Source organism: Rhamphochromis sp. 'chilingali', assembly GCF_963969265.1.
Source record: "Rhamphochromis sp. 'chilingali' genome assembly, chromosome: 7".
In the NCBI taxonomy this organism is placed as follows: domain Eukaryota; kingdom Metazoa; phylum Chordata; class Actinopteri; order Cichliformes; family Cichlidae; genus Rhamphochromis; species Rhamphochromis sp. 'chilingali'.
Genome location: NC_137934.1, coordinates 38,346,880 through 38,894,115, shown reverse-complemented (window position 1 = coordinate 38,894,115; position 547,236 = coordinate 38,346,880). Strand labels below are relative to the sequence as shown.

The following is a 547,236-nucleotide window of genomic DNA, read 5'->3' as shown; positions in this document are numbered from 1 at the left end:
AGTAGGCGTGAACCATGTTGGGCCCTGGTGCTGTCCAACTCTTCATACTGGAGACCCTTTCTTGGATATCTGCCACTGTGATGGTTACTGGACCCTGTTCAGGGAGGTTGCTGTGGTCTGCCCTCAGATCCACTAGCCACTGAGCATCGCCGTTATGGGTTGCGTCCTTCTCCCATATGCTCTTCCAGTATAGCTCCGTCTCCAGCCTTGGTGGTGCTGTTCTCTTATTGTTCCCTTGCCACTGAGAGTACACCTTTGCTGGTTCTGTGGAGAACAGCTGGTTTATTCTCCTGCCTTCTGTCTCTCTGGTCTACCTCCTCAAGCGGCTGGCCAAGGCTGTGAGTCTTTGCTTGGCAGTTTCCAAGGCCTCAGGTATGGCCAGCTTGCTGTATTTCTTATGCACCTTCTTTGTCGCACCTTTCTGCAACTCCGTTAGTTGGCTGACCTCCCTCCTTGCTACTTTGATCTTGCCCTCTAGCCTCCTTCTCCATGGAGGGTACTGCCCCTTGTGGCTGTTCAACTTGTAGCCAAGCATCTCACTGATCACTGCTGCCGTATTGTAGATCAGCTTGTTAGTGTCGGTAATCGTGGTTGTAGGTATTGTCCGTAGTGCTGCATTAACATCATCTAGCAGACCTTCTGAGGGTACTTCACGTAATCTTGGTAACCGGCTACGGGGGATCCAGGTTTCAAGCTTGGCCATGATCCTATTTTTCAGGTCAGTTCCTCTCGCACTCAACGATTCTTCTCCTATCGCACTTGGGGCTATGTACCCAATCTCGGGTGGGGGTGATGATATCTCCCCCCTGACCTGGCGTCCTGACTCCTCCTTGCCGTAGCATTTGTGTTGTACCTCGTCAATCTCTAGCTGTGAGAGCAGTCCCTTCTTTCGAATGTTGGAACACTGAGCTACTAGTTGTTTCGCCGTCATTGTGGAAGTTGGGTATCGAAGAATCCATAGGTCCCTCATCCTATTCATGTAGCCCCTTCCGCCGGGGTTACTTGCATAGTAGCATACTATAATATTGGCCATATTATATTTACATTACCACAGTGAGATGACTTTAGTCTCATGAACAACATTAACTAATTGTTATTTACTAACTAATCTTAAATGACTGTTCAGCACAGAAATGAAGCCCAACAATCATGTTTTACAGTCCTGTGGTCTCAGCCTCTGATACTCAACTAATCAAAGTGATGTCATGACAAAAATGAATGACCAACAAAACATTTTTCTCCTTCATTTCTGTCAAACAATGCTGTATGTAACGTGTCTCGCGGTTAGTATCATGGTTGCTAGGCAACCTGAACAGCGCGACGAAGCGTATACCGTCCCATTTCACAAGCCTCTCACTTCCGCACTTCTCGTACTTATAGTACGCACCGTACGTAGTACACGTAGTGCGCGTATTTCAAGCGTGCAGACCCTGAATTGGGACACAACCACAGACTGAATGAAACACAGAAACTAAATACACATGAGGGATGATCAAGGGAAGTGGCCACACATGGGATCACAGCTGACACACATGAACCTAAAGACAGGACAGGAGAAGTGAAACTAAATACACTGACATTGGACACAGACTTTGAAAGTAAAACAGGAAACATGGAGATTAGACATGACATGAACTTAACATAACCACACAGACATGACTCATGACAGGTAGACAGGACGCACGAACCAGGGAGACTGAGTACAGGAGGAGATGACATAAACAACTAAGAAACAAAGGACTAACCAGCAACCTAGAAATTAACTAGATGAACTAAACTAGGGCACAAATGAATACCAAAGATACATAAAAAAGTCAAACACTGGGTCACACGACCCAGGACCATAACAAGATCATCATTTAGCCTGGAGAAATAGTTTGTTGCTTTATAAGAAAGCCCTCCGCAAAGCCAGAACATCTTACTATTCATCACTGATTGAAGAAAATAAGAACAACCCCAGGTTTCTCTTCAGCTCTGTAGCCAGGCTGACAAACAGTCAGAGCTCTGTTGAGCCAACCATCCCTTTAACGTTAACTAGTAATGACTTCATGAACTTCTTCACAAATAAAATTTTTATCATTAGAGAAAAAATTACCAATAATCATCCCACAGATGTAATATTATCTACAGCTACTCTTAGTACCATTGATGTTAAGTTAGACTCTTTTTCTCCATTGATCTTTCTGAGTTAACTTCAATAATTACTTCCTCCAAACCATCAACGTGTCTTTTAGACCCCATTCCTACAAAACTGCTCAAAGAAGTCCTGCCATTAATTTATTCTTCGATCTTAAATATGATCAACCTATCTCTAATAATCGGCTATGTGCCACAGGCCTTCAAGCTGGCTGTAGTTAAACCTTTACTCAAAAAGCATCTCTAGACCCAGCAGTCTTAGCTAATTATATGCCAATCTCCAACTTTCCTTTCATATCAAACATCCTTGAAAGAGTAGTTGTCAAACAGCTAACAGACCATCTGCAGAGGAATGGCTTATTTGAAGAGTTTCAGTCAGGTTTCAGAGCTCATCACAGCACAGAAAAAGCTTTAGTGAAGGTTACAAATGATCTTCTTATGGCCTCTGACAGTGGACTCATCTCTGTGCTTGTCCTGCTAGACCTCAGTGCAGCGTTCGATACTGTCGACCATAATATCCTATTAGAGCGATTAGAACATGTTGTAGGTATTACAGGTACTGCGCTGCAGTGGTTTGTATCATATCTATCTAATAGACTCCAATTTGTACATGTAAATGGAGAGTCCTCTTCACACACTGAGGTTAATTATGGAGTTCCACAGGGTTCAGTGCTAGGACCAATTCTGTTTACATTATACATGCTTCCCTTAGGCAGCATCATTAGAAGACATAGCATACATTTACACTGCTATGCTGATGACACCCAGCTCTATCTGTCCATGAAGCCAGATAACACACACCAATGAGTTAAACTGCAGGAATGTCTTAAAGACATAAAGACCTGGATGGCCTCTAACTTTGTGCTCTTTAATTCAGATCAAACTGAGGTTATTGTACTCGGCCCTGAAAATCTTAGAAATATGGTATCTAAGCAGATTCTTACTCTGGATGGCATTACCTTGGCCTCCAGTAACGCTGTGAGGAACCTTGGAGTCATTTTTGACCAGGACATGTCCTTCAAAGCACATATTAAACAAATATGTAAGACCGCTTTCTTCCATTTGAGCAACATCTCTAAAGTTAGAAATATCCTGTCTCAGAGTGACGCTGAAAAACTAGTTCATGCATTTATTACTTCCAGGCTGGACGACTGTAATTCATTATTGTCAGGATGTCCAAAAAACTCACTGAAAAGCCTTCAGCTGATCCAAAATGCTGCAGCAAGAGTCCTGAGAGGGACTAGAAAGAGAGAGCAGATTTCTCCTGTATTGGCTTCCCTTCATTGGCTTCCTGTTAAATCCAGAATTCAAAATCCTGCTCCACACATACAAGGTCTTAAATAATCAGGCCCCATCTTATCTTAATGACCTTGTAGTACCATATCACCCTATTAGAGCACTTCGCTCTCACACTGCAGGCTTACTTCAGATTCAAGATTCAAGAGCTTTATTGTCAATACAGTAGTATACACAGTATACAGTGTACCGAAATGCTGTTTCACCCTAAGCCCCCCATGGTGCATTTATAAATATATAAAGGATATATCTCCAAGAGATATAAAACTAGGAATTACAAATAAATAACATGCTATGTTTCGGTAAAATTAAGGGATAAAAGGGTACTAACTATACAATTCTATACAATACTATAATGGTAACTATACAATATTAACTGTATGATAAACACAGACAGGACAGAGAAAATACAAAGTGGAATGTGCAGTAGGTATTTAATACCAGTTTCAAGTTATTGTCGGGATATCATTGACGAGACATGACAAAGACATGTGCAAAATGCAAAATGTGCAAATATAATATAATTTAGATGTGTTCAGAACTATGTTACTGAGTGTGCAAATAAGCATGCTGTTCCCAGGTCCAGTTTGTAGTGGATTTGTGGAAGTTTTTGTTGTTTTTGAGTCTTTTGATCAGTATTGTAAGGTGTTTGTAAAGGCGTATGTGTATATCAGTCCTTTTGTGGTAGTGAGTTGAGGGCTCTGACTGCTTGGGGGAAGAAGCTCTTCCAGTGTCTGGTCATCACGGTTTTGATGCTGCGAAACCGTCTGCCAGATAGAAGGAGGGAGAACAGTGCATGTGAGGGGTGGAGAGTGTCCTTCACTATGCTGTTCGCACGTCGGATGATGTGTCTGTCATAGAGTTGGGAGGTGGATGTGAGAGGGCCTCCAATGATCCTCTCTTCTGTCCTCAATATGCGCTGCAGACACTTGTTTTCAGCGAGGGTGCAGTTCCCGTACCACACAGTGATGTAGCAGCAGAGGACGCTCTCAATGGTTCCCCAGTAAAATGATGTGAGGATAGGAGGAGGGAGACTGGCCTTCTTCAGTTTCCTAAGAAAGTGAAGACGTTGTTGGGCTTTCTTCATGATGGTGGTGGTGTTCAGGTTCCAGGAGAGATCGGCTGACCCAGGAACTTTACACTGTTGACCATCTCAACAGCAGATCCGTTGATGTGCAGAGGGGTGTGAGCCATTGAGGTCTTCCTGAAGTTAACAACCATCTCTTTAGTCTTCTGAACATTTAGAGACAGGTTGTTATTCTGACACCAGTCCACCAGGTGTTGTACCTCCTCTCTGTATTCACACTCATCGTTGTTGGTGATGAGACCCACCACTATTGTGTCATCTGCAAACTTGATGATGTGGTTTGAGCTGTACTGTGCAGTACAGTCATGTGTTAGCAGGGTGAACAGCAGTGGACCAAGCACACAGCCCTGCGGCGATCCTGCGCTCAGTCTGACGACTTTGGAGGTTTTATTTCCTATGAAGACAGACTATGGCCTGTCAGTTAGGAAGTCCAAGATCCAAATGCAGAGGGAGGTGTTTATTCCTTGTGAGTCCAACTTCTTTACCAGCTCCTGGGGAATGACTATGTTGAATGCTGAGCTGAAGTCAATAAACAGCATTCTGACATAAGTGTCCTTTTGTCGAGATGGGAGAGAGAAAGGTGAAGAGCAGATGAGATGGCATCATCTGTGGAGCGGTTTTGGTGATGAGCAAACTGTAGCGGGTCCAGATTCAGTGGAAGCTGAGTTTTCATGTGCCTCAATACCAGCCTCTCAAAGCACTTAATGATGATGGGCGTAAGTGCCACCGGCCGGTAGTCATTGAGGCAGGACACAGTGGACTTCTTTGGCACTGAGATGATTTTTGTGGTTTTGAGGCATGCAGGTACCACAGCTGGGCTCAGTGATGTGTTTAGGATGTTCGTGAGGATGCCTGCGAGCTGGTCAGCACACTCCCGAAGCACCTGGCCAGGTATGTTGTCAGGTCCTGCAGCCCTTCGCAGGTTTACTCTGTGAAGTGTCATCCTGACATCTGCTGTGGACAGACAAAGTACTTGGTCATTGGGGGAGGGGGGCATCTTCCTTTGTTCTCTGTCTCAAAACGTGCAAAGAAGTCATTTAGTTGGTCTGGCAGAGAGGGATCACTGCTGCATGCTGGAGGTGTTGGCTTGTAGCCCGTGATTGTTTGGATGCCGTGCCACATGCGCTGAGTGTCCTTTGTACTTGTGAAATGTGTGTTGATCTTATGTGCATACTGCCGCTTTGCGTCTTTGATGGCCCATGATAGATCTGCTCTGGCTGTAGTGTAAGCTTCTCTATTTTTGGACTTAAAGGCAGAGTCTCTGACTTTCATCAGGTTGCGTAGCTTTGCAGAGAACCAGGGTTTATGGTTCGGATAGGTGATGACGGCATTAGTGCTAGCACTAGGTGGGATGTAAACAACAACGATGATCATCACAGTAAACTCTCTTCGGATGTAAAACGGCCTGCATCTGACTGCCAAGACCTCCACAAGTTCTGAACAGTGCACAGATACAGTCGCTGCATTCTTACACCAGCTGTTATTGATGTAAACACACAGTCCACCGCCGCATGTCTTACCCGATGATAGGGGATCTCTGTTGGCATGGTAGCTGGCTAGCACGTCTAGCTGGATAGAGCGGTCTGTGATGCCTCTGTGTAGCCATGTTTCAGTAAGAATAAGGACGCGGCAGTGTCTTATTTCTTTCCGGGTGTTTAGCAGCAGTCTCAAATAGTCCAGTTTGTTTTCTATGGAGCGCACGTTGGAGAGCAGAAGTGATGGGGGGTGCCGGTCGGCTACGGTTGGCTTTTAGCCTAGCATGGATACCGGCACGCTTACCGCGCTTCCGCTTCCTTGCACACCGTTCTCGATGTACTTCCGGGCGGATGCTGAGATGTTGTGGCTCCATAGCCCGTTTTTTTCGGCGCTTGCAGAATGCCGCTGCGGCACAGTTTCTCCAGCGTGTCTCCATCTGGCTGAGTTTGGTGGCGTTTTTCTAAATCCAGAAGTTGTTGATGATTGTAGATGTGTTTGACTGTTGTTCCAATGCACATTACAGCTGTATAATAGACCAAATTCGAATAGAACTTGAGTTAAAAACAAAATTGCACCATGGTTTTGGACCCGGTGTGGCCGCTGCGACCTAGTGCGCCGCCAATCTTGGCCTGCCAATCTTGGCCTGCCAATCTTGTTGTTCCTAGAGTATTTAAAAGTAGAATGGGAGGCAGAGCCTTCAGTTTTCAGGCCCCTCTTCTGTGGAACCAGCTTCCAGTTTGGATTCGGGAGACAGACACTATCTCTACTTTCAAGATTAGGCTTAAAACTTTCCTTGTTTCTAAAGCATATAGTTAGGGCTGGACTAGGTGACCCTGAATCCTCCCTTAGTTATGCTGCAATAGACGTAGGCTGTCGGGGATTCCCATAATGCATTGAGTTTTTCCTTTCCAGTCACCTTTCTCACTCACTATGTGTTAACAGACCTCTCTGCATTGAATCATATCTGTTATTAACCTCTGTCTCTCTTCCACAGCATGTCTTTTATCCTGTCTTCCTTCTCTCACCCCAACCGGTCGCAGCAGATGGCCCCGCCCCTCCCTGAGCCTGGTTCTGCCGGAGTATTCTTCCTGTTAAAAGGGAGTTTTTCCTTCCCACTGTCGCCAAAGTGCTTGCTCATAGGGGGTCATATGATTGTTGGGTTTTTCTCTGTATGTATTATTGTACGATCTACTGTACAACATAAAGCACTTTGAGGCGACTATTGTTGTGATTTGGCGCTATATAAATAAAATTGAATTGAATTGAATTAAAAATAATAACTTTCATTATTTCATTATTAATCTGTCTGTAGTGTACAGTATTCTGCATTTTCTGTGAGTGTCCTAAAGTGTGGCAAAATTGAATGACAGCGGGAGAAATGTGCAGTGAGTTGAGATTTTTGACTGTATTCTGCCCAGAATGTTTTCTGTCAATGAGGATAAAGTTGCTTTGTAAAATCTGAAAATCTATAAATTGAGTTGACACAAATCCAGTTTTAAACTGAGGGTGGACAAACTAAACTGAAGCAAGATGGCATACAGGCTGTATGTATGTGATACAGAGGCAGGAGTAACACTGATTGTACCTTATGTGACAACACCAAGGTGATCCAGACATCGTGGTGAAACGGTGGTCTGAATGTTTTTCCTGGATGGGTGTACGCTGGTGAAGATGTGGTGGTGGCACAGGAGGAAGAAAATCAGGAACTTCAGCAGAGGCACATGGACCTGAGAAAGCAATGCAGGACAAAATGATTTTGTACAGTCGTCGCAGCTAAACCTTGACCTTTCTCTTGGTAGAATCAAGATCAGATATCCTCTTTAATAGCAGTTCTCTCATGATGCATATATTATGAAGTCAGTTTTGATTCAAGTTTACCCGTAGTATATTTTGCCATGTTTTTTTTTAAGCACAAGCACATTTCCTCTGGCTGGTTTGTTTTCGACGTCTTTGTAATGCCCTTTTCACCACATGGTTATTTGTTTGTGGTTTGAATGAACCTTTCCCTAAATTCCTGGACAAACCCGACTCATTTTAGTAACATGGTAGATAAATGAGCTTCATGGCAGACTAATAAAACCTGCAAAAGTATCCATGTCAGCATCAGGTCAGATTCTTTTTTATTGTTAATTGTCAACTGTTTTAAGTATTCTTGGAAGAAAAGAGTAATGGGCAGTAGCCCAATGAGCCTCACTTTGTAAATCCAAAATATTTATTTTTCCAGCATGGTGTTATATAACTGGGGTATGTTTCTTTGCATATACCAGGCATTTACTGTCTCACTAGTTATGAAATGCACTGAGGATGAAAGTTGAATATGTTTAAAAGCTGACAGTCACATACAGTGGGGCAAAAGAGTATTTAGTGAGCCACCGATTGTGCAAGTTCCCCCACTTAAAATGATGACAGACGTCAGTAATTTGCACCAGAGGTACACTTCAACTGTGAGAGACAGAATGTGAAAGAAAAATCCATGAATTCACATGGTAGGATTTGTAAAGAATTTATTTGTAAATTAGGGTGGAAAATAAGTATTTGGTCACCTCAAACAAGGAAAATCTCTGGCTCTCACAGACCTGTAACGTCTTCTGTAAGAAGCTTTTCTGTCCCCCACTCGTTACCTGTATGAATGGCACCTGTTTGAACTCATCATCTGTATAAAAGACACCTGTCCACAGCCTCAAACAGTCAGACTCCAAACTCCGCCATGGCCAAGACCAAAGAGCTTTCGAAGGACACCAGGAAAAGTATTGTAGACCTGCACCAGACTGGGAAGAGTGAATCTACAATAGGCAAGCAGCTTGGTGTGAAAAAATCAACTGTGGGAGCAATCATCAGAAAATGGAAGACATACAAGACCACTGATAATCTCCCTCGATCTGGGGCTCCACGCAAGATCTCATCCCGTGGGGTCAAAATGATCATGAGAACGGTGAGCAAAGATCCCAGAACCACATGGGGGGACCTGGTGAATGACCTGCAGAGAGCTGGGACCAAAGTAACAAAGGTCACCATCAGTAACACACTACAACGGCAGGGAATCAAATCCCGCAGTGCCAGACGTGTTCCGCTGCTGAAGCCAGTGCATGTCCAGGCCCGTCTGAAGTTTGCCAGAGAGCACATGGATGATACAGCAGAGGATTGGGAGAATGTCATGTGGTCAGATGAAACCAAAGTAGAACTTTTTGGTATAAACTCAACTCGTCGTGTTTGGAGGAAGAAGAATACTGAGTTGCATCCCAAGAACACCATACCTACTGTGAAGCATGGGGGTGGAAACATCATGCTATGGGGCTGTTTTTCTGCCAAGGGGACAGGACGACTGATCCGTGTTAAGGACAGAATGAATGGGGCCATGTATCGAGAGATTTTGAGCCAAAACCTCCTTCCATCAGTGAGAACTTTGAAGATGAAACGAGGCTGGGTCTTCCAACATGACAATGATCCAAAACACACCGCTCGGGCAACAAAGGAGTGGCTCCGTAAGAAGCATTTGAAAGTCCTGGAGTGGCCTAGCCAGTCTCCAGACCTCAACCCCATAGAAAATCTGTGGCGGGAGTTGAAAGTCCGTGTTGCTCGGCGACAGCCCCAAAACATCACTGCTCTCGAGAAGATCTGCATGGAGGAATGGGCCAAAATACCAGCTACTGTGTGTGCAAACCTGGTAAAGACCTATAGTAAACGTTTGACCTCTGTTATTGCCAACAAAGGTTATGTTACAAAGTATTGAGTTGTATTTTTGTTATTGACCAAATACTTATTTTCCACCCTGATTTACGAATAAATTCTTTACAAATCCTACCATGTGGATTCATGGATTTTTTTTTCACATTCTGTCTCTCACAGTTGAAGTGTACCTCTGGTGCAAATTACTGACCTCTGTCATCATTTTAGGTGGGGGAACTTGCACAATCGGTGGCTGACTAAATACTTTTTTGCCCCACTGTATGTCAACGTCCACTGTGGTTTGCATGGACGCACCACTTGTTCTGCTACCTCTGCAACCTCACATGAGCTGTAAACAGCTGGTGGGTTCTTCTGGGATTTTCTCTTTCTGTTGTTTATGGCAGTTTTCTCACTTTTTATAGGGAACCCAAATATTTTGGCACACAAGCTTCTTTAGTGAGTTCCTCCATCCAAGGTAATTTACTGATAGGCCAGAAGGGTGGCAACTGATGATCTTTCTAGAAGAACAGTTTTCCTCATAATATAAAGAATGAAAACCTGGTATCCTCCCTGTTTTCCTGTTTGTGCACATTTTTTCTCCCTGAATGTTACATTTAGTTTATGAAGATCCACTTCATATTATCTATGTTGAACAGTGTGGTGGCAGATTTCTTTTCTCATGTATTAATCGCATATTTAATCATATCACATTAGTTATAGTAATGTCACTTTCTCACTCTAGTATAGTAAGAGCACTCCTGTCACCAGTTTGTATGCATGTGGAATGTGATCACAAGTGAGGGCCAAGTTTTATTTCACCTTCACAGCAGACTCATTTTCCTCTTGAGGGCTCTGGACATCCTGTTGCAGATGAGGTGACGGTTGGTTGGAGCTTTTCTTTAATTGAACAGTTAAGGATCTGCCAATAATTGATCTGCTGTGGAATGTTTTTTGTTTAAGAGCGTCTGTGTCTGCGTATATAAGATGTAAGGGTGGTGGCCACAATTCAGAGAGCATCCCAGTGTTTCACTGGGATGCTCTCTCCACATTGCAATGTGTTGATTAAACCCACTTCAAATCAAGCTCACTGGGTGTGTTGCCGGTTCCATAACAACAGTTACAGCTTCATTGGTACAGCCTAAGTCCACAAAAATGATCTTCTTCTGTAATAAGAAACTACACTTCCTGCAAGTTTAATGGTACTAGTAATAAAAATATTAGTAAACAAACTGTTAAAATCCACTGATTATTCTAGTTTGTGTGTCACTTTAAGGGTTCAGTGTCGTCATTAATTGGAATCGTCTCACAATTCAGGATAAATGAAATCATTGCTATCCTTGGAACTTGTGTTGCTAACAAACATGTGATTGAGGCTCCATAACCTTCATGGGAATTAAACTTGCTTGGGATTTGTGCTTCCAGACACTCTGCATATTTTCCATAGGTACACCAAAGCAGGGCTCTGTGATTCTGCCCTTTATTTTTGAGGGTGCTGATGAGATAACTGAAAGCCTCGAAGAAACAGTTTGGGAACAGTCTATTAAATGATAATGGATACATCTGTGGAATTTGCAAGTCTAAAAACAATTATCTCAGTTTGTCTCTTGCATTAAAATGCTCAGAGGAAGCAGGAGTCTCTTCCTATTAAAAAGCCTACAGAGACTTTCCCAAAAAGAGATATACCACTTAAGGGAAATAGTACTGTAAGAAAATATTAGCATTTTGTAGTGTTGCTAAAAAAAAAATTTGAATGGGTATGTGAATAAAGATGCTTTCCTGATACTTTTTACTTTTAGTCATTGGTGCTTTAGCTGACAATGTTAATTAAGGTACCAAGGCATGTCAGTTTCAATCTAGAGCTCCACATCCATGAGCATTTCCAGTAACAGACATTTTTGAGTCTTTTGTTGGTTGTTGTAAAGTTTGTTGAAAGGTTCACATCAGTTCTATGGACACATATATGTATTATGAGCTGAAGGTCAGGGAACCCCTGGGTTTATCAAACATGGAACGTATCAAAAAGCTTAGAAAAGGTTTACTTGAGAAGTCTGGTGCAGAGTCAAACTGCAAACCTTGCACACTTTAAAAGTAAATGCTTTCTAAATGCTTTGCCTAATGAGGCAAAGCTGCACAAAAAACACTGGGCATGCCTATATAGTAAAGAAGCAAATTTGCCCTTTGTTCTCCTTATCTAATGCTTGAACTAGTTCTTGCCAAAGTAGCTGTATGGCTGCCAACCAGTAGGGTTACACTTTATATACTCATCTGTCTGGGTTCATATAGCAGGCAGACACCAAAAATACTGCTCATAAAATGAATAAACACTTTTTAAATCACAGTATAGTATGATTATAATTTAGTACATTGAAGTATATAGTTTCTAAAATTATATATACATATAAAATATAAAATTAAACAAAATTACCTCCAAAAGGCCATCAGTGTAAATGCCTTTGACCAGACCATCTGCACTGGCATACATGAATGTGGGGGCCACACTGAGTACTATTTTGAGATGCTGTAATGAAATTTTGGCAAAATGAACTAGCCTGTCTTATTTTTTTTCTACTTTGATTTCCTGTGTGTCTTTGAATTCATCCCTCTTTCAGTAGAGATTGAAAATGTGATGTCATTCAGGGGTAAAAACAGCAAAGGATTCTGGGAACGCGTGGCAAGCGGTACCAGCGCACGCAGGCTTTCAATTGAAATCAGTTACACAGCGATAAAAAGAAACACAAAAAATGGCAAGAAGCTGTTGTATTATTAACTGCAATAGCCGGTCGCATGACAGCCACGGGAAGCCGATGGGTAAAGAGATCGGTTGTTATCGGATTACGTCGTTGAAGAGAAATTGTTCGAGCCATGTTTCCGAAGTAACAAAGAGGTGACGGGTGGCCTGGATTGCAGCCATTCAAAGACCAAATATAACGTCCCAGAACCCTCCAGCTCACAGGTTAGTCTGCTCCAAGCATTCGCACAAAGGTCAGAGTTTTGTAGTAGTTGATGCGTCATTTTTCATAACATAATTGGTGATATAGGTTACAAGCAAGTCTGGCGCTGAACAGAAATTGTCGCGCTATGCTCCTTTATTTATTGTGCATAAATAGTGAATTGTCCTGACACAATATTGCGTTTCGCTTCTGTTATTACCATGGTACACTGACAAAAACATATACTTTTATTCACAGGATAAAACAGTTGTTTTGTATCACTAATTGTCCAGTACGATTACAGCATACAATATTATTGTCACTGCTACATTTCTGTAATGCGAACCAGAAATTATTTCCACTACTAATTAATTACCGTTGAGCTCAAAGGTTATATTAATAAATGGTTAACGAATGTGTATTTATGAAGATGATTTGTGAGACTGGTAAACTTATGATACGTACGATGGTCTTTCGTTCTACACGGTGCATTTCAAGGTCCTGCACCCATCCGTCGGTAAACTGTACCTGGGCTTGTTGCAGTGACCTGACGTTACTAAACTTCATGAGTGTGTGCGCTCACTCCAAGAACCGTATAATTATAAATATGAGCGTGGTGAAAGTTGGGCAGCACGCTAACGTATTTTGTCCCTCTGTGTGCTCGTAAGGGTCTAACCCTTTCACTCGTTTGATTTTTTTCCTCATATCTTTTCTTTGACTTTTCATCAAGTCTGTCTTTGTACGGACCGGCATTGTTCTCCTTCGTTTTGTACATACCTTTTTTGGGGGGCAAAGAAAAAACAAGAAGGTATTGGAACCGGAGAATGAACGTTTTGCGGTGCTGCAAATGCTTGCGTTTGATGCATTGCTTTGATTGTTTTGCCACTAGTACCCGGCATGCAATGCGTGAAAGTCACGTGGTCTGTCAATCTCTGTTGATAATTTTAATTTCCATCAAACAATGAGAGATCCTTTTGTACTTCACACATTACCGAGTCCATATCAATACAGATTTTCTCCCCTATGATTTCTAACATTCACAATGTGTTTCTTTAATTTGTTTGAGGAGTAAGATATGATCACAATCTCTACTTCTGTGTCACATCACCCTCTGCAACCCAATATGATTCCACCGTGTCATATTCATGGTTAGCTTGACCTGTTGGCACTTTTTGGTCCTTTTCTCTCCATCTTCTCTCTATTTCAGTTCTGTGTGTGTGTTGTGTGCACATGCTTGACTCTTTGCTGAAGGACTGGAGATGCATTGAGGTTTTGCTTTACATCAGCACAACTGACCAGTAGCAGAGCCTCAAAAGCTGCGTCTTATCACAGTAATAACAATAATAGCAATATTACAGTTTATTTATAGGTGCCTTTTAAAACACTCCAGGCAGCCATATTTCATCTAGTCCTTCTGTTCATCATCTGTTCGACAGTCCCCCCCACCTTCTGAATTTACTCTCTGATTGCTGGGCTCCACCTCTGGCTCAGACTTCCTCACTCTGCCACTGGAACCCAGCAGTAGTTATTAGCTCAGTAACGCCAGTTATGAAGCATATGTGTAAGTTCAGTAAGGAGGATCCTGTTCTGTGATATGGGTCATTAGAGTCTAATCACCAGTCACTTTCTCTAAATCGTAGGCGTCAAACTCTGGCCCGTGGGCCAAATTTGGCCAGCAGCCTAATTGCATTTGGCCTGCGAAGCCATACCAAATTACTATTAGAGCTGGCCTACTGGTATTATGCAGCTAATATATATATTGTTTAGTATTAAGCTTTGCTTGTTCCATATTCAGTTTTTCAGCAAAATGTGTTTGAGTCCATAAGAAAAGATTCATTCTCATATCTGGAGGAATAAATATATTTCAATAAATATTAACGTTAGCCCGCGACTTTGTTCCTGTTTTGAATTTTGGCCCACTGTGTATTTGAGTTTGACACCCCTGCTCTAAATGATATATCCTTATTGAAATTCTTTCAATAGTTTTGAGGATGACCAATTAAATAAATAAAGTAAGATCAACACATACGGAAACCATTTCTCCCAGTAGAAAGCTGCAGATTGGAATCTCCTCTCCCAGCATCTTTGTGAGAAAGTGTCTGGCAGTATAATATTGTCTGCAATTCTGAACTTCTTTTCAGTGTAGATGTTATGTTAGACATGAAGAGTTTGTGGGAATAAGTTTAGATGCAGTAATAAGGACAACATGCCCTCCTGACTGATGCACTGACCTCTTCACAGCTAAAACTCTGGTCCTGTGATGAATAGTCTAAATCAGAGATAGTCATCATTCTAATAACCCTCACTGGCTGTCTGTGAGGTTTTGCGAAGCCTCAAATTACATCTGTGCTCTTCCCTGAGATATGTGAAGTCATTCGGCCTCATTGGAATTGGAGGTTCCCATTAAAGCTGACTTCAACTATCAGTCTGTGGATGTGAAAAGTGAAAGGACATTGCGCATATAAACTTCCTGACATGTTTTTCAAGATACATGTTCATGTATGAGAGCCTGTTAAAACTTCTAAAGGTACCAAATTAAACTAACTACTGCATTATAAATGGAGAAGAAGAAAAAGACAAAGCTAATAAGAATGTGACCTGCAGCACAGTTCAAACGCTAAAATGGTGCAGTGCATCCTGGACGATTTATGAGTTTATACCTGACACCTTATAACTGCTGCGGTGCCCATTAAAAGTAAGGCTGTTTACTCTTAAAGAGTATGTAGCTGTGTTTGTGTTATACAGAATCAAGGTAAAGAAAAACATATATCACCTTATTACCCTCTACGAAGGAGACAGAAGGTGAATAAATTAGATGTGTGGAACTGCAGAAATATGATAAGAGAAGTCTTTTATCCTTGAAAAACTGAGGTTTAATGACCTTTACTGAACTCATTTGACCCTTATAAGATGCATGTGCACATACATACATCTACCATAAAAGAGAAATGTTTAGGTCTGGCAGTGCCAGCAGAGATGTGTAGATGGAAAAGGAGGAGGATGAGGAGGAGGTGAAGGACTGCAGTCTCTCTAGTAAGCCAGCAAGAGCCCAAATTAAAAATTAAAAAGCCAAAGCAAGTCCAGGACACCTGCACCGACTCGCACACTTCTGTCAAACTCCAAAACAAAGTTCTGCCGTCCCCAGGGTTGGCATGTGGAGCTCAGTGACCGTGGACCCAATACTTCTGTATAAATGGAGGAGAGTATGACAAAACTTGGTGTTCACTTGATGAATTTGTTGTTTTGTTTTCTATGTAAATGTGTGCCTGCTTTTCCATGCTTTCTTTCTGTGTCTGTACTATGATGATAAATGTGTGCTGGCAGTACAGAGGCACTGTACTGTATTGCATTAAATAAATATACCACTTTTGTAAAGTGTGATTACTTTCAAGTTACTTTCCTTTCAATGCGTTTTTTAAAATGGGCTTGTCTCAGTCCATTACTTCGACATTTAGCGTTGCTGTGAGGACATATGCTTTACAGATGGGGAAACTGCTCATTTACCACAAACATGACTCTATTTCTTTAATATTTTAAATCTTTTAACAAGCCTCCTCTCAGCCTAATGCCAAGATTGTCTTTTGCCTGCTGCATTTATGCTGCAATTATAGACCAATGCTGCTGATTTTCAACAATTTACCATTTTATTATATATGAGTCAAGTGAGTCAAAATCAAACATAATTTTAGAGTTTTCTCATATATGATGGCATAATTTGCTTGATATAAATCATATCATTATATGTATTGAGATGCACATTGGAAAAAATATTCCAAAATGAGATCACGACCAAGCATCAGATGACTGTGTCTGTAAAAATAATGTGTTTTTCTGTAGAGTTGGTTGTAGAACAGAGACAAGCTGGTATCACATAGTCCCTGCAGATTTTTCAGCTGCACATCCAGGATAAAATCCTTTCAAAAACAATATAATTCAACATTCAGTATTCATTTCCAAGGGATCAGCTTATAGATATATTACACAGATTACGGTGAGTGTACATGTTTTCAATATACAAACATTAAAAATGTTTCAGTCCTTTACAAAAATGCAGACAAACTACTCACTCGTCAGAACTTCATCTTTTAGGTCATGCACTCAGCAGGTCATTGCCATCACTGCTCAAATCTAAAGCCCTGGTTGATCTCTCATCCTGCTCTCTTTCCCCCATTCTTTCTTTGACCACCACTTTTTACTTTGGCTTCCTAAACATAATTTATATTGCCACTCCATCACTGCACTAATTTACAAGACACTTGCCAACAAACAAATTGTTGCACAGCTGAGGCTCAGACACTTTTTCCACAAGACGTAAAGTAAAAGTAATCTACTTCCTAGCAATCATAACTTTTTTCCAAATGCCCTTATTTTTAATCGATTGAGTGTCAACTGATTGAATGAATATTTGCAACTTAAATTCACTTTATACGGAAAATGTGTACTGTATAAATAAAGTTAGGCTTTGGATCACAAGGTAGACCCAGTTAACCTGGAATCTGTCCAACTTTAACAACAGTAGTGTATGCATGCTTTATAACAGAGGGGCTAATTAAACTGTGATGTTAACTATTGTTATTCCTGTTATTGTTATTCCTGCCCCAAGTGGAGGAGTTCAAGTATCTCGGGGTCTTGTTCGCGAGTGATGGGAGAAGGGAGCCGGAGATTGACAGACGGATTGGGGCTGCAGCTGCTGTAATGCGGACGCTGCACCGGTCCGTCGTGGTGAAGAGGGAGCTGAGTGTAAAAGCTCTCAATTTACCGGTCGATCTACGTCCCTACCCTCACCTATGGCCACGAGCTGTGGGTAGTGACCGAAAGAATGAGATCGCGGATACAAGCGGCGGAAATGAGCTTCCTCCGAAGGGTGGCTGGCCTCTCCCTTAGAGATAGGGTGAGAAGTTCGGCCATCCGGGAGGGGCTCAGAGTAGAGCCGCTGCTGCTCCACATCGAAAGGAGTCAGCTGAGGTGGTTCGGGCATCTGACAAGGATGCCCCCTGGGCGCCTCCTGGGTGAGGTGTTCCAGGCATGTCCCACCGGGAGGAGGCCCCGGGGAAGACCCAGGACACGCTGGAGAGATTATATCTCTCGGCTGGCCTGGGAACGCCTTGGTATTCCCCTGGATAAGCTGGAGGAGGTGGCTGGGGAGAGGGAGGTCTGGGCCTCTTTGCTTAGGCTGCTGCCCCCGCGACCCGGCCTCGGATAAGCGGTTGAAGATGGATGGATGGATGGATGGATGTTAACTATTGTTAGGAGATGGTTGATAAATGCATGAAGTTTAGTTTTCAGGTAGGCTGTTGCATTTAAATGATTCACAGCTCTTAGTAAGTGGCCCAACGTGTGCCAAGAAAATATTCCCTCCATCACTCTGCCACCAGCCTCAACTGTTGATACATGGCAGGATGGATGAGGAGGAACTCCTGAGGAGAATGTAAGCCACACCTCTACCCTCTTTTTCCCTCTAACCTTTTAGATGTGTTTTAATGTCAACTTCACAATGAACAGACTCCCACACACTGTGAACCTTAATTACATTTCATTACTAAACATCCTTTGTGCAAAATAGGTATTTAAGTGAATAATTGCCTCATAATTGTCTAGTATCAAAACATATACAAAAGAGATTTGCTAAACAGATGCTGTGCTGTGAGTCTGTTTCCATTGCTGGGCCTGTTTATTCCTCTGCTATGCATCTGTTTTCTGTAATAGATGTAAAAGGCATCTCCAGCACCACATTTTGTCGTTCAAACTGGGAAGACTGTACTTGTGAACGGGGCCATATAAATTGAAATGAAATGAACTGAAAGCACACAATTTCGGCATGTTGGGTCTAAATTAATACATGGATTAATAACTTGATTTTATTGTCCAGCAGCTTACAATAAAATGGTAAAGGGCCTGTATTTGTATAGCGCTTTACTTAGTCCCTAAGGACCCCAAAGCGCTTTACACTACATTCAGTCATTCACACACTTCCCCAGGGCGGCTGTGGCTATAATAACGCACTGACAGAGGCAAGGCTGCCAGACACTGGCGCTACCAGGCCCTCTGACCACCACCAGTAGGCAACGGGTGAAGTGTGAAGTGGCTTGCCCAAATACACAACGACTGAGACTGCTGGAGCCGGGGCTCAAACCGGCAACCTTCTGATTACAAGACGCCCCATCGCCCCAGTGGACTTATACTATACTAAAATGGAGTTATGGATTAAGCTGTTTCAATAGGAATAAAAAAGAGCTCAGATTTTAAGGGAATTCTTACTGATTCAGAGGTTTTTGTGTCAGTCTCACATTGTAATCAGCTGTAAATGACTGGTGACATTTTTATATTGACATAAACAATGATGTTGGTGTTTCAAACCTGTCAGTGTTAGCAGACATATTACAAGACTTCATAAAATATGATACAAAAGCATGATTACAAATACAATAAATGCTTCTGGATGGCAAATGCTCTGTTCAGTACACACGTTTTACTTTGAACACATAGGTATGCAGCATGCACACAACATGCATTCATCCTTTTTGGTTGAGTCCATGGTGATGGCCTGTGTCTTTCCGAGTTCTCCTCAAACACTTTGGCTTCCCTCTACAATGTTAGGCCTCTTATTAACCTTTGTCATGTCATGCACACATTGCTCAAGAGCTGTTGCCATATTGGATGTGATAACCTGTAGCGATCACATCCAATAACTCATGTGTTGTTTACATACAAATGATCACTGCTTTTTTTTCACTGCTGTGCTGCTGGTTGCAGCAATCACCAGGGATAGAGAATCTTTTTTGTTGCCTTTCAGGTGATTTGGATAGAAGAGGAGCATCACATAAATGGTAGTATCAGTTCTAAATTATTTGAAATCCAAGTATCTGTTTCAAACAATATTTGACTGTGAGGCTTGGTTACCGGTTGTTGCTGGTTCTCACTGGTTGTCACTAGTTGTTACCGCTTGCTGCTGGTGCAGCAGCACTGACAGCTAACATGGCGGTTAAATCGACACATTTTGCTGCACCCATTTTTAGTTTTAATTGTTTTATGTCAGCTTTTCAGCTCCACCTTCTCCACTTCTTCCACACTAAACTTTTTCTACAAGCTGCGTGAGCGCACACCAAAGGTAGGGGAGGTGCTCAGGTTCACTGTCATTGATCATAATCGATCGATAGTGAAAAGTCCCCGCTCAATGCTCAGCTCAAATGCACAAATATATACAATTATGAGATATTCATGAAGTATTTTTATTTTATTTTGCCATTTATATATGTTGGCACTAACAGTGCTCAAGACAATACTTATATACTGTCAATATGTGACATATTGAAATCGCGTTTGAATTTGCGCTTGTTTTTTGCTTTCACTTTGCAATCGCACGAACTGTGTATAGAGAGCGACAGCACTGATTGGTGAGTGATGATAATTTGTGCACCAATTCCTCTGACATCGTCTTATCAATCGTTAGCTTACTATGCAAACATGACAAGTGAAATCTCCTGCAGCTTAAACATGTGAGAGGTTGATCGCGCAGAGAATCGCTGAGCGTTATGTGAGTGCGTGTGTAAAAGCAGCAGGATATATATTTTAGTTCTGCTGAGCCAAATAAGACAGGTCAGGGTGAAGAAGTGACAGCCAAAGAAAAGCTTACCACAAAACGGAGAAGTTATGACAAATCAGACTATAAGGCAAAAAGAAAGTGCAGCTTTATGGTTTCATGGACAAAATAATTTCTGTGGCTGCGATATGATGAGCTAAATAACCAGGGCTGCACATAAGTGGTCCGCAGGTGCGCATTCGCTGTCAAAATAAAAAACACGCACAAGGGTTAGGGTTAAATTTAAAAACTGTACTTTTGAGTTAAAATATATATTTATAATTTTAATAAATGACAAATTAAAAAGGCATGAACATTTCTTTTGTATTGAAAAAATTTCGAACCGTGACACCAAAGTATCGAACCGAACCGTGAATTTTGTGTATCGTTGCACCCCTAATATATATATATATGTGTGTATTTTTAACAAGAACTTTATTGAACAATCAGTGAGTATACAACATACAAACAGATGAGGTATACAAGTGGAACATAAATATGAACAACCAGCGATTAAAGAAAAAAAGAAAAAAACCCCACACCGATAGAGTTGGGAAGCAGGTACCATGCTTGTTACATCAGCTAACAATACTAACTTCCACAACACTCACCAAGACAGTCGGAGGTTAGGTAAAACAGAGCAAATAAATTATTGAGAAATTATAAGAAAATACATTAGGCAGGAAAGGAAAAAGAATAACTGTGGAAGTTCAAATTCACTGGGCTACACGTGCTTTCTTTCTATAGCCTTTGAACCTTGAAAAATATAACCTCATCACAGTAACGCATAATTTTATTATGCATTACATCCAATACTGCTCATACATTTAGTGAGTAACTAGTCATAATAATGCTCACAGATACGATTTATAGATCAGTCAACACATTCCAGCACCTTTAGGCAACTGTTTTTGTGATTTGGTGCTGTAAATAAAACTGAAATCAAGTGAATTTTGACTTAACCTGTGCTGCTAGCTTTTAGCCTGCAAAGCTATCCATTAGCCTTCACTACTGCCTTACAAGTAAATGCTGCCCAAAGAGAGTCCTTCTTGTTGGTATAATAGCTACAATATTATCTATAATATCCATTGCTTGTTCCTAACTAGTTTTATGGCCTTTGTTGTAGAAGCACAGTTCCCACCTTGAAGCAGCCCTCTATAAACATGCATTTATGCAGCTGCGCTACAGTTTTTGCAATATTGCACCCCTAAATAAATCTTTACAGAACTTTGCCTTCACCAGAAACTACTGCCTAGCCCAGGCTGATGTTCTGTAGCTATGGAAACCAAGAATTCCAAAATCTTGTGATGTCATCACCTCGTTGTTATAAGACATTGTTATAAGACACTAAAGATCATAGTTCTCACACACAGCTCATTGCATCTTTGCAGAGTGAAGAGTGAAATCCTGAAACTAAATTAACCTAAATGAATCACACAATGTCAAAGTCTTGGCCAACTTATACTGCACCACGTCCTGTGGATCTGAATAACCCTCTAGGTAAGTCAAATGGGATTCATATGGTAATTATGCATGCTTCTGGGTTTTTATTTGAGGCAACTGAATTTGACTTAAACAAAATCATCTTTTGTTGATTTCAGGACACCAAACAGAGCCTTGCATCTCCACACTGGTGAAGATGACTCCAGATGGAAGAATAGAGGGAAGAAAGAGAAGGGACTTACCTGAAAGACTGGACAAATCCCCCAAAAAAAGCAAAAGCAGTGGAGGTCCAAAACCGGGTCCCAGCCACTTTGTTTCTGGGGAATCCAGTTTGAAATGTAAGTGATAAGACCTGTTTTAGCTGTGACATTATCTTGGCTATGTAGTTTATTTTGTGACTTTAACTGTGTACTTAACGGTCTTTAACTTTGTAGTTGGTTCATTTAGCCTTCTTTGTGTTGATTTTCAGTGTGCAGTTATTGCTTTAATGCACGATTGCCAGACCTTAGAAAGTCAGTAGAAAGCAGTTGACACAGAGTTGGACTGAAAATGCTTAAAGTCAAACTACTTTTTCCATTTTAGTTGGCCTTCTCATAGTGCCTTCAAGCGACTCTAGTATAATTAAGAGGAGCAACAAACGGAAGAGCACTAGTGACGAATCTGAGGGACCATCCAGCAAAAAAAGCAGGACAACGAGCCCAGAGGAGAGTCCCACCCAGGAACCCTCTGAAACATGTGACTCACCGAGGATATCCGGCACTGACAGAAAAGGTAAGATAATGGCAATATTTCTGAGCTGGATCACAAGATCCTTTAGAATTTGTCCTGGGGTTTGAGATTGGGTTTGATTCCTGTGGGACCAATCGACAATAAGAGACACTCTGGGCAGTAATGACGTTACCTACCTACTAATCTGCTAAAATGTAGCTGCTATTTACCAATTAATAGAAATGTTATAGCAAAGCTCTATAGGACTGTGCCAGCTGTTTTCTGTGTAACAAGTCATAACCTGTATGTTTTTCCTGTGTGTCTGCAGAAGACTTCCTGGAAAAATATCAAGAGCTGGAGGTGCTGGGTCATGGAGGCTTTGCCACCGTGTTTTCTGGAATACGCATAAAAGACAGTTTTCCAGTATGGCTTCTTACATTTGCATTTCACAGATCTTCAGTTTATTCCTGTTTGTACTTCTCTAACCCAGAAAATGTCTTTAATGCAGGTGGCAATCAAACATGTTCAACAGCGCAGACTTGCGCGCACAACAATGGTAAGCGTCTTTTCTTATTCCAGCAGGTATTTATATTATTTCAGGCCTTCTCAGGCATCAAGCATAAGGCACGTATTTCCTCCGTGCATGAACCAGACTGGTCTCACAGTTGTGTGTGAAATCGTCAGGAAATATGGTCGAATTCTATGAACAGTGGGTCACCTTATTGTTTAAACTGACATGTTTCAGTGGAAAGAATGCTTTTTAAAGATCAGGTCATTTTGTGACTATTTCAAAACTGTCTGTACGCTGATAGCTACTTTTGTTGAAATTCTGAATACTGACCTGAAGTAACTTTCCTTCTGAAGGATTGGAATGGGAAAAGTACTGATGTTCCCCTGGAGGTGGCGCTACTGATACAAGTTGGGGCTGGACCACACGATACGGAAAGCAGTATAACCCCACTTCTACTTGACTGGTTTGATCTGGAAGATGAGCTTATTATGGTTTTTGAGAAACCAGAAAATTGCATGGACTTAGACAATTACCTCAAAACTACAGATAAACCTCTGTCAGAGACACATGTTAAGGTAAGTGACGAGCATTTGGAGCTTACAGCAGTTTTTCATAGAGAATGTCCTGTGCTCCAAATATGGCTTCCTTTCTTTTAGGTCATAATGAAGCAACTAGTTGACGCAGCCATTACGATGGATAACAAGGGGGTTTTCCACCGAGATATTAAACCACACAACATTCTAATTGAAACATCTTCGGAGGAACCCCGAGTGCGATACATCGATTTTGGCTGTGGAGTCACGTTTACTCCGGGACAAAGGTTCAGGAGGAACGCAGGTATGTTTTCAGCCACAGCGTTGTGCTGTCATGAACTGTCTCCACATCATGTTCCCTCCCCATTAATTCTTCTTATCTTTGTGTTTTAGGAACCAGGATCTACAATAGTCCAGAGTGGTTCATGTACGGCTTCTGCTCTGCAGAATATACTACAGCCTGGCAGCTGGGTGTTGTGATGTACCAGCTGTTACACAACAAGTTACCATTTGACTGCGACTACAAGATCATCAACCAAAACCCACCGATTTTAGCTGACATTTCAAACAGTAAGATTTCTGCCAAAAGGGCTGTTGATATAAGAAAGGTGAAATAACTTTGTGGATAACTTTAACAAGAGTATTTCATTTCTGTAAAGAATGCAGGGATTTTTTGACGGGGTGTCTGAGGAAGCACTACAAGGACCGCTTCACCCTGGAGGATCTTCGGAATCACATGTGGCTCAAATGATTTCTGCGCACCATGAACTAAAAGGTTATGGAGCAAAAGCTCCAACACATCACAAGTCATCAACAAGTCACTTTTCAAATTTAGTAGCAATATTGCAGTTGCTGTCACGTGGCTCTTTTTTGGTGTTTTCTTTTCCAATCCAGCAGCAAGCAGTCTGAGACCTCCATCTGACCTTCATCTAAATATAGTGTCAAGCGGCGGCTGTGTGAAGGCAAGAGAGGACCCAAATGCACAGCTCTAGACACACGGTGATGACCTCAAAGGCAGGTCTTTATTAACAGGAACATAAGAAGCCATACAATAACTAACCTGGGAGCAACTAAAGCTGAGGCGCTGGGAAGACACGGTAAATGCACACAACCTAGAGGGACGACGCAACACAGAACAAAGGGACACTCTGACATAAATACACAGAAGGTAATGAGAGAAGTGGGAACACACGGGGAACACAGCTGAAGACAATTAGCGAGCAGGGAGGACACGAAACTGAAAATACTGACACCAAGATGTGGACCTTAAACACAACACAGTACACAGAGATGAGCACAGAGAGAGAGAGGCAGAGAAGAAGGATGAATATGGGGGGATGAGGAGAACACAGAACACAAAGGATGGGAACACGGTACCAGAACAAACACCACAATAAAAACATGGACACAGGGGGAATCCAAATACCAAACCAACCAATCCAATGGACATAAGGAACAAAATACAAAACTACAGGAAAACTAAGAACACTGGGTCAAAATGACCCAGGACCATGACATATAGGCTTTTGTAGGCTTGCTTTATGAAAAATGTCATTGATGAAAATGTAGTGTATATCTGTTATTAACCTCTGTCTCTCTTCCACAGCATGTCTTTATCCTGTCTTCCTTCTCTCACCCCAACCGGTCGCAGCAGATGGCCGCCCCTCCCTGAGCCTGGTTCTGCCGGAGGTTTCTTCCTGTTAAAAGGGAGTTTTTCCTTCCCACTGTCGCCAAAGTGCTTGCTCAAAGGGGGTCATATGATTGTTGGGTTTTTCTCTGTATCTATGAAGTGCCTTGAGGCGACTTTTGTTTTGATTTAGATTAGATTAGATTAGATAGAACTTTATTAATCCCTCGGGTGGGTTCCTCTGGGAAATTCGATTTCCAAAAAAGCACAGCACCGACAGAAGTTACAGAGTTACAGAATATTATATATATATATATACACACACACACACACACACATATATATAAATACAGAGACAATATAAATAAAATATACGAAGGGGATAAATAGAATAAATAGGAATAAAAAATAAAAATACAAGTGAATTGCACATTTCAAGTATTGAGGTCTGATTTGGCGCTATATAAATAAAATTGAATTGAATTGAATTGAGGCCATGATGCATTTTATTGTAGCTCATCATCATCCGACCCTGCCCTGAAAATAGCTGAAGAAATGTTGGCATACCGAAAGGTTTGCTTTGGGGGTACTATTTGGTGCCATTTTAAGTTAACAACTATTAAAAAAAAAAAAAGAGTCATATTTTGTGTGATTTTTTTTATTACTGTTGTTGTCCCAAGAAGCAAGATGGCGCCTGTGTTTGGCTGTGCCGCTGCCTCCGTCCGTGTGTTTGTTTACTTTATATGTTATGCAAGTGTTCTTGCTACAGTTTTGTCCGATGTCATCTCCCTTCGGATTTATGATCGCCATGCGTTACTGGCGATCAAATCTGCTATGGATAACTTTCAGAGTCAACGATACGACGTTGTTTTCCCACCACCGCTTGAGCGCGACGCAGCACCCAGTTCACCTCCACTCTTGCCGGTTAGCTCAATTTTGCTTCAGAGGCCTCGTCGGAGGAAGCGGGGGAAGAGAGCCGGCTTTGTTGTCCTGCTCCGTCGTCTTCGGAAAGAGGCAGATCTTCGGGGGCTTTATTCCTGGGCTGCTAGCGGTAAGATCCGCCTGAGACTTGTCGGAGCTGGATTAATCCCCACAACCCACTGTGTTTACCACCCAAGCTTCCACCTAAAAGTATGGAAAGCAATGCCTCATCGCGGCAGGAACCCTGTTTTGCTGCACAGCTTACCGCATAGTACGAACTCTGTTCCTGGAAACTCTACCCCTGTCCCGGTGGGTCGCAGCGTTAAATGGATGTTAATTAATGCGCGCTCAATTGCCAATAAGTCTTATATCTTAAATGACTTGCTCTGTGCGGAGAAGCTTGATTTTATGTTTATCTCTGAGACGTGGCAGCGTGAGAATGAAGTTTCACATCTTTTAGAGCTGTGTCCCACTGACTGTTCATTTCTCTGTGTGCCTTGGATATCTGGACGAGGGGGTGGAACAGCGGTAATTTTCAAAAAGACATTCTTATGCCAGATGATCTCTTCAAGCTGTTACAACTCTTTTGAGATGATTATGATAAAAATTGGACGAGAACAGCCCATATACGGCATTTTAATTTATCGTTCACCTGGGTCTGCTGCAGCTTTTCTGTCAGACCTACAAGAATTTTTCATGTCTGTCCCGTCTGTAACATCTGAAAATAAAATATAATAAATAATAAAAACAAAGATCGACCAAATGGACCAATACGGCAATGCCACGATGATCCATTTGGCAAAGTAAATCCATTGGGTATCCTTGTTGGTCTTCAGACAACAATTCTGATGGCTAAAGAACCAAATGGGACAGGCAGAAAAAAAAAAAAAAAAAGACCTACAAGAATTTTTAACTTCCACGATTAAACTGGGCGAGGTCATCATTGTTGGTGACTTCAACATTCATGCAGAGGACTCATCAAATAGTACCACTAAGGAGTTCCTGAGCATTATGGACTCTTTTAATTTTGTTCAACATGTATCAGGTCCTACTCACACAGCTGGGCATACTCTGGACTTTGTCTACACCTGTGGTGTTTCCCTTGACCACATGAACTTAAATGATGTTTCTTTTAGCGATCATAAGTCAGTCTTTTTTAAAGTATTGTTCAATTCAGAGTCTCTTCCCCAAAGTTTTATTAGGCGCAGGCGCTTTATTGATGACTCTGTCATTTTAAAGTTTTCTTCTCTTTTTAATTTTAAACCTTCTTCTGACGAGGTTGACATCCTTATTAATTCTTTTAATGAACACTGTCTTGCCATTCTTAATCAGGTTGCTCCTTTCAAAACTAGTCATTGCACTGTTAGTTCCTGCACACCATGGTTAAATAATCAAACAGGGTTCAGTTTTGGGTCCATTATTATTTTCTTTTTATATGCTTCCTTTAGCTGGCATTATTCAGTCTTTTAGTGACCTGTCTTATCATTTCTATGCCGATGACATTCAGCTGTATATGTCCTTTAAGCCTCATCAGCTGGATAGGCTGTCCACCCTAGTCCAGTGCTTAACTCAGGTTTCTGACTGGCTTTCTAAAATTACCTTGTTTTAAACATGAACAAGACAGAGACCATGATCATCGCTCCTCCTGATCTATATTCTAAAATCAGTCCGGTTCTTGCCCCTCTGTTCTTCTGCTAAGCCAAATATTTGAAATCTTGGAGTAATATTTGACTCTTCTCTGGGCCTTGACTCACACGTAAAATCTCTGTCTCGTTCCTGTTTCTTTCATTTAAGGAATATTTCTAAATTGCGACATATGGTCTCCTTAGCTGAACTGGAAAAAATTGTCCATGCATTTGTGTCATCGCGTTTAGATTGTAATTCCCTGTTTACCAGCTTGGATAAATCTCTTTCTCGACTCCAAGCTATACAAAACGCAGCAGCCAGACTACTAACTCGCTCTAGCAAGCGAGCTCACATCACTCCTATTTTATGTTCTTTACATTGGCTCCCAATAGATTTTAGAATTTTTAAAATTTTTGTTTTAACGTACAGAGCACTAAATGGCCAAGCCCCAGATTATTTATCCAAGCTTCTCACAAAATACACTACTGTTCGCCGTCTCCGCTCACAGACTCAGAGTTTGTTGGTTGCTCCCAGAACACGTCTGAAGACGAAAGGGGACAGAGCCTTTCAGTCTGTGGCACCAAGGCTGTGGAACAGTCTACCTCTACAACTACGTTTGGTTTGGCTTTTTACGTTTTTATATTTTTAATCTACATTTAAACTCTTGTTAGATTATAATATTATTTTATGACATGTTATACCCCTAACTAAAGATTGTGAATTATTATGTAGTTTTAGTTTGCATTATTTTCCTGAATTTGTCATGAAACACTGTGCGGCAGGCAGGAGTTGGACCCAAAATGCAGGACACAGACTCGAGGGAATGAACTCAAAACACAGCTTTATTTGCCGGTAGAACAAACATACAAACTAAACTGGGAAGCCACAAACTAAGAACTCACAGAGAGATCCACACACAGCATGAGGGACGACGCGACACTGACTCAGAGAAACACAGGGTTTAAATACACTGGGAAGTAACGAGGGGAATGAGACACAGGAGGGCACAGCTGGGAGAAATCAAGACTGACGAGACAAGCAAAGCAGGACGCATTCACATGAGACACGGACCATCAAAGTAAAACAGGAAGTATCACACAGAGACGCGAACTTGACACAGTGGAGACAGCAACTAAGAAATACAGAGACATAAACCATAAGGCAGAGGTCTAAGAACCAAAATACACAGGGAAATACTCAGCTGGGAACACAAGAGACTAGACTAGAGAGAAACAAAAAACCATGAGAACAATGCACAATGCAGAGTGACAGAAAACAAGAAACTCAAACATGCAAAGACACACAATTACACAGAACAGAGGGGACACAGAGACATGAAGGGCAAGGGATCAAAACTAGAAGCCATAGAATAAATCACACACACAAGTACAATAATACAAAAATCACAAAGAACTAAAAACGCTGGGTCAGGAGACCCAGGACCGTGACAGTACCCCCCTCTCAAGGGCTGGCTCCAGACAGCCCAAACACAGAAAAACAAAACCAAACAGAAAACAACCCAGGGCGGGCGGCGGGGGCCCAGGACGGAGGGCTCGGAACAGAAAACAAAAGAGCACAGCAAACACCGGAGCCCAAGAAAACAACCCAAACACAGAGCAGTTCAGGGGGCCGGCCGTGCGCAAGGCAACGGCGGCGACGTGGAAACAGTTCAGGAGGCCGGCCGTGCGCAAGGCAACGGCGGCGACGTGGAAACAGTTCAGGAGGCCGGCCGTGCGCAAGGCAACGGCGGCGGCGAAGGAGACGACGGAGCAGTTCAGGGGGCTGATGGAGCAGTTCAGGGGGCCGACCGCGCGGAAGGCAGCGGCGGCCCCCCAGTCTCAGGCGTGCTGGCCATGGCCTGGTGGGCACAGGACCAGACGAGGCAGGACCGGACCAGACGAGGACGAAGACTCGGAGGCCGGACCAGGCGGAGCTGCAGAGGCCGGACCAGGCGGAGCAGAAGCACAGGCAGAGGCCGGCCCAGGCGTAGCAGAGGCCGGCCCAGGCGTAGCAGAGGCCGGCCCAGGCGTAGCAGAGGCCGGCCCAGGCGTAGCAGAAGCACAGGCAGATGCAGCCGGACCAGGCGACGACGAGGCGGTCGCAGGTGGCGGCTGGACAAGCTCCTCGGGCCCTCCAGCTGATGCGGCGTGAGGCTGGACGGGCCCCTCGGACCCTCCAGCGGAGACGGGCGGCTGGACGGGCCCCTCGGACCCTCCAGCGGAGACGGGCGGCTGGACGGGCCCCTCGGACCCTCCAGCGGAGACGGGCGGCTGGACGGGCCCCTCGGACCCTCCAGCGGAGACGGGCGGCTGGACGGGCCCCTCGGACCCTCCAGCGGAGACTAAAACAAAGCCAACAGGCATGAAGTCCTCTGGCGGACATGAGGACAACTGGCGCTGCACTGAGCACTGACTCTGCCCAGGCAATGCGAACATGGTGCAGTTCTTAGGGGGCTGCTTAAACTTCAGGGGTCCAGAATCAGCTGGGGACTGAGACCTAGCCTCTGGGGAAGCCCTGGAGTGGCCAACTGTGCCAACTGCGGCTAAACCATGAAAAGTACCCTGAGTAGAAATCAAGTTACCTCTCTGCATGGAGTGAATGAGCAAAACTGGCGACACAGGAGACTGAGCAGAGAGAGGCTGCTGGGCAGCTAACTGAGCTGCTGGAGACACGGGTGAGAGTGGGAGCTGAGCTACTGGCGACACGGGTGAGAGTGGGAGCTGAGCTACTGATGGTGGTGAAGTAGATAACTGCACGGGAGACTGAACTGAGGGCGTCTGCACTGGCACAGGGGACTGAACTGATGTCTGTTGTAACGGAGGTGGTGAGAGCGGAGTAGGCAGGGGAGCTGATGACTTCACAGGAGAATGAACCAGAGGTGAGTGCACAGGAGACTGAGCTAGAGGTGGTAGTGATAGTTGAGGGGAAAGTGGAGCTGGTGATTGAGTGGATGACTGTGCTAAGGGATGCTGCACTGGGGACACTGGAGGCTGCACTGGGGACACTGGAGGCTGCACTGGGGACACTGGAGGCTGCACTGGGGACACTGGAGGCTGCACTGGGGATTGCAGTGATGGTTGTAGTGGAGGTGTGACGGGTGGAGGAGTGGCTGAAGTGGCTGCGGGTCGGGCGGCTAGTGGCTCAGCTATAGAGCATATTAACGGCAGGGCTATGGGTTGAATGTCTGACTGAGTAGCAGCCTGAATGGCTGGGTGTAGTGATGGTGGTGGTGGAAGGGAAACAGGTGGTAGTGTGGATGACGGAACTAAGGGCGACTGAGTGGCAGACCGAACTGATGACTGAAGCGATGGTAGAGGTGAAAATGGAGCATGTGGTGGAGTTAATGGCTGTGCTAGCGGGGACACAGGAGATGGAGCTAGCGCTTCTGGCTGGGCAGCTAAGTGAGCTTCAGGAGGCTGGGCAGCTGATAAACTGTTCACATTACCATCCGTAGCACAAAACACAGCCCCTGAACGAATAGTCCCACGGTTCGACACAGAAAAAGAGTCCTTACTCACCACAGCCGGCGATGTACAAGTCTGAATGTCCGGCTGTGGGGTGGCGTGCTGGCGGCGTGATCGTCGTTTCTTTCTTGATGATGGCTCTGACGGGCCGAGCGGCTCCACATCCGGCCCTTCAGGCAGGTGGGTAGTAGCAGCTGGGGGATGAAGGTGGAGCTCGTTGTGGATTAAATCCTGTTCGAGTGGGTGGAGCGCACTGAGTAGCCAGGGAAGACCAGAGATTAAACGCTGTAGTTTGGTTTCCACAGCACGGCGAAATTCCTTCCCCTCATGTTCGAGCCACAGATGCAGGAGTCTTTCCACGGAGTAGATAATGTCCAGACGCAGTTCTTCTGGTGGGTTGAGTGCTGCTGGGTCCATATCTGGTCGCGTCGTACTGTCATGAAACACTGTGCGGCAGGCAGGAGTTGGACCCAAAATGCAGGACTCACAGACTCGAGGGAATGAACTCAAAACACAGCTTTATTTGCCGGTAGAACAAACTAAACTGGGAAGCCACAAACTAAGAACTCACAGAGAGACACAGGGAGATCCACACACAGCATGAGGGACGACGCGACACTGACTCAGAGAAACACAGGGTTTAAATACACTGGGAAGTAACGAGGGGAATGAGACACAGAAGGAGGGCACAGCTGGGAGAAATCAGGACTGACGAGACAAGCAAAGCAGGACGCATTCACATGAGACACGGACCATCAAAGTAAAACAGAAAGTATCACACAGAGACGCGAACTTGTCACAGTGGAGACAGCAACTAAGAAATACAGAGACATAAACCATAAGGCAGAGGTCTAAGAACCAAAATACACAGGGAAATACTCAGCTGGGAACACAAGAGACTAGACTAGAGAGAGTAACAAAAAACCAACCATGAGAACATAATGCACAATGCAGAGTGACAGAAAACAAGAAACTCAAACATGCAAAGACACACAATTACACAGAACAGAGGGGACACAGAGAGACATGAAGGGCAAGGGATCAAAACTAGAAGCCATAGAATAAATCACACACAAGTACAATAATACAAAAATCACAAAGAACTAAAAACGCTGGGTCATGAGACTCAGGACCGTGACAGAATTAGAAGAAGCTGATAACTATTGCATTCGTTAAACTGATTTGCATTACATTAGACTGCTGATTTATTGTGGATGAATGATATTGTTTTATGATGTTATAAGAAATATTGTTTGCAGAAAGTCATCGCCTTATTTGTCTGATTAGAAGAGAACGGAACATGCTGGAGTTTTCTGCCCCAACTCAGCAGGAGCAGATAAACGGGGAGCCAAGGTCGTAGCTTAGGCGCCGTGTGAGAGAAAAGCATGTGAATGTTTAGGCTTTTATGATAAGGTGGGGGCACCAGAGGCTATAAGAGTTTGAGTAATCCTCCACCATTTTGAGATCTGAGGCTGTCTGCATACAGTGTCCATCTCCCACGTGTGTGATCATTAAAATCATCGTTTGACTCGACCCGACCGGACCAGTGTTGTTATTGTGGTTTTTCTCTTGTCTCCATCCCCAATATTTTGAACCATAACACTCTATGTTGTGTATATTGTGCATTTTGCTATTTATCGTACTGTTTATTTTAATCTGTATGCAGCGCTTTGTGACTACCTGTCTATCAAAAGCGCTTAATAAATAAACTTTACTTACTTACTTTACTTCATCTGAAAAAGGGTTGTTCAACTGAAATCCCACTCAAACTGAATACTAAACACAAAACATGAGTCTTAAATTCTCAAGTGTTCAATCAAACTGTCAGTTGCACAAATATATACCACTGTGGAATTTTATAGATGTCGGCACCCAGGCAATATTTATACGTTTTATCAAGATTTGTTTGACCGTCTTGAGGAATATATGGAACATTTAAACATATGCTACAGTCATTGTACGGTCATAGCTAGAGGTCACTTAAAATCCATCACTAAGATCCATTCATCCTTTATCACTTTCACACTTGTGAGTTTTGTGCTTCTCCCATTATTATTAACATTGTGATTCTTTTTACGTGGATATTCACTGCTCGTCCAAAGCACACAGCATGCAAGTGAGCTGTCTGAGCTATGACCCTCAGACTGATGTCTCAAATCCAATGAGTCATCGAAGACTTAATATTTGTGAAAGTAGCCTAATGAAGTGGTGTCTTCATTTGTATATAGATTTACATTTACAGATCACCCCGTCCTTTGATTTTTCAGTGCTCAAAATCAGACATGTTTTATGTGGGTTTAACACTGGGGCAACCATTTATTTCCCATAATGTTTTTTTTTCTGCTACGTATTTTGCCAGCAGAGAAAATTAAGTCTTCAACACATCACTGACTTTTACAGTAGATTAATTGCGACATTCTTGTAAATGATTCAGGAATGATTAAGACACTCATTCATCAGAAACACAGCAAGCAGCTACGTTGGTAAGAGAACGTGTAAATAAAAAATGTTAAAGGAGTAGTGAGAAATGGGTAAGCTTTTGGAGATTTCTCCACATACAGTAGTGAATAGATGTGTGGCATGCTGTAGCAAGAGCGATACATGGAAAATGGTCTTGCTCAGTTCACACAAACAGTTCTTGTCAGTTTGCAGATTTTACAAAACACCTTTTAACAGAGGGTAAAACTGAAAGTTAAAAAAACGCAGCAGTCTCTCTAAAAATGTATGAAGTTCTCTAATACTTCTGGTAAATGGACTGGTTCTTATATAGCGCTTTTCTACTCTGTCTGAGCACTCAAAGTGCTTTATACATCTAATTCATTCACCCAAGCTTAAGTGCTCTTTCTAACATTCATACTCCGATGGATGCATCGGAGAGCAACATGGGGTTAGTATCTTGCCCAAGGATATTTGGCCTGGGATCGAACCACCAACCTTCTGGTTCGTGGCTGCCCTGCTCTGCCACCTCCTTCTGCTCTCGCCTCCTAAAATGTGGACTTTGTTGCTCTATAAACGAGGATTCTTAACGGCCGGTGTCCAGTATTGCCGCAGCAAGGCTCCACCACCGGTGCATGGATGACTTGGCAAGAAGACAGCATCTTCCATGGAAACAATGGGTTGCCAGGCCAACTGGTCTCTAGGTCTGTGCAACTGAGGCCTTAACTGGGAAGCATTTTTTGTGTGAGCCTTCAACAGACCAATATCATTAGACAAAAGCTTTGGTTTTGAATCAAAGTTGTTGTTTTTTTTTACCAGAATGAACTGAGCCCTTAGCCCTGTGTGCCTTTAAATGAGCACATTGCCCCAGAAACCTTTGTTTCTCCAAGTACTTGTGTATAAAAAAAACTATATATTAATGTTTGACCACATTTGGGAATCAGAGCAGAGAGAAGATGACAACAGGTGGCGCCATAGAGCCAACTGACTAGTCTTCTTTTTCTGCTGATGTCGCCCAGCTTCTGTAGGCTGCCACTGCCACTGGAGTGGAAAACTGCTGCCTACCTCCACTGTCTGTGCCACTATCAAAGCCCTACCCACCATGGCCACCTACTTTTGACTTCCATTGTTATATAAATTTAGCTGTTTGCTTCTTTGCTCCTTTGTTCATTCGCTTCTCTGGGATATTTCCCCTCTTTTGAAGGAAACAGATCAAGCAGGCATAACTGATTGTGTTAGTGACAGGAAGTAAAGCTAAACTAAAGACATATAAGACAAAAGACAAACAAAGCCAACTATTGACACTATCAACAGACGAACGTCTTATCAAACTGGGATTCTGGATGGTAAATTGAAATCACAAACAAAGCTGTTCTGTGAGTCTACATGGGTCTCTCTCTGTTTCTTTGGGGAAAACCAGAAATCACTGGTAAAATATTTATTCAATAATAGCAATTGCATAATTGTTTCAAATATGGAATTGGAGATAGTAATTCACAGGGTTGGATAGTAGATTACATAAAAATCAGAAATTCAAATGATAGAAAATATCTTACTTTAGTAATGTATTTTGTATTTGTGTAAGCACATGTGCACCTTAATCCAGCTCAAAAAATATTTCAATTGATCATATTTTAGCTAGAAGCCAGGTCAGGTTTGCTCTCATCAAAACTTAAATGCAAGTGTTTTCTCTCCAGAAGAAATGCCGAGATTTTTTGGAAAGTTTGTGCCCAAAAATAAAAAGCAGTTCTGCCAAAATGTTCATACTAAATTTACTAAATAAGATATTACTTTATATTCTGACAGTCCTTTCTCTCTTTACTTTCCCTTAACTAGTCACAGCAGATGCCTGCCCTCGCTGAGCCTGGTGCTGCTGGAGGTTTCTTTCTGTTAAAAGGGAACTTGTTTTTTCGCCTCTGTCACCAAGGACGTATAAGAATGATTTTGTTTTTCTCTCTGTAATAATGAATGTGGAATCCCTTGTTAATACAGTTTGCTAAGCCTCTGAAACTGAAAAGACTTATTCACTAAATCCATTACTAAGTGACTCAAAATTTGGCAGTTAATTATCCCAATATTGTTCTTAGCAATAAACCTACCCTTCCTCTAAACTGAAAACAAGGCATTTGGAATTTTCTTTAACATATCCACTCTTTTTAAAATCTTTGAATGTAAAAAAGTCACTGTATGCTGCTCATAAGCAGTATGTCATTATCAATTTACCATAATATCAGAAACTTGGATCAATATGGAAAAAGGAACAGACTTTGAACTGGAGGATTATGAATTCACATTTATAACTAGGCGAAACAAAGGAGGAGGAGGAGTGGCCTTGTATGTGGACAAATCCTTGAAATTTAATGTGGTGGAAAAGATGACGATGGTGATTGATAATGTACTAGAATGTATTACAGTTGAAATTTGTAAAGAAAAAAGTAAAAATGTAATCATTAGCTGTATATACAGAGCTCCAGGTAGTAGTATTGAGACATTTAAAGACTGGATAGAAGAAACATTTATTGAAATAGCTCGCAAAAAAGTTTTCATTTGTGGAGACTTCAATATTGATTTGCTAAACCCAAATAAACATAAAACCACTGAGGAATTTATAAACACAATGCACTGTATGAATCTATTCCCTAAAATTACTAGACCTACCAGGATTACATCACATTGTGCAACTCTCATAGACAACATTTTTGCAAATGACATTGAAAATAAGACTGTAAGTGGACTCCTGATTAACGACATAAGTGACCATCTTCCAATTTTTACAATCTATGATAGGAATTACAAGATCAATAAAATGGACAGTAAAAAAGAGTACAGACGAGTAAGAACAGAAGAAAGAATGAATGCATTTAAAAAAGATTTATTGAAGGAAAACTGGGGTGAAGTATATCAGGAACAGGACGTTAATAGTGCTTATAATAAATTCCTTAGAATATTTACATTACTGTACAATACCAACTGTCCAATAAAGCAATATAGTAGGAAACAGAAATATATGGACTGTCCATGGATAACAAAAGGTCTGCAAAATGCATGTATAAAGAAAAATGCTCTATACAGAGAGTTCTTAAGAACGAGAACTAAAGATGCTGAAATCAGATACAAAAGATATAAAAATAGGTTAACTAATATACTTAGATTTAGTAAAAAGGAATACTATAAGAAGCAATTAGATATAAATAGAAATAATAATAAAAGATTATGGGAAATCCTGAACAGTGTTATAAAATGTGGGACTGGACAAAAGAACTATCCCAAGTATTTCATTTGTAATGACCATGAAGAATACAATATGGATGTTGTGGCAAATAGTCTCAATGAATTCTTTGTAACTGCTGGACCAAATTTAGCAAGAACAATCACTCATCCTGGGAAAGCACAGGAAAAACCCGATACACTGATTGACAGAAATCCATATTCTATGTTTCTCACAGCCGTTGATGAAAATGAAGTTCTTGAAATTGTCAAAAAATGTAAAAATCACAAATCTTTGGATTGTAATGATATTGATATGATAGTGGTTAAAAGAGTCATTGAGGCTATTATAAAACCATTTACATACATCTGTAATTTATCATTTCAAACTGGTCGATTTCCAGACAGAATGAAAATAGGAAAAGTTATACCTCTATACAAATCTGGAAACAAACACCATTTCACAAACTACAGGCCTGTCTCTTTACTACCTCAATTCTCAAAAGTTCTTGAAAAACTGTTTAAAAACAGACTGGAAAATTTTATAGATAAACATAAACTACTCACTGAGAGTCAGTACGGATTCAGATCAAGCAGATCAACATCATCGGCACTATTAGATTCAATAGAATACATCACAAATTCCATAGACAAAAAGCAATATGTGGCTGGGTTATTCATAGACTTGACAAAGGCATTTGACACTATAGATCATGATATATTAATAAGAAAACTGGAACGTTATGGTGTCAGAGGGGTAGTTTTAGATTGGGTCCGGAGTTATTTAAGTGACAGAAAGCAGTTTGTGAAAATAAATGGTGGTTGCTCCTTATGTATGGACATTGCTTGTGGTGTACCCCAAGGGTCAGTTTTGGGTCCAAAATTCTTCAACTTGTACATTAACGACATCTGTAAAGTGTCCAAAGTATTAAAAATGGTTCTCTTTGCTGACGATACAAACATTTTTTGCTCTGGTGATGATCTGCAGAATTTATTGGAGGATATGACTAATGAAATAAGTAAAGTGAAGTTCTGGCTTGATAAAAACAAATTATCATTAAATTTGAATAAATCTAAACTTATGTTATTTGGAAATAGTAGTTTAAATACAAATGCAAAGATTCAAATAAATGGTGTTGATATTGAAAGAGTCAGTGAAAATAAATTTCTGGGGGTAATAATAGATGAAAAACTTAACTGGAGAGCTCACGTAAGATATATTCATTCCAAAGTATCACGAAGCATTGCAGTACTAAACAAGGCAAAACAGGTATTCGACAGAACATCACTTCATATTCTCTACTGTTCACTGGTTTCACCATACTTAAGCTATTGTGCAGAGGTCTGGGGCAATAACTATAAAACCACATTACATTCACTTTTTACTCTTCAAAAGAAAGCAATTCGAATCATCCACAATGCAGGTTATAGGGAACATACAAACTCACTATTTTTGCAGTCTGAAATATTGAAAATTGACGATACAGTGAAATTCCAAACAGCACAAATTCTATTCAAAGCAAAAAATAAAGAACTGCCAGGTAATATTCAGAGTATGTTTTTTTTGAAAGAAGGAAGTTATAATTTAAGGGGTTTTTGTAACTTCAAAACAATGAAGGTACGTACTACAAGAAAAGGCTTTTGTGTTTCTGTTCAAGGAGTGAAACTATGGAACAAACTGAATATGGAATTAAAGCAATGTCCAAACATAAAACTGTTCAAAAAGAGTTATAAAAATATGATCTTCTCGATCTATAAAGAAAAGGAAAATATTTAAATTAAGTGAATGTCTCTATTTAAAAACAAACAAACAAAAAATTCATGATGTGATATTATAGTATATAGTATATCAGAAATCTGTTCACTATTTTTATTACAAATTATATCAGTAAGGAAGCTGACTAAATATTCACTGATAATTTATGGGACAGGGGTGGGATTAAATAAGTGTATACTTCTTCCCACTCCCTTTCAACATGTAAATTAATCAGAATGTTTTTTTGTATGTAATTTGTATAGTATATTTTTTTTTCTCTCATTTCTTTTCTAAATGTACTTGTATATTGTTCACATGTTGAAATAAATTACCAATCAATCAATCAATCAGGTCAGTCTTTTTTGGTGGACTCTAAAGGAGGGTCGAGAACACAGCCTGCACTGCCTTAAAGGTTTATTGTGTAGAAAAACTGGTTAATGAAGAGGTATCTGCAGTGGGAAGAATCAGCTCACTGAGCAGGAATCTTCTTCTGCCAAAGAGGAGAAGCACATTTTGGTGGATGTCATTGTTGCAGTGAAGAAATGTGTGTTATGATCTTAACTCTGATTGAGTTTCTTTCTGTACCAGATTTCATGGGGCAGTGGGTGACAGGCGAGAGTTTTCCCAAGATGTATGAAAGGCAGGTGAATTTTCGATAAGTGAAAACACAATTCTGCTTTCCATGGGAACAGATCAGCTGGGGTTTGGTTGTGAGCTCAGTTGGAGAGTTGCTGAGAAGCTGAGAGAGATTGACTGGGGTTATCAATAAGCATCAGAGAACCTCAATAACACATGCATTACAAAAACGATCTGACAATGAGTGAGAGCTCGAGCTGGTGCTTGCATACAGGAGGGCAATAAACTGGTGATGAAGAGGCATGTTGTAGAGCGGGAACCTGTCAGTGGACGGAGTCAAAGGTATGAACTGCCCAACTCCACTTGAGAGCAGCAGAGATAGGAGAGAAAAAGCCTGACCAGTCCTGGACCGTGACACCAACATTATTACAGAAATCATAAATGTTTAAAAATGAAGAACTTCTTAAATAGTCTTTCAAACCACGGTTTGCTTATTTTTAGCTTCTATGGGAGACTATAAATTATAAGTTAATAATTCCTTAAAAGCCTTACGTTCCACTCTGCTTCTACTGCTGTAACTTTAATCATTGCATAATTCACAACCTCCTGTAAACATATACCTGCAAATATTACTCGCCCAAGTCTTTCTGCTTCCCTCCCTCCATGCACTTTAATCTACAAATCCGCCACTGTTCAGCAGTTCCCTCCTCTAAGACTAATCTGGGAATTCAAGTCACCACACACAATAACATTTTGTGTTGCAGTATGCGTTCTGCTGCTATGTTTTAGTATCTCTCCCCCTGGGGTGTGTAATGTGTCTTTTTCCCTCAGTGTTTTTCAGTTGTCTCATCACCCTCCTGTTCCTGAGGAACACCTGGGACACTTGTACAATGAACCAAGTTCAGCAAATCCAGGTTATCTTTACAATACCTGGATTCATTCATCTTATCTCCCGCCTAATCCTAACCACATGAAGCTGGTTATCGGCTCCATTAGCCAACCCAGTGTTTCCCAGTCAAACCATGACCAAGTTCACGTACAAGGGAGAGCTAATTAGCACCAAGAGCAATCATAGACACAGAAAGGTCTGCAGCAGCAAAGCAGTGTTTTGAGTGTGTATTACAAGATAGAAACAAATATTTATTTATTTATTTATTTAAATATTTGTCTGTGGCTTACAATGTAAACAGCCAATGCCACTGTATGAAATCTTTCACAATGTGAATGTGTGACGAGTGGCGATCAAGAATTAGAGGGTATGAATGAAGGAGGCTCTGTGTGCTGTGGACACATCAGAAAGGAAGTGACCATTATCCAGTTCTGAGTAATGAAAGCTGCAAACAAGCAGTAAACAAAGTAGAGATAAATGTTTTAAATGAGTTGAAGGAACCCTTCATTTACAGCAGGTACAGCAGTACAAGAAATCCTAAACAGTGGTTAGGAAAACTATGCAGCACGTAAAAGGTCATACTGGAGAGAGTTCTGTGGGACAGACTGGGGGAATATTAAAGCCAATGGAAAGAGGACAAGACCAAATGTTTCCAGTAGTCTGGATAAGTGGCTGACTAACAAGGAAAATGCATTATTAAAAGGATACTGTGTTTCTACTGAAAGATATGGTGGCTTACGATGAAGTGGGTAGCTTGGTGCCTATCAAACGGACTCTGCAAGTGACAGACTGCCAGAACCAGGCCAACAAGGAGTTAGAGGTGAGATGGCTGAAACTTTACTCTGTAAATGTTTGACCAGAGCTGCTGGAAATGAAGTCATAGTGTTATGATAGAATAACTGCACGACTAACCTCCCCTTCTGTTTTTGCCTCCTTCTGCAGGAACCCAGCAACAAGCACGTCCGTTCTCTCGGCAGGGTGACGTCGCTAGCCAACCTCATTTCTCCGGTAAAGAATGGGGTCTTCCGGCGCTTCGCCCAAACCATCAAGGTAAGCGCTCACGGCATCCAATGGAAACACAGCGCATTGGGGGGACAGGGACATCCCTTTCAACATGTCTGACATGTGGTGTTCTTTCTTTCTGAAGGCCTCTTTCTGGGGCGATGGCAAGTTGCCAGGCATGCCCCAGAAGCCTTGCAGCAAGGCAGCGGCCCCCACACCACCTAAAAGGAGGAACAGCACCTTATGGTCCGAGACATTAGACATCCACCAGAAAGGAACTTTCTCCACCAAAGAGATCAAGCGGCAAGAGGTGAGTCCAGGAGTCCAGACAGGGATGAATTCTACATGCTTGCTAGACTAGTTCACACGTCTTTGTGTCAAATGGTTTAAATTGGACTAGAAGCCATTCAGCCATCTTGGCTAAGCTCACTATGGTTTAGGCTACGATGTAATGACAACCTGATTTACATGTTTACTAAAAAAACATCTGTCTGTGCCTTCTCCCATTCCTCAGGCCATATTTGAGCTGTTTCGTGGAGAACAGCATCTGATTGAGGACCTGCAGCTTGCATGCAAGGTTTGTCATTTTAAAAGCTCTGAGGCAGCGGGAGTACATATAAAGCAAACAGATTAAATCAGTCTGGCAGGCTTTGAATGCAGCGCAGCCAGGAGCTATAAAAAGACAGGGATTGTTCCTCTGTCTTTTTTTTTTTTGTACCCCTAAAACTGTTGACCAAGATATTTTTAGTAGCCGCTCCCAAAGCTCTGCCCAGATATTACTGATCACTTTGCTCCATCCACAGGCGTACCACGACCCGATGCTGAAGCTGTCCATCATGTCGGAGGAGGAGCTTACTCACATTTTTGGCAACTTGGATGCCTACATCCCACTGCACGAGGACCTTCTGGTGCAGCGCTCCAAAGCCACAGGGCCAGACAGGACCGTGGGCCAGATTGGGCAAATTGTTATTAGCTGGGTAAGTGTCTTTGACTTTTTGAGCCATCAAAAGCTTTTACGCTAGTAAAACCGTATTTTGAATTAGCAGTTAGATAAAGAGTCCCTCCTTCCTTTGCAGCTGCCCAGGCTCAATGCCTACAAAGACTACTGCAGTAACCAGCTGGCAGCCAAGGCGCTGCTGGACCAGAAGAAGCAAGACCCACGTGTGCAGGACTTCCTGCAGCGGTGCCTCGAGTCACCTTTTAGTTGGAAACTGGACCTGTGGAGCTTCCTGGACATTCCCAGATCCCGCCTGGTCAAGTACCCCCTACTGCTCAAGGAAATCCTGAGACACACTCCAGCAGAACACCCCGATGCTGCCAGCCTGCAGGAAGCTGTAAGTCCAGGAGACAAACTGGTTCAACACACTGATCCATCATAGTGCCTCTCCCATGTAATAATTAGGCTGCTTGTGTGTTCAGATCACTGTCATCCAGGGAGTTTTGTCTGACATCAACAAGAAGAAAGGGGAGTCCGAGTGCCAGTACTACATCGACAAGCTGGAGTATCTGGACGACAGGCAGAGGGACGCTCGCATCGAACGGTGCAAGAGTCTTCTGTGTCACGGGGAGCTGCGCAACAAGAGCGGCACGGTGAGCACAGCGCACACTTCCAAGTCGTCCTTCGGTGCTTCTCTTTGCATGTTAACACGAGGCTGCCGTCCCACATGAGGCGGGCTATGTGCTCAGATGATGCTCTGGTTTGAAAGTTTCTGTTTTTCCTGGAAATTCTTTCAGAAGCTGCACGTGTTCCTGTTCACCGACCTGCTGATCCTGACCCGCCTCGTCACCAGGAACGAGCGCCAGTGCTTCCAGGTGTACCGGCAGCCAATCGCAGTGCAGGATCTGGTGCTGGAGGACCTGCAAGATGGCGATGTCAGAATGGGCGGCTTTTTCAGAGGAGCCTTCAGCAATGCAGACAAAGGTAAGGCTCGTCCCAGAAAGTGTCCGCTAGTAGCCTGAGCAGCACTTTGCCCCCGTTCCTAATGACGCTCTCTGCTTTCTCTGCAGCCAAGAACATTTTCCGGGTACGTTCCCAAGACCCGAGCCAGGCACAGTCACACACTCTGCAGGTCAACGACGTCTTCCACAAGCAGCAGTGGCTCAACTGCCTCCGTAGTGCCATTGCCGTCCACCATCCTCTGAGCGAGCCCTCCAGCCCCAGCCCGCCTACAGGCAGCGTCCGTTCCAAGCGCCGCCCTTCCTCCGTTTCTGCCATCATCCACATGGAGGAAGCAGACGAGAACTACCCGCAGCCAGGCTCTCAGTCGGCCCCCGCCTCACTGTGCAACAGCCCCACCACTGCGTCCCCTTCGCCTCGCTCCCCGCCATCGTCCACGACGTCCGTGTCATCGACGTCATCCTCACCCACGACACATAAAACCAAAAAGGACAAGAAGGCTCTGTGTTCTTTAGGGAAGAGAAAAGAGGCGATGGTGTGAGGTGGAGCGTTGGTAGAGAACGTGGATGGACCTCTTTGTTTTTCCTGTACATAAAACAGCACAGCACATTTATGAGTGTCTGCGTGTTATTACAGCAGTGTTCTGTTACTGTCCTCCTTGGCAGCTATTTACCTTACTCCTCCATCCAAGTGCATCCCATAGAGACACAGTATTCTGGAGGGGGGTGCACGTGGTTCAGCTCTAAAAGGGAAGCATGACAAGAAGTAAACCCACGGTTCACACTCGGTGTGGCCAGTTTGCTGAGTTCTTGAAGAAAGAGTTGGTGCATCAGATCCTGTTTACTATAAAGTTCATATTTAAACATTCTTTTAGACCTTTCTTTGGGGGATAATACACTTTATATTTTCAGATCTATCCTAGTATTGTTTTAGGTATTGTAAAGCAGCAGAGTTTTAGCTGTTAGGGCAGGTTTTTGAACATTTGCCGATGTCAAGGTGAAAGACAAAAAGCCGACCCCTAAAAAGGTGAGGTGTACCACACAAACAGATTTCTGTCATAGTTGGGTTTTTAGACTGAGCAGAAGATGTCTTATTTTTATACATTCCTTAAATAACAGATGCTAGAAGCCAGACATTATTTTATTTTATTTACTACAGAGGCATTAATTTAATTCCAGAACAGATGATATGTCAGCAAAAAACCGTGATGAACTCATATCGCAGACGAGATGATGAGTTTTGTTTAAGACAAAATTTTGAACTGGGCCACGTTGGTTTCTTAAAAAGCTGATTCCTGAGAATGAGGCGGATCACTTTTCAGTGTAGGATCTTGCATGGAGCTTTAGTTGTGGACGCCGCTTGCACCTGAAGAGGCGGCATGATGTATGCAACTGTCCCGAGGGACGGGACTGAGCGACGATGAAAGTTGTTGAAGGCAGAAGAGAACGAAGACGAGAACGATTAGGAAGTGAAACGCTCAGTGTGACATGTGTAACTCCCATCAACAGTATTTCCTGCTTCCCATTTGAAACCTTCCTGGGTAAACTGAAAAAGATTGTGCGGAGGCCTCATAAACCTGTGGAACAAATTGTCAAGCGCGTCTATGAGACGCAAAGTATTCAGAAGAAAAGAGAGGATGTCTGTTCCCGCTCCTCTTAAACGGCTTCATAAGTCTGGACCAATAACAAGTGATCTTGGAACTTTTAAGCAGTACAGAAAATACACTGATGGACAGACATGTGTTTCTTGCTCCATGGGAGATAACTGTTTCAATGTAGGGGGAACAATTCTTATTGTGGCAAACATTTTACAGGATTGCCAAGTTGTCAAAGCACTGTGTCAGGTCTTTGAAAACTGTAATGCCTTTTTCAGCTATCCATTGGACTCAACATGCCTTGGAATTTACTTTGTTTCAAATCTGTCTAAACAAATGAATCTTGTATTACTTGATGAATTAAAACAGAAAATGGTGCTTTTGCCACTGAAGGCAAGGCAAGGCAAGTTTATTTGTATAGCACAATTCAACAACAAGCTGATTCAAAGTGCTTTACAGAGACATTAGAAACAAAAACAAATAAAAGGCATGATTTAAAATTGATTAAAACAAGCAAACAAACAAAACAGTATATAAAATCAAAACAGATAAAATCAGAACAATAGATAAAATCAGTAGTTAAATGTAAGTTTTGAAATTTAAGCTTAAAAGTGTGGATTTGGTGCTTTATTCAAATGCAGCTGAGAACAGGTGAGTCTTCAACCTGGATTTAAATAAACTGAGTGTTTCAGCTGATCTGAGGCCTTCTGGGAGTTTGTTCCAGATATAAGGAGCATAAAAGCTGAATGCAGCTTCTCCGTGTCTGGTTCTGACTCTGGGAACTGATAAAAGACCGGATCCAGATGACCTGAGGGATCTGGAAGGTTCATACTGGGTCAGGAGGTCACTGATGTATTTTGGTCCTAAACCATTCAGAGCTTTATAGACCAGCATCAGAACTTTAAAGTCTATCCTCTGACGGACAGGCAGCCAGTGTAAAGACCTCAGAGCTGGACTGATGTGGTCCACTTTTTTAGTCTTAGTGAGGACTCGAGCAGCAGAGTTCTGAATGAGCTGTAGTTGTCTGACTGATTTTTTAGGTAGACCTGTAAAGATGCTGTTACAGTAATCAAGCCTACTAAAGATGAATGCATGGACTAGTTTTTCCAGGTCCTGTTGGGACATCAGATCTTTTATCCTTGAAATATTCTTGAGGTGATAGTAAGCTGACTTTGTTATTGTCTTAATGTGTTTTTCTAAGTTTAGGTCTGCATCCATCACTACACCCAAATTTCTCGCCTGGTTTGTGGTTTTTAGGTGTATAGATTGAAGTTCTCTGGTGACCTGTAATCGTTTTTCTTTGGCGCCAAAGACTATTACTTCAGTTTTGTTTTTGTTTAGTTGGAGAAAATTGTGGCACAACCAGTCATTAATTTCCTCAATGCATTTACCAAGAGCCTGTACAGGGCCTCGGTCTCCTGGTGACATTGTGATATATATTTGTGTGTCATCTGCATAGCTGTGGTAGTTTATTTTGTTGTTCTTTATAATCTGTGCCAGTGGGAGCATGTAAATGTTAAACAGAAGGGGTCCCAAGATGGAACCTTGGGGAACTCCACATGTGATACTTGTCTGCTCAGATGTGAAGTTACCTATTGATACAAAGTATTTCCTGTTTTCTAAGTATGTTTTGAACCAGTTTAGTACAGTTCCTGAAAGACCTGCCCAGTTCTCCAGTCGTTTGAGTAATATGTTGTGGTCAACTGTATCAAATGCTGCACTGAGATCCAGTAAAACTAAGACTGACATTTTTCCACTGTCTGTATTCAGACATATGTCATTGAACACTTTGGTCAGAGCGGTTTCAGTGCTGTGATTCTGTCTAAAACCTGACTGGAAGGCATCATAGCAGTTATTCTGTTTTAAGAAGTAATTGAGCTGTTGAGAAACTGCTTTTTCAATGATCTTACTTAAAAATGGGAGATTTGAGATCGGCCTGTAGTTGTTCATTTGTGTCTTGTCAAGATTGTCCTTTTTCAGTATAGGTTTTATTACAGCAGTTTTTAGTGGTTCTGGAAACACGCCTGATATTAAAGAAAAGTTGACGATCTGTAACAGGTCTGACTCCAAAGTCTTTGAGACCTTTTTGAAAAAACTTGTTGGCAGGACATCTAAACAGCAGGAGGAGGAGTTCAGTTGACCTAAGATGTCCTCCAGGTCTTTGCTGTTAATCGGGTGAAACTGTTTCATGGTGTTTAAACAGTTTTTTGGTGGACACAGTACATATCCTGGATCTGCTGTTGATGTACCAATTGCTTGTCTAATTTTTTGGATTTTTTCTGTGAAGAATTTGGCAAAGTCATTGCAGGCCATGGTCGAATGAAGTTCAGCTGCCACTGACACAGGAGGGTTTGTTAGCCTGTCAACTGTAGAAAATAAGACCCGAGCATTATGGCTGTTTTTAGTGATGATGTCAGAGAAGTAGGATCTCCTTGCACTCCTCAGTTGTAAATTATAATTGTGAAGTTTCTCTTTATAGATGTCATAATGAACCTGGAGGTTTGTTTTTCTCCATCTGCGCTCAGCTTTCCTACACTCTCTTTTTTCATTTTTCACCAGTGTGGAGTTTCTCCATGGAGATGTCTTCCTTCCAGAGATAACCTTCACCTTAATGGGAGCAATAGTGTCCATTACATTTAACATGTTAGCATTGAAGCTATTGACGAGCTCATTGACTGACCCTCTGGACAGGTCAGGTGTTAATGGGAAGACCTGGTTAAAAACTGCACTACTGTGTTTAGTTATACACCGTTTTGTGATCACTGTTGTTGATATATTTATGTGGGCTGAGATTTTACTTTCAAAGAAAACACAGTAATGATCAGACACGTACGGTGGCCCCTAGAGACAAAGCACGTACAAATTCCAAAACACTTACAAAATCCAAAACACGTGCAAAATCCAAAACACATGCAAGCTCCAAAACACTTACAAAATAAAAAACACATGCAAAAGACAAAACACGTACAAAATACAAAAAACATGCAAAATACAAAACACGTACAAAATACAAAACACGTGCAAACTCCAAAGCACTTACAAAATAAAAAACACATGCAAAAGACAAAACACGTACAAAATCCAAAACACGTGCAAACTCCAAAGCACTTACAAAATCCAAAACACGTGCAAACTCCAAAACACGTACAAAATCCAAAACACATGCAAACTCCAAAACACGTACAAAATACAAAACACATGCAAAATACAAAACACGTACAAAATACAAAACACGTACAATATACAAAACACGTGCAAAATACAAAACACGTGCAAACTCCAAAACACTTACAAAATACAAAACACATGCAAAATCCAAAACACGTACAAAATACAAAACACGTGCAAACTCCAAAACACGTACAAAATACAAAACGCGTGCAAAATCCAAAACACGTACAAAATACAAAACACGTGCAAACTCCAAAACACATGCAAAATACAAAACACATGCAAAATACAAAACACGTGCAAAATACAAAACACATGCAAAATACAAAACACGTACAAAATACAAAACACGTGCAAAATACAAAACACGTGCAAAATCCAAAACACGTGCAAACCCCAAAACACGCGCAAACTCCAAAACACATGCAAAATCCAAAACACAACGGAAGTGCTCCAGGACGCTAGGGGCAGTGTTGAGCTTTTGTTACCTAGTAACTACACAAGCCAGGAAGTACCAATGACCGGATTTGGGGTCTGCAGCCTTAAAGGCCGCATTTTAAGGCCGATTATGTCACAGCGACACGACAAAGACTGTCCCAATTCAAAGGCTGCTCGAAATGCGGCCCTCAAATGCGTCCTTAATTTCCCTGAATTTTAAGGATGGGTCTGTGTAGCCTTCATGGCCCAACATATCCCAGACTTCATAGCGCGGCGGTGGTTTGGATAATTTTGCCGAAAAAAAAACAGCGGAAGCGGAGCGGAAGCGGAGCGGACGAAGAGTAAACTTCCAGAAGTAAGTACTGAATATTATGTCACTTATTTATGCGCAAATGTTTTTATAATGAAGAACATTAAAACATTACTGTTGGCAACATGTCGGGAAAGTTATGTGACATTAGCGACGTTTGTACTAACTTGGTTTTAAAGCCTTCACTTCAAAATATTCGCCGTTCAATAGCTGACTTTAATCTTACAGAGAATGTGATGATTTTATGCGTAATTAAAGTCAGTCATGTCAGTCAGCTGACGGTTCACTCCTTAAGCTGAAAGAAAGATGCTTTAATCACAGGAGTCACACATGTGTCCACTGTACCATCTGGGAACTCTTCTTGTTTAGCACTCGTAATGACACAAACACTAAATCCTCCTTCTCTGGTGCTATTTTGTAGCAGTGTGTACACCTGAGACTGTCACCTGTCTGTCTGTCCTGCACTCTCTCTCTGTTTCTTTCTCTCTGATTGTGGAATAAAAGTATGAACATGTATTTATAAGTCACACTTGTGTTTGAATCCTGCAGCTTATCACACATTTGATTTCTATGTGTGACACCTGCAAGTGTCCAGAGTGAGGACAGACTGAGGGACCCACTGCATTACATCATCTGTGAGGCTTTGCACCCCTGATGATCCACCAGGACAATCTCAGCAGTATGTGAGGAAGAGGAGGAGGAAGAGCCAGCAGCAGCTGACAGATGGAGAGAATAGACAGACTGTTCCCTGTTTGTGAAGGACTGCTAGAAAAGTTTAAAATAACTAATTGTCTGTCCTGAATCAGTCTTATTAGGTAATGTTCAAATAATTTTATCATTCCAGTGTTTCCAGTGTGGGAGAAAGTACTCAGGGCCTTCAAGTTACGCACTATGAAAGGCAGCAACAAGTTTGATGTTCAGAAACCTAAAGTCTGTATCAGCAGCAGAATGGAACTAAAAATAAATGTTTGTTTCAGTTCTATGAAGCTTTGAGTATTTTGGATCAGTAGCTGCTGTGTTTGTTGCATCATATTGCTGTAATTGTTTATATGCTTTATATATTCTGAGGTAAGTTGATCTATAGTGTTACATCATATTCTATAAGGATGTTATGTGTTTGTATACTTTCTGCCCAGTTTGACCCATTTAGCAGACGTCAGCCTGTTTAAAGCTCTGATATCTATTCTGTATGACTTAAAGCAGTTATGACATGGTCTGATTTTCTCACCCAATAAAGGAATATTTAATACATCAGTCTACTCTTCATTTTATCAGAAACATATATATACTATTATATATTGTACATATATTTATTAGTTTCAGATGTAGCCATTCTTGTTTTTTGCTTGTTTACATTATTGTATTTTGCACAACTCTGTTGCTTGTGAAGCTCGCACACAAGAATTTCACTCACATGTGCTGTACCAATGTACCTGCACATGTGATGTGACAATAAAAGTGATTTGATTTGAAACAGCTCACAGCTTGTACATTTTCTTTTTACACATGTATGTAAGCATTTGAGCCAAATTTAGTAATGCCAACATACTGAAGGAACAACATTTGTCTCTTATATATGATACACCTATATATGCACTGTCAATATACATTTTGAACCAGCTGCAGATGTCAGAGTAACAACTGACTGACCCCCACATAAAGTGCGTTACAGTAGTCCACAGGGGAAGAAATAAAAGCATGGATCACGGTTTCAAAGTGCTGCCTAGAAAGAAACGATTTCACTCTTGCCAGTCGCCTTAAATTATAAAAATGGACTGGTCCAACTTAAAACCAAGGGCAGTAACAACAGGTTTAAAATAAACCTCCAGGGGTTCCAAATGAAAAGAAGAGGACTCACAGGGGCCACTGGGTCCAAACACCAACAAATCTGTTTTCTTTTCATTCAAATTTAAAAAGTTTAGAGCCAACCAAGCTTTAATGTCATCTAGGCATGTCAAGAGAGGTTTTATTCAGATGCCATCCTTCGGCTTCAGTGGCAAATAAATTTGGCAGTCATTCCTATATACTTGTCTTTGAGTGAAGATTTAAGGTGGTAAGACATGTAAATAACTGCAACTTGAATCTGTACTGAAGCTCAGTATTTGACACAGAGTTCATGTTCACTGCTATAATGCCTAATAATGACTAATATAATAACCATAATATTGGCCATATTATATTTACATTACCAAAGTGATATGACTTTAGTCTCATGAACAACATTAGCTAATTGTTATTTACTAGCTAATCTTAAATGACTGTTCAGTACAGAAATGAAGCCCAAAAATCATGTTTTACTGTCCTGTGGTCTCAGCCTCAGATACTTATCAAATCACACAAAGCTCTTGTAGAAACAAACCAACAAATGAAAAAAAATATGTTCTCCTTCATTTCTGTCAAAAAAAGTTGTATGACACGTTTCCAGCTGTTAGTATCATAGTTGCTAGGCAACCTGGGAAGCGCAACGGAGACTAGAGCCCATGTGTTTGCAACAAACTTGCCGTTTATTTTACAAATCGAGCTCAACACTGCCCCTAGCGTCCTGGAGCACTTCCGTTGTGATTTGGAGTTTGCATGTGTTTTGAATTTTGTACGTGTTTTGGATTTTGCACGTGTTTTGTATTTTGTACGTGTTTTGTATTTTGCATGTGTTTTGAATTTTGTACGTGTTTTGGATTTTGCACGTGTTTTGGAGTTTGCACGTGTTTTGAATTTTGTACGTGTTTTGGATTTTGCACGTGTTTTGGATTTTGCATGTGTTTTGGATTTTGTATGTGTTTTGGAGTTTGCATGTGTTTTGAATTTTGTACGTGTTTTGGATTTTGTATGTGTTTTGGAGTTTGCACGTGTTTTGAATTTTGTACGTGCTTTGGATTTTGCACGTGTTTTGGATTTTGTATGTGTTTTGGAGTTTATACATGCTTTGTCTCTAGGGGCCACCGTAGACACGCCCACATCAGACACAGTAACCTTTGAAATGCTCAGGCCCTTGGAGATCAGTAGGTCAAGAGTGTGTCCTCTATTATGTGTGGCCTCTGTTACATGCTGAGTCAGCCCAAAGTTGCCCAGAGTGTTACTCAGGTCTTTAGTCCCTTTGTCCTGAGGGTTGTCCACATGGATGTTAAAATCCCCAACAATAATTACACAGTCGAAATCAACACAGATCACAGACAGCAGTTCACCTAGGTCATTAAAAAAGTCTGTGCAGTATTTGGGAGGCCTGTAAACATTAAGAAACACAACTTTGGATGGGGCCTTCAGCTGTAAAGCCACATATTCAAAAGACTGAAAACTTCCAGGAGATAGCTGCTTACATTGAAATGATTCATTAAATAAGACAGCGACCCCCCCTCCTCTCCTGCTCACCCTGGCCTCACTGATAAAACTGTAGTTAGGAGGGGTCGTCTCGATGAGAACAGCTCCACTGTTACTTTGGTCCAACCAAGTTTCAGTTAAAAACATAAAATCAAGGCTGTGCTCAGTGATTAAATCATTAATTAAAAATGTTTTCCCAGCTAAAGATCTATTGTTTAATAAAGCCAACTTAAGTGTTTTAGAGGTATTACTTGTCCCCTCGTGTTTGGGAGCAGTCTGTGGCACACAAGGTATGTTTACTATGTTTAAAGATCTTTTAGAGTGCAGCTCTCTGTGTTTTGACCAGGCCACATGTCTCCTTCTGTCACCTAAAAGTACAGAGATTTTAAAACCTTCTAGTAAACAGCGTCCCAGCTTCTCCTGGGAAAAGTCACCACTGCCATAATCCTCGCAGCCCGGACCCTCCACACATCACACATCAGGCATGAAGGTGGTAAGGAGGAACTAAGGGGGGCGGGGCGGGGCAATGTAACTTTGATTGCTCTGTTGAGGGTGGGGCTCGATGGCGAACCTTTGGCCGCTCTGGTGGGGGGTTTATGGGGGAAAAAAGGGATTGGGCTGGGGGGTAGATCTGAGCCCAGCATTGACCCGCTCCATCATCTCCTCAGTGAATTTCAGGTGTGGGGAGGAGGGAGAAAGGGAGGGGGAGGAGGGTGATGGAGGTGATGGCCTGTCAGGGGTTTGGGGGACTGGGGAAGATCGTGGTCCCTGGTCCTGGTCCTGGTCGTTGGTGTTGCTGAGAGAGTTGGAGGCAAATAGGGACCCCTCTTCTTGCCTTAGATGTCTCTCCTTTCTGAGGCTCTTCCTCAGATGCCATGGATGTCTCTCCTTTCTGAGGCTCTTCCCGGGTGGGGGCAAATGGAGCTCCTCCTCAAGGTTTCTGCTGGGCTTTGTCTGTTCTTGGAGTACTGTTTAGTTCCTCTTTATGAGATAACTCCTCGTTTATCTCAGCCTTGGCACCAAGCACAGATGGATGACGTATGGAATAAAACAAGTTGGAGGTGAACAGTTTCACCCCTGACTTGTTAAAATTAAATCCATTTGCTTTGAACAGATGCCTGCGTTCCCAAAAAATATTAAAGTTGTCGATAAAATGCACTGAGTGGTCAGCACATGCTGATATAAGCCATTTATTCAGTGTAAATAACCTGCTGAATCTCTCGTCTCCTCCTCTGACAGGTCCACTGATGAATACAGCTGCATTCAGAGAGTTTACAGTATTTAGTAATCCAGTAAAGTCCCGTTTCAGAACCTCCGACTGTTGTTTGGACACATCGTTTGACCCTGTATGCAGAACAATGTTTGTCACAGTTGGATATTCATCTGCAATTTGAAGAATTCTCTCCTTCAGGTTGTTGACCATATCCTTAGGAAAGCAGAGGACTTTAGTGTTCTTACCGCACATCCTTTGTACATCCTTTACGGCAGAGTCACCCACAATCAGAGTTTCAGGCCTAGCCTTTAGCTTTCCCTGTGGTCTTTTACTTTTCAACAGATTTTCGGACCTTACTTCGCTGCTTTTAGATGGATGGTTGTCCGATATAGATCCAGGGTCCTTTGATAGTGGAGCAAATCTGTTCTGCAGTTTCACATTCAGTTGTTTTGAAGGTTTGTTGTTAACCTTCCTATTCACGGTTGTCCAGTCCTGTTTCCTCTCGTATACAGGGGTAGAAGAGCTTCTCTGTCTCGTAGGAAGTGAAGGCCAGTCGGTTTCAGAGATTTCAGCTCGCTGTGCTCTGCCCGTGATACGTCCTCCCCCTTCCAGGAGACATGATTTATGTCTTGGTTTTGCACCAAGACAGTCCAAGGGGGGATTATCACTTGAGGATTTATAATAATGCACAGAGTCTACTTTCTTGGTCATGTTATCTGTGCTCCTTAGCTGTGTACTAGCTTGCTCATCGCCATTGTTTTGAATCAAAGGCAAGGTTGTTTCATTTCCACACAGTCCATTTACCTCCACGTTTACTTCTAAGCGATGAATTTTTGTCTCCAGTACTGCAATCTTCTGCAGGAGGCTGTGGTAGTCATCTGTGGAGAGGGAAGGCATCTTGTTGCTAGTTAGCCTAGTGGTTAGCACCTTTCCATGCTATTGAGGCTGTTCGGTGCCCAGACGCTGTAATCAGGCTTCAACTGTGTCTAGGCCACAGACACACGGAGCGCTGAGGATAAGGTAACTATAAAAATGTTGCTGTTTCTGTTAAGAACACTTTAGTCCTAATGATCTATAAGTGTCCAGAAGCTATCGCGGGTAAGCTCATACGGAAAAAAGGGAAAAAATCAGCATAAAAATCAATTAAAGAAGCAAAGCATTTAAGAGCAAAGAGATGAAGCGTCCACACTCACCACTGAAGTCTGGATATGTGGCATTGCCACTGCTGTACTAGTTGGCTTCTTTTTGCTTTCTCACCAGCATGCTACCATTTGCAGTTGTTGATTTTCTGGATGGTGGAGGTGCATCCATAATTCCTTGCAAGTGGTTTACAGGACCAGCGGAAGATTCTTGTTTCTGGCCACCAGGGAGAGTCAATATCAATAAGGATGGAGTTACTCCAGATGCAAACTGGTCACAGTACAGAGTTCGCATCTTGGGGAAAGCTGGTAAGAAGCATTTTTGTTTATTGCTACCAAATATTCTGTCATTAAAGACAGAACAAAAAATTTCCCTGTAATTTCACTAACAACATTTTGTTGATGTATGTCAAAAATTTACAGAAAACTATGAAAATCCCAGGGTGAAACTGCAGAGGTCTGAAGCAACCTCTGATCTGCAGACTGAGTCAGATTCTGGAAGCAGATTGGGAAAAGGGAAGCGGAAAAGGAGGTAATTATGTGTCTTAAAAACGCCTTAAAAGCAACAATTTATTGTGGTGATTATAAGAAAAACAAAAACAAGCTGACAGTATCTTTAGCAGACCATTGCTGCTCACCAGATTTAGATATGATCTTAAAATAGCACTTTGTAACTTTTTGACTTTTAAAAATCAGTTTTAGACTCCTTTTGATGCCGGACTGTACATTAATGTTTTTAGTTTGTAGGACTAACCAGTAATTAAATTGTTTGTGGGGTTTTTTAATATTTTTTTCATTTTAAGGCCAGTGATCCAGGGCAGCACGGTGGCACGGTGGTTAGCACTATTGCCGCACAGCAAGAAGGTCCTGAGTTCAATTCCACCATCATGCCGGGGTCTTTCTGTGTGGAGTTTGCATGTTCTCCCCGTGTCTGCGTGGGTTCCCTCCGGGTACTCCGGCTTCCTCCCACCGTCCAAAGACATGCAGCTTGTGGGGATAGGTTAATTGGATAATCCAAATTGCCACTAGGTGTGAATGTGAGTATGAATGGTTGTCTGTCCTTGTGTGTTAGCCCTGCGACAGACTGGCGACCTGTCCAGGGTGTACCCCGCCTCTCGCCCTATGACAGCTGGGATTGGCTCCAGCACCCCCCGCGACCCTGAAAAGGATAAGCGGAAGCGAATGAATGGATGGATGGATGGATGATCCAGTTAAGCTCGGATGAGGATTGGGACAACGCTGCAGAACAGCCAGAGACCTCATCACCATCAGCAATGGAGAATAGACATTCAAGTGAAACTCCCCACCAGAACGTCACTCATCCATTTGTTCAGCTACCACCACCCTCAACTCCTTCACCTGTGGTTTCACAACCAGTTCCAAGACAACTTGTACAAGCCACCAATACCAGCATGTTTGTACGTGTTCTAACCCTCCTGGAAGACATTAAGGAGACTCAGAGGATCCACAGTCGAATACTACAGTCTCTCCTCAGTGCAATGAAGTAGTGGAAGGTGAGCTCCACAAAAGTTGCTGTTTTTGAAAATAAAATAGATAAAATAAAAGAAGTGATGTCATTTTCGCGGAAATGTAGTTTTTGTTTTTTTTTACCATCAGGGCCTCATGAGCTTATACTGGTGTTTTTAAAAGTTATCTTTGACTTTATGACTTTCGGTGTCGTTTCTGGGATGCTTAGGACTCATACTGCACTGCTGGAAATAGTTTATTTTGATGCATATGCTGCTTTTTTGCAAACTTTCAGTGTAGTATTTATTTTCGTTTTTCCTACAGTATATAAAAATTGGTGTATTTCAAAAATAAAACTATGAAGACACTCAAAATAAATTTCCTGTGGTGGGAAACTATTTTGTGCAACTTTTTTGTATTTACAGTTTTGAGGGATAAGCCTCTTAAATTTCTCTAACTAGAAATATATGTTAAAAAAGCAAAAACGATTTTCAAATTTTTGGGAGTTTATTGCACTTTTTTGCAATTTATGTAATTACTATGCACTTAATGCAGACATATTATTAAAATCTGGGCTATAATGGTTGTATTGATGTATAGCAACTTGAAATGCTCCCAAAAATGGCTCCACAGCATGTAAAAATAGAATATAAGCTCTGGCAGACTTGGTTCTATGGTAAGTCTTAAAGGGTTAATGTTTCCATTAGCACTGAGAACTGTGTTGGTTGTCATGGTTTCTGTCAGTTAGGAGCAATGGTTGATATTTAAAATAACATGGATACCAATGTTTTATCTTTTTACTGTCATTCTCTCTCTGTGCAGTAGAATCATAAATCTTTATCATAGTAAGTTACTGTTTTAGTCTTTCAGCCCTTCACCAAACTGTCTTCACATGATAAGAGCCTCTGTCCTGTAGATGACTGAAGGTAAGGAGCTCAAGACTGATGGGATAACATGAAAAAATCAGCCTGTTTCCTGCCTCTGGCCCTTATCCTGATGAATTTGGTAAAAAGAAACAATGCCTCAGAGTATCCATCAGTTATTCAGCTAATGTATGTGCAGAACAGTGTAATTAATGAGCCCTGCTGCACAGATCGTGTCTCTCTTGGACATATTTTCTACTATTCAGTTAACTTTGGATTTAAAAGTAAAATCAGAAATCTGAACTAAATGTAGAAGAATGTAACAAATGGTTTGTCAGTGTGAGGCAGAGTGATGAGGGAGCCCCATGCCAGAAAAAGCCAAACAGGGGGAAGGTGTATCTGTTCCGTCTTTTTACGTGCTTATAACTCTTGATTTTCTGCCACCTTTTTTCTCTCTGGTGTGGATTACTTGAAGCCAACTCGTGAGGATTAAAAGGATACTGTGTTTCTACTGAAAGATATGGTGGCTTACGATGAAGTGGGTAGCTTGGTGCCTATCAAACGGACTCTGCAAGTGACAGACTGCCAGAACCAGGCCAACAAGGAGTTAGAGGTGAGATGGCTGAAACTTTACTCTGTAAATGTTTGACCAGAGCTGCTGGAAATGAAGTCATAGTGTTATGATAGAATAACTGCACGACTAACCTCCCCTTCTGTTTTTGCCTCCTTCTGCAGGAACCCAGCAACAAGCACGTCCGTTCTCTCGGCAGGGTGACGTCGCTAGCCAACCTCATTTCTCCGGTAAAGAATGGGGTCTTCCGGCGCTTCGCCCAAACCATCAAGGTAAGCGCTCACGGCATCCAATGGAAACACAGCGCATTGGGGGGACAGGGACATCCCTTTCAACATGTCTGACATGTGGTGTTCTTTCTTTCTGAAGGCCTCTTTCTGGGGCGATGGCAAGTTGCCAGGCATGCCCCAGAAGCCTTGCAGCAAGGCAGCGGCCCCCACACCACCTAAAAGGAGGAACAGCACCTTATGGTCCGAGACATTAGACATCCACCAGAAAGGAACTTTCTCCACCAAAGAGATCAAGCGGCAAGAGGTGAGTCCAGGAGTCCAGACAGGGATGAATTCTACATGCTTGCTAGACTAGTTCACATGTCTTTGTGTCAAATGGTTTAAATTGGACTAGAAGCCATTCAGCCATCTTGGCTAAGCTCACTATGGTTTAGGCTACGATGTAATGACAACCTGATTTACATGTTTACTAAAAAAACATCTGTCTGTGCCTTCTCCCATTCCTCAGGCCATATTTGAGCTGTTTCGTGGAGAACAGCATCTGATTGAGGACCTGCAGCTTGCATGCAAGGTTTGTCATTTTAAAAGCTCTGAGGCAGCGGGAGTACATATAAAGCAAACAGATTAAATCAGTCTGGCAGGCTTTGAATGCAGCGCAGCCAGGAGCTATAAAAAGACAGGGATTGTTCCTCTGTCTTTTTTTTTGTACCCCTAAAACTGTTGACCAAGATATTTTTAGTAGCCGCTCCCAAAGCTCTGCCCAGATATTACTGATCACTTTGCTCCATCCACAGGCGTACCACGACCCGATGCTGAAGCTGTCCATCATGTCAGAGGAGGAGCTTACTCACATTTTCGGCAACTTGGATGCCTACATCCCACTGCACGAGGACCTTCTGGCGCAGCTCTCCAAAGCCATGGGGCCAGACAGGACCGTGGGCCAGATTGGGCAAATTGTTATTAGCTGGGTAAGTGTCTTTGACTTTTTGAGCCATCAAAAGCTTTTACGCTAGTAAAACCGTATTTTGAATTAGCAGTTAGATAAAGAGTCCCTCCTTCCTTTGCAGCTGCCCAGGCTCAATGCCTACAAAGACTACTGCAGTAACCAGCTGGCAGCCAAGGCGCTGCTGGACCAGAAGAAGCAAGACCCACGTGTGCAGGACTTCCTGCAGCGGTGCCTCGAGTCACCTTTTAGTCGGAAACTGGACCTGTGGAGCTTCCTGGACATTCCCAGATCCCGCCTGGTCAAGTACCCCCTACTGCTCAAGGAAATCCTGAGACACACTCCAGCAGAACACCCCGATGCTGCCAGCCTGCAGGAAGCTGTAAGTCCAGGAGACAAACTGGTTCAACACACTGATCCATCATAGTGCCTCTCCCATGTAATAATTAGGCTGCTTGTGTGTTCAGATCACTGTCATCCAGGGAGTTTTGTCTGACATCAACAAGAAGAAAGGGGAGTCCGAGTGCCAGTACTACATCGACAAGCTGGAGTATCTGGACGACAGGCAGAGGGACGCTCGCATCGAACGGTGCAAGAGTCTTCTGTGTCACGGGGAGCTGCGCAACAAGAGCGGCACGGTGAGCACAGCGCACACTTCCAAGTCGTCCTTCGGTGCTTCTCTTTGCATGTTAACACGAGGCTGCCGTCCCACATGAGGCGGGCTATGTGCTCAGATGATGCTCTGGTTTGAAAGTTTCTGTTTTTCCTGGAAATTCTTTCAGAAGCTGCACGTGTTCCTGTTCACCGACCTGCTGATCCTGACCCGCCCCGTCACCAGGAACGAGCGCCAGTGCTTCCAGGTGTACCGGCAGCCAATCGCAGTGCAGGATCTGGTGCTGGAGGACCTGCAAGATGGCGATGTCAGAATGGGCGGCTTTTTCAGAGGAGCCTTCAGCAATGCAGACAAAGGTAAGGCTCGTCCCAGAAAGTGTCCGCTAGTAGCCTGAGCAGCACTTTGCCCCCGTTCCTAATGACGCTCTCTGCTTTCTCTGCAGCCAAGAACATTTTCCGGGTACGTTCCCAAGACCCGAGCCAGGCACAGTCACACACTCTGCAGGTCAACGACGTCTTCCACAAGCAGCAGTGGCTCAACTGCCTCCGTAGTGCCATTGCCGTCCACCAGCCTCTGAGCGAGCCCTCCAGCCCCAGCCCGCCTACAGGCAGCGTCCGTTCCAAGCGCCGCCCTTCCTCCGTTTCTGCCATCATCCACATGGAGGAAGCAGACGAGAACTACCCGCAGCTAGGCTCTCAGTCGGCCCCCGCCTCACTGTGCAACAGCCCCACCACTGCGTCCCCTTCGCCTCGCTCCCCGCCATCATCCACGACGTCCGTGTCATCGACGTCATCCTCACCCACGACACATAAAACCAAAAAGGACAAGAAGGCTCTGTGTTCTTTAGGGAAGAGAAAAGAGACGATGGTGTGAGGTGGAGCGTTGGTAGAGAACGTGGATGGACCTCTTTGTTTTTCCTGTACATAAAACAGCACAGCACATTTATGAGTGTCTGCGTGTTATTACAGCAGTGTTCTGTTACTGTCCTCCTTGGCAGCTATTTACCTTACTCCTCCATCCAAGTGCATCCCATAGAGACACAGTGTTCTGGAGGGGGGTGCACGTGGTTCAGCTCTAAAAGGGAAGCATGACAAGAAGTAAACCCACGGTTCACACTCGGTGTGGCCAGTTTGCTGAGTTCTTGAAGAAAGAGTTGGTGCATCAGATCCTGTTTACTATAAAGTTCATATTTAAACATTCTTTTAGACCTTTCTTTGGGGGATAATACACTTTATATTTTCAGATCTATCCTAGTATTGTTTTAGGTATTGTAAAGCAGCAGAGTTTTAGCTGTTAGGGCAGGTTTTTGAACATTTGCCGATGTCAAGGTGAAAGACAAAAAGCCGACCCCTAAAAAGGTGAGGTGTACCACACAAACAGATTTCTGTCATAGTTGGGTTTTTAGACTGAGCAGAAGATGTCTTATTTTTATACATTCCTTAAATAACAGATGCTAGAAGCCAGATATTATTTTATTTTATTTACTACAGAGGCATTAATTTCATTCCAGAACAGATGATATGTCAGCAAAAAACCGTGATGAACTCATATCGCAGACGAGATGATGAGTTTTGTTTAAGACAAAATTTTGAACTGAGCCACGTTGGTTTCTTAAAAAGCTGATTCCTGAGAATGAGGCGGATCACTTTTCAGTGTAGGATCTTGCATGGAGCTTTAGTTGTGGACGCCGCTTGCACCTGAAGAGGCGGCATGATGTATGCAACTGTCCCGAGGGACGGGACTGAGCGACGATGAAAGTTGTTGAAGGCAGAAGAGAACGAAGACGAGAACGATTAGGAAGTGAAACGCTCAGTGTGACATGTGTAACTCCCATCAACAGTATTTCCTGCTTCCCATTTGAAACCTTCCTGGGTAAACTGAAAAAGATTGTGCGGAGGCCTCATAAACCTGTGGAACAAATTGTCAAGCGCGTCTATGAGACGCAAAGTATTCAGAAGAAAAGAGAGGATGTCTGTTCCCGCTCCTCTTAAACGGCTTCATAAGTCTGGACCAATAACAAGTGATCTTGGAACTTTTAAGCAGTACAGAAAATACACTGATGGACAGACATGTGTTTCTTGCTCCATGGGTGTAGGTTTTGCTTATAATAACCAGTCCGCTGTAACTGTATGCCAGGCGTTTATTAGCAGCCAACATGAACGTCCGTACACTCGTAACCGGAAGTACACATCACATCTAGAGAGAACCACAGCGACACCTGCTGGAACTCTCCGTAACGGCAGCAACAGGAGGCAGTATGGACAAACATAACATTGCTGTTATCTACATCCCCCTTTTCAGTTTTTTTTTTCTTCTTCTTAATTTTGCACTTTTCAGGCAAACCCAAATCAAACAACACCACAGTGATGGAAGAACTTATCAGGTTATGGATTACACAAAATGAGGCTTCAAATATCAAATGAAATTCACAGTAATCATTGTCATAACTGCGACAAGTATGCAACAACATAACACGAGATAAAACACATTTCAAAACAGAAAATACAGCACAAGTGTGCTTTTAATCCACGTATTTACTATTCGGTTTAGACACTCTACCAGAATTGGTTCGGTACAAGTTGTCATCAGAGCGTACTTGGCATTTTGTGGGTGTTATCACCTGTTCTGACTGTTGTGTGCCATGTTGTGGTGGGTCGAGTTGAACTTGAACTGTTTCATGTTTGTTGGTTTGTGTTTTATTAGGTTCAGTTTCATCCGCTCGTCGAGATGAGTCCAGTTCATCTTGTGTTGTAGCGAGCTTTTCGGGTTGAGGCTCGCTCACAGGCAGAAGATGTTGTCTGTTGCGCCTGTATTCTTTTCCACCCGACTCAACGACATATGAGCGAGGTTCAGCACACACTCTACTTACAACTCCAATCTTGTCATGTCCTCTCTGTGTTTGTAGTCTCACCACCTCGTTTGGTGTTAATGGACTGAGCAGCTTGCTGGACTTGTCGTAGTGCTGTTTTTGAGTTTTACGCTTTTTTGTGAGTTGAGTTTTGATAGTGGTTGTCACTTTTGCTGTTGGTGTTAGCAGTTTTTTGCACACGGGAAGGGTTGACCACGTTCGTCTTGATAGCAGCCTCTGTGCTGGTGAGCCAAGAATGTTGTCTCGTGGCGTGTTGCGTAGATGTAACAGGTTCAAATAGAAATCAGTTCCATCTCTTTTTGATGTTTCAAGGAGTCTTTTAGCACTCCGGACAGCTCTTTCACTGAGTCCATTTGACTGAGGGAACTCAGGGCTGCTTGTGACGTGTATGAACTCCCAGTGTGTGGCAAACTCCCGAAAGGTCTGGCTGGTAAACTGGGTGCCATTGTCTGAGTACAGTTTCTGTGGTATCCCATGTACTGAGAAGTGGTGTTTGAGTTTGTTAATGACTGAGGCAGATGTTAGGTTTTCAAGTTTATCTATTTCAAACCATCCAGAATATGAATCCACGAGCACGAGGTAGTGGCGATTGTCCCATTCGAATATGTCTGTGGCTGTGATGGACCAGGGAAGATCAGGAATTTGATGTAGTTTCAGGGGTTGTTTTTGTTGGTGAGGCTTTAGACTGTTGCAAATGCTGCATGATTTGACTTTGTTCTCAATGTCAGAGTTTATTGTCAGCCAGAATACGCTGTCCCTTGCTCTCCTTTTTTAAGTCTGAACTTGCACTTTTTTGGATTCAGTTTGAGTTTTACTTGTCTGGCTCGCTCCAGGACCTTTTTTAAATTTTTGTCATGCTCCTCTATTCCTTTGCCTCCCACTATGATGTCATCCACTATCACTGCGCATGGATATCCCATGAATATTTGTTCCATGGCTCTCTGGAAGACTTCAGAAGCGGTGTTGATGCCAAAGGGCATCCTCAGGAATTTGAATCTGCCGAAAGGTGTTGCAAACGTAGTGAGAAGAGATGAGGCAGGATCTAGTTTGATTTGCCAGAAGGAGCTCTTTGCATCCAGAACTGAGAAGATGGTTGCTCCCGACATCTGAGCAGCTACTTCCTCCACAGTTCGCATGGGATGGTGAGGTCGCATTAGTGCCTTGTTCAGATCCCTTGGATCAATGCAGATACGAACATCATCTGTATTCTTTTTGTGTGTTGCGACCATGTTAGATACCCATTCCGTGGGCTCCTCCACTGGTTCAATTACTCCCAGGGCCTGCATTCTTTGAAGTTCCTCTTTAACTCTTTTCTGCATAGGAACAGGAACGCGTCTTGGAGGGTTGACGACAGGTGACACGTTTGGAGTGAGTTTCATTGAGTAAGTTATAGGTAAGTTACTGACTTCATCTTTAAACAGGTCTGTGTATTCATGAAACACTTTCTGCGCCAGTGTCTCATCCTGATCTGTGTCAACCTGGTAGACTTCCTTGCTGAAACTAACCAGTTTCATTCGCACGCTGTCCTTTAATCCGATGATGGGTTGCACATCGTGTTTTACAACTTGGAATTGCAGGTCATATAACTGTCCAGCTAGCTTACACTTGAGAGTAACTGTGCCTGTGGTCTTGATCTTCGTGCCTCCGAAAGCAACAAGATTTACCTGTTTTTGTGACTTGAGTAGGGTTTCGTTGTTGCCGATCTTTCTGTAAGTGTCTAGTGAGATTACGTTACATTTTGCCCCAGTGTCTACTTTTAGTTTGAGAGCCTTATCAAAAACTTTGACTGTGCAGTATCCTTCTTTGTTGTGATTGTTCTCACCCTCCATTGTTAGGTGCTCAATGCAAAATGTCCCATCACTGTCTGGGTCAGCATCCTCTGAAATTTGGTTCACTTGCTTGCCTCTGTGATGTGGTTTTGCTGATCTGCATTGTTTTTTGTAATGATTATATTTTTGCAGACGTGACACTGTTGTCCGAAAGCAGGACATTGCTCCCTTTTGGCTGGATGCGAACCGCCACAGTTTCTGCAATTTTGAATGTTCGTTAGAGGTTTATTTATTTTCCTTTTGAACTTGCCATGTTTAATCTGTACAGTGTCCACACTAGCAGATGTAATATGCTTTGGTGTAGAGAGGGCTTTGCTATGTTGATCTGTGAGCTCGCTTATTTGGCATATACGCACCGCCTTGGCAAGAGTGAGTTCCGTCTCTTTAAGAAGGGAACGTCTGACGCTGTCACTGGTTATACCACATACTAATCTGTCTCTGATTAACTCGTCTTGTAGTGCACCAAAGCTGCAGGTTCTGGCCATGTTCTTTAACGTGCTCACGTATGCTTCAATGGTTTCATCGGGTTTCTGTTGTCTTTTGTTAAAGTTATGCCTCTCCATTATGACATTGGTCTCTGGGTTGCAGATCTCCCTGAACTTTCTCTTTAGACATGCGGGGTCTTCCCTCGATTCCGCGGCGACTTCTACTATGCCTTCAGCTGATATGACTGCGGGGGCATACGTGAATGATCGCTCCCTTTCAATGGCCTCTGGTCCTGCCAGATTGAGGAGTATATAGGGCTTAGTCCTAGCATTTTTGTCACTGTGGGCAGCGGCGATAAAGATGTCATATTCGCGCTCGAACTTACGCCAGTTTTCAGCGACGTTGCCGTCAAAGATGAGAGGATCTGGGCGCCGGAATCCGTCCGCCATGTTGTGCGGTGATTGCTTTTTTCGTCGTCCTTACCGGCTCCGCTTTTCTTCTTGGACTGTGCAGGATTTCTAAGATATCCCACTTCTGACACCATGTAGGTTTTGCTTATAATAACCAGTCCGCTGTAACTGTATGCCAGGCGTTTATTAGCAGCCAACATGAACGTCCGTACACTCGTAACCGGAAGTACACATCACATCTAGAGAGAACCACAGCGACACCTGCTGGAACTCTCCGTAACGGCAGCAACAGGAGGCAGTATGGAGAAACATAACATTGCTGTTATCTACAATGGGAGAGAACTGTTTCAATGTAGGGGGAACAATTCTTATTGTGGCAAACATTTTACAGGATTGCCAAGTTGTCAAAGCACTGTGTCAGGTCTTTGAAAACTGTAATGCCTTTTTCAGCTATCCATTGGACTCAACATGCCTTGGAATTTACTTTGTTTCAAATCTGTCTAAACAAATGAATCTTGTATTACTTGATGAATTAAAACAGAAAATGGTGCTTTTGCCACTGAAGTCTGGATATGTGGCATTGCCACTGCTGTACTAGTTGGCTTCTTTTTGCTTTCTCACCAGCATGCTACCATTTGCAGTTGTTGATTTTCTGGATGGTGGAGGTGCATCCATAATTCCTTGCAAGTGGTTTACAGGACCAGCGGAAGATTCTTGTTTCTGGCCACCAGGGAGAGTCAATATCAATAAGGATGGAGTTACTCCAGATGCAAACTGGTCACAGTACAGAGTTCGCATCTTGGGGAAAGCTGGTAAGAAGCATTTTTGTTTATTGCTACCAAATATTCTGTCATTAAAGACAGAACAAAAAATTTCCCTGTAATTTCACTAACAACATTTTGTTGATGTATGTCAAAAATTTACAGAAAACTATGAAAATCCCAGGGTGAAACTGCAGAGGTCTGAAGCAACCTCTGATCTGCAGACTGAGTCAGATTCTGGAAGCAGATTGGGAAAAGGGAAGCGGAAAAGGAGGTAATTATGTGTCTTAAAAACGCCTTAAAAGCAACAATTTATTGTGGTGATTATAAGAAAAACAAAAACAAGCTGACAGTATCTTTAGCAGACCATTGCTGCTCACCAGATTTAGATATGATCTTAAAATAGCACTTTGTAACTTTTTGACTTTTAAAAATCAGTTTTAGACTCCTTTTGATGCCGGACTGTACATTAATGTTTTTAGTTTGTAGGACTAACCAGTAACTAAATTGTTTGTGGGGTTTTTTAATATTTGTTTTCATTTTAAGGCCAGCGATCCAGGGCAGCACGGTGGCACGGTGGTTAGCACTGTTGCCGCACAGCAAGAAGGTCCTGAGTTCAATTCCACCATCAGGCCGGGGTCTTTCTGTGTGGAGTTTGCATGTTCTCCCCGTGTCTGCGTGGGTTCCCTCCGGGTACTCCGGCTTCCTCCCACTGTCCAAAGACATGCAGCTTGTGGGGATAGGTTAATTGGATAATCCAAATTGCCACTAGGTGTGAATGTGAGTATGAATGGTTGTCTGTCCTTGTGTGTTAGCCCTGCGACAGACTGGCGACCTGTCCAGGGTGTACCCCGCCTCTCGCCCTATGACAGCTGGGATTGGCTCCAGCACCACCACCCTCAACTCCTTCACCTGTGGTTTCACAACCAGTTCCAAGACAACTTGTACAAGCCACCAATACCAGCATGTTTGTACGTGTTCTAACCCTCCTGGAAGACATTAAGGAGACTCAGAGGATCCACAGTCGAATGCTACAGTCTCTCCTCAGTGCAATGAAGTAGTGGAAGGTGAGCTCCACAAAAGTTGCTGTTTTTGAAAATAAAATAGATAAAATAAAAGAAGTGATGTCATTTTCGCGGAAATGTAGTTTTTTTTTTTTTTTTTTTTTACCATCAGGGCCTCATGAGCTTATACTGGTGTTTTTAAAAGTTATCTTTGACTTTATGACTTTCGGTGTCGTTTCTGGGATGCTTAGGACTCATACTGCACTGCTGGAAATAGTTTATTTTGATGCATATGCTGCTTTTTTGCAAACTTTCAGTATAGTATTTATTTTCGTTTTTCCTGCAGTATATAAAAATTGGTGTATTTCAAAAATAAAACTATGAAGACACTCAAAATAAATTTCCTGTGGTGGGAAACTATTTTGTGCAACTTTTTTGTATTTACAGTTTTGAGGGATAAGCCTCTTAAATTTCTCTAACTAGAAATATATGTTAAAAAAGCAAAAACGATTTTCAAATTTTTGGGAGTTTATTGCACTTTTTTGCAATTTATGTAATTATTATTCACTTAATGCAGACATATTATTAAAATCTGGGCTATAATGGTTGTTTTGATGTATAGCAACTTGAAATGCTCCCAAAAATGGCTCCACAGCATGTAAAAATAGAATATAAGCTCTGGCAGACTTGGTTCTATGGTAAGTCTTAAAGGGTTAATGTTTCCATTAGCACTGAGAACTGTGTTGGTTGTCATGGTTTCTGTCAGTTAGGAGCAATGGTTGATATTTAAAATAACATGGATACCAATGTTTTATCTTTTTACTGTCATTCTCTCTCTGTGCAGTAGAATCATAAATCTTTATCATAGTAAGTTACTGTTTTAGTCTTTCAGCCCTTCACCAAACTGTCTTCACATGATAAGAGCCTCTGTCCTGTAGACGACTGAAGGTAAGGAGCTCAAGACTGATGGGACAAGATGAAAAAATCAACCTGTTTCCTGCCTCTGGCCCTTATCCTGATGAATTTGGTAAAAAGAAACAATGCCTCAGAGTATCCATCAGTTATTCAGCTAATGTATGTGCAGAACAGTGTAATTAATGAGCCCTGCTGCACAGATCGTGTCTCTCTTGGACATATTTTCTACTATTCAGTTAACTTTGGATTTAAAAGTAAAATCAGAAATCTGAACTAAATGTAGAAGAATGTAACAAATGGTTTGTCAGTGTGAGGCAGAGTGATGAGGGAGCCCCATGCCAGAAAAAGCCAAACAGGGGGAAAGTGTATCTGTTCCGTCTTTTTACGTGCTTATAACTCTTGATTTTCTGCCACCTTTTTTCTCTCTGGTGTGGATTACTTGAAGCCAACTCGTGAGGATTAAAAGGATACTGTGTTTCTACTGAAAGATATGGTGGCTTACGATGAAGTGGGTAGCTTGGTGCCTATCAAACGGACTCTGCAAGTGACAGACTGCCAGAACCAGGCCAACAAGGAGTTAGAGGTGAGATGGCTGAAACTTTACTCTGTAAATGTTTGACCAGAGCTGCTGGAAATGAAGTCATAGTGTTATGATAGAATAACTGCACGACTAACCTCCCCTTCTGTTTTTGCCTCCTTCTGCAGGAACCCAGCAACAAGCACGTCCGTTCTCTCGGCAGGGTGACGTCGCTAGCCAACCTCATTTCTCCGGTAAAGAATGGGGTCTTCCGGCGCTTCGCCCAAACCATCAAGGTAAGCGCTCACGGCATCCAATGGAAACACAGCGCATTGGGGGGACAGGGACATCCCTTTCAACATGTCTGACATGTGGTGTTCTTTCTTTCTGAAGGCCTCTTTCTGGGGCGATGGCAAGTTGCCAGGCATGCCCCAGAAGCCTTGCAGCAAGGCAGCGGCCCCCACACCACCTAAAAGGAGGAACAGCACCTTATGGTCCGAGACATTAGACATCCACCAGAAAGGAACTTTCTCCACCAAAGAGATCAAGCGGCAAGAGGTGAGTCCAGGAGTCCAGACAGGGATGAATTCTACATGCTTGCTAGACTAGTTCACATGTCTTTGTGTCAAATGGTTTAAATTGGACTAGAAGCCATTCAGCCATCTTGGCTAAGCTCACTATGGTTTAGGCTACGATGTAATGACAACCTGATTTACATGTTTACTAAAAAAACATCTGTCTGTGCCTTCTCCCATTCCTCAGGCCATATTTGAGCTGTTTCGTGGAGAACAGCATCTGATTGAGGACCTGCAGCTTGCATGCAAGGTTTGTCATTTTAAAAGCTCTGAGGCAGCGGGAGTACATATAAAGCAAACAGATTAAATCAGTCTGGCAGGCTTTGAATGCAGCGCAGCCAGGAGCTATAAAAAGACAGGGATTGTTCCTCTGTCTTTTTTTTTTTTGTACCCCTAAAACTGTTGACCAAGATATTTTTAGTAGCCGCTCCCAAAGCTCTGCCCAGATATTACTGATCACTTTGCTCCATCCACAGGCGTACCACGACCCGATGCTGAAGCTGTCCATCATGTCAGAGGAGGAGCTTACTCACATTTTCGGCAACTTGGATGCCTACATCCCACTGCACGAGGACCTTCTGGCGCAGCTCTCCAAAGCCACGGGGCCAGACAGGACCGTGGGCCAGATTGGGCAAATTGTTATTAGCTGGGTAAGTGTCTTTGACTTTTTGAGCCATCAAAAGCTTTTACGCTAGTAAAACCGTATTTTGAATTAGCAGTTAGATAAAGAGTCCCTCCTTCCTTTGCAGCTGCCCAGGCTCAATGCCTACAAAGACTACTGCAGTAACCAGCTGGCAGCCAAGGCGCTGCTGGACCAGAAGAAGCAAGACCCACGTGTGCAGGACTTCCTGCAGCGGTGCCTCGAGTCACCTTTTAGTCGGAAACTGGACCTGTGGAGCTTCCTGGACATTCCCAGATCCCGCCTGGTCAAGTACCCCCTACTGCTCAAGGAAATCCTGAGACACACTCCAGCAGAACACCCCGATGCTGCCAGCCTGCAGGAAGCTGTAAGTCCAGGAGACAAACTGGTTCAACACACTGATCCATCATAGTGCCTCTCCCATGTAATAATTAGGCTGCTTGTGTGTTCAGATCACTGTCATCCAGGGAGTTTTGTCTGACATCAACAAGAAGAAAGGGGAGTCCGAGTGCCAGTACTACATCGACAAGCTGGAGTATCTGGACGACAGGCAGAGGGACGCTCGCATCGAACGGTGCAAGAGTCTTCTGTGTCACGGGGAGCTGCGCAACAAGAGCGGCACGGTGAGCACAGCGCACACTTCCAAGTCGTCCTTCGGTGCTTCTCTTTGCATGTTAACACGAGGCTGCCGTCCCACATGAGGCGGGCTATGTGCTCAGATGATGCTCTGGTTTGAAAGTTTCTGTTTTTCCTGGAAATTCTTTCAGAAGCTGCACGTGTTCCTGTTCACCGACCTGCTGATCCTGACCCGCCCCGTCACCAGGAACGAGCGCCAGTGCTTCCAGGTGTACCGGCAGCCAATCGCAGTGCAGGATCTGGTGCTGGAGGACCTGCAAGATGGCGATGTCAGAATGGGCGGCTTTTTCAGAGGAGCCTTCAGCAATGCAGACAAAGGTAAGGCTCGTCCCAGAAAGTGTCCGCTAGTAGCCTGAGCAGCACTTTGCCCCCGTTCCTAATGACGCTCTCTGCTTTCTCTGCAGCCAAGAACATTTTCCGGGTACGTTCCCAAGACCCGAGCCAGGCACAGTCACACACTCTGCAGGTCAACGACGTCTTCCACAAGCAGCAGTGGCTCAACTGCCTCCGTAGTGCCATTGCCGTCCACCAGCCTCTGAGCGAGCCCTCCAGCCCCAGCCCGCCTACAGGCAGCGTCCGTTCCAAGCGCCGCCCTTCCTCCGTTTCTGCCATCATCCACATGGAGGAAGCAGACGAGAACTACCCGCAGCCAGGCTCTCAGTCGGCCCCCGCCTCACTGTGCAACAGCCCCACCACTGCGTCCCCTTCGCCTCGCTCCCCGCCATCGTCCACGACGTCCGTGTCATCGACGTCATCCTCACCCACGACACATAAAACCAAAAAGGACAAGAAGGCTCTGTGTTCTTTAGGGAAGAGAAAAGAGGCGATGGTGTGAGGTGGAGCGTTGGTAGAGAACGTGGATGGACCTCTTTGTTTTTCCTGTACATAAAACAGCACAGCACATTTATGAGTGTCTGCGTGTTATTACAGCAGTGTTCTGTTACTGTCCTCCTTGGCAGCTATTTACCTTACTCCTCCATCCAAGTGCATCCCATAGAGACACAGTATTCTGGAGGGGGGTGCACGTGGTTCAGCTCTAAAAGGGAAGCATGACAAGAAGTAAACCCACGGTTCACACTCGGTGTGGCCAGTTTGCTGAGTTCTTGAAGAAAGAGTTGGTGCATCAGATCCTGTTTACTATAAAGTTCATATTTAAACATTCTTTTAGACCTTTCTTTGGGGGATAATACACTTTATATTTTCAGATCTATCCTAGTATTGTTTTAGGTATTGTAAAGCAGCAGAGTTTTAGCTGTTAGGGCAGGTTTTTGAACATTTGCCGATGTCAAGGTGAAAGACAAAAAGCCGACCCCTAAAAAGGTGAGGTGTACCACACAAACAGATTTCTGTCATAGTTGGGTTTTTAGACTGAGCAGAAGATGTCTTATTTTTATACATTCCTTAAATAACAGATGCTAGAAGCCAGATATTATTTTATTTTATTTACTACAGAGGCATTAATTTCATTCCAGAACAGATGATATGTCAGCAAAAAACCGTGATGAACTCATATCGCAGACGAGATGATGAGTTTTGTTTAAGACAAAATTTTGAACTGAGCCACGTTGGTTTCTTAAAAAGCTGATTCCTGAGAATGAGGCGGATCACTTTTCAGTGTAGGATCTTGCATGGAGCTTTAGTTGTGGACGCCGCTTGCACCTGAAGAGGCGGCATGATGTATGCAACTGTCCCGAGGGATGGGACTGAGCGACGATGAAAGTTGTTGAAGGCAGAAGAGAACGAAGACGAGAACGATTAGGAAGTGAAACGCTCAGTGTGACATGTGTAACTCCCATCAACAGTATTTCCTGCTTCCCATTTGAAACCTTCCTGGGTAAACTGAAAAAGATTGTGCAGAGGCCTCATAAACCTGTGGAACAAATTGTCAAGCGCGTCTATGAGACGCAAAGTATTCAGAAGAAAAGAGAGGATGTCTGTTCCCGCTCCTCTTAAACGGCTTCATAAGTCTGGACCAATAACAAGTGATCTTGGAACTTTTAAGCAGTACAGAAAATACACTGATGGACAGACATGTGTTTCTTGCTCCATGGGAGATAACTGTTTCAATGTAGGGGGAACAATTCTTATTGTGGCAAACATTTTACAGGATTGCCAAGTTGTCAAAGCACTGTGTCAGGTCTTTGAAAACTGTAATGCCTTTTTCAGCTATCCATTGGACTCAACATGCCTTGGAATTTACTTTGTTTCAAATCTGTCTAAACAAATGAATCTTGTATTACTTGATGAATTAAAACAGAAAATGGTGCTTTTGCCACTGAAGTCTGGATATGTGGCATTGCCACTGCTGTACTAGTTGGCTTCTTTTTGCTTTCTCACCAGCATGCTACCATTTGCAGTTGTTGATTTTCTGGATGGTGGAGGTGCATCCATAATTCCTTGCAAGTGGTTTACAGGACCAGCGGAAGATTCTTGTTTCTGGCCACCAGGGAAAGTCAATATCAATAAGGATGGAGTTACTCCAGATGCAAACTGGTCACAGTACAGAGTTCGCATCTTGGGGAAAGCTGGTAAGAAGCATTTTTGTTTATTGCTACCAAATATTCTGTCATTAAAGACAGAACAAAAAATTTCCCTGTAATTTCACTAACAACATTTTGTTGATGTATGTCAAAAATTTACAGAAAACTATGAAAATCCCAGGGTGAAACTGCGGAGGTCTGAAGCAACCTCTGATCTGCAGACTGAGTCAGATTCTGGAAGCAGATTGGGAAAAGGGAAGCGGAAAAGGAGGTAATTATGTGTCTTAAAAACGCCTTAAAAGCAACAATTTATTGTGGTGATTATAAGAAAAACAAAAACAAGCTGACAGTATCTTTAGCAGACCATTGCTGCTCACCAGATTTAGATATGATCTTAAAATAGCACTTTGTAACTTTTTGACTTTTAAAAATCAGTTTTAGACTCCTTTTGATGCCGGACTGTACATTAATGTTTTTAGTTTGTAGGACTAACCAGTAACTAAATTGTTTGTGGGGTTTTTTAATATTTGTTTTCATTTTAAGGCCAGCGATCCAGGGCAGCACGGTGGCACGGTGGTTAGCACTGTTGCCGCACAGCAAGAAGGTCCTGAGTTCAATTCCACCATCAGGCCGGGGTCTTTCTGTGTGGAGTTTGCATGTTCTCCCCGTGTCTGCGTGGGTTCCCTCCGGGTACTCCGGCTTCCTCCCACTGTCCAAAGACATGCAGCTTGTGGGGATAGGTTAATTGGATAATCCAGATTGCCACTAGGTGTGAATGTGAGTATGAATGGTTGTCTGTCCTTGTGTGTTAGCCCTGCGACAGACTGGCGACCTGTCCAGGGTGTACCCCGCCTCTCGCCCTATGACAGCTGGGATTGGCTCCAGCACCACCACCCTCAACTCCTTCACCTGTGGTTTCACAACCAGTTCCAAGACAACTTGTACAAGCCACCAATACCAGCATGTTTGTACGTGTTCTAACCCTCCTGGAAGACATTAAGGAGACTCAGAGGATCCACAGTCGAATGCTACAGTCTCTCCTCAGTGCAATGAAGTAGTGGAAGGTGAGCTCCACAAAAGTTGCTGTTTTTGAAAATAAAATAGATAAAATAAAAGAAGTGATGTCATTTTCGCGGAAATGTAGTTTTTTTTTTTTTTTTTTTTTTTACCATCAGGGCCTCATGAGCTTATACTGGTGTTTTTAAAAGTTATCTTTGACTTTATGACTTTCGGTGTCGTTTCTGGGATGCTTAGGACTCATACTGCACTGCTGGAAATAGTTTATTTTGATGCATATGCTGCTTTTTTGCAAACTTTCAGTATAGTATTTATTTTCGTTTTTCCTGCAGTATATAAAAATTGGTGTATTTCAAAAATAAAACTATGAAGACACTCAAAATAAATTTCCTGTGGTGGGAAACTATTTTGTGCAACTTTTTTGTATTTACAGTTTTGAGGGATAAGCCTCTTAAATTTCTCTAACTAGAAATATATGTTAAAAAAGCAAAAACGATTTTCAAATTTTTGGGAGTTTATTGCACTTTTTTGCAATTTATGTAATTATTATTCACTTAATGCAGACATATTATTAAAATCTGGGCTATAATGGTTGTTTTGATGTATAGCAACTTGAAATGCTCCCAAAAATGGCTCCACAGCATGTAAAAATAGAATATAAGCTCTGGCAGACTTGGTTCTATGGTAAGTCTTAAAGGGTTAATGTTTCCATTAGCACTGAGAACTGTGTTGGTTGTCATGGTTTCTGTCAGTTAGGAGCAATGGTTGATATTTAAAATAACATGGATACCAATGTTTTATCTTTTTACTGTCATTCTCTCTCTGTGCAGTAGAATCATAAATCTTTATCATAGTAAGTTACTGTTTTAGTCTTTCAGCCCTTCACCAAACTGTCTTCACATGATAAGAGCCTCTGTCCTGTAGACGACTGAAGGTAAGGAGCTCAAGACTGATGGGACAAGATGAAAAAATCAACCTGTTTCCTGCCTCTGGCCCTTATCCTGATGAATTTGGTAAAAAGAAACAATGCCTCAGAGTATCCATCAGTTATTCAGCTAATGTATGTGCAGAACAGTGTAATTAATGAGCCCTGCTGCACAGATCGTGTCTCTCTTGGACATATTTTCTACTATTCAGTTAACTTTGGATTTAAAAGTAAAATCAGAAATCTGAACTAAATGTAGAAGAATGTAACAAATGGTTTGTCAGTGTGAGGCAGAGTGATGAGGGAGCCCCATGCCAGAAAAAGCCAAACAGGGGGAAGGTGTATCTGTTCCGTCTTTTTACGTGCTTATAACTCTTGATTTTCTGCCACCTTTTTTCTCTCTGGTGTGGATTACTTGAAGCCAACTCGTGAGGATTAAAAGGATACTGTGTTTCTACTGAAAGATATGGTGGCTTACGATGAAGTGGGTAGCTTGGTGCCTATCAAACGGACTCTGCAAGTGACAGACTGCCAGAACCAGGCCAACAAGGAGTTAGAGGTGAGATGGCTGAAACTTTACTCTGTAAATGTTTGACCAGAGCTGCTGGAAATGAAGTCATAGTGTTATGATAGAATAACTGCACGACTAACCTCCCCTTCTGTTTTTGCCTCCTTCTGCAGGAACCCAGCAACAAGCACGTCCGTTCTCTCGGCAGGGTGACGTCGCTAGCCAACCTCATTTCTCCGGTAAAGAATGGGGTCTTCCGGCGCTTCGCCCAAACCATCAAGGTAAGCGCTCACGGCATCCAATGGAAACACAGCGCATTGGGGGGACAGGGACATCCCTTTCAACATGTCTGACATGTGGTGTTCTTTCTTTCTGAAGGCCTCTTTCTGGGGCGATGGCAAGTTGCCAGGCATGCCCCAGAAGCCTTGCAGCAAGGCAGCGGCCCCCACACCACCTAAAAGGAGGAACAGCACCTTATGGTCCGAGACATTAGACATCCACCAGAAAGGAACTTTCTCCACCAAAGAGATCAAGCGGCAAGAGGTGAGTCCAGGAGTCCAGGCAGGGATGAATTCTACATGCTTGCTAGACTAGTTCACATGTCTTTGTGTCAAATGGTTTAAATTGGACTAGAAGCCATTCAGCCATCTTGGCTAAGCTCACTATGGTTTAGGCTACGATGTAATGACAACCTGATTTACATGTTTACTAAAAAAACATCTGTCTGTGCCTTCTCCCATTCCTCAGGCCATATTTGAGCTGTTTCGTGGAGAACAGCATCTGATTGAGGACCTGCAGCTTGCATGCAAGGTTTGTCATTTTAAAAGCTCTGAGGCAGCGGGAGTACATATAAAGCAAACAGATTAAATCAGTCTGGCAGGCTTTGAATGCAGCGCAGCCAGGAGCTATAAAAAGACAGGGATTGTTCCTCTGTCTTTTTTTTTTTTGTACCCCTAAAACTGTTGACCAAGATATTTTTAGTAGCCGCTCCCAAAGCTCTGCCCAGATATTACTGATCACTTTGCTCCATCCACAGGCGTACCACGACCCGATGCTGAAGCTGTCCATCATGTCAGAGGAGGAGCTTACTCACATTTTCGGCAACTTGGATGCCTACATCCCACTGCACGAGGACCTTCTGGCGCAGCTCTCCAAAGCCACGGGGCCAGACAGGACCGTGGGCCAGATTGGGCAAATTGTTATTAGCTGGGTAAGTGTCTTTGACTTTTTGAGCCATCAAAAGCTTTTACGCTAGTAAAACCGTATTTTGAATTAGCAGTTAGATAAAGAGTCCCTCCTTCCTTTGCAGCTGCCCAGGCTCAATGCCTACAAAGACTACTGCAGTAACCAGCTGGCAGCCAAGGCGCTGCTGGACCAGAAGAAGCAAGACCCACGTGTGCAGGACTTCCTGCAGCGGTGCCTCGAGTCACCTTTTAGTCGGAAACTGGACCTGTGGAGCTTCCTGGACATTCCCAGATCCCGCCTGGTCAAGTACCCCCTACTGCTCAAGGAAATCCTGAGACACACTCCAGCAGAACACCCCGATGCTGCCAGCCTGCAGGAAGCTGTAAGTCCAGGAGACAAACTGGTTCAACACACTGATCCATCATAGTGCCTCTCCCATGTAATAATTAGGCTGCTTGTGTGTTCAGATCACTGTCATCCAGGGAGTTTTGTCTGACATCAACAAGAAGAAAGGGGAGTCCGAGTGCCAGTACTACATCGACAAGCTGGAGTATCTGGACGACAGGCAGAGGGACGCTCGCATCGAACGGTGCAAGAGTCTTCTGTGTCACGGGGAGCTGCGCAACAAGAGCGGCACGGTGAGCACAGCGCACACTTCCAAGTCGTCCTTCGGTGCTTCTCTTTGCATGTTAACACGAGGCTGCCGTCCCACATGAGGCGGGCTATGTGCTCAGATGATGCTCTGGTTTGAAAGTTTCTGTTTTTCCTGGAAATTCTTTCAGAAGCTGCACGTGTTCCTGTTCACCGACCTGCTGATCCTGACCCGCCCCGTCACCAGGAACGAGCGCCAGTGCTTCCAGGTGTACCGGCAGCCAATCGCAGTGCAGGATCTGGTGCTGGAGGACCTGCAAGATGGCGATGTCAGAATGGGCGGCTTTTTCAGAGGAGCCTTCAGCAATGCAGACAAAGGTAAGGCTCGTCCCAGAAAGTGTCCGCTAGTAGCCTGAGCAGCACTTTGCCCCCGTTCCTAATGACGCTCTCTGCTTTCTCTGCAGCCAAGAACATTTTCCGGGTACGTTCCCAAGACCCGAGCCAGGCACAGTCACACACTCTGCAGGTCAACGACGTCTTCCACAAGCAGCAGTGGCTCAACTGCCTCCGTAGTGCCATTGCCGTCCACCAGCCTCTGAGCGAGCCCTCCAGCCCCAGCCCGCCTACAGGCAGCGTCCGTTCCAAGCGCCGCCCTTCCTCCGTTTCTGCCATCATCCACATGGAGGAAGCAGACGAGAACTACCCGCAGCCAGGCTCTCAGTCGGCCCCCGCCTCACTGTGCAACAGCCCCACCACTGCGTCCCCTTCGCCTCGCTCCCCGCCATCGTCCACGACGTCCGTGTCATCGACGTCATCCTCACCCACGACACATAAAACCAAAAAGGACAAGAAGGCTCTGTGTTCTTTAGGGAAGAGAAAAGAGGCGATGGTGTGAGGTGGAGCGTTGGTAGAGAACGTGGATGGACCTCTTTGTTTTTCCTGTACATAAAACAGCACAGCACATTTATGAGTGTCTGCGTGTTATTACAGCAGTGTTCTGTTACTGTCCTCCTTGGCAGCTATTTACCTTACTCCTCCATCCAAGTGCATCCCATAGAGACACAGTATTCTGGAGGGGGGTGCACGTGGTTCAGCTCTAAAAGGGAAGCATGACAAGAAGTAAACCCACGGTTCACACTCGGTGTGGCCAGTTTGCTGAGTTCTTGAAGAAAGAGTTGGTGCATCAGATCCTGTTTACTATAAAGTTCATATTTAAACATTCTTTTAGACCTTTCTTTGGGGGATAATACACTTTATATTTTCAGATCTATCCTAGTATTGTTTTAGGTATTGTAAAGCAGCAGAGTTTTAGCTGTTAGGGCAGGTTTTTGAACATTTGCCGATGTCAAGGTGAAAGACAAAAAGCCGACCCCTAAAAAGGTGAGGTGTACCACACAAACAGATTTCTGTCATAGTTGGGTTTTTAGACTGAGCAGAAGATGTCTTATTTTTATACATTCCTTAAATAACAGATGCTAGAAGCCAGATATTATTTTATTTTATTTACTACAGAGGCATTAATTTCATTCCAGAACAGATGATATGTCAGCAAAAAACCGTGATGAACTCATATCGCAGACGAGATGATGAGTTTTGTTTAAGACAAAATTTTGAACTGAGCCACGTTGGTTTCTTAAAAAGCTGATTCCTGAGAATGAGGCGGATCACTTTTCAGTGTAGGATCTTGCATGGAGCTTTAGTTGTGGACGCCGCTTGCACCTGAAGAGGCGGCATGATGTATGCAACTGTCCCGAGGGACGGGACTGAGCGACGATGAAAGTTGTTGAAGGCAGAAGAGAACGAAGACGAGAACGATTAGGAAGTGAAACGCTCAGTGTGACATGTGTAACTCCCATCAACAGTATTTCCTGCTTCCCATTTGAAACCTTCCTGGGTAAACTGAAAAAGATTGTGCGGAGGCCTCATAAACCTGTGGAACAAATTGTCAAGCGCGTCTATGAGACGCAAAGTATTCAGAAGAAAAGAGAGGATGTCTGTTCCCGCTCCTCTTAAACGGCTTCATAAGTCTGGACCAATAACAAGTGATCTTGGAACTTTTAAGCAGTACAGAAAATACACTGATGGACAGACATGTGTTTCTTGCTCCATGGGAGATAACTGTTTCAATGTAGGGGGAACAATTCTTATTGTGGCAAACATTTTACAGGATTGCCAAGTTGTCAAAGCACTGTGTCAGGTCTTTGAAAACTGTAATGCCTTTTTCAGCTATCCATTGGACTCAACATGCCTTGGAATTTACTTTGTTTCAAATCTGTCTAAACAAATGAATCTTGTATTACTTGATGAATTAAAACAGAAAATGGTGCTTTTGCCACTGAAGTCTGGATATGTGGCATTGCCACTGCTGTACTAGTTGGCTTCTTTTTGCTTTCTCACCAGCATGCTACCATTTGCAGTTGTTGATTTTCTGGATGGTGGAGGTGCATCCATAATTCCTTGCAAGTGGTTTACAGGACCAGCGGAAGATTCTTGTTTCTGGCCACCAGGGAGAGTCAATATCAATAAGGATGGAGTTACTCCAGATGCAAACTGGTCACAGTACAGAGTTCGCATCTTGGGGAAAGCTGGTAAGAAGCATTTTTGTTTATTGCTACCAAATATTCTGTCATTAAAGACAGAACAAAAAATTTCCCTGTAATTTCACTAACAACATTTTGTTGATGTATGTCAAAAATTTACAGAAAACTATGAAAATCCCAGGGTGAAACTGCGGAGGTCTGAAGCAACCTCTGATCTGCAGACTGAGTCAGATTCTGGAAGCAGATTGGGAAAAGGGAAGCGGAAAAGGAGGTAATTATGTGTCTTAAAAACGCCTTAAAAGCAACAATTTATTGTGGTGATTATAAGAAAAACAAAAACAAGCTGACAGTATCTTTAGCAGACCATTGCTGCTCACCAGATTTAGATATGATCTTAAAATAGCACTTTGTAACTTTTTGACTTTTAAAAATCAGTTTTAGACTCCTTTTGATGCCGGACTGTACATTAATGTTTTTAGTTTGTAGGACTAACCAGTAACTAAATTGTTTGTGGGGTTTTTTAATATTTGTTTTCATTTTAAGGCCAGCGATCCAGGGCAGCACGGTGGCACGGTGGTTAGCACTGTTGCCGCACAGCAAGAAGGTCCTGAGTTCAATTCCACCATCAGGCCGGGGTCTTTCTGTGTGGAGTTTGCATGTTCTCCCCGTGTCTGCGTGGGTTCCCTCCGGGTACTCCGGCTTCCTCCCACTGTCCAAAGACATGCAGCTTGTGGGGATAGGTTAATTGGATAATCCAAATTGCCACTAGGTGTGAATGTGAGTATGAATGGTTGTCTGTCCTTGTGTGTTAGCCCTGCGACAGACTGGCGACCTGTCCAGGGTGTACCCCGCCTCTCGCCCTATGACAGCTGGGATTGGCTCCAGCACCACCACCCTCAACTCCTTCACCTGTGGTTTCACAACCAGTTCCAAGACAACTTGTACAAGCCACCAATACCAGCATGTTTGTACGTGTTCTAACCCTCCTGGAAGACATTAAGGAGACTCAGAGGATCCACAGTCGAATGCTACAGTCTCTCCTCAGTGCAATGAAGTAGTGGAAGGTGAGCTCCACAAAAGTTGCTGTTTTTGAAAATAAAATAGATAAAATAAAAGAAGTGATGTCATTTTCGCGGAAATGTAGTTTTTTTTTTTTTTTTTTTTTACCATCAGGGCCTCATGAGCTTATACTGGTGTTTTTAAAAGTTATCTTTGACTTTATGACTTTCGGTGTCGTTTCTGGGATGCTTAGGACTCATACTGCACTGCTGGAAATAGTTTATTTTGATGCATATGCTGCTTTTTTGCAAACTTTCAGTATAGTATTTATTTTCGTTTTTCCTGCAGTATATAAAAATTGGTGTATTTCAAAAATAAAACTATGAAGACACTCAAAATAAATTTCCTGTGGTGGGAAACTATTTTGTGCAACTTTTTTGTATTTACAGTTTTGAGGGATAAGCCTCTTAAATTTCTCTAACTAGAAATATATGTTAAAAAAGCAAAAACGATTTTCAAATTTTTGGGAGTTTATTGCACTTTTTTGCAATTTATGTAATTATTATTCACTTAATGCAGACATATTATTAAAATCTGGGCTATAATGGTTGTTTTGATGTATAGCAACTTGAAATGCTCCCAAAAATGGCTCCACAGCATGTAAAAATAGAATATAAGCTCTGGCAGACTTGGTTCTATGGTAAGTCTTAAAGGGTTAATGTTTCCATTAGCACTGAGAACTGTGTTGGTTGTCATGGTTTCTGTCAGTTAGGAGCAATGGTTGATATTTAAAATAACATGGATACCAATGTTTTATCTTTTTACTGTCATTCTCTCTCTGTGCAGTAGAATCATAAATCTTTATCATAGTAAGTTACTGTTTTAGTCTTTCAGCCCTTCACCAAACTGTCTTCACATGATAAGAGCCTCTGTCCTGTAGACGACTGAAGGTAAGGAGCTCAAGACTGATGGGACAAGATGAAAAAATCAACCTGTTTCCTGCCTCTGGCCCTTATCCTGATGAATTTGGTAAAAAGAAACAATGCCTCAGAGTATCCATCAGTTATTCAGCTAATGTATGTGCAGAACAGTGTAATTAATGAGCCCTGCTGCACAGATCGTGTCTCTCTTGGACATATTTTCTACTATTCAGTTAACTTTGGATTTAAAAGTAAAATCAGAAATCTGAACTAAATGTAGAAGAATGTAACAAATGGTTTGTCAGTGTGAGGCAGAGTGATGAGGGAGCCCCATGCCAGAAAAAGCCAAACAGGGGGAAGGTGTATCTGTTCCGTCTTTTTACGTGCTTATAACTCTTGATTTTCTGCCACCTTTTTTCTCTCTGGTGTGGATTACTTGAAGCCAACTCGTGAGGATTAAAAGGATACTGTGTTTCTACTGAAAGATATGGTGGCTTACGATGAAGTGGGTAGCTTGGTGCCTATCAAACGGACTCTGCAAGTGACAGACTGCCAGAACCAGGCCAACAAGGAGTTAGAGGTGAGATGGCTGAAACTTTACTCTGTAAATGTTTGACCAGAGCTGCTGGAAATGAAGTCATAGTGTTATGATAGAATAACTGCACGACTAACCTCCCCTTCTGTTTTTGCCTCCTTCTGCAGGAACCCAGCAACAAGCACGTCCGTTCTCTCGGCAGGGTGACGTCGCTAGCCAACCTCATTTCTCCGGTAAAGAATGGGGTCTTCCGGCGCTTCGCCCAAACCATCAAGGTAAGCGCTCACGGCATCCAATGGAAACACAGCGCATTGGGGGGACAGGGACATCCCTTTCAACATGTCTGACATGTGGTGTTCTTTCTTTCTGAAGGCCTCTTTCTGGGGCGATGGCAAGTTGCCAGGCATGCCCCAGAAGCCTTGCAGCAAGGCAGCGGCCCCCACACCACCTAAAAGGAGGAACAGCACCTTATGGTCCGAGACATTAGACATCCACCAGAAAGGAACTTTCTCCACCAAAGAGATCAAGCGGCAAGAGGTGAGTCCAGGAGTCCAGGCAGGGATGAATTCTACATGCTTGCTAGACTAGTTCACATGTCTTTGTGTCAAATGGTTTAAATTGGACTAGAAGCCATTCAGCCATCTTGGCTAAGCTCACTATGGTTTAGGCTACGATGTAATGACAACCTGATTTACATGTTTACTAAAAAAACATCTGTCTGTGCCTTCTCCCATTCCTCAGGCCATATTTGAGCTGTTTCGTGGAGAACAGCATCTGATTGAGGACCTGCAGCTTGCATGCAAGGTTTGTCATTTTAAAAGCTCTGAGGCAGCGGGAGTACATATAAAGCAAACAGATTAAATCAGTCTGGCAGGCTTTGAATGCAGCGCAGCCAGGAGCTATAAAAAGACAGGGATTGTTCCTCTGTCTTTTTTTTTTTTGTACCCCTAAAACTGTTGACCAAGATATTTTTAGTAGCCGCTCCCAAAGCTCTGCCCAGATATTACTGATCACTTTGCTCCATCCACAGGCGTACCACGACCCGATGCTGAAGCTGTCCATCATGTCAGAGGAGGAGCTTACTCACATTTTCGGCAACTTGGATGCCTACATCCCACTGCACGAGGACCTTCTGGCGCAGCTCTCCAAAGCCACGGGGCCAGACAGGACCGTGGGCCAGATTGGGCAAATTGTTATTAGCTGGGTAAGTGTCTTTGACTTTTTGAGCCATCAAAAGCTTTTACGCTAGTAAAACCGTATTTTGAATTAGCAGTTAGATAAAGAGTCCCTCCTTCCTTTGCAGCTGCCCAGGCTCAATGCCTACAAAGACTACTGCAGTAACCAGCTGGCAGCCAAGGCGCTGCTGGACCAGAAGAAGCAAGACCCACGTGTGCAGGACTTCCTGCAGCGGTGCCTCGAGTCACCTTTTAGTCGGAAACTGGACCTGTGGAGCTTCCTGGACATTCCCAGATCCCGCCTGGTCAAGTACCCCCTACTGCTCAAGGAAATCCTGAGACACACTCCAGCAGAACACCCCGATGCTGCCAGCCTGCAGGAAGCTGTAAGTCCAGGAGACAAACTGGTTCAACACACTGATCCATCATAGTGCCTCTCCCATGTAATAATTAGGCTGCTTGTGTGTTCAGATCACTGTCATCCAGGGAGTTTTGTCTGACATCAACAAGAAGAAAGGGGAGTCCGAGTGCCAGTACTACATCGACAAGCTGGAGTATCTGGACGACAGGCAGAGGGACGCTCGCATCGAACGGTGCAAGAGTCTTCTGTGTCACGGGGAGCTGCGCAACAAGAGCGGCACGGTGAGCACAGCGCACACTTCCAAGTCGTCCTTCGGTGCTTCTCTTTGCATGTTAACACGAGGCTGCCGTCCCACATGAGGCGGGCTATGTGCTCAGATGATGCTCTGGTTTGAAAGTTTCTGTTTTTCCTGGAAATTCTTTCAGAAGCTGCACGTGTTCCTGTTCACCGACCTGCTGATCCTGACCCGCCCCGTCACCAGGAACGAGCGCCAGTGCTTCCAGGTGTACCGGCAGCCAATCGCAGTGCAGGATCTGGTGCTGGAGGACCTGCAAGATGGCGATGTCAGAATGGGCGGCTTTTTCAGAGGAGCCTTCAGCAATGCAGACAAAGGTAAGGCTCGTCCCAGAAAGTGTCCGCTAGTAGCCTGAGCAGCACTTTGCCCCCGTTCCTAATGACGCTCTCTGCTTTCTCTGCAGCCAAGAACATTTTCCGGGTACGTTCCCAAGACCCGAGCCAGGCACAGTCACACACTCTGCAGGTCAACGACGTCTTCCACAAGCAGCAGTGGCTCAACTGCCTCCGTAGTGCCATTGACGTCCACCAGCCTCTGAGCGAGCCCTCCAGCCCCAGCCCGCCTACAGGCAGCGTCCGTTCCAAGCGCCGCCCTTCCTCCGTTTCTGCCATCATCCACATGGAGGAAGCAGACGAGAACTACCCGCAGCCAGGCTCTCAGTCGGCCCCCGCCTCACTGTGCAACAGCCCCACCACTGCGTCCCCTTCGCCTCGCTCCCCGCCATCGTCCACGACGTCCGTGTCATCGACGTCATCCTCACCCACGACACATAAAACCAAAAAGGACAAGAAGGCTCTGTGTTCTTTAGGGAAGAGAAAAGAGGCGATGGTGTGAGGTGGAGCGTTGGTAGAGAACGTGGATGGACCTCTTTGTTTTTCCTGTACATAAAACAGCACAGCACATTTATGAGTGTCTGCGTGTTATTACAGCAGTGTTCTGTTACTGTCCTCCTTGGCAGCTATTTACCTTACTCCTCCATCCAAGTGCATCCCATAGAGACACAGTATTCTGGAGGGGGGTGCACGTGGTTCAGCTCTAAAAGGGAAGCATGACAAGAAGTAAACCCACGGTTCACACTCGGTGTGGCCAGTTTGCTGAGTTCTTGAAGAAAGAGTTGGTGCATCAGATCCTGTTTACTATAAAGTTCATATTTAAACATTCTTTTAGACCTTTCTTTGGGGGATAATACACTTTATATTTTCAGATCTATCCTAGTATTGTTTTAGGTATTGTAAAGCAGCAGAGTTTTAGCTGTTAGGGCAGGTTTTTGAACATTTGCCGATGTCAAGGTGAAAGACAAAAAGCCGACCCCTAAAAAGGTGAGGTGTACCACACAAACAGATTTCTGTCATAGTTGGGTTTTTAGACTGAGCAGAAGATGTCTTATTTTTATACATTCCTTAAATAACAGATGCTAGAAGCCAGATATTATTTTATTTTATTTACTACAGAGGCATTAATTTCATTCCAGAACAGATGATATGTCAGCAAAAAACCGTGATGAACTCATATCGCAGACGAGATGATGAGTTTTGTTTAAGACAAAATTTTGAACTGAGCCACGTTGGTTTCTTAAAAAGCTGATTCCTGAGAATGAGGCGGATCACTTTTCAGTGTAGGATCTTGCATGGAGCTTTAGTTGTGGACGCCGCTTGCACCTGAAGAGGCGGCATGATGTATGCAACTGTCCCGAGGGATGGGACTGAGCGACGATGAAAGTTGTTGAAGGCAGAAGAGAACGAAGACGAGAACGATTAGGAAGTGAAACGCTCAGTGTGACATGTGTAACTCCCATCAACAGTATTTCCTGCTTCCCATTTGAAACCTTCCTGGGTAAACTGAAAAAGATTGTGCAGAGGCCTCATAAACCTGTGGAACAAATTGTCAAGCGCGTCTATGAGACGCAAAGTATTCAGAAGAAAAGAGAGGATGTCTGTTCCCGCTCCTCTTAAACGGCTTCATAAGTCTGGACCAATAACAAGTGATCTTGGAACTTTTAAGCAGTACAGAAAATACACTGATGGACAGACATGTGTTTCTTGCTCCATGGGAGATAACTGTTTCAATGTAGGGGGAACAATTCTTATTGTGGCAAACATTTTACAGGATTGCCAAGTTGTCAAAGCACTGTGTCAGGTCTTTGAAAACTGTAATGCCTTTTTCAGCTATCCATTGGACTCAACATGCCTTGGAATTTACTTTGTTTCAAATCTGTCTAAACAAATGAATCTTGTATTACTTGATGAATTAAAACAGAAAATGGTGCTTTTGCCACTGAAGTCTGGATATGTGGCATTGCCACTGCTGTACTAGTTGGCTTCTTTTTGCTTTCTCACCAGCATGCTACCATTTGCAGTTGTTGATTTTCTGGATGGTGGAGGTGCATCCATAATTCCTTGCAAGTGGTTTACAGGACCAGCGGAAGATTCTTGTTTCTGGCCACCAGGGAAAGTCAATATCAATAAGGATGGAGTTACTCCAGATGCAAACTGGTCACAGTACAGAGTTCGCATCTTGGGGAAAGCTGGTAAGAAGCATTTTTGTTTATTGCTACCAAATATTCTGTCATTAAAGACAGAACAAAAAATTTCCCTGTAATTTCACTAACAACATTTTGTTGATGTATGTCAAAAATTTACAGAAAACTATGAAAATCCCAGGGTGAAACTGCGGAGGTCTGAAGCAACCTCTGATCTGCAGACTGAGTCAGATTCTGGAAGCAGATTGGGAAAAGGGAAGCGGAAAAGGAGGTAATTATGTGTCTTAAAAACGCCTTAAAAGCAACAATTTATTGTGGTGATTATAAGAAAAACAAAAACAAGCTGACAGTATCTTTAGCAGACCATTGCTGCTCACCAGATTTAGATATGATCTTAAAATAGCACTTTGTAACTTTTTGACTTTTAAAAATCAGTTTTAGACTCCTTTTGATGCCGGACTGTACATTAATGTTTTTAGTTTGTAGGACTAACCAGTAACTAAATTGTTTGTGGGGTTTTTTAATATTTGTTTTCATTTTAAGGCCAGCGATCCAGGGCAGCACGGTGGCACGGTGGTTAGCACTGTTGCCGCACAGCAAGAAGGTCCTGAGTTCAATTCCACCATCAGGCCGGGGTCTTTCTGTGTGGAGTTTGCATGTTCTCCCCGTGTCTGCGTGGGTTCCCTCCGGGTACTCCGGCTTCCTCCCACTGTCCAAAGACATGCAGCTTGTGGGGATAGGTTAATTGGATAATCCAAATTGCCACTAGGTGTGAATGTGAGTATGAATGGTTGTCTGTCCTTGTGTGTTAGCCCTGCGACAGACTGGCGACCTGTCCAGGGTGTACCCCGCCTCTCGCCCTATGACAGCTGGGATTGGCTCCAGCACCACCACCCTCAACTCCTTCACCTGTGGTTTCACAACCAGTTCCAAGACAACTTGTACAAGCCACCAATACCAGCATGTTTGTACGTGTTCTAACCCTCCTGGAAGACATTAAGGAGACTCAGAGGATCCACAGTCGAATGCTACAGTCTCTCCTCAGTGCAATGAAGTAGTGGAAGGTGAGCTCCACAAAAGTTGCTGTTTTTGAAAATAAAATAGATAAAATAAAAGAAGTGATGTCATTTTCGCGGAAATGTAGTTTTTTTTTTTTTTTTTTTTTTTTTTACCATCAGGGCCTCATGAGCTTATACTGGTGTTTTTAAAAGTTATCTTTGACTTTATGACTTTCGGTGTCGTTTCTGGGATGCTTAGGACTCATACTGCACTGCTGGAAATAGTTTATTTTGATGCATATGCTGCTTTTTTGCAAACTTTCAGTATAGTATTTATTTTCGTTTTTCCTGCAGTATATAAAAATTGGTGTATTTCAAAAATAAAACTATGAAGACACTCAAAATAAATTTCCTGTGGTGGGAAACTATTTTGTGCAACTTTTTTGTATTTACAGTTTTGAGGGATAAGCCTCTTAAATTTCTCTAACTAGAAATATATGTTAAAAAAGCAAAAACGATTTTCAAATTTTTGGGAGTTTATTGCACTTTTTTGCAATTTATGTAATTATTATTCACTTAATGCAGACATATTATTAAAATCTGGGCTATAATGGTTGTTTTGATGTATAGCAACTTGAAATGCTCCCAAAAATGGCTCCACAGCATGTAAAAATAGAATATAAGCTCTGGCAGACTTGGTTCTATGGTAAGTCTTAAAGGGTTAATGTTTCCATTAGCACTGAGAACTGTGTTGGTTGTCATGGTTTCTGTCAGTTAGGAGCAATGGTTGATATTTAAAATAACATGGATACCAATGTTTTATCTTTTTACTGTCATTCTCTCTCTGTGCAGTAGAATCATAAATCTTTATCATAGTAAGTTACTGTTTTAGTCTTTCAGCCCTTCACCAAACTGTCTTCACATGATAAGAGCCTCTGTCCTGTAGACGACTGAAGGTAAGGAGCTCAAGACTGATGGGACAAGATGAAAAAATCAACCTGTTTCCTGCCTCTGGCCCTTATCCTGATGAATTTGGTAAAAAGAAACAATGCCTCAGAGTATCCATCAGTTATTCAGCTAATGTATGTGCAGAACAGTGTAATTAATGAGCCCTGCTGCACAGATCGTGTCTCTCTTGGACATATTTTCTACTATTCAGTTAACTTTGGATTTAAAAGTAAAATCAGAAATCTGAACTAAATGTAGAAGAATGTAACAAATGGTTTGTCAGTGTGAGGCAGAGTGATGAGGGAGCCCCATGCCAGAAAAAGCCAAACAGGGGGAAGGTGTATCTGTTCCGTCTTTTTACGTGCTTATAACTCTTGATTTTCTGCCACCTTTTTTCTCTCTGGTGTGGATTACTTGAAGCCAACTCGTGAGGATTAAAAGGATACTGTGTTTCTACTGAAAGATATGGTGGCTTACGATGAAGTGGGTAGCTTGGTGCCTATCAAACGGACTCTGCAAGTGACAGACTGCCAGAACCAGGCCAACAAGGAGTTAGAGGTGAGATGGCTGAAACTTTACTCTGTAAATGTTTGACCAGAGCTGCTGGAAATGAAGTCATAGTGTTATGATAGAATAACTGCACGACTAAGCTCCCCTTCTGTTTTTGCCTCCTTCTGCAGGAACCCAGCAACAAGCACGTCCGTTCTCTCGGCAGGGTGACGTCGCTAGCCAACCTCATTTCTCCGGTAAAGAATGGGGTCTTCCGGCGCTTCGCCCAAACCATCAAGGTAAGCGCTCACGGCATCCAATGGAAACACAGCGCATTGGGGGGACAGGGACATCCCTTTCAACATGTCTGACATGTGGTGTTCTTTCTTTCTGAAGGCCTCTTTCTGGGGCGATGGCAAGTTGCCAGGCATGCCCCAGAAGCCTTGCAGCAAGGCAGCGGCCCCCACACCACCTAAAAGGAGGAACAGCACCTTATGGTCCGAGACATTAGACATCCACCAGAAAGGAACTTTCTCCACCAAAGAGATCAAGCGGCAAGAGGTGAGTCCAGGAGTCCAGACAGGGATGAATTCTACATGCTTGCTAGACTAGTTCACATGTCTTTGTGTCAAATGGTTTAAATTGGACTAGAAGCCATTCAGCCATCTTGGCTAAGCTCACTATGGTTTAGGCTACGATGTAATGACAACCTGATTTACATGTTTACTAAAAAAACATCTGTCTGTGCCTTCTCCCATTCCTCAGGCCATATTTGAGCTGTTTCGTGGAGAACAGCATCTGATTGAGGACCTGCAGCTTGCATGCAAGGTTTGTCATTTTAAAAGCTCTGAGGCAGCGGGAGTACATATAAAGCAAACAGATTAAATCAGTCTGGCAGGCTTTGAATGCAGCGCAGCCAGGAGCTATAAAAAGACAGGGATTGTTCCTCTGTCTTTTTTTTTTTTGTACCCCTAAAACTGTTGACCAAGATATTTTTAGTAGCCGCTCCCAAAGCTCTGCCCAGATATTACTGATCACTTTGCTCCATCCACAGGCGTACCACGACCCGATGCTGAAGCTGTCCATCATGTCAGAGGAGGAGCTTACTCACATTTTCGGCAACTTGGATGCCTACATCCCACTGCACGAGGACCTTCTGGCGCAGCTCTCCAAAGCCACGGGGCCAGACAGGACCGTGGGCCAGATTGGGCAAATTGTTATTAGCTGGGTAAGTGTCTTTGACTTTTTGAGCCATCAAAAGCTTTTACGCTAGTAAAACCGTATTTTGAATTAGCAGTTAGATAAAGAGTCCCTCCTTCCTTTGCAGCTGCCCAGGCTCAATGCCTACAAAGACTACTGCAGTAACCAGCTGGCAGCCAAGGCGCTGCTGGACCAGAAGAAGCAAGACCCACGTGTGCAGGACTTCCTGCAGCGGTGCCTCGAGTCACCTTTTAGTCGGAAACTGGACCTGTGGAGCTTCCTGGACATTCCCAGATCCCGCCTGGTCAAGTACCCCCTACTGCTCAAGGAAATCCTGAGACACACTCCAGCAGAACACCCCGATGCTGCCAGCCTGCAGGAAGCTGTAAGTCCAGGAGACAAACTGGTTCAACACACTGATCCATCATAGTGCCTCTCCCATGTAATAATTAGGCTGCTTGTGTGTTCAGATCACTGTCATCCAGGGAGTTTTGTCTGACATCAACAAGAAGAAAGGGGAGTCCGAGTGCCAGTACTACATCGACAAGCTGGAGTATCTGGACGACAGGCAGAGGGACGCTCGCATCGAACGGTGCAAGAGTCTTCTGTGTCACGGGGAGCTGCGCAACAAGAGCGGCACGGTGAGCACAGCGCACACTTCCAAGTCGTCCTTCGGTGCTTCTCTTTGCATGTTAACACGAGGCTGCCGTCCCACATGAGGCGGGCTATGTGCTCAGATGATGCTCTGGTTTGAAAGTTTCTGTTTTTCCTGGAAATTCTTTCAGAAGCTGCACGTGTTCCTGTTCACCGACCTGCTGATCCTGACCCGCCCCGTCACCAGGAACGAGCGCCAGTGCTTCCAGGTGTACCGGCAGCCAATCGCAGTGCAGGATCTGGTGCTGGAGGACCTGCAAGATGGCGATGTCAGAATGGGCGGCTTTTTCAGAGGAGCCTTCAGCAATGCAGACAAAGGTAAGGCTCGTCCCAGAAAGTGTCCGCTAGTAGCCTGAGCAGCACTTTGCCCCCGTTCCTAATGACGCTCTCTGCTTTCTCTGCAGCCAAGAACATTTTCCGGGTACGTTCCCAAGACCCGAGCCAGGCACAGTCACACACTCTGCAGGTCAACGACGTCTTCCACAAGCAGCAGTGGCTCAACTGCCTCCGTAGTGCCATTGCCGTCCACCAGCCTCTGAGCGAGCCCTCCAGCCCCAGCCCGCCTACAGGCAGCGTCCGTTCCAAGCGCCGCCCTTCCTCCGTTTCTGCCATCATCCACATGGAGGAAGCAGACGAGAACTACCCGCAGCCAGGCTCTCAGTCGGCCCCCGCCTCACTGTGCAACAGCCCCACCACTGCGTCCCCTTCGCCTCGCTCCCCGCCATCGTCCACGACGTCCGTGTCATCGACGTCATCCTCACCCACGACACATAAAACCAAAAAGGACAAGAAGGCTCTGTGTTCTTTAGGGAAGAGAAAAGAGACGATGGTGTGAGGTGGAGCGTTGGTAGAGAACGTGGATGGACCTCTTTGTTTTTCCTGTACATAAAACAGCACAGCACATTTATGAGTGTCTGCGTGTTATTACAGCAGTGTTCTGTTACTGTCCTCCTTGGCAGCTATTTACCTTACTCCTCCATCCAAGTGCATCCCATAGAGACACAGTATTCTGGAGGGGGGTGCACGTGGTTCAGCTCTAAAAGGGAAGCATGACAAGAAGTAAACCCACGGTTCACACTCGGTGTGGCCAGTTTGCTGAGTTCTTGAAGAAAGAGTTGGTGCATCAGATCCTGTTTACTATAAAGTTCATATTTAAACATTCTTTTAGACCTTTCTTTGGGGGATAATACACTTTATATTTTCAGATCTATCCTAGTATTGTTTTAGGTATTGTAAAGCAGCAGAGTTTTAGCTGTTAGGGCAGGTTTTTGAACATTTGCCGATGTCAAGGTGAAAGACAAAAAGCCGACCCCTAAAAAGGTGAGGTGTACCACACAAACAGATTTCTGTCATAGTTGGGTTTTTAGACTGAGCAGAAGATGTCTTATTTTTATACATTCCTTAAATAACAGATGCTAGAAGCCAGATATTATTTTATTTTATTTACTACAGAGGCATTAATTTCATTCCAGAACAGATGATATGTCAGCAAAAAACCGTGATGAACTCATATCGCAGACGAGATGATGAGTTTTGTTTAAGACAAAATTTTGAACTGAGCCACGTTGGTTTCTTAAAAAGCTGATTCCTGAGAATGAGGCGGATCACTTTTCAGTGTAGGATCTTGCATGGAGCTTTAGTTGTGGACGCCGCTTGCACCTGAAGAGGCGGCATGATGTATGCAACTGTCCCGAGGGACGGGACTGAGCGACGATGAAAGTTGTTGAAGGCAGAAGAGAACGAAGACGAGAACGATTAGGAAGTGAAACGCTCAGTGTGACATGTGTAACTCCCATCAACAGTATTTCCTGCTTCCCATTTGAAACCTTCCTGGGTAAACTGAAAAAGATTGTGCAGAGGCCTCATAAACCTGTGGAACAAATTGTCAAGCGCGTCTATGAGACGCAAAGTATTCAGAAGAAAAGAGAGGATGTCTGTTCCCGCTCCTCTTAAACGGCTTCATAAGTCTGGACCAATAACAAGTGATCTTGGAACTTTTAAGCAGTACAGAAAATACACTGATGGACAGACATGTGTTTCTTGCTCCATGGGAGATAACTGTTTCAATGTAGGGGGAACAATTCTTATTGTGGCAAACATTTTACAGGATTGCCAAGTTGTCAAAGCACTGTGTCAGGTCTTTGAAAACTGTAATGCCTTTTTCAGCTATCCATTGGACTCAACATGCCTTGGAATTTACTTTGTTTCAAATCTGTCTAAACAAATGAATCTTGTATTACTTGATGAATTAAAACAGAAAATGGTGCTTTTGCCACTGAAGTCTGGATATGTGGCATTGCCACTGCTGTACTAGTTGGCTTCTTTTTGCTTTCTCACCAGCATGCTACCATTTGCAGTTGTTGATTTTCTGGATGGTGGAGGTGCATCCATAATTCCTTGCAAGTGGTTTACAGGACCAGCGGAAGATTCTTGTTTCTGGCCACCAGGGAGAGTCAATATCAATAAGGATGGAGTTACTCCAGATGCAAACTGGTCACAGTACAGAGTTCGCATCTTGGGGAAAGCTGGTAAGAAGCATTTTTGTTTATTGCTACCAAATATTCTGTCATTAAAGACAGAACAAAAAATTTCCCTGTAATTTCACTAACAACATTTTGTTGATGTATGTCAAAAATTTACAGAAAACTATGAAAATCCCAGGGTGAAACTGCGGAGGTCTGAAGCAACCTCTGATCTGCAGACTGAGTCAGATTCTGGAAGCAGATTGGGAAAAGGGAAGCGGAAAAGGAGGTAATTATGTGTCTTAAAAACGCCTTAAAAGCAACAATTTATTGTGGTGATTATAAGAAAAACAAAAACAAGCTGACAGTATCTTTAGCAGACCATTGCTGCTCACCAGATTTAGATATGATCTTAAAATAGCACTTTGTAACTTTTTGACTTTTAAAAATCAGTTTTAGACTCCTTTTGATGCCGGACTGTACATTAATGTTTTTAGTTTGTAGGACTAACCAGTAACTAAATTGTTTGTGGGGTTTTTTAATATTTGTTTTCATTTTAAGGCCAGCGATCCAGGGCAGCACGGTGGCACGGTGGTTAGCACTGTTGCCGCACAGCAAGAAGGTCCTGAGTTCAATTCCACCATCAGGCCGGGGTCTTTCTGTGTGGAGTTTGCATGTTCTCCCCGTGTCTGCGTGGGTTCCCTCCGGGTACTCCGGCTTCCTCCCACTGTCCAAAGACATGCAGCTTGTGGGGATAGGTTAATTGGATAATCCAAATTGCCACTAGGTGTGAATGTGAGTATGAATGGTTGTCTGTCCTTGTGTGTTAGCCCTGCGACAGACTGGCGACCTGTCCAGGGTGTACCCCGCCTCTCGCCCTATGACAGCTGGGATTGGCTCCAGCACCACCACCCTCAACTCCTTCACCTGTGGTTTCACAACCAGTTCCAAGACAACTTGTACAAGCCACCAATACCAGCATGTTTGTACGTGTTCTAACCCTCCTGGAAGACATTAAGGAGACTCAGAGGATCCACAGTCGAATGCTACAGTCTCTCCTCAGTGCAATGAAGTAGTGGAAGGTGAGCTCCACAAAAGTTGCTGTTTTTGAAAATAAAATAGATAAAATAAAAGAAGTGATGTCATTTTCGCGGAAATGTAGTTTTTTTTTTTTTTTTTTTTTTACCATCAGGGCCTCATGAGCTTATACTGGTGTTTTTAAAAGTTATCTTTGACTTTATGACTTTCGGTGTCGTTTCTGGGATGCTTAGGACTCATACTGCACTGCTGGAAATAGTTTATTTTGATGCATATGCTGCTTTTTTGCAAACTTTCAGTATAGTATTTATTTTCGTTTTTCCTGCAGTATATAAAAATTGGTGTATTTCAAAAATAAAACTATGAAGACACTCAAAATAAATTTCCTGTGGTGGGAAACTATTTTGTGCAACTTTTTTGTATTTACAGTTTTGAGGGATAAGCCTCTTAAATTTCTCTAACTAGAAATATATGTTAAAAAAGCAAAAACGATTTTCAAATTTTTGGGAGTTTATTGCACTTTTTTGCAATTTATGTAATTATTATTCACTTAATGCAGACATATTATTAAAATCTGGGCTATAATGGTTGTTTTGATGTATAGCAACTTGAAATGCTCCCAAAAATGGCTCCACAGCATGTAAAAATAGAATATAAGCTCTGGCAGACTTGGTTCTATGGTAAGTCTTAAAGGGTTAATGTTTCCATTAGCACTGAGAACTGTGTTGGTTGTCATGGTTTCTGTCAGTTAGGAGCAATGGTTGATATTTAAAATAACATGGATACCAATGTTTTATCTTTTTACTGTCATTCTCTCTCTGTGCAGTAGAATCATAAATCTTTATCATAGTAAGTTACTGTTTTAGTCTTTCAGCCCTTCACCAAACTGTCTTCACATGATAAGAGCCTCTGTCCTGTAGACGACTGAAGGTAAGGAGCTCAAGACTGATGGGACAAGATGAAAAAATCAACCTGTTTCCTGCCTCTGGCCCTTATCCTGATGAATTTGGTAAAAAGAAACAATGCCTCAGAGTATCCATCAGTTATTCAGCTAATGTATGTGCAGAACAGTGTAATTAATGAGCCCTGCTGCACAGATCGTGTCTCTCTTGGACATATTTTCTACTATTCAGTTAACTTTGGATTTAAAAGTAAAATCAGAAATCTGAACTAAATGTAGAAGAATGTAACAAATGGTTTGTCAGTGTGAGGCAGAGTGATGAGGGAGCCCCATGCCAGAAAAAGCCAAACAGGGGGAAGGTGTATCTGTTCCGTCTTTTTACGTGCTTATAACTCTTGATTTTCTGCCACCTTTTTTCTCTCTGGTGTGGATTACTTGAAGCCAACTCGTGAGGATTAAAAGGATACTGTGTTTCTACTGAAAGATATGGTGGCTTACGATGAAGTGGGTAGCTTGGTGCCTATCAAACGGACTCTGCAAGTGACAGACTGCCAGAACCAGGCCAACAAGGAGTTAGAGGTGAGATGGCTGAAACTTTACTCTGTAAATGTTTGACCAGAGCTGCTGGAAATGAAGTCATAGTGTTATGATAGAATAACTGCACGACTAACCTCCCCTTCTGTTTTTGCCTCCTTCTGCAGGAACCCAGCAACAAGCACGTCCGTTCTCTCGGCAGGGTGACGTCGCTAGCCAACCTCATTTCTCCGGTAAAGAATGGGGTCTTCCGGCGCTTCGCCCAAACCATCAAGGTAAGCGCTCACGGCATCCAATGGAAACACAGCGCATTGGGGGGACAGGGACATCCCTTTCAACATGTCTGACATGTGGTGTTCTTTCTTTCTGAAGGCCTCTTTCTGGGGCGATGGCAAGTTGCCAGGCATGCCCCAGAAGCCTTGCAGCAAGGCAGCGGCCCCCACACCACCTAAAAGGAGGAACAGCACCTTATGGTCCGAGACATTAGACATCCACCAGAAAGGAACTTTCTCCACCAAAGAGATCAAGCGGCAAGAGGTGAGTCCAGGAGTCCAGGCAGGGATGAATTCTACATGCTTGCTAGACTAGTTCACATGTCTTTGTGTCAAATGGTTTAAATTGGACTAGAAGCCATTCAGCCATCTTGGCTAAGCTCACTATGGTTTAGGCTACGATGTAATGACAACCTGATTTACATGTTTACTAAAAAAACATCTGTCTGTGCCTTCTCCCATTCCTCAGGCCATATTTGAGCTGTTTCGTGGAGAACAGCATCTGATTGAGGACCTGCAGCTTGCATGCAAGGTTTGTCATTTTAAAAGCTCTGAGGCAGCGGGAGTACATATAAAGCAAACAGATTAAATCAGTCTGGCAGGCTTTGAATGCAGCGCAGCCAGGAGCTATAAAAAGACAGGGATTGTTCCTCTGTCTTTTTTTTTTTTGTACCCCTAAAACTGTTGACCAAGATATTTTTAGTAGCCGCTCCCAAAGCTCTGCCCAGATATTACTGATCACTTTGCTCCATCCACAGGCGTACCACGACCCGATGCTGAAGCTGTCCATCATGTCAGAGGAGGAGCTTACTCACATTTTCGGCAACTTGGATGCCTACATCCCACTGCACGAGGACCTTCTGGCGCAGCTCTCCAAAGCCACGGGGCCAGACAGGACCGTGGGCCAGATTGGGCAAATTGTTATTAGCTGGGTAAGTGTCTTTGACTTTTTGAGCCATCAAAAGCTTTTACGCTAGTAAAACCGTATTTTGAATTAGCAGTTAGATAAAGAGTCCCTCCTTCCTTTGCAGCTGCCCAGGCTCAATGCCTACAAAGACTACTGCAGTAACCAGCTGGCAGCCAAGGCGCTGCTGGACCAGAAGAAGCAAGACCCACGTGTGCAGGACTTCCTGCAGCGGTGCCTCGAGTCACCTTTTAGTCGGAAACTGGACCTGTGGAGCTTCCTGGACATTCCCAGATCCCGCCTGGTCAAGTACCCCCTACTGCTCAAGGAAATCCTGAGACACACTCCAGCAGAACACCCCGATGCTGCCAGCCTGCAGGAAGCTGTAAGTCCAGGAGACAAACTGGTTCAACACACTGATCCATCATAGTGCCTCTCCCATGTAATAATTAGGCTGCTTGTGTGTTCAGATCACTGTCATCCAGGGAGTTTTGTCTGACATCAACAAGAAGAAAGGGGAGTCCGAGTGCCAGTACTACATCGACAAGCTGGAGTATCTGGACGACAGGCAGAGGGACGCTCGCATCGAACGGTGCAAGAGTCTTCTGTGTCACGGGGAGCTGCGCAACAAGAGCGGCACGGTGAGCACAGCGCACACTTCCAAGTCGTCCTTCGGTGCTTCTCTTTGCATGTTAACACGAGGCTGCCGTCCCACATGAGGCGGGCTATGTGCTCAGATGATGCTCTGGTTTGAAAGTTTCTGTTTTTCCTGGAAATTCTTTCAGAAGCTGCACGTGTTCCTGTTCACCGACCTGCTGATCCTGACCCGCCCCGTCACCAGGAACGAGCGCCAGTGCTTCCAGGTGTACCGGCAGCCAATCGCAGTGCAGGATCTGGTGCTGGAGGACCTGCAAGATGGCGATGTCAGAATGGGCGGCTTTTTCAGAGGAGCCTTCAGCAATGCAGACAAAGGTAAGGCTCGTCCCAGAAAGTGTCCGCTAGTAGCCTGAGCAGCACTTTGCCCCCGTTCCTAATGACGCTCTCTGCTTTCTCTGCAGCCAAGAACATTTTCCGGGTACGTTCCCAAGACCCGAGCCAGGCACAGTCACACACTCTGCAGGTCAACGACGTCTTCCACAAGCAGCAGTGGCTCAACTGCCTCCGTAGTGCCATTGCCGTCCACCAGCCTCTGAGCGAGCCCTCCAGCCCCAGCCCGCCTACAGGCAGCGTCCGTTCCAAGCGCCGCCCTTCCTCCGTTTCTGCCATCATCCACATGGAGGAAGCAGACGAGAACTACCCGCAACCAGGCTCTCAGTCGGCCCCCGCCTCACTGTGCAACAGCCCCACCACTGCGTCCCCTTCGCCTCGCTCCCCGCCATCGTCCACGACGTCCGTGTCATCGACGTCATCCTCACCCACGACACATAAAACCAAAAAGGACAAGAAGGCTCTGTGTTCTTTAGGGAAGAGAAAAGAGGCGATGGTGTGAGGTGGAGCGTTGGTAGAGAACGTGGATGGACCTCTTTGTTTTTCCTGTACATAAAACAGCACAGCACATTTATGAGTGTCTGCGTGTTATTACAGCAGTGTTCTGTTACTGTCCTCCTTGGCAGCTATTTACCTTACTCCTCCATCCAAGTGCATCCCATAGAGACACAGTATTCTGGAGGGGGGTGCACGTGGTTCAGCTCTAAAAGGGAAGCATGACAAGAAGTAAACCCACGGTTCACACTCGGTGTGGCCAGTTTGCTGAGTTCTTGAAGAAAGAGTTGGTGCATCAGATCCTGTTTACTATAAAGTTCATATTTAAACATTCTTTTAGACCTTTCTTTGGGGGATAATACACTTTATATTTTCAGATCTATCCTAGTATTGTTTTAGGTATTGTAAAGCAGCAGAGTTTTAGCTGTTAGGGCAGGTTTTTGAACATTTGCCGATGTCAAGGTGAAAGACAAAAAGCCGACCCCTAAAAAGGTGAGGTGTACCACACAAACAGATTTCTGTCATAGTTGGGTTTTTAGACTGAGCAGAAGATGTCTTATTTTTATACATTCCTTAAATAACAGATGCTAGAAGCCAGATATTATTTTATTTTATTTACTACAGAGGCATTAATTTCATTCCAGAACAGATGATATGTCAGCAAAAAACCGTGATGAACTCATATCGCAGACGAGATGATGAGTTTTGTTTAAGACAAAATTTTGAACTGAGCCACGTTGGTTTCTTAAAAAGCTGATTCCTGAGAATGAGGCGGATCACTTTTCAGTGTAGGATCTTGCATGGAGCTTTAGTTGTGGACGCCGCTTGCACCTGAAGAGGCGGCATGATGTATGCAACTGTCCCGAGGGACGGGACTGAGCGACGATGAAAGTTGTTGAAGGCAGAAGAGAACGAAGACGAGAACGATTAGGAAGTGAAACGCTCAGTGTGACATGTGTAACTCCCATCAACAGTATTTCCTGCTTCCCATTTGAAACCTTCCTGGGTAAACTGAAAAAGATTGTGCAGAGGCCTCATAAACCTGTGGAACAAATTGTCAAGCGCGTCTATGAGACGCAAAGTATTCAGAAGAAAAGAGAGGATGTCTGTTCCCGCTCCTCTTAAACGGCTTCATAAGTCTGGACCAATAACAAGTGATCTTGGAACTTTTAAGCAGTACAGAAAATACACTGATGGACAGACATGTGTTTCTTGCTCCATGGGAGATAACTGTTTCAATGTAGGGGGAACAATTCTTATTGTGGCAAACATTTTACAGGATTGCCAAGTTGTCAAAGCACTGTGTCAGGTCTTTGAAAACTGTAATGCCTTTTTCAGCTATCCATTGGACTCAACATGCCTTGGAATTTACTTTGTTTCAAATCTGTCTAAACAAATGAATCTTGTATTACTTGATGAATTAAAACAGAAAATGGTGCTTTTGCCACTGAAGTCTGGATATGTGGCATTGCCACTGCTGTACTAGTTGGCTTCTTTTTGCTTTCTCACCAGCATGCTACCATTTGCAGTTGTTGATTTTCTGGATGGTGGAGGTGCATCCATAATTCCTTGCAAGTGGTTTACAGGACCAGCGGAAGATTCTTGTTTCTGGCCACCAGGGAAAGTCAATATCAATAAGGATGGAGTTACTCCAGATGCAAACTGGTCACAGTACAGAGTTCGCATCTTGGGGAAAGCTGGTAAGAAGCATTTTTGTTTATTGCTACCAAATATTCTGTCATTAAAGACAGAACAAAAAATTTCCCTGTAATTTCACTAACAACATTTTGTTGATGTATGTCAAAAATTTACAGAAAACTATGAAAATCCCAGGGTGAAACTGCGGAGGTCTGAAGCAACCTCTGATCTGCAGACTGAGTCAGATTCTGGAAGCAGATTGGGAAAAGGGAAGCGGAAAAGGAGGTAATTATGTGTCTTAAAAACGCCTTAAAAGCAACAATTTATTGTGGTGATTATAAGAAAAACAAAAACAAGCTGACAGTATCTTTAGCAGACCATTGCTGCTCACCAGATTTAGATATGATCTTAAAATAGCACTTTGTAACTTTTTGACTTTTAAAAATCAGTTTTAGACTCCTTTTGATGCCGGACTGTACATTAATGTTTTTAGTTTGTAGGACTAACCAGTAACTAAATTGTTTGTGGGGTTTTTTAATATTTGTTTTCATTTTAAGGCCAGCGATCCAGGGCAGCACGGTGGCACGGTGGTTAGCACTGTTGCCGCACAGCAAGAAGGTCCTGAGTTCAATTCCACCATCAGGCCGGGGTCTTTCTGTGTGGAGTTTGCATGTTCTCCCCGTGTCTGCGTGGGTTCCCTCCGGGTACTCCGGCTTCCTCCCACTGTCCAAAGACATGCAGCTTGTGGGGATAGGTTAATTGGATAATCCAAATTGCCACTAGGTGTGAATGTGAGTATGAATGGTTGTCTGTCCTTGTGTGTTAGCCCTGCGACAGACTGGCGACCTGTCCAGGGTGTACCCCGCCTCTCGCCCTATGACAGCTGGGATTGGCTCCAGCACCACCACCCTCAACTCCTTCACCTGTGGTTTCACAACCAGTTCCAAGACAACTTGTACAAGCCACCAATACCAGCATGTTTGTACGTGTTCTAACCCTCCTGGAAGACATTAAGGAGACTCAGAGGATCCACAGTCGAATGCTACAGTCTCTCCTCAGTGCAATGAAGTAGTGGAAGGTGAGCTCCACAAAAGTTGCTGTTTTTGAAAATAAAATAGATAAAATAAAAGAAGTGATGTCATTTTCGCGGAAATGTAGTTTTTTTTTTTTTTTACCATCAGGGCCTCATGAGCTTATACTGGTGTTTTTAAAAGTTATCTTTGACTTTATGACTTTCGGTGTCGTTTCTGGGATGCTTAGGACTCATACTGCACTGCTGGAAATAGTTTATTTTGATGCATATGCTGCTTTTTTGCAAACTTTCAGTATAGTATTTATTTTCGTTTTTCCTGCAGTATATAAAAATTGGTGTATTTCAAAAATAAAACTATGAAGACACTCAAAATAAATTTCCTGTGGTGGGAAACTATTTTGTGCAACTTTTTTGTATTTACAGTTTTGAGGGATAAGCCTCTTAAATTTCTCTAACTAGAAATATATGTTAAAAAAGCAAAAACGATTTTCAAATTTTTGGGAGTTTATTGCACTTTTTTGCAATTTATGTAATTATTATTCACTTAATGCAGACATATTATTAAAATCTGGGCTATAATGGTTGTTTTGATGTATAGCAACTTGAAATGCTCCCAAAAATGGCTCCACAGCATGTAAAAATAGAATATAAGCTCTGGCAGACTTGGTTCTATGGTAAGTCTTAAAGGGTTAATGTTTCCATTAGCACTGAGAACTGTGTTGGTTGTCATGGTTTCTGTCAGTTAGGAGCAATGGTTGATATTTAAAATAACATGGATACCAATGTTTTATCTTTTTACTGTCATTCTCTCTCTGTGCAGTAGAATCATAAATCTTTATCATAGTAAGTTACTGTTTTAGTCTTTCAGCCCTTCACCAAACTGTCTTCACATGATAAGAGCCTCTGTCCTGTAGACGACTGAAGGTAAGGAGCTCAAGACTGATGGGACAAGATGAAAAAATCAACCTGTTTCCTGCCTCTGGCCCTTATCCTGATGAATTTGGTAAAAAGAAACAATGCCTCAGAGTATCCATCAGTTATTCAGCTAATGTATGTGCAGAACAGTGTAATTAATGAGCCCTGCTGCACAGATCGTGTCTCTCTTGGACATATTTTCTACTATTCAGTTAACTTTGGATTTAAAAGTAAAATCAGAAATCTGAACTAAATGTAGAAGAATGTAACAAATGGTTTGTCAGTGTGAGGCAGAGTGATGAGGGAGCCCCATGCCAGAAAAAGCCAAACAGGGGGAAGGTGTATCTGTTCCGTCTTTTTACGTGCTTATAACTCTTGATTTTCTGCCACCTTTTTTCTCTCTGGTGTGGATTACTTGAAGCCAACTCGTGAGGATTAAAAGGATACTGTGTTTCTACTGAAAGATATGGTGGCTTACGATGAAGTGGGTAGCTTGGTGCCTATCAAACGGACTCTGCAAGTGACAGACTGCCAGAACCAGGCCAACAAGGAGTTAGAGGTGAGATGGCTGAAACTTTACTCTGTAAATGTTTGACCAGAGCTGCTGGAAATGAAGTCATAGTGTTATGATAGAATAACTGCACGACTAACCTCCCCTTCTGTTTTTGCCTCCTTCTGCAGGAACCCAGCAACAAGCACGTCCGTTCTCTCGGCAGGGTGACGTCGCTAGCCAACCTCATTTCTCCGGTAAAGAATGGGGTCTTCCGGCGCTTCGCCCAAACCATCAAGGTAAGCGCTCACGGCATCCAATGGAAACACAGCGCATTGGGGGGACAGGGACATCCCTTTCAACATGTCTGACATGTGGTGTTCTTTCTTTCTGAAGGCCTCTTTCTGGGGCGATGGCAAGTTGCCAGGCATGCCCCAGAAGCCTTGCAGCAAGGCAGCGGCCCCCACACCACCTAAAAGGAGGAACAGCACCTTATGGTCCGAGACATTAGACATCCACCAGAAAGGAACTTTCTCCACCAAAGAGATCAAGCGGCAAGAGGTGAGTCCAGGAGTCCAGGCAGGGATGAATTCTACATGCTTGCTAGACTAGTTCACATGTCTTTGTGTCAAATGGTTTAAATTGGACTAGAAGCCATTCAGCCATCTTGGCTAAGCTCACTATGGTTTAGGCTACGATGTAATGACAACCTGATTTACATGTTTACTAAAAAAACATCTGTCTGTGCCTTCTCCCATTCCTCAGGCCATATTTGAGCTGTTTCGTGGAGAACAGCATCTGATTGAGGACCTGCAGCTTGCATGCAAGGTTTGTCATTTTAAAAGCTCTGAGGCAGCGGGAGTACATATAAAGCAAACAGATTAAATCAGTCTGGCAGGCTTTGAATGCAGCGCAGCCAGGAGCTATAAAAAGACAGGGATTGTTCCTCTGTCTTTTTTTTTTTTGTACCCCTAAAACTGTTGACCAAGATATTTTTAGTAGCCGCTCCCAAAGCTCTGCCCAGATATTACTGATCACTTTGCTCCATCCACAGGCGTACCACGACCCGATGCTGAAGCTGTCCATCATGTCAGAGGAGGAGCTTACTCACATTTTCGGCAACTTGGATGCCTACATCCCACTGCACGAGGACCTTCTGGCGCAGCTCTCCAAAGCCACGGGGCCAGACAGGACCGTGGGCCAGATTGGGCAAATTGTTATTAGCTGGGTAAGTGTCTTTGACTTTTTGAGCCATCAAAAGCTTTTACGCTAGTAAAACCGTATTTTGAATTAGCAGTTAGATAAAGAGTCCCTCCTTCCTTTGCAGCTGCCCAGGCTCAATGCCTACAAAGACTACTGCAGTAACCAGCTGGCAGCCAAGGCGCTGCTGGACCAGAAGAAGCAAGACCCACGTGTGCAGGACTTCCTGCAGCGGTGCCTCGAGTCACCTTTTAGTCGGAAACTGGACCTGTGGAGCTTCCTGGACATTCCCAGATCCCGCCTGGTCAAGTACCCCCTACTGCTCAAGGAAATCCTGAGACACACTCCAGCAGAACACCCCGATGCTGCCAGCCTGCAGGAAGCTGTAAGTCCAGGAGACAAACTGGTTCAACACACTGATCCATCATAGTGCCTCTCCCATGTAATAATTAGGCTGCTTGTGTGTTCAGATCACTGTCATCCAGGGAGTTTTGTCTGACATCAACAAGAAGAAAGGGGAGTCCGAGTGCCAGTACTACATCGACAAGCTGGAGTATCTGGACGACAGGCAGAGGGACGCTCGCATCGAACGGTGCAAGAGTCTTCTGTGTCACGGGGAGCTGCGCAACAAGAGCGGCACGGTGAGCACAGCGCACACTTCCAAGTCGTCCTTCGGTGCTTCTCTTTGCATGTTAACACGAGGCTGCCGTCCCACATGAGGCGGGCTATGTGCTCAGATGATGCTCTGGTTTGAAAGTTTCTGTTTTTCCTGGAAATTCTTTCAGAAGCTGCACGTGTTCCTGTTCACCGACCTGCTGATCCTGACCCGCCCCGTCACCAGGAACGAGCGCCAGTGCTTCCAGGTGTACCGGCAGCCAATCGCAGTGCAGGATCTGGTGCTGGAGGACCTGCAAGATGGCGATGTCAGAATGGGCGGCTTTTTCAGAGGAGCCTTCAGCAATGCAGACAAAGGTAAGGCTCGTCCCAGAAAGTGTCCGCTAGTAGCCTGAGCAGCACTTTGCCCCCGTTCCTAATGACGCTCTCTGCTTTCTCTGCAGCCAAGAACATTTTCCGGGTACGTTCCCAAGACCCGAGCCAGGCACAGTCACACACTCTGCAGGTCAACGACGTCTTCCACAAGCAGCAGTGGCTCAACTGCCTCCGTAGTGCCATTGCCGTCCACCAGCCTCTGAGCGAGCCCTCCAGCCCCAGCCCGCCTACAGGCAGCGTCCGTTCCAAGCGCCGCCCTTCCTCCGTTTCTGCCATCATCCACATGGAGGAAGCAGACGAGAACTACCCGCAGCCAGGCTCTCAGTCGGCCCCCGCCTCACTGTGCAACAGCCCCACCACTGCGTCCCCTTCGCCTCGCTCCCCGCCATCGTCCACGACGTCCGTGTCATCGACGTCATCCTCACCCACGACACATAAAACCAAAAAGGACAAGAAGGCTCTGTGTTCTTTAGGGAAGAGAAAAGAGGCGATGGTGTGAGGTGGAGCGTTGGTAGAGAACGTGGATGGACCTCTTTGTTTTTCCTGTACATAAAACAGCACAGCACATTTATGAGTGTCTGCGTGTTATTACAGCAGTGTTCTGTTACTGTCCTCCTTGGCAGCTATTTACCTTACTCCTCCATCCAAGTGCATCCCATAGAGACACAGTATTCTGGAGGGGGGTGCACGTGGTTCAGCTCTAAAAGGGAAGCATGACAAGAAGTAAACCCACGGTTCACACTCGGTGTGGCCAGTTTGCTGAGTTCTTGAAGAAAGAGTTGGTGCATCAGATCCTGTTTACTATAAAGTTCATATTTAAACATTCTTTTAGACCTTTCTTTGGGGGATAATACACTTTATATTTTCAGATCTATCCTAGTATTGTTTTAGGTATTGTAAAGCAGCAGAGTTTTAGCTGTTAGGGCAGGTTTTTGAACATTTGCCGATGTCAAGGTGAAAGACAAAAAGCCGACCCCTAAAAAGGTGAGGTGTACCACACAAACAGATTTCTGTCATAGTTGGGTTTTTAGACTGAGCAGAAGATGTCTTATTTTTATACATTCCTTAAATAACAGATGCTAGAAGCCAGATATTATTTTATTTTATTTACTACAGAGGCATTAATTTCATTCCAGAACAGATGATATGTCAGCAAAAAACCGTGATGAACTCATATCGCAGACGAGATGATGAGTTTTGTTTAAGACAAAATTTTGAACTGAGCCACGTTGGTTTCTTAAAAAGCTGATTCCTGAGAATGAGGCGGATCACTTTTCAGTGTAGGATCTTGCATGGAGCTTTAGTTGTGGACGCCGCTTGCACCTGAAGAGGCGGCATGATGTATGCAACTGTCCCGAGGGACGGGACTGAGCGACGATGAAAGTTGTTGAAGGCAGAAGAGAACGAAGACGAGAACGATTAGGAAGTGAAACGCTCAGTGTGACATGTGTAACTCCCATCAACAGTATTTCCTGCTTCCCATTTGAAACCTTCCTGGGTAAACTGAAAAAGATTGTGCGGAGGCCTCATAAACCTGTGGAACAAATTGTCAAGCGCGTCTATGAGACGCAAAGTATTCAGAAGAAAAGAGAGGATGTCTGTTCCCGCTCCTCTTAAACGGCTTCATAAGTCTGGACCAATAACAAGTGATCTTGGAACTTTTAAGCAGTACAGAAAATACACTGATGGACAGACATGTGTTTCTTGCTCCATGGGAGATAACTGTTTCAATGTAGGGGGAACAATTCTTATTGTGGCAAACATTTTACAGGATTGCCAAGTTGTCAAAGCACTGTGTCAGGTCTTTGAAAACTGTAATGCCTTTTTCAGCTATCCATTGGACTCAACATGCCTTGGAATTTACTTTGTTTCAAATCTGTCTAAACAAATGAATCTTGTATTACTTGATGAATTAAAACAGAAAATGGTGCTTTTGCCACTGAAGTCTGGATATGTGGCATTGCCACTGCTGTACTAGTTGGCTTCTTTTTGCTTTCTCACCAGCATGCTACCATTTGCAGTTGTTGATTTTCTGGATGGTGGAGGTGCATCCATAATTCCTTGCAAGTGGTTTACAGGACCAGCGGAAGATTCTTGTTTCTGGCCACCAGGGAAAGTCAATATCAATAAGGATGGAGTTACTCCAGATGCAAACTGGTCACAGTACAGAGTTCGCATCTTGGGGAAAGCTGGTAAGAAGCATTTTTGTTTATTGCTACCAAATATTCTGTCATTAAAGACAGAACAAAAAATTTCCCTGTAATTTCACTAACAACATTTTGTTGATGTATGTCAAAAATTTACAGAAAACTATGAAAATCCCAGGGTGAAACTGCGGAGGTCTGAAGCAACCTCTGATCTGCAGACTGAGTCAGATTCTGGAAGCAGATTGGGAAAAGGGAAGCGGAAAAGGAGGTAATTATGTGTCTTAAAAACGCCTTAAAAGCAACAATTTATTGTGGTGATTATAAGAAAAACAAAAACAAGCTGACAGTATCTTTAGCAGACCATTGCTGCTCACCAGATTTAGATATGATCTTAAAATAGCACTTTGTAACTTTTTGACTTTTAAAAATCAGTTTTAGACTCCTTTTGATGCCGGACTGTACATTAATGTTTTTAGTTTGTAGGACTAACCAGTAACTAAATTGTTTGTGGGGTTTTTTAATATTTGTTTTCATTTTAAGGCCAGCGATCCAGGGCAGCACGGTGGCACGGTGGTTAGCACTGTTGCCGCACAGCAAGAAGGTCCTGAGTTCAATTCCACCATCAGGCCGGGGTCTTTCTGTGTGGAGTTTGCATGTTCTCCCCGTGTCTGCGTGGGTTCCCTCTGGGTACTCCGGCTTCCTCCCACTGTCCAAAGACATGCAGCTTGTGGGGATAGGTTAATTGGATAATCCAAATTGCCACTAGGTGTGAATGTGAGTATGAATGGTTGTCTGTCCTTGTGTGTTAGCCCTGCGACAGACTGGCGACCTGTCCAGGGTGTACCCCGCCTCTCGCCCTATGACAGCTGGGATTGGCTCCAGCACCACCACCCTCAACTCCTTCACCTGTGGTTTCACAACCAGTTCCAAGACAACTTGTACAAGCCACCAATACCAGCATGTTTGTACGTGTTCTAACCCTCCTGGAAGACATTAAGGAGACTCAGAGGATCCACAGTCGAATGCTACAGTCTCTCCTCAGTGCAATGAAGTAGTGGAAGGTGAGCTCCACAAAAGTTGCTGTTTTTGAAAATAAAATAGATAAAATAAAAGAAGTGATGTCATTTTCGCGGAAATGTAGTTTTTTTTTTTTTTACCATCAGGGCCTCATGAGCTTATACTGGTGTTTTTAAAAGTTATCTTTGACTTTATGACTTTCGGTGTCGTTTCTGGGATGCTTAGGACTCATACTGCACTGCTGGAAATAGTTTATTTTGATGCATATGCTGCTTTTTTGCAAACTTTCAGTATAGTATTTATTTTCGTTTTTCCTGCAGTATATAAAAATTGGTGTATTTCAAAAATAAAACTATGAAGACACTCAAAATAAATTTCCTGTGGTGGGAAACTATTTTGTGCAACTTTTTTGTATTTACAGTTTTGAGGGATAAGCCTCTTAAATTTCTCTAACTAGAAATATATGTTAAAAAAGCAAAAACGATTTTCAAATTTTTGGGAGTTTATTGCACTTTTTTGCAATTTATGTAATTATTATTCACTTAATGCAGACATATTATTAAAATCTGGGCTATAATGGTTGTTTTGATGTATAGCAACTTGAAATGCTCCCAAAAATGGCTCCACAGCATGTAAAAATAGAATATAAGCTCTGGCAGACTTGGTTCTATGGTAAGTCTTAAAGGGTTAATGTTTCCATTAGCACTGAGAACTGTGTTGGTTGTCATGGTTTCTGTCAGTTAGGAGCAATGGTTGATATTTAAAATAACATGGATACCAATGTTTTATCTTTTTACTGTCATTCTCTCTCTGTGCAGTAGAATCATAAATCTTTATCATAGTAAGTTACTGTTTTAGTCTTTCAGCCCTTCACCAAACTGTCTTCACATGATAAGAGCCTCTGTCCTGTAGACGACTGAAGGTAAGGAGCTCAAGACTGATGGGACAAGATGAAAAAATCAACCTGTTTCCTGCCTCTGGCCCTTATCCTGATGAATTTGGTAAAAAGAAACAATGCCTCAGAGTATCCATCAGTTATTCAGCTAATGTATGTGCAGAACAGTGTAATTAATGAGCCCTGCTGCACAGATCGTGTCTCTCTTGGACATATTTTCTACTATTCAGTTAACTTTGGATTTAAAAGTAAAATCAGAAATCTGAACTAAATGTAGAAGAATGTAACAAATGGTTTGTCAGTGTGAGGCAGAGTGATGAGGGAGCCCCATGCCAGAAAAAGCCAAACAGGGGGAAGGTGTATCTGTTCCGTCTTTTTACGTGCTTATAACTCTTGATTTTCTGCCACCTTTTTTCTCTCTGGTGTGGATTACTTGAAGCCAACTCGTGAGGATTAAAAGGATACTGTGTTTCTACTGAAAGATATGGTGGCTTACGATGAAGTGGGTAGCTTGGTGCCTATCAAACGGACTCTGCAAGTGACAGACTGCCAGAACCAGGCCAACAAGGAGTTAGAGGTGAGATGGCTGAAACTTTACTCTGTAAATGTTTGACCAGAGCTGCTGGAAATGAAGTCATAGTGTTATGATAGAATAACTGCACGACTAACCTCCCCTTCTGTTTTTGCCTCCTTCTGCAGGAACCCAGCAACAAGCACGTCCGTTCTCTCGGCAGGGTGACGTCGCTAGCCAACCTCATTTCTCCGGTAAAGAATGGGGTCTTCCGGCGCTTCGCCCAAACCATCAAGGTAAGCGCTCACGGCATCCAATGGAAACACAGCGCATTGGGGGGACAGGGACATCCCTTTCAACATGTCTGACATGTGGTGTTCTTTCTTTCTGAAGGCCTCTTTCTGGGGCGATGGCAAGTTGCCAGGCATGCCCCAGAAGCCTTGCAGCAAGGCAGCGGCCCCCACACCACCTAAAAGGAGGAACAGCACCTTATGGTCCGAGACATTAGACATCCACCAGAAAGGAACTTTCTCCACCAAAGAGATCAAGCGGCAAGAGGTGAGTCCAGGAGTCCAGGCAGGGATGAATTCTACATGCTTGCTAGACTAGTTCACATGTCTTTGTGTCAAATGGTTTAAATTGGACTAGAAGCCATTCAGCCATCTTGGCTAAGCTCACTATGGTTTAGGCTACGATGTAATGACAACCTGATTTACATGTTTACTAAAAAAACATCTGTCTGTGCCTTCTCCCATTCCTCAGGCCATATTTGAGCTGTTTCGTGGAGAACAGCATCTGATTGAGGACCTGCAGCTTGCATGCAAGGTTTGTCATTTTAAAAGCTCTGAGGCAGCGGGAGTACATATAAAGCAAACAGATTAAATCAGTCTGGCAGGCTTTGAATGCAGCGCAGCCAGGAGCTATAAAAAGACAGGGATTGTTCCTCTGTCTTTTTTTTTTTTGTACCCCTAAAACTGTTGACCAAGATATTTTTAGTAGCCGCTCCCAAAGCTCTGCCCAGATATTACTGATCACTTTGCTCCATCCACAGGCGTACCACGACCCGATGCTGAAGCTGTCCATCATGTCAGAGGAGGAGCTTACTCACATTTTCGGCAACTTGGATGCCTACATCCCACTGCACGAGGACCTTCTGGCGCAGCTCTCCAAAGCCACGGGGCCAGACAGGACCGTGGGCCAGATTGGGCAAATTGTTATTAGCTGGGTAAGTGTCTTTGACTTTTTGAGCCATCAAAAGCTTTTACGCTAGTAAAACCGTATTTTGAATTAGCAGTTAGATAAAGAGTCCCTCCTTCCTTTGCAGCTGCCCAGGCTCAATGCCTACAAAGACTACTGCAGTAACCAGCTGGCAGCCAAGGCGCTGCTGGACCAGAAGAAGCAAGACCCACGTGTGCAGGACTTCCTGCAGCGGTGCCTCGAGTCACCTTTTAGTCGGAAACTGGACCTGTGGAGCTTCCTGGACATTCCCAGATCCCGCCTGGTCAAGTACCCCCTACTGCTCAAGGAAATCCTGAGACACACTCCAGCAGAACACCCCGATGCTGCCAGCCTGCAGGAAGCTGTAAGTCCAGGAGACAAACTGGTTCAACACACTGATCCATCATAGTGCCTCTCCCATGTAATAATTAGGCTGCTTGTGTGTTCAGATCACTGTCATCCAGGGAGTTTTGTCTGACATCAACAAGAAGAAAGGGGAGTCCGAGTGCCAGTACTACATCGACAAGCTGGAGTATCTGGACGACAGGCAGAGGGACGCTCGCATCGAACGGTGCAAGAGTCTTCTGTGTCACGGGGAGCTGCGCAACAAGAGCGGCACGGTGAGCACAGCGCACACTTCCAAGTCGTCCTTCGGTGCTTCTCTTTGCATGTTAACACGAGGCTGCCGTCCCACATGAGGCGGGCTATGTGCTCAGATGATGCTCTGGTTTGAAAGTTTCTGTTTTTCCTGGAAATTCTTTCAGAAGCTGCACGTGTTCCTGTTCACCGACCTGCTGATCCTGACCCGCCCCGTCACCAGGAACGAGCGCCAGTGCTTCCAGGTGTACCGGCAGCCAATCGCAGTGCAGGATCTGGTGCTGGAGGACCTGCAAGATGGCGATGTCAGAATGGGCGGCTTTTTCAGAGGAGCCTTCAGCAATGCAGACAAAGGTAAGGCTCGTCCCAGAAAGTGTCCGCTAGTAGCCTGAGCAGCACTTTGCCCCCGTTCCTAATGACGCTCTCTGCTTTCTCTGCAGCCAAGAACATTTTCCGGGTACGTTCCCAAGACCCGAGCCAGGCACAGTCACACACTCTGCAGGTCAACGACGTCTTCCACAAGCAGCAGTGGCTCAACTGCCTCCGTAGTGCCATTGCCGTCCACCAGCCTCTGAGCGAGCCCTCCAGCCCCAGCCCGCCTACAGGCAGCGTCCGTTCCAAGCGCCGCCCTTCCTCCGTTTCTGCCATCATCCACATGGAGGAAGCAGACGAGAACTACCCGCAGCCAGGCTCTCAGTCGGCCCCCGCCTCACTGTGCAACAGCCCCACCACTGCGTCCCCTTCGCCTCGCTCCCCGCCATCGTCCACGACGTCCGTGTCATCGACGTCATCCTCACCCACGACACATAAAACCAAAAAGGACAAGAAGGCTCTGTGTTCTTTAGGGAAGAGAAAAGAGGCGATGGTGTGAGGTGGAGCGTTGGTAGAGAACGTGGATGGACCTCTTTGTTTTTCCTGTACATAAAACAGCACAGCACATTTATGAGTGTCTGCGTGTTATTACAGCAGTGTTCTGTTACTGTCCTCCTTGGCAGCTATTTACCTTACTCCTCCATCCAAGTGCATCCCATAGAGACACAGTATTCTGGAGGGGGGTGCACGTGGTTCAGCTCTAAAAGGGAAGCATGACAAGAAGTAAACCCACGGTTCACACTCGGTGTGGCCAGTTTGCTGAGTTCTTGAAGAAAGAGTTGGTGCATCAGATCCTGTTTACTATAAAGTTCATATTTAAACATTCTTTTAGACCTTTCTTTGGGGGATAATACACTTTATATTTTCAGATCTATCCTAGTATTGTTTTAGGTATTGTAAAGCAGCAGAGTTTTAGCTGTTAGGGCAGGTTTTTGAACATTTGCCGATGTCAAGGTGAAAGACAAAAAGCCGACCCCTAAAAAGGTGAGGTGTACCACACAAACAGATTTCTGTCATAGTTGGGTTTTTAGACTGAGCAGAAGATGTCTTATTTTTATACATTCCTTAAATAACAGATGCTAGAAGCCAGATATTATTTTATTTTATTTACTACAGAGGCATTAATTTCATTCCAGAACAGATGATATGTCAGCAAAAAACCGTGATGAACTCATATCGCAGACGAGATGATGAGTTTTGTTTAAGACAAAATTTTGAACTGAGCCACGTTGGTTTCTTAAAAAGCTGATTCCTGAGAATGAGGCGGATCACTTTTCAGTGTAGGATCTTGCATGGAGCTTTAGTTGTGGACGCCGCTTGCACCTGAAGAGGCGGCATGATGTATGCAACTGTCCCGAGGGACGGGACTGAGCGACGATGAAAGTTGTTGAAGGCAGAAGAGAACGAAGACGAGAACGATTAGGAAGTGAAACGCTCAGTGTGACATGTGTAACTCCCATCAACAGTATTTCCTGCTTCCCATTTGAAACCTTCCTGGGTAAACTGAAAAAGATTGTGCAGAGGCCTCATAAACCTGTGGAACAAATTGTCAAGCGCGTCTATGAGACGCAAAGTATTCAGAAGAAAAGAGAGGATGTCTGTTCCCGCTCCTCTTAAACGGCTTCATAAGTCTGGACCAATAACAAGTGATCTTGGAACTTTTAAGCAGTACAGAAAATACACTGATGGACAGACATGTGTTTCTTGCTCCATGGGAGATAACTGTTTCAATGTAGGGGGAACAATTCTTATTGTGGCAAACATTTTACAGGATTGCCAAGTTGTCAAAGCACTGTGTCAGGTCTTTGAAAACTGTAATGCCTTTTTCAGCTATCCATTGGACTCAACATGCCTTGGAATTTACTTTGTTTCAAATCTGTCTAAACAAATGAATCTTGTATTACTTGATGAATTAAAACAGAAAATGGTGCTTTTGCCACTGAAGTCTGGATATGTGGCATTGCCACTGCTGTACTAGTTGGCTTCTTTTTGCTTTCTCACCAGCATGCTACCATTTGCAGTTGTTGATTTTCTGGATGGTGGAGGTGCATCCATAATTCCTTGCAAGTGGTTTACAGGACCAGCGGAAGATTCTTGTTTCTGGCCACCAGGGAAAGTCAATATCAATAAGGATGGAGTTACTCCAGATGCAAACTGGTCACAGTACAGAGTTCGCATCTTGGGGAAAGCTGGTAAGAAGCATTTTTGTTTATTGCTACCAAATATTCTGTCATTAAAGACAGAACAAAAAATTTCCCTGTAATTTCACTAACAACATTTTGTTGATGTATGTCAAAAATTTACAGAAAACTATGAAAATCCCAGGGTGAAACTGCAGAGGTCTGAAGCAACCTCTGATCTGCAGACTGAGTCAGATTCTGGAAGCAGATTGGGAAAAGGGAAGCGGAAAAGGAGGTAATTATGTGTCTTAAAAACGCCTTAAAAGCAACAATTTATTGTGGTGATTATAAGAAAAACAAAAACAAGCTGACAGTATCTTTAGCAGACCATTGCTGCTCACCAGATTTAGATATGATCTTAAAATAGCACTTTGTAACTTTTTGACTTTTAAAAATCAGTTTTAGACTCCTTTTGATGCCGGACTGTACATTAATGTTTTTAGTTTGTAGGACTAACCAGTAACTAAATTGTTTGTGGGGTTTTTTAATATTTGTTTTCATTTTAAGGCCAGCGATCCAGGGCAGCACGGTGGCACGGTGGTTAGCACTGTTGCCGCACAGCAAGAAGGTCCTGAGTTCAATTCCACCATCAGGCCGGGGTCTTTCTGTGTGGAGTTTGCATGTTCTCCCCGTGTCTGCGTGGGTTCCCTCCGGGTACTCCGGCTTCCTCCCACTGTCCAAAGACATGCAGCTTGTGGGGATAGGTTAATTGGATAATCCAAATTGCCACTAGGTGTGAATGTGAGTATGAATGGTTGTCTGTCCTTGTGTGTTAGCCCTGCGACAGACTGGCGACCTGTCCAGGGTGTACCCCGCCTCTCGCCCTATGACAGCTGGGATTGGCTCCAGCACCACCACCCTCAACTCCTTCACCTGTGGTTTCACAACCAGTTCCAAGACAACTTGTACAAGCCACCAATACCAGCATGTTTGTACGTGTTCTAACCCTCCTGGAAGACATTAAGGAGACTCAGAGGATCCACAGTCGAATGCTACAGTCTCTCCTCAGTGCAATGAAGTAGTGGAAGGTGAGCTCCACAAAAGTTGCTGTTTTTGAAAATAAAATAGATAAAATAAAAGAAGTGATGTCATTTTCGCGGAAATGTAGTTTTTTTTTTTTTTACCATCAGGGCCTCATGAGCTTATACTGGTGTTTTTAAAAGTTATCTTTGACTTTATGACTTTCGGTGTCGTTTCTGGGATGCTTAGGACTCATACTGCACTGCTGGAAATAGTTTATTTTGATGCATATGCTGCTTTTTTGCAAACTTTCAGTATAGTATTTATTTTCGTTTTTCCTGCAGTATATAAAAATTGGTGTATTTCAAAAATAAAACTATGAAGACACTCAAAATAAATTTCCTGTGGTGGGAAACTATTTTGTGCAACTTTTTTGTATTTACAGTTTTGAGGGATAAGCCTCTTAAATTTCTCTAACTAGAAATATATGTTAAAAAAGCAAAAACGATTTTCAAATTTTTGGGAGTTTATTGCACTTTTTTGCAATTTATGTAATTATTATTCACTTAATGCAGACATATTATTAAAATCTGGGCTATAATGGTTGTTTTGATGTATAGCAACTTGAAATGCTCCCAAAAATGGCTCCACAGCATGTAAAAATAGAATATAAGCTCTGGCAGACTTGGTTCTATGGTAAGTCTTAAAGGGTTAATGTTTCCATTAGCACTGAGAACTGTGTTGGTTGTCATGGTTTCTGTCAGTTAGGAGCAATGGTTGATATTTAAAATAACATGGATACCAATGTTTTATCTTTTTACTGTCATTCTCTCTCTGTGCAGTAGAATCATAAATCTTTATCATAGTAAGTTACTGTTTTAGTCTTTCAGCCCTTCACCAAACTGTCTTCACATGATAAGAGCCTCTGTCCTGTAGACGACTGAAGGTAAGGAGCTCAAGACTGATGGGACAAGATGAAAAAATCAACCTGTTTCCTGCCTCTGGCCCTTATCCTGATGAATTTGGTAAAAAGAAACAATGCCTCAGAGTATCCATCAGTTATTCAGCTAATGTATGTGCAGAACAGTGTAATTAATGAGCCCTGCTGCACAGATCGTGTCTCTCTTGGACATATTTTCTACTATTCAGTTAACTTTGGATTTAAAAGTAAAATCAGAAATCTGAACTAAATGTAGAAGAATGTAACAAATGGTTTGTCAGTGTGAGGCAGAGTGATGAGGGAGCCCCATGCCAGAAAAAGCCAAACAGGGGGAAGGTGTATCTGTTCCGTCTTTTTACGTGCTTATAACTCTTGATTTTCTGCCACCTTTTTTCTCTCTGGTGTGGATTACTTGAAGCCAACTCGTGAGGATTAAAAGGATACTGTGTTTCTACTGAAAGATATGGTGGCTTACGATGAAGTGGGTAGCTTGGTGCCTATCAAACGGACTCTGCAAGTGACAGACTGCCAGAACCAGGCCAACAAGGAGTTAGAGGTGAGATGGCTGAAACTTTACTCTGTAAATGTTTGACCAGAGCTGCTGGAAATGAAGTCATAGTGTTATGATAGAATAACTGCACGACTAACCTCCCCTTCTGTTTTTGCCTCCTTCTGCAGGAACCCAGCAACAAGCACGTCCGTTCTCTCGGCAGGGTGACGTCGCTAGCCAACCTCATTTCTCCGGTAAAGAATGGGGTCTTCCGGCGCTTCGCCCAAACCATCAAGGTAAGCGCTCACGGCATCCAATGGAAACACAGCGCATTGGGGGGACAGGGACATCCCTTTCAACATGTCTGACATGTGGTGTTCTTTCTTTCTGAAGGCCTCTTTCTGGGGCGATGGCAAGTTGCCAGGCATGCCCCAGAAGCCTTGCAGCAAGGCAGCGGCCCCCACACCACCTAAAAGGAGGAACAGCACCTTATGGTCCGAGACATTAGACATCCACCAGAAAGGAACTTTCTCCACCAAAGAGATCAAGCGGCAAGAGGTGAGTCCAGGAGTCCAGGCAGGGATGAATTCTACATGCTTGCTAGACTAGTTCACATGTCTTTGTGTCAAATGGTTTAAATTGGACTAGAAGCCATTCAGCCATCTTGGCTAAGCTCACTATGGTTTAGGCTACGATGTAATGACAACCTGATTTACATGTTTACTAAAAAAACATCTGTCTGTGCCTTCTCCCATTCCTCAGGCCATATTTGAGCTGTTTCGTGGAGAACAGCATCTGATTGAGGACCTGCAGCTTGCATGCAAGGTTTGTCATTTTAAAAGCTCTGAGGCAGCGGGAGTACATATAAAGCAAACAGATTAAATCAGTCTGGCAGGCTTTGAATGCAGCGCAGCCAGGAGCTATAAAAAGACAGGGATTGTTCCTCTGTCTTTTTTTTTTTTGTACCCCTAAAACTGTTGACCAAGATATTTTTAGTAGCCGCTCCCAAAGCTCTGCCCAGATATTACTGATCACTTTGCTCCATCCACAGGCGTACCACGACCCGATGCTGAAGCTGTCCATCATGTCAGAGGAGGAGCTTACTCACATTTTCGGCAACTTGGATGCCTACATCCCACTGCACGAGGACCTTCTGGCGCAGCTCTCCAAAGCCACGGGGCCAGACAGGACCGTGGGCCAGATTGGGCAAATTGTTATTAGCTGGGTAAGTGTCTTTGACTTTTTGAGCCATCAAAAGCTTTTACGCTAGTAAAACCGTATTTTGAATTAGCAGTTAGATAAAGAGTCCCTCCTTCCTTTGCAGCTGCCCAGGCTCAATGCCTACAAAGACTACTGCAGTAACCAGCTGGCAGCCAAGGCGCTGCTGGACCAGAAGAAGCAAGACCCACGTGTGCAGGACTTCCTGCAGCGGTGCCTCGAGTCACCTTTTAGTCGGAAACTGGACCTGTGGAGCTTCCTGGACATTCCCAGATCCCGCCTGGTCAAGTACCCCCTACTGCTCAAGGAAATCCTGAGACACACTCCAGCAGAACACCCCGATGCTGCCAGCCTGCAGGAAGCTGTAAGTCCAGGAGACAAACTGGTTCAACACACTGATCCATCATAGTGCCTCTCCCATGTAATAATTAGGCTGCTTGTGTGTTCAGATCACTGTCATCCAGGGAGTTTTGTCTGACATCAACAAGAAGAAAGGGGAGTCCGAGTGCCAGTACTACATCGACAAGCTGGAGTATCTGGACGACAGGCAGAGGGACGCTCGCATCGAACAGTGCAAGAGTCTTCTGTGTCACGGGGAGCTGCGCAACAAGAGCGGCACGGTGAGCACAGCGCACACTTCCAAGTCGTCCTTCGGTGCTTCTCTTTGCATGTTAACACGAGGCTGCCGTCCCACATGAGGCGGGCTATGTGCTCAGATGATGCTCTGGTTTGAAAGTTTCTGTTTTTCCTGGAAATTCTTTCAGAAGCTGCACGTGTTCCTGTTCACCGACCTGCTGATCCTGACCCGCCCCGTCACCAGGAACGAGCGCCAGTGCTTCCAGGTGTACCGGCAGCCAATCGCAGTGCAGGATCTGGTGCTGGAGGACCTGCAAGATGGCGATGTCAGAATGGGCGGCTTTTTCAGAGGAGCCTTCAGCAATGCAGACAAAGGTAAGGCTCGTCCCAGAAAGTGTCCGCTAGTAGCCTGAGCAGCACTTTGCCCCCGTTCCTAATGACGCTCTCTGCTTTCTCTGCAGCCAAGAACATTTTCCGGGTACGTTCCCAAGACCCGAGCCAGGCACAGTCACACACTCTGCAGGTCAACGACGTCTTCCACAAGCAGCAGTGGCTCAACTGCCTCCGTAGTGCCATTGCCGTCCACCAGCCTCTGAGCGAGCCCTCCAGCCCCAGCCCGCCTACAGGCAGCGTCCGTTCCAAGCGCCGCCCTTCCTCCGTTTCTGCCATCATCCACATGGAGGAAGCAGACGAGAACTACCCGCAGCCAGGCTCTCAGTCGGCCCCCGCCTCACTGTGCAACAGCCCCACCACTGCGTCCCCTTCGCCTCGCTCCCCGCCATCGTCCACGACGTCCGTGTCATCGACGTCATCCTCACCCACGACACATAAAACCAAAAAGGACAAGAAGGCTCTGTGTTCTTTAGGGAAGAGAAAAGAGACGATGGTGTGAGGTGGAGCGTTGGTAGAGAACGTGGATGGACCTCTTTGTTTTTCCTGTACATAAAACAGCACAGCACATTTATGAGTGTCTGCGTGTTATTACAGCAGTGTTCTGTTACTGTCCTCCTTGGCAGCTATTTACCTTACTCCTCCATCCAAGTGCATCCCATAGAGACACAGTATTCTGGAGGGGGGTGCACGTGGTTCAGCTCTAAAAGGGAAGCATGACAAGAAGTAAACCCACGGTTCACACTCGGTGTGGCCAGTTTGCTGAGTTCTTGAAGAAAGAGTTGGTGCATCAGATCCTGTTTACTATAAAGTTCATATTTAAACATTCTTTTAGACCTTTCTTTGGGGGATAATACACTTTATATTTTCAGATCTATCCTAGTATTGTTTTAGGTATTGTAAAGCAGCAGAGTTTTAGCTGTTAGGGCAGGTTTTTGAACATTTGCCGATGTCAAGGTGAAAGACAAAAAGCCGACCCCTAAAAAGGTGAGGTGTACCACACAAACAGATTTCTGTCATAGTTGGGTTTTTAGACTGAGCAGAAGATGTCTTATTTTTATACATTCCTTAAATAACAGATGCTAGAAGCCAGATATTATTTTATTTTATTTACTACAGAGGCATTAATTTCATTCCAGAACAGATGATATGTCAGCAAAAAACCGTGATGAACTCATATCGCAGACGAGATGATGAGTTTTGTTTAAGACAAAATTTTGAACTGAGCCACGTTGATTTCTTAAAAAGCTGATTCCTGAGAATGAGGCGGATCACTTTTCAGTGTAGGATCTTGCATGGAGCTTTAGTTGTGGACGCCGCTTGCACCTGAAGAGGCGGCATGATGTATGCAACTGTCCCGAGGGATGGGACTGAGCGACGATGAAAGTTGTTGAAGGCAGAAGAGAACGAAGACGAGAACGATTAGGAAGTGAAACGCTCAGTGTGACATGTGTAACTCCCATCAACAGTATTTCCTGCTTCCCATTTGAAACCTTCCTGGGTAAACTGAAAAAGATTGTGCGGAGGCCTCATAAACCTGTGGAACAAATTGTCAAGCGCGTCTATGAGACGCAAAGTATTCAGAAGAAAAGAGAGGATGTCTGTTCCCGCTCCTCTTAAACGGCTTCATAAGTCTGGACCAATAACAAGTGATCTTGGAACTTTTAAGCAGTACAGAAAATACACTGATGGACAGACATGTGTTTCTTGCTCCATGGGAGATAACTGTTTCAATGTAGGGGGAACAATTCTTATTGTGGCAAACATTTTACAGGATTGCCAAGTTGTCAAAGCACTGTGTCAGGTCTTTGAAAACTGTAATGCCTTTTTCAGCTATCCATTGGACTCAACATGCCTTGGAATTTACTTTGTTTCAAATCTGTCTAAACAAATGAATCTTGTATTACTTGATGAATTAAAACAGAAAATGGTGCTTTTGCCACTGAAGTCTGGATATGTGGCATTGCCACTGCTGTACTAGTTGGCTTCTTTTTGCTTTCTCACCAGCATGCTACCATTTGCAGTTGTTGATTTTCTGGATGGTGGAGGTGCATCCATAATTCCTTGCAAGTGGTTTACAGGACCAGCGGAAGATTCTTGTTTCTGGCCACCAGGGAGAGTCAATATCAATAAGGATGGAGTTACTCCAGATGCAAACTGGTCACAGTACAGAGTTCGCATCTTGGGGAAAGCTGGTAAGAAGCATTTTTGTTTATTGCTACCAAATATTCTGTCATTAAAGACAGAACAAAAAATTTCCCTGTAATTTCACTAACAACATTTTGTTGATGTATGTCAAAAATTTACAGAAAACTATGAAAATCCCAGGGTGAAACTGCGGAGGTCTGAAGCAACCTCTGATCTGCAGACTGAGTCAGATTCTGGAAGCAGATTGGGAAAAGGGAAGCGGAAAAGGAGGTAATTATGTGTCTTAAAAACGCCTTAAAAGCAACAATTTATTGTGGTGATTATAAGAAAAACAAAAACAAGCTGACAGTATCTTTAGCAGACCATTGCTGCTCACCAGATTTAGATATGATCTTAAAATAGCACTTTGTAACTTTTTGACTTTTAAAAATCAGTTTTAGACTCCTTTTGATGCCGGACTGTACATTAATGTTTTTAGTTTGTAGGACTAACCAGTAATTAAATTGTTTGTGGGGTTTTTTAATATTTTTTTCATTTTAAGGCCAGTGATCCAGGGCAGCACGGTGGCACGGTGGTTAGCACTGTTGCCGCACAGCAAGAAGGTCCTGAGTTCAATTCCACCATCAGGCCGGGGTCTTTCTGTGTGGAGTTTGCATGTTCTCTCCGTGTCTGCGTGGGTTCCCTCCGGGTACTCCGGCTTCCTCCCACTGTCCAAAGACATGCAGCTTGTGGGGATAGGTTAATTGGATAATCCAAATTGCCACTAGGTGTGAATGTGAGTATGAATGGTTGTCTGTCCTTGTGTGTTAGCCCTGCGACAGACTGGCGACCTGTCCAGGGTGTACCCCGCCTCTCGCCCTATGACAGCTGGGATTGGCTCCAGCACCCCCCACGACCCTGAAAAGGATAAGCGGAAGCGAATGAATGGATGGATGATCCAGTTAAGCTCGGATGAGGATTGGGACAAGGCTGCAGAACAGCCAGAGACCTCATCACCATCAGCAATGGAGAATAGACATTCAAGTGAAACTCCCCACCAGAACGTCACTCATCCATTTGTTCAGCTACCACCACCCTCAACTCCTTCACCTGTGGTTTCACAACCAGTTCCAAGACAACTTGTACAAGCCACCAATACCAGCATGTTTGTACGTGTTCTAACCCTCCTGGAAGACTTTAAGGAGACTCAGAGGATCTACAGTCTCTCCTCAGTGCAATGAAGTAGTGGAAGGTGAGCTCCACAAAAGTTGCTGTTTTTGAAAATAAAATAGATAAAATAAAAGAAGTGATGTCATTTTCGCGGAAATGTAGTTTTTTTTTTTTTTACCATCAGGGCCTCATGAGCTTATACTGGTGTTTTTAAAAGTTATCTTTGACTTTATGACTTTCGGTGTCGTTTCTGGGATGCTTAGGACTCATACTGCACTGCTGGAAATAGTTTATTTTGATGCATATGCTGCTTTTTTGCAAACTTTCAGTATAGTATTTATTTTCGTTTTTCCTGCAGTATATAAAAATTGGTGTATTTCAAAAATAAAACTATGAAGACACTCAAAATAAATTTCCTGTGGTGGGAAACTATTTTGTGCAACTTTTTTGTATTTACAGTTTTGAGGGATAAGCCTCTTAAATTTCTCTAACTAGAAATATATGTTAAAAAAGCAAAAACGATTTTCAAATTTTTGGGAGTTTATTGCACTTTTTTGCAATTTATGTAATTACTATGCACTTAATGCAGACATATTATTAAAATCTGGGCTATAATGGTTGTATTGATGTATAGCAACTTGAAATGCTCCCAAAAATGGCTCCACAGCATGTAAAAATAGAATATAAGCTCTGGCGGACTTGGTTCTATGGTAAGTCTTAAAGGGTTAATGTTTCCATTAGCACTGAGAACTGTGTTGGTTGTCATGGTTTCTGTCAGTTAGGAGCAATGGTTGATATTTAAAATAACATGGATACCAATGTTTTATCTTTTTACTGTCATTCTCTCTCTGTGCAGTAGAATCATAAATCTTTATCATAGTAAGTTACTGTTTTAGTCTTTCAGCCCTTCACCAAACTGTCTTCACATGATAAGAGCCTCTGTCCTGTAGACGACTGAAGGTAAGGAGCTCAAGACTGATGGGACAAGATGAAAAAATCAACCTGTTTCCTGCCTCTGGCCCTTATCCTGATGAATTTGGTAAAAAGAAACAATGCCTCAGAGTATCCATCAGTTATTCAGCTAATGTATGTGCAGAACAGTGTAATTAATGAGCCCTGCTGCACAGATCGTGTCTCTCTTGGACATATTTTCTACTATTCAGTTAACTTTGGATTTAAAAGTAAAATCAGAAATCTGAACTAAATGTAGAAGAATGTAACAAATGGTTTGTCAGTGTGAGGCAGAGTGATGAGGGAGCCCCATGCCAGAAAAAGCCAAACAGGGGGAAGGTGTATCTGTTCCGTCTTTTTACGTGCTTATAACTCTTGATTTTCTGCCACCTTTTTTCTCTCTGGTGTGGATTACTTGAAGCCAACTCGTGAGGATTAAAAGGATACTGTGTTTCTACTGAAAGATATGGTGGCTTACGATGAAGTGGGTAGCTTGGTGTCTATCAAACGGACTCTGCAAGTGACAGACTGCCAGAACCAGGCCAACAAGGAGTTAGAGGTGAGATGGCTGAAACTTTACTCTGTAAATGTTTGACCAGAGCTGCTGGAAATGAAGTCATAGTGTTATGATAGAATAACTGCACGACTAAGCTCCCCTTCTGTTTTTGCCTCCTTCTGCAGGAACCCAGCAACAAGCACGTCCGTTCTCTCGGCAGGGTGACGTCGCTAGCCAACCTCATTTCTCCGGTAAAGAATGGGGTCTTCCGGCGCTTCGCCCAAACCATCAAGGTAAGCGCTCACGGCATCCAATGGAAACACAGCGCATTGGGGGGACAGGGACATCCCTTTCAACATGTCTGACATGTGGTGTTCTTTCTTTCTGAAGGCCTCTTTCTGGGGCGATGGCAAGTTGCCAGGCATGCCCCAGAAGCCTTGCAGCAAGGCAGCGGCCCCCACACCACCTAAAAGGAGGAACAGCACCTTATGGTCCGAGACATTAGACATCCACCAGAAAGGAACTTTCTCCACCAAAGAGATCAAGCGGCAAGAGGTGAGTCCAGGAGTCCAGACAGGGATGAATTCTACATGCTTGCTAGACTAGTTCACATGTCTTTGTGTCAAATGGTTTAAATTGGACTAGAAGCCATTCAGCCATCTTGGCTAAGCTCACTATGGTTTAGGCTACGATGTAATGACAACCTGATTTACATGTTTACTAAAAAAACATCTGTCTGTGCCTTCTCCCATTCCTCAGGCCATATTTGAGCTGTTTCGTGGAGAACAGCATCTGATTGAGGACCTGCAGCTTGCATGCAAGGTTTGTCATTTTAAAAGCTCTGAGGCAGCGGGAGTACATATAAAGCAAACAGATTAAATCAGTCTGGCAGGCTTTGAATGCAGCGCAGCCAGGAGCTATAAAAAGACAGGGATTGTTCCTCTGTCTTTTTTTTTTTTGTACCCCTAAAACTGTTGACCAAGATATTTTTAGTAGCCGCTCCCAAAGCTCTGCCCAGATATTACTGATCACTTTGCTCCATCCACAGGCGTACCACGACCCGATGCTGAAGCTGTCCATCATGTCAGAGGAGGAGCTTACTCACATTTTCGGCAACTTGGATGCCTACATCCCACTGCACGAGGACCTTCTGGCGCAGCTCTCCAAAGCCACGGGGCCAGACAGGACCGTGGGCCAGATTGGGCAAATTGTTATTAGCTGGGTAAGTGTCTTTGACTTTTTGAGCCATCAAAAGCTTTTACGCTAGTAAAACCGTATTTTGAATTAGCAGTTAGATAAAGAGTCCCTCCTTCCTTTGCAGCTGCCCAGGCTCAATGCCTACAAAGACTACTGCAGTAACCAGCTGGCAGCCAAGGCGCTGCTGGACCAGAAGAAGCAAGACCCACGTGTGCAGGACTTCCTGCAGCGGTGCCTCGAGTCACCTTTTAGTCGGAAACTGGACCTGTGGAGCTTCCTGGACATTCCCAGATCCCGCCTGGTCAAGTACCCCCTACTGCTCAAGGAAATCCTGAGACACACTCCAGCAGAACACCCCGATGCTGCCAGCCTGCAGGAAGCTGTAAGTCCAGGAGACAAACTGGTTCAACACACTGATCCATCATAGTGCCTCTCCCATGTAATAATTAGGCTGCTTGTGTGTTCAGATCACTGTCATCCAGGGAGTTTTGTCTGACATCAACAAGAAGAAAGGGGAGTCCGAGTGCCAGTACTACATCGACAAGCTGGAGTATCTGGACGACAGGCAGAGGGACGCTCGCATCGAACGGTGCAAGAGTCTTCTGTGTCACGGGGAGCTGCGCAACAAGAGCGGCACGGTGAGCACAGCGCACACTTCCAAGTCGTCCTTCGGTGCTTCTCTTTGCATGTTAACACGAGGCTGCCGTCCCACATGAGGCGGGCTATGTGCTCAGATGATGCTCTGGTTTGAAAGTTTCTGTTTTTCCTGGAAATTCTTTCAGAAGCTGCACGTGTTCCTGTTCACCGACCTGCTGATCCTGACCCGCCCCGTCACCAGGAACGAGCGCCAGTGCTTCCAGGTGTACCGGCAGCCAATCGCAGTGCAGGATCTGGTGCTGGAGGACCTGCAAGATGGCGATGTCAGAATGGGCGGCTTTTTCAGAGGAGCCTTCAGCAATGCAGACAAAGGTAAGGCTCGTCCCAGAAAGTGTCCGCTAGTAGCCTGAGCAGCACTTTGCCCCCGTTCCTAATGACGCTCTCTGCTTTCTCTGCAGCCAAGAACATTTTCCGGGTACGTTCCCAAGACCCGAGCCAGGCACAGTCACACACTCTGCAGGTCAACGACGTCTTCCACAAGCAGCAGTGGCTCAACTGCCTCCGTAGTGCCATTGCCGTCCACCAGCCTCTGAGCGAGCCCTCCAGCCCCAGCCCGCCTACAGGCAGCGTCCGTTCCAAGCGCCGCCCTTCCTCCGTTTCTGCCATCATCCACATGGAGGAAGCAGACGAGAACTACCCGCAGCCAGGCTCTCAGTCGGCCCCCGCCTCACTGTGCAACAGCCCCACCACTGCGTCCCCTTCGCCTCGCTCCCCGCCATCGTCCACGACGTCCGTGTCATCGACGTCATCCTCACCCACGACACATAAAACCAAAAAGGACAAGAAGGCTCTGTGTTCTTTAGGGAAGAGAAAAGAGACGATGGTGTGAGGTGGAGCGTTGGTAGAGAACGTGGATGGACCTCTTTGTTTTTCCTGTACATAAAACAGCACAGCACATTTATGAGTGTCTGCGTGTTATTACAGCAGTGTTCTGTTACTGTCCTCCTTGGCAGCTATTTACCTTACTCCTCCATCCAAGTGCATCCCATAGAGACACAGTATTCTGGAGGGGGGTGCACGTGGTTCAGCTCTAAAAGGGAAGCATGACAAGAAGTAAACCCACGGTTCACACTCGGTGTGGCCAGTTTGCTGAGTTCTTGAAGAAAGAGTTGGTGCATCAGATCCTGTTTACTATAAAGTTCATATTTAAACATTCTTTTAGACCTTTCTTTGGGGGATAATACACTTTATATTTTCAGATCTATCCTAGTATTGTTTTAGGTATTGTAAAGCAGCAGAGTTTTAGCTGTTAGGGCAGGTTTTTGAACATTTGCCGATGTCAAGGTGAAAGACAAAAAGCCGACCCCTAAAAAGGTGAGGTGTACCACACAAACAGATTTCTGTCATAGTTGGGTTTTTAGACTGAGCAGAAGATGTCTTATTTTTATACATTCCTTAAATAACAGATGCTAGAAGCCAGATATTATTTTATTTTATTTACTACAGAGGCATTAATTTCATTCCAGAACAGATGATATGTCAGCAAAAAACCGTGATGAACTCATATCGCAGACGAGATGATGAGTTTTGTTTAAGACAAAATTTTGAACTGAGCCACGTTGGTTTCTTAAAAAGCTGATTCCTGAGAATGAGGCGGATCACTTTTCAGTGTAGGATCTTGCATGGAGCTTTAGTTGTGGACGCCGCTTGCACCTGAAGAGGCGGCATGATGTATGCAACTGTCCCGAGGGACGGGACTGAGCGACGATGAAAGTTGTTGAAGGCAGAAGAGAACGAAGACGAGAACGATTAGGAAGTGAAACGCTCAGTGTGACATGTGTAACTCCCATCAACAGTATTTCCTGCTTCCCATTTGAAACCTTCCTGGGTAAACTGAAAAAGATTGTGCAGAGGCCTCATAAACCTGTGGAACAAATTGTCAAGCGCGTCTATGAGACGCAAAGTATTCAGAAGAAAAGAGAGGATGTCTGTTCCCTCTCCTCTTAAACGGCTTCATAAGTCTGGACCAATAACAAGTGATCTTGGAACTTTTAAGCAGTACAGAAAATACACTGATGGACAGACATGTGTTTCTTGCTCCATGGGTGTAGGTTTTGCTTATAATAACCAGTCCGCTGTAACTGTATGCCAGGCGTTTATTAGCAGCCAACATGAACGTCCGTACACTCGTAACCGGAAGTACACATCACATCTAGAGAGAACCACAGCGACACCTGCTGGAACTCTCCGTAACGGCAGCAACAGGAGGCAGTATGGACAAACATAACATTGCTGTTATCTACATCCCCCTTTTCAGTTTTTTTTTTCTTCTTCTTAATTTTGCACTTTTCAGGCAAACCCAAATCAAACAACACCACAGTGATGGAAGAACTTATCAGGTTATGGATTACACAAAATGAGGCTTCAAATATCAAATGAAATTCACAGTAATCATTGTCATAACTGCGACAAGTATGCAACAACATAACACGAGATAAAACACATTTCAAAACAGAAAATACAGCACAAGTGTGCTTTTAATCCACGTATTTACTATTCGGTTTAGACACTCTACCAGAATTGGTTCGGTACAAGTTGTCATCAGAGCGTACTTGGCATTTTGTGGGTGTTATCACCTGTTCTGACTGTTGTGTGCCATGTTGTGGTGGGTCGAGTTGAACTTGAACTGTTTCATGTTTGTTGGTTTGTGTTTTATTAGGTTCAGTTTCATCCGCTCGTCGAGATGACTCCAGTTCATCTTGTGTTGTAGCGAGCTTTTCGGGTTGAGGCTCGCTCACAGGCAGAAGATGTTGTCTGTTGCGCCTGTATTCTTTTCCACCCGACTCAACGACATATGAGCGAGGTTCAGCACACACTCTACTTACAACTCCAATCTTGTCATGTCCTCTCTGTGTTTGTAGTCTCACCACCTCGTTTGGTGTTAATGGACTGAGCAGCTTGCTGGACTTGTCGTAGTGCTGTTTTTGAGTTTTACGCTTTTTTGTGAGTTGAGTTTTGATAGTGGTTGTCACTTTTGCTGTTGGTGTTAGCAGTTTTTTGCACACGGGAAGGGTTGACCACGTTCGTCTTGATAGCAGCCTCTGTGCTGGTGAGCCAAGAATGTTGTCTCGTGGCGTGTTGCGTAGATGTAACAGGTTCAAATAGAAATCAGTTCCATCTCTTTTTGATGTTTCAAGGAGTCTTTTAGCACTCCGGACAGCTCTTTCACTGAGTCCATTTGACTGAGGGAACTCAGGGCTGCTTGTGACGTGTATGAACTCCCAGTGTGTGGCAAACTCCCGAAAGGTCTGGCTGGTAAACTGGGTGCCATTGTCTGAGTACAGTTTCTGTGGTATCCCATGTACTGAGAAGTGGTGTTTGAGTTTGTTAATGACTGAGGCAGATGTTAGGTTTTCAAGTTTATCTATTTCAAACCATCCAGAATATGAATCCACGAGCACGAGGTAGTGGCGATTGTCCCATTCGAATATGTCTGTGGCTGTGATGGACCAGGGAAGATCAGGAATTTGATGTAGTTTCAGGGGTTGTTTTTGTTGGTGAGGCTTTAGACTGTTGCAAATGCTGCATGATTTGACTTTGTTCTCAATGTCAGAGTTTATTGTCAGCCAGAATACGCTGTCCCTTGCTCTCCTTTTTTAAGTCTGAACTTGCACTTTTTTGGATTCAGTTTGAGTTTTACTTGTCTGGCTCGCTCCAGGACCTTTTTTAAATTTTTGTCATGCTCCTCTATTCCTTTGCCTCCCACTATGATGTCATCCACTATCACTGCGCATGGATATCCCATGAATATTTGTTCCATGGCTCTCTGGAAGACTTCAGAAGCGGTGTTGATGCCAAAGGGCATCCTCAGGAATTTGAATCTGCCGAAAGGTGTTGCAAACGTAGTGAGAAGAGATGAGGCAGGATCTAGTTTGATTTGCCAGAAGGAGCTCTTTGCATCCAGAACTGAGAAGATGGTTGCTCCCGACATCTGAGCAGCTACTTCCTCCACAGTTCGCATGGGATGGTGAGGTCGCATTAGTGCCTTGTTCAGATCCCTTGGATCAATGCAGATACGAACATCATCTGTATTCTTTTTGTGTGTTGCGACCATGTTAGATACCCATTCCGTGGGCTCCTCCACTGGTTCAATTACTCCCAGGGCCTGCATTCTTTGAAGTTCCTCTTTAACTCTTTTCTGCATAGGAACAGGAACGCGTCTTGGAGGGTTGACGACAGGTGACACGTTTGGAGTGAGTTTCATTGAGTAAGTTATAGGTAAGTTACTGACTTCATCTTTAAACAGGTCTGTGTATTCATGAAACACTTTCTGCGCCAGTGTCTCATCCTGATCTGTGTCAACCTGGTAGACTTCCTTGCTGAAACTAACCAGTTTCATTCGCACGCTGTCCTTTAATCCGATGATGGGTTGCACATCGTGTTTTACAACTTGGAATTGCAGGTCATATAACTGTCCAGCTAGCTTACACTTGAGAGTAACTGTGCCTGTGGTCTTGATCTTCGTGCCTCCGAAAGCAACAAGATTTACCTGTTTTTGTGACTTGAGTAGGGTTTCGTTGTTGCCGATCTTTCTGTAAGTGTCTAGTGAGATTACGTTACATTTTGCCCCAGTGTCTACTTTTAGTTTGAGAGCCTTATCAAAAACTTTGACTGTGCAGTATCCTTCTTTGTTGTGATTGTTCTCACCCTCCATTGTTAGGTGCTCAATGCAAAATGTCCCATCACTGTCTGGGTCAGCATCCTCTGAAATTTGGTTCACTTGCTTGCCTCTGTGATGTGGTTTTGCTGATCTGCATTGTTTTTTGTAATGATTATATTTTTTGCAGACGTGACACTGTTGTCCGAAAGCAGGACATTGCTCCCTTTTGGCTGGATGCGAACCGCCACAGTTTCTGCAATTTTGAATGTTCGTTAGAGGTTTATTTATTTTCCTTTTGAACTTGCCATGTTTAATCTGTACAGTGTCCACACTAGCAGATGTAATATGCTTTGGTGTAGAGAGGGCTTTGCTATGTTGATCTGTGAGCTCGCTTATTTGGCATATACGCACCGCCTTGGCAAGAGTGAGTTCCGTCTCTTTAAGAAGGGAACGTCTGACGCTGTCACTGGTTATACCACATACTAATCTGTCTCTGATTAACTCGTCTTGTAGTGCACCAAAGCTGCAGGTTCTGGCCATGTTCTTTAACGTGCTCACGTATGCTTCAATGGTTTCATCGGGTTTCTGTTGTCTTTTGTTAAAGTTATGCCTCTCCATTATGACATTGGTCTCTGGGTTGCAGATCTCCCTGAACTTTCTCTTTAGACATGCGGGGTCTTCCCTCGATTCCGCGGCGACTTCTACTATGCCTTCAGCTGATATGACTGCGGGGGCATACGTGAATGATCGCTCCCTTTCAATGGCCTCTGGTCCCGCCAGATTGAGGAGTATATAGGGCTTAGTCTTAGCATTTTTGTCACTGTGGGCAGCGGCGATAAAGATGTCATATTCGCGCTCGAACTTACGCCAGTTTTCAGCGACGTTGCCGTCAAAGATGAGAGGATCTGGGCGCCGGAATCCGTCCGCCATGTTGTGCGGTGATTGCTTTTTTCGTCGTCCTTACCGGCTCCGCTTTTCTTCTTGGACTGTGCAGGATTTCTAAGATATCCCACTTCTGACACCATGTAGGTTTTGCTTATAATAACCAGTCCGCTGTAACTGTATGCCAGGCGTTTATTAGCAGCCAACATGAACGTCCGTACACTCGTAACCGGAAGTACACATCACATCTAGAGAGAACCACAGCGACACCTGCTGGAACTCTCCGTAACGGCAGCAACAGGAGGCAGTATGGAGAAACATAACATTGCTGTTATCTACAATGGGAGATAACTGTTTCAATGTAGGGGGAACAATTCTTATTGTGGCAAACATTTTACAGGATTGCCAAGTTGTCAAAGCACTGTGTCAGGTCTTTGAAAACTGTAATGCCTTTTTCAGCTATCCATTGGACTCAACATGCCTTGGAATTTACTTTGTTTCAAATCTGTCTAAACAAATGAATCTTGTATTACTTGATGAATTAAAACAGAAAATGGTGCTTTTGCCACTGAAGTCTGGATATGTGGCATTGCCACTGCTGTACTAGTTGGCTTCTTTTTGCTTTCTCACCAGCATGCTACCATTTGCAGTTGTTGATTTTCTGGATGGTGGAGGTGCATCCATAATTCCTTGCAAGTGGTTTACAGGACCAGCGGAAGATTCTTGTTTCTGGCCACCAGGGAGAGTCAATATCAATAAGGATGGAGTTACTCCAGATGCAAACTGGTCACAGTACAGAGTTCGCATCTTGGGGAAAGCTGGTAAGAAGCATTTTTGTTTATTGCTACCAAATATTCTGTCATTAAAGACAGAACAAAAAATTTCCCTGTAATTTCACTAACAACATTTTGTTGATGTATGTCAAAAATTTACAGAAAACTATGAAAATCCCAGGGTGAAACTGCAGAGGTCTGAAGCAACCTCTGATCTGCAGACTGAGTCAGATTCTGGAAGCAGATTGGGAAAAGGGAAGCGGAAAAGGAGGTAATTATGTGTCTTAAAAACGCCTTAAAAGCAACAATTTATTGTGGTGATTATAAGAAAAACAAAAACAAGCTGACAGTATCTTTAGCAGACCATTGCTGCTCACCAGATTTAGATATGATCTTAAAATAGCACTTTGTAACTTTTTGACTTTTAAAAATCAGTTTTAGACTCCTTTTGATGCCGGACTGTACATTAATGTTTTTAGTTTGTAGGACTAACCAGTAACTAAATTGTTTGTGGGGTTTTTTAATATTTTTTTCATTTTAAGGCCAGTGATCCAGGGCAGCACGGTGGCACGGTGGTTAGCACTGTTGCTGCACAGCAAGAAGGTCCTGAGTTCAATTCCACCATCAGGCCGGGGTCTTTCTGTGTGGAGTTTGCATGTTCTCCCCGTGTCTGCGTGGGTTCCCTCCGGGTACTCCGGCTTCCTCCCACTGTCCAAAGACATGCAGCTTGTGGGGATAGGTTAATTGGATAATCCAAATTGCCACTAGGTGTGAATGTGAGTATGAATGGTTGTCTGTCCTTGTGTGTTAGCCCTGCGACAGACTGGCGACCTGTCCAGGGTGTACCCCGCCTCTCGCCCTATGACAGCTGGGATTGGCTCCAGCACCCCCCACGACCCTGAAAAGGATAAGCGGAAGCGAATGAATGGATGGATGGATGGATGATCCAGTTAAGCTCGGATGAGGATTGGGACAACGCTGCAGAACAGCCAGAGACCTCATCACCATCAGCAATGGAGAATAGACATTCAAGTGAAACTCCCCACCAGAACGTCACTCATCCATTTGTTCAGCTACCACCACCCTCAACTCCTTCACCTGTGGTTTCACAACCAGTTCCAAGACAACTTGTACAAGCCACCAATACCAGCATGTTTGTACGTGTTCTAACCCTCCTGGAAGACATTAAGGAGACTCAGAGGATCCACAGTCGAATGCTACAGTCTCTCCTCAGTGCAATGAAGTAGTGGAAGGTGAGCTCCACAAAAGTTGCTGTTTTTGATAATAAAATAGATAAAATAAAAGAAGTGATGTCATTTTCGCGGAAATGTAGTTTTTTTTTTTTTTTTTTTTTAACCATCAGGGCCTCATGAGCTTATACTGGTGTTTTTAAAAGTTATCTTTGACTTTATGACTTTCGGTGTCGTTTCTGGGATGCTTAGGACTCATACTGCACTGCTGGAAATAGTTTATTTTGATGCATATGCTGCTTTTTTGCAAATTTTCAGTATAATATTTATTTTCGTTTTTCCTGCAGTATATAAAAATTGGTGTATTTCAAAAATAAAACTATGAAGACACTCAAAATAAATTTCCTGTGGTGGGAAACTATTTTGTGCAACTTTTTTGTATTTACAGTTTTGAGGGATAAGCCTCTTAAATTTCTCTAACTAGAAAGACATGCAGCTTGTGGGGATAGGTTAATTGATTAATCCAAATTGTCACTAGGTGTGAATGTGAATGGTTGTCTGTCCTTGTGTGTTAGCCCTGCGACAGACTGGCGACCTGTCCAGGGTGTACCCCGCCTTTCGCCCTATGACAGCTGGGATAGGCTCCAGCGCCCCCCGCGACCCTGAAAAGGATAAGCGGAAGCGAATGAATGGATGGATGGATGGATGGATGATCCAGTTAAGCTCGGATGAGGACTGGGACAACGCTGCAGAACAGCCAGAGACCTCATCACCATCAGCAATGGAGAATAGACATTCAAGTGAAACTCCCCACCAGAACGTCACTCATCCATTTGTTCAGCTACCACCACCCTCAACTCCTTCACCTGTGGTTTCACAACCAGTTCCAAGACAACTTGTACAAGCCACCAATACCAGCATGTTTGTACGTGTTCTAACCCTCCTGGAAGACATTAATGATAAATATATGTGTTGGTGTAAAAAGCAACAACAATTTCATTGAGGAAGGAAAGTAAGGTAGGGATGGTAAATGGCCTGTATTTGTATAGTGCTTTACTAGTCCCTAAGGACCCCAAAGCGCTTTACATATCCAGTCATCCACCCATTCACACACACATTGAGACACTGGTGATGGCAGCTACATTGTAGCCACAGCCACCCTGGGGCGCACTGACAGAGGCGAGGCTGCCGGACACTGGCGCCACCGGGCCCTCTGACCACCACCAGTAGGCAACGGGTGAAGTGTCTTGCCCAAGGACACAACAACCGAGACTGTCTGAGCCGGGGCTCGAACCGGCAACCTTCCGATTACAAGGCAAACTCCCAACTCTTGAGCCACGATCGCCCGGCTCTAAGGAGAAATATTAACAGTGACAGTGAGCTATCAACTCAATGATTTGTTGACAAGAATATCACCACAAATACCTTTTGTGTGGCTGTGATTATAGCCATGGTTACCTGTATCAACATTTGAACCTTACCTACAACTCACACACAACTCTGTCTAAAAATGGAATTTTAGTTAACGCCTTCTCTCAAACTGAAGAAAATGAAGGTTGAAGAAATAATGATGGTAAAATAAAATACTGTACTCTCAGAGACATTTGTAACACAAACATCTCCCTCCTTAGGTCTTTTGTGATCACAATAGAAAGTAAAACACAAATTTAATAAGGTTAGTTGTGCTTGAGATTTGCATCACTTCATATAAGCAACATGCAACCTGTTGATTCTGCAATAAAAGTCCTTTTTGCATGGCAGACTACATTTCATATCCCTTGTTGCTGGTTCACAGATGCCACAGTAGGTTGCAGAAAGAGCCACCTCCACAGGCGACTACAGACTGCCATTTGGGGTGCAACACCGCCACCTCGTGTCCCTCTTAGCAGCTACACCCACCCATTGAGCGCTTAAACGGGCTTGGCGCTCAGAGGTGTGCAGCCTGCTGCCTTCTCTCAGTCTGAACAGAGCATTTTTTCTCCCGCAGACACCCGAGCTGGGAACCGATCTGTCCTCTCCAGAAACATCCTCTAGGAGATCCAAATCAGCAGTTTCCTCTTCTTAAAAGCCGTCTTGGTTTTCTCGTGTGATTGAAGAGCTGCGATTAAAAAAAAAGGAAACCTCCGTTCTTTAGTAGCTGCATCAGGTAAGACAATTTGCAATCAGTTTGAAAGAGAAACGCCTCATTTTACGACTTGGTGATGTGTTGCTGGGTTGTTGGGCGTGGGAATGTGTGGCTTGTGGGAATGAACAAAAGATGATGCACAGTGTGGATCGTTCCTGACTGCACCTGCTTCTAAATGAGTGTGTCTGCCATGGGTGTAAATACATGAAACACTTTTGCAAGGTGCTGGAAGATCAACAAGGCGAGGTTGATGTAGCAGTTCGGGGAGTAATGATCAAGCAGCGATGGTTGAAAGCATCATGACAGACGGAGCAGATGTTACTCAAACTGCGTGCATTTGGCGATGATCATGAGGCAAGCATGGATAGCCTATTTTCCTTTGGTTAGCTTAATATAACTTTCGATTTGAACAGTATTCCTCGGATTCATGCCATCCGCTGGCATTCAAATCAGTTTCATCACCATCAAAGAGCTGCTGAAGAGCTGGTGCCAGCTGAGCCACGGGATCTTTACCTTCCACAAGGAATCATTCAGGGGTTTTTTCGCGGGGGGGGGGGACAGTGACAAACTTTATGTGAAGCAGCTGCAGACATGCACTCTTGGACTTTTGTCCTTTTCCTTTTATGATGTCTGCAAGATGTCTGTCAGCTCAAGATGCTCTAGGTTTTGTCGTTCACGTTATCGAAACCTCACTTTAGGAGGAGCCATGATGTTTGCTTTCATGAGAGGCAGACGGGAATTTGGACTCATCCTAATCTGTTTAGTATCCCTCACAGCCTGGACTCATGAATTCCTGGAACATTTTTAATAATAGATTGCTGAACAGATTCACTAGGTTGCAGCATTGATTTTTGTCTGTGCAAGGCTGTAAAGAGTCGCCTGATAAGAAACCAATTGGGGCATTTTTTTCTCTTATGAAGAAAATCTATAGCAATCATAGTAAATCCTAAAGTGGATAGTATATAAATATAGAAAATCCAAGATACTTGTATAGCAGCAGAGTGATGACACAGACACTAAAGTGTTCACAAAGTGACAGTAAACTAAAACTGATTTATTATCATTGTTTAATCTTTGTTAAGTCCAGTTTTTCCTAAAAGCTGTCCATGGATGAACTCCCTAATCATCTACATTTCATGTGTTACCATAAATCGCACGTCTTGCCATGCGAGACTCTGTGTTTGTTCCAGCGAATAATAACAGCTTCTTTATTGCCCTAATTGAATTACACAGCCAAGTCAGACGCACCAATTATTTCCTTGATTGTGTAACAAGTGAGATGCTGCGGCATCTGGTATCCGCATCCCACAGGAGCGGTGTGAGGCCTGAACTGGCTGTGAGCCCGCTGATGGCCTTAACCCCCCCCACCCTTCCCCCTCACTCGTTCAACCAGAAGCTGCAGAATTGAGAGGGGTAAGAATTTCTTCCCTTGGGAATACTAATAACCTTAGCAGACAGATTTGTCTGTGTCTTGTTCACTATCAACTCAGTAGGCAGGCGTGAGGTCGTGTCAGGACGCTGCAGTCATGTTGGGGCTAGATAGAGTCTGGTAGGGTGAATGAGGCTGCATAAGTAAGCGTTTTTATTAGCTCAAGAGAAATCCTTAACTCTGGTGAATCCTGCTCTAAAGAAGAGCCCACAGACTCTGGTTGCCAAAGGCCAGTGGTGTTTGGGAATATCTGTCCTTTTGGTTATTTGGAATGGTCACTACAAGCAATAATTGTTATCCATTTAGACAATGGACAGCACCCCTCCCCTATAATACAGGATGGGGGCTGGTCCCTATACCAGATGCCATAGGACAAGATGCAGGGTACACCCTGGGCGGGTCACCAGTCTGTCAAGAAGTACCCAGAGAGAATCCTCACAGTCACAACATCATAACTCTACACTGTTCACATGGGGGATTTGAACCCAGGCACTTGCTTGCTGTGAGGCAGCAGTACTAACCACTGTACCACTCTTTTTTAGCCTTTTTGCTTTGTATGAGAAAGAAAAGCAGCATATAGTTAGTGGTCTACACATTTGCCTGACATGTAAAAGATCTCTGGTTTGATGCCAGGAGGAGCCACCAATCCATTTGGGGTTGTATCAAGAAGGGCATCTGGTGTAAGAGATCTGCCAAATCAAACATGCAGGGGTACCTCCTGTGGTGATCTCTGTGAATAAGGGAGCAGCTGAAAACAGCTTCTTCTTTTTGACAAAGAGAAGGGAGGAAGTTGAAACCAGCAAATAAATAACTGGAACACAGCTTGTTTAATGAGGTAATCAGATAACTGCTGAAACTCAGTATATGCGCTCATCACTATCTGTCGTGTGCTGTCATGCAGTGGAAGCTTAAACCTAGAAGTATCATTTCCTTTTGAATGATTCTGAAAACCGCTGATGGGCATTACTCCATTCATTCACGCTGGATCCAAACTTTTATCCAAGTAACTAACATGACTCCATTTGATTATTTAACCATGTTTGGTAAATTTCTCCTTGTTGGAACACAATAACACAACACAGCAATACCATGTTTTTACATTTGGAAAGACACAAACTCTTTTTAGTGGCTTTGTTGGTTTTGTATCAGATTTTATTTGCTCTGGTTTCTGTCTTTGTCTCAACCCCATTTAGATGTGGTCTTGGCTATAAACATCACTGGAGCTGCTCGTTGAACTGAGTTGTGTTTGCCTCTCGCGCTGCCTTTTGTCTTTTCGTCTCTGACATTTTTGGTTAGTTTTCTGCTTTCTGTTTGCAATGAATCCACTCTCTAACCAAACCACTTCCAGGTGTTTCTGTCCAAGTAATAAGGATGGATATTGAACCTCAAGACCATTTTTTGATGACTGAAATGTTTCCATCCAGTTGGTCAGAGTACTGAAAACCAAGTTTAGATATCTGGCCAGATTCAGAATCTGGAAATTTAGTGTACATCATTCCTGTTTAGAGAACTTTTAATATTTGGAAAAATGGTTTCTGTAAAATGAGTTAAAAGAGACAAAGGTTTGAAGCTCACATGGTGCTGGGACCACAAAAAAAGTAATAATAATTTTATATGTTCTCCGGTGGAATGAAGCCATGCATTTTACATCTGTGTCTGCATTTTAAGTGCATGTTTAAAATGAGAAGGAGATGAGCACCAGGGTGGTTTGAGGTGCTGAGATGTGGAACAGGAACATGTCGGGCTGGTTTGGTTCATTGATGCTGTGTGTTAGGGGCAGCGGTGAACCCTGGGGACTCAACCCCTGTCTCCTGCTTTGGTCCTTCTGTTCAGCTCTCCATTATGACTGTCACTCTTATCATCAGCTAATTCCAGCTTCCTGCACGACTTTCATCATATTTTAATCTTTTCTTCTTCACTCTTTTTTAGCTTTCTTTCTCTAAGTATGCTTCCTGCCGCATTTGAAGTAATAGCTTTCCTTCCCTTCTCCCGTCTCCTTCGATCTTTCCTCATTTCCCTTCCCTCATCTCTTCCTTCTCTTTCATGTCAAAGCTTTCATTTTACAACTTCTTTTTTGTGCCCTTGGGTTGTGTCTGTGTGGGATCACGAGGGTAGCGTTTCACCAAGATCAATGACGGCTTAAGATATTTCATTTAAAGTGTCAGATTAAATTAGGTCTAACCGCGGCAGATGGGGGTTTAAAGGCCCCTGATAGAGAGCAGGGACATGCTCTCCCATCAGCATCGATTAGCTCCATTGTCATTTTTGGACGGAGACTCATGTGATTAATTGGACCTTAAGAAGTACCTGAAGGTATGTCATCAGATTTTACTTTGGAATTGAGATTTTTTTCTTCTTGAAAACTGACTAATCAGTTTCCGAGTTTCCTTCTTCCCTGTCATGCAGTTGTCATCTGAGTTACAGTGAATCTGGGTTAACTCATGAGTCTTTTCTGTGTAGAAACTACTTGCGGATGCTCAAAGTAAATCCACCGCAAAGCACATTTGACAATAGCAAAGACTCAAGAATTAAAGACTGTTGAAAAGAGGAGGAAAAAAGACTAAAGTGGCGTGTAATCAAAACACAGAGATGAGAAAGAGCAAAAAACAAACTGCTGCTTTTACTGTTTTGTAGAGAGGAGGAAGGCATGGGGAATAGGGAATAATAAGAGACAAAAAGCAGAGGTAGGGTAGGAGAGAGATTATTTGTCACCACTGACTGTTCAAGGCAGAGAGCCTCGTGGCACTGACGGCCTGTGGAGCTGCTCTTTGAGGATACTGGATGAACTTCTCGTGAGAGATGTAGGTTTGTGTCTCTGCAGCTATGAGCTGTGGATAAATTCTCCAGTGAAGGATTGGAAGGTTGTTGTGTGTATATGTCCACAGTAATGGTCATCAATATTATACTTTTATATATAAAGGAATCAAGGAACCGAAGGCCTTATCTAGAATCCAATGGTTTGTCTTTAGCCCGTGGGCTAATTTTATGGGAGCCCTGGTGTGACAAAAGGAGATCCAAATTTTTGAAAAGCCTGCAGATCAGCTGAACAAAAAAAAGAAGCAAATCATCTTTATCTGATACCTTCTTGTTCCTTCCCGATTGATGCCGATTGATTGCCTACACAGGGTTGTCTGATTTTTTTGCCCTAAAACTCTTCAGACTTTACCTTACAATATAAACGCCTTGAGTTAACTGTGGCTGTGAGTTGACACTATAGAAATAAAACTGAATTGAATTGAACGTCAGGTCTTGACTGAAAAAAACTTTGACTTCTGAGGTTGTAGCTGTAACTGGACTGTCAGCTGGACATCCTTCTTTGACTTTTTGGTGCAGTGGTCAGAACACAGGTTAGAAATTTAGATTGGGGGGCGGGGACTAATCTGTGTGAAAAATGGTGTTAGTATTGTAGAAGTAAGGGCAATTTGCAGACATTTCGGCTTATAATAGACGTGAAATTGCAGAACTGTGTGTGTGGGACATCAACTGAAGGTTCAATCTGTGATGTTTGTGGGTGCTGAAGTGTGGAAAAAATGTTCTGTTTTATAGGAGCTTATTTAACATACATTATATTGTGCAACATTTTTGCATCAAGAAGAGCTTTAAATGCTCCTACAATTGGCATTGTAAGAAGATAAAAAAAAGAAAGGACATTGCCAGCCCTTCTAACTGGATTAAAACTAGTGGAATTTTTGGGGAGCTGATTCCTAATTTAAAGTTTCTGGCCAGTTAGAACATGTAATATGAATGCTTAAGGTGAAGTAGAGCGCAGACATGGTTCTTATATGAAAATGATCAAGAAGCCAATTTTTCATCAGTCCTATTATGAAAGTATAATGAATAAAATGACAGGATTGGCTGAATTTACCCTGAAGTGACCTTGGATTCACACAGTAAGAAATTTTGAAGAATGGATTGCCTAATAGATAGAGCCTCTAGTCGAGTGTCTAGTCTGTTCGATAATACCAACCTGTCTCACAGCTGATCCAGTAACCCACATTTGTACAAGTACACAGGTACCTTGTTGGCACTTGACAGATCTTTTATTGCCTCATTCAGTATGTCTCTATTTTGACTTTTGGAGGTTCAGAGAAAGTTAGCACAGTGTGCGTTTCCATTTGAGTCTCTCACAATGCTACACATTGTCAACATGGAGCAGTTGAGTACAAACATGTTGTTTGACTTTAGGCCGACACTAGTGTACCTCACTCCTTTGTGAGTCAGCTGCTGCCACTGTAGAGGTTTTGCTTGTGACGTCATGTGCTCGTTGCTCTCCGCCATATTGGACGTGATAAGCGGTAGTGATCATGTTCAATCACTTATATGTAATATACATACAAATTATCACTACTTTTTTCACAATGCCTACATTGTGCTGTGTGATTGGATGCAGCAATCAATACTTTCCCATTGAACACACAAGAATATAGAAAAAGTGGAAGAGAATGTAATTTTTCTGCCCGTTTCTCATGCCGACCACTTAGAATACTAATCAAGTGGAACCAGATAATCTTCCACGGCACACCTGATTATTTCTCACGGCACACCTGAGCAGCGGCACAGTGGTTTTAGTGTCCTAAAACTTGTAAACTACTGGTCCTTGCTATATGATGTACTTTTTGCTGCTATTAAAAGCTGTCTCCATCATTTTTCTGGCAAATATCCAGAAAATGAAACCAGCTGAGCTGAGACTGAGTTAGATGTTAATACAGTCTCGATCAAAAGTTTCAGTTTCAACCTGTTCCAGTTTAAGTGTTGTTTTCAATAAACTGCATGCTCAAAAAATGTTTTGTCTGACTCCCATTTCTTCTTGTTGAAGCTTTACTTGGAAACTAGCAAACTATGATTTTTTTTGCTATTTTTCAAGTGGTCTTAAACTTTTAATCGGGACTGTATATTACTTCTGTTAAAGAGTCCTGACAACAGGCGTGACTGTTGCCTTACATTTCTTCTGATTGGCAGGGCTGAAAGCACGCTCTTAACGTTGATGCCTAAAACAGCAGCAATGTGGCAAAAACAGGCTGCAGTTCAATGATTGCAATGAAAGAAAAAAATGAAAATGGGGCTTGAAGATTGAAGCTGGAAAGGGTGAGATAACAGAGTCCACATCTACTTCTCCTCTTGATATAAGTGTAACAGTGGGCCAAATGGGCCTTTTTCAGCCCTGACTCATGCTAATGCGTTAATATGAAACGCCGCCACTGCACACCACACAAATGGTGTGAATCTACATTTTTATGTCATTTGCTATAAGATTGATAACCCATTAGTCTGAGCATGGCAGGCTGAGCACAAGGTAAGGAGAAATATCCACACTTGGTTCTTATTTACATCAGGCCCATTCATCTCCCATCTCATTTTAAGCTGAGCTTGACATTGAAATGGGTGCGTATTAAGCACAGAGAGGGGAGACTTTGGTATGTATCATACCGTTTTTTTTTTTTTTGCTCCACCCAAGGAGTGAATCAGAAATGATGAATGGCATGGCAGTTTAATGATCTTGTAGTGGCAAGGCAAGTGCTGAAGCAGGCGCATTACATGCTAACTGCAGTGAGATGAAGATAGACTTTTGCCAGAAGTGTGTAGCAGTCACATAAAAAGCCTCTTCGTCAATTAAAGGAATGATCTGTGGAGTAAAAGGCAATGGTAAAGGTCATACTTATTGGACTCTTTCTACATCCACATACAAAACATCTTTCCTCTCTTTTTCTTATTATGAATATGCACCAGTTCCAGAATTCACCACATTCACTGCGATGCCCTCAGGATTTATCACACCAAGCATGCTCTCGAGCGCACATATAGATCTGTAGACTTTCGAGGAAATTAAGGGGGTAATTTGCATTTTACAGGGCTCCTTTTGTTTCTGCGAGGCCCATATCTTCAAAATAAGCCACAATGATGTTCTCTCTAGGCACAGCTACCCCACATCACAGGCTCTTATCACGTGTCAGCTGGGAGGTTCAGTACCAATTACAATTACATCTCCATTTCGATCTTGCACTTGCCACTCTCTTTGCCATTTTTTACCCTAGCTGCATTGTTGTGCCATCTCTCTTTTTTTGTATGTAAAGGTATCAGAGCTTGGTCAAACACTAATCTGCCCTCGGTGCATTAGTCTGTTGCACGATACAACATGCCACTATGAGAGAATTAAATCCACTACATGCACCTTAGGAGTCTGCAGAGCACAGGCATCACTTTCAGTATTGTTTCTTGCAAGTTGTTTTTTTTTTTTGTCGGATAAGTAATTGGATTCACTTCTGGTCATCTCAACGTGTGTGTGTGATCCTACTTGCTTAACTAGAAGTGGCATACGTGTGCATGCGTGTCTTGGATGGTTTAGCCACAGCTACAGCCAGGGAATGTTGCTGACACGAATGGGAAGACCACCACTTTTGTATTCCTGTATAATAAATCAGCATTGCATCAATCATACCATCAAAGCCGTGGTGGGTTAGCGCTTGGGCTTATCTGCGGGTAAACTGAAGAAGGCTCGCATGAATCGTGAGTTTTTTGCAAGGTTATGTGAGTTCATCACATCTTATGCCACATGTCAGTGTCTCAGTGCACATTTCAAAGCGTGAGCTGCTCTGTATTTGCCAAAAGATGCAAACCACTCAGTCTCCATGAATACATTAGTAGCTGCAGGCTACATAGAAAATTACTGATCCCACTGCATGTAACAGGATCTTACTGCTGAATGTGAATACACATCAAGTCTGTAATATTGTATTTTAAGCAATTGTAGTAAAGGCTAAAGGAAATGCATTCTGTCACTCATTGGAAAAGACTGATGGGAAAGTGATGTGCCCCGTGAAGGATTCCATATGTATTGGCTGCAAATTCTCCAATAATATAATAATGCATTCTCCAGATGCAATAAACTGATTTGTTTCCAAGCCATTGTTGGTTTGAGCTGGACAGAACCTTCTCTCTTTTGCAGTAGTTGTCCTATCCAGCTCCAGTAAAAAATAAGGTTGGTTTGTCTTTATTTAAAATTATGGTGAGTATACCTTTGAGATTCATTACAGTATACATTTACTTTGAAGTCACTAATCAGAGTAGCACAACGCAGTTGTGTGGTTGCAGAAAAAATAACTGGTGTAAATAGGAACTGACATGGAAAGACACGAGTCAGTCTTGGCTACCTTAATGCCACAATTATAGATCTGTCCCTAATACTTTATGGTATTTGGAGGGGAAAAATAATCTCAACTAGTAGCTGTCTCTATGTGTTATTGTGTTCTTATGGGTGGGTGTGCTCTATTCCTGCTAGCCAGTGCATCCACCTAAATATCTCTTTTCCACTGATGTAATGCCGGTGCTGCCGGTGTGTCCCTGCTGGTGGTGGTTGTGCTTTCTAAGAACCAGACCACATTTCGTGAACCCTTAGTGTAAAATGTAAAAAACAATGGCGGTGAACAAAAAAATTAAAGCCAGTCATCTGCCAGTCATTAGTGAATTTCTTGCAGCAGCGTGAGACAGTGTTTCCAACTTTGGGTCCAGCAATATTCATGAGTCATGCTAATGCTATTGTTTTTTGCTTTTTTTTCCAGTGGAAATGTGCGCACCAGTTGTGCTACCAGTTGTAGATTATAAACCTATTTTATTTGCAGGATTTACTAGTTTTGGAAGCAAGGCAGCGCAGTGGTTAGCACTGCCTCACCACAAGAAGATCCTGAGTTGGATTCCACCATCTGGCCGGGTGCTATTGGCCGAGGCCTTCCTGTGTGGAGCATGTTCTCCCCGTGTTTGCGTGGGATCTCCTGGGTACTCTGGCTTCCTCACACAGTCCAAAGACATGCAGTTAGTGGGGTTAGATAATTGGTGATTCTAAATTGCCTGGTGAATGTGAGTGCGAGCAGTTTTCTGTATTAGCCCTGCGACAATTTGGCAACCCAGACGCTCCTTCACCCTGATAAGTATAAGTGAAAGAGAATGAATTGGTGGACTGTATTATTTGACAATCTATTGGTATTGGCATTTCTAACAGCTGACTGGTGGCTGTAGCTCATTGGAGCAACTCTACTAATTGGAAGGTTGCACAAGAATCCTTGGGCAAGGCACTGAACCCAAAGTTGCTAAACTAAACGAGAACGAGAACAAAAGTTAGAACTAAAACACTAAGAAACTGGAAACGTGGAACACTGAAAGCAGTAACACGGGGAAACTTACACACATGCTAAGATAACTACTAAGAGGGAAAGGACTATAATCACTAAGAGCTAAAGAAAACCAAAACTATGAACAACAATAATCAAATAATATAATTACTGAGTTTGAAACACAAATACTGGGTTGCAGACCAGTACCGTGACAGTTAGCTGGCTTGACAAAACCTAAAACCCAGGTTGCAGATAGCAAGTGTTAGGACAGCGGTTATTAAGTTTTTCCCTTAAGCAGGGTTTCCTATTTCAGACTCTGTGCTCGCTCACATAAAAATGATCATTCTGTCATGTAACCACTGTTCCACATGAAATGATCCCCATGAATCCTGCCTGCTCCAGACGCATTATGAAAGGATGATAATAAAATGGCTGATTAAAAATACACAAAGAAGAATATTAACATTAACATAGTGTCAGAGTGTATTTTTGGTTGTAAGTGCCTACTTGTACTATCACAGATAAGGGCAGGTGTCAATAAGAATTTATTCTTCTTCCTGCTCCTTTTCATGCATGGAAACAGTGTTACTTTAATTGAAAGGAAGGTTGTGTATAGGAAATGAATTACTGCTATATCCATGTGTGAAAACATTAAAATGCAACACTGTTGCAGATAACACAAAGGTTAGAGCTGCAGAGAAGACAGATTTGAGTGTGTATGTATTACAGCTCTGAAACTTTAAAATCCATACATTTTGACATAAATGTTACTGTTCCTCAGCCTAATAAAGCAGATGCTGCAATTGCTTTAATTTGTTGGCAGATCAATGTGAAAAACATTTTAGTGCTAAACACGCATTCTTAAATGTTACAGTCCCATAAATGTGTGTTCTGTGTTTTAGTCGTGTTAGAATCAAGTACAACAACATTTATACATTTTCTGTGTCAACAAATTAATAGATGCACATTCCTATGACAATGCCCGGTTCATTCACTGGTTTTAGTAAGGTACGGCTTAATAACTTTATATGGCCATTATACATTCTCTATAATTTCTTTAAAGTGCACTGTAAATACAACAGTCAGTGGTAACGTGGCACTTCTGACTGATTTGAAACTGAAATCTGGAAAATAATTTGCTCCCAACCAGGGTACGTGTTCAGTAATAAGTTTCCACAGTAATTTAGCCAGGTGAAGAAAGCCACTTTTTGCAAAACAGAAAATGAATTTGAATGAATAAATAAATAACAAACATAGGAAAACTTGTTTGTATTGCCGGTTTTAGCTGATATGTCATATTTTTAAATAACTAAATACCCATATCGATTTTTATCCTAAAAATCCAATAGGGGTTATATTATATTAGCTAAAGTTAAGTCTAACTGGTTCCTAATTTTGGAAGGTTGCTTGAAGCCATGTACACCAATGTAGCATTTTTGAAATAAGCAAGCAATTAATGAATTATCCAGTGAACAGCTGTCTGTATTCTTACTAACCGCATTGGCTAAGCCACGTCCTCCATTCCTGGGATTTCCAGTATGCTGTGACCAGTGTCTGATGTAATGCAGTCCAAAGTAATGCAGTACTATAATTACTACAGTGATGCACTATTAAGCTTTAGTTAGGTATTAGTAAGTGCTGTATTTATAAATTATGTAATTTCTTAATACAGATATAAAAGTTTATAAATTTTTGGTTAATGTGGTAAAGACAAAACGTTCATTGCTAATGCACGAATGGCCAAACACATGATGGAAAAAGTGCTAACACGACATCGACTCTACAAGCATCTACAAACAGAGCATGCTAACACAAAGCTAGCTAATGCATGCTTCGTCAGTTGCGGTGCAGTATATTGTAGGTCATGTTGCAGACTAATGCAGCGATTAGTGATACAAACTTCTTTCTCCAGTGAGTCAATAAGAAACTTAATGCATTACTTTTGTGCTTGTGTATATAACAACCCCAACATTAGCTATGATGGTCACAAAAGATCTGTTCATCATTTGTTTTTGGAACGTTCCATATTGCTGTGTCTATCAAAAGCTCTGTTATGACTTACCATCTATTTGGTGTGGCTTTATTTGCTCAAAGGATTGGAATATGACACAAATGCAGCACGTCTATGATGCCCATGGGCAGCGGTTCATGAATACACAATGAACTCCCATTTGTTTATCATTTCCCCTCTCATTTCACTGATGTTGCTGCTTATGCCCTCTGGGCCTGGATGACACTGCAAACCCTTTAATCACTGATTGATGCCAACGCACACATGCAAGCTCACTCGCACATATCACACAACAATTCCAATTACTGATTCAGCATCAATTATTTTCTCAGACAGTGCTTAGGAGACACTCACTGGAACTAGGATCCTCTGCTTAGTTGGCTATTGGATTGACAGAACGTATGTGCAATCACTTTGGATCCAGAATAAGCAAGTTTTCCATTCACTGGCAGCCTGGAGGGGGTTGAGGTTTTCAGTTGTGACCTAATGGACTGGTGGTCCAACATTGATCTTTGTGCAGTGGGTTCAAAGATTGGAATCAGACCTAGTTTATGTGTACTGTTTTATTACTGGGATGTGTTCATACGTCATGAAGCATGGGTTAGTCTGCAGACCAAGTGCAAAGAGGGATGCTTTTAAAGATGGAAACTACACTTCCCAGCAGAAATTCACAATATGTAGAGTATCGTCTTTAAGAGAGCAACAGTTTATGCATTCTAATATAAGGACATACAAGAAAACCTATAGTATTTGCATGTTACAGCAAGTGGAGCAACTGCTGTGTGGTGACAGCATACGGCAATCGAAAGCATCTCACGGACCAACTGGGACTTAATGGGACAACTAAGAGGCAAGTGAATGATTTCCAAAACCCACTAAAGACAGAACCACAGCAGTCTGCAGAGGCGAGAGCAGCTAAATGACATCAGAAATCAACAGTGAAGGGCTTTCCATGCTGCATTTGCATTTTTCAGTTTACATGGCATGGCTCGCACCTTGGGACGATTCACTAGTCACCTGACTGTCAGTCAAATGCCTATCAGTTACATGCATAAAATGTCATTGGTAAAATATCAACAATTAGGTTCCAGTCACCATGTCTAACCAGTGCGTGCCATGGAACGATCTGTGCTGTCAATAACGTCAGCCAACTGTGCAAGTGTGTTTGGAGATACGTCGGATAAACACAGAAGGGAAAGCAGGAGACTAATAAGAGACTATTTGGAGTCAGTATTGTAGTAATAGATGTGTTTGGTGGCATGCAGAATGTCTCTTTGAGGTTTCATAGAAAGTACTGACCATTTCAAAGTGCCTTTTTTTAAACCAAGCATTCAAAGCTCCAATGTATTTCCTCAACTTACATGAAAGAAAACATAACCTCTCAGTTAAAGTGAAAAGCTACGACCAGAGAAAGCCTTTGATCAGTAATAAATTGGTCAAGAATAGCCTTCATTCTTTTCTTACATATGGTTTCAATTCCTCCTAAAGGCCATCGCATCCCAACATTTTTCTGTTTGTTGGTGTCTAAGGACCATAATTTAAAATCTATAGTATCTGTTTTATACAGATCACACAGATGGTCATGGAAAATGTTTAGCATTGATTTTATCCAATTGGCAGGGTATGGCATTTTATTTAAAAAGCAGATAGTGGTTTGATGTACAACAACAGTCAACAGTCATTTTACTCAGAATGGCTGTTTAATCACTTGTTATACACAATTAATTAATCAGACGATCACACGCAGCAACCCAATGCTTTTAGGCATGTAGACAAGGTCATGACAAACTGCTGAGTTTCACACCAGGCGTCAGAATGGGGCAGAAAGGTGATGTAAGTAACTTTGAATATTTTGTGGTTGTTGTTGCCAGACAAGTGTGTCACGTGTGAATGTTTCTTTATTTTGGGAACTGCTGATCTCCTGGGATTTTACCACACAAACGTCTCTATAGAGAAGTCCAAGAAGCAAACAATATCCAGACAGTGGCAGTTTCCTGGGCGAAGATGCCTTGTTGATCCCAGATGTCACTGGAGAAAGGCCAGACTAATTTAAGCTAATAGTAGAGTGAGAGTAACTGAAACAACCACTTGTAACAACTCAGATGTGCAGAAGAGCATCTCTGAGTGTACAGCACATCAGACCTTGAAGCAGATGGGTTACAGCAGCAGAAGACCACACTGGGTGCCACTCCTGTCAGCTAAGAACAGGACACTGAGGCTACAATTTATGATTCCCAAACTGGAAAGATTAGTTGCCAGATCCGAAATTGATTTAAACAACATTGGTGTATAGATAGCATTTTCTTGGCACACTTTGAGCCCTGTTAGTACTAGCTCAGCATCATTTCAATGCCACAGACTACCGAGGATTGTTGCTGATCGTGTCCATGTGTTGCCTCAGTTAAGGTAAGTCTTCATGATTAAACAATAAGAAAGAAACTGAGCACAAAAAGCATCCATGGGAGAGTTCTGAAACGAAACCATTGCTGACCAAAAGGAACACAAAGACTTGTTTCATGGGAGCTTTGTGTTTTGCTTTGTGGTATTTTGACTGTTTAGCTTGATTTTCTGTCTGGTTTAAGTGTGGTTAGGTTTACGGAAAGAACTGAAACGTGAAAATTCGCAATATCAACTCTGTTGAAAAATTAGGCAAATGCTGCTTGAAAATGTGGTCCCAAGGGATTTGTATTTGTTGAGTGGAAGTGGAAGCTTTGGCCTGCCCCATAATTCATTTAGGCCATACAAAAAACGACTCCTCTTAATGTTTTTTCTAACTTGCTTGTGCAAGTTCTGCATGTGCAACATTATGTAGCAGGATCAAAGTTTTACATCATTAAATATTATCATAGTTTAGGACCCAAAGACTTTTCACAAGCTTTCTCCAGGCTGTAAAGTACAGAGTGGTAAAATAAAGAAATAAATAAACAAAAATAAATTAAATAACTCAGTGACATAAAAAGTTGTTAAAAGTCTAATAAGTTTTCGGCTAAACTTTAGACGCTATCTGGAACAGGAAATTCTGTCATCCTTGCTGGTGCAGTCTGTCAGGGTTAGCAGGTAGGTTTGATGGTTGCTATAGTTTAGACAGTTAGCATCAGATGAAAAGGAGACCACTGTGCATCCCTGCAGCTTTAGTGTCAGGTGAGGGTGAACTGTGCAGCATGCACCCTGCAGCAAGCTTGCTTTATCTGCAATGTATAGTTTTACAACAATCTGAGTAAAACACTTACTGCAAAAGCAAGTAATACTGTTGCTCATTATGCAGAAGTACCCTGGACAGCTCCCACAGTCATGGCCGTCATAGGATCACCACACTGTCAGCTGTAGTGACAATTTGTTATTATTTGGAATTTGTATTTCAAAAAACTCAACATTTACATAATGCTGTTGTTTTAAAATGGGTCATTGCTATGTAAGATGTTAGGCTACAGTTTACTTTGTGCACGTATTTCTGGTGCAGTGATGCTTAAAGCACATACAGTGCTCTTTGTATTAGAGTACATTTCTTATGCAGTAGCTTCAGGTACTTAATCTTTACCTAAAGCTGGGAATTACAGTGAATTATTGAATGGTGGAAATTATTTGATTTTGTTCTACTGCAGATTCTGATCATTATTATTTGTTTTAGAAACCATTTACAAAAACCCCTCATTTTGAAAATGAGGATGGGTTATCCTTGAGAAGTGCACTTGAGGAGCTATGTAATCATAGTAGCTATGGCCTTTAGGTGTGACGTGCAGAATGTTTAACCAAACATTTGCATGTTCATCATCCTCCCCTCATCCCCTACTCTTCATCACTCATTGTTACTGGTGTCCTCTGTTGTCAGTAATGTTCTTTAAAACCAACCCCTGATTCAATTTTCTACTTTCACCTTCAGTTGTCCTTGATTTGTCTCACTTTGCACTCTCCTACTGTTATTAAGCCTTCAGCTGTGCTGGATATTACATTCATGAGTATTGATTTGTATGGGCACCCTAAGAGCTCAAGCTATTTTGGAAAACTGTGAATTAATAATGAGGCAGGTCAAGCTGTTGTTCCTGAACACATTGTAAAGATTCTGATCATTACCTTGCAGGTTGTCAGGGGCATTGCTTGTTCTTGAACTTCTTATTGAACATGGTAGAAGCCAGAAGTCAGATTAACAGAAGCCTTCGTATCTGCCTTTAATGCACTTTTTAATTTTCCATAGATGTTTTTTTAATGTTCTTATCTGAGAAGCCTGAGTGAAATTATGGGGTTCTTGTTAATTAATAAGGCAGTATGTGGATACAGGCTGTTGAAGCGATTTAATCTCTGACCTTTGGGTTGTCAGATGTTCTCGTTACCCTTTATGATATCCTGATGCTAATTTGGACATTTAATTTGAGGAAGTGATATACAACTTAAGGAGGCTTTCTCTAAATTTTATGTGACTGTACAGCCTGGTCTAAAGTGATGTATGCATCTTTTAGAAAGCTGATGATTTTTTGCAGTTAAATGACGATTGTAAACAGCTGTACATCATTAGATGTGGGAAAGTTCATTAATTTCCCCTCAAAATGAACCATATTACCTGAGTTATGCAAAAAGTAATTAATACACCCATGTACCAATACAGTTTTTTCAAATCATGACAAATATCGTGAAAGAAAACAAAGAAAGATTATTCGGTGTGGCATTTCTCAGATATTTTAAATGGATTTGAGACTAGATTCAAATTAAATCACAAGCTGTACTTAAAAATGACTGCCTTTCAGTGTCTTTCTTTTGAAGAAAAACTGATTTTTGCCACAGCCGTTGCTGAATGAGGAAGTAGGCATCCCCATCAGCCCACAAAGGGGCTTACTCATTGATTTTGCTAAGCAGGGGAAATGTCTGATAATGAACACAGCGACAAACCTGTTTGAACTGCATAGCAGTTGCAGGTGGGGATTCAGAAGTCTGTAACCAGACAAAGTGACAAATAATTCCTAAACTTAATTTTGAGATTCTGCTGCTGCTTGGAGTTTTTAAATTCAGAATGAGTTACTAGGTGTATTGTAGCACTTCAATGTGAAACGTTACATAATCGCACAAAACATGTTTCTACTACCACTACTTTTTTGGCTTTAGCAGGGTGGTTGCACTACAGTGATGTGCAAACATAGTAGTGTTGGGTATTTTTAGAGCTGATACAGTGTAGGACGGGACAACAGGAGATATATTTGTGTTGTGGAAACTGAGAAGACATGAAAGTTTTATCATTTTATCATCTAGCAGTGACACGTGCCTTCATTTCTCTCGTTTGTCCATGTTGAAAAGCAGCAGAGTGGATGCTGTTATTTCCAGACTCCACCCACATTACTGAGCAGCTCTCATCTGGCAGAGACACCCAACAAGGCGATTTGTCATGACCCAGTCGTGATTGCCCAGCCACAGTAAGTGTTGGCATCGGCTGAGCAGCATATGTGACAGTATGATTGTACCGGTGGCTGCAAAGAACTCATGAGCCATCTATGAACCATATTTTTTATAAGGCAACTCTGTCATTAAATAATGCGGGCGATCACTGGGATCAAGGGGGTGGAAGGATGAGAGCAGTTTGTCCTGGTTTCCGTTTACTCATCCCACTCAGTGTTTTTTCCACACTGGAAAAACATGGACAGCAGCCACTTCTTTTTTGTCTTCCGGTCCAAACTAAGGCCCAGTGCGGTCCAATGTGGCAGCTTTGCTTGACTTTCATGTCCAAGTTCACTCCCCTCTTGGGGAATCGTTGCAGTGCTAAAGTGAGATTAAAATCGTAGTGTGGAGGCTTTGTGTTCAAACCTAATGCACCTCAGAGAGCTTGGGTAGCTTGGCTACATATGTTTTTGCTGCTTAAATGCAGCCCCCTAGAGTGTTGAAGCTGACTGGTTCAATATGTGGTCTGTGCCCCTGAAGTGCGTCACAGCTATAAATGCCATTAAGCTTCCGCAGCTAATGTACAATGATTTTCCAGTGAAACACGAGTAAAGATGTCATTTTCACCTGCCAGTCACAGTGAGACGGTGGCTCATGCTGAGGTTTTCACAGCTTCAGTGTATTACGGAATAGTTGAAGTTCTCACACTTTTCTAGTGCTGGAAACACCTGCCACATCAAGTGTATTTTTTCCATTTACTCGTGAGTTGTTGGGATGAAGGCTTGCCAAAAAAGTATTTAAAAACACATAAAGCATGTGGTTTATATGAGTGAATTTGTAAGTTTGATCAGCAACGGGCATTTTAAAGATATACTGTAGAGAGCTTTCTAAGACTTTAGGTTTTGGAAAAATACAACCCTTATGATGTCATCAGGTTTATCTCAGCTTAGAGACTTTCTTAGCAGTAAGTCCACACTCGTCAGAGGCATGGATTTTGAAAGACTTTTACCAGATAAGATATATACCAAGATACTGGGACATGATCTCAAGGACACACGGTGGAAGAAAGTCAGAGTTTGTAACCCTGAAGGACCCGAGTCAGAATGCTCACTTTCAGCTTTTTTATTTTATTCACAATGACTGTGTTGTCAGTTTTCCATTTCACACTTTTCGCGGGCACTTTGCAGTGCTCGCTCGCTGCCTGCTGCTCTCTGCTGCAGCTCCGTCCTCCTTTCCGGCCTGGCCGCTACTGAAATAGGGAAGGCGTGATTAGATGATGATCCCTGACACCACACCCTGAACCCGCTGCTCCACTCCTCCCCTGCAGCCGAGCCACCAACCACACCCCGCCACAGAGATGAATAATAACTAATGATTAAATGCAGAGTGGTGTGTAAACAGATGGAGTGTGAAAAGAGGTGAGTGAAGAAGAAACACACAGTGGATCATGGGAAGCTTCCAGATGCCTGGCCGTATTGTAGCATAATTAAGGGAGAGTTCAGGGTCATCTGATCAAGTTTTAACTGTAAGCTTTATCAAAAATGAAAGTTTAAAGCCAAAGTTTACCTTAGTGGCTTAACTACTCTGACATCAACTGTTTTAGGGATATAGGTCTTCCTTAACTGCATAAGAGAAAACTTGTCAATATTACATGCATCTGAACACTCCAGTGGTGAGCACACATTAGCAGCAGTTAGGTGATAGGTTGTGTAGTCCACTAGTTGCAGGACTGATAGTTTGATCCAATGTCTTGGCTCCTACAGATCATTCTATACTTCTTTTTCACTCACAGGATCTTGTGTCAGTGTCCAATATCAAACCCATCCTGTGCATGTCAACCAAGTAAAGCAAAAAGTGGACAGAAGCTGTCCACTTTTTGCTTTACTTGGTTGACATGCACGGGACACTTTCAGTTTCACTTTCAGTTTCTGTCATTAGAAATAACCCAGACCTTTGCTAGATAATGCCAAGATCTCTGTGAGAAAATGATCAACACATACAGACTTCTTTTCAATATTTCATAGAAAACTTTTGTTCTTGTCTAGACAATGTCCTTGATGTAGGCCATCAGTTAATCTACTGTCTGAAAGAAGTCACTTACTCCTCCCTTTAAGTACACTTTCAGGTAAGTGGAGCTCTGTGTTCAAAGCCAGAGCTATCTGTCTGGGGAAGCGCAAATAAGGAGAAGTCTAATAGGTGTTTTGAATGTGTATTTTAAATATTTTGAGTGGAATTTTTGTCAGAAGCTGCATGTAGGTAATTGCGGTGCTGTAGGGCTGGCGATTTCCATGCCTTGTACCACTCAGTGGGTGGACTAGCTCAATTAGTTTTTCCATCATGGCCATAAGGAAAGAAAAAGATGCAATCATGACAGGCGGCTCTGACTGTACCAATAGAGACTATATAGAGACTGGCTATATGCAGCCAGTCTCTATTATTATTTTGCAGTTCATTAACACATGACTGTTGACAGAAGAGATATGTCCATCAGTGACATCTGGGGCCACACGCAAGGCATTAACCTCAAACCGGATTTATTATCCATGTTCAGTCCCCTTGCTCAGACTTTCAGTTTCCAACGTGCTAGCTCTAACTTTGAGATCCATGTGGAATGCGTCAGGTTTAGCAAAAAATTTTTCAGACCTTACAGAGGAGAAAGTCTCTGATTTACTCTGAGTCATGAAATGGTAATGAGGAGTAGCAACTCTGTATTTGAGATGGAACCTAATGCTCCATTTCCCCAAGGTAACCTTTCTGTAACTCTGACGGTTATTGTGAGACTCAGTGATGTAATTGCTACATCGGAGCAATTTGCAATCTAAATGACTTCGTCTCTGGTTTTTGGATGGGACTACAAGTCTGTTAGCTTGTGTTAGCCGGTACTTCTGATGGCACAGAGAAAAAAACACTGCTGCGGATATAGCAACTGCCAAAAAAGCTCTGTCATTTGATGTGTCTGTACAGTCAAGAAATTGATGTTAGTCTGGCAGTTAGAAAAGAGGTTTAGGGGGAGATTCCAATCAGATTAAATTTTCTAAATAAGAAAATAATATATGACTTGATCACCTGAACCAGAAGCCCACTCTGCAAAATCACTGGCTGAGGACAGTAATTTGGATCTACACCAAAATGTAACAGATTTTTCCTTAAATATTCCACCTGATTTTATGATGTAGTTTGCTGATAACAGACGAATGGCAATAATAAGTATGGTGCTGGTGACTGACTGAGGAAACCACAACTGCTAAACAAATGATGTGAACTTCTAGTGTGTTGACTTCATGGTTTGAGAGAGAGAAGTTTTAGAGAATGTCTCAGAGCCTTGGCCAGAGGCATCATTTTTTTCAGGTTAATTGTATGAACTTAAAGCAAGTTAGAATCAAGATTACCTTGAACTAACCTTTTATTATGGCAATTTGTAAAAAAACCAAAAAAACAAAAACCCAAACAAATCAAAGAAATGGTTTGTAGGACCAAATGACGGCATGAAGTGATGACATTTTTACATCCAGAAGTTTAAGAGTTAACTTCTAAATGTAATTCATGCATTTATTAAAAATCCCTTCAAAGCCTTCACTACTACTTGGTAGTATTTATATCTATCATTCACTATCACAAGATTTCAGATGAAGCATGAATGTAAGCAGGTTTTTCTTTTCATTATTTCATTTGTTTCCATCAGTTTCACAGCTAGTTTGGCCTCCCTGTAAACATATACTCCAGCTATTTTCTGTTTTTGTGATCAACATGTTATTGATTTAAAACAGCACAACTGTAAACTGCAGTAGCAAAGCAAACATTGGTCACAAGGCATAGGGACAGCAAAGAAAAAACACAAAAACACAAAGTCAAAACCAGTTATTGCCTCTTCCAGGAGATAACTTTGGATGAGAAGATTTTCCAAGCTTCAACAGTCTTTATTTAATTTTGCTGTGGTATGTTCAAAATTAATAACACGGATAAGACATCGTATCCAGAATGATTCCATACAAATGTCAGGACTGAACCATTGCTTTGTAATAGTCTTCTTTGCGGATGTGAATCCAGCGAACAACAGTTTGCATTGTATTTGTTTTAAGGAGATTTCAGAGGTATCATTAAGGAGACAAAGACCAGGATTGGGAATATAAAAAACTCAGCAAGCACCTCAGATAACACAGAGTTCACAAAGACCCAAAAATTGGATATAACAGGACCGTCCCAAAACATGTGCAAAAATGTGCCTGGTGACGAATCATTGCAGATGTGACAGTGATACGTAGCCTGTAGTTTCATCTGGAACCTCCTACAGGGTGTAATGTATGTTCTGTGTATGGTTTTGAAATGAATTAGTTGATGTGCCAGGTTCTTAGAAGTCAAACTCAGATTAGACCACACTGTATCCCAGTCTATATTAACCTGTACTTCTCCCAGTTCCCTGACCCAAATAGATTCAATGGGCAGGGGCTTTATACCATGTTCGGCAAATTTGTTGTAGATTTTGGAAACAGAGGGACTGCCAGAGTTAGGCAAGATCCATTCCAGCATGGGATGAGAGGGAAGAGGAGAGTCCCAGGGGACACCATATGCTTTTAAAGCTGATCTGAGCTGCAGATACACAAAGTAAGAAGATGCAGGAAGAGGAAAACGTGTCCTTAAGTCCTGAAATGAACGAAGGCCTTGGGCGTTATACTCCAGCTATTTTCTGATGCATCTTTTGGCATAGCAGCTGTTTAAAGGGGTTTCAGTCCTTAAAATTCTGATCGGAGAAATATTAAACTACCCAACCACTGGTGAGATATTATCTGCTATGGTATCATAACCTGGAGTTTTGTCTTGCCTGAGAAGTCTTTGATATATGCACACATGACACACGGTCAACATGTGCTCATCTGCTGTTAAGATGCTCTTCCAAACTATGAAGTCACTCCATCACTAGGTGAGAACACTTCCTTTGTTTAGTGGTTGTGTTTACTTCATTTCATGGCAAATTGAAAACATCAGCATTACACATTTACCTCCCACCCATGTTGAGGCACTCTATCAGTTTTAATCCAGGAGAGCACATTGCTGGTATATAATAAAAAAGAATTGAATTTTAATTTTCACAATCAAGAACTGTTGAGATGTGGAAAAATGATCGTTCCCTATTAATCACTGTGATTAATAAGTGCTACACTGTGCATTTTCAACTTTCATAATGATGGTTATTATTTTAGCTTCGGTTTTAGCTTCCCTGATGGAAAAAAATGCTGAACAGTGTGGATGACATCACAGCTCTGCAGCAGAGCTCGTTACGTCGTCATGCCTCAGACATGTCATGGGATTATGAGAAATGTGAATCACTTTGCAAAGATATTGTGAGCCAGTGCTCCAGCAGCAAAGCATTAATTCCCTATAATTTCATTAAGTGTAATTTGCATAACAAAAACAGAATGGATTCATTTTGAAATGATGCATTTCTTTACGGCCTATTTTATTAACATTAACCCTGTACAATTATTTTCTGTTCTATTTTTCAGACTTCATAGTATTAGCATTATTACCTAGTTTCTTCTTGTGCAGCCCCATGGGAAATTTACCAAGAGCAATTATTATATCATTACTTAGGATGAAACTATGCACATTTTTTACACATGTTAACAATAACATCCTTGTTCAAGCGTACTGTAATAATTTGTGTCAAGTGTTTGGGGATTGATTTAAAGAAGTCAGCAGTGTTATTGTTTGCCTTTCACTCTTAGACTTTTCTTCCCTTCTCAGAGGAATTTCTGGGACACTTTTTTAAAAGTCTAAAACCTAATTAGTACTGTCACACTTCCCCAGATTTGACAAATCCACAGACTGTTTCAATCCCGTTATTCCCAAATCATCTGCCTTTGGCTGATCAGCATCAATTGGTTTCCAGATTTCAGCCATATAACAACTACGACGTGCAATAAAATGACACCAGCCAAGAAGTGCGTTACATGAGAAGCAAACATAATTCAGGCATTCTTAGATATATTCTGACTGTTTTTCCCAAGGACATTTACAGTCCTTGGTGGGCTTTCTGCTAAACATAGTATTAATGTTCGCCACCACAGAGGAGCTTTTAATGGGTTTCTCGGCACGTCTCTGTTGAGAGCGGAGGCGTGTGTGTCATTGGTAATACTGAAATTTTAATGCACTGATTAAAGCAGAACATTTATTGATGCACTTTCAATGCATCATCTTTAAGCTATAACCTGCAGAGTTTCTGTGTGTGGCTCCTGAGGCTGGGAAAATGAGCTTTTAATTGAGTCACCCCTGGATTTCTTATTAAAGTAGATTTTGTATTTCCTACATATACTTAATGTTTTCTCTACTGCCCATGCTTGCATTGCCACTTAAAATCCATAAATGCTTTGTGCCTGTGGCAGTCTGGAGCTACAAAACACACACACACACACACACACACACACACACACACACACACACACACACACACACACACACACACACACACACACACACACACACACACACACGCACAGATCTCTTTGCTGTCTTTCAGCCAAAACCCCTGAAGGTTGCCCATTTCCTACTAATAATGTCAGCCTGCATTCTATGTGTGAACACGTTTGTGTTGAGTGAGTATAGGGTGGCTGGGATCTAAGCTTTCTGGCGGCTTATCAGTAAATGTACATGTGAGAGTGTGAGGATATGTGAAGGTGCATCGACAGGTGTGCCCTGCCCTCCTGGAGGGATAAGAGGGCAGCTCTCCAAAGTGTGATAACTCGCTCAAGGCTGTGACTTTGAACAAGGGCGCTTTCCTCTTGACTGAAGGAAGCTCATTCATCATCACACATGCTTTATAACAGCAGACAGACAGGCAGGCAGGCAGACAGGGAGATGCAGGCAGAAGTTTGCCGTGCCCGCCGTCAGTGTATCTGCCTGTTTGTGAGTCTGTCGTGTGCGTGTTGTCCTACTGGCCCCTACTGGAGAGCTGTCCTTAAAATGGCACACATTCATCCACTCAACATGAGGACAGCGGACTGGAGAATTAGGCCGGACACTGCCATGATGTTGTTCAGTGTATTATGAGCGGTTGTTTTTGTCGTTTTGGGACCAATTTGATGTTGGGGCAAAGTGGCAACATAAATTTTTTTAAGCAAGCTGAAGAAAAGACATTGCATTTGGAAAAGGAAGCAACTTTGCTTTTCCAAAGAAGCCATTAAAACAAACCAGTCAAGCATAAACAGTGAACTGAAGATATGCTGCAGAAAAGTGACTTCCCAGTGTTCTCCTTTGCCCTGTGTCTAGTCCTCCATGTTTTCCAGTCCTCACAGAAGGAAGAGATTATAAAATCAACTGGCTGAAGCTCAGAACCTTCCCTGATCCCCCCGTCTCCCTCTGGAGATTGATGTGTGCAAGTTGAAAGCCCTTCACTAGACTCTCATACTCTTCATGGTTTTGCCCTTTATTATGCATGCTTCTGCACCAATCGCCAAGGCTGTGGGGGTTCACTGATAAATGTCAGCACTTGAAATGAAGTTTTGGAAACACCTCTGTGATTTATTAAAAAAGGTTCTAACCGAAAGGCCAGATCAACAAAGTTTAAAAGATATTCCTGGTACAATACACTTGTGTTACAAGTGCGGCCTAGGTGAACTAGTGTTGTTTATCTGTATCTATATTTCATACACTCTGTGCCTGATTTTTTGCTGTGGGAAGTTTGACAAAGGAGGAAGGGGCTGAGTTTGGACTGGAATAAACCAGCAGAATTGCCATGGTTACTGATAATATCCACGATCTGTTGGTTTCTACCTACGATTCTCTGTCTTTTTCTATCCTTGTCCTTACCTCTGACTCTTTCTTCCCTTCCACGCTTGGTGGGTCTGATGTCTGTAGCTCATGAAGCATCGCCGATGATTTACACCACGACATGCTTCCAGTGATGGATAGCTGCATTACTGCCAGATGTGTCATGCAAGATGAACAGTAGTGGTGTCAGGTAATGGATAGGGCATGGACGTGGAGACAGGGAGTTGTCTTTTACCATGGCTGGTTAAAAATCTTGGTGTGGTTCAAAGTTGTATCTGCAGATGGGGTACAACAAAAATAGAGGCTAAATTGAGAAAGGCACCTGTCATCTCTTTTACAGCTCTGGTAAGGCATTTTAATATCAGTGATTAGATTTAAAAACAGCAGGGGAGATGTCTCACCACAGGTGGGCAGAATCTGTTTGAGGTCATCGGAGCATGTTGTTCTGCTCGTATCCACTTCTTGTTGCAGACAGTTCACATCACCAGAGTTTCCCCCAAGAAGTGACTTCTTTAAATGATTCATCTACATTTGCTATAAGAAGAATACGTATTTCTTGCAGCTATAGAATTAAAGTATGGAGATTTCTTCTGTGCAACAAAAATAAATTGAGAGCAACTCCATTCTTGTTTGGCTTTAGGAAATTATATCACAGCCAAAATGTTCACAAACTGAATCAGAAACAGTGTCTTGCACTGGATCACAACACTATGCTAATTTGTGAGTGTTTATCCCAAGAAGGTCATTAAACTGAATAACTCAAATGCAAATTACCACAGCTGAAAACTGCTGTTTTTAGGAAATGAATGTCATTGATTACTGTGTGCAGAATTAGAATTTTCTTTCTAGCCTTCTCCACAGAGACATTTAGTTCAGCTACACAACATAAAGGTGTCCTCTTCTTGGGGCATGAACCTGCACTTTCACCTGAAGGGTATTAATTGGGACTGGGACACCACACTGAAAAAAAGGGATTGGCCAACTCTTGGATTTACGTAAGCATCTTGTGTGTATTTAACATAAGTGCCTCATGCTCTAAAGTTAAGTGTAACTATATAGTGTAGAAACTACATGATATGCAGAGAGGCTAGATTAAATTGTTCATATCATTTTCGAGTAAGTCAATAACTTACTGCGACACCGCACGGGATTTCAGTCTCGCACGCTTTGGATCGTGGTTTCAAGAAGGCATCCATCTCAGTCAAATCGAGCAGCCGCCTCTAAGTAAATTGGGTGGTTGTTGCATTAAAAAAGTCTAACTTGTAATTTCAACACAATAATTTCATGTTTCTATGAACGTAATTAAATCATGAAGAATCTGTACGAAATTCAACAACTTAATTTGTTCTTGTTGAGATGACATGATACAATCTAGTAAGAGTGGTTAGTTGCTGAACTCATGAAATTCACAAGATCGCACGAGATGTCAAACTGCAGGAAAATCACTGGAGTTATAAGATGCAGACAACTGCACACACACCACATGTATGCTATTGCTATTTATTGTGGTTTAACCTGTCAAGGACAAAAACGTACAAAAGAATTCTGCATCAAGCCTTGAAATCATAGCTTTCCTCCTTTTGTTAAGTCTGGATTGGTGGCATGATGGTTAGTGCTGTTGCTTCACGTTAAGAAGGTCCTGGGTTCAAATCCACAATCTGGCGAGTTTGCACTGGGTTCTCTCTGGGTATTCTGGTTTCATCCCACAGTTAAAAGTCAAGCAGTTGTTAGAGTTAGGTTAATTGGTGATTCTAAATTACCTGTGAATTTAATTGCAAATGGTGGTTTGTGATAGACTTGTGAGTTGTCCTACCTTGTAACCTATCACTTCAGGGTTATTTCCCAGCCCCCCTGCACCAGAATAAGGTTAGGAGGATCGTAGCTATTGTAGATCCATTCAATCTTTATGGTAACCAGGATCTATACTTTGTTGAACATTATGTAATATGAAGACAGCATGTAGTATTTAAGTGACCAAGTAGTATTGGGGTAAGAGTTATTGAATAGTGTTGAAATAAAATGACAAAATTGTGAAGGATTAAAATATTCCAAGAGCTCAACTTACTTCATCTGAACATGTTTCAATCGCGTTTTATGAACACAAAATGCACAGGTTTACTGAATATGAAAACGTTGTGTTGATTTAACTCAATTGTTTAAGTTTCTGCCAAAGCAAAAAATTTGTGTGCAACCAGTGTCCACTATTGAATCAAGTAAATCCAAGTAAAGCCTTTTTTTCAGTGCATGACTGACTCCAGGCAACTCCTGTGTTGCCTGTATTGACCTTTGACCTCTCACATGCAGCTCCTATCACACATATTTGTCTCTGGGGTCATGGCTTGCAAGGTCAGAGGTCATTAATCACATGTGAAGTTGGAGGGTAAAAGGCTCAGCCCCCAAAGTGCAGCATCATAAAATCTACTCCTGGCTGGGGATAACATCGATCTGACTTGATCACTTGCTGGCATGTATTTATGGACATGATTATGGTTTATATTAGACTTAGCACAACATCATAGACAAATAATAAAGGATCTCTGGGTGTGAACAGATATTGTGGGAGGAAATCTGTGTTTCATGACTGAAGAAGATGGAACACTGAAAACACAACATCCAGATGAACAGTGTCAACTTCCTGGGATTTCCTTACCTGGATGATTGAGCATGCTTCAAGACATTTTACTCATATTTTTAAGGACTGCCTAAAGCTGGTGTGTGAGCAAATCACAAAACATGGCAGACTACATACAACATGTTGCACACTGGCAAGTAGCCCACACTTGAAAAAAAAAGCAATATAAAAGTATTTTAATGTGTATTTTACAGTTTTGTACTGTCTTTCTAGAATATCATTAAATTCACATAAATAGACTGATTTTACATTTCAAATGTAAATGAACATAAAATCACTGTAAATGTAATAAAACATAATTTTCTTGTTTTTTAAATGTATCTGTCTGTACATGTGCATATATTATTATTATTATTATTTAAACCAACTGTTAACTGTATATTTCTGTACATTTAAGTATTATTATTTATATTGCCACATTCATTGACCTTGTTTATAGGTAATTTCATTGTTTAATCTCATTAAATTGTTCCTAATTTAATGTTTAAAAGCAAAAAAGAAAAATCCCATGTAAAATTAGGGCAACAAACTGTATTGTCATTACTGAAAATAACTGTATTTTCATGGGAAAGTTATTTTCTGTTATTTTCTGGTATTATTTTGGCGCCCCGGCTGCTGGAATATTAGTGTTTTTTTAGGATTTGTTTTTTTACGGTGCAAGAGTTTGTCTAAGACAACTCACTACATGTGTTTCCTTTGTTTAGTTGTGGCTTTAGGGTTGTGGTGAATGTCTGGCTGTGGAATTGTTGTAAACTGCCTTTCATGGGTGGCTCATTATACAATATACAGATACAAAAATAGGCCATAAAGAGTTAAATGTGAAAATGAAGGTGGATAAATGTGTTGAAGGACAGAGCCCTATACTTGCACTGTTGGTGGATTTAACCTGCTTAGTGCCTTGCTGCTGCAAAAATCATCCCAGTGCTGAACCCAATGTCCTGCTAGCTTAGGTTTAGATTGGAATCCTCTACAAACATCCACCTCAGATAAGGCAGAGGCCTGGAAATGCTTTCCTTGAGTGGACAGGGTCAGTCAAATAGTGTGAATCTGTTAGATTCTCATTGAGCAAACGTAGATGTGCTGTTTGTTGCAGATTGTAACCAAAAAAAAATCTGTTGGGGCAAGAAAACCAAATTACTGTTAAATTAAATTAAATGCATACAGAACCGTTGATTGTTAAATCTTTTCTTTGCTTCCCGAGCTCTGCCTGTGCTGTTGAGGTTTGCTTGTAGCCCACACAAATTTTAGTAGTAGTAGTTTCTTTCACATCACTGAGTGTGAAGGCTGGAGTTTTGCCAAGAAACATCAATACCTACACTGGTGCTTTCATAGATTGGCTTCATTGGAATGGCGCTCTGTGGAAAACCATTGATTACAGTAGCTCTGCTGCTGCCACGCAGCTGTAACTGCAAAGATGACTATCAAAATGTAAAAATAGTGGGAGCAGAGGCAAAAGAGGGTAAATAATGTCAAATAGGCTCTCTAAGTTTGGCTCATTTCTCTGTTGGTTTAAACAGATTATGCTAGAGCCCAGGGCGAGACAAAGTGTTTGTGGATGAGTACAGACTTTTTGGAGATTACATTTACATATTATGCATGAAGCTGTGGCTTATACTCGCTGTGCTGTTTTGAATGATGACTGTTTGGTATCTCTCTCAAGGACACATGGCTTTAGGGGAACAAACACAGGCTTTTATGGACATTAAATCGGCATTCTTTAATGATTCCAGACTTATTCATGTACATCCCACAGAGCTGTTCGGTGTGTCTGTAGGATGTTGAATGGAAGGTTCAACCAAGACAGGGTAGAATAAAACTCAGTACTTTACTCTACTAGAAAAAGCTCTTGACATTGCACTGGAGTGTTTACCTCTTTGAAGCATTCTTTTATCTATAACATAAGGAAATCTTTGTCTAGCCTCAGTCTTGTGTCAGTTTAATTACAGTGATAAAGCCACTTCTCTGAGTTGCGATGGTGTTACGCAGCTGGGTTTCAGTATTTAAAGTATATAAAAAAGCCCTTGTTCTCCACAACGTTATATGAACGTAAGCCTTTGCACATTCAGTTCCATTCAAATAAATTCAATGTGCTTTATATTGTAAGGTGGACCCTCCAATAATAGAGAGAAAGCCCCAACAATCAGATGGCCCCTATGAGCAAGCACTTGGCAACAGTAGGAAGGAAGAACTCCCTTTTAACAGGAAGAACCCTCGGGCAGGACCAGGCTTAGGGAAAGGCAGTAATCTGGTGGTGCGATCAGTTGGGGCTGATGGGAGGAAGACAGGACAAAAGCCGCACATAAAGTTGGTAATGAATTTTCTTATTTTCTTAGCTTGTCAAAGCTACCTCCCAATTTCAATCCTTCAATATGTTTGGCTTAATGACTATGTTGCAATGGTGTACACATAGAGCATGCAGCCATCCAAATGGGGAAATATCACTGTAGGAATGAGCCAAACTGTAGGAACATGAAATTTATTGCTAAGGACATTCATTGTCATTGTTCCTCAAAGATCTGCTGATTTGTAACTTTTGTTGGGTTTGTATGTACCTGTTATCTTTCCTTAAAGGCGCACACAAAAAGAGGCGGCTTGATAAGCATCATAAAATCAGTCTTTTCCTAGAATGGCAATACCAAGGCTCTATCCTTGCCCCTTTTCTGTTTCCTCTCTCAGGTTTGAACCCGAGTGAGCAACTGTGGATTTTCTGAAATGGAGCACTAATTGGATTGTCATATTTTAACACGGGGGAATACAAGTGAGAGAGAAAAAGGCGTCATGCAGTGGCCTTGTTTGACTCCTTTTTTTCTCCTCCTCAATCCTCTTCTTTGCCCAATGAGATTTTTTTTCCACGCGACTAGCCGGCGCTTAAGCCCTAATCTTCTCTGGAGTACATGAAAAGAAATCCGCTATTGCTCCTTTGGTTTTCTTCCCCTCTGATTTCTAACAGATCAATTCTCCATTCTCTCCCTATCTGCTAACACCAACCCCCGTCTCTGTCGCCTCCTTTCTCAAGAGAAGCTGCTGTAGCATCTAGAACACTGTGGTGCCATAAGTCATATTTTACAGCTGCCTGGAGGACCATATAATCCCCGCCTCTGCCCTTCTCACACACACACAAATAGATAAATGGACAATGGAAGGTCAGGTCAGCAAAGCAGGAGCAAAAGACACATTGGAGGAGGGAGTGGGGGTGTGGGGAACTGCCATGGTAACAAACACCAGACTCCTCTGGGACCTGGACAATCACTGTTGTGATATTAGTCTGTAGGTAAAAGTTAGCGTTTTTATTCCGCCTTCAACTGTCATTGGGATATGCTATGAGGGCAAGTGGGTACACACCTCAACTGATGTGGAGTGGGAGGAGGGTGACCAACATGTGGCGTGGGCAGAGAGCAGCTCTGAGGTTACATAGCTTCTCATTGAGAGAGTCCTTGCCACATATTGTGCTTTTACCTTTTGAGGATTATCATGTTTCCCCTCTCAGCAGCAGCAGCACTGCAGGTGGGAGTGTGGTGGGAGGATGCAGCATTACAGGGAAGATAACTGGGCTTCAATCTCATACTATGTCAGCGAAAGGTGTCTGGATAAGCCTGAACTGACAGTGGCTGCCAGAGGAGGTTCATGGGGGGTGGGCGTACAAGAAAGGAGTGATTATGAGGTCTGGAGTGCGGGTTATGGTAGGGGTGATATGCCTATCAGTTCACAAGAGTTATCAGAGAGGAACATGGCTTCAAGTGTTCATAGACACAGGAAGAAGCTCTGCTAGGAGCAGGAGAAATCTTTCCAGCTGCTCGTCCCTCAGCACAACATCAAATGTTCTTTTTGCCATGACCTCTGACCTTTCAAGAGCAATATTAAAGAATGCTGCTTATGTCCTTTCCTTAAGAAACGGCCAATTCGTGCAACTTAACAAAAAAGCTCTACATTGACAGGCATTTGCGTATATATCAGAGCTACTGAGACTTCTTCTGACCAGGGGTCTCCTAACTGTTCCACGCTCTGATTTTAAAAACAGAGGCGATTGTGCTTTTGAGGTTGTAGCACCAAAATCTTTGGACCAGCTCCTCAGTCAGTTAGGTCAGCTGTAGCTGTTATTTGTTTTAAACAAAATTCACTTTTTTCACTGCTTAATCTTAAGCTAAGCCGTTAATCTTTACTTTCTTCTGATTATGTGTCTGTTTATGTGCAGATTATTGTTATTGTTAGTAGTAGAAGTGGTACCAGTGTTAGCAAGATATGGAGTCCTAGATTTAGGGCACCCACTGCTTTTTCTTTTAAATTTTGTCCCAGGCAAATGCTGGTTGAACCACAGTAGAAATATCCTCTGACTTACTTTTATGCAATGTGTAACTTCCAAATAGAAGTCATCAGTGCAGTTCCTCGAGCTACCACTGGTCTTTAATACCTATAATGCATTCTTTGAATACAGATCGTGCCTCCTCAGGGATGAATCAGGTGAACATGCTGTATAAGAAGTACACTGTAAGAGAGACAGCGGTTGTGTAATGTCCACAGCCCACAGATATCGGTCCTGGCGCTACATGCAGACCTAATCAATGCGCTCATGGCTCCCTGTCTACCAGCTAATGTACAGCTAATGCGCTCCTCCCCGCTCTTCTGAAAAACTCTCACTTTGAATGTGCCACAGTAATGATTACATCCTCCATATTGCAGGCTGTCCTTGCACGATATAACTGCGGACCACTTTGTTCAGTTCCTAGAAACAAGCTCCGTTGGCTGTTTTGACACTCAGCGTTGGTGCCGTTTTCCAGCTGCTGCACTTGTTTTAGCATTTCTGCAAACAGAGTCAACATTGACTCAGCACATCGTCAGCATGCTGCTATAAAAAGTCTTCGCCTCTGAACATCTTCCCTGAATAAACATATGCAACCGCATTGTTTATCCAGCAGGCTAATTGGCTAATTGTTTAACCCCACGTAACTCTTGACTAGTCAGCAATGCCAGCCGTTCATTAAGTTTGCCTGTGTGCTTTTTCCCCCTCTCTCTGTAATCTACATTTACACGTCACTGCTAGCGCTGCAAAAATTGTAGAGCGCGATAATTGTTTACATACTGCAGGACACAAGAACTGACAACAGAGCAGAGCTTGGAGCCCGTGTCACAGAGGGAAAAAGTCATTTTCTCGCAGAAACCAAGTCCTCAGGCAACCTTAAAGGAGAGCAAAGGGTTCATGGGGCTGCACAGCTTATTGGATTGATGATGGATGATACATTAATGATTACAGCATGTGATCTCTCACTCTTTCTCTTCCTCTCTGCTCTGGCTTTGTGTAAGAGTGGCAGCTACAGACTACAAAGGCAAAGTTACAAGGTTTGTTTTTTGAATGAAGCACCAGCACAGCACAACGTTTCTCTCTTTGTGTAATGGGCATCGTCTTGAATGTCAGGTTTCTAGTACAGGTGCTAAAATGTGCATTACCTGCAATCCAGAGGGTTCAACTACCTGGACCTACACTGAAAACACTGAAAAAATGTTCAGGAAATTTAAAGACCAAGCTTCATTTCAAAAAACAAAATATTCTGATATGTAAATTTAAAGCAATATTGCTAATTCTGATTAGTGGCTTTGACTTTGTTTACACCAAAAAGGGTCAGCTTTTGAACTGTTTACAATGATGGTGTGATTTGATCCACTTTTAAGAAATTTGTTAAAGTAAATTGACTGGGAGTCTTGATGTGCCATCAGACATAAGTGAATGTGTCTAAAGTGAGACTGTAGAGCAAAGAGGGGCCTTTCTTGGTGCCAAATCATGGCATGATGGAAGCATTTGTGGAACTGGATCATTGTCAACAAATCAGACAGACCATGAGTGGTGATCAAATAGGGCTGGGCCATATTATACTGTTCACGGTAATACCGGTACAATGTTAGGCAGCGATAAGAAAATAAAATATCGCGATAGAATATGGGTAAAACGCGCATGCTCACATGGCCGAAAAAGCATGGCGGCAACAGAAAATGAGAAAGGGGAAAGCGGATCGTTGGGTGAAACGGATTACATTTAACAGAGTTAGAAGTTAGCGGAAGTTAGCTCGCTAGTTTCGCTAGTTACCTAAGCATGATATAGCATGTTCTGACTGAGAGATTTCTGAAAAAATTCAAACGTACAGCTCTGCTATCACTTCCAACATAAATAAAGACAGGAAACTAAACAGCAGTGATGTTTGTAGGGTTACTGAAGTTGGGCTAGCTGGTATATAATGATGTGCTACGTGATCGCTAGCGACACAGCTATGTTAGCATAACATAAACAGTGAAGCTGGAGGATGAACGCTAACACTTTTCCACTTGATAAAAGTTAACGGGGTTCCTGATGGTTAGAGACAAATGCAATCGCATGGGAGGATGCTGTAAACGGACCAAACTTAAGTCAGGAGAACAACTGAGATAATCCATGCACAATACGAGGTTAGTCATTAATATACTGCAACAACATGGGAACAGAGCAGCTGTGATAGAATACAGCATTAATGAATCAATGGTACAGAAGTGGAGGAAGCACGAAGAATGAGTTGAATAAAGTTTGATTTATCTGACTGCTTTGTTTCGCTTAATGTGTCTTACAATCCTGTGCACCTTATGGTCCAAAAAATACGTGTTTGACTTTTTTATTTGGCACACTGCAGTTTAATGTTGCAAAGCACCTCCTTTTAACTTCAGTGGATCTTATACATGGTTATGCTCAGGATATGTCAGCCCATTTCTACTGGAAATGCCTTTTGGTTAAAGTTTCAGCAAGGAATTTGCATTTGCACTGTTAAATGTTTATATAGCTTTAATGCACATAAAAAACAGCTGATTGTTTAAGTGAAAATAAATGGACGTTTCTTTTGCGCTAGTAATGTTGTGGAGTTGTATTTTGTCTCGCATCAATTATATCGTCAGTTATATCGTTATCGCAAATTTTCAAATATATATCGTGATAAATATTTTTGACCATATCACCCTGCTCTATGATCAAATGCTTCGGGTGGATAAACATGTGCCAGCATTTCATAATAGCGAACAACCCTGTTCAGTGATAAATCCCTTTTAGAGATTACTGGCTGTAACAGAAGGGTGTATGTAAGGAGACCAACAGGAGAAAAAAACGATACCACAGCAGATCAAACCCACACTGAAACATGATGGTAGAGTTATTCAAGCCTGGGGGTGTTTTTCTATTCTGGAGTTGGATACTTGCACCAAATTGAATCCAACGTGACCAAGAAGAAGTAGAACTCTATTCTTTAGAGACATGCTCCACCCTCTGGTTTGTGTCTTTGTGGAGATGCATTCATACTGCAGCAGGATAATGAGCCCAAACAAAGCTCAGACAAGGAGTGTTTCCAAATTGAACATTTGAAGGGTGAGAGGATTCCTGGCATCTTAAGTTGGTATTTGAGACACCAGATCGCCCTGAAATAACGTGTTACCAGGTGTTGCTCCCATTTGATGTTGTAGGAAAAGTCCAGCATATCACATATAAGTTGTAATTGAACATTTTATATTTGTTTTAAACAATGCGAAAGAGAAGTCTTCACTACTGAGTGATATAGGCTATAATTTGATGCCATGGTTGGCAACAAGATCAAGCAGTGCAATAAAAACTATAAAAAGCTCCACAAAGCAATCAGCAACTAGAGCTTTTGTTGATAATTTCCTGCGAACAGCTTATTTTACATGAGACATGATCATTTCATCTGCTGTTAATAGAAACACTTTTATGTTGCTTAGTGTACATTTACAGAAATAAAAAGAACAAAAAATGAAAATACGACTGAATGAAAAGGAGATGATTGTAATTTTTAATCTTGACTTTTTATTTCCATATCCTTTTAGAGATTTGTGAATATTTAAACATACTCAGATCTCCGTGCAGGTCAAGAGACGCGTTAGTGCTGCCCACCTCAGCATAATAACTCTAATTCTACTCTAAAGTGTTTATTAGTGTGTGGTAATGTTCCTGTGTACTCCAGCTAGAGGATAGACCAGCACGAAGTTATGAATTTGGACAAATTAGGCTGTAGGCAGCATGTGCACTTGGGATCACGAGATTCCTAAATGGTGTTTCCATAGCAACAGTGATTTCCTCTCACTGCAGGTGATTATTGTGTGGCGGTCCACCCAGCCGTGGCCTACCTGTGGTGGGGGGAAGGTTGAGGAACAGGTTGAGGTTGTCTGTAGTCATTCATTCATTGCAACTCTCATTTACTCAGAGCAATAAAGGCAATGCTTATACACATGAAGTAAATAAAGCTTAGCCAATAAGAAAGCAACACACAGCTAGAAAAGTAATTAAACATGAAAATTAGACATAAGGGACATCGTATTTTAACATCCACATGCAGGTTAGACTCATAGAGCTTTATTCATGCCGGCATCTTGACGATTTTGTTTTTTGCAGTCATAGTTTGTTTTTTTAAAGTTTCAAAATCAATCATGTTGAGTGATCGGAGGCAGTTCTGGCATCAGTAAACTGAGGTGTAGATGGAATTCACCTTTACCTAAACCACTGGGACAACTCCTTTGTATTTATTGATTTGATAGTCAGAGGAAGTGTGTCTGTGGATTAGTGAATTCATTAGACTTTGGCTCAAAGCCACAGCAGATAAGTTACTCACAAACAAGGATGTTTAGAGGACCAGATTTGGTCTTGATTGGAGGAAGGTACAAGACACCTGAAATAATCCACACAGTGTGGAGTTTTTAGATTGCCAATGGCTGTCAGGAACAGCAGAGATGTTGGCTTTTGTTTCTTGTAAACAGCACTGTAGCTTGGCCCAGTCTCTGATTGCAGGCCAGTGGGATTGCCAGCAGGAGTGAATGCATTTCCATCTTGGACATTGCGGCCCTCTGGTTTTAATCCAAACAGGAATATGAGCAACAACCTATGCTGTTAAAGATACCATACACAAGGTGATTTGGGGATTGGATTTCCACCTGGTAAATCTATGTTTTAGCAAAAGAAACAAGATTTTGTGCGCATTTCAGCATTATCTTCTCTGGCCATTATTCATTATGTATTAATGCAGATTTTCCTGGCTAAATTGCATACATGTATTAAAAACTAACAACACAATTTAATAAAGCTCTCCATGACAACAACATAAACTACTAGAAACTGTCATAAAGTGTCCAAACAAAAATTTGTTTGGACACAAGCTTGTTGAGACTAAAACAGCCAATTTTTTAAAGAAAAAAAGGTGAAAAACCAGGTAAACAGGTGTTATTTCAACTCTGGAGATCCTAACAGCGCTTACATGATTTCCAATCAGGAAGAGTTAACCAGGGTATGGATAAAGAGAAATTAAAGTTGGAGTAGTGATTGAGATGGCCAAGTAATATGCCTGGTTTGCAGTCTCCGCTCTAATTGGGGTGGCTATATCTCAGGAGGTAGAGCAGGTCATCTACTGATTGGAAGGTTGGTGGTTCAATCCTTGGCTCGTCCAGTCTGCATGCCAAGTATCCTTGGGCAAGATACTAACCCCAAGTTGCTCTCCGATGCATCCATTGTCGTGAATGTTGTTAGAAAAGCAGTTTAGTGTCAGTGCTTATGAGAATGGGTGTGATTGGGTGAATGTGGCATGCTGTATACAGTGCTTTGAGTACTTTGGGAGAGTAGCAAAGCGCTATATAAGAATCAGTCCATTTACCATAATTCATCCCATAGGTGTTCTGATGGGTTGAGGTCAGGACTCTGTGCAGGCCAGTCAACTTCTCCCACAACAAACTCACTCTTACATATCTTTATGGAACCTTGCTTTGTGCACTAGTGCAAAGTGTAAAGCTATAAAGCTTGGATGCAGCTGCTTGGCCATGGAAACAGATTACATGAAGATCTCTACACATTGTTTTTAAGCTGATCTGAAGGCAGAAAGTTGCCGACCTCTGTGCACTATGCACATCAGCATCCTCATCCTCTATGTCTGAACTGCTGTCATTCCCAGTCGCTTCCACTTTGTTAGCAAGGAAATTTCACAACTGGACTTGTTGCACATCCTATCACAGTACCACACTGAGTTCCTAAAAGAGTGACCCATTTTTTGAAAAGTGTTTGTAGAACCAGTGTGCACTTGATTACTTGATTTTATAAACTTGTGGTTATGGAAGTGACTGGAACAGGTGAATTCAATGATTTGGTCGGGGTGGGGGGGTGGGGGGGGGGGGGGGGGATAATGTACACACACTAAACTCTTTATTGTTCAGTATTTTAATTGCAGCTTGCAGGCAGCAGCAAATATTAGTGCAAAATGAACATTTTCCTTCTTTTTTTCCCAGTCAATTACCGTCATTAATGACAGACTAACCTATTTAAAGTGTGACTCTATTGCCTAAAGGTGCCAGCAGCAATAGCATTATAGTGCAATAGTTATCGCAGTAGCATAATATCCAGTGACACAGCATAAGCACAAATTTCTCACATAACTGCTTATCATTGTACTTTCACAAAAAAGTAACAAAACCTTGCTACTCCTCAGCAGCCTGCACAGCATTGTCACATAATAAATCTGAAACTGAAAGATGTTTTCTACCTGAGATGTTGTTTCTTGGTTAAGCTTTTTAAACAGGATGCTTAAAGCTCTGCTTTTCATCCATGCAACTTCATCTGTATTTCATTTCTTTTCCATCCACAGTTGGCTCTATCTGTAACATGGAGTGAAACTTGTGAGTGTGCCAGCTATACTCCGTTGAGTAATTTCATTACTTTTGGGTTGAACATAATCAGCCAGTAGCATCTCCTTCTTGGTATCCTGGTTGTACTTGACAGTGTGTTTATGCCGCAGGTAGTGGAAGAGGGTTTTCGGTTTTCTTGCATATTTTGTTTTGTTGGAGGTTGCTGATGTTGCCCTCTTTTTACTTTTTACTGACAAGCAATTCTCACTCTTAGACAAGCCTGAGCTAATTTTGTTGTTAACGTTACCAACATAAAAAAGAAAATGCTATATCTACATAGGACACTTTTAAATCACTTAAAAATTTAAAATGGTATTATCATGGTCAATGTGATGTGGTATGGCCATTGGAAAAATTTGTATTCCTCAACTGGTTGTGAGTGGTTGTTGGATGTTCCATTTACTATGGAACTGCTGGTAAGGCCTAGAGACTGATCAGTGACCCACTAGTAACCACCAGTTGCTAGAGAAATATTTTTTTTCCCAGCTGGCAAGTGGGTATCACAAAGAGGGAAAAGTTGTGCTGTTTTATATGTGTTGACTTCAAAGTAAAGGCCCAACCTTTACTTTGAAGGCAAAAGGTATACCTTTCTGGTTCACTCAGGCCTCTCACATATGGACTCCAGCCAGTCAGCGTGCACATTTTTTCAGTAGAGTCTAGAGGTTTCTGGGTGTTGCTTAAATGCTCTTTTACTTTTTTGTATTCTAACATGTAAATATTAACTTTACAGCTACTTTAAAAGAGATACATGGTTGGTTTAATGGTGACACGTGTACCATGGTACCAAAAGTAAAAGAAAACATTTCAGTCGATCTTGACTTGCCTGCCTCCGGAATTTGTCTGATAACCAACTGAGTGACGTTGCCATCTGCAGAACCTATACCTATAAAACCTATAAAAATGATCACATTAGGTAAATGGATTGGGTTTATATAGCACTTCTCTGCTCTACCTGAGCACTCAAAACAGTTTATATGACTAACCTCATTCACCCATTCGTACAAGCACTTATTTTCTATGCATAATGCAAAAATGTATTCACACACATTCATACTTGGAAGGCATCGGAAAGCAACTTGAGGTTAGTGTCTTGCCCAAGGACATTTGGGATGCACACTGGGGCAGCCCGGGTTCAAATCACCAGCCTTCTGATTAGTACATGTCCCGCTCTACCTCCTGAGATCAGTGTTGGTTAAGTTACTTGAAAAAAGTAATCAGTAACTAATTACTGATAACTTCCCCAAAAAAGTAATCACGTTACTTTACTGATTACTTATTTTCAAAAGTAATTAATCACTTAGTTACTTAGTTACTTTTTTAAAAACACGATTTACAACCTGAATAGGTGATAAAGCGATAGATCTTTCAGCCCAATTCTACTTTTTCTGCATAATCTGGAGTACTTGCTGGAGTACTTTTCTATGCTGTGGTGTGCTGGGGGAGCAGCACAGCAAAGAGGGACTCATCCAGGCTGGAGAAACTGATCAGGAAGGCTAGCTCTGTGGTCGGCATGAAGCTGGACACTCTGGTGACAGTGGCAGAGAAAAGGACATTAAAGAAACTGCTGGACATTATGAACAATGCTGGGCATCCTCTGCACACGGCCATAAACAATCAGAAGAGTCTGTTCAGTGACAGGTTGCTTCTCCCCAAGACAAGAACTAACAGACTTAAAAACTCCTTTGTCCCACACGCCATCAGACTGTTTAACTCCTCTCTGGAGGGGAGAGGGAGGGGAAACAGGAGGACAAAGGAGGGGGGAACAACTAAGCTGTAGTGCCTCTTCACCTCACTGTACAATACCTTGTGCAATACTTTTTGTAAATAGTCAACAGTGCAATAGACTCAATACTTGAAATGTGCAATTCACTTGTATTTTTATTTTTTATTCCTATTTATTCTATTTATCCCCTTTGTATATTTTATTTATATTTGTCTCTGTATTTATATGTGTGTGTGTGTGTGTGTGTGTATATATATATATAACAATTCTGTAACTGTAACTTCGGTCGTTGCTGTGCTTTTTTTGGAAGTCGAATTTCCCAGAGGAACCCACCCGAGGGATTAATAAAGTTCTATCTTATCTTATCTTATCTTATCTTAATCGATCATACAAAATGTAATCAAATGGAAAAGTCTCTTTTTTTTAAACTTGTTTTATCAGTTTTAATCTTTTAACTTTATGCATCAAGCAAAAATTAAATTATATGCAACATTCTCTGACTTGAAGAAATTAGTTTAACATTCAAACCTATTTTCTGCACATTCCAGCACATAAAATAAAAATATTTTTTGTGTTTACACTCACTCTTTCAAATAGATGCAAGTAAAACACAGCAGAAAATAAATGAAATCAAAGACTCAGCGGTCCTGTTGCTCTATTTTCACCTGTAAAGCAGGACTGGGGTAGGCGGAGGTTTACCCTGGTGCAGGTGTGCTGCAGCGGTCAGTGGAAGAATCCGTGAGTTTCTCTGTGAATTTCCCATTACGTCGTTGCGCACTCGGAGCTTGTTTAGGGTTTTTTTTCGCTGTAAAAAGATGGGCAGTAACCCGTTACAAGTAATGCATTACTGCCCATCTCTGCCTGAGATACAGACACACTAGGTCAGGTATTATTTTTGTTAAAGTTTGCACCAGAATAGTTTGAACAGGGTCAGTTCGGCTTCCCCAAAACTAGATCTCTTACTCAGTGGACATAGTTGCTACCACACAGATCCGAGAGTTGGAATTTTATCGTCATTCAGTATATTAGGGTTGTCACCCCTCTGTTGAAAGTGGTTTTTAGCATCAGATAATAATCTTTTTAAACAAAGAAAGTGAGACTACACCATGTGTCCCACTAGTTTCTTTTTTAATCAGTAGCATTGGAAGCACTTACTATCCCATGTTTCTACAGCAGAGCTCTCAAGGCACTGAGGGATTTGTGGCCTGTGCTGACTCCTCGAGGACCTGACTAATTGTTCTACTCCCCCCCAGCTATGTAAGAATATCTCACAGAAAAGCCAAGACTATTTTGTCAAACTTCTTTTCCAAGGTTAAGAATGAACAACATTGCAGGGCTATCATTTTGTCATAAGATGCTCTTATTATTTAGCTTACCCCCTATCGGCCAAAACCAGCAATGAATCGAAATTTCCATTTGAGATTCAGCTGACTCAGCAGCTTACTGCTGTACAAAGTGATCCGTCCATTTATTTTTTGTTTGTCTTACATTACTCCTGGAGATGATTCATTCTTAAACACAGCTCAGTCAAGTTACATAAATATACATATTGAATCAAAATGCATGAAGTCTCCCTTACTCAGCTTCTTTTCAGACTTTCCTTTAGACTGTCAGATGGCTGAAAACAGGGCTAGGTTGGATTTTTCCCAACTATTCCTCACAAGGATGACAAAGGTTCAGAAGGTAAGCAGACTGTATAAGGGCTCAGACAGCGAGTACATCTGTATGTGCTGCTAACAATAAGCTCCAAGACGATGTATTTAAATATGCCTTTAAGAGCTACTGAGATATTCTGCTCATGAATATCCATTCATCATGTCGGCCATGTCTATTGTTCCCTGTTTGTTTTTATGGCTCTCTGCATCCTGTATGGGAAAGCCTGGCTGCTTTCACTCTGTCTGCACCACAGATTCATTCGTCTTTGTCCACTTTTGTGCCTCACTGTGTCTGGGTGATCCCTTTAAAGAGTGAAGATCTTGGAAATGGTTAACAGGGTTGTTGTTGTAGGAGTTGAAAGTTTTGCACAGTGTTATCCAGAATTGATTACTTTGAATATTTTGGGCAGTCTGAAGTAGGTCAGTCTTCTGTGTAACCGATGGGCTGGCTGTTTGTGTTCATTTCCATTTGAACCAAAGGATACTTGGTGGTACTAGTGTTATAACTAACCCTGCCACGATTCTTGTTTTTATTGTTACAATCTCTATACTGCTGGAAAGAGAATTTAAGATTATAGGAACAAGAGATAACAGCACAAACTGAGGTTTCAGTGTTTTTCATCAGAAGGATACATTTACTGTAGTGTAGTGTCATAGTCTGATTGGGTAACAGTTATGGTAGAAATGCTACTACCTACTTTTGAGATGCTCTTCAGACGAGTTGTTTCTATCTGGGGCTGTAGGGGTTTTCAGTGTCGAGAGTTCACGTTGTGCCTGATGTGCATATACTAGCTTGGCGTCCTGACCAGTAACAGCAGCAGTCTCTCATCACCTGCCCGTCAAAGCTGCTCTCTTCCTCTGTCTGATTCGCTGTCAGGCAGAGTGACGACAGCTCCTTGCCTTCCAATTCCAATTAGCCTTCTTTCCGCCAGTATCCTGGAATGGTTGACTTCATCATTTGGCACGCTTGGATGTGACTTCTCATGTTCCTCTTGTGGTCAGGTCGACAACGGACCACATCGCTGCAACTTTGATGTTTAAGGGTTTTTTGCGTTTTTTTGCTTCATCGCACTTACATAAAAACTTTGATTTGCTTTCTCCTCTACTTTTCAAACAGAGCGATTGGAAATGCTCAAGTGCCAAAAAGACTGGTTATGTCTGTAAAGTATAGTTCAAGATTGTGTAATTTAGTATGAGTTATTTTTTCAGGTACTGTAAGCTAGTTCAGGAGACAGCACCTGATTTGCTCTGTTTGTTTTTTCTCCTGTGCCTTTTAGCTTGGAACAAAGAAATAAGAGAGGAAGCTGGAAATGAACGTTTCCTGCCATTTTTCCTGATTTTAGGCCAGGATTGTCAGGAAGGAATTGTTTCATGTCGTTGCCAACTTCTCCTTCACTGATTACAAGGTGTTATTTAGATATGGGAGGCTACCGTTTAAGTTTTACGTGCAGTAAAAACTCTGTTTGGGACCTTTGTTTTACTGCTCTGCTTGGAGTTATTGGGAGCAGATGTTTATCATAATATTCAGGTTGTAAACCTGAGATGCTTGGCAGACTTACTAAGATGGGAATTGTGGGCTGATTTACTGACAAATGTTGGGCTATTATTGCATGAAATTAAATTATAATTTGTATACATACACGAGGTACATGAGGTATGTTTTACACCAGTAAAATAAATGTTGATTTCATCAATAATTTTAACAACTGAAACATGATGAACACTAGTTAAGAAGCATTTTATAAGCCATATCACTACTGTGGCATTTTCATAGAGATGATATATTGAGATGTATGAGTTCAGTGTATTTGGATGCAGGGTGCTGGTACTAAACATGAAGAGGAATCAGACACTGCATAGAGTGAAATAGTTCTTATAGCTTCTTGAAGGACATTCCAGATCTCGTCTCTGGATTGTCTTCTTCGCATATGCATACACATCACTCTGCATAAAATCATTAGTTATTATTAATCTCTGTCGGTCTTCCACAGGCTTGTTTTTCTGCCCTCACCCCTAACCGGTCATGGCAAATAGCTGCCCCTGCCCGAGCCTGCTTCTGCTGGAGGTTTCTTCCTGTTAAAAGGGAGTTTTCTTTCCCACTGTCACCGAGTGCTTGCTGGATTGCTATCATCCCATTGCTCTTTTTCTATATTCTTGTCAGGTCTTTACTTTTTCTTCATTGCTCAAGACCAAGTGATTCTGTCTCCTTGGAATTCAAATATAAAGACATGAGGGTTAGTTCAAGACTTGTGTACAGTAAAAGTCTTGAGCTTGCATCTTGCATTTCAGCAACATCAAACCTCTGTCATTAATGTTAGTGTTAGTAATGATCACATCTAAAAAATAGGTTGTTGGACTAAGATTTCATCTACAGTTTCATTACAGATCAGATGCAAAATAGATTGGACAAAATATTACAACATGCAGGCAAAACACTAACATGTAACACTAGGGTTGCAGATGTAATGAACTACTAATAACGACTGTTACTAGTTTACTGAAGGAATATAAAATGTTTTTAGTGACTTTAATCTGTCTTTGGTGTCCAATATACAGTCTAGCTCTGCTCTTCTCAAGCTAACCCTAGTTACAGAATGCTTAGAAGACTCAGTCTGAAATGTGATGAAATGCGAGTACTGGTTTACTTCATTATAGAATTATAAAATAATAACTGGTAATTACTTCATAAACAGAGCACACATTCATGTCAACCTCAAATGCAGAAAAATAACCAGGTTTTTATTTTCTGTCAAACTGTCATTTCTGACAGTTTGATTTCCTTCAGTGTTCTCGGGTCAGCTCTCCTTCAGCTTTTTTCCCCTCGTTTTCTAAGCTGCGTGTTTACAAATTGATATGTTTTCCTGATTTTGGTGTACTGTACGAGGATGTTGCTCTCTGGACGCTTCTGATGGTCTTTTTGTTGTTGACTGAAGATCAGCCCCCTTGCAGCAAAGGGCTGACGCCGGCACATGCAATATGCATGGAACTGTCGGACAACGAAGGAGGAAGTGAGCGGTGCATTTTGAATACAAATGCTTAGAGTAAGGTTTGCTGGATGCAGGACACTTAGCAGACCACCCAAGGCTATTGAAGGTATTACCCAGTGACCAGCTGATTGGACAAAATGATGAGGAGCACCAGCTAAGAGCAGATAACTAACTAGGATGGAAGTGTGGGCCTTTTAAAGGAGTAATTTCCATTACTGGAGGACCCTTAATAAGTTGAAGGTGCTGCATGTGTCTTAAAATTAGCAATTAGAGGTCCAATACAAGCACTTTCTGACATTAAATATAATTATTAATAATAATAGCATTGTTTGTCTGTGGATGGTGGTAGGAACGTGTATTCGTTTAATTATTAATTTATAAATTTACTAATAGAACAAAAGGTTGATGAACCCCCGAGATGGGCAAGCTTTAAGAAATGAGGGCTTAGTACCAGAACAGCCGATGTGACGCGCTTCAATCACCTCTGTGTACAATCGCTCACAGATGTGTGACATCCATCAAAGGTCCTCCAATACCGCAATTTACAATGGAGACCGGCAAGGACAAAGGGGTCCTCCTGCTTCATCCCACTGGAGTTAAAAGTTCTAATATATGCTTATTTCAACTGTGATCCAAATAAATGAAAAAATATAATTACAGCAAAAGAAAAGAGAAGATTTCTGCACGAGTCAATGTTTAACTGTAGTTGTGGGTACCTGTGACACTATGAGTGTTGGGATGCAGGGTCCAGCACCCTTGATGGAATTATGAAAATGAATGGATAATTTGGTAGTTCTATTTATGAAATTACTTAAGGGGCCATCGTGGCTCAAGAGTTGGGCGTTTGTCTTGTAATCGGAAGGTTGCCGGTTCGAGCCCCAGCTTGGACAGTCTTGGTCGTTGTGTCCTTGGGCGAGACACTTCACCCGTTGCCTACTGGTGGTGGTCAGAGGGCCCGGTGGCGCCAGTGTCTGGCTGCCTCGCCTCTGTCAGTGCGCCCCAGGGCGGCTGTGGCTACAATGTAGCTGCCATCACCAGTGTGTGAATGGGTGGATGATTGTGTATAGTGTAAAGCGCTTTGGGGTCCTTTGGACCAAGTAAAGCGCTATACAAATACAGACCATTTACTTGTTTTTAATATTACAGTTGACACAGAATTATTATTAATTTTTAATTTGAAGTTATTTTAATTTAGCTGCAATCCAACTGACAGAAAATACTCTGGCTAGAATTGAAAAGGAAATCTTCAAAAAGGTGTATTATGCTTCTAGGCCCATGATTATTTCTCACTTTGCGTTTGCTTAATAATTTTTGACCTATTAACCAAGTTATTATTTACTGGGTATCTCAGCGTGACTCCCAACAGAATGCTGTTTTAACACACATAATTATCCTCCTGTTGAATATCCTGCTCAGTAGATAAATATTGGATATCAGTTCTGAATTTTCTCTAATCTGAGAGGAGCTACATGCAATAATACAGATGTAAGACTGGACTACACTGTCACTGATGAATGTAATGGTAAATGGCCTGTATTTATATAGCGCTTTACTAGTCCCTAAGGACCCCAAAGCGCTTTACATATCCAGTCATCCACCCATTCACACACACATTGACACACTGGTGATGGCAGCTACATTGTAGCCACAGCCACCCTGGGGCGCACTGACAGAGGCGAGGCTGCCGGACACTGGCGCCACCGGGCCCTCTGACCACCACCAGTAGGCAACGGGTTAAGTGTCTTGCCCAAGGACACAACGACCGAGACTGTCCAAGCCGGGGCTCGAACCGGCAACCTTCCAATTACAAGGCGAACTCCCAACTCTTGAGCCACAATCGCCCCAATGCAGCAAACAAATCCTTAAAAACCAGCAGTAGTAGTAGACGTGATCTGCTGCACTACATCAGGGTTTTACACACTTGTTTCCAGTGTAAGGCTACACAAATTAATTCGGCTACAGGTTTGATTGGACACATAACGAAATGACACCCATTTCCAAAAGCTCCACTCCCTGGATCTGCTTTTATCCGCTCCTGGAATGATCAGATAGAGGATCCACTTAGCAGGTCAAGTTCACAGCCAGGAGTTAACAAGCTCTAAGTATTCACTAAAACCTACTTTTCTGAAGTATAATCCAGCACTTCCAAAAGCCTGGTTTTGACATATAAAGGACATCTAGTTGTATCTAGCAGTGGATATCAAGCCATAACGTTTGATACTGAAATTCATCCTCTTCTCATCGATGTTGTATCAGTGTGTGATAGAAATGATGTTAAACTTTTCTCCTCTTTGCTGAATTTTAGTAATAAGTTATGCTTTAAATAGGAAGACTGATCATATTCTAAACAGCTGACAGCCTTGGGGATTTCTTGCTCAATCTGAAGCAATACTGTGTATTTTGATAAATGGGCGACAGACATTTGCTAATAAAGATCATGTTTAGTGACAGAAGGTCACTGAGTAACAGAGTTTAGGCTGTCTAATAGAGTTGGGTCGCTGTTTTCTCAAAATATATAGTAACTGTAGTATTGTTCCTGAAAGTCTGCACATTCTTATAAAAACTACTGCCTACTTATCCCTATGTATATGAATTGGTGACATAATTTACTGAGTAACGATTAAACTGGTGATGATACCTGTAAAGTTGGTGCTCCTTTAGCATCCTCTGGGCCTGTATATATTTGTTTTGCTATACAGATACATCAGAATACCTGTGTCCAATTGATAATTTCCCTAATTCCAAATAAATACTATGACAGTGAATATTGCAGCCTGTTCCTGTCAGTTGACTAAAAGCAGTGTGATACTGTATTTAGACAGCGATGTGGGTCAGGAGACTCCTTTTAATTAGCCTGTGTTCCTGTTTCAATGTTTCCCCATGTAGGGCACCGCTCTTGACCTCTCAGCTTCATATCATATCAAAGCCACATTCATGTCTTCATCTGTGAGAGTCCACAGGCACTAAAGGACTGTAACACACAGCTTTGCATTGCATCTAGAGCCTCTTAGAGATGATAGGGGAATAGCCACAAATGTGTGCATGTCTGTACATATTACAGTCGATAATGTGGCTGTGTTTGTGAGTCTTCACAAAAACAGCCACCAGGTGCATTCTCCCAGCCTGCTCACTGGTTCTCTGTGGAATGAAGCAACTGGGGGTTTTTTCTCCTTCTGTCATCTGACAAATGTTTTTTCCCCCCAGTAGCATCTTGCTTACTGCTTCACTGTATGATTTAATTGGACATCAGGCATCCAAGCTGAGTGTGAAGTGAGTATCACCCAGACAGGGTAATGTGACCCAAAAGCAAAAGGAACCACCGAGAGACACGTAGTATGACTGCCAAATTTATTTGACACTAAAACGCAAGGATGCCATCTCCATAAAACCTCTCTTGACATGTCTAGATGACATTAAAGCTTGGTTGGCTCGAAACTTTTTAAATTTTAATAAAAAGAAAACAGAAGTGTTGGTGTTTGGACCCAGTGGTCCCTGTGAGTCCTCCTCTGTTGTTTTAGGATCCCTGGAAGTCTATTTTAAATCTGTTGTTACTGACCTTGGTTTTAAGTTGGACAGTGATTTTAAATTGGACAACCAAATCAGAGCAGTGGTGAAGTCCAGTTTTTATCATTTAAGGCGACTGGCAAGACTAAAATCTTTTCTTTCGAGGCAGCACCTTGAAACAGTGATCCATGCTTTTATTTCTTCCCGCCTGGACTACTGTAACTCACTTTATGTGGGGGTCAGTCAGTCATTGCTCTCACGTCTGCAGCTGGTTCAAAATGCGGCTGCACGACTCCTAACAGGAACTCGAAAAAGAGAGCATATAACCCCTGTGCTGGCCTCTCTGCACTGGCTGCCTGTGTCTTTTAGAGTTAATTTTAAAATTCTTATGTTTGTTTTTAAATGCCTACACAGTCTTGCCCCGCCTTACCTCTCTGAGCTTCTTCATCCCCACATACCCTGTCGGTCTCTCAGGTCAGCTGACCAGCTGCTCCTGGAGGTACCGAGATCCAGGAGGAAGCTCAGAGGGGACAGGGCCTTCTCTATTGTGGCTCCAAAATTATGGAATAATTTGCCCATGCATGTTAGAGAGGCCCCTTCACTGTCCACTTTTAAATCACGTCTTAAAACCCACTTTTATTCCTTGGCTTTTAACCTCAGTGAGACTTAGTTTCTTTTTTAATGCAGTAGTTATTTAATTAATGATTTCACTCTTCTTTTATTTGTTTTTTATTTATATCTCATGTAATTTTATTTTACAGTTCCAATGTACAGCACTTTGTGTCAGCTGTGGTTGTTTTAAAGTGCTTTATAAATAAAGTTGATGATGATGATGATGATGTATTGGAGTGTCTGTGAGTGTGCATTTTTAGAAAAAGGTTGTAAAGATTTATTTCTGTTAACGTGGTGCCTCCATTCTTCCAATCTGATCTCGATTTCCCTGAAGGACACTCTCTTCTTTTCCTGTTTTTTTTTCTCTTTTTTTTATGCTCTCATCCATCCTCTGTACCACCACCCATTGCAGCCACTATCCTCACTCTCACAATTTATTGCTTTGTCTGCTTGGACAATTCTTGGCTGTCCCACCCTCACCAACAAATCAAGCAAGCATCTCCCCTCAAGGCAGGTGCAGAGGTCAAACAATGCAGAGCCTGGTGCTGGTTATGAAGGAGGTGGAGGGACACTAAGCACATTGAGGCTGTGATAATGTCTGCTGAGATGCCTGAAGGTATTCAACATTGTATAGCAATACTTGTGAGATGAGAAATTTCACACGATGAGAGTAAGATGAAGTTTGATGGTGTTATTGATTCCTCAGGGTGAGCTGTGTCGTTAGCAACAAATGGTGAGGTAGGGCCGGAGCAAAGAAAAAAACATTGTAAGATCAAAATTGACAATATAAAACATCCCACGAATAAGTTCAAGATATGAAAACTAAAACTAGAAAATAAAACTAACCTGTTCCTTTTAAATAATGTATCCTCGTTAGCTGCTTCTGATGTTTTTTCTTTCTATTTAAACGGTACCTAGCAGCCAGTGCTAAACCAGGCTAGCAATCTTTGTAAACTAGCTCCAGCAAATCCATTAAAGCTAACTTTAACTTTTTAACTGAATTAGAATCAATAGCGGTATCACTATGCAAACCCCAAGTGGTACAAAAATTCATTCATTTTAGAAAAAAAATCTGAAAAAGTTGGGAAAAATGTAAATAGAGAATATTTTGAAAATCTCATAAACCCATATACACAGTAAAACATAGAAAACATCAAACGTTTAAAGTGAGACACTTAGCGGTACTTAATTGGTACTAAATGGTACTGTAAACTAAATGATTGAGGGGCATTTTAAAACTAATTAGCATTAGCAACAGGCAACAGGCAGTAACATAACTAGGTATAAAAAGAGCATCTTAGAGGGGCAGAGTTTCTTAGAATCACAGATGAGCAGATGTTCACCAATCTGCAAAACAAAATTATCTATAGATTGTGGAACAGGTTCAGAATGATGTTCCTCAGTGTAAGGTTGTGAATACGTTGATTACCTCATCATTTACAGTGCACAATGTCATGAAAATAGAGAAATCTCTGTGTGCAAGGGACAAGGCCAGTACACCAACATGTTATGTCTAAGGTCCTGGGGATGATTTTGTCATAAAAAACACTGTTCAAAGACAGTGATTTCTGGGAGTGTTACTGAGCCCAGGCAAAGTTCGTTATGCCATCCACAAATGCTCTATCATGAAAAGAAACTTTATGTAATCATACCCCACAAACGTAGCCATCCTCTCAGGTCCAAAGCTCAGTTAAAATAAACTGAGCCAAAGGGGAAAACTGTTGTGTGGTCAGTCGAACTGAAACTTAAAATTCTTTGTGGAAGACATAGACACCATCCTTTTGACTAGAGAGAAGAGGGACCACTTTGTTATCATCACTCAGCCTTCGTCTGTGATCGGGGTGCATCAGTGCCAATGGAATTGGCACATCTTGAAAGGCACCGTAAGTGTCACTGAAGCTTGTTACAGAGGTCAAAACCAGTGGGTGATGTCATGGAAGCTGAGCGGTGGAGGCAGAAATAAAATGCTTTTAAACTGGTCGACAGTCCATCCTTTTTATTCTCCCTTTCCCACCAGCAGTGGATTATAGTGCAGAACTCAAACACAAAACTGGAGCACAGGAGCTAATATCGCCATCTTTTTTAATATTTCCATCTTAAACATGACTAAAACAAACAGGTCAGTAGGGCCCCTGGCACCACAGCCATTGTTTACTGCTCACCACCATGACACAGAGTGCCTTTCAAGAGGATCTGCAACTTCTGCCTATATAGTCAATAACTTCTCCCACTCCAGAATACATGTAGACTGATGACAGGGATATATCTCTCTTATTAAATTTAAAAAGACAAAAAGTTCATACAAGACTTGGTACCTTCCCCTAGGAACCCAACCATTATGGAGTCCAAAAAGTTAAAAGCACTGTGTGCCCGTTACCTGTGGCGATACGTCCATTTTTAAACAGTCTACTGTTTACTCCTGGACGGCAATGTGAACATAATCCAGTGATGCTAACGCTGAAATGCTGTGTGAGTCTGAGATTTGGCTGCTGACTGAAATATAGCAGCCTTAAGAAACAGATGAGTTTTATTGAAGAGGCTGGCATGCAAAAAGGGCTTCATCACCTGCCTCCTGCTGTTTTCCTCTCATCCTTGCTTCCTCCTGCACTTATTCCTTGTTGTCTGTCTTTGTCCATTGTTCTAGATGGTGGTGCACTCGGGGATACAGTACAGGGTGAATGGGACATACACAACTCCAATATGGTCGTGTTGGCAATCTGGACAAAAACTGTTGCCTTTCTCCACTCTAATTCCCTTATCTTGTGGGCAAGGTGTTGGTGAGCTGCCTTTCGGCACTGCTGGCAGCTGCAGTAGTGATCTGTGCTTATCTGAGCTGTGAGTTAATAACTCAGTGGCCAATTCTCTCTCAGCACTGTCCACTATTGTCTTAATCCTCATGAGGACTGGGCTATTTTAGAAGCTGCAAATGCTCAGAACAATGACACACCAAGTTTTTAATGTGCTCTCTCTTACCACCTACAGGCATTTATATATTTTATATATCACACTGCATATTTATTAGAACTTGAGGAGACCAAAATAACTGTCAATAACACATTTAGAATTTATCAGGGTCTTTGTTGCTTTGGTCTTACATAAATAATACAGACTACTTTAATGATACTTGACCTAATATGATTCTCTACATCTTGCACTGTCCTTGGATTTGGCCAAAAATTGTGGAGCTCTTCTGGTAAGTAGAAAATCCTCAAAAAGCATGACTGCATACAAAAGTGCCCTAGCAACAACCACTGAACACTGAAAGCTGGAAGTAATGTGGAAAATACTGTAGGAGAAGCTACAAAGGGGTGTAGAGAGTTACCAGTAAGTAACCAGTGGGAGGTTATGGAAACTAAACGTGACCTCTGATCTCTGAGAATAAGGGAATCAAAGTAATATGTTTTTTTTCTGTGCAGTGTAGACATTTGACATTTAAATACTGCTTTCAGGAAAAGAGTAAGAAAGATCAGGGGAAACACTGATTGTTGCATTGCTCTCCTAATCTCTTCCTTACATATTGACAGTGATTTAAAAATAAATTTCAGATTTGAATGAATTTCTTCATAAGTTCTGATGCCACTGATTTTCAGTCCAGTTTTTGTGCAACCTCCTTTTCTCCCCGTTTCCCTTCCTGAAAATTGGCTTCTTGACAGACACACTACTGCTGAGACCATTTCTGATGAGCCTTTGGTAAACAGTGGATGGATTAACTGAAGAGCCAGATATAGTATCACTCACGTCTTGTGTTAGGTGTTAGATTTGTTTCAATTCAATTTCAATTCAGTTTTATTTATACAGCTCCAAATAACAACAACAGTCGCCTCAAGGCACTTTATATTGTAAGGCAGACCCTACAATAATACATACAGAGAAAAACCCAACAATCATATGACCCCTACGACCAAGCCCTTTGGCGACAGTGGGAAGAAAAAACTCTTTTAACAGGAAGAAACCTCTGGCAGAACCAGGCTCAGGGAGGGGCGGGGCCATCTGCTGCAACCAGTTGGGGTGAGAGACCAATTGGGGTTTTCTCTTTCATTTTTCTTAAAAACATTATCTGCTGTATATAGATTTTTAGGCCTGACACTTTCTTTTTTCTCTTCCACTTGTTCAGTTTCCTCATATGTTTTTAAGGATAACATGCTAACATAATAGCTAAGCTCTTTGGGGGTTGGACTGAAAATGAAACTTATTAACACCTGTATGAATATCAGGAATGTTGTTATTTCTACTTCTTATGTGATATAAAATTAGTCCAGCCATGTCTGAGGGCAAGAGCTGTGCATCAGCATCCGATGAGGACTTAGTCCCTAAAAATTGAGCTACTTCAGTGATCTGCAGCGAAGCTCACCACTTTGTAAAATGGATAAGGACATTGTCCAGGCTAAAGCTGGAAACAACAAACTTGTTTTCCCAGTTGAGGCAAAAAGACGCAGGTGCTTACGTGAGGCCCAAATCCAAACACACGTCTTAACCAAGCATTGGTGGACTACTCATTTGTTAGAGTCGATAAAACAGGAAGAGTGGATAGAAATTACTGATGTGGTTACACAGTGGAAAAGCAGGGATTTCAGCAAATGTTTAAAAAGCTCGGTCACGGTACAACATCCCAGGTAGAAAACATAATGTGACAATGTTGTGCAGTGCAACTGAAATTACTTTAGTTAATGTTTAATTAAATTATTAAACAATTATGTTGTACTAAAATTTTCCAGGGAAAACATTTGGCAAATTTGGTACATTACATTTGACTGTGCCATTGGGTATTATGCTATTGCTATAACTATTGCACTATAAGGCTGCTGCTGCTGGCTCCTACTTTCAGTTGATTCACACTTTAAATTAGGTAGTATATCATCAATGACAGAAGCTCATTGGAAAAGAAGGATGGAAAAGTGTGCTTCATTTACTTAGACGTGCAAGTGCTGCCTACAAACTGCAAGCACCAATAAAGCGTTGAGTATTTTTTCTTTATCGTCAGGAATATTGTTATTTCAAATTTGATTGAAATATTGTGGCATAATATTGAAGCTATATCACCCACTTGTATTTGAGAATCACCTTGTTAGTGCAAAAATATTTTATGCCTGTAAGCTTTTGTTATCGCTGGCATTTTTTGTAGATTTAACCAAAGAAGTGGGAACAAAGAGGCTGCTAGCTACACAGTGCCTAAAGATACAATTTCATATTGGCTCTGTTAAGTGTTATGTTATGTGTAGATACAACACTGACTCATTCCTTGTAGGTCCCTTTTTTGTTGTTCAGTCATTCATGGGTCACTGTTAAGTGGATTCATTAAACCAACAAAGAAAACATCGCTCTGTAAATGATCAGGTACAAGGACTGGTGTGACGATGAGTGAAAAAGCAGCCAATGTACAAAGAAAAACTTTGAAAGACTTTCAGAATGTCTGGAGAACTGTTGCTCTATTTCTATTAAAAAGCCAATTTCATGAAAGTCTGGCTCCTTGAAGGCAAAATAAAAAGAATTCAGGAGTTGCTTGAGACTCTTTCATAGGACTGTACTCTTTAAACTGCAAGAGAACTACAGCCAGTGGTCTTTTCTGGGTGACGGTGACTTCCTAAATCACCGTAACGTCCTGCACTCAAGTGATTCAGTCACAGTTTGTTTCTGTGCATGATTCTTGGCAGTGATTCTAACATGTGTGGATCCAAGCAGTGAGTAGAGCTTTTAAATCAAAAGCGAGTGCTGTTATTGTTCACCGTGTCCTAAATAGAGCGCGAAACATGGCAGAGACGGGCAGAAATGAAGTCATACTACCTGGTGTAGAAGTGAAGTCATCTTCCCTACTTGGAAGATGAGGTACGATAGATGCATTCCCGCATTCGTGTGCCTGCTTGCGTGTGAGTGCACCTTGTGGAGAAAACGTGCGGACGTGGTGAACTCATCCAGCTTCTCCACTCAAGCATGAACGCTGCTTGCCTGCAGATGCAGTGCATCAACTGAGACCCCACCTCATTCTCCCCTCTCCTCCTCTACGACAGAATAGTGTCTGATCACAGTGACCAGGATGACAAATAACCCAGATTCTCTCCTGCACGCTTTATTCTGTTTCCCCACATTCAGCATTTTTAACATTAATATGCACGTAGAACGGCAATCAGCACATTATTGGCTTTCTGAGATTATTGTTTTCTCATCTATATCATCCGGTAAATTCTTTTTAAAATATTTACTCATGCATTAATTGCTAGTTTTTCTGCGATAGAGTACAATATAGCACACAAAGTAGACATTTTTACTGGTTCAAGAGATTTGGTTTAGTTTATTGTGGATAAATGTTGATTGGCTTCTCCGGTTCCTCCTGTCCTGTTTAATGATGCCAGTAGTGTGCTCAGAACATAGCTAATGCACTGAAAGTAGCTCATTTCACTTTATGTTTGCCTTTAATGCATCAGGGATTGAGTATTACACACTTGGCTTGCTTTCAGACTGGCGAGGTTTTGGAGTGTTTGATTCAGATATAAAACTCAAAACAAGTCCCCCCCGTCTTTGCTGCAGGGGGCAGGCTCTGCAGAAATGATGGGTATGCTTGACCAGCAAAACCATCTTTTTTTAAATAAAAAGGACGTCGTGGTGACTGCCTAAGTTTTCCTCTGTAGTGCTAACATCGGTCACCACTGGCTGACAACACTGATGAGCGTACATTCGCTCTAATTTTTGTTTTGCTAACAACTTTTTGGATCTAACAGGATAAACGATTATGGCAAAAATCACAACTTGTTTAATGACAGCTCTTTGTTATTGTTTTTTTATTATGTTTTTCTTTGATTTTACTCATGCAATACATTACACCATAGAAAGACACCCCACTTTTGAACACCCTTTTCTCTCAATGCAGAATTAATACATTGCAATACCTTAAACTGAAGCTGTTAATTACCAGAGCTGGCTGTCTAAGTATGAATATTAAAAGACGGAAAGTGGTGAAACAGCCAAAGGCTTAAACCCCCTCCCGGATGCCTGGATGTTCATTTCGCTGTAGATAATACAATATGTCGCTGTGCTCCTCGGTATCCTTGCTGCAGGCATTTTCAATCACAGCTGGTTGCTCAGATGCTTCCCCTCCTGCTTGTTTGAATGTTGGCTAGACAATTTTGACCCTGCGGCCTTCCTTCCTTCTCTCTCTTTCTTGTCCCACCATCCTCTGCCTGGTAAGTCTGGACATGAGGACTGTCTCATTATCACCTCAGCTTCCTCTTGGATCGCTTCCTAACTGGAACGGGCTTGGTTTGTTTGGATCCGAGCTGGAAACACTCAGCTGTATTTTCTCCAGCTGCATCTGCTTTACACTGGCTTCCTGCTTTGTCACATCTCCTGCACTCTTTCTTTCTCATCGTATTTATCTTTCATATTGCCGTAATCTTTTATGTAAACAACTTGTTTCACAGTTCCATGTTCGTTCTTTAGACTTAGGAAGGCCAACTGAGTACACCACTGTTTTTCTTTTTACAGCATTGCCTAACTTCACATTCTCATCATATTACACTTTAACACTGGGAGCTGCCCAGTACAATCACCTTCTTTTACTGCTGGCCACTGGGAGCTGCCAAGTAGAGACCAGTTAAAAGCCAGCTTGCTATAAGGCCACTGCTGCCCTTGTAGTACCTTTCTCTCATTCACTTTACCCGAACCATGTGAGTTGTCTTATCACCCTTTTTCTGCCTCACATCACATATGTCTATCTTCAGAAGGCTGTTCCTCTAGGTCCCCATTTCCCTTTCTCTTTCTGTCAGTTTCTTTAATCCTCTCATCTGCCCCCCCTCCACGTCTTTTGTCTGTAAAACCTTCATTTTAATTGGCCTTGTTTTTCTTTTGCATCGTCTGGCTTTCTCTCTCCCGTTTCTGTCTGGGTTTTTCTCTTTGCTTCAGTCCTTCTCCCTCGCTGCCAGCGTATTAGCCGTCCCTTCTGTACTAATATCCCGGCCATCTACTAGGACTCGAATAAGAAAGCTCTTTCCATTTCCCTTGATCCTGGAACACAGTGTATCATTGAATCATTCAAATCCAGGACGATAAAGAGCTTTAAAGTGATTATGACAGTACTGTGGTTTGACCATGCTAAAAGCTTTGAGGAAAATACCCAGGTCCAAACTTTCTTATTTATACTGCGATTTAAATTGTGAATCACAAAAAATGAATCCACAGACACATTTTTATGACCCTGAAGATAAAAAAAAGATTCTGTTATTACGGTAAGTGCTTTCAATTCAAGTTGGTCAAATTATCCCAAACAAACATGTAGTCAGATTGTATTGTGGTAAAATCTACAGTAAAATTTTTCTTCATTACTTTAATATTCTTTAAAAGAAACAAGCTTTATTTAATAAAGTCAAACTGCATCTCAGCTTCCAAATCCTGATAATGTTACAAATATAATTATTTACTCAGAACTGTATTTAACTGCGTCAGAGCTTTTTACATGTAAATGAATAGATAAACTAGGTACCTCTGGCAAGGCCAAACATTACTGTAGCATCATGCAGACAAAGAAAAGGCGCGCTGCCTGTTTGGCTGCAAAGGCTCCTTTTTTGTTCCTGCAAATCATAGATACTAAATTTAAACAGTGATATGAAGTCATCAACCTGTTATTTACTGTGTGTGTCATACCCGACCCCTCAGCATCATTTGTTTTTATATTCAAGTAGTGTTTCTAATGAAACAATGCAAACATTTTACCTTTATACTTTGAAGATTTTCTTTGAAGGCCTCAGTGTACATGGCATCTTTTGATTTGCCCTATAGTCTTTCTTTTCTTTTTCTTATTTGTTTTTGAATCACTGTGAAGTCTCCCAAAGTGTTTTCTAATTTTGGTGACAGTGCTGCAGGGCCATGGCGTTGGTCCCATGGCAATGGTGAAATGGTCTCTTTTCCAGCTTTCTCAAAGCTTTGAACAGCACTTGGCATCATATTGACAGGTCTATTACCTTTTGGGGTCCAGTACTGCCATGGCTAATGCTAGCCAACAAACAGACAGCCTACTAATGATTTGTTTTAGAGTTCAACAATTCCATCCATCCATCTTCTTCAGCTTATCCGAGGCCGGGCCGTGGGGGCAGCGGCCTAAGCAGAGAAGCCCAGACCTCCCTCTCCCCAGCCACCTCCTCCAGCTTGTCCGGGCCAGCTGAGAGGTCTCAGCGTGTCCTGGATCTGCCCCTGGGCCTCCTCCCAGTCGGACATGCCCAGAACACCTCACCCAAGAGGCGCCCAGGAGGCATCCTTGTCAGATGCCCGAACCACCTCAGCTGGCTCCTTTTGATGTGGAGGAGCAGCAGCTCTACTCTGAGCCCCTCCCGAATGGCTGAACTTCTCGCCCTATCTCTAAGGGAGAGGCCAGCCAACCTTCGGAGGAAGCTCATTTCCACCGCTTGTATCTGCTATCTTGTCCTTTTGGTCACTACCCACAGCTCGGGTAGGGTAGGGTAGGGGAGTTAATCGACCGGTAAATTGAGAGCTTCGCTTTTACACTCAGCTTTCTCTTCACCACGATGGACTGGTACAGCGTCCGCATCACTGCAGCCGCAGCACCAATCTGTCTGTCGATCTCCCGCTCCCTTTTCTCCAAGACAAACTTCTCCACTTGGGGCAGGGGCTTGTTCCTGACCGTTTACCGGCTGAGGACCATGGCCTCAGATTTGGAGGTGCTGACTCTTGTTCCCACCGCTTCACAATCAGCTGCGAACCGTTCCAGTGCGAGCTCAAGAATTCATGATGGTTTTTAAATTAACCAGCAAAGCCAATGATAACAGACTACACTGTCATTAAACCTGTTTTCATAGCTTGTTAAGACATTGTTAATATTATAAAGCTGTGGCTCATTGTCATTGGAAGACTGGACTCTTAGAGACCATAAAAGCCAGCTTTATGAAACTCTTACTAAAGACCCTTATTAGCTTTTTGTAATATTCTAATGCTTCATAAGTAGCTTTTCACTGTGCTTCAAGCCCTCCTTCAACAAATGAGGCTGGCCCAAGTGTTGGTGGCCTACTGTGGCACAGGCAAAGATAGATGATGTGCGTTAAAATGCAAAATGTGCAACCCCTGCCTCAACTCGCCAGCGTCTTTGGTTAATTTCAGCTCACTCAGCCTACATTCTTTCAGGTGTGTGTGGCCTTTTGTGACTGGAACATCATTGAGCTAGAAAAAAACTGAACACCCTTTGAAGCTATTGTTCAGGTGCCCTTTAGCAAGGCATAAAAGCCCTGTGTAACCAGAGTTGTATTGTATCAAGCAGCGGCTGTAAATGGGAGTAACTGTGAATACAAAGCAGGCTGGTGAAAGAGAGCATACGTGTTTGGTTGATTATTGGCTGAATGAACTCTGACCAAGCAGACGGGTCTGATCTGCTTTTCGCAGTCTGCTCTTGATTCGTTTCGGCAGCGGCTCATGTTGGTGAATAGTAAACAAAACCTCGCTGCTCTTCTGCTATGTCTGTGCTCGCCTGCTAAGCAAAGCTGTTGATTTATTCAGCGAATTTCGCCGCCGTTCCTCCAAAGTGCTGCTCTTATGACTCACTTACTCGCAGAAGTGTAACACTTTTATCTGTCATCACAAGTTGATGAGCTGCGGTAACAATGATGGCTTCTATGCTGTTTCTCTTCCTTAGTCTTGTTGTTATTCATCCAACATCACTTATTCTCACCATGCCTCCAAGTTAGCATCCATCTCTTTTGTCACGCTTACATCATCTCTATCCTTTGACACGCTCTCTTTTTTTTCTTCTCTTCTCCTTTCCTCTTTTTCATTTTGTAACTCTCTCCCTCAGGCCCAAAACCGTGTTTCAGCATGGAAACAAAAGCGTGCTCTGCTTCTCCAGCTGCGGCCAACAGCCACCTAGCACCAACAATTCTTATCTGCTTCTTTGGCTGTCCTTGGAGAGCGAATGAATAGATGTTTATGTTTTACCTGGGGGATGTTTTTTCTCTCCTGTATGGCGAGCTGTTGAGCCAGAGATACTTCTATGTGATTTGCTGCCTTGAAAAAATGAAGATGTGCGAGGGCAGGCATGCTCAAGGACGCCTCTGTTCAGGTCCGGTGGCACAGCTGTGAACACAGTTGCGTGGAAATGAAAGCTAAAAGCTGCAGTCGAATTAAAAGGATTAATTTCAAAATCGCATCACAAAATCCTGCAAAAACCTTTGCAAGTTTAAAGAAAAATCAAATGTGCCCAGAGAGAGCCAGGGCAGAGTCGGACTTGTAGCCAAGATGCACTTGTTTGGTATTGTTGCTTTTCCAAATGAGCACGTACACTGAAACCGAATGAAGAGGGACAGCATGCTCCTCTACAGGCCTGAATAGAGGGTGTAGGTGTGAGAGAGGGCGTATTGAAGAGGACCAGCAGTAGATCACAGCCTGACTAATGGAACACTGCACTCCTGAAGGGTCCTCACATCTGTCGCGTCCATCACATTTCCCTCATATCTCTTCAGAAAGCGTTGGTGGCGACACCTGAACACACCCGCCGAGCTCAAGTCCTGTTTGTTCCTGTGAAGTGCTCCCGCTCTTACGTTTGACCTGGAATTGGATTGAGATGATGTTCTAGTGGAGAGGACATGCTTACCACTTAATTTTGATTATTATAGCCTGATTATAAATTACTATTTGTATTTTTAAATAAGAAATGATACTACCTATTTTTCTTTTAATTGTTTTGCACTGCATCCCTCCTACAGCATAAATGCTTTGTATGCCATCTATAGCATCACAGTATCTATAAAGCACCCTACAGCATCCAGCACATGCATGTTGTAGGGTGTGCTGGGATGTTTGATTCAAGACTTTGACACTAGAGACTTGGGTTTATGTCCAGAGTACAAGTAAGTTAGTATTACTATAGATACTTACAAAGCAGCAAAAACGGAGAAATATTTGACATTACACAATACCCCCAATATATGAAAACATGAAAAACCTTGTAATCTGCTTAGTGAAAACATTCATTATTATTCAAAGTTCTTAGCTCCCTGCTGCTCATTCACATCCCGATGCACCTGCTATAGCCTCACCAAGCCTGCAGATCAGACTGCACTGAACCACCATCTCATTAGGTTTGCACAATTAATCGAATTTGGATCTTGATCATGATTTTAACTTCCTACAATTAAATGAGCACAATCAATCAATATTAAAAGTGCCAGCAGAAAGGCCAATCAAGCGCTCCCTAAATCACCACCTGAACACCACCTTGCTTAGCTGCTTGAAGTTTCCTGGAACAGTTGCAATGAGTAATACTCATAGTATTACTAATACTAAATTCAAATATGTGCTGCAGCAAGGCTGTGCAGCACATCTATCTATGAACACACTGAGTGGTGAAGCCTTCAGAAAAATGGTCAGCGTACCGGTGAAAAGATGATATCCCCTTGTGCAATTATTTTTCTAAAGTGGCAATACCTGCACTGTATGCAAAAGCACACAGGGGAAATAGAGAGGGATCTCACAGCTGTCGAGTACCTTCCTACGAGTTTTATTTGTCAACATGATGCAGGTACTGTGAATGGAGTGAGAGACTTTTTCCAGTGCTATGAAAAAGTATTTGCCCTCTTATTTGTCACGCTTACATGTTTCAGATCATCAAACAAAAGTTAATATTAGACAAACTTACCCTGAGTGAATACAACATGCAGTTTTTAAATGATGACTTCATTTATTAAGGAGGAAAAGTTATCCAAACCTGGCCTGTGTGGCCATGTGAGAACGAGATGTCGACAGCAAAAACAGTCAGCTTAGCAGAGCTTCACAAGAAAACGTGTGACTTCAAAGTGTACATTTTTCTATACAGTCTGAACTAGCTGAGGGATGAAAGAGTAGAGACTCAGTGGTGGTGGTGTTTTACTAAATGTTTAAGTCAAAGCACACCTTTTTATCCATGAAACCAAAACCATCATCAGCACTAAATGTTCTATGATAGTAAACGTGGCCCCGTATGCATGAACAACATACACGGCTTGACAAACAAAATGATATCTGGAGATAACAGATATGATTATGATGGAACACTGGTGCTGCACATAAGGCAAATAAAAGTAAAGCTGCAGAAAATTGTTACCTTGTGAGTTGAACATAGCAGTAAAATATATATTAAAACAAGGTAATGTATTACTTTACGCTCCCTGTGCTGCAGATTGTTTCGAATGTGACAGCTGCACATTTGAGCTCTAAAACTATAAGACTGCATGCATTGAAACATTATAGGTTACATGTTGTGTTTAAGATTAATACGAGATGTGGAAATAGATTCATTTTGTTGCCAAAACTAAATTAATTTTATTGATTAAATTGGTATTCTTGGTGATAAATAGCCTACAAATGTAACAGATCAATTTTCTAATCTAGGTTCTATTAAATGCAACGGTGAATTTAGCAGTAAATTAGGATCAAGTTTAAAAACATTCATATATTTCCTGCACTGCAAATGGAGTGTCTGCAGATTCCCATGAAAATGCAATTACAGTATGCACTGCTATAACTTTACAGTAAAGGGGGTAGCAAGCAATCACAACAAAGAAAGCAAAGTAACCAGCAGTTGTTGATCAGTTGTTACCAATGGAAACAGCAGATTTGCAGTTTTATTAAAGTATCCAAAGATACCTTAATTCGCTTCCTCGCTGGAGACGAGGTGCACGAAAACATGCTATTGATCACACTGACCCCCCCTTGTTGCTTGACGAACACTGTTGTGTTTGCATGTCTAGAGGCTCGAGATTATCATCACCGTGCGATGAGGACATCTGCATGCTGATCAGTAGATGCCTCTAAGCCTCCCCTGATTATCAATGGAACGCTGTACTGTGTCCCTGGCATCTGATGGTGTTTGTTCACACGATTGCCTCTGTTTGTGGGAATTGCCAATTATGGAGGAAAAATGATAACATTACATGAACATTGCTACTGATTTCAGTAGCTGCTGCAGCTGTGCCTAGATAATGCACTCATCCAGCAGTTGAACGTATTGATGTGCAGCGATTTGTTGTTTTATAGAAATAGACTGTGTAATCACAGGCCATGTTTCCCCAGGTCCAAATCTTTCTTTTTGGTTTACCATATATCTGTGCTACAGTTGTGCAGCTTTTTCTTAAAGATTATTTATTGGAAAAAATATATACATTGATTAGTGTACAATTACGTCTCCCAACAATTCCGTAAAAAGATATCGGAGTGAGCAGGGGTCATATCGGTTGCACCAGAAATTTGGTAACATTTCAGAGAAAAGGAATGACACTTACAACCTTGGCTACATCAAAACATTTATCACCTGGGCTGCGAGGGCTCCTAAAGCTGTCAGCAAATCCTGGTGGCTCACATTGTGAAACCTAACCAGGCAGAACTGGTATACTTCCAAAGCGAGCAGCTCACACCTTTTTTTCTTCACTGCGAGCGACAGGTGAAAGATCTCGCTCAAAGTCAACAGATTGCAGCAGGTGTGTGGCTGCGGATGGATGAGTGTTTATGGGCTGATTACCCTGGAGAACAGAGGGAGAGAAGCAGACAGAGGGCAGGGAGAGGAAATCGTGCACAAGTGTGAGTGTGAGAGCGAGGGACAGAGATGGGCAACTGTGCGTTCTGTGTGTCTGTGTCTCATTAAGCAACATTCTGAATTAAATCACATTTTCTTGTATCAGAAATAAGCTTAGTCTAGTTAGGCTACCATCATAGATTTGACTCTAATTAGTAGCTTATACGTATTTGTTATTTTGACCCTGTGGAGGAATTTGGGCTCACTCATCTTTGCAGATTTGTTTTGATTCTACCACAACGGAGGGTTTTCAAGTATGAATGGCTTCCTCAAGGTCATATTAAAGGTTCTCACTCCCATCTTAGTCCAGACTTTGACTAGGCCACTCCAAAACCTTTATTTTGTTTTTTTGAGACATTCAAAGGCGGATTTGCTGGTGATCATTGTTGTTCTGCAGAACCCAAGTGCCCTTGAGCTTCAGGGACACAAACTCATTCAAGATTGTCCAACTCCTGAATCAGCAACGCAGCTCCAGAACATCACGCTACCATCACCGTGTTTGAGTTTCTCTGTATAAAATGTGTTCGTTTTATGGCACATGTAACAGAACCCAAACCGTCCATGTTTTGTGTTTTCCATCCACAGAATGGTTTATTAAAATTTTCATTTATTAAGTAGATCATCGAGATGTTTATTGGTAAATGTGAGACGACCGTTTGTGTTCTTTTTGGTCAGCAGTGGTTTTCACCACAGTCTCTTTCTTAACATTAAGTCATGATAAACGTATCTTAACTGAGGCGAGTAATTTGTTATCTAGATGTTGTTCTGGGCTCTTTTGTGACCTGCTGGATCAGTCATCAGTGCTCTCCTGGAGTAATTTTGGTAGGCTGACCACTCCTGGAATCATACACCACAGTTCCAAGTTTTCTCCATTTGTTGATGATTCCTCTCATCATGATCCCCCCAAAAATGTGATTAATTAATTTTAATTCATGATTAACAAATGGTGAGTGGGCGCTTTTAGATCTAGGGCCTGATAGGATTGGGTAGCTTAATAAATGCAATCAGCATCTCAGCATCTGAATCATGTTTAAATGCAAAAGAAATATATGAAAAGAAGTAAGTGGGCAAATACTTTTTCACTGTAGTTTTTTTTTCTTAAATCAGTGCATTTCTTTACTTGAATGCTGCTCAGTATAATGTTGGTACAACCACTGTATCCAAGGTATCCACGCTCTTTTCTTCCCTGAAATTTAGCATCCACATTTTTCTAGCTGGACTAAGTGATTTAAAGCACTAAGCTTTGCTAGTTTGTTGTTTTAGATTCAGATTCACATGCAGCTTGTGACAGCAGAAGCATCCCATTGCTGTCTCCAGGCAACAGTGCAGCAGCTGCTGTCAATCACTTTCCTTTGTATTAGTAATGCCATAAGCTAAATAAAAGATAAATGTAGAATCCTTTGCAGCTGAGACAAAGCAAGAAGTTTGGAAACAAGTGCAAGCAACTTGATTCCTTCTTCTCAAAAAAAGAAAAAGAAACAATTCTAGGGTCCTGGTAGGAAACTAAATACATGGACAGCTGTACATCGTGAGCGCTGTCAGCCAAATCATCTTCACTGAACTGTGTCCAACAAGAATCAGTTCCTTCTCACCTTGCAGAGCACCTTGAGATGCATCTCATAGCACTCAGCTTATCAGTTAATGCTTATATTACCTGCTCATAGTATGTATTTTGGTGAGAGTGTTTAATTTTCTCTTCAGTTATGCGTTGCTTCATGGCTTGTTATTGCTCTGTAGCCATGCAAACAGCAGAGCAAACCCATTACATTCTAGTCAGGCTGCACTGAAAGCATTTCTCCTCATCATATTGAAGTACAGATTGTGTTGCACTCTTCTTCCTCTGCAGCCACAGTTTCGACTTTGACATGTGGAGGAGAAGACGTGCTGAGTGAAATCAGTTTGTTTTATCAGAAACTTGCTATTCTGCTGCAGATGTTTGCCAGATGTTGTCTCAACCGGTTTAGTCCAAAAGAAAAAAACGTACAGAAAGTGTTGGGCTTTATGACTGCTGACAAAAACACTATATGTACATCTCGACATGTATTTGTCTCGACATTAGAGGTAAATTACATTATAATTACTTTATGATTAGAGATTATTATTGTACAGTTAAAATTCAAATGAAAAAGGATCCCATTAAAATGTTTTCTGGGTAATGAGTAGATTGTTGAACATAATGAGATACGTTTTGGTGACTCATAAGACTAAATTTATTTAATGGAAAATAAAAAAGATAAAGATATTTTTGAGAAATACTGTCAGCAAATAATGAAATAGTTCACGCTTATGAAATGAATTTCTTTGAAAACAGCAACCTTGTATATGATTTAAATGAAAGGAAGACTCCTAACATTATTTAAGCATGAGTACACGGTGAATTTGTGGGGAATGTTATGAGCTCCTGCTTCATACACATTTGCTTTATTAGTAATACCACAACACTGTTTAAAGGAATGGCTCAAAATGTAAGTGTTTTCATTGTGATCAATGAGGATTTGCTATAATGGGGTAACACACTATGCTGTCAGTTGTTAGTGAGCTACTACATTTAGGCATTTTTGTTTTGACGTGCAAGTGTTGAACTGATTTCCATGAATTGTGGTGTTCTCATTGCGCGCTACACTGATCATTATTATTTGATTTGAATAAGGACCATTGATCTCCAAAACATCAGAATATCTAATGAATGGTATGTATCCGTCCATCCATTTTATTAACCGCTCCTCCAATCCAGGGTAGCTTGGAGGCTAGAGTGATCTTATGACTTCTTTTATCGTAGGCACACTAACAATGACATGGTTGATGTAACATATAGACAGCACGGTGGTTAGCACTCCTTCTCCTTATTTCTCAGTAGAAGCCATCATCCTGACCCTCTATTTGTGAAAAGCCCTTTAAGTTTTTGAAAATATCTCTCAGTACTGATCTGGATTGAAAAAAAAAAAGTTCTGTGACTGACATTAGAGTAAACAGTCAATATTGCCCAGCAGCAATGTACAGTATAATAACCTCCAAGTTAGGTTAGAATTACCAGTACTGAGACTGAATTCATATTTTCTCTTAACAATTATTTAAAGAACTGTATCTCTGACTTGACAGCATTGCGCCAGGATGTAGACTTATCAGCACTAACTTACACTCATCAGTTTGACAAGTTGTGTTAGAAAGCTAATCACTAACAAACTGTGGCTTGACAGAATTCTGCCCAGACTGTATTTTTTCTGTGGGAGAAACAAAAAGCTACATGTGTCGCCTAACATAGGAAACTGATACCAACATACAGTTACAGATTTTGAGCTCAACCAAGTAAACCGTGGTTCCATGGTAAGCATGTTATGTGTAAGAATCAGCATGATAACACTGTCATCATAAGCATGTGAGGATGCAGACGTTAGAATACGCAGTTTTGTGGAAGTATAGAACATTATGCCACTAAGTGGAAGTGTCAATCTCAGTTTGATTGCTTTTCTTTTGTGTTTAGTCTTTTTAAATTCTTCTCATTAAGATTGTGGTTAAAAAAAAGCTGCTTCCTGTTTCTCTTGTCACATAAATAGCCAAGTGTAGAGAGTCAGATAGTTGTGTTGCAGTAGTTACTCCTGAGAGGACAGACGTCACTTTCATTCTTCACTAGATTATTTTCTCTTGGCCAACCCGCTCTCGTCTCTGCCAGCAAGTCATGTTGTGTCAAGGTGCATTGATCATAACCATCGCTGAGCGGGACAATTATTTTCCCATTTTGCTGCTGTTATTGATCAAGTCGAGTCAAAACGGATTAGTCTGCAGATTAAGTCCAGAATTCTGCGGGAAGGTCGTTCAAATAGGTGAAAGGGACGCTTTTCTTGTTCCCCTACAGTTCCTTTGTTCGATCTTTCCGATCGCCCAGAGAGCAGATAGCCTAAAATACTTCCAGACTGCAGTATGGCAGCACTTGAATATGTAATGGTACCCCACATAATCTAATCACCAGTCAGTCAACAGAAGACTCAGCAGAAAGGCGCCCAGAGTTAAAACTCTGACATTAAACTCCAATCTAGGATTTCTTGTCTTAGACATTATTATTAGGTACCATTGATAGAATCATGGATTATGGGGGAAATTATGCAGATGTAATATACTTTAGTGACTTGAGCTGCATGAAGCAACTTATACTCTGTAAAAGCTAAAAAAAAAAGGTTTTCTTTTTACTCGGCTCGTCTGCACTTTCCCTCCTGTGTCTCCTGTCAATCACACAGTGTGCAGGTTTGGTGGCTGGTTTTCTATGGAGGAAATTTGAAATATTTCAGGTGTGAAGGAGTATTATAGCTTAACAGCAGGTGTTCTATCTTTAAGTAAATATAGCAGTGATGGTAATTACGCTTACAAGAGACGGACAGGGTTCAAAGGCTCCAAAATTATGTGCGAGTGCAGAAATGAGAGGATGCGTGATGTGTTATGCTGTGTATGCTGTAGGGGGAACGATAATAGAGAACATAAAGATTTATAGCTGATGAATGACATGTTTATACATGCAGACGCCATTAAGAACAACCAGAAATCTGCTGTATAACAAAAGTAAGTCATCTGTCATATGTAATGAAACATAAAGGAGACATGTAATGCCTCTAACTATGTAACATCACATCATTGTGTTACTGGATTACTTGAATCACTGTGCAAGTATGCATGCACCACTAGCATGCTTCTGTAAAATTTAGTTAAACACTTGGTTATAAAATGCATTTAGTTGAATACTCCCCAACACTGCTGTTAACGTGCATGTGCTCTATATTTATACAAGCTTAGCAAAACAACAACAGATCTGTCGATTGTGCTATGAAAAGTCCGGGGTCAAATTCAAAGTACAATAAGCAATGTAAAAACGTAATGATTAATATTCACTTTCATGATTATGTCCAACAAAACTACTCATTTAAAAAGCTAAAGGCACAGTGTTTCAGTACTGGTGTTGTGCTTCTGGTATGATTCCTGATTGGGCATGAAACTGCCCTAATGACCTGACATGTTTGTCAGCTGCAGCCAGTAAGTAGCACAGCTGTCGTTTGCTTTAGCTTACTCGGCAGACCTCCGTGCTGAACATGCTTTGTTGTCTCCCTTAATCCCACCTCCCCCTGGACGAAGGTAGGAAAAGTCGGAGACAACCGGGCTCCAGCACCACTGACCTCTACATGACGGTCAGTACTTGTGACTTCAAAAACAGTCTGCTTTACTCAGTTCAAGTTACCTTGTAAACCACTTCAGACACAGTCCAACTGATCTCAATTGAGGGTCGTAGGGTCCCCAGTTGGTGCGATGTGGGTGCATAGCTGCACTGATGTATACGGGAATAGACAGAATCATTACATTGCAATACAATACGTCTCACACATTTCTGGTGGTACCTGCTATTCCCTCAAGGACCAGATTAAATGAATCCCCCCCAACTGCCACTTCCCAACTTGCGCTGATATCTGTGGCTGTCAGTCTGTCCTCTAATGATTATTTTTGCTCCGTCAGCAGGAATACAAACTGTCCCTGTTTCAGAGAAACTTCCTGACTTGCAGAGCCCTCGCTAAGAGTGCATTTTGCAAGGTTGCAAGTTCATGCAAAGAAGCTCACATTGATGCAAATGCATTGCATATTGGCTTATTCAGAACATTTAGTTTGAAAAATGTTAACGCATTGAGCTGTAAGATGTAGTGTGACCTAACTGTAGAATAATTAGATGCTTTGTAGTTTCAGTAAGCTTTAGAACAAGTAAGGCAAAGACAAATGCATTTTATATACTGCAAAAAGCTACTGTATTGTTGGATTGTTTCAATGCCTTTAGCAATAAAATATGAAGCATCCTCTGTGGCGCTGGGTAGTATGTGAAAGAATGAGATTGCACAACAAGGTTGGAAGGTTAGCTAGGCTCGCCCATAGTGGGCCTAGGGTGAGGAGTTTGGCCATTCTGGATGGTTGGTTCATGCATCTGACTAGGATTCCACCTGGATGCCTCCTAAGTGAGGTGTTTCAGGCACTTCCTACTGCGAAGAGGCCCCCAGCCAGACCCAGGACATGCTGAATAGGTATATCTCTCAGTTGGCTTGGGAATGCCTCAGGTCGCCCCTGGGGAAAGGGAGGTCTGGGATTTGCTGCTTAGACTGCTTGTGTGACCTGCACTCAGATAAGCAACAGAAAATTTCACATTCCAACTTAATAGGAAACACTGAATCAGAGAAGATAAAGATGGAATCATTCGAGGAGCAAGAAATACTTACTGTACCTCTGTTTAGTCCTGGAGATGCATTTGTTTTAATTTGCCTTTAATCAGCTTTTGAAAATATGACGGATATATGATTACTGAGTAGAATTATTTTTTTAGTAGAAAGACAGCCCAAAGAAAACTGCTGACAGAGTCCCAAGGACAAAATTTGCAGACAGACCAGTGTGTATTGCTCGGTTGCTGTGGGCATAATTCCACTGACCTCAATTGTATCGGAGTGCTGGCACAGGAAGTGTATGTTCAGTTTAGTTGTTGCCAAAGATAGTACTGTACAGTAGGTGTTAGGGGATGCCAGATTTCTGAAGGCTTTTGCTTTGTCCTTTACAGTGTTTGAGTTTTTCCTGCAGGATATGTGGTTTAAGATTTTTGAACAGCATAGCCTGAGGGCAGTATCCACAAGGACAAAGTTACCTTGGCCACTGGAGATCTTAATGGGCCTGCTTGGGAATCGTAAGCATCAAGAAGCCCAAAATATCACTATGTGGAAAAGAAAGGATCGATATTTAAAAATAATATGCTTTTCACTTAATTTTCACTTAACTACCCCTGCAGTGACATTTCGCTGATCACCAGTACTCTTGGAATGCTCTAATAAACAGGCACTTTTCTTGTCAGTATTAGCTCACCATCTCATACACCGCCTGGTTTTTTGAAAAAACAGCACTCAACACTCAGTCCATATTTTGCCTGTGAGCTGTGACATTTCTCCAGCGCCAGTACTGATGCTCATGTCCATTAATTTGCTTATTTGGAGGCAATTATGCTTGATGCCATTTGTCAGATTGCAGGCGTGTGCATTTCAGCAAGCACACTGCTGATTTGCACCGCTGTCGCTTTGGGTAATTAAACCACAAACAAGAGGTGGAGCACCTGATTGATTTCTTAAACTGCTTTTGTGTAGAAAATTGCTCAAATAGAATTCACTGTGACATCAGTACACAAGCAGTCAACACACACAAACACACACGCGCGCGCGCACACACACACAAACCAGCCACTGTCGAATCAGCCAGGAGGCTGTCACAGTCAAACCATTAGCTTGTCGTGATGCTGATGGACTGTTGAAATCTCACACAAAGAAAATCTGCTCAAATGTGTGAAAGCACCAAAAGCGCAAGAACGCTATAGCCACTAACCACCACCTAAAAGAGGCTATTTCATCCCTGCCGCTGAATCAGTGTCATTTTCCAAATACCGAGCTGTGCTCACCATCCTTTCTACAAACCTTCTTTTTGGTATAATGTGAAGCTTTGGAAAACAGTCACCAGGGAACCAATTACTTTTACAAGGATTGAGTGGTTTCATCTATTTTTTATGGGAGGTATGGCATGGAGGGGCTTCTGCATACCGAAACCCCCACACATTCTCCCAGACCATCCATTCAGAGGCAGCCCTGCTCAGTACCAAGAGTGCCACTTTTCATGACGCTTGTAATAATAACAGGAGCGCTGTGGTATTGCAGAACAGAGCACTGACTTATCTTAGTATCCTCTGCTCTACTATCTCTTTTTTCTCTCTGCTGGTAGTTAAGCATATCTGCTAAACTGCCTAACATGGAAATCTGCATGATGCTGAATGGATCTAGCACATAGGATTTCCAATAATCCTGCTCCAGAATCTAAAATTCAAGGATTTGCAATCTGTTGGCTTTTTAAGACAGGATTTTTATTCAAGCTGGCTTGTCAAAGCATCTCTTCAGTATTCTTGGCTGTCAAAGTCAAGACTTTCTCAACAGATGATTAAGCAATTATGTGAGATATAGAAAACGAGGCGTGGCCTTGAATGGAAATGATCTCTGTCCGTGTTCTACGGCGTTTGTGCAGGCGCGATGAGAGGAGGTGGAGGAATGATAGACTCCAGTCATCATATGACATTTTACGTATTAGCCGCTCGAAATTCCAATCTGCTGCCAGAATGGCTAAAGCAGCCTTCTTCGCTAAGATTATTACTTCTAATGGTGACAATCCTCGCATCCTATTTAAAATTTTTAACTCAGTGGTGAATCCTCGTCCCTCTATGCCACTTTCGTGCTCCCCAGGTCTCTGTGAAAAATTTTCAAACTACTTTCTAGATAAAGTTTTATCTCTTAGATCTACGCTTCCTTTGGTGGCTGACAGTATGTCTAATCCTGACTGTTCTGCTGCCTTACATCAATTTGAATTAATTTCACTTCCCACTCTGAAGCGTATAACTGAGAAACTAAACAATACTAATTGTGTACATGATGTTCTTCCATCTCGTATAGTCAAGGATTGTTTTAATGTAATTGGACCCTGTCTATTGTCTATATTGAACCTCTCCTTGCTTTCTGGTTATGTACCTTCAGTTCTTAAACATGCTTTTATTCAACCCGTTTTAAAGAAAAATAACCTGGATCATAGTGATTTTGCCAACTATAGACCGATTTCCAAGCTTCCTTTCTTGGCTAAAATCCTTGAGAAGGTGGTTCTACTTCAACTGCAGACCTACCTGGACGAGAATAATATAAATGATAAATTCCAATCAGCCTTTAAACAACATCATAGCACTGAATCAGCGCTGCTTCGTGTTTTTAATGATCTTTTACTTATGGCTGATAATGGTCGTCCTTCTGTTTTAGTTCTATTGGATCTTTCATCTGCATTTGATATGGTTGACCATAACATCCTAGTCGCAAGATTAGAGCACTCTGTTGGCATTAAGGGCACTGCCTTGGACTGGTTCAAATCTTACCTCTCCAATCGGCTTTCTTCGGTACATCTGGCCTCATCTTCCTCTTCCCCTGTACCTGTTTGCTGTGGTGTCCCCCAGGGTTCTGTGTTAGGCCCGACCCTTTTCTCACTGTATATGCTTCCTTTAAGTGCTATCTTTGAGAAATACCACATTGCTTTTCACTATTATGCGGATGACATCCAGATTTATTTTGAGTTACATGATGATCTCGCTTTATCTTTAAATAACTTTCGTGAGTGCATGAGTGAGGTCAAGAAATGGCTGTTGGCAAATACTCTTATTCTCAATGAAAAAAAGACTGAAATCATGATTTTTGGCAGTAATGCCCTTCGCGCCAAACTTCAAGATGCCTTTGGCTTTCTTACTAGTTCTTTCTCTGATACTGTCAGGAATCTGGGTGTCTTGTTTGACAGCTCCTTTAAACTTGATAAACAGGTGTCTGCTGTTGTCAGATCTAGTTTTTATCAGCTTCGTCTCATCTCCAGGGCCAGACACTATATCCCGTATAATGACTTAGAAAAGCTCATTCATGCTTTTGTAACGTCAAGACTAGATTACTGTAACTCACTCTATTCTGGTCTCCATGTTACCCTTCTACATAGATTACAGACAGTTCAGAATGCTGCGGCACGTATTCTAACTAAAACCAAGAAGTTTGACCATATTACTCCGGTTCTTGCTGAGCTGCATTGGCTGCCTATCAAATACCGTATTCAATTTAAAATTTTGCTGCTTACGTTTAAAATTATCAATAATACTGCACCAACCTATCTTAAGGAACTTTTAAACCCTTATGTCCCTGCCAGGGCTTTAAGGTCATCCTCGCAGTTATTGTTAGTTCAGCCCAGATCTCGGTTGAAATCTAGAGGCGATCGATCGTTTGCCTTTGCTGCACCTGAGTTATGGAACAGCCTCCCGATTGGCATTCGGGAGTCTGATTCTATTTTTTCTTTTAAAGCACGCCTTAAAACTTATCTTTTTGAACTTGCCTTCTCTACCCGTTAAATGCTGACTGTTAACTGCGACCTATTGCATTAACTTTTTACTATTCCTTCATTCTTGGTGTTCTCTATCATGCGGCACTGGGTCTGCTATAATCTATGTGCTGCAGTCCATTTTATTAGTGGCTTTCTACTGTGAACATTGTCTGCTGTTCTTATTATATTTGATATTAATGCTCTTAACTGTATTATTTTATTGTTTTTTTGTAAAGCACTTTGGTATGCCTAAGGCTTTTAATGTGCTCTATAAATAAAGGTTGTTGTTGTTGTTGTTGTTGATCTGCCTGTACGTTCTGCACTAATTCTATTATTTCAGGACAATCTCCTGACATTTGTAATGCATCATATTAGGTATGTAATGCTTGACATATACTGAAATACAGCACACCAACACTGCAGACTGGAGTCTGATGCCCAACAAGGGAGGGGGAAGAAACACATGTCAGCAAAATGTTAATGTTGTTTCTCATTACTGCTGTGCCAATGGAAACGGCACATGAAATAAACCATCTCCTTCCATTGTCCTCGCATTATAGCTGAAGCACCATGTTGCAGAGCATAAAGGGCGGGTGGGGAGGGGGGAAATGGAGAATAGGGTGTGGTGTTGAATTATGGGAATGATCCTGCTGGTACCATAGGTGTGCTCAAGGCTCATGTCCCTCTGTCACATATTTCTGCCTCTTTCATCACAGCTCCACTGTGTGCACCTCATACATGTAAAGCAGCTTTTTGATGGAGAGGGGGACAGAAACCAGGAGAAACTGAAGGGAAGATGAGTGGATTGGTTAGGGGTGCTGGAAGAGTGTAGTGAAATGGAAAGATTGTTTTCATTCATCTTTATTTTTTCAGAGAATGATGACTGAATGCACGTGTGTTTTCTCTGCAGACTCCTGCTTTGTGTTCCCATTTTCACCCATTTATATCTGGGTACCGTTTTGGCCACTGAGCAGCTCGCTGGGGGTGCTTTGCATAGGGACACCCTGCAGTAATTAAGGCAGGAAGTCCTGTAATGTCCAGATTCTACCAGTAATGTTTCTGTCAAAAAGCAGGTTGTGTTAACTGTTTACTCGTGCTGGTGGGGGATTTATGAGGCTTGTTTCTGGAGGCTGGAATGGATTCAGGCTATTAAATGTAGACTGGGGCACTAGGTTTGAACCACTGAACCGTTTTTTGTCTTTAGTCTTATCATTTTTATTTTTCTTCACGAGGGATACAGTGTGTATCTGTCACACTTAAATGTTTCAGATAATCAAACAAATTTTAATATTACACAAAGATAACCAGTGTAAATTAAAAAAGCAGTTTTTAAGTAATGATTTTATTTATTAAGGGAATAAAAACCTACCTGGGCTTAGTGAAAAAGTAATTGATCACTAAACCTAATAACTGGTTGTGTCACCCTTGGTAGCAAGAACTGCAGTCGACTGTTTGCAATAACTGGCAATGAGTCTTTCGCATCACTGAAAGAGAAATTTTGGCCACTGTTCCTTACAGTACTGTCTTCATTCAGTTCCATTGGGGTGTTTTCTAGCATGAACAGCATGTTTAAAGTCATGCCAAGCATCTGAGTCGGATCCTAGTCTGGATTTTAAGTAGATCGCTCCAGAATCTTCATTTTGTTTTTCTATTTGTTTGGGGGGGGGGTTGTCATTCAGAGGTGGACTTGCTGGTGTGTTTCGGATCATTAATGGTCCTGCTACATAACCAAAGAGTGTGCTTGGACTTTAGGATATGAACTGATGCAGGATATTCAGTTACAGTAATTTAGTTCTTACTGTTAGGAGTACAGAGGTAGTGAAGAATGAGGAAGAGAGAGGTGGAGGGGAAGTGGGAGGTGGCGAGTAGAGCGTTGTGGTTCTGGAAAGGAGTAGCTGGACAGCAGCTATAGTAATGCCACAAACAAAGGTCAGAGCACATATCTGCTTCTTTTTAATGTGACCCAAGGTGTGTAATCGAGATGTTAATGGAGAGGATAATGATCCAGTGCAAACCTTGTCGCCACCGTAGGGCCCCACCACACACCACTGCACTCCACTAACACTGCTACCATCTTTTCTGTTAGCAGGCATGGGGAGAAGCAAGACCATTATTACACACAGAGTTAACAGTACCCCTAGCATATCGTTACGGTGTGATTGTAGAGAGTTATTACTGTTTGCAGGAGCGCAGCTGACAAGGCCCCTGGCCTGAGCTTTCAGACCACCAATTTACATTGGCACTGCTCTCAGTTCCACACTGTTGTGTATTAACAAATGAAAGGTTTACTGCCAAAATGCAATGTATCCTTTTGGACAGAGATCTTATTTCTGCTCAATATATAAAGAAAAACAAAGCTTTCCTTGGAATTTGTAGATATTCTGAAGAAAAGTTTTAACATATCCAAAAATGTAAAAGAAATTGATCTCCTTTTGAATGAGCCTAACAATATCAATTACAGTATTTCCTGTCAGTGAGACTTGCAAGGCTGTTTGCAGACAGATCTTTGATTAAGACTGACAGAAAGTTATCGTTTGAGCGTCCATAATAATTCCAATCAAGTTCTTTAAAGTACCCCACATTTGTGTGTATAACAGTTGAAAGGGACTCTTATAGAGGGAAAAAGAGACATTTCCCTTATTCTTAGGCTGACAGTAGATACTGGGATTCTCATCTTTGAAAGGTAAGATGTATGATAATTTTTTTTTCTGTTACCATACAAACCACCTTAAATCAGTATGACTGGACAGGATCATAAAGCTCAACAGAAATTTGCTTTAACACCTTACATTCATGCTCCAGACAGACCACCAAAGGAGTGAAGACATGTCAGATGAAGACGATTAGGAGCTTTGACAGCCTCCCTCCAGTCAGATTGATCTTATTCCTTACTGGGAGTACTGGCACCTTGTTCCACATAACGATAGAGTGAAGAGAGAATGCCACACACCGCTCAATTCACCCCCTCAGATCATCCAGAGACTTGCTCAGCATGATGGCACGCCACTATTTTTAACCATGCCGTCATCGGGATTGCTCAAGCGTACGCGACCCCGCTTCTCAGTCGCTGGTGCTGTGAATCCCAGCCCCACCCTGCTAAACTCAGCAGGGAGTCTGATTCTGCTCGCACTGGAAAACCAACTCGCCATGAATATTCAAAAGAGTTTTTATCATTCAGTGTGCGTGTTGCTGGGTTTGTGTAGAGATTTAGAGGAGAGTGAGGAATGGCATTCATTCTGTTGGTAGAGCAGTTAACATGACAACATACACCTGACTGGCTGGCTGCTTATACTGCAAAATCTATAAGATGCTCATAACATTATACGGTGTGAAAAGGAAATGAGTTAGTGTTCCATGTGTAGCACACAGAAAGGCATGACTGAGCGTGTCATGTATTTGTATGTGGAGTGAGAATACAATGAGCTGTTTTGTTAAAGAATTCTGTGAATGAATGTAAAACAGTTGCAAAAGTGAAAGCATGGAGAAAGTGAAAGAGTCCCAGGCTTTGCCCTCTTTATGTGGTGTTGCTTTAGCCCAAAAATTAATGCATCTTTATTATTAAGGCAAGCCTACTTGACTTGTTATTTGCTTAACCCACAAACCAAAATATTCAGAAACACTTGTAATTCGCTCTTGTTTCATGATGATGAATATTAAAAGAAAGTCTAATAAGTAATGCTTATTTGGCTTCCTTATTTGCAGGATGAGTGCACAGAGGGCAGCTAATGCAGTGATTCGGGTCTGAAATCCAGGATTAAAAGGTGAACACCAGCTAATGCAAATAAACTTTTGCTGCGGTTTGCTAAAGAGCATGCAAACAAGCACCATTCTGTTTGTTTTGTGTGGTTTGATAGTGGCCTTCTGCCTTTTCCTGGTCTCACTTCCAGTCTCAAAAGCCCCCTATCTTTATGACATGCAGCATTGATAACTGCTCCAACTAACAGGCTTGTTCAGTGACAAACAGATAAACTGGTGTTTTTTATGTAGGTATAAATTTGATAAAGTTTAAATTCATTTGCTCTCAGCAAGTGTTACAGGACCGTTTTGCTTGGTAGTCATACAGTCCTGAAATGCAGAGGTGGGAAGTAACAAAGTACAAATACTTCTTAAGTAGAATTTTCAGGTATCTGTGCTTTACTTAAGTATTTTTTTTCCTGACAACTTTTTACTTTTACTCCCTTCATTTTTACACAAATATATGTAGTTTGTACTTCTTACATTTTCAAAACAGACTTGTTACTTTTGGTTTAACGCATTTAGAGGAGTAATTATTTCACGTCACTGCGAGACTAATTTGATCTTAAACAGCAACATGTTTATGTATTAATCACCAGGGGATGTAGCATAACCATGTGCCTTAGTCAGGGGTTAAAGCGGGCCGGTGTTTTTATTTATTAGTGTCATAATTTTTATTATTAAAATATGTATATGTTTTTGGCACAATACTGGAACGATTGCAGGTGTCCATAAGTTGCAGCTGTGAGAAAAGAAAGAGTGCTAACTTCACTCAGAGATGGAGAAAGATAAGAAAGGCAGGAGAGGAAGAAGAGAGGTTTGATTTAAAGGTAAGGACGGGTCAGTGGTATTTGATGAGCTGGAAATTTGAAGCGGTATTATGCAGTACATGTGGTATTGTGTTTTCTCATATTTTGAAACATATTTGGTGCAAAATAGCCTGAGGTAGAGTAACTGTGTTATGTGACTGTGACTAACTGAACACAGCCTGTACATTAAGAAAATCAAACGGAGCTCTCAATAGAAATGATTCTGAGCTGTGATTCTTTTCCTCACGCTGAGCCGCTGCAAATGATTTTAGGGTTCCTCACCTGCTGATTCCACTTTAACCCCTGATTGTACACATTTTCCTGTTTAGAGGCAAAGTCACTCTCTACAATGCAGGCAATAGAAAATAGAGCTTCTGCTCATGTTCTACTTACCTGATTCAAGCCGACTTACCTTTATCAGAAGGTTATTATTTAAACTGAAGTAAAGTTTGTATTCCTATGTGCTAATATTATTTTATTATTACATTAATCTAGCACAGGGTCCAGTTAGCTTTGCATAGAAATAGGCGGCCTGCATGACTAAAAGCTAAAGAGATTTAAGAGATGAAGGATGTTCTGATTTCAGAGGTACAACATGGTGTTAGTTAGCTTAAAGTTAGAGACTGAAAGTAAGAATAATAATTTGAGCAGTTAATCCCTCATAAAACTGTAACTAGTCATTTTGTTTATATAATGAACAGACAGTGATCAGTTAACGTTGGTACCAAGCTGGCTAATGAACTTGTACTTGTAGCTCTATATTTGCTGCTCAGATTTAGGATTCGCATTGTGATAGATATGTCATGTTGTTTTGTGGCAAAAAGCTGAAATATGATGTCCATCATTTAACATAATGTGATATATTTATGTCTTTGCTATTTCATTTGGGGCATCGGCGAAATGATCTAACAACTAACCTACACGAGGATCTACTGGTTAGGTATTACAATCTGTTTTCTGCTGGGACTGTCGTTCACCTTTGATATTTCTCTTTCAATTCAAATTTAATTTTATATCACCAAATCTTATTATTTGGGACTGATGACAATCTAGAAGTTGCATCTTGTGGTAGAAAGCATGACAAATAGCTGGCAAGCCGGCTGGTGTATACCTAAAAGAAGTATTTGAGAAAACATTAAAGATGTCTATTACAAACTTGGGAAATAATTATAGTAAATTATTTTATGTTATTAAGCTTTAAAAGTATAGAAAATGAATGTTCGTGCAGCCCAATCATTAATCCTTTCCTTTGAACTTCATGCTTTAGCAAAGATTTGGGAAATATTGTGTTTTATTTCTGAGATATGCAACTGGGAAAAGTAGAAAATTGAGTCTACAAAGCAATCAATGTGCCTCATAGTTCTGCATTAGCTTGGCTTTATTACAAAATTAAGGGTTGTTTCTGTTAAAGCAGCTGATCCATGCTGTGTCTGTCGAGCCTCAGAAATTGTTCAGCTCAGAGCTGCTATTTGCTTTTGTTACTACCTAATTCTTTCAGTTGCATCTCCTGGGGAGATCTGTGTTGGCTTTGAATTTCTTTGTAACCAAGCTGTGTGGACTTTTTTTTGAGGTATTAAACAGCAAGGCCTGGATATTCTTTGGAAGCAGGTTTTTTTTTTTTCATTTATTTGGTCATGTAACGTAATTTACACTTGAATCGATTTAATCAAAGCTGGAACAGAATACATGAAATTCCTGAAGCACACATTGTAAAATCACCTAGTGTAAAATTCCCTCTGCAGCACTGATTCAAACACACACACACACACACACACACACACACACACACACACACACACACACACACACACACACACACACACACACAGTATTCTCTCTCCAGCAGGGGTGTATGAGCTTTATGATGCCCTGGGAGCCAGGCTGGTTTCATGAGTGAACCCTGGCACTGAAAACACACCTTGCCAGGCGTCACACCTCTGTTTCTCACTGGACCTTATTAATTCACAACCCTGGACCCCCGTCCTTTCCTCACTTACCCATCTAATAGACCTGACCGACCTCGTTCACAGGTGCAGTATTGCCTCACAAATACCCACGACACACTGGCTGTTACTAACTGTTATAATTTTGAAGCAGATGGGAAGCTTGCATAAAACTTCTTTTTTTTAGTTCCCAGTGACCAGCTGAGAGACATTCATGAAGTTCAGCTTACTGACATTTTTGGCAAAGTAGGTCACCCTCTCTTTCTGGAACCAGATGATATTTGAAGGGTGGATGATCTGATGTGCAAAAAGGTGTATATATCATGTATTTAGAAGAACATTTGGTTATTCATTTAAAAGAATTGTTGAACCTGGTGCTAGAGTCAGACTAGGGAAATGGTGGCACAAGCATTTTTTGTGACCATGTGCGATGAACGTTCGATTTGTTGCCTTTGAACTGGTGCCTTGCCTTGTTTCCCAGACAGCAAATGTGCCTACTGGTTTCCTCCGTTTACTCTATCCATAATGCCAATTACAATGAGGGAAAACATTATACACTTGAAACTTCTAAATTGATTTACATGTTGGAAGTATTTGATCTCCACATAAAAATGACTTGATAGAGAAACACTTGTTGCCACTTATGTCTCCAGATTTGCACACATCGCACTAGAGGAAACCCAAAAAGTTTCCTCTTTAAACAAATTCTTCAGGTTTCTTAGCTGCTGCTTGACAATTTAAAACTTGAGCTCCACTCATTTTCTATCTGGAGACTGGCTAGGCCACTTCATGACTTTAGTGCTTCTTCTCTACCCACTCCTTTGTTGCCTTGGTGGTATGTTTTGGGTCATTGTCTTCATTTTTCTGGTCGAGGGAAGGAGGTTCTTGCCCAAGATTTTATGGTACATGGCCCAGTCCTTTGGGCCCCTCAATGCAGTGAAGACATCCTGTTTCCTTACTGGAAAATAGCCACAAAGCATAATGTTTCCTCCGCTGTGACTGACTGTGGTGATGTTGTTCTTTGGGTTACACACTTGGTATTTCTCCTCGTCCAAATTCTGTGTGTTGATTTGATGCCATAGATTTCACCTGACCACAGCATTTCCTCCCAAGCCTTTTCAGAATCATTTAGATAGTGACTAAATGATTAGATATTCACTGGCAAACTTAGGACGGGCGTGTACATGTATCTTCTTGAACAGGTGGACCAAGCATTAGCTGCAAGACTTCAGTCCCGTAGTGTTTTACCATTTTTCTCCTGGTGACTGTAACTGCCTTCAGATCATTAACAAACTCCTCTTGAGTAGTTTAGGGCTGATCCTCCAGCTTTCTCATGATCGTGAGAAGATTTTGTGTGGCTCTTAAGATGGTGATTGATGGTCCATGTCATATTTTTTTTCTATTTTCAAATAATGATACCAACATCTGTCACCTTCTCACCAAACTAAGTCACCAATTTCACCAACTTATCTTGGTCTTGCAGCCATTAGCAAGATCAGCATGATCCATCAGCAAGAGTCAAGCCTTGTGCAGGTCATCATTGTCCCCTACATTCTTTCACAGCTCTTTGGTCTTGTCCATGGGAGAGGAGAAGTTGGAATGAAAGAAATTAATTCTCTGTTCAGATGTGCTTTATACAACATGTAACGAGTTCTGATCAATTGATTGATTCAATTCAATTCAGTTCAATTTTATTTATACAGCACCAAATCACAACAACAACTGCCTTAGGGCAGGGATAGCTCAGTAGGTAGAGTTGTTGCCCCATGATCGGAAGGTTAGGGGTTTGAATCCACTGAACGGCTACCCTGAGGTACCCCTGAGCAAGGTACCGTCCCTACACTGCTCCCCGGGCGCTGCATTGGTGGCTGCCCACTGCTTCACTGGGGGAATGGGTTAAATGCAGAGGGCTAATTTCCATACAGGGATTAACACAGACACATTATTATTATTATCATTAAATCAAGGTGCTTTATATTGTAAGGTTGACCCTACAATATACAATGCATACAATGAAACAATCATATGACCCCCTATGAGCAAGCACTTTGGCGACAATGGGACCTGGCTCATATGTGGTCTGGCTAATCCAATTTCATTATTATCTAAAAATGTTCTGTGGATTTGCACCCTATATGTATATTCCTTTACCCAGATTCATTATCTGAATATGAAATAAAGGTTGGAGTAAGGTATGTTCGAGTTTGAAACAGGTTATCAAACTGTGGATGACTTTTTTCCTTTCTTGGTTCAACCAGGAGGGATGGAAACTGCAGCAAATATGACATATCTTTCAGCTTCTGATTAATTTGTAAGTGTGATTAAGTGTGAATATAAGTGAATTAGGAGTGAAATGTCAAGTCTCTCCAGTGGCTCAGAGGAAAAAAAACAGTTGGAATAGTCTCATAATGTCTGCTATTACATTTTGCTTTGCCAGAGCGATTGTCCTCTTTTCCCAACCATGTCTCCCTCTTGTTGAAAACCCGTGTCTACAGACATTAATTTTAGGTGTCTGTACACATCTCCTCTGTGAATCAGATGTAAAGGCTCAGCACCTATGTCTGAGTTAAACACCCATCCTCCCCCTTCTTAGTGGTCCTCCACCTTTCTTTGTCCGTTCTTACCTTCACCCTGCTGCTGACCTACCTCCCTCAACATCAAAGCTGTGTGTGCAGGGGACCTCTTGTAATTCGATTCAGTATTAGCCACGATCCCGCACATCAACGAGTTCACAGGTTCTGAATGACACGGGTTTACCTCTTGAAACGCTCCTCTTCTTGTTGCCTTGATCCTCTTCCATACTGGGGTCAAGGGGAATTTAATCACTTGCTTTGTGGTGAAATAGACCATGTTGTTGTCAAATGCCAGACAGATTCGATTTAGCAGAGTTGTTTTCATCTAGGCAGGTGTAGGGTTTGGGGATTACAGTAATTTGCACAAAAAAACATGAACTTGTTGCAATCAAAGGCACAGGCATGATAATAAAATTATGTTTCAGGATTTTTTTTTCTTTGCTTTAATGTCGTCCCACATAAGCATGTGTGTGTTTGCGTTTCTGCCTCCTTCAGAAACCCCATCAGCCACGCGCTCTAAGTCTGCATCTGGTGTTAGTTTTTCCACATTTGCATGGTGCTGGCGTGTAATTTAAGATACATGACCATGCATGGCAATTTAATTAGATTTCTTTTTTAGAATGTGAATTCACCCTTCATTGGAATTTAATTCGCACCAAACAACCCTTGGGCTGCTCATTTTGTGTGACAGTAAGACTGACACACATTAGGTGCTGCTCCATGTGACACTGGGATGCACGTCTTATTTTTAATGTCAGCATTAAAAATAAGCAAAACAAAATAAGCAAAACAAGGAAACATTTTTCCTTGTTGCTGCTATTATTGGTTGTTTACACTAACCAGGAAAGGCTTTTATGGATGCTCACTTTGTATTTTATTTTAGATTAGGTAAGGTAAAGCAGTCTTTGTGTACAAGAGCTGCCTGTTTTGTTTCACCTAAATTATTTTTGGGTCCCACTCTCCCATTTGACCCAAATATGTTTTCACTTTGGAATATTGATTTCTCTGTGCTAGGTTGTGCTCCAGCTCCTGCTGCTGCTGCTTTATTAGTGGGGGATAATAGCACGTGGAAAACATCAGAATCTGTCTTGCGTCATGTCAGCAGCATTGGGCTTCTGGGTTTCTAAATTAATAGTTAAAGGATTTGGTTCTGTGAAAGCCAGTCATCTGACTCTATGGTCAAAGTCTGCAGTTACATTCACAGCAGAGTTGCAACCAAATTACACTACAGCTAATGTTAGCAGTTCATATCCTTTAAAAAATATTCAGAATGTTATGTTTACCAAACTCACGATTTTATTCAATGTATCAGAGTGTGCTGATGGGGTTGAGAATGGGTTGTGCAGATATGTCGTCATGAACCTCTATTTTTAACTTGAGGATAGGTTTTACAGATGTTTTTGTATTGCCCTGTTTGTGGTGCATATTGGTTTACCAGATTTTAAGGCAGTATCTCTGTTGAGGACAGGTTTTATTTCCTCACTGCAAGATATCAGAAAAGCACCAAAAAAGACCTTTGCACTGGGTTGATGTTAAGGTATTTTACACTTGGCCTACTGATAGTAGATGAAAAGCCAGGTTTTCATCAGAGACATTAGAATTCGTGTCTAGAGACCATGAATATCTGTGCAAGATGCCATTGCTTTCAGTAGTGCTAGGGCTACATTACAGCACTGTGACCATTATCCTCAATATTATGACATTTGAGATCCTAGAAAAAAACGTCTCAAAGACGAAATAGAAATCTGGCATAGACTTATACAGTTTTCTCATTTCATCTTTGAGTGAGGGACAACAAGCTGCTCATCTAATTTTCCTCAGTCCAGCCTGCCTTCCACACAGCCTCTCCTCTGTTGACTGGCTGTTGTGTCTTGCTTGACATCCAGTGTGATAATGCTTCACAATCTCTCACGACAAGCGGCTCACTGTGTTGACGATAAAAGATGTCAAAGGGCCTTGGGGCCCAAATTGAAATGGATCCACGTGTCGTGTATGTCAGCCTAATGCAATTCATGTGACTTTGGAGTTAATGCTTGTGGTTGATTTGAGGCAAGCCAAATGCACTCATAGTGGATAAGATGATTTTATTGTTGCTTGTTGTAGAACATTAAAGGAAAGACTGGGCTGTAATGTCATTGTGTGCAGACAGATTAAATACTAAAGGGAGGATTTTAACAGTAGCTAAACTCTCATTATACTGCGATCGCTGTAACAAAATAAACCTGGGGGGTGATTGATTGTTCCGAAACAGCTCATTTTGCGATTACAGCAATCTCAGTTTGCATTATGTGGTCTGTCACACACCTAATACATTCTGCATTTGACAGGAAACATTGATTTAAAATTGTTTTATTACACAACAACGTGTAAATTACAGCATGCCAATAACACGGCTCATAAGGAATGTCACCAGTTATTGCTTCCACTGCAAGCACAGGAGCAGTCTGAGTGTAAGTCACGTCTAAATAGACATTAATTGAATATTTGCATGTGTGGTCTGAGGCCAGAGGTCAAATCCAGTGTGAAGAAGGTGCAGAGATTTGGTGACTTTGCAAATACACACAAACAAATTAAGGTTCAGTGATGCTGGAAGCAGCATGTTCCTCAGTGGCTCAAAGAAAGGCCCGAAAGATCTCTTTCACCAGAAGGTATTTAAGCGGCGTCTTAATCATAATGGCTCTAATCCTCTTAATGTAGCTTTTATTAGCTCTCTTTATTTATTGTTGTTTCCATGTGGCTCTGGGGGAAAACTCAAAAAAAACCCCAAAAAACCTCCCTGTATTACGTAAATGATAGTTTGCGTGTAATTAGTTGTGTCCCTTTTTTGTGATTTTACCTTGTGTTCCAACACCAGGTTAATTAACCAGCAGTTTCATCCCCCCTGTCGTTAATGGCAAGTTTTCAGATCATGACTTAATTTGGTCTTAGAGCAAATTGCTTGCTTTTTTCCCCCCATTGCGTTCGGTTGCATTCAGCAAAGTAACTCTGCTATGTAACCCAACCCAGCTTTCATTATCACTTAACTGTAAAAACAATCTCTTTATAGCACAGGCAGTTTTCCATTTTCCTCCTCATTAACTAAAAGGAGTGCATAATCTGGGCCATAATTTAACGTCTTTGCTAATGTTTTACACTGTCACTGAGGGAATTAACACGAGTACTATGACTTCCACTACTTCAGTGTCACATTAGGTTAACTTTACTTTCCACTGAACAATTGCTCACCAAGAGAGCCAATTTACTGCATTTGTATATTTTTATACAAAAGAATAGTTGTATTCTCCATGCATAATGGTGGCATCAAGGTCATTAGAGAGGATGAGTAGGAGGTTACAATGGGAGTTGATCTTACTGTAGCGGTCCTCACAGCGACCCAACATCCCCCTTTACCCATGAATCAAACGTCCTAACGCTGTGTACTATTGTGCTGAGTACAAGAAGACAAATCACCCCTTTTACCTGCTTGCAAAATGCCCCTTAATCCTATTTCTTTGCATTTTTGTACCTCTTTCATCTCATTCTTCTTTCTTTAATCCTATCTTTGCTTGCATTAGCACACTATGCAATTGATTCCTGTAATGCTTATTGTCGTCGCTTTCATTGAAACCTAGATGAGTTGTACTTGCAGTGAGTAAAACAGGACAGTATTCACTGCCATATAAGCCGGTTTAATGTATTTCATCTACTAGTGTAGCATTTACTCTCATGAAAAAGGCATAAAAAAGTAACCATTCCAGCACTGTTGCCTAGCAGCTCGAGCTCACAACGCATCCACAAACAGCCAGCGGAAATCCTCTGTGCAGTCGCTTAGCTGCGAGGCTCAGGTATAAATGTGCACTGTGGGCCTCGCATTATGCAGCGTCTGTGGTTTCATTATTAGACATACAGTGAATCTAATGCAAAACTAATTATTTTTTAGAAAGCAATAACATTATTTCTTCAACTAAAATACAAGTGAGAATAGTTTCTTTGTCTGAGGTAAAATTGGTCAGATTGAATGGACTGCAGCTCTGTGACACGCCAGTCAAGTTAAAGCTGTGATGTGTTTATGATGGCAAACCTTATCTTTGGACATTTTTTTACTCTCCTTTTCTTTCTCTCTCTTCTACAACAAACCGTAGCATTGATCGCCTGTTACACTAGTTCTGTCAAGTTTGAGAGAATAACAGGATCCAAATGCAGGACTTCCTGAGAAGCGACAGTGAGGAAAGTTGGAGATAAAGTATCTGAATTTCAGGAGTGCCTTCAAAAACGCTCCTTCCAGCTCTTATTTATATATCATCCCCCAGTTTTACAAGTTGTTACGTGCCCCACCTTCCCTCCCCTTTTCAGTTCCTTCACTTCTTCTCTCCTATATAGTACATGGGGATCTGCCAGGCCTGGGAGCCGCCGCCAGTCCCCTTCGAGGCCTTCCCCAAACCGCAGCTCAAGTCATGTTTAAGCCATTCACCGTTATCTACTAAAACGCTGTCAAACCTCAAATGAGGACGTGGGCCCAGCGAGTGAAACAATCTTCGATGTGCAAACAGTTCCAATTAATGTGATCTCCTCCGTGATGATTTCCCAACCCCCGTGCAGTGACTTTCTCCCTTCATCCATGGTGCTCATCATGCCAAAGCGTAACATATGACGCCATGTGACAAATCGTCGGTATGTTACGTGTTCAGAAACATGACGACCGTTTGGAATCAATCTACACATGTACATTTCTTTTACTTTCCCATCATTAATCGCTTTGGAAAACACTACCTAATACGATTAAGAGTGTGGTTAATGTTAGGGATAAGGTTATGGTTAGGGTTAGGGCTGGAATACAGGGCTGGAACGTGTGTTACCGCTGGGAGCGTCTTTGCATTGGATTCCATCCCCAGTCTGGTGCATATCACAGGGACATGGAAGGTTACCTTTCACGTTCCTATGGGACAAATCGTCGGTATGTTACGCATTCGGAATGAGAATGGTCTGTTAAAAGTGCTGCTCCATTTGCACCATTTGAACTCCTGGCAAAACAAGACCCAATAGTTGGAGCTTCTCTCCAAAATGAAGGCAAGGACCCATTCACCTTCACAAGCTGGTGTTCCACTGACAAGGTCACTCAACCATCCAGCGTTGAGTGATGCTCAGCCATGCTCTTAAATCATGCGCCTGTGACGAGAATCAGCAGCAGCAGGTGAGTATGATTGTCGGCAGGTGTGGCTGACTTTGGGGTGGGAAAGCATGGGCAGAAATATTGAGAGCGCGAGCAACACGTTGTGAGCGAGCGCAAATGCAAAAACTGAGCGAGAGGGGCTGCTGTTGTGTGTGTGTGGATAATAGCAAACACTGAAATACATTTTCGGCACGCAGAAATGAATTTTGTTCACTCAAATTCAGCTTTTCTTCGCTCAAAATAAATTTCTCCTCAAAATGCTACACTTGCACCTGCAAACTTTTTTTACGTGCGCTCAATTATTTTTTACGTGTGCTCAGAATAGTGGCACAAAAATAACGCCACAAGGCTCACATGCGGAGTGAAGCGGGAAAAAAGTGCGAGAGAGAGAGAGGGTGAGAAAAAGAAAAAAAACCACTGCGTCGTTCACGTCAAAGACCCGGCTCTAAGAGCCATTTCGTTCGCGACCGACACATCACTATGGGATACACACGCACACAGGAGGAACAGGAAGCGGACAACAGGACCAAAACAACACAAAATGGCAGCTTGACCAGTGAGGATTGGAGGACCGTGACAGAGTCATTGCATACAGTGAAACCATGACACCACATATCGCTAATGTGACAAAAGTCTGAAAAAATAAGCTATATTTACGACTTTTAAACTTCTCACTTAACACTTGAAGTCTCCATCCGTCCGTTTTTCATTTTTAAAAATACTACTAATAATAACAATAATAATAATTAGTGAATAAGTAAAAGGGGTTTAAGGGGTTAAGAAACGCAAAACCTATACATAGCAGGACTTACAAGATCAACTTCTCACATCATTAACGCTTGTCTTGCCAAGCTGTCTCCTCTTCAGATGATGTTCTTGCTGATGCCGTGGAAAACACATATCTGTTGCCAAAAGAGATGTGAAAAAGCATAGGATGAACAATCTCAGTGAAGAGGCTTGATTTCGGAGCACGCCTTGGGTGTCAAATATGTGTCGGCACAAAAACGTTGCCACTTTGTCCAGCAGCCAACGAGAACAATAATCTTGTTCCTGTTGCCTTCAAAACATGTGAGGCATTAGAAATGAATCTGTCCTTGAGCCTGCACAAATACACACAACATTTTTAGATGTTTGCACATTCAAGAATTTCCCAGTCCCTGAGGATGAATAAAGTGAATCTTATATTAGCTGAATGTAATTTATCATTCATTAAAATGACTTCCTTGCTTGGTGAATTTCTTTGCACTATCTCACGAATGTGGGATGATATGAATGTTATTGTAAAAACTGAAGTGAGGAAAGTAAATTGAGTTTTTCCTGTTGGGGGAGGGGGATCAGGTGATCCTTGTCCTCCACTTGCTTGGTTATTTGTTTCTGGTCTGTTAGTTTTTTTTTCATATTAATTTTGACGTTAAACTTTTTCTTGCACCACTTTATGACGCCGTGCATTTTTGAGCTGGAAATTTTGATTTACTTGATTTACGTAATAGGATTCACCTTTATGTAATTCACTAACCTGCTGCCAACCCCTAGCCCCACACTGGTGACAGTAAAAGGAGTAATCCATCGTCCTCAAGAGGCTAATTTCATCACACACCCCTGGTCTCGACCTCAGTGTATGCTCACAAGTGTCACCAAGGACAGGGAGAAGATGAAATGTAACAGCACAACTGGGAGGCAGGGCTGAGAATTAGGTGGGAGTGATGGGCAGCTTTGAGCACATCTGTCAGTCTTGCCCGCCTAGCTCTGCTCAGGATGACTGACCTTCATCGTGTGAGCCATGATGCAGTTATTAATGTGCTTGGTTAGCGCTCTATTCTGCCCATCTGTGGCCTGTCTTCATCACAGTAGCAAAGTGGCTCCAAACCCTGCACAGGTCTGGGAACATCAGGATAAAGTAATGAATAAAAAATGTTTTTTAAAGTTTGCAGTTGGAGACAATGTTGCTCTACAAAGTTAAGCTGTTCTCTTATTAAATAAAATAAAACACTAATTATATTTACAAATTTTGTTCAGCAGTAAATTAAAAAGTGTCCTGAATTCCCCACGTGATACAGGGAACATCCACTCGACCAGACAGGATGTTCAGAGAGGCTATCACTCTCAGCCTTAGTGCCCCCAGAGAGCCCTTCTGGATGTTCATGCTTGCCCAGAAAACAGCTGGGGCCTTGGCAAAGCATGTTAATGATATGACTAACACTAGAGGTTAGTCATATCCCTGCCATGTTCTCATTCGAAAAGGATGGACAGCTTCAGGGGGCGATGGCGCTCTCTGGTTGCACAGTCTGCAAAAATCATTCCCAGGACAGCATTTTGTACTGTCAGTATGACAGTGATGGGATTTCCGGCTATTTCTATTGATCCGGCTCTTTCGGCTCGGCTCACTAAAAAGAGCCGGCTCTTTCGGCTCACAACCGGCTCTTCAGGTTGTTTTGTTGCTTTAATTAATTAATTATTAACAATAATATAAAATTATGCACAAAAGGAATTACTAATGTAAAAAAAAGTGGTTTTATTTATATATGTTTATATATAAATATATATGGTGGCCCCTAGAGACAAAACACGTACAAACTCCAAAACACATTTCTAGCGTTAACTGAACTTCCAAACCAGAGCTACTAGATCACTTAAATTACACAATTGAAAGCACATGTGTATGGTTTGTGTATTTATACACAAGCACTCATATACATTCAAATAATTTAATAATTTAATAATTTACCCTTTACTACCACACACCAAATCCGGTCGTAGCCACTAGGTAACAAAAGCTCAACACTGCGCCTAGCATCCTGGAGCACTTCTGTTGTGTTTTGTACTTGTTTTAGAGTCTGTACGTGCTTTGTCTCTAGGGTCCACCTTAAATATACTATTATTTATTCACTCCACATAAAATGTAATAAATAAATCATATAATACAAAAACCAACTATTTACATTTCAACTTTTAACTATTTAAATTTTCAGCTTTTTCCTTTTAAACAAATTTAAAGTGAAACAACACAAAACACTGCAAACCACAACACAATTAAATATAAATTAAAATATGAAAACAAAAAGAAGATGCACATTCTCTGTCATATGGGCCTGCATGAATAAACTTTCTGAATCCTTTATCATCCGCAAATGAAAATAATTGTGGATGATTACTATACCTTTCTAATGTGACGTTGTTGTCCCTGGCTCTCTTTCTCTCTCTCTCCCTCCCGCTCTGTTCCTGTGCTACTGAGTGTAACTACCCCCCTCCCCCCTCTGCCCAGCGCAAAGCACAAGGCTCGCGTGCGGAGTGAAGCGGGAAAAAGTGCGAGACAGAGAGGGTGAGAGAAAGAAAAAGAAAAAACACGGCTTGCGATAAGGAGCCGGCTCGCATCGTTCACTTCAAAGACCCGGCTCTAAGAGCCATTTCGTTCACGACCGACACATCTCTACAGTATGAGGCTAATCAGAAGGAGGAGCTTCAAAACTACTGAGTACATTGTTGTAAACTGCTTATTGTCAATAGTTCAGGTTAAAAAAAACATAGCATAGCATGCCTCCTTTAAAGGAGGAAATCCATGCTGTGCATAAAATTGCAGGTGTAATTTCATGTCAAGACTGGATAGATTAAAGTGGAATTTCAAAGAATTTCCCAAGTTGCTCTAGTTTCAGTTGCCTATTCCAGAGGGATCTCAGTGACAAGCCTGTGGTGGGTGTACTGCGTTCTGAATACCAAATGACATGAGTGCACACACACTTGCACGCACATTTGGGTTTGCGTGGCATCTGTTTCATCCATGAAATCTAATATCGACGTTAACCTGGAGACTGTTGGAGGATGAAATCTGTCCTCGGCGGCTTTTCCACCCAGATGAGTCTTAATGGAAGGCTATGAAGATGCCAGTGCCTGTCGTTTTCCAGGCAGTATACCGTTCTCTGTTTATCTACAGTGCTGTGCTAAATTGCCCTGGAGTTATGATGCTACCTGTTTTATGCCAAAGCCATATGGGGCATCTTGACTCCACCCGAGCAAAAATGTACAGAGACCTGAATAATATATCCAGCAAGCTATTAAGCCATTTTGTGCTTGTTGTAAAGGTTTTATTATTCTAATAAAGATGCTTTTTTCCTCTCCTCCACATTTGCAGTTTCATTGATAATCACAGAAAAAGTCACTGTGAATTAGTTGCCATTTGTTTTTTGAAAAGCTCCTTTCCAAAACTTTAGCAAAGGAAAGGTTGTAATTCCTCTTCCTTTCATAAATAGTGTTATATAGTACAGGGTGTGTGGCAGGCCTCGTTAGACAGAGTCAGCCCACAATGGGAAGGGCAAAGCAAGAGCCATAAAACAGGCGAAAAGTCAAATTAGAACAGAAAGAATATACACTGAAAGGCTGGCTAAGAAGCTTGATGGTAAAGCAAACCTGTAACTTGGTGCATGTCGTGGGGTGAGTTAGATACATGTATGTCAGAAAGCAAAAGGGTGGAATGAACAAGAGTAAATCAAGGTGAGTCATTTAAAAATAAAGCAGGAACCTCAATAAATAAATAAATAAAATTTTATTTATATAGCACCTTTCAAGACAGAATCACAAAGTGCTGCACATAAGATTACAAGCCATAAAAAGATTTAAAAAGAGAAAATAAAACAGGCAAAAAATTAACCAAAAGCAGTTTTAAAAAAGTGAGTTTTGAGTTGTTTTTTAAAAACAGCTGCTGAGTCCACAGTTCTTAATGTTTGGGGGAGAGAGTTCCACAGTCTCGGGGCCACAGTGGCAAAAGCTCTGTCACCCTTAGTCCTCCTCTTAGTATTTTTTAAAGCAAGTAAGCCCTGATCAGATGACCTCAAAGACCTGCTGGGGACATCGGGCTGTAGCAGATCAAAGATGTAGGCAGGTGCCAGTCCGTGCACAGCTCTGTAGGTCAAGACCAGGATCTTAAAATTGACTCTAAATTCAACAGGAAGCCAGTGTAACTGAGATAATAACGGTGTCACATGAGAGTACTTGGAGGATTTTGTCAAAAGCCTCGCTGCAGCGTTTTGCACAACCTGCAGACGATCCAGAGAACCTTTGCTTAGACACATAAACAGCGAATTACAATAATCCAAGCGTGACAAAATAAATGCACGTATAGCAATCTCCAGTTCAGAGCGACATAACATCGGGCTTAGCTTAGCCACATTTCTTAAATGATAGAAACAAGACCGAATCAGAGATTTCACATGCCCGTCCAATGTGAGACTCGAGTCAAAGGTGACACCTAAATTCCTGATTGAGGATTTAACATAGAGTGAGAGAGGACCAAGGGCTTTCACTATCTGCGATAAAAATCTATCAGGAGCGCATACGAGGACTTCGGTTTTCCCCTCGTTGAGTTGGAGGAAATTTGCAGCCATCCAACGTTAGATCAAATCTAAGCAATCATTCAGACGCTGAAGCCTAGATAAATCCTCGGGCATAAAAGAAACGTACAACTGAATATCATCAGCATAACAGTGATAAGAAATGTCCTCAGAAGAGCCCATTATATGCTGGAGGGGGAGAAGCTATATTAAAAACAATAAAGGCCCCAAAACTGACCCTTGAGGGACACCATAAGTAAGGGAGGTAGAGGATGACCTAAAATCGGAGACTGCCACAGAAAAGGATCGGTGATGTAGATAAGAGGAGAACCACTCTAATGCAGTTCCAGATACACCAACCCAATTTTTCAGCCTTTCAACGAGGATGTGATGGTCAACTGTGTCGAAAGCTGATGTGAGGTCCAACATGAGTAGAACAGAGCATTTTCCTGCATCATTATTCATCAAGATATCACTTGAGACCCTAAGAAGAGCGGTCTCCGTGGAGTGAAATCGACAAAAACCGGACTGAAACTTATCGTAAAGGCCATGTTTATCTAGAGCTGCCATAAGTTGCTTAGCCACAACCTTTTCTAGAAGCTTAGCAATTAACGGTAACTAAGAGATAGGTCTGTAGCTGCTCCAAAGAGAGGAGTCAAGCTGAGGTTTTTTTAAAAGTGGGAGAATAGCAACGTTTTTAAAATAAACCGGAACTATACCAGATGCCAGTGAAGAGTTGATTAAAGTGAGCACACATGGGCCAATAGACTGGAAGACATTTTTGAATAATGATGCAGGTACAATGTCAAGTGAACAGGAGGATGCTTTTACTGAATTCACTAGTTTTACCAGCTCAGGTAGTGAAACAGGAGAGAAAGTATCCAAGATAATGGGCCGAGATGGGGTAGAGATTGAGATAACAGGTGAGTGTGTAAAACTCATTCTCACGTTATGAATTCTTGCAAGCAGAAAAGAGAGAAAATTTTCACAGTCCTCGTTAGAAAAAATAGGGGCCGCAGGCAGAGTAACAATGTCACTAATGGTGTTGAATAGCACCTTAGGATTGCCTCTACTCTTTGTAACCAAGTGTGAGAAATGGGCAGCCCTCGCATCTCTGATCGCATTATTAAAAGAAGCTAAAAGGTCCTTAAGATGAGTTTTCCTCCACCTGCGCTCCGCTTTACGACAATCACGTTTTAGACAACGAATACTGTCATTTAGCCAAGGAGGAGATTTGGAGGCAATGCGATAACCATGTTTCTAATGCTGCTTGCTGTTTTAGGATAGAGTTTAGCTGGACACCTGTATATCTAGTCAACACGAACAACTTTGGAGTTATATGTTGTGATGGAAAATTGTAATATTCGGCTGTTGTCTGTGTGTTAAGCTTATCTTTAGCATAGAATGTTCTGACTGTATTCTGCGACCATGGTAGTGATGGGATTTCTGGCTGTTTTTAGAGAACCTGCTCTTTCGGCTCGGCTCACTAAAAAGAGCCGGCTCTTTCGGCTCCGAACCGGCTCTTCAGGTTGTTTTGGTGCTTTAATTAATTTATAATTAACAATAATATAAAATAATGCACAAAAGGAATTACTAATGTAAAAAAAATGTTTTATTTATATATGTTTATATATAAATATATGCGGTGACCCCTAGAGACAAAACACGTAGAAACTCCAAAAAGCACGTACAAATTCCAAAACACATTTCTAGCATTAACTGAACTTCCAAACCAGAGCTACCTAGATCACTTAAATTACACAATTGAAAGCATATGTGTATTGTTTGTGTATTTATACACAAGCACTCATATATATTCAAATTATTTAAAATAAAAGTTAATTTACCTGTTACTACCACACACCAAAAGCCGGTCCTTGGTACTTGCTAGTTTGTGTAGCCACTAGGTAACCAAAGCTCAACACTGCCCCCTAGCATCCTGGAGTACTTCTGTTGTGTTTTGTACGTGTTTTGAGTTTGTATGTGCTTTGTCTCTAGGGGCCACCGTAAATATACTATTATTTATTCACTCCACATAAAATGTAATAAATAAATCATATAATACAAAAACCAACTATTCACATTTCAACTTTTAACTATTTAAATTTTCAGCTTTTTCTTTTTACAAATTTAAAGTGAAACAACACAAAACACTGCAAACCACAACACAATTAAATATAAATTAAAATATGAAAACAAAAAGAAGATGCACATTCTCTGTCATATGGACCTGCATGAATAAACTTTCTGAATCCTTTATCATCTGTAACTGAAAATAGATGATTACTATACATTTCTAATGTGACGTTGTTGTCCCTGGCTCTCTTTCTCTCTCTCCCTCCCACTCTGTTCCTGTGCTACTGAGAGTGTAACTACCGCCCCTCCCCCCTCTTCCCAGCTCAAAGCACAAGGCTCGCGTACGGAGTGAAGCGGAAAAAAGTGCGAGAGAGAGGGTGAGAAAAATAAAAACAAAAAAACACAACTTGCGATAAGGAGCTGGCTCGCATCGTTCACGTCAAAGATTCGGCTCTAAGAGCCGTTTCTTTCGCGACCGACACATCAGTAGACCATGGTGGATAGATAATGTGTTTCTATTCATTATTCTTATCTTCTTTGTCAAAAGCCACGCAGACTGCTGCTGCTGCGCTCTGTATTATTGTTTGACCCTTTTCCAAGGCAAATTAAAATTTCATAAAGACAACTTATTTGTGTAGATCGATCTATTTCAGATTTCCATAAGAATTAAGTGCCATTGAATTGGTATCCCTTGACTGATATTGGGGTCAACATTGCTTTTCTAGCCTTTAACCTCAAAGTTGTGAGAGGGCCGACCATTTGGACCCCACTGGGAATTAGCAGTTCCCCTTAAACAGTGAGAAATCTGAAATAAATTAATTAGGAAAGAAAATCCCAACCCTAGTGAAATGATGGATTTCTGGCTACTTAAATAAAGTATTTTATAAAAACGTTCTGTGATAAAATGGAAAATGTTCCAATAATTTTCTGCCAGCACATTATTTTAACAAAGGTTTCCATAAATAGTAAACAGTAAAATTCAATGTGTGGTTAAAAAACTGGTAAAAATATATATACATATGCAAAGTTCCCTTATTTTAAAACAATGCACTATACTGTAGTTTTACACACTGATTTTATTTTAAGCCTGATATTGACTCTCCTTTTGGCATTATTGTGGTCTCAGCTAACCCTTTAAAGGCAGGTATTTGTAGCTAAGCTACAGTAGTTAGAACTAGCTAATGTGTGCAAAGTTTTTGTATAGTTTCTGAAGGCATTTTGCACCAGGCATAACCAAACAATGTGATAAATTGAGCAAATAAATAGTAAAGAAGAATTGCAGAGTGGATAGTAATTGTCACAATATACTACAATAGGTCTTCAATTTATGACCGTTTTGCTCAAGCTTTAGAGATTGTGGATGATTAATTTAATATCAGTATAGTTGAAGGATAGTAGATGTAATGTTTTCTTTACACCAATTCATTAGATTTTTTCAATATTTGTTTCTGTCATGTCAACACGTTTTTATCCCAAAACGTAACATACCGACGCTATGCAACAAATCTATGTTATGCTTTTGGGCGCCCAACCCGTCTGTATGTTACGCATTCCGAGGCACAAGAGGGGGTTGGAATGAATCTATAAATGTAAGGTTATGGTTAATGTTAGGGGTGCAATAGAAAGCTGCAAAGCAACAAAAAAGGAAAGCGCATAGAAAGCCTTTCAATTCGCTTTAAGAATCTGGAGCGTTTCATAAGGACATGGAAGGGTACCTTTCGCGTTAGGATGACGCACCTCGGGCCGTGACATGTTATGCATTGGGAATGAGAATGCTCTGGTCATGTACAGTCATTTGAAACTAACAACCATAGTCATGAATAACTTCTAAATCGATTTGCAAGTAAACTTATTATAATATGATTTATATGAACGTCTCAGTGTACCGTAAGAAAGTGTCATATCCATATTATCCACCACAACTCAAAATATATGAAAATCTTTTTAACTAAACATTTAGGACATCAGATCCAACGTTCCCCCTCTGAGAATACGTGAAACGAGTTGTTGGCCCTGTTACTGGCGACTCGCCCAGGAAGCCCTTACATTTAATTGGCCTCCTGTTTGTTTTGAGCCTCGCCCACCCATTACAATCCCTCGTAAATGAGATAGTATAAAACCAAACTGCACCTGGGCACCCGGAGAGGGAGCAAAAGGGAGGCGGAAGTGCTGTGACACTAATGTCGTTAATTTTCCTTCAGGAAAACCCTCATATATTTCTCTTAGTTATGGAAACCCTTATCTTTGAATACACACACCTCAGCTCAGCCATAACCAATTTCAGTTTGGCGACTCTTTAAATGTCTTCCATTATGGCCACTAAACTGGGAAGCCAGGGGATGCCTGAAAGTGATAATGAAGGGAAAGGTCACTTCGGTAACAACCTGTTAATTGGATTTGGGCTTCTTTTTTTTTTTTTTCACATCGATCATATCCTGCTCACCAGGTATGCTGTCCGTCTGGTCGGCAGTGAAGATTTATTTATTTATATTTTTGAACTGTATCTGGGGTTTTGAATTTTAAAGTTCATTTAAACCTTGCCTAACCTTTACATCACTCTTTAAAGCATCCCATTAACTTTTTATACTTATTTCCCACCTTCTAGGCATCCATTCATATGCTATGAAGGTGAGTGAGAGGAATATTTGACTTTGTTCTTCTGTAATTTAAAATGGACATTTATTGTGATATTCTAAAAAAAAACATTTCATACAACCTTCTATTTTTTTCAGTCTTAGAGGAACAGGAACAACAAGGAACACTGGAGTCTGTATGCCCAGTATGATCGGTGAAACTCCCTTTTCTATCAGCATAAAGACGTTTACCTACATTTAATCAATTAAATATCTTTGTTTTAGAAAAAGAAGTGCAAATTCAACAGCACTTCCACTTACAAAAAATTGCTGCTCTAGTAAATGAAAAAACATGATTCTACAGGTATAAACTGCAAGAAATAAACATGTAAAATTACAGAAAATGCAATTATGGAACAGAAAACTTTGGTTATTTCAAAGTAAATGTCCATTTTCTGAAATCGTGAAAAAATTAATAAATAAAAAACAAACAGAAAACCCACAAAATATAGTAATGATTTGAACTAGTACGGTAATGAAAAAAACAGGAAGTTTTTTTCTGTGGTTTAATTGTTGATCTATTACTGAATGACTTTGATTTAGTATGAATAGCCATGGGATGTTTTTATCAGTAGAAACAACTGTACAACTTGTGAAAATACACTTAAAAATCCTAAATGTAGGCTCTTCTTTACATTGTGGGCTGGTTTTTGGTCCACAGGCCTTATGTTTGACACCCCTGTGCTCCCTATTCTCCGCTTTCCTCCAAACGTTAACATATGACGTCGCCCTATTGCTCAGGTGTCACTATTGTAAATCTTGCAGCTGCAGTGAAGCCGACCTAGTCTCCAGACTGCTTTAACCTTGTGAGCTGCTGTTTTTGTATCCCAGGATAGAGAACAATTCACACGTCACGCATAACGACTGTTCTCATCAAACCCCTTGCTGGGCTGCTAAATTGCTTTTCAAGCTGTCTCCCACTGGTATTCCCATCATTATTGACAGACCTCAAACATCCTCTAAGACTCAACAGACTTGTTGTCTCTCCGGTTCTCAAGCATCGTGTCATTTCAGAAAAAAACAAAAGAAATACTTTCAAGTGGCTTTGCGGGTCTGTGAGACTGAGAAGCACATTCCATTCGGTGACACTGAGGGAAAACTTTGTCTCCGGGGAATTGGCGCGTTGGAGGGGAACAAAACATGGCATCAGAGCTGGGCATTTAAATTAGGGTTGCTTTTTCAGCTCTGTTTTTTGGGGCATAGATGGGTATAATCCTCAAAGGTAATTGGATTTTTCCAGGAATGGAGTGCAGAGGTAGGATGCAGCAGGTTGATGAGGAATATGAGGACAGTTTCCACAGCTAAAGAGAGTTGATTCAAAGTTTATTGCTTGTTTTTCTCCAGAAACATTGTTGAAATCTATTTGTGCTCAGCATTGTCTTACGTCTTTCTGCATCAGGTAAACTTGCGGTCATGTCGCGTTACAATCCTGATGGGATTTGGGGGGGTTTGCGCAGGGGCTGGGAACTGCAAAAGGTAGCAGTCTGCAGGAAAGTAGATATGGCTGAAAAAGTCACACCTGGGATCTGCAGTACATCATGTGTTATGAGGAATTGGTACTGTGGTAGACTGCTAGCTTTCCAGTCGTTTTATTCTTGTATTCTATGTGCAAAGAAAACTGTGTTTAAGCTGAAATGGTAATTGCATATGTGTTTTTGAGCTCAATGGATAAATTGTGACAAATTCCATTTAGTTTCTTGTTATTTTAAGCTCTTTTTATTGCACTGCTGCTCCCTGTGATGAATGGTGATCTGTGGTGCAAAGGTGCAAAAGTGAAGGAGCCACAGGATTCATAGTAGGGCCAACACTTTGTAGTGTTGCGCTAATCTGTCTCCTGTCTTAACTCAGCTCTTGTAACCTGTTGGATTACAGCGCAGGAGGGCTGTTGTGCATTCAGTTTTGTGTGTTACAGAATCTAGGACTGGCATTTTAGACTGGTGTATATACCAACCTGACTCATGGTTGTTATTTTTTATGGATTGTGTGGATTTCTTATGTTCTTTCATGTACACATCATGTTTTTAAATGTCCAATGATTTACTCTTGTGCTACAGCAGCTGTGTTGAGTACTACAAGGAGAATAATGCTGAACTGTAGTATTCTTTAAACAGCTCATTACCTCCGCCTAGGATGTTATGTTTTTGTTTGTGTGCGTGCGTAAGATTCATTCTGTGAACACAGTTGCTCATAATGTTTTGAATGAACTCTAATAAAGCTTTGTAGGAGTGTAGAGTGGGGTCATGGTAATAATCCATTCAAATGTGGCTTACAGCCACTGAGGTCAATAAGGTCAGCTCAATGAGTGAATGGTTGAAAATAGACAAAAAGCCTTATAACCTAGAAAGTGTGATTCTTAAAAGTGTGGTGTGTGTTGACAACATATACAGTGTAAAGATTTAAAACATCATGTCACATTTGACCTCTGACCTCTCCTTCAAAGTCAATGGATTGATCTGATGGTCAAAGTGACAATAACGCTATATAGAGATATTTTGAAAACTGTGTTTCCTACTGTGATTGTTTCTATTGACAGCATGTAGGCATATGTGATGCATATGGATTCTAAATATCACATTACTCTGACCTCTGACCTCTTCTTCAAGATCAAATAAAGTCAAACTTTCAGAAAATGTATTTTATTTTTACTGCACTACAAACTTCTTTAAGCAAATTTTAAAAGAGCAAAAAAACCAAAATGCAATGCTAATACTGGCCTGAGAGTGTGCTGCCTTGGCAGAAGTTTTTGCTCTCTTAGTGCTTCTTGTTATAGCATATACGAGTTAATCTTAGTAAAAATTCTTAGAAAAGAAAAGAGGAAAATCACACTTATTTAAACTATTAAGATGTTAGCAAACTTTAAAACAAATAAAGTGAGTAAGCCTGTGCTAGCAAGCATCTGTTAATCTTTATCTCCCTTTCTTTTACCCTAGGAGTCTACGAGGCTCATGCTAAAGTAATGAAAACATTATTACATCCATTAAATGTGATCAAAACATAACGTACCCAGCATTACTTATTTCTTCTTCTTCTTTTCTTTTTACACATTGCATGCTCTCTCTCTCTGCTTTAAGAAGAGAGGAGGTCCGACCCATTTATTCAGGAGGGAGTAAATGAGTCGGACCTGACGAACACAGCAGTGGCAGGAATGCTCTGAATGATATGGTGATCTTACTCTGGAAGTCAGGTGACGAAGAATGGCATAGACACGGAGGTCTAGAAGTAATTAGCGTTTTGGTCAGAGTATCTCTGTGATGTTGACTGTAGATGTACAGATCATATTATATGGCAAGTCCACCAGTTGATCCTGTTTAATTCAGCACAAGTGGTTTCCAGAGAACGAGTGTGGGAGAGAAAATGACGCCTATTAAATTCAGTTTAGTTTTTTTTCTCAGTCTTCAGCCTTTGTGCTTGTCAGAAGAACAAATATTACCGTATCACAGAGACGTGTGTTGGTTTGGGTTCTTTCTTTCTTTTTGTCCTATTGGTTTGAACCAGATGGGATGCAGCTCAAAAACATCCCTCCAGGCACCAACCAAATTCTAAGAAAAAAATGTTTTATAAAGACCTGCTGACTGTGACAAGCAGCGGACTGCTTTGTGCTGCTATTGTGAGACAAATCCAAGCACACCACTCCCATACAGTCACGATGACAACAATAGCTGCATTTCCCCTCTGAACTTTACTCTTTAGGGAAACCTTTTTTCCGACTGTTTAACATGTAAGTCATTACCATTAAACCGCAGCCTCTGTCTGAAATCAGCATGTGGGTTCAGAAGGCCGGTCAGTATGTAACTTCTTTGTTTATATTAAAAGCATCCATGATACTCAAATCCAATTGGCCCACAATGCATCCATCGGTGTCAGAGCATGCCATTTAGCATTTATTCTGGCTTTTTTAATCCAGTCCCTTTGGCCTGAGAGTCAAAAAGTTAACCATAGCTCTACATTTTTAATAATTATATTAATGCCTTCGTAATTAATGAGTTTGTGAAGATTTATTTAGTCCAGAGAGTGATTGAGCTTTCAAAGTAGAGTTTTCAGCAATTAAATGAAGCACTTCCTTTATATGGATGTGTCATACGTAATTTTCTTGTGGTAATTGTTAATCTTTTGATTAACAATTTAGGTATTTTTGTTTTATTAGTGACTTATTAACTGTGCTCTAACATACACTCCAGCAGCAGTAAACTCAGTACACTTTAAAGATTCACTTTCTTCACGACGTGGAGTTCCCGGTACCTCCGCATGCTGCCTCTGTGCTCTTTGTTCCACTTCATTGGGGTGTGTGCCTGTGTGTGAATATGTGTGTGTGTGTGGATGACAGTGTATACCAAGAGAGCATTTTAAGGATGGGTTGGATCTCTCACTGTCTACTCCCCCATCCCAATCTTCTCTTTGCTATGTAAGTGAGTGAGTGTGTGTGTGTCTTCCTGTCAGTAGCAGTATTTGATGTTGTTGAATATAAGTCTGGATGGCATGTGCATGTGTGTGTGTGTGTGTGTTTCTGAATGTGGTGTGTAAAAGAATGAAGAGGGTAAGTGAATCTGTGCAGGATCACTCTGTGTGTGAGAGAGACAGAGAAAAAGAGAGAAGAAGAATAAGGAGGAAAAGCACACTGTGTCTTTGCACATGTGCACGTTTGTTGCATGCCTCTGTAGGTGTGTGTAGTAAGCCCCCCCCCCCACCTTTTACACACACATACACACAACTCCAGGGACTAGCATGTTCATTATTCTTCCTAAAAGAACCATTAAAATTTCATCAGTGCAATGCAATCTGTAGCAGGGCGGGGGGTAGGAGTGTGTGTAGGAGAGAGAGAGATACTCAGTAGTGTGAGGGGAGGGAGGGAGCTCGCATCCTCCACTCGTTCACTGCTGCCTGCCTTCATTCCCCTCTCCTCTCCCCTCTGCTCTCCTCCTTTCTTCTTCATCGTCTTCTTCTTCTCCTCCGGTGGCTGGATTCCCTGGCTGATCGGGAGCACGCCAGATTACTTCTATCATGACGTGAGCCACCAGCATCCCTCCTGCCTCATTCGCTTCGTCCTCCTGCCTCATTCTACTACTATTACAGTACCACTCTGTCCTCTTTCTCTCTCATGCACCGCACTCACACTGGAGAGGAGTTAGCATCCTGGATAAAAGGGTTAACAAGGTGTACTTGGAATCTAGAGAAAGGATTTTCTTATTCTTGTTGCTGCAGGCAGGTTTGGATATGTAACACATGGAGCAGGATCCTGCAGGAGAATATTTATAGAGTTGAGTCCTCCTTTAAAGTAGTTCATGGCAGGAGATTTAAAGGTGAGACGTTCATTTGATTCTGTCTTTGGCTTCAAACTTGTTGATCAGCGTGACTTAGACAACACATCGTGTCCTTTTCTATGTACACAACTTTTCAGAGTTTTGGCATTTTCACCCTTTTTTTTCTTGAAGTAGTGTTATCTGGTGTGCTGTACTACTGATTCATTTAAAGGAGTGAGGCTCATTAGTGTTGCTCTTTTTCTGCAGTGATCAGAAAGGCAGGGGAAATTAGCAGCAGCCTTTAAAGGCAGCAGGGAGTGAGTGAGCATTGGGGTTTTTTTCCTTCCTCCACAAACCTCTCACACCCACCTCCTCCGCCCCATCCCGTATGCCGCTTTGTTGTGCCAGCATGTGCGTGAGGCTCTGTCTCACAGGTAGATCTGATGATGCTAATTGTGTCCTAATTGGGTTTGTTTCCCTCCAGCCGTGGAGGTTTTTGCTTTGCGAGCCTCTTACTGCCACAGATGAGAGAGATGGTGGCTTGGCGTGTGCGTACATGTGCGAGAGTAGGGTCCAGATTATGTTTGAGTGAAAACGAGGGAGAGTGTTACGCTGAGAGCTGTTGCAGGAGTGTGTGTCTGGACCAGCCTGTGAGGATTGAAAGAGTGAGTCTAGAGTCTTTTGGTAGGGTGCTTGTTGTTGTGTGTGTATGTGGCCATAGGACTGAGTGTGAGCTCTGTGTGTGTGTGGGTGCTACTTGCAAGCACATCTGTGGAGGTCTTGTGTGATGGATGGTGACTGACGGAGGGTGTGAGGTGTGTGAAGGAGGAGGATGAAGAGGAGAGGCAGTAGGATGGGGGAGGGTGTAGAGAGGAGGCAGTGTGTGTGTGTGTGTGTGTGTGTGTGTGTGTGTGTGTGTGTGTGTGTGTGTGTGTGTGTGTGCGCGCGCACGCGCGTGTGTGGGAGAGAGAAAGAATCTAGGTAGTGGAGCAGTACATCACAGAATGGCTAATGGAATGCTGGAGACTTGAAGGGTCCTCTCCCATTTCCCCTCCATCACCACGCCTCACCCCTCCCTCCACACAGGATTGTGGGCAGAGTGTGACACACCAACCGACATGCCGTGGCTTATGTGTAGACTTCTGCATGTGCTCCACCCTTGTCAGGGAAGAAACTGGTTGAGGAGCTACCTGGATGAATATTTCTACCGCCTAATTATCATCTTTATGATTTTAGTCCCGGTAGAGTGTAACACACTGCTGCTAACACGTTGCTGTTGTAAATCTATTTTCACCTGTAGTCTATTTTCTGGTAGCTTTCCTCACTTTCTAATTTGTAAAGTAGTTTGAGGTGAAGAAGCTCTTAACGACAGCTGTACCACGACTGAAAAATCAGCAAACCCAAGCACAAACCCCCCCTCAAAATCTTGGATTCATTTTAGCTAAGCAGTACCAGTCACTGTAAGTCAAACACACATATCTACAAGAACTGAATAAAAATAATCTACATGACACCTTTGTGGGGTTTTTTGCTTGATTGTTTGTATCTGTCCTCTGTGTTTTTACCTTTATGAAGCTCATTTTGGAGCCCCTCGATGTTTTTGTGAAGAGCACAACTCTTGTGGTTAAGGGTCTCGTTAACTGATTTGATTTCTTCATATTTGCTGCCTAAATCTTTGAGTCGCCCAAGGTCATCATGGACCTCTTCAGATTCTCTCAATAAATGTTTTCCACCTGATCTTTAATTTCCTAGAATGTGTTGAGGAGCCACAGTTTTGCATTTTTATATTGTTCTTTCGCATTTTGCTCCAGCCTGGCCTGTTTTCAGCTTTCAGTTCTGTGAACTAGATCCACACCCTCATCATCCGTGCGGTTTTTCTGTCAGCTGCTGGACTTCCTTCTGGAGATTCATGCTGCATTGGTTTAAGGTTTGGTTGTCTTCCTGTTTTGTTTTACATTTATCTGCCAGCTGATTTTGCTTTGAGACCTCACACTGCTTTGCTGATTCAAGGTTTTCTTGTCTGTTCTAACTTTCTTATATATTCATCCTCAGATTCTTTTGCATCTTTAAGCTTCATATTTAAGGCCCCAAGATCTTCCTGAAGAATCTGATTGTTTTTTATAAAGTCTTGTTTTTCTTTTTGTGCAGACCTTCCTCCTAAGCTATTTGAGCCTCAAATTTAATCTTCACGTCCTGCACTTGGTTATTCAGGAATGTTTTCATCTTGACAGTTTTTCTCTCAGCCCTTTTTTGCCCTTTCTGCATACCTTGGCGACACTTGAGCTGTGGGAGGGTTTTGATCTTTCGTGCAACACATTCACAAAGCTCAAATCAAATTCAAATTTTATTTGTCTGGGGCTTTTTTCATGTAAGATCCTGGAAATATTGATGCTGCCCTATGATGACCCAGAGTATCTCAGCATCTTCATTTGATTTATTAATTTCCATCTTTAAATGTTCTTTCTGAAAATCCCCCCTAGGTTGATAACAGAATCTCGTTGCCATTACAGAAATAACTGAATAAAATAAATTCCAATGACCTTCGGCGCATATAGCGAGTATTGACACCCCTCTGGCCCACAAGCTTTCTTGAGCTGTCCTTCCCCTCCAGCACCCCTGCCTTTCTGTGAATATAAAAAGATGAGGCATTCGGCAATCAATGTTTGTAACACTGTTGTGCTGTTATCCCTCATTTCTTCTGGGGCCTCCATGTGATTTATTGGGGCTCCTGAGGCTCACAACCAGCATGGTGCACTGCTGGGGGAGGGGGAATGTGCGTGAGCATGTGTGCATGAGAATATGGGATTCTTTTTACACTCTGTGTGTGTGTGTTTAGAATGTTTGGCATGTGACGCGAGGGAATTAAAATTGTGTATCTGCAAGGAAATACTCTACCCTCTTAAAAATGGTGCGTATGCTTTGAAATGCAATTTCGGTCCCCATGTAAATTAGCCTGACAATCTGTTTTATTTAATAGGGACAGGCTCTCCCCTCAACATCACTTTGTGAGGTGGTCTTTTAAACTGAGCCGGTACTGCTGTATATCACTTACACAATTACAACCTTCACAAATCTATTGGTTATAAAAGAGAAGTTTATGAACTGCATGCAAAGCTGAAGGGGACGGGGGGCAGGGTGTGGCAAGCTGAAGGAGGATGCTTCAGTTGTTTATGGTGCATTTAGTTGTGTTGTGGCACGGTACTTCATTTTGACCTCTTGATATCTGTTGAGTTGACTCTGTGTGTGTGTGTGTGCGCGTTTGATGACAAATTCTTGTCTATTATGAATCAACATCTAAAATACCACAGTGCCTAATTGTTGATAGTCCTGCTATAATCTCTCTTCTTCTTTTATACTTAAAATGAAAAAAGACGACCCCTCCTCTCCTCGCTCCTTCTGTCTTCCATGATCCACCACCGCTATAATGAGATTTGACGTTAATCCCGACACAATAGCACAAGATTACGCGCCACCATAATGCTCTGCAAAGGCATGGCAGAGGGTGGAGAATGGGTTTGGCGCACGCAGAGGAAGCTTGGCTGGGTGAAAGCACATTAATGTAATCTAAGTGTAATTGGGTGGTAATGCAGCTTGTATGTAGATGAAAGGAGTGGAAAAGCTTTTTTTTTTTCCTTGCATGTCATCCTCTCTGTCAGACGAGCCCAAGGAGGGAGAGCAGGAACAACATGATGCCAGTGGTGCTGTGGGTTGAAAGACTGGTCAAAGACTGCCTGGAGACGGTGTGACACAGATTATTTATCTATAAACTGATGTCAGATTCTTGTGGTGAGAGTGGATTTTTCAGAGAATGGAGTTAATGAATACAGTGAGTCAATAAAGGGAAACTGGGCAAAGTTTATTTTGGATTTCTTTTAACAGTTAACAGAGAAAAAAAGCTGGGTTTTTTTAGATTTCACTGGATTACATGTGAATTTATATGACATTAAAATGGATTTAATTAAAGTGTATTTTTTGAAGTGTTGTATTTCCTGCATTAATATTTAAGCCTCAGCCATTTTAATCATAAATTTGACTTGCTTGGTGAAAAGCTTGGTGCAGTGTTCTCTTGGATGTCTTACATGTTGTGTTTTACTGGTATTTTCAAATGATATGACTAATCAATGTACTATATATAAAGTAACTGGAAACAGCCTCAGAGACCACAGTGATAAGGGAATGCGAGCTATAAATAAAATCATGAACAAGCTTCTGAATGTAGTCGGGAGGCTTCTGTAAATAACATAGGTATTTTATGACCTCTTAAGTTGAAAACACAGAGGGCCACAGGGGTGTTTATTTTGCAATGGTGTAGCCACAAAAATGTTCTGCTTGCCCTGCTAACCTCTTGTCCCGTTGCTTGTCTTTAGTTTAGCCTTCCAAGTAAGTGAAATTCTCAAGATGCATAGAACGAGACACATGCATGTATAAATGGACCACTGGTGGAGGCGGGATACACTTTGAATGATAGAGATTTTTGAGTCATCACATTTAATTTTGATTCGCCAGGAGTTTATAAATATATATAAACAACTATAGAGGTTGCCCAGTATGATGGACAACATTAGACACAAATTAACAAAAAGAAAAACCCCAAACCACACTAACTGAAAGCAAAAACTAAGCTCAAGTTAAGTTTTTGTCAAGATTTGACCAGGCTCCATAGGTTATTAATATTCACACAAGGTATTCAATTTGGTTCTTTACTGAGCAGGTAGTGAATGTAATAGTGCCAGAATCGTGGAAATACGGTGATGTTTACATGTACCAATCAGGAGTCGAGCCCTGTTTTGAACCATCTGCAGTCTGGATATTAGTGACTTGCCCATTCCAGCATATAACTATAACTGTTGAGTGTTGATGTATTAAAAGCACAAGTGACCTTCTCATTAAAAGATCAAGAGGATTTAACCTGTACCAAAAAGGCTTCGAGGGGAAAAAAAAGCTGTCTTTGACAGGAGATTGACAACGTAAAAGGCACTCACCAGAAGCACTTATAAACGAAGAACATGCAGCAGACTGACAACAGTGTATGTCCACAATAACCAAAGGCCTACTCACACCACAAAATGGGAAACCATTGTGCAACAGCTAAGCTTGCTGATAATGGTGGTGCAGATGGCTAACTAGTCATTTGCCACTTCTGCTGCTGGCAAGCTAATTCCTAAGTTAGCCAGCCAGACTTCCAGTCATAGCTCTAGTTCTCTAAGCTAGCTGGCTTAGAGCAAACCAACCTGCTTGCATGTTCATTAGTTTATTCCATAGCAGTGCCACAGTTGTTTTATATGTAGGCAAAGAAAGGTAAAAGAAAATAGAAACAAATCTGATGATTTGTGCAAATTCAGGTCACTGAATTTAAAGTTAATGCAAATGATTTGTGAGGCTATATTTTACTCTGCACAGCTAATAGTATTATTGGTTTTTGTGGGGACATTTTCCCCTTTCTAGAGGTTACTATAATCTAAAAAAAAAAAAATAACAAAATGGGTTAAAAAAAAAAAAGACATAAAAAGCTTTTCCACTCTTACCTCTGTTATTCATTAATTTTATTCATACACCAGATGATTAGCTGCTTCCCTGCAGGTGCCAGTATCCTAATAGCTTTGCATTTTTACTCCCAGTGCATTTTTTCCTTAGTATTTAGTTTGGTCGATGTGAGTAATCTTGCCAGCTGTCAGGGCTCTGTGTGCAGGCAGGCAGAGAGGAGGATCCAAACGCAGGACTCAGACACTAACTTGAAACTCAAAAACCTCAGCTTTATTGCTGGTACGAAAACAAAACATGAAGTGAACATGGACTATGGAGAACCAAAACACACAGGTATAATCTGATGGTACGACACAACACCGAGCATGGGAAAACACAGGGCTTAAATACACAGGGTAGTAATGAGGGAATGGGCAACAGAAGGGAGACACAGCTGGGGGAGATCAGGGCTAACGAGACGGGGGAGCTAAGCTGCACACACTAACATAAGACAAAGATTTTCACAATAAAACAGGAAACAAGAATTACTAAACCAGATGCAGACATGACACTGAGAGACAGACTAGACACTGAACAGAAACTGTAATACACATGAGAACCCAAAACCTAAGAACTGATCCCTCACCAAGAATAACAGAAACAGATCTATAATGATAATAATAAACAAAGCACCAGAACATCAGAAAACAATCCATAATGCAAAAATAAACCAAAACATAATAAACTCAAAATACTGGGTCCAACGGACCCAGAACCGTGACACCAGCATGAGATTTAAAATCCCAAGCTAACAGGGATGTTTTGGCAGGTAGGGTTTTAGCTGTGAGGGTCAGATGCCATTCCTGAATGATTTCCTTGTCACTACAAATAAGTCTGTGATCTCTGAGAACAATAAACAGCAAGGTGCCAGGAAAATGTCAGACTCGTGCAAGCTTGTGAAACAAAATAACCGATATAATATTGACACCACAACACGCACTTCTCAAGCTAATGAGCTGCCACTTCTTCTGTCAGTCTTCACCTTCACCATATTATTACCCCATTAAAGAAAGCCAGGATACCTGTAGCCACACAAACATGAATGCACAAATATACACACGCCCAAGCATGCTGTCTGTGCTCAACAGTTACCGTGACAACAGGAAAAATGCCACAGATCTGGCAGATTGTTGCAGTTTTTGGGGTTTTCGTTTTAGCTGCGGTTCATCACCCAAGTAAAGCTTGGGGTGTAAATTTGGTGAAGAATTACACGGGACTAGTCAGTATTTTATCTGTAGTGTGCCTTATCTATAACAAGGTTTCCTGATGTTTGTGTACATGCTTATGTGCTCTTCTCATTCAGGTTGGCAGGCGAGCTCCTCTGGCTTACACAGTTCATCACTTGCATTACTTTCTCTGTCTCCTCCGTCCTCTTTTTTGCCTCTTGTTGCATCTTCTCTTAAGTGTAGCTGTGCACAGTGAGCTGCGAGTCTGATGGATCAAGACTGAAGGATCAAAGCAGTTGCAGACAGTGTGTTGTGTGGATGTTTACCTGGGTGGGTGTATCTTTACATGAAGTCAACCTCTGGAACTCTAGCTGCAGGCTTTTTGCACCTTATTTGCCAAATTGGCTCCGTAGGGAGTTTTGAGACTTCTTCTTCTACAGTAGATTTCTTTTAGTCATCTGGAAAAGATTTTAACTTAAATGTTTATATGCTAAAAACTCGCTTATTGTGATTTAACGCTAATATAACATGCTTTACTTTGTTGGCCTTAAAAACAAAGTGTGTAAACTAAATGCTATTAAGTGGGGCCTGTCAGAGTAGATTCACATATTCACAGTGATCTGTGTTTGTCATATAGTTATTCTGCATTAGGGCTCATACAGAGCTACACACTTTTCAATGGGCTCTACACACTTCTTTATGCTAATATGACAATGCACATTTTGCAAGTTATCAGTGTATTATTTGCATTATTTTTTGCATTGTTGGGAATCATTTTACAAACTTTGTCAACTTTTTGAAACAAATTAATCACTATATACATTATTACATTGACTTTGTATTGCTGCTTTTTGCTCATTCATTGCTCTTTTGCATATGTTTTGATATAATAATACAACTGCATAGTGTTAAATGGTTCGCAGTCAACAATAATAAGCACATTATGAATATAAAACTATGTTGCTGTAACTGTGCTAAGGAATCTTCTAGTGAGCTGCGGAATGGTCAGTGAGGTCCCCTAAGTGCTATAATGTGCAGCAATAGATCCCTACTGCATTTATTAGATTTATCAGTAATATTAATGGCCCACTGTGGAGCCTAGTGAAGTATGGCAAGGCTATTACAGATGTCCTAATTGCTAAGTATATTCCCATTAGTCTTTTTTCTGTCCAGTTAACACTGGCTCATAAGCAGACATAGAGTGTATAAGAATATTGTTTCTCACATTCAGTACTGCAAAAATGAACTAAATGTATCTGAGTATCTGGATATCTTTTATATTAGTAACTGACAAAATGAAATCTTGTACTACTAAAAGAATATGCAAATTATGGAATATTACCGGCTACATTTAAACCAAATAAAGTGAAATGAAGATCTGTGCAAATATTTAAAAATAGATTTTGCATTATGCACTTGTTTAAGAGACCATAGTAGCTGGTCCAGTACACATGCTGCCCAAATGACATTTATGTTGAAGGAATGCCATTAGGATGTTATAGCATTTTAATGTGATGGCAAGGTGTTCTTTATGTTTGACCTCTGACCTACTGAGGTGATAATTTATAACCTCAACCCACATGCTCTCCCCGAGGAAATCAGGCCGGCTCTATGGCCATCATTTACATCTATTCGAATTGAAGCAGCAATGTGTAGTTAATGCCCCAGGCCTTATGAATCAAACTTTATTGACCACTTGGAGAGTAACAGACACCCTTTGAATACCAAGTGCTAGTGAAAGGCCACTGGGTGAGAGAAATGCGTACCAGCTGTGGAGCTGAAACTGGGATTACCAGCAGTACGCCAGGCTGTGATAAAACTGCAGCGGCTCCTGCTCATAAATATGGAGGTTTCACTTCCAATAGGATTCCTTACAACCGAAGGTGATTTAGCATACAATATTGTGTTTAACATAAAAATGCGCGATATCAAGTTTTTCTTTTACTTGTGATCATTTTCAAATCTCTTTTTAATTAAAAAACAAAAAACCTTCAAGTTTGTCAAGTCTGCATGTACATTATGTGATGTATCTTTTTTTTTTTTTTTTAGCTCCAGCACAGATAAGCCATGGTGTGAAACATGGTCAAGCACAATCCTGCTAGTTTCAGTTTGTTATTTACTAATACAAAAGATGCAAACATAATTCATGACATTTACTTAAAAGAGAAAAGCGTTCATCTGTAAAAACATACTGACATATGAAAAATTGATTTCACTCTTCAGGAATCAAGGTTGAACCTCTCACTATTTGCCCTTGATATTTATACAAACTATTAAAAGGTCCAGGGGAAAGGCACAAATGGTCATTTGACTGTGTAAATTTCATTGTATGGAAACCTTTATTCTCAGTTCTCTGTGTTTTATTTCAGCTATAGCCTAATAATAAAAGCACTTTTGAACAGGCCGTGTGAGATTTAACTTTAAGGTTAACGGTGTTAACTGAGAGTAGCTGTGTCACTTCCACATTTATTCGGCTGTTGCTTATTAATGCTAACAAATCCTTGCTGGCTTTACTTTGTTGCCTGAACTACTTGTATTTGCAGTATGCAGTGAGGAATAACAGAACTGTGTTTATTTTTAAATGACACTTGACAATAGGGCTGCCACGATTAGTCGACTAGTCACGATTACGTCGACTATCAAAATCGTCGACGACTAATTTAATAGTCGACGCGTCGTTTGAAGCTTTGTAAGATCACAAAAGACGCAGGAATAAGTAGTAGGATTTAAGAGTGTAATAACGGACTGAAACAGAAGATGGCAGCACTGCATGTACAAGGATGCCAGCTGCCGTTAAACTCCCGAAGAAGAAGTAGCTCTGTCCCAGAATTCATAGCACGTCCCTGCTCAGTTTCCAACAATGGCGGCAGCTAGTTAGTTTTAATATTACTCTTATTATTCTTTCTGGGTCACAAAATAAACATTTAACATATTTTCAGGCGAGAATGTAGCTGTGTAAACCTCAAATATCTGCTCAGTTTATCAGGACACCACATATTTTCAAAAGTGCTCCGACGTTTTCGGAGACGTCTGTTACCCACTAGCTCGATAGCTAGCCGGGGTTCAAGGCTCACTAGAGCCGGTGAGAACACCAGACTCCCGGCAAATCGTTTTCAAACCCACCGCCGTCTTTCACTACTCAGGTTAAACATATATAAGTCACTTAGATAAGTTATAAATTTTATTGTTAGGCTTTTTTTAGTATTTTATTTGTTCCTGAGTAAATCGGTTTGGCTGAGATTAAAGTTATAGTTTTTACACAGCTGAATAAACATCAAGCAGACAGCTGATTTTTAGAAGTGTGAGATGCTCCAGAATTTACTCCGTTGTCCTGTTATATTTTAGATAGCAAGGAGCAGACGGCTGAGTTTATTAAACTTCACCGAAACAATCTGTAAATGTCATTAAAATGTAATAAACTATCATCTTGTCTTTATTTTTAGTTAGCACAGACCTTAAACACTTACAGCTGTAAGCTAATGATAGTTATATAAGAGCAGATGCTGCTGGTGCAATAAGCTGTACGTTTTACGTTCAATGGATCTGATTAGTCGACTAATCGCAAAAATAATCGGTGACTAGTCGACTATCAAAATAATTGTTTGTGTCTTTTAGTCATTTTCTTCTAAATGACCATGAGAGCACAGAGTTTCTTTTGTTCGTTAGCAAGGTGACAGTCGAGTTATTGTTTAGATTTCAAGCAAACATAAGACAGTTTGTGAGCAAAGTTGTCTGAATTTCATTAGAAACTATGTAATAAGTATCTGGTCTGTCACTTTTATTGGGGTCCAAAGCCTTCCAGTGCTCTAAAAAGTTAACCAGTTTGCAGTTAGTAGCATTAAGCTAAGCTTGACATTATAACATTTTAAACATGAATTACCCTTATAGCATTAAATCAAACACAAGTTTAACTGTTATAATTCAATCTGGACATTGTAAAATATGATTTTGCAAAATTAAAATAATAAAATAAAACTTTGTCTTTTTCTCTATCTGACTGAGTGGGTTGTATAATGAAGCAACTTCATTTTGACGTTCTGTTCACAGAGTAACAAAACTTATAATCTGTGCTGTGTAAATATATTAAAATAATAAGCCTGAAGATTAATTTGTGGAAACTAATGCATCTTTTTTATGGCAGACATTTTAAAATGTCACCATAGGAAAAGCAAAAGTATAAGTAAATTAATGAGGATGGAATTCTGTTAGCTGCTTTGTTTTCAGGGGTCTGGCTGAATGTTATTAGGAACACTTGTGCTGTGACTACTACCACAAGTCAAAATATGTGCTGTGGAAAATGACACTTTTACTTATTTATTTATTTTTGGTAGACTAAGTAATGACCACAGTAGCTGGTTATATATAACACACTAGCATTATTCTGAGCACTGGCTACTGGTTATATCTTGCAATATATGGAGCAACATGTACAGCTTGTCAGGTAAACTATTTTTTCCTATTTAAGTCTTGCTTCCGTCTTTTGCAAAGGTGCTTTGTGCATTCTGTTGCATGTCACACAAAGCAGATGAAGAATGACCTCTGACCCCAGTGGCCTAGATACAAGGCCTTCCTGTCATTCTGATTGGTGGTACCGGCTAACCTTTTCCTTGCCGCAAAAAAAAAAGTGTGCCATGCTGTTCCCCGTGAGGTCCCATTGTTTCTTTTGTAATATTCAAGGAGAAAAATGGAGAAAAATTAGCACTCATGCAGTATGCATGACTTTAGAAAGCCTCTCATATAATTCTATTGCTGAGGGAAATGGGGAAGTCCAGAAGCAATATAGCTGTGTTTTTAGCAGGTTTAGCATTTCTAGTTTGCTGTGTGTTGGTGTAAATTTTTTTCCATAAGCTGTTGCAGCAAATATCCCCTGTGCATTGCTTATTTTTTGAGGCTATCAGATAATGTAATGTAACAAGATCCCAGTGGCACTTAAAAGAAGTGCTTTTCAGCTTTTTGCTCGCAGGTAACACTCTAGTTTCAGCTTGCTGGGTTCCAGCGCTCAAGTCATGGTGTCCCCAAGAACCAGCTCTGAGTTGGCAGCACTTGACATGATTGCCCTTAAGTAACTGACACGGTTGCGGTGTTACATTGCACTCTGCAGCTGGGTAAGTGTTTAGTGGCAAATACGAACTGTTAAGATCCTGCTGTGTTAAGAGAGGAGATGAAAGTGAACAGGAGCTATACAGGCCCCCTAACGGTCGAGCGGTGTTTGGCTGGGGAGACTGTTTTCTGTGATGTCTGTGAGCTTTCAAGACAGTGGGAAGGGCATTATAACTCATGCTCCTGTTTAAGAGTCAACATTTTCCTAGCCTATTCAAGGCTTTAGATTATGACATTGTGAAATACAATCCTACATCCATATTTATAGAATTAGTATCCTAATCTGGGGTTTCATTCATAACCGATAACAGCGATAACTGTGCAGCATAAGGCCTTGTAAATGGATGTCAGTAAACCAAGTTTTTGCACAGTAAACCAACCATGTCAGTAAACCAACTTTTGCACAGAGGCAGCCCCAGCCCTATCCATATGGACTCATTGCAGTTTACCCAATGTCAGCACGTCTTAGCTCTTTCCATGCTTCTTTTTGCTCGAAAATGGGTTTCGATACTAAGACAACAAAAACAATTGCTCAATGTAGAACAAATGGCATGAAGATTCTCCCCGCTCTCGCTCTCAGCACCATGGCAACATTCACTTTGATATGCAGAAACCCCCGCCATTTGTACAGTGCAGCACCAAGGGGAATATTGACTTTTTGGTGAGGCAGAGAGTTTTTGCATTAATTGTGTTGTTGTTTTTTTTGTTTTGTTTTGTTTTGGGTTTGTTTGTTTTTATTGGGGGGGGGGGGGGGGGGTATTTTCTCCATATAAATCATAGAATGCATTGTGTGTCTGTTTTTTCACAGATGTGGATGCGAGACATTGTGTTGTACCAGGGACTGCACTGAGGGAGAAACAAGCCTAACTGTTGTCTTCATGCAAAAGTAGACAACCTGCAGACTGGACGTCGCCATCAATCTTCACTTTGTTCCAGTTATCATAATGAGCCTCTCTTGGTAGCCTTCTGCTTGAACCTTGCTATTTTCTCAGCTAACAGAGCATTCTCATTTTACTTTGACCATACATACCAACCTCTGGGATGGATCGCCTGTGTCCGGGCGAAGGCGTTAGCCGGACACAGGCTTTTGTTGTCAAACTGTAGCCTGGATTCTGGACCAAAGTGGATTGTGTTCAACTTACTTCATGTGATTATTTTCTGGAGCTATTTATTTGGATCAGGGATGGATGTACCAGAAGCCAGCAAGCATGGCAAGAAGTCGACAAGTCAAAAGCTGGAGGACCAGAAAAAGGTAGGTGACAGGTTTCTGTCCTTTTAACTTTGCTCCTGTCTTTTCCCTAGCCTCTCTGTGCATGTGTGCACGCATGTGTGCACGCATGTGTGCACGCTGCATTTTCAAAGAAGCAGCTGTATACAAAAGTTTGTTTATCACCTGGTATCTTGTTCTCTTTACAAAAAGGAGAACATGTTGGTCCAATTGCTGCTGTTGTGTGAATTCCCGGTAGCTTTTTTGCTCCATATCTGCTAATAGCTATTTATAAAGAAGATGAGGGGAAAGGTGGAGTTTCTTCCCCCTCGGTGCTTTTACTCTTTTATCTCGGCTCATGTGGTGTCACAGTGGGCAGGGTGCATCCCAGCCTCCCTCTGAGAATACATATTTACTCTCTGTTTGAGATGCTTTTTATGTTCCCGTCTCTGGGAATGGGAAAGTGGATTCTAATTTTAACAAAAAGATAAATACGATTTCCTTTTTTGTTTTTGTTGTTTTGGTAAAGTTATATCATGTGCTACAATGGTCTCTACATAATGGTGTGATTAGAAGATGGTTTTGAGTCGCGCTCTAAATGCTGCACATTGGACCTCAGTTGGATCAGATTCATCCGTAACAGCGGTGGCTGGATCGATGGCGAGAGCCCAGGCGTCAGGCAAGTTCACACTGTCTGCAGAACGTGGATTCGAGGACAGTGGCACTGGCCTTTGCCTGTCCGATCAATTATTGTATTTATTTAGCTGTAAATGCGTCCAGTGAACATTAGATCTCATGATGTAATTCAAGTGCTGCCTTACATTTTTCTGTATAATGTGTCAATGACAAACATATACTAGATGCCATTTTGGCCATACATATAGAGGAAGAGCAAAATGTTAAAATAACGCAGCGAGGTCAACTAACCTGAGCCACAGAATTTTCAAATGTTTAATGTCACTGACACGGTGAGACTAACTGTATCTGCTCATCTTGTTAGTTTTGGGCTATATGTAGGCTTTGACATTTGCCTAAGCGCTGTGCACAGCTCATTTTGAAAAGTAACACTGCCATTACATAATCATCTAAATCATCTGGAAGCCAGTGTTGTTCTTGTTAGTAAAATTGCACGTTTTCATTGAAATAGCCTATTAAAAATAAGAATATTCATATAGAAATATGAAGGAGTGACACTGAGTTCAGTGAATCACTGGACTGATTATGGAACCTCTGTTAGTACAGACTGTAATGTGCAGTGTGAGTCTAGCTAAATGTATTTCTGCTATGGCTTTACTCGTGTTAAGTTTGTACTTGTTTAAAGATCTAGTGAGAATTTTTCTACACTTTTAGAAGAATATTATTTTATAAAATACTTTGTATTTTGTTTTCCCCCCTTTGTCTGGAGAGCTGAGTTTGTAAGTTCACTTTTATATGGACTTAAAAAGTACACGTACTAAGATGCAAACAAAGCCTGTTAGCGAGAGACTTCTCTTCCTCCCTCTTCCTCTGACCTCATTCTTCTAATGAAGTGCATTTGATAAGCATAATGAATTTCCACGTGAAGTCCAGGGAACATATGAGTTCAAGTTAGACTTTTGCAGCACTGTTAGGGTCTCAATAAAAAGGATGATTGTTCTTTAGAACCTGAGTGCTATAGTAGTTTTTTTCTCTTTAGCAGACTACAATGATGTCTTGCTGTTAGTGCTATTAGCCAATTTTTATACCCTGTTAGAGAAGACAGACAAACTACTAATAATTTATAATAATGGATCGATGTAGCTTTCCACAAGCACATTGATTTTTAAGATAAAAGTTGTGAGCAAGAACCTGTATTTGTGCACAACATGCCCATGTTGCATATGTCCTGTCATGTGACATGAATTGAAATCGGATACTGTTCTAATAATGTCGATAAAGTCGATCACTCTGTCTCCACTTGCATTAAAGGTCATGTACTGTAAACATATGTAGTGTCTTTCTATTTTCCAACCTCTGCATTGTAGGTAAAGAGATTTTAGCATCGAGCTCGGTTTGGAGCAGAGTGAATGAACAGAGTGTGACATCAAATATTCATCTATCAGGGGAATTTGACTGAAACCGTTTGGCTCTCGTTTCGGTTAGATGTGCGTCCTGCCAAAAGATAAGCTCTCCCTCTTTGTTGTGATTGTTGCCTTGAGCTAGGCAACAAATGGTTTAGAGCAAAAGAGCTTCTTATAGGTTTTAAATCTTCCTAGTATGTTTCTGTGGGGGGTTTCTGTGTGCTGTAATTGCCTGACTGGATAGGGTTAGTCTCACGTGGATGTGTCATCTGTGGTAGTTGAACGCAGCACAAAATAAATGTTGTACTTAAAGAAATGCTGTGTGAAAAGATGGAGCAAATACATTCAGTTTCCTTATCTTTTATAATGTGACCCGAGTTTTTTTCTTTCACTTTGTGTGGGGTGGAATAAGATAAACTCGTGGTGCAGAAAAATGTCAGGGACAAATGTTACATTTAATTTAAGCATTGAATTGATTTTCAGTCATTTTCTTTCTTGCTCAGCGTTAGATAAGAAAATCAGTACGACTGATCTTTGTAAAGTAAACATGCCAGCAGCTCATTAGCTTAGCTAAAGCACTACTGGCATCATGACTTTAGGAAGTTATTGCTTCCAGCCAACCAGTCTAATGCTAACATGACACTACAATTTGTCATTTTTACACTTACATATTAGACAAATAAGATATAATCTGCTATCTAATGAGCTTTAAATGTGCTGGTAGTCAGATTATGTTACCTGGAATAAAGCCAGAGCCAAGCTAGTAGTAAAATGGAACATTTTATATTGTTATCAGCTAAGGTAACTAGCTTCTGGTTCACATTTACTGTATAAGAATGCAAAGTATTATCAGTCTTCTCATTTATTTTGATGCATTCTTTTAAAGGCTCTGCCTACAGTTTTCAAGCTGTTCAAGTGGACTATTAGGATTAGATTTGTTGTCCAAACTTTAGCAGGACAAACTTTTCGCCTCACAGCCGACTGCATTGTCAGGGCTGATAACAGTTCATTTGCAAAGATGTTGAGTTCAACCTTACTTGATGAGCTTTAAATAAGTTCTGCATGCTGTATGGAGATGTGTATGGAGTTTTTATTTGTAATATACTCCTGTGAATACCCAGTGGATAAACATGTTGAGGATCTTTGTGTGAAATCTAGAAAGCTGTGTTTTGCCAGCACTTCTTATTTCATCACCCTGGGAGTGTTTGTTCCTTTCCTCCCACACTTTACACTTTTCCTCCTCCATTACTCGCTGTCTTTTTCCCAGATGGATGGTACTTCTTATTTTCACATTCATCCATCTTGAAGCAGTAATTACGACCGTAATGCTTACTAGGGAAAATAAGCTCATAGTAATTGGTTGTGAATGGTCAGGCAGGGGCGGCAGCTATGTCACTGAGGCATCTCATGGGAAAGTTGTCATCAGCCTGTGAGATTTTTCCATTCGCTGTTAGAGTCGTATCTACCGGTAGATCCTATTAAAGCTGTTTTGCATGTGCACCTTTTTTCTTGCCCTAACAATCAATGATAGTGGCAATGAGCTGTCACTGAATGAACTGGTTTGTCCTCTGTGTGACAGACTGTTCTTAAACCTGACTGAGTTTGTATATATTTAGTTTCTAATCTAATTAATGCATGCCAGTGTGCCATAAGTCTAATCTGAACATAGCATGTAATAGGAGATTGGTTATGATGGTTAAACGATTTACCGGGCATGTTCATACTGAGATGTGCTTGATACTGTGCAGAACTGTGAGTGGTTTTGTTTGCTGTGACTTTTGTTTTAGACTTTTGACTTTTGCTTGAAGAGACTGAAAATTCAACATTTTATTTTTTCAGTTTCTATCCAAATGAAATTCCTTCCTCCTACTGGCCTGAGCCATCGAGGTCTTCAGCTTCACATTGCACTGCTTGGATTTAAAATGAAACATTTTTACATTATAAAGTCAGTCAGAGCACTTGAACCACAAATTAGGTATATAAATAAGCAAGTGTTCTATTAGATTTAAGTCAGGCGAATGTGGGGAAGTCAGTGACATCAGTTCCTCCATCCTCCTGAAACTTTCAGGGACTCATGTCACATGAAGTTGGGCATTGTTGTGTAACAGGAGGAACCCTGGACCCACTGGGCCAGTGTAGGGTCTGATAGTGGAACTAGAGGGCCCACTAGAGGACATCAGGCGCTCATGCCACCCTCATGAAGTCTTTTTCTGTTTCTTTGTTTTCTGGTTATTCAGAGATATTTTCTAACTGTGGGAGTGCTCATCATGTTCCTCCTTGCACAAAGGATCAGATACCTGTCCTGTTGAGATGTTAAGGACCTTCTACAGCCCTGTCCAGCTCTCCTGGACTCACTGCCTGTCTCCCAGTCTTGAGACTGTGGTGGGGGAGACAACAAACTTTCAGGGAATGGCACAAATTGATGTTCAGTCCTGGAGGAGTTGGACTACCTGTGCAACCTCTGTAGGGTCCCAGGTATCGCCTCATGCTGCCAGCAGTGACCCTGATACTGTCCAAATGCAAAATGTATTATTGTAGGGTCTACCTTACAATATAAAGTGCCTTGAGGCGACAGATGTTGTGATTTGGCGCTGTATAAATAAAGTTGAATTGAATTGAACTGAATCAAAACTAAAGCAAAAATAATCAGAAAAGATGAGGAGGGGAAAATGTCAGTGTCCTCCACCTTTAAACCATCTGTGCTTTGGGGATTGTCTCATTGTTGACCCTCTGGTGCCCCTGTTGTTAATGTCATTAACACCAAAGAAAAAAAACCTCTGCTACTTTATGTTATTATTAACTTATATTTGTATAAGTATTTGTATATTTGACTGCTTGACTGCTGCTGCACTAGAAATAATGCAGTTCGAATTTAACATGAAAGGTGAACTGTTTCAACACCTTTTGCCACTTTTAGGCAAGAATGTTATTGTGAAATTTAGTGGATTTCTTTAATGTTCATTTCACGTTATTATATTGTATCTATTCTTGCTCAGAACAGGTAAGGACCTCATTCCTGTTACAGACAACCAAAGAATATTTTCCCTTTTAAAAATAGTGCAACAATGAAACTACTGACTAATGGCAGAGTTTCAAACTTTAAGGAGTGAAAGAATTTCTCAACAGCACATGCATGTCACAGGGTTAGGGTTAGCAATTGTTGCTAGATTGACACAACTTGATAAATTTTTTATGACTCTACTGCACTGTAATAGTGTGGTGACATCCTAAGAGAACCCACCCTAACCCTAAAATATACACAAACCCACTTTGTTGGGCATGGTATATCAGTAGTTCATTCATGAAGGATTAGTGGGTTTAGACCACTGAAAAGTTCAGAGTGAAAACATGTCAAAACAGAGCAGCCATCATAACTGTGATGTCCAGGTCAGACTGAATGATAGAGAACAATAAAGAGGGAAGGAGTTGCCAGAGAGAGTTTGAGGGAGAGGAGAACAAAATGACACCAAATGAAAGGGATGTGCAAGAGTGGAAAAACTGACTCGGGGAGGAGGATAAGGGTCTAGCCTGAGTGGGAAATGAACCCCATGACACTGCTAGGAAGCGTCATGGGGCCTTCCATCTGCACCCTGCATTGACATTTATGCAGTCTGTGCGCAGGGTGATGCTCTCGTCACACAGAAGCAAAGCTGGGCGGTAGCCGCCTGTCTTAATTTGCTCTTACAGCCAGCTGTAAAAAAGTCTGACAGAGTTGTGGAGTTTTTTTTAAGGATGTCAGTATTACAGAGTTCCTCGTATTCCTTCTACCGACAAAACATGAAAATATGGAAATAGAGTTTCAAAACATATTATCATTATTATACATATTATTCCCAAAAGGTTGATCCTGTTCATCTGGACATCTATTTTCACTGTGAGAAACGTTTTACTTCCCTGGATGATTGAGACATATATATATTATTCATAACAGAATGCATAGTTTTGGGCTCATATGGTTTTTTCTGCAGGGATTTTAGAAATTAAATAATTTCTTTAGCTTTTAGTTTGCATGGCAGCAGATCAGTTACTTTTCTGCAAATGTTAACGTGTTGTTTTTCATTATTGTTACAGCTGAAAAGAAACGAACAGTCTTTACTTTGAGTTTGCAGGGTATAGCTGTTATTCAGACATATTCTTTAATTTTACATGCATTTTAAATTACCCCCTTGCATATGTAAGATTCATTTATAAAAAATGAACAAACTGTTGTTCATTCTTAAAGAGTTCCCATCATATGGCTGGCATCGTTGGGTATAATTAAAGAGTCTGTTAGCTGCCAGACATGTAGTACAATTTTCCATCACTCCTGAGAAACTACATCCAGACTCAAATCTGAAAACTCGGGTCAATTGATTTGCCTTTTTTGTAATACACAAATTACTAATTAATAATTGAAACTGTATTACTGATACATGTTTTCTTGTGGTTTTGTGTTATTGTTGTACAGTATATTAACATACACTGGGTCTGTCCATGCTTTGACACAGCCATTTTGTCTCCACAAAGCTCTACATCTGGGACAAGTTTCTCCTCTAATGCTTTTCTTTTGGTATACAGAGCTGAGTGGCCTCAGTCTTTTCTTCTGATTGATTTGGAGCTGCAGCACTGTAGCATGAAAATACTGACCAAAACCACTTAATTGATCTCCTTTAGCTCTACTTGTTGAAAAATGTTGACCATCAAAGTGAAACGACTTCCAAACTCATAATATTGCATGGTATTATCAACCACTGAATACAGCACAAATTGGATTTAGAACTGAAATATGATTTGTTTATTTCTTTTGTGTTTAGTAATTGTCAAATGGATTGTTTTCACCAATGTGCAACATATCTACATGTGCACGTATGTAAATGATGTAAAGTCATTCAGATGCCAGCAGAAAGTTCACGTCGTCATAAAAAGCAGCAAAACCAGAAATGGGGTGCAATCCTGTTATCTCTGCATGAGCAGTAACACCCTGTGAGTAAGGGATATGCTCTATAACTGACAAAGTGAGCTACATAATAAATGTTGATTATTGTAGGCCTCTGAGTCTGTGCTGTATCTTTTACTGTGGACCAAGTTCAGGATGGTCTCTGCACAGAAAGAAGTGGAGTCATAGAGCAGTCAGGAGGTGCAAGCATTTAAAAGTTTAAATAATTTAAAAAAAATGTAACAACATGTTGTTATTTGAAACATGACTTAAAATAATCCTTGATATATTTGTATTCAGTAGTTGTGGCACTGAATCCTTAACAGTGACAGGGCTTGAACTACAGAGGGAAGCACTTGACATCACAGTGGATGTGTCTCAGCAGTTTCACAGTATTTTCTGTGGCACTGATTTTGTTCTCGCATGGGTGAATTTAACATGCGTATGTTGCTGATAGCTGTTTCATGCATTATGTATGCTCAATTCACAGTATGTTGGCATGTGATGAGGGTATCCCCTGAGTGCGGGGCCGGATCTTGTGAAGAAGCAAGCTGTCAGCATTAACAATGACTGCGTGAGTGCACCTGTATGTCATTGTGTCTGGACTGCATCCAAATGGATTTACTTAGATCTAGTTTGTAGCTGTGAGGGTTAACCTGACACTTGTTGTAGGTGAGGTGGACTGTATTATCCCAGTGCATTCAGGCTGATTGACAGATTCCTGCACATCTAACGGCAGATAACAGGATTAGCACAACAGCTGGATTCCTAAGAGGGGCCACGGTGCCGCGGGTGGGGTTTCAGATATGGGTGCTCACTCATGACTGGTGGAGGCTTGTGCTAGCACATGATGGAATATGAGCTCAGTGTTGCATTTATTCTGTCTTAGCCTTGTGTGTTAAATCGTGCAAGTTATATCCTCTGGGTGCTGCTGGTAAGTGGTAAAATTCACGAGAAGAGAAAAAAAAAACAGAGACAGAGTTATTCCCACTGTGGTCAGCTTATTTAATTTACACATGGAATGTGGAGTTGTCAAACAGATTTGTATTCTGCATCGAGCTCTCCTCTTATTAAACACCATTTGTCTGTGTGATGTGTTATTTGACGATATCCAACAATAACTTGTGAAGCGAAGTGAATTAACTGAAGCAGTAGCTTTGTCTTGTAAATGTGATCATCCTGACAGAATTCCATTAAAGTGGGAATGAGATGTGTTCATAGGGGCCGAACTGAGAGATGAGCAGTAGTACTCATGGATGATCACTGTAGTGGGAATCCCTCTGCCTTGCATTTCTTAGTCCTACTCACCAAAGCAGTAGTTTTGCTTTATTTTGTCTGGTTTGCCAAGTGTCCAGCTAAACATTTAACTCTAACATCCATGGTACATACTAATTATTAACTTGGGTTAAGCAGAAAGTGCTGATAAGTGTTTCTTTAAAATTAAATTCAATGTTTTAAATACCCAGATGCGTATTATTGTTACTGTTAGTGTGCAGAGCCACGTTGGTAATAAGGGCAGGGATAGCTCAATAAAGTGGTGGCCCCATGATCGGAAGGTCAAGGGTTCGAATCCACTGAACGGCTACTCTGAGGTACACCTGAGCAAAATACTGTCCCTACACACTGCTCCCCCGGCGCCCAGTGGTTGCCCACTGCTTCACTGAGTGAATGGGTTAAATGCAGAGAGGAATTTCCCCCTGGGGATAAAGTATACATTGTTATTATTAATAGAAGTGCTTTTTGCAGTTGCAAGTGAGATGCAACAAGAAGTGGTCTTTGCACAAACAGGTCGTTCCTGGGATGAAGGCGGGTAGTGTGACTCATAAAATCAGCCAGAATACGGTGACATCATAACTAATGAGGAATGATTTCATGTATGAGACTTCCTGAAAGTTGCTGAATCCCTACACAAAAATGTAACGTGTTAAAAATGGATGGAAACATTAAGAAATGCATCGGTTCCGTGTGGCGGGAGCTGTGTGTCAACATATCGATGGAGTATTTGTGGTATACCATTAGTATCTGCTCTATTTCAAACCTTAAATGCTTGTTTACTAGAGGGAAATAGGTTTGTCTTGATTTCATGTATAGCAGTATGTGCGAGTAAACTGTTGATAGTACAGTTTGCAGGATTTTGCAATGCTTGCATAAAAAAGCAAAGGAGAATATTGTGCTTCACCAGGATGAAGAGCTGAATTGAGATGTGCACAAAGGGATAAAAGGAAGGAGGATTAAGATGTAGCCAGAAAGACTGAGACATTGTAATGTGTCAAAATCCTGCAACAGTGGAAAAGTGTTTGTACAGGCTAGACCAAAAGATGGGAGCGAATTCTCAGTTCGACAGCTTTTGGTCACTTTTTTCTCTTCCCTAGGGCGGTTCCTGTGGTCACTCCTCTCATTTTGGAGGGCCCCATTGCGTTATTGGATGAGGCCTCAAGGTCACAACAAACAAGGCCCGCATACAACCACATAATAAGCATTTTCTCCACAACATGGCCGACTGATCACAGAGACCAGAACTTGGCCTTGGATGAAAACACCCTCTTTGGCCCTTCAGATAAACACGGTGTCTGGAAGAAAGCAATGTTTTTCATCTCTAATTCTGGCGTTATTTATGGGCGTCTTGGCTGAGGGCTAGTGTGGTTTTGTTCCATGAGTCTGTGGATTGTTTCTGCACAGGACAGCACCAAAGAGGAGAATTAAGTACTACAAAAGTGTATTAATAAATAAAAATCCAAGAAATGTCAGCTGAGAACAGTCTGAGGGATTTGCTGAATAAAGAAAGCAAATGTTTCATTTGTCTGATTCTGTTCTTATTTTTAGTTAAGGTTGAGAGATACAGACCATTATCAGGGTTTTGCCTGGCTCAGAGTGGGCATTCAGTGGGTGACTGTGCAGCCCACAGTGAGTCTGTATTGTTTGACGGAAATCTGTCCGTTTCTCTGTGGCTATAAAACACAACGAGCTGAGGTCCATCCAGATTTTAAAAGCTATCAGTGCCAGTATTACACTTGAGTTAATAATATCAAATAAAAAGATCTATTTCAAAAATGGCAAGCTTAAGAGTGAAGTGAAACATTTTGAGGTGGAGGAGATATTGAAATAAACATGTGATCACTGCGACCAAGAGTAGTTTTAACATTTGTATATTAGATTACATTTTTTAACATGTGGTTCAGGATACATTGGTAAAGGATTGCATTTGATTTATTCTATTTGACCTGTACTGAGCGTTATTCAGGCTTCCTTGGGCTCCTGTGTTTTGGGTTCAGATCATATTGGTCATCGATTGCCTATTAGCTAGCTAACGTTAACGCATTTTTTAAAATTAAAAAAAACTTGCTATGAATGTAATGAAAAACCTTTTTTACAGTTTGCAATTTTCTTTGCCAGTCTGCATTTCTATATATGTTTATCTAGGACACAATTTCAGAAAGCCTGTTTTGCGAGAAATAGGTTTGGCTCTTGCAACAGCATTGCAACATTTTGCAGCTGTGGTAACTCCAAAGTAGATTTAGCCTATATATTATGGTATGGAAAACTATTTATTGAAATATTATACAGAATAAATCTTTTTATTTAATGTGTGCAGTTGTATTAATGCTATAAATTAGGTTTTTTTAATATTTAAAACAATAGTTGCCATGTCTGATGTGATGTTAGAGATGTACCTGCACCTTTGCTTACACACTCACATGTCCTTCCTCCAAATTTTAAATCATTTAAATTGAATAGGCTTTCTTCAATGAATTGTAATTTTTAAAATAAGTGGTTATTCTTGTTTTATGTGCTTCACTTTCTGCCATGTTGAAGTTGTAAAAGGTTTTGGACTCTTTACAGTATATAAAAAAAGTCAAATAGTTTAAGTCACTTTTTCTGTCTCCTGACAGGATGGTAAACAGACTGATTCTTATATAGAGCTTTTCTACTCTCCTGGAGTTCTCAAAGGGCTCTATACAACATGCCACATTCACCAGCACTGTTTTCGATGTTTTTAATTACTATTCATACTCTGATGGATGTATCAGAGAGCAATTTGGGGTTAGTTTCTTGCTTAAGGATATTTGGTATGCCTACGGGGTGTCAGGGATTGAACCACCAACCTGCCAATCAGTAGATGACCTGCTCTACCTCCTGAGCTACACCCACCCCAGTGCACCGCTAAAGCTGACAGCTTAAACAGCAACAACAGAAGAAAGCTGCACTGACTGCCAGGCATTGCACTGGTAAAGCATAGATTAGATACTACTGTAATAAGTGAAAAAACAACACCAGGTAATAGTACAGCCGTTATGATTTCTATGTGGAAATCATTGAGAAGAATGAATGAAATGTGATCCAGTGCAAACTCCAGCAGGTAAAGTAAAAAAGACAAAGAAAGCCACAACTATGCACTGTCATTAAGAAGTATATGTAAAAATAATTTCTCTTTGAATACCCATACTAATGAGCCAAATCCTGCTTTTGGATTTCCTCTGTTATGCAAAGTGCAGATAAAGCAGTGTGTTGCAACTTCAGAAGCTGATGGCTAAACTGTTTTAAACTGACTGCAAATGAATGCAGTGTAACTTACTCAAAGGCAAGAAAAGTGCCACTTAAGATACATTTGATGAAACAAAACTGCACAAGAAAACAGCTCTCCTTTGTAGTATTTTTCAGATGGAAAAGTACACTTTTATAAAAATTCATCTAAATAAATATGAATGATGCTTTCAAGTTTCATTGTTTTTACTGAAAACAGAGCTGTTGGAATACAGATAACCTTGATTGTATAAATTTAAGGGGAAACTTTCTCTGTAATGGCAACTTGGTGATATTTTTTAATTGTAACAGATTTAAGAACTATTTAAGACAAACTTGTCAGTAGAGATTAAACAAGTGTGTGGCACCAATTTTTTTCTTTGTGTTATTCATATACAGCTGCTGTTTAGAAGCCATTATCTATTATTTTTCAGTTGGTGACTGGAGACAATTACAGAGGTTTCATAACGAGTGGATATCTAGGGCAAGACTTGCTGTTCAGTCAGGCACATTTTCAAAAACTAAAAGTTATGGTCAGTGGTTTCAACATTGCATTTCACTAATTTCTCTCTTCACGCCTGTTTACCTGTATGCTACCAAAGCCTGTTCGAAGGTGATTTATCACCAGAGAAAAAACCCAAACCCTTTGGGATGTTACAGTTTTAGAGAATTTGTTTAAAATACCTCGTTTCGCACTGCAGAGCATTTTGGTCTGATACTGGACTAAACTGAAGTTTCTTTTTTCTAGTCTCTGCTTTCCTTTTCTGATGTTATGATGACAGCCTTCTGCAGGTCATTTATAGCTGCAAATGATGAAGGGAAGATAATGTGCTACAATGGAAACGAGTAAATCCTAGATCTGTGCACTGAAGACCATAATCAAAGACTGCTGGTTCTCACTTCCACTAGTCTGACAGGTAGCCAACGGCAATAGTTTGGTGTGTGTGTGGTAATTGCTCAGTCCCAGAGATTACACGTAGTTATTCAGCCTAAGTTGAACCACTTTACTCTAACATAGCGTGCCAGTTGGCTTGATGTTGTGCCTCAATCCAGTGAGAATGGTACCTCAGACATTAGAACATCTGGCTTTATTTTAGTGCTCACGCATTTCACAAGAAGTAAGAGGGTTGAAGCTTGAAAAGAAACCGCTGCTACATAATGCTGACAGCACAGGTAGGGTGGAATTTTAAATGTCATTTCCCTGGTTTCTTGCTTATCAGACTCTTTCTTAAAGGTGGACACTTCTAGAATCAGAATCAGAATCAGAAAGGGGTTTATTGCCAAATGTTGAGCAGGTTTACAACATTAGGAAATTGCTGCGGTGCTTCAGTGCAAACATAGTGTCATAAATAGCACTTAAATAGACATGAAAAAATAAAAGTAGGGATAAGAATTAAAAGTGCTACGTAGAAAGATATGTGCATGAGCTATACATGAGATATATACATGAGAATAAGAATTAAGAGTGCTACGTAGAAAGATAGAAGTATATTTTTGAAATGAGGGAAAACTGGAAACAAATCTTTGTGATAAAGTAGGAGACAGTGGAGACGGGAAAATGTATGAAATCAGAAATGGGGAAATGGGAAGTTTGAACTCAGCTTTATCTTTATTATCAAATTGTTTCCGCAACAGATGTGCTTTGTGGCATCCAAATGATGCTGATAACAGGCAGCTGCCATATGGGAAACAGATCCTCTGTCAGTTTTCTTTGTGCTGTTCCCAGGTCAGTAACTTCTATGCAGATACCAGACCGCAGGGCTTCACAGACTATAAAACGAGAAACACAGGAGGAAGAGCATATTTTTGGAGCTTTCCAACAGTGACTTCTGAGGTCCTGTGGATCCACCCTGCTGCGAGGATCATTCTGGGAATGGTTTCAATTTTTTGAAGCCTTGTTTGATGGGATTTAATGGATTACCTTTCCTATAAAGGTGGAACACTGATTGTTAGCCACATCAGAGGGAGCACAGCGGGGAATGAGTTTAACAGAATTGAGACTGTCCTCTTTAATTTAACAGATGTACACCTTTCACGCCACTGAAAGAGGGCCAGTTCTAATGAATCAAAACGCATTAAGCCTGCACTGTGACACAACTCTTACACAATAACACTAAATATTGTCAGGCTTCTCTTGCTTCCCTTAAAGAAACAGTTAAGTTCTTCGTGACCTATTTCAACTGCTTTCTCAGCAGCCTTCGGTACACTCTGCAACATCTGAAAAACACAATGCTTGGGAGTGTTACAAACCCAACCACATGTGGTGACAATAACAAAATAATCTCTGCTCAACAACCACAGCACTGCATTATTCATCAGTTTCAGAGCTAAATGTGAGCTGAATTGTCAAATTCACCACAATCCAAACTTGACAGCCTTTCATTAAACACAACAGTTCATTTATCCAGTCTGTTTAAGAAACATACAAAGTAGTCTTTCCAGAAAAATTTGCCTTTCCAATTTCCAGTGGCAAATATCTGTTACGGTGTAGGCGCCTTTGACAGTAATGTAAAGATAATGGCTCTGAGGAAATGTAAAATCTGCCTCACAGATAACGAGGATGTGCACAAATGAGTTTAATTTGCTGTATCATTACTGCGGTGTGTTGTTGGGTTATATTAGATATCTAAAGAGTACGTGTTCCTGTTTGCCAGAAGAAACAAAAGTGAGCCAATAGGCCGTGAAATGACCACCGTTAGAGGCAGAGCTCGTACTTCTACAATGAGATAGACTCCAGGGTGTCCTTATGCTTACATAGAGCTGATGTTCACTGAAAGAACACACGTTACGTCTTCACAAAAGGGTGTGTAGCCTATAGCAGGATATTGAACCCCTTGTTGGTTTGTGAAAGTGTTAGCCAGGTGCCCAGGAGGTACATGTTATTACCCGAAGGAACGAGGTCAAAAACCAGCAGCATCTTGCACACAAGTTCTCAGAAATGTTACCAGGTTGCTGATTATCATTGATTTACTGACCCTTTGCTCAAATCTAACAGTCGGGCTCAAGAGAGACCGCACTGTCACTTTTAATCTGGCACTTTTACTCTGCAGCACTGAAGGTAAATCAGTCCTCCTAGCAGAGAGCACACAGGGTTTTGTTTCCCCTCCACGAACCATCGTGTGGCTTCACTCACCAGCTTCTGCATCGTTGAAAATTGTTTTCGGTCGATAGTAGAAAAGTGACTGCGGTGATTTTTATTTATTAAATTTTTGAGGTAAGGTTACACACTTGACACTGTCTCTTTAGTTCTTTGTCATGCATATCCTGAGGTTAGCTGAGGTGCTGGTGAAGCATATGGGTGGGAGACAGACGGTGTTGACAGTGACCCACTTTCCAGCATGCTCTCCTGTTGTCAGTAACAGACCTGCAGTCAGTTGGAAGAGTGAATAAAGCTTACCTGTTGCCAGAGAGACTGGTGACTGACACATGCCAGGCTAGTACAGATGGTTTTGGTGCATTTTAGAGAAACGTTTGTGTAACTTTTTCTGTACAAATGTATTTTTTCTCAGTTATCAGCACCTATTGGGTCAGGGCTAGCTCAGTAGGTAGAGTTGTTGCCCTGTGATTGGAAGGTCGGGGGTTTGAATCCATAGAACGGCTACCCTGAGGTACCCCTGATCAAGCTACCATCCCTACACACTGCTCCCCGGACGCTGCATTGGTGGCTGCCCGCTGCTTCACTGGGTGAATGGGTTAAATGCAGAGGGCTAATCTCCCTATGGGGACATGCACATTACATTATTCAGTGATCTGGAGGTAAAAACAAACACCTACAGTTTGTGCCAAAGCCTGGTTTAAATCTGATATGACTTTTTTTCTTAGACCTTGTACAATATAAAAGACAGAGCATGAGGTTAATTTTCCCATCATCTCATGATACAGTAGGGCACAGTCATGTACAATTTATAGAAGTCAAGGAGAACCAAGAGCTCCTTTTCCACTACCTTTTAGAGGAACAACATCAGCAAGGTAAATCTGTAAAATGCTGCACAGAGCACCCTTTTTCTTGAAGGTGGTTCTTTGGGTTAGGAAAGGCAGAACTGCTGTTTAACATCACGCAACAATTGCGTTTCACTGTATTCATTTAGAGCATGTTTGGTAACTGCTGGAGATACAATGCTTACTTATAATACAGACAACCTTTTCTTTTTCAAATCGCTTTAACTTGGAGTCTGGTTATCCTTTGATCTGCAAAGGTATATTTGACTTCTTTCTTTGATCACGACTTGGTTTATAACGCATGCTTTTTGACTTTTTCGGTAGTTTATTTTTTCACTTCAGCTAAACAGACACTGATGTATTGATGCAGACAACATATCATAACACTATCACGAGTTAGAGTTCAACTGTAATGATTTCCTGAAGAGCTTCCACACACTGATGCGTGCTTAGATGTCAGTAGTTGGTCACAGCTGCAGTGATCGTTTTTCCCCTCTGCAGTCCCCTGCTAAAAGTCCAGATGAGAAGCCAAGATTTGGAGTGGCAGGGCACCTCATTAGCCTTCTCCTCCAGGTGTCCGGCGTGTCACCTGTGCTTTGGCAGAGAGACACAGAGAGCCACTTGACTTCTCTGCAAGGACAAACACAAAGAGAAAAAGAGAAAAGAAAGGGAAGTGAAGGAAAAAACAAAAGAAAAAATACAAAAAATACACACTAGATAAGTAAACAAACCTTGAAAAGCAGCAGCTGTACTTCCCGCTGAGTTGCAAAATTCGATCTGATTTGCTCAGTTTTTAATTTTTCAAGTTTAGTAAATACATGTCGAGGATGAAAATAGTTATTTGCCTGAGAAAAGAGAACAGAAAAGCTGATTGTGTAACCTTTTCCTTCTAAGTCTGTCGAATTAGAATTAAACCACCTTCTCTAAACAAAAACTGTCATCTGAGAACTAAAGAATGTGTGTCCATGCGATGGACACACAGACCTGCCTTGTTCTTTTGCCAAAACCTATTGTGATTTTCTGGTGTTCATACTGTAGCCGTTAGGAACAAACAATTTCTGAATCCAGACACATTGTTTGCTTTTGTTGATCATGAGTAGCAGCTGCTATTCCAACATCTGTCTCTACACGAATCGTGTTTATGGGGATAATTTCCTGTCTTTGTTTTGGGTACATTTCTCGCTGGTAACACTTTACTCTAGAGTTCAGTGAAGGAGCACAGCAGTTGATCAGGAGTATAGAATATTTCCACATCCAATCTTGAGCTTTCAAGGGGCCTAGGACATTTTCAAAATGTTTGATGTGATTTGAATGAATAAACAATAAGAAACACACAAAGAGGATTTACAGACATTGTGACAACAACTAGATGGAAAGAAAGATGGTTTAAAAACTCCCACATGAAATCCTCATGAAAGTTGACAGATAAGGCTGGCAAGACACAGCTGAAAAGAATCACAACAATAAGGCAAGAAAGTAAAAGTAAATAAAAAGCACATGAGAAAATAAAAATAAAACAGGAAACCACATCAAACCCAGCAACAGGGACTAGACAACAAGGAAACACTAAGTAGACTAGACCAGATCACGAGTGAACTAGAAGCAGAACAACAATACTAACAGAACCCAGACTGCAAGAAATCATAGAAGTGCTTTGATTTAAAGTGGTTCTAAAATTAAAAAGAAGAGGAATCCTGGTCTTGCATTTTTAATTCTCTGTCAGTTCTTAACTGCATCTTTATACATGTAGACTTTTTTTTTTCACTTTCTTTCTTGTCTCCTCATAATCCTTGGACAGTTTCATTCAGCCTCTGATTAATTTAATTGATTTGAGGCTTTTGCATCCTTCCTTAATCATGAAACCTTAATCAGAACTAAGATCTAAATGTAAGGTTAGTGTCCCATATAGACCAGAAGGTTCCAGAAAGCCAAGTAGACAAACTGGCCAACCACAGCAGAAATCTTTGTCTTGTATCTGGTGAAAATTTCACACCCTAGAGGAGGCAGCCTGACAGCAGTGAAAATTGCAGTGGCACACCTTTGCAATTTCACACAGATCCCTCGACTGTAGAGATGTTAATCCTCTCTCTGTGTAATCCAAGGCTGTACTCCTCACTCTTCTAGTGGAGAGACACACTCACACCCAAACACACACACGTACCAATGTCTCTGTTTCAGCTCGTTCGGTCACTCTCATAACCTGTTGAAAATTACTGACTGTCTCCTCTGTGCTTGTTCTTACTTTACACATTCAACCTTCCATGTCCTTTGCATTTCTCCATACTTAAACTCGGTGATGAGATTTGGAGCTTAATTACATTTAAAAAGGCCACCAAGGTGCACAGGGACTGTGTGTTCAGACTATTAATACAAGTCGGTCATGCTCAAGTTCATTGAATGTTCCACCTGACTTTCATGTCAGTAATGTGAGTGCGTAGACTTTCATAGTGACCACTTAATATATTCCAGGTTATAAGCTCTCGTCTGTGTTCATAAATTAAGTCCTGGGGTTGTCTGTCCCATGCACCAGATACATTTCCAGGCAGCCCGTCTATCCTAATGTTTGCACATGGCATTTGTGTACAGGCGGGCTTGTTGAAACAAACAATTGCATTACAGAAACTCTTGGCAAGTATTTTTAACATTTTTTATTTCATGGACCCTGACCCCATCCAGCTACTCACACTGCGCCAGCTGATGAATTTTTTAGAAAATATGAATTGGAAAAAAACTTGTCCTTAAAGCTTGTCAGAGGGGAAACTTTGATTTTGGGGGGTGTACTAAACCTAAACCTAAGTGGTGGGAAGTAAAACTTTATTATCACTCATTTATGGTTTTATCTCAAACTTTTCTGAGGCTTTGTCAGAACAAATGCTTCACCAAGAATTACCATCGATCTTTCTCTGCAGGTTTGTTCTGCTGTAATAACTGGGGATGTAGTCTTTTCCCTTTTCCCTTGCTTTTTCTTTGCACTATATGAATTCTTTATCATCGTAGAAGAAAAATACTGAAAATTTCAGTTGTTTCAAGGAGTTAGGAAATTTCAGACACCCATAGATTACCAACCCTGTGATTCATCGTTAACTGTATCCCATCCTAAAGGTACGTTTTTATTGCATTAGGCAAGTATGACAAGTGTTGATTTGGATTTGATTCTCTTTGCAAGAATAAATTGCAGCCCTATACATGTAAAGCAGCCGTTGTTTGCTTTTGGGATTGGTTGGTAAGAAAAATGATGACAAGTGCTGGCATTAAACCGTTCTGTCAGCCTCTGCCTCTCTGACTGTTAGGGCAAGGAAATAACAGATCAAAAAATGGGGGATTTGATGTGCTGTGCTTGTCTTGAACATCCATCAGTGTGAAGAGTGAGCTCAACTATGCGATGTGGCATCCTGTCAACAGGTTAGAGTCTGCAGACAAAGAGCTGGTGAGAGATGCAGTGTCACCTTGGCAGCAGAGCACAGTATTATTTGTGCAGCAGCCTCAGCAAGCTGCATCCTCTTCTTTGTACGCAGTTCAACACCATACTTTTCATAGCTACCAGCTTTACTTTAACTCATATAAAGTTCTCCTCAGTTTGCAGTACAAGCTACCACGTATGTAAAGCCACAAGAAGAACTGCAACTGACATTCATGTAAAAAATGAAGTAGACATTGTAAATTGTTTGGTATTTACTGAAGCAAATGTTTGCCCTAATTTGGTGATGTTCTCAAATCAGAATTAGGGTGACTGATTAGATGCCCTTGACTAGAACATCCCCAGGGAGCAACAGGTGAAATAAGACTTATTTAAACAAAAACAAATAGTGGAGGGTTATGTGTATGTTGAGTTTCAGTTTATCACTTTCTGGAGTTACCATCTGTCAAAGAAACCAACACTTTCTGTCGTTCTTATTTTTTTAATCAATGTAGTTGGTTTGTATTTTATCACCAATGAAATTGTGGAGACTGAAAAAGTTGGCGTTCACTGTTCCTGTGTTTAATCTTTAACTTTAACTTTTCACCATCTAAAAAGTCATTCTTGATCCCTTTTCTGTAATCTTGCAGTTTTATTTTTTATTATTTTCTCATATATTCAGCAAAAAACACCTCCCCCACCCTTGTTTCCTGCTGTTTATTGGATGACTGGAAGGCTTCAGTGAAGCAGCTTCTGTCCACAAAAATGTCTCTAAAATGCTGCCTTGTATTATCAGAGATGTATGCTGAGACAGAAAGTCAATAAACTGCTACAGTAAAGCTTAAAGGTCACAGAAAGTAGTTTTCATGCTGGGATAAGTAACGTGGTGTGTCCCAGCAGTACTGGCCTTCTGCTTTTGGTTTGATTGACGTGTAATATGTACAGGAGTATTTCTTGGATACCTAGGATATAATTTCAGTGTGCTCTATATAAAACAAAGAGCTTTTGAATGATTACTATAAGTCACCTAACTGATTTGGTGGACTGACATTTCAAGACCCCAAAGGAAAAAAAGGTACATAAACATAAAAAATTACACCTTTAGCCTTTTTGAGATACTGCGACTGAGTGGATACACATTATTTTCATTCATTCATGTATTCTATAATTGTCCATATTGAATTTTAATAATGGGAAGGCAGTCACAGATCATTAGTGGGTGTACCCTGAACTCTGAGATCTTTAATCTGGAAAAGTTGACCTTTTCTTTTAGCTTACAAAAAGGCAAATTCTATATAACCTGAAACAAAAGGGTCATATTTTTAGAATTAGAATTCAACTTTATTGTCATTGCACATGCACAGGTACAGGGCAACGAAATGCAGTTTGCATCCATCCAGAAGTGCTTTAGTGATATAGATATATTACAATATATATTAGCAATAATATAGATATGTAGATATTTTTTGTCCTGTTTGTAAGATTGTAAGATTCCTTCCAATATTTCACACGCCATTAATCCTGATGAGAATAGCTAATAGTTAAATATAAACCGGATTCAGTGAACAGTCTCAGATGACTGCTAGCAAGTTTTGTTGAGTTGTGAGAGTGTTAGATTTGATGACTGCAGTGCGGAGTGAATAAGTGGTCTTAGGTAAGGGGAGAGTTAGAGAGTTAATGCTGATTCCAGGGCAGTAGGAACAGCGCTGAGTCTTTTCAGTATTCTGGGTTGTGTGACTTTTTGTGGAGGTGAGTGAGAGCTCAGGAGGACAACACGGGTGCCAGGTGGATATCCAGAGGTTGCATGGCCACGCAGGTGAAGAGCGGGTAGGCAGACTGTGAGAAGGTGAGTTCCTTCTTTAGCGGTGCTGATAGTGTCCACAGCCCAGAGGTGAGTAGCGACTCGAACAAAAAGGTTTCCAGTCAGGGTACCAGGCAGACTGCAGAGTGGAGATGAGACCAACCCTAACTGTCTGAACTGTGGCACCACGCCACAGTTGATTGATTGCTTTGTACCAAACAGGTTGAAGAACAGAGAAAAGGGGAAAAAAAGGAGGAAAGAAAAACAAAACTCAGCCTCAGCACAATAAGCATGACAGTAATAGAAATATACTTGCCCAGGTTCTAGTGTATATAGTTACTTTTATAATAATGTGAGATGGGCATACATGGGACAAGCACACGAACAGAATGATGTGTAGGTCTGTGGGTTGCAAACAGATGGGTAGACAGAACCGATTGTCTTACCTCTTCTAGTCTTCAGGCATGTATACACAAAGATGAGGACATGTGTTATTATTGTTAATATTTTGGAAAACTGTCCTTTCCAGATATAAAATTTATCAAAGAAAACACTAAAAAAACAGCCTTCTAATCACATTGGTGCTTCACATTCACATTTTCTCTGCGTGCCCTGATGTAGCTGCTAATTCTGAATCTTGGAAGTCTCACAAAATGAACAGTTCCCTTTAAATTCCTCAGCGTTAGAAATGCCTCGCAGTTAAGTGTCATAATTATGTAATTTGAACGTCTCTTAATTCCTCTCCGTTTGTAATCAATTTTACGCCGTGACTAATAGAGGAACTGAAAGTTTGAAAATCTCTGCCTCCCACGTGAAGATGTGCTACGGTGCAAACAAAGACAGAAAAAGAAAGTTCATTGAAGATGAAGCTGCCGTATGTTTCTATTGATCCGCTGATCTTTGCTGCTGTGAATGTGCTCGTTTGCCAGAGAAGTGGGAGGAAAGCTGTAGCTAACACATTTGTAAGAGCTGGGAATTATTATATTGCACAACCACCTTTCCCAACACAACTTCAGCAAAGTGGTGAAAAAACAAGTTGCAGTGAGAACAAAGGGCACACGGTGCACACATAAAATGCAGTATATAGTTCAATAAGGGTCCTTTTAAAATGATACTCGTGGAGGGCTGTTGTCCATGGAGGACCCAAATATTTATTATTTGAACTGTACAAAAATTATTGGAGATTATGTATGGGAATTTCAGGAGCAGGACCACGCCTCCAAACACGCTCCTTCTGGTTGTCATCTATATAGGTTCCCCCAGTTCTGCAAGGTGTTCATTCTTGTTTACGTGCCCCTCCCTCCCTCCTTGTTCTCAATTCTTTAACTTCTTCACTCCTATTTAGTACACGGGGATCTGCCAGGCCCGGGAACCGTCGCCAGTGCCCTTCGAGGCCTTCCCCAAACCGCAGCTGAATTCATGTCCAAGCATCACCTTTACCTACTAAAACGCTGTTAAACCTAAAATGAGGACGTGGGCCCAGCTAGTGGATGTATTTTGCAACTGTTTATGATACATTAGATTAAATTAAATTATATTTACATTATTACAAAATTAACCAAAATTAACTTTATATCTGTATATCAGACTCGGGAGTAAAAAGGAATCTTTAAGCTTTAAAAAAATAGTGACTTTATTTATATTGTGAAACATATTGATTTGAATTGATATGAAAAAAATGACTGTGAAATAGTTTTTTCCATATTGTGCAGCCCAAGTGGAGAAAATTGCATAGCAGTTGCTACAGCTAGCACCAAGAGAGGTGACAGTAAATGTTTAAAATGGCTCTAAAATGTGAATGCAAGGGAAAAGTCTGTTTCATGATAATATGTGAATTTTCTTCATAATCACACTCTTTTATTGCAATAAGTTCTCTTTCTTTGACTCTTTGGCCTTTTTTCATTAAAAAATACAACAAAATCAACAATGCAAACACTTTATAAAGCCTAAATAAATATTTTAGTCGCCTTGTTAGTCAATCTGATTAATGAAAAAAAAAAAAACAAGAAACATCAAGATGAACAGCGGACAATGAGCTTTAAGTGTGAGTTTCCTCCTAATTATTTGGGTGACACTTTAAGATTCTGTTCCAAGTGGGAACAAACACTTGAGTGAGGCTGTGAGGCTTTGTCATGAATGTCATGAATGATTTCACTGATAAATGAGGGAAACTGTTTTCGCTCTGCTTGTACTTTCCCACTTAACACAGGTAATTAATTGTACTTTAAAATGTGCAGTACAAACAACAAAAAAACGCAAAGTTGACCATTTTCACTGTCAAAGTTGGTGGTGACTGACGCTGATGTATGCAGTGCTGAGGGGTTTTTTCCCTTCACAGTTTCATCACAGCTCTATAATCTGTTTAGAAGAATGAAAGTTTGGAAGTAAAGTTGTTTCTCACAGAAGTTTCTGCCATTTGTGTATTTGGCATGTGTGGAAAACAGTGTTGGATCAAAAATAATTCTAACTTCTACAATCATTCTACAAGCATGTATGGTAAATAAAAGGGAAACATGGAGTATGAATAGAAAAATGAAATGAGCACTGGACAAAGCACTGGGGATGGTCAGTAACCGGGGAATCAAAGTAATAAATATGAAGTTCTTTGAAAGTAACAGATCTTTGAAGTAAAAGTTTTATTTCCCTTTCCATCCCTTAGATGTTGGGTGTAGTAAGGGTGGCTCCAACATGGAAATCAGTGAATGAGCCCTGACAGTGTGGCTCACAGCGGTGCTGAGGTGGCGCTGTGCCTAATTCGTGGGCAGTCAGCCAGGCAAATGAATTTGTGGATAGGTTGTCAATCAGGTTATTTCCACAGTCTGGGGCCCTAGAGTAGGGTTTCACTGTGCTTATCCTCGTCTTGCCCTTAAATTACACTTGACACTTGTTCAGTCCAGTTACCATCCAGTGCTGGTAGCACCACTGTGTCCCCTACTCTTGTGAATCAACATCCTGTTGAGTTTGCTCTCCGCTACATTCTTCTGGCCACACCGGAGGGCTCACTCACTTTGCATAATGAGTGCTGATTTGTAGAGAGGCAAATAGTCAATCCTTGTAAGTCATTGCTTCTCTAGCGTTGGGGAAATGAGGACAAGCCTTTTTTCTTCCATTATACACACACACCTGCCTAACTGGCTTTCATATTAATCAGGGAAAATATCTAATGCTGAACTGACTGGCATGAAATGGTCTTTAACAGAGGGCCACGGAAATCTGGCATAGATCTAGATGACTCTTTGGTCATCTATGTTTGGATTTAATAAGTCTATTATGAAATCTCCACAAATAAACATGTTTTGGTTTGATTTTGTAAATGTTTTATCCAGAATGTTTCCATATTTGAAACGGGTGTTCTGTATATACAACTCACAATGACATTTCTCTGTTTTGCTATGCAAATTTCTGTTTATACAGTCTAGTATGTTGTCCGCCCCTGCTGTCATTTCCACCATCACTTATATTTGTACTTTTTGTCCACAAACATACACTCCCTCCATTCTTATTCTCCCTGTTCATATGATTGAGTTAATATCCGTCCACTTGTTTCTGCTGTGTGTGCTGTTTGTTTGCTTATCATAGTGTCATAGTCCCAGGTTCCTGACCCAGTACTTTGTGTTTGCCTGGAATTGTTCTGTATTTCTGGAATGAGATCTAAGAGAGTTTTTTATTTCCTGAGTTTGCTGAGTTCTCTGCTCCTTGTTTAGTTTTAGTTCCCTTTCGTGCCTAGTCTGTCTCAGTCGTCCCTGTCCTCTAACGTCTAGCTTCCTGAGTTATTTCTGTCTCCCTGTGAAATCTGTCTTGTCTCTGTGTTTATTTGCACCATGTTTCTGTGTGTCCATCTGGTTTCTCTGTTCTCTCTCTGTGCTCTGCTCTTTTGCCCGCGTTCTCTGTCTTCCTTGTGCGGTCTCTGTCTGTTTCCTGTTTATTTTGATAGTCTTTGTTTCTGTGCCTTGTGTTCAGCTTTGCTTCCCTTGTCTCATTATGTCTACTTTGTTCCAGCTCTGTTGCCTGTCATCCGTCCTCTCGTTATCCTGTGTATTTCAGTCTTCAGCTTGTCTCAGTTCCCTGTCATGTCATCATTGGTCCCTCCTTGCGTGTGCGCGCACACCCTGTTAGCTTAGTCATGTAAGTTCTGGTTTCCAGTTAGACTGCACAAAGCTGTGTGGCTTCCGAATCTGTCTCTGAGTCTGTATTTGGGTCTGCTAACTGCCAGCCACACACTCACACATGACAGAAAGGGCATCTGGTGATTGTTGCAATCTGTTTCCTGATGTCACTGGGCAATGACCTTTTCAGTTTTGTTTGCAGTTAGTCTCCTGACACAGAACCCTTAAATTCAAGCAGTGATAAATTGTTTTGCTTTTTAAGAAAATTTGTAGTAAAACCACCTGCCACATGTATGAAGATTGGAAGTGAGGAAGAATATGCAAAAATTTCAATTAACTTAGTATGTATTTCAAGTATTTGAGTAGTATGATCTGTCCCAGATCATCCCAGATACCAGGTAGCAATCCATTGATCAATACAGCGTCACAGTTGGATAGAGTACCCATGTATCCTAAGTTTGAAATATTTTTACCAAAATCTTAATATAAAGATGGAAATGAGCACCACAGTATAACCCATTGGTTATTTATAGGTCCTGCCATGAAAACTCAAACGTTCGTTTGCCATCTTCACTATTTAAATTGCACAAGTCAAGTGTGGGGTGGATTTGTCTCAGACCTCACGAACACTACATGGTAGTCGGTCATGACAAGTTAATCACAATCTAGGCCCTGCTTTATCCTCCATTATGACGCTAATGGGGACTATAATTTAGAAAATGAAAGCCATGTTGTATTGAATATGACAAAATCTATTTTCCATTAATGCAGCAGGGCATTGTGTTACTAATGGTAGGATGGAAAGCAGAAATGGTCACTTTTCGATCGCAACTTTGAGAAATAAAAAACCCCCAATGTGTTTGAGTTGGGCGTGTATATTGATGAGGCTTTACTATCAGTGTAATTTTGTATGGGAGAAACAGTAGGTCCACACAGTTTGCCTTTCAGTGTAACAGTTTTGTTTTCCATATCTGATAGAAATGGATTTTAATGTGACACGTGTGCAAAATCTTCACTGCCAAGAATATGCTGTATTTGTAAATTGCAATCATCATGACAACATGGCACCAATGAAAAAAAGACATTGGTTCCATGAATATTGATGTCACATTTACTCCAAACGTGGAAGTGATTTTCCAAGGTGCTGATGGTTTTTTCTCTCCTTTCCCAGTTTAGCTAATCTCTGTAGACCCATAGAGATTAGGTAAACTAATGACATTTCCAAGGGTGAAAGCTGTTTTACCACATATCTGTATCCACCTACTCAAAACTACAGGGTGGGCCATTTATATGGATACACCGTAATAACATGGGAATGGTTGGTGATATTAAAGTCCTGTTTGTGGCACATTAGTATATGTGAGGGGGCAAACTCCTCCAGATGGGTGGTGACCATGGTGGCCATTTAGAAGTTGGCCATCTTGGATACAACTTTTGTTTCTTCAATAGGAAGAGGACCATGTGACACATCAAACTTATTGGTAATGTCACAAGAAAAACAATGGTGCGCTTGGTTTCAACGTAACTTTATTCTTTCATGAGTTATTTACAAGTTTCTGACCACTCATAAAATGTGTTCAATGTGCTGCCCATTGTGTTGGATTGTCAGTGCAACCCTCTTCTCCCACTCTTCACACACTGATAGCAACACCGCAGGAGAAATGCCAGCACAGGCATCCAGTATCCGTAGTTTCAGGTGCTGCACATCTCGTATCTTCACACCATAGACAATTGCCTTCAGATGACCCCAAAGATAAAAGATTCTCATTTTATTACGGTGTATCCATATAAATGGCCCACCCTGTATAATGAAGGTGAATGTCTTTCATGGTATTAAAAATAAAATTCATTGGATACAGAAGAATACTTAGTTGTATATTGGCTTGTTTTAGGTTTTCTCTTTCCCCTTTTCCCACTCGGCTGTAAAAGGCTGATGAGATATTGTAATCAGGCTGCTGGGCGGTCGGCCAACATGGACAGTCAAGTTTGTGACGTTTGTGTAGGAGTCTCAAATTGATACATAGGTGTGTCTACTGAAAATCTCACACAAGTTCGAGTTCACAGGTCAAGTTTTCTGAAACCTTGAAACTAATACCACAGGTACAGTGGGGCAAAAAAGTATTTAGTCAGCCACCGATTGTGCAAGTTCCCCCACTTAAAATGATTACAGAGGTCAGTAATTTGCACCAGAGGTACACTTCAACTGTGAGAGACAGAATGTGAAAAAAAAATCCATGAATCCACATGGTAGGATTTGTAAAGAATTTATTCGTAAATCAGGGTGGAAAATAAGTATTTGGTCACCTCAAACAAGGAAAATCTCTGGCTCTCACAGACCTGTAACGTCTTCTGTAAGAAGCTTTTCTGTCCCCCACTCGTTACCTGTATGAATGGCACCTGTTTGAACTCATCATCTGTATAAAAGACACCTGTCCACAGCCTCAAACAGTCAGACTCCAAACTCCGCCATGGCCAAGACCAAAGAGCTTTCGAAGGACACCAGGAAAAATATTGTAGACCTGCACCAGACTGGGAAGAGTGAATCTACAATAGGCAAGCAGCTTGGTGTGAAAAAATCAACTGTGGGAGCAATCATCAGAAAATGGAAGACGTACAAGACCACTGATAATCTCCCTCGATCTGGGGCTCCACGCAAGATCTCATCCTGTGGGGTCAAAATGATCATGAGAACGGTGAGCAAAGATCCCAGAACCACACGGGGGGACCTGGTGAATGACCTGCAGAGAGCTGGGACCAAAGTAACAAAGGTCACCATCAGTAACACACTACAACGGCAGGGAATCAAATCCCGCAGTGCCAGACGTGTTCCGCTGCTGAAGCCAGTGCATGTCCAGGCCCGTCTGAAGTTTGCCAGAGAGCACATGGATGATACAGCAGAGGATTGGGAGAATGTCATGTGGTCAGATGAAACCAAAGTAGAACTTTTTGGTATAAACTCAACTCGTCGTGTTTGGAGGAAGAAGAATACTGAGTTGCATCCCAAGAACACCATACCTACTGTGAAGCATGGGGGTGGAAACATCATGCTATGGGGCTGTTTTTCTGCCAAGGGGACAGGACGACTGATCCGTGTTAAGGACAGAATGAATGGGGTCATGTATCGTGAGATTTTGAGCCAGAACCTCCTTCCATCAGTGAGAACTTTGAAGATGAAACGAGGCTGGGTCTTCCAACATGACAATGATCCAAAACACACCGCCCGGGCAACAAAGGAGTGGCTCCGTAAGAAGCATTTGAAAGTCCTGGAGTGGCCTAGCCAGTCTCCAGACCTCAACCCCATAGAAAATCTGTGGCGGGAGTTGAAAGTCCGTGTTGCTCGGCGACAGCCCCAAAACATCACTGCTCTCGAGAAGATCTGCATGGAGGAATGGGCCAAAATACCAGCTACTGTGTGTGCAAACCTGGTAAAGACCTATAGTAAATGTTTGACCTCTGTTATTGCCAACAAAGGTTATGTTACAAAGTATTGAGTTGTATTTTTGTTATTGACCAAATACTTATTTTCCACCCTGATTTACGAATAAATTCTTTACAAATCCTACCATGTGGATTCATGGATTTTTTTTTCACATTCTGTCTCTCACAGTTGAAGTGTACCTCTGGTGCAAATTACTGACCTCTGTCATCATTTTAGGTGGGGGAACTTGCACAATCGGTGGCTGACTAAATACTTTTTTGCCCCACTGTATGTCTACTAGGAGGCTGAGGGGTACCACTGGCAGCCGCCAGGATTTTTTTTTGCCTTGGCAAAAAAAAAAAAAGTTAGTTATATTAGACCATATAAGACTATGATAAACATATACCTGCATTCCACTGCTAATACTCTCCAACTGTTTTGTCTATAGGACAAAACTCTGCTTCCGTAATACAACCCCTTACCTGTGGCTATACTACATCAGTGCACTCCAAACACGAACAGTGGACCACTTTGGATGGTTTCCATCTGCGTTACATATCTTTTGAGAAAGCTCAAGCTCATCATGAATTGACTTCACGTTTCAAACACAGTTTGAACAGGCAGGTTTTTGTCACTCTGGGACGCGACTCAGGCTTCTAAGCGTTATGTGTTTAGATCACACATCTTGTCTCCTGATAATGCTCACAGTGGTTTCTGTGAAGCTAGTGTTGCCATGCCAATCCTTGAGATAAAAAGAGAGGAAAATCCACCCTCAGCCTCCTATCTTACTGTACAGTAAATATCGGACGAGGGAGATTATCAGGTCTGTGGTTTAATAATGCATGATGGTGCCTACTTATGCATTTTCAGGCAACTGCAACGGATGATTCACATGCTGTGTTACCTGTAGGTAAGTGACCTTACAAAGTGGAAACAGTGATATGTTCTCTGCTTGAGGATGTAACAGGACTCATTTGTATCTCATAAAATGCATGACAGCCAGTGATATATTGCAGCCATTTCCTTTAGTCTCTGCTGACTTTAATACTTTGTCACTTTTATCAAGTCGCTGAATTATGCTTGCAAGGTCTGTAGAAATAATTGCAGTACGTTCATGCATCAACCTTGGAAATGATAATCTTATCTTGATGCAACCATTCGAGAGACACTTTCCATTAGGCTGTAGCTTATGCACCTTTATCTCTAAAGATACATTTTGCAACCACATGCAACATGCGAGTGGCTGGAATTTAGTTGGCACCACAGAACTTAAGTACTGTAAGTAAGCTTAAGTACTTCATTTGTTTGGCAATATTTTGGGAGCTTTGCATCCATAATATAATAAACTGCAAATCAATTTCTTTCCTGTAGCTCAGGAAGTACAGCAATTTATCCAGTCAACAAGCCAAATATCCTTTGGCAAGACACTAACCCCAAGTTGCTCTGTGATGCATTCATTGGAGTATGAATGTGTGTGAATGCTAGGTAGAAAACACTTAGAAAAAGCTTACAAAATGTAAATGGATGAATGGAGCCTGTTTCATAAAGCACTTTGTGTGCTCAGGTAAAGTAGAAAAGCACCAGATAAGATCTAGTCCAATTACCATTACCAGTATACCCAGGCAAACACAAAAATGTTGGATTTTCAGCGTTCTCTTTTCAGTCTGAACTGTTGCATTAGATTAATGTAAGAGGGGTAAATTACAGAAGAGAACTTGGCTCTCACTTTTCAGCCTAAAAAATAGGCTAGAATTTGAGGAGGGGTCACTTTAGTCCGCGCAGATTTACCTGTCTCAGAATTCTACTTATTGATGTCCGAATTCATCAGAATTCCAAGTTTCTGTGATGGTTTTCCCAAGCAAGAAATCATCTTTCATCATTCAGTCAATTGAATCTTGTATCTTAAGAATCAGAATTAAAGAAAAAGGGGGGGAAAAATCTGAATTTTCAGAATTTTCATTTCAAGTGATCTGAAAAACCCAAAACAGTCATTGTGTCTCACTCCATATGCACGCTGTTGCATTAGAGTTACTGATTCCAGCTCCTGTTCATTTATTACAAGCACTGGCAAATGCAATTATTATTACTCAAATAAACTAGAATGGCAAAGCACTTCCCACCGAGCTCATTATCACCTGCAAAGTCTTCATCTTTCACCTTTTTACTCTTTTTTCTTTTTTCTGAGTTATTTATCCACCCTACTGCAGTGCAATTAGTATAATCTGCATTCAGCGGGGCCCATTGCCGAACGGTCAGTATTTGTATCTTGTGGGCTTACTGGGCAGGAGTTATTTCTGACCTCTACCATGAAGGAAGAGAAGTTTTGAATATTACAGAGGCAATAAATCGGCTTCACAGCTTTGATTCCTCTGGGTAATTGATCAGTTATACTCTGAAGGAAGTGACCTTGACTCTGAGCTTTTCATCAAAAACTCTGAAGAAGTTGTTAATATGATCTTAGCTGGATTGCTGTCCTGTTTACTTTACATGCAGTTTTCCTTACCTGATTTTGCTCTATGTCAGTATCCTACATTTAAACCTTTGCGACTATAATGTTGGAATCGCCTTGCTCAAATTAAGGTTCTTTGACAAATTTATTTAATGTGAAGGAACTTACGCATGCTCAGTCAATCCATGTGACTGTGCCAGAGTGAAATGTGTTTGCTGTAGGCATGCTACCTGTGATGCGGTCCATTACACAGAGATATCAGGAGGGTCACAAGTCATGTTATTGCACACATGTCAGGCCTAACATACAGGGTTTTTTTCTCATCTCTGTTTTAATGCAGCGTTTAATCTCCAGGTGTGTAAACGACCAACCTATTTATTCCTCCCCTCTTCTCAGCAGGGAACCACCCACTGCCAACCCAAATTAACCACTTGCGGGACAGATAACAGGTCACACATGAGGGGATATGACAGCTGGTTGCTGTATGAAAAGGTTAATGTCACGCTAGCAAGGTAATTAAAATTCACGATGAAAAGACAGATGAAATCTGTGAGTTGGCATGTTGTTGGGGGAATGGAATATATGTGATATGTGGGGGTGAGACATGTGTCTGGCCAATCTGCTAATACACACGTGCTTTGATTTCCTTTCTTCTACTGCAGACGAGAGGTTTCTGGTTAAAAGCAGAGTTGACTTGTGAAATATGCCGAATGAAAGGTGAAAGGGTCACAGTAGCATGCTGGAGGTAGCAGGTTTCCCATGTGTGTAATCTGGAGATCTTTCATGTTGTTCAGGGGGGCTCACCTGGAAAATAGTCCTACATCGGCTCTTAAAGGAAAATTACGTTCCTATTGATGTGCACTCAGTCCTAAGGCAAGTTTAATGACTGTTTGATTTCACTTGTATCAGAGGTTGACACAATAATAACAGAACAGTAGCCTGGAATTATAAAGTGTAACAGATTTGTGAAGGTTATTTTATTCAATATTTGGGATTTCTTTTATTTATTTATTGTCATTAGGAAAGAGAATAGAAATCTTAAAGCTAAAGGAAATCACAGGTTTACTAAATTGCTTGTGCTTGTTTCAGGTCTGTTTCTAGAAAACATGAAATTTAATCTGTTGCACTTATTTGTATTTAAATGCTCACTTGCAATTTGATATTAGTTCAATTCAGTTTCCTACAAATGGAAAATTCTTAAGCTTTTAATCAAAACCAATTAACATACCTAGCATTTTGTGCATTAATGTAGTTTTGCGTATATAAGATTAGCAGAAGTGCTGACACCACTAAGCTGGTTAATGTTAACTACCATATTAAATTAAACAAAAATCTGAAATTTCCATTTTATTTTAACTAAAGATGTTTCTTTTAGGTTGTTTTACACAAGGACACATGATTATATAGCTTTAGAATAATCAGCCAATTATCTGATGTGTCTTTCTCTGAGTTGCAGCAAATGTAATTTTTTGTTAGGGTTCTTATAGAAACATCAAAGAACTTGCTTGACTGTCAAACCGCTCGGTGATGTTCACTTTGTAGCTCAGCTTTCAGAATGTATTTGTTCTCCATCTACCTTTATTCTAAAGTTACAATGATGAAACACCTCTGTGGTTTTGCAGTTTACATGTGCACTGTTTCAAGTCAGTTAGCAGGGCCTCAGAGGGGCATGTACTTATATCCTGCCTTCCCTTTATCAGATTTTCCCTAGGTGCTGAAAGCTAACCTGTAGCTGAACCTTGCACCCAATCAATACAGATAAATCCCTCTGCTGGCTTGACTATCTGTCCCATCTTCACAAGCCCTGAAATCATCTCATGCAAGTTTAATCTCATTAATTTCCTGGGACAATCCTTGGTACAACCGGCCCTGTTAAGAATTCCTCTCCTTTTTTAACACTCACTTCCAAGTGTCTGAAAAACCCCCAATCTCAAATTAGAAAGTTTAAATGTGAATTTTTGGAGTGACTTTAAGATTGTCAGTAAAAAGTCATTAGTCTTATCCTCAGTGAAATTCATCACCAACAGAGCTTGTCGAGATTAAAGTGTGCTGTGACATGAATTTTCTTGCTGTACTTAATTACTATCCAACATCTATTAGTAAATCTGTTGTATTTGAGATGTTTTATAGAGGTCAAACAGCCAGTGAATGACTACTACATGAGAATAATTAAAGGAATATAATAAATGGTGAAAATGTTTAGAAAAATCATAGGGCTAATTTAATCATTCCAAGTACTTTGGAATAAATCAGTTGTTTAACTACAACACCACCAACATAGTTCATTTAGATTGTTTGCCATCACTATCAGTCATTAAGAAGTTTGGGAAATGGCCATGATGTGACTGAACCGGGTTTTTTTATTAAACACAGTGAAGCAGTGACTTTGTTTTTGGAGCAAACATCTCTGGCTTTATATATTCTATCTCAGTTGTTGTAATTGAATTTCAAGTTCTTATCTTCCAAGAATCAGTACTATCATAAAAGCAGAGCTGAAGAGTCGGAATCATCTAGGTGAGTGGTGTGCGCTGACTATTGATAACCTGATGATGAAATTAAATCACAAAACATCAAATGTCCTACTGCATCTACTCTTTTGGTTCCAAGTGTCCTTATGGTATTACCACCTTACAATTTTTTGTTTTTGTTTTCAGCCCTTCACCATCCAAAGATTAAATTGTTTGCTACATATTTGGGATGAAAAGGAATCCGTGCTGTAAGACTTTTAGAGTAGATGGTTGGGTTTGCTCTCAAGGTAAAGTAAATATGTATTTGTAGCCATTTGGGTTTTAGCTTGTACTTACAGTGGGTTGATACCCTAAGCAAAGGAATTGCAATTTTAAATCTAAGGAAATGGCAAAAAAAAGGGCTGCCTCAGCATATTAGAATAAAATTAAACCTGCAAGTCTGAGAGTGATGATGCTTGCAACATCCATGCCGTACATAAACCTGCATAATTTGCCAGTAATGCAAGTAACATGTCAACTGACAACCAGCACTTTTCACTCTTTGCTGCAGTCACAGCGCAGTGCTGGTCCTGACTGACACGAGCATAAAAAGCTGCCATGTGATTCAGCCTAGTGTATCGAATAGTGAGCAGGGAACTGGCTGCCTCTGTCAGAAAGAGTTTCTGATGACTTTCTTCTACTGTCATTTTTTACAAAATGCCATACACGTCACCTGTGGGCTGCACAAAGGGGAGCCACCTTGACATTTATTTTTATGAATGTGTAGTTGTGTGCCTGGAAATGATGTGTGTTAAAGTGGTCGAAAAGGCACATGAAGAGAAGACAGGAAAGTTAGCTGCAGAGATAGATGGATGGGAGCAGTTCTTATTTTCCTACCAGCCAACCAAGCCTAAAAACCTTTCAGTGCAATGAATCTACATAAAGCCATACGATTCCTTACTCCATCGCTCAGCACATACAGTCGTGTGAAAAAGAATGAAAACTAATGAAAACTTAAGTATACCCCATATTAGCTTGTAGAACCACATTTAGCAGAAATAATTATTTCTGTATGATCATTTTGGCAAACTTCTCTTTACAGAAGAGGTTTGCAGGCATTTGATAATGCAAAGCTTTCTTATAGTACTGCTTCTGCTCTTGATAATGATACAGTCTGTTTAAGGAGCAGAACCTGACTACTACTTGCTCTCTTAATTTCTATGGAAGCACTGCGGGCGTGTTGAGGCTTCCACAGGACTGCATGGTGTCCTGTTTGTAGAACATATGTTCTAATATACATGTTCACAACTTTCAGGACTTGTTGCTCTTTTCAACTTTCATTTACAACTTGAGCTACCTGCTCTTTTCCAAGATGAGTTAAATATTTTTGATTGTTCAATTTGCCTCAATTCCTTCAGCTTCATCAAGGCTCTGAAAGCACACGGTGTCACAGCAGATTTTTGTCCCAAATACATTTTTTCCTCTTTCACCACCCTTAGATCAGATGACAGTTAGTGGTTTTGACAGGGTTATTGCTTCCCCTGGTTGCTCTCCTGTCAGAATTTCTTGATCTGTAGAGACAAGGCCAAACTGAGACAAGCTTTCCAGTTCATTCTCCAACCCAACTCGTTTCACTTTTTCCTAGTTTCTTACCCTTTTTGTCTCTCCAGCCTTTACTGTCACATCACACCTAATATGTCTTGTACAAGATGTCACAGAAGACATTTATGTTAAAGATTTACAAGTGTTTGCAGAGTTGTGTGCATGCGATGTGTACTTTCATTAATGTCTGTGCAGCCAAGGCGTAGTGGAAGCACTTTAGATGTATTGTTTTATCTTGGTCTGTATGGGCAACTTGAGGATAAATATATGCTTTCACTGTTGATGAAAAGCTAATAATTAATATAAATCCTTATATTTAGCGAGAATTGCTTTTTCCAATAAGATGCGTACACATGCATGCAGATTTTCAGGACAACTGTCCAGTATTGTCTCCTTTAGGCTCATCCTCTATTCACACCCCCACCCGCTCTTCATCTCCTCCTCTCTCACTGTTTAATAAGTAAGTATCAACAATCCCTAGTGAAACTTTGTTCTTTGATCTGATATGAGCTCTCTAAAGCCTCTCATGTTGCGGCTGTGATTGGTAGATCTGCTACTTGTGACACACAAATGTTTTCCTACCTCTCCCTTGACTCCAAGCAGAACAACAGTGTTGTGATACGTCTGTTGATTCAGCTCGCTGACAGATACAAGTTTTTTCACACAGTGATATTCACCACGTGCCGTAACTTTCACTCTCATGCAAGTTGTTTTAAAAGTTGGTGGAATTGTTTCTTTTCCTCTATAAAACCCACTGAGTGGTGTTTTCTCACACTGGGACCACACATGTTTCTAATGTGCATCCTCATGGTATTTTAACCCTCAATGGAGGACTTTACTTTTTCATTATTAGTCATTCACATATGATTCCAAACCAGATGACTGCTATGCGATATCACGTATCTTTATGGCTTGTAATTTTGTTCCAAAAAAAAAAAAAAGTCTTTGTGTCAGTATGAGAGAAACTCAGTTTCTTTTTGTGAGGATTGAGGAACAGAGGCCATACGAATACTTCTTTATGTTTTAGATGGGTTTTGTCATGTGTCACAGAGGCAGATCAACTCAGTCTCACACAGCAGTGAAAATAATTATATCCTGAGCCACTATAGAAATTAACATTCAAAAGGAGGAAATCTAGCGGAGGATCTCAGGCAATTTCAGGAGAGGGAAACAGATACACATCGAACTGGGAAATGAGTGCAAACATTTCACCAAATTGAATAAAAAGTTCAGAAATAAACAATTGGCTGAACTTTCTTGTTACCCCTTTACAACCAACGTAGGCGTGAAAGAGTCCAGGTAAGTAGTGCAAATTGCAGGCACGCTGAAGGAAGAGTGGTGACGTCTTGGCAGGCGTCCTTCCAAAGATCCCAACACAGCTGATGAGTGGAGAACACTGAAGCAGAGCCAATGATCAGGTGAAGAGTAGTTGCCACACTGCTCCTTAAATTCTCAGCTTGATGGAGCCAAACAATCCTCAGGTGTGCCACGCCCAGCTGTTCCTAAAGAAAAGGACTCCAAAAAGAAAGCAAAAAATCCCAACCAGCCCAGATCCTAACAGGTTTCCCCACAACCATCATCTAAACACCAAATGAGGGTGCTTTTGTAAAGAAATTTTTATGCCTTCTCTTTAAAATATAATTATAGAATATAATCAATCTCTGCTACACTGCCATCGAAACACTTCATTCTTGATTTGATTTTGATGTCAGTTTGTCTTCAGTGATGGATAATTCGCAGTTTCTCGTTCAGTTTTTTCACCCTTATGTTAATAGGAAAACACTGATTTGTCTTTCCCCTCTCAGTACTAAGGTGTCTGCCAGTACTGACTCCGAATCCAAATCCAGGATTTCCTCTTACCCTCACACAACTTTTAGCACGATCATTTGGTTACCTCAACATTTAAATGCCACTGAAAATCTGTGATCCACAGTCAGATGATGTAAAGGGGTAGCAAGAGTGATGTTCTGATGCTAATCAACCATCTGACAAGCAGCTCTGACTGGGCATACTTTGCCAATCAGTGAATCTGTTAATCAGTTTGTGCTCCCCCTTAACCTCCACAGTCGTATTATCTTTAACATGACACAGAAAGTTGCATACCCATCAGCTAGCAGATATGTTGAGACTGGTTTACTTATGGCATATTAGGATGCTAATTTGTGTATTTACAGTGGGGCAAAAAAGTATTTAGTCAGCCACCGATTGTGCAAGTTCCCCCACCTAAAATGATGACAGAGGTCAGTAATTTGCACCAGAGGTGACCAAATACTTCAACTGTGAGAGACAGAATGTGAAAAAAAAATCCATGAATCCACATGGTAGGATTTGTAAAGAATTTATTCGTAAATTAGGGTGGAAAATAAGTATTTGGTCAATAACAGAAATACAACTCAATACTTTGTAACATAACCTTTGTTGGCAATAACAGAGGTCAAACGTTTACTATAGGTCTTTACCAGGTTTGCACACACAGTAGCTGGTATTTTGGCCCATTCCTCCATGCAGATCTTCTCGAGAGCAGTGATGTTTTGGGGCTGTCGCCGAGCAACACGGACTTTCAACTCCCGCCACAGATTTTCTATGGGGTTGAGGTCTGGAGACTGGCTAGGCCACTCCAGGACTTTCAAATGCTTCTTACGGAGCCACTCCTTTGTTGCCCGGGCGGTGTGTTTTGGATCATTGTCATGTTGGAAGACCCAGCCTCGTTTCATCTTCAAAGTTCTCACTGATGGAAGGAGGTTTTGGCTCAAAATCTCTCGATACATGGCCCTATTCATTCTGTCCTTAACACGGATCAGTCGTCCTGTCCCCTTGGCAGAAAAACAGCTCCATAGCATGATGTTTCCACCCCCATGCTTCACAGTAGGTATGGTGTTCTTGGGATGCAACTCAGTATTCTTCTTCCTCCAAACACGACGAGTTGAGTTTATACCAAAAAGTTCTACTTTGGTTTCATCTGACCACATGACATTCTCCCAATCCTCTGCTGTATCATCCATGTGCTCTCTGGCAAACTTCAGACGGGCCTGGACATGCACTGGCTTCAGCAGCGGGACACGTCTGGCACTGCGGGATTTGATTCCCTGCTGTTGTAGTGTGTTACTGATGGTGACCTTTGTTACTGTGCTCCCAGCTCTCTGCAGGTCATTCACCAGGTCCCCCCGTGTGGTTCTGGGATCTTTGCTCACCGTTCTCATGATCATTTTGACCCCACAGGATGAGATCTTGCGTGGAGCCCCAGATCGAGGGAGATTATCAGTGGTCTTGTACGTCTTCCATTTTCTGATGATTGCTCCCACAGTTGATTTTTTCACACCAAGCTGCTTGCCTATTGTAGATTCACTCTTCCCAGTCTGGTGCAGGTCTACAATACTTTTCCTGGTGTCCTTCGAAAGCTCTTTGGTCTTGGCCATGGCGGAGTTTGGAGTCTGACTGTTTGAGGCTGTGGACAGGTGTCTTTTATACAGATGATGAGTTCAAACAGGTGCCATTCATACAGGTAACGAGTGGGGGACAGAAAAGCTTCTTACAGAAGACGTTACAGGTCTGTGAGAGCCAGAGATTTTCCTTGTTTGAGGTGACCAAATACTTATTTTCCACCCTGATTTACGAATAAATTCTTTACAAATCCTACCATGTGGATTCATGGATTTTTTTTTCACATTCTGTCTCTCACAGTTGAAGTGTACCTCTGGTGCAAATTACTGACCTCTGTAATCATTTTAAGTGGGGGAACTTGCACAATCGGTGGCTGACTAAATACTTTTTTGCCCCACTGTATGTTATTCTCCAGAGGCAGCATGGGACATAAGGAGTGTATGATTCAAACCGACATGCCTGATTGATGCTCAAACATGCAGGAAACCATTGGCACCCTGCAAATTCTGCAGTGGTTGGAACCATCTGAACAAAGCTGCCAGTGGGAGCATCAAACCACAGACTAGTTTCACGGTTAATTTACACACATGCACGCATGAGGGCCACGTGAGCATGAGCCACATCTTAGTTAACACATCATAGTTATCATAGTGGTGGAATAAGTAATGCACTAATGCAAAAAAGATGAATGTGATTCTTAGCTCTGCATTATGTCTTCTAACACTCACACAGTTATGTACAGAGCTTCAATGGACCTTTTCAGTCCAGTCAGGGGCTGTACAAACTGGTGCTGCACTGCTTGCTATAGTTGTCTGGGGTGAGACTAATAAATAAGGCCACATAGTGTTTAATAAAACAACATGAAAATAGTCTTATCCCTAACAGCAAGGAGAGGAGTGGATAAATAAGGTGAAGGATAGGCAATTCCTGCAGCTCACTCATTCTAACCTCCCACCTCTGTTTGCCCCCTTTCCCCCTCAGGAACACAGTGGAAAATGATTAGTTGTTCCTCTCTCTGTCTCGCAAATATGTCAAAGTAGACATACTGAAGTGGTGAGCAGCTGAATGCTGCACATTTTTTCTACGAGCATGGCATTAGACCAATCTTGTTTCCCATCGTAGTCACTGAATTAGTGCCTGTTTAGCTTAAGTGAGGTGAGCCAGGAAGCATAGGGGATCTGAGTGTATTTTGAATGCTACCACTCCATTCATAGATGGGTAGTAATAGTAGCAGTTCTTTACAGTTATAGTAGTTGAAATGATGATGGTGGTGGTTTTGGTAGTAATGATAACAGCAGTATTGATGTTATATTGTGTCTAAATGTCATGGCATTGTGATATTGAACAGGCTCATTTTCACCTCCTCCTCCACATGTCCCAGTTTGTTTGCCTTTTTTTTTTCAATTTCAGGCCAAGTCCATGCCTGATTTATAGAGCTGACCTCTGTAGCAGTCAGAATGCATGCCCTATATTGCTCCTGTCATCTGTTTCTGTTTTGGCATCTGTTTTGAGCAAAAGGAGAAGCTTCATCCTGTTTTTGCTCCCAGCAGCTTTGTGCAAAATGAACTCAGGCACCTTATGCGAGAAACTTCCATGTCCCAAAAATGACTATTTTGGAGCTGAATAAACAACCTCCATCCTGTGGAGGATATAACTCTGTTCTGGAATTGGTCCTCCTTGCTGCAGCAGAGTAGCTTCTTTAGATATATCTGTGTCTAAATGATCCAGCACAGAAACTGTCTAATTCATAGCAGTCTGTAGTGTCAGTATGAGAGAATCCTTATGAATGAATTGTACTTTAATTCCCCTTATGCTGTAAAATTATCGTGAGGTCAACATGAATCAATGAACTAAAGGAGTCCGCCAACTTGATGGCATCCCATCTGTGGCACACTGTGGGTGACTTCTTTCTCAAGGTGGGTCCTGTGACGGGTCCCAGATTGGCAGTGCCAGCCACCAAATGTTGCTGTGCATCACGTGGGGCGGCAGTCTGTCGCTTTCCCCTAAGGCAGTCTTCATCTAGGAAAACGGAAGCAAGCGAGTTGGCAAAAGGAGATGAAAAGAAAATCTATGCTTCCTGTTGAATTTATGCCTAGTTGTTAAAGCGAACTTACACTATCACCATTTCACTCCTTGGCTTTGTGCAGCTTTCTTACATTCTATTTCTAGGTCAAATAGCCAAGACTTCATAACACTGATCTAAAGCAGAGATCACTAAAATGTGAAGGATGATTTTGTTGAACAGTGTTGATGAGCCTTTGATTTTCTTGGGGTCCCATATGTATGGATTTCACAACATCTGGCTTGTCTAGATGTGTCAGGTACAAAGGCTGGAACTGTCAGTCACTGTCAGCTGGAGTTGCAAATAACTGCCATTTATTGCAAATCTGCTTCTGGACAGAAAATTGTGTAAGGAAAGCGCACAAGCAAAGTATATATTACACACACACACACACACACACACACACACACACACACACACACACACACACACACACACACACACACACACACACACACACACAGAAACACAAACAAACAGAAGGTAAAACTAGTCCTCGAATGAGCAATGCAGGAAGTGAGGCAGCTCTACTGAATGTAACCCTAGATGTCAGTGGTCACAAGGACCAAAAGAGAGGATCCCCATACCTCAGGCATGATGTGAGCCAAACCAAAAAAGGCCTCCCTGCACCTCCTCTATCCCAAATAATCACCAGTCCTGCAAAAACCAGAGAAAATGACTTAATTGGTATGCCATTTGAGTTTTTTCCCAATGGCATGGAGCTGCTATAAATTATACATACTGAGTTTCTCCTCTTCCTTACCAGGCAGCTCTCTGCAAACTTAATAAAACTACACTTTTCACAATTTTCAGGCTTTTTTTTTCTTGATGGTAGCTGTGAAAGCCTCATAATTGTGACAAGTTAAGTATATGTTTTGTCGGTTCTGTGTTGTAATAGTACTACTGAAATAACAAGCAAAAGAAAAGCTCCGAGCTCAACCAGAGAGCAGTGGGGGGAAAAACTAGGCCTGTCAAATTAGAGATGACACAAGGACCCACTTTGAGAAGGGAGGGAGGTCATGAACTAGGAATCCGGCGTAAATTCTACCCATGAACCCCCCCCCCCCCCCCCCCCCCCCCCACATCTACCCACCCACACACACAGCACCACCTTCCTAAACACCAAGACGTCAAAGAAACCCAGATAAATATGCTTGGGTCTTTCTTCAGCCTGTCAGCAGCAATCCGTCTCTCTTATGGGTCCTTAATAGCGTTTGACCACAGTAGGAGCAGGAGCAGCAGTGGTGTAGCCACAGGCTCACATATGACCGGACTGGAAAACTCCATTGCTTGTAAGTTTATCTGTTCTTTCCTTTTTCTCTCCTGCTCTTTGAGACCTTTAAGTATGTATAGTGCCAGGATACAGCAGTCAGTCACTTTTGAATCAATTCCTTTGCTCTTATATCCTGTGACCCCTGACTCAGCACGATGAGAGATACTTCCCCCGCAGGAGTGGAGTGGAAGTGTGCTGTTGCTATTTGTAAGACTGAGTATCTGGCAGCAGGTTTTAAGCATTCACTCATAATTTTGACAGAGAAGTCAGTTAATTGCATAAAAGCTTCACTTTTAATCCCTTCCTTGGTGTTTCATCTGCAGTGTGTATGCATTGTATATATGATGCCTTTTGTAGCTGTCTGTGTCTTCACACATGTGTACACTGTTACTAGATTCTGGAATGAAACTTTGGGGAGATTTTAAGTTTCACTTCATATAGACTGGCAGTAGGAGATTTTATCAGCACAGTAGACAACATTTTGTTGTCCCAGTCATTCTGTCACCTACTTCAATTGTTTTTTACTCTTTTTGCATAAAACCTAAAACCAAAAGACTAACTGTAATCAAGTTTTTTCTTTCTCATACTGTCATAATAGGTGGGAATTGAATCAGGTTACCTAGCCTTAAGTGTCCCAAACTAATGAGTACCTAAGAGAAGCACTTGCTCTTATTTGTCTGAAAACAGAAACTTACAAATGTTTTGAGGAATTATTTTAGATGAGAAAGAATAGATCTACAAGAGAGTCATATGGCCGGTGGCCCTATATGACTGCTGGCCGACCACCAAGAAACACGAGCAGATCCTAAACGCCATGGAGATGAAGATCCTCAGGTGGACGATGGGCTTAACCCGCCTGGATCGTGTGATAAACGAAGATGTTCAAAAATGGCTCGGAGTTGCCCCGATCGAAAAGAAGCTGTGGGAAGCGTGCCTGCAGTGGTATGAACATGCGCAGCGAGGAGAATTTGGTGTCAAGAACAGCCCTCCAACTCGACCCTTAAGGCCAACTGCGAAGAAGACCAAAGAGGCAGTGATTTTTGATTTGATTTGATTTGATTTTGATTTTATCGATTAGCATTCAAATTCAAATCTCAGTGAAAACAGTGAAAAAAAACAAACAAACAAACAAACAGTGAAAACAGAACAAAAATCTACCATAAAGAAAGAAAGCATGAGACAAGGCTAATCAGTGGGGTGGACGCAATCACCGAAGACATGCGGCAGTGGATCTCGCCCCAGAAAACACCCAAAACCGATCCATATGGAGAAGACAGAGCCACGCAGCGGACCCTGTGCTGGGAAGACACTAGGAAAGAGAGAGAGCATGAATAGTTATTATACTCGGGTTAAAATAAAACCTTTTTTTTCTTAAATGAAATTATGAGTACCTATAAGAAGCTTTTTATTTGGTTATGATGTTTTTTGTGTAAAGTTGCAATATGTACTCTTATACTTTTAATAACTTGCAAAGCAGCAGTAACTTTGTGATGAAGTAAACACAGGTTAAGAAGTTCAGGCAAAGTGTTTTTACTGTGTTTTTACTAAATTAAGTCATGTCCTTAGTAACATGCAACAGCAATATGTCATGTCTCCCTCTCAGCCCTCCTTTCACCTTTTATAACAGTGGATAGTTGAAGTCAGCAGAAAGGCTCTTGAAAAACTTAGTTTAAGCTATTTTTTGTGCCAAGATTAGAGTATGTGGTTTTGGCCCAGCTGGTTGAACCACTGGGAGACCCTATCATAAGCATTTTTCAGCATTATGTTATCTTACTGGAGGGGATTCGACTGTGGTTACTGTTGGAATAACCTGAATATTTACTATCGGCTTTCAGTCTGTGGTGAGTGGGTGCTGTTCAGAGTGGGAGGCAATGTTAGCTTGAGCTGCAGGAGGTGAGCTAGCGATTTGTGAAGGAAGATAAAGAACTGACATCTCTGCAGTAATTGAAATGTCCTACAAAAGAACAGGTATAATGAACACAAATTGGTGCAGATCTGTGACATTTTAAAAAAAATCTATGGATCATCTATTGCAGCGGTCCCCAACCTTTTTTGCGCCACGGACTGGTTTATGCCCGACAATATTTTCATGGACCGGCCTTTAAGGTGTTTCGGATAAATACAACAAAACAAAACTAGTACCGGTACCGAAAAAAGAAGATTTATTCATAACACACGTGAAAAGACCCAGGAAAACCGAGTTAACGATAAAAATGATAACAAAATAACGCTGGAAACCGATAAAAACCCTGAAACAGCATCACCATCAACACAGGAGCACCTCAGGGATGTTTCCTCTCGCCACTGCTCTACTCCCTCTACACTTCAGACTGTGTGGCCACCCATGGCTCCAACACCATTGTGAAGTTTGCTGACGACACAGTGGTGTTAGGTGCCATCTCCAACAACGATGAGGCGGCCTACATGGATGAAGTGAAGAATCTGGCATCGTGGTGCCAGGACAACCACCTCCAGCTGAACGTCAGCAAGACCAAGGAGCTGGTGGTGGACTTCAGAAGGGGTCAGCACAGAGACTACAAGCCCATTATCATCAATGGAGCTCCAGTGGAGAGGGTGCAGTCCTTCAAGTATCTTGGTGTCCACATCCCCTCAGACCTGACATGGGCTGCCCACATTCAGGTCCAGACCAAAAAGGCTAGGCAGCGCCTGTATCACCTACGACAACTGAGGAAGTTCAGGGTCTCTCCAAAGATCCTCAGGATTTTCTATACAGGCGCTGTAGAGAGCATCCTCACACAGAACATGACATCGTGGTTCGGGAACAGCTGTGTGAAGGACCAAAAAGCTCTCCAGAGAGTGATCCGTACAGCAGAACGCTGCTGCAGGATTGCTCTCCCCCCGCTTCAGGACACCTACACCAGGAGATGCCGGACTAGAGCAGCGCAGATACTGAAGGACCCGTCCCATCCAGGCAACAAACTGTTCCAACTTCTGCAATCTGGTAGAAGGTTCCGCATCTTCCGGGCAAGGACAGAGAGACTCAAGAGGAGCTTCTATCCCCAAGCCATCCGTGCCCTAAACACGCACACCCGCCCGCTCACATCATCTATAACTGACTGAGACAGGACTCTTCCAGACACTAAACCAAGGCACAATGTACATTTCAATTCCTTTAATTTTAAATATGTTTATATTGTCTATCCTGTAAAATAGTCAGATATCTATTCATATTATGTACAGAATTCACCTGCTTGCTGCTACTACTGCACATTCACCCAGTGCATATACTATATGTGTGTGTATATATATATATATATATATATATATATATATATATATATATATATATATATATATAATGTTCTTCCTCTACACCCCCCCCCCCCCCCCCCCCCAATTTTTGCACATGTCGAGGAGCGTGTCAGGCTACATTTCACTGTGTGTTATACTTGTATAACTATGCATGTGACAAATAATAAAGAACCTTGAACCTTGAACCTTGAAAACTATACATTTCACACCTGAGCCTCAACTCTCGCGGCCCGGTACCAAACGACTCGCGGACCGGTACCGGTCCGAGGCCCGGGGGTTGGGGACCGCTGGTCTATTGGATCATCTCCAGTCTTTGGCTTAGCAGATTGCAGTAATACAATGAATTACAGAACTAACAGCTATCCTCACCCTGTCTCAATTCTTTTAACTTTTAAGTATCAGAAGGTTAGTGGTAACATCTGGACTGAAGAGACTGCGTCATTTTAATTACTACTGTGCAGGCTGTAGTTTGCAGTTATTGCTTTAATACTGTGTATAAATCTAACAGTGCTTAATTCAAGCTTTATTTGAGAAGACCATATTAGCTTACTGCAAACTATAGCTAGCTAGTACTGCTGGGATGTAATATTTTTACAAGCTATCATGAGCCTAAAAGAGTGGGGCCACATGCAAGTGTTAGCGCGTTACATTCGACAGGTAACCACCTCCACAGGACAAGGTCTCCATTTCCCTCCCATGTCACTCATATATCTGCGTTGGACATTTTAGAGTGAATACCGAGGCACACTGCCATCCTGTGTCTCTCCAACAAATCAAAGAGTTCCAAAGTAGCCAACATTTTACAGACTTTATGTCATTGCTTTTAGTGACTGTTAAAATAAAATACAGAGAGACATTTAGAATGTTTTTTAAATGTCGTCAGTTCGTTTAGTGCCGCCTAAAGATAACCACCTATTTTTTAAGAACCAAAACCGCCGGCTCCCTGCACACTTGTGTGCATCTGTTCTCTCTGCTGCGTTTCTTGGCCATCTACATTTCAGGTTGGCTGTTTCTGCCCCACAGGAGCCCATTTATAGACATAGCGATGACATGTTCAACATCTCAGAGAAACAAAGATTTTTCCAGGCCACTGTTTTCCTCAGTTTATCAAGAAGAAATGCTGAAGAGGCAGCTGACCTTTTCCGTGTCTGCAGCATCCTCCTTCTCGCCCCGTTTTTCTGTACTCTCCTTCTGTTCCCATTTCCTCCTTGTGCCCTCTTTTCCCCCTGACCCCTACCTCTTTATCCTCCCACTTATTTTCTCATCTTCTGTCTTTTATGTTTCCTCCCCCACTGGCAGCATGCAGCGATGTTTACCAGGTAATTTGTTTCATGCCTTTGATTATGAAAAAATTAAATATAAAAAACTAACAAATCATTAAATAGGTACATGGTACCATCTACTCATCAACCAAATGTTAACTATAGCATTGCTGTTTTTACTTAGTTAACTAGCAGCTTGAAGCTTACAGCTAAATGCCTGTAATATAAATGTAAAATGATCTTAATCTTTAGTTCTGAAGGGAGGAAGCTCAGCTCCGCCCGGTCTTTGCCTCCTGCCATCAACAGCGGCTCATTTGCAGCCTAACAATTGTCTCCCAAGGTTAGATCCATCATTACACAAGCTTTTCCCTGTGCTTGCATCTGCTCTGCTCCTCCTGCCTCTTTCCCCTCACAATCACAGACAGAACACTGCCATCTGTTGATGGGTGGGATGATTGCATGTGAGGGGCTCTTTGCGGGTAAACCTCCAAGTTTTATTTCTTCTGAAGGAATGGGGCAGAAACATGCATTTATAAAAGAGCCTGGGACTGTGCCTGAAATGCCATTTTACTCCAATTTAAAGCAACATTTTTTCTGTTACTACTAGTTGCTAATATTAGTTCTCCCCTGTGATCTGTTATGTTCCCATTCCAACTGAAGTGGCTATAAGAATGGGGGAGGCGGAGCTCATAATGTTCTTATTGACAAACAGTATCACAGATTCTGTTTCTTCCTGTTCAGCCTCTGCCTCAGTCTCTGAAAAACATCCAATTTAAGTTTTTTATGCCTCCTGTAGTTCTGGTAACTTTCCAAGATGTCAATAATCTTGGTGGTGGTTTAGAGTTGTCCTGAAATGTCATGAATCAATAAGTAACCAGTTCAGAGCAGTATTTATTATAGTCTCAGTAAATAAATAAAACAAATATTTAAATGTATTGTATATGTTTTTAGGGATGTTGACTCATGACTATCGATTCTTACTAATTAGTAATCTCTGTCTTACTGTGAATAAGCATCGTACCAAAATCGTTTCACATGAAACGCGGGCTGTTGATATTAAAACTTTGGCGGGGGATGAGTGTACTGATAATGGACCGCGATCAGCTTTGGCACGGTTGCTTTCTTTGTTTGAAAGTCCCTGCTGATTTGTCCTGGATGCTGCTCGGGCCACACTAATGTCGGGTGGGTGGGTGTATCAGTTTGGCCTGTGCCGAGCCGATCAGTTTCACACCTCGTTAAAGTCCAGGCTTCTGAACCCACACGTTGTCCCCCCGCTGAGCTGCTGCTTCAGCTCATGATCCAGTTTCACTGTTCCTCCACCGCAGCAGAAGCACTCGGGCTATTTTTCATGCCATGGCTAGTGGAATTATGCTCTAGACGGCTTAACTCACAAGTTTTATTATTCTACTCCCAGTGCCAACAGTGGCATAGATTCTGGTATTTTTATTTCATAGCCCTGACCTCCTGCTTGTGGGTTTGTGTGTATTTTAGCCCTCAAACTGCCTGGAGTTCAATATGTAAAGTGCTGTATTTCCAGGATTTGCTTTCCTGTATAGATGTGACCTACACTTGTTCTGCACTGGTTCACTTCACTTTTGCTGTCAGTTGTCTTTCTTTCTTAACCCCTTGTGGTCTCCCCTGGCTTACTTCTTACTCTGCCCTGTTGACTCCACGCTGCCCCTGATATGTAGGGTGTGGTTTAGGTTTCCCTCAGTCAATTAGGCAGGAACTGCACCAGAGTATACCTCATCGTTTCAACGGTGTTGACTGCTGTTTTTGTCCATTCACATGAACGCAGAGTTTTTTAGCCTACTTCAGTTAGCTAAAGGCCTTCAAAAGACTGTTTGTTTGTTTTTTGTTTTTTCACCTTTATATTTGCTCTCTGAGGAGTAGTAAGGACGTTTTGGATTTAATTTTTCTGTGAAACATGACACATATGATTTAGAAATCTCTTCACACTCAATCTCCTTCCTAGACCTTTTACCCCTCAGTCGTAGGCTGATCGGGTAATGTCCTTGACCTTAAGGTCAAAATTTATGTTTGTGTATTTTGTCATCATGTTTTTCCATCACCTCTTAAATATTTTTATTTGAGTCACACTGGCTTTTACTAGCTTACTTTTATGTAATTTCACAAAGAGCATTATATTTTTCATTCAGGAAAACCAGACTTGGAAAAAAACTGCCAGCGCTTGCTTTAGGAAGTCTTTTGGGCTGCACAGGGTCAAATTCAGATTGGACAAACTTCTTATTACCAAAGTGCCCCCTGTGACATATTTATTATTATTATGAGTTACTGGTGTGAGCTTTTATGGCATGGCAGGTCAGTAACTCGACATGTAACAAAAGCTGCCCAGTTAAGCCAGAAACTTTTGCAAACATACAAGGAAAAGTTCTGAAGTGTGAAACATCTTCATATTCCTGTTGCTTTGTGTTTAGCTTTTTGCTTGCTGTGTTAACTCTTCAGATCTGAATAGGTCTACTCTATGGATTAGCACATTGTCCCAATTATTACAGCTTTCTGAGTCAGGATTAGGATTGATATCTGATAAAATATGGGATAAATGCCTAATTGAAAGTGCAGAGATTTAACTGTAGTTATATTACAGACCCTTGTGATCTTTTCCCACAGCATAATTTGAAAAATCTATCTGGGCACATGAACAAAAGGAAGAAGAAAATGAATCAAAGTGCCCAATTCTGGTCACCCTTTCAACGAGTGGAAACTTGTAACCATTGGTAACCCTTCTACAAACAGCTGTAGCTAGGCCTAAATTGGCTGGTTGGAGAGAGACGTCCCAGAGGACCAGAACCTGTCGGAAACAGTCTGTCTGCTGCTTGCAACAAAATAAAAAACAGCTCTCCTAGAAACATATCCTGACAGGTATTCCCTGAATGGGGAATATGTCCAAGGAAGCTGCATTCATAAAGTTGTAGCAGTTTAACAAGTCCCCCTTCAGGAATTTCTCTTGCTTATACCTCACTTTGTCATTTAATGTCATTTAAGTGTTTATCTGTCATCAGCTGTGGTTTAAATCTGGCACTTAACCTGTCTTTGTTCCCACTCGTGCCAACGATGAAGCTGTAGTGGTAAGAGATCTTAGGTCATGGTTACGTGTTCATTTGAGCCTGAAGCTAAACGCTGTCTGTCTTAAGGAGGAAACCTCAGAACAACTGTTGAGCGTGCTAGGACACATGCAGTGGATGTTGTCGGTACAGAAAAGTGACACATCGATTGTTTTGCAGTATACATCAACCATTATTTGCATGCAAGCTTGTGTTTGGAAGAACTGACCTCTCTTAGTGCCCATTAGTGGTGGCCACAGTTCAGACCTGCACACAGGTCGCATGTGGCAAACACCTTCCAACGATGACCTAATGCATTCAATAAGATCTCTGCATCTTCATTCTTTTTCCTCGTTTCGTTCCACCTGTGTGCCGTGTCTCAGCAGGAACACATATCTGACCCTGTTTCCTGTCCATGCAAGTTACCCAGCATGCTGTTTTCAGTAGGCGTAAACAAAACCCTGAAGGCAAACACAGCCTTCCTTCATTCACTTCTTCTGCCCCTATAAGACCCTCTTCCTCTCGCTCCTCAGTCCTCACCTATGTTCCTATCTGTTCTCTATCTACTAATTTATGATCTCATCTCAACCCAACACACACATCCAGGTGTGTGAAAGACTCTTTGTTCCCACTCTGTGGAGTCATTGTACTCTATTAAACGCACTCATTTCACTCTTCTCTCTGCTCAGTCTTCGGTCTGTATTCCACTCTCTGAGGAAAGAGGACCTGAGCTTCACCTCTTACAAATCTCCACAAATCTTCTGCTCATTTTACTAGCAGATGGTTTGGCTCTCATTCCATTCGACTCCTTCCTTACGCACTAGGAATCTTCACGCTTGCAGCTTGGAAGGAAATCCTGTCTTGATGTTTGTCTCACAGTAGGAGTTCACCCATCAATTACGCCGTTGTAAATCCGATCACCGCTGAACTAGGCCAGACAGGGACGCTATTAATCAGAGCGACTTGGAAGGGAGGCCTTTGCTTCTGTTTTTCTTCCATAATTACTACCTTTTTGGAATTTTGAGTTAAGGTCAATCTGTTGTACTGCTAAACACATGCATTAGTGGAGTGAAACATAGAATTAGAGGGCAGGTGCTACTGTCCTGACACTTTGGTGCACTGAAATGAATAAGAGATAATTGTAATTTATGAGCTGTTTGTCTTTCTTTTTTGACAGTGACTCATTGTGTTGAAGGTGCCTGCTGTCAAATGCTGCCGCCTCAGGATGTGTATGTGTGCTCGTGGTTCATGAGCGAACACTTTGGAATGAGTCGGCGGTCAGACTGGGGAAATGTGGCATGCCACCACTATGCTGATTTTTATCAGCGTCGTGTTGAAATGAAATGCTGGTTTGTGCTCATCCAGTTTGAGCTGATGAGATAACGTGATCTACGCCGTGGACACATTCCTCTGAGTCCTCTTCCCCACTTTGAACTCTGATCTGCTTGGAATGAACGGTGAAAAACGGTGAGCTTGTTCCTTGTTCCAAACGGAAACCTGTTTGTGTTTGATCGAAATTCAATTAGTCCTTCTTTTAGTGCCATTCATCAGCATTTACTGCTTGAACTCTGAGATAGCTAATTGAATTGATAGCAGGAAAGAACGAGACAACAGGAGAAAAATCAAAGATAGGAAATTAAATTTGAAATTCAGGGTTCATTATCTCCAGTGGGAGGGGATGAGCCTCGAATTGCAAGCTTATGCAGTGATGTGTGGCAGACTGAAGCCACTAGGAGATAAAGCCTCAACAACTATTTACACACTTCATATGTGTGTGTGTGTGTGTGTGTGTGTGTGTGTGTGTGTGTGTGTGTGTGTGTGTGTGTGTGTGTGTGTGTGTGTGTGTGTGTGTGTGTAAGCCTAGCATGGGTCACCGTGCTCCCTCCATCAGATTAACTCTCTCTCATGTCATGTCAGTGAGTGGCGATCCGTGTCCTCAGTGGTGTCGGGGTGCCAGGGACCTTGGAGAATGGATTATCTCCTCCCAGCTTACACTGCTAGTGTGTTTAACAGATTTTTAATAGATTTTTAAAGGCCAATCCAGATGATCCTGGATTTAGCCTATTGAGAAAATGAAGAAAGGGGAGTTTGATTGTTGACAAAGCTCTACTCACTTCCTGTTGACCTGTCAATTAACTCTCCGTCAGTCCCTCAGCTTCTTGTTTTTTGTTTTGTTTTGGGGTTTTTTACCTGTATAAAGTTTAAAAACTTTGAGTCTGGTTTGTAACTCCTAAAAGCTCTCCTTAAAGCTCTAAGCTGCAACGTTAATTTTCTACGGCACTTAATCTTGACCTGCCTTGAGTTAATTTATCTGACTGTTCCTCTCTGTCTTGACTCCTGCAATTTGGGGTGCAGAATTTTTGTTATGAGGATGATGGGATGGATCAGACAGCCACCTAGAAGTTATGTCATCAGGGGCAGAGCTAACTAGAGCCTATAAATTATTTAGAATGGTGCAATTTACAGAATATGTTTCATTTTTACTCTCTTTGCTTTTTCCTTTTGCTAGTAATAAAATTATTGGGTTTTTTGTCTGTTCAAATATTATGATGTTCATAATTCTTAAAAATTCTTTCAATTTAGTAACTTAATTTTCATTGTCCCTATTTTAAATTAAAGGCAAAAGGATTATCTACCATATAAGAAAAGTGTGTGTCGGGGTGGGGGATTAAACGTATAACCCTGAAAGCGGGTTATCACTAACCAGCCGACACGGACACCATGACCTCAAGCATCATGTAACCACAAGAGGGAGATGTAGAGAGGCACAACGGTCAGTCTTGCCTTACTTTTTTTCTTTTTTTATCTTGGTAAATTTAATCAAATTAAACGTTTGCATCAAGCAATCAAATTGAGTGCCTACAGTCGAAGAAAGGTACAAAAGTATGAAGAGTTGTTTTCTGTGTGCAGGTCAAAGGTGAGCTTCTCTTAGATCACTTCATTTACAAATAACTTCTAATTCTAAGGTTGTCTGTACTGTTGGTTCAGATTCTCTCATAACCCTCCTGACTATAACATTCACAATATAACATTATGTATTTGAAATTTTGACAGAATGCATTTAATTGTCTGTATAAATACTTGTTTATGTTATTTATACCCATTTAGAGTTCTTCATCTGATGTAATCAGTGGAAAAAAATATGCAAACGAATGAAAGTCTTGTGGAAATAAATGCATTGCAGGTTTCTTCCATTTGGTCCACATGTGACAAAAGTCACAGCTGCATTTCTGGACGTCATTCCAGAATAACAGGAAGTGTTCATTTGGATCAAGACGAGTGTGTGCTTATGATTAGTCATGTGTGGCTGATAAAAATCTTGTTACATATGTAAACATGTAAGATCAGAATGATCAAATAAACAGGCACACTGAATGAGGTTTGCTTTTTTTTCTCTTTTACTTGAGCAAACAAAAACAAACGACTGGCATGAGTTGACTCTTATGTTATTACAAATTCACAGCATACGCTTCTATTTTGTTGTTTATTTTAAAGAAGGTTTGGATTCTTTTGTAGTGGGTTGTTGGTGGGTTTGATTCCTCTCCCCATTATTATTATTAACTCTTGATATCAAAATATCAAACATCCCCTGTTCTATCTTCTAATTTTCCTCTAACTGATTTTGATTAGTGTAATAATAACTGCTGGGTTTAAAAAAAAATCTTTAAGGAGTGACTTATAGACAGATGGGCTTTATTTCTTCAGGTGTTAAGCAGGTAAAAGGTCTGGAGGTGAATCCGAACGTGGCATTTAGATTTAGAACCTGTTGCTGTAAACAAAGTATAAGGACTGTTGTGGGTGCTCAAATCCGAGACAAAACAGTCTGGTATATTCTGAGGGGCAAAGAGCCTTCCAGTGTTGTTAGTGAAGGAGCTGGATGGAGCAAGGTCGATTTTACAGAAAACAAAGAACCTAAAATATCCTTGGAATCAACCCAAGCATTTTTGAAGTTAACATTTTTTCTCACCATCCAAACAATTAGAGACCTTACTTAAAGGAAACTGAGCTGTTTCCATGATTCTCTCTCTTCCTCGAGTACGCTTATGCTCATCCCTTACTGACTTCAGATACAGAGAATAGCCACTGTCAGCATTGCAAACGTGTTAGTATGATAATGGAACAAGCTGTCCTTTTGTGTAATGATGCCCGAGGACACAGTGCCACATTCCGCATGTTATTCTCTCAATAATTTTTCTGACACAATGTAGGTTCTGCAGGGCTCTTTGCTATCAATAAATGGACATGTGGACCTTAATGCAGGTTTATTACATAATGACAGAGGCCCTTAGGCCAGCTCCAGGCTGGTGTAAAGGGGCTCCCGCCACAACCCCCAGGCTGACAGCCGTTATTATACTGCAAGCATGTGGCAGCCTGGCTCTGGTTCACTTACACAAAGCTCAGTGCAAACAACTGGTTCATCCCTGAATGCTAAACACTGTGGTGTATGCTCGTGTTTGTCAAAGAAAAACACTTCTTGTCAGGGACAAGAAGAAGAAGCGCTGCATACCTTTGTTTACCTGTCTACAGTAAACAGTACGTTTATTTTACAGGTTTTGTACATGTCTGTAATCGGCCTGCTTGAATATATCAAAATTGGGTTTTTTTGTGTAAGTCAGATATCTGTTAATATGCATTCAACTACATATTTCCCAAAGTGTTTGTGGCCCCTAAAACCAATGCCTTATAAGTCTGATTTGTTTTCCTTTAAGACTGATGGAGCTTGGGTAACAGCCTTTAGCTTTAAGCGATTCTGTGTCAAGAATCTCAGCCTCAGTTTGGGGAGGCTTATGGGTAGCTGTGTTGTTTCAGATGCAAGCAAACCCATCCTCTTTAAAAAACAAAAACAAAAAACAGATGTTATGAAAATAGGGTTTTCACATAATGTCATCTCTCCAGCTTGAAAGATGCAGAGACTCTCTGCTTGAGAGATTATATCTCTTGGGTGGCTTGGGAGCAACTCCTGGTGTCCCCCCAGATGAGCTGGAAGAAGTGGCTATGAAGAGGTGAGGAAAGTCTGGGCTTCTCTGCTTGGACTGCTGCCCCCAGACTGCTGACCTGAACCCAGATAAGCAGCAGAAAATATACAATGCATATATAGATATAAAATCTGTCAAATAATTTCCAGTTTCCCATCTGACCCCCTCAGATTCAGCTGATTTTGTTTTTCTATTTCACTTTATTTCATTTTTGAGTTTTTACAAAAGCTTTAATGAAATTGTGTAGAGTGTACCTTCATACTCTGAGAAAAATGGGTGGATCAAAGTTTTCAGGCTAACTAAATCACCTTATTTGTTTGTATATTTGAGCATAAATAAACAGAAAGAAATACTCTTAAGCTCTGTTTAAAACCACAGTCAAATCAACTTTACACCCACTCCAGGTGTGAAAATCAAAAATTTTGATTTTGTTCTTCACAAGCCAGTTGAGTTTTTTAATAGCCAAAATGCACCACTTGAATGTGTAGATGTACAGAGTACCAGAAAAAAGAATTGACATTGCCTGGTTCTTCCGGAGGTTTCTTCCTGCTAAAAGGGAGTTTTTCCTTCCCACTGTCACCAAAGTGCTTGCTCATAGGGGGTCATATGATTGTTGGGTTTTGTCTGTATGCATTATTGTAGGGTCTTCCTTACAATATAAAGCACCTTGTTGTGATTTGGTCTTGTATAAATAACATTGAATTGAAATTGAACATCATTGTTTAATTATTTTAGTTAGTGGTCATCTACAGTTGTCTGTCAGCTCTTCTTTAAACCAATCTGAGCTCTGGCTGAAGCTGCCAGCTCCTGGTTCTCCTTCATCTCCCTTATCCATTCATGTGACAGTTTGACTCTGAGCTCAGTATCACAGGCTTCACAGCCCTTCACATGGTCAGAGACCTGCTGGACATCATCAGTGACCTGCCAACAGCAAACTCTGATCAACCCTTATTAAAAATCAGCTACACCAGAATCAATTAAACGGTAAAATCACCCTACCAGCCACCATAACACATTTAATTGCTCAAAGCCTTTTTGGCAGCTTGTTTTACGAGATTAGCTTATTTATACCTTTTTGCCTCGCTGGGCCTCTCTGTGATCCCAACCTGGGCCCATTAAAAAACAAAAAAGAAACATAGGTTCCTGCAAGTTCTGCAAGCATGATGCAGTTTATCGTTGTTAGGCCTCTTTACATACATGTCTTTATCATTCCTTGTTGTACCCTTTATGCTCAAAACATATAAAGTCTATAGCTGAAGGCATATAGAAGTCAGCTTTTCATGTAAACTACTCTGTAAGCTATACCACTTGGCAGCTAATTTACTCTGATTGAACATATGCAGTCAGTTTGGTTAACGAGAGAAAACAAAAGAAAGGCTATTGATGAAATATAAAAATGACTATGTTCCATTGTTTTTGCACTAATTTCTGTTCTCACTCCCTCAAATTTCTTTTATTTTTCTTTTCACTGTGATTTATTTTTCTTCCAAAAAACACTTTAATAATTGGTTGAATGATAAGGTGTAGGATCCTTTTTCTTGTCACTCCCAATACGCCATTTAACACTTAAAAATAATTACATGGAAATATAGTTACATAACATAGACATGCACTGGCATGTTTTAGAGAATGAGCAACTCACACAGTTTGCTTTTTAGTGAAATAGCTCTCTTTGACTTCTATATAGTTCTATTTAGTAGTTCAGTTAAGTGTTTTGTTTTTTGTTTTTTACCAAGAAAGCAACCTGAATCTTGAATTCAGGGGAAACTGAAAATAATTTTTTGGGGTTCATTACTCATAGGGCAATTCTTGTTTTTTTCTTCAGGTCAGCCTTTTCCTACAACAGGAAGCACTCTGGTCAGGGTTTTGTTGACATTTTTACAGCCCTTCATTAAGACTGTAGCCAGCTGCATCCAAACAGCTGATTAGCAAAGCAGCCCACTGACCTGCAGCCGCAAAATGAGCTGGTGACAAACCACAGATAAAAACTGCAAGGCTTCTCAAGGCAAGGCACTGACAAAAGAAGCGGCAGAAGCCAGAGGGGAAGCGGGCAGATGTAAATTGTTCTTCACCGGACGGAGCGGAGGCCTCTCGCCTTGTGTCAGACAGCCAGCAGCCAAAAGAGAATTGTAAACATTTAGGCTCCCAGATGGCTTTTCCATCTTTGTTTGTGTGTTGCTGAGGTACTGTTTGGGTGTGGAGGATAAGTATTTTGTGTGTGTGTGTGTGTGTGTGTGTGTGTGTGTGTGTGTGTGTGTGTGTGTGTGTGTGTGTGTGTGTGTGTGTGTGTGTGATTTCTACAAAGGAAGCCCACATGGTCCATTTTAAAGCCACCTAGGAGTCAGCATTTGCTATTTTTTTTCCCAGTCTTAATAAATAACTGTGTGGATGTTGAAACGTGTGGGCAGCTGGGTAAAACAAACTGTGCAGATGGTAATACAAACCAAAAAGCAAACACTGAATCTCAGTAAGTAGCAAGCGGTAGCAAATTCTTAAGTCCCACTCAGATGGGTTAGTGCTGCAAGGGGTGGTGAGGACATATTCACTATACTCAGTCACATCTAAACACACAGACACATTTTTCCTTTGACAAGAGAACATGCAACAGAAGAAGGAAGTGCAGAGAATAACAAAAATAGAAAATAGCATTTACAACACAGTAAACAAACACAGTAGTAACATAATGCTTTCAGTCATGTTTTGACTTTTGGTATTTGGCCCATTGTTTTCCACGGTATTTGGGAGTAGCTGTAGTTCAGGAGGTAGAGCAGGTCACCTACTAATCAGTCGGTTTTTGGTTTAATCCCAGAGTGCTCCAGTCTGCATGTCTAAGTATCCTTGGGCAAGATACTGGAACTCAAGATGCTCCTGATGTGCTCACCAGTGTGAACGTTATATAGAAAAGGTGTTTTAATGGGTGTGAATGGGTAAACGAGGCATGGTGTATAAAGCACTTTGAGTAGGAAGTACAGTGGCCTTAAAAGGTTAAACACACCTCAACTTCAGAAAACACCAGAAAAATGCTGCAAAAGTAGACAAAATACAACAGATGGCGATTAAAGCACAAAAATTTGACCTTCCAGGGCCATCATACAAAGGGCTATACAAGAAGAAGTCCATTTACCGTCTTGATGCATTCTCAATCATCCAGGAAGGTAAATCTCCAAAAGTTGATTCTGTTCATCTGGACGTAGCGTATTGTGGGAGAAACATTTCGTCATTCATCCAGGTGACTTCTTCAGTCTCAGCTGACTGCAGGTTTCCAATCTTATAAACAGTACATTTGCTTAATGACTGAAACCAGCCCACTGAAGGAACAAAGGGCTGGGAGGTTAGTTCCTTAATCTTAATTATGCAAATTCTCATGACCATTGATCAACAACCACTGACCAAAATTTTGTCACTACTCAGTGATGAAAATACTTATGAGCCCCTGAAACGAGACCCAGGAAGTGGCTACAGGAAGAAATCAATCAATCTTTATTTATAAAGCACTTTTCATACAGAAAAAATGTAGCACAAAGTGCTTTACATAGTTACACACAGTTAGAACAAGACAAGGCTATTGACCGGACCTCATACCACCGGCTATACCCAGCGGAGTCTACACCAAGTCTGTATGGTTTACCGAAAATACATAACGCTACAACACAGAGCGAACACCATCCCCACTGACACAGCGGCCAGGGAGGCAGAAGAACGGCACATCAAGAAGGCCCTGAGTAAATGTGGTTATCCCAGCTGGACTTTTGTCAAAGCTGGAAAGGCACCTAAAGAAAGCTCCAGCCGATCCAGGAGAGAAGGACAACCGCTGCCTAAGCAAAAACCTGTAGTGATCCCATATGTGTCAGGAGTATCGGAGCAGTTGAGATGCATTTTTTCTAAACACCGGGTCTCTGTGGCTTTTAAACCCCAAAACACGCTGCGCCAAAAATTGGTCCACCCCAAGGATCGGGTCCCCCGACACAAACAGAGTAACATAGTGTACGCTGGTAAGTGCCAGGAGGATTGCCAGGATTTATACATCGGGGAAACCAAACAACCTCTGGCAAAGCGGATGGCACAACACAGAAGAGCTACCTCGTCAGGCCAGGACTCTGCAGTCTATTTACACCTACAGGCCAGTGGACACTCTTTCAAGGATGAGGATGTTCACATCCTGGACAGGGAGGAATGCTGGTTTGAGCGCAGAGTCAAGGAGGCCATTTACGTGAAAAGGGAAAGACCATCTCTGAATCGAGGAGGGGGCCTAAGGGTACATCTTTCGCCATCTTACATGCTGTGATTGCAGCCATTCCCCAACTCTCTGTGAATGGTACTCATGGTCTTTGATCAGTGGGTTTTGGTCAGTGGTTGTTGATCAATGGTCATGAGAATTTGCATAATTAAGATTAAGGAACTGACCTCCCAGCCCATTGTTCCTTCAGTGGGCTGGTTTCAGTCATTATGCAAATGTACTGTTTATAAGATTGGGGAAACCTGCAGTCAGCTGAGACTGAAGAAGTCACTTGGATGAGTGACGAAACGTTCCTCCCACAAAACGCTACGTCCAGATGAACAGAATCAACCTTTGGAGAAGTCCATTTACCGTTTACCATGAGTGCCACCAGCAGTCTTTAATGGAGCAGTCAGTTTTTCCATGGAGTGTATTTGTTCTGCTAAATCCAGTCACTGAAATGTCTTTGGATGATCAGTCCTCATTATGTCCTTTTTACAATCATTAGTCAAAACTATTGGACATATATACCCTTGCTATACATACTATCTATTAATATTGAAAAAAGAGTGGGTAAGGCAGGAACCCAGGCAAGCACCTCAACCTGAATCTGTCCATCAGGTGGCCTTTGATCGTTATTCCAGCAGTTGGGTTGTGCTATAAACACTGAATATCATGAATAGCCATGTGATGCAAGCAGGAATAGGACCCAAACGCAGACTCACAGAGGTGAGAATTCACTCAGAAATCAGCTTTATTGCTGGACCAGAGATAACACAAACTAAAATTACTAAATACACAGGGAGACACACAGCCATGAGCGATTGAAGAAGATGGTAACAATGGACAGATGGAAACAGAGGGTTTAAATACACCAGGAATGACGAGGGAACAGGAAACACATGGGGAACCCAGCTGAGGCAAATTAGACACAACGAGACAAAAGAAGCGAAACTAAACACGTTGAACATGTAACGTAAGACTGTCAAAATAAAACGGGAAACACTAAGACACAGACTAACTCACAACATAGCATATAGGAACTGAGAGGAAAGAACACTCAGGAAAATGAGATGGATTCAGAAGATAACAGGATGAGATAACAAGGTGGAGAGAGCGAGAGAGCAACGAACTGAGAGAGACAAGAGAGTGAGAGGAGAGACATGACAGTTTGGGGAAACGTAGATAAACGTGATCAACAGAGGGGAACATGGGAACAGAACAAGACACAAGGACTCACACAAACACACATAAACACAGACACACAGAGGGGGATACAGAGGACAAAGACACACGCGCAGCCTAAATGTACAAGAAACTAACAGAGAACAGACTCAGGACGACAAAATGAACGTTAAATAATAAACCATAATACAAAATGAAATCAACTTACTAGAAACTCAAAAAACCATGACACTGAATGGATCTGGCAAATTGGTTGTCGATTTCTTGGCACTGTAGAACATTCAAGAGAAAAGGCCAGCTGATCCGTTCAGTATCTTATCTGCCGTCCAGGGCTGTGCTTAAGTGTTTTTTATTAGCTTGTTCTATATTATGTAGACGAGACAAGCTTTTTTCTTCAGTTGTCCAAGCTTGAAAATTTGAACCTCATTTTCATGTTCTTATCTGACATGTGTGACACCCAGTGCGGTCTTCTGCTGCTGTATGCCATCTACTTCAAGGTTTGAAGTGCTGCACATTCAGAAACAACTCTTCGCAATACAGTGCAGTCTGGCTCAAGTCTGCCTATTCTCCTCTGATCTCTGGCATTAACAAGGAATGTTTCAGGGCAATTCAATTTGTCAATCCTCAGTTTGCATATTTATATGTAAATACTAAATAAAACATAGATAATTATTTCAGCCCTTTCAGACAAGAAGGCGTTTTTAAAAGAAAATCCTGAGACGAATATTAGAAAATCTCCTTTCCATCAAAAATCCAGCTCAGGTGATTCCTGCCAATATCACAGCATCAATGACTTATTGACTTATTCCTTCTTCCTGCTCCACAGCCCAGCGAGAATGTTTTCTTCTTGGGATAGCAGCTATAACTACTGAATTATTAAACTTGTTTACTGTACGTATTAGAAAGAGTTTAAGAGGAGGAAAGTTAGGTAAGCTGCCTCTCAGGTACAGACAAAAGCTGTTGTGTAGATTTTTTTGAGACTGAATATGAGAATTTATGAATCATATGCTGAAGGTTGGATGTCCAGGCTGGAGGACAGGATGAAGTACCTAGTCCTGTCTAAGACCACTTTTTGCTCTGCTAAAATTTGCAATGTTTTATTGATTCATACATTCATTATTTGACTTAAAATGCAAAACTGGGTAAACATGACTGGTTGTCATTGCATCATAGCGCCATCAGAAAATTCACAAGAAACCAAATAGTTGCCTTAAGATTTTGTAACGATATCACTGTTCTTTGAAGAAACCTTCCAAGCATCCATGTCGTCTTTAAATACATCTGAAATATATGTTTGCAAAAATGAAATTGAATCCCAATCCATTCTCTCCACTTTGTTGTTAGACATCTTTAAGACTGTTTTTGTTTCATTTTCACTGTAATAATGTCTCTTTTTTCCTAAATTTGCCTTCCATCCACTTACTCAATTAAGGTCACAGGAGTGCCTATCCCAGCTTTCGTTAGGTGAGGAGCAAGTGACACCTTGGACAGGTTACCAATCTGTTGCAGGGCTAACACATAGAGACATGATACTCATATTCACACCTATGGCCACACCTATTTAGAGTCAAGAATAAACCTAACCTCATGCATGTCTTTGCACTGTGGGAGGAAGCTAAAGTACTTAGAGAGAACTCATCCACACGTGGGAAGAACATGCAAACTCTGATTCAAACTCGGGACCTTCTTACAGTGAGACAACAGTGCTAAGCATTTTCTTTTTCACTTTCTTTTGTTTTCTAGGAATTGTGTCTTGACTATTGTCATGGTAATGGTCATGGTTAAAAGTCTTCACAGTCCTCTCAGATTCCCAAGATCCTGTTTTGGAGCTTTGTGCATAGCTTGCAGAAGCATATAACCTGGTGTTAGTGACACCCGATAACATAAACAGCTCAGCCGGATGCAGCATTAGCATGTCATTCTGAGGAAGAATGGACTTCACTAGGCCATTTTAAGGAGGGATGAGAGGAGACATGTCACTGCTTAGGGCTAGGATAGGCCTGTTGTTCTCTCAATGCAGCATGAGCATGGAGGCAGCTGTGTGTCGCGATTCATTTCTGCTTTGCAGTTCTCTGTTTTGCCATAGCCAAACCAAAACCCTTCACCTCGTGCCCCCCAAAAAGCAAGAAGAGCTTTTTGGGTGGCGGTAGCTTTCCCAGCGAGGCTGCGTGTGCCTTTCGACTGCCAAACGTTGTTGTTTGGCAAATTACTAAAACCTAACTTTAATATGATGCAACAAATTCTTTGGTCACACATAACTGCTTAAACCTACTGGCTGTGGCATGCACTAACCTTTTTTATACACTAGTTATTCTGAACCAAACGGTCTGGTCACAGATTAGTTCCATCTGTGACGATAAATCCCACAGTACGCAATAATTGATACTTTTCTAGTAATTTATAATCAATACACGATAACAAAGGAAATCACTGCATACTTTGTGGCCTTGATAACACTGAGGATACCATCATACTCATAAATAAGGCCATAACACGTGAGCAAATTTCCTTTTTTTCTTTTTTAATTTTCAAAGGATGATGCTCTAAGCTTTGTCACCACATCATAGAGCAAAATATGGACAGCTGAAGGCGTGTGTTGCATATTATGTGAAAAGTGCACACTGGCCACGTGTTTCCTCTGAATGTCTTCATCGGGTTGTGATGGATGGAGCTTTCCTGTTTCCCCTGCAAATTGTACTTTATTCGTGTTCCAATCAGCAGCCCTAAACTACAGTGTTGAGTTGACGCCTGCCGCCCACAGTTGGAAGGCTTCCCCAGCAGTCCTAGGATACCAGAAATCAGAGATTGACTTCAATGCTGCGCTCTGCAATTAAAATTTGACATTGTGTCACTAGAAAAAGTAAAATGTTGGAAAAGAGACTACAACAGTGTTCTTGATAGATGTTGTTCATGTCTGTTGAGCTTATGACTGCAGATTTCTCAGTTATTGCACCCTGATGGCTCTAGTTTATAGTTTCACTATAAACTGCCTAGTTGGGTTTTCAACTCTTCTTCCCAAACCCACATCTTCAGTAAAATGTTTTTAGTATTTGTAATTCTTTGGACTGGCTCATCTTTTGATATCTGCTTGAAACGTTGGAGTTTAAAAAAGCCAAGACTTTTGTCTACTTTGCCTGTTTTCCTCCTCTCCAGAGCTGCAGCTATAATGACAGCGTCCAGTTTCCCCGGTGGGAAGAGTTATGAGCTCTAGGTTACGTCAATTAGTCCTATTGATAGTTGTCCTCAAGCTGCCTCGACTTTCCACCGGTTTCTGTACAGCAAGCAGATTTTGTTTACCCAGATTATTATTATGATTTTTCTTTTGTCTTGTTTTTTTTAATCCCAGCACAGAGTTCAGTCATTTTTACAGTCACTATAAAAGTTTGGAGTTTGCTTTGAGGCCTTTCTCGGTGCTCTCCTGCCAAAGCCACAGCAGATGTGCTGCTTTTGTTCTTCATTACTGATTGGCAGCCACGCGGCGCTCCGAGCTGCCCGAACATTTCAGAGACACGATGCGTGAGTGTAGGCTCATCCCTCTAATTAAGTGGCAAGGATTTTGTTCCTCATGTCGGCAATGGAAACAGAAATGATGTTTTGAGTAAGAATAATATAACTCTGATGTTGTGGTGATATCAACAGCAGAAAGCGTCAGCGACAGATTCAGGAACCCTGACTTGATTAAATCTTTGTTTTAAAAAACAAAAATATGTGCACACATGCACACACAGTAACAGACGTGGTGACTCTGTCATTGCCCTGTTCTCTCTTAAATTACGACTGTGTGTGTGAAGCTCAGACTGAGGTTGTAAGAGCTTGTCCCTCTTGTTTGTCCCCTTGATCCGCTTGGGAAATTCAGTCACCTGCCTTACTTTAATGTGATCGAGCCATTACACCAGAGGAACAGAAACATATTTACAGGAGCAGCAAAATAGTTTATATCACTAAGATCAATGTTAGCACCTAACATTGATCTTCAGATAAGTGATGTGAACTTTTAACCTTAACTTTCCCACTCTTATCACAGAGGAAGCAGTTTCATAGCTGTACGTAGTGTCAGATTCCACATGAGTTTCACAATGCATCTTTTGCAGTTTCTGCAATACAACAAGAAGACAGACTTGTTTGACAAGATATTGTCTTCACAATCAGTGGGGATTTACTGTCAAAGCATCAGGAGTGGTAAACAGACACGTGGCTCTGGTCCATTTGGCAGCGAAACAATGTAGTAGTGTTGTACGTCTGGTGGTTTGGCACGTCATTGCTCTCTGTTGATTCTTTCTGAGTTTCTGCATCTCCACATGTGAGCACACACAGCCGACGGTATCCGACAGTGTCTCTTTATGTCTGTCTCCACGTTGGGTGAGTGCTGAGTAATTGCATATGAGAGCATGAGGGTGGGAATGGATGTTTGTATCTGTGTGTGCCTGTATGTCTGTGTCCATATGTCAGGTCGGGTATCAGACGCCACCTCTCTGGGGACATCTCGGCCTGGGGCTCGGTCACTCAGGCACGGCTGGCTGCCGGCGGAGCTCACGGGCACGTCACTGCAACTCCCCCTGGCTTCTGCTCCGCGGCTGCTGAGTGAGCCCTCATCTGTGACTCTCCTCAGCTCTTTCTGGGACAGTGGCGCGGCTGCCCCTCTGTTGGTCTTCCTTGGTCTCTTGTGTTCTGGGGGCCTCTGGATGTCTGGAGTTTTGATCTCCTCCATACCTGCTTCATGCCCTGGAGGACGGGGCTGTGGCCCCCCCACACCCACCCTCTAACAGATCATTACAGGAAGGAACCTTTTAAAAACAAGCGCGTCCATGCTCACAGGTGTACACACGGGTGATCACACCCACAAACTACACCCTTTTTGGCTCCTACCTCAAAGCACACTGTGCGCTGTCGATCTTACGTGCTGTACAATAATGTTTAATATTTAGTATTTACTGTCATATTCCCATAGATCATCATGATGTTGTTTATTATGTTGCTCTTTTTTTTTCTTCTGCTTGTTTTCTCTTTTTTCTTTCTCAACAGGTGATCCAGGTGATTGATATTTGTATTTTTTGTCTGCTTATTTTGTTGGTTTTTGTTTTTTGCCCTTTATCCCCGTCCCTCTTCCCCACTGTTTTTCTTTCCCTCTTTCTTTTCCCCAGTCAAGTCTGTCCCGTATTTAGCAAGTGAAAATAAAATAAAATAAACAATTTAAAAAAAAAAAAAAGTAAATGCTGACGATTCTGTTTTTTTCCATTGATCTCTTTAAAACATTTGAAACCCCTGTCACGTCATGCCTAGAGTACAAAAACTACAGTGCTGGGCCATTTCAGGAGCACACTTGAAATGCCTCCTTTCCACTGATGTACCTTGTGACCTCCTTCGTGCCATAAACTAGGCATCGGGCAGCCAAAATGCCAGGCAGCAGTTCTACCCTGTAATGGTCTCTTATTCTCTTTTTTTAAGCACACACATATGAGAGAGCTCATGTTTACTAGAGATTTTATTTTTGGCAGAAACTTCCCAGCCTGATGCTAAAGCAAGTTGAGATGAATTATTCAGGCAGCGTGGGGAGTCGTTACCCAAAATCTATTCCGAGCGCGCGTTGCGCTCAGCAACCACTTAAGGAGATGAAAGAAATCAGTGTTTTTTTGTATTTTTATAACATCTGTCTATTCAGGGAATGTTGACCAAGAGTATAAAAACAGTGAGCTCCTATGTACAACCACACTGTTTTGTTAGTTTAACTGGCAACCTGCTGGAAACAGGCCTGATCCTAAAGGTGTAACGCTAAATGAATTTTATGAATATTATGGATATTTCGAGGTTATTAAAATATTCATCACAGAAGGTCACAACTCTACAGAACATGTTTCTCTCTCCCCTCTCCTGCTTTTTTAGTTTGTCTCATCAAATATTGAATCACATTAGCAGACCTGTCTTTGGAGTTCTGTATTTTTCTTTAAATTCCCAGTTTTCCATCCACAATATTCTCACTGAAGTTCTCAGTTCTCTTTGACGCAATCCCGCGGGTGAAGCGAAACCACTGATTCTGTCTGTTCTGCTCTGACTGAGCCACTTCCTGCAGTCCTCCATCACCGAAGAGACTGTACGAAGTTAGTCCGTTCCCTCTTGCTGAAAAGAACAACAAAAAACAAAAACAGGGCTTTTGCCTGTGCATCAAATAATACCAAAACTGGGGATGAAACCCAGCTAATCCCTCGTCTGTTTCCTTCCCATCATGAGCGTTTTGCTCAGTAATTGTTTACATCTGCCTCATTCCAAAAAAGCTGCTGGTAGGGGGAAAAAACCCTCCAAAAATGTCTCAAGTCCCCTCTGGCCCCTGGATCCGTTGGCAGAGGATAAGAGAGGCCTTCCAAAACTCCAGCCAAGCTGTACTGCACTGCAGCTACACCAGTATTCTCACTATAAATGAAGTTGTCTCAGTAAGGTCACTTTCTTTTTTAAAGTTAGAGCCTTTGATTTCACGATATCAATATTTATGTGCAGCAGTGTCCCCTCCTGACCCCACTCTATGTCATTCTTGAATTAATCCCACCTGTGCTGCGTTACTGTCAGCCTGTCACGCTGCTCAGTAAGACGAGGGTTGTTTATTACCCCATTTTAGCCGTAAATATACACTGTAAACATGTGGACACTGTGACCGTATGCACTTTAATTGAGGTGGCACGCTTGATTTACCCTTCATAGGTGTAACTGGCTCAGCGTCTCCTTGAAATCACTGACGGACCCAGAGTGGGAGTTTGATGGTTTTACAGTGCCTCACAACAGCGTTTAACACAGTTTATTCCTATGCAGCCTTTTCAGTTTGCTTCAAAGTTTATTATGTCACGGCATAGTTTTAAGTTATGTATCGTACTAACACAGCAGTGTGACCGTACCACAATACATTAACAGCAAAAGCAGCCACAACAAAGGAAACAAGGACAAGGAAACAGGGACCTCACAAGAAGAGAGACGGGGCATGGATGCAGAGTAATACAGCTCTACATCACAGCATCCTCTGGGATTTACTAACTTTGATATAACTGACAATCAAAAAGAAGAAAAAGAAAAAAAATAGTGTTTAGATATGTGTGATTTTTGATCCCTGTTGGAGGAATAGATGGATAAAATGTAAAGGGCTGGAACGGTAAAGGCAAATATCCAGATGTCCAGTACAAATGTAGCTGAATCCTTGTTACTTTTTGGTAGTTTTGGTAGTGTTTTAAAAAAGTTTTGTATCAGACAAAAGCTTTTAAATCACACTTTTAGTAAGATGGATACTGAGATGCAGTCAGATGACAACTGCTACCCCATGCAGTGATGTAGTGTCCTAAAGTGGAGTTGGGCGCTCTTGTCCGCTTTGGAAAAGCCCTTTTCTGTCTTCAGGGAATTGGTTTTAATGCCATTCGCACGCTGAGACATTTACAGCCCTTTTGATTTTCTCCTGGGTCGCTTGGAGCTGGATGAAAGGAGTCATATCAACTGGGGCATTTCAGCACGGACCGAGTGCTAAAAACGTGGGAGGGATGTAGGAGCAGGAAGGGATGTGGAAGACTTCCAACGCTTGCTGTTCAAATGTTTGTTACTCCACCTTTTATCCCTCCCACTTCTCTCTCTGCCTCGTTCTCTCTCAAGTCAATTAAAATTTGCTTCATTGGCAACACATTAAAGGCCAGTGTGACCAAAACAGTAAGAGTACAGTTAATTTTTTGTTGTTTGCATCTGCACTTACCATAGTATCATTTCCTTTTCCAACCCCTGTTGTGGCAGGGAGTGTGGTTTACACTGAAGTTTGATGTTTATAAGTTTGGACCAAAGATGTGGCTTTCTGTTCTGTAGTCCAACTTTGTGGTGGTTGATAATGTGTTTTTGTAAAGATGAAATGTGGTTTTGGGTCTGTTATAGAAAGAATTTAGCTGCAGGCCGTTCATTTTTAGGAACCGAAGCTTCTTTGATTTGGAAAGCATATAGAATCAGCTCTTCAGATAAGTCTAAGTAGAACTTTGATTTCAGTTTTGAATTGCAGCACGTCTCCTCGGCTGTTCTTATATAATATCAATTGCGAGCACGAGGAATGTGTCCCCATTGCTTTTGTCATGTTGCATGTCCAGTTGCCGCATTGATTGCCTTCTGTTATCACTGTGCCATCTCACAATAGGCAAAGAGGGAGATTCTTTGACCCTGACTTGCAGCATTTTAAGAAGAAAAATCTTTTCTATTTTAACACGATGTTGATTTAGACTTGGCTACGTATAACACTGGAAAATTAGCCAAATGACAGTGTTTGCAGTTGTAATTGATTTTCTGCTGACTTTTCAGAATCAGAATCGTGTTTATTGGCCAAGTATATGTGCAGACACATACAAGGAATTTGGTTCCGGTAAATGGTGGCTCTCAAGCACAGCAATGTAGATCACACACACACACACACACACACACACACACACACACACACACACACACACACACACACACACACACACACACACACACACGTGTCTATGTATATATACACATTACACATACATACACATACATACACAACGCTGTGTAAACCAACTATAAATAACTAATCTAAACTTATATACATAAAATACAGAAATGAATGAGGTGGAATGAATACTACAGAATGTACATAAGGTGCAGCTGCAGTCTGGCAGTGGGAGCAGTGTGACAGGTCAACTGTTAAGAAGGGAGATGGCGAGGGGAAAGAAACTGTTCCTATGTCGGGTGGTCCTGGTCTGCAGGCTTCTGTACCATCTGGCAGAGGGCAGCAGATCAAAAAGTCTGTGTCCAGGGTGTGAGGGGTCTGTGATGATTTTCCCTGCCCGTTTCCTGGTCCTTGAGAGGAACAGATCCTGGATGGAGGGCAGGGGGGCGCTGATGATCCTTTCTGCTGCCCGTACAGTCCGCTGCAGTCTGCTCCTGTCCTGTTTAGTGGCTGCTCCATACCAGACTGTGATGGAGGAGCACAGGACAGACTCAATGACCGCAGTGTAGAACTGGAGTTGACAATTAAAGAAAAAAACGTTGCAAGACTTTTTCCAAATGGTGCCTGATCAACCAAGTTCATTTCAGATTTTTCTGCTAGAGTACTATCATGTGCTTGAACCATAGGATGGTGGTAGACCTCTGCTTTTGAACTTTAATATGTGTGTGGGGTTTTTTTTGCCAAAAGTGACCTTATATGGAATGGTGAAGCGGTAATTGGTGAGCTAACACTAGCAAGCCTCGTTAGCAAGCTATATTCATAAACTGTACAGGTGCAGTGCACAGACAAAGTATACTGGCGGTAAGCTATGGACTAGCATTGCACTCACCAAAACCGAAGCACAAAATAAACTTACCACGTATGAAGTTATAATATTACTCACGTAATCTGTAAAAATGCTCCAGCACATTCAGTAAACAGCTGTGATTCTTTTAATAATAGAAATTAGAAGATGAAGCGGACTGACATTTAGCAGCTAGCATACAGCCATTTGGAGTCAGCCTCAAGTGGCACCTGGAGAAACTGCAGTTTCTACCAGTTCTGGTTTCATTTTTCAGCTCGGTTAAAAAACATTTAATCATCAGTGTGTCATTTGCTGTAATTTTTGCCCCCTAACGCTTACAAATGTGCAACATGGGCTCTTTCTCTCTGGTCTCCTTTCATTTTTATACTACATCAAACTGACACTGAACCTATTTTTATTTCCCGTGTCTGCCATCCACCAAACCAAGCTCATCACTTGACATGTCACTCTGCCTCCAGCTGTGTTCGTGTCAGAGCTGTTGTTGGATTTTGCTTTATTTGAGGTTTAATTGTAACCTTTCCTCTATAATGTTGAACTCATTAGAGTGACAGGGAAGTTTCATTATGCATTAAAGCATGAAAGCTGAGCACATCACATGAGCCTGCTTTCTGGCTCGGTGACATGTTTTGCATGATTCAGTGTTTGTTACTGAAAATGTCTCATAGTCTGAGATTAGACAGAGCTCTCTCCCCAAAGGCAATTCCTTGTTAGGAGATAGACACATAAACACACAAATGCACACACATACTCTTGCACACACACACACAAAGATGCATGTACACATATATAGTCATGATACACCAGCCTTCAGAAGTAGGTTATGCTTGTCACTTCAGATCTCTTTGTTTGTTTCGATGTATTAATTCTCCTTCCTCTTTCACAATCCTCGCTTTTGTTGAAATGACAGTTTAGACTTGAAGGCACAGTCAATTGCAGTGTTTCCGTCACACCCCAGCAACACCGTGCCATGTGCAATGCCACGCTGAGACAGGGGATTAAGACATGAATTAAGTCAAAGCTTGGGCCATATCCTCACCAGAGTCACACAGAGACCAGCAGAGACGGCTGCCTGGTCACCACATATGGCCATGTTTCTCCCAGCTCGGCCATGAGCCTGAGCAGGACGCACACACTAATACACATCTACAGTTGGTTACAAACAGTCACACACTTTCCCCTCTATGTTTTGTCTGGGGGGAGTTTTTAGGAATGCTACTGTCCAGCCGCTTTCTAAAGCCCTCTGGGGGATTATCTTCTTGTTAAATCTAGTATGCACTGCTGTACTCATCCATAGGACTGCCTCTTTTAAAAAAGGACTTAGGGATCCTGTGGTTGTTTTGATATAGGCCCAGTCATATGGACTTAAATAAGTCCACACTTAGAAACTCAGCGCAGGTGGCTAAACACGTATTCCATTTGCACCAAGTACCTGTCAGACAGAAGGATTCTCCTTGTTTCTTCAGGTTCTTCGGGATATTTTGCATACACAATAAGATTTTTGTGAAGTTTTAAATGACAATTATCTTTAAGGATATTTTGTCATTATGGCACAACGTTCAGTGTAACAGTCCAATGTTTGAACTTCTTTTTTGCCTATGAAGCGCTACTTAGGAATTACAGTATTGTGCAAAAGTCTTGAACCGTTCCTCATTTCTTGCTTCTAATGATCCAGACTTTTTTTTTGCATTTTTAAAAAAGTTGACTTTATTAACAGCTCTCCAGTGTTTTTGAAGTCTCTTTGGTTGTTGGCTGAATTTGGAATTTTTCACTCATTTCCAGTCCAGTGTTTTGGAGGAATGTTTTTTTAATGTTAATTGGACTGGTTCTTATATAGCGCTTTCATACCTGAGCACTCAAAGCGCTTTATATAACAAAGCATTGTTGTAAAGATTCTTCCACTTTATGTTTTTTTTTTCACCCTATGTCTAAGTGTTTTCTATCTAACTTTCACACTCCAACAAATGCCTTGGAGAGCAACTTGGTGTTAGTATTTGGCAGCTGCCAGGCATCAAACCACCACCTTTCTCATTAGTAGATGACCTGCTTTACTTCCTGAGCTACGTGAATCATTCAGGCATAAAAAAGGCATCTAACACAAGAAATGAATCACGGTCTTGAATCTCCTGCAGGGAGCCAGGACTACTTTAGACAGACTACTTTAAGAAATTACCAGAAAGCTTGCCTAGGGCAGTTCAGGCTGTGTTGAAGAGTAAAGGTTATCAGATCGTGGCTCAAGAGTTGGGAGTTCGTCTTGTAATCGGAAGGTTGCCGGTTCGAGCCCCGGCTCGGACCGTCTCGGTCGTTGTGTCCTTGGGCAAGACGCTTCACCCGTTGCCTACTGATGGTGGTCAGAGGGGTCGGTGGCGCCAGTGTCCGGCAGCCTCGCCTCTGTCAGTGCGCCCCAGGGCAGCTGTGGCTACAATGTAGCTTGCCATCACCAGTGTGTGAATGGGTGGATGACTGGATGCGTAAAGCGCTTTGGGGTCCTTAGGGACTAGTGAAGCGCTATATAAATACAGGCCATTTATCATACTAATAATTGACTTTGAATCTCAATACTGTGTTTTGATGCTGCATTTCCATTTATGCTTTCACATATCAATGCATTGCTGCACATTTTCCGAGCAAAATATAGAGAAGTGGGGGCTGAAGACTTTTGCACAGTACTGTAGCCATACACACAAGCGCAACAATTTAACATTGCAAGATTTATACCAAAACTGGCGTTAGGTATTTTGAAATGAAACCCCATATGTTTGTAAGTGTCTGAGTGTAAGTTTGCAGTATACAATCTCTCAGCTGCTGGATTAATTGTCTCCATAATTCTGCTGGGAATCCATTGCTGGTTTGTATCTGATAGCCATGGAACCCAGCGGGAGCTCCGCGTGTGTGCGTGTGTTAGTGTTGAAGGCCAGTATCTAGCTAAGCTAATGTGTCTGGAGGACAAGGGGAAATGGGGAAAGTGACAGATGGCAGAAGAGTAATGGGGGAAGGATTGTGTGGCACAGGGGCCGTGGGGGGTAGGGGTGTATGAGCATCCATTTGTATGCATACATGTTGGATTAGTGTGTGTTTGTGTCATTGTATGCACTGTAAGTGTGTACTTGTTTTCCTGTTGGTTCTGTGTCAGTGGGTAATGCTGTGTGTGTGGATCAGTAAGAGTGAATGGGTTGAATGTGAGGTAGTGGTCACACCCCTCGTCACAGTCTTTGATGCCACTGGTAAATTTAAAGCACAGTGGTTGGACATTTCTCAGCTCGGTTACTCCATGCACCTCTTTGCTTGAATGCCGTATTACCTGCTGGACACTTTTTCTAGGGCAAAAACTTTGTGCTGCACCATCATGAGGTGGCTGGCATCTGTGCACGCGATGTTGGTCGGGGGTAGCCGTAGCGCCCCTGTGACCCCAAGTACCAGTCCTAACTTGGCTTCTAAGGCAGATCTGCATGCAAAACAGGTAAGCTGCAAAACGGCAGGATGTGCCTTCCGAGAAGCAGAATGTGGAGGAGTTTTTACTCGTCTGCCTGCTCGAGGTTTTCCCAGTCAATTTTGTCAACTAAATGCTGATCTGATGAGTCTCGCAATGCTTTAAAGTCGTTTCTCCTAGTGTTTAAGCAAGTGTTTTATAATCCACGTAATTGCACTAGGAATTAGAGCTGTGCTGTAGTCGAGACAGGGCACTTTTGTACGTGTGTATGCAATCTGCAGAAAATCACTGCCCAGGAATGCATGCAAGATCGCTATGAATGAGAATGAGTGTATTTTGCTTGGAACACTTGATTGGCTTTAGCTTGAGAATGAGTTGTTGCTTGACTTTGCTGTTCTAGGGAAATGGCTTTGCACTCTTTCCAGTACCGAATTTCCTATTGTGATCTATGTCCAAAAATAATAATACAATTAAATAAACAATATGTTCTCAAGGTCTACTCATAAATGTGTGGATATATTATTGGAAAGGAAGTGCACTGTAGTTTCAGAGAATAATGGGTAATGTTTGTTTGTGTGTAAAACCACAGTAGTATTAATCTCTAACCCTGACTCCATGCTGCCCTGATCCTGCAGCTATTCTCTGCATCAACACAAACCTCTGCTGTTAGATCCTTTTTTCAAACTGAGGCCAAAACTGAAAAACAACTCTGGGTCAGCGTTATACACATCAGTTTGGAAGACGTGGTGCAGTAGCTGAGCAGAAGTGCAGCAGGAAATGATATTAACCTTCTTTCTACAGCATCCATGGGTGAAGAAGCCTCACTATTTGCAACGAATATTGATGAGTGAGGAACACTGCATTCGGAAAGCAACGGTTCATTACAGCTCATTACAGAGCAACAAATGACCCTCTAAATATGTTGTGTGTGCGTGTGTGTGTGTGTGTGTGTGTGTGTGTGTGTGTGTGTGTGTGTGTGTGTGTGTGTGTGTGTGTGTGTGTGTGTGTGTTTTGACTGCAGGCTAGATCGTGTTGCAAAAGTCTAACATTTTCTTTCAAGTTATTCCAAGTGTTTACCCAACCAGGTACAAGTCTGTAGTGTATCATCTTTATAGCTATTTCTTTTCTGCATTCGGTTTCTTAGCTCCTTGTACCCCAGTTCAGATCATGTGATTTGAGCTGTTTGCTGAACACTGCTTTACATATCTTCAAGGAGTTTATCATATCCTGTAACTGACCTCTGGAGCATTTGGTGCACATTGTGACTGGATTGGCACACTAAAAGAACATGTATCTCAGGTATCTCTGTGATACGTTTTTTGGTTCTTTTTAAGGATGGCTGTGACTTTTTGTGGGGGGTACAGAGTTCAAACTGCACAGATTTATATGTTTACTGCTGTTTACATGATATCCCACAGATCCTTATGTTTGGAACGTTAAGCATAACAAACAGAATCGAGGACAAGCCTCAGTCTAAATCGATGATCCTGCAAATGTAGATTTTTCGCACGGAGCTTTTCACAGTGGTGTAGGAACAGCTGAAAGCAACTAGGCAAACTTTAATTACTTTACCCACTATGTGTTCCTTTTTATTATGGTGAATGTTTAGCGGTTAGCTGCCCTCACTTGTATTGAAAATGTTCAGACGATGTATTGGAGTGATTACTTCCTCATCTCAGACTAAGACAGGATTTGGAGGCCACAGAGGCAGGATCTCCATGTTCCCTCCTTGCCTAATAGCAGATAATGAGGGCATGGTAATATTGAATCACCTAATATTTACAGCTGGAATGTCTCTGACTGAGGCTTGGTGATTGATGAGCTGGTTGTACCCCAATCATGCAGTCTCAGGAAATCACTGAGAGCCAGTGAGTCGGATTGCAAGGTTGTTTCTTTTCTCAAACAACCACAGACAGCGACAACGCTAGCAGTGGAGATGAAGGGCGAATGCCAAATAGAAGCTTAGCAACCTCAGGCACAACGTAAAATGTGTGCAGCAGGGCAACGTTGCTATTTTAAGGTAGTGAAAATACATGAATGGAAATTGTGAAGGGAAGAGAGAAAACAAAAATCAAGAGTGAGAAATGCAGTATTCAGAGTGCAGGACTACATGGCTCGAAGACAGGAACGGGATTTCTGAAGATTCTTTGTAATGTTAATAAAAACCACAGAAATTTAGTGGAAACAAATGAAAAGCACCCAATGGGCAGCAGGGCAAAGTTAGCAAAGACTGACGAGAGAGACGGTCTTTAGATGAAGAGTAGCAGGGGAAAGAGGAAACAACGGTCTGACCTTGAGTTACCCCTTTGATTTCTTTATCAGGTCAGATAAGTGGAGAAGTGTTCCCAACAGCTGTGTGCTACTGTGAGAGAGCGGTACTATAAATCACCTGCACCATTTACACATTTTCCAGTCATATATTCCTACCCTCACTTAATCCTCTGGTCGACTGTCTCCATAAACGGCAAAGATCAATAAGTAACCCCTCACTAAAAGTTGGATCACAGGAAGTGACTGAAAGTTGAGAGAAGACCGGGTGTGATGCCAACCCAAATAATTTGTTTGATTTACAAAGATCAATGTTTTTGGTGGAATATCATATATAGCATATACCATCCAAAATCAGTCGTGTAGTATATCCCTTGTTCTTTGTATACTTATAGCTTCTAGTCAAAGCAAACCACATTTTTGACTTTTCTCTGTGCACTATTCTCTTTGCTCCTGCTCTCACAGACTTATTGCCTTTCTTAAGTGCTATAAAGGTAGCAGATCGTTAACTGTCAAACACTTTTTCTCACTCTCCCTCAAGTGTTACAGCGATAAACCTCCACCGACAGACTCTCTCTTGGTCTGACGTGACTCTGTTGGCACTATAAAGCCTCGTTGACTTGTTTATTAACATTTTTCTTTCTCTCTTTATATCAACGCTTTCTTCTGGATTGTCCTCTTTTCTTTTTCAGTACATCCCTCTCATGATGGTTGCTCTTTAAGCCTCCTCCCACAGTCACATCAGTCTGACTTCCTCTGTGTTAATCAGTGTTGGTGCGACTACACCACACTTTGAACCCCTAAACACACTTAAACAAATGAATTTACCAGCTTATCACAGCACTAGTGTGAAAAAGCTTTAAATGAGAGAGTCATATTGGTGTAAAGAAATCCTGAAACCTGCACAGGGGTGTAACAGGGGTGTATCTTCTCCTCCTTTGTGAAGCTGTAACTACATACATAGCAACACTGAGGAAAAGTTTCTGCTCCATCACTGTAATATAGACCTCACGATGACTCACCTAACCTTTGCAGCTCCTCTTTTCAGACATATTCTGTGTCTGATTTTTATCGATGATCTTATGACTGCCCAGCAGCGCAGATAAATTGCCAGTTGATATTGTCTGTTCAGATATTATTGATTTTTTTCTAGGTATGTAGGTACTCATGATTTTCTATTTTTGTTTTTTTTTTTCTTATCTATATGTCTGTCTCAGAGAGAAATGCATAAAAAAGATGGGGTATATGGAGAAAAGCAGTAGGAGGGAGAAAAAGCAGCTATAATCAGGACTGTTGATCAAAATTGTTATGTCTGTGCTTTTTTAAAAAAATGCATTCAGTATGCAGACTGAATCATCCAGTGCGTTTATTTACAGTGAATGATTTAGCAATAAAGAGAATGGAAACTTCAGATGGTTAGCAGTAGCAAAAGCGTTAAGCTGTCTGATCCACAACTGCCAAGTTTGTAGAAACGCCCATCAAACAGAATCAATTCCTCCTTTCACTTAATCGCTCACTCTCAGGTCAGTCACACCCATCAACATGTCCAGGTGTTGACAGATGGGAGCAGGAGGAAAGTCAACCTCTGCAACACAAGGTGTGGTTAGTGAGGACACACCCACACACACTGGGGGTGGGGCAAAACCAAAGTGAGAGAGAAAGAGATGAGTGAGCAGGGAGGACTAGAGCAGCAGTCCCCAACCTTTTTTTGCACACGGTCCAGTTTATGTCTGATAATATTTTCAAGGTGTCGCAGATAAATACAACAACAACACAAAAACAGTACCGGTACCAAAAAAAAGAAGATTTATTTATAACACACAGGAAACGACCCAGGGAAACCAAGTTAGCGATAAAAACGATTTAAAATAACAACAACGATAAAAACCAATAAAAACCCTTAAAGCCATAAATTTCACACCCGAGCCACAACTCTCGCAGCCTGGTACCAAACGACTCACGGACCGGTGCCGGCCCGTGGCCTGGGGGTTGTGGACCACTGGACCATAGGACCATGACAAAAAGTGCCTCGCTGTGCTTGTGAAATAACTGTATGTGTGCTAGATATCTCAGTCTGTGTTGACTGTTAGACCAACAAAGATGTGTGGGTGTTTGTAAGAGAATGGCAGGTCCCTCTTTCACTGCTGAATCACATCACTCCCTATTCCCCTTCTGTGCTCAGTTTAATTTGCTCCTCACCTTGACAAACATTATACTTCATTCATTCATTCATTGAAGTCTTCAGAGGTTGAAGTGAATCTCTTTTTTTACTTCTGTACCTGCTACTGTGAAACCTTCTGATATTGGACTTTATTTATTCAAAGTAGCCCTTTATTTTAAAGTTGAAGTGAGTTCAGTGGCATTCCTGCCTGGCTTAGTGATGCCAGGAGCACAAAGACTGTTGTCTGTCTAAGCATGGCCTTAAATCTTCTTTAATCTATTAGCTCATATGCCTTATTGCAGGGCACACTGAGAAACCTTTTAGCTAAATAATCAAAATGGAAATGGAAAAGGGGATAAAAAAGACACACATCAGTCATCCCGAGCCTGAAAGGCTGGACTTATTCATGCAGAGTTATTCAACCAGAGTGGACATTATTTGAGCTGGCACACAGGTTTGGCTGGGGAAAACGGCAAAACACAGAGCACCATATTCAGAATCGTATACAAGCTAACCAGCCTGTCATTATAAGATACTCAAAGCTGTGCATCCCAAATGAAGCCAAAGAACACGTTTTCTTTTGTGCTGACAAATTACTGAGGAGCAGAAGTGAATTGTCTCACATTTAAAAGCACGTTTAATTTTGTTTGTATGACATGTAAACCCTTCTTATGACCTTTTTGATAAATGGTTGTAGCACTTTAAAAGTGACAGCATGATTATGTTAAAAGAAAATGTCAATTTTGATCCCTTTGATTTTACGCCTGTTTAAGTGTGTCTCAGTGACTTTTTGATTTGGAGCGAATCTATCCACACTCAGCGTGTTTATCGTTCCATGCATATTCAGAATCAATTGAGCACAATGTAAATTAGGATTTGGAAATCATTTCCATAATTTAACTCTGGTCACCAGGCTGCTTATTTCCTTGTCTAAAAACATATTCCAGTCTTTGAAGGAATCCCGAGTCAAGATCCAAACCACTGCAACTCACATTTACAGCATGTTCACATTCACACACACGCTGTCCTCATGCATGCAGTAATGAGTTTTATGGCTGAGTGATTTATTCATTTAAATAATGCCCTGTTGTCCTTTAACTGTCCACAATGACATAACAGAGAGCACATCAGTTGCCTGACAGAAGGAGATGGTGAAACGCGGACCTATTTTGCACCACTAAAGGAAGGTCATTTGCCTCATCTCCTCCCAGTCAATTTGTAATTACGTTATGTAGAGAACAAGAAAAAACCCACATTTTTAGTACGTGATAGAAATGTAATGACAGGAGTATGCAGAAAGGCACCACAATTACTCCCTGATCGTCGTTCCTCCTCAACATGCACATTCTGTACCTCGACTAGATTAGAGAGGATATTTGTAGCCAGTGAACCAGTACATAGGCTATAATCACAGTTAGACATTCTGGAGGATAAATGACAAATATGATCTCTTTTCCTTCATCAGAATAGTTTCCATGATAATGGATTATTTGCTAATCCTAAAGCATGCAATTAACCCTAATCCATTTACTCCTACCTAATCCATTTACAACTGTCTCATCCAGGCTGAGGAAGAAAAAAGACAAAGAACAGAGGATTTATATTTATATACATTTACATTTTTCAAGAGAGCCTGCTGGAGTTGAAGCCGAGCATCAGAAGGTGATTTAAGTGACTGCATCAGGATATTCAGTCGTGTTTTATAAAAGAAACTTTTCTCAGTATTTAAATGGGTGGTGACATCTGTGTCACTGTGGGTTCTTATGGGTTAATTATCCTTCTTCTCACTTACAAATCCCTCAACGCCCTGATCCTGCAGTTGCGGTCTGACCTGCTGCACCCAGTCTCGGACACTACGGTCCTCAGTCCATCAACCTCCATACCTTTGGAGGTTCTGGGCCTTCAGTGTCCTGGCCCCGCCCTCTAGAACTCTGTCCCATCCAAGGTACGCAAGCCCCGTCGCTCGACTCTTTTTGTTAAAACTTGTTAAAACTCACCTCTTCAACAAAGCCTTCAACATCTAGCCTTTGCTTATTTATATACTGTTAGTAATATTATTATCCTGTCGCTCATCCGAGTGACTTCTTCAATCTCAGCTGACTGCAGGTTTCCCCAACCTTATAAACAGTAGATTTACACAATGAGTGACACTAGCACCACTGAATGAACAATGGGCTGTGAGGTCAGTTCCTTGATGATTAATATGCAAATTCTCATAACCATTGATCAACAACTACTGATCAAAGACCGTTGATCAGTGGCCTGAGTACCATTCACAGAGAGTTGGGGAATGGCTGCAATCACAGCATTGTAAGATGGTGATAGATATACCCTTAGGGCCCCTCTTTAATTCAGAGATGATCTTTCCCTTTTCTGAAGAAGTCACTTGGATGAGTGAGAAACGTTTCTCCTACTGACAACACTACGTCCAGATGAACAGAATCAACCTTTTGGGATTTACTTACCTGGATGATCGAGCATGCATCAGGACAGCTGGACGATTCATTTTCCCAAACAACTGTCCCACAACAGAAAATCCCCTACGAGCAGTAGATTTATGTGTGAAAATACATAATAGATAAATTGTATTTATCATTTACAAAAACAATCTTGGTCTAAATGTGCCAGAGGCAAACTTGCACTTCTATGCTGATGATGCAGTTATTTACAGCTGTGGTTCAACTCTTGTCCAAGCCACTGACTCCTTGCAGAAAGCCTTTTTTGCTGTCCAGCACTCATTACTTCAGCTTAAACTTGTTCTCAACGCAGACAAAACAAAGCTCATGTTGTTTTCTAAATCGAGGAAATGGGCCCAAACAATCCCATCAGTAACCACTCTTGAAGGTAATAGAATAGAGTTGGTTCACACCTATAAATATCTGGGAATCTTAATTGATGACTCGCTCACCTTCAAACCACATGTAGAGAATCTTGTGAAAAATCTGAAGTTAAAAAGTTGTGTTTCTCGTTTAACACAAAGAAGCGGCTTGTTGCTGCAACATTTTTGCCTGTGCTGGATTATGGAGATATTCTATATATGAATGCTTCTGCTCAATGTCTTCGAATGGTTGATACTGTGTATCATGCTTCTCTGAGGTTCATCACTAACCGTAGATTTCAGACTCACCACTGTGAGTTATGTTCTCTTTAAGTTATGTTATGTCTGTGAAGGTTCTCAGTCATCCAGGTCATCGTAGTCAAAGGAGCTTGCAAAGAAAAGCGTCTGGACTTCTTTAAGTTGCTTGAAGACGTTTCACCTCTCATCCGAGAAGCTTCTTCAGTTCTAAGGTCAAATGGTGGAGAGTCCCAGATATAAACCTAGTGGGAGTAACCCCCACGGAGGGACAAAAGGACCCCCTGATGATCCTCTAATCGCCTGAGCCAAGGTGTGAAACTGGGTGTGGGTCCCCATCAGCCAGAGTTTCGGGTGTGTTCATTGTGAAACCTGGCCCCACCTTATCATGCGAATTCCTGAGGTCAGATGGCCCAGGATGTGAGTGGGCATTAAGGCGTTTGAAAGAGGAGTGAAAGAAGCCATCTATGTCCACTGTGAGCAACCATCTTTGAACAGAGGCGGGGGTTTACGACACCAACTCTCTGCCATCTATAATCCAGTTTTGAGATCACTTCCCAGACGCCTTAACGCCCACTCACATCCTGGGCCATCTGACCTCAGGAATTCGCATGATAAGGTGGGGCCAGGTTTCACAATGAACACACCCGAAACTCTGGCTGATGGGGACCCACACCCAGTTACACACCTTGGCTCAGGCGATTAGAGGATCATCAGGGGGTCCTTTTGTCCCTCCGTGGGGGTCACTCCCACTAGGTTTATATCTGGGACTCTCCACCATTTGACCTTAGAACTGAAGAAGCTTCTCGGATGAGAGGTGAAACGTCGTCAAGCAACTTAAAGAAGTCCAGACGCTTTTCTTTGCAAGCTCCTTTGACTATGTTATGTTCTTTTTAAGAAGCAACAACTCAGTGAGAATTGGTGGGCATTTTCTTTCTGGTAATGGAGAATGGACACTGAGAGAAACTAATTATAAATATGCAGATATTTACAAAACTATGCATAAACACTTTCCCTATCAAGCGGGTCTGCTTGTAGTAACGTTTACATTTACAGTTTTGCCATTAATTTTTTCTCCTGATCTGTCTCCTCTTCTTCATGTTTGGGCCAAATGAAAAGTAATCTAAACTAAGTGAGAGGAAGAAAGGCAGTAGAGGAGAGCAAACCTACACAGCCCACGGATCAGGACAGTGTACACACAGGGAGACGTGGAAAAATGACAAAGAGAGTTACAGCAGCTCTACTTTGATTTGCTGACTTCGTTGTTGGTCCCACCAGACAGTCTGTGGCTTTGAGCCCCCCCGGCAACAGCTCTCACTTTTCTGGCAAGTCACTGAGAGAAGCTAACATGGACCCACGAGACTTGCCTTTCTCTGCAGTCTACACCTCGTGCCCGGTGTTGCAGCACTGATTGTTGTTTCTGGTCAGCTGAGCTTGTGCCTGACTTATACCTTCTGGATTGTGGAATCAGAATCAGAATACTTTGCTATACAGTGCTCCAGTGCAAACAGTAAAACAGACAGACAATACACTAAGTAAGGAATAGCACTATATATATATATATATATATATATATATATCACCTAGTCACCTATTGATAAAGCTGAATGAGAAAGAAGAGCATGTGCAAAAAGGGTGCAGCTATTGCAGTGTTCACAGTGTGTTAAGTGGATGTGTTGTACAGAGAGATGGCCACAGGCAGGAATGATTTTCTGTGTCGTTCACTGGTGCTTTTTGGTAATCTCAGTCTCTCACTGAACGTGCTCCTGTGACTGACCAGCATGTCGTGGAGTGGGTGGGAGGTATTATCCAACATTGTCTTTATCTTGGACAACATCCGCCTCTCCAACACCACCTTAAGGGAGTCCAGCTCCATCCCCACAACATTACTGGCCTTACAGATCAGTTTATTGAGTCTGTTGGAAGAGTCTCAGACTGCGCTCATTCTCAACTTCTGTGTGAGATTTTCTACTGAAGCTGTTGTCACAATGTCTGATGTTTGGTGGTTTATTTTTGAATGCGAATGCCACAGGATTTGCTTTGATTTGGTTTCGTTAAACATTTTTGTAAAGAAGATCGGGTAGTTAGAGTCTTCAGTGAACTTCTTTCTCTGATGCACACATTAAAATACATTTTCAGTGCACAAAAATTTTCAAGGAAAATCCTAATTTGACCACACCATCCTGTTTGCTGAAACAATTGTAATCTTTAGAGCGCTGCAAAGTCCACTTTTATGTTTTAATTAACAGTTCACAAGTGGAAATATCCATCATTTGTTACTTTTTTGTTGCTCCCCCCCCCTCCCCCGGCCTTAAAAGAAATTGGATTTTGAACTGGAGATCAAAGAAAACAGGATGTTTGAATTCATCTTCGGCACTAGAACATGTTGACTGGGATTCTGGTGTTCATCACATAAGTACATGAGCACCATTGTTGTTTCTTGTTGCAACAGTATTTAAGAAATTTCAGTGATACCAAAATTGGTTCCAGTTTCCCAAAGGCAATTTCTTGCTCCTGTTTTCAACAGTCTGTTGTAGTTTAGAATATTTGGGGCTTTTAGACCATTTGGGGTTTCTCTGAGAACTGGCAATCAGCTGTGCTTCGAATTAAGCCATGTCATCATTTATTATTATGAGTCTTTTGGTATTACAGAGAGAGAGAGAGAGAAGACACCGACTTATTTATCACCTAAGATGTATTGCCAGGCTCAGTTCACTTAGGTAAATGAAATTAGATGAAATGTAATCCTTGTGAACTCAATGATTTATAAAATTGTTATATTGGACAAATGAAATCAAACGGATCCGAGGGAAACCAAAGCTCGCTACGGAATAAAGAGGTCATGCCAGGACACACAGAGAATTCTTTGATACTGTTGATGTACTCTGTGACCTTCACCCATCCCGGCTCTGTTTTACCACAGCCATTTGTCCATACGTCAGATTTTAAGAGCTGCCTATTACCATAATGAGTAGGTGTGCTTCAAAGTCATTTTTGCAAATATTCAGCAGCCTATCGCATGATGCTTCAGGCCAATAGCATCTGTTGTTCTTATCCACATGCCCCCACCTCCACCCTCATCAGAGCTATTAGGTCCATTTTATAGTTGCTGTGCACAGTGGCTCCACTGGGTATTAACCACGAGGAGAGACATGGTTTCCCCGCTGCGAACACTCAGCCAAACCTGGCCTCTTTCACCGCCTGACCTCAAGCTCAAGTGGGCGTGCAAAGAATATGTCTTGGAGCAGGAAGAAAAAATAACAGCGTTAAAAAACTCAAAAGGGGAGCAAAAAAACCTTATGTGCATTTAGTTACAGCTGGTTTGTCAGATTTTTTAAATCTCTGCTGAATGACAAATTGCATTACCCAGTTTTTGTTATCTTCTGTATTTTTATTCTGATGGACAGCTCCAGACCGTACTGCTCTGCCACCTGCATCAAACTCAAGTTTTTAAAATTACTCCTTTTGGCTCCTTTTCCCCCTAAGGGCAGCCAGTTTATTTGTTTTCTACCCAGTAACCACAGAAAAAGCTAATGCTCAAGTCTCTCCACTACAGTATCTGGTGGGAAGTTTGTTTGTGAAATTAACATTCCTGGCTCTTTGCATTGAGGCAGTGAAGATGTGTTTTATTCTTTTTTCTCCCATCGTGTTTGTGGTAATTTCACAGTCCAGTAGTTGTGGGAGCGCTTTCCAGCTGGGTGGGTGGGACGTTTCAGACTCGGCTTACTTTCCATAGTGGGACGTCACCCTATCCTTTGGAAGTTTTTTGGCCAATTGCACAACTTGTTGAAAGGTTAGTCAAACTGCTTGTATCTAATGAGAGAAAATTCCAATTTAGGTCAGCTTCCTGTTTTGCCACTGACTGCACTCTCCGCAGCTGCTTCTTTAAAAATATTCATGAATAAATAACTCATGAAAGAATAAAGTTACATTGAAACCAATCACACCATTGTTCTTCACGTGACTTTACCAATAAGTTTGATGTGTCACATGGCCCTCTTCCTATTGAAAAAACAAAAGTTGTATCCAAGATGGTCGACTTCTAAATGGCCACCATGGTCACCACCCATCTTGAGGAGTTTGCCCCCTCACATATATTAATGTGCCAAAAACAGGACTTTAATATCACCAACCATTCCCATGTTATTACGGTGTATCAATATAAATAGCCCACCCTGTACATCTTGCTGTGTGTTTTCCACCACATTCTTCTCCTTAACAGTTTGTATGTTTTCGGCTTGAGTAAACAGTGGAAACACAAGGCAGAACTGCTGTACATTTGTTTGGTTATATGAAATCATGGTGGTAGAAAAGTAAAACTGGCCTTTACAGTACCCTGCTTCTGTTCAAGTGTCTAAATTGCTTAACTTAATACAGAACAAGGAGGCAATGAACTGATGATTGAGGAACCTGTCAGGCGCAGTGGCCCGTGGACATGGGATGGACTCAAGTGCAGATTCAAAACCGGAGGCCAGGGGTGAGGTGTAACGAAAAGAGATTTTATTTTACAATGCTCAGAGGCTAACAGAAAGTGCAGACTAGAATCAATGAACATAAACTAGGTGTCTGAGGCGAGAGAAAAATACTGTGGTGATAACTAGATGGCAGGGAGAACTGGGTGCAGGTACTGGGCAGGGGAAACTGTGGCGGGCCAGGGCACTGAAACAGAGGACAGAGCAGTCAGGGGAATCCCACAGAGGTTTGCGAGTGAATCTAAGTACACTGAGCTGTCTTACAAGCTTGCAGGTGGGGGTTGCGTGGAGGGGGGAGGCAGGAGAGGTCCAGGTGGGTGCTGCATGCAATGCAGGGAGGCAGGCAGCAAACTGGTATCCAGGAGAGCTTGGTAGGTGGGTTTCAGAGGCTGACGAGAAAAACAGAGATTCAGTTAATACACACGATTAGTCACCAAGGAACGGACGTGAGGCCGAGAACTGACTAAAGTTGGCAGATAATCTGGCGAAGACCAGTTGAGTGCGCCGGTCATAAATACTGCTGGTACGATTGCCATCAGGTGAGGAGCAACAAAGACTCCACCCAGTGGGGAGGAGCTGATGCTGTGGAAAACCACCCAGACCACGACAGAACCAAACTTTTATCCAGTTAAAGAGGCCTGATTATTCTCCTCATCTTGAATCATACCTGAAGTAACGGCACTATTTAGGCCACAGTGTCTCTCTTCATTTAGTAAAATTGTAAAGTTAGGCCTCACTGCTCTCTGTGCTATTTGTTCTCACAGGTGCTGTGACGTTATTTATTTGAGTGGAAAAATGGAACTCAGCTCTGGAACAGTGAAGCACTGGGTTAGTTAGTTAGTCACCACCAGTCCATTGCAGCTCATCGCAACCTAGTCACCTACCAACAGTCTACAACCCATCAACTACTTTTTAACATTACATTTAGAAGAAAATCTGAAAGACAAACCTGTTCCATGCAAAGATGAAATCACCAGCCTGTGATTGATAAGATTTAGCTGGCAGTCTAATAAGGACTTTATATATATATATTACATATTTGGAGTTGGAGCATGTTTTTGATGGAATACTTGATAATACTAATATCTGTATATGCATTCAGATGTGAATACATGTACTTACCATCTCTACTCTCTCTCTTACTGCATATTCATTGTAGGAAACCCAACTGTGACTTAGCAGTAACCCCTGTCACTTGTAAAAAGCATTTTCCTGCCGTGCACTGCCTTTCCCTTGCTCGATACAAGATGACAGCGGTAACTGGGAAGTTTGAGAAAAGAGCCTGTGGCTGACCATCATCATGTTTGTCTTCTCCAGATCTGTCTTGGCCCCTACAGCTAGCTTCTGGTTTAGGAAACTTTGCAAATTAAAAAGGCAATGATGATTCTGACAGCAAGAGGATGAGATAATGGAGCATGATGCTTAGTGTGTTTGTCATGCTTCTTTGAAGTAGCCAAGCCTGGAGTAATTGTAGTGGCCGAACCAAAAGAATATGGCTTCTTGCAGTTCATCCTATATAGACTAGAAAATATATTTTTACACATCATTGTGATTAAACTTAGAACAAACTGACCAATCCTTTGTAAGTGTAACCATACAGTCTTGTCAGGATATACGTGAACTGAGTTGTTGATGTATTCAGTTGGGGTCAGAAGTTTACATACACTCACCGTAGGCATGAATATCATGGCAATTTGGGGGCTTTTAATTGTTTTTGAACTGTCCTTTTTCCTGGGTTGAATTATTATATAGTTTGGAACCCACACAGGCTCAAATATATACATACACTCACTTAAATCCTTTAATAAGTGGTGCTGAAGGTTCTACGATTTTAACTTGACAAGGCCAGGGCCTGTTAACTTCCCATTAGTGATCATGAGTGATTACAACTGCTAGTTTCTCCTTGCCAGCATTTGACAGCACTCATTGGATTGACCAATACTCAGAACAGTGGGAAAGTCTAAGGAACTCAGTGATGATCTAAGACAAAGAATTGTAGATTTACACAAGTTGGGAAGGTCTTTGGACCTGGATATGTCACCACTTTGCCAAGGACTAGAAAAACCCTCAGATGAGAGGAAAGTGGTTTGGATGTTTAGGACAATGCTGGAACCACCAAGGCTCAATTCTGCCATGAACTGGAATCTGCTAGAATACCAGTGTCAGTGTCCACAGTGAAGCAAGTTTTACATTGCCATGGACTGAGAAAAAGAAGCCCCTGCTCCACTGTTAATACCTTCAGTCTCTGAAATTTGTAGCTGCCCACATGGACAAACCAAATGCTCTGGGGAAAACGTTCATAGTCAGACGAGATTGAGTTATTTGACCACAATAAAAACAGATATGTTGGAACCAGCTATCGAGTATTTCGGTATTAGCATCATGCTCTGGTACTCTTGCTGCCAGTGTAACTGCACAAAGTAGATGGAATAATGAAGGAGGAGAACTATCTACAAATGCTCGCTTCTGTCAGTCTGCCACAGGGCACCTGTGGCTACAACTGTAGCTGCCTCCACCAGTGTGTGAATGTGAGAGTGAATGAATAGGCAAGGCAAATGGCAAGGCAAATTTATTTGTATAGCACAATTCAACAACAAGGTGATTCAAAGTGCTTTACAGAGACATTAGAAACAAAAACAAATAAAAAGCATGATTTAAAATTGATTAAAACAAGCAAACAAACAAACTAACTAAACACACACATTTCACACTTGTTCGCGCGATCTGAACCCTTATCGTAAGGGGAGCTACCAGTCCTTCTGTGGACGAGCTACTTTCTATTTTAAATTCCCTGAATTTAAAATACTCTCTAGACCCAGTCTAGACCCAGCTGGGGAGCTACCCAGAGCTCTAAACCCACTTAACAAACAAACAAACAAACAAAACAGTATATAAAATCAAAACAGATAAAATCAGAACAGTAGATAAAATCAGTAGTTAATGTAAGTTTTGAAATTTAAGCTTAACAAACAAACAAAACAGTATATAAAATCAAAACAGATAAAATCAGAAATAGATAAGATCAGTAGTTAGTGTAAGTTTTGAAATTTAAGCTTAAAAGTGTGGATTTGGTGCTTTATTCAAATGCAGCTGAGAACAGGTGAGTCTTCAATCTGGATTTAAATAAACTGAGTGTTTCAGCTGATCTGAGGCTTTCTGGGAGTTTGTTCCAGATATAAGGAGCATAAAAGCTGAATGCAGCTTCTCCGTGTCTGGTTCTGACTCTGGGAACTGATAAAAGACCGGATCCAGATGACCTGAGGGATCTGGAAGGTTCATACTGGGTCAGGAGGTCACTGATGTATTTTGGTCCTAAACCATTCAGAGCTTTATAGGCCAGCATCAGAACTTTAAAGTCTATCCTCTGACGGACAGGCAGCCAGTGTAAAGACCTCAGAGCTGGACTGATGTGGTCCACTTTTTTGGTCTTAGTGAGGACTCGAGCAGCAGAGTTCTGAATGAGCTGTAGTTGTCTGACTGATTTTTTAGGTAGACCTGTAAAGATGCTGTTACAGTAATCAAGCCTACTAAAAATGAATGCATGGACTAGTTTTTCCAGGTCCTGTTGAGACATCAGATCTTTTATCCTTGAAATATTCTTGAGGTGATAGTAAGCTGACTTTGTTATTGTCTTAATGTGTTTTTCTAAGTTTAGGTCTGCATCCATCACTACACCCAAATTTCTCGCCTGGTTTGTGGTTTTTAGATGTATAGATTGAAGTTCTCTGGTGACCTGTAATCGTTTTTCTTTGGCGCCAAAGACTATTACTTCAGTTTTGTTTTTGTTTAGCTGGAGAAAATTGTGGCACAACCAGTCATTGATTTCCTCAATGCATTTACCAAGAGCCTGTACAGGGCCTCGGTCTCCTGGTGACATTGTGATATATATTTGTGTGTCATCTGCATAGCTGTGGTAGTTTATTTTGTTGTTCTTTATAATCTGTGCCAGTGGAAGCATGTAAATGTTAAACAGAGGGGGTCCCAAGATGGAACCTTGGGGAACTCCACATGTGATACTTGTCTGCTCAGATGTGAAGTTACCTATTGATACAAAGTATTTCCTGTTTTCTAAGTATGTTTTGAACCAGTTTAGTACAGTTCCTGAAAGACCTGCCCAGTTCTCCAGTCGTTTGAGTAATATGTTGTGGTCAACTGTATCAAATGCTGCACTGAGATCCAGTAAAACTAGGACTGACATTTTTCCACTGTCTGTATTCAGACATATGTCATTAAACACTTTGGTCAGAGCGGTTTCAGTGCTGTGATTCTGTCTAAAACCTGACTGGAAGGCATCGTAGCAGTTATTCTGTTTTAAGAAGTAATTGAGCTGTTGAGAAACTGCTTTTTCAATGATCTTACTTAAAAATGGGAGATTTGAGATCGGCCTGTAGTTGTTCATTTGTGTCTTGTCAAGATTGTCCTTTTTTAGTATAGGTTTTATTACAGCAGTTTTTAGTGGTTCTGGAAACACGCCTGATATTAAGGAAAAGTTGACGATCTGTAACAGGTCTGACTCCAAAGTCTTTGAGACCTTTTTGAAAAAACTTGTTGGCAGGACATCTAAACAGCAGGAGGAGGAGTTCAGTTTACCTAAGATGTCCTCCAGGTCTTTGCTGTTAATCGGGTGAAACTGTTTGATGGTGTTTAAACAGTTTTTCGGTGGACACAGTACATATCCTGGATCTGCTGTTGATGTACCAACTGCTTGTCTAATCTTTTGGATTTTGTCTGTGAAGAATTTGGCAAAGTCATTGCAGGCCATGGTTGAATGAAGTTCAGCTGCCACTGGCACAGGAGGGTTTGTTAGCCTGTCAACTGTAGAAAATAAGACCCGAGCATTATGGCTGTTTTCAGTGATGATGTCAGAGAAATAGGACCTTCTTTCACTCCTCAGTTGTAAATTATAATTGTGAAGTTTCTCTTTATAGATGTCATAATGAACCTGGAGGTTTGTTTTTCTCCATCTGCGCTCAGCTTTCCTACACTCTCTTTTTTCATTTTTCACCAGTGTGGAGTTTCTCCATGGAGACTTTTTCCTTCCAGAGATAACCTTCACCTTAATGGGGGCAATAGTATCCATTACATTTAACATTTTTGCATTAAAGCTATTGACGAGCTCATTGACTGAACCTTTGGACAGGTCAGGTGTTAATGGGAAGACCTGGTTAAAGATCTCACTACTGTCTTCAGTTATACACCGTTTTGTGATCACTGCTGTTGATATATTTGTGTGGGCTGAGATTTTACTTTCAAAGAAAACACAGTAATGATCAGATAAGCCCACATCAGACACAGTAATGTTTGAAATGCTCAGGCTCTTGGAGATCAGTAGGTCGAGAGTGTGTCCTCTATTATGTGTGTCCTCTGTTACATGCTGAGTCAGCCCAAAGTTGCCCAGAGTGTTACTCAGGTCTTTAGTCCCTTTGTCCTGAGGGTTTTCCACATGAATGTTAAAATCCCCAACAATAATTACACAGTCAAAATCAACACAGATCACAGACAGCAGTTCACTGAGGTCATTAAAAAAGTCTGTGCAGTATTTGGGAGGCCTGTAAACATTAAGAAACACAACTTTGGATGGGGCCTTCAGCTGTAAAGCCACATATTCAAAAGACTGAAAACTTCCAGGAGATAGCTGCTTACATTGAATAAGACAGCAACCCCTCCTCCTCTCCTGCTCACCCTGGCCTCACTGATAAAACTGTAGTTAGGAGGGGTCGAATAGTGGAATTGTAAAGCGCTTTGAAGGCCCTGAACAGCGCTATATAAATGCAATCCATTATTATTATTATTATTATCATCCTAATTTTACCTCAAGTCAACAGCTAAATAGTTACCACTTGGACACAGGTATTCTTACAGGGCAATGATCCCAAACTTACATCAAGCACACTGTTAACACTAAGCTTGTAGAATGGCCCTGACCTAAACCCTATTGGAAGTGTTTGGATTACACTTAAAAGCAGTGTCATGCCAGGAACCAAACTAATGTACATGAACTATACCAAGAGTAGTCAGATATCCAGCCAGTATTATGCCAGATGCTATTGATGGACACCAAAAACATGTGGTTGAGGTGCAACTTTCTAAGGCACGTTAAATCAATTTACATTTACACATTTCAGCCTTTTGACAAAGTGTGGATTAGAGACTTGCGGACCCAGCTCTTCCTCTTTTAAAGCCAATCCAATTACCATGACATTCATGTACATGATGATTGTATTTAAACTTTTGGCCACTGCTGTATGTGCGCTGGCAAACAGGTTAATGTGTTTTCTCATTGAAGTCATTCAAACCTTATGATCCAGATATTTACACAATGTGGTTTTCTGCATAGTTGCAAAGTCACCTGCTATTTGTGCTTTTTGTCTGGGTCCTCAGCCACTGATGATTGGATGACGTGCAACTCTAGTTGAAACTGAATCTGTTGAAGAGAAATTATGCATAAAACGTGTTTAACACTGAGTGTTTGATCTAAGCTAAGAATTATTTCTTCTTTATGTATTCTTTCTTTTTTTTTTGAGGAAGCATTTTTTACCTTTATTTTTTATTTATTTTATAAATTTTTTATTTTTATTTATAAAAATATTTATTTTATTATTTTTTATTCTTAGCCTGCACATTGATGCTGATGTGCAAAGTATCTTCTTAGCTGACCTCTGGTACTTTCCTTACCTGTAACTGAACTGCATTTAAACCACCCAGATCTCTATGAGACGCGTTCACCCACATTTTCATACAGCACCTTTAACTGTTACACACCTGCCTGGGGATATTTGGTGTCATTTTGACATTTTGAAAAAGTGTATAGTTGAGTTGACTTACTTGTGGTTTTGTGGTTCTTCTTGTAAAATCTTTTTTGGTACACTTAAAAGCTGCCACCAGCCTGTTAGCAGTGACACAGCCATTTTCACTGCAGGACGAGATTATATTTAAAGTGAAGTTTCGGGTCAGCGTTATGAGTCAGTGGGAGGAGTCTGCTATATGTTACAACACCACTCACAATTCTGCAGAAAACGTAAGGTCTATCCACTTTGCTCCAGGGCACACAAACATATCTATACCGTCAACACACTGGCAGTTGGTCCAAATGCACTGGGGTGTTGGGATTGGACTCCTCCAGACCTTTTATAGCCTTGTGCCCACGCGCCAGTGCCCACCCACTGATGAAGTGTCAGAGCAGGCAGCATCACACACCATGGCCTTTCAGAGAATAAGAATAAGTCTTCTGACTAGATTGTTCGTGTTTTGGCAGCCAGTGGCAGTCTGCCTGGGCGCAAAGCTGGGAGTTGAAGGCCTTAATTGGAAAATGTGTATACGCTGTTAAGAGGGGTTGTGGTAACTGGCTGGCTAGCCTGCCGTTGGCCTCTTACCCCTCTTTTATTTGGTTTTCATCAGAGCACTTTAAGCAGGAGAAATAGGTACAGTGACCTGTCAAAAAAATTTGTGTATGATTCTTCTACCAGAAACTTCCAAAATCAAAGATTAAAAAATCAGTTTCCCACAGGGAATGCTGTAGATGTGATTTAAAGTTTATTACAGGTTAAGATTATAGTGTTAAAAAGAAATAAGCGAACATGTGTCATTATTGCTGTAAAGTCAGTGATCTAGTTGGAAATCATATCCAAATTTCACGATGAAGCAACAGTCTTATTATTCACAGCAAAGCCATGAGTTCCTGTTAGTTTTGATAATCAAGCCTTTGGAGATTGCTCCATGTGGCTGTGGTCCACAAAAACCATTATTACATGTCAAGCTGATGGTAGAGCAGATTCTGCTATCTTTCCCTCTGACTCCCATCTGCTACAAGATCACTTACCATTACCATCAGTTACCATTCCCTCACTCTGTAACTGTGGTTTGAAAATGTGCAGTTTTTAAAGTGTTGTTGGCTTTTTTTGTTGTTAAAAAGTGACTAAAGTCTGTTTGTCTTAATTTAGATGCGCTGGTATTTTTTGTTAACAAGAATCTGACAGTGGATTTGAGCCAGCTGACTGCACACTCCCCCTGATATGTTCTCCGTGAAAAAACTGTGTGCCCTGCCAGAGGCAACCCGACAGATCTCCACACGGCAATTTCTGTTTTAACGGTTTGTCTGGAGGCAATAAGCCAATAAAGGCATGTAGGAAGGAATTACAATTTTTTGGCAGCATTGCAAATCACTATTTCCTCCTCAATTTGATTTACTTCCGCTGCTTCAATCCAAAAAAAATAAAGCCTATGTTGCTCTGGGTAGCATTTTAAAGTTAATTAAGCCTGCTAATCACATCATGGTAGCAGTAACTGGACTGCGCATTACTTTTACATGGAGGTGGCTGCCGGATCTGCGTAAAGGAAGTGTGATTAGTGAGTTTTGCCAGTAGTATTGGGTAAGATATTACAGCTGCTACTCTGCAACTAAATCACAAGTTTCCCACTGCAAGGTCACTCACTAAATTACTTTCCACTGCAGCTGTTCCACTGCTACCCCAATAGAGTTCAGTTCAGTTTTCTTTTCACTAATTACTAGCCTTTATAGACTTATTTAAGGGATAGTAATTTTGGGGTACATAAGAAGGCAAATTGCTTCTGAGACTGGATAAACCAACAGACAGAGATAAGGAAGGTTAAATATTTTACTTTATGCAATACAATGCTAACTTTACCACTTTACCAGTAGTACCTTGACCTCACTCAATCCATTCACATCTGGGAGAATGTTAGAGATTAAACACAGCCACTTCTTTGACTCTGCCACAGCTCTGTGCCTGTGCTTTGTGTGGTGATTCATATGAGAAATCAAAACACTACATTAATTTCCCTGCTTCATCCTAAATTTCAGCTGCTTTAACCTTGAGAACACAAATGCCTCGTGTTTGCCTACAATACAAAAGCATATGGCATGCTTTTATCAGGTGATTTGTCTTGTTTTGTAGTAGTAACCTATGGTTACTAGCACCTATAAAGAATCTGATTATTCTTCTGAGATAGAGGTTGTGTCCAAATTCATGGGCTGCATCCTTCTGAGGACCCGGCCTTCGCAGTCTACGTGGGCCGGGTCCTCAGAAGGTCGGGTAGGCCGGAAGTAAACGGCTGTGAAATTGGACGGTCTAGCCTTGTGATTAGCGTCACCGCTGTCTCGGTGGAGTTCAATAAACTCAGCCGTCTGCTCCTTGCTATCTAAAATATAACAGGACACTGGCGTAAATTCTCGACCGTCTCACACTTCTGTTTAATCAGTTTTCTGTTTGACGTTTAGTCAGCTGTGTAAAAACCAAGGAGGAGGGGGATTAATAAAGTTTTATTTTATCTAATCTAATCTAATAACTTTAATCTCAACCAAACCGATTTACTCACAAACAAATAAAACACTGAAAAAAGCCCAACAATAACATTTTAAGGTTGTCTAAGTGACTTATATATTATGTTTAACCTGAGCAGCGAAAGTCCGCGGTGATCTGAAAATGATGTGCCGGGAGTTGTGCCGTTCTCGGCCGCATCAGTAACCCTCGAGCTCCCGGCTAGCTATCGAGCTGGTGGGTAGCAGACGTCTCCGAAAACGTCGAAGCACTTTTGCAAATATGCGATATCTTGATAAACCAAGCAGATATTTGATGTTTACACAGCTACTTTCTCGCCTGAAAATATGTTAAACATTTTGTGACCCAGAAAGATTAGTATGAGTAATTTTAAAACTTAGTAGCGGCCGCCATTGTTGGAAACTGGAGTTTGGCTGGGCCGTGCTATGAATTCTGGGATATGGTAGGCCACGAAGGACACGCCCGACCCATCCTTCAAATTCGGGGAAAAGGAGGATGGCTTTGTCGGCTGCATTCGGAGGAGTGCACGAATTTGGACAGCCTTCAGCGCGTCGCTGTGACGTAATCGGTCTACAAATGTGACTTCAGGAGGATGCAGCCCATGAATTTGGACACGACAAGAGATTGATGAGTGAAAAGCATTTTTCTGCCAGTTGCCTGGGCAACAGAAATCTGATAGCTGACAGTAAGTCTCAGGATGTCAACAGCTGCATGTTAAAAACACAGCCAAGACTCACAAAGAAACAATAGATGTAAAAGTACATTAAACTGGCTCCACTTCACAGCATACAATAAAAAATAAATTACTGAGTTAAACAACACAATGGTTGCAGGAGGGAGGTAAGACTTCCGTAATTTGAATTGTCACATAACAATCAAAGATTTTAGTTAAAGTTAGTTAAAGTTAGTTAGTTTTGCAAGGTCTGCAGTAGAAAACAAGAACATTTAACTGTGATCCACTCCAAAGCTTCTCTGAATGATCCCGCTGCAAAAAATTCCAATCAAATTTGCACCCTTTCCACCTTTTTGCAACCAAAAAAGCTGTTAAGGTTTTAGTCCATGCTGATCCCCAATCAGTGAATGCTCGCTGGCAATGATCAATTAGTAAAGTGATGAGTATCAACAAGCTCTGACATCCCTTGTCTCTTTGAGGTTTGCATGTGTGGTTGTACTTTGCTAGAGTCAATGCCAACACTGCTTGTTGCTAAAAAGAGCAACAGGTCTTTTGCTTGTAAAGCCTGAAACATTGGTGGTTGTTTTAATTCTTGCATACTGGATACAGAGTAGATGGACTTCTTTTGTACTGGTTGGATAATATGAATCATATTTTAGTATGTTTTGAAAAGAACCCAGTATAAACTAGACGAAGTGGCACTAGATAAAACCTTGTACTACTGGTTAGTCGCATCATTTGTGAATTTTCAGCTATAAAACAGAGCAGTGCTCTTTTACCCTAAGAAAATGTTATAATCACCAAGAGAGCATGCTTAAGCTTTCAGCAGTAACATCATAACACGATGGAAACACTGAGAAGAGCCTAAGTCTAAACACACTTGCTGGACCCCCTATGCTGCCATCACGCTGAACCCACCATCACTCTCATCCATATGTATACACAAAGATAAACCCACAAGGTACTTGTCATTCTGTCAGGCAAACACACACACATTATACACTATTATAGTATCATCTTTAGGATCGCACTGACTGATTGAGACAGCTGGGGAAGAAAGATAACGCAGGAAAGAAGAGCAGCAGAAATTCATTCAGAGAATTTGTGGATTCAGTGATTGCAGACATCTGTAATGACTCCTCTCTGTTTTGCAGACACACACACACATTAGATTGTAGTTATTTCAGATCTACAATATAGAAGAGAATCATTTGTTTCAAATAGACCTCCATTATCTCCATCAATAAAATGCCAATTTCATCTAAACCTGACGTCCAGATCTTTAATCATTAAAACAGTATTTATTATTTATTTATTTAAAATAATTATGTATCTGACCTCAATCAAATCCACAGTTATCCTCTTACCTTTACAGATCACATGGAACAATGCTATAGCAACCATGAACTAGGGGCTCACTGACTGCTTCTACTCGCTACATGTCAACAGGATGTATAGCCGACACATGTGTGTCAGAGGAGAGGAACTCAGTCGCAGTCAACACGGTCTTGTCACGCACATAGAGTCATAGGTACACCCTTCCTGCTTATTCTGATTCCATGTTAGACTTAAACCTCCGTCAGTCAGTGTACCAATTAGATGACTGTCCTCACTCACTTCTCCCCCTTCTCAGCATAATCATAAATCAAAACAGAGCAAAGACAGCTCCCGGCTGTTTTTGTCTTAGAAACGTATGTAATGATTGTGTGTAGTTTACAAGACAGCGAACATGTAAAGTACAGCGCTATGGGCTGTTTAAAGGTATCTTTAACAAGGTTTTGCTGTTGAATAGACATTCTACACTGAACTGTACTTTTTTGGATGTGTGCTATAAGGCATGTGTCTTTCCATGATAGTTAACACATTTCTGTACATAGGTATGCTTGCACAGTATCACTCTCACATCTGGTTTCTGCTGACACCATGCTGACTTCCAGGGGTACAGCTGAAGTTTTTTTTACTCTTTTTCCTTAGACAGCGCTCTCGGTCATCATAAAAACAGTCGTTATGAGCCACAGTGTTAATGAGGCCGAGTCAAAGCAACCCCAGGCCAGCCACAGATGACACCAATATGTGTTTATCAGTTGAGCAAACAACAAGCTTTTCCTATTTACAGCCTAGGGGATGGAGGTCATAAGCTGTGTGTGCTTTAGCAGAAGTAATGAGGCTTAAGCTAGTTAATAAGGGATTCAGAACATTTGTCTGTTGTTTAGCAAGCACTTATCAGGTTCAAATAAGCTCTCTTTATTGATATTATAAAGACATTGACTGTAGTGATGATATGGTGCTGAATGCTTATACTATGATCCCTAAACCAAAGTTTTTGGAAGAATTTATGGTACTAGGTGTGCACAGGGAATTTATCTGCATTTTACCCATATTAACATAATCCAGTGAGGAATGAGGATACTAAGGAGCTTGAAAGTGCTGTAGAAGTGGACTCCCTGCTGCTGATTCAGACCTTCGTCTATATCCTGGGGAGCAGAATACCCATCATGTCTGGCTTGAGTTTTTCTTATATTGATGCCTCTGCTGTATGGAAATCTCGGGCCAGCTTAAAGGAAAGTTTTTCTATGCTGCTAAGTAGAGTGTGATGGCTGTAAATCGGCCATAATTGCAGACAATATAAAATATGGCCATCACTATGTAATTTTTTAATTTTGGATTTTTTTCATTTTTGTAGCACACAAAGGACACAAAGGACACGATACACACTGTGTTGCAAGAAGTTTTCTGCTGATGTAGACCACAGGGCGGTCAACCCCCCTTACCTGTTGGAACAAACGTGCCCCCAGTCCTCTGTTTAAGGCATCAATCTGCAGAATAAAAGAGAGGGGAAAGTTAGGAGTGTAGAGCAGGGGTTCCCCACAGAGAGTCTTCTGCACCTGCACGAACACCGCCTGGCATTGCTCTGTCCACTGGACCAGATCTGGGGCACCCTTTCAAGTGAGATCAGTCAAAGGACTGGTCAGCAAAGCTGGGCACGAACCGGTGGTAGTAACCAGCCAGCCCCAAGAACTGCCTCACCTCTTATTTTGTCTTGGGGGCAGGATGGAGTTGTTTCTGTTTTATCCTAGGGTGCGCCTGTCTGCTTTCCAAGTAGTAGCCCAGGTAATGTACATCCCTCCATCTAACCGGACACTTCTCCAGGTTAGCACTGAGCCCCGCCTGGCTCAGGGACTCCAGGACATCGGCTACCTGCTGCAAATGCTCCGGCAAGGTGTCACTGTGGACAATCAAAACAGGCAGCAGCAATATCTGTGAATACCTGTTAGCTAGGGAGCACTAAAAAGCATCAAAGAAAGTGCTTGTGTGAATGGATGAATGTGGGATATTGTATAAAGCGCTTTGAGTGCTCCAGGAGAGTGGAAAAGTGCTATATAAGAATCCATCCATTTACCATTTGCCATCTTTCTTCACTACACAATCTATGGGGCTACACCATGCACTCTGTGACTCTTCTGTTACTCCCAGCTTTAGCATTTCAGCCAATTCCTTCTGAACAATTTGTCTTTTATGTTCAGGTAACCTGTAGGGCCGTGAACGCACCTTCACACCAGGGCGTGTTTCCAAATGATCCTCTATGAGTGTTGTACAACCAGGCAGGGAACATATCTGCAAAAAGGTGTTGCAGATGTGGGGCTGAGTCTAGCCCCTCTCTTGTACAAGTGCTGCCGATGTTGCTGGGCCTGGAGCAGATTCTCTTGTGAAAACCTCCCCAACGTGTGTAACTTTGCTCTCAGGTCCAGAACATATTGAACTTAATTTTTAGCTGGGATTGGACCTTCCTCCCAGTTTTATTTAATTAGGTACAACACCCCCCGCTTCTTTCTGCCAAACAGCAACTCAAAGGGAAAAAATCCTGTGGCGGCCTGGAACACCTCTCATACTGCAAACAGCAGAGAGTCTAACCAGCGATCCCAATTGCGTTCATCCTTGTAAAACTTACGAATCGTGGACATGAAGGTGTTATTCAGTGACTCCATCAACCAGTCTGAGGGTGGTAGTCACTGGGACGAATAGATTTAATGCCCAGTAATTCGTACAGGTCTTTTAGCGTGCGAGACATAAACGACTTGGGAGATGACCTGTGTGTCTGCACCACACTCTTTGCAGAGGTACTGTTTCGGGGTATCACCGAGCATAATCCATCAGAAATAATGCAAAGCGATATCTGTGGGCACTCCGGTGAGATGGCCGAAAGAGATCCATGTCGATGCACTCAAATAGGACGTCCATTAATGGTAGTGAGCGCAAAGTCACTTTTGGAATGGCCGGCTGGTTCACCAGCTGACATTCCAGCCAGGATGCACACCATTGGCTTATAGTGAGCTGCCTGGAAAATAATTTCCCGGCGGCTTTTTGGCATCAACAACTAGGTGTGTTCTGCTTGCATACGAGTGTCAAGGCTCACTTGATATGCCTATCTTTATTTAATACAAAATGCAGGTAGGTCAGCGCTGTGTCAGGAGGGTGCACCATGTGACCATCAGTTCAATCACTTGGTTCAAGGCTAAGCATAGGGTGTCGTCACAAAACTGCTCTAGTGGGAAATGGCCCAGGCTGAACCAGGGTTTGATGGATCACCATAGCCTGGTGTATACCCCCTTGGCACCTTACCTACCGGTAAGGTGTGGGTCCCTCTCAGACCGAGGGAGGGACAGCAACACGGAACTCCTGAGCTACAAACTTACAGTGGTAATGCCGACTAGCTTCGTTGGCAAGTGTAACAGACAGACATACACATTTGCTACTTAGTGCTAGGTAACAGAACAGTGAATACAACAAGCCCTAATGTTAGTCAGGTAATCCATTAGGAATGCTACAAGAGACACCAAACACATAGACATTCACACACACACCCAGTGAAGATGTCCAGTTTACTGTCTTGACATAATGAATATGGTCTGGCAGATTCCAGCTGGCTTCCATTGCCTGTATCAATCAACAAATCAACATCTCTATTACAGTTCAGTGTAACTACAGTCCCATAACTGTGCTCATCTGCATACATTATTCCATCCGAAGAACGTGCAAATAGGGGTTTTTACCCTCTGCAGACATGGTTGACAAGAGGGAACAGGAAAAGAACCAACAGCAGATTTTACTGTGAGCGACAGAACCACAAAGAAAACACTGAAAACCATAAACAGTGGCTGCTGTGGACACTTTTTGTTGTTTGTAACATTCTGTTTCATTATAGCTCTTTTTGTGTTAGAACTTTCCTCAAGAGTGGCCCACAGACTTTGTACACTGCCCTCATCTGACAGCAGAGCTCTCTACATGTAGGCTGGACTGCCAGTGGACTATGAATGTGCTTCCACTGCTAGACTATAAATTCTAAATTTATCCTGAGCTATTATGAAAAGTTAAGCTCTCCACAGAGGTCACATTTTTTTGTACCAAGCTACAAATATGCCTTTTAATGCTGCAAAGTCGGCCCCTTAATAACAGTCATGTGGAACCATTTCCTATTTCTGATGATTGATGCTACAATGGGAGATCTAGTCTTGTCACACATTATGGGATGTTTTTAATGAGATAGTTAGCAGGAAACCAGTTACAAAAGTGGATTTACTGTCAAGGTTTGTGACACCTGGTCACCGTGGGTTCATGTGGTTTAGAAATAGCTGAGATCTTGAGCAGGAAAAGACACTTGAGCTTGTGTTTTATCAACAACCTGAATAACAGTAAAATCATTTGTGAAAGACAGTGAAGAGCCAAGTTTCTCTACATTCCATTTATTATGTCAACCATGATCAAGATAAGACACGAAGCATTCATACTGTTGTCAGTGTACTGTAATGTGCTGAGAGATGCACCAAGGTGAGGCGTTTTAATGTTCAATGCTGAAGTATTCCCTGATTCTTCTTGTATCATGTTGGTGTTGTATTAGTCGAATTTCCTCTGGCCTTTTTATTGCATTTCCCCAGAGCAGTCTTGTAGCTTGATTAGATAAATTAGATTTGCTAGTAGCCACCTATTTTAATTCTGGACTGGCTTCCTTAGCTCTGGTTGTTCTAGCTCTGATGTAGCTTAAGTAAAAAAAAAACAAAAAAACAAATTAACTGTTTAGTTATTCTTTTTTTTCTTTTTTTTACTTTATTGCGCTTCATGCATCTCTGTATGCTGGTGCCATCGATCAGGCAGCACCATCGTCACTCCAGCATAATCCAGAAATTAGAGCACATCCACGTTCCCTTAGCTGCTTGTTGTTTTAGAGGGAAGAGCCCCTTTCAGCACTTTATCATCCCCAGCTGTGAAATCCAAGATTCAGTGAGGATACAAGTCTTTGACAAGAGTGGAAACATCAAGATGTGGGGTGGATGTGGGGAAAACCATAACAAATCTCTAGGGAAAGGAATGTGATGTTCATCAGTGGGATTGATTTACACCAACCTGGCAACAAAAATGAAAGTTTTTACTAAAGAGAAGTGAGGAACGTGTTCTACAATAAGGACAAGAAAGTGGATGGGTTTTTTTTATAAACGGGAGGTGGGTGAAGCTTAGTGGGAAGGTTGGAGTATTTGCGTTTGACAGGACAAAGAGCACATGCCATAATATGACACTGCGGACGCTATACTATTAAAAATGTCACCCAAAAGAGCTTTTTATATGGTAAATTTTCTCTTCATAGTATAAGCTTGTCTTTGAAAAATGACATAGCAGTTATGGGCCACTGTAAATATCCCAGCACGTAGAACAAGCTGTGTTAAAGTGATGCATTGTTATTGCCTCCTTCCTCAGTTTCTCTGTGTCATAGGAGAAGAATGATGTTTTGCTTTCACTCATACAACACAATGAGAAAGAATTCAAGACTGGTGTCAGTGACTCTTTTCACATTCACCAACATTCTCGCCATTAATCTGAATCCAAACACTGACCTCAGAAAGTGTGTGTTACAGGACCAGTGCAATCCATTCAGTAACATTACCAAGGGGACTTTGATATCGTTGCATCAGAGGACGATGGAGCAACAGAGGGAACGATCCAACAGAGCGAGAGAATGATTGTGAGTCAATGTGAATGCCAGCGAAAGCATTCAGCATATTAAATTAATAACTGAGCAAGTGCATATTTAAGTAAAGCACAGTGGTTCCCAAAATTAACAGAATAAACTACATTCATCTGTTGAAAGTCAGATATTGAGTAGTGAGTAAGGAAAGGTTGAGTAAGTCAGTAAGGGAGAGATACATGTGACTAAATATGAAAAAATGCATATGAGGGAATAAAGTGATGAGTGTTGCCCCTGATAATGAAAAAGTAAATAAATGAATGTCCAAGTGAGAAATGAAGAAGTGAAAAAAAAGCCACAGTGGCCCCTTTAACTAGAGGAACAGGAAGAGCCAGAATTGTCCCGACTGGAGTGCTGGGGAAATCCTGCTGCTCCACATGCCTGCTTTCACTCTAGTCCTCATTGTAGTAGAGCTCTTAGCCCACCACATGGCAATTCAAGCAGCATGACTGAGAGAGGAATTCAGGAAGCCTTAATTACTTTTAATTAATCAAACCTACACTTAATGTCTTGTTTATAACTGCAGTCCTGAAAGAGGACATTTTTCAAATTCCACCATCCCTCAAACATGCCTTACTCCCTGCCCCAAACCTAAAAAGCTAAATTGGCTTTATGCTTTACAGACGAGCTGCTGAGGATGCAAACATTCAGTGGATGGCCCCAGCGTAACATGCATAAAGAAAACAGAATTGGTTCAAGGATTGAGCTCTGGGGAATCCACATACGAGGCGTGCAGATGAGGACATGCATTGATTAATGAATTCTGAAGTATCTGTTACATAAGTATAAAGAAAACCCAGATTTGCTGTCTGCTAATAAAACTTGCATGATCATCGATATCGAAGGCTGCAGATATTTCAAGCAGGGCTAAAATGGAAGGTTCACCCTTACCCAAGTTCATAAGAATATCAGTAGTAATAATTATAACCGCTAAGCTATTTTAGTGCTATGGTTTTGACTGAAATTCATCAAAGATGTTGTTTCCTTGAACAATCAGAAGGAGCTGACGAGCAACAAAATGCAGGTCTTTGCCATCCAGTATCCAAGAAAAGTAGTTTTCTATTCTATAGAACATTAAGTGTATTTCTAAGATACGTTTTGCATTTGAAGAGGAAAGATTTTCATGAATACATCTCACAGCTGTAGTTGCAAATGACTCTTTTTCACTCAAAAGCAAGTGAAATAAGATGCACTGTCAAAGCGACACTAATGATACGTTGTTTTGTTCTTCCTCCCCTCACCGCCAACCGCTCACAGCAGAGCCTGGTTCTGTCAGAGGTTTCTTCCTGTTAAAGAGGAGTTTTTCCTTTCCACTATCACCAAGTGCTTGGCAAAGGTGTTGGGGTTTTCATTGTATTATTATACGGTCTTTACCTTCCAATAATTGGCGCCTATAAATAAAATTGAATTGAATTACATTCTGTTTATTTTGAGTACGTAGGTTCAATACAATTAAAAAAAAATGTTCACATGATAATGAAGGTCATACATTTGGACTCACAATCTAGTTGAGAGCTGTTTGGCACATAGTCGCAGAGCCACTTCGTTTACATCTGGGGTTCATATTCAAAACTTATTGAAAACATTATATCCAAGCAGCAATTCACAACTGAATATGAAGACCTGTGGGAAACAAGTTTTCCCATGATGCTCGATTGTTTTTAGTTGAATGCATGCTTTTTTTGCTTGGATGGTTGCCTGCGGAGAAGCCAAAGGTTGATTGAGGAGCAGGAATCTATTTGTAAATGTTTAAGCAGTGAGAGAAAGCAAATGCGTGTTTATTTCTACCTGGCTGACCCTTGATGTACATTAATGGCACATGCCGTTCATTAAGACACTATGGATGCCACCATATGTTCAGCGACATACTTTGTTGTGTGTGTGTGTGTGTGTGTGCCAGCATGTGTTTGTTTTATTTTCCATGTTGTCTCATGTGCGGTTGACTGATAGCATTGAGAGTGCTGACAGCACCAGGTGCGTGACTATCTATCTAGCCTCCCTGGGGGAGTTGTATTTAAACTGTGTGTGCGTGTATGCTGGGTTGGTAGGAAGGTGTTTGACCCCTCTTATCTCTAGTGCCCCGGCGTGTTTGTTTTCACAGCTATAGCACAACTTCAGTGCTGACGTTATGTGACCGTGGGTGGTATCTTTCCTCTAAACCATGTACAACAATCAGTATTGGTTAGCCATCCACCCATTTCCTCAAAGAGATAATAAACACATGTCATTAATTATTCCATAACTCAGAACTATATATTATTCTTACTGACTAAAATGCTGCCACCCTTATTTTGTTTTCCAGCAGTAGTCAGTTCACTCAAATTTTGACCTGAATGTTGACAAGATCAGCATCAATCTCCAGCTAGAAGTGTAGGTCTAAACATCAACTGTTAAAAAAGTGAATTTTTATGTAAAAGAACAGTTATTGCCAAGAGGGGCTGAGTGCACCCAACTGCACACAGCACCAGGTTATTGCCTGTTTGAGAGCAACGAGTGTGGGATAATAGCATGATACTGCTTTTAGCTGTCGCATGCACTGTGTAGAGATGGTTGGTACAGTCAACCTCCAAGCTTTCATCACTCCCTCCTTGTCTGCGACCTCCACCGTCTGCCTCCTCTCTGGAGATTTCGCGTGACACCTTGAGTAGACGAGCGTACACGATAGTCTGTGAATCTTGCATTTGGGACATTGTCAGCTATACTAGTCATTCATATTTGGTGCTAAGGGGCCAAATGTGTGCCAAGTACAGAGATGCTACAGCACCAGCTGCCTGGACTTTTGATACACATCAGGATGGACACATGGTTTTATGTTGTTGTTTGGCTTATTTTCTGGGAGTTATTGAAGCGGGGGCTTCTCAGAAAAGCCCATGGAGCTTAAATGTTGAGGAATTTGTGCGGTCATCTAACATGTGGAAAAGGATCTTTCTTTGATACCATGTTTTGGTCGTGATAAATAATGGGTATTGTGGTGTGGGTTCTTTGAGTTTGGACTTGGCATTTAAAATTCGGATGAATGTGGTCTTTAAATAAAGTTAAGAAACACCAAGTCATCAAAGGTTTAGCACATAAATTGCAGCATAAGAAGACTCATCTTTTTAATAATATTAATCATTCATCACTTTAGATTCCCCTCTTCCCCTTTCAACCTTGACAAAGTTGGCTGTTACACTGTTTTTACAGAAGTGGTTGCCACTGGTACCCAAACATAAGGATGCTGACCTTCCTGGATGGGTTTGTGTTAACCTGAGATCTGCTTTGCTCATGTTGACTTTGGGAGCTTTCACGTTTGGTAAACACGGAACATTCAGCACTACAGCAGCAGTTCTTTTACCTGTAGGAACCTGAATAGCTTTCTCTCACTGGGAAATGATTTTGCAGTGCAAGGTGATTACCTCCAGAAACCAACAAGAACCAGAAGGAAGTGAGAGGTTTTCTTAAGACTTGACCGAGGTTTCATTTGGGCTTGTTTCAGCACCCCTGTGAAGAGACCTCATCAGATACGGATTCCCTGACAGTTCCAGTCTGTCCTGGAGAGTTGGATACCTGCCAGATGCGCTCCGATTCGTGCAACCTGGCAGGCAGCAGCAGTTGGAGTCTAGACTTGGACTTACGCCACTCATTCACGTGGTATCCTGTTGTTTCAGGCTTGTCATGACAGCCCCTGGTGCATGATTAAAAACATGTTGGAGTAGCTGGTGCTATTCTGAGCTGGGGGAAGCAGCGTCCCTATTAGGCAAGGCGATTGACTGTCAAAAGTACTGAAGAGGAAAAAAGGGTGTGTAAAAATAATCAGGCCATTTTTAGTAAATTCCTACCCTCAAATTCGCTATTGTTCACCAAGCAAAAAGGGAGTGTATGGAGTCTGCAGCTCTGCTGGAGAAAGGTAGCTTTTGACATGTTGTAATTTTTGTGACAAGGTCACATTTGTGGCCTGTGTTTTCATTTCCTCACTTTCCCGGCCCTTTTTATTGGACGATGCCGTGTTAAAAAGTTCCGGTTAGCCATGACACCGCAATGTGCCCCTCTGACTGCAGCGCATCTCCTCGCCTCTCTAAACTGAACCAGACGCAGCCTTTCCACATAAAACTTTCACTCCCTTTTATGTGTCTCACAGAGCAGAGATCCTTCAGCAACAAGGGGAGAAAAAAACTCCATGTCATATTGTGTCACGCAGTCCAAATGGAGGCACATACAGACCAAAACTACATGCGTTCGTAGTCTTTGAAGAATTTCTCTCACACAGATTTATGTCTGTCCTGCATTAACCCTGCCCTTACTCATTTCTGTAATGTTACAGACTAAATCAACGGTAACACTAAAGTGTGGCTGAAATCCATTTCGCAAGAGGACAATGGTCATAGTAAAGCGCTTTGAGGGCCCCGAAAAGCGCTATATAAATGCAATCCATTATTATTATTATTATTATTATTATTATTATAGAGAAACACACACCAAATACAGTAAAAACATTAGTTTTTCTAAATGGTGGAGTCAGTCGTTCTCCACCACACTGGACACTGAAGGAGCCTGTTTCTTGTTTCACAGTGCTTAAAACCAGCTGTGTGGCATCTGGAGCAGCATTGCAACTTTTCTGTTGCCGTCCTACATCAGTTTTATTTGATCTGTTTTTACAAAAGAGTAATAATAATATTAACTTTAAATCTGTTTCTGTAGAGCCATCATCAGTTATTTTAGTCAGGTTTGTTTCATGTAGTTGACATGTACTGGCCCAACACTCATAATCATATGTTTTGCATTGTGGCAGATAATATCTGCCAATCAGTGACTGAATAAAAGGGCAGAAATAACCAAGTTTTCAAAGCTGTTCTGAACTGCAAGGAGATTGGTGCTGTTTTAAAGGCAAAGACTGGCCCTGCTGTTCGTTGTCCTCTATTTTAAGTGCCTAAAACAGTTACCCGGTACCTAACACTGTTTAGCGCAGCCCACATGTCAGTGTCTGTTTCTGCTTGTAACCAAAGGTTTCTTGCCACTGCTGACAAATGTCTCACACCTTGTAAAATGAGTACACTCAGATAGCCCAAAGAGAAAGGGAAACAGTGAATGTGGCTGAGCAGCTGTGGGAGAAAGAGAGTCCACTTCTTTCTCAGTATAAAGCAGCTGAGTAGCAACAGTTAAGTGGTACCTGGCCAAAAATCTGTTTTAAAAAAATTTGTTTTTTTTCTTACAACTGTTAGTACAGAAATAATCAATTTCTTTCTCTCTGTTGGATTTCCTCATTGTGTATAACTCTTTTTATTCCACCAAAAAATCATAACGTTTGTTTGTTTTACTATTTTTCTCATCAAAGGAAGGGCCAGCTCCACATGTTGACAGAGAGAAAGTCTATTTATTGGCTTCAGAAAGTCAGAGGATGGTGGGGGGGACAGAGCGAGAGAGAGCTGTCTTGACAGTTCTCTCTGGGAGCGCACATGCACGTTCAGCCAGGTCTCTGTAATCACCATTTTGCTGAGTGGTGGTTATATCTTCCAGAGGAGTTCACGCCCCCTTGAACAGTTTTGGCTGACTTTGTGGTACACTTCTGACAGAGAGAGAGAGAGTGCAGGGGAAGAGGAGGGAATGTAGTTGCTTGTGGGAGGAGAAGGAGGAGGGAGTGAACGAGAGGAAGGAGAAGCCTTCTCAGTTTCTGTGAGTCCTGCTGGCTGTAGGCTACAGAATGAGCGCAGTTGCTTTCCTCTCGGTCTGAGAGGCAACTGCTGTTTTTTTTTATTTTTCATTTTCTTTTTTTTGTTTGTCCTTCCCGTCGTGGGCCACACATCAGAAGGAGACACTGCAGATTTGCTTCCCTTTCATCTTCTTCTTCTTTTTTAACCTGTCTTCTACTTGTCTGTTATTATTTTTGTTGCCATGCCGGTAGTTGGCGTAGCTTCCAAGCTTAGGCAACCCTCTGCAGTGGGCACGAAGCCAGTGCACACCGCTCTCCCCATCCCTAGCGCGGTCAGAGCAGCCACCTCGCAGGGCTACATGGCCCGACAGCAGGAACTCAGGACAAACGAAGGTGCCCCGGGGCTCTCATGCCAGCTGTCAGTCAAGTCTGATTACAAGCGAGAGAAGAGCCCAGAAGGGAAGTCCAAAGCCGAGACGGAGGAGAGCAAGATCTGCAAGGTTAGTGGAGATGGACAGACTGTTAGCAGCTATGTGTGCAGGTTGTAGTGACACTCAGAGACACAGGTGTCAGAGAAGAGACTGTCTCTCTGTGGCTGCTTTGCTCTCTGAGCAGGTGTCATTCAAGCCTTGAAACAGAGCTCAAGCACACAGCAGTGAATCATGTGTGCGCTGGTGGGATGATTTTGCCGGCTTTGGGTCATCAACTAAGAAGGGAAACTGGATGAGTAATGTATTGCCGGCAGTGTATTACCTCATTCTGCTGCCCATTTAGTTTCCATACGCTTTAAAAATGTGTGTGTGTGTGTGTGTGTGTGTGTGTGTGTGTGTGTGTGTGTGTGTGTGTGTGTGTGTGTGTGTGTGTGTGTGTGTGTGTGTGTGTGTGTAAGGTGTGTTAGTAGCGGACGAGAAATGTAGGTATTCAGGCATTTGTATGTGCATTTTGTCGAGAAATATGAAATTCCTGATCAGCTCGTCTATGGAGACATAAGCTACTGTAGTAGGCCAGAGGATTAGAGGAACATGGTTTGTGTGTACACGCTCATGCAGGATAATAATTCAGATAGATTACTGGTGCTGTCCCCCTGTTCTCAGAGCATATTCTTAATACGTCCAGCTGCATCAAAGTGCTGTAGATGAATAATAGGTTCAGATAGTCTTGTTAAGTGCTTCACCCTGCAAGATCAAGGCTGTTCCAAGTTCTTTCCCTTTTGCAAAAATGTTTGGCTCAAACTGGAACAGTGAAGGTGGGGCTGGTGTATCCTGAGAAGGAAGCAGTTTTCAAAACTCCCCGCCAAATAGCTTCAGCAGAGCCTCAGCCCATCCCACATCCAGAGCCGTGTGAGCGCAAAGTGAAACTTTCCTGTTTAGCTAGTTGATCTCTCTCCCTCCCTGCACCGGCTTTTGATTCTTTTTACCGCTACATGATTTCCTGACAGACAAAAAAGTGACTCCTTAAGTGTGAATCTTTTTTTCTCTGATACTGAACAAAACTGCTGATCTTCCTCGTGATCTTGAAGAAATGTGGGCAAAAGGCATTAAAGCAGGGGTCAGTGCGCCTTCTGCATTTAAATCCTCCCAGTGTGTCTGTGATTGAGTTGAAGTCACCTGCAGGGTGACTGTGAAACAGGTAGGGAGGGGGGTGTTTCATCATTAACCTGCTTCTGAACCGGCAACTTCAGCTTGACTTTCAGCTTGTTAACACAGCTTGACTCCCGCTTGCTCCAATAAGTGACTGTTTGTTTTTGACTGGAGATTGAAGAAGATGAATTTAGAAGTTGATTTTAATTTGTGCCAATGTCCATTACTTTTTATGCTTTGGAAATTTCTCCAGGTTTCCCACATCTTTCTATCTATATTTTCACATGTTCTTTTCTTGTTCATGTTTATTCAGTGTTCCATAAACAACAAGGTCTACTGTGACAGATTTGTTGCAAGTGCACTGCAGTTCTGACCCTCATCCTTCATATCACTAGAGGTTTGCAAGACTAATGGACAGAGCATCAGCTAAACTGCCTGAAATGAAGTGCACTCAGCGCACAATATTATAGTCCTTGTCCCTGAGAAGCCTGTAGGCAGGCAGAAATCACTTGCCTGCCCCAGCCTGTCAGTGTGTGTAAGGAATGGGTGGTATGGAGGGGGTAATTAGTCTGTCTAATTGTGTTGTGTAGTCACTAAAGAGCTTTACTTTCAGGACTTCCAGAGGGAAAAATAATGGAGAGAAAGTGGAGTAAATGCTGTCATTATTCCTTCACATCAACCAACACCCCCTGTTTAATTTAGAGTCCTCTTATCAAACAGGATCAACAGGATCAAGCACAGGTCTATGTATGCACGTGCACATGTGTACCGCGCATGCTTGTTTGTGCACATGCAGCTCCCACCTCCATATATACAGTGGTGCCAGCATGTGTTAGCTTGTTTGCCTGAGATTAAGCACATCCTAACATGATTGGCGTTTCCCAAAGACGAAAGTATTTTTTCGATGTTTAAGATTTCACCTGCCTGTGGTGGAAAATTCCACTTGTCTGCTTAATAAATGTTAATGAAACATTAATAACAACGTGTGTTACATGTCATTGTGAAAGCACAATCGTGAACCCAAGAGTCCCCAAGAGTCCAGCATATCCCATTGGTATTGTTACTCCTGGAGCAGAATGACCATGACAAAAGTGGAAGAAAAATAAATATTTTATGTAAGTATTAAACACAGTAAGTGCTCCAGTGCTGGTTTTGACAGAGCCAAGAAGGAAGTCCAAGTGAATCTTAATACAAGCTCCTCTAAAAACAAATCATAGTCCGAGTCCAAAGCTGAAGGTACTTTGTAGCTATGGCAGAGAAAGGCCGCCGCACTCACGCTCCATCTGTGATAAGCAGTGGACAAAAGTGTTGCAGGCTGTTACTTGGGTGTCTAATGGTGTGCAAAGGGCACAATTAAACTTCTCAGACAAGGTTAATTTTAGTTCATCCAGTTTCTGTTGTGGCCACTGTCAGCTGGATTAATTCGGTCTGCATTTATTGTGAGGTGGATAATCCCCCATGGATCTACAACACAATAGACTACACTTATTTCACAGGAGTGTCTGCAAGTCTGTGCGTACAGTATGTGTGTGTTACTTTCCACTGTGTTTCCGAACTTCTGATTTTGCCACTAAATTTAAATTAACAATTAGTATAACTCTTTGTACATATATTACAGATACCAGGAATTAAGTTAGATTCACTGTAGATGATACTGCTGGTGGGCTTTTTACAGCTAACTTTGCAAAAGCGAGAACCTGAAAGACATTTGCTGTGAGTGGCAGAAATTGCTGTCTACTGAAACAGATTCTGATTGCATCAGATCATCAGCCTTTCTTTCTGAAGTACTTTCACTGCTTGCAATGCTATGAATTTCCAGGTTACCTTAGCTCTTAGCTAAAGTTAATTTCAGTTCTCACAAATGCAAGCAGGCGGAAGTGCAAACCTTGTGTGTCTTTAGCAGTGTTGTGCAACACCTTACCTCTTCATATATCTCCCATGTCAATCTATGGTTCTGGGCTGTCAAAAAGTACTTCCATATAACCCTCCACAATTGAGATTAGAATACAGCTCTTCCTGTTGTACTCTCTGCCGACAGTTCACATCAATCCTTGCCTACGGCACTGCTAGATGAATGGGTTCAGTGAAGAGTTTATGCGAGTCGACTGAGCCTTAATGAAGTGTCAGCATTGGTACCACTGATGGGGAATTATCTTGTACATCTAGAGTTTTGGCAGCTGTCCAAATCACACAGCCCAGAGACTTATTTAGCTGGTATTTTACAGTTCTCTTTGAGGTAGCGCTTTAAATTGCATCACACTCTTGTTATTGATTCTATGGTAGGGTGAAAAATAAATAATGCTGATGGGGTTTCTGTTTATTCATCCTTGAAGAAATATGTGGGTGCTAAAGCTATGCCTGTTCATGCCTTTATGCTTTGCTTGCGCTTGAATTTGTTTGTTTGCGGACAACTTTAAGTACCTGTTACCTTAAAGCTGAAACGTTGCTACTCTGCCATGCGCTCTCTTAGTGAATACTCACACTGAATAGGGGTGTGAGGGTGTCTTTGTCTCAGAAATGCAGCTCATTGTATATACAAGCGGTGACTGTTGCATGTTGCTATTTTTGATGTCCTGTGATGTTAGTTGTGTTATCCTAGGATGTAAGTGTTTCTGGTGCTAGAGAGCACCACACACACGCACCCACTTAAAGAACAAAAAAACATCCTGTTGATCCTCAGTGTGTTTGCTTTGCACAGCTAATAATCAGGTTCTGTTGTATATTTTTCTTGTTTGGTGCGTCTCCTCTCGTGCTCTGACCTGATAAACCTCTAAGCAATAATATGGGTGAAAGTAAGATGGAATGCTTTAGGGAATAAGGTCAGAGTCCGGTGAGTTTGAGTGAGCAGAATGTAAACAAACCTCCCTTTTTCTGTGGGTGGCCCTGATACTGTCACTTTCTCTTGTCTTCTTTTTCCGTTTTCTACCATTGCCTCTCTTACCATCAGTTTTTGGCTCATGTCTGTGTGCAGTAGGTTTCAGTAGCATGCCAGTCATCTGCAAAGCAATCGAGCCATTGATGGTTTTTTGGGGTTTTTTAAGTTGATGTCTCGTGTGCAGCACAAATTCATTTGGCACTTTCACACCAGCTTCTTCCATGCAGGCAAAATAATAAAATTAACCTTATACAACAGTTACCTTTAAGTGGGTTTAATATTCATTATCACCATTAAATGTATCTACTATAACCCTTATTTTTATGTAAAAGAAAACTTTGTCTTCATGTCATTTGATTTTTTACAGTTTACAGATTTGGTAGCTGTGCACTGGCCTATTTAACCTCTGACAAACCCTGGCAGGTTCTGCCTGGATGTCAGCGGTCAAGGCATGCTCTTTTTGGCTTTCCAGCTTTCACTCAGTTCTCACTCAACCCCTCAAGTGGCTCTGACGCTGCTGAAACAACAGAGAAAACAGAGGGAATGAGAGGGAGGCCAGCTTGTTCCAGTAGAGGGGAGGGAGGTTGGCTGAGATCGGTTCTGCAGGGTGTCTGAACGTGTTCTAGTCATTGGGTGGTCTGACTCGTTGTGTGCCGAACTCCATATCTGGAAAAGAAGGGGGTGCGGATACTAACAAACAGGATGAGCACTTCTTCCAGTAACAAAGACCAAGAGAGGTGATTCTTTAAAACACTGTGACAAGATTAAAGTATTGTTTTAGGCTGCACTGATTCTAAACTGCTTTTTTAAAGGAACCCACAAAATATTCAATTTCTGAGTAAAGTGGGGTGAGAGATGACATGAAATGACCACTTACATGTGTAACAAGAGATTGCAGCCCATGTTTGTTACAGCAGTTTTTGTCATACTCAGTGTTTTAGCTGCAGCTCTGCAGTAGATTGTCCCTGCAGTTGTGGCAGCAGTGCAGTTGAAGGTCAACGAGCCTGTGGTCTGTTCAGCCAATCTGAAGTAATGTGTTAACAGGGGAGTCCACCCCAGCTCACTAGGCCTGATCCAAGCTGGAAACATGGCAGTGATTTTTAGTCTAACAAATTATTTTGAACCATAAGATTATCAAATTAAACCATGAAATGTGAAAAAAATCAGATTACCCTAACATATGCTGCTGCTGAATAACTACCACTGATGTGATTCACTCACATTTTTTACATTAGTCCACTTTTGCAACATTCCCCCACGCTGCTGAGATTTCTGATGACCCTTGGGTTGAAATTGGGAAAATATTTGAAACAATATTATGCTTTCCAGTGCTGTCCTTCCCTCCCTCTTTCTGTGCTTTTTTGTCTTGCACACTGTATTTCATTGCCTTCTGTGCTGCTGGGAGCCTGCTGTCGGCCGTTGTGTTTAAATCTTGGAGTGAGAACACACAGAGAGGCTGGTGTTTACAGTACAGCCACACCGGTTAAAAATACCTTCCCCTGGAAGTGCAGCCATCCTGCTCCCTCCAAAACACCAAGAAAAACAAGAATCGCTGCACAACTTTTTGGAAGAAAGCAATGAAAAACCGCATGAGGGTTTGAGCTTCTTTTCTTCACTGGAGCCAGGATTAAGCAAATTATGCTGCTTTTTATTGTGAGTCTTAAACAATTTTATGAAAATAAAATGTGTTAGAGCTGTTAGGAATTCATTGCTTTATTCAAAGAAAAAGGCTTGACATCATACATTATACCCACCTGAGGCTCCATGATTATATAACCTGTTGTTGTTTCCCCACATTTTGAGGTTTCTCTGGTGTTTAACTAGGGTTTTGTGTGCAGAAAATCAGGGCACTAATTGTATGCATGAAACGGTGCATGCATGTCTACATGACAAAGTAATGCCTTGTTGTCATGCATGTATGCATGTACATACACACTTGCATACGTGCACACGCTGCCATGCATGCTCCAGGCCTTCTGCTAGTTCAAAGGTAACCTTAAATGTCCCAAGAGAATCAAATGTTCCATGAATTGTTCATCTTCATCTCTTGTTTGTTGTGTCATCAAAAAGAAAAACAAACACAGAATTGTGCATTTGAGGATTTTTTTATTATATATATATATATATATATATATATATATATATATATATATATATATATATATATATAATATCTCCTTGCATCTGTCCACACATACCGACATACATTTTTATTATTCCTGTGTCTGTTTGTGCATGCTTGCTTGTATTTCTTGTCTTTGGTCGTGAATTGGCTTAGCTGACCATTTGCTGTCTGTATGTAATCAGTATACTGCTATCCTATGTTTGAGGCCCTCTTGAAAAGCAATTTATGAACTGAGTTTCACATGACAAGAGTGTCTGAACCATCAATACTTCAAGGTTACTTTCAGTCAGCAGAGAGATATTTGCAGTCACAGACAGAGGAAGTTTGGAGTGTGTGGTGGAGGTAGATCCTCTTTACCTCTTTCAACTCAGCTGTCTGTCAGCAGTCTCTCTGTCTGCCCTGTTTTTGTTAGCATGCTCTTTTCTCTTCTCCTCCTCGAGCGCTTCTTTTTACATCTTCCCAGCAATTCTGTTTTCCACTCTGTCTTCTGCCACTGTCTTTCTGCTCCTACCCATTCCCAGCATTCCTCTCTGAGTCCTTTTTTCTGTCTCTCCTGACTGGAGCCTGTCTCTAATTCCAACCCTGCTACTCACTTACTGGTATTTTCATTTGACCTTTACACCCATCCCTTCTCTCTTTGTCATGTTTTTTTAATCCTTTCCCTAACTTTTCCTTCACCTTTCCTTCTTATTTTCCTCCTTTATCTGACCATCTTTTCCTCCTTGATATTTTAAGGAGAAAAGCAGCGGGAGAAAGTTAAAACACACCTGGACTAGTTTTGTCTCCAGCTGTCACAGAAAGCTTCTCTTCTCTTCTCTTTACTTGTTCCTTTTATTTCTTGATTCATTTTGGTTAATCTGCACTATATCACCACAGCTTGTCAAACAGTGAGTCAGGCAGCTCTTTGGAAACACCTGGGAAAGCCACAACAACCAGTGTCAGAAGCATCCAACCAAGCGTTGACAGGGAATGAACATGCTAACACATCCAATAACACATGCTAAAAATAGCCACAAAGCATGTGCTTTTAGACGTCCAGGGAGAAAGATTGGTGATGAGGTATTGAGTCAGGGTTTACGCCGCCGCAGCACTAACTATGAACAGAAATAAAGGATTCTTGCCACCTAAAAGTGGTGCAAGGGTGACTGTACATACTATCAAGTCAAAGGCACAGTCTGATAACATGTCTGCGGGCTAAATGCGTCAAATGTTTTCCAATTTTTACCATTTTATCTAGATTTTCAGTAGCTCTAAAAAAAATGATGCACATCTTCTTTTGGAACATTTTCATACAAAGCTAATAAACCCAAAGTACTCCTCTAGGGCACAAGTCAGCTCAGTCATAAATATTAAAATGTTCCAGTTCTAAAGTTTATATCAGACAATTTTCTTTTTATACATGTTGCTTTAGACTTTATATAGTTTGGAAACAATGCACCGACTCGCCAATATGTGTGTTTTATTTTTAATGCTAAATTTCACTGGGTCTTCCTCTGTTATGACAAATGGCAGGTAGCTGTGTTTTTATAGGGACGTGGCAGTACGCATTGAAAAAGCTTGGAGCAAAGTTCATCTCCTGGCTCCAAAGGTACATTTGCAAGACTATATTTCCAGTTGCCCACTGATATTTATCACTATAAAACACTGGTTGCAGATTGCACCTCAGAGGTGTGCATGTTTAGCAATATGAAATGAGACCGAATGCTGCATAAAAAAGGACACCAATCATTCATCCTTGGATAACATTTAAGGGCTTACTGTTGACTGTTTTTGATAAATAGAAAATACAAACCAATCCTCAGATGCAGCCAGCTGGATGAAAAGCTTGTTCTGGTGGGATACTGGGTGGTGGTTTGGTGCAGTACCCTCCCTTGGCTCGAGCTTTTACGGGGCGTTTAACAGACGGATCACACATGTTTTTGTGGAGCGGTTAGCCCTCACATTTAGATTCATCATTACCCACAACCAGCATCTGTGTTCTCATTATTTTTTTTTCCTTTTTTTCAGTCCAGACATGTTGGTTTTTCTTATTTTGTGTATTTTTTGTGTCTGCAGAAGCCTTATGTAAAAGCCAGTAAAACGTCAACTGGAAATCATTACTGTTACTCATATTTCAGCATGTTTGCTTTGAGAAGCATTTGTTGTACCTTGATTCATATTGGCTAACAGTACCACGTGTGGCTGCATGTTTAAGATGGTAGCCTCAGTTTAATGGAAGGCCCGATTACGTGCCGCAGCATCTTTAATATTGTGGACGTTGTCTTGTTCTAATGTAATTTATATAGACTGTAACTCGGAACGCGAAACAAACAGTCTGCTTGGCTGTTCTAGTTTATTCTGACATTGTGTGATGCGGACATGCATAGCCACAACTTCTGTAGATTTACAGTTGTGGAAAGATAATGCAGGTCGAGGCAGCCTCGTGAATCATAATGCAGTCATGAGGTCATGCACTGGCTCAGTGACGCGTGACCCCTCTAACCTCTGGCCAGTTTTTTTCGAGCACTGTGGCATCATTTGATGTGTCCGTGGCCTTTTGGTAAAAGTAAATGGACTGTAAAACTGCATGCTGCAAAGCTGCAACTGGAGCCTTGTGGGTGCATGTCTCTGTCTGTGCGCCTCTGTCAATAAAAATGAAATGAATTTTTACAGTAATATAAGTTATAAAGTCATTTTAATGAAGTGGGAGGGTTGGTATTTTCTGACACTGCTTACAAGCAGGAAGAAGAAGAAGTGTGTGGTTGAAATAGTTGAAATCTAATAAGTGATTACACTGTGTACAATCTGCTGTAAGCTCTGCAGTAATTTGATGCATAGATCAACCAGAATCTGTAGAAAATATATGTAAAGAAAAACAAATTTTCTTTTTTTTTAATTGAAACTCACTCATATCTTTGGTCCATTTTTGGAAAGCCGGGTCTAAATGTATCCCACATCTATCCCACTTCCCTGTGAGATTGTTTTATTGTTAGTCTTTTGTGTGGGCTACAGATGGGCCTTTCCATTAAAGCACCTCTCCAGTATAAAATAAAATTATTTCCACCTCAACATCACAACCTTATTTCCTCTATTGGCTGTATTATGTTTGCCCATAAAGTGTTAACACTGCTATTAATGAGTGTTAAACATGAACTACATGCCCTGGCGCCGTCATGGGAAGCTGAAGTCTAATTCCTCCCCTTTCACTTTCTTTCCTCTCTGCTGGCCTCCCCACATGGTCAGCAGAGCTCTGCTTTTTGGATCAGAGTGAATTTTCTCACAGGATACGTCTCCTGACGCACATTGCAGTTTGGTTTTATTTACTGGCTGCTGTTGTTGTTGCTCCCATGTGAAAGCTCATACTAGCTTTTAACAACCTTGGGTTTTTTGGTGATGCGTGCTCTAAGAGTTTTTTAAAACTCTTCTGATTTCCTCTCCCAACCCAGCGGCCTTGGGTGTTGTTGTCACTTAAATAAACAATGTTTTTGTAGAGTTCCATCTGCCAGGGGGACAGTAGCATCACCAAGCTTCCACCCACCCACACACCCCCACCTATTTTATCCCTACCTCTAAAACAAAGAATCTGATTAATAGCACTAAACTGTAAGGCTTGTTTTTAAAAATAATCTTCTTGATGGTTATGCGTTGCCCTCATATTGCAGAAGTAAATTACAGTGAGTCTATGTCTGTGTCAACACTGGAAGGTCATTAACTCAGTGATTCATTATTTAAGCGTTTGTATCTGACATCAACTGATATGGGAAAAAAGCAAAGATTCGCCTTTAAAATCCTGTTATGATGAAGAGCCACAGAGACTCATTTTATGTTGTATTCCTGCTTTTAAAACTGAAAAGACTGAAGTCTTAATGAAAGGGCATGAGGTTCCTTGTAGCAGCTATCATGCTGACTGTTGTTTGCCAGTAGGTTGTCCAACCAAACTGCCCCGTTGGAGATGAGACAAGAGGCTTTTGTATTGCTTCTTTCAAATGCAGATACCTATAGGTGTTGCCAAAAGTTTGACTAGAAAGGTTTCAAAGTAAACTTTTGGCAACACCTATAGGTAATCATTATCTGGCTTCACTGTACTTTGACTAGAAAGGTTTCAAAGTAAAGTACAGTGAAGCCAGATAATGATTTTGAAAGAACTGTGCAGGAGACTACAGCCAGGGAAACGGATAGAAAAGATTATTTGAGGGTGAGTGGAGAGGATATGATTCATGTGGAAAAGCTGATACAAGGTACTTCACAAAAAGATGAGTTGCTCAGTGCAGAGTGTGACTCTGCTATCTTCACCGGAGAAACACATTCGGTAGATGGCAGGATTTAGGACATTTGAGCTGCTGGATTGGAAGGAGATGCAGGCACCTCATTCAGGTTTAAAACCTTAATCTTTCTCTGCATCTGGTTCACTTTTTGGCCTTGTGGAGGGAACAGCTAAATGGCCTGTAAACGGCCTGTATTTGTGTAGCGCTTTACTAGTCCCTAAGGACCCCAAAGCGCTTTACACATCCAGTCATCCACCCATTCACACACACGGTCACACACTGGTGATGGCAGCTACATTGTAGCCACAGCCACCCTGGGGCGCACTGACAGAGGGGAGGTGAAGGTAAGGTAACTACAGGGTGGAGGTTGGAAGGAAATGTGAGCCTGAAGAGAGAGGGGAAATTGTAGTGGCTGGTTCAGGGACACTGCTTTGCACCACAGGTTAAGGAACCAAATTCGAATCTGTAGATTCAAGCCAACTTTTCTAAGAGTAGGCGAGGACAGAAGGAGAGGAAGTGAAATGAGGTTGTCTGGCTGAAGCTGTGGGATTGGGAGGTGGGTGCTGTATGGACCAGGTGCCTTACGTTAAGGATACCCAAGATGGAAGAAGTCTGAGCCAACAACTCAAACCTAATTCAAGTTCCACTGGCTAAGGTGCCACTCATTTGGAGCACATTTCTTTTTGAGCTACACGGCACTCCCTCCCTTCTCACCCCTCACTTAGTTGTGGCATTTAGACGGTTTGAAGCCACAGTATGTACAATACAATGTTCTATCATGCCCAGACCATAGGAGTTGGAGATGCTGTTCAACAGACAGTATTGTAAGTTTAGAAAAGATGGGATCTCTTTTTGAGCCAGTCCTCAGTGAATGCTGCCAGACCTTTTGTGTTTAAATTGGAACCATTATTTACATTTTATTATTATTATTCATTGTTCTTTGAACATGTTGGAGGTGATGGCTTTATGGTGATGCTTTGTGACAAAGCACTAGGAGGAAAACCTCTTTGTGCCAGCAGATGTGAAGCAAACGGATAAACAAAACAAACAACAACAAACAGTTTGTGTCCGAGCTGCGGACACAAACTTTTGACTTTTGTCAAACTTTTTTCATTTGTATTTGGGGTAAGCAAAATCTGCTGGAACGCACCACACTCCTGTCTTTGTGATAAGATATGCGCCATGAGAGGCCGTCCGTTTGTTAACCCTCAGATTCAGAAGGAACAATGCGGTTTTCATCTTTTTAATAGAACGCTTGACCAAAAATTAGATTACAAAGGTGGGAAATGAGCTTGTTCCAAAGGGTGGCTGGGTTCAGCCTTAAAGATAAGTGATACTTTCACACCTCTGGGAGCAACTCAGAGTAGACCTGCTATTCTTCCACATTGAAAGGAGCCAGTTGAGGTGGTTTGGGCTTCTCCTGAGTGAGGCATGTCCAGAGGCCCAGGTGGACGAGGAGGAGTAGGCCCAGGACATGCCAGAGAGGTTATCTTCACCATTTCCTGGGCAAGAGTACATTCTCCCCGATGAAACAGAAAGTAAGAGTTTAAAGCTACATCATAACACTCTTACTGTTCCTTCACCCTCCATTGAACTATTTCCCTTTGTTGGCAAACAAAAGCTACTTAGAAGACTAAATACAATATCTTAATAGTTCACAGATGAATAGTACAGGAAGATTGCTGAAACACCATGCCCAATATGACCCAAAAAAGAAACAAGTGGCATCTAATAACTAGCTCTAGTCACAGGTGAGTCTGTGACTGCTGAGCAAGAGCACAGAGACAAGATCAAAATGACTGTTTTGGCCTTCTCTTAGGAAACTTTTTTATCTTGTAAAGCCATAAAACTCTATTATTATCGTATTACTGTTTCAGTGAGGCCTTATTATAGTTGAAGCAAACACTACATTTGTTTCAAAACAGGCGGGGAAGTTCAAGCTTGTGGTTGCTGCACATTTTCTTGCCTGTAAAATATCTTAGAAGGAACTTGGCGCGCAGCTTTTTTCTTTATATAGTCTACGATATCAGTTAGTGTGAATATACACAATTCATGTTTGCAATTGTGTGAAATTAAAGCATGTCCTGGGGTTTGGGGGGGTCTACAAACCTTTTGTAGACTGAGAATGTGTGCATGCCTTTATGTATGTGCGAGCCTCATTTTCCCAGATCTCAGTTCCAGAGAAGCACTTGGCACTAACAACCTGAGCTGTAACACTTAACAGCAAAGTTGTTTACTCTTTACCGGCCCACTTTACCCTCATTTTGGGAGGGTTTCTCTGCCTTTGGCATAGCAGCATGTAGACATTTTTACAGCTTACTATGCTCAACACCATCTTACTAGCAGCTCTAATGGTCTGATGTGTGTTTTGTATGTGTGTTTTTGCAAGAACTCCGGGTTATGGATTAAATTTTGAGAAAGCCAATAAAGGCAAATGCTTGATCATAATACTCAGATTCTTCTGTGTTATTGAAAATGTGCACTTACTATGTAAATATGTTGCTGTGTTTCCTATGGGTGCAAGAAAATTATATAAGAAGTGTAAATCTCAGGTATAGATGGGGAGGAAGTAAAGCCTCCTCACTGAAATAATCTGTCATCTTAACAGTGTCTTCAATAAGTGGTTATGCACCATCCCTCTAATGTCCAGTAAGCCAGTCATTATTACAAAATAAGTTGTGATTTGGCAAATGATATAAGGACCAGCTTGCTGTATATTAGCCCACATATATACAGTAAGTGCTGCAAACAACCCCATAAAGTATTAACAGGAACCACAGCTCCCCTTCAAATGACTAAGTGCAAACATTCCAGGGTATTTTGAGATTATCCCTTTTAACACCTGATGTTTTCACAGATGTTGCAGTGAAAATGTCAAAGCAGCACCTTACAGCACTGTAGGAGTGAGCTGTAGCAAGCATGGGTAGCAGCGTGCAAATGGGACCCAAAACCTTGGCTTGGAATTTGCGTTATCTAGATAGCAACACATGACAGGTTGCCTGCGAGACTGTGTCTGTATCAGTCCTTTAAAACCCAACCAGCGCTACAATTATTCTGCACTAGTCTGTGGGGAAAAGGGTCATTAAAATTATTTGATGAATAAAAATTATCATGACTTGCCAAGAAGTTGATACATTCAAAGTTTGGCTGAAGCAGCTGGCTGTAGATCACACACACACTTTGTCTTTTCATCTTGTAAAGGGGTAACTGTTCCAAATGGAGCGGTAGGAGTGTGACTCAAGTCCGTGATGGGAGACAAAATTATGATTTTAATAATGTGTGTGCAGTGAAGCATGGTGTTTACAACTGCACTATTCTTGAAGTTTAACCCACGGCCTTGTGCTTTAGTCCTTGTAAAGAAAAATACATTACCTAGTTTGCATGGAAGAATTATATTATCCTTGTAGTGCTGATTGGATCCATTTAAAACGAGGAATGTAAAATAAAAGGGTTTTGCTGTCTGCAGGAGTGTTTCCTTCTGAATGAATCTGCACACCCAGGATGAGTTGTTGCCCATTTGTTACTGCTTCAGAAAAGCTGAGGAAATCTTGATAAAAGAAGAAAAAAGATTCATTTTTAATCTTATTAATTATTAGCAGTAGAGTTCACTGTCAGGAGACAAAGTGGTAAGGTTAAATAGAGACACTTTAGCCTGAATGAGTCATTGTGTCAGTAGACGCTTGGTATACAGGGAGGTGGGGTGGGGGACGTTAGGAGGGAATTACGGGTACATTTTCCGCCACTGTCCTCAAACCTGCCAAGCCCAGACACCAAGCTTAGACAGCAACCAGCTTACTTAGTGGCTGCACTCTGTCTGTCCTCAGCATTAGACACTTCAGCTAATGTTTTGGGCTGGAGCATTAGCCGCAATGGGTAGAAGTATGTTTGCCTTGGAAGTAGTAGCCTAGCTGGTGAGTGCTGCCATCCATGTCAAGTGGTACGCAGCATTATACCGTCTCAGGCAAACTTGGACGCCTAACGTGAGGAATTAATTTGCGGTTGTTTCAACACGAGCCTGAAGTGGTCGGCCCAGAGGCAGTATCGCATCCAAGGGTCAGTAGGGGTGTAATTATAGGGAAATCTGTTTAAATATTTGAACATATTTGTTGACGCTCTGTGACATGTGGAATTGTGCCCCTCTTGCGTCAGGACTGCACAATCCTTTCCCAGTTAGGGTGTTTTTTAGCGGCAGTCCTCCATCTGTCCTCACTGGAAAAATTGCACGAAGGCCTCTCAGCAAAGCGGCCTCTTTGCACGTTTTCCTGTATCAATCCTCTTTGCAGGGTTTGATAAGTCACACTCACCCTAAGGCAGTTGGGAGTTGGCGTTTTTCCCTGAATTTTTTTTCCCCCCCCAGTCAGCAGACGCCCATTTTGCTCTAAACTTGGAAATTTGAGTGCAAAAAAGCCGGCTTTTTTCTTTCTTCACTCTTTCTGACTGTGCTTGTCCTCCCCTCCACCTTTAGTTTCCACCACACAACTATCATCGTGCATGCACACACTTTCCACAGCTAGTGCCTTCGCTGAGTGACTGACACTTTGAGAAGACGGCAGTCCAGGGGTCACACAGTCACTGCGGTTAAATCTGGGATCCAGAACTTGAATAAAAAGGTTCTGCCTACGTTTTCATTAGTGCCCTTAAGCAAGGCGCTCACTGGCTGTCTATTGTAAGTCCTTGGCTGGAGGAGCTCGGCAGCCAGCAGGTGAAGGCTTCCAGACGTGAGAGCGTGGAACATTATGAGTAAGTAAAGCACCGCTGAAAATGCGTGCATGCTAAGTCAGTCTTCCCCCGGATGAATAAAAGCTTTCTAAAAATCCTGATTTTGGTCCAATCTTCCACACGACCCACTGCAAATACATCAAGGCCCAAGAGGCACTTTTTATGGTGCAACATCGTGCTGTCGTAAATCACCAAAAATTCAAAAGGCCTGTCTTTTTCACCAATGTTTTTTGAATTTATCTGTCGTGTCAGAGACACAAACACAAAACACTAAGCTTTTCCAAATGTCTGGAACTTGGGAAGCTCAGAGCATCATAAAAAAACTCCGAGGTGGTTTCCAGATCTGTAGGCTGACAGGCTGAGGTCAGCTGATGAGGCTGTTTGCATCGATCGGCTGCTGCTCGCCTCTGACCTTTGTGCGCTGCCTCGTTAAAAGACTGCACGTATATCTGAATGCTATCTGCCAGTTTGCATTAGTTATTAGCAAAGTGTCTGTTTTGTGTCATTCACTTTGAGAAGAAATCTGGATATTTTCAGTTAACGTTGTGTAATTGGAGTCTCTGCATCTCCTGTAAGGATTTTGTTTACCAACACCAACATCAGGAACACTGGCCAAAGCTGAATAAACTACACAGTGTCGTAAATATTTGACATGGCATGAATAATGCTGCTGTTTTGCCTTTACATGTGGTGAAGTTAGGGTGGAGAAAGTTTCCTCCTTGGAGGGCTTTTCTGCTGTATTATTTGCTGGCTGAATTTCCAGCAGTCTGATGTACCTCACAAGTGGACAAGATACTGACTTTGAGGCTTTACATAGAGCATTAGCAGCATGCTGGGTTCCTTCAGCTCAGCACAACATTTAAGCTGTAAATGTTCACCAGATACAGTGAAGTGCTGAAAGAATGAGCGAGAGATGATCAAAGAGAGCGAGGTGGTCTGCCCAGGATTGGCTTCATGTCTTGCCACTGAACACATGCTGTAAACACCCAAGTTCAATATGTAGATGCTGCTCTTTTTCTAGAAAAAAAGAGATAGGTGGGAGCATCAGAGAAGAAGTGAGGTCAAGAGATGTCGATCATATACAAGAGAAAAAGGCAAAAATTGTTGCTTTGGATGAAAAAAATAACAATGAAAAACCATACACTTACAGTGGCTAAGAAGTAACTCGCACCACAAGAACACAAGAATATTTCACAAGAACTCGATGGCTTGGATGTGCTGATGTAGCTTTCTAACAAAGATCCCGACCTTTCCACCGTAACCACCAGCATGTCAGCATTTTCCACAACTGGCTCCACCAACATGTTGTTGTTTTTGGTTTTAGTGATGGGATAAGTCGCTTATTATATGTAATACACACTTCTATGGAGTTGCCATAATGATCCTCTGACTTTCCAGCTGTCAACAAATTGCATGATCTTCTCCTTTGTTTTGTGTTTTATGCCAATTATTGTGATCATGGCTAAACATCAACGCATTGCCACTGCGCCTGCTTGCATAGTTGTATTGTATCAGCTTCCATGGAACTTATGTTGCTATTAGTTTAAAGGACATTTTTATGTTTAGTAATTTCAAAACAGCGAGAGCAGCTCAGACAACATCCTTGAGTATAAACCTTGGAGTCCATATCATAAAGCTGATAAGGTTAAACATATTTGGACATCTGCTGACTGTGTGCAAGAATGCAGAGGGAGTTTTTCCGAGGGCCTCTTGTAAAATTAGAAGGAGACAAGGGCATTGATTTGTGCAGTTTTAATTGAAATATTTTGGAATATTTGGGGAGATTGCACAAAGCAAAGTGACCTCAGTTTGATAGCCTTTTCTGATTTTTTTTTTTCCTCGAGTAGCTGGAGCTGTTTGACTGTATCCAGGCATTTCATTAAGCAGTGAGGAAACGCAGACCGCAGCTCTCCCTCACATTTCTTGATGGATTGTGTTTTTAGGGAGGGTGCAGTGGGGCCAATTTAGATGCGGTCATAATTGTTTCAGTGGTCAGTTTTTATAGTGGGAATGTAGAGAGGACTTTGATTTCCAGTTAGCAGTTATTTTGCATGGATAGAGATCAACTTTTTACTTGGCTCTCTGATTAGAGCTGATCCACTTCACAGCTCAGTTCACTTCTCAATAACCAAGGGTAGATTGCAGAGGATTTTTTTATTAGTAAAAGCTTAAAGTGAAAAATCTCAGCAGAAATAATTGACAAAATGGCATACAATCATAAGATAACAAAACCAAACAGAGAACAAATAGCTTCTAACAACAGTGTAATATTCACACATGAGGCTGTAATGTGAAAATAAGGAAGTCGGGCTTTACAATACTTGCTTTAAAAGTGCATTGACGTTGCCTGACATTAAATGGGATATTTCTGCTTTAATAAAATATGGCATTGATGTCTATTAATAGCTATATATCATTGAATAGACCACAACATCGCTAAAAAGATGGAGCAAGACACGTAAGCAGTCAGACAATGACACCGATGGCCAACTACATCTACAAAAATGTGATCCAGGTTGTAAGAAATTGCCCCCTAATCCTGAAGGGAAAGAAAACATTCATCAACCGTGAAGCTGAACTTGATGGTGATGGGGAAAAAGGTGGCAGATATGAACAGAAGCTCTTTTTCCCGTTAGTGGAAAATAAGAACGTTAATGGACCGATTAAAATGCAGGTCACTGATGATCGCTTTTAGAGCTTTTCTTGTCTTCTGTGTCACTCGTCTGTTCGGTTTCAGGTAATGAAATGAAATTCAGGGAGTTTTTTATAGGCTTTTCATATCATTCAACAAATACTGACCGGCAGCATCAAGATGCAGTAGCAGCTAAGACACAGGATTTATTCTGGCCAGCAAGGCTGTGGCAACAAAACACTCCCTAAAACTGTCTCTGTCACGGAGGAGCAGGGAGGACTCGGCGCAGACTGAAATCTCAGAAAAACAGGTTTATTTACACACTCCAGGTGCACTATATACAGGTGAAGGAGAAGGGGGCCAGGGTTCCCAGGGGTGCAGAGCGGGGTCGGGAAAAGCGTCCAGAGTCTCCAAACCAAACACGAGAAATCTGCATACAGAGAACAAGGGTTAGCACGGAACTTTCACGGACAGAGCTCAAAACTGGCTGAGGCTAAAGTAGCACTGACGAGCATTATTCAATAGTCCAGCGGCGAGGTGCTCTCAGTCACTGCCTTAAGTAGCGGGAGCAAACAAGGTGAGGAGCCACAGGTGATTGCCTACAGGTGGTGGAGGCCGGGAGCTCACAATGAGCTCCGCCCAGGCAGCGAGCAGAGAGAGAGGAGAGAGAGAAAAGACAAAACATAACATGTAGCCACACAGGGCCAGCCGAGCAGGCACGGGGACCATGACAGTCTCAGTGAGGGATAAAATGTATAATTAAGCTCATTTTTCCCCCCTTCTCAATATCTGTGCTGTTTGGTGGTTTGATATTTGCACATGCTTATGGGATTCACAAGCTCAGCATTTCATCATGGTAATAGCAGCCTATTTTGTTTTAAGTTACTGCATGGCCGGAGAAGTCTGCTGTTTAATGTAGTGCTTTCATGTTTTTCTTTCTGTTGAAATTGCACTCTTGTGTCTTATATCCTCCTCTGCTCGTTGCTCTAATGAAAAAGGCACTTTCTTTGCTTCTCGCTCTTTTTTCCTTTATTAGTGCGCGTGTTTTTCTTCAGCAGTTCCACTTTCAGTGATTACAGACACATATGTCAGTCTTACTTTTAGTTGCTCGTATTGCAGCTTAGTATTTTAGATTGAATCAATGAGGCGTTTGTCCCTAGCTTGTACAGGCTAGCATAATTTTATCTTCTTTGTCATTTTAAAGGCAAAAAACCCCACAACATGACTAAAGGACTTATTTCTAAAACTTATTTATTACAGATAAGCAAAAAGCTTTCCCAAAACCAACTACTGTAAAACTTTTTGGGCCACTGCTGCTGATTGTGCTGCTCCATCATCCCACTTCATCTGCTACTAACACCACTGAACAATAAGGACTCGGGTTGTGTGTGTCTTTCAGTATCAGTCTGTATCTAAGTTTTATCACGCGTGCGTCTGGAAGCTGGAGGATTAGCTTCAGTGACTTTCCCAAGGCGATGGAGGCGCTTTGCTCTGCTTTGATGTTGCAAGGTGGAGGCCCTTCCCAGCAGGAAACGACAGGAATAACTTGGCTGTCAGGAGGACTTCGTCTAAGGTCTGTCTGGACTCACACGTAACAGAGGCAACTAGAAGTGAGCAGTGTTCAAGTTAGATCTGGCTGAAAGATAACCTCCTAATCGCTCCCTTATCAGTGCAGGAGGAAAGGAGGGGAGAAATGTAAACTGCTGTTGCTCTGCAGCCAATGCATTCAGCGATGATAAATGTAGGCCACAACACCAAGAAAAGCACAGTGGGGGGGGGACTGTGGAGAAGGCAAACGAACTCAACAACTTCTTCAACAGGTTTGACCAGCCCACAACCCCCCCACCCTCACCCTCACCTTCACTACAGAGTCCTCTCCCCACTCTCCTGCCTCCCTCGCTTCCCCCCCTTCCTGACACCATGACACCCCCCTCCTCCAATCCCTCTCTCAGCAGAAAGACATCTCCCCCCCTCCCCTCCTCCCAAACATCTCCCAGTGTCACAGTGGATCAGGTCAGGAGGCAACTGAGGAAGCTTCGCCCCAGAAAGGCAGCAGGCCCAGACAAGGTGTGTCCTAGGATGCTAAAGGCGTGTGCTGCTGAACTTGGGGAGCCGCTACAACGAGTCTTCAACCTCAGTCTGCGACTGGGGAGAGTGCCCGCCCTCTGGAAGACATCCTGCATCGTCCCGGTCCCCAAAAAGAACCGGCCCAATGAGCTGAATGACTTCCGACCGGTGGCACTGACGTCACATCTTATGAAGACTCTAGAGCGGCTCTTCCTCAACCTCCTCCGACCACAGGTACAACATGCCCAGGACCCACTACAGTTTGCATACAAGGCGGGTGTCGGAGTGGAGGATGCCATCCTGTACCTCCTACACAGAGCCCACTCACACCTGGATGGGGGAAAAGGCACGGTCAGGATCCTGTTTCTTGACTTTTCCAGTGCCTTTAATACCATCCGGCCCTGTATGCTTCAGGAAAAACTGAACAGGATGGAGGTGGACCCCTGCCTGGTGGCTTGGATCTCCGACTACCTCACCGACAGACCACAGTACGTCAGGCTGAAGGACATCACGTCTGACACTGTGGTCAGCAGCACAGGAGCACCACAGGGAACTGTGCTGTCCCCTCTTCTCTTCACCTTGTACACCTCTGACTTCTGCTACAACTCTGAATTATGCCACATTCAGAAGTTTGCAGACGACACAGCCATCATGGGGTGTATCTGGGATGATCAGGAAGAGGAGTACAGAAGTCTGGTGAGGAACTTTGTCGCATGGAGTCACACAAACCACCTGCAACTCAACACCTCAAAGACTAAGGAACTGGTTGTGGACTTCGGGAGGTCCAGAGAAGGTCCACTGCCGGTTCAGATAGAGGGGGAGGAGGTGGAGGTGGTCAACAAGTACAAGTACCTCGGGCTGTGGGTGGACAATAAACTGGACTGGTCATGCAACACAGAGCACCTGTATAAAAAAGCCCAAAGCCGACTGTACTTCCTCAGGAGGCTGAGGTCTTTCAACATCTGCAGGAAGCTCCTGAGGATGTTTTACCAGTCGGTGGTTGCTGGAGTACTTTTCTATGCTGTGGTGTGCTGGGGGAGCAGCACAGCAAAGAGGGACTCATCCAGGCTGGAGAAACTGATCAGGAAGGCTAGCTCTGTGGTCGGCATGAAGCTGGACACTCTGGTGACAGTGGCAGAGAAAAGGACATTAAAGAAACTGATGGACATTATGAACAATGCTGGGCATCCTCTGCACACGGCCATAAACAATCAGAAGAGTCTGTTCAGTGACAGGTTGCTTCTCCCCAAGACAAGAACTAACAGACTTAAAAACTCCTTTGTCATCCAGACTGTTTAACTCCTCTCTGGAGGGGAGAGGGAGGGGAAACAGGAGGACAAAGGAGGGGGGAACAACTAAGCTGTAGTGCCTCTTCACCTCACTGTGCAATACCTTGTGCAATACTTTTTGTAAATAGTCAACAGTGCAATAGACTCAATACTTGAAATGTGCAATTCACTTGTATTTTTATTTTTTATTCCTATTTATTCTATTTATCCCCTTTGTATATTTTATTTATATTTGTCTCTGTATTTATATATGTGTGTGTGTATGTGTGTGTGTGTATATATATATATATAACAATTCTGTAACTGTAACTTCGGTCGTTGCTGTGCTTTTTTTGGAAGTCGAATTTCCCAGAGGAACCCACCCGAGGGATTAATAAAGTTCTATCTTATCTTATCTTATCTTATCTTATCTTAGAAGGCAAATTCACTTTATGGTCTTATGTTTGGATTTAGAGTGTGTTTAGGAGATTTGTAACACACTGTGTGGCTGGGTCTTTTTTAGCTCCAGATGTTTTGAAACTTTCAGTAAATCTGAATATATTTTTAAGGTAAAGATTAAAAGCCTAAAAGGAAACTGGGACAGCTTCCCCACTGCTTTATACTTATCATGTATTTACCTGTATGTAGGTGCATTTGCAGTATAGTGTTGCTGAATATCTTTCCTCTGGAGTTTGAGTCTGAGCACTGCTTCTTCTTTTGTCAGTTTGAAGCAACTGTGATGCTAGCTGAGATCACAGGCTGCCATTCTCAAACCCAGACTCCCCTAAAACACTTCTTGTTTTGTTCTTTTGAGGTGTATCTCAAAGACCGCCATAGCTTCTGGACTATATATGTGTGCTTGGGCATTACGGTTGTAGATGAAATACTGCCATAAGCCTCTAAGACATCTCTTGATGTGTGCGTGTTTGTATGTGTGTGTATCTCTGTATGTGCTAGCAGATGAAATAAGATATGCCATAAAGGCAAACAGAACAGTTGAAGCTGTGTGTGCGCTAACAGGTGAAATAAGATATTCCACCAAGACAACCATGTCACCTAGATTTATTGTGTGTGCGCACACGCACACACAAGCGTGCGCGTGTGTGTCCTAGCAGACGAAATAACATGCACCACAAAGACAATCCCAGCACTTAGAGTTATGGTTAGTGTTTGACTGTGATGGCAGCAAAAGAACCCTCTTAAACCTCAAAGGCAAACATTTGTGTTTATCACATGTCTGTGCGTGTTTGTGTGTGTCTGTGCATGTGTGTGTGTTACTCAGAAGCTGTCGATGTTGACATTCTTGTTGGAACCTCCTTTGAAGTCTCCTTCACTGGGTGGCTTGGGTTCCTCAGAATCCCACCTGCACACTTGATACAACCCCCATCCTTACCTGTCACTGTGTTTCAGACACCCCAGACTACATCACTGCGTTACCTCCCTCCTAGCTTGAAGTGTGTGTGTTTGAGCATGTGTCTTTCCTGTCCAGATTAACTTCTGCCAACATGCACTGTGGCAATGTTATTTTTTGCCTAAGTATTCTCTCATCCTTTGTTTTACTTTCAGATTCAAATTGTGCATTTAAAAAAACATATTAAATTCACCAGAAAATTAAATAACAGACCAAATATTGTGAAAGGTTTTTACTGACTTTGAGAAAAACTTGGCATGTCAAAATGGAAAAGACACAGAAGCCCTGAGGGAATGAAACTTAAGCTAAATGCTTGTAGTGTTGGTATGTCAGTCCATCTGGCATTTGGATCCAGCTTCATTCTGAACTATTAGATATATTTCAATGAAGTTCTGTATGACCATTAATGTTGACTTTGTTGGTTTCTTAACTTTTCAAGCCAATGGCAGGTTAATAATTCCTTTTGAGTGAAATATATTCATCATGTACCATCAGTGGGTGATAATACTTCTCTAGTACTTTCCAGGGGGCGATCTTGGCTCAAGAGTTGGCAGCTTGTCTTGTAATTGGAAGGTTGCCGGTTCGAGCCCCGGCTCCGACAGTCTCAGTCGTTGTGTCCTTGGGCAAGACACTTCATCCGTTGCCTACTGGTGGTGGTCGGAGGGCCCGGTGGCACCAGTGTCCGGCAGCCTCGCCTCTGTCAGTGCGCCCCAGGGCAGCTGTGGCTACATTGTAGCTGCCATCACCAGTGTGTGAATGGGTGGATGACTGAGTGTAGTGTAAAGCGCTTTGGGATCCTTAGGGACTAAGTAAAGCGCTATACAAATACAGGCCATTTACTTCAGTGTGTGACCAAAATATCCACAATCAACTTCATATGTATTTTATATGTATTATACCTTTTAATTATTTACTATGGTGTTATATGAATTGCCATAGGGGAGGTCTTTATAAAAAAGAATGGAAATGCAGTTAAAACTCAAACATTTCTGTCCTCCTTCAGATTCTCCGAAGATGTTCATTGGGCCAACTGGAATCTTTGGCGGGCTGATTCTGGCCTTGCTTGACTCCTCTAACTCCTGTTGTGAATCTGAGGCAAGGCTTGAATGTTACTGTTCACAGACACCTGCCATCCAATCTGCTGAACTGTAGCAATTTTTCAAAGAAGAACAGGAAAAGTTGTAGTCTGTAGATGTGCAGAGCTGGTAGAGACATGCCCCAAAAGCCAGTTAGACAAAGTATTGACTGGCTGAAAATAAATGAATGCCATATTTTTCAGATTTTTATTTCTAAAAAAAAAAAAAAAAACTTTGAATGCCACATATATTTTTCCTTCTAGTTCACAATTATACACTACTTTGTGTTGGTCTATCACATAAAATCCCAATAAAATATATTGTTTGTGGTTGTAACACAACAAAAATGTGGACAAGATCACGGGGTTTGAATACTTTTTCAAGGCACTGCATGCAGTCGAGCTCCTCCAGTGTATGCTTGTGTTCTATTTAAAAAAACAACACAAATATCAGGTGCATGTATACCTGCAGTGTCCCGCTATGACTCCAGATATGAATTGTAGTTGCATGTCATTGCTCTTTCACGGTAGCAGCTGATAAAGCATGTGCAGATTACATGAAATGAAGAGAAATGAGGGGAAAAATCTGCCGCAGTCCAGTGCTATTTTCTTTCTCATCTAATGCACAAAGTAACACACAGTCATTTTGGCTAGACAACATTATCTCTTCAATTCTGGCCCATCTCTTCCCCCAAAGCAGGAAGCAGCAGATCAGGACCAGTTCCCAGGAGGATAAGATAATACAATAACCATAAAAACCTCCTTCCAGCACCCACCACACACACAAACCTACACTGTCTGCCTTGCCTACAGCCTCCTGTTGAGACGACAGCTCAGCAGCACCTGTTTGGAAGAACTCCAGCTCCACCCGGCTCATTTCAAAATTTGAAATCACCTCCACAACCTTTTCATTTATTTTGCTTATATCCAGATCAGTAGAGAGAAAATTATTGCCTACTTGTTCTTGCACCTGGTGGCTCAGCATGTCAGCTGATTGTAGATAGTATTCAACGAGGAATCACTGAAAGCACTCAGTGCACGCTTGTTATAGCTGCACATCCAAGCGAAATTTTAACAAAAAAATTCTGAAAAGAACAGTTTTAAACACGAGTTCTACAAACCGCCCTTTTCCTGCACGCCCCCTCTAAACCTCTAGATTCAGCTTGCGAAAACGTTCCCAAGATACGCTTTCACTTTGGAGCGCATGCTGGCACTTAGATAAAATCCAGCAAGGGATTGCCTCGTCCAGCATGCGTTCCTGTGTTGCAACTCCTTCTGTGAGCATGCAAAAGCGTATTTTTCACAAGACAAAGTAGAAACAGGAAGAAGTGGAAGATGCTCCAGGGAAAAGCGAGAGTTGACACTGTTAGAGTTCATGAGAAAGGAAATGCTGGGAAAAGAGAAAATGGCAAAGATCAGTGCATTACTGATCAACTCTGTTGTTTTTGTGATTTGTAGATTTGTCAGAACAGCCAAGGATCCAGAATCAAACTGCAATGAATTGTGGAGTTACTGAAACGTGTTTAAAGCGCAATATATTCCCACATTTCTCTGAAATTCTCATATGTGCATATTCTTTGCTACATTGTTTCTTGTGCCATTTAAATTGTCAATTTCTGACAAGAAGCTGACATGTTCTCTACATTTCCACTGTGGAATATGGATAAGTTGTGTCAGGGTGCTTACAGAATGAATAAGAACAACCAACAGGAAAAAGAAAAAAACAAAAAAGCCTTCACAGACAGTCACCAAATAAGACACGGACACAACACTTCTCTTCATGGCACAGGTTGTTGACAGTCTCCAGTCTACAGACTATATGTTGGTGTTGAGGTTAGTTAAGGCCAACACCCCAGACAAAACCGCTGTTCTTCTTGGGCCAAGAAGTTTTTGAGAGTGGTTAACACGCCACAGCTCCTGATCTCAGCAGGCTGCATGACTTTGTGTCAAAGTTACTCTCCCCACATCTCAAGGTCTTCAGCAAGCTGAGGCTTCAAGAGCTTGCCGCTGAGAGGCGGACGCTTTGCTTTTACATCAACTGATCCACGCTGGATAGTGACTAAACAGAAGGAAGAAATAAAAAAGGAAGGGGGAGATCGGTTTGCAATATCAATGGTGGGAATAGAATAAAGAGGAAATGAGGAACCCATGAATAGCTCCCTTTTTTCCAATTAAAAGTTTTCACGTTAATCAGATATGCCAGATGACAATGGCCTGGAAACAACGAGGTCTCAAGTCAGTGAACAGTCATGTTTTACATCTGCTCTCATTTCCTGTTTGACACAGATTGAGAGACATGAAGGATCGCAGCACAGATTCACTCGCCTCAGGAAGAGCACGTTATCGGGCGGATATTGAGTGAGAATGCTCTGCAGTGTCATTTGCAAGCAACAAACCCCAGCAAGCAACTTCAGTGCTCCTCCTTCTCATGGGTTACCGTGGTGACAGGCTCTACTAATCCACTGACACACTCACTAGATTTCTATCTAGCTCTGGATTCAATTAGCTGGGTCTGGTTAGGAAGAGATAAGTGTCCTTTGTTAAGACTTTGATATCCTAATGAGTGGGGATTCAAGGCCCACAGTACATTTGATTTTACTTAGGAGTCAAGAGATAGAGCGAGCTTATCAGTGACATTGGGGGAAAGAAGATTAGTCTCAGAGTATTAGTAGCAATGTGACATGATATAGTGGTTAATGATGTGTAACAAACATGCTTATCCTTGTCTCTGCTTTGTTCAATATGCATAGAAAGGAGAAAAAGGGGATGACTATTGTTGAACCGTAATTTGTTTGACAGCTTTGCTTTTGCAAAGATGAAATTTCTCCAGCTTGTTCTCAGCACATAATTCCTTTTGACAATTACACAGACACGCCATTCGTCTTTCATGCCATGCTAATTGAGTTTACAGACAGTCACAGAGGCTTGTTTGCAGACTCTCATACATAGACATGTTTGTCTTTCTCTGAGGAAGCACCATCCCAGTGTCCCTATACTCCAGCAGGCCAGCTCGTGGTAAATCAACCAGTAAATGTAGAATTTTCAGCATCTCTGTTTCAGCATCTCATTATGCGTCTGATCTTATGACTAATATTAGCACCGTGATGCTGGCTGTAAGTCACTTTTTATGACTATAGATACTATAGATACTCTAAAACAACTCTATCCCCCTGTTTCAGTCACAAGCTCGCCTTTCGTCTCAGTCTTTAGGGGTTTTAGAAGTAATTGACCATATCGACATTTGATGCACTCCATTGCTGCACAACCTTCCGACATGCTGGCCGTCCTTCAGATCAGGTGAAGGTACTTTTTCAGGGTTAGCTTTGGATTACTACTTGTTTGGTTAAAGCAAAACATCTGGCTTGACTGCAATGAGATGATGAGCAGAGAGGTTAATTCATCAAAGTAACAGCAGATTATTTGTTTCTCCAACAAAGAATTGACAGACTTACACAGGAAAAACTGTTTATATGCATTAACCTTTTTTAGGTGTCTGATTAGGTACTGTACATTGTTCAATTCATATATAAAAGGTGCATTTTCTTTAGCTGGTAAAACACATTTATTGTATTCTAATTCAATTCCATTTTTGGGGTGGCTGTAGCTCAGGTGGCAGAGCAGGTCAGCCCCTAATCAGAAGGTCGGTGGTTCGATCCCAGGCTGCATCCTGGCTGCATGCCAAATGTCCTTGGGCAAGATACTAACCCCGTGTTTGCCTACTGGTGGTGGTCAGAGGGCCCGGTGGCGCCTGTGTCCGGCAGCCTCGCCTCTGTCAGTGCGCCCCAGGGCAGCTGTGGCTACAATGTAGCTTGCTATCGCCAGTGTGTGAATGTGTGTGTGAATGGGTGAATGACTGAATGTAGTGTAAAGCGCTTTGGGGTCCTATGGACTAGAAAAGCGCTATACAAATGCAGGCCATTTACCATTACCATTTTTTCACTCAATAGTCAAAGACACACTTTGGGAGCTGATCTCGTGCATTTCTTTGCAGTGAGACACGGTCTCTTAAAGGATGCTTACTGACGGGTCTTGTGTTCACAAAATAAGTGGCTTTGTTTACTGAAGGTCACTCAGTGTTTACCTGAGCAATCTAAGGTCACCAAGCTCCAGGAAGTACATTCACCTCTAGTTAGGTATTGTTGAAGCTGGAGGTGACGCACATTCCTGACAGTGTGATTGTCTGACAGCATGCTGGTGTGTGGCGCAGTGTGAGCGGAGGTGCAGTCTTATCCAGAATGTTAAGACAGGCCAAATGGTTTTCTCACACTGATGTAACATACCTAATGCCTCACAGGCTGATGCTGACACAAATCTACACTGATGCTCACGGCACCAACTCTTTCGTGTGAAGTATTTGTGAGGAATTCCCGAGTAAATGCGATGTATGAGCTGGTTTGGCTGTTTTACAATGATCCACATAACACTGAACAGTTTACAGATGTGGTGCTTAAAGCTGACACACTGTACTGTACACTATTCAAAGTTACTTAGAATGGCATTGTCATTAACTTTCCCTGCTTTTATTTTTCTGCTTTATGCTCCTAGTATTAAAAACATTTAGACTACTGCAGTACTCCAGTATTTGTGTCACACAACTAACACAGGAACATAAATAGGTTGATAAAGGGCTGATAATGGAGAATTACATATACAATAGTGCAATATCTATATGAATTGTTAAGGATAAATAATACACAGCCTGAGAATACCTAGTGATAAACTGTAGTCTTCACTGTGTGTATGTGCACTGTAGTGTAGCAGTTGTATTAGTAGTAATTAGTTGTATTGGAACCAAAGTTTTTCTGTAAAATAAAATGATATGGGAAATAGGGTGCAAACTGAAGTGGTATCAGTACTAATAGAAGGGTAACTAAAGGAGAGGAAGTCGTGGACGTGATCATCTCTGGAAGCCATGACTCCAGACGTATTATTTTACGTATTGAGTAGACAGGGAGCAAAGAGCATGCAAGGTTAAAGCCAATCCTACCAGATGTTGCCTTCAGCGAGGATACAATTCCTCTTTAGGGCCACTGACCTTCCTGGAAAAGAACGATGCGACCGTAGATCAGAATTAGAGGTCCACGTTCTAAGGTGCGTGGCTGCATGTGTGCACGTGCACCAGCTCGCTGTGTTCCTTCTCTGTCTTTATAAACCGATCTGTCTTTTTGGAAATTAAAAGAAAGAGAAAAAATGTTTTCATTCTATATAACTGAATTGTTGCCCCCTCCAACCCCCCAACCCCTTCTTGGAAAATCCTCTGTATATAAGGGTAGTAAGATGAGGTTTGCGGTGTTCGGGCAATTCCCCTGTGGCTGCAAAATATCACTTTCTCCCTGTTAGGCAGAGGAATTACTGACACGCACCACAAAAACCAAGTGGCCTGAGGTCTAGGGTTTCAGGGACCTGCACATTCAAAACCCTCCATTTGAAAGGATCGTATCGTTTACAAAGCCTTCCCCGGGACAGCAGTTTTTATCGGCGAAAATGACTCACTGTTTTTTTTTTTTGGTTTTTTTTGATGATTTAGTCTCATTGTGAGCAGAGAGCCATCTCATCGTCACGTGGCCGCAAAGCCATGTGGAACTTTCTGGGTTTTAGTGATAATTAGGGGGTTGCCCACTTTCTTCAAAAAAGGAGATTTTTCCCCCCATCCTTTATATCTTCACCGAAGCCAGTTTATTATTATTTTTTCCCCTAATGATTACTTTTAGCAACGTCAAGAATATTTCAGTTTAAAGGTTGCGGTGACCTCAGCCAATGATGGATGGCATGGAAAAGCTAAAGAGATGACTCAAAGGGCAAGGACAGTAAAGTAGCTTTTTAAAGGCTCTGCACTTTTTTAATATGTAGTCAAAGTTTGCACTATTGCAGAATTTCTTCTACTATAAATTCCATTGATTTGATTTGTGATAATCTATGAAAAAAGACTTTAGTATCAAAATAAAACTGTATTCTCTGTGACTGTACCTGAAGCCAATGTCTGCAAACTGAAAGTGAACAGCACACACACCTTGCTTCTGATGCTGCCATTGGCTTCTCATTTCTGCACTCTAAAAACTAAAACTGACATTTACTTAAAAAAATTTTGAGGCAACACTTTTACACTTGAAAATATTGAGTAGATTGGAAACCAGTCAAATCTGTTCAATATACTTGATCATTTGAATAACTAAGGCTTAAACATATTAAGTTGAAATGAATAATTGTAGTTGTTACACAAACATGAAAAATAACTAAAAAAAATAACACTGACACGCTTGGTCAATGTAACTGAAATATAGATGGTCAGTTAATCCAAAATTGTGTTCCATTTACTTAATATTGTAAACTGAACGTAATCAAAATTGTACTTAATATTCAATTTTGTAAATGGCCTGTATTTGTATAGCGCTTTACTTAGTCCCCATGGACCCCAAAGCACTTTACACTACATTCAGTCATCCATCCATTCACACACTGGTGATGGCAGCTACATTGCAGCCACAGCTGCCCTGCGGCGCACTGACAGAAGTGAGGCTGCTGGACACTGGCGCCACGGGCCCTCCGACCACCACCAGTAGGCAGTAGGCAACCGAGACTGTCGGTGCCAGGGCTCGAACCGGCAACCTTCCGATTACAAGACGAATAATATTGATTTGAATAATTAATGATTTTAGTACAAGATTCTGAGGAGTATAGATACCTATTTCTCAAATATTTTGATTCAATTTCAAACAAAAATATTAAGTTCATGCAAAGAAGGTATTCTGTGAACCACATACTGAATTTTATGTCTGAGATAAATGTAAATAAATACCTTAATTTAACACAAACACATACGTTAACATTTTAGACATTTATTTCAACTTATCAAACTCAAATAATTACTAAAAGGATATTCACAGATTTTATCAGGCTCATCTAACTTATATTTATAGTGATATTTATTAAGCCTCTGAATTACTTTTTAGAGTGTCTGCACATTTGTGGACGCAGATGTGTGTCCACAAATGTGCGTCAACACAATGACGCATTGTGTTGCTGTCCACCGCAGCAGCGGGTAGTGAAATGCCCGAGGAGACACAAGGGCACACTAGTCCAGTAGCAGGAGTGAAACTCGTGACCTGATCAGCTGCAGTGCAACCACACAGTGTCCAGTGCAGCTTAAAGTGTCAAACCACATAAATGAAAGAGAGGTGGATGGATGTAAGCAGCGTACTTGCTGTAGATCAGGCTAGAAAAAAACCTTGCAACACTTTCTATTTCTTGGAATTCTGAACCTTTTGCCACAGTTATATCTACATATAATTAATCAACTATCAGTTAAATTATTTTAGCTTAGCCTAAAGAGAAATGAGGAAACACCTGGCTGTACTCTGTCCAAGGGGAAGTCTCTGTATATTAAGGATCATTCAATTAAGATATATCTTGTTAGCTTAGTAACAAGTTACAATACAGTCATGTATTTCTTTGGAGAAGCAAACAAGACTAAGTGTGGTATTTAGTGAGCTGCAGAGGTACCAGAATTACAACAAGCTATTGTTAAAGAAATGTCCACAAAGTTTGTCATCTTTTATCTGAAATGAATCAGTAACCTTTGCTTTACTGCTCTACAAAACCTTTCTGAGCACAAATGTGCTGACCTCATCATAATGACCCCAATCAGCCCCTTTGTTCCTTCTTGCCCTTTAAAACAAACAGAGCAAGCCTGGAGGGGGTGTGAGAAAGGTGGTTTTCATTTTGAGAAATCCAAACTGCTTGCTGGTTTACAGGATCGGGGATTTAATTCCCACAGGATCCCCACCTACCCCTTATATTGAAAAGCGCTTTGGATTATGTTCTTTGAGAAATGGCACAAGTTACACTATTTTTTTGCTAAATCTACAGCTGCATCGGGGGGAGCTCGAGGTGTCAGTTGACAATCCATCCATGAATGCAGTAAATTTCTATCTGTTCCTAGGAACGTTGCTTTGTTGGCCTCTGGGGCAGCCACATTATATTGAAGTGGTAAATCAGAAACACGGCCTGAGATCTCCATTACTGCTTCTTGTGCTCTTTAAGCTGTTGAAACCAAACCCAGCTATCAATTTGTTTTTTCTTTCACATTAGCGAGAACTTTTTTCTTCATTTTTTTTGTCTCCTTTTTCCCCATTTTAAGGTTACAGCTTTACTTATTCATTAGGTCATCCAGACATAGCACCTGATTCTCTCATCATCTCTCTGTCTCATAGGCGAGACTAGACTTCTCTTCCTCCCTCCTTCTATATCCGAGGGTGCACGCATGGCTTTGTGATCACTTGTCTAAGGAAAGATGAGGAGGAGGAGTAAAAGGAGGTGATAAAGAGAAGATGTAATAGTAAGGAAAGATGAATGGGTGAGAAAATATGAAGATTAAGGTGAAAATGGTGGAGAAACGGGAGGACAGATAGAGGCAGAAGAATGAGTGGGAGAGGGGTGAGATAAGGGGGGAGCGGCTGAGAATATTAACAGGCAGCAGTGGATGTTGGGAGCACAGAGGAGGGAAGATGGAGTTGGTGTTGTAATGCTGCAAGATCAAAGCTTGCTCTTGCAGCATTTTGCAACAGCACAGATTTCAAGCTGCGGTATATTGTAGGATCATTCTGTACATTGTGTCCGCTCAGAGCTCAGTGTGAGGCGCAAAAGTCCATTTGTTAGTGTTTTTAATATGCTAAAGTGGATTTTCCTGGATTTTTTATGTATTTCACTGCACTATGCCATGGTTTGCACCACATATTTCATAAATCCTTTAGCTCCACAGTGCATCCGCTATTTGCAGTGTTACTTCAACTGCTGCTCGGTTAACCCACTACTGGGTTACTGAAGAAAATGTTTTCAGAATGGGTTCCATCCTTTTTGTTTGAAAGGCACGAGCAACGTTGCACCTCCTCTGTTAACTACCAATCTGCTGAGTCGTTAACCCTGGCTGTTCCAGTACCTCCTGGGCTTTCAGTTTGGTTTTCGTAAAACTATGTAAAAAATTGCATGTCTCCAAAAGTTGATTCTGTTCATCTGGATGTAGCTTTGTCAGCGGGAGTAACGTTTCGTCACTCATCCAAGTGACTTCTTCAGTCTCAGCTGACTGCAGGTTTCACCAATCTTATCTGCATAATGACTGAAACTTGTACCACTGAAGGAACAATGGGCTGGGAGGTCAGTTCCTTCATCAAAATTATGCAAATTCTCATGACCATTGATCAACAACCACTGATCAAAGTGAGCTTTGAAAAAAATGTATGAAAATCCTGATCTGTATTAGAAAAAAAAAAGGGAAATAACTACAGTTTATCAAGTCTGAAACTCAAAGGCCAATGGCAGTCATCCACAGCACTTGAAAACAAACTTAGGTGTTGAATCCTAAACAAGTCTACTGCTATACGCATTTACGTGTTGGTTTCTGCCCATCACCCAGGCCTGTGAGCCAAGAAAAGTGCCACTTTGGAGTTTTTTAGCTGACAGCAGAATGTGCTGTTCTGTTGAGACTGCAGGGAAAAGGTCAATTCTCAAATCGAAGCAGTCATCCAGGACTTGTTGTTATCAGAGCGAGATTAAGTTCCTACTTGGCAGGTTCACTTGATAAACTAATTCACTCATGTATTTGTAGTGCTCCTCTTCATTTGAAGCCTTCTGGACATGAAAAAACTAACAAGCAACTTTTCTCCAGTGTAGACAAAATCATATCACATGCACCAGCTGGATATTTCTCACTTTTTGAGTAGCAAATGATTTTTCAAACTCCTGAAGCATTTCTGAGTGGCACACTTTATCTACTAAACTGCAGGCCACTTAAATAGACAGGTTATTATTTAAGACCAGCCACTTACGTGTGACCTTGGTATTATTTTTCCTACTGTGTGCTGCAGATGTGGCTGGATCACCTGGTTGGTATTCATAGCAGGGAGCACCACTTGTCTACATACTCAACACTCACTATCACCATTTCTCCCCTCCACTGGCCAGAAGATGAGAGCTTTGATAAAGGATTAGCTGCTTCCTCATATTATTTCTCCTTCTGCCTCTTGCCTTCTGCTGCCCTTCATTCTTCCACATTAGATTTTTTTTATATTACTTTACTTTTATGGGCTGCTGAGAACTTTGGGTTCATGAATTTTTAATATTGGCATCGAAAAAGAGCACAACTATTTTCACACCTACTGTATATACTTTTATTTATCATCAACTGTCTTTTTTAATTCTAAGACAAGATCTCTTTAAATCTCTAGTCACCACAAGGGTAAAATCAAGGAAGTTGGGAAATAACTGGAAAGCCCTTTATGTTTTTAAACATTAAATTAATTTCAGGCCACTCTCACAAAAAGACTGATTACAAGACACCCATGCAATGGCCATTCTACAGCTGTATTCATGTCCATGAGATTTTACATACCACGAGATACTAAAAGCTAATCAGTTTATTGAAGAAAAAAGACTGCAGTATTTTGTGTTTCAAAAGTGGGCTCAGTCTAACTTAATTCAGCCATGGATGGAAGGATGGATGGCATCTGCATGCATAACTAATTCAAGTTTTTTTGATTTTTTGTTTGTTTGTTTTAACAAAATAAGGTAAACAGTTTCTAAAAGTCAAGAAAAAAAGAGGGCCCAAGCAACAACCTTGTGGAACAACACAGTAAATTTCTTTGCTGTTAGAATATGTGCCACCGTAGAACACATGACACATTATGTCTTTCCTGAAAGAAAACTCTTCATTAGGGTGAAAGCTCAAGGTGAATTCAGCTGTAACATCTAAAAGAAGTGCTCCTAAGAACTTTTGATTATTCATATGACTATAGCACTGGTCTTTCATATGCACTGATGCTGTATTGGTCTGTGCATGTTGTGCATTTGTGAGATGTACATTCTGGCAAAAATGTAAAAAAAAAAACAGTATGAATATGAAAATTACAGCAGAGAAAGTATATAAGCCTTTTGCTTTCTACAGCCCTCACCTCCACACTGCCCACATTCCCACACACACTAATTTAATTTGTGTGGCTTTATATAATGTCTAATGAGCAGAAAAGGCTGCTTTTCAGTGGAAACATGTAGGACAGAGCATTCTAATAATGGTTTTGCTAACAGCACGCTCATACATTCTGGTGGAAGAGCTGACCTTATCCAAATGCTTTTCAAGGTCTCATCCTTTCTGAAAAGGATTTTGATTCTCCCCCAAGGTCTTATGTTTGTTGAGGGTTCAGTGCCAAGTCATGCTGAAAAACCTCTCTACTGTAGCTCTGGAGGAATTCCTGGGTTTTAGTGTGTACAAGCTACTGCTGCTGCTTTCCAATGTCAATTTTGCACCCTGTTTTTAAATGTTGCAAAGTTTTCAATCTGTAAAGAAAAACCCTGAAAGCAATCAAAAGTATCACTCCCTCATAAGCCTTTCTTCCCTTTTTAATCATTTGTTCCCTTTGTAAGACAATAAATGAAAGCATTGCATGGTCAAGCCCCTTTCCTCTGCAAAGAGTGTGTGCTGATGTGTGTCACAGTGCATCATGGCAGCATAAAGCAAAATTTCTTTGCAGGTGTCTTGTCAGAGTTCCGCAACTCTTGGGGGGTTTTTTTCTCAGCTAAGTAGGAGGAAACAAATCAATGTTGAATACAGGAACTGTATCCAACCGTGCTGACTCTGAGCCAGAGAAATAGTGACCTGGCAGGTGCGTGCTTGTAATTCTCCACTTTGTCACACTGGTTGCCTTTCAGAGTCTCGATGCTGCTGCATTTTTTTAGGTTTAAATACAGAAAGCTGTTTGTCAAGGTCAAGAGGGAGTGATTTGTGAACTATGTCATGCCTGTGTGGATTTGTGAACTATGTCATGCCTGTGTGGACATGACATAGAAATCACCAACTGTGGTGGTTCTTTTTTATTATGTGATGAGTATTCCTAAATAGCCCCAGTGGGACTTGAACCCTGGAACCTGCCTCAGCTTCGTGACCTCTGAGTGGAAGAGGAGTGAACAGGACCCGTGCTCTTCACTGGTGCAGAAAGCTACAGTTCACTTGCCCCTTTGATCTCTGGACTGTGATGATCAAACTGCGGGCCAGAACTTGGTGTATTTTAATCAACATCAGAATACACTGCATTTCTTCGTAAACATGCACATTTCGGTCCATGCCTACATCAAACGCTGGTTTGAGCGTATACTTTGATCCCAAACGCCCAGAATTGTTTAATTTATGTTTCTGTTTATCCTTTGGAAAGGATTTCAGAAACTGTCTTTCTTGTGCTGGCTAAGACTTCTTTCTGTTTAATGGAAGCTAATAAAATACTGAGTTGTTTACTCATATATATTGTTAGCTTTTATTAATACCACCTCCATTGTCTCAGATGAAGTCTCAACTCTTGCTGCCTATTCTGATGTCAAAAGGTATCCAAATGGCCTTGGTGCAAAGTGTCTGGATAGACCTATTCAGCTTTATTTGGAGCATAATTGGAACCTTCAGAGAGAGTTCTGGTAGAAAGTCTTTGCAAGATAGATTGTGGATGTGGGAGTTTTCTTGATGGCTATCACTGAAGTTCAGTGTCCTCAGCTACTCCACAGTACAGCCTACCATCAGTATTTTTGGACTCTGTCTAACCCAGTGTCTGTGCTGCAATATCCAGTCTTTTTATTGGGCCTGCCCCTTTGACTCTGGGTCTAGACGGAGGGCAAATAGACTGGAAAAACGCTCGCTGTCTCGTCCCAGACACATCTCTCTCCATCACTCTCACTCCTCTGAGAGAAGAACAGTTATCCCGCTCCGCTTCCTCTGAATCGTCTTCTTTTCTGCTTTTTGAATTCTCAGAGCCCCCAATCTGCCACCCACCCCTAGCCCAAGAGGGGTCCGTTACAAATCTGCCTGTCACCCTCGCTGGCATTAGCGTTCTGTTGTCTCTGACTTTGACCCTTCCAGTGAACTGAAACTGCTGTCACTCTAAATCCATTAGGAATGGCTAATAAATAATGTTGTCAGCCGCTGGGTCCGTGCAACTTGATCACACCGTCTCTCACCCCTCAGACCCATCTGCAGAGCCCACCCCTCCCACTTCCCCATTCTCCCTTGGAAAGTGGGAGACACTAATAGGCGACCGACTTAAACAGGGCAGCAGCAGAGAGGAGGTTGCTGTTAACACTCACTTTAAAAGGAGCTTTTAAAACATGCTGTGATGAAGGCCCCTGAGATTTTCAAGCATGATATGATCTTTAAAAAAAAGTTCTTTCAGCTGCCCCTTCAACACATCGCCTCTCATAAATGTCCTTCTTGACAAGAAAGGCTGATGGGGAGAGAGATCAAACAAGACTCCATCCCTTCACTGAGCTTGACAAGTCTCTCTTCTGACAGCTAGTGTGCAAAGCCAGGTCTCGCACACTGAGCTCCTTTGAATGCACTTAAAGTTGCATGCTAACAAACTGGCAGGGCTTGCCTCGACCTCGCTGCTACTGGTGAGCCCACATGTCCTGAAGCTTTTTTTTTTTGTTTGGCCCATGTTACTGCCAAACAACAGAATTCAGGACTGCAAGGAACAAGATCACAGGGAATTGGAAAGTAAGCGCCATTTGTCAACTTGAGTCAAAATAGCTGTTCGTGTTTTCTTTTTGCCCTGGCTGGAAGTTCTGCAGGTTCACGCATAAAAAACATGCCTCCCTCTGTTTCCTTTGTTTTCTTTCTTTGGGTTCTTTCTCCAGTCAGCAGGTGTTTGTCCCAAGTCCTGTTCCTACAGATGTTTTTAGAATCCCAGCTCTGACTTTCTGTTTGCCTTTGCTTTGACTCTTTAATTTTCCTCCACTCTTAGATGTACTTAAAACGGACTTTGTAACACACAACGTAAGTTTGAGTTCAGGGCTAACAAAGCTTCATTTCAACATATTCATCTCAACACGTCTGATCTTTTGTTACCTCTTGCCTCTTTTATTCTTGAACACAGATTTACACACAAATCCATGCACGCCCTCCTTCCTTTGTCTGGACTTTGTTTTTGTAGCTGTGTGGGATGGCTTAGAGTGTGGAAAGGTGTGTGTGTGTGTGTGTGTGTGTGTGTGTGTGTGTGTGTGTGTGTGTGTGTGTGTGTGTGTGTGTGTGTGTGTGGTACAAGAGAAGCACATACAGAACGGAACCCCTCTTGTTGCTTCATGTCAACAGCTATTAATGGATGAAAACTGCCTTAGAGACCAGTGAGGAAACACTAAAAGTGACACTGGTGGAAGTGTGTTCTTTTGTGTCTGTGTCCAATTTTAAATTTGTCACAAGCAAAACTCAAAACAAGGAAATCCTGACAGACTGCACTCTAACCTCTGGAACAGCTGGATGGAGGGAAAAGAAAAAAAGTTGGTTTATATGTCAAAACAATAACTCTGTCTATTTTTCATCAATTCCTCACATATTATTGACCAAAAAAGATAGATTAGTAAAGGAAAAAACATATTAATGTGAACAGCTGTTGCAGCCCTTGCAGCAGTAGCGTTTGATTGATAGCCTCAGCTATAAATCTCTGTAATCAAAACACCAAAAACAATCAACACACATGAAGACACAATCAATCAACAGCATGTGAGAAAAGAAACTGGGAAAATAAACAAATGCCAACAGTGACACACAAACCAAGAATGAGCAACTCCCAGTCTGAGTGAAAGGAGAAGACACTTCCAGCAGGGCTGAGTGAAAAAAACTCTGTGACTCAGCAGCAGTCACCTGTGATTCAGGGCCCAGTCACGGACCACCAGCTCCAGATGTTTAGTATATTGACACTACTTACAGTAAATGTCAGGGCTGGTGGGTACTAAGAGCCAAGCTAACCACAGCCGTTATTTAAGCAGTGTTTTTTACTCGGTGTCGGTGTAACTCTTTGATGGCTGCAGATTGCATAAGCTGACTGTTACTGGAACTCTCCCGTGGGTACCAAGCTTCTGTCTGTCTGGGTTCTGTATTTGCCGTGGGTTTTCTTTTTCAGTGGATGAGCACTAGTCTAAAAAATGCAGTCACATTTTTTGTTACACTAATATACTGTTGCTTTTAGTTCCACTCTTTCCTCTGTCGAGACAAATGTTTATCAAATACAATGTGATATTAGATAAAGTTGATTAATCCCCATCACAGATGTTGGCAACTGCAACAACAAAGCACAGCTTGTAGATAAGAGCAGTACAGAGAGGACAGAATAAAGATAAGCATAAATCATTCATCCCGCTATTACCTCTGTTGGTAGCTCATCAAATTAATTAGCGGCTAATTCTGCTGCTTTAATGCACAGTGATTTATGAATGATGTCACTGTAGAATGTAGACGGGTAAGGTTTAACTGAGCTGGTGGAGCCACTGTAAAAACCACGGGGGACTAATGGCACGAGAGAGTTAATGATCAAGGCCATTTTCCTCTGGTCTGCAGGTCCCTCTGCTGGTGCCAGCACAGAACTGGCACGCCAGGCACTGAATGATAACCACTTTGCCCTGGGAGGTGACTAAATATTTGCTGCTAAATGAAAGCTTTGGCTTGTGTTTGACCGCTTCATCAGTTCAGTGACTGTGAATATTAATCAGCATTAAATCTTACTTTCTGCTAAATTACTCTTGGGTATGAGGTATCTCTGCATCGTGAACTTTCTTCCTTGAAGCTTCTCTTTCAAACTATTTGAAGAAGTGCCGTGATGGAATCCCCTGCGTCTGACATTAAAAGAGCTACAGGAAACTGAAGTTTATCGACCTTTTTCGACCCTGTTGATGGCACGAAGAGGTTCATTCATGGCGCACAGATTCCTTTTGCAAATCTCAAGCATATTAATTTCAGCAATGAAAGGAGATGAATGTGAAGAAGCTGTGGAGGTCTGGTGTGCAGAATCTATAGTGTAAAAGAATTTGGGAGACCTTTATATTTGGGTAGATTGAGTCCTTTATTTACCCCAATTTGCAGTGGAAGAAATATAATGGCTGGAAATGGTAAAAGTAGGCAGTTCTTTAGGGCTTTGTGCACCAGGTGGAGTCATAAACTCTGTCAGCTTGCACTGATTTTGAGAATTTACAATATCCCATATTATTTTTAAACAAGTTCCCAATACAATTTACTTCCATGGATTACCAACATCATTAAGTATGCTTAAAAACTGTTGCTTGAAATGAATGCCACATGTCTTTCCATAATGGAGCTAACGTGTCTGGTTTCCTTTCTGCTCTGTGCTCTCATTGTTCACATGGCACTTGAAATGCACAATTAGGGTAATAGCATAAGAGAATCAAAGTTAAGTCATTCCAGCAAATCAGTGCTGCAGTGATTTGCTGGAATGACAATGAGCAGTCTGAGAGGCTTGTTAATAAAAGCACCGAGTAAAGAAAGGTACAGTCAAAATGAATGCAGCAGATATCAGGATGCCCTTACTTCACTGATAGAGCCTCACTGCACTGTAATTAATTCACCAATATCAATAATAACAATCACGAATGAAAAGAAAATTACAAACTATAAGTTATATGTATAATTAATGGAGATGACTTTCTTTATATTCTGTGTATCGTTTGTATTTTAGATTTAGACGTTTTTGTTTCTACTGTGCGAACATTGACTAGGTGATGAGTAAAGAGGAGAGTAAAACTCAGTCTAAGAAACAAAAAATAATAATAAAACAGCATTGGTAGTATTACAATAAAAAGAGAAAAAGGTTAAAATGTCCATCTTAAATTGCCTGCACCCTGTCTGCTACACAGTCAATTGATAAGTCACACCTTCTGAAAAGACACTGCATCTCACAGATCTGTTGCTTTAAGGCCCGGGCAGGGGGAATCTGGTTTATAGGTTATGGCTGCAGAGAACAGAGGGAAATATGCCTCATTACTAACCAAAGAGCCAAAGCCACTTAGGCTTTGAAGTGGCCAGCCATTTCTGGCTTTCACTCTCAAACAGTGATTCACAGGCGATCCATGAATGACTCATTAAGTTAATTCGTACGACCCTCGGACTGCTTTCAGGCAGCCCGCAGCGCCACAAAAGCCAAATGCTGGTGTTTCTGCTATGGTGCCCTCTACTGTTAGTTCTGTGAAAGATACAGATTACTCAGAGTGATGGAATACGAAGTGTTGTAGAGTGAAACCAGTGTGTGTCAGTCAAGGCTGGAAACCACTCATCCTTATCCCAAAACCTATAACTAATCAAAATATATTTTCTTGCTGCTCACTGATGGAACAAAAAAGAAAATGCACTGCATTGAGACAGAAAGGAGAGAGTGATGTATTTCCCTTTGCTTTTAAGAAACTATTTAATTTAAAGTAAAACCAGCCACTTAAAAGAAATGGCTCTCTCTCATGCTCACGCAGAAGCGTGTTTATCACGGACGACTCACATTGTGCTCTCAGAGTCAATAGTGTACTAAACAATCAGCAGTTTTGCAGTCTGACCCGCTCACTAAGTGGCCGAGCGTAGTGTCGCCATCCTGTCCTCGTCCTCTGAGAGGCTTGTTAATAAAAGCAGGCTCTGGCTCTCGGCATTCTGGCTGCCACCCATTAATCTAGCAATCTACATTAATTTGTTTCTCAACAAGCAGATGGCAGCCCCGACTGAAACCAAACAGGCATGTGTTGTATACAGCATGTAAATTGGCTAATAAATGGGCTTTGTACGCAAACAATAAAGGCCAGAAACGTCCAGTGGGGCTGATACCTGGTCAAGATTTTAGCAGCTGGTGCAGCATTTCTGCCATGTGCTGGTAAAGGTCTGCAAATCTCAGCAATCCCGTCTCACAAGTGACTTACTGTATGTCTGCGTTTTTTCCCATGTGCATTTGATAAAATGTTTAATTGCAAGTAATTCTTATTTCTTCACAAACAGTTTATGATGGCAAAAGCAACAGTTGTTGTCGGTGAAAGTATTTCCAACTCGTGCCTTACTGGAGCCCATTTGATGCTGTCAACCAACCACAGCCAGTCAAACTCAGCAGCTGACTCATCTTGATTTGATGAAAAATGAGGAAGTGTGACTAATCGGAGCAGGCCAGCGATGACTCACACAGATCATGTCCTCATGATTTGGTTTTTGTTGGAATCGGTTTAGGGAATAATTCAAACCCTCTGGGGGAATGATTTGACGGAGTCGTGGTGGATTGTCATCATGATAAGAAGCTGTTTGTGTCCATATATTTCTAGCAGCGCTTTGTGCTACAACAGGAATAGCTAATGACACGGTAGCCTGTTTGTTTCTTCTGATTTATTTGTGTGTTTTTGACTGGGCGGAGCTTGCAGAGGTCAGAACGAATGATTATAGAGCCCTGTGGCATCCCGGAATAGTTGGGTGACAGCCGGAAGCCCCAGGCCACTTGTTAAGGCCTCTAAACAGGAAAGGCATTCAACACAAGCCCCAAATTAAGGTTGTTATCACTATGGTGAGGTGTATAGCTATCTGGGCCTGTAGAAGGAGCTCATCTGGTGAGCTGAGTGGCTAATTAAGACAGTTCCCCACATGATGTTTACATATCACACAAATACCTGCTGACTGTAAGAGCTGGCTCAAGCTGTACTTGTCTGGAACCTGGATTTGAAATCAACATTTACTTATTCATTTTTTGTGCTGTTGTTTTAGGGTGGATTCTTTTGTAAAGCACAGAATACGGGTGAGCCACGGAGAGCTCATATATTTGTGTAACTGTGTGCGACTGACACTATGCGTGTCTTTCACCGGCACAGTGGTGGCAGCGTCTGGATCACAGGCCACAGAGCCGGCAGGCCAGACGCTGCCTCACTTGCTGCGGTTTCCATGGTAAAGTATTGTACTGTTTGCGTCTGCGTGCGCAACCGTCTTATAAACCTCCATGTGAGCGTGCACTGTGCGCGTGTGACCTCGCCGGCATCTGTTGCAGTCAACATGTACTTTGGAGGAAGAGATGATTCTTTGAGCACACAGCTGCGATTTAGTGTGTTTGTGGGACTTGTAGTAATTTTCTTTTAATCCCAGTAATAAAACCTACTGTAGAGCGAAGGACATTATATAACAGTGGTAAAATAAAATGATTCAAAAAACCGAAAATATATGACTAAAGTTTATGCATATAATAAAATATATGAAGTTCCTTTATTCAGAGAGTATAGGAAGAAAGACACTGCCAGATTCCATAATACACACTTACTCATGCCTGGATCTGAACGTTGCATTGTAAATATTGTGATTTCAGCACCTCACCTTTCTGTTTTATAGCTGTGCAGTTTCAACGATCTGTTAGACCTGAAGATGATGCAAATCTACTCCTCTGGCTCCTTGTTTGGTGTCACAGCTTCTAGCTGAGAGTGTGTTTGGAGGTTGGATAAAAATGACTTTCTCAAATGGCGGTCATGGGGTTCTGTCTTATAAACATAATTTAGCTGCTGAGTTGATCCAGTGATAGTGTGCTTCGTATAAAGAATCTCACCCCCAGCGGTCCGTTCATCTCGTAGCGAAGGTTAAAGTTGAGCAGAAAATGGATTCTTAAGTGCTGATGCTCGTAGTCACAGCCCCAGAGTTATATTATACTTGGTGTTTTATAGTTAGCGTAACATTTAGTTTTTTTTGTGCCAGGCTGGCTTTGTAAAACAGAATGATAAGAGATATTTGAGCCTTTTTCCTGGCACAGAGTGATGGAAAGCAAGATGTAATAGTTCCCCTCTGTGCTACCTTAAATTTTGCTGCTTTGGCAAATGATTGTCTGTAATTGGTGCTTATAACCACAGACAGTTTATCAAATTGGCCAACAAACTCATCTCTGTCTGAATACGGTCTGCCTGCCGCTGTCTGTCTCTAAATTGTGTTTGTGCTCATCTGTCTCGAGGCTGTTTTGGAGCTGCCGCTTCTTTTCCTTTTTGTCTGGCTAGCATCCCTCTCTCACTCTCCATCTTCCTCTCCTTGCTCTTTGGCCTTCAGTCCTGCTGAACTACAGGAGATCAGCGCTGACTGACGCGCACAAGCACATCCAGCATGGATTGTGTGTCCAAACCTCTCCCAGCCGTGCAATTATGTCATTTTCTGCTCAGGGTTTCCCCTGAAATGACAATGTGGCTTGGCAGATTGTGGCATGAGAAAGTGATGACTGAATGTTTCAGGTTTTAGCAGCATGTGCTTCTTTAGTGTTATCGGCTGATTGCAGTGATGTCATGTGGTCAGCACTAGCCTGAAAGTTACAAATTACTGCTTTGACTCGTTTAGAATAGCTTAGAAAATGTATAAAATGTACTCACACTCACATTCTACTCTGGTGCTAGTACTGCATGTCCATTGTCTGCCATGGAGATGCTCAATAAATTTGAGTGGTATAAATGGATCCAGCTGGGCGAATTTGCAGCAAGACGTTGAAACAGACACACGTTTAATCGGTTTTCCTTGGAAAAGATAAAGCCAAGCAAACAGTGATGCACACTGAATAAATTCACAGGAAATGTTGAGTAATACTTTTATTTAAGAGCCCAAGAGCAGAGAATTAAGGAGAATTGACTTAATTAGCCTCTTCTTCCTTTTCTTTTAGGCTTGCATAAACTGTTGTTCTCGTTTATTCTTTAATTTTTATCTTTTGTGTTTTGTCCCCGGGTAACTCTGATTCACCATTCTTGTAAATTGAACGTGACTGTTCTCTCAGCCCCACATATCTGAACCCAACATATCCAGGCTTGGCTGTGATTGACAGCTGGCATAACAACAAAGGTGCTTCCCACTCATCCCGTTCATGGCCTCCAGATTTTAGGTCCAATCCTGTATTTTTCTGCAGAATTATACATCCTGTAAATAAAGTTCTTATTTTTGATCCCTCATAGCGCCAGGCTGGCCACAAAGAAACTTTGAGTCTATGATTTGTAAACTCCCCCCACTTGGGTTTTTGCAAGATTGGAGTAAAACCTGCTGGATGGCCGCCTGCTCTTATTACCTCTAGATTAGGTGGGCTTGAAGGTCTCTCTCCCTCTCTCTGCTATGCCAGAACAAGATAATGAAGATGTGAGGTAACATTTTGTGAGTCAGACTTATCCCTGGAAACACCAGGAAGGTTTTCATGGTAGAAATGGCTTCCAGCTGCTTTGATAATGCAGCTGCAGATTGTCAGTTGCTCCCATTCCAAAAGTTATTGCCCTGAAATGTCATGGCTCCCTCTGGTTTGGAAGTCGTCTTCAGCAGAACTTCAGAATGTCGAGCGTTATGCAAGTCATTGTTTTTACTGAGCCTACAGAAACAGATTGACGCGTTTGCTTCCTCCAGAATTTGCTATTTAAAGAGCATCGGCTTAGATGCACTTTACATCTTAAAAAGTTCAAGCCACTCAAACTCGACAGTCAGAAATGATGACCTCCACTCTTCCTTAGCTGGCTCTCTGTAGCACACTGCTTTCAAATTTAAAATCAGTCATTTACTGAACTTTCTTCAGCACTACTTTGCGATGCCTCACTCTACTTGAATAAGTTTACTGTTACTTTATTGGATTGTCTGACATTCTCTGCGAAGAAAGACCTGTGCAGGATTTGATGCTTGAGCTCTGCTTTAACATTCATGTGCTGAAGTGCTTACCTTTATAGAGCATTTGCAGCCAGGTATTACAAGCACAGTGCCAACCTGCTGACTCTTCTGCTGAAATTATTCTTTCGCACATTCAGGAGAAGAAATTGTCAAATTCTACTTATTTGGATCCTATCAGAGATCACCTGTCAGCTGAACAGTACAACCAGTACAGATTTTCTGTTGAGCTAGAGCTTTTGTGGATATCTTTTTTTTTTTTTTTTTAACCAGTGTTGCTTCTGTCTGATCCAAGCAGCCCTTGGTTTGTCATGAACCAGACGTAGATGAAGTAGAGAATGGTGGCGGAACCATTGATTCCATTGGCTCACTGCTCGTTTACTTAATGCGGCTTCATGTTGTGTTTAATTACATTTAGGACCCATGCGGGAGCGGCACTGGTGCCAAGTTGGTTTCTGAGCCAGTGCAGCCACAGAAGAGACGTCTCTCTCCTGGCTTGCATATTTCAAACGGCATTACACAGCTAAATGTCCTCCGAGTGACTGTGTATCTGCTCCAACTCCTTGAATGCAATTAAGCTCTTAATTTATTAGACAGCTTTGGAATGATGCCCTGATTAAAGAGGCCATACATTAACAGTCATTCAGTAGAAGTACATTAATGAATACAGTGAGTACTTTATAGGTGAACTTCCTCTCTTCCCCATTTGTGCCTCATTCCTGCATCTCATCTTTCTCTTTTTACCTGGCTCCCCCCGGAGGCTGAGCAGCGCCACTGCAGACTCTGCCAATAGTACCTGCGTAGCTGTAGTCACTGCATTGTGATCAGGACTGTTGAAGGCAGTTTGTCTGCTCCGGGGGTAAGAGCTGCTTGTTAGTAGTATTTGGGAAGCCTGGTGCGCTAGGGGACAAGAGAGGTCTGCAGAGCAGGTGGAGAAAAAGAGGCGAGAGCTACTTCATGTGGTACCAATAAGGATAAGATCACCAGAGATACTGGACTTCTGCTGATTGATGCTGGCTGCCGAAAGAGAGAAAGAGGAAGGAGGGTGGCCAGGAGGAGGGGGAATAATTGTGTGTGTTTACTTGCATATGAGAAGCTGGGGCATTTGGAAATTGTATTGTATGCATGCGTGTGTTGTCTCACCCAGCATGTGTGTCAGTCTATGATGTCAGTAGTCTCAGTCAGCACCACTGAAGGTGGCGTTACTGCTGATGTTTTGCCTCTGTCGTAGTGCCAGCTGCTGCTTCCCAAAGCAATTGGGACTCAGCGAGGAGGGGTTAACGAGTACAGGAGGCTGACAGACTCAAATGGGAGTGAGCCGGTGCTCACACAGTGACAGGAGGCAAGCTTCTTGAGAAATGTTTCTTTGATGTGTGCGCTTTGTCAGAAGCTCAGAGAGCAGAGAAGAGATAGTAAGACCAGATGGTTGAGGAGACAGGTGAGGAGAGCTCCCAGGTCAATGTTGGAGTCAGGACTAGAGTTAGATTTCCAAACATCGGCTTGTTTCATTCTTACCTTTTTCTTTCTAACTGAAGTTGGAGTGAGAAACGGAGAGTCTTTATTTCTTTTAGTCTCTCTTCATGTTTGCCATGCTGTGCCTGAGCTCTACTGAAGTTTATTTTTTTCCCCTCTTTGAAGCCGATCAGCTGACTGCAGATATCCCAAAATGCCCAGACACAGATCTGGAACAACATAAGACGGTTTTTCCTACAGCAAAAGGCGTTACAGCAATGTCTCCGTGTGTCATATAGTTTCATAGCTTGGTGGCATTGTGGACAAAAGCAAAGTGGGTTTTCCAGTGTGGTGGTGTATGCTTTCCCAACATATTTTAGTTTGAATGTGAATCTTTAAGCAAACACTGTTCAAAAGTGGGATGGTTAGTAGTACAAAACAAACATTCGAGGTGACTCAGCATTTTTGAGTAAGCTGTCACAAACTTGCTTACATTGTACAACTCACATTTCCTCCACAGGAAAAGTGAATATCTTAGTCCACTTATGCAATAAAGTAAAAGCAAGGTAAAGTTTGTGGTAAGTTTTACTAAAACTGTCGCACAAGTCGATCTGTTTGTACAAGTGTTTGCAAAATTCCCCCAACCCACACAAAATGTGTAAACTAACCTGTTTATTTTGTGTTTGGAAGCCATTTCAATCAATTCAGAAATTGTTTGCATGTTCATTCAAGTTATTGTAACAGCGTCGCCTTGGTCCCCGATTTGATATTTCATCTGCCTCGTTTGGTCTGTCGAGCATTCTTGGAATCTCATTCAATGAAACATTACAATTATCAGTCTGCAAGAGGAACTGCCACATCATGGCAAACAAAGTTTAAAATTCAGAAAGTAAACATGTTGATAATGCACACCTCTGAAGATGTTGTTTACATTAGAGTCATACCCCTCAAGGAGCTGCAGCAGATGCAGAAGCAGCTGGCTATTTTAGCCTTAATTTCACCCAATTTATTGAATCTGCTGAGTATCACACCTTCCTCAAGGGATTACTCCCTCCAAGTTCATCCACCTGTTTTATATTTGCAAAAACAAAAGTTCTTTGGGCTTCCCTGAGGTGTCAATACACTGAAAGCAGACTAATTCTGATTCATATGAAGCATTTAACCTTAACACTGCTCTACCAAAGAGTGCTGCCTGAGAGAGTCTGACCTCTGTTAGATTAATAGATGAAACTTGCATCTTGACTCTCTGGTTATGCCTTCTTCTTCTGCAATGGTCCAATGGCATCTAACTGGAGAATTATTGCCACCAGCTGTTAAATTTGACAAACTGACCAGTTCAATGAGTAGAAGTGAATAATTTGCCATTTTTTTCTTGATTTTTTTTTTTTTTTTTTGAATTGTCTACCCAAGTGTGTCTTATGGAAACTTGACCACTGCTCACATGAGTGTGTCTGGTTGCATTCCCCCGCAGAGGCCTTAAACATCTCTTTCCTTATCCTTAAAAGGGAACAGGAACAGAAGACGGTGGCTGCTAAATATGACACAAATCAAACCCCCGTTCCTTCATCTTTGGTCTTCAGTTTTGAGCTTGTGTCGACTAGATGACCTTAGCAGTTGAGCAGATTTTGCAAAAGCCTTATTGAAATTTCCTGCAGCCTGCTGTGATTGTAGCTGCCACACACTCTTTATTCCTTTTTTTCCACACACTTCGCCGCCCCCACCCCGTCTCTCTTTCCTGTTTGTTTACTTGCCCCCCGATGGGACGCGGTTTGCATTTACAGTGTGTTTTTCAGTGCTTCTACGCAAGTCTCCTCATTTGCGAGCGTGCGCCTCTTTTTTGCGACCAGGTCTTAACGGATGTCTGTTTTCCAGCATTCATATTGAAACGGGAGTTTCCCCGATGACGGCTCTCATTTTTTCTGGGTTACACTTTACGACTTCTCATCATGGACAAAGTTGCTGAAGGAAACCACAACAGATACAAATGTATGAGAGGCGGCAACTTTAAAGGAGCAAACTTCCCGCTTCCAAGAAAAAGAAAAGAGCGGGGGAGAAATGCTTTTAATTGGGAGCAGCGTGTGAGGTAAATGAGGGGATGTGAGGATTACTTCAACATGGGAAATGGTTGGCTTTTATGGAAATTTCTTAGGAAATGTCTCAAATTTGAGCTGCTGTGTAGCTTCATGTAGACTTGTTATTCATGATTAAATCTCAAAGTTCAACTCAAGAGAATCTGATCCTTTTTTAAGTTGTAGATTCCTACCCTAATTGGATGATCTTACATTTTTGAGGGGATTTTCCCTTCACAAAGTCATTCTTGCTGTTTAGGTCTGTGTTGGATTTTTTTTTTTTTTCATCTGGGATTACAAGAACAGCTTTAGCAAGCAGCGCTGTAGCAGTTGGTGTCTTTATATGGGCTGCTGCTGCATCTCCATTCGAGCCTTTTAGGACGAAAGACTTCATCTATGGCTGTCTATTAAAATCTGCATCAAATGCACCCACATCAAGAGCTGGTACTGCTGCCTGACTCTTAGTCAGAGAAGTCTGGAAGGAAATCTTGAAGATTGAAGGGCAAGGGTAAAGTTTGCAAGCTAGAGGGAAATCCTTGGCCCTGCATAGCCACTGATTCTTCTGTATAGTGCATGGGGCCAAGCACTTGGAGGCCAAATGTGATTCACATCTTTCATCTCTGGAGCCTGGTGAATGTGCAACAGCTGTCAAGACTTATCTGCATCTCAACAGACAAAGCTTCACTTATCAGTCAGCTTATGGGCTTTAATGAAAGATAAAGATTCTGTTAAGAGTTTTAGGCGACAATGCAAAGGATTGTATGACTTGCTGCCCTTCCAGGTTTGAAAGATTCAGTTAGGAAGTGAATTCACCTGTTCCTGCAAACATCTGGATCTGTGTTTTACACATCAAGGAAGACTTTTCAAATCTGTTCTGAGTTGTTTCAAATTTGTTTAGCAGTGTTCTAGTTTTCTGGGTGTTCATTAAATATTCTGTATAGAAACACAGAGTAGTTGTGCAGTCTGTCATTTTAAAATCAAATGCCAGCATCAGATAGAGAACTAGTATTAAGGATGAAGTGTGTGTTTGTGTGTTTGTGTGTTCGTGTCTGGGCCCGAATGTCAAACCTTGATGAAATATTTGTGCCTGAGCAGCAAAGATGTGCAAGGAATCCGAGTGTTTGAACATTATTCCCTGGCAGGCATTTACCACTTTTCTTGTAAAGTGTGAGGAGCAGAGCAGAACGCTGTTATAGGATGGATGGCGGGGAGGGGATCTCAGCACTGGTTTTGTGATTGAAGGCTATCACAGTCAGCAAGGTTCAAGTAGCCTTTAGAGCAAAGCCACAAAACTCAGCATCCCTTCCTTTCTGCCATTCAGTGTACAGTCTTTCTTAACTTTTCGACATCCCGTAACTAATGTTATGATTTGTTGGGATCCTGTGTGGTGTAACTAATGGGTCTAAAACAATACACACAAACTGACAGAGTGTTTGTTCTGTTGTTACAGATCTACACAGACTGGGCCAATCACTACCTGGCCAAGTCTGGCTGTCCGCGTCTCATCAAGGACCTGAGCCAGGATGTCACCGATGGAGTCCTGCTGGCACAGATCATCCAGATCATAGGTGAGCATCTGTGTGTGTTCTCTTTCAGTGTTTTAACTTAATCCACTTTTGTGCAGATCACAGTTAAAAAGGTAAAGTAGATACAGTCATGAAGAGACAGAAACACTGACTTCTCTCATACAAACAGTGTACAGTCTTGCTTTGAGTCTAACTTTCAATATTTAAAAAAAGAATATTAATGAAGTACAGATGGATGAAGCCCATGTATTACCAACAGAGTGTGTGTGTGTCTATAGTTTGCTCTGTTTGGTGGATGAATCGACCACCCACTCACTCACACAAACACACAGACACAGTATTTGAGCTTTGTTGTGGTGAGTTGGAGCGAAGCCGTTTCTCAGTCTGAAATTTGGGCCAAATCACAGCAGCTCTTTCTTGTTTTGGGTGCTGGGCAAACTATAAGAGCACAGATCTATAACTCACCCATGGGTGCAGAGGCATGTGTCTCCCATTGGAGTACAGAGAGTCTTTACTTCTCTCTCCCTCTCTTTTGGTCTCTTTTTTTCGTGCCTCATGTCTCTCTGGCTTGTTGCACCCTGCTTCTCTCCATCCTTGATTCCCTCACTCTGTTTTTTTCTCCTTCTGTTCCTGTTTTCATTTGACGACACCTTACTGTGTAACATGTGTGAGAGATTAGGATTAAATAGATGGAATAAAACTGCAGCTGCTGATATCGGTCATGATTTTTGCAGTCTCAGCAGAAATTGCACAGAGAAGGATTGACTGAAGACTGGCCAGTGATGTTGTTGCAGTGGGAGGCAAACAGTTTCCTGACACAAATAAATAGACCTCCTATAAATTTTGGGATAAGTGGATAAATTGGGTGGATCAGGTCAACTGACTGTTTCTATTTGGTTTTGTACTAACTTCAATTTCAGTTAAAATACAATTGTTATGAAGACTCAGAGTAAACCTCCTCCTCTAAGACCAAAATCCTTCCAGTAGTTTGAATAAAAGGTGATCCCAATCTAACATTACAGGGGTTCCTCCTTTGCCTGTTTTCCACCTTTGCACCAGGTTTCTTATTTTTTAAATTTAGATTTTTTTTCTTTTAATTAAATGTCAAAATACAAAAAAAGACACAAGAAAAAGTCAGACAAAGACATGGAGTGAGTATGTGGATCAGACACATCAAATGATTCTTTTCCTTTGTCTTTGGATAACAAATCATAAAAACAGTCCAGTTGCTTTTTTGGCATCTTACGTTTACAATTAACTCTACAAAAGCTTCTCAAAAGCAGAGGTGTCCATCATTTGTTCAGTGAGTTTTTAAGATTTGGAAATAATCTCAGAGTCTGGCACAAGTTACAAAACACACCATTGATGCTCTCACAACAAACCTATTCAGCTGCAGTAAGGCACCCCAGAGCCTTGCTGACATTGGTGGTCCACACAATCCCAAACATCTTCTCCAAAAAGGAAATACTTTGCAGCATTCCCAAAATGCATGCACATAAGTGCCTCTTTCAGTCCTTCATTTCCAGCATAAACCATCTTTAATCAAAACCATTTTATGTAAGGGAACGAGGATAGTAATATCAACTATTTTGTATTAAATAAATTCGCCTTTGGCTTCCCTGGCAAATTTCCGGCTTTTGGAAATAATGTTCTCCGATGACTCATCATGGAACGTGAAGGTTTTTTTCCCCCCAGGTTATCCTAAGACTGCTGATGTTCCTGTTTGTCCAGGGACACCTTTCATACCATGAGGATGCTTTGTGGTATATTGTTGGAAGTTGTAAATGACACAGCATTGGGATAGTTCCTCGATGCAGCTGGATATTTCTTCTTATATAATCCCTTATTTGTTGGCGTTTCCAAAAATTACCAGATCCCACCAAATTCTGTTTTTCCTTGAGTGTAATAAATAAAATAAAATCACCTTCTTTGAAGAAACCATCAGTTTTGACACAATTTCTTAACCACTGAGCCCCACAAATAGTCTGTTTATACCAATTCTTATTTTGGTATTAAACCACATAGAGGAGAGATTCTACATTTTTATACAATACATTATATTTGTTCACATTGTCATAAAATTAGGTTTACTCCTGCTTCATAGCTTGAGTTTATACTTATAAAGGAGTAAAGGGAGAGGGAAGTTCTCTTTCAATCAAGATCCAGTTCAAACTGAATTTTTCCCAGTCCAGTGTTTGGCCAGCTCTGCCATTTCGATGACGTGCTGTAGGATCCTACACGTGTGGCAGTGATAGACGTGCTAATTTTGTCCAGAGTTTCCTCCATTCCAAAGAAACTGTTTGATCGTATTATTATATCCAAATAACAACTGCTGCAGAATACACAGTGGATCCATGCCAGTTGTATAATTTATCTGTGGGGCTATAATCATCTTTCCTGTTTACCTTCCCCACAGTGTGAGTTGTATCCTGCTCTGATTATCCAAATTAACTTTTGATTTTATCTAATAGAATTTCTAAATTAGTGGCAATGATCTCTGAAATATTGGGATTTAATTTGATTCCCATGCATTTCATTCCTTTAGACAGCCATTTGAACTTCAATGAGGGCAATAAATTAAGGAAGCAAGCTGAAGATGTTGGCATGGCTTCTTTGGCTTATGGCATTTAATTTTGCAACCAGATTATTTAAAAATCCACCTCCAATAATCCTAATAGAGAACAGGAGCATCATTGCACCAGGTTTCTTGACATTTGGCTTTGTGGTGTTTGCATAATCTTGCTGACAGACAGACAAAGAGCAGTAAAAACATACCACCGCCTCAGCTTTGACTTAGCAGAGCGAGAAGGGACCAAGTAACCAAGCTGTTTTCACACACACATGTCAGGACATTTTTAAAGGATCATCTATCAAAGACGCTGACAAACAGTGCCATCCTGACGTTGTTCAGCTTATGCATTATTTTGGACGGCAGTAACACATGTAGTGTTGAATGAGCTGCTTATAAGCCTGTATTCGGTTAGACCCTGAACACAGGGCAGGACTTCAGCAGCCAAATGCAGTCCCTGCTGCCATGCTAGCTGCTGGTAGTAAATTCCTCCCAAACTGACAACTGGCTAAGCTGCCTGAAACCACACAGTAATAATGAGTAATTCATCACATTTTTCAAGTAAGTTACCCAGCAGTGGCTCTTATATAATAAAGTATTAGCATCTTTCAGACACTTTTCTCTCACACAGTCTTTTTCTTCTTCTGGCATCTGTCATAGCTTGCTCTCTCCTTTTTTCTCCATCTTCATCAGTTTGGCAAAACTTTGTGTGGGACTCTCTCTCCTTTCTTTTAAACACACACACAGACACACACATGCACACACACTTTCTTGTCTATGTGCTTAGTTTCTTCCTTTCTGCAGTCTGTCTCACTAAATCTTCTCCTGTCTCACTTCCTTACTCTCACATTCACGCCAGCGTCTCTCCCTCTCTCCCCCTTTCTCCCACACACACACACACAGATTGAAACTTTACCCCTCCTGCAGACAATGAGGCCAAGCTGGCCTGTCAGTAACTCTCTGGCGGCAGCTGACGAATTAGGTAGCTTTGCTTCCCAGACCTCTCCGGAGTTGATCTGCACCTTAACTCGCGCATGTGCGCTCACGCACTCACTCATGCACTCTCCAGCGCTAATCTCAGAGTTTTCCTGCTGTATTTTTTACCTTGAACTCAAAAGTCCCTGGATGTCAGGATGTTAAATTTCAGTATGGGTCTACTGTAAAAATCTCATGTCTTCATTTCCTTTCTCATGCAGCGAATGAGAAGGTGGAGGATATCAATAGCAGCCCCAGGAGCCAGTCGCAAATGGTGAGTGCATTTTAGCCTAACTCTTATATTGTTTTAAAGCACTGTTGCATGAGAGCGGCTTGTTAATGAAGAGTATTTATCTGGTAAGACAGATTTGGCAGCATTTAGGAGATGCCCTCATCAACAGCGACTGACAGCATTATAAACCTGTGGATATAAATATATTAACAGAGACAGTGTTGTCATGAGCAGCTCTCACTTCTATTTGGATTTAAGTGATCAAGAGCTAAGATAAAGTAATGGTTTCATATATTATTTGAGTGAGAAAAAGTTACATTGTATAAAGTACTCACACTTGGTTTGAGTTTGCAATCTGTTGGTTTTGTGCTGATTTTTAAATGCAGACTGACTAGTTAGCAGTAGTAGTAAAACTGATTCAACTAGTTCCCTTTATAATACGCTTTGCTGTTGGCAATTCTTTCACCACCTCTTGTATATGCAAAGTCTCACTTCTCCTGAACCCAGCCACAGATTTCTAGCAGTAAATAAGAGTCATATATGATCAGAGCCCCTCATGACTCTTGTTTTTCTGGTCAGAAAGATGGTGATGACCACTTTAACCGCAGTTGACCAACTGACCAAAAACAGTTTCATCTTGGACTTCTTTGCCATTTTGAAAAATCTGTATTTCTGGCTGCTCTGCGGCTGAGTGGTGTTGGCAGTGTCGTGTTTCCCCTCTGTTAATGAGATGACGGCTGCATAACCGCTGATTTTCGTCACTGTGAGATAATTACCCCTCACTTTAACCAGAGTTGACTAAGTGTTTATGTAGTGTTGGTTTGCCCTTGGCATCTGCCCTCCTGCCATTAAAAGTGACTAAAGCAGTTTTAGCTGCTCTGGCTTGCTTTCTTAATAAAACACTGGGGGCGACGAGTGTGTTTGGTCCCAACGGCGTGTGTCCTCTGTGTGTCAACCTTTGTCATAGGTGTACCACAGTGTCTCTTTGTGCTATTTTCTCATATGGATCAATTTTAACAGATGGACTTCCACACAAGGCAAGAACATTTATTTGATAAAATCACTGTTTCTTCCCAAAAGCATCCCATTACCAGAATGAACCGAAACATATTTCTACAACTTGTTTCACACAGCAGTTTTCAGCTGTTCCATGGTGAGTCCAGCTGTGGTGAAAGCAGACTGTGCACTATGTTGGAAAAACAAGTTTAAAGAACCAGGAAGGAAGAAAACGTTAGAGTCATCAAGACCTTGCAGACCCCTAATGTGTGTGAGAGTTCACTGTGTTAAAACCTGCAAAAATAAAACTCTTGCAAATGTATTTTTCTTGTCACATAAAATGATTCTAGTCCTGCCTGGAAACAGCTGAATCCAGACTCTTGCACTGGTCACTAAGGGCAAGCTTCTGCAGCAATGCAAGTATGTTTCTCGATACGCCAGCGTTCGCTCCGGGTGTTTGTGTGTGTTCGTGCAGTTTGCTCTTTGTCCCAGTCGCTTACTAAGCCCATTGATCCACCACCTGCTCTGACTGCAGAGGGTCTGGCCAGCTTGGGAAAAAGAAGTTTGAGGAAGCACAGTTGCTTATAGAGTGAGTGAGAAAGGAAGGAAATATCTGTCACGCACATACAAACAACTCTACAACGATGCAGCCAACTAGCAGTGTTTGAAGGTTTTTACAATGGCAGATACTGTAAAATAGCAGCTTGCTAATTAGGATATGTGAAATCATGTTAATCTTACATTTAAATTACGTGTTAAGCACAAAGCACTCTAAGCACCAATGTGTGTAAAGTGAAGCAGGAGTCTGTTAAGTTCACGCTAACCTTCATGGTCAGGTGGATGCAGCTTCTATGATTTTGTCTTTCTTTTCATGTACAGTTAAATTTTCAGGTCCCGTTTCAGATTGTAAAAGACTCAAAGTATTGTGAAACAACGCTAATAATCAGTTCTTACTTCATTAAAACTTTATGAAAAATAAAGTTAATTAAAGCTGCAAGCAGCGTTATGAGGGCCCTCGCACCCCCGGCGCGTCGAGCCACGCCCAACACCTGAAACCAGCACGTCCGATCTGATGTCACATTGATGGAATTCATGCATTTAACCACCAGCTAACATTTCATCTCATTCATTCATGATTAGTTAGGCGTCCCACTAGGTGGCGCTCTATTACTGACAAATGGCATAACAAACATTTCCGAGCTCGAGTCTCATCACGCCTATGACCTTTGGGAGAGATTGAACATTGTGTTTTTGATTGACAGCAGATTACTGCTTTTTGGCGAGTGATTGAAACCACGTGCCGCCATTACCACCCCGTTTCCCTGAACGCAAAAAGCTTCGCAATTTAACATCACAAAGGTCTTTAGATTCCACACACTGGAGATCGCATCAATCTGATGAAATCCCTTGGAGGAGTTCGTCAAAGAACGGTGCCTGAAAAGAGGGGAAATTGTTGCCAAAATTGCACATTAATTTTAAAATGGCTGACTTCCTGTTGGATTTGGGATATTGCTCCAAGAGACTTTTTTGTACATCTTAATATCTTCCATAAGCTTACCAGGTTTCAGACTCATACATAAAACACAGAGCAGGGGCTGTGGTTTTGAAATTTTGTAGGGGGCGCTGTGGAGCCATTTTGGGATATTCAATGAAAATGATCACATAGCAAAAAAGCCCTCATCACATTGGAGGTATGCACCAAATTTCAAGACTTTTTAAACTTTCCAAGCCCCTGAAAACCCACTTCATTGTTCATGGTGAACAGCGTTGCCACCAGGGTGCGCCGTTCAGTTTAAAGTCACAATTTTCGCACTAAAGCATCATGAAGGACTGATTGTGATATTCACCGCTTTTGAGGTGGCCACGATGAACCTGTGAAAATCAGTACAACAAAATTAAAGCCATGATATTTCCTGTTGCCACTAGGTGGCGCTGTGCGTATTCCCGACAATGGGCACATCAATCCGTTCAGGGCGGGTCTGACATCATGCCTGTAAAGTCTGGTACTGATCAGACTGGATTTCATTGAGTTATACCAATTTGTTTCTTCATGGCGTGACATCAAAGTTCGCCATTCTGCTGGGGTCACACCCTTTCGCGAAAACTCAGTTTTCACTGTAACCCAAGACCAACTTCTTAAGGCTTTCCTGGAGAAATTTGAGGCTGCAGATGTCACCCATCACAATACTGTACCCCAAAGTGTAAAACATGACATTTCCTGTTCCCACTAGGTGGCGCTGTCCCTGATGTCAAATATGGCAGTTGAAATATGTTCAGGGGTGGAGCCTTATCATATGTGTTCACTTTGGTCAAGGTCAGAAAATGTATGACAAAATGAGAGGCAATAAGATTTTCATGGCGAGACATCGAAATTCGCCATGGCGCCACGGCCTCACCATATTGTGAAAACTCAAAAGCTCCGCAATTTAACATGGCCCAGGTGTGTAGTTGACACTGACCAAAGATGAAGCTTATACGACCAAATCCCAAGGAGGAGTTCGAAAAAGTTCGAGGCATGGAACTGGCAAAATTAGAGCCAAAATGTCACCTTCACGTCCAAATGGCGGACTTCCTGTTGGGTTTGCGTCAATGGGCCCACAGACTTTTGTTCGTCTTGGCATGATACACATGTGTGCCAAATTTCATACATGTAGCTCAAACGATGTGGTCGTAGGGCTGCATTTAACAAGGCATAGGTGGCGCTGTAGAGCCATTTCCCAGTGCTCATATGTAAAACCATTAAAATACACAATTTTTCACCAGACCTGGCATGTGTGCAAAATTTCATGAGTTTTTGACCATGTTTAGGCCCTCGGAAAGGCCGTTGTTTTGCCTGAATAATAATAAGAAGAAGAAACGGAGCAGATACAATAGGGCCTTCGCACTCTCGGTGCTCGGGCCCTAAAAACAGAAGTCACAGTCTAATGTGTGTGTTCACGTAGCAGTGATCAAGTCCAGGTTTGCCCATTGGCTGCTTTATGTTTTGTCTGTATGAACATGATCCCAGATTGCAAACTGCTTTTGCCTTGGCTTCACCAAATGAACTGTATTACCCTAAGAGATAAATGTGATAACACTTGAACATATGGTGGCTTTCCGAGAGCAAAACAATGTTGTTTGGGTTGCCTATCCTGCGAGCTCGACCACTAACATTAATTTGAAACATAAGTTACTCACTGACAACTTTTCCCCATATCAAGCTATTTTTTTCCTCACTCTTGGCTGTGTATTTATGACATGAGCTGTGAATTTTGGAAATCTGCCACTGGCCACCTTACACCTGGAGCTTAAACGCCTTGGCCAGAGACATGACAGTAGCAACAGCTGTCAGTGGAGGGACAGATGAGTCTGATTTACTTCCTCTGCACAGCTTTTCCCCCTCATTTGGGACTTTAGGCGGTGATCCTGGAGTCACAAGCCTGTTTCTCTAACTGGTAGGTCGCTGGCGCTCTGTCGAGTGGAGCGAGGCCAACTGAGCAGCTGCTGGAAGATGATGAACAGAAACCAGCACGACATCAGCATCTGCAAGCTCGTCTGCTAATCTACATACATAATGCGCTCTTTTTTTCCCCTCTAAATCCTTGTTCACAATACAAAAAGGGCCACAGGTCAGTTGAAATCCAGTCACTTCCAGCAGTTTTTTGTTTTGTTACAAACAAAAAATGTTGATATTTATTTGGTCTTTGAAGTGAATTGTGTAAAATGTGCGTTTCATAGTTATCTTCTACAAACAGTCAGTACAGTCCAGTCATTTTCCCCCTTCTCATGTTATTTCATGCAAGCATGCTTTATCATACAAGTGAAGGGTAAAATTTAAAGTATATTCCATTGAGTATAGATTTCACAGTCTTTGCGTTTCGTGTTGACCTCTCACACTTAGCTAGCCAGCACACTGTGGAAGTCCCTTTCCATCGCCCCTGAGTTCTTGGCCCTTATAATTACAAGACTAAAGGGTATTACCTTTGACTGCTCATGGGCTTGTGGGATAATATGCTGAAGAACAGTGGAAGTATGAATTATTAGAAACTCTTTTCAAGTTCTCTTCACTGGTCTAATTTGCTCTCATTAAGAACAATATGTTAAAGAGTCTGATCTTTGATCGCCTTACTAATACAGTGTATAACAAAAGCCTCCATTTATCTCATGCATAACACTGAAATGGAGATGGAAATAGCACAGCTGAAGCACAGTTAAGCTTAACCTTTTAAATAATACACTTGAAGTTATAGTTACACTTATTCTCATGTCTCTTATATCCTCTTTTAGATGCTTTGATCCTGGACTTAATCATTTTAATAATGCATACAGATTCCTTTTTGTCACTTGCAGGTGAAGCGAAAGCAAATTATATCAGACCTCTACTGTGGCCACATCTGTACTGTAAAACAAATGCTTCCAGGAATGGAAAACAGTTTTCTTGTTTGTTAATATGTTAGTTAATACAGAGTAGTGCTAGGCTACCTGACCATACCATCCACTACTGTATCCAGCGGGCTACTGATTTCAGCCTCAGAAGGAACATCTGCAGCCACTACAGTACCCAGCAAAGATAATGAGAGATTGTAACAACTGGGTTTTAATACTAAGAGGCTGTCAACCCAACAAAGTGCACTTTAGTTTCTTTGTTAACCTGTTTTCTGCTTTGTGATAACAATAGAGAGTAGAAACTGAAGGTTTGGGAATTACCAGTTTCGTTTTTCCCACTATAGTCTTCACCCCAGTATACTTGTAGTGAATTGAATGCTCTTTTCATTTTTGAATCTGGGAGACATCTATCTGCTAAATGCCTGTGATGTCAAGCTGTAAATGCATTCTGTGGATTAAAGGGCTCACACAGGGTTTTTGGTCATCTCCCTCACCTGCAGCATGCGCTGCTCTCCCTCTGTCATGTAAAACCTCATGCCCCCTGACAGTGCAGTTTCTCATAATTGTACAGACATCTAAAGAAATTAGATGCACACCCAGGTTTTTGAATTGAGCGAGAGATTCTCTTTTTTTTTTCCCCAAAATTATTTCTCAGAAGAATCGAGCTCAAACACGAGAACGGCAGGCGAGGGATGGCAGAAGAGGCCCATTCAGCAGAAAATATTAAAGCCTTGCAACACTAATCCACTTCATTATAGACAGACATCATTAGCAAACCACTGAGTGCTTCCTTGCAATACGGATGGACTGTGCAGTTTGACTTTCTCAGGGAGTGTGTGTGTGTGTGTGTGTGGCTTCCAGCGACCTCAGCAATGGATGTCAGGAGAAAACAAACATGAATGAATACAAAGATGCTGAGCTGCTGCATCAGTCAGGAGAAGGTTGTCCGGGCCCTGGTAGGAAAGATTCCATCAAACAACTCACCAAGCTAATCAACTCGTTCGTACTGCTTTTCATTTGAGCTATTGACTTTTCAAGTGTGTCGTGGATCATGTTTAGACTGGCTATTGGCAGCTCTGGACCTCCCTCAATATTTTTAGTTTTCACAATGCAAATTTTTCTCTTTTGATTAATTTGAAGTGATTGCGTCAAACTGCAGTACACAGTCAGATTTTACTGCACTGCATGTCTGCTAGAATACAGTGCATTTCACTCTTCAGGAAAAAGAAATCTGATGTGATATAAAAAGGCTGCTACTCAGACAATTTTTGTCTTTTTGCTTGTCATTTTTTAAAGTGCTTTAAAAAGCACAATATATTGTGAGGGAATGTAAGCTCCTCTGACTGGTATCTGAAGTACTGTTTCTATTTAGTGATGTGCAACAGACATTTGCAATTTTTTAATTACATAAAAACAAATCATAACCATGAGATTTCTGTGCTGTTAACCTTTAAAGAGTGCTCAGTTTGAAGTAAACACAACAGCTTAAGTTAGTCAAATGTTCAGCTTAAATGTCGTGGCGAACATGCTCAGAATGGCTACACTATAGTAGAAAAGTTGCTTCCTTACATTTCTTAATAAATAATAAATTCTTGATGCACTAACACATACACTGTCTAGCTGAAGCTGGTTTGCTCAAAGTATTTGGTCATTAACTAAAGTATTAGACAAAATAACATTATTAGCTGAGTGCTGCTAGATGAGCAGTTAAAAGATAATGATAGTTTTTAACTAACTACCCACTCATCCAATCACTGATGCATTTCGGTACCCAGAACAATACTGCTTGCATGGCACAAATCTATGCAGTCAGTGACTACAAATCTTATAAATGAACCAGATATGATTTGATCAGCATAGTTATTTACAAATGTATACTTTGAGCGTTTTAGCCTTTCTCTCATGATTAGACTGGGTGTGTGCTGCAATTCAGGGTTAACTGCATCTAGGGTTTCTTGGAGACTATAAAAGTCCACCAGTTTCATCTGGGCTCCATCTGTTGGCAGCTTGCACACCAGCCAGACGCGAGGACGAACAGCACGAGTCGCTCAGTGGCATTATCTTCACTGGCCTGACGCTTCGTCGTCGGCACAGCTCGCTATTAATCTCTGGATCACTGTACAGGGTGCACACTCAACTAGAAGCTAACATTTGCTGGAACTACATTTGATATTTGAAATATTGTGTTTCAGAGTGGCATTGATCAGTGGGAAAAATCACTACTGTAATTTTGATCAGCAGTAGTGAACTAACTAATCATCATCACACAGCTGTGCAACACATGCTTCTACTGTGATGGGCCATCAAAGCCAAAACAAAGTCACACACGTGACGCAGAGCTTGTATAGAAACCTCTCAACCCGGTTTCACAGCAAAACATGTATTAGAGATGCCGGTCCACCGTGTCCATTTCACGCTTTGCCTCTTCAAAATATAAAGCAGATACGAATGCAGAAGCTGCATTACCAGCAGGGGGAGATATATTTAAAGCCACAAAGTCGATAGTGAGCAAAAAACATGAAGTACAGTCCACGCCTTTAATCGTCAGAGTCCATTAAGCAAGGGAGCTAATATGTCTGTTTAAACACTTTCCTGTGATTATTTTCATGTTGGCTTGAAATAAAATATCTCCCTCAGCTGTTGCCACTGAAACTTACTGCAACTGCTACTGCCTATTACATGCTTTGTTGTGATATCGGGTTGAACCTCTGGGTATTTGCGCCACTTATAATTTTAGAGGCATCTTTTGGTGTTTCCTAATCTTTATAATTCATCTATGTAACGAGCTAATTTTGTCGTGTTCATGTGGACGTCTGAGGAATTGTTTAGCTTTTAGCAAAGTATACATTCACAGAACTAGAAATCTAGTAAGAGCAGGTCTTTATAAGTGAAATAGTGAAAATCTGCAATCTATTTCAGGATGACTAAATCAAAAATAAACTCGGGACCAAAGGTCTAAGTTTGATCTAATTTTTACTGGATCAGGTGCAGAGACCCAAATGCCCCAGCATCTGTGCTTTGATGAACAATATTTGCTTATCTATCTCTGCTCTTTATATGTGTTGAAGCATCCATGTGGCATATGTCTTTTTCTCTGTTGTTTTCTGGGCATCGACGGACCCCCTCACATGGTTGTGGTATAAATGGAGCACCTTGGGGCTCGTTACAAGCTCACTTGTCTCAATTGGAAGCTTTTAATCACTCATTATAGCTGAATGGTATCGGCAAATGTTCTGTAAGGGAGCGAAGAGCTGGCTTGTTAAATGGGCACAGTGAAGCACTGCTAAACTTTGATCTGCCTCAGTTTGTTTCACTGTGAAATACCAGCTGCAACCCTTCTCGACCGACCCGTATTCCCTGTGATTGTTTCAGTTTGGGAATAGCTGTCCTCTACCGATTCACTCACCCTGTCCTTAACCTGTTTTTTGCTTGCATGGGTTTCTTTAATGCTTTTTTTCTCGTGTCACTCTTCAATCTGTCTTATTCTGTACGTTTATACCATATGACTCACTGCCAACCTTCAGCTTGTGCTGTTACAGTAGCTTCCCTCATCCACCTCCCTGCCCTCAGTGACCCTTGGCACCTTCCCCAGCCACGGGCTGCATGACTTTGGATGTGTCACTGCTGCAAATGGTCCTTAAGCATCATTTTCATTCCTAGCTGCCTGAACAGAAAGTGGCTAGCTTGTAGTATGCTCAGCCTTGCAAAGGAAAAAGGAAAAACTGTGTTTCACGTGTTTACAGAGTCAAAATTCATGATTTTAGCAGTAGTTTTGCATGGGAGTCATGTGATTCCTATGTTTTCATTCCACTGGCTTTACACAATTAAAAGTAGTGCCCACTCACTGCTTGTACAAGGGAATATTTAAATGTCTTAGCAGTTCTTTGTGATTACAGCTGATTTATCACAAAGTCTGTTCAACAAAGGACCTACTATAACATGTCACATCTCTGCAGATTATTGGGGTTTAACCACAAATGTGTACACCCAGCTTTTGGTTCCTAAACAGCCGCACTGTGCTTGTCCTTATTAACCAGTGAAACAGAAAACAAAAAACAAAAACAAAAAAAAAAAAAAAAAAAAACAGGACCTGCTGTAAGTGGTGTTATAGTTCAAGGAATTTAAAGTAAAAATTTATGGCCACATTCTGACCACTCCAGCAGACTAAATCATATCTGACATTCAACATCTGTGAAAGGCTGCTGTAAAATCTGCAGCACTGTTTTATCTTCTGTGGCGGGTGAGAAGAGAGAAGATGCTGCGGCGTGACTTCTGCAGCCTTGAGAAGAGTTTCTCAAACCACTATTTTAGGTTCAGAAGCAAAAACACAGCCTTATTGTTGGTACTCGCTTTTTAAGACTCCTGTAAGACTTCTGGCATCACAACTTACTAAGTGGGACCCATTTACATATGTTTTAGGCCAATGAATTATTCCCATTATTATTTTTCTTCTATAGGTTGTTTTATTGTGTTGTCATAAATAGTTATATGTATCAGTCTTTAGAGATATTTGAAATGATTTAAATGAGGACAGGATTAAACGAGATAAGTAACAGAAAGGACATCTAATATGGTGTGCATAATAAAGTAAAACAGACACATTGAATGTGGCGAGTTAGAAGCAGCTTACAGACAGAGCTTTGAGGCATTTTACTGAAGGACAGAACTCTCTCAGCTGATGGAGCAGAAAGAGTGGGTGAGAGAGTGAGTGAATGGCAGCATATTTCACTCCTGCATCACTGCTGCTCAGCAGGTTATACAAACACAGGCCTAATAAGTGAGCATCTTAACCTCACTGACCCTTGCAGGAGAAACAGCCTCAGCCATGACTGGCAGACAAATCTGTCACCTGTCAACAGTAATACCATCCATCATGTTGGTGCCGTTTACCTTCTTAGAGCAGGACTGCAACAGTGAATATGAGGAAGACAAAGGACATACCTGGCGTCAGCCTAAAAGCCAACAAGAAATACTTGTCTTCTAGTCTGTGACAAACACCCTCCGCTCCTCTGCCCTCTTCTGTGTTTGCTTACTCTCTTACACAACAAGAATACTTCTGTTTCTTCTGTCACTCGCTGACAGAGTTATTTGCAAAACCATCAGCTGGGAAGAGGTTAAGTGAGATTGGTTATCTTGATGCCATTCAGTATGTTTAAAAGGTGTGCTCCATTAACCAAATAATGTCACTCCACTGCTTTTCAGCTGGGACTAAAACTCGGAATATTTTAGTCTCGGCTTTGATTAGATTTTTGACTCTTCTTTTTAAAATTCATCTCTTCTTAGTTTATAGGATTATAAACAATTTTTTTGTTGTTTCTTTAGCTGATCAGCCATTTTTGGAGAAGTTCTTGGATATTTGCATTCAAAATAAAAGAACTCGCTGATTCTTTCCTGATGTCACTGATGTACAATTAGAGTTTGTCCAACTGTAGCTCAGACTGAGCCGTGCCCAAAATGAAAGAAAATAAAAGGGAGAACAGACGGATAAAGGGGGACAGATGAAATGACAGTAGGAGCAATCTTTGTGTGTGCATTGCATCACTGTTGTAATATTTTTTTTATTACTCCATCATTGACTGAAGCGATAATGAGTTTTGACTCAAACAGCGAAAACGGATTTAAAGGGATTAGGCCAGACATTGATGAAGAGACTTTTTTATCCATAAAACATCTTTGTCTGCCTTGCTTTCACTCTCTCACACATGCAGACACACACCCCGTGTGTGCAGCAGATGCACAAAGCCACATGGAAGACCTCCAAGTTATTTGATGCTGTAAACACTGGAAAATGCGCCACCATATTTAATTGAGACATCCATAGATATAGGTTTGTGCTGGCACACACATGTTGATTATACATCATGTGTGTTTACGTGCTGACTGAGCTAGCGCTGCATCATCTTCAAAGGATTTTGCTAAAGCTATATAGTTTTATTTACAGGAATATGAGGTACGATGTGATAAAAATCAGGAACCACTTGAATTGAATGATTTCAGTTTGGTTTTCTTGTGTTAGAAAAGTTTTATGACACAGAGCTTCATAACATTTAGGCTGCTGTGAATACAAAACATCACCTCTGTAAGCCTGAGTGAGCTGGATAAATCTGGGTGTGTGAGGTTCACTCTTATGGTGATTTAAAAAATGAGCAACAACCACAGATCTTCAGCTACAGCAGAGAAGGATTTCAGACAGGGTAAGGGATTATGGCGACTGATGTTGTGATCAATATTGCACCAAATGGTTCTTCAGCCAGTACCAGATGAGAGGAAAAATTTCCTTTGCTGTGGGTTTTGACATGATGAGCGATGATCCCTGGATTATGAGACAGAATGCTTTAACCCAGCCTGCTCTTTGCCCATCAGCTACACTAAAGTTCTGTTTCATTTTATCCGTTTTGATTCATTGTCTGTCAGCAGCTGCCTGCTGTGGATGCGTTGATAGTGACAAGATGGGGGTTTAGGACAACACCAGTGGAAGATAGAGTGTCAGACCCTAAATCTGATGAAGGGAGTTGATGCAGAGGTCACGGACAGCAAGAGAACTGGTTTATTTGAAAGAAAGGCTGAGTGGCTCTAAATCCTGAATGTGTGGTGAACCACTCTAACCCGTAGTATCCTTCAGGCCTTGGCTTTTTATGGGGGGGAAAAGAAAAATCATGTTTAATTCTGCTTGCTAGACGTTTGGACTACAAGTGGCCTCTAGAGAGCACAGGGATTTGGCTTTTTATCCATGTAAACCTTTAGATTTCAAAGCAGCAGTGATTAATAAAGTATGTTCTGGCTGTAAAAAGTATCACAACTATGTGTTGTCTCCACAAGTGAGGAGTTCTGCCTCATTAGGTTTCATGTGCCAAGAGGAATTAATAGGTACAAAAACAGTCTTTATCTTTTGCCATGTGGGGTGATTGGAAGAAGAGAGATGAACTTTGATACAGGGATTTCTGAGGCAGAGCTAATTTTGTTTAGCTCTAGTTGGTATCGATTTTGGTCTTTTAGAGAAAAGTCTTAAAAGGGTGGCGCAGTGGTTTGTGTCTGCAGGATTTATTTGGATACACCTGAGTCATCAGTCAACTTTCATTACCGTGTTGGGGCAAAAAAAGAATCTCAGCGTCCTTACCCGAGGCTAGCGCGCCGGCAGGGCCTGCCAAGCGGGAGACGGAGGTCGGCGTGCTGTCCGGTCCGGCCTCTCTGCCACTAGACGCCAGCGTGCTGTTCGGTCCTGCCCGCCTGCCGAGCCGCCGGGGAGCCTCGGCTCATTGCCGCCGCTGGACACGAGGGCGGATGGACACCTCCCTGTCGCTGGGCCGGGGCGCTGATTGCCTCTCCCGATTTCCTGCCGCGGGGGTAAGATTCGCCGGCCTCAGTCGGGTATGTGGCGGGGCGTGGTCTACGGTGCAGCTGCTGCAGTGGGCCGGACGCACCTGGGCCACATCCGCAATCACGCCTCTCCGGCTTAAACTTGTATGGCCTTACTTTTGTGCCACTATTCTGAGCGCACGTAAAAAAAAAAAAAAAAAATTGCAGGTGCAAGTGTTGCATTTTGAGAAATTTATTTTGAGCGAAGAAAAGCTCAATTTGAGTGAACAAAATGTATTTCAGTGTTTGCTATTATCCATACACACACACAATAGCAGCCCCTCTCACCCAGTTTTTGCATTTTCATTTTTATGTTTGTTTGTTTGTTTGTTTGTTTGTTTGTTTGTTTGTTTGTTTGTTTGTTTGTTTGTTTGTTTGTTTGTTTGTTTGTTTTTGTAACAGTATAAATAATGAAAGGTGGTGGATTAGCCAATTGGTCATGATCAACTCTGGGCTTGACCAATTACAATACATCCCTATTGAGGGGGAAAGGAACGTGATTGGTCCCGTACTTCAGCTAGAATGAAAAAAGGCACAAAGCTGTTCTTCTCTCATTCTCTCCCCCTCCCTCTCCTGTTGCTACTTCTATCATGAAACTGATCAGTCAGCTGATCGGCTTTTCTGCCAGAAGTCCCGTCTCTCTTGTTTATCGCCCACTTTGCGCCAGAAAGAGGAAATGCTGCACTAAACAACAGCAGCACGTTCAAGCTTGATCAGCTGTTGTTAGAATTTATTTAATATTACTTTCTAGTATCACAGGTGATGGCAGCTACATTGTAGCCACAGCCACCCTGGGGCGCACTGACAGAGGCGAGGCTGCCGGACACTGGCGCCACCGGGCCCTCTGACCACCACCAGTAGGCAACGGGTGACGTGTCTTGCCCAAGGACACAACGACCGATTGTGGCACAAATATAACGGTGTAGAGAAAGAGTTGAACGCACACGGGCAGAAATGTTGATAGCGCGAGCAACACATGCAAAAAACTGAGGGGCTGCTGTTGTGTGTGTGGATAATAGCAAACACTGAAATACATTTTTTGAACGCAGCAATGAATTTTTATTCACTCAAATTGAGCTTTTCTTCGCTCAAAATAAATTTCTCATCAAAATGCAACACTTGCACCTGCAAATTTTTTTTTTTACATGCGCTCAATTTTTATTTATTTTTTTTACGTGCGCTCAGAATAGGGCACAAAAATAACGCCATAAACTTGGTGCTCTGACTGTTGTAGGTTGTTGTTGTTGGTATATGTCCGACTGTGAGCTGCAGAGCTGCAGCCGAGGGTGTGAACAGCAACCGTGAATAAATATGTGGTCGGCTCCGTCACTCTCCTGACACAACGCACAAACAAGAGCCTCTATTAAATCTCCCAGTGCTGCGATGGCCAGGATTGCAATTATGTTTCCATGTAGGTGTGGAATAACATAAATATATATAATAAATAATAAGGATTCATATAATGATTACTGGCTTCAAAATAAAATGGTTTAAAAACAAAAGCTATAACTCTACTGAATCATGCCAAAACTTCACAAAATGGCTCTGTTTGTGAAGCTTGAGTCATCTGTGTTTTTGAAAAACGGACTGAAGGATGTAAGGTGGCATTTATTTTCCAGTGGAGATGTAGCATTTTAAGTAAAACCCTTCAATTACTTAGCAGTGCTCATGGGCTACAAAGCGCTAACGCCTGGTTTTCCAGTCTTGTCTTGAAGAAGGTTGTTTTCTGTCCCGTAGAAAGTGATAATTGAGGTGTTTGGCTCATTTGTATTTGACAGTTGCAATATAAGGGATAACACTTTCCAATTCCAACCATCATACATCAGTCACTTGATACTTTTAGAGAGGTCCAACGTGCTCCAGTTCACTTTTCATATGTAAGATGGGACTTCGGGGAATTGAACTGAAAACATGTACAGTAGATGTAGCCAACATCTAATGTTTGTCTTACTGAGTCTTACTGGAGTAGAAAGAATAGGAGAATGTACCACTGTAGAGTTGAATTTCTATAACTTTGCTTTTTAAACTGAAAATTTTAAGCAAAGACAAGATTTTTAACACAAGTACTATTAAATATTATTTTTATTTTGTGGTTAGAAAAATTCACAGGGTGTTTTAATGGAAGAAAGAACACCTCAAGACAAAAAGTCTCTAAACTGTTTGTGTAGTTTTGATTTATATGAAAAAGCAGTAGCCATAAAGTCCTCAAGTGAACATTTTTTTGTTTGTTTTGTGGTTGTTTTTATTTTAAGATGCTATTAAGGATAAAAAGGTGACACATGACACAACAATGCCACATTCATCACAGATACGGCATTAAAAGCAGCCCTTTGTTGTAACATCTTTTAGAGCTTTCAATACCCCACCATGATAGGAAACGTCTGGCGTATTTCAACCTGGTTTATTTAACATTAATAGCCTGTCTAATACGGCACAAAGTCTCATTCAAACTTTGCACTCTTCACCTGTGTTTGGGGAAATAAGGAAATCTGGTAACTGGAATGACTTTTGTGCCAACTGTATAAAGGATCTGCATGTTTCCGATTGAGTAATTGCTATCTACACTCACTACATATATGATGATGGCTGCCTGTAATGAGGGGTGGCAGTCAAATGGTATGCTACATTTCCCTAAGTATGTTAGTGGGGGAGCCAGGGCTGCTCTTAGTCACTGATTCTGTTCATTATTTCTATGGATAGAATTTCTAAGTGGGGACAAGGGCCAGAAAACTTCCACTTTGGTGGCCCTTGGTCTCATCTCTACTTTGTGTAAATCTTGTGGTTGTGCGGACTTCATCAGATGGTGGCCTCTAGCTTTCACTGGAGCAGTTTTCAGCAGCAGCAATGACAATTAGCACCTCCGAGTTTGAGGCAATGGTTGTCAGCCATTAAAGGGAAAAAACACTGACAGTGACAGTCTGGCGACCTGTCCAGGGTGTACCCTGCCTCCAGCCCTAGCTGGGATAGGCTCCAGCGCCCCCTGTGACCCTGAAAAGGATAAGCGGAAGTGAATGGATGAATGGACACTGACACTTGGGGTCAGGGACAGGTTTCTGCCCCAAATGGAGAAGTTTAAAATATCTCTGGGTTCACGGATGAGGGGAGAAGGGAGCAGGAGATTGATAGATGGATTTAGGCTTCACCAGTCCATCATGACAAAGAGACATCTGAGCACTTCATTATTTCTGTGACGTATATGATCATTGCAGAGGCCTTTGTATCACATGGACAAAATTTGAAACTGTTCTCTCCATATTTAGCAGGTTAGGGTTTTGTAATACAAATGCAAATAAAATGAGTGTAGCTCATTTGTGTTCCTTTGGCTTTACCTCAGCATCCAATGATTTTATACAAGACAGTGTAAGACAGGTGTACCAGGGAGTCCTCATCCTCAGAAAGGATGAAACTTGCATAAGTCGTCTTTGCCCTGCTGCCCATGTTACAGAGAATCAGGAATTTTGATTCGGACTGTGACGCTGTAAATGAAATGTAGCTTAATTCAAAGTTATTCATCGCAGAAACTTAACAGCACCCCTCATTCCTCCTTCCTCTCGTGTGTGTGTTTTACATGTGCACTCCTGTCACCCCTCAATATGTGCTCCCCTTTTTCTGCTTAAAGTATTTCATGATTTAGTAAAGTGTGCCTCATCATAATGCCCCATTTTCAAATGGCTTTTAATGGCTTATGTGGATCTGTGTGATGCCAGGATGTGTAGGAAAAATAAATTATGTCGGTTTCTCTAGAGGCTGTTACAGGATGCCACAAAGCCAATCCACCCACCAAACTAGCAGTTAAACATCGCCAGGACCCTGTGGAACATTAATGCTCCAGCCGTCATCAACGCCTTCAATCATTATTCCCCTTGTTTACGTCATTTTGCAGTTAATGCAGACTAAAAACAAACAGCGGTTATGTCTAAAAGTCTCAGAATTCATAGTTGGTTCACCACTTGAAGTCACAGAGGATAACAGCACAGGCTTGTTTCTGTGATGCTTTAAAAGCTGGCAGATCTGTCTCCAACTAAAGAGATTTACTGCATGTTTATGGGTTTGGTCCTTTTTTGTCTTTATCAGCTATTAAATCAGACTTCAAACACATACGTTGCCCGTGGAGAAGATGCAAAGTAGTACAGCACTCCTTTGTGTTGTAAATATTTGCAACTGAATGAGCTGAGTTGAGTTGCTGATAAAAACGTCTGTTATCTCGCAAATGTTTTTGATGGCATATCTTTTGTACCTATAAGCTGTTTGTTTTGGCAGGCATTAGACTGCGAGAACTCCTACACCACACATCTTCAAACCTAATTAGACTGACGTAATGAGACGAATGCTGCTTCGCACATGTCTCTCAACATGCAAACTTCTAAACGTGCGTCTGGAAGAATCAAACAAAGTTAACGCCAGAGCACACATGTTCGTCTTTGAGCGCAACATGTGGGGAAAGAATATGGAAACCGAAATGTGTGGGGGTTTGTTGTGTGTGGGTGGTTATAAGTTGTGTCAGGCAGATGGAGAAGCTCCGTCTGTGAATTTGTGTCCCATGCAGCCTCCCATTGGTACAACCAGTATAAACATCATATTTGGGAGACAAGGTGGCTGCTAAGTGGTTGCTGTACTTCAGCAATGGCTTTTGAGGTGCTGTTTGAGCCTTTGAGTGGACATCACAGCTTCTTATTATTCAGTATACTTACTGCTTTTGGCGCAAATGATCTCTTTTTAAATCCTTTTTGCCAGCTAGTGGCGTCCTACAACGTCGTCCTGAGGGCATTAGTTCAAAGTCAGAGTAAAGAGAGTGTTCTCTGTCTCACCAATAGATGGTGCTTTCCTTAAGACAAACTGATGATCCAGCTTGTCTAGTGAAGTTTAGATCACCATTCATTTTTCCAGCAGTTCTGACAATCCCGTTCTGTTTGTTCCACAGTCAGGTTGACAGTGAGCATAAGGATCCTTTCCATCAGTCCAAAGCCTCATAATGTCCTGCCAAAAAATGATCTCTGATTAGTTTTGTTGTAAATGGAATCCGCATTAACCATAAAATTAATTGTGTCATCATACTATTTTAAGTGCTCTAGCTTGTGCTGCATGTGCGATTGTGTCAGCATGATGATTCATATGGTAAAAGATGAAGGCTTTCTGCAAGCCTTCATCTGTAGGATTTGAATCCATCTTACTTTATTGGAGAAGTTTAACTTCCTCACTCAGCTCACTTATATTGAGCCTTTTGTGCATTGCAGGGAGTGACAGAGTTAAAAAAATCTGTGGACACTACTGCTTCAAGTAGCACTCAGACCAGGGCTCTGCACCTGTGTGAGGAAAAAATCCACAGAGATGTTTTATCAATTTTTCTGAGGTTTTTTTTAGCTTCACCACATATGACCGCTGTAGCCCTGCCCTAACATTTAAAATATCAAGTTCCGTGTCTTGTTACATTTAAGCTGATTCCTTACTAAAAGACACATAACACATTGAAGACAATGCAGTTGCCAAACAGCCTGTGTACAGATATGACTCAGTGTCCTGATTCTTTTTGATGAAGAGAGAAAAGAATACAGAGCAAGCGCACATTTAAAAGAGAGAAAAAGCTAGCAGGCTTTAGAGGGCTGACAGGGAATTGCAGCTCATGAATCATCATTGCCCGTTGGATGTCTGGCTGAGTTGCCCAGCCTGCCCTTTGTATGGCCCTGACACACTGCGCTGCGTAAAGCGCTAAGACCTTTGGCCTGATCATAAAAGGCCTATTAAGGGGGATTGGCGGGTGGCCACCATGTTAATGAAGCGACCCGCTAGCTGCTGTCAAGGATGGCAAAAATCCCCCTCATAACTGCAGCCTCAGTGCGCCTTTGTACAGCTGAAACATAGGTGGGAGTTGTTGCCTACACTGTGAGCGTGGGCCACACTGTACTATTGTCATTGTGTTTATGTGTAAATTATGCGAACGCTTATTCCTGTGTTTGTCTCTGTTGTTGGGTTGTATGTGTCAAAGTACCACATATCTTTGTGTCTTGCTTATATATGTTAGTACTCTGGGGGTGTATTTCTACCACTTACCAGCATACTGTGTACATATGGCCTTGTGTCTCCCCTTGAATCCGTGAACATGACATGCAGCGGATTGTGTAGGTGGCGTCACACTGCAGTCAGTATGTCATGCGGCCTGATCCCAAGGTTGTGCGGGGGTCGGGTAATAACCACACAATGATGTTCTTTATGGGTCATAATGCTGATAAGCTCCATCCTCTGAGCCCTCTGCCCCGAGACATTTAGGCTCATTGAATGTTAAGTGTCATCACATCCTTTGTGCTTTGTGCTGACTGTCTGCCATCTTCTCAACAGATTGAGAATGTGGATGCCTGCCTCAGTTTCCTGGATGCCAGAGGAGTGAATGTACAAGGGCTCTCAGCAGAAGGTAGGAATAATACAAAATTTGAGGCCTGATTAAACTTAATTAAGTCGGTGGAGCAGCAGAAGAGAGATGTGGCTGTTGTATTTGTCTAATTTCTAAATCTGGAAAATTAATTTGGCTTCAATGCGACCCATCCTCTGTGGGTAGGTTTCCATTTCTTCACAGTACCAAATGTTTTCAGAAACCTGGTTTAAGCCTGTTTCCGAGACATGTGAGTGTACTTCACGGTAATGGAATTTACCACACTGGTATCATGACAGCTTTCACTATGGCAGTGTAGGCAGTCATTAGGGCATCAGAGTGGATTGTGGGAGGATAAAAACTGCAGGGCTGGATTTGCCTCCTGACCATCAGGGTACACAGTACATGCTTTATAAGACACGCCAGTCTTATGAAGCATTCTACTCTGAACGGCTTCTGCCAAAGTGAATGATTGTCTGAAACTGTCTCACAAGGCTAGGGTTAGACATTCCAAACAATATATTAAGAATACGTTTTACATTTGATTTGACTCTGCAGGGACACCTTAAGGTTCCATAAAAAAGTATCTGTATGTACAACTGCAGTCAAAATGTCTTCAGTACAGCAAGCAGCACATACAGTGCAGTGAAAACTTATTTGTGCCATTTCTGTTTTCTTTTTTTGGCATATTTGTCACACTTGCATGTTTCAGATAATCAAAAATCATAAATAAACTGTGATTAAGCATATTTTTTAAAAACTGAATTAAATTTTGCAAGCTACACCAAGGTATGAATAATTCTATTCTATTTAATGTTTATAGCACCGAATCACAACAAGAAATCACCTAAATAGAACCTTTCTGAGAAAGTGAAGTAGGATAAAAGATAAAATAGATAAAACGCATCATGCTACAATCTAAAGAAACTTAAGAACAGATGAAAAACAAAATCATTAACATCTGTCAGTCTGGAAATGGGTACAAAGTAATTTCTAAGGTTTTGAGGCTTCAGAGAAACAAAGTGAGGGCCATTTATCCACAAATGAAGAAAACTTTGGACAGTGGTGAGGATATCAGGAGTCACAGGCATCAGTGACTCATCCAGGAGGTCACAAAAGAACCCAGAACAACATCTATAGAACTGCAGGCCCCACAGTCTCTGTGAAGGTCAGTGATCATGATTCAACATAAAGAGTTCCGAAGCAAAAATCACAGCTGACCACACACACAGACACACACACACACACACACACACACACTGGGAAAAAAAACTACTTGATGATCCCAACACTTTTGGTAAAATAATCTGTGGACTGACAAGTAAAACGCAAAACTTTTTGGAAGGTTTGCATCCTGTTTCATTCATGCATAAAACTAACACAACTTTTTATAAAGAGAAAATCATACCAACAGTCAAACATGGTGGTGGTAGTGTGACGAGGCTGCTTTGCTTCTTCAGGAACTGGACAACTGTCTGTCATTGATGAAAACATGAATTCTGATCTCTGCTAGACAAGGAGAAGGACAGTGAAACACACATATTCACGTTTGAACGACTCAAAAGAACAAGATGGAGTTCAGGACATAAAATCTGATTGTGATGCTTTGCATGACTTTTAACAGGCCGACCTCTACCCAGCATCCTTCAGGTTTGCTGAATTAACAAAATGCTGCAAAGAAGAGTTGGCCAAAATTCTTCCACAGTGATGTGAAAGACTAATTTCAGTCTTTGCTGCTCAGCCAGTTAGGTTTGGGGGCAATTACTTTTTTCATATAGGGAAAGGTAGGTTTGCGTAGCTTTTTTCCCCTTAATAAATGAAATCGTTGTTATTGTTACGTTTCAAAGTACGGAGATCTTAAAGAACATTTAATAGTTTCTCTGTCAGTACGTATTGGGATGGTTATATCATATTCATAAAGGTTTATACTCACAATGCACATCTACAAGGACCAGTGCTTGCTCCGACCCATGTTGTTTCTGCTCCCTTTAAATATTAATGGGCTGAACTTGCCCTTGACATCTCGAGCAGCAGAAATAGCCTAACAGGCTGACACACTGACCGACAGCTCTAAATTCTCCATGCTCAGTTACAACACTAAAAACAGCAAAGTGACTTGCTGGGCTTGGAATTTCAAAGTGGGTCTGTAAATATATGGGCTATTTGGTTACCCTGTTCATTGCTGTTGCTGATGCATTTCATTTGCTGGCTTCTCTTGGTCATTCTTCTATTGAGCATGTGTTGGTTGTGTTTGTGACTTGAATGAGACAGCCGTGTCTGCCCTCTCATGTCTAACTGAATTTGCCCAGGGCTTTCCTGGCAATATGCAGTCTTTATTATAGTTTTACAAGATGTGGGAATAAAATAAAGTGGGAGGCTTGATGTGCATACAGGAACCTAGAAACTACTTATTGCAATAACTATTCCAGAAGTCTCCTTGCAGCTCACTGGTGGGAGGCTTTAAACCAAAGTTCCGGAAAAAGTCGTCTCATTGAAGAGTGTTTTAGTCCCCGTACAAACATTTCACCGAGGGGACTTATAGGCTTTAATGAAATTGAGTCCACACACTACAGAGGAGGATGATGGTGGCTTTTTTTACTAAAGACTTGAGACAAAGAAAGACTTCCAATTAAAATTCAATAACCTAAGATCTCCCGGATGTGTTGGCACAGTGGAAACTGATCCCAGACATAAATCCTCATGACTAACTAAATCTGACATTTTTGCAAGGATACATTTCAGTCATTGTTGCAACTTACACTATCATCACCTAAAGCCTACTTAGCATCCATACTAGTTGCACTAATATTATTAATATGTTTGAAATTGCAGCTTCCAATGTTTGCACTGCTACTGAGAGCATGCTGCTGTGTTGTCAACTTAAACATGTTATAAAGACAAACTTCATACACTAAAACACATGGTCAAGTTCGACCCTTTTGGACACAAAATATCTCAAAGCGGCAACATAAAGTTTTACCTCTTCAAATGCGATAATTATCTTCAGGAAGTTCAGTGTAGCATTTCCACCCTTAAAAGCAGGTGTAAAGCCCCCAAACACATGTTTCCTACACTTGATAATTGGTTACATTGAGGGGTACAGCAGGTCATTAAACACTCTTTCCAATGCAGGGTCTCACCCACTGAGGCTATTAAAAAGACAGGCTCTTTTTGGTTCCAGTGCTACCAGGAAACCTATAGTATGACCTACTCAGCACATTAAAGTCCTTTTCATTAGTGGCTTTAGGACAAGATCAACCACGGGTACACACTTGTCCTCTGATCAGAAGGCAGGGCCCAAGCCTTTCAAGTAGAGGTAGGAAAGGTAGTAAGACAAAGCAGTGCAATGATGGAAAACGTGAAAAAATTAGAAAATACAATTATTTAGAAAAAGCTTACGGAAGTAAAGAGAAGGCAGAAGCTGCTGATGAGAAAACTGAAGGAGGCAACACAGGCTATTAGTGATGACATGTGTTGCCTAGCCTCGCTGTTTCATTAAATAACTTCTTCTTTAAATGCTCCAGAGCAGCATTTCTCCTGCTGACACTTGCTGGCATGAAGCAGGTATGGATCTCTGACAAAAAATGTCTAATGTGAGCTTTACCAAACTGCCATTAGTGTCTCACAGAATCCTGCAGTCTTCTTCTTTTTTTTACTCTAAATGGACAGAAAAAGGTGGCTCACCGGGAGAGTTTCACATCACATTTTGAGCCGGCACTCATACAGAGCTTTTGTTAGATGATAAGCTGAGTAATTTGTGTAGAAACTCTTGCCAGAAAAGTAACTGAAAATATGGCAGAATAGTGACGTCAGGAATTCATCTTCATACCTAAATTCTAAACACAATTTAGGTTACAACTGTTAGTCCTGCTTTCCTAAACAACACAAATATTTTGAAGACAAATCAGCCTTTGGTTGTGCACATGTTCACAAAACGATTGCTGTATTTACAGTTTCACTGCACTAGAATAAAATGTTGGCCCGTGAACATAGTATGCATGGCAGTCATGCTGGCTCCAAAACATGTCTGTCATTGCCAATTACCTCTAAAGTCATTTGCAGGGGACAACGCTGTTACACGGCTCTTTTAACAGATCTGGGACTCATCCCCTGTCTAAATGGAAATTACATGCTACATGATAATTTGAAAGAGGAACTAGATCATCCACCAAAAATTAAAGGCATGTGAAAAGACAACATCTTCTCAAAAGGGGGATAGAAATTAGCATTGCTGAATTGCGTGGTTGGTATTGTCACCTTGGCCCAAGCCTGCATCCTGTTAAAGTTTCTTTAAAGAAAATGAGCTGCTGAGTTTTTCCACAAAAGCACTTATTCTGTTGGATCGATAAAGCATTATTCTGCTTCTTGTCCTCAACAGTATCATTTCAGCGGGGGCTGGGTTTTTTTTTGCAAAACAGTTTTAGTCCCAGTGCAGCAGAATCTGCAACGTTATTTTCCCTAAAGCACAGAAAGCGTTTTCTGTTCTGATTCTCTCAAAGGCCTAGTGTATATTACCACCTCTGGGTGTTAGAAAATAGGAAACGCCCCCAAGAGATTAATCTTCCCTAACTTTCACAGCCTCTGCAGCATAGCCACGGATGGCCGGGGGAATGTTTGTTCCTCACCAGATTGAAAAATGTAGTAAAAACCCTGTGTCAGCCACTGCCATTCTTCCCAAGAAGTTACTTTATCTGCAGCTCTGCTATTTGTTGAAGATCCAATATCCAAAACGTGAATTCTATCTTATTATTGTTGTTTGTTACTCTTTTCTGCTGTGAGCTCATTTTGCAGCATGAATATGGTGATTCATTCGTGGTTATCAGGGCTGCTGTTTTCTAGCTTGTTTCATTTTAGTTGTCATTCAGATAATAAAATCCAAACTGTTCATTCTTCCTTTTTATCTCACGCATTTGAATGGTTTTGCCTTCATCAGTACACAGAAATGTGTCACTTCTACCCTCACCCAGCAGCACATGCAGTCACTTCCTTATTTCATGGCGAGAGCAGAACTATAAACAAAGTAGCTCTTTTATATTTTTGGCTGCTTGTCCAACAGACTTGTGCCAGTAATACATCAGAGTAGTAGTTCCCTACTGGTCACCGCTCCTAAATTATCCAGCTGTGTGTAGCTCGGGTTAGAGATGCTTTATTTGGATCTGCAGTATAACAGCTGGACCTTCTTCTGAGCAGTGGCCTTAATCATTCCTGCTAAATACAGTTAAGTAACTGAAGTGCTTATTCTATAACTCTGTGTATCTTTATGTAATTGCTCTTTTTAAATACTTACGTTTGCTTCACAACAGCTGCTCTTGAGCTCTGTCCCTGAGTGTTTTTTTCTTCTTCCACAATCAGCATATGCTCGTTTTATAGTGCTTGAAAGTCAAAATACATGTTCTGGGAAAATGTTATCTTTGGCTGATTACTTTCACTTGCAGAAAATACTTTAATTCCAAGAAAATGCATAGGTAGATTTAGAGGATACATGGATGCAGGCAGATCGCACATGTGTGCTCTGCGTGTACGCTCGCGATGACTGAGCTTGAGACTGAAGTCACATTTCTATTCATAGAGAATTTGATTCTGTAGGTCCATGGCTGTATGATGGAGGAATTGTTAAATAACTAACACGGCAAACACTTACAATCCATTTTTACCTTCCAGAAATCAGGAATGGCAACTTAAAGAGCATCCTGGGTCTCTTCTTCATCCTGTCACGCTACAAACAGCAGCAACAGCAACAGCAGCAGTATTACCAGTCCCTGGTGGAGCTCAGCCAGCAGACCAGCAGCACCGCATCATCTGCCAGCAGCCACAAATCACAAGAGATGCAATCCAGGTATGTTACACTAAACATGGACACAGATTTTCATGCCGATCAGTCTTTGTTTTGCTTCCCTTGTGCTGCCTGCCTGTTTGGGATGCATGCTTGATGTTGCAATATTCATTGATTTATCACTTTCAGATGCTCAATTAGGTCCTGTTACAGTTTTTCTAAACAGAAAACTGAGGGATGTGACCTCCTCTCTGTGGTGCAGGAAATGAATAACAAGATACAAAGATGATGATTAAGGTTTTTGCTGCATCAGCTCCATGTGTAAGACGAGGCAAGTTAGCTGACAGAAAGCAAAGAAGCTACATTAGTCAACTCAATTTGATTTATATACTGTAGAGCTTTTTAAAACAACACAAGCTGACCCAAAGTGCTTAATGAAGTATTGAAATCTTAGTCTCTGATCTCACTACAAAACACATACTCCTCACAGAGTTGAGAAACCAGACTTGGCACACAGGTACATCTCAGACCTGACTCAGGTTCTAATCTGACCATCCATTGAACAGAAATCTAATCTAAGCCTGTGAGCCTGTGTTTAACAAACACATGTGAGAGTATCATTGATCATTTTTTGTGCCTGACAGAAAATAAATGCCAAACATTTGCTTTATAAGCACTTCAGTGCAAAAGCTGACAGCATCATTTAGTACTAAGGTAGCTATAATAAGCTAGAAGATGTTGCAGAACTGTTTCATGGCTTTTCATCAGGTGAGGACCCCAGAGGTGTTTAATATGACGATGCTTGTTGTATGTTTATTTAGAAATACAGTATAAGAAGACGTGGATTATACAGCAGAAGTGTTGGCCTACAGAGGGATGAGCGCTGTAAAAGGCAGCAGAAGCAAAGAAGGCCTGTACTTGTGTGATGTAAATAGACACAGCAGCATTTAAAAGAAGGCCTGAGATGCCACACATGAGCAGCATTCCCCCCGGCCAGATCGAGTTACTACACAGCCACACGGTTTGGCTGTGATGTTTTCTATTAGTGTGTGACTGTAGAGAGAGAGTATATGCATTAAACCAGTGCAATAACAGAGTTAAGTCTCAGTATTTAAGGAGTGGGCATGTGAGTAAGATGATACTGTCGAGAGCTTTGACTTCACTGTGTTTGGTTGAGTTAGGAGATGGTGGCAGTGGGGTCAGTGTATCGTGTCTTAGGGGGGTTATTAGGGGCACAGCTGCCTCCCATTCCCACCCTCTTTATTCCACCCCCACAACAGGTGGTGAATGCTCTCACTCTCTCTCTCTTTTGAACACACATACACAAAACAGTGAATTGTTGGAAGCACATCGCTGTGTCAACCTAGTTTCAGACTTGACGAATCAATACATACACACTTAACGAGCCATTACAGAAGCTGCACATTTCCTCATCTTTTTTTAGTTTAGATCTCAAGAAAGAATTTGTTTCAACCAAAGAAGTGTCTCAGATGATTTCCATGTAGACCCTCACTGTCTCTCTTCTGCACTAATAAGTGAATAATGTTGAAGGCCACAGTGGAGGTCAGTAGAGATGGCATCATACCACTTTTTTATGTCCGATACCGATATCATAAATTTGGATATCTGCCGATACTGATATGAATCCAATATAGTGTATTTTTTAAATCAATAAAACTGTTTTTTTAATATCTTGCTGCATTTTGTATAAGTTCATACTCAAGTTAAAAAAAAACCCACTAACGCTATTCTGTTATACCTGTATGTAAAAAATAGACTGCACCCAAAATATTTTATAGTTCAGCAACACTGATCAATCTAATAAACTTAAACCTGCTCCATCCTCCCTATTCTGGTATTTTAAAGAGTACTTAGTGGAAATATTAAGCAACCTAACTAATAGGGTTGCAAACTTCCAGCAAAAAAAAAAATAGGGAACCACCCCACACCCTTGTGATGCTTAATCGATGTAATCAACTTTAATTTAATGCACGTGTAAAAAAATAAATAAATAAATAAAAAATGCACAGAAATCTATTATTTTTCCACAATAATTAAATAGATTCAACATCTTTCTTCAACAGAACTGCAGACTGCACAGATGGTACCTTCCCAAAGGAAAAAGTACTACAGCTTACTAGGGTATATTAGACTTAATAGTTACTATATACAGTAATGGACTTCTATATGTTTTACATCAGATTAAAACTTTGGATGTAAGATTCAGATAATTATTTATTAAAAGCTACACATTTTAAATGAGAATAAGAAAGAAAAGTATGTCTATGTGCCCCCTTTTCCCTGTTCATGCCCTCTCGGCCCCCCTGGCTAAACTTTGCTAGATCCGCCCCTGCACAGTTACCAGCGTCAGCTGCGTAGAAAAAGATCCTGGTGTAGAAAGTAATGATAAATAAATTCTAACAACAGCTTATCAAGCTTAAACGTGCTGCTGTTGTTCAGCCGCTGGTTTCCTCTTTCTGGCGCCAAGTGGGCGATAAACAAACAAGAGAGACGGACTGATCATTGATCAGTTTCATGATTGAAGTAGCAGCAGGAGAGGGAGGGAGAGAGAAGAGGCAAGTCGCTCCATATATCGGTTGTTAAGCCTAATGCTGGAATGCTTTACAAACATTCAGAGATGAACTTACACACTTGCTTTACTTCTCTCTGGGATAAAATGCCGGTTTGGTAGCGAGGCTCCAAATGCTCAACCAGACCACCGACAGGTCTCACACGCCACAGCCGCTCTATCACGTGAAGCATACTGCTCCGACATGCTAAGGTTATGAGCCGAGTTACGCCATGTCGCAAGTTTTGTGAGGTGCTTTTTTGATATTTGATGGATCGATTACATTTTTTATTTCTCTCCAATATCTGATCCAGTAATTTAGGTCAGTATCGGTCCGGATCGGTCCGTCTCTAGAGGTCAGAGGATCAGTCCATGTCTGTCTGTGAAAAATAAGCTATCAAAATGTGACAACATCCATAGCTGATTGAAGACAGTCTGCAAAGGTCAGAAGGAAGGATGGAAATGAAGGAACTCATTGATAATGTTGCTTTCAAATCAGGAAAAATATTGTGTTAAGAACAGTCTAGAGATGCAACATAATTTGACCTGTCATCAATTGAAATCTCATGAGCTGTTGCTGGTTTTTAAAGCAATGTTTTAAGAAGGTCCCACAGTTCTGAATTGTGTGTCTGAGTGTCAGTGTGTGAGTCAGAATGAGCCAGTCATGAATGCATGACTCAAACATCATAAACGGGTGATTTAATGTTCTCAACCAAATTCCCCGAGTATCACTTTCCATAATTTAATGTATGTCATTGGCAACACGCAGGATTTATTTCTCATATCGCCACAACGTAATTGTTCATTCATTCATTCATTCATTCATTCATTGTTAGGGGTTTTGTTAACCGCAACGATAATCAGATAATTAGACTTGTGTTAAAGTAATATGCTGAGTCGAGTATCATAGCTTCATAGTTTCAGCACATGTACTACTATATTTTAATAATACATTACACACATGAACAGGAACATTTCACTGTATATTAAAGAAACACAGACTCCATGAAGTTGAGTAATTACCACCAGAGCACAGGGAGACATTTACTTTTCATATTATGTCTAATTCAGATGATATTAAAGCATTGTAAGTTTCTTCTGTGTGAGGCTTCATGTCTGGCTGGTGCAGGCTCCACTTCCTTTTCACTCTCAAAACATGGAAATGTAATTAAATCTATTCATGGAAATCTACTTTAATTCTCATTTTTGCAAGCTCCCGTAAGCTCCAGTCGACCCTGAAGATTTAACATGTCTGAATGGATTTTGTTTTAAAGTTTGCAAATGATCTCTTCCTCAGAGATACACACACATATATACACACTCACACACAGAGATTCATTTGGGCTGCTGCTCATCTGTAGTTGTGGTATGGGAGCTTTCTATAGACAGCACCTGCTGGCCTAGCTGGTGTCTCCAGGGCAGGGGATGAGATGAGTGTGACTCTGTATGTGTTTAAGGGGAACTCCCCATCGGACACAGCACGACAGCCCGGAGCCACAGTCTTTCAGTCTTTCAGTGCTCTACAAGGCAGGGGGGCCCAGGCCTGGCAGGGCACAGCAAACCCTCCCTCTTATTATTCGCCATGTCCCGGGGCGACCACGTTGACCCACTGGTATGGCGCTCCTCGCGTCTGCCCACCGCTGTGTCTCGCGACAGGAAGAGCCGCTTGCCATACGGGAGAGCAAGCATCCTGGCCAAGATTGACTCATCTCATAGGTATAGTTGGATCTTGTAGAGTGTGTGTGTGTGGTAGCATCCAGGCACTGGACAATATTTGGAAATTACACGATGACATGAGGAGGATGGATTAGTCTCAGTGGCATCGTGAACTGGTAAATTGTTCAGTTCCTCTTGTTTGTTGGTTTAGCCTTTTATATGACATGTTTTATGTTTAGCTTTTTATTATAGGCTGTTAATACGGACACGATGTTTGCCAGTGAGAAGTTGAAATGAAGTGTGTTCAAGACATTAGTCTGTCAACAGCTTATTTAATGAATGGGATACTACACTGTAAAAACCCAGTTTTGTACTGTATGTATTTGAAGCTAATTATCCATGCTCCAGCTCCAATAGTGCTATGCGCCTGGTTGGAAATTTTGTTCTTGATTTTATAGCAGTATTTAATTTTCTACTGTGTCCTGCAGAATGTTCCAATCCAGTGGCAAAATATGCAGTTTTTATGTTATTCTGGACACGGCACCACATTTGGTCATGTGGCATAATGCCTCTGAAGATGTGGAATAGTGATGAATTTGCTGTTTGCATCTCATCTTTTACTAAGAGGTGGTTGGTTTTCCTTTACCCATAAATGGGTAAAGGAATAAATGGCAGGTCAGAAATCATTTTTGCACATTGCTGGTGCTTTCAACCTCTTACTGAATGGTGTGTTACTTTATTGGTGTTGTGACATTCAAGTTCCTCAACTACTTGCAGCATGTTGCTTAGAAACTGCTGCCTAGCCAGCATTATTGTAAAGTAGATGTGGAGTTGATACATGCTGAATTAGGTATGTGGCTTTGTGTGAGATACTCAAGCTTGAACGCTCTTTGTTGGAAATTCATCCCCTGATGTCAAGGTCAGATGACATCTTATTACCTGCTATCATCACAGTGATTCGAGCACACAGATGCCTCACGTTTTGGCTCTGAAACCCATCAGTTTTAGTTTGTGTCTGACCTCAGCGATGTGGCTACCAGGAAGCTGAAACTGAAATTAATAGCACAGCAATGGTATCCAATATGGCTTGCATATGCACTGCAGTGTCGCGGACTATTAAAGAGAGGCCACGTTGATGTATGTTGTATACAATGAAAAGTGACAGACTGTAATCCCCCACCCCTCTCGTCTCCACCACCCCTATTCCATCACCATTTCTTGATCCTGCCCTCATGTGTTCTGGTGTTTCTTTTTTCCACACTGGAATGATCTGGAATGTTGTGGGTTGGATTAGCACCCCAGGCTGGAGACTATACCATTGCCTTCATGTTTCATTACATTTAATATAGTTGGAAGTGAGGGTAAGGATGGGTCTTGTAATGGAAAAAAACACAACACTCTAGGTTTTTTTACTGTCCATATACTGCTAGAACTCCCGCATTATTTTTCCTTTTCGTTATACTCCTGCAGCTTCTGTTGCCTTTAGATATTACCTCATCCATGCCTTTTACAGCCCTTTACTCTGAGTATGGGTAAAAAGAGAGAAAGGACAGAGAGCAGAAGGACAAAAGGTTTTCTTAGAAAGAAATACAATGCACAAATTTAGACTCCACCTTCTTTTCCCCCCAAAATGCTGATAGAGCACTTTAGCATGTGACAGGCTCCACTAAACTGTCACACCTTGGCTTTTTTGTGCAGTAAAGACCTCTTAGAATATTTACAGGAACACTTACATGCTACTAGGAGATGACATTGTGGGTGTCTTGTTGCGAGTATTCACTGATGTATCATTTATTACATAGTTCATTATTAACATGATGCAAAGGTGCTCGTCACTATAATTGCGTTCTACTCTCTGCTCAGGAGCTTGTTAGAATAACAAGGTGTCATGAAAACCTGCAAAGGCAATTAGAGATGTACTGCAGCTCTGCATTCATCACAGGTGGGTTAAAAAGGAATTTAATTGTCTGGAGCAAGAGGTGTAAATGGAGAAAGATGAGAGAGAGAAATGGAACTTATAGTAAAGATGGACAGTTGAAAAGTTAATAATTTTCCCACCACCGTAAAAGGGCCTAATCCTTCATAGTTTAACTTATGAACAAAATGATTCTTCTGCTCTCATTGATTCTACAAAATGATGTATGTGTACTCAGCATATTTAATCAAATCACTGCAAAAAGGCCTAGACCAGCCTATTATTGTACTTCTACATTTTTAGGCCAAATTCTGTTAAAGTAGGAAACAGCTAAAGATTTTGCTGAACCCTAATCCTCATTTCTGTAGTATATAATTGTACTGCAGGTTTTGTAGTCATTTCTTCTTTAAACCAGTTTTTTCTTTTTTAATCATCTTTTGGTGGGTGTCACCTGTGCCTGAAATATCATAATGTAAAACCTGTTAGCACTTTTTCATAATCAGTTTTATGAATAGCTGAGTGGTGCAAACTTACAGAAGATAGTTGCTGTGCCTCATTCAATGACCCAGTATAGGTAGTTTATTGTCCGTCTTGTCCACTTTCAGTCACCAGTGCCAAACCAGCAGCCCACAAACACAAAACAGAGAAGGAGTTGTTCTCATTTGTCAGAAAAGAAGGAGCTCTAAACAGACTGCTGGTGTTTGCTGCTTCCTCTGTCCTTCAGCCGAAGCAGCTCTGCAAACTCTGAGTAGAGGACAGATTCAAGGTTTTACTACTGAACTTCATCTTGTTCTCATTCATCAAGACAATGATTGGAAAGCTCAGGTTTCCACCTGTGATCAGCCTGTGAAAGGTAATGTTAGTTCAAAGGGTTTCTTCTGGGAACTAGCTTAAATTTGTCTAATATGTAGCAGTTAAATGTGTCTTCCGGACAAAGGGCTAGCAGCTGCTAGCAAAGCATTGATTTGGTTAGAATCCACAATTATTGTGGTCATTGAAAGTTTTGTCATCTTTGTTTGTTTTATTGTCATTAGCTAGTAACATGATTCTGCCATCACATATGCCTAATTGAACATTTGATGTTTATTTTTTATCTTTCATTTTTGTAATTTTATCTATTTTATATGCTTTTATTTAACATCATTTAATCATCAGATTATTGTTTAGTACACTAGTATGTTAACATCTTGGCAGCTAAGGAGTAGGTAGCTAATGTTTCCATTGTTTTAAGTCTATTTTCTCACTAAAAAACAAACAAATGACGTAGGGGCTAACATTTAAAAGCAGGTCAGATTACCATGGTAATTGAGAAGGACTTTACCAGATATACAAATGGTCAGTAAAAGCACATCTTTATTGAAAATACATTCTACAAGTTGCTTAATTACAAACATGTCAAACATGAATAGAGTTTCCTTCCTGTAACAGTCATTCCCATCTCTGCCAATGACTAACTGTGACTGGTGCTGTGGGTATTTCCTTTGCCTCTGTCTTGTGTGTTTCTTCAAACCATGCCTTCAGAAAATTGTTTGTGAAAGTTGTTGTGTGTGTGTGTGTGTGTGTGTGTGTGTGTGTGTGTGTGTGTGTGTGTGTGTGTGTGTGTGTGTGTGTGTGTGTGTGTGTGTGTCAACAGCCCTATAAATGGATTAGGAGATGTTATTGGCCTAGTCATAAGTGTGTGGTAACAAACATGTGTGAGCCATCATGTGAAAAATCAAAGAAATGTGCACTGGCATGCTACAGTATTTACCACATGCTTCTTCTCTTCTATCCCTTGGTCCATCTCTCTCCCCCTCCTATGCTTACATCTGAATGGCTCCCCTCTCACACGTTATTACATTAAGACATGGATTAAGAAAATTCCAGCAAGTCACTGGTCTTATTTCTTATCTGACTGTGTTAACAGTGTTGCCCATCTTCTCTGCTTTTTCCTCAGTCTCACAGCACGATATGCAAGTCCTCCAGGCCACAGTGGAATAGGTTCACCACAGAAGAAAAACACCAGGTAATTATGGAAAAATAGATCTTTAAATGTCTTTATTTTATTTGTTAAGCTAATTAATATGTGCAATTTAGTTTTTTTTCAGGGAGGGCTTTGAAGAGCTGCTCTCTCCACAGTCAGGTCAGAGGTCAACAGGCAGAACACCTTATAAGAATTTTGTGTTTTGTTCTTGGGTTCTCAGGATGTAGCTGCAGTAGCTTTATGGTAGTTTGAACGAATGTGTGACAGTGAAGAGCAGAATGTGATGTGCTAAATGTTCGTGTGCTTGTGCCATTATGTTCCCACATGAAATACAGACTCCTTAAACATTATGAGTCCATCACAAAAGGTGTGTACTCACTACATGGATACAGTATTTCTGTAAAGATGCTTGCTAGGAATTTGTTTCTAAATAAATATGAGTAAAACTGGATGCTACCTCCTGTTGACAATCTCACAATCTCAGTCTCAGTGAGATTACTGTTTTAGTGGAGGATTCAGTTATACCAGTGCACAGAACCTTATGCTTCGGAGCAGACGGTGCTTACCTCTGGGAGCCTGTGCTGCCTAAGAAATGTTTTTTGCGTATTGTGTCCCTTAGCACTTTTAAACATCTTGACAAAGATGCTGAATAAATAACTACAGTGTTGCAAAGCACTTTGATATAGCTGCTAGGCAGGGAACCTGTGTCCTGTGTGAGCTGGTAAACTTATAACAGCTCTAAACATGAGCATTAAGGGTGAGAAATTCATTCCCAGATATGGGCAGACCAGAACAACAAAGATAAAGGGGATTTTTCACATACATGCAAGACATACACTTTAAAATGTAGCCACACGTGCTGCATGTGCACAGCCTCCTTCAGCTGTCTGATGCTTGCAGCATTTGTTCCAACTCAGAAGCAGTGGGAACCAGCACGTTGGCAAATAATTCCTCTCCAGCCACCACTGAGCAATGGCAAAAATGCTGCAGCCAGCAGTTCCAGCCCTATGGGTGATAATCTGCCCTCTCACATCACTGCTGCTGCCGCTCTGCAGAAATAGCTCTTTAATTCCCCACAAACAGATGAAGATACACATACGCACGCGCACACAAACAAATCACTTATATTAGTGAGCGGTGACAGTGCAGGCACTCTTCTCTTGCCATCTCATTTTCATTCAAGGCTGATTACCACAGTTAATTACTTTCTTGCCTTCTGAGAAGTTATTTTTAATCACCACGAGTTGCCTCCTCTGTTATCCCCGAAGCAAGAAAGTTTTAGCAATTCTAAAATAGAAATAAATTGTTGTGTGTCTTTCATGCTGCACTGTGCTGAATGTGGTGAGGAATGTTTCCCTCAAGGTACTAGGAGCTTTAGTGTGCTTCTTACTACCTCAGAATGTCTGAGGTGCTTGCTTGTTAGCTAGCACTCAAGGACCTATCCAGTTTACACCTGGCCTTTTCACTTGACACAGTCACATTCAGGCTCTTTGTTTCCCTTTTGTCAGTGGTGGAAACTGTGCTAAATATTTTTGTATTTTGTATATCAGCTAGACAGTGTTGAGCTCTTTGCTATAATCTGCCTTCTCTGATGTTGGAACAGTAAACGAAACATAAGCGCAGGTTATGTTTTGGCTTTCTGTGCATAATAAGTGGTGTCAACAAATAGCTATTCATATGTTTCACATAATGGGTTGTGGATTTTTAATCTAGTTCCCTTTGATGTGGACATCTGACCTGAATTACAACAAAAGAGATTTACTTCCTGAATAAACTGCGCTAATACCTGACACTACCATGGGCTAGGTGCTTTATTTTTTTGTGGATCACCACTCAGGACTAGTGATGGGATTTCCAGCTCTTTTTAGAGAACCGGCTCTTTCGGTTCGGCTCACTAAAAAGAGCCGGTTCTAAGAGCCATTTCGTTCGCAACCGACACATCACTACTCAGGACTTATGGATGCTAACTAACTTCTGTGTACTGTCAGACAACACAACACTTTATCCGTTTTATGTTTTGTGCCCTTAACTCCAGTTGTACATCTTGGTAGACACACAATTCTCATCCTTCACCTCTTTCTCACATGGTGTTTCCAAGGGGTCGGTTTTTGATTCTTTTTTGTTCTCTGTCCATTCTTATTTTTCCATTGGGTTCATGATCTGAAAATATAGCGTTAATTTCCACTGTTATGAGGATTATGTACAGCTTTAAGTTCCATTGATGGGTAGGAATGTAAGTACAGTTCTAATTTCAGTAGAATATGTGACGTTGAATGATGGTGACACTTTATTCAACTCAGAAATATTGCAAAAGTTAATTTATTTTATATCTCAAGTGGACCTTGAGTTGAGTTGCCTTTCTCTCATTGCCATAAGTCCATCTCCTGTTTGTTTGCTCAGCTCATGTTAGCACAGTCTTGACAATTTAGTTATTTGAGTTATTCTGCTTCATTTGACATATCAGAGCAGCTGAACAACACACTGAAAGTTATAAAACCATCAACATGTTTTATTAGTTTAGCTGCCATGATTTCAAATAGAGTGTACATTAGATGTTGCGTATTAAATGTCGGTACGGTGTGGCCTTCATCTTAGCAGCAGGGAGTGATGTTTGGCAGTTTGCTGGCCACCCGCCTACTTGCGGTATCTTTCTACCATTTTAATAAGCCTGATGTGGCATTGAGTGGCCATGTGGGGGCCAGATGTGTCAGAGCAGATGTCTTACACTCTTGCAAATACAGGGTTATAACAGATGTTATAAGAACTAGTCATGAGATAAGGAAAGGGCTGTTTTGAATACACAGACTCAATGGCACAACATTGTGAAGGGCAGAGAACTCTCTTTGCTCTGCAAGGATTTCACCCACCTCCCTACCTCACCTCAGATCTGTCCAGTCTAAAACAAATTCCCTGTCGAGGAATTGCATCACATTTTCTCTCTTCCATTTTGCCGATGTATTATCAAACATGTATTTTGGAAGATGAAAGAATCTTATGATAAAAGGAACTACTTCTGATTACCATCTGAATTGCCTCAATCTCCATCTCATTTCCTACTGTTTATCTCTCATTTTCTCTTGTCGGGGTTTGCAGCTACAGCGCCTTCCTTTTCTGATGTGCACCCCTGTTTGTGTGCACTTTCATCCCCCCTCCCATTTCATATTTTTGTTCCTTTTAGATCTGTTCATTCTTTTGTCTTTGTCTATCAATCTCGTCTGTTCCTCTCGTGCAGACTAAATATATTAAAGCAGATATATACTATTAACGCTAGTCTGCCTTTGTATGCATTTCTGGGCGCAATGTTCTGCATTATGTGCATGCTACTATACATCTCCATCTGTTTTTGTTCTGTGAATGGCAGACTCAGCTCTGACCCGAGAACCACCTCCTGCTGCAGCTCACCGAGGCCTCTCGGGTAAAGCACCAGTGTTGCGCTCAGGCCTGGATCAGCATCTCTTAACAGTCAGCTCATCTGCTACAAATGAACAGTGGGATGCAAAATCATATAGTAATTCAAAGAAGGGAAGTGCGAGTAAGGGACACATTTGTTCCTCTTGATGAAGTTTTGTGCACAGGAGCATATTTTATTTTTGTCTGTGTAAAACCATCTTTTCATTGCTCAGCACATGGGGCTGACATATTTGGCAGTTTTTGTTCTGACTTCCTGCTGCGCCTTGTTCCATTTTCTGAGGGAGACACCCAAGTTGCCTTGAATTTTTGTAGTTAGATCCAAATAATTTGCTTCTTGCTGCCATAATATAATTGCTGGATTTTAATATAGTGCTTTGTTTGTTCCTTGTTGCATCACAGACTGGAAGAGATACCTGGTTAGTAACTAACTTGCTTTGTTTACCTGAGCTACCTTCCCAGGAAAATAAAAAACAGTCCTGCTCCAGTGATATTTAATGATGCACTGGAAGCAGTTTTTTCAGCAGCTATTTTTTTAATAAGACCTTCATCCAGGCGATTTGGTTGATACGGCGAATTTCTGCATCGATGCCATGGCATGTTTTCAGACATAAAGGAAATTGATCCTGTGCAGTGAAAAAAAGACTAGGTGGGAGCCAGTCTTTTGCATAATGTGTGAAATAATTTTAGATTTGTCAGCGATTCACACATTTTCCAGAGTTAAACTTGAAGTTCAGATGCAGATGAGTAAATAAATCCCCTAGATGAGATTTTCTGTCTTATAATTCCAAGATAAATTTGTGCATAAAACCTTCATACCTGTGTCAGTCAGAATTAAAACGATAGCATCGTGTGCCACGAGATGGGACGCGTATTTTACCCGCTTAGTGTTTTGGACTGTCAGTGTGAGCTTGTCCTCAGTTGTTGCAGATTCACGCGTGTCAGGAGGGCAGTCAGCAGCTTTTAATTTGGCTCTGTTACTCACCCTCATTTTAAAGTCTTAGAGTGATACTTTAGGGAAATAAAGGACTGAGAAAACTTTGTTGTTCCTTGATCAAACTCTACTCGTATTGATTTGGTCACTGATTGTTTTTTGTTGGTGGTGAATTGCTTTGCAGTTAACTGATGCTCCGAACACTGAAATTCAGTGTTTAAAATCAAAATAATGTTTTTTCTCAACTAAAGCATATTGAGTGAGAGAGAACTGCACTTTGTGTTTCCTATGAAGTGTATCATAGTTGGCCCATGTGGCAGAGAAATAGAAGAGTACCGAAAGCAGTGGCGGAAGAGATTTCTTAGTAGTCAGGAGGTTTGTTATCCATGCTAGATGTCAATCTGTCCTTTCATTTGTTTATTTTCATGAAAGCCTTAAACACAGAATGGAATATATGAAATGGAATATATGAAATATGTTTTTCCCCCAGAGGGCTTTTCACCACTGCACAATTCAGAGCCTAAATTACGTTTCCCTCCGACATCTCGGCTCCATCTGCGATACAGACAAGCGACATATTCAGCATAGCAAATCAATTATCTTTAAGGTCATGGCAAAGTTCATGCAGAGACATCAAGTTGTTACAGTCCAGCGTTTTCTCTCTCTCTCTGAGAAGATCTTGACTTATACATTTTCTATTTCACCAGAAGTTGTTTTTTTCAAAGTTCCATAAACGTTTTTTAAGGTTTTGAGCTATCTCTGCCCTTTTTCAAACCTGCATTTTGATATTGTTTCAACATGAAAACAGTGTAAAGCATCTGTGGGAGAAACCAAGGCACCAAAAACGGAAAAATCATGTTGAGTTACAGCAGAAATAGATCCAGCTTGTCAAAATCTTTGAACCAGCTGCTAAATGTGTTTTTGAAGAAACGTGCTAACAAACAGATGTATGAATGCATCTGGCACACCACATAAAAAATGCAGCATAACGTTACTGTACAACAGGTTTTTGATGAGATTCTTCTTTTTAACACGCTTCTGGGAGTTGTGAAACTCCTCCAGCTGCAGCATGGCAAATCACCATTTGACACTGGCAGCTTTGACTGTGTCAACAGAAAGAAATGATGCAAAAGTGTGTTTCAAAAGTAGACTGACTGAAAACACAAACCCCCCTGGTAGATGTGACTGTAGTTCCTTTTTATGATCGTTTGAAGCGAAGGAAATATTTATATCACGCGTGGCTTTACAGTAGCTCTGATCAGCTCTGAGCTTTCAATCAGCCTGTCATGACACAGACTCTCAGCACATGTGCACCTGAACACACAGTTTTTCTTTTATCCTCCCTCCTTAGCCCAAGATGAAACAAAGACTTCTGATCTCTCTTCATCTTACACACTGACACATACTGAATCCAGGGCTGGTTATTTGTGAGAAAATATACCAATATTTGTAGATTTTTAAATCTCAATGTGTATCTCATCTGTTATTGTGTCTAGTCGAGGCCTAACAGTTAAAGGTAACAGTGCATACTTTAAAGGCGCTTTCAGTGGAAGTGACGGGACACCAAATCTCCGTGTGCTTTAGGTGAAGCTAATGTGAGATGTCATCAGTTAGTTAAGCCGTGCTTGAGCTTGATGTTCTGGAAGGGGTGGTCATTTTAGTACCTTGGTGTTATTCTGTAATTCTGCTGTTCCCTGAAACAAGAAGGGTGACTTTTGCACATTTGAACTCCAGAATGACTGGATGAAAGTTATTACTGACAAAGGACTGTTGATTTTAAAGTATCCCCTGTTATAAATAAACCACCTTTCCTTGACTTTTTTGGGTTGGAGTTAATGTGCAGTCATCTTACTTATCATTGTTCTACCTCTCCTGCAGGTTACCAGGGCCCTCCAGAGTACCTGCTGCGGGCAGCGGGGCCTCCAGGAGCCCAGGCTCATCCAACCTCAACCGTCGGAGCCAGAGCTTCAACAGCATTGACAAGAGCAAGCCTCTTCAGTATGCCAGTGGCAACGATAGAGGTAAAGAGTGTGTTTACAGAGTTTGACTATGGGGTCAGGGGTAGGCAACCCCAGGCCTCAAGGGCTGGTGTCCTGCAGGTTTTAGATGTGTCCTTGATCCAACACAGCTGATTCAAATTGCTAAATGACCTCCTCAACATGTCTTGAAGTTCTCCAGAGGCCTGGTAACGAACTAATCACCCTGGGTGAGATCTAAAACCTGCAGGACACTGGCTCTCGAGGCCTGGAGTTGCCTACTCCTGCAGTAGGTAGAGGCAGTGATTTTCCATTCCTCATCCCAACCACTTGATGGCACCACTCACACAAGTCAGACAGGCTGATGTCACTAGTCTTAACTGGTCTGCTGAATCATCCACTGCTCTTCATTCCAACTGAGTTGGAATAGATACCATTAAGTGGAGGTGGTGAAAATATTCACAGCACGAATAGAGCTGCTTGAGAAATGAGCAGGGGGTGAATCCAGGAAACCGCTTTGTCAAGTACGATCAAGCTAATAAGAGTAATGTTTTTGAGAAAAGGGTCTTACAGAGGCCAAGAGTGAGTGTGTGGCATTTTATTTAACAGAAAAGTAATTACTGAAAAGTCCTTGTTGTGTTAATGGCCACATTCTGCTGTGAAGAGTAAATATATCCATTCGTAATGTGTTAATTACACAATTCTTTACTGTTGGCTCGTTCGATCACTTTATAATAGCTTTAAGATTTTGTCATGGCTCATTCATAAGAATTCTTATGAGTTATTGGCTAACACAATGCCAGTAATTAAAACATGTTCTCATGCCTCAGCATCATCATAATAATAACGCCACTCCTGAAGGTATATTAACAAACCTTTTACTTTGGCAAAAATGTTTTCTAACAAAAGACAGCCAGCATTTATTCTTAAAGCACTGCACAGTCATTGAGGAAAACAGTGCAAAGGATCAGTAGATGGTGATGTAGTGGAGGAGAGACACAGTGAATGGCACCCAACAGAGATAGCAGTGAAATGCCTGCAGCAAACGCTTGCTGCATTTCTCTCTGTCTTCCTTTTCATCCTAAAAGTTCACATGTGCACTCACCCTTCCAGTTTCTGTCTGAAACTTCAGATTCTTCAGTGGAAGAGGGAGGTGAAAGATAACACAGAAGGATGGAAAGATAGTATGTGATCAATCGTAACTGAAAATTGCTAAAAACGGGGAATAACAAGTTCTTGAGAAACTGACATTTCACATTAGTCTTAATGTGCTTTTAGTTATAATTGGGTTTAAATGTCAGGTTTTTTTTTAGGTTTATTATGGTTATTAGTTACGTCACAGTTTCAAAGGTTTCAGTAACATTTTCCCCTTTTTCTCCTGAAAATGATACGCAGGGTATTAAAGGGCAAATGTGTCTTTTTCCAGTGGAGTCTTGCCAAAAGACAAAGCCTCAGTTTGGAGAGATAAGCCGGTAGGACTGGTGCTTCACTGCAGGGGAGATGGAAAAGGTGTTTTGGTTTAAAATAAAATAGACAAACCAAAAAGTGGAGGGGGGATCAATTGTTGAGGAAATGTCAGCTATGCAGTCGGATCCTTCTGGCCAAAAACAGGTAGCAGAGAAATCAAAAGGCACATAAACAGATACAGGAAGTGTCTGCCACAAGCTTTTTCCCCTCCTCTCTTACAGCTACTTACATTCACCCCTTATAGGACATGTTCTCGTTTAATGTGAAATCTTTTCATCTTTTCTAATTGTGACTGTGCAAATTCAGATTCCTAATGGAAACAAGTACAAATATAGTATTCAGCTCTGAGCAGACAATGCTGTAATGTTCATCCCAACCTCTAACAATTTTTACAGATTTCATTTTCTTATTTATTTGATATTATTATGCATAATTTCTTTATTTTCATTTTAATAATGAAGCCAGGCCACTGCACAAATGAGTTTGAAAGTGTTTTAATATTATTTAAGAAAAACTTATCACATTTTCCTCCTTTTTGCATAGTTTCCACCTGTTAGTACTACAGCCATTTAAGATTATGGAGATTACACATGGCAGTTTTTTGTACATGATGTCGACTTGTCTGATCTATAAAAGGGGCAGGGTTTACTTAAAACTAGCGTTCTAGTTTGTTTCTATATTTTTTTTATCAGAGCCAATAAGCTCCAATGGCCAGGTCAATATATTATTTGATTTTATCTGTTTGCCATCTATTGGTATGGGCATTTGTAACAGCAGACACATGAAAAGGGAAAGACGAAACAGGAGAAACATCCTTCATATATTTTCAAACTACATTGTCATACTGTTTTAGTAAGGATTTGCAAAAAATGTATGCACAACAAATACTTCAGAAATACTTCTGTTTGTGTGTCAGAAAGAAGATAAAGAAGCAGCTGTGAAACTCCAGTACTCCAGAGTGGAGAAGGTGCTGGTTTCCTTAAGCCGATAATTTGTCTTACTCACAGTGATGTGAAGTGGGAAGCAGAGCAAGTTCAAATGTGTTAAACTGGAGTGTGGCCAGTGTGTAGAAACTCACACCAGGTGAATTTCAGTCTTTAACTGTGTGGTAAACAGAAGGGTTTGTCAGTACATACATGAGTCAGGGGCATGTGTGCTTCTGACTTTGTGTGTGTGTTTGTATTTGTTAGCAGAGGGTCCACCGCCACCCAGACAAAGTGGCATTTAATTCCGTGGTCGCTGAGGCAAAAAAGGAAAATAAGAGTCTGTTGCCACGGCAACAGCAAGTCACTGCACGGTGAAAAGTGTGGTGGTGCTGTGAAACTGCCTCTGGGGTGGGGAAGTGATGAGCGGGGAGGAGGGAAGGGGAATCTCTGAAGACAGGGTTAATTGACTGGACACACAAGCAGAGACACACACCGCAGGCAGACTCACACAAATGCTCGCCATCTCTTTCATTCGCAGTCAGATTTATCAGATATGTAAAAGTCATTCACTTATCTCAAAAGATGGGGGCCAGCATAGTGGTCTCACACACACACACACACACACACACACACACACACACACACACACACACACACACACACTCACAATGTATGCTGTAATCAACGTTTATGCCTGTGCCACATGACTGCCTGGACAAGAAATGACCATCTTGAGACAGTCTTGTGATGGGACCACATAGGACCAGCTATCAACATATTCATATTCAGACTCATAAGTACACAGTAACTATAAAGTAATATATTACTATTAGTTGCAGACACAAGTAATTAGTACATATTTGTTGAACTTGGGACTAATGGATCTGATTACACATATTTTAACCTGGCTCTCGTTTTCATCTCATCACCTGTAAAGTTTTATTACTCCACACTTAGGAAGCTATCATGCTGACAAACTATTCCCACAGACAGCCATTTAATACCTTGCAAAGTCTAAATGCCTTTGTGCGTATTCCTGCAACAATAAGTGTTGCAGGAATAAGCATAAGAATAAACTCCAGGACTTTGCCAGGAAGACACACGCTCAAAACAACAGCTATGCTACTGGAGCTGCAAATGTTTTTTCTTTGCACCAGCATTTAACTGATAAGTCTTCAATCCATATTTAGCTCTTTTGGTCTCATCTGAGATTTGAAACTTTGGTATTGTGACTTATCTCAGCTTTTAAACCTATTCATGGTAGAAAAAGAGGGGGGCTGCCAGTTCATTATCCTTTTTAATTGACTTTAAACTGATTTTGTTGTTGTACAGATATCCTTTCACACAAACCCACCAGCACATTCAGAACAGATCCATACACTTTAACACATGTTAAAAAATTATTTTATTTTAACATAGATTGGCTACAACAACACATATAACTGCAGTTCCACTTAGACTTACACCCTAGCAGACACTCCTTTATTTATTTAACTTGTTACAATCATTCTAATATTAAAAAATTGTTATTGGCTAAAAATGTCTCCAGTTGTCAGTTGCTTGTCACATTATTATATGGTTATCCAAATCAATCCTTAACTAATGTGAAGCCAACAGATTTTTGCTCTAGTCCAGGGGTAGGGAACTCCAGGCCTCGAGGGCCGGTGTCCTGCAGGTTTTGGATGTGTCCTGTGATCCAACACAGCTGATTCAAATGGCTAAATGACTTCCTCAACATGTCTTGCAGTTCTCCAGAGGCCTGGTAACGAACTAATCATTTGATTTCAGTGTGTTGACCCAGGGTGAGCTCTAAAACCTGCAGGACACCAGTTCTCGAGGCCTGGAGTCCCCTACCCCTGCTCTAGTCAGTCACTTTTAAAGCCTTCAAAGTGTGGCCAAACCATTATCAGGTATCTTACAGCCATTTCCTAAATTACAGTTTAAACAATATTATATAAAGGAGGGCCTGACACTTTACAGCCTGACACATTGTGCCGAATGCACTGAGGTGTTTTCAGGCATGTTTAAAGGTTTTACAGGATGTTGTCAGAAGCATAAGCCGGTTAAAGTGTTTCGGCCCCAGCCACAGCTCAATCTGAGCCCCCCTCCTCTGCCTGCCTGAGGAGGCTTTAAACTGCAGAGTGGGGGTGACTCACAGCCAGCTGAACCCTGCTCACTGTGCTGAGTGACAGCCAGACAGACAGACACTCAGTCTAATGGAGCATAACTTCATGCTGTCACTCTGTCGCCTCTCTCTACTTACCCTATCATAATTCTGCTGATACTTTTTCCCCGCTATTTGTCTCTTTCAGTTAGAAAGTAACTCAAACTTGTGTTCATGGGGAGGTGAAGTTGTGTTCATGTGCATACCTAACGCAAATGCTATACTTGTGAGGTCTGGGATAATGTTTATGTATAAAAGAGATACACAGGTGTTGATGATCTGTGAAAGGTAGTTATTTATCTTTCATATAGCTGTATGCAGTATAATTCCAGCTGTGTGGATGAAAGTAGAAAGAGGAAAAAAGAAATGCAGAATATGAATATCCCAAAATAAAAAATGTTCAGGGAATGAAGCTGCAGAGTAAATAAAAAAAAGCTTCTCAAACTTTCATTTGTTGTTTTACTCATTGGGAGGTGGATCTTTTCCAGAAAAGGTCAATATTTTAATTGAATGGCTTCCTTTCAGGAAATTCTCCTTTATTATTTATGATGGTGAGAATTTGTTTGTCACTACCATAACATGATAGCCTGTCCTTTATAAGTCTGTTATATACATGTATACATGCGGTTACAGGTTACAAAGAATTGTAACAAGAAGGTAAAACACTGTTGAATGCAAACTCCTTGTAAGACACCGGTGTTGTAATAAACATGAAGTCTTTTCTTTTAACTCAACTCGCTGTTGATATCCTGTCACCTGAGAATAAGCTCTGGGGTTTTATTTTTGTAATTTTCCCCAAATAATGTAAGAGTTAACTATTTTTTGCTGAATGTGTGTAAAACCACAAAGGAAGTCAGCAGGGAGTCAGCTGAGTATTCTGAACTAGTTTTTCTTGTCAAATAAATCCAGGAAGCCTGCGGAAGTGTAGCATTTTAGCTAATAACTTGTTGATAAATGACTATGATAAAAAGTAAAAAAAATAAAATAAAATAGGAAAATTGCATTTAATTATCAAACTGCAATAAAATTTGGGGAAACCTAACACTTTACAGGTAGCGTAATGCAGCATACATGACTAATCCTCCTTTTTGTAATCAATTCTGTGCAACATCTCAATGGGAAAATCATTCCAACCAATCTCATCACAGAAAGATTAGTAATAACTTGTTGCAGCTTATCAATTGGTTATTTGAAATTGCAAATTTGTACATCAAAAACTGTAATTAACCAGATATCCCTTTTAATCATCATCCTGTATTTTTCTTTCTCTCTACTCTCTTTGTTCAGAGGCTGTGAGAGGCATCCCAGTACCTAGTGGGATGAATGGAAGTGGTGTTGGTGGCATGGTTCCCACCAGCCTCAGCGGGCAGCAGCTGGCCTCTGCCATCCCATCCCCCACAGCTGGCAAGTCCTGGCGCAGCAAGTCCATGAATCTTAAGCACAGCGCAACTTCATCCATGCTGGCAAGCCCTACACACTCCCCTTCTACCACCCCATCACCGCAAGCCCCAGAAGGGGATGGGTCAAAAGTAGGGTCAAGTGTTGCACTGCCTCAGAGGTCAATGCTGGAGAAATTTCGGCTGATTAACCCCCGATCAGCTTCAAGAGCATCACCATCTGTGGTGGAGATGGCTTTGCAGGAGGAAGATGACCTATCAGAGTATGGTGAAGATGGATTGACGCCTACAGGGTCAGCGTGCAGCAGTGTTAGTAGCAGTGCTACAGCCAAACAAATGGCTACAAAGACCCCTGCATCGTCCCTCACCGCACCAAGCAAAACGTCCTCATCTTCACCCTCTTCTTATTCAAAGGCGTCCGCCAGTGGTAGCAGGTCTCAAGTCTCCTCCAAAGACAAGGAGGACAAGAGCAAGTCTGGGAAGTCCTGTAAGGACAGCTCTCCCCCAAAAGAGGAGCGCGACACATTTCCCGAGTCCACAAAGAAGTCCTCAAAAATTGCCAGCCTCATCCCAAAAGGAGGGAAGTCATCGTCAGGGAAGAAAGATGGTGGCACCCCCTCAGCTTCAAGCGGCATCCCAAAGCCAGGACTTAAAGGTCCCTTAGCATCATCAGCAAAGCCGCAAAGTCAGTCCCAGGCCCAAAACCAGGCCGCCTTAAACAGCAGCGGAAATATACGGGGAGGAGAGGGAGAGAGGGCCAAGCTAACCAAAGGGGGGCAAAGTGGGAGTTTCTATATCCAACGCTCCGTAGGGGGCTCAGAGGGCAAACGGACCAGCATGACCTCGTCCACCAGCACCTCAGCCCTGTCTGCGTCCACTGTGGGAGGAAGTGGGGGAGGGGGAGGAACACCAGGAGGAAATGGAGTAGTTCAGCTTCCCCAGCAGCAGCAGCACAACCATCCTAATACAGCTACTGTGGCCCCCTTCATGTACAGGTGAGGCGCGTGTGTGTGTGTTTATTTGTCCTATCGTCATTACTCAAAGGACACCCAGCGAGAGCAACCTGTTGACCCGTTTTTTGCCTGCACACATTCGCACATGCTTACAGTCATTCACACACCCCATGAGATCTTGGAGTTCTCCCAGTGATCAGCTGGAGCCTCCCCACTGTGCGTCTTGCTCTCGCCTCCACATCCCTTCACAGGCATCACTGAACAAATTAACATCCACTCCCTGCTGCTTGCCAAAGCCTATTATTTAACTGTCTGGGTTTCATCTTTGATGTGAGCATCCAGACATTGGCAGTGTTCAAGAACTCATTCCCCTTCTCCTCATTCAGCCAGTGTTGTTAGAGGCATGCATCTGGCACATGGTTTCATGATGTTACAGCAATCAGAGGTGCAGGAAGTGGGTAAATCCCAAAGAAAAAAAATAGTCTCTAGGATGGCTTTGTGTTAGGAGAGAAAGGGAGTTAGGAATCCCATTAAACAAGACTAAATCCTTCACCCTTTCTCTCTCTCTCTGAACTACCTCCTCTGCAGCGCACAGTCAGCTCTGCCACATTCAGCAGTGCCTCTTTCGAGCATTAGCATTCCTTTAATCCCACACATTTAGTGAGCTTCTGCGGCTATCAGTCCTGAGGAGATAATGAGTGATAGTCAGCTCTGAAGCAGGGAACTAAAACTTAAAGTGTGAAAACACAGGCAGCCTACTCAGTGAGCAAAAAGTAAACAGAAGCATTGAGTGTAGTAGAAGTGGATGGACCATCTGTGATGTTACCCAGAGTTTTCTGAGAGAACATTTTAAAGCTTGGACTTCTACTCACTGTTTCTTGCCATCTTGGTCAGTAATTGGAACTAGAAAGTTCAAATTTGGCATCCGTCGCAGCTGCTCCTATATATATCTCTCAGTTGTTAAGAAAGTCTCTTTTTTTTGGGGGGGGGGGGCACTTTATCAACTTTGCATCTGCAACAATTAACTTTGCAAGAAGTGAATCGTACTTGTTATTAATCTCTGGCTCTCTTCCACAGCATGTCTTTTGTCCTGTCTTCCTTCTCTCACCCCAACCGGTCACGGCAGATGGCCGCCCCTCACTGAGCCTGGTTCTGCCTGTTAAAAGGGAGTTTTTCCTTCCCACTGTCGCCAAAGTGCTTGCTCATAGGGGGTCATATGATTGTTGGGTTTTTCTCTGTATGTATTATTGTAGGGTCTACCTTACAATATAAAGCGCCTTGAGGCGACTGTTGTTGTGATTTGGCGCTGTATAAATAACATTGAATTGAATTGAATCTGGAGGGTACAAGAGAGATACATTGGAGTGTTTTAATTTGTTTATCATTAGAAACAACAGACATGCAGAGTTAATGGGTTGTCAGAATATCTGTGGTGTTAACGCTGGCCCCCTCCAAAAGTGTTACAGTGAAAGTCACCTGTGCTTTTTTACATAATAGTAGGTATGAAATTGTAGGCCATCCATCCATCCATTTTCTTCTGCTTATCCAGTTCTTCTTGTAGAGGGCAAGAGACGGCGTACACCCTGGAGAATGCTCAATGCCCCACTGCCGTGCTATCCCATCTTTTACACATATTACGTAATAATGTGTCTCAGACTATACTCGGTGTTGAATAAAATTCTCGAGGAACAGTTCATGTGCAGATCTTAACCTTTTTGCTGTGTTCTAAGATATATCCTTCCGTTCATATATCTGCGGCTTCCATCTTCATGTTCTTCCTCATCCAAAGCCGTCACCATGCATAAAGGCCCCCTCCTGTGCTGCCAGCATTTTTGCCACAATTAGGCATCCTTGTCTCATTTGGATTCTTTCTCCCTGCCCACTTAAAGTTGTTGTATCTTCCAAGCTTAACAGACCACTTTTGTGTGCAGAAATAATTTTTTTCCCATTCTCTTTCTCATGCACTCACAGTTGCACCACAGAGAAATGTAGTTTGCAATGCCCGTTCTCATCCTATGCTTCCATAACCTAGGTTGACCGGACAATTTTTACAGGGGGCGATTAAAAATACAAAAATTGTTGGTGCAGTTAATATTTTTTTTCAAAGTTCCGCAGCTTCAATCACATTTCTTTACATGACCAGCAGTAAATCTTCTTTTTTAAAGCAGCAGAGTCAAATATCTTATTACTGCGCACCCCCCCCCCATATCTATTCTCTTATTTTTTGGGTGATACTGTGCCATACAGCAATGGTAGTGAATATCTGTGTCTCCGTCTTTGTGAATCCACTGAGGTGAGGGAAGCTTGCAGGAAGAAGAAAAGCTTTTTCACATGAACTGAAGTCACAGGCGAATGCTGTTGTCACAATTGGAAGCCAATTTTTATCTGCAGCTCTGCAGGTGGTGGTCGTCCCTGGTGTGTGTCTGCGCGCGTGTGTATGTATTGGAAGAAATGCATGGTGTTCAGTAGCTTGTGCTTAGTTCTCTGCCTGCCTGTTTTTTGTTTTCTCAGTTTGTAATGCAGTTTTACTGTGTGCATTTCGGGATTTTGTGTGTGGTTTAAAGTGTTAGTTTGTATGTGTTTCACTGTTTGTGTGTTCCTGCGTGAGAGGGCTTTCTGTTGGGTTTGCGTGTCAGCTGTATAACTGTGTCGTTCTGTGCCTTTAGTCTGTTTTTGCATGGTTTTGTGGCATTTTCATTGTTCAAAGTTTGTATGTACATGTAAGACTGTTATCTTATGAGGAGTGTTGGACTCCACCTTTGTTTCTTTAAATCGGCAAACAAACAGTGTGAGGTAGCTCAGGCTGGTGGAGAGGAAGCACACAGCAAATTTAGTTAAATCCATCCCTCCATGACTGCAGTGCCTTTAATTCAGGTTAGACTGAAATATCTGATAAACCTATCTTCTTAACTGCTGTGTGTTATTTGTTCTTTGTGCCTTTAGGACATTCTCAGAAAATGACTGCACCATGGTGGCCCCAGCCGACCCCTGCCTCAGCCCCACCAAGGGAGAGCTAGTCTACAGCAAGACAGCCAAACAGTGCCTGGAGGAGATATCAGGTATGCACCAGGTCACCACACAGATGTGGGCTCCGCTTGGAGGATATTTCTCAGTGTGGGTGTGAGAATGTGCATAAGTATCTGTGCATTATGATCTGTCCCTGTAGATAAATAATTCTACTGCAGTGGTCTGCTACATGCTAAAGGAACTGATTTAAAATGACATTTTCCTTCATTAAACGATTGGAACAAAATGTGTTAGCTTAGGTAGAGATTCTTGGTACAATATGGATTAGCTGTCCACACTGATATTTGTCAGAGACGAGGTTAATGGAGTATAGGTGGAAAAGTAGCTGCAGGATCAGAGAGCCTTTTGAAAGCTGCTGCTGTGGCCAACTCAGTGTACTGGTATTATGCAGCTGGTGTGTGAATGTGCTAAAGTGAGTCTGTTTGTACTTACTGGGAGGGTTCCTGTTCTGGGCTGGTTTCATGTAGGGAAAGGAAAAGGTCAGCAGTGACAGCTGGACACGGGGAGCATCTGCAGCTATGTTTACTTCGCCCCAGGCTGCCACCAGCTGATATAATCGCATTGCTGCACCACCACCAGTCACCATGATACATACATGTACATGGTTTATCATTGCCAGTCTCCAAGTATTTATCAAAAACATTGACAAGATCGGTATGGCTGTATGTAAAGCTTCACACATAACACATATACACACATAAAGTGGAGCTGTAGGTTGTCTTCATTTTGGAATTACAGTACTGTGGCGTTTTTCTGCATCTGAGAGTTCAGGACTGAGGGACATTTGACCAGTTTTAAAGGAGTTTCTAACCACAAAAGCCCAGACAGGAGAAGGATGAGAGGTTAAAGCAGGCACCAGACCATCAAAACACAAACTGCTGGCACAGACAAATCTCTTTGTTTCAGTTGCATTTTACCAGTTCCAAATGAAGAGGTCACTGTGACAGCTCTTTCGTCCTTTATAGCTCTTTGGTCTGCCTTCAGTTCAGAGGTTACATCTGTGGTAGATGTGTCCTCTCTCCTTTTTCTTTAGCGTCATAATCTTTTCATCACTGATTTTATCGCAGAGGATCCTTTGAGACTTTTTGGGTTTTCCATTTTAGAACAGGTCACTTGATTCAGATGGTGATGTCTTCATTTAAAATCAAACTTCTTAATTCAGACGTCAAGTTCAAAGTGAAGCCAGAAGACCAGCATACACAAACAACAGCATGTGATTATAGGTTTGGGGATGTCATGTCGGCAGCAACATTCCAGACATTTTGCTTTGGTCGCGGCTTTTCCAAAGCCCGTGATTTCAAGGATAAAATTAGACTGCGGTGCTGACCGTTCTCTTTGTTTGGGGTCCATTGCAAACACTTGCTTTTTAATGTCACTCGCTTCATGGTCATTGCAGTCTTCATTCTTCCTGCTCTTCAGTAGAGAGACAGGAATGAGTCTCTGAGAAGGAAATTCAAGTGTATGCATACCACAAATGCCACATGACAAGACTTCTCATATACATTTACATATACAGACTGAACCAGTGTCAGTAAGACCAGTTTTAAAACATCAAAGCAGCACTCTATATAAACTCTTCATTCATACGTTGAGTTAAGCTTGAGCTTGAAAGTGTCACCGTTTATTTGTCTTCATCTGTTCATCTTTTATTCATGATAAAACATCAGTTTGCGATGAAGTACCTCATAGGGCATGATGATTAGGATCACCTTGATTATGTTTTCTGAGGCAACTGCTTCCAGGGTCCTCCAGCAGTTAGTAGTCACGATTAGAGAATGCTGTGGTAGACAGCTGTGACTAATAGAGACAGTGCTAATAATGCTCCCAGTGATTGATGGGAATATGTTGGCTCGGTGATCTCATTGTTGATTCGCGATAAGCTGCAGGCTTGCTGCTTTAGCTCCTCAAGATAGCATTTAATTAAGTTTGGGTGGTCAGAGTGGTGCAGCGGGGGCTGCAAGCTTACAGGTGCACTGTCCAAGCAACTCATTGTCACATTGTGAGGGAGAGAGATGGCGAGACACTGAGAAAGAGGGGGAAGGGAGGCATACAGGAAGAGGGCTAGTAAGAGCAGAACAGAAAGAGAGAGATTAGGTGAAAGAGAGGGTGATAAACACAGAGGGGGGAGAGAATGTGAGAAAGGAGAGAGTGAGTGAGAGAGCGAGAGAGAGAGATGCAGGCGCTCCGAGAGCTATGTGAGCCCATTTGCCGGCTTCACCACCGTTCACTCTCCGCTGTGAGGAGAGAGGAACCGTCAGAGAGGAGGCAGGAGGAGCGTAGCTGTCAGGTGGTAATTAAAGGAGAGACAGAAGGTAGGGGGAGATAGAAAAGAGTGAATGAAAAGACACTGCCATTTAATAGGGGGAAAAGATAAAGAGAGCGCAAGAGGAAGAGAGAATGTGTGAGGAGCGAGAGATGTAGCGAGTCGTTCATCCACGCCCCTGACTGTGGTGAAGCAGGAGAAAGGAGCCAAGAAGACAGAGAGACAGCATGCGGACAGGGAAGGAGTGGAAGAAATGAATGTTTGTGTCTGGCTCAGCGCCTGACCATGACCATGGGCTGGCTTAATGATGGATCTGGATTTTACCTACATGCCTGAGAAGGTGGTTTTCTCTCCATTCTACTCCCTCTGCTCGCTTTCCCTCCAGCCCACTGAAGCCTGGACATCAGTCGGGAGACGCAGGACCTGGGGCTCCATCTCTTATGCTTCCTCTGCTTTCTTTGCGCTCCTTGCTTCCATCTGCTTTCTCAGTTTTAGTGCAGTCAAGATGTGAAACAGAGTGCCATGCACAGGTAGATCCACTTGCATGTATAGTTTCAGTCTCTGAGCTGCCAGCGGTAAAGAGGTTAGTTGAAAAGGAGAGAGGATGAAGAGAGGAGCGGAGTTCTCGGTTTATCAGGGCGGCAGCCCAGCTCGACGGCCTCCGCAGCCTCTCCCTGACAACCTCAACCTGCGGATCAAGCAGCGCTCGCTTACTAACCTGACCCTGCTCAGTGATGGCGAACAGCAGGTTTACACCTTTGAGCTCGACGAGCTGCCGCCGTCTCGCCTTTCCCAACCTCAAAACTCTTCATTGTACTCATCTTCCACACAACGGGCAGGAGGCAGTCTGCAGGGAAGCCCCAGGAAGGATGTGGTCACAAGAGGCGGAGGTGTAAGGGGCACCAGAGCTCGATCTCTGTCGCTCTCCCTCACTAAAGTGCTCTCTCAGTCAGAGCATTCTCTCATTCCAGTCCCTTGGCGATGCACAGCAGCAGGAGGGCGGCCACAGCGGGCATCATACAGTGGCCACCCGAGGATTGAGGCACAGCGGAGGTCCAGAGAGGTGGCAGGAACAGATGAAGAGGTCAGCAGGGGGCGGTCCGATGAGGAGGTGGCAGCAGCAGACAAGGGAGGTGGGAAACAGGGAGGCAGGGAGAAAGATGGCGGATATTGGGCGGAGGAGGAGGTTTCTGAGGGAGGTCCTCGTGAAGGAACAGCTCAGCTTGATAAGGAGGTGATCCTCACCATGCTGGGTGACCTGGAGCAGGTGCTGCACGCACAGCCTCGCCCACGTAAGTGAGCATTCATTCTCATATAAAGCCTAGAAAGGACTTTAAAAGTGTTGTTTTTTTTATTACATATTACACACGTGATCACACACGTCAATCAGCAGCTTTAAAAAACAATTTCTATTCATTTAAAATCTTGCTTTTTAAAGAAACAAACTGAGAAGCAAAGTAGCTCTGATAGGATGGTTATTTTCATAACCTTCATGATGAGTCAAGCTGTCCTTCTCTGAATAGATGGCATTTGCTGTTTTTTTTGCAAATTTGCATTATAGTATTTATTTTCGTTTTTCCTGCAGTATATAAAAATCATCTCACCTGTATCTCAATAATAAAGCTATGAAGACACTTAAAATAAATTTCCTGTTGTTGGAAACTGTTTTGTGCAACCTTTTTGTATTTACAGTTTTGAGGGATAAGCCTCTTGCATTTCTCTAACTAGAAATATATGTAAAAAAGAAACCAAAAACGAATTTAAATTTTTGTAGTTATTATTGACTTAATGCATACATATTATTAAAATTTGGGCTATAACGGTTGTATTGGTGTATAGCAACTTGAAATGCTCCCAAAAATGGCTCCACAGCATGTAAAAATATAAAGACAAGCTCTGGTGGACTTGGTTCTATGGTAGGTCTTAAAGGGTTAAGGCATTGTTTTGCAAGAACATGCTCTAGAAGAACACTTTGCTTCCTGTAGTCCATACCTTTACACTCACAGATATGTTGCATTCTCACCTAAAAGATCTGCACAGCAGCAGTAGTTTATTTCCTAGATATTACACATCCTATTTTTCACCTGCATTCACTCTGTCACAGTCTGCAAATGAGGCACTTTGTTGAGCATGCAGCTTTAAGTGGTTTAATGTAAATCTCAGATGATGGAGTCTAACCTGGTACTGTGCTATACCTTGGCACCAGCTCTGTTAATATATGTCAAATTTTCCAGTGTACACACCATCTGCCATCTTCCCATGTGGAACGATGTGCACAAACTTGGCTTTAACGTGAGAGAAACACAGGAGTCATTAAGAAGGATTTCTGACAAGTGATATGAGTCAATCAAAGAAAATGTTAGTTTTGAATCTGAAATTATGAAACTGACAATTATGAAACTTTTTGTTTGTGTATTTCTTTATTTTTTTCTTTTGCATACCATGTCAAACTTTTCTGTATATACTCATGTCGTAGATTTAGGAGCAACCAAGTAATTGTTAACATTTTATTTTTTATTTTAACAATCATCAACTTCATACACAGGGTTTGTAGGGGTGCTTGAAATCCTTGAAAATGTTTGGATTTTAATATTGCCTTTTCAAGGTTTGAAAAGTGCTTGGATTTTGGATTTGGTGCTTAAAAGTGCTAGAAACTGTAACCACAAATAACTATTTGATTGAATAGTTTTCTTATCAGATTGTCACAAAGTATAAAAGCAAAATTTCTCCGCCTGGGCTGCCTTGCACCTCTACGTGTCAGTCTGTTTCAATGTGTGACTGTTTGAATCTGTTTATCGTGAGAACCTACACATTAAACAACTTAAATTCATAATGGCTTCAAGCTCACATGAGACCTGTCGGGCACTATCAGCCACTAAGACAAATTTTGATGTGTTTTTGTATATGAGTATTTCATACTTTAAGGCTCACTTTTTATTTAAGGCAGATGAAGTCTTATATGCTGAATTGAACTGAGTATGTCATCTGTTCAAAGCCTCTCCCAGTCAGTGCTGTTCTCCATGCCTGTCATACTGGACATGATTTTATTAGAATAAACACGTTAAAGGTGATCATTTAAAACTTTAACAATAATACAGAAAGCAATGTAGTTAAACATCTTACAGTTAGTTTTGAATGAATGAACTTTAAAAAAACAAACAAACATCTGTCTCCTATTTCTTGTGTCACATAGGAAAGAGGCATCAATATCTGATGTGTAGACTTATTATTTTGGTCTTACTGAGGCGATGCGAAGTGAAATATGCATTCTGTTTTTTTTTGTAATGTGCTGGAAAAGCTTGAAAATGGACCTTGAAAGTGCTTAAAAAGTGTGTGTGTGTGTGTGTGTGTGTGTGTGTGTGTGTGTGTGTGTGTGTGTGTGTGTGTGTGTGTCAGATAAAACCATGCATTACATTAAACAGATAGTGTTCATTGATGTAATTAACAGGCTCTCAATGTGCTTAAGTGGCTGCCAGGAAACACATTTGTGTCCACTTAGATATACCGTATTTTTCGGACCATAAGGCGCACCGGATTATAAGGTGTACTGTCGATGAACGGATCTGTTTTCATACATAAGTCGCAATGGATTATAAGGCGCATTAAGTTAAACAAAACAGATAAGTCAAACTTTACTCAACTCATTCTTCTTGCTTCCTCCACTTCTGTACCATTGATTCATTAATGTTGAATTCTCTCACAGCTGCTCTATTCCCATGTTGTTGCAGTATATTAATGACTAACCTCGTATTGTGGATGGATTATCTCAGTTGCTCTCCTTATTGAAGTTTGGTCAAAAACCATCGGGAACCCTCACGTTAACTTAGTTAGCGTTCATCCTCCAGCTTCACTGTGTTATGCTTTATGTTATGCCAGAGCTTCCAAAGTGTGGGGCCCGCCGCTGGGGGGGGCGCAGAGCCACTGCGGGGGGTGCACTTGGTCACTGCTAGCATCATGGACAGGTTTTTGACGGGGCGCCCACACAAACGCAAAGCAGGAGATGAAGCATCGCTGAATATGTTTCCAAACCAACTTCATTCTAAGCCAAAGACTAGAAAATATGATGAAGCATATCTAGTTGTTACAAATCACGGACAAACGGTATCCCAATGTTGTTTATGTTTTTGAACCCATTTTGCACAGGGAGGCATTTTTTGAAAAATGCATTGATAGCAATGTTGAATATTATAAGATAAGATAACCTTTATTAGTCCCACACGTGGGAAATTTGTTTGTTATTACACAGGAAAAAAACAACTACATGTAAAATAATTACACTGTGACGCCTCTGCCTTTCTAAATGGAGGGACAGCAACTGCGTGTGTATAATTAAACGTGTAAAAACTGCAGATAGTCAGATTAACAGTAACAGTATTTTGTCTCTATCTGCCATTCTGCAATTCATCTCATGTACACAATAACGTAGCTCACTGCGTGACGTGAAAAAAGGCACATACCTTTGACGTTGCATGACGAACTCTGTATTCCTCGTCCACACGTAAACACAAAAAAGGAGTTTTAAAAATCTCAGTTTTCGGTGATTCGAAACGCAGTTTACGTGTGGACGAAAGGCCCAAACGCATAGAAACAGCTGCGTTTTCACTGTGTTATGCTAACATAGCTGTGTCACTAGCGATCACGTAGCACATCATTATATACCAGCTAGTCCAACTTCAGTAACCCTACAAACGTCACTGCTGTTTAGTTTTCTGTCTTCATTTATGTTGGAAGTGATAGCAGAGCTGTACATTTTATTTTTTTCAGAAATCTCTCAGTCAGAACATGCTATATCATGTTTAGGTAAATAGCGAAACTAGCGAGCTAACTTACTGCTAACTTCTAACTCTGTTAAATTTAATAAATTCTGTTTTCATGGATGCCTGGATGTTAAACGTAATTGTTATACCTGGTAAAGCGGCAACGCTGATCATTTTATTGAAGATGAAAGAATTTAGACAGTTTTTAACTCTCAGTGTGCTCCAGTGTTCGTTTGACTTTGGGACCTTAAGCAACGGAGTTTTGGACCCAGAGAACTCCAAGTCCGCTAGGCTTCTGACTACGGTAGCCATAATGTTCTGACAATCCATCAAGTGGTGGGCTTCGTAGCTTACCAAAGTCGTAGTGAAACATTTTTGACAGATCTTTGAGCCACTTAAAATCGGTTCGAGGTCAGTAAGCACAACCACAATTCATACATAAAGCGCACCAGATTATAACACGCACTGACGATTTCTGAGAAAATTAAAGGATTTTAAGTGTGCCGTGTAGTGGGGAAAATACAGTATATGTGTGTGTGTGTGTGAGTGAGAGAGAGAATGAGAGAGTTTGAGAGAAGCCGAGCTTTATTCAAACTGATTTGCAACAAACTGCAGCAGTGAGGGCAAAGTAGTGCACAGTTATGTTTACGTGAGTGTTATTTTGTATGCATTTGTACAATTAGATAACTGTGAGAGTACATTGATAGCATTTAGTCAAAGTCAAAGTCAACTTTATTGTCAATTCTGCCACATGTACAGGACATACAGAGAATAGAAACTACGTTACTCTCAATCCCTAGATAAAATAGCAAATGAACATTTAAATATAAGAGTGATTAAAAAATGCAGGTAATGCAGGTAAAATAATTAAAAAGTAAAAATTTAAATAAATACAATACAATTTTACATATAACAAGAAAGCTATACAATATACAATATAATGGGTAAATGACATTGGGTGTAAACCAGGCAGAGTAGTGCAGCAATTGCTACATACACGTAATGTAAGCATATTGCTACATTACGTCATTTAGCACTAGTAACGGCTATTTGTACCAGTTAGCATGAAAAAGTAGGGGAAGGAACTACATGTAAGCACTGACTGGTACTGTACAGTGTGTGTGTGTGTGTGTGTGTGTTTATGCTCGAGTGTATGAATAAATGCGTCAATTTTAAACAGTAGCCATTTGCATTTTGTTGTGTCAACTCTGTTTCAAGGAGCATTTGTTTAACATCGAGCATTTGTGTTTGTGTGTGTGTGTGTGTGTGTGTGTGTGTGTGTGTGTGTGTGTGTGTGTGTGTGTGTGTGTGTGTGTGTGTGCGTGTGTGTGTGTGTGTCTAAGAATGTGTGTATATACCTTTCCTGATTCTATTCCCTCAACCCCTCTCTCTCACACACACACACACTGGCCTGGTCTCAGTTTGGCTGCTTCCTGTGCTTTCCAGGCCAAGATCTGAATGTAAGCTTGAATCCAAATGAGCGCTTGGTGGCTTCTCACCTCTCTGTAGGGTTGGAACTGAAAGTAGGAGCTAAAAAATATTGTATAAGCATATTGCTACATTATGTCATCAGGTGCAAAAGATTTAACCATACAAGTCTGCTAGTCTTTAAAATCAGTTATTTACAGCAGAAAGTGTAACGCTGTAATGTTTTGGTTTCACTGTGGATGCAGTCATGTCATTGCAGCATTGTTCGGGTGAGACCTCTTCTCATGCACTGTTGCTATGGCTCTCATTTATATACACACACTGTCAGGGACCAAGCAGTAAAGCATAAAGGACACAGGTGGTTTTAATTCAAAAAATGGGTTTTATTGACCCAAAAATATGAAAATATATTTAACAAAGCCAAAACTTAAACAGGCAGACCAATAAAAGAGGTCAACTCAATAGACTAAACTCAAGATAATAATGAACAGAACCTCAAACAACCATATGACAAACTGACCTGCTGAAATGACACACACGGGGGAAAACAAGATGGCTGCCATATAACCAACTAATACAAAACATTTAAACAAACATGAAACACCCCCCAGGCAATGAAGCATGTGGTGCAATCCAATTAGGCTGTCAGTAGTACTTCAGGTCTCCCAGCCCTTTGCCACACAGGAGGAGACACCAACCCCCAGGTAACTCAAACAAAGAAAGATGTATTAATATAACATAAAACAGAACTTTGACCTTGCAAGGTTAATATGTGTGCACGCCATATAAACATTGGAAGGTGTGATGGAAAAATGAATACATTTAATAAAGAAACAATATTGAACAATAAGTAGAATATTTTAAAGTAGTGACTGTAAATTAAACTAAAGTGAACAGCGGGTGGTGAGGTGTGGAGCTTACCATGTGTGGCATGCCATCACACACACAGACACACACACACAAATAGATTCACACACATTCGCACCTTTAACTGCTTCTCAATGTTTCATTAAGAGTCCGTTCATAATGGAGATTCTGGGACTAGATTGCTTCATGTCACTTTATAATGGGATTGTAATTGGATCTTTCTTGAAGGAGAGCTGGTGAGAGAAGTTTTGCACATCAGGGATGACATGAGAAAAAGACGGATTACAATAGTGTTGTGTCGGTCGCGAACGAAACGGCTCTTAGAGCCGACTCTTTGAAGTGAACGACGTGAGCCGGCTCCTTATCACGAGCTGTGGGGTTTTTTTTCTTTCTCTCACCATCTCTCTCGCACTTTTTTTCCGCTTCACTCTGCACGCGAGCCTTGTGCTTTGCGCTGGGAAGAGGGGGGAGGGGCGGTAGTTACACTCTGAATAGCACAGGAACTAGTGATGGGTCGTTCGCGAACGAAATGGCTCTTAGAGCCGGCTCTTTGACGTGAACGACGCGAGCCGGCTCCTTATCGCAAGCCGTCACGTGTTTTTTTTTTTTTCTTTCTCTCACCACCTCTCTCGCACTTTTTTTCCGCTTCACTCCGCACACGAGCCTTGTGCTTTGCGCTGGGAAGAGGGGGGAGGGGCGGTAGTTACACTCTCAGTAGCACAGGAACAGAGCGGGAGGGAAAGAGAGAGAAAGAGAGCCAGGGACAACGTCACATTAGAAAGGTATAGTAATCATCCACAACTATTTTCGGTTGCAGATGATAAAGGATTAAGAAAGTTTATTCATGCAGGCCCATACGACAGAGAATGTGCATCTTCTTTTTGTTTTCATATTATAATTTATATTTAATTGTGTTGTGGTTTGCAGTGTTTTGTGTTGTTTTCACTTTAAATTTGTAAAAGGAAACAGCTGAAAATTTAAATAGTTAAAAGTTGAAATGTGAATAGTTGATTTTTGTATTATATGATTTATTTATTACATTTTATGTGGAGTGAATAAATAAAAGTATATTTACGGTGGCCCCTAGAGACAAAGCACATACAAACTCCAAAACATGTACAAAACACAACAGAAGTGCTCCAGGATGCTGGGCGCAGTGTTGAGCTTTTGTTACCTAGTGGCTACACAAGCCAGGAAGTACCAACAACCAGATTTGGTGTGTGGTAGTAACAGGTAAATGAACATTTTTTTAAATTATTTGAATATATATGAGTGCTTGTGTATAAATACACAAACAATACACATATGCTTTCAATTGTGTAATTTAAGTGATCTAGGTAGCTCTGGTTTAGAAGTTCAGTTAATGCTAGAAATGTGTTTTAGAGTTTGTACATGCTTTGGAATTTGTACGTGATTTTTTGGAGTTTTTACATGCTTTGTTTCTAGGTGCCACTGTATATATTTATATATAAACATATATAAATAAAACCACTTTTTTTTTACATTAGTAATTCTTTTTGTGCATAATTTTATAGTGTTGTTAATAATAAATTAATTAAAGCAACAAAGCAACCTGAAGAGCCGGTTGTGAGCCAAAAGAGCCGGATCTTTTTAGAGAGCTGAGCCGAAAGAGCCGATTCTCTAAAAAGAGCCGGAAATCCCATCACTAGATTACAAAGAAAGACAAAATCATGCGGTTGTAATGTTTTGAGTTTGCAGTGAAGAGCTCCCCTTCCCATTAAGATAATGTGATCCAGGATCTCCCTTCTTAAAGGAGCTTTAGCCTTTCTAAAAGATCCATGTTGTAATTGAGGTCAAGTCTTGAGCTTTGAAAAACAAACAGATATTGCAGTGTGGACTTTTCTGGAATTTAGCTCGGACCACGTCCTCATTTTAGGTAATGGCAGATGGCTTGAACATGAATTGAGGCTGCGGTTTGGGGATGACCTCAGAGGGGACTGGCAGCGGCTCCCTGGCCAGGCATATCCCCATATACTAATGAAAAGTGAATGGATTCTAAAAGCATATGAAACGACCCAAGACTTTAGTGACTGAAAAATAAGGTTTAGCCAGACCTGTACCATGTGCTCTTGTGAGTCACAGATTAAACTTTTTTAATTCAGTAGAGCCTCAGCAGGCACAAGAACTTAGGCAACTGCAGCAAATAATGATCAAATAAATAGTGAAATAGTGAATAAAATAAAAGTTGTTCTCTTTCAAAAACAAAGCTTGAACAAAACAAAGATAAATGAAATGTGTCCATCAAGGCACTTTTCTTTAAATGTGCCTAAGTGACTCTACCACTGTGTATTGTAACATAACATCCTGCAAAGCAGGAAGACTGGTCTCAGTGTGTAAAATGAATGACGTACTGCCAGTTTTGTAGTAGTTCATGCCTGATCACGTTGTTCAGTGTAGACTCAAAAAGACGGGATCTGTACAAAAAACAGAGCTCCATCCTACAATGTTATGTGTTATCTAGGAAACTAGCTTAGCATTTCTGTTCAAATTCAAAATAATCCTGCTGTATATTCCAGAAGATAAAGAACTCAGATACTGTGGTTTCTGCCCGTGGCAATGAGCTGGCCCAGAGGAGTTCCCTGAGGCCTTTTCAAATCTCTAGAACCTCCGTCTGCCCTAATGTGCCCCACACTGTAATCACAGCTGCATTGCCTGAAACACAGAGAAAAGCTTCTTGCAGTCATTTTACCATTACACAACACTGGCCAACATCTGCTGGCTCATTTATTGTGCCACGGAGACAGTTTCCCTGTGAAATCACCTTAAAACTAGAAAGCACTGTGACCACCATCCATTCTGTGTCTCGTGCCACTTGTTAATTACCCATTGTGTGGTACCTGCCTGTGGGTATGGGCTAGCTTGACAAGCTAACAGATAAGCTTAATTGGAGCTGACAAGCAGATACTTTGGTCTGTGGTCGCTGCTCACACTTCTGAAATGTTGCCCGTCCAGTGCTTATTAGCAACACTACTTCAGTAAGCTTAATGAAACAAATTCTTCATCTGTAAACGAGGCACTGAAAGAGAACATAAAATATATGAAGTGCTTTCTTAGCTGTCTCCTGCTCTAGGGCGAGGTAGAGAGATGGAAGCATTTCTCTACATGTCTGACAGAGAAGCACAGGAGCTCTGGCAGAGTTTGCTTCTACATGCGGGCATGACTGTGTCCCAAACTAAGTGACAGATTGCGTGGTGTCATGGCATGACATTTCAGCATCAGCCTGAAGGAAAAATGTCAATACCGCATAAAATGATACACACACTTTTTAAAGCAGAAGAAGTGCATGTTAGTGCAGCCTGACAGGCAGATTTATTGTATGAGATCCAAATTCTCAGCAAGTGGGTTAGGGACATTCACCGTAATGCAGTCTGTCATTGTGATCGGTCATCATTTTGTTCCCCCTACTGAGACATTTCAGTGAAATCCAATGAAAAACTGTATGTCAGCCATCCTCATCACTTTTTATGTTGTGTGTGTTTGTAGCTTTTGTGTAAATGGGTGACAGGTGCTTGTTGTAAAAGTATGTCCAGGGATCTGAGTAAATCATGTAAAAATGTATGTGTGCAGGAGAAGACCCTGAGACAAGACGTATGAGGACAGTAAAGAACATCGCTGACCTGCGGCAGAACCTAGAAGAGACCATGTCCAGTCTACGGGGGACACAGATCAGCCACAGGTAGGCGTGCAGAGCTCTTTACTTTGAACGCTTAATGGATGACCCTAATCTGAAGATGCAACAACACAACAGTTTCTGGTTTTTATCCAGAGTATTTATTTTGTATAGCACCTTTCAAGATAAAAACCACGAAGTAAACGCACTAAAAATAAAATGGGGACCAAGAACAGAACCCTGTGGTTTACCATGTGAACCAACAGAACCAACTTGAACCAGTCATGTGTTTTACCAGATACGCCTACCCAGTGCTTTAGTCACAGTAGTATCAATACTTCCACAACCCAAATATAGAACATGCTCCCTTCGCAGAGCCATATGTATCATCACATCATCATCGCCACTAAAAATAAATATATAAAAACTAATTATTTTTTTTTAAAGTTGTAAAAGCACAGAGAGGAGGTACAACACCTGGTAGACTGGTGTCAGAATAACAACCTGTCTCTCAATGGCTCACACCCCTCTGCACATCAACGGATCTGCTGTTGAGATGGTCAACAGTGTGAAGTTCCTGGGTGTGCACACATCAGCCGATCTCTCCTGGAACCTGAACACCACCACCATCATGAAGAAAGCCCAACAACGTCTTCACTTTCTTAGGAAACTGAAGAAGGCCAGTCTCCCTCCTCCTATCCTCACATCATTTTACTGGGGAACCATTGAGAGCGTCCTCTGCTGCTACATCACTGTGTGGTACGGGAACTGCACCCTCGCTGAAAACAAGTGTCTGCAGCGCATAGTGAGGACAGCAGAGAGGATCATTGGAGGCCCTCTCACATCCACCTCCCAACTCTATGACAGACACATCATCCGACGTGCGAACAGCATAGTGAAGGACACTCTCCACCCCTCACATGCACCGTTCTCCCTCCTTCTATCTGGCAGACGGTTTCGCAGCATCAAAACCGTGACGACCAGACACTGGAAGAGCTTCTTCCCCCAAGCAGTCAGAGCCCTCAACTCACTACCACAAAAGGACTGATATACACATACGCCTTTACAAACACCTTACAATACTCATCAAAATTATATTATATTTGCACATTTTGCATTTTGCACATGTCTTTGTCATGTCTCGTCAATGATATCCCGACAATAATTTGAAACTGGTATTAAATACTAGAGATGGCACGATACCACTTTTTTATGTCCGATACCGATATCATAAATTTGGATATCTGCCGATACCGATATGAATCCGATATAGCGTGTTTTTTAATCAATAAATTTTTTTTAATATCTTGCTGCTTTTTGTATAAGTTCAAACTCAAGTTAAAAAACAAACACTAAAGCTATTCTGTTACACCTGTATGCAAAAAATAGACTGCACCCAAAATATTTTATAGTTCAGCAACACTGATCAATCTAATAAACTTAAACCTGCTCCATCCTCCCTATTCTGGTATTTTAAAGAGTAAGCAACCTGACTAATAGGGTTCTAAAACTCCCAGCAAAAAAACCCAAAAAAATAGGGAACCACCCACCCTCCACCTCATGATGCTTAATCGACATAATCAACTTTAATTTGATGCAGTGTGGGAAAAAAATGCACAGAAATCAATTAATTTTGAAGAATAACTAAATAGATTCAACATCTTTCTTCAACAGAACTGCAGACTGCACAGATGGTACCTTCCCAAAGGAAAAACTACTATAGCTTACTAGGATATTAGACTTAATAGTTACTATATACAGTAATGGACTTCTATACATTTTACATCAGATTAAAACTTTGGGTGTCAGATTCAGATAAATATTTATTAAAAGCTCGACATTTTAAATGAGAATAAGAAACAAAAGTATGTCTTTGTGCCCCCTTTCCCTGTTAATGCCATATCGGCCCCCCTGGCTAAACTTTGCTAGATCCGCCCCTGCACAGTTACCAGCCGTCAGCTGCGTAGAAAAAGATCCTGGTGTAGAAAGTAATATTAAATAAATTCTAACAACAGCTTAAGCTTAAACGTGCTGCTGTTGTTCAGCCGCTGGTTTCCTCTTTCTGGTGCAAAGTGGGCGATAAACAAACAAGAGAGACGGACTCACGACAGAAGAGCCGATCAGCTGATCAGAGATCCCTTCCCAGACGCCTTAACGCCCACTCACATCCTGGGCCATCTGACCTCAGGAATTCGCATGATAAGGTGGGGCCAGGTTTCACAATGAACACACCCGAAACTCTGGCTGATTGGGACCCACACCCAGTTTCACACCTTGGCTCAGGCGATTAGAGGATCATCAGGGGGTCCTTTTGTCCCTCCGTGGGGGGAAACTCCCACTAGGTTTATATCTGGGACTCTCCACCATTTGACCTTAGAACTGAAGAAGCTTCTCGGATGAGAGGTGAAACGTCTTCAAGCAACTTAAAGAAGTCCAGACGCTTTTCTTTGCAAGCTCCTTTGACTACGATGACCTGGATGACTGAGAACCTTCACAGACAGATCAGCTGATCATTGATCAGTTTCATGATTGAAGCAGCAGCAGGAGAGGGAGAGAGAGAGAGGCAGTCGCTCCATATATCGGTTGTTAAGCTTAACGCGGGAATGCTTTACAAACATTCAGAGATGACACTTGCTTTACTTCTCTCTGGGATCACTTCCTCGGAGATGAAATGCCGGATTGCTAGCGAGGCTACAAATACACACAGCCGCTCTATCACGTGACGCATACTACTCCAACGTGCTACAGTTATGAGCCGAGTTACGCCGTGTCGCAAGTTTTTTGATATTTAATGGATCGGATTACATTTTTTATTTCCCTTTATTTACGTCAGTATCGGACCGATACCGATACGTAATATCGGATTGGATCTATCTCTATTCAATACCTACTGCACATTCCACTTTGTATTGTCTCTGTCCTGTCTGTCTTTATCATACAGTTAATATTGTATAGTTACAATTATAGTATTGTATAGAATTGTATAGTTAGTAATTAGTACCTTTTTATCCCTTAATTTTACCAAAACATAGTATGTTATTTATATGTAATTCCTAGTTTTATATCTCTTAGAGATATATCCTTTATATATTTATAAATGCACCATGGGGGGCATTTCGGTACACTGTATATTGTGTATACTACTGTATTGACAATAAAGCTCTTGAATATTGAATCTTGAGATTACCCAAGTGAGTTTGTACATCACTCGTCCTTAGCAAATAAACAGATCTGATTGGACTGACTCACTCTGTACAATTTATCAGGGAGATATGTCCCCAACTATTAATGATACTCACTCTGTAAGCATGCCATCTTCTCCTCCACCTATCCTGGATTTAATTAAAAGCAGACGCCACCTTCCTCACCAGCTGGCACACATGTAATGGCATTCAGGAGTTGATGGACAACCAACACCTTAAAAAGCTGTCCTACCTGGGAGCCGTAGGCACCGTAGAGAATCTAGTGAAAAGATTGCGGCAAAGGCAAAATGATCTATTGGTTTATATCAGCTCCCTGGGCGAAATGTTCCCTCCTCGCCTCTCTCCTTCACCCTCAGTCTATTATTTTGTGTGTTTTGCCCCATTTACAGAGGAAGATGGTGGCCGGGCTGTCGACAGCCATGACAGATGGCAGTCTGTGTGTGTGTGCATGCTTTTGTGTTTGTTTTCTACTCCTTTATTCCTCAGAGGAGTCTCAGCCAGGCACAATCAATACAGCGGCATTGTCTTACCACCACATTTAATCCAATGGGACCCACAGGTTTGGGGTGTGAGGTGTCTGATTGGTCAAAGGAGGCAAGTCTCATTTTCATGCATCAGACGCACAAGGCCAGTCAGCGTGAAGTATTTGAAAAATGCATCATCATACCACCACATTAGCATTGTGTATGGTGTATATGTGTATGTGAGTTAAAGCAGTGAAACAGTGTAAAACAGTAGGTACCGGTGGCAGCAGTATGGATCACCGCTCAGCTTTCAGTCATTAGACCGAGTGTAAAATGGGAAGTCAGCTTGTGAATGTTTGAATGTAAAGAGAGCCTTTGAGTTTGAATACCAATTCTGTCCACAACAAAAGCCCAGCCAGGCCACCCTAATCTCTCTCCTGGATAAGAAATGGTGCTAATCACCAAGAAGCTTTGTACCTCAGTTAATTAATCACTGTTACGCTCGAGCAGACATGGCTGTCATATTCATTACTCTGTCCTTCTCTTTGCTTCCTATATAGGAAGCACTTACATCTGTTTATACCCCAGCCGAGCAGACTGCAAGATTAAGAAGTTAGTTTTAGCTGCTGAAACATACTTAATTTACTTTTTCAAGAGTGCCTAGAAAAACAAGTGAGACTATATTTGCCAAAGATAGAATAAATAATTTGCCTATGCACCACTAAATGAATGAACAAGGACCAAAAGGTCTTCCTTTTGAGACGCTTTTGCAGTAAAGCATCTTACAGGAATTTTTCATGCTCTGTGCTCAAGCAAATTTGCAAAATTTAAGTGTGACTTTCAAGATAGGAATCGTGTTTTCATTATCTAAGCAGGATCAGATCTAACAAGACCTAGGAGCTAGTTATAGCTTGATGATTTTGATAATTATGGCATTTGACTCATTACATTCCTATTTTAAAAGATTTTCTGGTATTTGTACCCTTATCAACAGGAAAGAAAAATACTCCAAATTAAAATGTATGAAATGGTTACTTGAAGTTAAAAGCACATTATGTGCAGTTTTGATTGAAATGGGGGGATGATGATGCCATTACTAATAAACGCCATCTTTTGAAACTGTCATGGTCGGCTGTGTGGCAGGCAGGCAGGAGTGGTGGACCGAAAATGCAGCTTTATTGCTGGAGCAGAACATCAAGATAAAATAAAACTCACAAAAGCAAACAAAACTCTAAACAGAGATGCAGGAGGACTGGAAATCCTAAACACGCAGCAAGTGATGGTGAACAGACGTTAACAATGCGACACCGAGTAGGGGAAGACACAGACACTAAATACAAGAGGTGAACGGAGCAAAGAGGAAACAGCTGGGAGACACGGCTGACGTTGATTACACTGACGAGACAGGGAGAGCACAAAGCTGAACGCACTGACAAAGGACACAGACCTACAAAATAAGACAGGAAGCACACGCCAGACAGAGACAGACTCGTAAACAGGCATAATGACGTCATGGACAAACAGAGGGACATACGGGCAGAGAAGACTAAGCACAGGCAACCTAAACCAAACATAAGGGCAAGATAACAAAACCTAAACCAGACATAATCATCATCGTCATCAACATCATCATCAGATAACTAAAGAATCAGAATATAATTGTAATCAAAACAGTATCACCAGAGAATAACCAATCCATAATGCAAAAATAAACCAAAACATAAGAAACTCAAAATGCTGGGTCGACCCGACCCAGGACCGTGACAGAAACGGATCGTAACTTTAGAAGCAAGTTTGCAAATGCTTTTTTCTCCAATAAGCTCAGTGTTATGTGATTGCACACTCATACACATACATTTATCTTTTCTTTAAATAGCTTTGATATTATGTCAGAACAGACTGAAACTACGCCCTTGTCTGGAAGATAGTGAGGGCTAATGTTACAGAAAGGATTGACCCGCTTGACAGAGATTCATGTGGTTAAGCTACGGTTACACAGACTCTGAAACAGTCTCCTTCTCTCATTGAACTGACCTTGCTTTTCGCCATCGCACAGCTTGAGTGGCATTCACACCATTGTTTAGATATCCAGATGCGATGGGGCCCTCACATACAGCCCCACATTTCATTTACAGCCACTTTTTTCTATGCAAAAAAACTCCACATGTGAGGAAAAGCTATAATCTTCAAGGACAAACCTAGCACAGCAAACAGTCGAGGGATATCGCCCCTTTTTTATGTCAACCAGTCTGCTGGCACCTGAGGGATTGCCGTTTGGTCCCAAAGGGATTTAGCAACCGCCAGACGACATTTTGAACATAATAGCTTCCTGAGACCGGCTTGTTTATTCTGTGTTTACATTTGGAAAACAGTGAATATAGGACGTCTTAAATTATTCATTGCTTTGGAATGAAGGAGATTCTGAGTTGACATATAGGAATTAAGAAGTGAGGATATTATGTGTTATAATATGTGTACAATGTATGCGTCAATAGCATTTTTAATGTCAGCAGCCTTACTGCAAAAGTTCTAAACTCACAAAATACTCAACAAAACATGCAAAAATCTTAGTTGTCACACATGTATTTTCTCCCCTCAAAAGTTGGAGAGTAGCAACTGTGTAATCCACCAAATGCGCTGCTATCGCTTTTAACCTGATTATTGTGAAAGCAGAAAACAGTTTCAATAACTGCAATTTTCCAATAATGACAAAAAATAGAAAAATAGAAAAAACAAAAATTTGCAGATGATTTTTTTTTCATGCCAAATATCCCTAGGTTTCTATGTGCCCTACTAAAAATTCACTTCTTCAGTAGTTTGAAAGGTAATGTTGAAGTAAGTTGAAAGTTAAAAAAAATTCTTTAAGTAAAATTATTCCTCAATTTCATAAAAGACAGTAACTTATATAGTCGTCTAAAATAACAGTTAATAGCAAGCAATACAATATTATGATTTATAATCTGCAATCAGATCCACAACGAAGCATATGACATTTTATACATTTTGTATACATTATCAAATTTTGATACCATCTGTCTGCCTCAGAAGGATGATTGTGACTTGAACAGCAAGAGTGCAGAGTTGTGAATCTGAAAAACACACCATGACATGTGCAGTGTCTCTGAAGTGCTGCTAACGACAAGCTCCCATGAACTGGATATTAACACAGAGCTCATTAGCAGCTGCAAGAACAAGGTCCAGCATATTTATATTAAGCATTGCTCAGCAGTAAGCAGTGCCCTGCTGTCAGCATGCATTATTTCCATGCCAAGCCCTTGGACAAGCGTAAAAATAGTCTCAGATCAATTTTTGGGGGCTGTAGTCCTGTTCTATAGATAACGGAAAGGGTTTGTGGGAAATGTGGTCTTAATATTGAATATTTTTTATTGCTGTGTGTGTGTGTTTTGACATGAGTATACATATGTGGTGGGTTGGATGTGTAAGGTATGTTAGCACTTTTCCTGTACTTGCTGCTCAGGCATATTCTTGGTTTTCATGCCTATTTATTTGAACACCTACATGCAGAGTCACTCTCGGTTTATCTGCCTTCCTCATTTTCTCTCTCTGCTGCCTGGAGATAAAGATAAGCTGATTAAGTGGGCCACATTGTGTATGACTGGTTAAATGATTTTGATTTCTATACTGTGGCAAATTGATTTTGGATTTCCATATTTGGGTGTGATGGATAAGATAAGCATTCTTTCTCTTTTAGCTAGACACTATAACATTGAATCACCTACGTCACTGGCCATGTGAGCATGTGTGTGGATCTCAGGAGGTGTTGATAAAGATGTGTAGTGAATATGGGTGGCATTGCTGTCCTTCTTATGTTGGCACTTGGCATCTCAGGGGTGCAGCGTTCTGTCCTCTCGCTAAGCACACACACACACACTGTTCTCACATCTCTAACACTGTTATGTGTGAGACGCTGTTTTAAAGTGTCACTGCTTTTGTCACCTAATGAGACCAGTGTGCAGAGGCAAAGGCCTCTCCTACTACTCCCACTACTATCCTGCATTTCACTTGCGTGATGTGCTACAGTCAGTAAGCCAATATGCAAGAAATTATGCAAAATTTTATTATATTATAAATATGCAAATAATGTTTTTGTTTGGTATCTGATCATAAAATCATTATATCCTGTCCTGAAAAACAGATGATTTGTAGCGCCTGCTACCACTTGTGTTATGTGCATCATTTCAATTTCATGCTAGTATTCTGCCCACAGAAGGATGTTTGTGATTGGAATGCACATTACCAGCTTATCCTTAAAGTAACAGATTGTCAGAGATGCCTGGTTTTATGTTAGGTCTGTCCGTTCTCTCATTATTTGACTGCAGTGCACTCTTTTCCCCAGTAGAGAGAGCTCAAGTGAGTTCCCACTTTTCTCACTGAGAGTGCACATATGCTGTAGTTTGTGGAGTTGCGGGGCTTGGTGTCCAGTCACTTTGACTCATTTGCCTTACTTCTATTATCCTGTTACTTCACATAAATAATTAAAGTTTCAGGCTGGATTTTGCTTTCATTCCATGCAATAAATCATCCTGATCTTTCAAATGTGACAGTTCTTACATGCAGATCCTGGTAAAGACTTGGAGGGGAAAAGCAGCAGTTCCTCAGTTAGTGGAGGATGGTCATAGTAGTGAGTCAGTGCTTTTTGGTCTCTGTTCATCATTACATCATTGTCTTTTTCTCTTGTACTCTTATAGTACTCTTTATCAAACATTTTTTGGCATTTTCTGTCATTAGTGATTAAAACAATGAGATTTAATACAGGTTTCATGAGATGGGTTGGGAATATTACAGCAAGCGTTCCAAATTATTCAGATTGTCTTCAAAATAGTCAAACCTGCCAATGACTAGATGCACTGGCAGGTGCTTATTGTTGTGACATTAGCAGATGTGTTTTGAAGAGGTTCATTTCCCTTCTTTAGCCTTGTTAGGGCACCTAATCCAAATGTTATTTTCTATCAAATCCACTTGATAGTTGAGCGGAAGCAGAGCTGTCTCCTTCCCTCCATTTCCATCTTTGTGTGATGTACCGTGATGCTCTGACATAAGTTCTCATGGGAGTCTTTCTTCTCTCCTCCCCCTTCAAGTTAAAACGCTGGAAGAAACAGCACTTTATGAAGGTCACACACTTTTAAATGCATGTGTACACACACACACACTCATGCACGCACGCACACACACGCACAAACAAGCACAGTGTTAGAAAAAAGACATGTGAGATGAAGGGAGTGGAACTCAACTGTAGAAGGCTGTCTACTGAAAATATGACTGATCTTTTCACCTGATTGATTTGCCCTTTGCACAGGCGTGTACTTGGTATTACTTCAGCGTCTTAGACTTGTGATTTTTGCCAAGACCCTCTATACACCTAGCAATCTTCAAAACTCTTTTAGGATTTTCAAAAACATCATTCTGATGGGGAAAACATTTTTAATGTATATTGTGAGGAAATATAAATTATTTTATTCTATGTCTCTACCCCTCTTTCTCCACAGTACATTAGAAACAACCTTTGACACGACAGTAACCACTGAGGTGAATGGGCGGAGTATACCTGCCCTCGCTGCACGCTCCTCCCCCATGTCCTGGCGTCTGGGCCAATCACAAACCCCACGTCTCCAGGCAGGTGACGCCCCCTCGATGCCCAGTGGCTACGCTGCGCCCAGGGCGAGCACAACAGGCGCAGGCACCACCACAGGGCGCTATAGTGGGCACTCAGACCCCTCCAGGTTTGTGTACATTTAAGTAGTAAGCCTGTGGCTATTTTTTTCTCATTTTCAGTCTTTAAGACACGAGTAACCCTCCCCCAAAAAATGTCGACCAGTGCAGGACAGTGTTTTGAATATTTATCTTAGGGCTATTTGTGATTTCAGTAACTGAATGAATTTTTGATGTTTATAGTCAAAATAAGTTGAATTGGTTTTAGCTGATCCCTCTGTGCCACGCTGTGGTGTGAAACAGCATTCTGTTTAGTTGTGCCTCCTACATTTATTCCTCCCTCTGAATAATGTAGCTCTCAGCCTTTTTATGCACTGAACACAGAGCTCGTAGATTTTAAACATGTTGCACCACCATGTAATCCATGTAAATTAAATACATAACTATGCTTTGCTGTATAAAGAAGAAATATCTTAAGTGCACAATATCACCACCACATCATTTATACTCAGTAAAAGTCCACTTTAAAGGTCATTTGTTTGCTAACATGTGACAGATTTCCATTTCAGTGTGCAGAAATTCATGCTTAGTTTGTATTCATACAGTCACCAAGGCCTTACCTGCCTTTCTCTGCACATTAATACAAATAGCTTACTGTCATACAGCAAGGCTATGTATACTTTTTCATAGTAAAACCACACACAGGATGTTTCAAGTAACACATTTATGTGAACCTTGAGAGGACTCACGACACTGACAGATTACCTGAGTGAGAATGGATGAGTTTGTGTCTTCTGCAAGTCATTACAGCAGCAGGCTTCTGACCTTCATTCGCTCAATAGCAATAAATGACTTAAGCACGTAGGAGAAAAGGCTTTTCACATTTTACCCACACAATCATGTGAGCACACACTCCCAATAGAAGATATGCTGTAAAGAGAAAACTGTAAGGGAATGGTAAGGATGAGGTGTGATGTAGCAAGGTATCTGCAAGATTAAAGAAGAAGAACAGAGCAGAAAATGTAACAACATGTTGGGAGGGAAAGGTGATTAGCTGAATTATTAGCTTAATTAACTCAGCGCTAATGGCCCCCGTGTTCTACCAGCCGTGTCTGATAGCTATCTGGAAGTTGCCTCAAATCTTACCGCTCGTTCACTGTCAGGTACACAGAGACACAAACTCGCTTCTCTATACCGACTTTGCAAAATCCACACACAGTCTTCATGTTCATTATTTAGATTAGCCAAGGTAGCATCTTCCTTTATGTTTAGTTGACATAATTTGCTTCTTCTTCACTTAAACAAGGACCTTAAAGTGTAAGAGCCACGAGTTAAAAAAGAATAACTTTCTAAAGCAAACTGAAGTTAAACGTTTATACCTGTAATTTGTTCTCCCCTCACAGATACCTTACAGATGGCAGCCTTCATCTGTATGCACGGAACACCGGCCGAGCCTCAGATGCAGCTTCTTCTCGAGACGTATCCCAAAGAGGAAGCAAAGAGATGCAGGGTGACATTGACAGGTGAGGATGGAGACTGTCATAGCTGCCTGTTTTTCTGGTGCCTGTTTGATTCATTTGTGGTTCACACCCGGGAGTAGCTCCGGTTTCACACTTTTTGAGATTCATGCAAGCACGTTGTTAATATTCAAATTTGAACACAGCTTTTCACATTCCACTTTTGATTGTTGGCTTTTAGCTGATGTTTTCCTCTCCCGAGCATCTGGCTGTGAATTTGATAGCTTCGTTGTCATTCATTTTCAACCATAGCCAGGTGGGTGTTTGCTAAGACAAACCCACTGGACTGTGCTTTGCAGCCAGTGATGCATGTGCGTGTGAAAAATAGCAATGTGCTGTGGTCAGAATGGCAGAAAGGTTGGCACCATAGCAACTGCAGCCATATCATATTATACCTGATTGTATCTGTCGGTTAAAGCATTCAGCACAATGAGCATTATGGAGCTAAAAAGCATGAATATCTGGGTATATTACCCAAAACAATTAAAGATATTAGATATCAGTACAAAGATATTAAAGCTAATGGAATATATAGGCTTTTTAGGATACAAACCTAATAGGATACAAAGTCCAGAGAATGGGCAAGTGACTAAGGCTACGTCCACACTAGCCTGGATAGATTTGAAAACGTTGTTTACGTCTGAAAACGCTCCGTGTCCACACTATCGTTTTCAGTCGTTTTCACAGAGTTGTGCGTCCACATTGAAACGGCCGAAAACGCTTACGTTCCAGTCCTGCGCATGCGTGGAATGCAAGAAGATTCGACCTGCCTCATTTCTGTCTGCCATTTATTTACTTTCCGGCTCTTTGAAACGTTGTGGCAAAATGTCATTCCTGGTTTTTAGATGTGCCTGGCATAAAAACAAAGGGTAAGAAGGAAGTAAGAAATATGTCCTTCAAAGGTTATACAAGTCTGCTGTAACACCATCAGAGATTTAAAGGGGCGAAGGAGGGTTGGCGATCGATTTAAAGCTGTCAGGCTAAGATTGTGATGACAAGCCATCAGAGAGACTGCTGGGAATTGACTGATGCAGTGACATTTCCCAGTGTCACAGCTTCAGCTTCTGTCAAGATTTTAATGAGTGGCAGCGTTTAGTAGTCCTGTGATTTTAAAGATTATGATTCTGTTAATGCTACATGTGCATGGTTACACTAGGCAGATTTACACAATATGACGCATGACTTGCAGAAACACGGGTGATATTTTGCTTGTAATATGTGTGTTTTCTGTATATGATTCAGTTGTTTTGCAACCCAGGCAGTTTTTCCATTTCTTGGTTATGTGCTCAGCCTCACAAGCTTGTTTGTTACAAGCCAGTCAGTCAAGCCAGTCAGCCCGAGGTGAGTTTGATCATATCTGTGATTGGCCAAGCGGCAAAACATACTAGTCCTGACCAGAGGTTCAGAATAGGAGATTAACCTGCCCCATCAGTCTCAAACCGATTGACCTATCAGATTTGACACTGAGGCAAAAAGATGTCTTAGGATAAGAATAAAAATGAACCAAGCAAACTGCCAAGGCTCAGCTTCACCCTGCATTTTATCTCTGTATTTAAATATTTTTGCCTAAACTGTCTCTCACCTTTCCTTGACTTAAATCCAAAAATGCTCTGCTCTTTTGAACTAAAGTCAGCAGTAGCATTTTGGGCCTCAGGGGCAATGAGGAAATATTGATGCCCGCAGGCTACAGACTCCCAGAAGGAAAAGAATTTGAACTCTGGAACCCTGTTTACTTCATTCCTTCCTTCCTTTTCCTTTATGAAATCAAGTACATGCAGGCAAGCATGTACTTGAAATGCACAAAATGCACAAAATGCATGCCTCTCACGTGTTATTGTCAGTAGCTAGGCTGTCACTTCCCACGGACACATGACGAAACTCAGGGGGCAAATCCATTTCTCACTCAGCTCTACATTTCAGCCTGGCTTTACCTCTGTGGTACAGCGTGCTTTTCCATAAAGCCCCTTGGCTTGAAGTGAAATGAGTAGAGGATGAGGCCCAAGTTTAAATAATTTGTTCACTGACTTTAAACAACTTTTTACCTCAGATGTGTAAGCTGGCTTTCTAGGAATGACAAATGCAAGAAAGTATTTGATCTCGCACGTTTCATGTCCAGCTATCTTGATTATAACTGCTTAGGAGGTGAACATACTGTATCCATGAAATTCTGCCTGCCCTGTAACTGGCAGCTAGTGTATGATACCTTTCTGTCTCAAATGTCCGTCCAACTGCTCTTTTGTCCAGGTGAACATACCGGTACTTGGCTTAAATTACTTGGCTTGGTCATAATTTTAGGTGATAATTAGTGCATTGAATGACTGTTAATATTTCTTCTGCATTTATTATCAAAGTGTTAATCAGATTATATTTTCAATTTAATATATTTTCCAAACTATTACACTCTGTTTTCATTTAACACAGCATCCCAATTATGGAGGAGATTGGGTTTTGACTTTGAGAAATTCTTAGATTAGAGTCTGGGATTTAATCCGTCTCTGGCTGATAGTTTGATAGTGTAAGTTTACTTTGGAACAAATTATTTGTTCACAAGAGATAACTGTGCATTTATTGTTCGTTGGTTTTTTTATCAGCAAGGTAAATAATTTGTGGCCATTAAAATTCCCCCCCTCGTCCTTCTCCTTTGGATTTCCTTTCTGTCATAAGTAATAATTGGAAAACTGCACACACAAGGACACACACTTACACTCATGTCTTTTACACCACCTCAAGCATGAGCACGGATACAAAAATGCACATTACTCTCTCCGCAGTTCTGCTGGCAGCAGTAGACAGGGTTCCTCAGAGGCAGAAAGTGGAAGTTGGTCTGTGTACGTAAACTGAGTTCCCACGAGGCTCGTTATGTTTCGTGCTTTTTACAGTCCATAACGGCTCCCCTGGCTGCCATCCATGGCATTTTTATCCCAAACCAACACAGCCCCTCAGGATATGTATCTAAATGACTCATCATGGCTGGCAGGTGACTGAAACCATCTGGGACTAGGACCACGTGGACTTAATGTTTACTGTAGTGGTCATGACATGAGATACTGTATGTGCGCATCTCCATTTCTTTTTAAATGAGCTGTGCCAGTGTGTCTATGTCTTACAAAAAGACAAAAGATTAGAAGAGGAGTTTTATTTTTGAGTGCTTTCATCCTCAGTATTAGGACAGAGCCTAATTGTCATAGAACAAAGTCAATAAGCATCACACGTACAGCTGCTTTTGATAGTAACTTTATGGTTTCCTGCAGGTGACATTGTGGTTGGAGATATTTCAGGTTTTCCGCATGTGGATTCCAATCCCACTAAACTAATAATCTGAATACTTTAATAGAATTTCTTTGAGATTAGCACAAGAATTCATTGGGACTGTAGGTGAAGATTTTTTTAGTCAAAGGTCAAGGTCACTGTGGAATTAATTAATGACAATTAATAACATTTTACAGTCAGACAAATTTGGACAAAAGGCGTAAACTGCAACTTGACTGGCTGTCAGAGGCATCCATTCGCAAAGTAGTATTCCAGTGATTTCATCTGTGCTAGAACCGAGTACCCTGGAGCCAACCATCTGCTCGAAAACAGCTGAATGACAAAAGCTCAGATCCCTCTTCTGATCAGTCTGCTTCAAAACAATGCTGAGTTTAGCCTTGGCTAAAAGCACCTGCCTAAAAATACCTTCTTGTTATACAACATAGATGAGCACATGCTCATGGCTCTGCTGTCAAGAAAAGACGCCCAAAGAGAGTGTTTTGACACCAGCAGGCTCCCCGCTCTCAGTAGAGACATGAATAAGTAACAGGGCTTCTCTTTTAGCATCCCGGTGGCTCGAGTGTGTTGCCATCTCTTTCTCGCAGCTGGACTGTGGCAGCTGGCTCTGCGTTTTTTGGTTGTCTAAAGCTTCGGGGGCTTGGAGACAAGTTTATATGTGTTGAAAGTGTGCTGTGGTTGTGTTGTCCATGCTTCACAAAAGAAAGCTTGTTGGTGTACTACATTTAAGTGTATTTAGGTGTGGGTGTATGTGTGTTTGTGTGCATGTACAGACTTCTCCATATGCCGTGTGTGCTGCTGAGCAGCAGGATTCGGCCTGTCACTCCGCGTAGCAGTGACAGTCGCAGAGAAGCCGCTCTACTTGTCTTTGCTGTCGTAAGCAGTGAAGAGATTTAGAGGAGAAGGTTTTTTTACTACCAATGACAAACGCAGTCATTATATAAGTCTCTCTCATTGATCTCTTCCAGGGGCACCGCTTAGGAAGAATATATTTGTATTGCACCTGAAACTGGAGCGTCTCAAAGCTTCTGCTATCTAAGCTTTCTAAAGTCTTCTGGCAACTGTCAGTTTTTCAGACATTTGTCCTTTTCAGTATTTCCACCTCAGTGCACACCGGCTAAACTTAACAAATTGTGATAATTGGGACATGCTTTATCACTGATTTGAGTAACCAACTGTGTGTATGTTCATGCAAATGTGCCCTCACTTGTGCAGATGCTTGCATACAGATATATTTCCTCTCAAAAATGGGCAAATTGTGGCCCACACAACCAGACTCTAATTAGCCATCTCTTCATTCAAAGATGCTCGAGGGAAAGTTTCCCTGTTTTTGGACGCTCCGTTTTCCTCCTGTTTCCTATTCTTTGGCACTGATATAAGTGTGTTGTGTGTGCATGTGTGTGTGTGTGTATCTGTGTGTGTGTATGGCAATAATAACTTTTCTGTGTGGAACTTCAGGAAGCACATGCTGCTAAATGCAAGATGGACATGACATTTCTGACTTTAGGAGTACCATTGAATCCTGGTCTTATCTATGTTCCCAACACATATACACCAGCACACATGTACACATGTCTTTCTTTATATACACACACACTATTGCTTACCCACACACATCCCATAAGTCTTACCCTGAACTGACCCCTCACCTCCTAACTGCACCTCAAAACTGTTTCTGGGTTCCACTTTTCCTCACAGTCAAATATGTGTATTTGATCTTCCAATGTATACTCAGCTGATCTGTCAAATGTACAAATATATGTGACTGTGGAATTTGTGTAAAATATGTGTGATATGTGATTTAGATATTGAATTTTCCTTATGCAAACTTTGATCAAGATCGGTCTTCTCATCTAGGGGGAAATAAGGAACACACATACATAAAATCTTTATAGTATGATGATTGATTACCCTTAGAAAAGTGGTCCAAAGGCATAATGTTTCATAATGATATTTCAGTTTAAACATGGATAAAAAAGGATATTAATTTCCTGCAGATTTGGTTGTTGAACTAGTGCGATGATGCTGGAGAAGACTAACTGTTAGCCTCCTTGTATACCTGTGCTGTTAGACCAGCAGAAGGAGAAAGATCTCAAGGATAAAACTAGGTCTGAATAGGCCTATGCTACTGTATATAGCATAGCCTATAGCACGAGATAAAAGAAGAAAGTATCCAGCATCCAGGAAGTATGAACACTTTAAAAAATGTATTTTCATTTCACTGAGACTTAAACAAAAAAGAACATGTTTAAACTACAATTCTAATAGGTAAAAATCAGAAGTTAAATCAAAATAATATTTAGAATAGACCTGTTCAAAATGCCAGATATACACTAGATGAAAAGCTCTCTTTTCCAATTACTGATGAGAATTGTACCAAATAGACATTAAGCCTGGTCACTAATTAACCAAATACATTTATACCTGAATTAATTTAGCAAACCGTTAGTAAATTCTTAATTCCAGAGATCATGAAAACCGATTAAACTGATCAAACATAGAACATCATTCCAATTTTATCCAGTGAAAAGGTTTCAGAATTTATTTGAATATCACGTTTCCTGTTTTATATCCACGTGGACATCGTTTGATGGATTGACCTCAATGTCTTTCATGTATTCTGTTGTATGGGTGCAGAAAATGTGCATGATGTTCATGTGAAAGATCACCAAGCATCTCCATGCCATCACTGACAACTCCATGCTGCAGCACATGGAAGTTAACTCTTACTTGTGAAACTGCTTATCAAATTTGGTTACTCCTCAACTGAAAATGCTAAATCAGTTTCAACTCCTGGCTATAACTACAATTAATGTGAAAACACCATAGCATAAAGATAGGCCTGATTAAATATACTCCTGCTAAACCCTCACTATCCTATAAATGTTCAGTCATGTATTAGAATTTAAATGTGCTGATACCTCATAGAGGAGTTAGGCCCTTTAAGGAAGTATGTTCCTGCCATTACTAATTAATACGATATTTAAATATAGAAATGTTTCAACTTGATTGAAGACAATTAGCGTGCACAGGGGTTCATCTTTTGGTTAGTTAAGTGGCAGCAGGGACGCACTGGAGATGCCCCTGGTTCCATACGGAGGTGAACTATCCACCTGGCCTCATCAGCGTGGACTTGTGGGTGACAAGGATGAAGGGATATTACTGAGTGAGGTCAGGCTTGCCCTGTCTATTTCTCTCATTGATGATACGTCCCATATGGTCAAGTTCTGCTTCAGTTCATCTGGGTCATCTGAGCATCCATACCTGCCTGGGACTGAAAGTGATTAAGGCTGGGGGGAGTGGCTGATTCAGTCACCCGCCCTTTTGGTCTTATTCTTCATCAGACATAAGAGCAAAAGCAAAAAGCATAAAATGATTTATGAGCTATTATTACCCTTTCCCATGGTATAATTTGACAAAATAGTTCTGATTTGCATCAGATGATGCTGAGCTCTGGTGTGTATTGCAATTGATGTCTGTCCATCATAAGTAAATTATGTGATCAGTTTAGGAGGGGACAGTTAACATGCAATCATGAATCCTTTATTTCCTTTACTTTTTCTTCTCTCAGGGTATGGTGTATGCACTTTCTTACTTTCTGTTCATGCAGTTTTTCTAGACTTTTAGTGATCTTAGGTCTGAGTGATTTGACTTATGAAAAACTGTGACGACACAGTGCTGACTCACATTACACTGACATGAAGTGGCATGAGAGAATCATGTCCTGTAACAGTGTGTTACGTACGCTCAGAAGATGTCACAGATGAGGACAGTTTTTGGATTCTTGATGCAAATGCCTGTGTGGTAACCAGGCATTCACAGGCTGTGTTGATAACTAATTTTATGATGACAGTGTGAGGTTCCTGTGACATTCAACACCAATAATAGAGACTCCATGTAGGTGTTCCTTAAATGCTTATTTGTGTGTGTCCAGCTGTACCGTAACCCACATGTTTGAATAGATGTAATACAACTCAGGAAGAAAAAAGGAAGGAGAGCCATTGATTTTACCTGTACAGTGATTTAGAGCTGTATTAGAAAGAAAGAAATTTCATCCATTACCAGCAATGGTCCAAATGTGTTTCGAGTGTTAACGCTCTGCTGATTTTAAAACTTTTAATTGAATAAGTTTCTCTAGTTAAAGTGCCATGTTTACAAAAGAGAAGCAAGCAGCTTATTTGACTGTTGATGCGGACCATGTTCCACTGAGAGTTTACTTGGATTGGGAATTTGTTCAAAACACTGAATTGTCTGCATGTTTTTCAGAAGAGATTTGTGATGAAACTAAAAAAGAAAAAACAGAACTTGAAGTGACAGCATCAGATTTATTCGTTCCTTTCCGGGGTGTCTCGTGTTGTTTAAGAGGATCGATTTAAGAAATGTTTAATTGCATTTTTGAGTTTAGACTTTTCGGCCAATCCAGATTTGTTCAACAGTCGGTCTGTTGTAAATAGGTGGATTACAAGGTAATGTTGGATAGATTTTAGGAAGAATGGACCACAGGGGCATTTGCCTCGGGTTCATCAATTCATTTGGTTAAATATTTCCAAGCATATGACTCCATTCATCATCTGACAGGCCTAATGAGTTAGTGAAGATAAGAATCAACAAAGCTGCTGTCATTGTTAATTCACTTTACTGCCATGGAGCCTGACTCTGTTGTGGATTATGAAATCGTAATCTTGTTAAATGACGAGTGTTGCGGTATAATTACAGCAAAACAGCATTTACAAAGCCTTTAAACCTATTACTGTTTGTGTCCCAAATTAGGTATCATCAGACTCCAGATTCAATACATAATTCTGCTTTTAACCATCTGATAGAGAAGAAAATCAACAAATCTAAATATCTAAATAAAATGCTGACTGTTTAGTCTTTATCATTCCGGGTGACTGTTGTACTAACTAGTTACGTTTTTAGTCCTTAATTGTGGCAAACCATGTCAAGTCTGTCTCCACACGATTGTGTGTCAGCGGCTGATTGTTTATTCTGGTGAAACGCAGAGATCAGAGCTGGTCAGATGCAAACCTCAGCTAAGGGGCTTTGGAGAGCTGACACTGTGCTGCCACTGTCTATCAAGTTTTACTGCTGTAATCCCAGGAATACAAAGGATTTTCTGTTTCAGAAGTGCAGAGGATGCTAGGTTTGGTTTGCCAAGTCACCTGTCAGACAGAGCAGACGGTGGCTGTGTGACCCACCGATGCCCTGCTGCTTCTAGGGCTCATTTAAAACACACCTTTTTTTCCTTGCTTTTATTTGCTGTGTGAGTTCAGTGTCATTGTAATGAGTACTAGGTGGCATTACTCTTTTGTTGATGCCTTCATTTCCCACAGTACAGCTCAGAAAATAACATTTCTGAAATATCCATGCGTCATTCTCAAAACTAGGTTTGGTGTCAACGTTGGTACAGACGCAGCATCTCCACCTACAGTCAGTCAAAATAGGTGGACTGTGGTTACACAACATACAGTTTGGTCATTTGCAGTAAAACCATACATAGTATATTTTTAACAGCATTATTTTTATAGACAAAGCCTGAAGTCCTGACAGTCAAGCTGCTTCTCCCCTTGATTTCTGAACTTTCTGTGTTTAATAATAAATACAATTAAATCTGAGGGTCCCATATATTTTTCAGGGCACTTTTAAATATTGAGTGAATAGGATCTTAAAAAAAGAAATAGGTTCAGATGTTAGGGTCCCCGCCTGCAAATAATGTCAAAGGTTACATATGCTGAAAATCATAAGAATTACTTTAATCCACATTATAATTTATAATTAAAACCTCACCCTTAAACAGTAAAGATACACAGGTTTCTAAAGTGCTGCTAAGCTTCACGCATACAGAATAATTCATTAACAGCCACATTTTAATGGGATTTCTGGAATGAAATTGAACTTTTGGTATATCTTCATCCATTGTGTGTTTCCTTGTGCTAGCAACCTGACTGCTAGCCTACAGAAAAAAGAAACAGTTCCTGTTACTTGTGCTGGATGGTGAATAAGCTTCCGATGCCTCCCTATTTGGAAGTTGAGTGATATTTACAAACTAAAGAAATATGTTAAATTTATAGTGATGTAATCTGTGCTGCATGGTGCAGAAGTAGAGGGCTGAGAGTAAGACATCTGAGAGACTGGATGCTCACCCATTGTTGATGTAGAGATTAAGATCCCTCACCACCTGCTCTGAATCTGGCAGTAAGTCTGATGTCCCTTTTTTCTCCTCACAGATGGACTCCTCCATTTTATCCAATCAAATCCTCACATGGCTAAATTTATCATCCTGGTACCTAAGCAAACCAGCATCATAGATTATGCACGGAGCTGTTAAATAGGCCTCTAATGTCATCCTACAGAAGAGATGAGGAACAGACTTTGGAGGTCTCCCATGATGCTCTTGATTATTATCAGTGTAATTTTACTGATTATTTGGTCTGGGGTGTTTCCAATGAACTGAGGTGATGTGTTTTAGTTGGTGTGTTTTGTCTAGTGTCAGTCCAAAACCCAAACATTTCTTAACAGTATGCTTTTGTAGTTTATTGCTCACATTTTCTTCAGAAAATACAAAAATGCTGCTGACTTACCGTCACATGCCGTACTGTATTTGTTTGTATGGAGCTTTAAATCATATTTTAGTGAAGTTTCCAGCTTCAGGCCAGTGGAGGAGGAGGAGGCTGGTGGTTGGACCAACTGTGGCTTATGCGGGTTATTTGTTTGCATTTGCCAGCAGCTTGCCATAGACTTGAACAAACCCCTGCTGGGATGTATTAGCCTGCTGTAAACCCTACGGTGCTGAACAGCTAAAGACTTTGTTGTTGTCTTTGACTGCATTGCAGTAGGACGTCTGGACACATTAACCAGTCAGGCCAGGCACTGCTGTTGTCCTGCTGGCTCACTGCTTAGCAGCAGACATATTTCCAGCCCATCCCTCCAAGGTCACCCTGCTCCTTCCTTTAATTGAGTTGTGTCGAGGTGAATTCGATTCCACAGTCAGTGCTGGGTCTGATTGTTAAGTTTGTTTGCTTTTTTTCTGGGACATTTCTTATTTTAAGTAAATGCTGCTTGACTTCTCTTTCCCAACACAGCAACCAGCATCCAGTTCACTTTTACTTCTCCCTGATAAAGTACATTTCTGCCATCAGAGACCAATCTTCAGTTAAAATTAAAAGACGAAATGGAATGCTTAGCGTTAGCATTGAACGGGAAATCCAAAGAAAATGGTTAAACCCCATGGCTCATTATGTCGGTGATGTCTTGGAAGCTTTTCTAATCAAGTGTTCAGCAAAACAAAACTACGTGAATGGAAGTTCACTGGTGAAAAGAAATAAGCTCTATAGTTTTTCTTTGCCTAAGAATCAAAGAGGGGAGTCGTGAATCTGTCTAATTATATCCCAACGCAACGCTGCGTGGACAGTCGTTGCTGAGCATCTCACGCATTATTCATGAGGTCACTTCCAGTCAGAGGCTTTTACCAAAGACAGAACAAATTCTGCTCCCCAGAATAGACCTTCCTCTTTGATTTGACTCTATTCTGCATTGTCATCGTCATTTAATTAACCCTTAGTAACCCCCTGCTGACGACATGTCTTCCTGGCACTCCTTGGCTGGCAGAGGCCCATCCTGGTTGGGAGGGGAGACGAAGAGAGAGGAGGGGGAGCTGGCAGTAGCAGTGGGTAAAAGTGGAAGACTGAGTGACTCCTTTGCTCCTCTCTCTCTCTCTCTTGTTTCCATTTTCTCTCTTGACTCCCAGTCGAGCCACAGCTCCTAGCTTCTCTGCTAGGTGGGGTTTTGCCTCTTGGTAGTGTAGGCGTGGTATTGAACAAAGTAGAACTCTTCTTTGATAAAACAACAGACAGCACCCAACCCATGGGAGGTAAGTTGATGGCAAAGCTGGAAACTGCTCTATACCCAAGCTCTGTTTTGAACCTGTGAACACTGTCGTGTGTTTTGAGCACCGTCATATTGTACAGTTTGTTCTGATAGCTCGGCTCTGTAAGAACTCCATCCGAGGAGAAAATGAGCCTATTGCTTGCAAATCATTTCAAGTCTATGACTTGCATTTTTTAATGGTTTTTTTTTTTAAGTCTTACTGCAGGAGCTCAGTGGCATTAATTTGGATTAGTCTCTATGCAAATGAGTGCTTTCCATTTACATTATTTAAGTCTCTACATTTGTCCTAAGAGGTATTTACTGTTTCAAAGACAATCCACTCCACTGTTTTAGACTAAATTAAAATGCTGCTCATCAGGTTTGATTATTATCTCTGAATGTTTTTTATTGTTTGGTCGTCTGAGGTAATCATTGTGTTCATGTCACTTCAATTTCCTGTTTATCCTCGTCATTTAAATGACTGTCTTAGTGTTGTTTTTTTCTTTTGACAAATCTTTCTTTTAGCTGAAAACATAAAAATGAACACACTTAAATGTGTTCAATGTGACAAACTTACGTGTTTTTCTTTCCTGATTTGTTACATAAGAGGTCCTCTGAGGAAATGTTTCATTCTTTCATCTGTACGATACCAATTTAATACTTTTCAGTACTACCGCCTCCAAATATTTATTAAAGTACTCGTCAAAATCACGCTTATCACCAAGATAAAGTGTAATCCCGAGTGCTAGCCTTTGCTCACGTCGCTAATAGCATTTCTCCTCTGGGCTGTGGAAGGAACAAGACCAGCTGTATTGAATATTGCATGAGATGATGTTTGCATGGTTGAATGGAGCCCTTCAATGCATTCACAGCATGGAGGCACCTTGCGAAAATCAAAGATTTACAATAGAATCTGCAGTGAAATAAAAACATCAGTCCAGCAGGTAGCTGTCTTTAGCTCATGAGCACTTTTTACTCAAGCTCCTTTTGGGTCAGCAGGTGCCTTGTTAACGTCCTTTTTTGTAGATTTTCCATGCTGAGATTTCCCCAGCAGGTCCCGGGGACTTAAAAATGGGCCAAACCTTTTTATAGCACTAGTTACCTTACAGCTCGATACCACTGAATCTGTCCTATACTGACTTATAACAAGTTGCACTATGTAGGACATTACAGCTGGAGACGTCACAGCATCACGAGGGAAGTCGCATGTTTTCACACTATGACTTGATTCACACCATCTTCTCATTTTACTGCCTTGCTTTTGAAATAAGGGAGAGAAGCCAGTATCTCCACTCGAGTAGTCTGTTCTGTACATTGTGACTTATTGTTAATTTAAGAAGCTATGACACAGAAGTCCGGCCCGCCTGCCTCCTGCTGTTGGGTTACTGAGTTCGTCTGTGCCATTTTTAAGGATACCACTCTCTCCAGTAGGAGATGCTGTGACGTGCAAGTCTGAGAGGAGGAGCTTGGTTAATCAGAGTTCTGCCAGTTTCAGGGAGTCATCCTGATAAAATATTCAGCCCCTTACAGTCAGCCAGGCTCTAAAGCGGAGGAGGAGAATGTATTGTTGTTTTCTTTTTGTATTATCAACACTTTATCCCAGGAAGTTCCACAGAGCGTGGATGCTGCTCTGCAGCAGTCCCCAGCCAAATCACACAAACCAAGACCAGTAATCCATTACTGTTCACTGAGCTCAACTAACACTGAAGCTCCAGTAATAGGAGTCTTCTCTGAGCTCTGTGCAGGATATGTGGGAGCTGATCAATACCGGTGCTCAGCTGTTACCTGAATTTGTGCTGAGATATCTGGAACTTATTTTCCTTTGTTTTGTTCAGTATATTTTGTGTGATTAGAATCCCAAAATATCATCTTGTTTATTCCAAGAATTCTCAATTTTTCTCCAAATATAGCACCAACATTAGCAACACTGTCTCACTAAAGAAAGATGCTGCCATTGCTCATTATACTGTTTAACATAAATTGGTTGAAGATGGATTGTTAAAGAAGTGAATGATAAAGATATTGATCATCTGCATTTTGTAGTTATGCATGCAGCAATAATTCAGCATGATTCAGAGTTAATTATGTAAAAAGTCATTCAGTCGTTCCCCGACCGTTCAGAAAAATTCTTCACAAAGATGATTTTTAATTTTACATTAGAGAGGCCACCAAAGAATGAAAGGGCAATCTGTTGTTACCAGGGGACCAGTGCAAAATAAGTCTTATTTTGAAGTCAGTGAGCTTTTTCACTGCCATCTGCCTTTGCTTACTTATTATGATGATAGTTTCCCACTGCTGTTTCACCATTCCCTCATTTGCATTTTGTAACTGCTCAGCACTTGATTTATCGAGTCCAGTTAATCTCAGTTTGGAGGAAATTCCAAACTGCTAACAGTGTGTAAACAGAGACGTTTTAAAATAAGCTTGAATGATTTTTGGTGTGCAAAACCATCTGTCTTTGATCTCTGCTTATCCTGTCTTAAAAATAGAATTTAATGTTCAGCTTTTCATATCAATAATTTTAAGTTTAATTAGACATAAAAGACATCTTTCTGTGTTTCTGCTAACAAAAATGTTTTTTTGGCGGGGGTTTTATTTTGGAGGGCTCCCAAGTTCATTTGGAGGTTTAAGTTAGACTCCATCTGCCCCTGTTGTCTGTCACGCTGAGGAAGGCTGGTCTCACAGGAAGCAGCAGTGTGCGGCGTAACTCCCCCTGTCACTTTTGTAGTTTGTGAGACAAGCTGTGCTGAGCAAAGGGGTAACTTTAAATCAGATCATGAAGGTGACCTGGCAGCCTGTCACCACCAAAATTTTAAATGCATCTTAAAACCAGAACAAACCTGTACAGTTACCCTGGACACTCATCCAGTGAAAGGTAAGCCGCAGTATCAGCTTAAGAGGAAAAGATTAAAGCAAAGCAAGCCAGGCATGTTTCACTGCCATTGATCAAGCTTTGTTTGTAAAAGTCTGGCATGTGCAGAAACACACTGAGTGCAACACTTGGTTTGACTTGTGTTTGATATTAGAAGCTCACTCTCAGTGCTCAACAGCAGCTTCTTTTTTGTTGAATAGCTCCTCTAAAGCTGGAGATACACGACTGAAAAGCTCAGACTGACAGCTGGGATAGCATTTATTTTTTGTGCGACAAGCTTCTGCTGTGCTTTATTCCTCCATCTCTGAGACGTTTTTCCAATAATGGCTTTGAGTTGAAGGAAAATGAAATCTCAGAATAAAAAATTAGAATGACAGAATAAGAAATTGGCTTTTGATTAGAGCAGGGCGATATGACCAAAAATATCTATCACGATATAAATTTTAAAATTTGCGATAACGATATAACTGACGATATAATTGACGATATAATTGACACTAGACAAAATACTTTACAACTCCACAACTTTAGTGCAAAAAACCCCATTAATGTATTTTCACTTAAACAAGCAGCTGTTTTTTTATGTGCATTGAAGTTATATAAAAAATTTACAGTGCAAATTCCTTGCTGACATTTTAACCAAAAGGTATTTCCAGTGGAAATTGGCCGACATATCCTCAGCATAACCATGTATAATATCCACAACTTAAAAAGAGGTTACACACACACACAATATGGTAATATTATGTTGAAGCACAGTACATATCATACATATCACTCCGCGAGGCTCCTGCCTAATATAGCCGTAATGCTCCGGCAATCCATCAAGCGGTGCGGGTTCGTAGCTTAGCAAAGTCGTACTAAAACATTTGACAGATTTTCGAGCGCCGTGTACATAAAATCGTTTCGAGGTCAGTAAACACAACCAGAATTCATGCATAAGGCACACGGGATTATAAGGGGCACTGTCGATTTTCAGAAAAAAAAATATCAGTGGCGCGGCTGCCCCTCTGTTGGTCTTCCATGGTCTCTTGTGTTCTGGGGGCCTCTGGATGTCTGGAGTTTTGATCTCCTCCATACCCGCTTCACACCCTGGAGGACGGGGCTGTGGCCCCCCCACACTCCCTAGCAGATCATTACAGATCTTTTTTTTTTTCTCCATACAGGTGACCCAGGAGTTCTTTTTTTTTCTCTCTCTCTTCCCCCCCCCTCTCACCGTCTCTTCTCCCCTTTGGTTTTCTTTCTTTCTCTCCCCCTCTTTCTCTCATTCATTCCCCCTGTCCTATTTATTTAAAAAAAAAAAAAAAAAAAAATGACAAAGGATGAACTGAAGCTCTGCCATCACGTAATGTCGCATACTGCTGTTTCTGATGTCATTTAGAAAAAAAAAAAAAAAAAAGAAAAAAAAATATCAAAGGATTGATTTTAAGTGTGCTGTATTTTCCAAACAACACGGTAATAACGACGGCCCGCTAGCATGCGCTACCAAAAATAGTGCTTTGTTGTGTATCTGACGGACGAAAGCCAAACCAGTTCCACACCACTGAAGTTGCAGCATTTTTACAAACCAATTCTGGTTCATCCGTTTCATTTAACGATCCGTGTTCGCTCTTCTCATTCTGCGTCGCCGCCATGTGCGTATGTAAACCTAGGCACTGCGCATGCGCGTTTTACCCATATTCTATCGCGATATTTCATTTTCCTATCGTTGCCCAAAATTACACCGGTATTACCGTGAACGGTATGATATAGCCCAGCCCTACTTTTGATGTTTGCTTTTGTGCTTTTTTATAGAAATATTTCTTTTTACATGGGGCAGGTTTTTTTCCAGCCTAAATTTCTAGAAATGTTGATCTCATTACAGATTGTTTCACCTAAAGTTTCCTGCAGACATTATGAGTCAGGGGCCTGGTCAGATTTGGGCTGTGAAGATAAATGTTGCTCATTTGAAATCTGTCAGAAGACCAAATCAATTTTGCATTGCACCAGTGGACAACTGGGTTGCTAGGTGTCTGCTCACCGCTAAATTCATTACAGGTGTCAAGTGAATATACACCACCGATTAATATTTAGTGCCTACACTCAGGCACTGTGTTTTTGTACACCTTGGTTTGGGAAACAGGAGTAGAGTAGGTTTCTCTCTTTATTATCATGCCTAAAAACACAATTAAAAGGAACAAAAGTCAAGTTATATGCATGTTTTAAGCATAACAGCTCTTATGCTTTTGACTCAACAGCACCATCATTTTCTCTGGGCTTCTTCTGCACATGTCTGCACATCTCCAGCTCTCCTACTATCCCGCCTCTCCTGCTTTCTGGGTTCTCCATTTCCAGAATTTCATTCTTTATGTTTTTAATTCTGATTTTATCATTTTTTTTTAACAAAATGAACATTTGTGACATATCAAAGCCCCTTGACATTGTTGTCTGTTTGAATATTATAGGGTGATGTGGTGTGAGCACTCATTTCGGTACATCTTTATTTGTTTTTTCAGAAATTAAAGTCTTGGAGCTATTTGGTTAGATTTGTCATGCTAATTACGGGTGTGTCATCGAAACACACACAGACCAACACACAAAGGCAAACACACACAGATGAGACTCGATATGTTGGTATGTAAACCAGTTGTTGTGTGTGAGGACTGTCAGGACTGTACATGTGTCTGTGAGCTGTCACATCTATAGTGCCGGCCGACTCTCAGTTTGCCTGTCTGAATATATGTGTGTAAGAGCTCAGTGAAAGCAAATACAAACTAATGTATTATTACTGCAGGTGATTAATTATGTCTGATAGTAGCAAATAATGCTTGAGCTTGCAAACACAAAAATTTACATTACATTACAAATGTCATTTTGTGGGGAAAACAATTAAACTGGGAAGTCTCAAAAACTCATGATATCAAATTATGCACTAAAGGAGCACAGCGGTTTGATGACTGGAAATGATTTGCTATCGTGGATGGTTAAAACTTCATTCTTCTTGTGGCCTCACCATTGTCTTCTTCTTTGTCCGTTCTCTCTCTCCTGTTGTAGCTGGGACGACAGCAGCTCAGTGAGCAGCGGCCTAAGTGACACGCTGGACAACATCAGTACTGATGATCTGAACACACCTGCATACTCCTGTGTCAGCTCATCGCGCAAAAGCAAAGGAGCGCAGGTGAGCACATAAAAAATAACCATTCGATAGCCTCAAATAGGCTCACAGCTGGGATAGCCACACGTTGTCTGTGGCTCGTCATCATCTATGACTTTTTTAGGCTTCTGTTCCATGTCTCTGCCTCTATGGGTTCAGGCAAAATTACTCATTTGTTAATTAGAGAGATTACCATAAATTCTGGTGCAGATGTTAATGTTTACATTAGTACCACCATATGTCATAATGCTTCATTTTCATTTATTTATGTGGCAAAAATATTATAAGTTGCTACATATAGTATGATTGGGGGGGTTTAGTATTAATGGTCACAGGTCAGGATGAATTTGATTAATGTTACATCTGCTAAGCATCAAAGTTATTATACAGGTTCACATTAAACTGTTTATTTTAGCTTTGCCCATTTATTTTCAACTGTAATTTCAGTTTGTTTGACTCTTTTCAGTTCAGTTTTGATTGTTTCCTTGGTCAGTTTTTATTATTTTCATTGTTAGTTTTAGTTTCTTTGATGATATTTGTCTAATATCTAGTTATTAGAATGAAAGCACTGCCGTGAGCGGTGTAGTGGTTAGCACTATTGCCTAGGTCCTGGGTCTGAATCCACCGTCTGGTTGGGACCTTTCTGTGTGGAGTTAGCCTGTTCTCCCCGTGTGTGCGTGGGTTCTCCGACTTCCTCCCACAGTCCACAGACATGAAGTTAATGGAGTTTAGGTTAATTGGTGATTCTAAATTGGCCATAGGTGTGAATGTGAGTGTGAATGCTTGCCTGTCTCTCTGTGTTAGCCCACACAGGGTGTACCCTGCTTCTCACCCTATGGCAGCTGGGATAGGCTCCAGCCCCCCATCAACCCCCATGACCATGAATTGGATAAGCAGGAAAAAATTAGATGGATGGATGCACTCATAGTCATCTACTCTCCCATAATCTCATGAAATATATGCACTAATACCTCCTCATGTGTTTTAGTTAAATGTAATAAATGATAAGCATATTACCATCGTGACCATGGTGTTATTGTAGGATTAGTGTTTAGTTCAAAGCCGCACTCACAGAGCATGTAGCATCAAGTCTCAGTCATGATACCTATAGAGCAATTAGCAGCTGTGAGTAACCAGTGTTAGTTGCACAGTAATTATCTCCCAAACTAAAACACATTTCCTGCCGTGACCAACTTGAAAATCACGACTTTGCATGTCTTGTCACATCTTGTTATTTAAACTTTCACATTTCTTTCAACTTTGTGTTATGTCTTGATCAAGGCACACACCAACAATTTTACACGCTTACTTGACTTGCTTTGTTACCGTTGGGATAAGCTCCCATTATAAACTGGCGGTGGAGTGTGTGAAAGAAGCAGGCATGGAGGGTTTCATTTTTTTTGGTGTTGCATTGCATTGGGGCAATGTGGGATTGAGGATTTATGGTGATTTGACATTTCCTTTGATAATATTGCAACAATAGCACCAAATCACAGCAGTATGCATACTTGCTATAGTGAGAGCAGGACTGTATAGTTTTATAGTTTGAACAGTTCCTATTTTTCTTAATTTGATTTCTATATTTGTGCTCAAGGAATTAACTGTGGACAGAGGGCCGGTGCTCGGTTCTCCTCAGAGACGTTCACCGTATTCTGCCAAGTATTCTTGGCCCCTCATGAAATACCTAACAGACTGGGCTCTTAAGAGACTCTACCGTTGCTAGGGAGACTGACCATCTGTTCCGGTAGGCTAGCTGTCACTGCTATGTGTTTGAGTTTGTGTGGGTGCGTTCATATGCGCCTCAAAAGCAGAGATCTGGATGTGGGAGATTCCAAAGATAGCTAACACTTCACATGCAGACATAAACCACGCTGCTCAGCTTGTGCAGAGACTTACTTCTTTTTGCTGACTCTTTGCTGACTGTATTGCTTTAGTGTGTCACCTTTCAATAGTTTAAATATTGCATATAATTTTCAAAGCATTGTGACTTATTTGATTTCTTCCATTTAAGGCAGGGTTGACAAACCAAGATATAAAACTTGCTTGCAATCATTTCCTGTCACTGCATTTTTTTTTTTTGCATTCTTTATAAATATTGTTAAGGAACTGCAGTGATGATCAGGTAATGCTTTTAAGACTTACTGGTATAAACTGCAGCCCAGAAGCATTACAGTTTTGTTACTGAATTCTTCCATCTATTTATCAGTTTGTGTGCACTCCCTGATTCTCTGTATGACAACCCCCACAGTCCCAGAAAGGAAGCAGATCCAAGCATGCGGAGCAGGTGGTGAGCAGCAGTTGGGCTGGAGCTGAAGACCTGAAGAAGGTAGAGGAGGAGCTGGATGCAAGCATGGATCCTAGCAGTGGCTCTTCCCGTTGGAAGACCTCCTCGTCTTCCCCATCCTCCCAAACCCAGGGCCAGTATGAGGACGCCAGTCAGAAGGCAGCTGCGCTGGCCCAGATGTCCCAAACAGGCTCATGGAGAAGGGGTATGACAGCCCAGGTGGGCATTACACCACCCAGAACCAAGGGGACGTCCGCTGCCCTGAAAACACCAGGTAGGAGAGGAAGCCTGCCATCTTTGTCTAGAAGTGATTTTGGAAGTAGAGCAATTATACAAAGCGATTATAGACTGGGACAGAATTAAAATGTGACTTTTTGAACAAAGGAGACTCCATTTAAAAAAAAACCCTAATCTACAACATATATTGATCGAGTATTACTGGTATTAATATTAGAACATTAAAAATGATTGTATCTAGGTGATTTCCTAGTGAATGTTTTTCACATCAGACATCAGAAAGTGATCTTTATAGAAAGAGCAAAAATAACTTTAATGGGCTTACGTGACGCTGAAGAAGAAGTCGTAATAATAATGTTGATTTAAGATGAACATGACTGAATCTTAAATGTTTACTAAACACAGCGAGTTGTGCTTCAGATAACTTGGTTGGCTGTAGCATGAGCAACGATTGCTGTGATTCTGGCTGTGGGCACCAATATATTGATTCTATGGCACCAAAGGGTAAACTCCGAGTACAGATGATGCGATGATTGGTGATATTTTTGGATTTGTGTACTTTGACAGGCAAAACCGATGATGCAAAAGCCTCAGAGAAGGGTAAGGTGCCTTCCAAGAGCTCATCTGGCATCCAGCGCTCACCCTCAGACGCTGGCAGGAGTAGTGGGGACGAAGGCAAGAAACCCCCTTCTGGCATCACACGCCCACCCACCACAGGCTCATTTGGTTACAAGAAGATCCAGGGTGCCACTGGCACGCTAATTACCTCCAGTGGTGCGATACTCGCCAGTGGCTCAGCCACCCTGGGCAAGGCACCCAAATCTTCAGCTGCCATCAGCAAAGGTGCAAGCATCAGTGGTGTGCGGAAGACCAGTCTGGATGGCTCACAGCCCCAGGATGATGGCATCCTGCTCAGCTGCAGTGGCTCGAAAGTGACCCTGCAGTACCGCTCCTTACCCAGGCCAGCTAAATCCTCCAGTGGGGTGGCCGCAGGGCGCAGTGGGCATCGCTCCAGCTCCAGCAGCATCGACTCAAATGTCAGTGGCAAGTCAGCTGGTGGGGCAACAACGCAAACAGGCACTAAACGCAGGGATGGAAAAGTGGGCTCAGAACGCTCTAGTCCCATCACCATCAACCAGACCGATAAGGAGAAAGTGGCGGTGTCAGATCAAGACCCAGCAGCAGGACTATCCACCTCCCCAAAGTCTAGCCCCACCTCCACCTCAACAGGCCAGTCAGGCCTCAGGCAACCAGGCTCCAAGTACCCCGATATCGCTTCTCCAACCTTTCGCAGGTCTGATACACCATACGCACACACTGCACTCATTCTGTCTTTGTCCCTGACTTTGTGTTTCTGTGTGAATCCAGCATTTCATCACATTTCTTTTTCAATTCCCTGATTGTTAGTTAAAAGCAGCATCTTTTACAGCAAGGAAATTTGGGGCAGTTTTTATTGAAAGACTGAATCTTTTCACCATATCTTCTCCAGAATTTAGGCGAGTTTAATCCATTATGATACGTGGTGTTTAGTGACGCTTTTCCACTGCAGGTTATTCCCCAGGTTTCTATAACGGAGAGAAAAGATATCCATAATGTCAAAGTTTCACTTAAAATATATGCCATCTCTATCAATTTTAGATATGTTTGGATGTGCAAGATGAATATCAGACACTTAATAAATCATATTAGATTGCCTCCGTGGAAATATTGATAGAGTCAGTAGACTTGGCTGCATAGCTAAGGGGTGCCATAACATAGATTGCTCCCTGGTGTAGCTGATAAGTCACTGCAAATGCAACACATCTTTACCCTGAAGATGAGGGTCTGATGGCTTTTCATTCAGCAAATTCAACCCAGCAGTGTTTATCAGAACTGACAAGAGACAGGACTTTCTCTGCACACCAGTCCCTCACTCATTAGAAGCATGCATTCGGCAGGCGCGTCCAAACATCCGTCCCATCCAATCTGTCAAGCCAACACGTTTCATCTGCATGTCATAGCTTTTTTTCTTCCCCCCAGAGTGTGTCACCTATATATTGTGTGATTGCGGTGACAGAGTGGGACAGGCACAAGCAGAGTAGCAGGCTGCCTGAGCATATGCAGAAGGCAAACAGGGTTGAGTGGCCTAACAGATTAGGTTATTTAAAGTCACAGGGTTGAAACGGCGAAGCTGTGAAGCAGATGTGTCAGTGTAAATCACTGAGGGTTCACATCTAGCCGAGGTCGAGTTCGCTGCCAGGGAGAAATGTATTGTAAAATGTGCTTAATATTTTTTATCTGTTATATAAAGTTGTTGCTACAGCAAAGCAAGGGGATGTTTATAAAAGCTGCTTTCCACTATCCTAAAATGGGTTTCTTGTGACCATTGTAGTAGTTTTCTTTGTAATGTTTGACCAGTGAGATCACTGCACTTGTCACACCCGAAGTATACCAGAGTCCTTAAATTTTCCAGTAAGGATCTTGCAGATGCTCATCACTTGTCTTTTGAGCATTTCTAAATGATTGCACCCACCTCTCTGCCCTCAGATTGTTTGGTACCAAAGCTAGCAGCAAGGCCAGCTCTCCTGGCACGCCCGACTCTGGCAAGTGCCCCTCAATACTGGGCAGCCCGCACGGCACACTGGCGAGACAAGCCAGTCTGGACTCGCCTTCCTCTGGCACTGGGAGCCTGGGCAGCGCTGGCGGCCTGAGCGGTGGCAGCAGCCCTCTGTATGGTAAAACCCCAGACATGTGCACCGACTCCCCGGCCTCCAGCCCAGCCTCTGGCCTCTCCCTGCCCTCCAACGCTCGGCCCTGGCCTGCCTGTAGCTCATCTGCTGGCAGCAAGGACACACTGAGCTGCCAAAGCATGACCAGTCTGCACACCAGCTCTGAGTCCATTGATATGCCGCTGGGCCACCATGGGCCCAAGGTTACACGAACCGGCAGTGTCAAGTCCACCCTGTCTGAGGGGTGAGTAACAGGGAATACGATTGGGAAGAATCGTATTCATTGTTTCATTTGAGAACAGAGACAAAACGTTTATCTCCCTATCCTAAGATGTAGACATACAATACAGATGAATAACAGAAAGAAATCATTCATTCACAAAACAGTTTGGTTCAATTTAAGTTTCTTTTTCTGGCATGGTTTTGATACTATAGAAAATAAATAAATAATACCTCCTCTACTCCTAAATTTCACATATCTGCTAGTTCAATCAGTAGTTATTGTCTCAAAGTACTATAAGGATAGCAATTAGCATTAAAGACATTTAACAGTCCTGATAGTTTCACAGTCCAAAGCCATGACAGAAAAAATACCACAGTAGATCATTTCTGACACCCATTCCTACGTGTAGCCTCTATAAAGGCCTTTCCATTTTTTTGTCCACACACTTTGCATGAATTACATCATAGAGCATAGAAGCAGCAAACACATTTATTTCCCCTCACTAGTTCAGCTGTCTCAAAAATGAAACAATCTCAATTCTGCCTGTTTTATCCACGTAGTCTTTTGCACTGAGGTGCATTAGTAATGTCTTAATGGATTTTCCATTGTGTGCATCTTTGTGTATGTCAAAAGTCAAGTTTGTAAAATGTGACCAGTTCTTTTTCTTGTGTATCACAAAACAAATGTTTACAGGTGTTCATCTAATTTGCTCATCCTCTGTGTTTTAACAGCATGCCACTTGACAGAAACACACTTCCCAAAAAAGGACTGAGGTACAACACATTTGCAGCCACATTCCATGTAGATCACATGCATACATGCATCTGCATTCTAATGTCAGGCTTTCCGTGTTGTTTTTCATGTGTCATTATTTGCACAATCCATAGCAGTGTTTCCCAGGTAAAAGTCATCAATAAACAGTAAAATATTTACTTTAAAGCAGGGGTGTCCAACTCCAAGCCTCAAAGGCGGTGGCAGCTGATTTAAATGGGTAAATGACCTAAATGGCTAAATGGTGATGAACGAATCATTTGATTCAGGTGTGTTGACCCAGGGTGATATCTAAAACCTGCAGGACACCGACCCTTGAGGCCTGGAGTTGGACACCCCTGCTTTAAATTATTAGATAAATGAATCGATAAAAATTATTAACTAGTTTTTCAACCACTCTCCATCAGTTCATGTTCAGAATTATGTATAATTAGGCTGAGGTGATAATGATAAAGTACACAGGTTTGATAAGGATGTGGGTCAATGAAAAACTACTGCTCAATAAAAACTTTTTGAAGATTAAATAAAAACTGAGAGTCGATATTAAAAAAAAAATGAGCGTAAACATTTATGTTTACACCATCTGTTTACATCCTAAGTATGCTTAATAGCTCTTTTATGAACTGCAGATTTACAGTGTGTGACTCCTTTAGTGATACAAGCAGATTGGTTCTGATTATATTAGCACTTAAGTCAAGCACTGATCAAAGGCTGTTGATAAAAAGCAAACATCGCCACCATAATCTCACCTAAATGGATGGTTAATTCCCTTGAGACACTAATAAAGCATGACCTGCTTTATCATCCATAATTTACAAATGAATATCCTGTTGTGTTTATTAAGACTTTAAACTACAGAGCCTAACTCACCAGGAAAATGTTTATTGAGGTCACAAGCATTGTTTTCCCACAGTCTTGTTTTCATCTTGAGGAGTCAACCCCCGCTGCCTAGGAATAATGTCGTTTGAAAACCTCCTTTTTTTAGCCCAATAAACTATGTCCATCTTTTCACATACAGTCTGTTTACATTTGACTAAATATATAGGGAACTCATATTTGAGTCTAGTTGTGGATTTTTTCTCTTTCAACTTTTAGAGTTTTTTCCCTTCTGTTTATCATGCAATTATGTAACAAACTCTGGAGCTCAAATTAGATTTTGACTTCTTTGAATTGATGCATAAAAAAAAAAATCTCTAACATACTATGAATGCTATCTGGGATGATGAGGGAGCAGTGTGTTTTTCCATCTGTCTGCTTGTCTGCTTCTCTGTGCTCATCCTAATCCTACACTCATCTCATGCAAAGTTAGAAATGTGGCAAACGCAGCCACTGAGTTCTTTCTCGGCTTCCAAAAATGGCTTAAACTTTCCGATAACATTTGCTCTGTTAGCTGAGGCGAGTATAGAATGAATGTTTTGAATTTAGCTGTAACTGAGTGGACGGAAACTGAAGCACCATGACCTATTCATCACAGTGGCACAACTGATACAGGGAACAGCCTTTCCAGCCAATTATAGAGTACTGCTGGAGAGGTGTCGGATGGGGCATGCTGGGTGTTCTTTCATTTTTCGAGCATTTGACGCTCGTGCTATATGGAGCCTAAAACCATCTGATCTCGCACGACGCTTTTGCCTTTTTTGCCTCAGTGCGGTCTGCAGTGTTCACTTTAACGTTTTTATTGGCAATGACAATCTGTTTTCATCTTAAACATGCCAAATAGCTCTTTTATAAACTGTAGACTTTCTACATGGGGAGCTTAGATTAATAGATTTGCCTCCTTTAGTCATACGCTGTAAATAAGCGGATTGGTTGTGATTATATTAGCACTAAGTATACCGACTCAAACACTGACCCTTGGATATTTCAGTCTGTTCCATTTCAACTCCAGCTGCAGTCTGACAGCACTCAGTGCAATCTTAGACGCCCAATTGCTGCTGGAGAGAAAAGCGAGCACAGACACAGGACTAGAGCAGGGTCAGATGTGACAAGCGTAGTAATGGGGGCGTTGGAAGGAAGAAGCCGCTGAAAAGAGATGAGTGCAAACTCAATTATCATCCTCAGAGGATTAAATATGGCCGATTGTCATGTGTGCGATAAGGGGGGCTTCTGCTGCTGAATTACTTTAGAGTTTGGGAGAGAGGAGATCAACAGCAGAGTCTGTGTGTTTGGCAGCTTTAAGCCTGAGTAGTGTGTGTGTGTGTGTGTGTGTGTGTGTGTGTGTGTGTGTGTGTGTGTGTGTGTGTGTGTGTGTGTGTGTGTGTGTGTGTGTGTGTGTGTGTGTGTGTGTGTGTGTTTGTGAATATATATAGTTATTATACATAAATGACTGCATGCGTGTAGATGCATGCACATCCACTTCTGTGTGGTATGGTTTTTAATATTTTTATGCCATCTGCTCACATCCTTCTACTGTGTAGCTTCATTAGTTTACACGTCTTCATCACTTGAACTTTTAAGTAATAAAGTTCATTACTAAAAAGTAATGTCTTGCCTTGAGTTTAAACTGTGTTTTGTGGGTTTCAGATACCCTACCTCCTCCAGGCAGACATCTCATGAAGAAGGGAAGGAGTGGTTGAGGTCCCATTCAACAGGAGGTCTTCAGGATACTGGCAGCCAGTCCCCTCTGTCTCCTCCTGGAGCCTCTTGCACCACCACAGGAAAATACCACTACTCCAACCTCTGTGAGTCAAAAGGAAAAAACCTATTGTGCCTAAAATGTGTATATCGTATCAACAAAGGCTATGATAGACATATGAGCACAAAAAGGATCCTTGTGATATGATCTGTAATTAATTAAAGCATTCTTCAGTGCATAAATAAATAATCTGAGGTGATTATTATTTAACAACTTGTTATAAGTAGGTTTTTAGTGCCTGCATGAATGATTGATGACTGAAACGCACGTGAAAATATAACATGGTAGATGTATATGTTTTGCTCTGTGCAGTGAGCCCCACCAACATCAGTCAGTATAACCTGCCACCAGGCAGCAGCAGCATGAGCCGCTCCAACAGTATCCCCACCCAGGACTCCTTTGACCTGTATGGAGAGGGTCACCCACTGGGTGGCAGCGCAACCTCTCTGGAGGAACGACCACGTGCCATCAGCCGCTCTGGGTCCTTCAGAGACAGCACTGATGAAGGTGAGACACACACTCATTCTCGACGGACTGTCCAGAACAAACCCAATTCCTCACAAAAAAGCTAAAACAGTGAAAACAGTTTTTACTGTCACTTTCAACAAAGCAAAGTCCCACCAGCTATCAAGTGCTTTGATACCAGCATTGCTGATAGGTCTCTGTTCTGGTCAGCATTTTAAATTGTTTTTTTTTTTTAGTCCCACAACTGATTGCAATTTTTCACTTTACATTTTCTGAATAAGTAAGCATAAGAGCTGCTGACCAATCAGCCAAATAATTTCTAATAATATAAGTATTGCAAACTGAGTCACAAGGTGAAGACAGTTAAAGGACAAATATCCACGTTTTACCTTAAAAGTCTTTGTTTACTCATGTGCACCGTCTCTGTGTCTTACAGTCCATGGCTCCTCACTGTCTTTGGTTTCCAGCACGTCGTCACTGTATTCTGCGGTAAGTATCTAAGAAGTGTGACAGAAATCCCTACTGAGAAAAAAACCCTAACCATAGCAATATATCTGAGATTTCACTTCTATTATTTTTTTCTGTAGTAATAGCATTCCATACAAACATGTCAATTTCTATATTGTAATATAAATAATTACTGAATCACTGTGTTCAGAAGGATTTTCAGAAAAAGGAATTGACTGTAACTATTTGCAAATATTTACCAGGACGGGGTGACAATATTTTTTTCAGTCCTAATTGATGCCTTCCTCCACTCACATAGAGCATTTTGAAGTTGGCAAAAGCAGTTTAGCATCTTCTCTGCCTTTCTCTTTTGGCTTCTAGCCTTTAAGAAGACGCCACTAGGGCTGGGCGATATGGCCTAAAATTCATATCGCGATATAATTTGAAGCATGTGCGGTAACGATATATATCGCGATCTATTCTTTTCTTCTGTATAACGTATTTTCCACACTATAAGGCACACTTAAAATCCTTTTGTCATCACCCCACCAGGGAGTTGGATGAATAGCGTGGACACTGAAGTTTGTGAATGCGATAACCTGAGATCAAGGCGACGTATGATAATGTGTTTTGAAATTGATACCATTGGTGCATCTACTGAAAATTTGAGTTCCAAATTCAGTGAACTCACATCCTGTGAACACAATATATCAAGGAGGATGTCATCTAGGACTTTCAAAGTGATGCCATAGGTGCATCTACATGCAGGCTGAGGGGTAACACTGGCAGCTGCCAGTAGGGATGGGTACCGGTATCGTTCTGACATAAACGGTAGTAACCAGACCGAAAAGCAGCGCACATTTTGGTGCTTTATTTCGGTGCTTTTTTTTCCCTGAGATGTCAGACACTTTGGATTCTAGCCAATCATTTTACGTTTCCAAGGATAGTAGGCGGGCCCAGGTACGTACGATCTTTTAGAGCAGAGCTACAGATTAAAAATGCCCAAGGCGAAGCGGGCAAAAGTCTGGCTGTACTCCACAGCAAACTCAGCAGCCTGCAACAAGTGCTTTAAGGTGATACTGTGCAAAGGATAACCTCCTTTGCACAGTATCACCCTAAAGCATCAAATCTAATGAAACACCTGGCGACGCATAGCGGTTTTTTAAAAGCCGAGAAATGCACCGTATTTGATAGCTTTGCTGCAAGAGCTCACACCGAGCACATCTACTGCGGGTGTGGTGCCTGTTATCGGACCCGGAGTTAGCAACGTCCCCCAAGAACCAGAAGAGTAGAGTCCTGGCCCCTAGCCCTGCCAGTGTAGCAGAAATGATGACGGATGATGATGGCGGCAGCAGCCGTTCTTCTCTGTGTGTGAAGCTTGATGTTGTTCGTGTGTAATTTACGTTGAGTAGGCCAAAAAGGCTAAAATGACCAAAGAAAAAGTGGAAAACAGTTAAACATGAGAGGCTTTTGGACAAAGTTTGTTTTTTCCATTGTTTAAGCACTGCTTCCAGCCAAGAGTGATACCATATATGCCCTATAGCTGCAGAAAAGCCTAACATTGTTAACTTTTTACACAAAAACAGCTAAACATAAGAGGTTTTTGGACAAAGTTTGTGTTCAACGGTTCAGCACCGTTTCAAAAGTACTAGTTTGTCACCGGTATTGGATAAAACCGGTGACAAAGGGATGGGTATCTGAAGATAAAACCTTCAGATACCCATCCCTAGCTGCCAGTATTTGAAACAAGATTGATCTTCAGACTGTTTCAAACATTTTTTCTGTTGAGCTCCAAACTTCATATGTTTGCATACAAAAATAAAATAAAACTGAAATCATCTTTATTTTTTAATTTGAAGGGTGAACATCTTTTCCGTCCTCTCCTATCAGTGATGTTACGTAGCATTCAGTCTTTCCCTTTTCCTCTCTATTTTTGTAGAAGACATGGCAAGTTTCTGTGACAGCATTTGTCTGAAGTAACAAATTCTTGACAATTTAGATTCTGCAGTAATAGCACATGCAGTGCTCGACTCTCGGATTCAGTGAGGTGGGGGATTAGTTGTAGCAAGAGGAATCGATTACCACACACGTCTGCCCGTTTCAGACTGCGCTAGCAATTTGCAAAGTAAACGTTCAGATGAACGATGGAGATGGTTTTGTTTACAAAGTTTTCCATCAGGTTGAGTCATTCTGTACATAAACCATTTCCTCTTTAATTTTTTACATTTTCTGTCATTTTAATCTACTTTTAATTAAAATGACCCTTTTCTTTGCTTTTGGTGCTTTTACTGATGGAACACATCTCCCCAGAGCAGCGATCAAATGTTTCTAAACTGTGTTTGCTTGATTCTTACAGACAGAGGAAAAAGCTCACTCAGAGGTAAGGGCGGCTAACATTGTGTCCATCTTTCTGTTTGCATGTATGCTTCTCCTTATCAGCTTTCAGCTAAACAGGCTTATAGTTAGAGCCACCGATGCTTTGAAACTGCTCGGTACAGCCACTGAGCAGCTCTGTGAAGGTTCGAGTGCCTTGTGTCTTGCTGTGCATCCCTAAAGGTTACTTTTGACCCATTTGATTTGATTTTGTGTGGGATTTAGTCTAAGATGTCACGTGCATGTCCCTGTTGGCTGATTTCTGTGTCTGAATGTCTTTGTGCTGCACAGCGTCTGTATTCAGAGACAATCTGTGCATGTCAATCAAAGCACAAACAGTGATATCTATTTGATCTCTGAACTAAACAAAAGAGTGTTTTGTGAATAAATAAAAGTAAATTCTGCAATCAATTATTTTAGCTCTATGTTGCATTGCTTTATCTAATCATGCGTTGATTTCATCTAGATCATAAATATCTACACATCCTTACTATTCTGCATAGCTTATTGTTAACTCATTACAAACACTTACTCTGTAATGGGATCCATGCCCTGACCTTTGGCTCTTGTTCAAAAAGCCTATTCAGTTTATCACTGATTCTACTTTGATTTTCCAGTTTTATGGTTTGACTTTCATCCCTTTTGTCTCTACATGTGCTTTAAGCGTAACTTTGGGTCAAACAGTGATCGCAAATACACTGCAGTGTTTGTTTTAACCCTGCCAGATAAGTGGAGTTTAGTATTCCGGGACAGCTCACTCTGTGCAAACTAACAGTTGTGGACTACAGTGACTGTGCAGTAAATCTAAACACATTTAGAATTCAAAACAAATAATAAAAAAGACATTATATTTTTGAGTGACTGAATAAAAATATACAGCTAATCTTATCATATGATAATCCAGAAAACTGTTCTTGCATTCTTGCACTGAGCTGTCCGCCTTGCTAAACTGAGACGTCTTGCTGTTGTGAATTATATAAGTATGAATTTCAGGTATTTGCAAAAACTTTTTGAACCATCTCAGGCATAAATGTCTCCATTTCCTCACTTTGCTGCGGAAACCATGAAAAGAACATTGCTGTGGCTTGTTGATAACCTCTGTCTCTGCAGCCACATCAGGACTTGCTATTTGATGGAGGCATGCAACATAGCGTTAATTTTTACTCTTTTCTTTTCAATCAAGGGCCAAACAGTCCAAAATTCCACGGTAATCCCCCACACTTTATGTTCACACTTCACTCCAGTGTCTTTTTAAACAGTTTCCCATGTGCCTGCACAGTTTTCTTTTTACATCAGAGTTATCACCATGGGAGTTGCAAATTCACATCGTGTTTACATCACAATCAGTCTTACTTTCTTTATGGTTTTTAGGCGCATTAACCGAATGTTCACATTTCGTTTTTCCTTCCCAACCAGCAAATCAGAAAGCTGCGTCGGGAGCTGGACGCCTCTCAGGAGAAGGTGGCGACTCTGACATCTCAGCTGGCTGCCAACGTGAGTTTATTTACTTCAAAAGGTGCCGTCAAAACAGCCTGAACATTTGCACGATAACCTGCTGTCAGAGAGCTTTTATGGGAAGCGCTGCTTATTGAAGGAGGAATACAAATCTTTAAGACACCCTCTAAATCCTTTGCTGTGTGTTTGAAGCCCTCATGTGTGTATTTGCTTTTGCCTGTTTGTAGGTTTGTGTCTGTTTTCTTGTCCCTGGTTAGAGCTTTTCCTTGCGTGTGCTCGTGTGTCTCATACAGCGAGGATTGTCTCTCTGCTTTTGTCTCAGCTGGTGGGTTTTCAGCAAAGAGCCTCTCCCGAATTCAATCAAGCAGAGAGAATAGAATAGAGATAGATGGCTGAAGAAAGAGAACAGGGAGATGAGGATAAGTGAATCTCGACACAAGTGCGTCATGCGTGGGTGAAACAGATGCAGAGACCTTCAACCCAAAGACAAAGTCGTTGTGGAGATTTAGTTAGACTGACTTCAGCATCTGACTCCACCTCCCTACCATCAATGCCAAGTGTCTGATCGTGCGTGGAAGCAGTCAGGTTGCTCGCTTCAGTCCTCTTCTTTGATCACAGAGTTGTGCAAAGCTGAAACTGAAGGCAGAGTGTGAAAAAGGCAAAAACAATTCACAGATATTTAAAAGAGCATTATATTTCAGTCTTTCCTGATGATAGTTGACTAGTTGTGCACAATAGCTGATGCAAAACCCTTTGCTTTGCTGTTTTTGGTACAAAGAAGTGTTGGGAAGTCATGTTACTTATTTATGACATGATGGGTGGATGTAATAAATGTAGCTGAGATTACATTTTATACAAATGTACTTTCTGATGCAGTTTATTCGCAGGAGCACTTAAAATTTATAGGTGACGAGTTGCACTGTGGATCCTCCACGTCGTGAAATTAAATAGCAGTGTAATATGCAACTAGTGTCATAACCAAGTCATATGTAAGCACAGACAAGAGAAACCCACATACACTAGTGACATATGCTAGAAGTGCATCACACTACATCTACATGATAGCATGGTGGGTTGCTAGTGTTCTAAGCTCATCTCATCCTCCCAGTGGGGAGTGTAACTGTGGCAATATCAACCTCAGGAGTCCTCAGATACTCTCCACCCACAGTCCAAATCTCATTGTGATGTACTCAAGACCTGCCACAGACGGGTTTTTTTATCATCTCTGTTACTGCCCACACTCTCACGTGTATGAGAGTGTATATTTATATATATATTTATAGGTGTATAAAAGCCTACACATTGTCACTGGTAGCAAATATAAGAACTCTTTGATGTGAAAATAAAAGTAAAAAGTTGTTTTTTTTAAATGTCAGTGCCTTAGGAAGAAGTTTTTAAAATCACTTATAAAATGTAGCTATTTATTTGTTAATTCTGTTCAGCTTTGGTGTGAAATAAAAGGTCATTTACATTTGTGTGTGGCTTTCACTTCAACCCACATTTTGTGAGCGTGACACGCAGCTTCAAGCATCAAAATGTCAAAGAATTTTTTCCCCAGCTGACAGAGAAATCTTACAGAATCTTACATTCCTTTGACAACAGTTTAACAATAACAAAGTCATGATGAAGGCAAAAGATACATTTTAAAGCTCCATGGGGAAGGTGTCGTCTTTCCGTGTCATCGCTCACTGGCGTGGTGCTTTTTCATTTCATCCACACAATTTATAAAAGAGGACCAGAGAGGAAATGTGCCGTGACTGAGGTCATCTTATCGTGATCTTATTACATTTGCTTTGCCGCTGCACTAACGATTATTATTATTTTTCTTGGGTTTGTGCAGGAAATTGAATGTTGATCTTATAAAATATATATTATGCTAAGACACAGTCAGTGTTCTCATACTGTCTCACCACTGCTTTTAGAAACACACCTAGCCTTGCCATCATTTTGATACACTAAATATTTTTGGTTGTATTGGAGCAAAATAGACCAGAATTAGCAAAACTGACACCCCATCCTGCTAAAGGGACTAGGGGGCAAAAGTATTAGTCAGTATTTTCTTTCAACCATGAAGGAGATTGGTTTTCCTGTCTTGGCTGACATACTGGGTTTAAGAGTTCATACAAGCAACCCTCCTCCCCCAGTCCCCCCCCCCCCCCCCCCCCCTCTTCTCACCCTTCACTTTGTCAGCCTGACCTTCTTCCCTCTCCTTTTTTCTCCTTTCTGCTCAGCTTAAAAAAAGAGTCAACCCTCCCCAATATTTCCTGTTCGTATTCCTTTCCTTTTCCTCCTTCCTGACTTTGGGCCTCCTCCTTTCGTCACCTGCCCTTGTTTTTGTACTGTACTACAGTGTAGGATGTAGCCCAGCAGTAGTTGCTGGCTTTGAACACAGTAGTCGTGACTCTGTGTCGTTGGTAACATATAACACCCTCGAGATGTTGTGTACATCGTCAGAGGTGGCATCAAGTAGCTGTGACTTTAAAGACTTTCTCATCATCTAGTTCTCTGATTTGGCCTACTGTCAACCTTTACCTGAGACCCCAGGATCAGGACAAGGGTCAGAAAACACTATCTGGCTCAAGCCTCCAGAACAGGACAGATGGTTCAGCCCTGGGATGCAGGAGAGTTTGATTGGTGCCTCCCTCAGAGCTGACAGGTGGGCTGGGGGTTGATGAGTTGGAGCCTCACAGGTGGAGTTGGAAAGAGATGTGGAGTTAGAGGGATGTGTCGGAACAGTTGGCATTTCTAAAGGTCAAGACCTACGCTGATTTAGCCAGGGACACAGAGTGGAAGAGGCAGCACAGGGTGCTACTCCGTGCACGTGTCTATTTATGGACTTGGATGGGCCAAATGTCGTCATAGGCATAGAAAGATGAGGACTTTTCTGATTTTGTCACAACTGTTAGAGGGCAAGATCAAGAACAAATGCTGCTGAATTCGGTAAATGAAAGTGTATAAATGCACTTGGGTGTTTGTGCGTGCGTATCTGTGTGTAGATTTGTCTGGGCATGCTTCCCACCTCTCTGTGACACACCAGGCTTGACAGGTGACTCGGTTGTGTCTTGCTTAGAACGGGAGAATGAACGAACAGCACACACACAAACGAATACACACAAAAGTACATGCAGCCTTGATGAACATAAGGCTTCACCAGACATCCCTATAAACACATATAGATAAAACACATGCACAACCAAATCCACACACGCACACACACAAAACCATGATTCCCGCAGAGCAGATGGCATGACGTTGCCAAACATTCACCATCTTTCAGGTATCAATGCGTTCTTATTCTAATTAGCTGAGAGAGACATCTTTGGCGTCCACGGTGTTTAATTCACAGCAGTTGGATGCAGCAGTGAAGTAATACAGTGCTCCCTCTTCAAACCTCCTCAGGACGGCACAGCCAAAGCCTTCAGACTCGTGGGCAAATAAAATTTCCACACCAAGCTTTTTTCTGTCCGCAGTCATCAAGCGAAAACTCACTTCAAAGTTATCAAAACGCACCAGATGATTCTCTGTCAGAGCTCTTTTTTTCAACAGGGGTTTTAAAAACATTTTAATGTTAATTTATAAATGGCCAAGTAGAAATTGCGTTTATTGTATTGACCGAGAAAAGTCAAATTTCATATTGAACTCAGTTCTGAGATTTACTTTTGTAGTTTTGCATACAGAATGTGTTGGGGCTTGTGTGTGTGTGCGTGTGTGTGTGTGTGTGTGTGTGTGTGTGTGTGTGTGTGTGTGTGTGTGTGTGTGTGTGTTTTATTTACTTCAGTGCTTTCTCTTTTTGAATCTGGATTTTCGATTTGCATAAGAAAAACATAAATAGTGAGCCAAAGCATGTAAAAAAAGTAAAAGCGAGGATTAAGTTTGCTTGTCTTCCTGTGTCTGTAGGCTCACCTGGTGGCAGCCTTTGAGAAGAGTCTGAGTAACATGACCTGCCGCCTGCAGAGCCTCACCATGACAGCCGAGCAAAAGGTACAAGAGCTTATTCTTGAATTTAAAATACACTGTGTGGCATCTTCAAAAGAGACTACAAAGAGGAGAAATGATTAGAAACGTGAAACTGTGTGGCACTGAATAATTTCAGTGGGAAGTATCAAGTCAGAGGTTGGTCACTGTGACATAATAAAAATATATTAAAGGCTCAATTCTCGACTCGTGAAAAGTTTTCTGCTGAAGGAGTTTACTTGGTAAAGTTTTTCTCTAGCAGTGCTCTTAACCTTAACCAAAGTCTTTTGACATGCTTAGGATTCAAACTTCAGTGCTTTATATGTAAGTAAAAGTATCCAGTTTAATAACAAAAATCTGTTTAAAGCGGTCTTTCCGTCATCATTTTTTGCCCGCAGCTATTTTTTTCTCTAGGACTTCAAAAGAGCTTGAAAAGAACTAAAACTCATCACAGCAGCAGCAATATGTTCTTAGGCATACCCCTACCACAAATGAAGAATGCTCCCCTCTGTTCACATATACATGCACACATAGCTGACAAGCCCTGGCTGCTTTTTAATCCTTTATAAATTAAAGGAGACTGAGATGGGTGAGCTGCCTTTGTCAAACAAGGCCATCCTAACTTTTAATTAAAGTGAAAACCCTATCTGCAGCCCTCAGTGAGTTTTGGGGAAAGACAGAGTAGGAGTCTCCCTTTATCTGGTCCAGTATTCTTCTTATTCTAAGCAGGTGGTGCTGGCTTTGGGGCAAATCTACTGTATTTCTCAAAATGTACCCCTCCCCACACACACACACACACACACACACACACACACACACACACACACACACACACTCACACACACAGACACACACACACACACACACATCCATACGCACACACAAACACACACACAGCTATCTCAATGCCAAATTTAAGAATCTGCTCTCAGTAATGTAACTAAGGGGACGATTCCAACATTTTTGGGTTCCTCATCCTTTTTAAAAATAACCTGGTCTGATCACTGATTTTGGATTTGGAAAGTCTGTTTTATTTAGACTACAGAGATTTCTGTCTTTATAAATAAAAAATAAAACAGCACCTCCTGTTCTCTCTCTTTTTTTCTGACTAAAGGAGTCCGAGTTGGCAGAGTTGAGGGAGACGATAGAAATGCTGAAGACCCAGAACACAGACGCCCAAACAGCTATCCAGGTGGCACTCAATGGCCCAAACCACCTTGACAAAGGTAATGAGCAGGCTGGCAGGAGACAAAATTAAATGATGTTTTGATAAGTGGATGAACATTTAGCGCAACTGGCTCCATAGGTAATTGAACCCCTGTTATTTACAGATTTTTGTGCTGTGTGAGTCAGATTGAAAGAAACAATTCCTGCAGCACTTTAAATAAGAACCAGTATCAACCAATAAATGTAGTGACACTGTTCACCTAAACATTCTTTGCACTAAAGAAAGCTTTGTCTGTTCTTTCCAGATCTGAGGATTAGACGGCAGCACTCTTCTGAAAGTATGTCCAGTATTAACAGCGCAGCCAGTCATTCCAGTATGGGCAGCTTGGGCAAGGATGCCGAAGACAAAAAGAAGAAGAAGAAGAGCTGGGTAGGTGAAAAGATAAAAACACTAAAGCTTCAGAGTAAAATCACATTTCAAAACCAGACCTCAAACCTTCCATAGTTCCAGTGGCTAACAGTGGCTCTTCTCAAAGACTCATCATGAAAGGACATAGCACCCTGCTTTTTGGTTGGGAGCGTGGTGTAATCTGAGTTCTTACTAACAAGCTACATCCATTCGCTTTACGAGTGTATCGCACAGACACAAAAATCTGCTAGAAAATCTAACAGTAAAAGTGGCTGCACCCTTAGTAAAACATACTTGTACTCATGAACAGAAGGTTAGCTAGAAAGACTTAAAGCACTTGTTGTACTATGCCTTAAACATGCCTTTCTATTGGGATTGATTGTTTGGGGGACAGCCTCAACTGCTCATACAATGAACTGCACTTTTGGACCTTGAGCTTAATTTTTAAGGCAAAATATAAGAGAGGGGTGGAACTGAGTACTTCTTAACCAAAGCCCCAAAAGGTTGATTCTGTTCATCTGGGCGCAGCGTTTTCGGTTTCGTCATTTCTCCCACTCGGCAGGTTTCCCCAATCTTATAAACAGTGCATTTGCATAATGACTGAAACTAGCAATGGTCTTCGAACAATGGGCTGGGAGGTCGGTTCCTTGATCATTAATATGCAAACTGTTATGACCACTGATCAATGGCCATGAGCACCATTCAAAATACTTTCAGCTGCCTGTTTTGGGTATTTTGAGATTATGCTATATATGCAGGTGTCTTTTAATTTCTGGCTTGCATTCATTTGCTGCAACCAACAGATGCTTTATATTTTCACATGAAAATATCCAGACATTGTTGGAGGTGGATTTGGTAAAAAATCCCCTAGATACATATACATTATTCAGTGGCATTGAAGCTATTTTAGATGTGCTTTATATGCCCACATTAAGAGATTAAATGTCTTATTTGCATAAAGAAAAGATATTTTTGCAGCTCTATCAAATAAATGTGATTGTACTGTTGCTCTCACTAAAAATCATCCACATTCCTGCAAGAAGAATGCATTAACTATACCTGCATGAGCTCAGAAGAACTTGCATTATTTAGTCGTTATTTGCTCATCAAATCAAAAGCAAATGGATCATTTCTGCCCCAAAATGCCAATCCATGTTTTTAATGCTCTGATTTTTTTATGCCCAATCATTCCTTCTTTAGTGTAAAGTGGGTGTTTGCTGCCTTACATGACTGAATCAGTCTGTGATTAACTGGTTTGATACGTGTGATCAAGTCACCATGTAGATCAAAAATCTAATATTTAGTCATATTTGAGTTGAGATTCCTCCGAGGATTGAGTATGCAGAGTGTGCAGCAAAGTCTTGAAGGCATCTTGACCTAAAAGAGGATCAAGCATAATGAACCACACTGCAGTCACTGTTTGAGAAACACTTGGAAATTCATATTTAGTCTAACATGCAGATGAGGTTGGAAAAGAAGCAGAGGCCACCAATGTCATGTACACAGAGGTTCAGCCTGAAAAAAGTCGAGTTTCTGGCCAGAGGTTAGAGGAGTGCTTGTTAAATTTCCAATTTTGGATAGAAGAGAAACACTCTTCGAAATTTCCTGTCAAAGTGCTTTTGAGAAAAGCTCTTAATCCCTCAGTTACACAATTGGACTTGGTCAAGCTTGGAGGTGTAAAACAGCATGGCATATAGCTTTATTCCTCCTACAGAGCATGTTGGGGGAATAAAAAGGAAACTGAGTGTTTGCTGACTCACATGTCTAAAATGCATCTTGAACTGAAGTTAAATCCTAGTCTCAGATGTATGTTTAAAGCAGTTTTCCTTCAATTGACAAATGTATATATACATTTTCCCAAAACATCCAAAGCCATAAAGCCTTTTCCCCTTTCTCTGCTCTATCTGTGCTAATTTTGCTGGTTGCTGTACAAGCTACTCAGCATCCCTGGCTGAGAGCTGCGATTTGCTGCAGTCCCCTGAGTGAGAGAGATGACATATTAGAAGTTCTGTCTCAGCCAAGGAGCACACAAACTAGAGCCATTCTCCAGTCTCTGCTGCAATGCAAAACACATGCCCTTGAAATGAAATGCATACTAACAGTGTAAAAGTTCCCCACCAAGCCTGACATGTCAACATCAAGCCAGCCTCATGAATACCAGCCGTTTCCTTATTTCAGCAGCAATTAATTATTCATTTGCATAAATTCTTCCTGGGTGTATGATGGGTGGAGGACAGAGTTGAATTGAGGTTAGTGAATGAAAAGCAAAGACAAAAACCACACATCAGGCTTGCAGGGTGGCAAGGTGAAGGATGAAGTTGCATATTATCATATAGCTGCAATTACAACCATGAATTTCAACTCATAACCTAAGCTGCAAATAATTAGCATTTCAATATCAGTCTTATGAGTGTCAGTGTTGTAAAATGTTGCATATTTTGTGTTGTGCATCATTGTGCTGACTTCATGTTGCGTCCTGAACTCTTTGCTTTGTAAAATGTTGGTTTTATTGACTTGAGATCTAAACTGTCCCGTATTCAGACAAGTTTATTTGTCACCTCAGATCACCTCAGGCAGCGGTGATCAAACACTGAGCATGCTTGCAGAAATGCTCTCCTCCTACCAAAGGGAACGCAACTGTAATAACATTCATCACGATTATTACCATTCTAGCAACAGCAGTAACTGGAATGTCTCCAGTAAAACAGTGATATTTGCAGCAGTTAGCTTTAATCAACACTGAGTCTCCTGCAGAGCAGGGGTGTGTGTTTGCGTGGCTTAATGTTGGGTGTGTTTTGCATCTTCAGGTGGCCGATTCCCTCCCGGCTCAGGTCAGTGGTTCCCAGAGTGTCTTCGTTTGTGTGCAGTGATTCCTCATCTTCACTTCCTTTGCTCCTACGTTTGCCCTGCCTTCTCCCCCTCTTAGAGCAACCTCCTCCTTTTTCTGAGAACGTCGGCATGGATACAGCGACCTTCCCCTTTCCCCCATTGTTTCTCCTCCCCCCTCCTTTTCCTCCGCCCCTCCTCATTTTGACTGCCTGTTCATCCCAAAATTTTTAGGAACATTAAAAACGCCTGCCCCCCCCCCCCCCCCCCCCCCCCCCCCCCATTCTCATCTGTACTTATGGTCTTGCTTCTTGCCTTTTTACCTAAACCAGACAGTGCCCATTGCTTGGAAACAGCACGGAGTAACTTCCTGACAGGATGCAATATCATCAGGGTTAATATGAACTGACATGATATGACTGAGGAGGTTAGCACGGCCGGTACTGATGTTTCTGCCCCTGTGTGTTTGTGTTATGTGTGTTGCAGTTACGAAGCTCCTTCAAGCAGGCGTTCAGCAAGAAGAAAACCAAATCGCAGTCAGCCCACGATGAGATGGAGGAGATGACCGACTCTCTGCCTTCCTCACCCAAACTGCAGCACGACAACAGGCAAGGCAGTATCGCCACGCTGCGCTCTTCACCCTCCACCACAGAGTGAGTAAATGTATACTCATTCACTCTCACAGTTCTATTCACATGAGACATTGTCTTCTGCCGTATCTACGATCTATAATAACTGAAATACACACTTGTCTCATTTCTTTTTCTTCTCTGAATATGTAATTGTTTCTGACCCTTACTTCACTTTTCTTTTCTCTTTCATCCAACCACTCTGTTTCATTATTTCTTTACTATTTCTCTACCTACTGTAGCAAGTGCGTTTGCGATAGCAAGTCTTCCCCCATTTGGACGGCAAAGAAAAAGCTAAATGGTTACGTGGTCTACAAGCACAGATCTCGGTAACAGGCACTGAGTGGCATGCTCCCTGGGAGTGTGTTTGCAGTGGTTTGTGTTTGTGTGGCGTTCTTCTCCATATTAGCGCTTTGCTCCAGGACACAAACTGAACCAGGACCTTAAAATTGTCCAGTTCTCGGTTATGGAAAAGTAGCAGAATGGAAAGAAAACTGTTCTTGTTTTGTCAGACATGTCAGAAAAAATTGTCTGCATCTTACTACAAAAGGTCAATATATCTATTTATATATAGATATATAAATATATATCACAGTCATGCCAGGTATTGTTTGGGTTAAGATAACCTGGCATGCGTGGTATCTTAACTCTTATAGTCTCGGCATGTGGAGGTTTCTGACTTAGCAAACAAAGCATTTTTACATGTCGACTTTTTTAATATCTGCCTGCTGATTACGAAAACAGCTGAATCTCTGTCATTATGACAACACCACATCAGCCTTTTTAGTTTACTCTGAAAATGATCTCTTACATTTCAGACTAAACATTAATGTTAAATAAAGAAAAGAGCAACCGGTATGCTGCATGGCTGTCATAAATTCTGGCATAAACATCCTACACATATTGCAATATTTCTTTTCCTGTAAGATTGCTAAAATAAAGTACTGTAGTATCAATGGGAAGGATTTGCTGTACCAAGTGCTTAACGTTCCTTGTTCACCCATGTGATACCAGCCCAGACTGACTCAGCTTGAACTTCAGCTTTCTTGTTCCCCCTGAAAGTGCACATTCTCCAGACTTGGTGTACGTGCTTGGTATAACCCTAAAGGTGAGCCCTCCTCCTCCCTGTGTGTGAACCCACTTTCAGGCTATGTGAATGCACTGAGGCTGAGGCAGAAATCATCCTCCAGCTGAAGAACGAGCTGAGGGAGAAGGAGCTCAAGTTGACGGACATCCGCCTGGAGGCACTTAGCTCTGCCCATCACCTGGACCAGATCCGAGAGGCCATGAACCGCATGCAGGTGAGCTTAAACTAAACCCAGGTCAATGCTGAACTGTGTCGATTTATATTTGAGCTCAAGCTGCATCAGCATGCACAGCTATCAGCTTGCCAGGGGTCATTGTAGTGAAAAATATGAATATCCTTTCACAACATAACAAGTCACCTAGTGCTCTCACTCTTTAGCTATTAAATTCTATTTTATGGTGTTGTTTAAAATGTGTAACCCAGGTAATGTTCTCTCATTTTTGCTATATAACTTTGCACTGTCCACTTTCTGCTGTAACAAAACAAATTTCCCATGTGTGGGACTAATAAAGGTTATCTTATCTTATCTTAAATGTACTGCAGCTTCATAATCCAGAATGAAAATGAAACTGTCAATGACCGTAATGACATTTAAACTTCTTTGCCTTCGGGCCAAGAGTAAAATGAGAGGCACAATAGAACTGTCAGTGTGGTTAATGTGTAGCTGGAACTTGCAGCAAATTAGTATAGCTTCATATTATGTCTGTCCTGGCTCTGCCCACTGATGAAGAAATTGTCTCTCATTTCTTTCATTTGTACACTTGGCTGTCTTGACCTGGAAGCCAGGCTTTCCCTCGACTTTCAGCCTTTTTTAAGCTAAGCTGACTCACTGCTAACTCCGCCTACTTTGGCCCAGTTTCATTCAGTTACCTCTGTCAGTGCTTTTTCACCACATTGTGCAAAGTGATGCTGCAGTCCTTCATAACAGCATGTAGGACGATATAATTAAATTCAAATTCAAATTTTATTTGTCACGTACACAGTCATACACAGTACGATATGCAGTGAAATGCTTAGACAACTGCTCGTGACCTAAAGAAATAAAAAGGAAAAGGCTTGAATAAGATAGGAAATAAATATGAAAAATTAAAAAGGGTAAATTTAACTAGGAAGGAATAAAATATAAATTAAAGTTGAAAATAAAATAACTGTACAACAAAATACACAATAGAACTATATAAGAATATATATATATATATATATATATATATATATATATATATATATATATATATATATATACACACAATAACAGCAGCTGTACAAGTATTAACTGGAAATGAAGAATATAGTGACCAGTGTTGTGCAATCCACATTATGTCTTGTGCAGTGCAAATATGCTTAAAGTGATTTAAGTGATGAAGTGAAAACAACAAACTTTCAGGTTTTGTGCTTGATGTCTTATTTTTCAGCTCCTAGTACTGGGGTCTGCAAGCTTTAGTAACAGCAGAGCCATTTTTTGGCAGTTTTTCACCAACAACAATCTGCATAGAGTCACAAAACATTAATACAGACATTATGAAATTGTAGAAATAGAATGAAGTGATTATATCTGTTATACCTACTCTTAAAATGTTGACATTTTGAATTTTACCTGTCTTTGTGCAAATGAATTAAAATCCAAGTATCTTACTTGGATAATAATTTTAATAATACTAAAAGTAAAAAAGAAATCATCCAGTTGCATTTTAATATCAGGCATGTCAGCGAGCCAACAGTCTGGCTGTGAATTCAACCTGCTTTTTCCTTCAATTGCTAAATTTTTTTTTTAAATAATTGAAATCTGATTAAATCTGCTTTAACTGCTGTTAAAGTTCAGGAGAATTAAAAAAAAGTAAAGTGGCCACAGGGAGCCACTGGAGATGGGCAAAACACTGACATTAAAATGAGCACATATTGCTGTTAATTGATTTTCTTCCAGTGAGAGGTGAGAGGTGTGTTAACTTCCTGCCAATGCAAACCAAACATGTCTTGCTGTTAAAGCATAATCTGTTATTTGGTCAGCAGACAAGTGTTAAAATGTTGGAGGGAGGAATAGTGCAAACAGCAATGAGCATGGTGAGTTGAAATTAGATGCAGATTGCAAAATCTCACTCTAGTTTGTGAGGAGCACACCTTCCAGACATCTGCATCAAGGTAAACAACACTGAGAAATACTCCGCATGACTTACCCTCCACTACCTGCAACAGAAAACTGCTATTGGTACTTGATCGTGGTACTAGTTGTTTTCATCTAATGCTATGCAAGAAAGAAGGTAAGCTTAAATCAGAAAAGTCCAACCATTACATCAAGTCCTATTAGGATATAAACTTTGGGAAATGCAAAAACTTCCAGCAGCCTCCAAACAGGCACTAATCATCAAAAAACAGTCATTCTATTTTTAAGCAGTCTGGAAAGCCATCCTCTGTTCTCTGATAATCATCAGAGAACAGAGGATGGCCAAGGCCAAGACTTCCTGTTCCACCGGTCGTTGTTTGCTGTCCAGCTATGAATGCAGATAAAGTAAAAAGCTGATAAAAGCTAAATAGCTCTCAGATGATAGTCGATGATTTTGAGTTTGTCGGTGAGCCAAAGCATTTCTCTTCTGCTTTCCACTAATCTTTACCTGCAACCCAGCATAGCCTCTAACGTACTGCAAACAGACTCCTATCAAATATCTGTTGATAAAGTTAGGTTCTCGAGGGGAAAACACCTCATGAAGGTGGAATTCAATTGTTTACTTTTCCATGAAGCTGAATTTTTAAAAAGGGGAGTTTCTCCATGAAAACAAACTCCCATTATTTATTCCAGTACTCCTGATGCAGTGTAATGAAATCATCCTTTCAAAGCATAGTGTACACAGATGCTGTGACTTTCAAATTTTCAAAGGAACACATATTAAAGAATATCCTGTGTCTCAGTTAAGTGGATGCCTCTGAATGTGGGCTGCGTATAGTTTCCCTGTCAGATGGGGATCATGTCCAATTCCTTATCTGAGACTTAATCTTCAGTACAAAGAAGGCTCGAAGATCAAAAAGCTGCCTACAGCCTATAATTCCAGTGATACTGATTCAGAATAACAACAATGCAGGAAATGACCATCTGCTGTTGGAGGAGCCTATCAGTCAGTGTCTTTAAAAGCAGTTTCTGTTAGATTTGCTATGATTTTCTTTATTTGCAACACACAGAATGAGATTGAGACGCTGAAAGCAGAAAATGATCGTCTGAAGTCCAGCGGTAACGCAACACCGACAGCCACACCCGTGAAGACAGCCCGGCCACCCTCTGAGACCTCTAGCACCTCCTCATCCTCCTCACGTCAGTCCTTGGGGCTGTCCCTCAATAACCTCAACATCACAGACACCATCATGTCAGGTGAGCTCAGCGTCACTGCTGGTTTCTGCAGCCCGTCGATCTGAGGTGTCTCTGTGTAGCAGCATTGCACCCAGCAGTTTGTTCTGGGCAGTGAATGCAGTGGGAGGGTGGATAACTGGAAAAAAAGAAACAAAAAGGATTTTCACAGTCAAGACAAAGCATACAACTAGATATGTTTTTTGATTATAAAAGGCACTTCTTTCAGAAAGGTTGTATTCATCATCAAGGTTGTATTCATACTTCTCATTTGAGAAGTAAGTGTAGGAGTTGTGTGTCTGGTGATGCTGAAGGACATCGTTTATAGTCTGCAGTAATTCGTGTTTTTGTGCAGCATCAAGTTGGATTAGCTCTCTTCATACTTGCCTCAATAAATGCCAGAGAATTGTGTTTGTGGAGAGAAATGATCCGGATGAGCTGCATTAAAATGATGAAATATCTGCCCCTCCCTGCTGTGGGGGTTTGCAGCCAAGCAGGACCTATTACATAAACACTCTTCAATCTCTTCAGGCCTGCCCCTTTTGAGAGCTGGAAAACTTTGTCCCTCTCACTTGGACTGTAATTAACTTAGAAGGCACGGCCCCCTCTGATGACCTAGCCTCTCATTACCTGAACGTCCGGTGAGCCAAGAGCAGCGACATATGGGAAGGCAAGTGGGCCAGTGGGCTGTTATCACCCGAGCACAGAGCCCTCTGCCAAGGGTAGCCAGCCGAATACAAAGTACCCCCTTCCTCTTGCCAAAATGGAACCTGAGAAAAAAGAGAACGAATGAGACTTAGGAGGGGAGCTGCTAATAGTGTGGCAAAAGTCACATCATCCCACTCTTCTGTCACATCCTTCGTGAATGGATGAACAATTCTTCGGCTAGAAACACTCAAATGAGCTCATTCCACTGAACGATTTCTCATTTCTTTACTCGCCTTTCATTTCTGCTCATACATTATCATTCTGTGCACTTCCTAAAAATCAGTGTATGAGAACCCCGACTAAATGTAATTATCACATTAAAGATAGCTGCATTTTACTTTGGAGTCTGTGTGTTTCTAGCTATATTTTTTGGCAGGCAGAGCAAGAGTTTGTTTATTCTGACGGATTCAAGCTGGTTTTTCCTTCTAACATTAAGGTCTATTTTCAGATATTCTCCTCGATGACAGCTATGAGGGCAACCTACGCAAAGAGGGCCGCAGTGTGCGAATAGTGGTTACCATCAGCAGTGGGCCAAATATCACCAAGGTTTGTGAATGATTCCTCCAGGAAAACCACTGTATTAAACTCTGAGAGGTTCTAGGCTATATTGCTATATGTAATACATGTATGTAACTCCTCAGGGTACACAAAGCCAGGAGTACCTGATTGGGTCTATAGGTGTGAGTGGGAAAACCAAGTGGGATGTCCTGGATGGGGTTATCCGACGCCTCTTTAAAGTAAGCAGAAATCATTTGTCCACATGACAGATGTTCCTTACTGAGCTTGCTGTAGTTTGTAAGAGGACTAGCTTGTGTAATAAATCATCTCAGTAATGAATCTGTGCAAATTAAAGCTCCTGTTGTCATCGTTGATTTCATATTTAAATGACTTAAAAAAAAAAGCCCTCACAACACAGAGAGATTTGTAAACTTGGCTGATTGTGCAGTTGTTAAAGTTCCACTGTTCACCCTCGCTGCAGGAGTATGTGTTCCGCGTGGATCCTCTGACCAGCCTGGGTCTCAGCTCAGACAGCATTGTCTGCTACAGGATGGGTGAGGTGATTCGCTCCCACGCCTCTGAAGTGCCTGAGCTGCTGCCCTGCGGCTACCTGGTGGGTGGCAACAACATCATCAAGGTCAACCTTAAAGGTGAGTCAGCTGGGACGTTTTATTTGTGGATTATAGATTTTGTAGTAATGCAATGCAGAAAATATGCAGACCTGGTAACAATAACGTAAACTTGAGCCTCATTTTCCAGTCTGCTGTATAATATTCATATTTTCCTTTCCTCTTTCCTTCCTTGTTCATTACAGGTGTTAAGGAGAACAGCATAGACAGTCTCGTGTTTGACACTCTCATCCCGAAGCCCATCATCCAGCGATATCTCAACCTGTTGATGGAGCACCGTCGGATCATCCTCTCAGGACCCAGTGGCACCGGTAAATCCTTTCTGGCTGCCAAACTGGCTGAGTACATCATTTCCCACATGGGGCAGGAAGTGACGGAGCACAATGTGGCCAGCTTTAATGTCGACCAGAATTCCAGCAAGGTATGAAGAACAAGATTTTTTTTTTTTTAGCTTATCAAGGCTACAAAGTCAAGCTCAGTCACGATTGTGGCAGATCAGCTACCTGCCTATCAGGAAAAACTGATATAGGTAGCACTATTTAAGCTGCTTTAGCCTGTCCACTGTTGCTGCCCACCTCCTCCTTTCATACTGACCCCATCAATCTGTTGTCATCAATGCCTGCTCCATTTTTGCTGCGTTTACTGAATGCTGTTTCTGACCAGTCACAAGTCATTATAATTCATAATTTAAGCATAAAAGTTTATCCAGAAGGGTAGAAAGGCTATTACATACAGATTTGATAGTGGCGCATGTCATATGGATTTTATACAGAAATATGAGGACTTGTTACATTGCATTTAAAAATTGTCCAATTAGTGTTATATCACAAATGAATTAATATTTTTGTTCTACACAGGACCTGCGTCAGTACCTATCAACCCTGGCTGAGCAGTGTAACTCTGAGGACACGGACACAGAGCTCCCCACTGTGGTCATCCTGGACAACCTCCACCATATCGGCTCCCTCAGCGACATTTTCAATGGCTTTCTCAACTGCAAGTATCACAAATGGTGAGCCAGAAACTTTCCTCTCCTCTATGCTGAAACGCCTTGCAGGGACAAGTCCTACTGTCGCTCACAGCTCTAGTCAGGTCAAGTCCATTTTATTTTCACAGCCTAAATTCAGATGTCACAAGTTTTGCCTCTCAGCATTTTTAGTCTGTTCAGCTTCTGTTCTTGAAAGCTGGATTCAAATATGGGAAGAAAAAACCTTTAATAGGCAAAAGGAAAGAACAGCTTTGTAGCATGCTCGTGCCCACTCAAGTCAAGTTGTAAACTCACTATAATAACATATCTAAATGTTATGTATTAAAAACTCTGCATTTTTCTCTCGGTTAAGCACTCTAAGTAATCGCATGTGTTTGTCTGTCCAGCCCTTACGTTATTGGGACCATGAATCAGGGGGTGTCTTCGTCTCCTAACCTCGAGCTGCATCACAACTTCAGGTTTGACACATTTGGCTCTGTTATTCTTTGTGTAACATTGCTTATTCACTTGTATACCTTACTTTTATTGTGTTGTGTTTAAAAGCTCCTTCAGTTCTCCAAAAGAGAAATGATTTGTACTTTTACTTGTCCTCCTGCCGAGCTTTGGATCTGTTTGGTTGCAATACTCTGTGTCTCAGAGATCATAAATAAATTCTTCCACAGGGAGTGCTCTAATTATGTCTCCTGGATAATTAGCCCTGTTAAATGAGAATTAATAGGCTGTGATGAGTGAGGACCATTTCTGCTTGGCATGTTTGACTAGTTGATGATTGGACAAATACAATATGATTAGAAAGAGATTAACATGAGCCAGAAATTAATTTAATATGACTCTATTATAGTTACACAGAATGGGATCCAAACTGTGATGGAAGAAACGCTATCACATCATGTTTAAACTGAGAGGTTTTGATGAGAAATTTGATTTGATGTTGAGCTGATTGATTTGTTTCTGTGCTTTTGTTTGGCCATTGATCATCTGTCCTATCATAGGTGGGTGCTGTGCACCAACCACACTGAACCAGTCAAAGGTTTCCTGGGGCGCTTCCTACGGCGGAAGCTGATTGAGACAGAGATTGATAAGAATATGCGCAGCAATGACCTGATTAAGATCATTGACTGGATCCCCAAAACCTGGCAGCACCTCAACAGCTTCCTGGAGGCACACAGCTCCTCCGATGTTACCATAGGTCAGGTGTCACACACACAAACAAAAACACACACACTAGTGTGTGTGCTGTTTGTCTAACACTGAAATCTCTGTTGTGCCTTATTTTAGCTCTTATCTGTCTCAGTGCACAGTAATATAAAGTTTTTCTGTATGTCGTCTCTTCGGCAGCTCATTAGTTTTAACTGTGCACCATGTCACTGATCTTTGCTTCACTCATCATCCTCTTTCTCTTTTTTGTCCCTACAGGCCCTCGTCTGTTCCTGTCCTGTCCCATGGATGTAGAGGGTTCTCGGGTTTGGTTCACTGACCTGTGGAACTACTCCCTGGTGCCCTACCTGCTGGAGGCTGTCAGGGAAGGACTGCAGGTAGGACCTGATAAAACATAACTGTGTGGTTTCACCAATAAATCTTTTTACAGCATAATGCTAGAAATAAAAAAAGAACATTAAAGTGACACATTTTTTCAGGTTAGTATATAACAGCATCTAATAAAATCCAAACAAAAGGAAGTATGCAGTAAAATAAAGCCTTAACACATCTGCACTGCTGCCTCATTAACTGCACAAGTTTTAATGTGTGCCATTGTCTGTGTGAATGAATGCTGGCTGCTACTGTGAGAGAAAATGCTGAGATCAAATTTCAACATTTTTAACCCTGCATAACAGGATTTTAGCAGTATTTCTATTACAAAGGACACATTAGTCCAGATGAAATTAGCGGTGTTAAAACACTTCTACGCTTTTACTTTCATCTAAGGGGGTTCTCGTTCTGCCGGACCATTTTGTCATGCACCATAGGGCTGGCATGAATGTTAAAATGGCATGAGACGAGAAATAAAACTGAGAAAGAAATTATCATCACCACAGTGTCTGATTTTTATGTCACTTCACACAATGCTAAAAAAAATTGTAGGTTAGAGTGGCAAACTGTTTTAGTCTCTGTGACCATAAATTTTTACCATCATAAGATTAGAACAACAGTGTTTTATTAAAAAAGAAAGCTTGATTGACCTCTCTCCCTTTTCTGCCTTTCTTGCAGCTGTACGGCAAAAGAGCTGCATGGGAAGATCCATCCAAGTGGGTGAATGACACATATCCATGGAACGCCGCCTCACTGCAGCAGGACGGGCAGTCGCTGCTCCAGCTGAGGCCGGAGGACGTGGGATATGATGGATACAGCTCGTCCAAGGAGGGCGCCTCATCCAAGCAAGTGTCTCAGAGTGACACTGAGGGAGACCCACTGGTGAGGAACAAAAGACAAAGGATGTTCTCAGAGTTTTTTAAGTGACTAAGAATTAAAAGAGCAAACATGAATGCTGAGAAAGCTGATGGAGCAAGTTCTTTGTAGAGCATGAATGTTCACGTCAATGCTGCGGGCCACTGCTCAGGCAGTGTTTGGGTGTTGTTGACGTGGCCTTATAAAGAGGTACAGACTCATGGGACTGAAAATTATTACCAGCGGCTGTTGATAACCTGCAGGTTGCATTTTGTCAATACTTGATTTCTAACAAATGAATGAACACGTCGTTTACATTGGCACCAGAACAAAATGAAAATGAAAAAAGCTAAGTGGGCTGATGGCATCGATGCTGACGCTGGTGTTGGTATCAGATCAATGCCATCATAGCAGTATCGATACTTTATTTCTGTCCTGTAAGTACAGAAAAATATTTTTTGGGAAATGAAAAAATACACCTCAGACATGCACTATGGAAAATGCTTTTTTTCCTGTTTTATTTATTTTATTCTATTTTATTTATAGCCCATATGTATATTATGACAATATGTTTGCATTTGTTTACTGATGATGTAACTTATTTATAAATCATGACAAACTGCTGTCTCTAAGCTGTATGAGTTAAAAGTATCAGTGTCAGTAGTAGCCATACTGGTCCTGGATCTACTTGGTATCAGACTGATACTATTTGCAGTACCACACAGCACTATTAGAAAAGAAGGACAGGTTGAGAAGAGAATGCTCCTCAGTACCACAGTGACCCACCCACACACACACCAGATGCTTAACGTGACGGAGGGTTGGAAGACGAGGCAGGAAATGGTGGAAAGAGAGAATTCATCATCATTATTGCAGCCCAAAAGGATATAAAGACTAGTCACCCAAAATCAACTGGCTTGATTTAATAAATGTGTGTGTGTGTCCACGTGTGAGCATTTGGAGCGCAGGTGTCATTTCAGGAACACTTGAAGTGACGCGCCAGATGCAGCAACACTCCTGCATTATTTAGACCATTAGCTCTATTGCAGGGATGAAAAGTGCTGCTGTTTTATTGCGGGCTATTTAGCACAAGGTTTTCTGTCTTTTTTTAAGAACATGGAGAATATAAACAGAGAAGGTTTGAGGGTCACTGCATTGAGGTGTTGGAAGTTAGCAGTTGTTCATTCCTTTGTGAAAATGGAAAATACAGTCAAAGAAAGAGTAGATCACATTAGTAATGATTCCAATGAATACCCAACCTTTGAAAATATTATGTTGTATTAGGTGAAAGGTCAGACTGCCAGTCTGCTTCCAGTATCTTTTGCACAAGAGTCACACTGCACACATCTTTGGGTTTTAATCTCAGATACGAACCTGTAATGTTTCATAACTTCATCTTGCACATTTGCAATGCTATGGTGTCTACAAACACTATGTGTACTATGTGCCACCTTTGTGGTAGTTACCATTACAGTATCTCTTGAGCACATTTTGCCATGGTAATGGAGACTGACTCACAAGGTATAAAATAAAAACAGGAGCCACAAGCTTAGAGTTGCGTAAAATTCTTGATTGATTTTGTGAAATCTGCTTTTGAATATTAGCAACAGTAAATCCTAACTGTAGTAATCATTTGGAGAGTCCTCAGATTTATCTTGTAAACTCTTGGCAAATGTGCTGATCACCAGGGTAGGAATTATCACACTCATCAGAGCACGATCAAACCTATACGCCAACAGTAGAGCCCTGCTAAAGTTATGAAATGCTGAGGTTTTCCTGCTTTGAGTGTCTCTAGTTTTCCATTCCATTCTAACTCTGCATTATGTTGCAGATGAACATGCTGCTACGGCTGCAGGAGGCAGCAAACTACTCCAGCACGCAGAGCTGCGACAGTGACAGCACCAGTCACCATGACGACCAGCTAGACTCTTCACTGGAGTCAGCACTATGAGAGCAAGAGATACTGATCCCCTAACCCGCACCCCTTGGACCTCCCAGAACCTGGGAACTATCAAACCCCCATCACTACCGGACACCCCTATAGTTAGCAAATGATATATGAAAAGTTTTATTATCCAAAATGATTTACCCAACATTTGAGAGAGAAAAAAGCCTATTTTTACACAGCGATGGTGCAATATTAAATCAGATTATTTTATGTCTTAAAGATGTGTCTTCAACTTGGTCCCCGGTGATCAAAAAGGTAAACGACAATATGCGTAAGATCGAATCTATTTTACTGACATCGGATAGTGTTCGCCAGTCATTTTTAATGGATGTGTAACATTTGCAGAATACAACTTTTCATATATATTATAGGTTTTAGTGTGTCTGATAAGGAACATCACACTTTGTTCACACTTTTCATTTTGGGTGTGAGAAAATGAAAGAAGTTCAGCGTGATCAAACTGGATTTTTTGTTATCTAGTTATATTTTCAGGTGTTTACATTTAGGGTCGGGTTTTGTTGTGTATGTCTTTCCTTGTTTACAGAGGTGCTTCTCACAGACACACACTCAAATGAATGCACTTGCACACAGGCAGCAGGAGGAGACTCTCTGTTAATGAAAGCTTTTAAAAGTTCAGGCCATCATTTAATCTACAGTCCAGCCTGCCACAGTGTCCTTGAGCAAAGTACCATATCTCCACTTCTGACTACCCTGATCTCTTACACTATCTTTCAGGTGATGTAATGCTCTCTAGTGGCCACAGGCTGTTTTACATCCATTGTGTTTACACACAAATCATCAGGTTTCAGTAAAAGTTATTTATGGTCAACCAAACCTGCTCCTTACTGGGTAGATTTTGTTCACCGCTGTACCATTTTTAAAAAAATATCTTTGCTTTTTGTGAACATGACGAGGGTGTAGCTAATATTGGAGCATACTAACACACTCTGCTGCCCTCAGCTCAGTCACTAGTTGAGCCTCGTGGTGCTGGTCTCCTGCCCTGAACGTTGTCGGCGTCAGGCACTGCCAAGCCGCTCCTCGCCCCCCCCTCCATGCCGACAACAAGCACAACGAAAGCGCATTGTCTGTGTGTGTGTGTGTGTGTGTGATCCAGTCTCACTACTACTGTGAAGAAAAAAATTGAAAAGTGCCAACGTTTCGTTTCGATTTGACTGCCAAATGTAAACACAATGCATGGTTGTAGAAGTCTACATTACGCTGTTCTTGGCCTGCTGTCAATGTTTGGATGAAATGTACCGTGAAGAGAGCAGACAGCGCCCTCTGTGGATTGTAACAGGAGTAACCAGGTATTTTTGGCAGTCTGCACAGGGTTTGGTGCAATGTAGGCTGACCCTGAGTTCAGTAATACCTAACAGAGTAGCGTGGTATTCTGCGGCCCTCATTAGAAATTCTTTTTTGACATGTGCTTCGGTTTCTACCCGTGAGGTACCCGAAAGGAATCCAAATTGTCGCATCCGTATACAAGTTAACCAGATCAGTCAAAGAGCTGAATAGGGGAACAATGATATTGGTGCTTTCTCCACTGCCTTAAATGTTCAAAAGTTTTTTTTCAAGCATCTTCTGGTGAGAAGACGAGATAGTATTGATATGCTTCCTGCTATGTCAAAGATGCTGCTTGCAGTGGGACAAACAGCCACTTTTGTTTGTTTTCCCTCCCTTTCCCTCTAAAGCACCCTTTCTCCTTTCTGACAGTTAGATTATAAAAGAGTGAATAGTGTATTTGAATTTGACCAATATTGTATGAACATTTAAAAAAGTATATAATAGAGGGGTTGGGATATTTTTTTAAGTTGTTGTTTTGTGCCCAGTTGAGCTGGGCTCACTTGAACTGATAGGAGCACAACCAAACTGTTTCAGGTGTTCTTGCCTGATGAGCATGTCTTGAACCTTTTTAAAGGGGATGCATTATGAGGAGACCTTTACCTTTATGTATGCGTGTATTGGACGGAAGCCATTTAGATTTTTGATTGTCCTCTCTTTGTTTATCGAGTGGGTTGGTTTTGCACACTTTGAGGTTGGGTTGGGTTGTAAATACTTAAGTCTTGCACAGTGAATCAAAGATGCATTCTGCCCTGTCGATGTTCCAATATGCTTAACCCGCCGAATAAATTATTGTACTTTGAAAACAGAGAGAAAAAAAAAGAAATGCAAAATTTAACACGCTGTCAGAAACAGGTGTGTGTCTTGTGGTGATTGGATGTTGTGCCTATGCAGGAGGCATACAGTGTACAGTAAGAAACAGCTTTTTTTTAACTCACTAAAATCACAAAAGGAGAAGAAAAAAAATAGGCTCTTACTCCAGTATTCCTCATCCTGCCATAATATTTCTGGATCTTAGGAATCCCAGTTGTTCATTAGAAACACTTCCCCTCTGGACATTTTAACTGAAGCTTACCGCCATGTTAGGCTTGCTAGTTGGCCGAGGCACCGAAGCTGATCTGACACCGTACTGTAAACATTTACCAACAACCAACAGGTGCTACTGGTCAGAGCTCACCAGAGACCAAGAAGTCATGTTGTCACAACCTCAGGACAATTCTATCCTCTACAATCCTACCTGTGTTCAGCTTCACGCGTGTCTCCGCAGCCAAGTTGTTGATGGGCCGCACATTCTTTTGGCAAAGGGGTGTAGTTGCATGCTAAAGGGGTGGTTGCTCCTTACCTAGACTTACACCCGCATATCAAACCTATCTACACTCCTGTTAACAGTGTACACCATGGTGACATTTTCCCCACTTAACACTTTGCAGTTACATCTCAGTTGAAAACCATAGCATTTACTCTGGTTTGAGAGAACGTTTTCTTCTTTTTGGGTGAAACATTTGTCCTTAAATGTTTTATATTTTGTACATTTGTATGTAACATATCATGTAAATAGACAGAGACAGTGATTTACCTCATCTGGAGGATTTTGTAGTCTTTGTAAAGCCCTAATAAATGGTATTTGGTGTCACACAGGCAAAAACGGTCTTTTGTGTTCATTTTATTTTATTCATGTCTCTTAGAATGATAAGAATTAAAAGAAAAATATAAATAAAAAAAACATGTTCAAGTGAAAGTAAGGAATATGAAACACATTTTACTTAGAATCAGATCAGTATATACTAATTCCAACAAAGATGGTGCTAGATGTGGCATTAACTCAAGAGTTTTACATGCAGGACGTTCTGCTGATGATATCAATTGCGTGTATGTTATATGCTTTGGATGCAGTCTGGAGTTTGGTTTGTAGGAAGAGTTTTTACAGTCCAATACAAAAGATGCACCTAACAAGATTATAAGATGACAACTATGGAATGATTCTTATATAGCACTTTTCTACTGTCCCAGAGTACTGACGGCGCTCTATACAACATGCCACATTCACCCATTTACACAACCACTTTCACTGTACTTAGTGCTACTACATTCACACTCCGATGGATGAATTGGAGAGCAACTTGGGGTTAGTATTTTGCCCAAGGATACTTGACATGCAGACTGGAGGAGCCAATGATCGAACCACCAGCCTTCCAATCAGTAGGTGACCTGCTCCACCTCCTGAGCTACAGCCACCCTGAAACTGAGAAGGATTTTTCAGTTTCTGGTGTGTCAAAGAAGGCCAGAGAAGTAACATGCTTATAATTAGGTGCTGTCCATTGAAAATATAATTGATTGAATGTCACAAATATTAGCTGTAAGAGTGCAGTAAAACTAGGTGAAAATACCATGTCACAGACTATATATTAAACAATTCATGTCACCCGACCAGTCACATGAGGTGGCCTAATCCTAAAATGTTTGTGATTTTTTTTTTTAGCATCTAGCGCTTGCTATATGAAATACATTGTTCAAAGGGGGGGAAACAGATCTATACACGCAGGAGTAGACGAAATGAGGTGATAATATTCAGTAACCAATCGTTGTTGCAAAGGTGTGATTTTATTTTGAAGGATTATCGTGTTCTCTTCCAGGAGCGCGAGACTGAAGCCATAGCAAACATGGCACCCGGCACGACTCCTGTAACGGAGTCAGAGGAAGATCTTAAAATCTTTAAATCTAAAGGAGCTCCGATATCTTTACCGAAACATTCCTACTGGTTTGACTTCTGGGCTTTCGTGGTCTTTGATTTCGTGTTATTCCTCGTCGTGTATTTCTTAGTCCCTTAAAAGGTAAGAATGAGTGCGCGTGGAAGTTTCCAGCTAAAAGTGGGTGGCTACGGATGTTATCTAACTTTTTTTGTCCCACAGCTGCCGAGCCTGATATAAAAATGGGATTTAAATAGCGCTAATTTGAAACAAACAGTTTTAAAGTTAGTATTGATGCAGCTGTATCATAAATACCATTCTGAGAGCTCATATTCAGTGGTTAGCCAGCTGGTATCAAGATTCAAGATCACTTCCTTGGATCTAGTATTAGCTATGCAACGTTTGCCTGAAAGGTCTTCAATTTACAATGTAAATTGTACTATTTTTAAGAATTTACACTCTACACTTCCTGTGTAGGGTGGGCCGTTATCGCTCTAGAAAAGTCATGTGCCTGTCTTCGCTAATTTTGATGCAATAATTTAACGTCATGCTTTTATGTGCTTTTCGAAGTGCATGATACGAGATATCCGGTGTAGAAGCGCAGTGACTTTTCCCCGTTACTAATTTTCTTCTGTTATCGGCTCCTCGTTTTGTCCAATCAGCCCTCCATATCCAAAATCTATTTCTATTACTGCTACACTGAGACACGAACAGCTAATTCTCCAGTTTGAGATGCTGGAAATGTTATTGATTAGAATGTATAGATGTATATATGTAGTATTTGTGATTATGCATTTGTGTTCCCTGTGTTAGAACTTTGTTTTCAAAGTACTTCTCTTTGTTAAAGGTTGGTTCCAGGACTTTGGAGCTTGAAGATGCAGAGTGCTCGCCCTGCCCTGCCCTTGGAAATGCTAACCCTGCTTTGAATCTAACACCATGTGATTGGATGTCGTACATCATTTGGCTGCATAACAAACATCTGAACTACAGAGCTGCTGTGACTGGACTATCCTCTTTAATGCGTGGAATCAGTTTTTCTGTGGGGGCGAGAAACATTTCAAGTGCTGTATTGTTGAAAAGTCACAATGATGTCATCAGGACTTACAAAATGCTTTGACCAGAAAGTTACTAAGACACTTTAAGTGTTGTTACTGTCAGTTGTTAAGTAGTTTTATTAACCCATGTTTTATTAATAATGTTTAATTTTCTGGCTTCTTCCTAGTGTTTTGGTTTTGTTTCCATGTTTTCCTGATCATCACCTGTAAATAAATCTGACATCTCCAAATGAATGTATTGTCATATCAAGCTATGCGATCAATAGGTGTGGGACCCATATGGACACCAGAAGATTAGCGTCCACCTTCACAATGCTGTGTTGGGAGAAATACTAGAATGCCAAAGTCATGGAAATTTGCACTTGGAAAACACTTCAAATAAAGTTTTTTGTCTACTTGGTAAATTACAACATTCTGTTATCTGTTGGATGAACTTCTCATTTATCAGCATCACATCTGTTATTAGGATCTGAGTTCAGTGTTAGGTTCTTATACCACTGGCAGTGACTGCACTTTTGAGACCCATAAAGCGCAACTGTTTAGCTAATGACTTAAATGTTTTGAATTAACCGGGGCTGCTTTTTTTTTTCTTTACACTTTTGGGCACTTGTTAATGCTTTTATTTTGGAAATCACACATTGGCCCACGTGTTTCCGCTTTGCGTTAGGGCTAATAGCAAATTAATTGCTGGTTGCAGCTTTCTAGTGACTTTTTTAAAGGAATTCGTGTAGTTTGCGTTATGGAAAGCGGTCCAGTTGAGAGCACAGGTCCGTGTCACAGCAGCGTTCATTGGTACCGCGAGCCAGGCCGCCCGTGTGTGCGCGTTAGCTCCTCGCCGCGGCTAAATGCAGTGATTCTAGTTAGCTATGCTAATGTAAACATGGAAAACTTAATGGGTTAACCGTTAATACTTAGGTTCATACAATATGTTCACTGTATTCGTGTTGTTTTTTTAAGTAAATTTGTTCTTAGTGTTATGATTTTAAGTTAGTTAATCTGTTTTTAGCTAATTTAACTGGGCTATATTCAAATACTGTTCAACATGACTAAATTTCTATTTCTGATATATTGTGTGAGTAATTAAATATACTTTCAATAAATGGCAACATTAAGCTATCTTGGAAATGTTTGTAAATATTTTGAAATAACTGGGAATTTTTAATCGATTGCTTGTAATATGTGGCCATAAATTCACCTGAGTCCCAATTATAGAAACAGTACTTTTGTACTCTCAAAAGGTTATTGGACTGTTTTGCCAACAAGTTCAACTTTTATCTCGAAAAGCAGGTTGGATGTTTTATATTATTTTTTGCAATCCCGACATGTGTTACAGTGCTGCTTTGGAGAGCAGTGTTTTAATCTAGGCAGCACCCTGAAAAACACCCATTTTTTCCCACCTTCATGCATCTCTCTGATGTTTCTTTAAGTTCCTGTGAAATATTTTGTTGAGGCTTACGTGGCTCACAACGTCTTGAGAAGACTAGACTTCATCTATACCCACAGTAGCTTAGCAGCACCTGTGCACCAGCGGGTTCACAGATGATTTTCTTGTAACTTTGTCTCTTGGTGCTAAATTATAAAGATGGTTTGCCGAGCTGTCACAAGAGGACATCTGACTTTCCAAAAAAGACATAACTCTGTCCACTGTGTGTGTTTAATCAGATATATTCCTGCCGTTGTCATCCCTAAGACTGCTGATCCCTCCTATGCGGCTGATTTCTGCAGCCATGTGGCAGGTGGCTCAACGGAGGGATGTTCTCGACTATGAAAAGCTTGATGAATTTGTGACACTGGTCACAGAATCAGTTCCGGACCTGCTCAATCCGAAGCAACGAGGAAAACTGCTGCTTCGGCTGCGAGCCAGAGTGAGTCAGTAGGTGCACAGAAATGCATTCCACTCCACAAGTGGGTAATCCAGTGACAGTAGCTGAATGAATACCTTCCTGTTGCTTCAGGTTATACTTGAGCTGTGCAGAAATGAGGAAACAGCCAACATCCTGTGTGTACAGCCTCACCTAGAGCGAATCCACCCACCGGGATACACAGGAGTAAGTGTTAGCACCATTTTGAACAAGTCCAAAGTCCAGGTCCAAAGTTGTGTTACTGTTAAAAGTTCAGTGAGTGAAGACCTTGCAGAGGAAACATTTCATCTGAACTCACCTCTAAATCCAGCATCAGAAGTCTGATAACAAACTGTGAAAGGCGATACATTTTGGAAACAGGCGTAGTCTGTTGGTAGAGTTAAAATAGAGCTTTCTGAATGCAATGAGCAAAGCTGCGTTCAGAGACAACATATTTTATCAGTATTACCAGTAATGTAGCTGCGGTGGATTGATCACATTCAGGGCTTGTGTTGCTGTTAGTGTCATGTGGAACGTTTTACTGGTTGTGAGAGGTATGGATTAGTTTAATCTGCATATTCTGTAGAGAGGGAGAATGGCTTCTAAAACAGAATAATGATTCTAATCACCCATTAAATATGCAGTGGATGATCAAATATAAATGTTAGCTTTCCAAGATCATTTTTCATCCTTTATCATTATTGTTGGTCTGATAGTGACAAAGATCTCAGTTGTAATGATTTCTTTCAGAGTGGGGATGCAGAGGTGGATGCAGAAGAGGCCATCTTTGTGGAGCTAACCCAAACACTCCTGAAAGACCCAGCAGAGAGGGAACATTTTTACCAGGCAAATGCTCTTAGATGTAGCCAATCCATGTATTTCTTATCTTCTTCCTTTTAACTTTTTTTTGTATTACTAGCTGTTAATGTTTGTTCTTCTCAGGAGGTTTTCCCCACAGAATATGGCCTCAGCTATGATGCGGACATGCAGCTGCTTGTGTGGGAGTTTCTCTCCAAATTAGAAAGACTTCTGCCGGTGCCAGACCTCGGTCAGGTAGGCCTACGTGAAAGCGTAATATTGGCCATATAAGATTCATTATTATTATAAAATGCTGTTCTATACATCAAACACTGTTGAATGGTTGGGCAGCAGTCACCAAAGGTACTGAAGATGAGTAACAGTATTAGTAGTTTGTGCATGTAGTATTAAAGATATACATACATTTTTCCTATCTTTAGCCTTTTCAGTGTTTGTTTTTTCTTCTTAGTTTTCAACTACTCAGCAGTTAATCAAGTATTTTTTTTCATTGTTTGGTCGATTAAGAAATTAATTACCAGGAACCTCCCTGATTTTCACCAGCATTCACTGGATTTTACACGTTTGAATTTGTACCCACAGGGTGAAAACTGTCAGTGCACAGCTCTGCTGTAAAAGTGTTGCATTTAGTTGCAGTTGGCTGATTGTTAGTAGGACTGTGTCTTCACTCAGTACTCCCCAAGACTTCACTGACTCACCTTAATGAATATCACATTGAAGGATTACTGTTTTAACACACTGTGATCCTTCAACAAAGATCCAGTCTGTAAGTAAACAGGGACAGAACAGGTTTCCCAAGAAGCCAGGTAAAAAACCAACAGCCAGAGTGAAAGCAGTCCAGTGATACATGAGAAAATGATCTTGAAGGTGAGATTGGGCAAATTTCAATCAGATAAAGTTATTTTATTTTAGTGAGCTGGTTCCCGAGACTATTTGGTCACGTCTCATATTTAATCACCATTCCCCCTCCTTCTCTTCAAAACAGTTGTCTTTTGGAATTTAAACTTCTTCAGACTGAATCTTTTTTTTCCATAATCAAACAGACTGTTTCCTGGCTTACCTCTGCCCCCTCTGTGCTGAAGGACTGCTTGCAGGTGTTCTCCAATCCCAGTGACCTCAAGTCTCTCCTGCAACACCACAAATGCCTTGAGCACCTCAGCACCCAAGGTAAATCAGTTAGTCACTTTAAAGCTGTTCAAGGTTTGCTGTCTCACTTTTAATAACTGTCATTTAAAGTTTTAGATGAGGCATCTACACTTTAAGGTGAGTTTTTCTCTCTTTTTTTGTTGCACATTTTAACTTTTGTGTTTCTCTGTAGGCACCACAGTGGAGATGTCCACCCAGGTCTTTGCCTGCTCAGAGTGTCCCTTCTTCCACATGCAAGAGTCCTACCTGCTGCAGCACATTGAGCACAGCCATCCTGAACAATACGCCAAACTCCAGAGGGCTGCACAGACATGTGAGACCCCCAAGAAGACGTTCCCTCCTGAGTTCCCAAAGCCCTTCCCCATCCACAACAGGCCCGACCCACACACATGCCAGGAGTGCGGCAAAACGTTCACGCGGGTCTCGGACGTGACTCGTCACCAGCGGACCCACACGGGCGAGCGCCCGTACACCTGTGAGGAGTGTCGGAAGGGCTTCAAGAACTCTTGGGATCTGACCAGACATCAGCGCATCCACACTGGAGAGCGCCCCTTCCTTTGCTCTCATTGTGGCAAACGGTTCACTCAGATGGGGCTGCTCAAACTGCATTCTGAGCGAACAGCTTGTGGCCAGACCTGCAACCCTCAGCTAGACCTAACAACAGAGGTGGTGGTGACAGAGGTGGTGTCAGAGAAGGGGGGCGGTCAGTATAAATGCCAGAAATGTGGTGAGAGCTTTAGCAGCATCCTGGATCGACTGAGGCACAGGCAGAGGCACATCGTAAGGCGTCAGTACAAATGTCCCATGTGTGAGAAGATCTACGGCCGAGCCTCGGACCTGAAGAGACACCAGATGAAGCACACAGGTGAGCGGCCATTTCCATGCAAGTGCGGGAAAAGCTTCACCCACATGTGGCTTCTGAATAAGCACCAGCAGACCCACAGCAGAGAGCGTCCCCACCCCTGTGCAGAGTGCGGAAAGAGCTTCACGCAGCTTCAGATCCTTAACAGGCACCTCCTGACTCACAATGGCCAGCGGCCTTTCCAGTGCTCATACTGTGAGAAGAGCTTCACCCAGCTGGCCAGCCTCACACGCCACGAGAGAATCCACACAGGGGAGCGGCCATACCTCTGCACCACCTGCCAGAAGTCCTTTCTCACTCACGGAGAGCTTGTGAGGCACCAGCGCATCCACAGCAACTTCCGGCCCTTCAGCTGTCCTCAGTGCCCGAAGAGCTTTAAAACCAAGCGCGCTCAGAGTGAACACTTCCACAGCCACATAGGCGAGCACCCGTTCGAATGCGGCCGCTGCGGAAAGAGGTTCTCCAAGTCCACCTCGCTCGTCCGACATAACCTAACTCACACGGGGGAGCGACCACACTCATGCTCCCAGTGTGGGAAAACCTTCCTGACCTCTGGGGAGCTGCTCCTGCACAAACGCACACACACTGGAGAGAGGCCGTACCCTTGCTCTTACTGTGAGAGGAGGTTCAGGTGCTCATCAGACCTCAACATACACGTACGGACTCACACCGGCGAGAAGCCACACAGCTGCGCATTCTGTAAGAAGGGCTTCTGTACGTCTACGAGGCTGAAGAGACACATGCGCACACACTCAGAGAAGGTGGATTTATTGAGTCCTTGAGCTATTGGGAGAAAATCACTTCGTTGCTCCAACATAACTGTTGTCATTTAAAATAAAAAGAGCCTTAAATTAGTTCACTGTGTGTATTTTTTTGTTTTGTTTTTTAGCACTATATTACTGTGTTTGTGCCAGGGGAGCGGATCTTTGCTGCGGACCAATTTTTGGCGCAACGTGTTTTGGGGTTTGAAAGCCACAGATAGGCAGTATTTTGAGAAAATGTATGTCAGCTGTTCCAATACTCATCACACATAAGATCACTAAGGGTTTTTGCCTACGTTGTCCTCCTCCTCTCCTGGATTGCCTGGAGCTTTCTTTAAGTGTCTTCCCAGCTTTGACAAATGGCCAGCTGGAATAACCACATTTACTCAGGGCCTTTTTGACATGGTGTTCTTCTGCTTTCCTGGCCGCTCTGTCTGTGGGGATGGTCCTGAAACATGTTTCCCACTGATGCCACTACATGGAGGATTTATGGATTTATGTTTTGGCTTATCAAGAAAACCATTTGTAATCTTTAAAAGCACAGAAGCAGAGAGCAAAAAAAGTGTAACATCTGAATTACAGAAAAGAGGAGGATGGCTAAAGAAATTTGAATGAGGTACAGAAAGGGAAGTTACAAAAGTGGAAGAATCTGGAAGAAGGATCTTGAAGACAGATTTTTTTTTTTTTGTTAGATGAAACCACTGGCACAGGATGAGGACTGCATCCAGTGTGAGCTTGTGTTAAATTACTGTGTTGTTAGTGTTTTACATGTTGATTAACTCATCCATCTGTGTAAATATCACTGGAGCAGAATAATAGATTACAGATCATCTTGTAGGATGTTAGCAGTCCGCTCAAGCTGGACATCATCTATACATTGTCTCTAAAGGTACATCAGCAGTGACTGCTCTGATATTTTGGCTCATCACATTGAATTAAAGATTAAACACGAAGTCAGTGTGCTGAATATCACACTGAAGCAGGCTTTAAATGTTTGCTTTACAGCCCAGTCTTAGACCCTCCTGTTTGTTGGATAGCTAAGTCTGGAATATTTTTTATTCTGTAGCAGCATATTCATGACAGTGAACTGTGTTATTTTGATTGTGCTTTAAATAACTTGTAGAGGTCTAAAGAGAGACAAAACATGTAGTTCAAAAGGAAAAAGAAAGCTTGGGCAAGACGCTTTACCCTACTGGTGTTGGTCAGAGAGGCCGATGGCACGATATGGCAGCCTCGCTTCTGACAGTCTGCCCCAGGGCAGCTGTGGCTACAACTGTGGTTTGCCTGCACTAGTGCGTGAATGAATAGTGGAATTGTGAAGCGCTTTGGGTGCCTAGAAAAGTGCTATATACAGTGGCTTGCAAAAGTATTCGGCCCCCTTGAACTTTCCCACATTTTGTCACATTACAGCCACAAACATGAATCAATTTTATTGGAATTCCACATGAAAGACCAACACAAAGTGGTGCACACGTGAGAAGTGGAACGAAAATACATGATTCCAAAAATTTTTTACAAATAAATAACTGAAAAGTGGGGTGTGCATAATTATTCAGCCCCCTTTGGTCTGAGTGCAGTCAGTTGCCCATAGATGTTGCCTGATGAGTGCTAATGACTAGAGTGCACCTGTGTGCATCTAATGTCAGTACAAATACAGTTGCTCTGTGACGGCCTTAGAGGTTGTCTAAGAGAATATTGGGAGCAACAACACCATGAAGTCCAAAGAACACACCAGACAGGTCAGGGATAAAGTTATTGAGAAATTTAAAGCAAGCTTAGGCTACAAAAAGATTTCCCAAGCCTTGAACATCCCACGGAGCACTGTCCAAGCAATCATTCAGAAATGGAAGGAGTATGGCACAACTGTAAACCTACCAAGACAAGGCCGTCCACCTAAACTCACAGGCTGAACAAGGAGAGCGCTGATCAGAAATGCAGCCAAGAGGCCCATGGTGACTCTGGACGAGCTGCAGAGATCTACAGCTCAGGTGGGGGAATCTGTCCATAGGACAACTATTAGTCGTGCACTGCACAAAGTTGGCCTTTATGGAAGAGTGGCAAGAAGAAAGCCACTGTTAACAGAAAACCATAAGAAGTCCCGTTTGCAGTTTGCCACAAGCCATGTGGGGGATACAGCAAACATGTGGAAGAAGGTGCTCTGGTCAGATGAGACCAAAATGGAACCTTTTGGCCAAAATGCAAAACACTATGTGTGGTGGAAAACTAACACTGCACATCACTCTGAACACACCATCCCCACTGTCAAATATGGTGGTGGCTGCATCATGCTCTGGGGGCGCTTCTCTTCAGCAGGGACAGGGAAGCTGGTCAGAGTTGATGGGAAGATGGATGGAGCCAAATACAGGGCAATCTTGGAAGAAAACCTCTTGGAGTCTGCAAAAGACTTGAGACTGGGGCGGAGGTTCACCTTCCAGCAGGACAACGACTCTAAACATAAAGCCAGGACAACAATGGAATGGTTTAAAACAAAACATATCCATGTGTTAGAATGGCCCAGTCAAAGTCCAGATCTAAATACAATCGAGAATCTGTGGCAAGATCTGAAAACTGCTGTTCAAAAACGCTGTCCACCTAATCTGACTGAGCTGGAGCTGTTTTGCAAAGAAGAATGGGCAAAGATTTCAGTCTGTAGATGTGCAAAGCTGGTAGAGACAGACCCTAAAAGACCGGCAGCTGTAATTGCAGCAAAAGGTGGTTCTACAAGGTATTGACTCAGGGGGTTGAATAATTATGCACACCCCACTTTTCAATTATTTATTTGTAAAAAATGTTTGGAATCATGTATGATTTTCGTTCCACTTCTCACGTGTGCACCACTTTGTGTTGGTCTTTCATGTGGAATTCCAATAAAACTGATTCATGTTTGTGGCTGTAATGTGACAAAATGTGGAGAAGTTCAAGGGGGCCAAATACCTTTGCAAGCCACTGTAAATGCAATCCATTATTATTATATAGATTAGAAGTCTCCAATTATCATTACCACCAAAGGTGGTTGAGAACACAGGGCTAAGAAAAGCAGCTGCTGGCCAACCAACTAGATATAGTGGTGCTTTGGAAGGAACAGAAGATCACAGCTGTGACATGTGTGGC

At 41.6% G+C, this 547,236-nt stretch overlaps 14 protein-coding genes across 26 annotated transcripts; all 14 read left to right on the top strand.

Annotated features, from left to right (window-relative positions):
- Positions 1-21,498: 21,498 nt before the first annotated feature.
- LOC308399892 (serine/threonine-protein kinase pim-2-like) lies at positions 21,499-24,140 on the top strand. The gene is made up of 9 exons (XM_080887308.1): positions 21,499-21,670; positions 21,772-21,951; positions 22,196-22,384; positions 22,650-22,744; positions 22,830-22,877; positions 23,186-23,407; positions 23,489-23,669; positions 23,759-23,935; positions 24,025-24,140. The coding sequence occupies exons 1-9, from the start codon at positions 21,598-21,600 to the stop codon at positions 24,114-24,116; spliced, it is 1,257 nt and encodes a 418-aa protein (XP_080743434.1). The 5' UTR covers positions 21,499-21,597; the 3' UTR covers positions 24,117-24,140.
- Positions 24,141-40,569: 16,429 nt separating this feature from the next.
- LOC308399903 (neuroepithelial cell-transforming gene 1 protein-like) lies at positions 40,570-43,967 on the top strand. Its single transcript, XM_080887319.1, has 9 exons — positions 40,570-40,687; positions 40,810-40,917; positions 41,015-41,179; positions 41,384-41,446; positions 41,673-41,846; positions 41,946-42,203; positions 42,289-42,459; positions 42,604-42,790; positions 42,877-43,967. Exons 1-9 carry the CDS (start codon positions 40,595-40,597, stop codon positions 43,305-43,307), a joined length of 1,650 nt encoding a protein of 549 aa, XP_080743445.1. The 5' UTR covers positions 40,570-40,594; the 3' UTR covers positions 43,308-43,967.
- A 12,644-nt stretch (positions 43,968-56,611) lies between these two features.
- Positions 56,612-60,422, top strand: LOC308399538 (neuroepithelial cell-transforming gene 1 protein-like). Its single transcript, XM_080886852.1, has 9 exons — positions 56,612-56,889; positions 57,012-57,119; positions 57,217-57,381; positions 57,586-57,648; positions 57,872-58,045; positions 58,145-58,402; positions 58,488-58,658; positions 58,803-58,989; positions 59,076-60,422. Exons 1-9 carry the CDS (start codon positions 56,797-56,799, stop codon positions 59,504-59,506), a joined length of 1,650 nt encoding a protein of 549 aa, XP_080742978.1. The 5' UTR covers positions 56,612-56,796; the 3' UTR covers positions 59,507-60,422.
- Positions 60,423-67,217: 6,795 nt separating this feature from the next.
- On the top strand, positions 67,218-70,664 carry LOC308399652 (neuroepithelial cell-transforming gene 1 protein-like). The gene is made up of 9 exons (XM_080887014.1): positions 67,218-67,430; positions 67,553-67,660; positions 67,758-67,922; positions 68,127-68,189; positions 68,416-68,589; positions 68,689-68,946; positions 69,032-69,202; positions 69,347-69,533; positions 69,620-70,664. Exons 1-9 carry the CDS (start codon positions 67,338-67,340, stop codon positions 70,048-70,050), a joined length of 1,650 nt encoding a protein of 549 aa, XP_080743140.1. The 5' UTR covers positions 67,218-67,337; the 3' UTR covers positions 70,051-70,664.
- A 3,254-nt stretch (positions 70,665-73,918) lies between these two features.
- LOC308399972 (neuroepithelial cell-transforming gene 1 protein-like) lies at positions 73,919-77,727 on the top strand. The gene is made up of 9 exons (XM_080887429.1): positions 73,919-74,196; positions 74,319-74,426; positions 74,524-74,688; positions 74,893-74,955; positions 75,182-75,355; positions 75,455-75,712; positions 75,798-75,968; positions 76,113-76,299; positions 76,386-77,727. The coding sequence occupies exons 1-9, from the start codon at positions 74,104-74,106 to the stop codon at positions 76,814-76,816; spliced, it is 1,650 nt and encodes a 549-aa protein (XP_080743555.1). The 5' UTR covers positions 73,919-74,103; the 3' UTR covers positions 76,817-77,727.
- A 2,955-nt stretch (positions 77,728-80,682) lies between these two features.
- On the top strand, positions 80,683-84,193 carry LOC308400131 (neuroepithelial cell-transforming gene 1 protein-like). Its single transcript, XM_080887630.1, has 9 exons — positions 80,683-80,960; positions 81,083-81,190; positions 81,288-81,452; positions 81,657-81,719; positions 81,946-82,119; positions 82,219-82,476; positions 82,562-82,732; positions 82,877-83,063; positions 83,150-84,193. The coding sequence occupies exons 1-9, from the start codon at positions 80,868-80,870 to the stop codon at positions 83,578-83,580; spliced, it is 1,650 nt and encodes a 549-aa protein (XP_080743756.1). The 5' UTR covers positions 80,683-80,867; the 3' UTR covers positions 83,581-84,193.
- Positions 84,194-87,451: 3,258 nt separating this feature from the next.
- Positions 87,452-90,993, top strand: LOC308400313 (neuroepithelial cell-transforming gene 1 protein-like). The gene is made up of 9 exons (XM_080887951.1): positions 87,452-87,729; positions 87,852-87,959; positions 88,057-88,221; positions 88,426-88,488; positions 88,715-88,888; positions 88,988-89,245; positions 89,331-89,501; positions 89,646-89,832; positions 89,919-90,993. The coding sequence occupies exons 1-9, from the start codon at positions 87,637-87,639 to the stop codon at positions 90,347-90,349; spliced, it is 1,650 nt and encodes a 549-aa protein (XP_080744077.1). The 5' UTR covers positions 87,452-87,636; the 3' UTR covers positions 90,350-90,993.
- A 3,223-nt stretch (positions 90,994-94,216) lies between these two features.
- LOC308399157 (neuroepithelial cell-transforming gene 1 protein-like) lies at positions 94,217-98,042 on the top strand. The gene is made up of 9 exons (XM_080886190.1): positions 94,217-94,494; positions 94,617-94,724; positions 94,822-94,986; positions 95,191-95,253; positions 95,480-95,653; positions 95,753-96,010; positions 96,096-96,266; positions 96,411-96,597; positions 96,684-98,042. Exons 1-9 carry the CDS (start codon positions 94,402-94,404, stop codon positions 97,112-97,114), a joined length of 1,650 nt encoding a protein of 549 aa, XP_080742316.1. The 5' UTR covers positions 94,217-94,401; the 3' UTR covers positions 97,115-98,042.
- A 2,932-nt stretch (positions 98,043-100,974) lies between these two features.
- LOC308399334 (neuroepithelial cell-transforming gene 1 protein-like) lies at positions 100,975-104,783 on the top strand. Its single transcript, XM_080886553.1, has 9 exons — positions 100,975-101,252; positions 101,375-101,482; positions 101,580-101,744; positions 101,949-102,011; positions 102,238-102,411; positions 102,511-102,768; positions 102,854-103,024; positions 103,169-103,355; positions 103,442-104,783. Exons 1-9 carry the CDS (start codon positions 101,160-101,162, stop codon positions 103,870-103,872), a joined length of 1,650 nt encoding a protein of 549 aa, XP_080742679.1. The 5' UTR covers positions 100,975-101,159; the 3' UTR covers positions 103,873-104,783.
- Positions 104,784-107,731: 2,948 nt separating this feature from the next.
- LOC308399192 (neuroepithelial cell-transforming gene 1 protein-like) lies at positions 107,732-111,557 on the top strand. The gene is made up of 9 exons (XM_080886279.1): positions 107,732-108,009; positions 108,132-108,239; positions 108,337-108,501; positions 108,706-108,768; positions 108,995-109,168; positions 109,268-109,525; positions 109,611-109,781; positions 109,926-110,112; positions 110,199-111,557. Exons 1-9 carry the CDS (start codon positions 107,917-107,919, stop codon positions 110,627-110,629), a joined length of 1,650 nt encoding a protein of 549 aa, XP_080742405.1. The 5' UTR covers positions 107,732-107,916; the 3' UTR covers positions 110,630-111,557.
- Positions 111,558-114,488: 2,931 nt separating this feature from the next.
- LOC308399607 (neuroepithelial cell-transforming gene 1 protein-like) lies at positions 114,489-117,949 on the top strand. Its single transcript, XM_080886973.1, has 9 exons — positions 114,489-114,766; positions 114,889-114,996; positions 115,094-115,258; positions 115,463-115,525; positions 115,752-115,925; positions 116,025-116,282; positions 116,368-116,538; positions 116,683-116,869; positions 116,956-117,949. Exons 1-9 carry the CDS (start codon positions 114,674-114,676, stop codon positions 117,384-117,386), a joined length of 1,650 nt encoding a protein of 549 aa, XP_080743099.1. The 5' UTR covers positions 114,489-114,673; the 3' UTR covers positions 117,387-117,949.
- Positions 117,950-121,598: 3,649 nt separating this feature from the next.
- On the top strand, positions 121,599-124,940 carry LOC308400360 (neuroepithelial cell-transforming gene 1 protein-like; the record flags this gene model as incomplete). The annotated part of the gene is made up of 9 exons (XM_080888004.1): positions 121,599-121,691; positions 121,814-121,921; positions 122,019-122,183; positions 122,388-122,450; positions 122,677-122,850; positions 122,950-123,207; positions 123,293-123,463; positions 123,608-123,794; positions 123,881-124,940. The coding sequence occupies 9 exons, from the start codon at positions 121,599-121,601 to the stop codon at positions 124,309-124,311; spliced, it is 1,650 nt and encodes a 549-aa protein (XP_080744130.1). The 3' UTR covers positions 124,312-124,940.
- A 7,995-nt stretch (positions 124,941-132,935) lies between these two features.
- Positions 132,936-536,592, top strand: nav3 (neuron navigator 3). Of its 11 annotated transcripts, none has more exons than XM_080886470.1 (42): positions 132,936-133,073; positions 248,058-248,501; positions 405,461-405,578; positions 409,302-409,354; positions 428,363-428,435; positions 434,055-434,229; positions 442,243-442,311; positions 448,490-448,632; positions 454,432-455,536; positions 458,438-458,553; positions 471,425-471,533; positions 480,642-480,875; positions 482,208-482,327; positions 499,360-499,483; positions 501,708-502,017; positions 502,548-503,274; positions 504,507-504,932; positions 505,643-505,684; positions 508,206-508,363; positions 508,630-508,824; positions 509,219-509,271; positions 511,586-511,609; positions 512,786-512,809; positions 513,019-513,096; positions 516,955-517,038; positions 518,126-518,237; positions 518,484-518,608; positions 521,395-521,418; positions 521,900-522,066; positions 522,285-522,371; positions 523,190-523,343; positions 526,298-526,484; positions 527,617-527,714; positions 527,810-527,905; positions 528,148-528,316; positions 528,481-528,716; positions 529,153-529,307; positions 529,670-529,741; positions 530,276-530,472; positions 530,700-530,818; positions 531,492-531,695; positions 533,500-536,592. In XM_080886470.1, the coding sequence occupies exons 2-42, from the start codon at positions 248,433-248,435 to the stop codon at positions 533,617-533,619; spliced, it is 6,951 nt and encodes a 2,316-aa protein (XP_080742596.1). In that variant the 5' UTR covers positions 132,936-133,073; positions 248,058-248,432; the 3' UTR covers positions 533,620-536,592. The 11 variants fall into 11 exon arrangements, with proteins under 11 accessions (XP_080742596.1, XP_080742597.1, XP_080742588.1 ...); XM_080886471.1 differs by lacking the exon at positions 132,936-133,073 and adding an exon at positions 235,312-235,520; XM_080886462.1 differs by lacking the exons at positions 132,936-133,073; positions 248,058-248,501 and adding an exon at positions 355,063-355,578.
- Positions 536,593-537,584: 992 nt separating this feature from the next.
- LOC308399674 (uncharacterized protein) lies at positions 537,585-544,231 on the top strand. Of its 3 annotated transcripts, none has more exons than XM_080887038.1 (8): positions 537,585-537,788; positions 538,492-539,466; positions 540,390-540,564; positions 540,655-540,747; positions 541,291-541,386; positions 541,483-541,593; positions 542,400-542,523; positions 542,675-544,231. In XM_080887038.1, exons 3-8 carry the CDS (start codon positions 540,406-540,408, stop codon positions 544,144-544,146), a joined length of 2,055 nt encoding a protein of 684 aa, XP_080743164.1. In that variant the 5' UTR covers positions 537,585-537,788; positions 538,492-539,466; positions 540,390-540,405; the 3' UTR covers positions 544,147-544,231. The 3 variants fall into 3 exon arrangements, with proteins under 3 accessions (XP_080743164.1, XP_080743162.1, XP_080743163.1); XM_080887036.1 differs by having other exon boundaries at positions 540,362-540,564; XM_080887037.1 differs by having other exon boundaries at positions 538,492-539,771; positions 540,362-540,564.
- Positions 544,232-547,236: the final 3,005 nt, after the last annotated feature.

Coding starts and splice junctions, on each gene's coding strand:
- LOC308399892 (XM_080887308.1), top strand. CDS start 21,598: ATGAATCACACAATGTCAAAGTCTTGGCCAACTTATACTGCACCACGT. Junction 22,385..22,649: donor ATCCGGCACTGACAGAAAAG/GTAAGATAATGG, acceptor GTGTGTCTGCAG/AAGACTTCCTGGAAAAATAT. Junction 23,670..23,758: donor AAGGTTCAGGAGGAACGCAG/GTATGTTTTCAG, acceptor TTTGTGTTTTAG/GAACCAGGATCTACAATAGT.
- LOC308399903 (XM_080887319.1), top strand. CDS start 40,595: ATGGTGGCTTACGATGAAGTGGGTAGCTTGGTGCCTATCAAACGGACT. Junction 42,460..42,603: donor TGCGCAACAAGAGCGGCACG/GTGAGCACAGCG, acceptor AAATTCTTTCAG/AAGCTGCACGTGTTCCTGTT. Junction 42,791..42,876: donor CTTCAGCAATGCAGACAAAG/GTAAGGCTCGTC, acceptor CTTTCTCTGCAG/CCAAGAACATTTTCCGGGTA.
- LOC308399538 (XM_080886852.1), top strand. CDS start 56,797: ATGGTGGCTTACGATGAAGTGGGTAGCTTGGTGCCTATCAAACGGACT. Junction 56,890..57,011: donor AGGCCAACAAGGAGTTAGAG/GTGAGATGGCTG, acceptor CTCCTTCTGCAG/GAACCCAGCAACAAGCACGT. Junction 58,046..58,144: donor GGCAAATTGTTATTAGCTGG/GTAAGTGTCTTT, acceptor CTTCCTTTGCAG/CTGCCCAGGCTCAATGCCTA.
- LOC308399652 (XM_080887014.1), top strand. CDS start 67,338: ATGGTGGCTTACGATGAAGTGGGTAGCTTGGTGCCTATCAAACGGACT. Junction 68,190..68,415: donor ACCTGCAGCTTGCATGCAAG/GTTTGTCATTTT, acceptor CTCCATCCACAG/GCGTACCACGACCCGATGCT. Junction 68,590..68,688: donor GGCAAATTGTTATTAGCTGG/GTAAGTGTCTTT, acceptor CTTCCTTTGCAG/CTGCCCAGGCTCAATGCCTA.
- LOC308399972 (XM_080887429.1), top strand. CDS start 74,104: ATGGTGGCTTACGATGAAGTGGGTAGCTTGGTGCCTATCAAACGGACT. Junction 74,197..74,318: donor AGGCCAACAAGGAGTTAGAG/GTGAGATGGCTG, acceptor CTCCTTCTGCAG/GAACCCAGCAACAAGCACGT. Junction 76,300..76,385: donor CTTCAGCAATGCAGACAAAG/GTAAGGCTCGTC, acceptor CTTTCTCTGCAG/CCAAGAACATTTTCCGGGTA.
- LOC308400131 (XM_080887630.1), top strand. CDS start 80,868: ATGGTGGCTTACGATGAAGTGGGTAGCTTGGTGCCTATCAAACGGACT. Junction 81,453..81,656: donor AAGAGATCAAGCGGCAAGAG/GTGAGTCCAGGA, acceptor CCCATTCCTCAG/GCCATATTTGAGCTGTTTCG. Junction 82,120..82,218: donor GGCAAATTGTTATTAGCTGG/GTAAGTGTCTTT, acceptor CTTCCTTTGCAG/CTGCCCAGGCTCAATGCCTA.
- LOC308400313 (XM_080887951.1), top strand. CDS start 87,637: ATGGTGGCTTACGATGAAGTGGGTAGCTTGGTGCCTATCAAACGGACT. Junction 88,222..88,425: donor AAGAGATCAAGCGGCAAGAG/GTGAGTCCAGGA, acceptor CCCATTCCTCAG/GCCATATTTGAGCTGTTTCG. Junction 89,246..89,330: donor CTGCCAGCCTGCAGGAAGCT/GTAAGTCCAGGA, acceptor TTGTGTGTTCAG/ATCACTGTCATCCAGGGAGT.
- LOC308399157 (XM_080886190.1), top strand. CDS start 94,402: ATGGTGGCTTACGATGAAGTGGGTAGCTTGGTGCCTATCAAACGGACT. Junction 94,987..95,190: donor AAGAGATCAAGCGGCAAGAG/GTGAGTCCAGGA, acceptor CCCATTCCTCAG/GCCATATTTGAGCTGTTTCG. Junction 96,011..96,095: donor CTGCCAGCCTGCAGGAAGCT/GTAAGTCCAGGA, acceptor TTGTGTGTTCAG/ATCACTGTCATCCAGGGAGT.
- LOC308399334 (XM_080886553.1), top strand. CDS start 101,160: ATGGTGGCTTACGATGAAGTGGGTAGCTTGGTGCCTATCAAACGGACT. Junction 101,483..101,579: donor GCTTCGCCCAAACCATCAAG/GTAAGCGCTCAC, acceptor TTCTTTCTGAAG/GCCTCTTTCTGGGGCGATGG. Junction 101,745..101,948: donor AAGAGATCAAGCGGCAAGAG/GTGAGTCCAGGA, acceptor CCCATTCCTCAG/GCCATATTTGAGCTGTTTCG.
- LOC308399192 (XM_080886279.1), top strand. CDS start 107,917: ATGGTGGCTTACGATGAAGTGGGTAGCTTGGTGCCTATCAAACGGACT. Junction 108,010..108,131: donor AGGCCAACAAGGAGTTAGAG/GTGAGATGGCTG, acceptor CTCCTTCTGCAG/GAACCCAGCAACAAGCACGT. Junction 108,240..108,336: donor GCTTCGCCCAAACCATCAAG/GTAAGCGCTCAC, acceptor TTCTTTCTGAAG/GCCTCTTTCTGGGGCGATGG.
- LOC308399607 (XM_080886973.1), top strand. CDS start 114,674: ATGGTGGCTTACGATGAAGTGGGTAGCTTGGTGCCTATCAAACGGACT. Junction 115,526..115,751: donor ACCTGCAGCTTGCATGCAAG/GTTTGTCATTTT, acceptor CTCCATCCACAG/GCGTACCACGACCCGATGCT. Junction 115,926..116,024: donor GGCAAATTGTTATTAGCTGG/GTAAGTGTCTTT, acceptor CTTCCTTTGCAG/CTGCCCAGGCTCAATGCCTA.
- nav3 (XM_080886462.1), top strand. CDS start 355,321: ATGCCGGTAGTTGGCGTAGCTTCCAAGCTTAGGCAACCCTCTGCAGTG. Junction 528,317..528,480: donor CATCAAGGTCAACCTTAAAG/GTGAGTCAGCTG, acceptor TGTTCATTACAG/GTGTTAAGGAGAACAGCATA. Junction 530,819..531,491: donor CTGTCAGGGAAGGACTGCAG/GTAGGACCTGAT, acceptor CCTTTCTTGCAG/CTGTACGGCAAAAGAGCTGC.
- LOC308399674 (XM_080887036.1), top strand. CDS start 539,439: ATGGAAAGCGGTCCAGTTGAGAGCACAG. Junction 540,565..540,654: donor TGCTTCGGCTGCGAGCCAGA/GTGAGTCAGTAG, acceptor CTGTTGCTTCAG/GTTATACTTGAGCTGTGCAG. Junction 540,748..541,290: donor ACCCACCGGGATACACAGGA/GTAAGTGTTAGC, acceptor GATTTCTTTCAG/AGTGGGGATGCAGAGGTGGA.